Source organism: Periplaneta americana, chromosome 3, assembly GCF_040183065.1.
Source record: "Periplaneta americana isolate PAMFEO1 chromosome 3, P.americana_PAMFEO1_priV1, whole genome shotgun sequence".
Taxonomy (NCBI): Eukaryota; Metazoa; Arthropoda; class Insecta; order Blattodea; family Blattidae; genus Periplaneta; species Periplaneta americana.
The window spans coordinates 125,563,728-126,047,654 of NC_091119.1; the positions used below are offsets into that span (position 1 = coordinate 125,563,728).

The 483,927-nt window shown below is 35.8% G+C and overlaps 1 protein-coding gene across 1 annotated transcript; it reads left to right on the plus strand.

Moving 5' to 3' along the window:
* Window positions 1–16,184: 16,184 nt before the first annotated feature.
* On the plus strand, window positions 16,185–442,485 carry smog (G-protein coupled receptor 158 smog). Its single transcript, XM_069822646.1, has 13 exons — window positions 16,185–16,312; window positions 186,129–186,219; window positions 294,957–295,434; window positions 299,940–300,054; window positions 314,275–314,429; window positions 406,771–406,933; window positions 409,978–410,046; window positions 413,442–413,551; window positions 416,228–416,463; window positions 425,742–426,169; window positions 427,037–427,162; window positions 429,215–429,235; window positions 442,249–442,485. The coding sequence occupies exons 3-13, from the start codon at window positions 295,004–295,006 to the stop codon at window positions 442,483–442,485; spliced, it is 2,091 nt and encodes a 696-aa protein (XP_069678747.1). The 5' UTR covers window positions 16,185–16,312; window positions 186,129–186,219; window positions 294,957–295,003.
* The last annotated feature ends 41,442 nt before the right edge of the window (window positions 442,486–483,927 follow it).

Genomic DNA, 483,927 nt, shown 5'->3' on the forward strand with positions numbered 1-483,927 from the left:
TGGCCCACCTGTCAGCGTCTGATTCACGAATGCCACCGAGGCCACTTGTCGAACTTTGACAATCATCGCATATATATGGCGCACTATGGGCCAAAGCGTGTCTAAGTGTACGGACCCGTTCCGTGTCCAGCCCTGGAAGTGAAGTGAAATAGCCTTTGGATTTCCCGTGAAGGACTATGGCCTCCTAAAAGGGGAGCTCTTTAGAGATCATGCGGTGAGCTAATCCGCATGACGGTAGATTCTGTTCTATATAAGTTTTGTTCGTCGTTTGTGTGTGTACTCTTGCACTCTCACTCGATACTGGCAAACTGTAGCGATCTCCATTCTTCTCGGTTCTCGGCTGTTCTGGACCACAGGGGTCCAGCTAGGCTCTTGAAGAAGTCCGCCCATCTGGTCCCAGGTCTTCCTCGGTTTCGCCTCCCGATGCGTGGGTCGAGCCGAGCCAAAATACTGACCGTGGTAAAACACTGGACTCGCATTCGAGAGTTCTCGAGTTAAGGGTATATGTACGTGAACGACCACAAATATTATCAGAAAATGCAGACTCTAAATTTCTAAAATTTTATAAGGAGATGAACTCACAAATGGACAAAAATTACAAGGTACCACAACAAGACTTATTAGAACTTAAATATCTGATAAAAGTATAAAAAAAGGCTACTAATAATATTTTTTAGAATTCACTTTTTATTTTAAATTAAATTTTCCAAAATTTGACAATTTTCTAACATTATTTCACCACTCCACAACCATAAGAAATAGAATTCTCAAATTTTGTGCACTGATTTAACATGCATTTATGCAAAAGGTAGACTACAATAATGCTCAGTTCTTTGAAAATAGAACAATTAGGTCACAAAACATTATGTAAATTTTAATATATTTTATATAGGACAAATAAAAAATTAACTGTATTGAAATAAACAACTCTACATGTCTGAGAGTAGTCTACTTTTCAGAAATAAGTGTTTATTACATGCAGGAAAAATATTAAAGATGTCAGAGAGACCATGACAAAGTTACGGTTACCAAATAATTTAACTGCAGAATTGATTTTTTTTTTCATACTTCGGTAGAACTGGTTTGAAAAATATTATTAGTAAGTTAACCTTTTTATACTTTTATCAGATATTTAAGTTCTAATAAGTCTTGTTGTGGTACCTTGTAATTTTTATCCAATTGCGAGTTCATTTTCTTATAAAATTTTAGAAATTTAGAGTCTGCATTTTCTGATAATATTTGTGGTCGTTCGCGTATATATACCCTTAAAATCTGGGTTCGGCCAATTTGATCACCAGGATCTTTAGTAGTTTCCTCGACCATACATAATCCTAACTAGGTTTCCACTTACTTAAAAAGGCTAATGCCAGGTTGGCTCCCACTCGTGGTACCATGGAAACAGAAGTGTAAGATGAACTTTATGCCTCGTGATTTTCCACGTGGACAGTCTCGCCCCATTCTTTATTTGATATGCCTCGGGATTTTCCACACAATCTTAAAAATTCTCTTACGTTCCTTCAACGGATCGGTGAAAAACTGAGCGAGAAAAGTAGCCAACAGGCTTAGAGATAACATAGATTCTTTCTGATAGCCTCTGAGAAGATCAAGATTGGTATTAACATGACTTAAAAAAACACGAAAATGTTGAACATTTAGGGTTGTGGGAAGTCCTGTATAGATAAAGTACGATGGCATTTTATTGTCAGTTCAGCAGCGAAGAGCTTCTACAGCTTGGAAATAAGTAGAACTGTATACTTTTGCATAAGATTGGGAACTGGCCAACGTTATAATCCCCAACCTATATCTACTATAAACCTATTGTATTATTATGTAGCGGAAATGTGTCCACTAGACAGAGGACAAGAAAGAAAATATTAGTAACAGAGATGGATTTTTGGAGGAGGGCCTCTCGAAAACCAAGGACGAATTACGTTAGAAACACAAAAATTAGAGAAATTATGAATGCTAAAAGAATGTCTGAGAGGTGTTAATAGCAAATCATGGTTCGGACACGTGAAGATAAATGATAGAATACCAATAGAGTGAAAAATGGAGGGCAACAAAAAGCGAGGGTGACCTAAGGAACGATGGATAGATGGATGGATGGATGGAGGGTCCGACGAAGTGTGGATTATAGGGGGTTGAAAGAAGAGGACGCAAACGATAGGAACTTATGGTGTTGAAGAATTGCTAATGGGTTGCAGTAAAACTACTGTACTGTAGAGAACTCAATATTTATATATTTATTTCATTTATTTATTTTAGCTAGCTAGCTAGCTAGCGAGTACAAATTAAAATTATAAAAGAAAAATGTTTCTGGCCACTACCGTAAGAGCCAGGCTCGTGTACGGTGTGGTCTTACCCAATAGTATAACATAAAATTGGACAGTCTACTGAATACAGTAATTAACTTAATTCATACAAATAAATAACACATAAGAGCAAACAAAAGAAGAAGGAGAAAAAAGAGAGAGAAAAAACACACATTTAATATAAATTGACAATCAGACAGAAGCCAGTGATATTCAATAAAAACATGAATTTAGTCGACAAAAATAAAAAGGTAAAATATACACATATTTGTTAATATTATGTATCATGAATAATTTCATACATTTATTTTTTAAAAGGTTAAATTTTAAAATATTTCAAATTTGGAAAATGTTTTGTAAATTTATTGTAAAGTTTCGGTCCGAAACTAGCACCATGTTTAAGAGCTGCACTTGTATGACATTTAGGCTCAATTAATGGGAAAGTAGACTTTTGTCTTCGAGTACGATGTTCATGTCGATTGGATTTATGTTTTAATTGATTTATGTGGTAGTAAGTTATTAAATTGTATTTATAAATTTCTTCAATAGTTGATATTTTAAAATCTGTATAAATTAAATTTGTTGGGTAGTCCATATTTTTGGTTAGACAAATTTTTATTAATGTTCTGTGTAATAAAATTAATGCATTATGTACAGATGATGCTACTCCACCCCAATTTATTATACCATATTGCATTAATGATTGTACTGAAGCTAAAAATATTATCTCAATGCCTCCTTAGTGATAAAATTTCGAAGTATTATGAATTTATAAATTATCTTTCTTATACTTGTACACATGAAATCAATTTGTTTATCCCAACGTAAATGCTGGTCTATAATAATTCCTAAATATTTGACTTGTGTGGAAGGTGTTAGATGTGGGCAATTACAATAATTATTTGTTAATTCATTACATGAAATATTATGTATTACTAAGTGATAATTATTCATAGGTGGAGGTAAACCTTTGTTGTTAAAGAAAATGGGATATAGGTAGTTTTATTAGTATTTAAGGACAGGAGATTAGAGTGGAGACAATTTTTCACTACTTTACTTCCATTGCTAGCATTTAAATAAGTGTTATTCCAATTTTCTCCATTAAATGTTAGTAGGCCTACAGTATCATCTGCAAAAGAAATACCTATATATGTATAAATGTATATTACCACCATATTTCTTTAGGTCAATTTTCAACAAATTATTAATATATATTATAAATAAGATTGGCCTAATACTGTACTACTACTACTACTTTTACTACTACTACTACTACTACTACTACTACTACTACTACTACTACCACTACCACTACCACCACCACTACCAACACCACTACCACCACCGCAACCACCACCACCACCACTACCACCATCACCACCACCACCACCACCACTACTACTATCACCACTACTACTACTACTACCACTACCACTACTACCACTACTACCACCACTACCACCACCACCACTACTACCATTACTACCACTACCACCACTATTACCACCACTACCACTACCACTACAACCTCCACCACCACCAACACCACCACCAGCACCACCACGACCACGACCACGACCAAGACCACTACCACCACCACCACGACCACGACCAAGACCACTACCACTACCACCACGACCGCCACTACCACTACCACCACCACGACCACGACCAAGACCACTACCACCACCACCACGACCACGACCACGACCAAGACCACTACCACTACCACCACGACCGCCACTACCACTACCACCACCACGACCACGACCAAGACCACTACCACCACCACCACCACGACCACGACCACGACCAAGACCACTACCACTACCACCACGACCGCCACTACCACTACCACGACCACGACCAAGACCACTACCACCACCACCACCACGACCACGACCACGACCACTACCACTACCACCACGACCGCCACTACCACTACCACCACCACGACCACGACCAAGACCACTACCACCACCACCACCACGACCACGACCACGACCACGACCAAGACCACTACCACCACGACCGCCACTACCACTACCACCACCACGACCACGACCAAGACCACTACCACCACCACCACCACGACCACGACCACGACCAAGACCACTACCACTACCACCACGACCGCCACTACCACTACCACCACCACGACCACGACCAAGACCACTACCACCACCACCACCACGACCACGACCACGACCAAGACCACTACCACTACCATCACGACCACGACCACGACCAAGACCAAGACCAAGACCACTACCACTACCACTGCCACCAACACCACCACGACCACCACCACCACCACCACCACTCTTACCACCACTACTACTACTACTAGTACTACTACTACTACTACTACTACTACAACTACTACTACTACTTTTTATTTTTATTTTTATGTTTAATTTTCCTTGAATGTGACAATTTGCAAATGTATTAATTAAAATGAAATGTATTTACAGTGAATATGGATTCTGCTAACGAATGCTTCGGAAGTGTCCTGAAGCGCGTTATGGTTTCGAAATGGCGCTCATTTTTGTCATCGTCATCGTCAAGGTATGGCAGAAAATAAACCATATTATATAGTGTTTAGATAAGCCTACACTAGGAAGTTATAAAATTGAAAAAAAGATGTTGGGAAATTAAAAAGTGGCTAGTTAATAAATATAGTTATCGATTGAAGTTTATTGTAAAGAAGTAAATGTTAGAAAGTGATGTGGTGAAGTTTATGAAAGATCATCTTAGTGATAGTATTTACAATTTGCTGTAGTTTTTTCCGAATGTTGATTGTGGTTAAGAAATTGATGATCAAACTAAAGTGACCTAGATACTCATGTCAAGATTTAATAAGATTATTATAATGACGTGTATTAGGTAGAAAAAAGATCCCAATGAGAATAACCGAGTGAAGTGTTAAAGGTTTTTAAATTGGAATGTTAGTATAGGGATTTTAATTAGGATAGTCAGTTACAATTTAAAACGATATTTTGATAAATGAATAATTATAAACAGAATAATACCCTGTAGAGTAGAACGAGTTAGATGTAATGTAGAAAGACGGAATTATACATAAATTTAGTTAGCAAGATTAGAATGCTGAAAGGAACGTAATTGTGGAACTAACAGATGGTGGACATTTAAGATCAATAAGAAGAAATTAACTGTTTGGAGTTAAGTTAATAGCGGGAGTAGATGAGTTATTAGAGGCTGTCGGAATTGCATGCTAATTGTAAGTAAATGTGATAGAATGTTATGGCGAAACATCATAACTAATATAAATGTTGATGACAAATATCTATCTACGATTAGGTGTGCGGAAAGAACATTTTTTTTTAAGAATATACACTGTTGTAAATGTCTATATATAAATATAGTTATTGGAATATATGTTAGAAGATTAACAAAAACTAGTATTGTTTTATCTTGATGGCAATCCCCTGATTGAGACGCAGCAATGAGTAGCGTATATTTCTATGTACTTACTACATCGCTTGAAATTAGTGAGTCGTCGTAAAGACTTAAAGCAGCTGCTTCGCTTTGAATCATATGCCTACGTAGTTGTGGAACCTACTCACTCTTTGTAGGCGATTCATTGTAACGAGCCGACTTCCTAAACTGAGTCAGCACAATCTAATCGATCCACTCAACATACTTTGATGTGTCTCTCCTGAGTGCTGCTCTCTTTGACGAAGTCTCCTCTACTTTTTTGGAAATTCTCAACTCGCTATTGGAATTGTAGTTGTTTTGGGAGTGATGACGTCAGTCAAATATTTCTGTCGATTTGTTTGCTTAACGTTGCATCGGGGCATTCGTCACTTGTCTGCATGCTTGTGTGGTGAGTGGCTACAGGTTGGCTGCAAAGTTGCGCCCAGCCGTAGCTCAGTGAGTTGGTTGCTTCTTACCAAAGGGGCCGAGTTTAGTTTCGAGCAGTGCAGCATACAAAGCGCTTGTAGAACAGACTATCTCATGTACTTAGTTATCTCTTGCCATTCTCATTGCGACGATATTCCATCATACCATATAGCCATACTTACTTACTTACTGGCTTTTAAGGAACCCGTAGGTTCATTGCCGCCCTCACATAAGCCCGCCATTGGTCCCTATTCTGAGCAAGATTAATCCAGTCTCTACCATCATATCCTACCTCCCTCAAATCCATTTTAATATTATCTTCCCATCTACGTCTCGGTCTCCCCAAAGGTCTTTTTCCCTCCGGCCTCCCAACTAACACTCTATATGCATTTCTGGATTCGCCCATACGTGCTACATGTCCTGCCCATCTCAAACGTCAAACCATATAGCCATATCTCTAAATAGTCTACGTGGTTTGAAAGAGTATTTGAGGAGCATAGTATCAAAGTTAGACAACTCAATTTTTTCGATATCGAGATATCGATTGTTTCTCATAGAATTTTGTATGCTGAATGCAATTCTGGAACGGTTTAGGTTAAAAATGGACAGAACAAAGCGAAAATAGCACTTAATTGTGCGCTTTAGAATCAAAATGTAGACAACTCCACTGTGGCTTGGTTTCAAATTGGGACAATTCCTTCAGCAGCCAATGAGAAGCCCATATTCGTACCACCTTTTCCATTCACGTATCGCGAACCCAACATGACTGATTGTTTATGTAATCGGTTTGTGGATGAATAAGTACTGTTTTACGTAAATTTTCTTTGTAAAATTATGTTACATCGTTGTTTCAATAAGAATATGGAATTTCATGTCAAAGAAGTTCCTCAAAAGGAAGCGAGGAAGCTTCGTTTGGTTTCAAAAACAGACAACTCCATGACTTAGTTTCAGAGATGGACAACTCCAGGTTTCAAAAACAGACAACTCCATGACTTAGTTTCAGAGATGGACAACTCCACTTTTTAAACTTTAACTTGCGACCTGAATATTAATTTTAATCACATTTTGAGACTGAAAAAATGTTCCTATGACACTTGAGAATGTTTAAAAAATGTACGTAGGCTATAACGGTGACAATGGTTTCCAAGGATCTAGTTCTTCGCCTCTCCTGTAAAAAAAAAAGCAGAAGTGAAGTTGTCCAACTTTAACACCAAGCTCCTCATTTAATGATATAAATTATTAAGTGGTCTCATGAGTAATATCTGTTTTTAGGTCTGGTGTTTCGTAAGATTTTAATTATTTTCCTTAGTTGATCAATGCAATTTATAGAACTGTAGGTACGGCTATTACTGCCTATTGTGAGCGTGTGACAGTCGTCAATTGTTAATAGAAAGAATATAGAATGGAGATCATAAAGTTTGAGATTATAGTCCTTCTAAAGCACTACTGAAAACAAGAATATAAAGTCGCTGCCCTGACTCGAAGTATATGTGAAGCCGAGGGTGAAGGTGTCGTTAATGAGCGTGTAGCACAACGATGGTTCCAGTGTTTCAATAATGGAGAATGAGCCATTAAACAATGTCCTGGAAGACCTAAGACAGGCATGCCAGGGATGAGACACTGAATGTGCAGTGTATGTGCGCGGATAGCCGGTCTGTGCAGATTGCGTCATTCACGTGTTGCCTTACCAGTTCTTAGACGGAGGGGTGTACAAGAATCTATTCTGCGCTTCCAGTGTTCAATTAAATTGACATTTGAACATTACAAACACACTTAACAGAAGGATAAAAACACAATTATTGTCATTGTCTATATTTGACAACTGTAACGCAAGAAACTTTAGGCTTACTCAGTTATGGTTCGCAAAGCAGTGGTTTGTAGAGTATCATTTATTAACGTGATTTGTATACAGTATTTGAAGAAAATATAAATATTGCAGTAATCTGGAAACAACAAAAAACGAACATAGTATTTCATTTTACGTAGTAGGTACTGATTATTTCAAAGCAATACTGTTTCATTGTTCAAGCATTATTGGGACCATTGGTGTACAAATGTTAAATAAAATTTTTTACTCCCAATTACATGCAGTAGGACATTGTGAGACTTTTACACTGAAATCATTTCCTTCCTGTATGTTAATATAAATTCATATTATTATTAATAAATTGGATAAATTACGCTTGAATTTAAATTTTATTTGGAAAACGTTGACAGCAAGCATCAGCAAGATGGGAGAGTTACTTAAATGAGTTAAAAGCCAGTTCACAAGCTAGCTGTGAATCGAGGACATTTTATGTCAGGTTTAAATATTTATTAACGTAAGTATATTAATATAATATAGTAACGTGAGATGGAAAATTCGCCATTGTATATTTTTCCAGAAAATTTTCCTGCCTTACAAATAGCTACTTTCTTCGTTCCCTTACAACCTCAAGAGCTTCACATGTATTCCTCACTCATTATTCTCATCACTTATCAGCTCATCAAATAAAAGTTGTAAGTCGTCTGACCTTTGATGGCTGTGTTAGTACAGACTTCAAAACAATGCTATTGTCACGTTTGTTTTGCAGTGAGAGTACTGCTTAAGAAATAAGAGCTGGCGAACATCATATTTTGAGAACTTTACTAATCTGATCTAAATTCTCACAACACTATTAAGTCCACATGAGATGATGAAAGCCTTTCATTTTAAAATAATTATTGTTGGCTCGTGTACGGTGTGGTCTTAGCTAATAATATAACTTAAAACTTACAAAGACAGTTTACTAAATACAGTAGGCCTAATTAACTTAATGCAAACTGATAAATAACACACAAGAGCAAAAAAAAAGAGAAGAAAGAGAAAAACACATTTAATATACATTGCCAATCAGACAGAAGCTAGTGATATTCAATAAAAACATGAATATAGTCGACAATATGTTATATGATTCGTAATTTCTCTTCTTCGTTATATATGTGGACTCCTCACTTTATTTTTCATGACAAAAATTCACACTCACAGCTCAATGAGCATCCGTACTAAATCTGTGTTACTGAAACAAAAGCTGATCTGCTACTGCAGGCACTGTACAGCTCTGTCGCGCTCCCCTTCAAGCCGGTTCACTCCCTTGAGGTAGGGGAATAGGAACTGCACATCGCACAGAGAGAACTGCACAATATGCAGACTTTTGGTATGCCTGAACTAAGATATGGAATACTGAGAACACACTTAGAGTTTTGGAAGAAATTCTACAAAAAAGTACCGTACTTTCAGGTTGTAAGAAGAACTTGATGCTTCAAAAGATATAATGCATCACAACATTAAGACTCTTAGAAAAATCATATAAAGGTTTTAGATGTGTACTCATGAATTGACATCTGAACTGGCTCAACGCAGAGTGGATATCTGTCATCAGCTTATCCTAATCTCATGGATGATAGATTTATCAGGAGATTGTCACATCTGGTGAAAAAGGATATATTACTGCAACTCTGGCACCTCAAAACTGTGGCTCGATCCCCGTCAGCCTGCTACGGTCGTCGTTAAACAAAATCGAGTTCGACCCCAAACTAGTGTTATGTGTTTGGTGGAATTCAGAAGGCGTGATTTACTGGGAGTTTGTTCCAATTGGACGTGGAGTCGATAGATCTTTATTCTCAACAGCTAGAACGAGTTCATAAAGTTGTGAAAGGGAGGTTTCCGGCATTATTTAATTGAAATATAGTTCTCTTACAACAGGACAAAACGAGACCCCATACCGCTTGAACAACCATGAAAAAAGTCCAGGAATCGGAAGGAATCGAACTGCTGTTATACCCGCCTTATAGCCCTGATCTTATGCCTTAATATTGCTATTGTTTCGATCCATAGCACACTTCCTGCGTGGAAAAAATGAATTGTCCGAAACTTGGAAGCCGTTAAATGGGTAGCGCCGAATTCTTCGCATCAAAAACCAGAAACTGGTGCCGTCACGGGATAACAAACCTCGCTGAAAGGTGGCTCAAGATCATAGAATCTAATGGCCCTTACTTTGTAGATTAATTTGTCACAACACATTACATTATAACTAAAATTTTGCTCCAGAACCTACATTACTTATGAGTAGAGACCGAAATCTTGGCCACTACTCTTTGAAGTTAAGTGAGTACGGAGTTTGTGCAATGAACAAATTGACCTGACGAGGAGTAGTGACACGTTTAACTTAAAATGTTACTCTTTCACAGACACTACTCTTAATGAAATGTTTAGGGTAAATTAGGGTCTGTTGGACAGTCGGGCATGTTGGACACTTTGTACTTTAACGTGTCACCTTGCCACTTGTGGGCATCACATCAGTGGCGGTTCCTCGGGGGAGGGAAGGAAGGAACGTCCTCCTCACATTTCTTCTTTTGAAAGTAAATATCAAATAAAATATGTGCCTTGAAATTCGAGGAAGATTTGATAATTTTTAAGTTTACAGCTGTAAGAAAAACTAGGTTGATCGAGTTTTAAACGACGCGCGCTCATGTGTCGTAGAAAATTGTGAGAAAGATGCGAGATTGTCTGTGTGGAGGAAAGGCACTCCATTCCTCCTCTACTGCAGTTAACACACATAGACAACAGCGCACTAGCGGCCAGAGAAAGAAGCAGAGTTTTAAAGCAAGTAAATGAACGGAGAGGGAGGAGATCCTCCACTGAATCAGTCATGGGCGGGAAATAGAAACTGACTGATCGTGCAGCAAGCTCGCTACCGCTGCCACCTAACGATGCTGCATTCAACCAGACTGTAACACATCTAGGAGGAGACACAACAAAAACAGTTTTAACGCAACGCTATGAAAGACACCACATAAACTTTTTTTTTTAAATTATAAATCAAAAATATTCATTGCACTTTATATAGGCTACTATTCATGGTTTGAAACTTTCGTGGATATTTGAAAGTTAAAGTCGGGTTTATGTAAAACAAAGAGGAAGTAGTTCTACGTAGTTGGCCCCTGAAATTCACTTCTATTCATTGTTTACTAGACAGGGCAACAGCCAAGTTGTCAGTTTTGTACAAATATATTTGAAACTGAAAGTAGGTACTCCAAACTACATCATTTTTAACATTAAAAATTAATCGGCCACCGGGAGCTTTGAACAATAATGATAGTATGACTTTACAAGAACTGACATTCTTCAAAAACACGTGATACTGAACTTGTAAAATGTACATGTGGCAACACAGACCACGTGGGGGTAGTGTTCTCGCTTTCCTCAGATTATTTCCCATTCCCATTTCCATTTCCTTAAAACGGTTTCGGTTACGAGTTAGTAGATAGTCTCTTCCAACACGTGTGATGCTGTAGTGTGCTCGAAAAATGCTACGAGGTTATGAATTTCCTTGTAATTGTTAATTTGCGCAATTATTCAACAATGAATGGAAGTGAAAACATAATATATTTAACATAATATATTTTGGACAATTTAGGAAAGTCAGTTTACAAGAACAGATTATTGCTATACAGAAGGGAAGGCCAACCCTAACACTATCTGGTCTTACATGTATGCATGTAGGCTAATTTGTAGCATGTTTCATTCAAGAAGGTGTCATTTCGTGCTGTTAACTTCTTTCCTCCTCTTAAGAAATATGCAGGAGCCGCCACTGCATCACATTCTGCTAGAAGTCAATGACGGAAGTAGCCACGAGTGGGGAAAAAGAGGCGAAGAGCCTTCCTCCACACACTTGGCAAGTTCTCACGACCACAAATCACACCTCGCTATGATCATCTATGCACTGCCTTCATGCAGAGAGCATTTTTCTGATTATAGTAATCACTCGTTGGTGGAAATATTACAGGTTATGTATTTACGTATATTGTCGTACTTAAATATATAACCTGTAAGCATACTGTCGTACTTTACAAATTATGTACGAACGCTACTATGTTGAATCCGAATCTTCAGATGATGAGGAAATGGGAGTTATATGAACATATTTTTTTAATGAAAAGAAAAAGTAGGCCTAAATTAAAGCCAGTTATATCTGGAATCTCACGAAGACAAGGGCGAGTTTCGGACACTGATTTCCATTTGGATGATGATTCGTTTAGGCGTTATTTCAGGTTGAATAGACCTCAGTTTTTTGCCATTCATGAGGTGATAGATGATTCTTTGCTATGTTCTGATTAAAATTATGTAAATTGTTAGGACATATTGGTACATTATTTCAAATGTTATTAATAAGTCTACTATTAAATCTCATCAAAATAAAATATAGCCCTACTTATTTTCAGATCATCTGATATTTGTCTCCAGATTTCTTCTTTAAGTTTCATGTTTTTATAGTTTTCATTCCGTGTATCATATAAATAGGCCTACGGGTGACATCGTACAAGTTCGGTAAGTTTCTGACTGCAATTATCAGCCATCTTTCCTCATTGTCAATAAAAACAATACAATTCATCGCCACCTTGATATCATCTTTTCTACATTCAATCGTCATAAAGAGTATAAATGTCAAACATATTTGATAAATGTGTCAAGAAAATTCGCTGAGCTACCGATTTCAGCGAGAAACTCGCTCGAGTTTTTCGTCTCGAACGAGAATCTCTTCCAGAGTGTGGACGTCCATTTGAATCCATGCTATCAATCTTTGAATTTTCTCGCTACACATTTCTCGCTAGCGAGATCTCTTCAAGTGTGTAACGGGCCTTATGTGTGCTTTATATTTATTTTTGCTATCACTTTTGAGACACTCTGTAGATATATGTAACATTCTCTGAGAAGACTTTAAAGAGACGCTCTGGTGAAAAATGTGAAAATTTTAGGATTTTTTTTTTTTTTTTTTTTTTTTCAGTTTAATACACCATTACTATGTGTAGAATCATCTTACCAAAGGAATTTGTTGGGTTAAACTTGGTTTAAAAAAAGTTTTCATGATGTATGTGTGAGCGTTGTCCATTTAACAGCTGTCAAAATCTAATTTTTCAATTTTGATGATAGCGAGTTTTAAGTCTGCTGGATTGAAATACTATACTGATATTCATTGTTAAATTTTAAACTTCGTTGTTGTCGATTATTTTGTTCAGCATTTTTCAGTTTCCAAAATGCTCTTCGTACTACAAATTGTAAGTAATATACTTAAATTTTCAGGAGAGCGTTAGATATAAAAGTGTAAAAACAGATATGCAATTCATAAAAATATACTATTTTCATTTGTTATTAAATACTATTCATATCTGATATTCCTAAATTGAAAAATTTATTAACATGTAAGGAAAGTATATTTTCTACTAATCTAATTTAAATTAATCAAAACCTTCTGATCAATTTGTTTATATTGGTCTTGTAATTTCAAAATAAAATTTTAAGTCGCATATGATAAACTATTTTGTACGAGGAGCACTTCAATAACAAGTCAAAAGTAACAACATTTAAAATAAAAAACGAAAATCTCAAAATTTTTTTGACACAGCTTAACAAAATTTTCCCTTTTATAATGCTTGAAAATCACCGATGGAAAGAGCAGGACCACTTTTTAATAGAAAGGGTGTACTAATAATTATTGATGTTAAGTGATTATTAGATATTGTGTATAATTCTTCAATTATTGATTTTCTAATAATTAGGAATAGCAGAATTGATGATGCTAAAGCTTGTACAAGAAAGTACTTTATTGAAGCTTCTGTTGTGTATACATTTTTGTTGGTTGATATTAGAGGAATAAATGATAATAAATTAATTTCTAACCCTATTCATGCCCCTAATCATGAATTAGATGAAATTGAAATTAATATAACTCTTATTAGAGTTGTTGATAAGAGGATTTGTGTTGAATTGTTGGTCATTAGAGAAGAGAGGTATGGGCATGGATGGGCAACTCGTGCTCCCAAAGTGCTAAAAAAACCTTGAAAGAGAGAAAGGCAGACGGAGCCAGCCGCAGCAGTTACAAGTTGTTTGTAGTTTCGCTGCAAAAGCCACGGTGCGCTCTGGCGGCTCATGCAGGTGGTCGTGATATCTATTCCCTGATTTGAATTTCAGAATGACGCATGGTACAATAATTATAGCAATTTTAGACAGACTATACCTGAACACATAACAAAATTATATTATTTTCTAGCTTTGTAAATTAGTTTAGTACTGGAAACACAAACTGAATACAACCTTTTCAAGATACAATAAACATAGCTGCAACACTTATTTATTATTATACTATTTGTTAATATTTCTTATTATATGCCTTATTTGAAACGAAGACCGCTAGAATTTACAAGTCTTTATACATTAAAGAGTATTCCTCTGTTCTCAGAAAGGTAATAGTCTGTATTCGCAAACAATAACAAATTCAAGGAAGTATTTTTTACATGTCACGGCAGATGAAATAAGCTTACTTCTGAGCTCTTTTTTACTTTGAGAGCTTTTACACTTCTTTCTTGTATTAAACTCTGCCTCAAGCACATACGGTATATATGGAAGCAAAGAATATATTTGGAAATTCTACTTAGGCAACATTACGAACAGTTCGATTCCTGATTTTGCTGGAATCTGAGTGGCGTGCTGTTCTGTAGAGTTATTAATTCAAACTATAAATTTTCAGGATTTTCTATCGGCGTAAGCAAAAAATATTTCAGAAAAATTTCGATTCTTTTTCAATTGTCACTGTTTCTCCAAACTTAGCAGTGAATTCTGCTGTAGGTCTTGAAGTAGGGTCTTATATTCGATAAGAAGATTTTCTTATCACTCTTCAAGATAGTTTATAGCCAAAGAAAATGAAGTTATCTATGTTCTACTTGATACTATCACATTTCAAATTTATCCATAAATGTTCTTATCTAGTCGATTATATGTCGTGCAATTCTGTAACTCGCACGCACAACGTGCTAATGATATTTGATACCAATCTCAGCTTGTTAATATCTCATTTTTACCTTTAGCTGTTCTAAAGCAGATGCAGACAGTATTTCTTTACTAAAACCTTTACTGTTTATTTGTAACATAAAATGTCATGCGTAAGAAAGTGTAATAGAATATAAGCTTTACCTCTCTTCTTAATAAAAAAAAATCTCTTTTTCCTCGTAACTAAAGGGAAATGATCTGGGAATTATATTGTTTTTCACTTAAAACGAGCCGCCACTTACTGCAGACGCGATCGAACTTGTGTCTTGAAAGAACCGCACACTGACAGTACAGCTAGTACAGAGTCCGTTCTACCTGCATTGAAATTATGTTGACACTTTGAGAGCACGAGTTGCCCACCCATGGGTATGGGGTATGAACCCATTAGCTTTATTTAGCTAACTTTTCTAATATAATGTTTTGTTTAGGATACATTTTGGTGTATGGTGCACAACATTTTTTTTATATTTTAGGTAATAGTTTAATTCTATTAAATGTAATAAAGGTGATTTTAGATTACTTTATTTATCCTATGACGATAATCCTTTATTCAGGCACTTTATTTTTGTTGTTTAAATTTTTTTTTCTTTGTTGTTTTAAGCTTTTAATTTTGTAATGCATTTTTTACTTGCTTGCTGGTAATTTGTTTGTAATATCAGTATGATAATGTACTGATATTGTCAAATTTTCAAGTTGATCGGATGAAAATTGTAGAGTAGATTTTAAGAATTTCACAAATGTTTTGCCTTAATTAAAAATAACGTTAAATGAACTGTTACTACATAATATGCTACATTATGCTCCATGTGTACTTCCATATGTCACTGGAGATTAACAGAATATCCAGCGACAAGCTGAAAGATTTCGAGATTTGTCACCGTGTTTGCTGCTGTAGGTTCACACTGATCGTCGTCCATCATCTTTGACTGGCAAACCTCGCCAGTTGATACAGCTACCGACTGTCGGTAAGAGTCGCGTAAAAAGCCAGTCCCATCTTGTCTGTCTGTCCGAGTTGTTCCTCCGTGCAATTTTTCTTGTCGGCCCCTTTTTTCCTTCTTGCGCTGTTTGTGACGGAGCTGCTGGTTGCCATGGCGACGAACCAGGTCGAAGCTGGTGGCGGCGCTGGTGCTGCGGGGACGCCAGAAACTCTCGGACGACGCGAGGGCGTGTGAGACCCTGTTTGGCCGGGCTTGCCTGCCAGTGCTGTGAGACTGACCGACGTGTGTGCCCCGCGCCTCGCCTCGCCATGGCGATCCCCGGCGCCGTGTGAGCAGCATCTGCAAGTTACCAGGTACTTGTTCTGTATTCGAATTTCAAAAATGGAAACTTCGTGATAGGTTTTGTTCGTTGTGAGTCGTAATCGAAAGATATGGATGAATTCACCATAAAAGCGTTTTAACTTATCTACAAGATGTAATTAGAAATTCAAATAAAAAGGATGAATTATGTCATGTATTTAATTCGAAGATTAAGATATGAATCCCAATGAAAATGTGTGGTGAGGAGTTAAGTTGATGAATGCTGCTGGTGATTATAGTGGTAATAATATAATAATAACAAAGGTAGTAGTAATAGTTTCCTCCTATTTTTGTGTAAATTTGCTTCGTGCATTGAAGAAAAAATTATGGACACTTTGACAATTTATTTTCATTTTAAGTTTCAGTTGTGAAGGAAAACAATTTTATAATGTAACATAGAGATGAGTCGTGATTTCGGCTTATTAACGAGCTGTAAAATGGTTCGAAACTCAACGTTTAAAATCAAATATTGGAACTGTGAAAATTTTACCTACAATTAGTATGGGAATACGATTTAAAAACCGTTCTGGGTAATAATAATAATAATAATAATAATAATAATAATAATAATAATAATAATAATAATAATAATAATAATAATAATAATAATAAAACAGTTTACAAACACTTACTCCATACTGTATTTCTGAAGCCAATATGAAAGAATTAAAGCATTGGATTTCGTAGATGAGATTATGAAACATTGGTATTAGCAGGATATTTGACAGTGATAATTATAATTTTCATTAAATTGGTTATTTTAATTTTTCATTCACATAATTGAATTCAAATTTTTAAAAATAAAATATCGTAATTGAATAGTCCTATGCATTTTAATTGATAGTAAATTCTAACGTTTCATAAAATGTATTATCAATATTATTATTATTATTATTATTATTAGTAGTAGTAGTAGTAGTAGTAGTATTACTATTAATATCGTCGTTATTATCATAACCAATCATCAATTATCATCGTCATCAACTTACGTTGTTAGAACTGCAGCGTTTCGTATATAGCTAATGTAAATGCAGCATATCCAGTTTCAATTCCCCACAGAAATTTGAAGATTTTTCTCTCTTTGCTAGAATCTATTAGCCTCTTGTCTTCTTTTGGTCGTGTGTTATCTAACGCGCTCACTTTACGTCATGGTTATGCTGCCTGCATGGTCAGGAAGGGACGCGCAATGAGCTACGGCTACTGTAAAATAACTATGTTATCAGATGCAAGTGCTTTATCAAATCAAAATGCGATATTTATCTCACTTATTGATCGGTAACACACCATTTATTGTTTTACTTTCAAAATGACAAACGCAATATGACATCTTGGCGATTTTACGATAGGAAATTTGTAGTTGTTTTTCAAAACTTTTTAAATTGAAGGTTATTTTTTTTAGATAGGAATCTTACCACCATCTTAATACTTTTGAGACGTTCTATTTTATTTGGCATTATTTACTATATAACGAAAAAAAAACTGTTTATTCCATTTCGAGAAAGTTGCCATTTCGTTAAAAAAGTACTATTGTTTTGCAGATGAATTTATTCCTGAATTCTGAATACAAGCAAAATTCGTCCCATCGTTTAGCAGAGATTAAAATCTTTCTAAGAACGACAAAGACGGATAGGGTACAGACGCCTGACAGACATGTTAACGGAGAGACTCGTTCACAGAAGCCATTTGTGGATTCGCATTAGACCCTTATGTGTTGATTGAAATTATATTTCTGGTACTTAACATAGGAGGATGAGAGACTTTCTCGGGTTTCTCTCGTTTCCTTTAAGTTCAAACATTTTATTCTACCACCATTTTCCATATTACTTACCTTTCCCCCCACTTTCATATATTATTTTATAATAATATATGGTGCACAATGACGTAGGGAGTGGTACAAAATGGAGATATGTGACACTAATAACTTTAAACCATGGATTTTCGCCGGTCGGAGATGCCTACTCAGCGAGATCTGTGATATACAGAACGATATAGGCTATAAGATCCTGCTGATGGTCGGGGAATTGAACAAGACTACCCCTTTAGTATCTTCGAGCTGCAAATACACCCATTGATTTTTATTATCTCACACTTTCCTCTCCAGAGGTTATGAACAGTGGTAGCAGTGCAGATCTTGCGTTCAACTTCCATAAAATATCAAATACGTATAGACCTACAGGCAAGCGTATAGGCAGACAAACTTGTTGGAAGATGAGTGTGTTTATTGACAAGCGTGTGGAATGATAATCGTGTTCAATGACGGATGTGTTGACTAGCAATCGTGTGGAATGGTAATCGTGTTGACTGATGGACGTGTTGATTGCCGGGAGTGGTGTCTGCAAATCGTTTTGACTCGTAGTTGTTTGGAGTAGTAATCACGACAACTGACGGGATGTTGACTAGTAATCTGTGGAATTATAGTTGTTTGAAATGGTAATCGTGATAACTGATGTGTTTTTTGCTGACGTGGACGTGTTGTCTGGCAATCGTATTGACCTACGGGAATGTTGTCTTGTAATCGTGTGGAATAGTAATCGTGATAACTAACGGGTGTGTTGACTGACAAGCGTGGACCAGTAATCATGTGGAATGGTTATCGTTTTGATTGATGGGCGTGTTGATTGACGGACATGTTGTATGGCAATAGTATTTACTTATGGGCGTGTTGTCTTGCAATCGTATGGAATGGTAATCGTGTTGGCTGATAGCTCGAAATGGTAATCGTGCTAACTGACGAATGTGTTGACTGATAAGCCTTGACTATAAATCGTGTGAAATGGTAATCGTGTTGACTCATGGGTGTGTTGATTGAGGAGCGTGTTTTCTGGCAATCGTGTTGACTAACGGGCATGTTGTCTTGCAATCGTGTGGAATGTTAATCGTGTTGACTGGTAGTTGTTTGGAATGGTAATCGTGATAACTGACGGATGTGTTGACTGACAAGCATTAATTAGAAATTGTGTGAAATAATAATCGGTTGACTGATTGGCGTGTTGATTGACGGACGTGTTGTCTTGCAATCGTGTGAAATGGTAATCGTGTTGACTGGTAGTTGTTTGGAATGGTAGTCGTGATAACTGACTGGTGTGTTGACTGACAAGGGTTAATTAGAAATCGTGTGAAATAGTAATCAATTGACTGATTGGCGCCTTGATTGAAGGATGTGTTGTCTTACAATCGTGTGGAATGGTAATCGTGTTGATTGGTAGTTGTTTGGAATGGTAATCTTGATAACTGACGGGCATGTTGACTGACAAGCGTTGGCGAACATTAGTGTGGAATGGTAATCATGCTGACTCGCATCGTTCGGAATGGAAATCGTGATAACTGACGGGTGTGTTGGCTGACAGACTTTGGCTAGTAATTTTATGGAATGACTGGAAGTCGTTCGGAGTGGTAATCGTGATAACTGACGAGTGTGTTGGCTGAGAAGCGTTGTCTAGCATTCGTATGGAATGGAATGATTGGGAGTCGTTCGGAATGGTAATCATGTTAACTGACGGGTGTGTTGCCTGACAAGCATTGTCTAGCAATCGTATTGAATGGAATGATTGGGAATCGTTCGGAATGGTAATCGTGATAACTGACGGGTGAGTCGGTTGACAAACGTTGTTTAGCAATCATATGGAATGGAATGATTGGGAGTCGTTCAGAATGGTAATCGCGATAACTGACGGATGTGTTGGCTGACAAGCGTTGTCTAGCAGTTATATGGAATGGAATGGAATGGAATGGAATGGAATGATTGGGAGTCGTTCGAAATGGTAATCGTGATAACTGACGGGTGTGTTGACTGACAAACGTTGTCTAGCAATCGTATGGAATGGAATGACTGGGAGTCGTTCGGAATGGTAATCGTAATAACCGACGAATGTATTGACTGACAAACGTTTATTAGCAATCGTGTAGAAGGTAATCGTGTTGACTGAAAAGCGTGTTGCCTGAGTGCCTGACAGGCATGTGGAATGTTAATCATATTGACTGACAACAAGCGTGTTGACCTGGCAGACATGTTAAATGACAATCGTGTTGACTGGCAATCGTATTGACTGGTAGCCGTGTTAAATGTTCGACATACTGTAGGCCTATATGCAGAATTATACATATATATATATATATATATATATATATATATATATATATGCATGCAGACCAAAAACAACTTTCTCCATAACTAAGCTACTAAACAATTCTATATGTGTTAAGATCTATGGAAACGGATTACATGCTACTATTTATTTCGTCGCAATGTCCACGTTTCTGGCTCCATCAATGCCACACTTCACACAAAGCACTTTACTATACTCTTCTTTAGTTCTTTTTTCACAAATCCGCAGATGATGCTCCCTTATCTATTAAAACCTTTGTTTCCCATTGCTATCTTCCTTTTAACTTCTTTGCAGCAGCTCATATTATACTTACGGTACACCCAAGTATTTGAAACTGTCCACTTACTTTACTGCCTCATTTCGAATTCGCAACTTTACCTTCTTTAAGTTTCTTCCGATAGCCATGGTCTTCGTATAGTTTGCATTTTATCTTGATCCCAAACTACACATAGCTATCATTTAGCTCCAGTAGCATATTCCTTAGTATCACCTCCTCTTCTGCTAACGATGCCATATCATCAGCAAATCTTATGCAGTCTATTCTTCCTCCTACTATCACCCTTCCCATGTTCTGAAAACAATTCTTCACTAAATCCTTCAAGTAGATGTTGAACAGAGCATGCTTGTCGTACTCCTCTCCTTATTCCATTTTCCTTTGAAATTTCTTCTCCTATCCCGACTTTTTTCTCGTTACTTAGGACATATGAATTACTTAATTTAAATATCCAACGAATTTCGAACTGTAATACAAAATAACATACGTGTTGACTGATAATCGTGTGGTCTGTGAGGTTGGTTGTTAACGTCTTTGAGTGCGTTTCAATAAGACCATTCATGAGCTGAAAACTCCTGTAAGCCGGATTTCATAAACCCTGATTGCATGCTGATAGGAGGGATGTGCTAGTGGCTAGCATGCCAACAATTTGTCCAAAGAGGACATCTGTAGCATAAGATAAATGTTCGCAGTTCAAGCATTGCAATAATTCCTCCATACGACCTAAATACTCTAATGAAAAGTTCAGGCTCCTCTCTGATGTAAATTTTAAAATTTACTTTGTGTATTAAAATTAAAATTTGTCTAATTTAACTCTAGACTATGATATATTTTGATCGTTACATTGTCGTATCTGGCCTGGGCCAATAAAATTGTTAGCGAAATATTCTATATTTTCCAGAGGATAGAAAATGATCCTGGGGATCGCAGTGCTGGGTCATTCATTAATTTGACTTTCTTATAACAATATCAACGCGAATTTGAAGTGGATTATTCGAAAATGAAAGCTACCGATAATGTTTCTTGAAGTACTTCGGTAGATTTAAAGGTTGTAAATTTATTTTAGTTTGTGTTGCCTGTAACACGGAAATATATACGCAGTAATGAATTCTACATATGCTCGCCTTCAAGGCAGGAAGCTATTGTAGCTATGGTAACATTGAAATGCCTCCAATCGTTTTCCTACCAGGCCAAGAATGTCTTCGTGGTAGACTATGATTTTTAGTATAAAAAAGCCGAAGTAGTATGCATAAATATGTAATCTGGAAATAATTTATGCAAACATTTGCTGTACGCTAATTGTACACCTCTGTGAGTGTTAGCATTGCGTGGCATGTAAAGTAAAAATACAAGTTTGTTTATTAATTTTTTCTCAATCACGAAGCTGTCTCTCGTGGAACTCAAAGTGTTCCGCAAAACTACGAGGGAGAAACCCTGATGTGTTACATAAAAGTGTACGATGAATTTAAAATATTTTATTCGCGAGGTTAGAAATGCTCTTTTAACCGGAGCAGATGATGAGATGATGATGAAGAAGATGAGTTTAGCTGGTGTAAAATTAAAATTACTATGCTTTCAAATTTCATATTCATCACATTCACAAACATCAGAAGTTTTTAAAAGTAGTCAGTCTTAGATCTGATTTAAACCTTGTACATAATTAACGTTTGTAATTGTTATGTTAGGAATTTCAATTATTAAGACTCAAGCTACTGCATCATTCATTAGACGTCAAGTTTCTTTCCGTACATCTATCAAGTTCTAAACATATAATAATTGTTGCTTATTCCAAGTAGTATGCTTGTAGAAGGACTGGTTTCAGTTGCTCTATTAAGTAGAGCCCATTAGAATTTATTTATATTCGCCATAAAATAATCAGAATTACATTTACACATTTGAAACATTGAATCACCATGATTTTGTGTAATGTTTAATTTGTCGTGATTACAAGATTCCGTCACACACACGAATACAATTTATGAACAACTGTTTTGCTGTAGGATTACTGACAGCATAATTCGAAATCAATTCAGCTGGCAGGAAATGTATATGTTTGCTGTTTACTCCATTGCCTCTTATATCCGTCCTCATACCCTAATACTAAATAAAACACCACAACAGTAAAGTTGTGTTTAGATAGCTTGGCCGTTCATAACATTCTGCGCAGTAAACCAGGAAATTTCATTTGGAGCTAATAAGAAAAAAAAAGGGTGTATGGGTTAGTTCCTGTGCAACTTTTGTACAGTTCATTTCTTTCCTTGTGTAATTGCGTAGTATACTAACTATTGCAAAAACATTAGTACCTTAATGGAACCAATAAATACATTGTAGTTTACTTTATTGTGAGTGGAAGGGTCAAAAGAGAAGACTGCACTGTGTTAAGTGTGACTGAATAGCAGTGAGTGAAAAAAACTGTGATCGCTCATGGAGTGCAGATACGTGATCAGTTTTTTTCATTATAGCTATAACTTCCGTCAGCATGCATGTACTTCTCCTTTCCCCTCCTGTCCCACTGAATATGCTGAGAAACTGACTCACTCCATATCACCTCTACTCAAATGTTCGCACATAACACCGGCCAAGCTATCTAAACAAAACAGTACCATCATCTCTATTGGCATTCCGAAAACAAACAGGTAGTGGTGGTAGCGGCAGTGATGGTAATATATTCGTCAACTACAGAGCTCTCATTGTTTGCATATTCTTGTAGGTATACTTCATTTGTTCGGTCTGTACTGATCTTGTATTATATCTCTCCGTCTGTGCAACGTCACAGTTTACGGAGAGGGGAACACAGATAGCAAAAATATGTACTAATATGTGAGAAAAAGTATGTTCAAACGCTCAACTTACATCAGACAAGCAGTGATCAGAGCATTGGAATGAAAAATCCAGATATCTTTTGTTTTGATTTTGACGTGAATACGTCTATAAGTTCAGTCCAGTACTAGGGTGTCATCCCAGGAAGTTGACCGATATATTTTCAGGCCAGTTTTTGCGCCTATAATTCCTAAACTAAAATACATTTTCCAATACGTCGATCGACAGACGAAGGATCAATGTACCCAACGTGACCTTGAGTTGAAGCGGGTGACGTCTAACGATACGCGGGAAGAGGAAGTTGCACGAATTGGAGGTCGCGCAGCAGCCGAGACAGTGTAACTCAATGCGAGATGCTAGAACGTTCACAGTGGTGTCAAACGATTCATAACAAACTAGGCTACAATCTAAATTGAGCAACAATCAGCAGTTGAGAAGTTAACTTAGAAAAAGTCGCGAGTAAAGTTGAGTTAAGAGAGGCAATTCACAATGTCGAGGTATATGAAGCACAAATGGGAGTGGGCTTACAATGAATGGATACTTTACATTCTACACTCATTCCAAAAGACGTATTCACAGGGTTTAAACCACAGTCGCATTTGTCGCATTTTGTTATTCTACTTTTAAAAATGCAACAAACTTTGAATGTAAATGTGCAAAAATGCGACAACCACATTGGACTTCAGAAACGAAGACGGTAATGGAGAAAATGAAATCAGAGATATGTTTGAACTAATCTGAATTTAAATGAAATGTTAATGGCTTGGTCAATGTTCTAAAAGGTATTGAGCAATAGATGTTCAGGAATGGATTTCAAAGAGTTGGTGCAATTCATGTAAGTCAAGTGAACAATTTCTTCTAATTAATTTATATAATTCCATCGCATTCTGTAAATTGTGATCGAGGATTTAGTTGCATGAATCTAGTAAAAACTGGAATTAGAAACCGCCTTTCAGTAAAGAAAAGTTAGCACTCTGTTAACAATAAATCTTGAAGGGCCTACTCGTAAAGAATTTCAATGTTTAGAGTGCTCATAAAATAACGTACTTTAATGTGATGTAAATTCAGCAGTAATAGATTCTAAACACACCTACGTGTAATGATTTACTTACATAAGTATACCTAGAGTGTGGTAAGATGGATTGAAAATAATAAAACTATAAGAAACAAATTACATGACTTTTTGTTTCTCCATACTTTATTAATTTTATTTTTCTGTGGAACTATTTGTAATATTGAAGCTTTTCGCAATTTGCACAAATATAATTTTCCATTTGTGCATTTTTGCGACAATTATTTATTTTCTAGCTTAAACCCTGCGTATTCACGCATGAAACTTGCGGCTGTGTCTGCCTGTTTTTTTAATACTCTAATACCGACGACCAAGATAAGCCACTTGAAACTTAACGGTCAGTCACAGGCTGAGATATAATGCAACATATACACTGTTCTCCAACCAAGAGATCAACCGTGAAAGGAATGTGCTTACTATAGCGTCATCTGTTGGAGCGAAGTAGATAATATTATGGTTACAACGTCAGTTTAAAAACCATGCGCTCTCCTCCACATGTTAGTTCCTGTATGGAGAGATTAAAAAACCAGGAGATTAACAGTGATCTAATTTTGTAACTAGGGTAGTATCAATATGTGTTTATCAATGTTATTGTTTGTGCTGTGAAAGCTAGTCAATAGAGATACGAGTACCCACGTGTGTGACCTTATGACATCTTATGACATCAACATTCATTCACAGCATTACCCCGCTTCGTCTCAGTCCCCAAAGACTTTGTCGTGGTTGGAGTACAGTACAGTTGTTGACTATTAGGCCTACGTATGACATTGTGCGCTATCATGACAACCACGTTTGTTGTTACCTGCGTTAGGAAGTTAAATTATATATTATCTTTTATGTAACAAATCGGCTCATTTATAAATAGAATAAACATGGCTGGTCACGTGATGTTATTCCTGCTTTAGTTTCTGTGACGCTCGCGTTTTCTTAATGAGATTATGCAACAGTTGAAATGTGATCGACTCAGGTTCCTGTTCCGTGAGGCGCCACAACACCCGTCCCTGGGGTCGCTTCACATTCGGCTCTGGTCTGGTTGACCCTTGTCTGTGGGGGAACGAGCCTACCCGTTTATGGCGCGTTGTAAGGGACGATTAATTTGAAGGGAGAAGTGTGCTTACAAGTTTAGGTGTTAGTACGAAACCTAGATAAGTATCATAACTGTCGTCATAGTAGTCATCTTTCTTATTATCGTCTACGTCAGCGTTCCTCAAACTTTTTTGAAGTGGGGACCACTTTTTTAAGTCAGAACAGTTATGCGGACCACCTTACTCTTGTTCCCTTCGAAAGCAAATTTATAATTTTTGTAGCATAATTTAATAGCAGTATATTTATATTTTAAAACAAAATTAATAAATTAAAATTAATGTAATTCATTTAATTTTATATTAGTATTAACTAATTAAATTAATCTCAATAGAAAAAATTCATTTTCGTTTTTTAATAAATCAAGGCTATTAGAGTTTGGATAATCTTTAACTTATTAACTAAACAAAATAAATAAATATTGGTACTCACATTAATGAGATGGATAAGCCTGCCGATCTCGCACAGTCGTTCTATATTTTGATGTATGCTGGTAAGCTTAAGTCGGAGATCGTCACATACATCGAGTCGATTTCGGTACTTTGTTTTTATTAGAGTTAGTGATGACTCGCGTATGTGGTACCTAAGAGGTTACGTCCAATTTCGGCTTCCCCTTCAAAATTTTCTAGAGCTCCTTCAGTGGAGCAGCGTAACCCGGAGTGAGACTAGTGGCCAACAGGCTTGGAGCTCACATACTTAGTTTTGTACAGCCCCCAACCCCTTGCAAGGACGCGTTTTGCGTACCTTTTAAATTTGTTCTCCCAATTCTCTTTCGATTTTTCGAAAACCCTTGCTCACACAGATACGTAAAAGCAAACTGAATTATAATCTGTAAAGCACCATTGTACAATTCACTATATTCTCTTTTCACTTGTGATAAGGTCCAGAAATTAACCATACATTCCGCTTGGAATTTCATTTTAAGTCTGGTGGCATTTGAGAGTTCAATTAACTGTTCTCTTTCACTCAATGAAAGTTTATTTTCAATATCGCAACGAAAGGGGCCACAAACCCATGAAAATTCGTCATATTTGCTTGGAAAATAAGTTTCAAATTGTGACCTTAAAGTTTCGAGATGCGAACATACGTCATTGCATAATTTTTTTCCAAAAATGAAACCATTTTCAACAAAAAAAAAAAAGACTCCAGGGTTGGAAATAGTGAAAAAAATCCTCTGTTTTATGGAACTGACCCGCAAACCAAGTTTCCTATCGAACACTATTTTCTCATGTGTATTGAGAACAGTCAAAGAATTACCTTGTAGAGAGAGCTTTAGTTCGTTATGTTTTGAGAATACATCTGGAAGATATGCCAATGTACTTAGCCGCATGTCAACTGATGTGCAGGGAAAAGATGGCGAGAAACACCACGTTCATAGTGCTTTAAATCCCTCTTTTGTTGCTGAGAGTAGAGTGGGAATTAGGTGGACAGGTTCGGTAATAAACTTCATAAAATGTCAGTGCTGGGAGAAAAAGTGAAAGGTGATTGCCATGTGTAATTTCCAAACTCTGAGATTTTCAGCTATAGTGTGATATGCAATTCATTTGAATTTTATTTTTTCTTCTGTACTTTTTGAAGGATCACAAGAGAAGACCTCGGGGACCACAGGTGGTCTGCGGACCATAGTTTGAGAAACGCTGGTCTACGTCATTGTCATGATCATCAGCGTCATCGTCTATGTCATAACGTCAGCATCACCATCATCATGACCATGTCATCTTATTTAGATTATTATGCTTTCAGGGTCGATTGGGGCATATTTTATTATAATCACTATAGCCTATAAGGTAATTGGCTAGTCTCATGTATTTATTCTAACTATAACCCTTAACAGGAAGAATGATTTTATCACATAACTGGAACTGTGTCTGATAAACACTGAAACACAAAAATTGAACACCTACTCTCTTCCTGACAAATTAATTAAGTATTGATCGTATATAAAATCGAATAAAATAGATTATTTTAATTAGACAAACTTATTAACCAAAGATTACACAAATATTTTAATTCAAGAAGGTTATGGTGCTCCTTGCTGTCACAGAAGTTTATATAAAATTAATAATAATAATAATAATAATAATAATAATAATAATAATAATATATTTATACTGGCAGAGTTAAGGCCATAGAGCCTTCTCTTACACTCTACCAGGTCACAAAGTATACAAACAGTGAAAATTTAACAAAAAGTTAAAGAACGAAATACTAACATATTACAAAAAATAATAGCATAACAAAATCGACACTAAACAACATGAAAATGATACCATAATAGAAAAAAAGAAAGTAAAATACATTGGAATATAGTAAAAGCAACTCATTTAGTACAAATAGTTAATATGGAAAACGTAAGGAAGAATATAACAAAATGGAATGTAATAAAATAATAATAAAAAAGAAAAGAAAAACAAAAATTAAATAAAATTCACAATAAAAAGGATATGATAATAAATTCATCTGGTGATCAAGAGAACAAAAAAGGGGAAAGGAAGGAAAAGAAATATATATTTTTACAAAACTATCGCAGAGAAAAGGGCTTATATTTGAAAGGAATTTTAATTGAAAAAGTGCAATTTTAGTTTATTTTTGAAACTAGGCAATGTCCGACAATCTCTGACATGTTATGGTAGAGAGTTTCAGAGATGAGCTGCAGAGACAGTGAAAGATGAAGAGTAGAAGGATATTCTGTGTTTAGAATGGTGAGTGTGATATGGTGTTGTGAGCGAGTATCTATTTCGTGATATGAGGACAAATGTTGAAAACGAGAAGCTAAGTAGCTAGGGTTAGAGTTCTGAAGAATATTGAAAAGTAACGTGAGAGAGTGAATAGTTCTTCGCTCTTTGAGACCCTAGATCATATATGTAACAGATATGTCGGGCTTATAGGCTTTGAGGTTAACAACTTTTGTCAGGTTTACTACGCTGCCATCTAGTTGTTACATAAGGAGTCACGTCATAATTCCCATTTGAATTGCATTAGCGACTGTGCTGCCATCTCGTGTTCGTTTACGGCGGACGGGTGGCGATCCTGGCGGTTGTTCTCTTCAAAGTGCTGCCGATTTTAACCTAGCGAGGAGTTATCTGTTACATATATGATCTAGGTTTGAGACGGACCCAGGACAGCATATTTAGTGAAGGTGTGATACGGTTAGATCTACGGACGTTGCAAATAAATCGAACACATACATTATGAACACGCTGTAGTCTGTCTGTCAGTCTCATGTTAAGGTCAGTGTGAAGAGTGTCACAGTAATCAAAATGATGCATCAAGAGCGACTGCACTTGAGAAGCAACGGATGGAAATTTCGAATTCTACATGAACTTATATGACTTAAGGTTATGAATCTGTGAAATTTCTAACTTCTACATTTTACATCAATTAATATGAAACTTTTACCACAATATTTCTTACAATATGGACATGCAATACCCAAGCTTTCATTTTGATATACCAATTACTTTACTTATAATTAATTTTTGTTGTTTTTTAATACTGAATTTTAATTGTCCTAATTGTCAAAGTTTACATAATTTTTCTGTAAATTTATATTTAATTTATTCCTGATAGATGTATGTAAAATATGACGCATCTTTTTTCATATTTTTCCAATTACTTTTTGAGAAAAAAATTATCCTTTTAGTTGTTAATTTTTCAATTTTTTAAAACTTATCACATGGGTATTTGAAAACTTTCAATAGCAGAAGAAAACACGTGCCAGTTTACTTCACATGCTTTTGTGGACCTCTGTGCAAAATTGCACTGAGATTGGAGAAAAACTGCATTCATTAGAGCATTTCGAATGTTACGAAATGTTGAAAATAATTATAATCAAGAAAACAAGTATTAAGGTACAGCATGCATGATATTATATACTATTGAAATCCTTCCTTCCTATTCAGGTCTACCACACATTTTCTCGTACATAACATTGAAATATGAACTGAATGAAAAGTAAAATTAGTTAGAATGAAGAACAAAGTATGTCAGAATGACAACTGTCAGTTTAAAAGGCTGCAGCTTCACGTACGCGTTGGTCTCTCTAAGTTCGTCTTCGGTGGTTTTAAATTGTCATAGGGCCAAAATAAGCACATATTTAGGAAAATGGAACATTATTTTATTATTTAGAGTTAAAAATGACATTTTCATTTTTAACGGTTCTTTCGTTATTTTCATCGAGTATGTTATGCAGCAGTAAATTTAAAATTAATGAACCAAGAACGTTTCAGATTTATATATTTTATTCCGGTATATACTTAAGACATATTTTTCTGAAACATTCCAGGCAGCTCGGTCTGTCACAATTTATACACTTATATATATACACTCTGTGTTTTTATGGTAAGGACAAAGACTACTTTTCTTTTTCAATCCATTTTGTCACTTTTCTCTGACTGTTGCTTCTCTTCTCCATTCTGTGACTTACGTGCCAGGATATTCTGAATTGTTACTGTATCTTAAAATCATCTCTCAAATTAGAGATATGGATTCTATTTTGAAGATGAGGTTATATCAAATTTACAGCGAGGTCTTTGACAAATGTGTATCTGCAGATACTTGAACTGTTTTTAAAGTAAAAGTATAGAATGCAATTATTGTACACTGTACTGATTATTCACTAACGTGAAAAATATAGATACTTTTGCCGATTATTATTAGTTTTTAAGACGAATTTGGGCTACATGCAAACTCGCAAATCGGCAAATAGTACTCATCACAATCTGGCAACCCTGAATTCATTCATTCCTTGTCAGTCGAGATGTGGACGTCACAGCGTAAAGTGCAATCATCGGTTTGGCAATATACCGAAATTAGCTCTTTTATGGCAATCATCAGGTTTAAGATGATGGAGTTGGAACTTGTAACCAAGCACACGGAGACACTGGGAAGAATGTCGTGAACTGTGGAGCGAGGAACTTTCAATTCCCTGCTGTTAGACAGGCTATGTGGGCCTCTAACGAATGGCTGACGCATCTCATCCACAATATCTTCGGTCACATGCTTTTTAAGATGTCCCCCCCCCTTTTTAAATCAAGCTTCCAGTCTCTCGTGGAGTGTTATCCCACTCGTAAATGGATTTGCGTCTTGGAGGATCCACATTCCATTCCCTTCTTGCACGCCATTGAATACGTGTAACTGGCTAAATTCTGCAAACCAGAGCACTCATTGCACTTTGAGGCGTCCACATCTCGACTGACAAGAAAACGACTGATGTATAATCTGTCTTCCTTTCGTTTCTGCGCTTGAAGGGCGGATGCAGCAACAGTGACCTTGCATTCCGGTGAATTTGTAGCCGCTTGTTGCACTCGTACGTGTCCTTTCTGTTCGGAACTCATTACTGTACTCCATTCAGGAGAAAGTCTCAGGGGAATGAGACCCAGAAGGGTAATGCTGTGAATGAATGTTGATGTCATAAGGTCACACGCGTGGGTACATGCATTTCCATTGGTTAACTCTCAAAGCACGAACGATAACACTGATACACATATTTATACTACCCTAGTTACAAAATTAGACCACGATTAATCTTTTAGGGTGCTATTCATAGACTTTTTGCTAGCCCGCGCCACGAGTGTGCTAAACTAGCCCCGGCTACCGACTGATTACTTGTACAGGATTCATATCATATCTTATCGCTAACACTGGTTTATGAATACGAAAAACGTTAGTTCGCTGATCATCCACCGGAAGTCCACGCTAAGAATGTGTATGAATATGGCCCCTGGTCTTTTAATCCCTCCATATAGGAAATAACATATGCAGAAGAGCGCATGTTTTTAAACTGACGTTATAACGGTAATATTATCTATATCAGGCCTGCACAAGGTTTCCGCTCTCCGAGCCGCCTCACAGCTCATGAGCGGAATGCAGATATAGCTGCGCTCAGTATAGGGTGGACTGGAAGAAGGGGTGATCGCGTACAAAATATACATAAAAGGAAGTACTAATACGAGTGTTTATGAAATGAATTCCCGTTCAGTGTTTGCAAAACTATCTTGGACTATTATTAACTAATACAGAAATATTTATTTTACAGAAATAATATAAATTTTATACCTACTTAAATGTACACTATCATTTTGTTATATTTTTATTTATCAGTACATGAAAACGACGTTTTATGCTGTTGGCAACTGAAAGGAACAGTAGCCTACTGATCGTAATGAAACATCAGTTACAGATGTTCGATGTCTGCCTTTATTAAAGTTGATTATAGAAAACAGTTGCTCACAAATATAAATGTTGAGCCAAACATAGCAATCATTTTCACAGCCAGCCTGTGTAGTCGTGGATATTATTGCTAATGTTTAGTCTTGTAAAACTCAACCAGGCTAGTAGTATTATTCAAACGATCTTTAGCCCTTAGGCCACATTGAAGATCAATAAATCCGAGCTGTAAATCGTTAAATGTTATGTTTTATTTAACGACGCTCGCAACTGCCGAGGCTATATGAGCACATTTAAATGCAATCGACCTGACCCGGAATCGAACCCGCAACCTCGGGCATAGAAGGCCAGCGCTATACCGACTGCGCCAACCAGGCCCACCTGTAACTTATATGACATTGTTTCAACTGGTGTTGAAGAATTTATTATGATAACTTTAAACTTCTTTCCAATTAAGACAATATTTTTAGTAGGTTATTTTACGACGCTTTATCAACAACTTATGTTATTTAGCGTCTGAATGAGAAGAAGGTGATAATGCCGGTGAAATGAGTCCGGAGTCCAACACCGAAAGTTACTCAGCGTTTGCTCATACTGAGTTGAGGGAAAACTCCGGAAAAACCTCAACCAGGTAACTTGACCCGGGAATCGAACCCGGGCCACCTTGTTTCGCGGCTAGACGCGGGTAACCGTTACTCCACAGGTGTGGACCTTAAGACAAGATCTTGGAACCTAGAATTAAATTCATTTTGAATTTCAATTAATATTTGCACATAATCGTTTCACATGGCTTCATCACGAGCAGTTTCTATGGTTCGAAAGTAAGCCATATTACCTTCCCGAAACTGACTTACGAAAAGTGTAAGTTTACGACTGAAATCCCGTAATTTATTCAACATATCAACACTGAGCTGGCCTTTTCCCTGAAGAGAGATATTAAAATTGTTGAAGATTAATATCTTTAGTATCTTTATGTCTGGACTCGTAATGACGCATTATGTTATGTTTCTTTCTACGTTTCAAAATGTTGTGGCAGATAAAGCACTGAGTATTTACTCCAGCAGCTATGAAAAAATAAGCATTTTCCCATGCAATTTTGAAAGAATTTGCCTGATCACTACTTTTCCGTCTTTTAGATTCCTCCATACCGTACTGTAGCAGTAGAACAACGTGAAACAGTTACTGAGAATACGCACTGCACTCCACTAGATAGCTGGGTGGTCGTTTCCCTCTCCTCTACCTATAGCAAGTCTTGTCATTCTGACTTATCTTCCTCTCCGATTCGGCGAGCGGAAAACACAGCTCTCCCGCTCCAAAAGAGCGCGCGCGCTCGTTGAGCGCTGTTTGTGCAGGTATGATCTATATACTTCGCTCCAATAGATGACGCAATAGTAAGCACATTCCTTTCACGGTTAATTTCTTGGTTGGAGAACAGTAGTTAACATGCAGAACTTCTTGGTGCGGATAAGCGCTTGTCGGCGCCGGCAACCTGAAAGAGGGAAACCTGCTTTATTTGTGTGCGTACCCTTATGTGGTCTAAATTTCGATAAATCGCCCATTCTGTCAGACCTGCATCATAGCCTATATCCTCATTCCGTTTTTGCGCTTGCGCGGTTGGTGACGCAACAATGACTTTGCAAGTGTGATAGTATGATTCTCGGAGAGATTTATATTGATTGCGCTTAAGTTACAAAACTATAGCGTACAATTCTCTCATTATACACTGTTATTTATGTATGTATATCTCTAGCCCGGTCAACCTATGTATAGGCTACACACATATACACATAGGCTACATATACGCATACATGCATGCATACATACATACATACATACGGTAACCAGATTGACATCGATAAAGAAGAGGACACAAAGTTTAAAAAAAAAAAAAGAGGACATTGTTCGAAAAAAGAGGACAGAAAATATGTATTTAGATTTAGGTTTAGGCCTATACTTCAAATTACGTCAATATCTATTTTATTACAAAATAACTACAGTACGAATTTAGGCATATATCATACTTAAAAGTATGTTAATATCTTGTTTATGATAAAATAATTATGATGAAAGTTAATAATGATTTTAGAGTTAGCTGCATTATGTATGGAAGTCCGATCGTTTGCAAAGAATATATTCCGTCTATGCTACTTCCACCTACAGGCAAAATACTTGAAAAAGGCGTCAAATTAGAGAATTTCAAAATATCAGACATACAAGTTACGAAAAGGAGGACATTTCTTGATTTTTAAAAATCCACCCCGACCCCGGACAAAGGCCTAAAAAAGAGGACATGTGCGGACAAAAGAGGACGTATGATCACCCTACATATACATACGTACATACATACATACATACATAACGCAGTAATTAACATTATTGTAAGAGGTTCTTGCGCAGAATAGCCTTCAAGAGTTAACCAATACACCATTATTTATGGACTACTTTTTGTTTTCAGGTTGAGTTCCTGTACATTTATTAGGTTTACTTTAAGAAAAAAGTGCGCGTCGTTCGTCTTGTTCAGAAAAGCGTGCAGAATTTCCCTCCCTTCGCCAAGTTATCACAATTGCCCTGTCTGTCACCCTGTCTGCTGACGGTTATCAGATAGCTTTCCTATCTATTTCTGTCACTCTCCACTTCTTCCTTTCCCAATTTTCTTTTTGTTCCTCGTCACTACTTCGATATACGCGCCAGCATTCAACTTCCATTTAGTCATGATTATATGTAGGCCTACATAAATTTGTAATGGAAGTTGAATATATAGGCAGAGTTTCTATAGTCAAATTAAGTTAGAGGAAGCGAAATAATTTAATTTTTATGTAATTGTACAAGTATTATGGACATAAAAATAAAATTTACAGCAATAGTGTTATTCCAGTTTTAGTATCCTAGCAATTACATGCAAATATACACACATCCATACACATATAGGCTATTATATTATTCTATATAATAGTACATTATGAAACTAGTTAATAATACTGTACTTTATTCCATGTGTAAATGTTTAGGAAACAAGTTTTTTTTTATAAGACAGCATTTTAAAACTGTTAATAAAGAAATAAAACTTCATATTTGTAATAACGGGTTGTTTGATATCATGGCCTATGAAGAAAGTGGTGCTATGGCAAAAATGATGATTAAATATTATAGCACAGAATATCGTTTCGTAATATTAATTTTATGGCACGAGTTATGCCGCCATAATAGAAGTCATGACGTTTTAGTTGGTACGATAATGTTTTACGGCACTGATATAATAAAGTGGCATATTGTGAATGATTTTGACTTACAATGAAGACTGTTTATAATACTAGTGTATTAAAAATAATTTATAAAAATATATTTCAGAACATACTAGCTTATGTGAACTATTTTGTCTCTACAAGAGTAGAAAAACGATATTAACGAGTATCTTACCTTCAGCTTTGTGCAGTCGCGCATCAATTCCCATTCTAGATATGCCTAGATCTATTTAAAAGGAGAGACCACACTACTTCTAACAATATTATTGTACAAATTTGTTTGACTTTCTGAAAGCCTGCACTTTTGTTTTCTCTATTTTTTAACTACATGATTTACAAGTGCCTACATTATTTTGTTTATGGACAGCTTTATGTAAAATCTTCACTGTCTACATTAACGACCTAATCGTCTGCAGATAAATGTGTTGTAAAATCTATTCCTTATTTTATGAGGTTTAACTTTAAATTTGAAAGTCAAACCAAGTTAGACTATGCAAACATGGAGATCTAGACGGACTCGCATTCAGAATGTCCGAGTTCAAATCCCGAAGCCGCCAAATATGGTTGTGCTTTTTGAGGGTTTTCCCCACTTGCAAAGGCGAATGCAGGATTATAATTTGCTATCCATCTATCTCGAACGTTCTGTCTGTTATCTATATAAGTAAAAACTATTAGGGGAAACACTGGAATTTTACTTCAAGCAAGTAACGAAATAGGTTTGAAAGTAAATCCCGAAAAGACAAAGTATATGATTATGTCTCGTGACCAGAATATACTACGAAATGGAAGTATAAAAATTGGAAATTTACCTTTTGAAGAGATGTAAACATTCAAATATCTAGAGAAACACTAACAAATACAAATGGCACTCGAGAGGAAATTAAACCAAAATAAATATGTGAAATGCCTGCTATTATTCAGTTGAGAAATTTTGTCATTCAGTCTGGTTTCAAAAAAACTGAAAGTTAGAATTTATAAAACAGTTATATTACCAGTTGTTCTGTATCGTTGAGAAACTTTGACTCTCACTTTGAGAGAGGAACACAGAGGTTGAGGATGTTCGAGAATAAGATACTTAGGAAAATATTTGAGGCTAAGTTAGATGAAGTTACAGGAGAATGGAGGAAGTTACACAAAAGAGAACTGCACGCATTGCATTCTCCACCTAACATAATTCATTTCATTCATCATTTAGTGTTCTGCCCAAGGGCAGGTCTTTCACTGCAAACCCAGCTTTCTCCAATCTTTCCTATCTTCTGCCATCCTCTTTGTCCCCTTATATGATCCATATTTTTTAATGTCGTCTATCATCTGATATCTTCTTCCGAACTCTTCTCCGATTCACCATTTCTTCCAGTGCATCCTTCAGTAGGCAGTTTCTTCTAGCCAGTGACCCAACCAATTCCTTTTCGTCTTCCTGATCAGTTTCAGCATCAGGAACATTAAATCCAGACGTTTCAGATTAACAGGGCATGTAACACGTATGGGTGAATTCAGAAATGCGTATGGAATGTTTGTTGGGAGACCTGAGGGAAAAATAACTTTGGTGAAACCGAGACGTAGATGGGAGGATAATATTAAAGTGGACTTGATGAATGTGGGATATGATGGTAGGTGGATTAATCTTGCTCAGGATAGGGACCGATGGCGGACTTACATGAGGGTGGCAATGAACCTCCTGGTTCTTTAAAAGCCATTTGTAAGCAAGTATGTAATAAAAGACAAGAGTCTTCCAGCTCGATTTGCCACTCGAAGGAAGCCATACTCAGTATCCCATGTCCTATAATATTACTCCCGGCTGGTCTTGAATTTGGAATCACGGATGGTTGGGGACTGCTTGGCTAGTGGATGGATGGATGAATGTTAAGTTGAATAGGATAGGCGGAAGAATGAATGGTTGGCTGTTTAAGCGGAAGAATGTATGATAGTTGATTGGAAAATGAATGGATGAATTAAGAAATCAATGGTTAACTCTTTGGTTGGTTGGATAGATGGATGGATGCTAATGGTTGTTCGATTAGGTTGGGTTAGTTACACAATGGATGACTGGTTGTTTGGTTGAATTGAAAGATGAATGGGTGAAGAGTTGGTTGTAAAATAGATAAGTGAAGGAATAATCGGTTGTTTTTTGGACTGATGGTTGGATGGATGAGTGAATGATTGATTGTTTGGTTGAATTGAAGTATTAATGGGTGAATGATTGGTTGTAGAATAGATAGGAAAGGGAATAATAGGTTGTTTGGATGGATGGATATATGAGTGGATGGTTGGTTGAATTAGAGAATGAATGGGTGAATAGATGGTTGTAGAATAGATAAGTAAAGGAATGATAGATTGTTTGGAAGAATGGATGGATGAGTGGATGGTTGGTTGTTTGGTTGAATTGAAGAATGAATGGGTTAATGGTTGGTTGCAGATTAACTAGACAGAAGAATAATAGCTTGTTCGTTTTAATGGATTGTGAGTGGACGTTTGGTTGAGTTGAAGGTGAATGGTTGGTTGTAGATTAGCTAGATGAAGAAATATTTAGTTGTTGGATGGAAAAAAAGGTTGGTTGGTTGCAGAATGAATGGTTGATTGTTTGAATTGAATGATGAATGGGCGACTAGTTGATTGTAGAATGACTGGAAAAAGGAATGCTCGATTGTTTGAATAGATTGATGTGTCAGTGAATGGTTGATTGGAGAATGGAAGGAGGTATAAATAGTTGGTTGGTTTGGTTAAATAAATTGAAATACATGGCTGTATTTTTCGTAGAATAGAAGTATTGATGAGTGCCTGACTGGCTGGTTGGAAGGTGGATGTGTGAATAATCTAACTTATCCTTGGAATAAAGAAGAATATATATATTTCAGAAATGAAAGAATTAATAGGGAAATTATGAAATGATTAATTGTAGAATTATCAGTACAGTACAAATCGAAGCATTACAAAACTATTCACCGTAAATCTCTCAGCAATTGGTAATAAGCCAATTCATCTACACTAAAAATTAAAATGCATAATTTTGATTGTTCCGATATAAATTGCAATTGTTCAGTTATTAATGAAGTTAATGAGGTTAAATACTTAGGTATAATTATTGATAATCATTTGAAATGGAATAATACTCGTAATATTCATTATATTATATGTAATAAATTACGTAAAACATTATATTACTTTGTTGTTCTAAGAAATATTTTGTCAATTAACTGTTTACGTATAATTTATTTAGCATTATTTCAATCGATATTTATATATGGTGGTATAGGTTGGGGTGGAACTTATAAATTCAAACTTCATCCGTTAATTTTACTACAGAAAAAAGTATTAAAAATTTGTTTAAAAAAGCAGAAAGATTACTCTACTGAATTGTTGTTTAAACATTTCAAAGTTTTCGACATTAAACGAATTTATTATTTTATTTTATTAAAATATTTTCACAAAAATCTGAATAACTTTGAAAGGTATATACATAAATATAGAACTAAAAATATGAATTCTCTGCGTTTGTCTGAACCAAAATGTAAAAACCAATGCATTTTTTTTATCATAGCATGAGTCAAGGACCCAGATTATTAAACAAATTTTATTCTAATATAATTTTAACCACGAATCCTCTCCAAATTAATAAAAAAAATTGTATTGGATTTATAGTTTGGTTTTAAACATATTAAACACTATTTAATCTGTATTCACTCTCAATTGCTCATTCAGGAGTGGGCTAGTTTATTTTACATTGTATTAAGTTGTATTCATTTCAAACTGACTAGCAATAAAAATAAATAAATAAATAAATAAATAAATAAATAAATAAATAAATAAATAAATAAATAAATAAATAAATAAATAAAATTGAAAAGTTTAGATTCCCAGAAAACTTCCGTCAGTAGCGCAAGCTGTTATAAAGAGTTCCTTTACAAGGAAATCGAGGAACTTGGTTCCCAGCGAACACTCTAACTTTTCCAACGGAAGGAAAAATTATCCTTGCTGTCAAAATGTCCTTTTAGGTTCCCGACAATAAAATTATTCTACAGTTCTACACTGAAATCAAGTTCCACCACACGGTAGAGGAGCTAGATCCATTTCCTCCACCGGGGAATTCTCTTTACACAGTAAGAGCACAATAGTTTTACAAGGTATGGATGCGGACACACAAAAGAGGTCTGGGCGAGCGGCGACGGTTTGCACCGTTTGTTTTGCTCGGATCGGATCGGGGGGAGGGGTGGAGAAGCGGCCGGCCACGTGGGTGCGCGCTATTCAGTTCCAGTCAATGGGGCACATGAACTCGTTCGACAGCTCATTAAGCCCGCCACCTATAAAAGCGAATGTCAACTTGAGGGGCCGGGGTTCGTGGCTCAATCTGGGAACTCTGCTTTCAGACAGGTCGTCGTATTTATCGTTAACTCGCGTCACTTTCTGCTTTGTGTGATACACCAAACATAGGAGTGCATGTGTGCGACACACGTCATGCATTTTATATTTACTGCATCGCATCGCATAATTATGGTCGTATCATATACATCACATGTTACGTGGATAGACCTGTGTTACATCAATCGCATAATCAAATCACAAGAATCATGTCACAAATCAAATTATATCAAGCCCATCGCGTCAGTCACACAAATTTGCGTCATATCAACCATATCACATCAAATGTGTCACATTAATTACATGAGAACAATTTTATTGTTATAACAAACACAAAAAAGTACACATTTTTTTTTTCAGTCATATTACAATAACCACACGAGATCGTTTCACATAGATCACAGATCAATCACACGAAAACTTGTCACATAGATCTCATAATAACGAAAGCACCACATGAATCATGTAACAGTTAATTAACAATTCACATATTATAGTTCATTAAATTAATTACGTATATATCACATTAATCACAATTCAACATTCAATTCAAATTCATATTGCAACTCACGTATTATATGGATATCACAACATTCACACATAAATAATGTAACAATAATTACTAATTAATATAATATCTGAAGTCTGATTAGTGTAATATGTAGCTAATCTCCGTCCATCATAAGAAAAAAGCAACGTAAATAGAAGCACATGGTTAGAAGCACTATTGATTGAGGCCTGGCCGCATCACCTACAATGCTTTCGAAGAAAATAGTTTCCTTTTGTTTAGCGTCTTTCGTCTCTGTTCTCATACAGATATATACATTTGAAACCAGTGGCGGCTGGTGCTTCAAAATTTTGTTCGTTTACTTTCTTACTACAAAATATTAGGCCTATCATGCTACAGTCGCAAAAATTTGCAAAAAACTCACCTATTTCCATAATGTTTTCCCAGAAGAATCTCTTCGTAGTGTCATTAGAGCGTATCCGTCCATAAATAAAAGGAATATTCGCACTGCACTTTCAGTTATTTATGGCACTGACGAGTTCAGAAAGATTTCAGGCTGTGTCTCTAATGGAATTTTTCAGAGACAACAATTTATGTTCAACCTTCGGCGAGTGTACAGAATTACTAGAAATTTTACTAATAATCCCTATGAGACTTCAGAGGCTGAAAGGTGTTTTCCTACTCTCCTCCGAACAAAACACAAGGAAAACAGGACAAAGATTTTATTTCACAGTCACATAACCACTGAAACTTCTCGTATGCGTTAGAATTGAATTTTCTATTAAACGACCTGGTTTTGGTTTTCACTCACTGCGAAATTTCAAGGTTCGGAGTCGACCTACCAAGTAATCTCACACTTCTCTTCTAAGCTGCGCGATGAAAATGGATGTTCTATTAAAGACTCAATTGTATTCATCTTAACTAGGGTCTATTTAATATAGTAGAATAACACAAACAACACAATTTATTAAAACAGTTTCTTTCGCGCCACAACGTCCTCTCAACCAACTCGACTCAAGTAACTGCAATGAAACGGAAAGCAAAAATACCAATAAAATACAAGCTCACCCTCTACCATAAAAAACAAACTTGTTTTCGCGCCTAACTGCAGTCGCAGGGCGGGCATGTTCTGTCTGACTCATTCATTGTCACTCACGAGCTACTGCTATCAGTTTCCATTTTCAAAGCTCGTTTACCTCTCCGTTCGTTTATCAACAGCTTAAAATCCACGCTGGACAACACCCCTCTCAACCCCTCGCCGCGAAGAGATACCCAAGATCAAGCCAGTCTCCATAAGAAGTACGGTCGTTTACTTTGGCAAGTCAACGATGAGGCACCTGCAAACGATTATACTTGGATGAGAAACTTACTACAGCTGATCATACTAATCGTGTACTTACTTGTTAGACCACAATAATTTAACTTGTATTTTAAACCAAAATATCCGTAAATATTTTTAGCTGTGGCGCAAACTTGCTACAACCTATTGAAACGTATGTGATACGGAAATAAATATCTTACACAATGGTTAATTCACTGATATAATTGTAATCAATAATATGAATTCTGAGTATTTGCATCTTCCCTCATTTATAACGGATAGTCAGTTCGCAGTAGTACCGGTAGTGCACTACGTGTCGTATCGCTTGCCTAGAACACTGTGTGATTATGGCTGATCTAGTCGCAGTGACAATGGCAGGACCGAGTGATATTATCAAACGTTCTAAGGATAAACCGTTAAGAAATGGGGAAAAGAGAGTAGTTGGACGTTCAAATTACGCGAGGTGCAGGAGCTTGTCCACGCTGCCTTACAAGAGGTATGACAACATGATATCAGACATGTGATTTCTGAAGAGTAGGGGATGTGGGAACTCGATGCAAAAGTGGACCATGTGTGGACAGTTTAATTATTAACATCGGAAACGACTCTTCTTCCAGTGATTCTGATTTGGGAGTAAGGCTTCCTCGTGAAAGTAGCAGCGACTAGAACATCGGTAAGTTTTGCATTTTATGACAAGCTTTCAATTATATTGATATTAGTAGAAGAATTAAACAACAGACAATGACGTGTGGTGGCAGGAGTGCTTGAGGCGAATATATTGTTATAGGAATAAAACATTTCTTGTTACGGTATTAAATATCAAACTTAATGTACTGTAATATTTTTCAAACGGAAGCGGAATGCATATTGTACAATACAAAGTAATAATCAGATTGGCGTTGTAACTGACTGTACCGCAAATAGTATCACTGCAGCAATCTATCAATCAGAACATACTATAGCGGAACGAAACTTACTAGCTTTGTTTACGTTGCTTTTTTCTTATGATGGATGGAGATTAGTTGGCGTTGCATGCAATGGAGGGAGAAAGGAACTGGCTATCCTACCTCATTATCTCCTGGCTTAGTTGCTTTATGAGTGGTGTCTTGTTGGTATCACTTGTGAGGTTCAGACATGTCTTCGGACAAATATCACAACATTCACTCGTCAGAAATATCACATCATTCACACATCTGTAGTGTCACAGGATCCATGCACTAGTGCCGTGTATTTCAAGCGCTATGTTCGGTTCGAGTTTGTCGAGCGTGACAAAGACCGAAGCGGCTCTGTCCAGCTCGCTCGAATTTGTCCCTTCAAGCCCGCTGGCCTCTCCTATCCTTCCCTCCCAACCCTTCATGCTCTTAGCTGCGTAGGGATTTTAGAACAAATCTTGTGAAGTTCAATTACAAGTGCTGATAACTTTGTTACAAAATTATGATTAAACATTAACAGGAATATACATATAGGTAAATCACAATATTTTTTAATGCTTGATAGTGTTTATTATATGAATCACCGACAGAAATTATAATTGCATTCATCATATGAAATTCATACAAACCACAGTTGCTCAGCAGCAGTAGATGTGTGACTATAGAGATGATGAAAGTAGAATAACATGAACAGTATAATATAAAATAAATACCATAAAAATAATCATTTCATTTTCATACTACACATAATTATAATTTATAATATCCAACATGTCTATGATTAAAGTAATCATTTTCATATTACACATTATTTTAGCTTATAATATTCAATCTGTTAATAAATAAAATAGGCCAAACTATTTAATTTTCATGCTACACATCATCGTACGTGATAGGCACTATGTTCGGTGCATTTTATCGAGTGTGGCGAAGTTCAATACACGCTTTGCAAGAGGAGGCCTATCATGTTTATTCGCCAAGATTATGAAAATATTTGCTGTCCTCCTATCCCATTCCTTCATGTTTTAAACCGCTTAAGGATTTGAGCATTTATCTTTAGATTAGTTTTTCATATGGAATAAGGCGAAGTTTGTAATGTCTTGGTTTCCTCTCTCATGTTTGAACATTGCACAATACTAGTTGGTACTATGCACATATGCGTTTCTAAAATATATTATATTTTGTTGATTTAGTTATACGTATGTTTTTGAAATGTTTAGTCACGTTAATAACAACAAAAATTACATATACTCATTACTATAAGTGACTTCGCAATATATGTGCCTGACATCCTTATGCAGCCAAAGCATAAAGGCGCAGGGAGAGGAGGAACTAAGGAGAAAGGCACTGAGCGGGCGCACTTCAATTCCATGTGGGATCATTAGAAATCCAAAAATTAAACAATGAATTACATGCGAGGATTTTTGAAAGACACACTTGAATTGCATGCTTGGGTGATTGTCATAAGGGATAGGTCGAATCTCCCAACGCAGAACGAAATTAATTTGAAGCAGACTCTCAAACATATGCTGTAAATACATAAACAAGTCACCTGCATCTCTTCAGTAATGTAACACGACGGGGTGAGTGAAAAAAACCACTTCTTAATAGTTTTAAATAATGTTATTTATTGTAGTAACATACCTACTGAAAACTGCTATATTGAGCTGCAATCAACTGAGAGAAATTCAATCACATAGCCAATCTTACTACGACGATGAGTGAAAGATTAAGAAGTTTTTTGTTATTGATGGTTTAAAATTTTACTTTCAAAAGAAAGAAGGTGATGTGTTGAAGAGAACAGAAACTCGTTGAAGAAAAATTGCAATTAATAATAAAATCATACCTAGTCTTACAAGACAATGAAATAACATCATTTTAGTTTATCAAAAAGGTACTTATCAGTATCTGCCCAAAGTTCAACGAATCAAGATTTATGCAGCTGTTCTCACCACAGACCTATCACTCTTAGCTTCTTCGTGAAGCTATAGCTATGAGTCTTAAGTGTAAAAAATGGAAAGGGAAACGTAGCATAACTTTAAGTTTGTTGATACATGTGTATGTGACGGCACGCAATTCGGATGCCTCCTAGAAAATCGAGGCACTCAACTCTGACATTTATTTTCCTTTCCGCATGCAATTCGTATTCACTTCACCGAACATATGTAAGGAAGAGAAAATATTGAACAAACGCAAAGCGAGCTTCGGTTTTGCAGAGACTCGGCAAATATGATCCGAACATAAGGATTCTAACCGGTCTGCAACAGACTGTTATTTTAGTTTACACGCTTCACTCCTGTGTATTGTTTGGATGCCTATGGAGTAGGGCGAAGTTTGTGGTATCTCGATATCCCCTCTCATGTTCGAACATTGCATGACACTATTAGACACCAGTAGAGTCATAACATTCACACACCAGTATCGTCGCAGCATTCACACACCAGTATTGTCGCAGCATTCACACTCCATAGTGTCGCAGCATTCACATTTCAGTAGCGTCGCAGCATTCAAACATCAGTAATGTAGCAGCATTCACACTCCACAATGTCACAGCATTCGCACACCAATATCGTCCCAGCATTCACACTCCATAACGTCAGAGTATTCACATTCCAGTAGCGTTGCAGTATTCAAACATCAATAATGTAACATAATTCACACTCCACAGCGTTGCAGAATTCACACTGCACAGCGTTACAGCATTCACACACCAGAAGCGTCGCAGCATTCAAACATCAATAATGTAGCATCATTCACACTCCACAGCGTCGCAGCATTCACACTCCACAGCATCACAGCATTCACATTCCAGTAGCGTCGCAGCATTCACAGATCAGTAAATGTCGCAGCATTCACACTTCACAGCATCACAACATTCACATTCCAGTAGCATCGCAGCATTCAAACATCACATCGTCACAGCATTCACACACCAGAAGCGTCGCAGCATTCAAACATAAATAATTTAGAATCATTCACTCTCCACAGCGTCGTAGCATTCACACTCCACAGCATAACAGCATTCAGATTCCAGTAGCGTCGCAGCATTCACAGATCAGTAAATGTCGCAGCATTCACACTCCACAGCGTCACAGCATTCATACTTCACAGCATCACAGCATTCACATTTCAGTAGCATCGCAGCATTCAAACATCACATCGACTCGGCATTCACACACCAGAAGCGTCGCAGCATTCAAACATCAATAATGTAGCATCATTCACACTCCACAGCATCACAGCATTCACATTCCAGTAGCGCCGCAGTATTCACAGATCAGTAAATGTCGCAGCATTCACTCTCCACAGCGTCACAGCATTCACACTTCACAGCATCACATCATTCACATTCCAGTAGCATCATAGCATTCACACATCACATCGTCACAGCATTTACACACCAGAAGTGTCGCAGCATTAAAACATCAATAATGTAGCATCATTCACACTCCACAGCGTCGCAGCATTCACACTCCACAGCGTCACAGCATTCACATTCCAGTAGCGTCGCAGCATTCATAGATCAGTAAATGTCGCAGCATTCACACTCCACAGCGTCACAGCATTCATACACCAGAAGCGCCACAGCATTCAAACATCAATAATGTAGCATCATTCACACTCCACAACGTCGCAGCATTCACACTCCACAGCATCACAGCATTCACATTTTAGTAGCGTCGCAGCATTCACAGATCAGTAAATGTCGCAGCATTCACACTCCACAGCGTCACAGCATTCAAACATCAATAATGTAGCATCATTCACACTCCACAACGTCGCAGCATTCACACTCCACAGCATTCACATTCCAGTAGCGTCGCAGCATTCACAGATCAATAAATGTTGCAGCATTCACACTCCACAGCGTCACAGCATTCACACACCAGAAGCGTCGCAGCATTCAAACATCAATAATGTAGCATCATTCACACTCCACAGCGTCGCAGCATTCACACTCCACAGCATCACAGCATTCACATTCCCGTAGCGTTGCAGCATTCACAGATCAGTAAATGTCGCAGCATTCACACTCCACAGCGTCACAGCATTCACATTCCAGTAGCATCATAGCATTCACACACCAGTAGCGTTGCAACATTCTCACTTCACAGCGTCGCAGCATTCAGATTCCAGTAGCATCACTTGCAACATCACAGTAGACAACATTTGCAATATCAGATTTATATATCAGTAATATCACATTCTCCACTTATATTACAAAAGTCATTCCACAAAAATTTCACAACTTAGCACGTGAATCATATTCAAATATCCACACCGCATAAATTTTACCATATTAACTATATCTCGAAATTCACATTACGTTGACCTAGGTGACGCAATCGGTAGAGTGTTGGCCTTCTGTGCCCGATGTTGCGGACTCGATCCCGGCCTAAGTCGATGGTATCTAAGTGTGCTTAAATGCGACAGGATCATGTCAGTAAATTTACTGGCATATAAAATAACTCCTGCGGGACAAAATCCCGACACACTGGTGACGCTGATATAACATCAGGAGTTGCGAGCGTAGTTAAATAAAACATAATTTACAATATAATTTACAAATTCACATTACATCAAATCCAAATATCTCACACACATACACACACACACACACACACACACACACACACTGTGGCACAATAGAACAATGGCAACCTTAAATATATTACTGAACACTTTCCTGTCCTCAGTCAATTTCAGCCATCTTTTAACACACATTATTTTTAAGTCACATTCAACCCCATCAATCCATCTCGCACGTTGCCTTCTTTGATCTCTCTTTCCATCTGGTTTCCCATTCAAGGCTTTTCTTAGATCTCTTTCGTCTGACATTCTATAGCATGTCACAACCATTTTAGACTTTTATCCTTAATAACAGTTACCAAATCCCTTTCACCATAAAATCCATATACTTAACATCAACTATATCACAGTATCCATATCGCATCAGACATCATGACATCCGCATCGCATAAATCCTATCACGATATCCCATATCATATCAACCATATCTCAATATTGTAATCTCCTGGTAGGGGGAAAGAGAAGGCCTGATGATCTTATCTTTATTAGGTTAAATAAATAAAACTACTACTACTATTACTACTGCTACTGGTACTGCTACTTCGCATCAGTTATATAACGCCACGTTGCATCAGTTCTATCACACCTTCTTCGCATCGAGCGTATTACAACAATCACATTGCCACTTTTCACTTCACAACACCCACATAGCTTCAATCATGTCGCATCCACATCGCATCTTATGTGAAAACAATGACGTCTTACACTGCAATAAATTAGTCTAATAATTACTATATAATAACTATACTATAATCAGGGTGCGAATTAACAGGGGATGGGGGGATTTCCCCCCTGTTGGAAAGTTATCCTCCTCCTCATAAATTCATATTAACATCCCTGCCAGGGATAACTTCTATCCCCCCTCACAAAATATAATTGTTTTAATAGGAGTATACTTTATAAAGCATAAATTAAGTAAAGAAAATAATAGTAATGTATTATCATCACCGGCAACCTGACAATCAATAACTTAGGAATTACAAATCTTATTTTAATCTGCTTATAGATATAATTATTATTATAATCAAGATGCAAGACAAGCAACTGAGTGTGACCAAGCGTTGAGCCGTATCGAATGAGGATAATAATAATGTTACGTATGATATTCTCTATCTAGGATTCTATCCTTCCTCATCAGAAATCTTAATTCACACCCTGCTTCATACTCCATCATACCATGCGAATGGTGGAAATTCAGATTTTACTCATCTATTTGCAGCGAAATGTGAGTTTGATGATCTATTATGTGTTTTGAACGCATAATCTCGGAAATGAGTCGAGATATTTGGCGAGTTTGGCATAACATGGTTATTACTCGTGTATGTAATATTATTTATTAAAAACTATGCAGCAGGCGGCCACCCTTGGGAATCCCCTGACGTTAACAACCGCTGCTTTGCCTGGCACAGTTGTAAAGAACTAGTCATAAGGCAGTTTTATTTTCTGTCCATTTCTCGGTGCTCGCAGTTATCCATGCCTGGCGCAATGCGTAATCAGTTGGGAGAACTGTAAAGTGCTCCGGACTAAGAATAGGTACGCGGAGCACTCGGGCTGGACAACTTTATGATGCAGCAAGGGTTGCCAACTGTGACAAAATGAATATTTACGTAGTTTTCAACTTAGTAGTTACAAGTAATTCTATGTGCCTTTCTCAAGGCGACAGAAACTTACACAATTCCTACTAACTTCTGTTTGAATCACTTTTAACCAAACTTGGTGTATATTCTATATTATATTAAAAGAAATCGCAAAGTAGTAAGTTCTAATATTTCAATAAAAAAAAACTACATTAAGGAGAAACTGGAAACTTGACCGAAATACTTATATATGGCAGAGGAACCATATTTTGATTCTATTAGCATAAAGAGAAAGAGAAACCAAAAATGGATGTAATCTAATGGAAACTGATTTAATTTTCTTCCAGAAAACACAAAACAAATCTCATCTTGCAGGTACCGATACAAAGTTTTAATCTTAACTGGAAAATTCTATTACCCAATGGCAGTAACAGTTTGAAGCAGGTCTACTAAAAGTGATGTTTACGTTATACTTCATGTCATTGTTCCACCATAATACTTCTATTCTGGTCGTTCTTTATGTTGCATTCTCTGGTTTTTCAGTAAAATTAATGTTGTTTTCGATTTTACAGAGATTTGTATATTTTGAATTGGATTAAGTGCCAAAGCGAACTTTACAACTACTAAAACATTTTTTTTATGTTCAACGTTGTTTATCTCTCTAAGTGGATGCATGTTAATAAGGCGTATTTTTTATTTTATTTTGTAAATCATCTCGCGATCCCCTTAGTTCTTTACACGACCCACACTTTGGGAATCACTGCACTACTATGACGCGCTTTCATAAATATAGGGTTAAAACAGTCTAGAAAATCTAAAATTTATATATCTTCTCACCATTCGTGAGCTGCCACAAGGGACAAAGAGTACTTAACCATAGAAATTTGTACAAGTTCATGAAAAACCACTGATTTTGTTTTAACAATGAAATTCCTACAAGTACATAACTGCAAATAATACAGTCGCGAAGCTCAATACGTAGTAAATATGCAAACATTAGATAGTTGCTCACCACTAGGATCGCTAATATCGCCTCATTACAGGCAATGCAAAATAGCACCGTCACAGTCTATTGTTTCTAGCACCCTCAAAGCTCAAGCTTCGTGACTGTGGTTAAAAGTTGATGAGCTATACAGCATCACTCTCTGACCTCCTTGTACTCCCAGGAAGGACTCTGTACTCATCTTTGAATATATTTAAGAATCGAATTGAATTAATGAATCATTTGAATTGGCGACTCGTTTTGTGATTTGATTTGGCAGAAGAGATGCAAAAACTGATTACGACTTGACTCGAGTCAGTGGATTTACTCACTTTTAAGCACTGAATTGAAGTAATGAGTCGTTAAATGAGTGACTCAGTGATTTGAGCTGAACCAGCAGCCGTCAGCTCTTATCACCATTAATGCATATTGTATCGATTGACTCGTCACCGCCACTTTAAGTGGGCCCGCGGCAAACAATGGCCGTGATTGCAGCACGCGTTCAAAGGCTTCAGGGCTCACTGCCGCACAACAATACAAATGCGTTACGATTGTTGCAGTTTTATTTCTCTGCATTGTCTTCCATTGTCGGTTAATTAAAACCCCGCATTGAATAGAGGTGGGAAATTGCGACTTTCTTTTGTTATTATAGAGACGACTCTCTGGTTCGAAAATAATGTACTGTCGCCGTCACTATCGGAATGTGTTTTTTTTTTCTCCATCGAGAAAGACAGGGTCGTCTGCATTTCATAGAAAACAGAACTTCGCCGAGTGGTTCCTTAGCAACGAAGTTTTTATACAGATGTTACATTAATTTATTTTAGGTTTTAAATCTAGTCTACCCTGCGGTGAGCGAGGCATGTGACGCTAATGGGGCAAATTAGAAATGTTCCCAGTGCTGGTCAGAAAATGAGAGGAAAATTCACAGGAGGCTGAGTAAAGGCTGGTTCACAATAAACGGAAACGACAACGAGAACGAGAACGGAAAAAGTTAAATGTTAACGACACTCGCAACTGCAGAGGTTATATCAGCGTCGCCGGATGTGCCGGAATTTTGTCCCGCAGGAGAGAACGGGAATATTGTTAAAATGTATTTAAATGTGAGTATTCACAATTAACTTTCACGTTTCCGTTCCCGGGCTCCGGGAAGCTTCTCGTTAATTGTGAATGCTCACATTTAAATACATTTATTTTAACAAATTTCCGTTCTCGTTCTCGTTAGTTGCAAATAACGAGCCTAAGAGATAATACTTATTTTACTCTGATGATGGAACTTGCATGTATTTCCGAAACGTTAGAAATGTTAAGTTGCAGACACGTTATAATACCGAAAAGTGTATTTCTGACAATTTAATAATGTTGGCAATTATCACAGTAGAATTATCCGGCATCTACATTCAAATCAACTCGTCCGCATGTTTTTCAATTAATTGTCTTATTGTATGGAACATGTAAGCGTCTAGTCTGGATAGGAGCGCTGGATAAGGAATCTTCCATTGTCCTGATAATTAGAAGCGCCAAAAACACATGCCAGATAGGGGTCGAGATTTTGTTTTGCTGTTAGCAAACGCCCGTGGGAAATTAGTCTGCCAACTCAGAAGGTCTTACTAGCTATGAAACTATCCATTTAGACTGTCATAATCGAGAGAAAAACAGAGGAATAGTTGTACATTTGCTCACAGAAATGTTGTAATCTGGTAAGGATAAATACTGCTTTGTAGAGTTGTAAAAATTCAGTAATGAATACATTCTAACACTTTCTTCACATGAAACTCTTGCTACGTTCTTCAACTTAATACATTCTGTGAAGTATCTCTTAATTAAAACTAAATTTCCTCCTGTTTCGTGCAAACAGAAACAACATAATAACTTCTAAGTCAATAACTTCACGATACTATTTTGCCCACACACGCACATATACCAGAAAAACCATAAGTAACATCATGCAGTCATATATCGTACGCCTGTCCCAATTTCTTTCCCTTAATTCATTTACAGTCACTGGGCGAAAATATTTCATTTCCGAATCTTTCTTCATGTGGGCGCATTGTTGATCGCGGCACTTGCAATTCGGCGGCACGTTTTCTTGTTGATTTCATCGGCAATCGATCCACTGACTCGGTGACGGCAGCACCAGTTTTTCGCATAGTGAAGTCTCCCACTTCGCTTCGCGTCTTTAACACATCTCGTGCTGAAAGCGTTTCTCTCCCACCTCAATAAGTTATCTCTGCTCGGTTGCGCCTTACTAATGCATTTTGTTTTTGGATGAAACTTGATTCAATTTCCATTGCTATGTTGATACCCAAGAAATGTATGGAAAATGAATCTGAGTAGTTCCTCAAATACTGCATGATTTAGCTCATAGTTTTCTCGGTAGTGGTCGCTCGTGAACCTACACAGAAGCCACAAGTCTCTCCTCCATACTGTAAACTCTCGTATTCGCTTCGCCATCTCACACTCTTGGAATGACTAGGAATTTTAGTATGTTATGACTAGACTTCGTTGAATTGCCACACGCAGCATGCTATCAGGTTGCCGATGTACGGTAATATAGAGGAGATGAGCGGCCGCCCGGTCTCGTAGTATAAGCAATTCATGTTAAGAGTTGTGACCGGTCCAAATAGATAGAGCAGCTACAGCTAATATATACCTATGTAAGCACATGTTTTTGCATTACTGTGGTTGGAATAGTCAAAGCTTAACATGTGTTCAGTGCAGACAAGAATTCAATCAAACATACTACAATGAGAGTGTTGAAGTTCCAAACAATTGCCCCTGGAATACCCTTATCCCCGCAGCCAGTCTTGACCCGTTGGGGAACGTGGTTGGATGCTGTTAATTATTATGCAGAACATTACAGCAAAATAATGGAGGTAATTGATGCATTGGATAGCACATACAGTTCCGCTGTTGCAGGTGTAAAATCATTGCCTTCTGAACAGCTATTGGAATATATTCTGTTCATTGATTCTAATTTTAAAATCGTGGCCAAAAGCATCACCCTGTTAGAATCGTCTAATCTACAACTCTCAGAAGCCCTTACTATAGTGTATAAAGTATCAAAAACCGTTATCTAAAACAACAATTCACTAATTTCAGAAAAATGAAATGTAAGTTGAGAAACATTATTGCTAAAAATTGTGCCTATTCACAACTTCGTATTATAAATGACGTACTATCAGGTCACGACAAGACGTCTGATGTTGGTGTACTAAAAAGTAGTGACTTTCCGTTCTTCAAATATGCACGTATTACATCGTCTGTTGTTGAACGTACATATTCCGAATATAAAAACTGTTTAAGTGACCATCGGAGGAGGTCACTTTTCAGTCGCTCAAAATGTACGTAACTCTTCACTGCAATGCACATATTCAAGGATGATGTGAGTATCTTACATTAAATTTTAAGAGTTAATATATCTCACAACAAAATAATTGTGTATTTACATGTTTAGACTTTCCTACTTCAATTATCGTTCATTATATTTCTTGAATGCAGGATATCAGATTTTATTGTAACCGTAGTATACTGCTCAGTGTTTACATAAGAGACATACTCCATCCGTTGCACGTCCCATTCTCATACAGTCTACACCGCGTGCGTAGTAAACCTTACGATTCTCGTGGAAATTCCACGAAATCTAGTTATGACATACAACTATCACCGATACATTTTTCATACATAGATTTCTTTTGCAGGAAAAATAAACAGGTATAGTTGGACTTTTCTCCCACTTTGTATTGTACAATTAGCTACTTCAATTCAAGTGAAAAAATTGAGACAAGAACTCAGGAGCGAGCATTTCAGTCTTGGTGCTCTTTAATTCAGAAAGGGAAAGGCGTCATCCTCTATAAGAAGTTCACTCCCGCCAATACATGTATCCGACGACCTGATCGCCTTACTAGCAGTGAATGGAGACTAGCTCTTAAAATACAGCTAATGTTTTTCCATTGCGTGCTATACCAGGAAGGTCCCGAGACGGAAACCACTGTCGTTGCGTCAGTGAGATTGAAACTCTTGACCACGTTTTGGGTGCCTATCCTTTCAGCGAGACGCTGCGGAACTCTAGACATCACAGAATCAGGTCCATGATTGCCGAAGCCTTGAGGAAGAAAAGTGTCACTGTACACGAAGAAGTCCATGGCATCTCTGAAGAGGGATCTTGTCGGCGAACTGACTGCTTGCCATTCCACCAGGCTCTACATCCGCCTACATTATCGACCCGACAGTCAGGTTCGAGGCACAGGAACAATAGCCCGCTGAAGTTCACGCAGGAAAATGCAGAAATTATGAGCCCACAGTTCCATTCTATTTGGAGAAATATCACTTCACCTCCATTTAAGTAGTTGGGCTAATGGTTGGCGCTAGGGGCACAATACCTCGCCTCTTTGTCAGTTTCTGCAAGAAGTTCCAGCTGAACAACGACTTCATTCGTGATGTTTCTCTTGCTGCTATCAGAGAATCACTTGCCATTTTGAAGTACCACCTGTACTTTGTTTCCTAAAAAGAAATAAATTTTGTTTGAATGTCTAATATGTTTGTTTACTATGTTTAGGCCTATTACAGTATATGTATGTTATTATCCTTCCTGTCCTTAATTTTTCTTTTTTGTTCGTTCCCTACATTTCTATTTTGTGATCTGGTTTGTTTTCACTCTGCGTGTTAGTTATGCTTTGTCCAATGAGGCAGTCCCGTTATTGGGAAAGCTGTAAGAGTGTCTTTCTAAATAATAAACAGTGTAATCGAAATGACATATAATTTCTCATTATTCATTTTTTTCCGAAATAATTTAATTACTCCTGTTATAATTTATATTCATGTCTACATTAAATAACTAATTCTCACATTATACTTTACATTCGATTTCAGTTAGGCCTTACTTTGCTCCACAGGTACATAAGCTGACACGCTTCTGGACGCACGCACAGACTGGAAAATTTACATAACACATTGACGTGAGAACACAATTAATATTGGAAAGGATAGACTGTAATAAATATATAAACTAAACAGATAAAATAAATAAATAACCACCTAATGAAAGAAGAGGTAATGATATAACAAATATAGAAAACAAAACTAAACCTCACTAGGTATCATTACTTGTTAGGCGAACAGTAATGGATCGTACTACCTAACGTTTTACTGAGTGAGGGGGTTATCTATGAAACGCTAGCGTGGCATGGAGTTCACGGGCCGTGGAGCGTATGCTCCCGGGCAGCAACAAGATTTCGCGGTTAAACTCGCAGTACTGGAGTGACTTTAACAAAATACAAGTAACTATTTTTATTTTTGAAAAGTTATGTACTCGCTCATGTCATGCAAGGAGATGCTTCATACATTTCCTGCGTATCAACATAACCATGTAAGTTGAACCAAGCTTCATCCAAAAACAAAATGCATTAGGATCAATTTTTCCATCACGCATTTCATTTAAAATGCATTTACAAAATCTATTCCTGATTAATGGAAAAAAACAAAAAAAAGTTATGTTTTATTTAACGACGCTCGCAACTGCAGAGGTTATATCAGCGTCGCCGGATGTGCCGGAATTTTGTCCCGCAGGAGTTCTTTTACATGCCAGTAAATCTACTGACATGAGCCTGTCACATTTAAGCACACTTAAATGCCATCGACCTGGCCCGGGATCGAACCCGCAACCTTGGGCATAGAAGGCCAGCGCTATACCAACTTGCCAACCAGGGCGACCTGATTAATGGATCATAAGTTCTTGCACCACAGTAATTTAATACGGTGTTACCTTAAATAACTTTGTAGTCTCTCGTACCGGAAGTGTAGGCAGTTCGAGCTTGCTGAGATAGATATCGAAGAGATATTTTGGGGGATTTTCCAGCCGTCGTCCAATGTCATCCAGAGTTTCTTTTGTGAGCATTGTAGGTCATATTTTTCGTCTTTTGTCTTGAACACTTCCCACTTCACGAAATTTATTAACCGAGTTATGAATTGTATTAAGACTTGGAGATGCACTATCACCTTTACTTTTTAACTTCGCTCTAGAATATGCCATTAGGAAAGTTCCGGATAACAGGCAGGGTTTGGAACTGAACGGGTTACATCAGCTTCTTGTCTATGCGGATGACGTGAATATGTTAGGAGAAAATACACAAACGATTAGGGAAAACACGGAAATTTTACTTGAAGCAAGTAGAGCGATCGGTTTGGAAGTAAATCCCGAAAAGACAAAGTATATGATTATGTCTCGTGACCAGAATATTGTACGAAATGGAAATATAAAAATTGGAGATTTATTCTTCGAAGGGGTGGAAAAATTCAAATATCTTGGAGCAACAGTAAGAAATATAAATGACACTCGAGAGGAAATTAAACGCAGAATAAATATGGGAAATGCTTGTTATTATTCGGTTGAGAAGCTCTTATCATCCAGTCTGCTGTCCAAAAATCTGAAAGTTAGAATTTATAAAACAGTTATATTACCGGTTATTCTGTATGGCTGTGAAACTTGGACTCTCACTCTGAGAGAGGAACATAGGTTAAAGGTATTTGAGAATAAGGTGCTTAGGAAAATATTTGGGGCTAAGCGGGATGAAGTTACAGGAGAATGGAGAAAGTTACACAACACAGAACTGCACGCATTGTATTGTTCACCTGACATAATTAGGAACATTAAATCCAGACGTTTGAGATGGGCAGGGCATGTAGCACGTATGGGCAAATCCAGAAATGCATATAGAGTGTTAGTGGGGAGACCGGAGGGAAAAAGACCTTTAGGGAGGCCGAGACGTAGATGGGAGGATAATATTAAAATGGATTTCAGGGAGGTGGGGTATGATGATAGAGACTGGATTAATCTTGCACAGGATAGGGACCGCTGGCGGGCTTATGTGAAGGCGGCAATGAACCTTCGGGTTCCTTAAAAGCCATTTGTAAGTAAGTACGTATTAAGACTTGGAATGCGGATCACCTGGGAATTTCTCTTGAAATCTCTTGACGGCACGAGCTGATTCAATACGAACATATGAATCATAAATGAACACTACTGTAATGAAGGAATAGAACTATTAATTAGGCCTGTTATTTCTCATTTTACCTTTCCTTTCTTGGCAGACAACATGCAATCACGATCAAACATGTGCGTTTAATATCACCGCTCCGTATACTTCGGGCTCCTCTCAATCCCCTCCATCCGAAATGTTGGTCAAGGCCAAGCTAACCTTCCGCTGGAGTTCCACCATGCTCACGTTTCACAGATAACCCACTCAGTTTAAGTTCTAGTGGTAGGCAAGAGTGAAAGAAGCTTACCGAAGCTATCTTACTTGAGTGGATGGAAAATGAAAGGAAGGGGGAAACTTGTAGTTCCACTCGTCACAGAGTCTCTTTCATTTATTGGCGTACATCAAATGTGGAAAATATACGTTCTTTAAATTTTGCTTTAGGTAAAAATCACACGACATAAAATCTGGGGAGTCATTTCCAGTTTTATGAGTTTTCTCATTCCGTTCACCTTTTTTTTTTTTATAAACAGACCAGTTACTTATTTTTTTATTTAGCTATATTAAAGTACTAGCCGCACCCACGCGCTCCGCTGCACTCGTTAGAAATAAATATAAAGTAATTTGACAATTAAAATAGGACATCTGGTCGAGGGAACATTCGTATTTGATAGAAGGATGAATCGTTTAATATGTTACTTAATTTAAATTGTCCAGAGACCACTCATTTTGAGCAATTATAATTCCTTTTACGTGTTTCTTAATTGTTATTACATGCAAATAATAAAATATGATCATTTGGTTCAGAGAACATCCGTTTTTGGTGCAAGGAAAATTCGTTTAACGTTTTTCTAAATTAGTCTTGAATGCATCCTTTAACAAAGCACTCCAAATTAATAGAGTTGATTGTGTACGAAGATAAATTTTATGTTAACCTTACTGTGCATCTTTTTTTTTTGTTAAGTTTATTTTATTCACGCCTTAACATCTGTGGTCATGTCGCGTGTTTAGAATGTGTGGGTATATGAGTAGGCCATTTTTACTCTTGTTGAGTGCCTGTTTCTATTGTGTGATACCTTTTAAAATAACTCAGCTCCAGTGAGCAGCTGTATTTTTGGTAAAATAAAAATACTCATCTTTACGACAAAACTCTTAACTGTTATGTTCTGTGAACAAAAAGAAACTTAAGCTTATAAAATTAGAGTATTTTATGTGGATCAAATAAAGTTGCAATAATCAAGTTATACAATATTTCCACAGAATATCAAGTTTTCTATGCGTAAAGGTCTATTTTCATCTTACCTCAGTTTTCATTATGTAACATTACATCCATCTAGAGAAACTACAAATTAACATATATTAATACTGATAAACGTGAAGGTCGCCTCAAATAGACGGATTCATTTGTTTTCATTTCATTATAGCCATCGTCGTTTCTACAATAACTCCTATGTGACATATCGATCTTCAGATTTTTGCTCTATTAAATAACTTAAATAGTGATACAGCAAATAATACAATCTACTATATGTAATTATATTTCTTTCTTTCGAAAATGTAAGAATTCACGATCTCCCATGTACCACTGCCATAGAATAAATAAATCTGTTTTTCTTCCAACTGAAGAATTTTATACTACACTCAGGGACAAAAAAAAAACCGGACACTTTAATATTTGCTGGTATTTTGCAAAACATTATCTTCTCATACAATATTATGGTACCCATCTGTTGTTATGGAGACGTGTTTACATTGTTGATTGTTTTTTGTTTTATAAACAAGCCATTGCAACCAAATATTCCAATTTTGCTTTCGGAGTCTCAGGTATAACAATTTTGTCTCAACCATTTTGTGCTTCATTATCGTTATCATTCGTTATTTCTTTATTTTTACGTTTTCTGAGTTTAAGTGGGGTTGTAACATTTGTCTTAAAACAAGATGCGACCTGAAGATGTGGCTCGAGCTGTAGCCCTTTACGATGATGGACGCAGTGTACGTTACATTGCAAATGTTATAAATATGGCTAGAAACACAACCCATGATGCCATAAAACGGTATGGAGAGACCCTAGAATATACCAGAAGACCAGGTTCGGGTCGTCCAAGAGCTACAAATCCAAATGAAGACAGGTATATGGTGTTGAGAGTTCTTAGGGAGCGCAACCTGCCAGCTACTAGGGTAGCCCAGCAATTTGTCAACATACATGGACGCCCAATTTCGGCCAAAACAGTTAGAAGGAGGTTGAAAGCAAGTGGATTGATATCAAGTAGACCTGCAACTGGTCCCAGACTTCTCAGGATGCATCGAATTGAACGACTGCGTTTTGCAAATGATCACAGGGATTGGAGAAATGGACAGTGGAGCTGTGTTCTGTTCACCGATGAGTCCCATTTCAATTTGTGCTCACCTGATGGACGTGAAAGAGTTTGGAGAAGGAGGGGAGAACGATTTTCACAGTGTTGCATTTCCGAAAATGTGCCGTATGGAGGTGGTGGAGTGATGGTTTGGGCATGAGTGTGTACGGATGCTCGTACAGAGTTGGTTTTTGTTGAAAATGGAAGACTAACAGCTGATAGGTATATAAATGAATGTTTGGCTGATCATGTTGTGCCATTTGGCCAATTTGTAGGCGATAATTTTGTTTTAATGCATGATAATGCACGGCCGCATATTGCTCATGCGGTCGGAGATTATCTCCAAGAAGTGGGAATCCGTGTTCTTCCATGGCCAGCAAGGAGTCCAGACATGAACCCAATTGAACACGTGTGGGACATGCTGGGACGGCGTGTTAAGAATAGATGACCGAGACCAGAATCGTTACAAGAGTTGAGGCGAGCACTTGGCGAAGAATGGGAACTTATTCCTCAAGAAGACATTGCTAACCAAATTGAGAGCATGCCAAGACGTATGGAAGCAGTTATTCAAGCCAGAGGGGGTAATACCCGTTACTAAAAAGAGTTTTTAATGTTTAAGGCATCATAAAATGAAAAAAAAAACTGTTAAACCAAACGATGCCATAGTTATACGCCCTTTGTAATTTTTTGTAAATTTTCTCATCAGTGATTTTTTTTTTTCAAATGTTGTCGTATAAGGTGCTAAATGAAACATTATTTTGTTTAAATGGGTTTTGTTTCATTTTGAAATAATTGGCAACAAAATACAAGCAAATATAGAAGTGTCCGGTTTTTTTTGTCCCTGAGTGTATTTTGTGTAGGAGTTACGGAACAAAGACGCTATAATCTGAGGCGGCAGTGGAAATGTATTGTATTGTTATTTTAAAACTCTTGTATATCCTTAAATATCAGTCCTATCAAAATTTTTCTTGGAATAAAACTTATCGGAAATCATTTTTAATGAAACTTTTGTTATGTAACATTTTTCACAAAAATCAATAATAAGCGAGATATTTCGGTTTATTTAATTCAGGACCCCTTATAACCCCCCTTTTAAATAAAGTATTTTGAATGCCATGTAGCCTAAAATCTAAGTTACAACGAACTTAATTTATATTCCAATTTTCATCGAAATCCGTTCAGCCATTATCGCGTGAAAAGGTAACAAACATACAGACAGACAGGCAGACATACAAACAAAAATTTCAAAAAAGCGATTTTCGGTTTCGGGATGATTAGTTATACATGTTAACACCAATTATTTTTAGAAAAGCGAAAATTACCAGAAAAATTTCGGTTACAGATTTATTATTAGTATAGATATTCTGGCATTGTTGAAATGCAAATATGAAATAAATTCCCTTGAAAAATTTTATTGTTGCTAATAATGTCAAAATAACGCGGCCCTTTAAAATTACTGTCGTATATTTATAAACAACCGTTACTCCAGAGTTGCCAGATGTGGCTACTTGTCGCCATTCTGGCGCCTTTTATGTTCTTTGTGGCGTCGAAAATTTGCACTTGGCGACCTGGCTACTTTTCTGGCGTATTTAATGTTAAAATTATAAAAATAGTTTAAGTGAAGCATTTTGTTCACAAGAATATGATCCATTGTACGTAATATTCTTCAGAACGTAAATATTCGTAAGTTAATTTTCAAAATATGGCAGAATAACGTTCAAGGTTGTGTAGAAAACTTCTCCAGGCTCTGACACGGAGATCTACAACGTGCATGTATGATCTGTGATGTTTTTAATAACATAATTAAGTGGAATTAATGCATATAAATGTATTACAGTAATGGATAAAGTAAGTGTATCTCATTATCAATTAAACTTTTAGTTTAAAATACATAAAATTCATTTCTATACATTATTTCTAAAATTCAATAATTAATAGAAACGATGTTGAGCAATAAGCCGTTAATTAACAATGGCGGGAATTCAGCGATTTACTTTCACTTGGTTGCTTTCTTTAACTGTGATATCAACGTTTATGTATAAGATGCCGAAATATGAGAGGTGCAGAAAGTACAACAAGGAGTGGAAGAAGCTGCCCTGGGCTAAATTAAAATTATATATTCAGTCTTAAAATTCGGTGCCGGTATTTAGTCATAATTCAAAATCACCACCATTTTTAAAAATGCACCATTAGACTACAGACACACGGAATGCAGAAAATTAATATGTTCAGGCTGGCTTCAAGAGGCTACAGATTTTAAGAAAAATTCGATTGAAACAATTTGTAAAGCACGTACATTCTGTAAAGAAATAAACAACAGAATACAGGTTAAAGAAAAGGCAAAATGCAAGTACCTCTCAAAGATACACATCATAGCTGAATAATGCCATTCAATGACTCTGTATCTTTGTATTAAATAATATATATACTAATAATAAATCTGTAGCCGAAATATTTCTGGTAATTTTCGATTTTCCAAAAATAATTGGTCCTAACATATATAATTAACCACCCTGAGACCGAAAATCGCTTTTTTGAAATTTTTGTTTGTATGTCTGTCTGTATGTTTGTTACCTTTTCACGCGATAATGGCTGAATGGATTTCGATGAAAATTGGAATATAAATTATGTTCGTTGTCACTTAGATTTTAGGCTATATGGCATTCATAATACATAATTAAAAGGGGGGTTATAAGGGGCCTGAATTAAATAAATCGAAATATCCCACTTATTATTGATTTTTGTGAAAAATGTTACATAACAAAAGTTTCTTTAAAAATAATTTTCGATAAGGTTTATTCCTTGAAAAAGTTTGATAGGACTGATATTTAATGCGATAAATGAGTTTCAAAATTAAAATAACTGTCATCTAAGGCTGTGTAATGAAATAAAGAACAAATGACTTCGCCTATAAGGGGTCTTGGTCAACAACAATCGAAAGCTATGAGATAACCTACAGAGAATGTTTCTGTGTTTGTATGAAGTAATATCGGAAGCTAAATTAACCGATTTGTATAATTAAATATTATTTCACCGTTGGAAAATGTAGTTTCTCTAGATGGACATAATGCTATAATGTTATTACAGTAACTTCTGATATAATATAATATAATATAATATAATATAATATAATATAATATAATATAATATAATATAATATAATATAATATAATATAATAATCATAATATAATGTATAATATAATATAATGTAATATAATATAATATAATATAATACAATATAATATAATATTATATAATTTAAGTTATTTGAAGGGTTCAGAACCATAGTAGGCCAAGCGCCATTTACTGAATACGTAGAAAACAAGGGTTAAAATTAAGTTATTACCATAATTCAATGGAAACATATAACAAGTAAAATAAAATATATACATTAAATCTAAATGATGTCAATCTTCATTCAACTATGGTTGCATGTAATAAAAATTAAGAAACATGTTAAAGGAATTGTCATTGCACCAAATGAATGTCTCTGGACCAAAATGATCGCATTTTAATTATTTGGATGCAATTTAAATTAAGTAACATATTAAACGATTTATCCTTCTATCAAACACGAATGTTCCCTGGATCAAATGTCCTATTTTAATTATGTAATTACTTTATATTTATTTCTAACGGGTGCAGCGGAGCGCACGGGTACGGCTAGTTAACAATAAAATTATTACAAATCTGTGAATGAATATAAATGGTTATGTTCATAATTACACTGTCACTTTTTTTAAGTTTATTACTCCTTTCACTATCAACTTCAGAGATAATTGGCTACTTTCTGGCGCCTTGTTGGTCCCTATTAGAAACAACAACAACAACAACAACCAAATTTCTTGGCTTAAAAATCGATAATGTGTTAAATTGGAAAAATCATATTAAAGAAATTACTCCCAAACTAAATTCAGCTTGTTTTGCTATTAGATGTCTGCAAAAGATAGTAAATATCAATACCTTAAAAACAATATACTTTGCATACTTCCACTCGGTAATGAGCTTTGGAATAATATTCTGGGGAATTCCACAGTAACAGTATATTCCTATTACAAAAAAAAGAGTAATTAGAATAAAGTAGGTGCCAAATCTAGGGAATCATGTAGGACTATTTTCAAAAAACTACAAATAATTCCCATAGCTTGTCAGTATATCTTTTCATTAATAATTTTCCTCGTATATAATCGTGAAAACTTTGTAACTAATTCAACAGTTCATAGCATAAATACGCGTCGAAAAATGACATTCATACTCCATCGGCAAGTCTATCGTGATATCAAAAAGGAGTGCGTTATATGGCAGTAAAAATTTTTAGTAGCTTCCCTATCGATATAAAAAATGAAACTCAAAACATAAAATTATTTAGGGCCAAATTAAAGAAGTAGACTGCCTAATTTCTCACGCCTTCTATTCTGTAGGTGAATTCATGACATTCAATAACACTTCATGAAATTGATACTAAAATTTTGTGTTGTACTAGTAGACTATATTGTAAATCTCGTCTATATATATTTCATCTAGACTGTGACTATAAATTAAGACTTTATAATAGTATTAAGTTTTTTGACTTGTTCCATATTCTAGCTGTGAAGCAATGTATGAATACCATGGAATATTAATAAATACAATACAATACAGATCGCGACATTGGTCTGGAACCTTCTGGTAACCCTGCCTTTACTCAAATATCCTAGTTTCACATTGAACAACAAATTGTCAGCAAGTCACCAACCTATTTTCTGCGCAGAAATGACATAGAACATCGTTACATCATCTTCAAAAGCACTTAACAATATGCCGGTTTTCTCTAGCAATACAACAGAGGTGTGTTGTATTACCGAAAGGCATGTGACGTGAGGATCTCTAGCACTATGCAGTCCACTTGCATACCGTTGCATAGCTTGACAATGACATTGTATATCTTGAATAGAACTTCCTAAGCATTGAATTACAGTACAGGTATTTCGGTGTATTAGCATTACAATTACCTTGTTCAGAATAGGTATCTTTGTAAAAGAGTATTCACCATAAAAATCATACACACTGGACATTGAATAACATTAATACTGAGGCTATGTGGAAATCTTTAAACGCGTAATACCATTAGAAAATTGTTGCTCAAGAACAATATACATATCACAACCTTGTTCCTTAGGTACACGTTTTTTGGACGACCGAGAGATTTCTTCCCATTAGAACGATAGTGGAGCATGACTTTTGGGATTCTACTTCTACGCATGCGGTGCAGATGATTTATCCAGTTGTTCCGATAATGTTTTACGTGATTAATTACAGGTTCTAGTTATAATTCTTCCATTACATCTTCATTGCGTTTGTGATCCCATTTCGTATATCCCGCTGTATATCTCATAAATTTCATTTCATTGGCCGTTATTCTGCTTTCGTCTTTCTTCCTCAATGTCCATGCCTCATATCATATATCATAAAAACTTAATTTGTATATTAATTGTAAGCAAGTCTTCATGTATTTTATTATATCAACATTTGCATTTTAATCTTATAATATTTTTAATATGACCACAAACAAATAAATGAAGGCTTGTAAACTATATATATATATATATATATATATATATATATATATATATATATATATATTAAATCTTGTATTTTTAACCTTTAAGTTTTAACTCTATTGACATTTATATTCAAAACATTTGCAGAAAAAGAGGTTAACATATTGTAATTTATAAAACAACAAACGTATATGATGATGTCGCAATTAAGAGCGATGAAAACGTTAATACGAACATTAAATTATGTAATATAAAGGAATTGTACCTTTATATGGCATGTTAAGTCACTGACGGAAAAATAATAAATCTACTTAATTGAATTTCAAAGACTTATCTGAAAATTTCCTCAAAATGAATTGCAAAAATACAAATAGTTTTGTATAGCGTAGAAAGTCTCCAAAAGATTTGCATATTTAAATTGTAATATTTGGAAGTTAAAATGAACTCGAAGCACATATTTTAAAATATTGTCAAATCTTTAGCAATATGTAATAGTCTTTGAGAAATATTTGCAATATTGATCAATCTTTGACAAGTCTTGTTGTAAAGTATTGAATTGGACGAAAAATTTGATCGTGTGCAAGCAGCTTCATACGAAATGCATACGGATGTGTATCACATGTTGGAAAAATATGCTTTTTAGAGTTATTAAATTTGTAATTAGTAGATGGAACAAGGAATAGTAGATACTTTTTTTTAATACTTTTCAGCTAGCGACTTTGGGTCGACCTTACAAACTGTGGATTGTGATTTGGGTCAATACGGAGCGAAGGAGGTTAATCTTTCGCTTCGAAATCTGACACTTAAGACAAGGAAGGAGATTTTCAATCCATTACTTGAAGCTTTATCAACTGCACGGCTTTCTAATATAGATGAAATTGATGATTGGTAGAATTTTGACGAAAATTATCCGAGGATTCATCTTGGGATTACCTGAGGCAGAGAAGTAGCAGAAGCAATGTTCCGCATGTTTTATTATCGATATTAAGCTCGGTCAAATATTCACTCCATATGTTACAAAACTGTAGTGGCAACGTGCTTTTCTCTATCTGTTGATATTAAACTGCAGTGCTTATCGCGTACTGCATGTAGTGTTGACAGACATTAACTCAAGGTAATGACATAGCAAGACAGCGTTGCATATTCAAGTCCGGACCGGTTGAAGCACGCGGCGGGGAGATTGCACTACGCTCGGGTCAACTTTTTTCCCCTACTCGAACGCACCGAAAAAGGAGTAGCAGTGCAAAGGTTGCCCATGCATACGTTAAGTAGAGCAGCGATGCATAGAACAATGAGATATACTGTCCTTAATATGGAAAACATTGCAGTATTAAGAAATGAAGTACTGAGACACTAAACGGAAATGATTCAATACAAATTAGAGCTCTTCTGTCTTCTGCAAATCCAGGAAATTTCCATCCAGAATTTCACCTAAATTAACTGATCTTTCACATGCTGCACTGCTGAAATGTAGACTACGTGTAATGACAAGGACTTCTTTAGCTTTTACAATTTCTTAAACTATGAAATGTGTTCGTGAATTTGCAGCGAATACTACTGCAGTATATTAAGATTTTCACGAGCACACACGTATCGGTAGGTTTTCATGAACCTAACAAAGCCAAGATTAAAGGCCATACTATTCGATCATGATAAGAGCCGTATGCTTTCATTTGCTTCCTTAAATAACATTTTGCGAGACATGCTAAGGGTAGTGTGAGGCGGAAATCGAGGAAGAGATTCTGGAAAAATTTTATTTTAAAAGGTTTACTTTCACATAAGGGTATTTCTATTATGACGAAAATGATGCATTACTTCAGCAGTTTCGAAAATTGTATACGTGAACGCAGTTGTTTTTAAATTATCAATCCGTATTGCAATGTTACTTATTTACTTATAGCTTTTAAAGAACCCGGAAGTTCATTGCCGACCTTGCAAAAGCCCGTCACCGATCCCTATCCTGTGCAGGATTAATCCAGTCTTTATCATCATATTCCCCCACCTATATCAAATCCATTTTAATGCCCTCCCATCTACTTCTGGGCCTCCCCAAAGGTCTTTTTCCCTCCGGCTTCCCATATGCATTTCTAGATTCGGCCATACGTGCTACATGCCCTGTCCATCTCAAACGTGTGGATTTAATGTCCCTAATTATGTGAGGTGAAGAATACAATGCGTGCAGTTCTGCGTTGTGTAACTTTCTCCATTCTGCTGTAACTTCATCTCTCTTAGCCCCAAATATTTTCCTAAGAACCTTATTCTCAAACACCCTTAATCTCTGTTCTTCTCTCAAAGTGAGAGTCTAAGTTTCACAACCATACAGAACAACCGGTAATATAACTGTTTTATAAATTCTAACTTTCAGAATTTTTGACAGCAGATTAGATGACAAAAGCTTCTCAACCGAATAATAACAGGCATTTCCCAGATTTATTCTGCGTTTAATTACCTCCCGAGTGTCATTTATATTTGTTACTGTTGCTCCAAGATATTTGAATTTTTCCACCTCTTCGAAGGATAAATCTCCAATTTTTTTATTTCCATTTCGTACAATATTCTGGTCACGAGACATAATCATATACTTTGTCTTTTCGGGATTTACTTCCAAACCTATCGCTTTACTTGCTTCAAGTAAAATTTCTCCATTTTCCCCAATCGTTTGTGGATTTTATCCTAACATATTCACGTCATCCGCATAGACAAGAATTGTAATGTACAAGGAATATTTTGTTGGTTATTCAAAATCGTAGGCCTACATATATAACGTTTTCTACTGTGAAATAATTATATTGCATTTATTAGAAATGTGTAAATAAAAGTATAAAGAGTTACTGCATCTCGATTTTATAATGTTAATTTTGTGTATCCTTTACTTTTGGTCGCTCCTATTTGTACAGCATACAGCATCGTATATACTGCAGACAGGGAGCACGCACAAGAATTGAAGCTCGTTCGCATATTGTTTCTTACGAATTCCTGTGGTAAAACGTAGGAGAATGAAAAAAAAGTGCACCTTTCGGAATTCAAATTAAATTAGTCATAACAAAAGCTCGCATGTTTAGGCATTATAACACTTAAAATAGGCAGGAGAAAAGGCAATAAAAACGTAAAAAAGGCACAATAATTTTTGAAACAGGCATTATAAATTTAAAAAAAGCATAATATAGGCTATTTTTAGCAAATAAATTAAAATTATATCAACATAACTCACATATTTACTTCGTTGGTGACACATGTTGACTTATAAAGTACTTTTTTTATTAACTGTGTTTTCACAAACCTTACATAACAACACTGTTTCATCGGTTGAAAACACACGGGCACCAAATTCACTAAAGTAAGCATGAAGTTTACTTTGCAATGGTTTACTGAATTTAGACATTCTAGCTAACCGATCATATACCTTCTGTCACTCGACAATAACTGACTGTTCCTCACTGAAATTTTTTCTCTTGCAATAATAAACACGTGTATACCTTATTTTATTTAAAGGAGTGCAGTTCGGTGTTCAAAGGAGCCACCGAACTGCACTCCTTGAAATAAAATAAGGTATAGCACAAAATTGTAACAGTAAGATTTGAAAATATGAAAGCAAACAATTGGAAATGCTACGCGACAACTTCTAAGAGAGCGAGCTTAATATTTAAAATTATAAAGCTGATTGTTGGTACCGCGAAGACATGACAATGTCATATTTGTAACTGTGGATAGCACGATTATTAGCAGATTAAGCACCGAAATAAATTATTTTTATTTACTATTGCTAGTAAAGTTAGTCATTGTTTAAAATATTTAAATTTCATACACATTAGATGACAATTAATTAGAAAATTGCAAATAAACAAGAAATATTGCTTTAAAATGAAAAAAAAAAAGGCATTTATTAGTAAGAAACACCAAATAGACAAAATAAAAATTGGCCCTATCACTTCGATTTACTCCAAATTACATTTATGTCTATGCAAATAATGATTTACTTCCACCCAGTAGTCCACACCTGTGGAGTAACGGTCAGCGCGTCTGGCCGCGAAACCAGGTGGCCCGGGTTCGAATCCCGGTCGGGGCAAGTTATCTGGTTGAGATTTTTTCCGGGGTTTTCCCTCAACCTAATACGAGCACCGGCATTATCACCTTCATCTCATTCAGACGCTAAATTACCTAGATGTTGGTACAGCGTCGTAAAATAACCAAATAAAATAAATCCACCCAGTAAAAAGACATTTTGCCAAACATCCGGGCTACAGCCTTAACAAATTCTTTTTGTCAATGACCAAGCTGTAACAAGAGAGAACGAGGACAAACTGCAATTCGCTAATTGTGGTGGTGGTCATGAGGACGACGATCATGATTATGGTGCTCTTCACTTGCCAAAATGTTTGAATTTGCATCCCTTGTCCTATGCCTGTTCTGTATTGTCTCTGTACTAGCCTTAAGGACTGGTTGGTTCATTCAAATTAGAGAAAATAACACCAATAACGCACTGAGTGATTTGGTACGTCCCGTCGCTACTCTGGCGGTCGCGTCTTCGATCCACGTCGTCGCGTCCCGTAGCGAGCGGCCAGGTCGATTGATTCTCGCGCTGACAACTGGCAGTGATCAATCAGAGAGCCACACGTCCACCCCTGCAAGCTCAGCGGTCGTAGCCTTGCCTACGAGATCATCAGCCATGTGTGTATGCGTGGCCGACCTGGGAGCAAGCGCTTGTAATGCCAGTCAACGAGATTATATATGCTACTGATACTAATACGGTACTACTACTATTACTATCAACGTTGCTACTATTACTGTTTGTACTATTCCCTTTATTCAATCTACTACTGCTATCATAGTTAATTACTAATACGTTTCCCTACCACTGCCAATTTTGTAACACTGTATTACTACTATTACATAAACGATTATGGAAAACACGGAAATTTTACTTGAAGCAAGTAAAGCGATAGGTTGGAAAGTAAACCCCGAAAAGACAAAGTATATGAATATGTCTCGTGACCAGAATATTGTATGAAATGGAAATATAAAATTTGGAGATTCATCCTTCGAAGAGGTGGAAAAATTCAAATATCTTGGAGCAACAGTAACAAATATAAATGACACTCGGGAGGTAATTAAACGCAGAATAAATCTGGGAAATGCCTGTTATTATTCGGTTGAGAAGTTTTTGTCATCTAGTCTGCTGTCAAAAAATCTAAAAGTAAGGATTTATAAAACAGTTATAGGCCTATTACCGATTGCTCTCACTTAGAGAGGAACATAGATTAAGAGTGTTTGAGAATAAGGTTTTTAGGAAAATATTTGGGGCTAAGAGGGATGAAGTTACAGGAGAATGTTACACAACGCAGAATTGCACGCATTGTATTCTTCACCTGACATAATTAGGAACATTAAATCCAGACGTTTGAGATGGGCAGGGCATGTAGCACGCATGGGCGAATCCAGAAATGCATATAGAGTGTTAGTTGGGAGACCGGAGGGAAAAGATCTTTGGGGAGGCCGAGACGTAGATGGGAGGATAATATTAAAATGTATTTGACAGGTAGGATATGATGGTAGGGACTGGATTAATCTTGCTCAGGATAGGGACCGATGGCGGGCTTATCTGAGGGCGGCATTGAACCTCGGGGTACCTTAAAAGCTATTTGTAAGTAAGTAAGTAAGTAAGTTGTATTACTACTATTGCTATTAATATACTTACTATCGCTATACCTTTTTCATTTTTACTTCACTACTACTACTACTACTACTACTACTACTACTACTACTACTACTACTACTACTACTACTGCTGCTGCTGCTGCTGCTGCTGCTGCTACTACTACTACTACTACTACTACTACTACTACTACCACCATGTTTACTATCGCTACAACTACTTCTGTTACTACTTCATTATTATATCTTTCATTATTGTTATTATTATTACTATTATTATTATTATTATTATTATTGCTGCTACTACTATTACTACTACTACTACTATTACTACTACTACTATTACTACAACTACTACTATTACCTATTTAAGAATCTTCCGTTTGTTGTGCAAAGCCGCCTTAAATAAACGCAGAGTCATTTGTTTTCATTTCATTGTATTAGTCTGATTGAGGTAGCACTGATACAAAACGCATAATTATTTTAAAACTCATACATCTCGTTAAATATCAGTCCTATCAAAATTTTGTATGGAATAAAGCTTATCGGAAACTTTTGTGATGTAACATTTTTCTAAAGAAGAAATCAATAATCGAAATATTTCAATTTATTGACCTAAAATCTAAGTGAGAACAAACTTATTTTGCACACCAATTTTCATAGAAATTGGTTCACTCATTATCGCGTGAAAAGGTAATAAATATACATACATAACAGAGATGAACAACGATCGAGAAAGAGAGACTAACAGCGCCTGCAAAGCCGAAAACCCGCACGACTACGTCGCGTCCTTGACGTGAAGACTGGTTGTTAGTGTTCCGAAACTCGATATTGATGACTCCCGAAGTCAAGCAGCCTTGAATCGCCACAGTTGTTTATATCTGACTGAACTTTTATCTACTTTGGCAACTGTTATATAAGTATAAACAATCAAGTAATCTATTTCAAACATCTCTACCTTTCGGTGTATAATAATCCGTTCCCCAATCTTTATTTAATTACCAGGTCCTTATTAAAAGGCTAGGAATTTTCTTTTCATATGTTTGAGACCAAGTGTGTGCAATCTCAAGTAAAAATATATTAATGCTATGTTTTACGTTTCTTAGAAATGCAAATTTGTATGAGAATTGCTTTTTTTATTTATATAACCATAGGTAATATCATATAATAGAACCAGAACATTTTGATAACTAAGATACTGTTCTGTTTTCTCGTTTTGTCTCATTTTAACATTTATAATGTTATTTATTTCAATGATGTATGTTATTCAAAGTTACGAAATCTTTCCACTCCGAACAAATGCTATTTCGAGAATGATGAGCGAGACTCGAAGCGCACGAGAATGACGAGACGAGACGAGACGAGACGAGACGAGACAAGACTCGAAAGACAAATGCAACGAACACAACGAGCGAGAGCGGCAATTAGTTTTGTTCATCTCTAATAGATACAGACGGATATAGAAACAAAAATTTCAAAAATGCGATTTTTGGTCTCAGGAGAGCTAATTATATATGTTTACGCCGATTATTATTGCAAAAGCGAAAATTGCCAGAAAAATTTAGGTTACAGTTTTATTATTAGTATAGATGAATAAAATGATGATTTAAAATCTGGCAAAACTTTATTGTTGATAATACAATACAATACCACCACGAAGAGTTCTGGAAAATTTGTTAAATTTACAAAACCAGTTGTAATTACTTGGGCAGAAGGGATTGGTTAGCTGTGTTCAAAATCTTTCTAGGAGAAGGTGATCCCGGTATAAAATCCTGATCTTCCAGGTTAGCTGACTGATTCAGCGGGCCAGTTCCTCATTCATTGTAAGAGAAGTATAATTAAAAAAAAAAAAAAAAAAAAAAGACCTCTAAAAATATGAGTAGAATATTTTCATTAGAAAAGAATGATGAATATTGTATACCGATTAATTGCAGATCTGCATTATAAAATCTTATCTCAAGAAATCTTACTATAAGTTACGGACAATATTAAACAGAAACTATAATATCCTACATTCAGAAATTGGTCACATAGCTACCAATTCACAGAAATCGCTATTGACGTTTAAAGATTTCGATCAAAATGTTCATTTAATATATTTTTTCCAAATTATTTTTTACTGTGCAAGTTTTTTGTACATGAATATTTTTAGTCAATCTTCTTATCACAACGATACGTCTATACACTCCAATAGGACACATAGATATCTCTCATCGGGCTACAAATTATAATTATTTTTCTTTATGTAGATTTTTTCGGCACTTTCTATCACGTAGATTTTCAATTATACTACTGCCAAAAATAAAAAATATGTACAAATAATATATGCGGAATACCCGTGGTATAACTGAGCATTCAGAACATTTTCATAACATAACCTACGCTTCTCCGAAAAATGTTTTTTAACTTTTTAAATTCTGTGCTTTAACCATAAACCAAGTACAGTACGATTATTTAGCCCTGACAGTCGCCGGCAATGTGCGCCTGGGTCAGGCGAGTCCATTAAGTTACGCCAAGGGATGTTCAGGTTAGTCTGTCGCCTGCAATCAGAGCGATCGGATGTCACGCATGCTGTATAGCGTTATGTTTCCAGTACAGTTAAGCTTTACTGCATTGCTTTACCCACCGCTCGCCCTTACTCTACTCCGGAACTCTCCCCACTACTCCTATTACTCTCCTCTTTCGCGTCAGGACTAAATAATCGGTCTGTAATCGTCAGATTGGGGACTTCAATATTCGAGGGTCGGATTGATATACCTAAACTCTCATTGACATATTGTATCCTTCTTACGCGATGATTGTCCAATTCCGAAGAGTGGTCCGGGTGGCATTCGTGAATCAGATGTTGACAGGTTGGCCTTCCTGTCTCAGCCCTGATTGAGACAGGTCCCATCCCCTGATACGCTTCAGGGATTGAAGTCCCCAAGCCCTTAATCCTATATCAGCATCGGAGATTGTACTATCTCAAAGACTTCACCCCAACCTTTATTTAACAATTTGCAGATGATTTATGAAATGGTAGATGGAGTGTGTACATAGAATAAAAGAGGAAAACGGGAATATTCCTAGAAAATCCTCTGCAACGTCTGCTATGTCCACCACAAATCCTATCACGTTCAGGCCGCCTGAATGGAAGACCACCGTGCGCTCGAGCGCTGAGCCACAAACGCGGCCGTCAGACTGGTGAGTTGTAGTTTATTTGCTGATCGATATTGATGAAATGGTTCTTTTAACAAGACTTTACGTTAGGCCATTATTCAGTTGAATTCCAAGAAATAAAACTCGACGGACGCTGCTGAAATCTTTGAAGACCATTACAGTTACAGATAGACGATGGTTAAAAATCGCGGGTTGAAAGCATGGTTTAATAAAGCATTGCCTACATCGACTGTACAGAACCGTTGTTATTGTTAGAACGTTGTTAAATAAAGTGAAACCCGAAGCAGCCGAACGCTAGTTTCCGGCAAGTGTTCGCCTGCTGTGCACGGTGTGAGCCCTACATTCGACCAGCCCCAAATTTAATTTGTGAACCACCCTCGGGGAGAAGCCGCACGGGGTTATTTCGTTATGCAGATAAAACTGTAGCGAAGGCCAATCTATTCCCCGTCTTGAGGGCCTCATTGTTCTGTAATGAAGCGTCAAGTGCTTCTGTGTGGCGTCACTGCGTTAATGACGCCACCGACGAATCCACTCCAAGCGCCGACCTCGGTACTTCACACTGATTTCTGTGTAACATCTAGATAACGAGAGTTTGTTCTGACCGGTCGTTTTATATTGAGTTATGTGGGACAAAGTGTTTTAAGCTGCGACTTAAAGTTGAATATTAAAACACAACATTTTCTTCAGACAAATAAAAAAAGTTATTCTTTTTGAAGTGAAACTTCTTTAGGCAGAGTACGAGTTGAACGCTGTGAAATAAAATTATGTGACGGACGTTTTAAGAGGGTTTTGCATGTTGTTGCTATGGGATAGTATAGGGGAGACTGTTGTACTTTTAAACACTTTTCACATTTCATTTTTTTTTTAATTTTGTGAAATTAAATTTTTTAATTCAAAAATGCTTGAAATAATTATTGAAGATTCCTTTACAACTTTCTTTATGTATTTTTCTGTTTTACAGATCTATTAAGGATGGAAAGAATTAAATGAAGGGATATGTGATGTGTTCAAAGGTACAACAGGTTCATGTACCTTGGAACATACCCTTTTGTAAGTTGGAACACATGGAATATAGGTGGAAATATAGTTGTAAAAACTGACAATCATATTTAAAATATATTTGCCATCATAAAACCAGAGCAGGCTTCTCTGAGTTAGTTTTTATTTCCTGGAGCAGTAATAACTGCTTCAACAGCTTTCTTCAAGCATCCGGATCAATTGGGGGGCTCTTAACTCCAGACTTACTTCGTGACATGATCTTAAAATAAAAGAAAAACAAAAACCGGTAGAATCGTGTATCTTGGAACATGTTCCATAGTACAAGATGTTTTGTGTTCAAATGTACAAGAGGGTGCAAGTTTAAACAAAGTTGGCTCCCAAAACTTGAGATTCGAATAAATCATGGAAATTAAAATATGTTATTACTCACAAGATGTTAGGGAACACACCGTACTTGATAGATAGTAATAAACACAATTTGGTTTTGTGTTAGAAAACATGTATTAATGAACGAAATGTTTACTTTTGGTACTAAAAATTCGTTTGTCCACAGAACTCGTACTTTACAATAAATCAAACTGAAACTACGAGCGGAGCTACCTAGCGGCTTTCTCTATAGTCTACTTGAGATTGAGTCCTCTAGGTAGCAGCAAAAATTAAAAACTAAAAATTGTTCAAAGGTACACTATGCTAAAGGTACGAGTACAACAGTCTCCCCTACGTTTCTTTGCATATTACTACACGTCCCATGCTACATGACCGCTGAGCACTGATGTCGCCACTGTCCTATACAAGACATCGTAGGCGATTACGGAGCGCGGAGCATTGAAGGAATCGAAGCATTCGTGGAGGGGTATGACGCACTAGTTCGTGGAATCAACACCGTTCAATTTACAAGGGACGGGTAGTGTGTTACCGAGTAAATATATTTGTTGATATATTTTCCAATTTAATTATAGGGGCAGCACTAATACTTTCACTATTCCATCAGTCGATAGAAGGCAGTTTCCAAATTCAATGCACTGTATACAGAGTGAACCGTAATTAATGTCATTAACTTTAGATAGTTATTCTTTGAGATATTTCAAACAAAAAAGTTTAATACAATTTTGCTCGGTTTTGCTTTCTTTTCGAGATAAAAACTGTTTTACATGAAACATTATGCATAGTGCGTTTTGGGAGAGCCATTGACTTGATTCCCAATATGCCCAGTCAATCTAAGAGAGCAGTATAGTGTGATAATAAATTATTCAAAGAATTTTAGTTTTTCCTTTAAATATGCTGAAATTTGATCCGAATAAATGTTACTTTTCGTTCTGCAAAGGAATTTTACAGTTACATTTATTCGGATCAAATTTCTGCAAATTTAAAGGACAAACCTAAAATTCTTTCAATCATGTATTATCATAATACACTGCTCTCTTTAATTGACTCTGCATATTGACGATTAAATCAATGGGTTTCCCAAAACAAGCTATGAAATGTTTAATATTAAACATTTTTTTATCTTGAAAAGGAAGCAAAAACGAGCAAAATTATATTAGACTTTTGTGTTTGAAATATCTCTAGGAATTAATTAAGAATTAGCCGAGAAAACTCGTGAAGGGCAAGGGCCTTCTGACTATGCAGGGGGGCTTGTCAAGCAGTTCCCGGTTAGCCACTCAATGATGGTCACGTTTGTAATGTAATACAGTTTTGAATGCTGTCTGGGTTAACACTGAAGGGTCCCTGTTCAGTAGTCACTGTTTGGGGTGCAAGTCACTTTGTGATTAGTTTCCATTGTTGTCGGTCTTTCGCTGTTCTTGGCCATAGATGGCCGAATCTTGATCTAAGATCGTCTGCCCAGTTTGTCTTCTATCTTCCAGCGTTGCGTTTGCCAATCATTGGGTCCCATGTCGTAAGGATGTGTGTCTACTGGTTCTCGTTGAGTCGCATCACGTGTCCTGCCCATTTCTTCTTCAGTTTGTCGGTCGTTATAACCCCTTGAAATTAATGAAATTACTTACGGCTCATTCTTTATAGTAGGAAATTATGTCGTGCAAGTGCAAGCTATTACATTCAAGTTCAATAAATTGTACAACAGATTTTGGTTACATATTTTGTAATGTGTGTGACAGATTGTAATACGGCAAGACCTTAAATCTCTAAACTAATTACATACCAAGAATAAAAACGTTTAAAGTAATCCAAAGGATTTATGATTTCATAGATTACTTGTTACCCTTTTACTCTTGGTCCTTCAGTTTCAAGATAATTATGAAGTGCATTGACGAATGTAGTAGATGAATGGTGAATTAGTTTTTGTAACAGCTGGTACTGACAGAGGATACATGCAAATCTCACTTTTGTATTGTGTTAAAAAGTTAATTTTCTGTTTGGTGCTGAAAATATCTTTAATTTTAACAAAATCATCATCAGGGAAAGACTGTACACGCAACAAATGCCAAGATTTCTAAATTTGAAAAACTTTTTCATAGAATGTCCTTTTATGCGCACCTGTCATTATTTTAGGGCTTTCTTTCGTAAAACGAAAATATGTTTAGCTTCAGATCAGTTGTCTCAGAATAGGTTACTAATCCATATTCTTTCTATTATAGGTCTTTCTACAGTGCTGTAGTTTTCCTCAACCACACAAAGTCTTTTAATTTTTTTCCTTCATTGTTCCCTATCTAATGTATCTTGCAGTTGCAACTGAAAGGATTAATCCATATTTGATTATAGAATAAAAGGATAAAAATATGCCATTTTAATGGTGTCTATATTAGAAATAGAGGATAAGGATCTTGAATCACAACACGCAGAGCTCAATTTATTAGTAATATTTCTATGTAGGTTTTCTAGTTCGATTGATTATCCAATTGAAACAAGGAATTTTATGCTTATAGACTGTTTGAAATCAGTTGCATTTACTTCAATATGGAAGGAAAACTGAGCACTATTATGTGTAATGAATTTTATTATATACTTTCATAAACATTAATACGGAGGCTGTTTCCGATCTCTGGAAACGAATTTGAATGACGTCAAGTGCGTTAGGAGTCACTCGGCAGCTGAACTGTGGCGAAAGGTGACAGACCAGTAGTGAGTGATTTCGTAGTCAGAGTGCACGGTGTCTCACAGCAGCAATGCCCAAGAAAATTGAGCCTTTTTACGAGGGGTACATTACGACCCTTTCCGATGCAAAATGCAGTTGTATGAAAATCATAGGAGCCTGCAAAAAATGTGGTTAGTTATTTTCAAGAAAGGCATCTTCTGTGTAGTTAATAAGACTTGTAAAGCTCGGATGGGATTAATTCCAGGGAGGGAAAAGAAAGCAAATCCATCCCCCTCCACAAGCCAGATGAAGATGCCTTTCATGTAAGTAACGAAACCACGTTTTTTTGCAGGCTTTTATTATTTTCACTTAACTGTACTTGGCATTGGAAAGGGTCGTAATGTATCCCTTCCACAAAGGCTCGATTTTCTTGGCCATTGCTGCTGTGAGAGACCATGCACTCTGAATATGAAATCACTCCCTACTGATCTGTCATCTTTCGCCACAATTTAACAGTCGTGTGATTCCTAACGCGTATGACGTAATTCAAAAATAGTTTCCAGAGATCGGAAACAACCTTCTGTATTAAAGATTCTGCAATTGTTTCTCTATGTACCTACTCATTTAACATTTTATTTCGCTACGTATAATTATTTCTTCACCTATTATTTAAGTTACTGCAATCATGTTGTATGAACTGGAAATCCTAACATACACTTTACTCCAAGATTACTGAAATTCGAAGATTTAATAATAATAATAATAATAATAATAATAATAATAATAATAATAATAATAATAATAATAATAATAATAATAATAATAACGATAATGATAATAATAATAATAATAATAATAATAAAATTGTAATGAATTTCTTAGGTAAACAAACCACGTTTCTACACACACATAAGTATCAAGAATTTCACCATTTGAAGCTGGACAGTGTTAGAAAATTTTATCCTAAAACTCTTTGAAGATTTTGTGGAGTTTAAATTTATTATTAATAACTCCTGTTATTCTTAAAAATACTGAACTTTTGTTATGTCTATAGTTAGGATGTTCATAGTAGACACACTAAGAATGATCTCTACCATAGGACTACATTGTTACTGTGAAATTTGTAGAATCTGAATGTGCAATATATTTTGCTGTGGAAGTGAAAAACTCATGTGAAAATGTGTTGTAATTTGTGATTTTATCACAATTTATTTGTTAGATTATTTATTAAAAGCAAAATATCATAACGATGCATATTTTCATAACCTCTGTTCGAAAAAATAGTCACCACGACCACCACCACCACGACCACCACCATAATCATCATCATCATCATCATCATCATCATCATCATCATCATCAAGCTACTAATTGCAATTTAAATATGTTTATGCAATATATTCTAAAAATATCAGTAGCTTTAAATTACTGTATAGCCTTCCTTTTACTGAAAGGAAAATCTACATTTGATAAAAATAAATTACTCATTCCAATACTTCTGCGGAAAAAAACAATGAATATCTTGATTTTAGAGGTACAAAGTAAACTGTTCGAGAACGTTTTTTTATTCTAATCTGTGTACTGAAAAGGTTTTGACTACGCGTCCCCTGTTCAGAAATATAGCTGTTAAATTTTTTCTCTAAAAACGCGGCGAATCCCCCCATTAACTTTATCATTTCCCCTCCGCTACAGCATCAAATATTTAAATCATTTGCTGTAGGTAAATGTACTCTATGAAAACCAATAGCTCTTTGAAGTATCACCTTCCTTTGACTGATATGAAAATCTATGTAGCTACATAAATACACATTACTAACGCTGATACTTTGTGTAACAGAATTAATGAAAATGTCACTTGTAACTATTAAGTAATGGGTAAACAAATACAAGTGTACAAGAAGGTTCCTTTTAATACAGTTTTTCTGTTTGTGTTGTTCAGAATCAAATTTACTTGTAAAGTGTTAGGCCCACTTCATGTTTATGTGCGCTATACCCTTAATGGAAGGACATACGGCGTCCTTGAAGAAGAACAGAACGTGCTAAAAATCCTACCCTTTTTTATATCCATATTTAAAAAATCCGTAGGCTTATACTTCTGATAGGACTAAAAGCGGAAAAATTTCTGGTAGCACAAGAAAAAAAAAAATAAGCAGAGCGTCTACTCGTTGAAGCAAATTGGCGGTGTTTATGAAGTTCGATCGTGTTTTCGTTCGGGCTACTTACGTATTTTACTGTGATGATGCATGGAATAGAGAGAGGCGTTTTGGTACAAAAATAATTGATATGCCGAAGGGCTTGGGAATTGTAAAATTAAGACATATTTGAGGCACTCGCAAGCAAAATGATACAAGTGACATTGTTTTAAAAAGTAAGATAAGTGTATATTCTAAATCTTTAATGTCACTTCTGTTCAGAGAAAGTCATGTAAGTGCAGTTCCAGTCAGTGCTGCTCCATGTTGGCGTTACCCTTGTATTACAATGCATACAGAGTTTTGACTGAGAGGCAAACTAATACAAGTGCGTTGTTTACATATTGTTGTTGCGTTTCTTCTATTTGCCATAATGGAGAGAGGTAATATATTACAGCGCTGACTTTTCGAAACATCTTAGTGGAAGACCTGCACACATTGAGCTGGACCAACTACACAGTGATCCAATAAGGATAGCTTTTGCTAAGTGGAACAACTTGCAAGAGCTAAAGAAATTCATCCCATCGATTCACCACTCTTTATTCTATGACTTGAAGCACGAGGAGGTCCTACAATAAGGACTGCAGACGTGGACGTGGAAGAGGAAGTTCAAGGAATACTCGCGGTAGGAGACCTACAGATACATTTCATGACAGAAACACAGATGTTGCAGCAGCCAGAGATGTGACTTATTCAGATGAGGCTAGTGACGTAATGGACAGCGACTAAGGCTGAATTTCATTGAAAATTAAAAGTTTTCTTAACCCTCTTCTTTCGGTTATACAGACACATTTATTGTTATAATATGTTAATAAGAAAGCTCAAATCTATTAAGACAGGAATGTTTCAATGTCGTAAGCAATGTTCTGATTCTTGTTTCAAATAATATACAAATACTGAGAACCCTTGCACATTACTTCTCCACAAAAATATTACCGTGGCAAAATAATAAGTGACTTTAGAACCCCATTTTACCTAAACTGTTTTAGAATAGATAATGTCTATTTTGAAGTTAAGAAATATAGGTACCAACATTTACAACTGTAAATTTACGGCAACATAGTCCTATGACAGATTTCTTAATTACCTTTTCAACTTCAAAATCATTTATCTGAAAACTTGTGTCACTTTGCTTCTGAGTGCCTCATTTAGGATAATGGCAAGAAATCCATTTATGGCGTACAAATGCAAGAATGAAAGAAAGGAGGAAAGGAAGAAGAAAGGAAGAAGGGAAGGAAGAAATGAAGGAAGGAAGAAAGAAAGGGATAAATGCAGAAAGGAAGAAAGGAATGAATAAATGAAGAAAGAAATAAAGAAATAAATGCAGGAAGGAATGAAGAAAGGAATAAATGAAGGAAGAAAGGAAGAAAGAAAGAAAGAACGAAATGAATCGGAACTCACATGCAGATTTCTAAAAATGTTAGGTCTGAAGTTCATAGAAAATCCATTTAAGAGACTAGCTCACCATACAGAAGTCCTGTGACTAGCAAAGGATCTCTACAAGATATGTGCCCAAAGATAATATGGAATGTCAATGGATGATAGCACACAACCAGAGCTGCAAATAATGATTTGTTCCAGGGTACGGAAAGGAGAGCAAAATCTATTTTATCAAATGTGCAAAAAAATCAAATAATGATAATAATATAATAATTAATAATAATATAATAATATAATATAATAATACAATAATACATTATTATTATTATTATTATTATTATTATTATTATTATTATTATTATTATTATTATTATTATTAGCCTATACAGTCCACAAATAAGGGAGTAGCTACATTTCGAATATTATTTTATTTTTCATGATATTCCATTCAGAGCTGACTACTTTATTCCAGATTAGTTTCGTTTTAGTTTCAAATAATATTTATTACACTATATAATATGTTGTTAAAGTTTAAAAATAAATAAGATTAATGTAAGACTGCAGGTAGTTTTTTAATTGGCTTATTTTACGATGCCTTATCAACTGCGATGATTATCTAGCGTCTCAGTGAGACGAAGGTGATAGCGAAATGATTCCAGGGTCCAGCGCTGAAAATTTATCCAGAATTTTTTCTTAATGGCTTAAGGGAAACCCCCTGAAGAAAATCTCACTAGGTAGCTTGTCCCAACCAGGACTTCATCCCGTACCCGATCGTTTTACGGTGAGACATGCTAACCCTTACTCCACAGGGGTGGATATGTAGGTAGTAACTCCTTATACTTATTTAATCATAACTGAGTCATTGGCAGATAGTTTATCAATAAAAGAAGAATAAAATTATAGCTATTCTTATTACATACCTATTTTTTTTTCTGCACGAACAAACCGCGGAAGATTTATATTCTGTCGGAAGGACAGGAGAAGAGTTTTGCTTATGAATCTCGCGTCTTTCTTGCAGGATTATGTACAAAACTACCTCTAGATGGTCCCGATGGCAGGACACAATTGCCTGAAATTTCTAACTTTAATATGTGGAGTTTTTTTTCCCTCCATGTTATTTCCATTTGGTCCATATTATTGTATATTTTTTAAATCTTTTATGAAACAATAATCTTGTAGGCCTATGTAGTCTAGTCTTTTGTTTGTTTCTTTTCTCTTTTTGAAAATTTCATTTCTGAACTTTGTATTTAATTCCGGCTGTTGTTTCTATGGTGTCTATGTTTCACCACGAAAGAGAAGTACAGATACAGCAGTAAATTTGTAAAACTATCATTTTTTTTATCGCCACATGAATTTCTTTCCTTTATGCGTCCCATTTTCGTTCTTGTAAAGTAAATAGACTTCTTGATCACATGGCCAGCGTGAAACAAAGCCATCGCCTGAGACAACATAGAAAACAATAAAAGACGAGGGATAACGTCAGTTCACTTGAAAGACTCGGAAATCCTCTTCCTGTGAAGAATCGAGCTCTGTTCCTTTGGATTTGAAGGCATATGCTACTAAGCCTGCCACAGGTTGACATACACTGTGAAATGAAAATCATGCAAACTTTATTATTTTCTTTTTACTTGTAATACTTGTTGAACAATAAGTTTTGTAGAAATTGTCTAATTAGGATTATGTAGATATCATGAAATTACACAGTGCTTTAAAGAGATGTTTAAATATGTATAATTAATTGATCTTTTTAAAGCACTGCATATTGTACAGGGATGTCTGTTTTCAGAGGATAATAATAATTGTTCTAATCCAGCTTCCCACCAAGGGATGAGGTAGGATTCCCATGATCCGATTTACAATATCGAGGGACAAGCAAAAAGCATTGGCGACACTCCTGATATAGCGGCTTCATTTTGTTTCGTATACCTATACTATTAGAGTGAAATTATAAAAAAAAACTATAATATCTTGTGGAAAACGTTCCGCACAAAGAAACGTTCGTTAGTTTCCCTTTTGTATGAATAAAGTATATTGTAAAAGAGAAAGGTGTAATAATAGTAGTAGTAGTACTTGTACTTGTAGTAGTACTTGTACTTGCAGTAGTAGTAATAGTAGTAGTACTTGTAGTAGTAGTAGTAGTAGTAGTAGTAGTAGTACTTGTACTTGCAGCAGCAGCAGCAGTAGTAGTAGTAGTAGTAGTAGTAGTAGTAGTAGTAGTAATGATATTAGTCCCTCTTCAGGGGAGGGCACGGACTGGGGCTGTCCTCGCACGTAGGCCGCTCGGATGGGCCTATTGTACTATTCGGAATGAAATGGTGTGCATGCCTTAAGTCCCCCCTCGCGCCTACAGACCCTCCAGCGCGCTGCCACAGAACTGCTCTACAGCCAAAATTATTTCTTTATCTTTCCTTGTAGGCCCCACAGCGGTCCTTAAACTCCTGTCCCACGAGCCCGATGGAGAGCCCATGGTGCATAGCATTATCACCAACAAAAATGATCACGGGGTCGGTAGCGGCTCACGGCCTACTACATTGGAACGAGCCAAAATTTACTCAGGAATTCATTGCCGTAATCAGATTTGACATAATTGTGTTGAGGTTCAGAAGTTATCATTAAAAATTAACACAGAAACTTGACACCAAAAAATGCGCAATTATTAAATGAGGCACTCAGAAGCAAAATGATACAAGTGACGTTTAGTAGGTTTTGAGACAAATGACTCTGAAGTTGAAAAGGAAATTAAAAAGTCTGTTATAAGGTTATGTGGCTGTAAATTTACAGTTGTATACAGGCTATTTCAAAATTACGGGGCATAATTTCAGGTATGTATTTCCCAAATGTAGACAATCAAAATAGTTCATTACAACATGTGTCCGGAAATGCTTCATTTCCGAGTTATGGCCTTCACAACATTGAAATTCACCGGAACGTTTTTCTTTCCCAGGTCGTTGCCGTCAAAGGAGACATTAAGAGGGCACTCTGACAGTTCATTCCGAGGCGAAGGTTACATTCAGTGTTGTGTAGGCGTTAGACTGTGCGACATGTATTCAAATCAAGAGCTGGCAGAGATACACTTCATGTACGGTAAGGCGGGGGCAATGCTGCGCTGGCTCGTCGTTTGTACCAGGAGAGGTACCCACAGCGACAATGTCCAGATCGGAAGACATTTGTACGTCTCCATTACCGTCTGTGCGAGTATGGAAAATTTAACTCTCCTGGTTTGGGAAGGGGACGACCAAGATCTACAACTCCAGAAGTACAGGAGGAGCTTCTGGAGGCTGTGAACATGACTCCTTCTATCAGCACACGAAGGGTAGCGTTGCAAGTCAATGTTCCTCATACGACTGTCTGGATACTGTTGAAAGAGTACCGTATCAATTGTATCCTTATCATTTGCAACGTGTACAGGCCCTGTCACCAGCAGATTACCCTGCACGAGTTAGGTTCTGTCAGTGGTTCTTGCAGCAGTGTGGTGTAAATCCGAACTTTCCTGCCTTAGTATTATTTACAGATGAAGCACAGTTCACACGAGATGGCAGAACAAATTTCCACAATCAGCATGTATGGGCGTATGAAACTGTTCCATCTCATCATCAGGTGCGATTCTCCCTCAACATGTGGGCCGGTATCATTGGTGATCGATTAGTTGGACCCCATGTACTTGTAAACAGACTTACGGGGCAGGCGTACACAAACTTCCTGGAAAACACCATACCTCATGTTTTAGAAGACACTCCACTGATCAATCGTCAACACATTCACTTCTTGCATGATGGCGCTCCTGCACACTTGAGTCGTACGGCTCGCCGGTACTTGGATCGAAGGTTTCCTGATCGATGGATAGGTAGAGGTGGCCCAATTGCTTGGCCTCCACGCTCACCTGATCTGAACCCTCTCGATTTCTATTTGTGGGGCCATTTAAAATCATTGGTTTATTCGTCTCCGGTGCCTGATTTGGAATCCCTTCGGAATCGAATTGTGGCATGTTCTGAGGACATACGCAATACTCCTGGAGTTTGGGATCGTGTTCGCAGGTCAATGAGACATCGATGTGAGGTCTGTATTTAAGCAGGAGGTGGACATTTTGAACATCTTCTGTAATGACAACGACCTGCGGAAAGAAAAACGTTCCGGTGAATTTCAATGTTGTGAAGGCCATAACTCGGAAATGAAGCATTTCCGGACACATGTTGTAATGAACTATTTTGATTGTCTACATGTGGGAAATACATACCTGAAATTATGCCCCGTATTTTTTTAAACACTCTGTATATTGACATATATATTAACTTCTAAATAGAAATTGTCTATTCTAAAACAGTTTAGGTAAAATTGGGTCTTAAAGTCACTTGTATTATTTTGTCACTGAAATATTTTTGTGGAAAAGTAATGTAAGTGCAAGGGTTTTCAGTATTTATATATTATTTAAAATAAGAACAAGAGCATTGCTTACAACATTGAAACATTCCTGTCCTAACAGTATTTGAGCTTTCTTATTATCATATTATGACACAAAATGTGTCTATATAACCGAAAGGAGTGGTTAAGAATATTTTTAATTTTCAATGAAACTCAGCCTTAGTCGCTGTCCATTATGTCACTAGCCTCATCTCAATAAGTCACATCTCTCTCTACAACATCTGTGTTTCTGTCATGAAGTGCTTTTGTACAATTTTCTTACCATATTTCATTTCATTCGTTACAATTTTCTCTAATGCTACCTGTGAAAATACGTAGTGCAGGACTGGGCGCTACTAGATCGAATGAGTCATTTAATTCCCCACTCCACTTTCCCAGGCTGAGACAATTATGTTTTGGTTCGGTACTAGCGGACAAGAAGGTCAGTGACGGATTGGATCGGGCTTTTACAAACTTTCGGCTCTCGCTGGTCGCCTAAAAATTCCACCACTAATGCACAGAGACTTACTCTGCGTCTGTTTATAAGGCGGTGTAAGCGAAAAGAACATAGGCGGAGGTTTGTGCGTTCCTTCCACTTCCCCTTTTATGCTTAGGGCTAACGTAGCGTGCATTTTAAGGGGTTAGGTACAGCTTACAGCAGTAAAATTTTGGAAATATTCAACATTTTTTTTCTACATTGCTATATCGTGTACAATAATTAAAATTGGTATGTTTAAAAAACACTGTCCTTCCGCTATATGAAAAAAAAAATGTATGATTAAAAAAATATTCACATCTTTTTTCAAAATTCAATTCACTGTGCAGTGAAGAAGCGTTTTCCACATAACTTAAAACTATTCAATATTCTGTGATGAAATTTTTTCTGTGTATTTATACATGTCATATCAACAATATGATGCAAGATCACTCCTCTACCTTTGATAGATTTTATGTATGTATTTATTTACACTGCAAGTGGGCAAGCACCCGGTGACAGTGGTATATACAATATTAACAATACACAATAAAATGATAAGCAATACACAATACAATTTACAGTACATAATACAATTTACAACACATATACAATTTTATACACAATACAATAAGAATACACAATACAATTTAACACAATAATAATAAAACATAAAACAAAACACCTAATTTTACAACACAACCTACATAATTATGTATAGGTCCTACATAAGTTTCAATAGTCTTTCACTTTACTCTCATCTCATTTCCTGTAGTGGCACTATGACGCATTTCACTGACACTTTAGCACACATTTCACTGACACTCTGTAACACATTTCACTGACACTATAGAACACATTTCATTGACGCTATAAATTATCACTGATCGGAACTGTTCACTGCACTGTAAAACCATAACTTCACTGACTCACCTCGCTTCACTGATACAACAGTTCAAATAAGTCAAATAATTGCATCCTTATGCATACTTATAAACAGAACTACATTTAAACTAAACATTTCTAGTCTAAGGCCCTCTTACACGCTATTTTTAAATAATTTACAATTCAAACCAAGGAAGTAAACTCGTCAGGCTAGATAAATACATGTCACCTTAAAAAATTAAATGTTGAATGTCACCTTAATTTTAATTTGCACTTTATACACAACTTTTTAAGTTATTCATGAATCTCCTTAAGGAAGGACAGCCCTCAAAGACCGCTGCAGGTAGGTCATTCCAATCATTTATAGTTCTATTTAAAAATGAGAATTTACCTACATCCGTTTTCTGTTTCCTACATTTGATTTTAAAATCATGATCGTTCCTACCATAGTACGTTGGCTTTTCTAACCGAGCCGTTATGTCTACCCATGCTTTCTGACCTAGATGTGCTCTATACAATGATGTTATTCTAGTTTTCCTACGTCTGTTTTCCAAAGTTTCCCATTTAAGTTCTTTTATCGTATCGTTCCCATCTTCTCTTTTACCTTTAACAAATTTAGCTGCCCTATACTGGATTCTTTCTAAGGAATTTATGTGATATATTCTATAAGGATCCCAATACGTAGTTGCGTATTCCATTAACGGTCGCACTAACGTTAGATATGCTATTTCCCTCGATTTGGGGCTAGCCTTTCTCAAGATTCTCATAATAAAGTGAAGTGCCCTCCATGCTTTCCCTGTAACATTATCAACATGCTCTCCCCAAGAAAGTTTGGAGTTTAAATACACTCCTAGGTATTTACAACATTGTTCTTGCGGAATTACAACACCACTGAATTCGTAATTAAGATTAGTTTCCTCTCGGGTTTTACAAAATGTTATAGATTTACTTTTAGAACCATTTATTTTCATCCTATGCTTTAACGCCCAGTTATATGTGTTATTCAAGTCTGTTTGAATAGCATCTACATCTGAATTATTTCTAATCTTTCTATAGATAATGCAGTCGTCTGCAAATAGCCTCACATTTGATGTAATATCCTGGCATAGGTCATTTACGTATATTATAAAGAGTAATGGACCCTGATAAAAATAAATTCATTTTAAAAAATGGTCAAATATCAGTATTTTCTTCTAACACAAAATAAAGAAAAAATATTATTTATTAAGGAATGTAGTTGAAAGGGCATGATATTGTAAATATGAGTTTCAGCAATAAAATAAAAGAGAGAGAACATGAAAAAGTTAACAAGTTTATGAGTTATGAGGGAAATGCTTCATCACTGCACAGTAAACTGCCACCATTTTTAATTTTGAAAAAAAAAAAAAAAGTAATTTTTTTAAATCGTAAAAATATTTTTTTCATATAGCAGAAGGACAGTGTTTTACACATACCAGTTTTCATTATTGTACAAGATGTAGTAATGGAGGAAAAAATGTTGAATATTTCCAAAAATTTTACTGCTGTAAGCTCTACCTAACCCCTTAAGGAAGTAAAGATGTCCTTGACATCTCAGAATTGCTTAAACCGAAAGAAAATATGTTTTCCTTATCACACGTAGTCTTAAACTCGGTCTTAACGGGAGGGTGAAATGTCTGACACTAGATCTCGGACACCTAGTTTCCATGTTAAGACTGCCAGTAGAGCAAGTTGCTGATGTAGCGACACTGCCCTAATGGCCGTCTTAACACAGAAACTGGGTGTCTGAGTTCCAGTCTCAAACATTTTACCCTCCCGTTAAAAACAGCTTTATATATCATTCAAGTTCCTGTAGAAAAATTCGTTTAGTATCTCAAAGGTGAAGCAAATAAAAACCACCCGATGAAGAATAACTGAATATTCAATTAGGCTCGTATAACAAGCTGGCTTTGACTGTTTTACTGAGTTTTACATGGCAAAGAAAATGGTGATGGTGTATGAGAAGCGTTTTCCTGTGGCAATAAAGTGTTGCGAAAGTACGTTATAATAAATCATTCCACAACACGATGCAAATAATAATAGAATAAATCTAGGCTCATAACGTCATTGCATGGAAGGGAAAGTGTTCCTTTTGAATACGTCATAATGTGTAATATTACATGGGTTTCCATTGCAACTGGTTATCCACAAAACATTTGCCTGACACAGTTGTATTCTTGATAAGACACCAGAAACAAAAGCCGGCTGAGAGTTGTAGTTGGAACTTGACTCGTCTTTAAATATTAAATGTGTAGTCTTGCTACCAACATAACATCATTATACCCGACACCGAAGTGTAACAACGCTGCAGACAACATATAGAGCGTAAAGCTGTCAGGAATACACGAGAAGTTATTCCCAACTCCATCCAAGGTATCTTGAGGGTCGGAAGCAAGTGGGCTGACGTAAACTGTGTACTAGAGAGTTGACTACATTAATTTTTGTAGACAGTTACCTATTAGTACTACGATGTTAGTCTACCAGTCCCTTTGCAAACACAGGAACTATTCAGAGATGATTTGCTGGTGACAGAACAATAGCGGAGCAATGGTGTGACGGGAGTAACACGGAAATCGAAGTCTCAGAGAAAACCACCTGATATCCCTTCTATATAGCTCAAGTCGTCTTGGTAGTTATTTGGCATAGCATTGGCTTACGACGACAGAGGATAGTACGTGTTAAAATCAAGGTAATGGCTGAGTTGTATTTGTGGTGGACAGAGCTATGGTTTGGAGGATATTTCTCGAGATTTTCCAGTTTTTCCCCTCATCATTTCACTAACACTTTCCACAGTTCTCCTTTCATCATCATCTCTGTCTCGAAAAATAGGACATCACCTGTGTTTGTGTGACGCTGAATCGGCCATCCGCCATGATGTGTGTTACTCGAAAAGAATTATGGTTTATTTAACGACGCTCGCAACTGCAGAGGTTATATCCCCGGGTTGATCACGTAACGCCATCCCTCGAAATGTTGTCCTGGCTCCATCTAGAAGGTCGTAGGAAAATCCACTGTCTTTCCCTCCTCTTTCACATATTGCATTTCTTCACATAATTTCTCCAAATAAGTAAATAAATTAATAATAATAATAATAATAATAATAATAATAATAATAATAATAATAGTAGTAGTAGTAAAATAATAATAATAATAATAATAATAATAATAATAATAATTATTATTATTATTATTATTATATCAGCGTCGCCAGTGTGCCGGAATTTTGTCCCGCAGGAGTTCTTTTACATGCCAGTAAATCTACTAACATGAGCCTATCGCATTTAAACACTCTTAAATGCCATCGACCTGGACCGGGATCGAACCCGCAACCTCGAGCATAGAAGGCCAGCGCTATACCGACTACGCTACCGAGACCGACGTGTTCCTCGATGTTTGTTCAGACTTTGATGGTGTATTCTAGACGACTCACAGATCTGCTGAAGAGGTGCTGGAAAGGAATGAGTGGTGTGGAGGATGGTGGAGCAGGGTTAGCAGGGCAGCAGAGTCGGCACGCAAATCTAATGCAGTGACCACCACGACCGATTCATCATTCGGGAAATATGAGCTTTAGATGATATGTCGCCTGACGGCTAAAATTTGCAGGAGCTCCGTCATGCTGGAAAAACATGCCTATCCTTGTAGCCAAGGAAACTCCTGCAAAAACATTGGAAGCTAATTTTGCAGAAAGGATTAGTACCTGCGCCCTGTAAGACGATTCGATAGCACACACAGTAGTCATTCGTCGTTCATCCATACCATTCGTAAGGCTTGTTATAAGTAACATTCAAAAAGCTGTATCGGCACAACCATTGATAATTTGAACTCATGTTTATATGAATTTCTTACTCAGAATATTTCACACCACCCCATAAAATTATTACTACTGTTCGGATAAAGTAGCTGTATCCGTCCGTTTTGTTCACAAACATTAACTGGGACTGTACTGTCCATTCACTGAAGTTTTAGCTAGGGAGTGGGGAGCGCTCTTCCCAGCAGTTAATGTTTGTAAATAAAACGCAAGGACCAAGGATGCCTATCCTGATACAGTTACTTTATCGGAACCGTAATAAAATCACTACTCCTACTGTATCATTCTCAATATGATTATTTCGACATTTTTTCCTACGATTTCAATCTAAATTTTTACTGCTTTCGGCTCAGGCAACTTAGCAGAAAAGATTAGGCAGATAAGCATGGGTCAGTCTTTTACAGGAGGACTATGGTCCGTCCCAGGAATCTGTAGAGTAACTTCATGCATATGAGGACGGAGTCTATCTGTGCCGGAGTGTATTGCGGGCAGCATCACCTCGAGGCTGCTAAGGGGTAAGATGTTCATGGTTCCGATAGAAATGATCCCTTCCCTGCAAGCTTCGTTCAACCAACACCTCTCCCCAAAGCGATCATTGGCCCTAGCCCTCCCACATACCACTTGCGCAGAGGTCTTGTTTTGTCTTTCTACTCCACAGATACCTGGGACGGACCGTAGTCCCTGTTTTGATACAGCGAATAATCCTCAGAAGCTGTTTCTTTTTTACAACTTTCGCTTCAGCGCCCTGAGTTCACATTATAATCTGTAGTTATTTTATTGAAAACAATGTACTTAGGATCTCACTATGAATCAGTAATATTTTTAGTAGCTGTGTAATTTTCAAATAGGTACCAATTCTACTAATTATTTTAATCTGTTAACAGTTTAAAAGCATTGTATTAACTGAGTTGTTATCTAGCACCAACGAAATTTTACAGCAAAATGACACAAGTTATGTATTCGCTATGGAGTTACCTAACTTTCGCTTTACAGTTGGGACATTTTCTGAAATGTGTTCGATTTATTTGCAACGTCCGGAGATCTGACCGTATCACACCTTTACTAAATATGCTGTCCTGGGTCCGTCTCTAAGAGCGAAGAACTATCCACTCTCTCACGTTACTCTTCAATATTCTTCAGAACTCTAACCCTAGCTACTTAGCTCCTCGTTTGCAATATTTGTCCTCATATCTCGAAATAGATACTCGCTCACAACACCATATCACACTCTCCATTCCTAAACACAGAACATCCTTCTACACTTCATCTTTCACCGTCTCTGCAAGCTCGTCTGTGGAACTCTCTACCACAACATGTCAGAAACTGTCGGACATTATCCAGTTTCAAAAATAAATTAAAATTGCACTTTTTCAATTAAGGTTCCTTTCAATTATAAACTCTTTTCTCTGCGATAGTTTTGTAAAAAAAAATATATATTTCTTTTGCTTCCTTTCCCCTTTTGTTGTTCTCTTGATCACCAGATGAATTTATTATCATACACATTTTATTGTGAATTCTAACATCCTGGAATAGATTTGAGGAAGATTAGAGGACTCGATTCGAGGAATTCAGGATAATACTTAGGCCAAAACTTGATCAAGACTAAGCTAACCTTCAGAAATTCCCATTTCATTTTTGAATAAAATAAATTATGGAGTAACACCTCGCCTCGATTATACATGTCCTAGATAATCCCTATTATCATGCCATGTGGATAGTGTCTTCGAAACAGCTGTTTGTCCTCGATCTCTCTCTGGTAAGCTTAAATCTCAACTTAACCTACATAATTTAAGATATTTCGCATATTCATCTCCGACACACCCGTTTCATATACACAAAAAAGGCTTTGAGACGTCTTGTTTTCGGCTGTCCTCACCCCATTATTGCACTATTAACGAAATATAACCATCCCAGCGTTTATGAGAGAGTTGTTATCTTAATATAACCCTCATAAAAAAACTTCCCTCCCCGCTAGCGATCAAGCCATCGTTAAAGTCCATTACATAAAATATTGACTACTCCCATTAAAGTTCGAAGTGTCATTCTTCGAATACATTACATAAAGAACTGCTTACTTCCGCAAATTATCATCGGGCTGGTTAGCGTAGTCGGTATAGCGGTGACCTGTGCTCGAGATTGCGGGTTCGATCCCGTCCAGGTTGATGTCATTTAGGTCTAAGTGTGTTGAAATGCGACAGGATCATGGCAGTAGATTTACTGGCATGTAAAAGAACCCCTGGGGGACAAACTTCCGGCACACCGGGGACGCTGATATAACCTCTGAAGTTGCGAGCGTCGTTAAATAAACCATATTTTTTTTTCCCTCAAATTATCAAAACATCGTCCATCGAGTCAGTTATGTAAAGAACTTGCTATTCCACTAGGCTTCAAACTGTTGCTCTCCGATGCCGTATGAGTTATAAAAGACGGCCCCTCTTCAGGAATAAAAACTGTCGGTTACCAATATAAAAAACTCCCCATCTTCACCATTCGCGTCCGTTAAATGAAGGACTGTCCTTATCCGATAAGAATCCATCTTTCGCTCTCCAAGTCTGTTTTATGAACGACTGCATATCTCCGAAAAGAATGAAACTTTCGTTCTTACGAATCCTTTAAATAAAGGACTTTCTATATCCGAAACGATCTAACTCTGCCTCTGTAAGCCTTTTATACGAATGACTATTTATTTCCGCCAAGAATGAAACCTTCGTCCTTCGAGTCTGTTGAATAAAGGACTGACTTTCAATATAAGAAACTTAATATCAAGCTTGTATTACCTCTCTGTAATTATGCATGTATTGTGCGTCTGTTTCGCGTTCATGTCAAAGCATACCTGAATAATATTATTTCTTTCAAATATATTGTAACCATCCCCCAGGGATTGCAATAAACTCTTCCTACAATGTTATGTATAATGCGGACTCCTCTTGTGCATAAGAATGGAGTCACATTGTGGAGTTTATCGCATGTGATACAGTTCCGTGGCAACCGAAGTTGAATGATTTCTAATTTCCAGTCCTTACTTACAAATGGCTTTTAGAGAGCCCTCACATAAGCCCAACCTATCTTGAGCAAGATTAATTCAGTCCTTATCATCATATCCCACCTCCCACAAATCCATCTACGTCTGGTACTTCGCAATAGTAATATGCGTTACAAGAGCGGTATGTTGAAGTTTTCATGTTCGAGGAAAAGTTTGATAAAGCGAAACGTAGTTGAGCTTTTTTAATTTCCGACAATTGAAAAAAAAAAAAAAAAAAACATACCGCTCGTGTATCGTACATTATTTTGTGCGAAGATCGTTTATTACATACCTGAAAGAGGAATTTCTAATTAGTTGCAATGAAATCTCCATCTTGGTTTCTGTTCAACGACGGCAATTTTGGAAAACAAAAATATCTATCTTCAACATTGTTGCTTTAAAATGTTTTGTGTGTTTACTATACTCCAGCAGGCCGTGATATACGTCTGTCTTTTTTTCCCCCCAGTCTATAAATGCGAACTTAAAACAAACGGCTTCCTTAACGTTACATGCATCACGAAATGCAGTAACTTTAGTGGAGTTGTAGAGTTTACTTAATTTTTGCAAATATTTAAAAACAATAATTAATAGTGCAATTTAGGTGAAATTGCAGTGGTAAGTTTCCAATTTATAATTATTACTATATTGAACGTCTCTAAAAATAATATGTTAAAAGCCTAAAGCAGTAAAATCAATATGTCACTTAAGCGGTAAGAAGAGGGAAATTGTTATGTGTGTTCGGTTGGGAATACTGAATGTGGAATTTTAGACTTACCGCGGGTTGGTTTTGTGCGGAAACCAAACAAATACACACGATCTCGCACAAAGGTATTTTTCCCTCAATTCTCCCAACTAACACTCTAGCCTATATGCATTTCTGGATTCGTCCCGATACTTTTCGATTGCAGCGATATTTTGCTACTTAATTAACTTATTGTTCCCAGAACATGAATTTCACCAGCAATCGAAAAGTATTGGAAATAAATTTGACTAAGGAACAAAAAGAAAAGTTTTCTTACCAGGCAGGATTCGAACCACGAAAGTCTTATAGTATAGAATTCTTTAGTTGGCAGAGAAATTTAGACAGAGAAAGATATAGTTCTTACCTCTCACTCACTCCGTGGCTGACCGGTCTTCTGCGGGGGGGATGGTGGCAAGAGACAGAAACCCACCATGAAATTATCTGTATATGCAGTGGCGGATTCTTCTACTTTCATGTTGTCACTATCAGAGTCCAAACTTATTACGAAACGATCCACCGCCTTGTCAATCATTCCATCCTTTTGCCAATAAAAATCCTCTTCTCTTTTAACATGTTCACACGCATTTTTCCAATTCTCTGGCGTGATCTTGGACAACGCTTAACTAATTTTATAACTTCACTGGATTTGAAAGATACATTGTGTTTAGGGACATCATTTTTCACCTGTGCCCAGATGAACTCAATGACACTAAAGTTGCAGTGGTATGATAGCAGTCGTACTACGGTATGCCGGTGTGGTTCACTTTGAGCTAAGGTATCCAGTTCGTACCTTACCATTTAATTTTATTATGTCATACAGTACGATTTTTGTCGCCTTTGGGTCATACTCTATGTTGTTCTGTCGTAACCAAGATTGCATGTCTGATTTAGAAGATGCAGAAGTGGGAGCTTTATTTAACTGTACAGAATGGTAAGAGGCGTTGTCCATTACTATAATGCTGTTTTGTGGAATGTTCGCAAGGAGTTTGTTTTCGAACCAATGTTTGGAATTAACGGCGTTCATTTCCTCATAGGGATCGTTGGTAGATTTTGACTTAAAACTGTGATAGGCTCCTAGTATAAATTCAGAGGAAGATCCAGCACGCACAATAATAAGTAGTCCCCCTTTTCCTAAGGGCACGTTCACTATCGTCACAAACCCAAATTTTTCTCTTCGTGTAATTAATTTTTATCCATGTTTCGTCTAGGTAAACGATAGGGCGGCCGGTTATTCTTAAGTCGCGCATCCTCCTCAAGAAATGGAATCGCTTAGCAATTATGTTGGGTTTCTCTAGCAGAAGCTTCCATCCGAAGTTATTCTTAGCGTAACGGAAATTAAGTTTTTTTTGTAATTCCCATACCGATCATTTGCTGCCAGAAAATAACCCAAACTTATCGAGAGCATCAGGAATATCTTCCACACTCGGAATGAAATCAGCTTTATACAAGGAGTAAATCTGCCTCTTCATGGCGGCCGCAGTGAACGAGTCTGTATTGGTTTTCGTGGGAGTTCTTTGCGGCCACTTTTTGCCCGGAGTTGACACTTTTCATTCTGATTCATCTGCTTCTCTCTTTTCATTTAGAATACGGTAAACAGTGCGTTCAGATACTCCACATGCAGCAGCAGTTCGCTTCGCTACTTCGACTACTCTTATTGTAGGATTTCCGACTTTCAAGGCATCATACTCCTCTACGAAAAACTTATGTACATTGCACACTATATCCCTGGAGTCAGACTGCAGTTTCTTTCCTCTTATTCCTAGACCAAGAATCACGAACACTAGGACAAGTAGACCTAATATAAAGCACAACACTTCTAACATTTTAATAATTATAAAATTATTATAGGCACCTTCTCAAACTGCACTGAAAAATGTCGCTAACACATAGTTGTAATAAAATCCACCACTGACAACCTTTCCAGATGTGCTGATGAGGGAGAGGGAGGAAAGAAAGAGGAAGTGCTGTTACACAAGTGTCTGTGTCATAGGATTAGTTCAACTCACCCTCCCTGACCCTTCCCAAGACATCAGGTAGCTCTGCCAACATAGACCTTCTCAAGTATAGTTACCAGTCTATCGTGCTCTGGAGTGATCAAGGCTCTGAAATCAGCCACAAGGGTCAGTCCGGTTTTTTTGCCACTACTGTAGGCACATGTTTAAAATTCAATGATTTTCTCGAAAAATATCAGAAATACAGCAAAATGGTACTTGGCTGTTTTATTGCTCTTTTCTAGAGAGATCATCCACCAAAATCAATGACATTTCGAAAGTACTATCGCCTCTGACTCAAAGGTAAATAGAGAAACGAATAAAAATAAATCCATAAATGAACAGATAAACAAGCAGGTAAGTAAATTAGAAAAAAAAACGCGGTTCGCGAATGACAACTAGGCACGTCCCAGCTGTTAAAACTTAGTTTACACGTCTCAATTTTCACTTGTAAGGAGTAGAATGCTTAAGCGAAATAAATTAGAAATGAGGACCATTAGCGCTGGCGGTGATGCGGAGCAGCCCTTCTGCTTCTGTCAGCGAGATGCGCAGGGTGGAGATAGATCTGAGGACCTGATAAATTCAGTACTCCAGCTTGAATGGCGGAGTCAGCTTGTTTAGGAGCGTTGCCAGCCCGGAGTCCGTCGTTCAGACCCATTTACCAGCACTCCACCCAGAACGGAACACGTAGCATGTATCACAGTGATTTAGGCAAGCCTGTATGCACAGCTGGGATAAATGCTTTGGAATAGGAATTACCCTGGAACTCGTGTACAACAGTTGTGTTATCGTGTTTACGGCCCACTTATATTGAAAGAAGACTATAAATACATTAGGCCAGAACAGTGTTGATAATCATAGAAATTACAGCCGTAAATTGCTTTGTTCAGTTTTCAGCAGTTCGCTATGATCGCCGATTTTTAACTCTGAAATCATTATCTCTTAACTGAAGATTCAAACTCGACTAAAATTTGATTTTTCGTTACACAAAATACATAGAAAGTTTGATGGCGCTACAAAATAATTCAACTTCGAACTTCGCACGGAAATACACGTTCTCATCAATCCTGATACTGAAAAAGTTGTTTGCCATGCCATTTGTATATTTGTCCATCAGTCCGTCCATCATAGCGTTTACTCCAAAGTTATTAAATGGATCTTTTTAAATTCAGTTTTTTTTGGGGGGGAATAGGCCTAATGTATATGAAATATGAACACTCAAATAAAAATCAATGTCATGGACGTGACACATAATTTCTCATTATATATTTTAAGATTTCTCTTATTATTCGGTTGAGAAGCTTTTGTCATCTAGTCTGCTGTCAAAAAATCCGAAAGTTACAATTTATAAAACAGTTATATTACCAGTTGTTCTGTATGGTTGTGAGACTTGGACTCTCACTTTGAGAAAGAAACAGAGATTAAGGCTGTTTGAGAATAAGGTTCTTAGGAAAATATTTGAGGCTAAGAATGGAGAAAGTTGCACAACGCAGAACTGCACGCATTGTATTCTTCACCTGACATAAATAGGAACATGAAATCCAGACGTTTGAGATGGGCAGGGCATGTAGCACGTATGGGCAAATCCAGAAATGCATATAGACTGTTAGTTGGGAGACCGGAGAGAAAAATACCTTTGGGGAGGCCGAGACATAGATGGGAGGATAATATTAAATGGATTTGAGGAAGTTGGGATATGATGATAGAGACTGGATTAATCTTGCACAGGATAGGGACCGATGGCGGGCTTATGTAATGGCGGCAATGAACCTGCGGTTTCCTTAAAAGCCATTTGCAAGTAAGTATGTTTTAAGATTTAATTTCTTTAGTAAATCATGGATGGCGTTTTGTAGTTCATTCTTTCTTGAATTACAATTGCAAAAGGAATAGTTAAATGGATTGATTTAATATGTAATCAGAGATAAAGGGAAACTTTCATTTTGTAACAAGCGAATTCGTTATTCGAGGTTAGATTCGAGCGTGGGTTCGATTCCAGCTTAAATCGATTATCTGAATGTTAGAGATTTTCCGAAACTGTAATGCCAATGTCATGATATCTCATAGCGAACCCTTAGACGTCTTGTTCTTGAACAGTGTTGTATTTTGTAGCTCTAAAATTAACGTTTTGTTGTTTTCTTCCGCAGGCGTACTAGAATCAGTAAATTAAATTTAATATCATATCGCACCATCCGTAAAATACTGTCGTACTATATTGAAAATAACGTTTTACTGTCGTAATTTTTTTCCAACACTTGTTTTTTACTGGTTGGAGTTATGAAATTTTAATAATAAAATAGTTATCAACAGTTTTGGTTGAAGGAATAGTTCAATGGATTGATTTAATATGCAATAAAAGATAAAGAAAGACTTCCATTTTTTAACAAGCGGATTCGTTATCCGAGGTTAGATTCGAGCGTCGGTTCGAACCCAGCTTAAATCAATTATCTGGATGTTAGAGATTTTCCGATACTGTAATGCCAATGTCATGATATCTCATGGCGAACCCTTAGACTTCTTGTTCTTGAACAGTATTGTATTTTGTAGTTCTATAATTAACATTTTGTTGTTTTATTTTGCAGGCGTACTAGAATCAGTAAATTATTGATATCATATCGCACCACCAGTAAAATACTGTCGTATATCGAAAATCACGTTTTACTTTCGTAAATTTTTTCCAACACTAGTTTTACTGGTTGGAGGTATGAAATTTTAATATTAAAATAGTAAATTATCAACAGTTTTGATCGAAGGGCACATGACACACTTAAAAGCTATTTTCTTTTTGTAGAGCATTTAATGTGTGACTAGTAGCTTTATTATTTTATTATTGTTATTATTATCATCATAATTTAAAAGCTACTTCTATTTTGTATAATATACTTGGATAAATGAATTGAAATTAACGTTTTATTGTTACGTTGTACGAGTGTTTGTTCAGTTTAACAAAATTTCAGTACAACGAAAATAATTTCATTGTCTCCAGAATTTTGTTACATCGATATTTGACTATCTTTTTTATTATAGACCTACTTCTTAAAATAAGAGGCTGACCCAGCTTTTACTTTCTTATCAATTAAACGAGAGATCGCTAATCCAGGTTTCACTGTATATCGATTCATCAGTATTTAAATAGAACAATGACGTTTTGATGTAGAATAAGTCTTTCCCCTCACTGAGTACGGACTCCTGTTTCGGGATCCATGGTGAAACAAAAAGTGACCGAATTGCAAATGCTTAGGGTCTACTGTAACAAGACTATGAACAACAGTCGAATGTTAATGTTGTTTGTAGTTAGACCATGAACCAAAGTAGTAGGTAACTTGTGTGACGAATGCAGATGCCGCCACCTCCCCTCGCTAAGGGCATTTGAGCGCCAAATCTGCGTATAAAATTAGCCGTGTCGCTCTGCCTCTCTCAGTAATATCTCGACATCTAAAGTAGCCACAGACCTATGCTACCACTTGTTTCATTCGTAATCTCGAGTTCTCCAATATTAAAGTGACAATAGACACGTACGATACACTTTGAGTGAACCGTGGACAAAACTTTATGAGCTGGAAGTAATTTTGGAGTGGCGCTTCATATGAAGAGAAAATATACTGCATGCCTTTCATTAATTACTTCTCTTATGATAGACCCATATTCTCCATTTTTGTATATCGAATATTTAGGGTCGATTTCTAAAACACAGACGAAATCGTGGTTCCAAACCTCGGGTTTTAAACCGCGGTTGAAGTCTGAATCCTTATGCTATTTCTAAAACAAAGTCGAGACGCGGCTTGAGAAGAAACCGAGGTTCGTGGGTTTTATGTATGACAACGCAGCTTAGAATCGATTTTTATTCTTGTAAACAGTCGATATTAGAGAGAAATGAACATCGGGATTAATATTTTTATTGAATTGCAGGAAGTTGCATTCTTTTGTTCTCAGCTAAGGTATTGTTATATCTACTACTTTACAGAAATGTGTGTGTTTAAAATATTAGCATTACTTATTGTTAATATTAAATAGGGAACGGATTTTTAGGTACCAGAATGATATTGCTCAAATAATTAGCACAAATCGAGCGTTTATATCAGGCGTCCTCAACTGACCGTGGCGCTAGTTACGTGCAGCGCCTCGCCAGCTGTGTAGCGATGTCTGTGCAGGCGCACGGACATAGTTCGTTCTCTGTAGTACACAGTGGCGGAACAAAAATGTCAGAAGAAGGGATGTCCGATAGGCCATCCACGCCATTGAATTTGTTATTATGGGAAGAGTCATTTCTATTTGCTGAAAAGTCGGGAGTGCCCACGTGTTTGGTTTGTGGTAAAGTTCTGAATAACAGAAGGAATTTCAACCTACAACGATATTATTCGTCCTGTCACTCAAATGATTATGAAAAATATAAGGGAGAACGAACCACTCTCATCCAAAAATTACTAATAACTAATGTGTATAATAATAATAATAATAATAATAATAATAATAATAATAATAATAATAAACTAAACATTACCGGTACGCATTCTTTCCCTAACTCTAACGGTACAAAAGTAACTAATTTTTGCAATTCATTATCTTAAAGTAAGCTCATTTGGCATTTACTATGCTTCTAGAATGGAAAAATGTTTGATAGTTATACTGTACAGGAAAACAATTCTCTTATATATGCTGTAGTTTGATGATAATAAGTATTGAATATAGTTAATTAATTTTTATTAGTTGTACATATTTGTGGCCTTTATTTTCATGTATTAATTTAGTTTGCGGTTGTTGAAAGAAGGAATAATTTATGTTAAACATAAAATTGAAGAAACTGTTTCTAGCTTTAGGAACAAAATGGGTCGTTAACATCAGTATATTATTTGGCTGATTTCAGCATATTTAATGTGCTCTGTTTGTTTACCAATTTGCCAGAAGAAATTAATGATTACATGTTTCAAATTCTTTAAGTTATAGGATAAATTTTACTACGTATATTTCAAATAGAAACTCATGGAATGGTGCATAACCAATAGGCTAAAAGAGTATACGGGATACGAACAACGCTTGAATGACTGTATTGGTAGACCGCCACTGAGCCGGTTTCAACTATCATCCCCTCCCCTCTCCTGCACAGCAACTGATTCACGTGTAGACTTGTGCACTGTGCAGCTCCAGCCAGCACGACTGTGCGATCGGTTGACGACGCCTGGTTTATATTGTAGTTTATAATTTGTTCATAACTACTACCAACATTAACTACATGAAAACCCGGTGCTAAGGGATTAATAACCTAAATATTAACTGGATTAAAATTTCAATTGAAACCAAAATATAGTATGGTTCTATTTTCACATATAATAGGCTCGTCCACACCTGTGGAGTAACGGTCAGCGCGTCTGGCTGCGAAACCAGGTGGCCCGGGTTCGAATCCCGGTTGGGGCAAGTTACCTGGTTGAGGTTTTTTCCGGGGTTTTCCCTCAACCCAATACGAGCAAATGCTGAGTAAATTTCGGTGCTTGACCCCGGACTCATTTCACCAGCATTATCACCTTCATATCATTCAGACGCTAAATAACCTAGATGTTGATACAGCGTCGTAAAATAACCCAATAAAATAAAATATAATAGGCTAGTACTACGTGCAAAACTCCTATAGCATAAAACTTAAAATAAGAAGACAATATCACATTTGAATCATATTCTTGTAGGTCCACATCAATTTTGAGTATTAAATAAAATGTCCAAAATTACTGTAGAGACTAAGAATTAAGTTATGTCGTCTTACAGGCATAAAGGTATAATTAATATAAAATATTATATCTTACTTCCCTGAAAGCAAGAAAGTGTAAAAAAATTGTCAACCCGCCGCCTCTTGCATTTCGTTGCAGATTATTATTTTTAGCATTCTTGCTAAATTTTGCGTTGATTGCTTCGAAAATCGAAATATCCGTCTGAAATTACCGTCGTTATATAGTTACAAAGGATTATTCCTGTCTGTCATCACTCTAATCCGGGGATTTAATACTCGTAGAGACAAATTTTCCTTTGATAATCATCCAGCTGATCTACTACCTCCATCTTGTATACATCTTGTATCTTGTATACATGGTTTTAAACCTACCCCAGCCGTGGTCTCTGATTCAGACCATGGTTTCGTGCTATAACTCGGAAAAATGAAAAACACCTCGTTTTATAAATCAAAACACGGTTTAAAGTCATGGCCGTGGTCTAGACGTCGTTTTAGAAATCGACCCTTAATGTAGTCTCATTCTCGAAACTGGGTGAATATTCTACGTGCCAGTGTAGCGCAGAATTTCTGGTGAGAAACTATAATCGACGTCTGGATCACGAGTAAAGCAAACGAAGGTCTGATGCTCCTCGTGTCCCGCGGACACTCGATCTTCTTCTGTTTGACATAGCGGAGAGGGATCATATGGTTGCTAGGAGATGGAATTTGGACATCTCACATGAGTACTTGGACCAGACCCAAGCCCTATTTTTGTAAGATATACTGGGAATTATGGGCTACTCCGAGCACAGCACTGCACAACGCATAATTGAATTTATGAGACCGTACACCCTCCGCCCCTCCCCTCCCCTCCCTCCCTCCCTGCTCCCCCCAGGCGGATTCTGCTTCACACTTCTTTATGAAGCAAGTAACAAAATTACAAACTGGCAAACCCGTCAATGAAACAATGCATTTTAATTAATACAGCGGAAAGCTCTTCAAAACTTATCACAATGCACGTGAAAACGTTATTACACTGGGCTTCTCGGTGCTACAGTGTATCCATGTACTGTATAATATACATTTGTTTCTGAAATATAAGCCATTCACAATAATTGATGTCTAGGTATAATACAGGGTTATTCAAAGTCAAGAAAGATTTGAAGTCCTCTGTTAAGGAGTAAGTTTTAAGGAAAACACTAATACTTTTGTTCATAAAAGAATGGTTTATTGAGGTGTAAAACAATTTCAAAACATTCAGGTATGGTCGTCATTTTTCTACTCTAAAGTAAGTGTATTTGTCTAATCTTTCTTTTCTTCTTTCTGTCTATCTTTCCAGCGTTCCTACCTTTCTTCTTCTTTCTTTCCTTCCTTCTTTCTATCTTTCTTTTCTTTCTTTCCTTCCTTTTTTCTTTCTCTCCTTCCTTCTTTCTGTCTTTCCAGCGTTCTTTCTTTCTTTCCTTCTTTCTATCTTTATTTTTTTTCTTTCTTTCCTTCTTCCTTTCTTTGTTTGTTTTTTTCTTTCTGTCTTTCTATCTTTCCAGCGTTCTTTCTTTCTTTCCTTCTATCTTTCTTTTCCTTTCTTTCCTTCTTCCTTTCTTTGTTTCTTTTCTTCTTTCTTTCTATCTTTCCAGCGTTCCTTCTTTACTTCCTTTCTTCCTTCTTTCTTGCTCTTTTTCTTTCCTTCTTTATTTCTTCCTTTCTTTCTTTCTTTTTATCTTTCTTTCTCTTTTTTCCTTCCTTCTTTCTATCTTTCTTTTTCCTGCCTTTCTTTCCTTTCTTCTTCTTTCTAAATTTCCAGCATTCCTTCCTTCTTCCTTTCCTTCCTTTTTTCTTTCTCTCCTTCCTTCTTTCTGTCTTTCCAGCGTTCTTTCTTTCTTTCCTTCTTTCTATCTTTCTTTTCCTTTCTTTCCTTCCTTCTTCGTTTCTTTGTTTCTTTCCTTCTTTCTTTCTATCTTTCCAGCGTTCTTTCTTTCTTTCTTTCTTTCTTTCTTTCCTTCTTTCTATCTTTCTTGTCCTTCCTTTCTTTCTTTCCTTCCTTTCTTTGTTTCTTTCTTCTTTCTTTCTATCTTTCTTTCCCTTTCTTTCTTTCCTTCCTTTCTTTGTTTCTTTCTTCTTTCTTTCTGTCTTTCCAGCGTTCCTTCTTTCCTTCCTTCCTTCTTTCTTGCTCTCTTTCTTTCCTTCTTTATTTCTTCCTTTCTTTGTTCTCTCTTTTCTTCCTTCTTATCTTTCTTTCATTCCCTTTCTTTCCTTCCTTCTTTCTATCTTTCTTTTTCCTGCCTTTCTTTCCTTCCTTCCTTCTTTCTTTCTATATTTCCAGCTTTTCTTCCTTCTTCCTTTCCTTCCTTTTTCTTTCTTTCCTTCTTTCTCTTCATCTTTCCAGCGTTCTTCTTTTCATGTATTTATTTATTTATTTATGTATTTATTTGCTTATCAATTTATTTTGGTAGAGTTAAAGCTATGATAGACCTACTTTCTCTTCTACACTGCTAGAGTCACATAGTCTATGCATACAAGTAATAATAACGATAATAATCAGTTACGTAATAGTTACTTCAGTGTATTTTGTACCTCAAACATTTTTTTTATTGCAGAGCGCATTTATGAAAAATACGTTTCTCGTGTATTTTTTTTTAAATTTTAGTGGGTTATTTAACGACGCTGTATCAACTACTAGGTTATTTAGCGTCGATGAGATTGGTGATAGCGAGATGATATTTGGCGAGATGAGGCCGAGGATTCGCCATAGATAACCTTGCATTCACATTATGGTTGGGGAAAACCTCGGAAAAAACCCAACCAGGTAATCAGCCCAAGTGGCCTTCTCGTGTATGACTGCAATCAAAACAAAAGCGAGAAATGTCCTTAAACATTGAAAATATCAATGTGTGTGTATGTGTGTATCGAACACACAGTTCAGATTAATTTAGAAGCTACTTTCTGAAAAAAAAGAAAAAAAAAAGGTAGGTACATTTATGGCATTAATTATTTTTCGCTTTATAACCTCTGAAACATTTTTTAAATTTTATGCTTATGTTTCTAAATACAATACGAATGTATGTTCTTAAACATTTATGAACCCAATTATATCGTTGAAATTGGCATGGTTCATAAAATTGATGACTAGGCTTCGTATTTCAGCTATCTAAAGACTGAAGTTAAAGACGCATTGGATATATATAGTACGCCGAACACAGGTAATGCAACGGATAAGGATATAAACAAACAAGTCGTCGTTGCGTGTTCGTGAGTACAGTCAACTCCAGACATTCTGAAGCTATACTAGTTAACACATGCTTGAGCCGTGATGTTGATTTTCGTCGTGACCTTTGCAGTGAATAATAACGTGCATTCGTAAGTTACGGAACTTGAACATATGCAGATGTCACTTGTAATGATTTTATATTGCAAGAAATTCTTTCAATAGCACATGGCGTTATTGGTGCATGAAATAATGATGCAATACAAGATATTTCTATTGTCTGATATTTTTTCGTGTTTCATTAGGATATTGCATCTCGCTCATCACTGAAAACCCACTAATTTTGTAATGTACTTTTCCAGAAATTCCCTAAAATGTACATTATGTAATTTCTTAATTGGATGTTGGCACTAATCATGGTAGGCTACACAAATCCATGCTAAACGTCGAGTTAATATCTTCATAATTTTCAGATTGTGATGGTACTGGTTCTTTTGGATTACGTTCAACACACTTTCTGTGCCTTTTGGTATTGCAGTCTCTTTTCAATGCACTGTTTTTTGTCAGTTTTACGGTTATTTAACGAAATTTATATGCAATGTTGTCTATATTGACAGTGAAAATATTAGTTCAAATATTCTCAACTATGCCCTGCATTTTTACACGCTTGAGCGTCTTACCTAAGGCATTTTACCTCGCCAATGAACCTTCAATCAGTCACAAAGACATATTATTTAAATAATACGACTAGTAAGAGCAGTGATCGATAAGACTACTCACTATGACTTTCTAGAGGAAGAGGACAGAGGATGCTTAACTATTTTGTATACGAACGTACCTGTACCTGCGCTGTGACGTCACATATACTTCGGATCAGGCAACTTCATTCCAGTTTATAGGTAGCTGAAATACGGAGCCTATTGGTGACACTTTGTTTGCATTATCGAGTAGATGTCTGTTTCATACCGTCTACAACAAGAAATCGAATCTGTAATTGTCGTTTAATCGCACAATGTCGTTTGACGTGAATTCGTCTTTAAAATCAGACCGAGATATAGGGTACCAGGACGATAACGGTATTCTTTTGAATTTCTCCCGGAAAATGCTAAGAAATTGATGTTTAAAATTTTGCAAATTTAATTGCATGTCCGCGAAAAGTAACAGCACTTGCAGTAGCATACGGCACACAGCTAAATTTCTATCAGTTCTTTAATACATTGGAATGAATCAAAATTTATCTTTGTCAAGTGATATCGATTAGAAATGAAGTTTCCTTAAATATCCGTCGATTTTATCTCTGGCTATTATGTTAATATCGTGACCTTGCAAACTGCTGCTCAAAGTACTTCACAGTCAGAAAGTAGATCATTATATTCATTATGAAGGTCGTCAAGGAGAGTCTTATGACACACTTAACATTTTGCAACAACATCCACTTCTATGAATAAGAAATCTTCCCATTCAGCTTTGAATGATAAATCGAAGATCTCCGTTTAGTACCGCTTGTACTTGGCGGAGACATCGTTGTAAGGTATACTGATGTTATGTTCCAAGTCCAGCACTGACTATGTATGAACTCTCAAGCAAGCGGCATGACGTCATAATCCTCTGCGTCGGCCTGGTTGGCGCAGTTGGTATAGCGCTGGCCTTGTATGCCCGAGGTTGCGGGTTCGATCCCGGGCCAGGTCGATGGCATTTATATGTGCTTAAATCCGACAGGCTCATGTCAGTAGATTTGCTAGCATGTAAAAGAACTCCTGCGGGACAAAATTCCGACACACCGGCGGCACTGATATAACCTCTGCAGTTGCGAGCGTCGTTAAATAAAACATAACATTTACATTTCTAACAACAACATTTTAATCCTCTGTCAGTGGGATGCGCTCGCTGCATTAAGGTTACTCTTTGCCAATAAACACGATTCTGCACGGGACTGCTTTAGGGCATTACAAGACGTCTGTGGGAGAGAAGTCCTACCATACTGAACCATTGCAAGTTCGGTGGAAACGAGGTATTCGCTTTCAATCAAGACATCCGAAGAGCTTTAGATTGATCAGTGAGAGAAGTATCCATAAATGCTGCTGCAGATGAAGTTCGCCGTCTTCCAAGAATTTGGCAACGTATTTTTGACATGACAGAAGACTATATTTGAAGTACGTAACGTCAAAAGTAACCAAAATAAATTTAGTGTGTAACAGTAAATATGTTGTCATTACTTTACGAATGCCCCAGTATACAGTGTCCCGCTTAGAGGGATTGAGAAATAAGTGAAGATTTCAAGTGTAAATAATGGTTTATTAACATGACTTTCTACATAGCTTGATGTAAAGACTCTCCGAGTTTCGGAGAATGCTCAATGCAACTCGATGTGTGCACCTTTACTTGCTCTGCAGACATCTAAACGGTATTCAACCTCCCGCCAAGTGTTCTGTAGCATTTGTGGAGTCACTAGAGAAGCTGCATTTGTGATGCGTTGTCTCAGTTCCTCCAAAGTGTTAGTTTTGCCTCTTTGGTACAGAACATCCTTCATAAAGTCTCAGAAAGAAAGTCCAAGGAGATCAGATCGGGTGACCTGATTGACCAGGCAATGGGTCCTCTTCTTCCGATCCATCTATCCATGTACGACGAACACGGCATTGTACTCTCTTAACAGAATTTTATTTTGCTAGAGTCGATAGCAATTCGGAAGGCGGTAGTCTGCTAGCGTTTGCGTCGAGAGAGAGAGAGAGAGAGAGAGAGAGAGAGAGAGAGAGAGAGGAAGGAAGGCAGCGTACAACATTGCCACATCGTACTTCACACGCACGTGCAATACAAATAGCACAGGAGATAATTTAAATTATCAAAAGACAATAATGACCTTAGCCGTTGATTACTGTCAGTATGACACCAAACAAACCCTCGTTCCTTCACTAACAATATTCTTTGCACGTTTCTCAATCCCACACCACATGTTTCTGGTCGTTTCTTGCGCGTTGGCAACGTTGCAGTCAGCATCAAGATGGTCGGCAGCGTTCTGCTCGTCAACGTTTTTAAAATAATTATACACCTTAAACACTATTTTCCGCGCCTGCCTGTGCAATACTTGTCTTTTACAGTCTCTTCTTCCATTTATTTATCTTACACACACACACACACACACACACACACACACACACACACACACACACACACACACACACACACACACACACACACACACACACACAGTAAATGTTAGTTTTACTTATTCAGTGTATTGAAACACACACACGTGAACAAACGAACTCTAGAAGTACTTGTTATAGACTGATTCTTATTGGTTCTACAGTACAAGTTTGTGACGTCACATACCAGAAATGCTACGGCGTATGTAGCAGCTGACCGCCTTCCGAAATGCCGTTTAGTCTAGCCATAGCACATACTGAACGTTCTGTTGTGATGTACACATGCTGACCGTGGCGTGTTCTCCTACAAAATGGCGCCACGCTTGTTATAGCAACAAACTAACAAAAGTTACGCATGCAGCTGTTTTCAGACTTTGTTGCGTAAACTTGGAGAGTTTCTCTATATTGTCAGATATCTTTATCTGGTTTTAAGTTGTGAGCATTTATTTATTTCCCTCTAAGCGGGACACGGTGTATATGAAATAAATTGGTAATACCGACACTTAGTAACAAATTAGTGGAAATAGTGTGTAAGTGGTTGGACATAATATCAGAATGATAGGCAGTCATGTTCCATCACTTTATGGATGACGCCTGTTCCTCTCTCTCCTAACAACTCAACTTTTGGACAAGTGTAAAGGGACGGTTAGGCGAGGGAAATGCAGAAACAAATTTGCAAGAAGACACTTAATGCTAGAAATACGAACTTGAATCGTCGGCTCCAGCGCAATAGCACGCAAATCACAACTTATAGATTGTTCAAGAAAAGGCCTGGCAATGCCATGGCGAATCCTCGCCATCACCAATTTCACCGGCGCTAGACACCTCGTAATTGATACAACGCCATTAAGTAACAGTTAAAATGAGGGGAAAGGTAAAGTTGGAATGGAGAGTGCTGATAGGATGAAATTTGTAATGTTGAGGGGAAGCGATAGAACCCTGGGGAAAACCCTCATCACTCGATGTTCAGCACCACCACCATATCACTCCAGTCAGTCGGTGCAGGGGATGATGAGCCGCACTGAGCTATCGGACGGGCAATTAGACAGCATTAGGAATCGAGCTGCTCTCGTGACTGAAACGAAAATGAATTCCTAATTGAAAGTGACACTTCTGGCGACAAGTATTTGACAACGACCGCACAATACATCTCACTTTAGTTCATGTAACATCGCTGTTGTTTTTCCTGTTCACCACACTCCACAAATTGCGTGCAGATCACCTAAATCAAACGTATCACGTATTCACCGACGACTTATCTTCCATAGAGTGGTGACGAAGAAGGTAATTACGACGTTTCGGAGATAGACTATAACTATTATAGAGGATTCCACGTTAAGAAAATAGCATCGAACATATGGGAGCTGTTCCATCAACTATTTATAAGTATTTTTCTTGAGAACTGGGAATTAATTAGTTCCCTTTAATTCATAGAACACGATTTAATTGAGAACTTGAGCGATTCCATGTGCTAAAATTGTGTTACACCTCTAAAATTACCATATATTTAATTTACGAATAACGGGGTAACAGCTAAATTGATAGAATAGCCTTTCGCTTTCTGCCAAACATCTCCGCTGAGAAATCTAACAGACAAGTAGGGTGGTACAGTTGAGGCTAAGATTTCACACTGTCTGCGCTTATTATAACATAAACTACACAAAATTTAATTGTCAGCATAACATCTTAGGTTCTTGTTTGATTATAGTGTGAAGTTAATAACGGAAAATGTGTGCTGTACATAATCCTAAATTTGTATTATAAGCACTTCTTAACGTCTGATAACGGAAAACGTGTGCTGCACATAATCTTAATTTTGTATTACAAGCACTGCTTAACATTTAATAACGGAAAACGTGTGCTGCACATAATCTTAATTTTATATTACAAGCACTGCTTAACATTTAATAACGGAAAACGTGTGCTGCACATAATCTTAATTTTGTATTACAAGCACTGCTTAACATTTAATAACGGAAAACGTGTGCTGCACATAATCTTAATTTTGTATTACAAGCACTGCTTAACATTTAATAACGGAAAACGTGTGCTGCACATAATCTTAATTTTGTATTACAAGAACTGCTTAACATTTAATAACGGAAAACGTGTGCTGCACATAATCTTAATTTTGTATTACAAGCACTGCTTAACATTTAATAACGGAAAACGTGTGCTGCACATAATCTTAATTTTGTATTACAAGCACTGCTTAACATTTAATAACGGAAAACGTGTGCTGCACATAATCTTAATTTTGTATTACAAGCACTGCTTAACATTTAATAACGGAAAACGTGTGCTGCACATAATCTTAATTTTGTATTACAAGCGCTGCTTAACATTTAATAACGGAAAACGTGGGCTATGTATTATAAGCACTTCTTAACCCAATAAAATAACTGTATTGATGTTTGACAGAATTTATTATTATTATTATTATTATTATTATTATTATTATTATTATTATTATTATTGATACTATTATTTGTAATTGCAGTAACTTTTTTGGTGCCTAAAATTGTATTTTAATACCTACTTTCGATCATTATGGAGCCTAGTTGAGGTGTCTAAAAGTTGGTTATTGGCCTAAATGTCCGAAGTCAACTTATAATGTATATAAAATATAATGTATGTTTTTGCAGGCATCATTATGGCATTAATATATATATATATATATATATATATATATATATATATATATTATAATTTGAACGTACTCAACGTGCCGTACCTATGTTGTGCGATAAACTTGCTAGAACGCTGTACGTGTTAGAAAAAGAGTGAGACAGAGATACTATACCTCACTCTTTCTTCTAACAGAAGCATCTTGCGGCAACAGTGTACTAGCCAGACCCATAAGACCAATGCTTTTTTCTTAAGCTGGAATACTCTATAGGCAGATTTAGCTGTTGTAACGACTCCAACTTCAGACAAAATAATATCATATCCATAGTAAAGTCGCGATACTACCATTGTAGTTAAATCGACTATAAATGTAGTATAAAAAACAAGTAGAGTCTAATGTAATTCTGACCTATTGTGTGTAATCCAGAGAATGAAAGTTGACCCTTTTATTTGGATTTATATTAAACTATTTCACTTAGGGGCGTCTTTAGAATAATAGGCAAAACCAAACTATAAATCACAACATGGTAAGAATTTGAATTGTTGCCAAGCCGACAAACGCCCTTGAACTTCGGCGCGTACAACAGACTCACTCAGGGATTCAACGTTTTCTAACGTCCCTTGCGTCATATACGTAGGACCATGTACTAAGGCATTAATGACAATAGTGATGTAAATCGGCATTCTTAGCGATAATAATCAGAAGCTTATAGCGCGGATGCTCGTGTAAAGGGGGTTAAGTCAAATTGCAAGGTATGTAAACTTCTCTCCTTTGGTACTGAACAAAAACCCTTTGTCACAAAATATGGAGTACTGTAACTGCATCATGGATGGAAGAATGATTTAACCCCTTTAACACAAGAAAAACGTAATTGTGGAGAGTTGAAATTTGTACTTATCCCAGTTTAGCGAAATCATACTTAACCCCCTTTACACGAGCACCCGCGATAATTACCTGTATCTTTCAGAGCAACTACTGCCATATAAATCAGCCATATATTGAAAGTCTCTAAATACCGGCAATAAATTGTCAATACAATTCTTATATGCAGGAAGCAATATCTCTCTGAAATGATGTTCATTAAATATGAAGAAAGGTGCCTCAGAAAAATCCAAGCTACAACATGAAACAATGCAACTCCATGGTTTAGCAGTGCATTAAAAGAAGCTTGTGGGAGAGAATTCCTAAACTGTAGCCAGATGGAAAAAGCCTTTCGTAAAGGAAGAGATAACTATGGATGCAAACCTTCCGCTGGTAGACCAGTCGTTGCAAATTTCGATGTCCGCCTTGAGACTTTCCATTCATAGTGTTCTGCCAAAGAGCAGATCTTTCGCTGCAAACCCAGCATTCTCCAATCTTTTCTATTTTCTGTCTTCCTCGTAGTCTCCGCATATAATCCATATATCTTAATGTCCTCTATCGTCTGATATCTTCTTCTGCCCCGAACTCTTCTCCCGTTCACCATTCCTTCCAGTGAATCCTTCAGTAGGCAGTTCCTTCTCAGCCAGTGACCCAGCCAATTCCTTTTTCTCTTCCTGATCAGTTTCAGCATAATTTTTTCTTCGCCCACTCTTTCCAACACAGCTTCGTTTCTTATTCCGTCTGTCCATTTCACACGCTCCATTCTTCTCCATATCCACATTTCAAATGCTTCTAGTCGCTTCTCTTCACTTCGTCGTAATGTCCATGTTTCTACCCCATACAATGCTACACTCAACACAAAGCTCTTCACTAGTCTCTTCCTTAGTTATTTTTCCAGAAGTCCGCACAAGATGCTCTTTTTTTCTATTAAAAGCTTCCTTTGCTATCGCTTTCCTCCTTTTGACTTCTTGGCAGCAGCTCTCATGTTACCGCTTACACCCCAAGTATTTGAAGCTATCCACTTGCTCTACTGCCTCATTTAGAATTCGTACGTTTACCTTCTTTATTTTTCTTCTGACAACCATTGTCTTCGTCTTGTTTGCATTTATCTTCATCCCATACTGCTCACAGCTGCCATTTTTCTCCAGTAGCACATCCCTTAGTATAGTCTCTTCGTTTGCTGACAGCAAATCTTATGTACCTTATCTCTTTTTCTTCTACTATCACCCCCTTCCATGTTTTTAAAATAGTTCTTCACTAAATCCTCCAAGTAAATGTTGAACAGGGTAGGTGATAAAGGGCATCCTTGTCATACACCTCTCTCTATTTCAGTTCCTTCAGACATTTCCTTCTCCTATCCTGACTTTGACTCATTTCATACAAAGATAACTGAACATTCTCCTCTCTTTCCAATTATCCACACTAATTTTTTCTTCAGTATCCCCATTAGTTTATTCCAATACATTCTATTAAATACCTTTTCTAAGTACACAAATACTATACACTTCTTTATTTTTCTCTAAAAATTTTTCGCCGATTGCTCGTAGTAGCCCAATTGCATCTCTCGTACCTTTTCGCTTCATAAATGTTTTATTTCAAGGCAACAGACGCTGCACATATGTGGAACTAGAAGGAAGTTGGTACTGTAGCATTGTCTGTTCATACAATTTTAGAAAAGAAGATGAAAATACGGAAAGCCCGTGCGCGCTGGATTCCGCACAGTCTAACTTCAATACAGATGGAGACTGCAAGAGTGCATCTGGAGCTGTATGAACGTGAAGATAAAGTCTTTCTCCTTCGAATTATCACAATGGATAAGACACGGTTATGTTCGTATCTAGAACTACAGTCAAGTGAATGCTGACACTAGGACTACCGAGTCCAGGAATATGCCGCGCAATGCAGGAAAGTAATAATACTGTTACGATTACGAAGGCATAATTCTTGTGCATACTGTACAATGCAACACCGCTCCTGATGAATTGATTACCAAAACTAGTTTCGTTTAACACTTCCTTTCACTCATTAGAATATTAGGAGACTCACCCAAACATCTTGTATACATAATTATCCTAATTACAAAGAAAATATGAATAAATACACACTCACTATACATTACAGAATAAAATAAGAGTGCAGAAAAAACCCAACCACAAACTTCATGTGGTAATAAATGAAGTCACGATAATGAATTTCTAACCATTAACTCATGTCCGGAAATGTCACCTTCCATCACTGAAGGATGTCCAAATCGACGATACAGTGCCTCTTTAAATATATATGTACTTTGGTGGTTGAGACGTGAGGGCAATGCAGATACTAGACATGTTTTGAATACGACGTGTCTTGAATGCGACGAATCAAGTGGTGAAGGGGAGGGACTTCGAATGCTTTAATGCTTATAATAAACTTTTAATAACAAATACGAAAAGAAATATTGTAGCCAATAGGTTTCCTTTTCAGTTCACGTAATCTTCCATTGACACACATGTATTTCAGGATAAAACTAAAATATTCTTGTAAGTTTATAATGCAGTATTGTACCATGTGCAGTGTTATCAACTTCGAGACCTTTCAATGACAAAGAGTTAGATCTGAATATGAGTTTATTGTTGAAAGTAACTTCACTACATTTATCACTTCAGGAGTTTGTCGATCGAACTTTATTGCACCCTTTATAATAGCCAAAGTAACTGTTATTTAAACTGTGCTTATCCTTGCGGCGTCGCAACGGATAACCTAAGCCAGCGTTTCGCAAACTTTTTTGAAGTGGGGACCACTTTTTTAAGTCAGAATAGATCCGCAGACCATCTTACTCTTGTTCCCTTCGAGAGCAATTTTTTTCATTTTTGTAGGATATTTTAATACCAGTATATTTATATTTTAAAACAGAATTGATTAATTAAAATTAATTTAATTCATTTAATTTTATATTAGTATTAACTAATTAAGTTAATGTTAATGGAAACAATTCATTTTCGTTTTTTAATAAATGAAGGCTATTAGAGTTAATTTATTAACTAAACAAAATAAATAAATGATGGTGCTCAGATTAATGAGATGGATAAGCCTGCCGATTCTTGTACAGTTCTACTCGTATATTTGGATGTATGCTGGTAAGCTTAAGTCGGAGATCGTCACATACATCGAGTCGATTTCGGTGCTTTGTTTTTATTAGAAATAGTGATGAAAACCCTTTCTCTCAGAGATACAAAAAGCAAACTGAATTATAATCTATAAAGCACCATTGTACAGTTCACTATATTCTCTTTTCACTTGTGATGAGGTCCAGAAATTAACCATACCTTCCGCTTGAAATTTTATTTTAAGTCCGGTGTCATTCTAGAGTTCAATTAACTGTTCTCTTTCACTCAATGAAAGTTTGTTACAGTATTTTCAATATCGCAGTGTAAGGGATCACGAAACCATGAAAATTCGTCATATTTACTTGAAAAATAAGTTTCAAATTGTGACCTCTGAGTTTTCGAGATGCGAACATATGTCATTGCACAATTGTTTTCCAATAACGAAATCATTTTCAACCAAAAAAGACTCTAGGGTGGAAATAGTGAAACAAATTCTCTGTTTTATGGAACTCACCCACAAACCCCAAGTTTCCTCTCGAACATTGTTTTCTCATGTGCATGGAGAACAGTCAAAGAATTACCTTGTAGAGAGAGATTTAGTTCGTTTAGTTTTGAGAATACATCTGGAAGATATGCCAATGTACTTAGCCACATGTCATCAGCTGATGTGCAGGGAAAATATGGCGAGAAACACCACGTTCATAGTGGTTTAAATCCCTCTTTTGTTGCTGAGAGTAGAGAGGGAAGTCGGTAGACGGGTAGGGTAATAAATTTCATAAAATGTCAGTACTGGGAAAAAAAGTGAAAGGCGATTGCCATGTGTCATTTCTAAACTCTGAGATTTTCAGCTATAGTGTGATACGCAATTCGTATAAATTTTATTTTTTCTTCTGTACTTTTGAAGGACCACAAAGGCAGACCTCGAGGACCACAGGTGGTCCGCGGACCATAGTTTGAGAAACGCTGACTTAAGCCAAATCATCGGGGCAGCTTTCTCTTCTTTGTACATCTCATTATGAAACCATTAATATGAAATCAAATACTTTTAGACAGAAACATCAGAACTTAAAGTGGTCGTATCATATTACTTATCTTTGTAAGAGGTTCTGTAAAACAATTTATAAATTTAACCTTCTATGCTACTTATCCATTAGACTTCTGCGTAATGCTGATTTAGCCCTTTTTTCACCTTATATGTCATTAATGTTTGAGGAGGAATTATAAACGCTAATCTAAATTCACTAAATGCATTACAAAAGCGACCGAAAACGAGCATTGCTCATTCCGTCCTCAAATTTACAAAAAAGTATTATATTCACTCATTTTATATATATATATATATTTTATGCTATTCTATTCTAATTGTATTTTATATTTATCGTACCTTGTAATTTTGTAACTCATTGTATTTCATCTGTATTCCAATAAACTTTTAACAAAAGTAAGTTTCTAGACTTCTTACTTTAGTACTCCTATTAGTGGACGTAGGGTATTCACAGGTTATGAATGCATAATATCGATGGTGTTGAACAGCTACCTAGTATGTAAAAAAATGAACAAAGTAAAATTACACTTTATTTCTATCAAAGAAGTCTTCCCGAACCATCTGCAAGTCAAGGCATGGATACAAACTTCACAAGAAGATATTTAAATACTCTCTTATGTCACACATTTGTTCGTCATCAAGATATTACAATGTTTTCTTGTCCCTTCCGTAACATTGAATTTTTTGACGTATTAGGTTGCTGTTCAACACAATCGATATGACGAAGCTAAGGTAGTGACAAAATGTTTAAAATATCCTATAGTAGCTATTTTTAACACATATCTAATAGAATATGCCGAGAATCAATTCACGATCGTTCTAGACAATCCGTTAACCAGGGCTGACCTGTAATAAATGTTAGAACGATTTCATAAAGCTCTGTGAGGCAGTGAAGGTAGCGGAGGAGGCAGCAGGTGGCCGCAGGTTGCCCGGAGTTATTTATACCAGGCGGTGGCAGGTGAAGTGGACGAAAAGAAGGAATTCATTAGACAAAAGGGCGGATTAGAAAATAGAGCTGTAAGACTAGTCTAGATGTAGCGATATCTAGAAATGGGTCGATTACGAACTCAGGGACCAATTAAAAGACCTTCACTTAATAAACTTTACCATCAAAATTGACAGAAAATATCTCCCAAGACAAAAATAATCTAGTTTAAATTTTAAATGGTAATTTTGATACTAGAACTTCTTATTCTTCTTTAGTGGCTCATTTTACGACGGTTTGTCAATATTTTGGTTGTCTAAAGTCTGAATTATATGAAGGTGATAATGCCGACGAAATGAGTCCAAGATCCAGCGCAGAAAGTTACCCAGTATTTGCTCTTAATGGGTGAGAAAAAAAACCGGAAAAAACCACAACCAGGTAAACAGTGTGTATCTAATGCAGCGGTGACCAGAACTCAAGCTGCAGTGATTATATGCGACAGACAGCCTATGAAGTAAGAAGACCGATGAAAGGTACTTGGCAAGAAAACTACAATCAATGGTGGTTCCTGTACTAACATCTTGGTCAATCCCGCGGATAAAAATCTCAAGCTTTGCTATATCAGTAATGTCACTGCTGTCATCAAGAGCCAGTGAATAATATACGATTTTTCTTGCTTCTTTTTTAATCTTCCTCTTGAATATAATCAGGAATGTTCTAAATTCTTCTCTCGATACTTGGTCGAGAAATTCTAGTTTCTCAAAATTAAAAACTTCTTATGGACAAGTTATTTTAATCAATACTCTTTTGAGAAATTCTGTTCTGTTGAAGGACTTTGGAGCACGAGATATTTCAAACCCCATTAGGTAGCTGACTTCCTTACATTTCTTTGTCATCTTTCTCTTACTGGCTATGATTTAAAACATGCCAATTCCTGGCGTTTAACAGTTCGTTGGCACATAATAGTGAATCAGTTTTTCTACAATATTATTATTATTATTATTATTATTATTATTATTATTATTATTATTATTATTATATGAATAACCAATAAATAGTTACCCTCATCTAAAGATTAAGATGAAAACTGAGATAAAACCTAATACGGAGAAGATCTAAAAATATCAATATTCATGCACGTACAGAAGAATAATTATAGGAACACATACTTTGTCGTCAATAATAATAATAATAATAATAATAATAATAATAATAATAATAATAATACAACATTCAGCATGACAATTAATGTTTCTATATACTCGTAATTGAACCGTTGAGCAAAGTAAACTTATTACATTTTGTCCGACAGAACAAAAAATAAGTTCTCCTTCTCATTCTTTACGAAACCATCTCTTACTGATTGTAGAGACAGAGTTTGTAGAGCGGCATGATACCGCCACTGCTTGCCTTCAGTACGTGAATGAAACACACAGCAATGTACATGAAACTCCTCGTACCCGTTTGAATATCTGTGATTACACGATGTAATCACTACACCTGTTTTGGTCACCGCTGATCTAATGACTTTCCATTTCACTTGCGTGATTCGGGTTCCATATATTGCGGATAGATGGCAGGACTGTGACCCATTTTCAAGTTGCACACCACTTCGCCGGGCCACGTTATGAATGATGTGTATCTGTGAAGAGTTACGGATATGTCGTGTACTAGGGTGAGTGTATGTTTAAATGTTCGTGTAAATGTAGTGTAAGGAATGGGTGAGGATGATAGTGAGAAAGTGAGAAGGGAAAACGCGGTGCCGGCACGTAGCCTACTCTTGTCGAATAACACCAAGGGGGCCGCCAGGCTTAACGTCCCCATCGGACGGACGAATCACTATCAACAGTGAGATATACCTTCTCTTCATATGCACAGCGGAGAGATTTGGGATTTAACCCAGGCATATCGGTGCACAATCTAGTGATTAGAATTTGTGCACCGCCATATCTCCTAGTCCCGAGGTATAAATTTTACATGAAAATCTCTGACCCAGCCGGGGATCGAACCCGGGCTGGCTAGTCTGAAGACAGACCCAGGTAAATTGTCCCAACGAGAATTTAAACCTGGGCTCGTTCTTTTTCACGGTCAGGCACGCTAACTCTTACTCTACAGCGGTGAACTTGTATTCCTATTTAGATGTGTGTTAATTGTTTGGGTTTAAACACCTTTCTGATCGAAATAAATGTTTTATGCGCAAGTTTATTCCATTATAAAATTAATTGAATTTATTTTGCTTCAAGATAGCCGCAGTCACTGCTTTAACAAATCGATTGTTCCAAGTCCATTTTACTATTCTTTTTTTCAGGAGAGCTATTTTAAGTTCTTGACATTCAAAGCTTCATGAAACAATTTGGAATAGTTTCATAGCAACCTTATGGAGAGGAATATTTACAATTTTGTTCGATTCATATAGGCAGACAAGAACTGGAACACAATGAAACACAGATTTCTTTCTTATAAAAACTTTGACTTAGAACAGTCTTGTTCTCAGCCATCAAAATGTTATGAGAGTACTACATTTTTACAAGTTTTACATTTTGCAAGATTAATCCAATCTCTATCCCACCTCCCTCAAATCCATTTTAATATTATCCTCCCATTTACGTCTCGGCCTCCCCAAAGGTCTTTTTCCCTCCGGTCTCCCAACTAACACTCTATATGCATTTCTGGAGTCGCCCATACGTGCTACATGCCATGCCCATCTCAAACGTCTGGATTTAATGTTCCTAATTATGTCAGGTGAAAAATCCAATGCGCGTAGTTGTACGTTGTGTAACTTTCTCCATTCTCCTGTAACTTCATCCCTCTTAGCCCCAAATATTTTCCAAAGAAACTTATTCTCTAACACCCTTAATCACTGTTCCTCTCTCAAAGTGAAAGTCTAAGTTTCACAACCATACAGAACAACAGGTAATAGAACTGTTTTATAAATTGTAACTTTCAGATTTTTTGACAAAAACTTTTCAACCGAATAATAACACGCATTCCCATATTCTGCGTTTAATTTCCTCCCGAGTATCATTTATATTTGTTACTGTTGCTCCAAGATATTTGAATTTTTCCACCTCTTCGAAGGATAAATCTCGAATTTTTATGCTTCCATTTCATACAATATTCTGGTCAATTTTGTCTCATATAGCAAAATTAATTCGGTCGGAGATAAATAAATTAGTACTTGATACAGAGTCATTAAATAACCAACTAACAATTATGAGAAGCATGTGACATGACTTCAGTGTAGCTGCTCTTAATGAGCTACGAAAAAAAATTGTCGATAAAAGCAGGGTAATCCATGTTGTCACGGGAAATGCTGTTTGTCACAAATTCCATTACTCTTTCCGGGAATGGAACCAGTAATACCGAATGCGTCATACAAAATGTGTTGTATTTGCGTAGCTTTATATCTTTATACCTGTGAGATGAGAAGCAGCGGGCGGGAGGCCTGGCGGTCGATGTGCAGGAATTATTTAAGACGCTTCTGAATGAATACGCGACAGTGTGTGTATTGATTTGAATGCACCGGTTGCTTTTTCTCGCGCTGCACGTCGTCGTGTGCCGGCCGATACGAAACCAGCCAACTTCTCGTCGCTCGGAACAATACCTGGATGTCCCGCTATTCAGCCTCTGAGCAGAAAGGATAGAGCAAGCGGACGTCGTCTTTCTTGCCATGTTTTCAATGTAGAGCAAGAAGTAAGTTCTTATTCGTAAGTACCCAGTTGGGAAAAATAGTGATAGAGAATGGGCTGATTATACTGTCCCTCCTATTGTCGTATTCTTTCTTCTGTTTTATATTCTTCTCGTAATTTTTTACTTACCGGGACTTTCATGACGTTAAATAGGCCTACTTAATTCTTAATGTTATTGTTGTTGTTGTTTAGTCAACTGTCCGAAGAAATGTCTGAACCTCACAAGTGATACCAACAAGGCATCACTTATGAGACAACTAGGCAGGAGATAATGGAGTAGGATGGCCAGTTCCTTTGTCCCTTCATTGCATACATCACCGATTAGATACATATTGCACTAATCAGACTTCAGATGCATACAAACAATAATTGTTCTTCCTCTGGCACATATCGTCAAGTAAGGTGTACTCCCTGATAATACAGTAGATGTACAGTATATATCAGAACCCCTAACGTTATTAAATATGTGTGTGTATATATATATATATATATATATATATATATATATACCGGTATATATAATGTAAGGGGTATAAGTACCGTCCTTTCCATAGTCGTCGGGGACGATCTACAGAATCAAAAAAGTCCATGCAACATAGGGTCAAAACTTGATAGTTTTTCCAGAAAAAAAAATATCTTTTCTTATTTTATTTGTGTTATACTGCTTATATCGTTAGTAAAATTACGAAAATAGTTATAGCAGTAGATATATCTAGCAAAGAGTTAATATTAGTTTAAATACATAATTGTGTGTTCTAGTACGTTTTCGTGAAATTGAATAAAAATGCATGCTTAAATTTGTTAATATTCTGGCGTGAGAGACGAGGCAACGTGTTCAGCAGACAGTACTCTGCACAGACATAAGTACGAGTCAGCTGAGTTCAAGCTCCCTGTCCATAGGTCTACTGCAGAGCGGATGACAGTTCAGTACAGGGTATTCGATAAATAACTTACAATGTCATTCACAGTTTAGGAATATCATATGTTATTAATTTATGGAGAAAGTCGTCGTAATTTAAGTGAGACAAGACGGGTGTACCGTCAACGTTTTCCTCGAAGAAGGTTACCTAATCAGCGAACTTTTGTAGCAGTTTCTCAACGATTATTAGAAACTGGAAGTCTCTTACCCCGTTTTGACAATCACATAACCAGAAATTTGTTTAAAAATGATGCTGCTTTACGAAAGCGGAAATTTTGCATTAGAAAAAAGGTCGTGTGATTTTGTGCAGAAAACCATTATTGTTTATTATTTAGACGTACAATTAAAAAATGGAGCAATATTGTTACATAAAATGTAAATTTACCATAATGTTCCATTAATGAGATTCAAAGTATGTATTTGCTACCGTTTTATGTAAACTACAGTATTGTCAGGGTCGCTCCTGCATTAGAACAGAGCATCTGTTTTGTACGGGTATATCTGCACCCGCTTGAGCTGTACTGTGTACTTCTAAACTCCCTCTTCCCCATCCAGCAACGTTGCAAAATGTCTATTATTGTAAACTTTAATAATTAGTTAAATATTGCAATTATAAAAAAATTATAAAAACATTTTTTCTTCCTTATGACATGAATAATCATCATTTACGATAATGGCACTTATATTCCTTACAGCTTGCACATTACTATATATATATACAGAGTGAACCGTAAGCAATGTAATTAATTTCAGGGAGTTATTCTTTGAGATATATCAAGAAAAAAGTTAAAGGAATTCTAAAATGTTACATTTGTTCGGATAAAATTTCTGCATGGTTAAAGGACGAAACTAAAATTCTTACAATCATGTTTATGCCTATTATAATGCTCTCTTAAATTGACTGAACATGTGAGATTTAAGTCAATGGCTTTTTCAAAAAACGCTATGAATGTTTCACATAAAACAATTTTATTCTCGAAAAGGAAGCAAAAAGAAAATTGTATTAAACTTTCTTGTTTGAAATATCTCGAAGAATAACCTCTTGAAATTAATAACATTACTTACGGTTCACTTTTTATATATATTTTTTGCAATATTGTCATACTTATAACCCGAATCAGTCCGCCGCTCGAACTAGTGGTCAGCGAACTTGACAGAGTAAATAATGGGCCCGGGATCGAATCCTGATTGGGACAGATTACCTGGTTGAGTTTTTCCCGGGTTTTCCCTCAACCCTTCTAATAAATGCTGGGTAATTTCTGGGCTCTGTTCCAAAAAAGTGTGGCATAATACATTACACGTTACAACTGATGTTAGGCCCTATTGTAAAATAACGAGTTGTATCTTTCTGCTCGACAAAATTATGTATGCTGGTAACATCATACATTATTACTAAACTAGCTTAAGGAATCCTAAATTGTCCGGGTTTTTCTTTTTGCTTCTACTTTAATTAAACTACTTGTTAGACTTTCTGGAGATCTTGACAACTCAGCTATAGAAAACCAAAACCTTCCTAAGCCTTTCTCGAAGAATCATTCAATAGCATCTCTTGCATTGCATAATGACCTAATGACCTTCTTAGTCAAATGCTTGCCAGGGTTAACTCAACTTAAAACAGCTGAAGATCATGTACCTAAAAGAAAACATTTAAACATGTGCCTTACGTTTCACTCTTTTTTGTTTTTAATTAGTATTGTCTTGAAGTTTTGAGCAAAATAAAACACAACCTTCTGTCTCTAAGTTATACGCCCATTTAGCGTTGACTCATTTTTTTTTACATTGATCTGAAGCTGTGGTGACATACATTTCATGTAATTTTCAGTCCATGTGTGTTTTCACTTGATCTTCAAAGACTGCTGACGATACATATCCAATTCACTTGGGGTGTCATTGTGAGCTAAATTTACCCCTCTGTTGGTCGTACCAAAGAATCAATATGTATTTATATTATTTAATTTATATTGGAGTTCTTTACACCCCTTGACCGCTGTACGCCCAGTTATATCATAGGCAATCCGATTTTTTAAATATTACTTGAAAAATGATACCTCACAAATTCAGAATATGTCAATTATACTAATTTTTTTATTCTTTATATAGAATATAGATGCAGTGCCGTATAAATAAGTCATATTTTGACCTAAAGAATAATATTCTGAGAGACATTTTTTTTTTTTTTTAGAAATTAGGCTTATTTAAGGAACTGTGACAAATTAATGTTACTAAAATACTTTTCTGAAATCTGTTTTTTTATAATGTAATGTGAAAAGAGGTAATTATGAAGGAAATCCTAGATTTTGGCTTCATATGAATTGTAGTAGTCTCAATTTTAGTCAATATCTGGGCTAGAAACAATCTTGTATAAATATCGACTCTATAGCACTGAAACTAAAACTCAAATTCTGTTTCAAATTTTTACTTTTCTTTATAAATTGTATGCTTTTCATTATCATCACCATCACTTTCACTACTGCTGAACCACATACTCCATAAATTGTAGTCTATGCTGATACAACACTATATATGATAATTAAAGAGCACAATTGGTATGCGTATTGGGAGAATACAAGTTTACTACATTCTATTGACGTCACGAGTGCGGCTGGAGTTGTATCTCTTCTGTACTCGTACAATGACTTTACGCTCACAACTCACTGGTAGTGAACGTGATTTCGTAGCATTTATTTACTATTTTTCGGCAGTTCTTTGCATACTTCTGTACTTTTACACTTACTGGCACATTTCTTAACTTCCTCTCTCAGTTCTTCACATTCATCCACACGTCTTCACTTTTTTATACGTACATCTGCACTACGTACAGCATTTATTTACTTTCCACCGTAATTCTTCTTATTCGTCTGTACTTGTTTACTTAATTTCGTAGCATTTATTTATCTTTATACCAAAACATTGGTAAGATATGCCGAAAGCAAATAGGCCTAAGTCTAGGTATTTGAAGCTGCAGTTGTTTATATATATATATATACCTATTTATTTATTTATTTAACCTGGTAGAGATAAGGCCATCAGGGGATTACAACTACAATATTAAGAATACAATTACAATTATAATTACAATTAATATTAAATTTACAAATACAATAAAAATCAAAGTACTAGAAGATTAACTGATTAATAAAAGCTGTACAGTTTATTGTAAAAGTTAAGAAGAGAGAAGCATTTCTTTTATTGATTAAGTAAAAATTAAACCTGCTCTACGCAGTAAGAAAATGCTTAATAAGCTTGCTTTTGAACGCTACTAAATTCCGACAGTCTCTGATGTCACTGGGTAGGGTATTCCACAAGCGCGAGAGCGAGATTGTGTATGATGATGAATACGATGTTGTCTTATGTGTTGGTATGGCTAGTATGCGGCTATTTTGCGTGCGTGTGAAGAGATCCTATTATATGATGACAGGTAACTGAAGCGGGAGGCAAGGTAGGTAGGTGTAGAAGTGTGAAGGACTTGGAAAAGGAGAACAAGAGAATGAAAATTTCTACGTTCGTTAAGCCGTAGCCAGTTTAGAGTTTGGAAGGATTGGGTAATGTGGTCAGCGCGACGGACATCGCAGACGAAGCGAACACAAGAATTATGAACACGTAATTTTTGCGACTGGTTGACATTGAGGTCAGTCAGTAGAAAATCGCAATAATCGTAGTGGGGCATTACTAGTGTTTCCACTAGTATTTTCTTGAGTGATAGCGGAAGGAATTTTCGAATGCTGTTTAAGGAATGTAGTATGGAAAGCACTTTTTTGGTAATATGGGTTACTTGGTTATTCCAGTTTAAATGCGTATCAAAGTAAACTCCAAGGTTTTTAACACAGGAAGCAAAAGGGATTATTGTGTCGTTTAACTTGGCTGGAAGAGCAGGAGTAATATTGCATAATAGACGTTGATGTTCCACTAGGATTGCTTGTGATTTTCTTGCATTGAGAGTCAAACCAAACTTTCTGGCCCATGCAGATATAGATTCAAGATCCTCGTTAAGATTTTGTATTGCGTCATTGATTGAGTCACGGGTTGTATGGATTGTTTGTTATTGGCGATAGAAAAATTCCTATGGCATTGCCCAGATCATAATTATACTCACAAAAAGGGAAACGGCTTTTAATACAACAAAGTAACAGAATGCTGTTTTTTGATAATATTGGAAATCGACCCATGACATAGCCTTCTGACTGTTTTATATTAGAGATTCGTTCCCATCGGACATCGTATGATATGTTCCTCCCTTCCGTTTCTTTCCTTCATCCTTCCGTTTCTTTCCTTCATCCTTCCGTTTCTTTCCTTCATCCTTCCGTTTCTTTCCTTCATCCTTCCGTTTCACTTCTACGTCCTCTCGCTGTTCTTGCTTCTGTTGTTCTTTTTACTGCTTACGTTATAATTCTTTTGTCCATTCTGTTTGCGCTTCTTCCCTTCGTTCAGCTTCTTTCTTTCGTTCCTTTAGACTTCTTTCCCTTCTTCGTTTTCTCTCGATATTCGTGCTCTTCCTATTCCCATGATTAGTCTTCTCTTTGTCTTCCTCTTCCTGTCGGTCTTCTTTTTGTTCCCTGCGTTTCGTCCCTCTTCTCAACGTCCTTGTTCTTTAATCTTTGAGTTCAGTTCTATTGTTTTCATTTCACTGCTCCTTTACGTTTTTCTTTCTCGTATTAATTCGTTCGTTTTTGATTCTAATAACATGTGACTCCAGTTATGGCTTTTTCAATGACCGGAGTGATTTGCAATGAATACGTCGCCAAGCTAGTAAAAAGATCAGTAAGTCATTTACTGCAGAGGATCAAATTCATTGTTCATTGTCTGCTGTGATGGTTGTCTACCTTTGAACAAGTTCTATCCTGCGTGTCTGTTGGCTGGAGCTGAATGGAAATCAAATTGTTACATTAATGAAGAGCTTCCCTGTCTTGTATGTTTTCTTTTTCAATCGTCCAATTTCATGCTGCGTCTGTGTATACTAACATATGAGCTGGAGTCTCGGCTCCCAAACGGATAAATTAGCTCCTAATTGGGGGGGGGAGGCAGCACGGAGTATAAATAGCCTCGGCCAACGCGCGTCGCAAATTGCGGGCACGAAAACTCACTTCGCATTCTACGAGCTCCTTTGACACGCCGCACATGTGTGCCTGGAAGACGTGGTCCTCCGCTGCGATTTCAGCAGCCTTCATTTCTGGAGAAGAAATTAATAAATCATATTAGTTTCAAATCATAATCTAATTCAAATGTACAGTATAATGGAAATTTACACTGATTTACAGAATAAGAATCGAAAGTGGGATGTTTCCTAGCAACAACATAAACGTTGAGAGAGTTCAACTGTTCTGCTTCTGTTAAGTACGAATGGGCACTGGGAATTCACTTGCGCCGTTTTTGCTGTAAGAAATTTCCCCAGTTTGTAAGGAATGGCAATGCTAATACGTCTAGTTCTCTTGTCGAACTGGACAGTGTATACAGGGTGTAAGGGGTATAAGTGCCTTCCTTTTCACAGTCGTCAGGGACGGTCTACAGGATCAGAAAATGTCCATACAACATAGGGTCAAAACTTTATAGTTTTCTCAGAAAAAAATATTTCTTCTCTTATTTTATTCACGTTATACTGCTTATATCGTTAGTAAAATTACGAAAACAATTATATCAGTAGGTATATCTAGCAAAGAGTTAATATTAGTTTAAATACATATTTGTGTGTTCTATTACGTTTTTGTTAAATTAAATAAAATTTCATGATTAAATTTGTTAATATTCTGGCGTGAGAGACGTGGCAACGTGTTCAGCAGGCAGTACTCTGCACAGACGTACGTACATGTCAGCTGAGTTCAAGCTCGCTGTCCATAGATGTACTGCCGAGCGGATAACAGTTCGGTACCAGGTATTCGATAAACAACTTATTATGTCGTTCACAGTTTAGGAATATCATATGTTATTAATTTATGGAAAAAGTCGTCGTAATTCAAGTGAGGCAAGAAGATGTACCGTTAATGTTTTCCGCAATGAAGGTTACCTAATCGGCGAACTTTTGAACCAGTTTCTCAACGATTATTTGAAACTAAAAGTCTCTTATTTCGTTTCAAGAATCACACAAATAGAAATTTATTTAAAAATAGTACTGCTTTATGGAAGCGGGAGAGATTAAAATGTTGCATTTAAAAAAAGTTCGTGCGATTTTGTGCTGTAAAACATTACTGTTCATTTTTTAGACGTAAAGCAACAATAAAAAAATGGACCAATATTGCCAATATTGTTAAATAAAATATAAATTTACCATAAAGTTCTATTAATGAGATTGAAGTTTGTATTTGTTGTTCGTTTTATGTAAACGGCCCGCCCCTGCATTAGAACAGAGCATCTGTTTTGTACCGATATGTCTGTAGTCGCTTGTGCTACACCGTGTACTTGTAAACTCGCTCCTCCTCATCCAGCAACGTTGCCAAACGCCTAATTTATAAACTTTAATAATTAATTAAATATTGCAATTAGAAAAAAAACTGTGAGGACATTTTTCTTCCTTATGACATGAACAATCATCAGTTAAAATAATGACACTTATACCCCTTGCACTCTGTATAACCAAAGTGAACCCAACTTGTTTCTTCATTAGCATTTTACTGACAATTTCGTGGGGAAAAAAATGTAATTTTAGAATCTCTTTGACGATATATTATAAGATACATTGAAATGCATAATCAGTATAAGAAAGATATATTTTCAATATTTTTACGATAGACCTGGATGAATATTTTCTGAATTGTACGTGTTTATTTTCATCCACTTCATAAACTCTAATAAACGACTACTTGTTTTATGGAATCAAGAAAAAGATCATGGATTTGGAAATAACATTAAAAATATATAATATATTTCAAATAATTTAATTATATAAATCACATATATGAAATTAACCAATGCGTTATGAAAATGTACCAAATGAGCGATGTGACAATTACACAGAAAATAATAAATGAAATGTGGTGCTTCTTTTAGACAACGCTGTGATTTATTGTATCCCTTTGTGATGTTTCACTCTTATTTGAAGAAGGCATTAAAAGCGTAGTACCTCAAGTATAGTGAAAGAAAATATTTATCCTTTTGCGTATACTTGAATATTCATAAAATCTTTCTTCCGATAATTTCGATATAAATATTACTCCGAAATATTACGTTTTTATTTTTACTTGGTTATTTAACGACGCTATATCAACTACGTAGTTATTTAGCGTCGATGGCATTGGTGATAGCGAGATGATATTTGGCGAGATGAGGCCGAGGATTCGCCATAGATTACCTGATATTTGCCTTACGGTTGGGAAAAACCTCGGAAAAAACCCAACCAGGTAATCGTCCCAAGCAGAAATCGAACCCGCGCCCAAGCGCAACTCCGAATCGGGAGGCAAGCGCCTTAACAGACCGAGATAGCCGGTGGCTATATTACGGTTTTAGGACTAACTTAATTTCCCGCGTTATTTTTCTGCTATTAAGTACAAATAGACTTCAGAGGTTCAGTTACACTGTAACGTCATCTTACTACCTGCTCTTTTTTCCTCGTTGTAAGTTAATACCGGGAAATCATTCACTCATTTCTCAATGCCACCGAAACCGACTGTACATTCGCCTTAACCATTCGACGATCGTTCCTATCAGAAGCCATCCTACCTGCAGGAAACATATTCTACGTTTAGTTACAATTTTGAAGTATCACAATATTTTAATTGATTGATTCTGCTGTCGTAAGCTCAAACACTTATGTAGGCGTCAGTAGTTCCAATCAGTTTGGAAAAGCGTTCGTACAGTTGAAATCATGGATGGTTTGAAATTAGTTTTCAAACCGATCTTGCGCAGTACGTGAGGTTGGAACAGTTTGCAAACAGTTTTCAAACCATCACAAACTTGCTTTACGAACAAACTTAATAGCATTGCATCAAATACGTTCTTGTTCGAAGATTTGAAACAATTTTTTCCGACTTGGGAAATGTAACACCTCCCCAAACGGCTAACAAGCTTCTGTTTCTTATTCAAAGCTTAATTGCTGCATCATGACAATGAAATAATTTTTTAGCACGTGATAACTAAATCCCGTTCTTCACACATTCCATAGCCGCTCAGTTCATCTTGATTGATTTTTTTTCGTTAAGTTTATTTATACAAGCTTCAATATCTAGGTCATATCGCGTGTGTAGGTCTGTGAGTATATCAGTGGGCTGTTGATTATATTGTTGAGTTTCAATTTCTATTATCGTGTGTTATACAGAGTGTTCTGAAAAAAGGTTCCAATATTTAGAGACGAGATAGTATATATCAAAACAAGAAATAAAAGTCCTACAAACATGGGTCCTAAAGTTAATATCTTCTAAGAAATGAGCAAATGTTTACCATCACTGTTAAGAGCAGCATATCTTCACTGTGAGCTCTTTGATAAGAGGAAACAGAATGCAACCTTTGTCACACTGTATTACACGGCATACTTTTGTTTGTGTTTGTATCAAGAGGACACTTAAGCAAGCGGCAGTACACTAGAGTTCGTAATCATACTACTGCAGTAGTATTACTGTACCAATCAGGTAAGTTGGATTCGTATGTGCTGAATAGGTGCATGTTTTATTTTGCCCAAGATCTCACAGTACGTAAAAGATAAGCTGTTCATACAGTGAAGGTAACACGCTCCTATTCAACAGATACGAAACTAACTTAGCTGACTGGTACAGTAATACTACTGTCTAACATACTGTCATCTGCTTAAGCGTCCTCTTGATACAATATATATATATATATATATATATATATATATATATATATATATACACACATACATATTTGAAGAATAATTTTATTCTTCCACATCTCGCTGCATCAGTCATTTCTATATTTCTGGACTGTAGTAGTGTGATTGCTGCAGGCAATTGTTTGAAGAGAGATTGAAACATATCTACAAACATTATACATAAGGTCGAGAAAGAATAAAATTACGTGTACTTGAGTCAGATTATATTTTCATATTATATAATATCCACTCAAGTTTTCCTGCATTTGTTGATACATGATTACCAGCAAATCTTAATGGCATTCAACTTCGTGTGGTTGGAAGATTTAAATTCTGTCATGTTGAAAACCGCTCACTAAACTGACAACTCCACTACAAACGTTAGCAAGTTATAACGCTGATTCTCTACTGTGCAATTTGCTGGAATGTAGTTATGAAAGTCATCCATCCACATTTGCGGATATACTGTTAGTTGTTTATGTGAACAGAGTATAGTATACATAGAAGACAGCTAGTGTAATAGAGCCAACGTGCTCTATATGCATGGCTGGACTCAACCTGAAAACTTTGTTTTGGTACGAACTTTCTAGCCCTAATTTTCATCATCATCATCATCATCATCATCATCGGCGTCGTGCTACGTGCACTTGTATCAAAATTGTTGGATTTGTTATATTTTAATAACACTTATCAGTTTCATTTAAATAACTTTCAGTTTCACTGTTGCTGTTATTATTGGTGGTTTATACTCAATAATAGAAATTAGTGGTGACTATCGGAGATACAAGTCTCTTTGTATGTCAGAAAACTGCACTGGATCCAAACATTCCGATTACACTTTATAAGTCTTCAGAACCTTCGCAATGATACCAAGTTATGCTTGATATTTGTTCGGTTCTAGTAGTAGAGATCTCTTCAATTTCGAAATTAGGGTGATAAATGATGGCAGGTAATTTTGTTTAAAACTCTTTCTGTTCAGAGACAGAGTTCTTTTAATTGCAGTGAATTTACGACATAGGCCACTTGCTTCACTTCTTTTCCGAAGGAAATATTTCTAAGGACTTTTATTGCTTTTAAAATTCATCACCATCTCCTAGATTTGAATTCGCGAACCTCGGATCCGTTGGTAATAATGGCAACTACTTAACCACTGAGTACTGCAGCTAAGCACAATGTGGGTTCTGTTCAGACCCATGGATATCTGCTGGGTTTCCTTTTTACTATAAATCTGAATGAGCTTGAAAGATTTATAAGACTAACTTCCGCATTTCATCTCTCGGAATACATGACTCAATTGTTTCTACTACAAATTCCGAGTAGCATATTTAAAGTTCCTCCTACTAACAACTAATATTTCACAAAACTTGATTCGACTGTTTGTTTTTACGGCGTTTGCCGGGTAGTAAATTAGGAGATTAATTCAAGCAACAGTAATCAATCTATTAGGAACTGTGACTCATCGCTCTAGGTACCAAATCGATTCGTGAAAGACACATTGGAAACAAAAGCACGTAGAAACGACAACTGTTATTTCTGCAATCGCGCCTCGTTTGTTTTTGTTCTTGTGTGACGCCACGTTTGGCTCTGGTGCCAACGACTCCGTCATTGAATATAGAGATCTATAAAAACAATGACGTCACCATGATGTGTTCCCGAGTTGGCTACGGTACTTTCCTCGACAAATTTCTTCAGAGTTGCAGCTAGAAACAATTGGTATTTGAAATAGTACACTATTAAAAAACATGTCAATTATGAACAGCTATTTAGCTTTTACAGTTCTTAAACCCTGAACAGTATAGGAATATTTGTAAAAATGCAGCAAAAATAATTACGATTTTCAGCACATACACCATTTTCTATTGATGAACCTATCAAAGCCAAAATTGAACTCTTCAAATAACATTTTACCAGATATTATAAAAGCCGGTGTGAGGCGGAAATTGAATAATCGATTCTGGTGAGAGTGTATCTTAAAAGGTTTATTTCGCACTACAGTATTGTATTGTATTATATTTACATTCACAGCTAGAATATATAATATGTCAAAAAAATCTTAATAGTACTACAAGGTCACAGTCTAGTTAAAATATACACAGAAGAATTTTACAATATACTAGCACAGTCTAATAAATGCAGTCACAAAGCTTCAGTTGTTGAGGGTACTGGGAACAATAGACTGTGCAGGTTCTATTTCGCATTGTCTGTGATGAGGCGATAGTAGCGATTCTAGTGGTTAGCAACTATCTATGAATACATATTCCCTACTTATTGAGCTTCGTGACTGTATATATTAGACTGTGATACAAGGGGTTAGTATCAATACAAGACAGAAATATTCATGTAGTGTTGTTGAATGTCATTAATTCACCTACAGAATAGAAGGAGTGACAAAGTAGGTATTTCTTTAATTTGTTTCTAAATAATCTTATGTTTTGAGTTTGATTTTTTATATCCATAAGGAGGCTATTAAAAATGTTTACTGTCATATAACGCACTCCTTTTTGATAGCACGATAGATTTGCCGATCGAGTATGAAAATCATTTTTGACGAGTACTTATGTGTTATGGGTCCCTATTACCACGGCATGGCGCGTCCTCAGGTTGTGGATAGAGGAGATGCCTCCAGATATGGAGGGTAGCTGCGAATATATTGAATAAGTAGTCGCGAACAACCGATAAGGGGTGGTCCTCCAACTTGGGGATTGGGCGAAAGGCTAAGAACTCATCGCCGTAAAAAACAGCTTGTTACGAAAGCTCACAATAGAAAAGCTGAAAAATTACAAGTCTCAAGGTATCGATCAAATTCCAGCAGAATTAATACAAGCGGGTGGAAGCGCATTATCTAGCGAAAATTATAAGCTTGTATTTACTATTTGGGGAAAAAAATACCAGAACAATGGAAGGAATCCATAATTGTACGTATTGTACGTTATTGCATTTGGTCTTTATAAATAGTGTTTGTTTTGTTCACCCTCATCGTTTCTGCTTCAAAAACATCAATACACTCCAGCCACGTGATACTTTATAAGAATTGAAGGCCGTTCAAATGCCATTTATTTGACATCGCTAGTGTATGGAATAACCACCTCTGCGTACAATCGTCTAAGTCTCTTCATGGGAATTGCTGTTACAGCATGATTGCAACAGCTTCGGTTTAGAGAACACGCCTACGTCCATCAATGCGTGGCATGTTAACAGACCCACTTTCTTTAAACGTGCAATACCATAACATTATCGACATTATGCTCTCCGGGCATCATACTCTCCGGGCAAAAACGACGTTGAACTGATGATATAGGCTACTTCCAAATTCTGTAATATACAACACACATTTAGCTCATTGGTTTGCAGTAAATTACAGTTTGTTTTTTCAGTTGCTGCTCTGAGATAGTCTGATTTTTTCGTGACAAGAACGAGACATAATTACCGTGTTTTAAGATGGTATTGAAACTGATGTAATTTTTGCGGCACTCCTGATAAATTTTTATAGCAATTTTATTACACGTCTTCCGAAACGAATGTGGCTGTATTTCATGTAGTTACACAATTCCTGAACGCATTGATTGTCGGGTACTGAATAGAACAAAAATAAGTGCAAAAGTTATGTGAAATCGCTGTAAAAAATACACACATCAGGGGTACTGCAAAAGTGAATTTCCGTGAAAATATCTAATATTTTTATTCCATGATGAATATTTACATAATTGCTGAAAACATGCAAACATTTTCGCCCTTTCCCCATCTCCAATCGCTCTTCATGCCCTAAGTACAAGGGATTTTTTAGTGAACATATTGCGAATCAAATACATGAGTAAACACGAACTTTTAAAATCTGTATTGAGATTTTAGCTGGGTTTTATGGTTTCAGTATAATTTGTTAATAAAGATTTGTTATATTTACGTACTCCGCTGTGACGTCATTTGCAGGTAAGATATTTCGACGCTAATCAAGAGTGCCGAGAACATGCGGAAATATACTGTAATATGTAATAAAATACAAAACATACATATACAGATACATTATATAACGTTATTCAACTGCAGATTACATATCGCAAGAAGTAGCTAATTTATTAGCCAAATAATATGGAAATCGACATAAGGAATGATTCACCATTTCATAGCCTATATTTTGTTAGCTTTTATAATAACCTTTATTAAAGATAATATGTACAATTTTTTAGGCATTTTTTTTGTTTTTGTTTTTTTCTGGAAGCCTGGCTCGAGACCTCGCATTGTGAAGTAATTGTGGTGTATTTTGGAATGATTATGATAATGGTGAGGGAAACGGGAGAGCCCTGAGAAAAACCCGTCGGGTTTGCTTTGTCCACCCCAACTTACTTCGTGACTCAGGCGGGAATCGAACCCGGACCGCCACGGTGGAAGGCAGAGGTGCTAACCACTCCGCCACGGGCGAGCTACATTTTCTTTGCTTTGAAGTATTTAATTTGCATGTCTGAGAAGAAACTTTTCTTAACAGTTACTACAACAGAAAAACATAAATTTAGCACTTAATATAAAAATTTCATTACAACAGAAATTCAGCTACTGTCCATATTTTTCTGAAAATCGAGCATATTTAATTATTTTCAGATCACGACTTTATTTTCTTTGATATGTTACTCCCATCTTTAAACTTAACGGCTCTTTTAGACTCTTAAGGTTTAAGCGAAGACAAAACACAGCACAAAACTTTCAGCGAATGATGTAATAGGCGTCGCTTCGAATCAAGCACATATATAGACGGAGAGAGAACAGTTTCCTTCGGGGGGGGGGCAAAGCAAAACCATAGAATCTCGATATAATAAGGTTATGGGGGACATTATTTACTTTCTCCCCCCGATATAGCTTGACCGTGGTACAGTTTATCGGAATACGATCATTTAATAAAGGTATTTTCGGGGGGTATATTTCTTACAGTGTTACATCCATATCCGCGATGTTTCTCACCAAGTTCTATAGGGGCTAGACCTAGAACTGTAGGTCTTCTACAAATTATAATAGGGCATAACTTAAAGAATCTCCCTATTTTTCTCTGTCATACACAAACACATGTATACATCAATAACACTAACAAACGGTGCTAACAGAAATTTTTTTTATCTGAAGCTTACCTTCCTGAAGACATAATAATAATAATAATAATAATAATAATAATAATAATAATAATAATAATAAACCGTGGCGCTACAGCCCACGAAGGGCCAAAACCGACCAGCCGGCTGCTGGCCTCACGGCCGCATGTCGAAGCAGAGGTGGACGATCATCCAACCAGAATGGAGGTATCGTGTGGTTAGCATGATGAACCCCCCAGCCGTTATAGCTGGTTTGTGTAACGGGATTTCGCTATCTATCGTACCTCCCCAAGTGCATCACGATGCCCTGAAGATATCATACGAAATGTAAATTCTAATTACTTTACTTAATCTCTCGTCTTTAAGTTTACACATTATACCGGGATCACTTTTCTTTTTTCTGCATTGTTCTGCAGTATGTTATTCATATTTCTCCAAGTGGCGGCCTGAACACCTGCAGACTTCTAACACATGAGTGCAGGCTGTTACTAAAGAAACACTGAGGTATAGAAATTATTATACATTCAGAAATTTAAAATAAATATTAGGCTATAGTCTAGACACATGATCTGAAGACATTAATTCGTCAATTTAAGCGCATAAACTTGATAATAAAACAGCAAGAAACATCTTTTGAATTCAATATTTTCTAACGTTAATAGAAAAAGAGAGTTATGAGCACATATCATCGATTATAATATGCTTCGATTGGATTCGATCTTATGAGTAACGGATTATCGATAAACGTACCAGTCATTGATGATATCAATTGATATGAATTCCATAGAGAGAGATAGAGAGAATCTAAGGCAAAGAGTGTGGAAAATAATAATTTGTTTCATGAAATAGCGATGAAAACCTTGGATAGAGAAGAGTTCACAAGTATATCAGAATTAAATAGAAATTAAGTGTAAAAGAGAGGAAAACTAATTTAGAATCGGGAAGCGGTAAACTCTGGAACGAAACATTCAAATATCGAGAAATCCCGCCAAAATTGAGATCTGGCAACCCTATTCAACGATAACTTGAAAACTGAGGTTCCCTGTTAATATGCTGAGTATCATAACAGTAGTTTCCCTTTACTCATATATTGTGTACAATGGTAATAAGTTACTGTATAAAATTACCATAATGATCAAGAATGATGCAACTATATCCCTGTCTTCTCCCCCTTTATAAGCATTGCATGTAGCGGTGCAAAGGCGCTTGGCAAGACTTCATCCTCATGACATACATGTCGTTGCTAACACCCCTACAGTCGGTCCCAGCACACCACACCCGATTGTGTACTGCCGGCTGCATTCTCCCTGGGGCAGTTCTGTGACGTTGCACGCGAGACGGTGTCATTTTACAACACAATGCATCATGGGTAAGCGCTGTTGTCGCGCCACTTTCATTTCCTTATTATGGGAACGCCCTGCGTGTCGAAAATATCATAATTACGAGTATGGGCAGAACTCCATTAGTTTAGTTGGTAGAGCAACTGGATAAGATCTGGATGGTTGGGCAATCGATCTGCTATAGGGACAGCAGATTGTGACTTAGATCACTGCTGCTAGAACAGCTTCAGCTCTTGTTACGTAACTCAAATGCATGGAGTGTGATATAGAAGTGCTATGTAATATAAAGAGGACTACCAAATTATTGTACTTCCCAACAAAATACTGTAGACTGTTTATTGGCAGTTTATTATTTTTCAATCTTAGCAGAATATGCTTTATAAATCGAGGACTCAGAATGACAAGGTTCTATCTACTGTTCTGTAAATTTTACTAGAGAGCGTTTTTAAAGTTCGTTTAGAAATAAAATGGAAATGGAAAACATTTTTAATGACCACTGTGGTCTGTTAGCTTCGTAAATGAGTTGCTTATCATTTCGTGAACCTAAAATGTTCAGAATAAAATTATTTTATGTTGTACTGAGATGAAACAAAATGGTTGTTCTCAAATAGAACCTTGTGTTTCCAAATTGTTGTGTTTGCAGTTTCGTTCTTATTTTCATTACCACATGAAACACAAGGAATCAGTTATTTTTTAAAGAAATGATAAAATTCCTTATTTAGATTTTTTAATCTTAAGTCTTTATGGGCCATATTCATAGACATTCTTAGCGCGGGCCTCCGGTGGGATGATCAGCGAACTAACGTTTTTCGTATTCATAAACCAGTATTAGCGAAATGATATAAAATGAATCCTGTACAAGTAATCAGCCGACAGCCGGGGCTAGTTTAGCACGCTCGTAGCGCGGGCTAGCGAAATGTCTATGCATAGCGAATTTACTAAAGGGGTAAGGTAATATAATATAAGAAATAATAATTTTTCATTTGGCTTCTATAAAGATTAATATAACACATGAAATGCATTTTCTTACTGCGTAGAGTATGTTTAATTTTTACTTAATCAATAAAAGAAATGCTTCTCTCTTCTTAACTTTTACAATAAACTGTCTAGCTTTTATTAATTAGTTAATCTTTTAGTACTTTGATTTTTATTGTATTTGTAAATTTAATATTAACTGTAATTATAATTGTAATTGTATTCTTAATATTGTAGTTGTAATCCCCTGGTAGAGGGGAAGAGAAGGCCTGATGGCCTTATCTCTACCAGGTTAAATAAATAAATAAATAAATAAATAAATAAATAAATAAATAAATAAATAAATAAATAAATAAATAAATGTTTGCAAATAATTTTATTGGTCTAATTATGACGTCACTTGTAACAATACAGTATTGTTCAGGAAGATACACAGAAATGAGATAAACATGCTCACTTTTAAATATTATTTCCAAGGGATTGGTCTCTTTCAGTGAATTTACCCTACATTCATTCTTAGTATTGTGGACTTGGAAAAGGCATTTCACAGATTAGATTGGAATAAACTGATGGTTATCCTGAAGAAAATTGGTGTGGATTGGAAAGAGATGATGTTCAGCAATCTTTATATGAAACAAATCAAAGTCAGGATAGAAGAAGAAATGTCAGAGGGAAGTGAAATAGACAAGAATGATCCTTATCACCTACCCTGTTCAGAATCTACTTGGAGGATTTAGTGAAGAATTGTTTTGAGAACATGGGAGGGGTGATATCAGGAGGAAAAAGAATAAAATGCAGTCCACTGCTGTGGAGTAAAGGTTAGTCTGGCTGACCGTGAACGAGCGGGCCCGAGCTCAAATCCTGATTGAAACAATTACCTGGTTGAGATTTTTGGGGGTTTTCCCTCAACCCATTAAGAGAAAATGCTGGGTAACTTTCGGCATTGGACCCTGGACTCATTTCGCTGGCATTATCACCTTCAGCTCGTTCAGAAGTTAGATAACCATAGTAGTTGACAAAGCGTCGTAAAATAACCAATTAAAAATAAATAGCTTTCGATTTACTGATGATATGGCGTTGTCAGCAGAAGAGAAGATTATATTAAGACATGTGCTACTGGAGCTAAACATCAGCTATGAGTAGTATGGGATGAAGATAAATTCGTACAAGACAAAACTATGGCTATCGGAAGAAAAATCAAGAAAGTAAACGTGCGAATTCTAAATGAAGAGGAGAGCAAGTGGACAGCTACAAATAATGGGGGTGTACTGAATAGAGTTCTGCATTATATTGAGAACGAACGACCGACCGAGAGTCATGAAATATACGCAGGATCGGTCGCTCTCTCCTTATTACACACAGCAGGATGGCTGCCGCGTGTCCTGACTCCGCAGAAAGCAAAACACCCGATGAAGCATCACAGCCGACTGGTTATCCCTGTCGTTGACTGAAAACTGTCTTCGCTCGATGTGTTTACAGCATGCGCTATGGAAGTCTTAAATTGCCTGATGCCCTGTCACCTGATTAGTGTTACTAGTAACAGATTGAATAAAAATCACAGTAAATATTTAAATAATAATAAATTAATAAATCAATAAAATAAAATAAAATTTGAACAAACTATGTTGTCTATAAGAATATAAATATAAGCAGCACTAAAAATAATATAATTAAAGAAATACGTTATGGTCTTTCTCCTCTAGTTGAAGGAAACAGTTAACTTAAAATATTTTGTGATAGTGTTGTATTAGTAATTTTGCCCTGGCTTCGAATATAAAATACCGGAGAAAATCCACTCTCTTTCCCTTCTCTGTCATGTAGTGGATTTATACATACTATCTCGCGTCACGTTTTGAAATTTATCCACCCCCCCATAACCTAGACACACGATCAAAGCACTCCTCAAGACTAGCCATATCCCCTCATACTCGTCTTCCTTCACAGTAATTGTTCTTTGACTTTGGACTTCCCTACCGAGTTATATCAGATTGTCAGGCATCGAACGAATTTAAGAATAAACTGAGGAAGAATTATTTATTCATTAATTCTCGTTAGCAGTAGGCGTTGTTTCAGTGTTTTAATGCTTTTCCATTTAACAGGATAAATATTAACATTAACTCATTGCTATTATTATTATTATTATTATTATTATTATTATTATTATTATTATTACTAGTAGTAGCAGCAGTAGAAGAAATTTTTCTCGTGAAATTTCGGCCAGTGTACGGGGCCGGTGCCCAACCATCATCGTGATAGGCCTATGCTTGGAGAGTTAAAATAGATAGCAAAATTCGGTTACGAAAGCCAGCTATAATGGCTGGGGAGATCATCGTGCTTACGACACGATATCTTCATTCAGGTTGGATGATCGTCCACCTCTGCTTCGGCATATGGACGTGAGATCAGCAGGCGGCTGGTTGGTCTGGGCTCTTAAAGGGCTGTAACGTCACCGATTATTATTATTATTATTATTATTATTATTTATTAATTAATTAGTTTATTTATTTTTACTCTTAATATATACTGTTTTTACTCGCTGTCATATTATTGTTGTACGTTATAGATATTATTGTAATTATTACTGTAAGAGGTAAGGCTATTGAATTCAACTGGAACCTGGCTGGGCGGAAGAGAAGATCTGTTGGCCTTAGTTCTGCGAGATGAAATAAATAAGTAATAATTATTAAATAAATTATTAATGATTGTTCTATAAGTTCTGGGATGTTTACAATGAAGAATAACCTAATTTCGAACTGCGTATATCAATTCTGCAGTCTTGTGTAATGTTGAATTTTAAAGAAGTGTTCTACACTTTATATATATATATATATATATATATATATATATATATATATATATCAGACTAGATTAGAAGGGAAAAGAAATCTATAAAAATAATGTATCACATATTCTACGTTGTAGCTCAAACCGTAGCACTCCCGGCGTATTCGGTTTCTTTACGTGATAGCCTAGAGTGATAGGAAGTGAAATATTTCTTCTTTCAGTAGCGACTTGGTTTGTGTGTAGCAGTGACCTTGAACCATGTTAGCTGGCTATATGAGGAGGAGGAATTTCCGCTACTTACAGAATGCGTTTCCGTTGGAAATTCTCACGAAAGTGAGAACGAAACGGGCCACATGATCCAGTTCTTGAAAAGTTTGTGATATTGTAGCACTGTGTAAAACTTGCGGTACATTTTATGTTTCTTCAATTAGTCTTTTGTTTGTTTTGATTCCCAATGACTTCTGTTCTTTGTTTTGTGTTGTCAACTACTGTCTCTGTTGGTCAGCATGTTGGTTTCCAGATCTGGAGGTCCCGGGTTCGATTCCAAGGCTCGACTCTCGGTGAATTTTTTTTGAAGAAGAAAAAATACCTGGGTCTCTAGAGTCTTGAAATTAGTATGAATGTGAGTGTGATTGTGTGTCGGGTTAATATTAATTAGCCAAACATCAAAATATAAAATACATCAGGACTGTCGCTGGGCAGTAACCTGAACACACGTTTCAGCGTCACATTGTTGACAAGTTACTCCATCTGTTAGCACAACCATAAAGCACTAAAAGATGCTATAGAGTTACCAAAAAAAAAAAAAAGACTGTCTGCCAAAGAAGTGACAGTTGCGTGGAACTTTCTCTTAATGATTCCACAGTCTAGTATATACAGTCACGAAGCTCAATACGTAGTAAATATTCATCCATAGATAGTTGCTAACCACTAGGATCGCTACTATCGCCTCATTACAGACAATGCGAAGTAGTACCGGCACAGTCTATTGTTCCTAGCACCCTCACAACTCAAGCTTCGTGATTGTATATACTAGACTGTGATGATTCGGCTAACGATTCCATGATTGCCAGTGTTATGTTTCAGCCTTCTTATTTGCATGAGACGTAATCGTGTTGAAACCAACCGCTCAGATATTAAATACAAAGGAGGAAGATGTTTCGGATATTCTGCGTATTGCACAAGAAAAGAATTCGGAAGCAATAGCAATGAGAAAAAATCGATTATTTAAAAAGATAATACTGCAGTGATAGATGAGTCTGATTGTTTGAAATTCAACGGATTTTTACACTCCATTTGAGTGTAATGTGTAGTCATCAGAATTTCTATTCTAGGAACATAAATTCTCAAATACATTTCAGTCAAATGTATACCTTTATATTCACATTTTCGTTACTTTTTGAGTCGTTTTCGTTAACGTACGACTGTACCTATGCTGTATTTTATATCAGTAATTTCATCAGGATATCTGACAGCATACGCATGGCTAATTCTATCAGTGTGTACATTGATTTTTCTATCACTGCTGGTATCAGTGCTTGTACTGTCACCTTCATCAATTTGTGCATCAATAATAGCCTTTCCAAAATTTGCTTAAACAAGTCTCTCACTGAATTATCTTTTCGTGCTATCACAAGCTTACGTAATTCTGCATCTAAACTATCAATATCAATCAATAATTACTTTAATCAATAATCCTCCATAAGTTCTTACATTAGATCCTATAAATAAAACAGGTCTATATATTCTGTTTCAATATTTATAAATAAACTTTTAAATCAATACGTGTCAATATCTGACATACTCGGACAACGTTAGTGCTTCAATTGGTACTCCGACATAACTTTCTTTCATTTAAATCAACATTTCGATAATAATTTCCTTACTTAGTTAAATCAATATTTTGATTCTGTTTTTCTTTCAATTATACCAATATTTAAATAGGCTAATTTGAGTTATTTCTGTAGTTCCGTAGTATTTTATTTCAAGTATTTAAGATCCAATTTACATAATATTTCCTTTTATTGCCTCAAATCAGTATTTTCATTGCGTGTTGTTTTACGTCATAGACCAGTATTTTGATTGTGTTTCCTTTATTATATATTATTGTCCATCAGATACTTAAAATCTTTATCTTTAATTATCTTAATGTTTTATAGTATTTTAAACAGTCTTACTTGGATATGGCTTTTAAGGAACCCGCAGGTTCATTGCCGCCCTCACATAAGTCCGCCATCGGTCCCTATCCTGTGCAAGATTAACCCAATCTCTACAATCATATCCCACCTCCCTCAAATCTATTTTAATATTATCCTCCCATCTACCTCTCGACCTCCCCAAAGGTCTTTTTCCTTCAAGCCTCCCAACTAACACTTTATATAGGCTACATTTCTGGATTCGCCCATATGTGCTACATGCCCCGCCCATCTCAAACGTCTGGATTTAATGTTCCTAATTATGTCAGGTGAAGAATACAATGCGTACAGTTCTGCGTTGTTCAACTTTCTCCATTCTCCTGCAACTTCATCCCTCTTAGGTCCAAATATTTTCCTAAGAACCTTATTCTCAAACACCCTTAATCTCCGTTCCGCTCTCAAAGTGAGAGTCCAAGTTTCACAACCATACAGAACAACCCGGTAATATAACTGTTTTATAAATTCTAACTCAGATATTTTGACAGCAGACTAGATGACAAAAGCTTCTCAACCGAATAATAACAGGCATTTCCCGTATTTATTCTGTGTTTAATTTGCTTCCGAGTATAATTTATGTTTGTTACTGTTGCTCCAAGATATTTGAATCAATTTTTATATTTCCATTTCATACAATATTCTGCTTAGAGACATAATCATATACTTTGTCTTTTCGGGATATACTTCCAAACCCATCTCTTTATTGGGTCAAGTAAAATTTCCGTGTTTTCCCTAATAGTTTGTGGATTTTCTTCTAACATATTTACATCACCCGCATAAATAATGAACTGATGTAACTCGTTCAATTCCAAACCCTGAAAAATTCACCTAAGAAATCTTTGCTTCGATTATCATGAAAGAACGGCATAGTTATTCGATATGTCAAAAGGAATCAACGATACCAAGACCGCTTTTAAACCGCCGATGTCTGGCTCTTGTTAGATGTAAGAAAGGAAGGCCAATAAGATGACAATAAAATAAAAACAAAGGAAAAGTTGCAACATGAAATCAATTTGAGTTTACAATTCTTCAGGGCTCATTGTAAGGACAAATTCCTTACCATATTTATATGAAAGTTTTTCAATGTTTTTTGTTAAGAATTTGTCCCCAAATTGACCTCAATCTGTGTAGATCTACATCCTGTATAAGAAATGCTGATATTTCAGTATGATCCACATTTTTTTTTAGAAATGCTATGTTATTTTCAGACGTCGATACAGTTTGATGTAAACATTAGTTCGATGTTCACTAACTTTGATTTAACAACTTCATATCGTGGATGAAAAACATTAATAATTATCATTTATAGCCCGTTGTTACTTCACACAGAACAGTTTCATGTAACTTTGATTTTGTAACAATGAGTAATCTCGCCTTCATCTTACATTTAAAAGTTGATTTCCTTTTAAATGCTGTGCAATTTTACTGGTCGAATAAGGTAGCCAATTAATAATTTCACTCTTTGAAATAATGGAGTCAATTAAACAATGTGAAAAATTTTCCACGTTTTCCGTTGTCATCTGACAAATTTTCCAGCTTTAAGGAATTCAAATCTGACAGAATCAACCGGAAATCGGCTGGATTTGCAACACTTCCTGTGATCCCTGATCACATATATAACAGATTGATCATCGCAGTGTTTAAAACGGTAGCATGTGGAAGAGAACTACCACCAGGATCGCCACCGTCGACTGGAAACGAACGCTAGATGGAAGTACACTTGTTCCATGGAATTCAAATGAGAGTTATGACGTGACTCCTTCTACTGTCGCTAGATGGCAGTATAGTAAACTTGATAAAAGTTTTTGCCGTCAGAGCCTATAAGGCTGAGAAATATTTATACAGAGTGTTTCCGAAGTGGTGTTACAAACTTTCAGGGATAATGGCGAAGAGCACATGTATCAATTTGAGATAAGGAACCATGGTCCGGAAATGACTGAGTCGAAAGTTATAAGCAAAAATAGTTGTGTGGAAATGGAATTGTAATTTGCCACCAGGTGCCCTCCTTCCCTTAACTTTTGGAACAGTCATGGAAAGATGGTATGGGCCGGATGTCTCCTACATGGGTACTTGTGCCCGATACAATCTGTGAGCTTGTCTACTGTTCCCATTGACTCATCCATATTCGAAAATCAGGTCTGCATATTCCGCTCTCGTGTACTCCTCCATTTCACTAGGACTGATCGACTGGACACCTCAACTTGTACACATACACTGCTGTCTACAGACGTGCATATCAGGACCGACCATGTCCGTTACACATTACGCTATCTGCATTGCTTTAGTGTAGTTTCCTGTCCCCATCCCTCAGACAGCGCACTGAACGGAATACTGTAAGTAGACAACGTAAGTAACGTCAGATGAATACAGTATGTGTAAGATGTACAGATAAATACACATAATTAAGGTGTACAGAGGAATAAAATTATTTCATTTCCACACAACTATTTTTACTTGTAACTTTCGACTCAGTCATTTCCGGACCAGGGTTTCTTATCTCAAATTGATACATGTGCCCTTCGCCATCATCCCTGAAAGTTTGTAACACCACCTCGAAAACGCCCTGTATAGTAATCAGGGCTGTGACCCAATAAGGACGTACAATGAACACATGATATTAAATGGAATACGCGATTTATAATATATTTGATTTTTTAATTGTAGGCGGACTGCTATTGTCATTCGTTGATACTGTACTCGAACATAATGGTGATCTTAGGTGCGCTTGATTTTAAAAGAGGTTTGAAACGAATCCCTGTTATAATTTTCATTTTGTAACTTATACAGGATTTCGTTCTATAAGACACGCCATACTTACATATTGCATTAACCTGATGGGGCTACAGTAGACAATATTAATTTGTATTAAATTTTCTGTGCTCGTTAATAAATGCAGTATTATCACAGTCTAGTATATACAGTCACGAAGCTTGAGTTGTTGAGGTTGCTAGGAACAATAGACTGTGCAGGTACTATTTCGCACTGTCTGTAATGAAGTGATAGTAGCGATCCTAGTGGTTAGCAACTATCCATGGATGCATATTTATTACATATTGAACTTCATGACTGTATATACTAGACTGTGGTATTATATCTACAATGCATAATTTATTTTGCTTAAATGTGATTAGCGTTACTGGACATAAAATTCGCCCAAAGCATGAGACATCGACTTATAACAATGTATTTGAATCCTGTTACGTCGTTAGAAGATATTAAGAGTTACATATTGGCCTTTCATTTTGTAGCAATGACATAATAACAAAACAGTTGACAGCCACATTGTCAGATGGCTTTGCAAAATGCATAGCTGACACTGAATAGCCTGAAAATCACTGTCCTCTCTAAATACTGTTTTCTTGGTTGAGAAATGGCAATTGTGCTAATTTAGTTACAGAACTGTTTCGATGGTTGAGCAAGAAGATACATCGAGCGGCTTCCAACTAAGCGAGGAACGTGATACGGGTACATATATCTAGTAATATTTAATTTAATTCAGTTCTCTTCTTTACATTATTTGAATTAAAATCCTCGCGAAAACAAAGCAGCGGCGAAACTGTTTCGTATCTTGGAACAAGGGAAAACAAAATTAACAGAAACAACAGGAATCGCAGTTGGTATTACTCTCTGAAACTTGATTACATATCTGCAATGTAGAACGCGCTCACGGCGCCCATTGTTTTCGTCAAATTAAGTTCTTTTTCCCTCCGATTCTATCGAATAAAATATAGTGTTGCCTTCGATTCTGTCTTCTGTTTGTATTGGCGGCATTGGCAACATCCATAACTACTTTGAAAATTCAAATCTCTTTAGTACTAACCAATTTGGCTTTAGAAGAAGGAAATCAACAAATAATGCAATTGAGCTTTTAATAACTGAAATTTTAAGAAATTTTGAAAATAGGTCACAAGTTAATACTGTTTTTTTGTGATCTCTCCAAAGCTTTCGATCGATCACAACTTAATTCTATCAAAATTAGAATTTTATGGTATTCGAGGGAATACACTAAATATTTTTAGAACCTATCTTCATGGCAGAAGGCAATTAGTCTCAATAGGTGAAAATTGGTCAAGTCTCTCCAGTATATATTATGGTGTTCCACAAGGCTCAATAATTGGTCCATTGCTATTCTTAGTAGCAATAAATGACCTTCCTAAATTCATTAAAGCTATAACAATTATGTATTCTGGTGACGCTACATTCTTATGTTCTAGCTCTACTCTGAATGAATTACATGCTCTAACCAGTGATATTCTATCACAGATGGCTTTATGGTTTGAATCTAATGGTTTTTGCTTAATCAAGAAAAGACTATCAATATAACTTTTACCCTAAATCATGTAATAAAAAAGAACATGCAAAACTATACCAAATTTCTAGGACTTTATAGACTCCAGTTTAACATGGGAAATCATATCGAATATATATGCACAAAATTATCAAGAGTTATATATTTATTAAAGAAATTAGTGACTTGTGCTTCTCAGAATTATTTAAGATGTGCCTACTTTTCGTTCTTTCAGTCGATAATTAGGTATGCCTTAATTTTCTGGGGAAATGGTAGCAAACTTGGGAGCGTCTTGATTTTGCAAAACAAAGCCATTAGAATTCTAAGTCAATCAAACTATCTTGAACATTGTCGACCTCTTTTCAATCACAGATATTAACTGTCATAAATTTATATATATATATATATATATATATATATATATATATATATATATATATACGACCTAGTCCTTTACACTCGACAAAATATAGACAATTACTCATTAGTAGCCAATATATATGATCATGAAATTAGAAATAGTGAACAAATTAATATTCCATACTGTAGATTACATAAAACTAGTACAAATTTTTCTGTCACGGGGATGAAATTATATAATAAGCTTCCCAGTCAATATTATAAGTTACCAACCAATAGTTTCAAAGCTAGATTTTATAATTGGCATTTAATTAATCCTTTCTACTCTGTAGATGAGTTTCTTCACATAAATTCACACGAAATTGTTTTCTAATAAATAAAGTTATTTAGATTAGTTACAATTATTTTCCTGTTGCTGAGTTTTTCAACACAAATTTGTATGAAATTGTATTTTAATAAATAAGTTTAATTGCAATTTAGTTCGTTTTCTTCAATTTAAAAGTTTCAAACTATTTCATGTTTTCATTGTATTACTTAAATTTTACTGTTTCTATTATTAGTGTTTTTTAAAATATATTCATATGTTTTTTCAATGTATTCTGACGAAGCCTAATGACCAAATAAATTGAATTGAATATCATAGTTGAGGAGCTCACAACGAGAGTGGACTTGTCCTTCTGGAATAGTTCTGAGATATTGAGTCCTAAAGTTCCTGGCTCACGCTTAGCAACCTTCACCTTCCATAGGAAATGCTGCCCTCTGTGGAGTAACAAATGAGTTATGGACTTTGCTTGTTATGGCAATGAATAAATCTAAGTTTTCTTCACCCGAGATTGTATTAATCCACAAATTGACCACTGATGGACTTGGTCCATTCTAGTTGTGAGCCCCACTGTCTTTTGAATTCGGCCATTGCGGAAAAGTTATTTTTTGTGTGAAAGCTTTTGGTGTTCCATTTGTTCACATTCCTATTCAGAAAAAAATGACCTTTACCATTTCTGTAATGCTCTAAGCGCATTTTATTCCTAAGCAATCGCAACATATTATTACTGGAAAAATAAATTAATCACAATATTGAGAAACACCACATGTCCATTTTTCTTTTACGAAATTGAGTTATACATGATTTTGTATTATAAACATGTAGACTAATGATATTATGAATAGAAATCCCACATATTCCCATCAACATTCATTTTAGATAAAGCGTTAAGAAAAAATAATTTGAGCACAAATCTAGGACCTGAGATGTTTTTTGTATCTCCTGAAAAGTTTAGTTTTCTAGACATGCGGGTTTCTCAGTATTCCGGTTCAAATGAAGTTGGAATATTACAGGATGTTGAAAATATTCTATGTTTTGAAACATGGTAGTATTAATGAAAAAATGCAGATAGAGTATTAGTTGGGAGGCCGGAGGATAAAAGAACTTTGGGGAGGCCGAGACATAGATGGGAGGATAATATTAAAATGGATTTGAGGGAGGTGGGATATGATGATAGAGACTGGATTAATCTTGCACAGGATAGGGACCGATGGCGGGCTTATGTGAGGGCGGCAATGAACCTGCGGGTTCCTTAAAAGCGATTTGTAAGTAAGTTGTAAGTATTAATGAAAACAAGAAGAAATGTCTAATAAACAAGGGTCTTAAAATTACGAGTATTATCTTTCGAAATAAGAGTACTTGTTGCTGAACACGATAGAAGATGCTGAATGTGATTTCCATTGAAAAAGTCGACCTGGTTGGCGAGTTGGTATAGCGCTGGCCTTCTATGCCCAAGGTTGTAGGTTCGATCTCGGGTCAGGTCGATGGCGTTTAAGTGTACTTAAATGCGACAGGCTCATGTCAGTAGATTTACTGGCATGTGATAGAACTTCTGCGGAACAAAATTCCGGCACATCCGGCGACGCTGATATAACCTCTGCAGTTGCGAGCGTCGTTAAATAAACCATAACATTTAACATCCATTGAAAAAAATCAGTGTTATGAGAGGTGGTAGCATTAATCAAAACAAGGAAAAAAGTTTAATAAACATGGATCCTAAAATTACATTTTGTACATTTTGTACATTTGAAATTGGTATGTCAATTGTAAGAATAGCATATCTTCTAATGTCAGCTCTTTGCTTGTTTCTTATTTGGTATGCAGTATCATAATATCGGAAATGCAATAAACAAAGGTAACAAGACGTGATTCCCTAAGACGTATGGCAAAATGATGCGTACCAATGAATGGGAATCACATTGAGCATTTCCTGCGATGTTGGTGAGTAAGTACTTGTATCTCAACACATTGATGCCCAGAACCAGACTGTTCCAAATCCATTTTACTATTTTTTTTTTCAGGAAAGCTACTTTAAGCTCCTGACATTCAAAGCTTCATGAAACAATTTGGAATAGCTTCATAGCAACCTTATGGAGAGGAATATTTACAATTTTGTTAGATTCATATTATGCAGACAAGAACTGGAACACAATGAAATACAGATTTTTTTCTTATAAAAAGTTTCTTTCTGTTTCTTGTTTTGATGATTACTACCACCCCTTAAAATACTGCGTGTTTTTTTAACAGTCTTTGTATTATATTACATTCAAACAGTCTTGAACAGCGAATGCAGTATTTATTTTCTTACGTTGGTTAAAATGTTCATTAAAAGTTCAATGTTTTGTTTTGTGATTATGCTAAGATGATTTTCGTCAAGCGGTGACCAACGATTATTTGAAATCATACAACGATGAAACACTTAAACGTTCCACGTAATTACAGGGATTTCAAAAATCCTCTGGCATCTTTTTATTAAGTAGAATTAAGCACAGTTAAGTTAAATTAACCAACTACTTTTTACGAAACTCTTAGCTTATTTAAATTTATTTATTTTTATCTTTGAATGCAACATAGAAATACTCATGCTGAAAAATTTAAACTCATAGAATTACAGAGAAATACAAATTTTCGGAACTACAAAGAGTCCCGGCCGGAGTCATCTCATGAGTCATGCTTGAGTGATAGACTTATGTTGCGTCATTACAGAACCCCATTACAGAACAGTCATATAACGGAGTAATAGTAACATGCACACAATTATTGAGTACTAACCTGTGTTATTCGGGCTGTTCAAAGTGGTGTTCATCTGCATTCGAACATTCCCGATATCTTTTCATAAAATTTTCATTCAAACCCAAAGATTTTTCTTCCATAATTCCTCTAATTTTTTGTTCTTATATTGTCTTTAAGTTCGTCAATTGTGGGGATTAGTCCTGTAGACTCTATTCTTTTAGACTTCTGACAAATAATAGCATCACACTGTTAGGTCCGGAGAACGTGCAGGGTATGCCATAACCCTCTAAAGTTATTTTGTCGTCAAATACCTTCCTTATTAATTCCAAAATATCTGAGGATGTCTTGTTGAAGATATGCATTTCTACAAAAAATGACGTAGGCTTACACCGAAGAAATTATGATACGCACCTAATAGCATTGGACTATAAATCTTTAATACGCTCTCCTGTAAAATTTTGTCTTTGTGGCTTAGGACTATATCATTCCTACCCCATCAATTGTAAAACTGAAATAATTATTGTATAAAGTAACATAATGACGTGTTTCATCTAAGATGTCCGTAACCTGAGTGAATTTTTACATTTGTACTGTTAGGTTGGCAGTACATATTCCCTTTTTATACCTTTAGAATTCTCCGCCTTTTGTCCCAAATTTGCTACTTATGGACAGTATTCAATAGACGTGATTTCGAAGTTGACGGGTAGCCCTAAAAGGTCAGTGTGCTATGTGGCTCGAGAAAGTGGTGTCAGTAGAGAATCTGTTCGCTGAATATTGAAATCTGCATGTTTTCATCCCCTACAAATTGCAGCATTTAGACGCAATGCAAGAAGAGAATCCACTCAAGATACGAACATATTGCAACTGGATCACATAACGTTTGCATACTGACCGATTGTTCGGTGTCCACTGAGTTGGACGAAGTGGACCTCAGTCACGACCTCCACGGTCACCAGACCTCACACCCCTTGATTTGTTTTTATGGGGATTTGTGAAACAGCATGTTTTTCAAACAGAGTCTACATCTATACATGACTTTAAACAATGAATCACCCATGTTATCCAACACATCTCATCTGCAGCACTTGTAAGTGTGACAGAAGAATATCAGGATCGAGTGACGCAATGTCTTCAAGTAAATGGAGCACATTTTGAACACTTGCGGTAGTGAACATACTGTATATAATTGTATTTCCAATTATAGTAATGTTTCCCATTTGGCAACTGACTTCTGTGTCACACGGTATTATTCGGGGATTATCTATGTTTCATTATATTTTGTTCTGTGAAGTAACATGCCTCATTTCAGAACATTATTACAAGAATTTCGGAAAGATAACTTTTGAGTGTGAATGAAAATTTTAGGGAAAAATGTCGGGAATGTGTTAATGCAGAGAGATACCACTTTGAACAACTCCTATAACACAGATTAGTGCTGATTATGAAATTTATGAAATAACGATTTAATTATGCTATATCAATAGAAATACATGGGAGGATATGGATCAATAATGACACGATCTAGGCCGGCCACGCATGTATGGCTTGTGCGCGAGTTACTGGCCGAGAGCCGAATGGGATATACAGATCTATCAACTCTTGTATATTATTCGGAATTTATCCTAATTTTAGACAAGTCTCCCATATCTTTATTCAAATTACCCGAATTTTAGACAAGTCTTCCATATCTTTATTCAAATCTCTCTCATTCAGCGATTATCCAGCAAATGTCTACATAATATTTTGGGATTTTATGTCCGATTTCATTAGCATTTATCAAATAAAAGAGTTAATATCTGATGATTGCATCATGATTATTGAGCATATCATGAAGAGATGGTGAAATTAACTCTACCTGCAAAGAAAAAACACAGCAGCATACCACGGATTGTCTCAATCTTTCTAACAACTCTGGAGTATCACGAATTGTTTGTGATTCTGCCATGATTCTGTGACAGAAATGGTGTTTACTACCATAACGTAAACCCAATTGCCCATGTCGCCTTACAAAAATGAGTCCAAGCAGGTAAAGTCTGGTGATCTTAGTGGACAATGGTGTAGTGTGTTTTAGTAACAAGTATTATTAAAAATAGTGTGTGTTCGATATAGACTAAGTGAACGGAAAATCAAGAACGGAATGATAAAAGTGTCAATTTTGAATGAATTAGAGTGTGACAGGAAGTTGAGTAAAACGATAGAGATAATGAAAATAGGTGAGGAGTATGGTGGAGGAGGCTAACTAGGATAGCGAAGTATAATATGTAGAAAATTAGTGAGATCTGAAAATGGAATATACGCAAGAAACAGACATAATAACGAACATATTGGACAATGGTTTAGTATATTTTAGTAACAAGTATTATTAGAAACAGTGTGTGTTCGATATAAGTGAACTGAAACTCAGGAACAGAATAATAAAAGTGTCAATTTTGAATGATCTAAATTAAGTTGTTAGGTTTTAAAGGTAGGAATATTGATCAATTTAAATGGGGTCGAAAGTCAAATTAAAAGAGCGTCTGCATAAAAAGATATATCTGTAATGAATGTAATTGTGGCACAGGATACAAAATTGTGAGATCCACGTTACATAGATGTAATTGTTGACATGATATAGTCTATATATATATATATATATATATATATATATATATATATATATATATATATATATATATATATAATAGTGGCCAAACAAACGGTCCTGCATGACCGATCTATCGGTTAAGTAAGTTGAAACTCAGAAAATTAGGATTATTAATATGTCCATGTGATGAAAAACAATCGTGCTGATACCATTTTCTTTACCTCAACATCAAAGACAAATCCTCAAACAAGGAAGGAAGATCTTTGAAGAAGATAGAGGTAAATATCATCGTTCCGACACGGTGGTCAGAAAATAAGACGAACCGATGATACACACACAAACCTATTAGGTGACTCATGACTGCTACAGTGCCCAGCGCAAGTATTGGTTGCTCAGTTTCTGTCATTACGTTGAGAACTTAGACGTCGCCTATTGAGATAAAGACGAGTCTCGACTCCATGTTGCTTGAGTAAAACTTCTTACTTTGGTCTCCTTAACTACCCTACTCTGTGTCCTATTTCTCAGAAGTTAAAATTAAAACTATGTAGGCCTACCTGTTCCATGGTTTCCTTATTTATAATTATCCTACTTGATGTTTAACACCGAAGGACATAATTTTTGTTCTGTTAATTGACATTATAAATTGCGTTTCATTTTACTACCAACTAACTCTTTGTAAACCACATTCTTATTTTACGAGAATTATCTAATTGTCAGCAAATGACACTTTATTAATAATTCAAATAATCCTTTGTAGATCATCTGCTCGTCTCTCCGTTAACAAGTGTAAGTGACAAAGGATATCTCTGGCTCAGTTCTTTGTTAACAAAATTTTGTAGGTTTCATTTATAATATTTCTTCTGTTGAAATTGTATATAGGAAAGAACAAAGAGACATCCCATGTAAACCTGCTTCAGAGTTGCTTTTGTGCATCACAAATTTCATTACCATTTGAAAGGATTTTGAATTTTATATCCTGTAAATAACAATGAATAGAATTCCACATCTTCATCATGTATTCACTCTCGACTCTGTTGTCGAAGTGGATTTTTCTTAACTGTAGGGGGATGCATGGTGTAATTAATTGCAACAATAAAGTTTTGATTGCGCAAATGATCGCTTAGCATCCACAAATTTAATGCAACTGTTGCGGCTTCGTTATCTACTCTTGTCTCGACTGCCAGCGTGTATCAAGTTAATGGATTCCACTGCCTTCGTGATCGTTCTGCACGCTGATAGTGCTCGTATTCAGTAATTTTGCTGTCAATCTGGACAATATCTCGTATCGGGGACAGATTAGATGCATTATCTTCCCTCATGTAAATACAGGTATTACGAACCAAACCTGCAGGCAACGTGTTGGTGGGCTGTCCCTCGACTCGGGAAGTCTGAAATTCATTCCACTTTTTCTTGATGAGTAGGAATCCTATTTTAAATTTCGGTATAAATTCGGTGTTATTTCGCACAAAAAATAATCTGACATTGCGAACCTCATTCTGTGACAGTTTTTTTAATGATTATATTATGCTACCTCAAGTAATTGTAATGTATACATCTTCATTACACAACTTTTAACACTATATCACTTCGGAATATGTATTATTATTTAGCTTTCGCGTGTTAAATATTACAGTATCTGGTTAACTAGTTTCAGCCTGTTATGAGCCATCTCCAGAACTGGTTGGTGCTGGTCTTGGCGCCTTTTGTTTGTGTTTCCTGTGGGGATGTGTTTGTGTAGTGTAATGTGGAGTCAAAGAGTGTGTGTGTTCTGAAATTGAATTGTGTGTTGAGAATTTCATTTGGGTGTTTTTTTGTTTGTCTATATATTTCGTATTGTTCTAGTGTGTTTAGTTTCATGTCTGTGTTTATGTCTCTGTAGGTGTGGTTAGCATTTGTGATGTGTTCTGCATGTGTGGAAGTGTTTTGTAATTTTGTTATGGCTGTGATGTGTCCTTTGTAACGTGTTTGAAATGGTCTGCCTGTCTGTCCTATGAAGAAGTTTTTGCAGGTGTTGCATTTGAGTTTGTATACTCCTGTGTGGTTGTATTTGTTTGTTTGTGTTGTTTGTATGTTGAGATGCTTTTGTAGAGTATTATTTGTTCTGTATGCTATGTTGTAATTTAATTTCTTGAATGAGGTTGCAATCTTGTGTGTGTTTTTCTTTTCGTATGTTAGTGTGGTGTATTTTTTGTGTTCTTGTGTTTGTGTTGTATTCTTATGTTTTTTGTGATTATGTTTTGTATTTCTTATTATGTTAGGGTTGTATCCGTTTTCTTGTGCTATGTATTTGATTGTGTTTAGGTCTTCTTTGTAGTCTTGTTGGCTCATTGGTATGTTGAGTAGTCTGTGTACCATTGTTCGAAATGCAGCTTGTTTGTGTTGTGTTGGATGATTGGATGTGTTGTGTATGTGTGTTGTTGTTGTTGTGGGTTTTCTGTAGATTTTGAATGTGTATTTGTTGTCGACTTTTGTTATTGTGATGTCTAGAAATTATAACGACTTTGCAAGCATACATCGCTGGCACATGTAAGACTCTTCGCCATCTAGTACCTGGGATTATTGTGTCGCGTATGGCTGTTAATGCAGCATGCTCAGGTTTGTGCTGAGATACATGACACGCAATTCGACCATTATCTCTTAAACATGCTACACAGACTGTAATTGTTTACCAGAAGCACTAGAGCTCTGAAACAGTTCGATTTTTCAGATTTGCTTATTTTAACTTTCAACAGTCTGTTTCTGTGTAAAATTATCCCCGACACTTCACGCAACCTTAAAGGCATTCTCTGTGCAGCATTTTTCTCCAGACAAGGACTTAGAAATTAAAAATATATCTACGGTATACGAATTGATTGTTTCTAGAGCATCTATAATTGAAGGAATAAAATTTAGTTGATTGATTAAATGGCAAACTTACTAGTGTTAAATTATATAAGCACGTGTGGCTTACAGCTGTTTCGGTGTATCCTTCACACGTGCTTATACAGGGACATCATTTTATTTTTACTTCAATTGTTATTGTACCTGAGTCTTTTAATGTACTTCACTCCCACCCCTTCTACTCCTTCTACTAATGAAGTTCAAGCGTCCTCCACACAGATCCAAGACCGCATATACAGTCATAGTAGCCTTACGGTCATAGTAAACAGTACGTTCCAAAAATATGTTTGCGTTTTCCAGTGACGAAAGAGCTTTCAATATTGCATCATTTTCGCACAGGTACTGTCGTCCATTTGCCTACGTCGTATCCCGGTTTCCCCCATCAGCTTTTATTCGCCAGCTAGTGGCTGGGCTGTCTTAGCTCTTTTCGGAGAACATTAATTTCTATTAGGAATTGGACGTCTACGTAATATTATACCCATACAATTGTTTAAAATAGCTTAAATAAAAGGGCCTCGTTAAGTAATTAACTGTCACGTGATTTCCTCCCTTTCTACGACCCTACGACATAACCACTTGGACGGACAGTAGATAGTATGTCTGAGTAATTTTATATTTTCGGATTGGGCAGAAGTGAAGATTGAATTTACAGTACGTAAGGTACTCTTTTATAGAGTAGGTACAGAATTATTTAAATATGAGTTACTAGTACGAAGAACGAAACTGGTAATTGGGATTAGGTACAATAGTCTATAGTGCGATAATATGCACATTAGAACTGAAGCCTGTATCGAAATGAACGGCCACCGTTTTAAAAAATGTGTTTAAATATCCATATTATGATTATTTTTCAATTCAACTTCATTCTCTATATTGTACGCTAATGTGCTGTAGACAGTATAATATACACTACATAATGAATACGTCCGCATGGACAGCTCAGTACTGTATTTTAATTAAATAAAAACCTAATGAAAATGATCAAACTCAAAAGCGCAATATTTCCTAGTTTACGTAAATGGATGAACTACTTTTCTTCCCTCCTATACCTAGTAAAGTGATTTGTTTCTATATTACGCCAGTATCATCGAACTCCAGTCGTGGAAGGGGGTAGCAAACGGCGTTGATCCAGAGGTATAACCTAGGCAAGTTAATATTAAAAATGTTAGTAAAAATAAAATTATGTCCCTGTATAATTAAGACTAGTAAGTTTGCCATTTAATCAATCAATTATATTTAAGTGTTAAAAGTAGTGTACGCAAGATTCAAAATTTAGTTGATTTAAGTTCACAGTCTTCATTAATATCTCGATCTACCGCTATTTATTCAGACTGTACAATATCACAAAAAGGTGATCGTTGATTCAGCCTCGTGAAAAAAAGTGAGCTTTGATATAAAGAGCAGGCTGATTGGTTCTACAGGCAGCAGACCACTCGAGATGTGGCTCGCCTCCTGCAGGCAGCCCGCCTCTCGCTTCTTCAAATCTCATTATAAGAGAAGGGCTAAATGAAATGGCTTCCCGTATCAGGTTGCTGAACGGACAGTCTGGTGTAGTTGTGCGTAGCCAGAACATCATTCATTAATCAAGTGATTAGCACAAATACTTATATCCCAATGAACTTATAAATTAATTCATATTTCCACTCACTCACTCCCTCCCTCACTCACTCACTCACTCACTCACTCACTCACTCACTCACTCACTCACTCACTCACTCACTCACTCACCCGCCTACTCACTCATTAAAGAATTCTTACATGTATTGATCCTTTCTTATCATTCATGTATTGATCTAAGTATTCATCCATCTTCTCATCCAATCACCAACCCACCCTTCTATTCCAGCCTTTATCCTTAATCGATTAATCTAACTACTCACCCACTTACCTACCTATCGTCTATATATTGATTCAATCACCCACACACTTACTCACACACTCACCCACTTAACTACACACCCATGCACGTATTTTAGAAATTAGCCAACTTATCATTGATTGATTCATAAACTGGCTGATTAATCCATTGAGAAATAATTATACTTATTTTATCCAACCATTCAAAATTGATTGATTGATTAGTTAATTAAACCACAGTCTAGTGTATACAGTCACGGAGCTCAATACGTAGTGAATATGCATCCATAGATAGTTGCTAACCACTAGGATGGCTACTATCGCCTCATTATAGACAATGCGAAATGGTAATGGCACAGTCTATTGTTCCTAGTACCACAGTCTAGTATATAGTCACGAAGTTCAATACGTAGGGAATATGCATCCATAGATAGTTGCTAACCACTAGGATGGCTACTATCGCCTCATTATAGACAATGCGAAATGGTAATGGCACAGTCTATTGTTCCTAGTACCACAGTCTAGTATATAGTCACGAAGTTCAATACGTAGGGAATATGCATCCATAGATAGTTGTTAACCACTAGGATGGCTACTATCGCCTCATTACAGACAATGCGAAATGGTAATGGCACAGTCTATTGTTCCTAGTACCACAGTCTAGTATATAGTCACGAAGTTCAATACGTAGGGAATATGCATGCATAGATAGTTGCTAACCACTAGGATCGCTATTATTGCCTCATTACAGAGGATGCGAAATGGTAATGGCACAGTCTATTGTTCCTAGTACCACAGTCTAGTATATAGTCACGAAGTTCAATACGTAGGGAATATGCATCCATAGATAGTTGCTAACCACTAGGATGGCTACTATCGCCTCATTACAGACAATGCGAAATGGTAATGGCACAGTCTATTGTTCCTAGTACCACAGTCTAGTATATAGTCACGAAGTTCAATACGTAGGGAATATGCATCCATAGATAGTTGCTAACCACTAGGATCGCTATTATTGCCTCATTACAGACGATGCGAAATGGTAATGGCACAGTCTATTGTTCCTAATACCACAGTCTAGTATATAGTCACGAAGTTCAATACGTAGGGAATATGCATCCATAGATAGTTGCTAACCACTAGGATCGCTATTATTGCCTCATTACAGACAATGCGAAATGGTAATGGCACAGTCTATTGTTCCTAGTACCACAGTCTAGTATATAGTCACGAAGTTCAATACGTAGGGAATATGCATCCATAGATAGTTGCTAACCACTAGGATCGCTATTATTGCCTCATTACAGACGATGCGAAATGGTAATGGCACAGTCTATTGTTCCTAGTACCACAGTCTAGTATATAGTCACGAAGTTCAATAGTAGGGAATATGCATCCATAGATAGTTGCTAACCACTAGGATCGCTATTATTGCCTCATTATAGAGGATGCGAAATGGTAATGGCACAATCTATTGTTCCTAGTACCACAGTCTAGTATATAGTCACGAAGTTCAATACGTAGGGAATATGCATCCATAGATAGTTGCTAACCACTAGGATCGCTATTATTGCCTCATTACAGAGGATGCGAAATGGTAATGGCACAGTCTATTGTTCCTAGTACCACAGTCTAGTATATAGTCACGAAGTTCAATACGTAGGGAATATGCATCCATAGATAGTTGCTAACCACTAGGATCGCTACTATCGCCTCATTACAGACAATGCGAAATGGTAATGGCACAGTCAATTGTTCCTAATACCACAGTCTACTATATAGTCACGAAGTTCAATACGTAGGGAATATGCATCCATAGATAGTTGCTAACCACTAGGATGGCTACTATCGCCTCATTATAGACAATGCGAAATGGTAATGGCACAGTCTATTGTTCCTAGTACCACAGTCTAGTATATAGTCACGAAGTTCAATACGTAGGGAATATGCATCCATAGATAGTTGCTAACTACTAGGATCGCTACTATCGTCCCATCACAGACAATGCGAAATGGTGCTGGCACAGTCTATCCCTAGTACCACAGTCTAGTATATAGTCACGAAGTTCAATACGTAGGGAATATGCATCCATAGATAGTTGCTAACCAATAGGATCGCTACTATCGCCTCATCACCGACAATGCGAAATAGTACCAGCACAGTCTATTGTTCCTAGTACCCTCAACGGCTCAAGCTTCGTGACTATATACTAGGCTGTGCTAGTACCCTCAACAATTCAAGCTTCGTGACTGTATATACTAGACTGTGATTAAACCTGATTAAACTATCCACTTGTTCATCCTTTTATAGGCTTATTCATTCCATATATATAAATTCTAAATTATAGACATCAGCTCAAAGAATTTGAGTGACCAGAAGGGTTCTGAATACAATAAACATGTACAATATAATGTGATGTGATATATTAAAGAAAAAAGAAAGTTAATTGTTTAAGGCAAATATAAATGGATTAATTGAAATACAGATGGTGATGTAATATTTGAAGAGAATCCTTGATAATATTTATAAGGACAGACATTACATAATCAAAAGGAATGTGAAATTCCTTAAGATAATTCCATGTGAATTTGGAAATAGAACCTCTACTGCCAAACAGCAAACCAATGACAGACCAATGTTTAAGAGGGACGTTGTACTTTTGAGAAAGATAAGGCAGACAAAGTTCACATATGGACTTCTTCTCAATATCAACTTCGGTGGCCTGATTTAAGTTTCTTTCGAAACGGATAGTAGGGTCATCATGTACGCGTTCATTTAATTATACATTACCCCTTAAATTGGCAAAACTTCATTTCTCACACTAGTTTATTAAACCGTGTCGGACTGCAAAGAAAACAACTATCGCAATGTCCATATTTTATATGTTGTACAATATAAATGTTGGTTATACCATTTTCCTACCAATTTTTTTCTATTGTTCTATTAAAATTATAGCTTACAGCCTGTTAACCTGTTGTATCCTATAGGATCCTTTGTGAATTTAAGGGTTAATTCATTCAATCGCCGGTTTACTTATCCATTAATTCATTGAGATATCCAGGCCTGGAAAACTCATATAGTAAACAGAGCAGTCGGTATATGAATACCCGTGCTACAGCAACTGTAGTGGGAGAAGCTAAGCGCTCTGAGAGCAACTATGTTCCAGGCCTGCAGATATCCATTCATTGATTCATTCCTTCACATTCCTCATCTTTACGCCTTGCTATATTCGTTACTACCCTAATTTCTTCTTTCGCTTTTGTCTTTCTTTTTTCCTCGATTCTTTTCTTTCGTTTTTTTTTTTTTTTCGTTATTTCCTTTTCCTTCACAAGTTTCTAATTCTCATTTCGTCAAAGCAAGAAAACAAGTCTGATATCAGCGTTCGGTTACCATTAGCGGATGGAACCCAGGACCTTTGCTGTGAGCAAGACACTGCAGCACAGCGCTCAGGTAGTGCTAATCCCGTATGCTGACGCGCGCGCCAGCCTGACGTCTGATATCGACTGTTCAGAGAAGTTGTGTCATCGCCATCAAGCTGAGTGCGGTGGTCAAACCGCGGCCACGATCCACCATGGACACCCCACTCACTCACTCACTCACTCACTCACTCACTCACTCACTCACTCACTCACTCACTCACTCACTCACTCACTCACTCACTCACTCACTCACTCACTCTCTGAACCCTTGATCACTAACAGTTTCTCACAAAATTGCATCGTTAATTACATTTCAATATTACACTTCCTTTTCGTGTATGATTCATATGATACGAAATCTGACTGATTATGAAAGTAACTTCGAATTTCTTTCTGCAAATTCATATACGATGACGATGACACAACGACGACGATGATGACGGTGATCATGATAATGATAATAATTTTGTACAGAAATGTTGATTTAATGTTCAAACAAGAATATACTCATACGGTCTTACTAATAAATCGTGTATAGTTTTTATACGAGACTTATGCAGAGTTGAGACAGAAAACATTACTAATAAACTATGCGTAAGCGATAGATGTATAAACAGGCTGTAACTATACAATGGGAATTGCTTTGCAGTAGTTGTATACATGAAACCCCTTGTTTAAGCGTTGCATATAGAGAAAAAATGGCCGCCCCTCTAACAGTTGTTCACATCGACTGTCATTCTATGATGATGGTTGCCTTGTAACCACAGAAGAACAAACCAAAGAGCATAGAATAATAAGAATAATATTGCTGTAGCTTGTACTCTTTGACCAAAATATACTGTGGTAATCGATCAGAGGCAGTTGTATATCGATACTTAATACGGCACACTAGAACACTCTACCGGATGCAATAGAGAATCTCAGATATTCTCTTACCTTTCGTAATGAAGTAATGACGAAGCTATGACGTAGCTGTGTAACAGTTATACTCGTACACGACGTATGTAGTGATTATTAGTACTGAATTTACACACGACTTATAAACAAGCTACTCATTGTATAAGTATAAGACAGTTAAACGTCTGTATATAGAGTTTTTATTAGTAAGACCGATAAAGTATATTTCAACACCCTCTTCTTTCTCGATTGAAAGTGCCACCATGACAACGAGCGCAGGTTACTGTTGGAAAAATAGTGAGAACGCACTCATCAAAATATTGCTAGTTCTTCTGTCTGTAATAATACTTGCTCGCTTACTTTCCGTTTATATGTGGAGGGGATTGACGGAAGTCTTTGTGCACTGCGAAAATTTTAAACAGATGAGTTAAATTCGACTTTTTAGATATACAAGGTGTTTAAAAAATACGGGGCATAATTTCGGGTATGTATTTCCCACATGTAGACAATCAAAATAGTTCATTACAACATGTGTCCGGAAATGCTTTATTTCCGAGTTATGGCCTTCACAACATTGAATTCACCGGAACGTTTTTCTTTCCGCAGGTCGTTGCCGTCAAAGGAGACATAAGAGGGCACTCTAACAGTTCATTCCGAGGCGAAGGTTACATTCAGTGTTGTGTAGGCGTCAGACTGTGCGACATGTATTCAAATCAAGAGCTGGCAGAGATACACTTCATGTACGGTAAGGCGGACGGCAATGCTGCGCTGGCTCGTCGTTTGTACCAGGAGAGGTACCCACAGCGACAATGCCCAGATCGGAAGACATTTGTACGTCTCCATTACCGTCTGTGCGAGTATGTAAAATTTAACTCTCCTGGTTTGGGAAGGGGACGACCAAGATCTACAACTCCAGAAGTACAGGAGGAGCTTTTGGAGGCTGTGAACATGACTCCTTCTATCAGCACACGAAGGGTAGAGTTGCAAGTCAATGTTCCTCATACGACTGTCTGGAGACTGTTGAAAGAGTATCAATTGTATCCTTATCATTTGCAACGTGTACAGGCCCTGTCACCAGCAGATTACCCTGCACGAGTTAGGTTCTGTCAGTGGTTCTTGCAGCAGTGTGGTGTAAATCCGAACTTTCCTGCCTTAGTATTATTTACAGATGAAGCACAGTTCACACGAGATGGCAGAACAAATTTCCACAATCAGCATGTATGGGCGTATTAAACTGTTCCATCTCATCATCAGGTGCGATTCTCCCTCAACATGTGGGCCGGTATCATTGGTGATCGATTAGTTGGACCCCATGTACTTGTAAACAGACTTACGGGGCAGGCGTACACAAACTTCCTGGAAAACACCATACCTCATGTTTTAGAAGAAACTCCACTGATCAATCGTCAACACATTCACTTCTTGCATGATGGCGTGGCGCTCCTGCACACTTCAGTCGTACGGCTCGCCGGTACTTGGATCGAAGGTTTCCTGATCGATGGATAGGTAGAGGTGGCCCAATTACTTGGCCTCCACGCTCACCTTATCTGAACCCTCTCGATTTCTATTTGAGGGGCCATTTAAAATCATTGGTTTATTCGTCTCCGGTGCCTGATTTGGAATCCCTTCAGAATCGAATTGTGGCATGTTCTGAGGACATACGAAATACTCCTGGAGTTTGGGATCGTGTACGCAGGTCAATGAGACATCGATGTGAGGTCTGTATTCAAGCAAGAGGTGGACATTTTGAACATCTTCTGTAATGACAACGACCTGCGGAAAGAAAAACGTTCCGGTGAATTTCAATATTGTGAAGGCCATAACTCGGAAATGAAGCATTTCCGGACACATGTTGTAATGAACTATTTTGATTGTCTACATGTGGGAAATACATACCTGAAATTATGCCCGTATTTTTGAAACACTCTGCATAGCTTAGAGGTACCACCAGAAGGTCTCGCCATTTGGCTGTAGGCCTAACAACAGTTCTGGAGAAATCTTCTCTTGTTATCTTGACGGTCTGAGCGTTGTGCAAAGTGGTCGTCGTACATCTGATTGTCAATTTTTAGCTGGTAACATTGAAGCTCGTATGGCAGGCTGTGCCATACTTTTGGATTAAATGAAATAAAATGAAATAGTGAAGAAGATAATGAAGAATGTTGTTGGTAGAGTGGCGCTTGTAAAGTGTAGGGAAATGACAATGTGAGGGAAACTTTTTTTAAAATCTGTAATGTCCACTGAATTTAACATTCCAGTCAAGGCAGAACGATAGCACTTATGTGTACGATTTGAACAGGTTGAGAACACATAATTGGCATTAGCACCTAGCTATCGGATGGGGTCACCCCTATGTACTGTAGCCCAGCAGAACTTCGTCTTTCCCTAATTATGTGAGGGGGTATGAGTAAAGTTTTGGATGTCCCAAAAAGTGCAACAATTTTGAAACGCTTACAGCACGGAAATAATAAGAGCCACGTTAATGATTTATTTATAATTGGATGGAGGATAGAAGTCGCTTCTCAACAATTTATAAACTGTTCGGAGCAGATACGTGAGGGAGAGGGGGCTCGGCGAAAATGACCATCTTCAACGATCTCTGTGAGTATGAGTTGGAGCCAATTGCGTCATTGTAACTTGAGATATGGAAGCGAACAGTACCTCGTTCTGTACCTTAAAGACAACGCTATCAGTAGATAAAAATTAAATTACGTGAGTTACGAGATCCAGTTTGAAACATGCCCAAGAAATTTGAGTAAAAGACCATCGCGACCGGCAAAATGAGCACTAGGAAGGATGGCCGACGGTACAAGGATTCAGATAAGACCGCATATGTTGGAAGACGAAAGAAAACGAGAGTACAGGGCCTGGTTGAAGGCCGCGCGCGAGATTCGAAATTCAATTCAGTGTGTAGTGGAAACAAAGCTACTAGTGGCTTTGACGTGGAGCGGTTTAAGATGATTTTCTCGTAATTCTATTATTTCTCATGACTCGTAGCCCAAAAATTCATTCCACTTATACCTATACAAAGTGTAGCTAAGAATGAAGAAACAAAATAAATGTATAAATAATCTACAATACTCAAGGCTTTCATATACTACGCAGTCCCACGCTTATTTCTATGTTCAAAAGCTTGCAGCATAGCACAGCGTTGCTCCGGAACTACTTTTGACGTACATCTACGTCTTTCTCATCACTAGGTATGGGGGATAACTTTAGAATTGACAGTCACATAAATATGCAACCTTCTCCCTTCTCTTTGTAATTCCTCTTTTTATCTTTTGTTCCCCTTCTTCTCATTGCCTTTCCCCTTGTTCTCATTGCCTTCCTCTTGTTCTCATTGCTTTCCTCTTGTTCTCCTTGCCTTCCTCTTGTTCTCTTTGCCTTCCTCTTGTTCTCCTTGCCTTCCTCTTGTTCTCATTGCTTTCCTCTTGTTCTCCTTGCCTTCCTCTTGTTCTCATTGCCTTCCTCTTGTTCTCCCTGCCTTCCTCTTGTTCTCCTTGCTTCCTCTTGTTCTCCTTGCCTTCCTCTTGTTCTCATTGCCTCCCTCGTGTTCTCCTTGCTTCCTCTTGTTCTCATTGCCTCCCTCTTGTTCTCCTTGCCTTCCTCTTGTTCTCCTTGCCTTCCCCCTTGTTCTCATTGCCTTCCTCTTGTTCTCATTGCCTCCCTCTTGTTCTCATCGCCTTCCTCTTGTTCTCCTTGCCTTCCCCCTTGTTCTCATTGCCTTCCTCTTGTTCTCATTGCCTTCCTCTTGTTCTCATTGCCTTCCTCTTGTTCTCATTGCCTTCCTCTTGTTCTCATTGCTTTCCTCTTGTTCTCCTTGCCTTCTTCTTGTTCTCATTGCCTTCCTCTTGTTCTCCTTGCCTTCATCTTGTTCTCATTGCCTTCCCCCTTGTTCTCCTTGCCTTCCCCCTTGTTCTCATTGCCTCCCTCTTATTCTCCTTGCCTTCCCCCTTGTTCTCATTGCCTTCCTCTTGTTCTCCTTGCCTTCCTCTTGTTCTCATTGCCTCCCTCTTATTCTCCTTGGCTTCCTCTTGTTCTCCTTGCCTTCCCCCTTGTTCTCCTTGCCTTCCTCTTGTTCTCTTTGCCTTACTCTTGTTCTCATTGCCTTCCTCTTGTTCTCTTTGCCTTCCTCTTGTTCTCCTTGTTTTCCTCTTGTTCTCATTGCCTTCCTCTTGTTCTCATTTCCTTCCTCTTGTTCTCATTTCCTTCCTCTTGTTCTCATTGCCTTCCTCTTGTTCTCATTGCCTTCCTCTTGTTCTCATTGCCTTACTCTTGTTCTCATTGCCTTCCTCTTGTTCTCCTTGCCTTCCTCTTGTTCTCCTTACCTTAGTCTTGTTCTCATTGCCTTCCTCTTGTTCTCCTTGCCTTCCTCTTGTTCTCCTTGCCTTCCTCTTGTTCTCCTTGCCTTCCTCTTGTTCTCATTGCCTTCCTCTTGTTCTCCTTGCCTTCTTGTTCTCATTGCCTTCCTCTTGTTCTCCTTGCCTTAGTCTTGTTCTCATTGCCTTCCTCTTGTTCTCCTTGCCTTCCCCTTGCTCTCCTTCCTTCCTCTTATTCTCATTGCCTTCCTCTTGTTTTCCTTGCCTTCCTCTTGTTCTTATTGCCTTTTCCTTGTTCTCATTGTCTTCTCCTTGTTCTTAATTCATTTGAGCAGTTTTTATTTATTTTACTTTTATTATTATTACTTTTTCGAAATCACACTAGTCATAATACACATCAAATTGCAGTGATTTACAAAAAATCATCCCTGACTAATCAGAGGAGATGTAGGAAATATAATTACAAGTCCAAAGTCTTATGAATTTTAATTATTTTTTTATTAGTTATGAATTATCTTTCTGTAGTTGCGCTTTAAGAGCTTCTTCAGATTGAGATAATAATTTAAAAGTAGGCCTATTATTGTTACGTAATGCAGATTACGTATAGATTTTTGTATCTGTATATACGGTAGGTCAGTTATATCCAAGATCTCAAGTTTAGCTGCATTTCCTAAGCTGAAATCGTGGAAAAATAATCCCATTGTTTAGGGCTTACAGAACGTTTAGGATCTTAATATCTCTAATAATACAATAACCTTTACGCAGTGTAATTTAAACTCTCGGATAATGATAAAATAGTATCTGACGTCACAGAGAGATGAACAAACGCGTTGATCAAGATGTGTTGAAAAAAGATGTAGAGAAAGATCGTCAGTTTGTTATTGTATGTAATTTATTGTTTTAAACGACAATTCCTGTTTATAATGCCGCATTTGTTAATGTTATACATTATTTTATTTGTGAAATGCAGGATGGACACAAAGTATCGACTCATTTTAAGTAAACGTTGGAATTTCTTTATTGTTTCGAACTAATCTACTAGTACATTGAGTAATGAAGAACGGGTGGTTATTGTCGGTGCTCAATTGCCGTTTTAACATATTTAGAGGTGAACCAGGAGTTTGCACGTAAATTCCAAAAACCGGCGCCAATACAAGTGAACATCCGACTCCTTGTCAATAAATTTCAGAGGACAGGAAATGTTGCCGATGAACCACGTTCTGGTAGACTTTCTATGCCCGAGCAGACTGCGGATTGTATTCGAGAAGCCATCGAGAGGAGCCCTCAAGCATCGTGTCATGGTTTAAGTAACCAGCTGGATGTCAAGATCAACTGTTTTGAAAATTTTGAAATTTATACCGAAAAAGAAAGCTTATCACATTCAGGTGTTGCACAAACTAGACGACGAAGAGTATGCAGGTCGTAGGCAGTGTGCTAGAATTGGAGGTCAAAAGTAAATGTATGACTTGGGTTCACAAAAACCACTGTTTATGGTTCTTTTATGTTCGCAGAAGCTACCATTACAAATAACCCATACTTGGATATGCTGGAATAATTTTTTTGAATAACAACCACAACAGGATGACATTGTTGACAGTGTTATCTTTCAGCAAGATGGAGCACCTCCTTAATTTGCGTTAGTTGTGAGAACATACCTCAACCAACGCTTTCCCAACTGATGAATGGGCAGGTTCAACACTAATATGGCTATGGCCAGCACATTCACCTGATTTTACTTTTTCTTGGGGATTATCACTCTTTGTGTATAAAACCAAAATAAGACATCTTCAGGACATGAAGAATCTGATTCCAAAAGCATCTGCAGCGATTTCTGACCACTTGCTTACAAATGTCTTTAGGACTTCATTTAAACTTGGGACACAATGCTTTGAAGTGAATGGCGGTCATGTTCAATTAGGATGAAAATGTTATGTTTTATTTAACGACGCTCGCAACTGCAGAGGTTATATCAGCATCGCCGGATGTGCCGGAATTTTGCCCCGCAGGAGTTCTTTTACATGCCAGTAAATATACTGACATGAGCCTGTCGCATTTAGGCACACTTAAATGCCATCGACCTGGCCCGGGATCGAACCCGCAATCTTGGGCATAGAAGGCCAGCGCTATACCAACTCGCCAACGAGGTCGACATTACGATGAATTATATATGTACATATTATAATAATAGCCGTATATACAATTTATGCCCGAATAACCATTATTTCATTAAAATGGATCAAAACTTTATGTCCACTCTATAGTTTAAACAAACATCACTCGTGCTGTTCATTCACTTTGGATAAATTCGCTCCCATCTTCACTGAAACGTTTGAAATGTGCATGGAAACTCTCAGTGTTGTTTGTCGTTCTCGTTAAAATTATAATAGAGAAAGAGGAGAATGTCAAGGAGAATGAAACACAGATTCAGTATACATATAATTATGAAGAATATAATTGAAGAAGTCGTTGTTGCAGTATAATTTTTAACGATACTCTATCACCATGAAAATATGTTACCACACTTTAATGATCACTATTTCAGATATTTAAAATAAAATCAACCTATAAAAAGGAGTCTTCTTCTTCATTCGTAAAAAAAATTTAAAATAAATTTTCACAAATAAATAGCTTTAAAATCAAAGCTATACGCAGGATGTAGTTTTGACATTTCACCGGGAGAAATCAAATCTTTCTGCCTACTACTGGGCACGATTATTATTTACCTACTATATTCCGCGTCAATAGAAAATGTATCTGAAGGTCAAATCCAATGTCGTGCCCTTCCACTGCGCGAGCCATAAATCTTAGCGCGATGTTGTGAGTGAATGTTATCTCTGCCTCGGCCCACTCATATCTTGAATCAGCGGTGTCAAATGGTGGTGCTATATTCGTATAAGGAAAACATCAGTCTTTACCGATAGCCATATTGAAAGCAGCGTGTTAATTTTGCAGTGTGATTACTCTTTTAATTCGGGTCTATTGTATTGTTTTATTATTTTAATTTTTATTTTGCTAATTTTGTTTATTGCTCATTTTGGCTTTATGAAGGGTGAGGCTGAATCATCTGCTATCTACAGTGCAACAGTTAAAAACTACAAACGAATGGGGCAATTTGATTTGCGAAATCACAGCAAAAATACTGTTTACAGTGTTATAACTTCCTTAAAGATCTTGCGGAACATCCCGAAAAAATTGTCACCATTGATTTTAGAAAATCTCAAGATCTGACTGCAAATATGTGTGGAATTTCCAAATGAAATGTAAACAAGATTTCGAGAAAGAGCTAAAATCTACAGAACTTCTTGTGAAATTTTCTTCTCCTAGGAAAGCAATCATCGTCATGTGACAGATCTCAATGGCTTCGATAAGGACATGTTGCGCCGTTGTATTTCACTGGGAATAAATATATTTCGTGTAGACATATTACAGTGAATACACTTCATCTTTCCACGCCCGCATGTGAACAGCTGCGCTGTACTCTGCCGTTTCCGTTCTACGTCCACGAGCGTGGAATGATAACATTTATACACTATAGGCTATATTTAACATGTATGAGCCAATGTTTTCCTAATGGGTATATTTCTCATTTATTGAAAGAACGGCTATATTTTATTGAGATTAATTTACTTTGCGCAGTCATATTTTACGAGTATTTAACATATAATATGGAGGAATATATCGAAAACATATATTTCTGATTTTTAAAGAATGACTGTATTGTACTGGGAGTTAATCTATTTTGTGGAAGCGTATATTACACATGTATGAGCCGACGTTTGCGTAATGTGCGTATTTCTCATATTTTAAAGAACGATTGTTTTAAACATTTTTGCAGATATATTATACAGTATTAAACATTAGGGGTCAATGTTTTCATAACAGGTACATTTCTTCAAATACGGTTATATTGTACTGGGGATTAATCTATTTTATGCAGGTGTCACTTTTGTAGTAAAAAATATATAGGCCAATGTTTTCATTCAGGGGTGTAGCACTCTGTACCGGTACATGAAGTTCGCTGGAAATTCTCTTTCCGTAAAAATCTTATGACTGAACCGAAGCTGCAACTATACATTGACCTTGAAGTGCATATTCAATTGATGCAGACTATGAATGCAGGTATGAATGTGGTTACTTACTGTTCTCCAACCAGGAGATAAACCCTGAAAGGAATGTGCTTACTATTGCGTCATCTATTGGAGCGAAGTAGATAGATAATATTACCATTATAACGTCAGTTTAAAAATCATGCGCTCTCCTGCATATGTTATTTCCTTTATGGAGGGATTAAAAGACCAGGAAATTAACCGTGATCTAATTTTGTAACTAGGGTAGTATAAAAATGTGTATATCAGTGTTATCGTTTGTGCTTTGAGAGATAGCCAATAGAGAGATACGAGTACCCACGTGTGTGACCTTATGACATCAACATTCATTCACAGCAACACCCTGATGCGTCTCATTCCCTGGAGACTTTCTCGTGGTTGGAGTACAGTAGTTTGATAAGGCGTTGCCACGTCTCCCCTCGAGCTAGTAAATATTTTGCGATTTTGTAAACTTCTGTGTTTTTGCGGAATTTGACCTTTTTGTGCTTTTATGGATATGAATGAACATTACATAAATCGTCAATACATACTTTATGGGCTATCGTACTGCTCCGCAGAGGGTTTTGAACTCCACAACATCGGGTTCAATGGCAAGGTTAGTGCCGACTAGAGTTAGACAATCAAGGATGCTAGTGGTGACCTGTGGTGAGAGAGTTCTTATAAAACCAGCGTTCTGGAATTGCAGTCATTTCAACTAATTAGAGAGTATAAAAAGCTTAAAATCCGAAATCCTAAAATTTTATTACTCGAAAAAGTTATTTTTATTGTTGTGATTTCGCTCATTTTACAGTTAGGTTAATGAACACTTCTCCCATTAAGGAAACAATCAGTGTCGTTTAGCTGTAAACGGTCCTGGGAATTTTCGATATGCAGCGACTATTGTAGTCTTTATGAAAAAGCTTCCGCTTACCGCTTTAACGACCCGGCAGGCCAAATCTTTAAGCCGGTGGTATTCGCAGGACGGAATTCGATTATCCCAGCTGATAGGACGTAATGAAGATGGTGGCCAGAGAGAGGAGAATCCAGGACAGAGCCACAATGGCCGCGCGGTATTCCTCTCTCCTGCTCTGCGGCAGGTGACTCAAGTGCGTCAATGTTAGGAAACCAAGTTCCGGATAATCAGTACGCTAAAACTTCGACGATTAGCCCAGCGCTTCAAAATAAAGAGAAATGAAGGAAACATTTTTGAAAGTTTGAGTCTTACTCTGTTGTATGTAGTTGTTTAATATTTAAACGAGTGTGCCGAATGTTTATTGTATTTATTTGTCTAACAGGGCAAAGCCCCAATTACAATAGACAGTACAAAATTATATTTACTTATGCCATATAAATGAAAAAAAAAGTATTAAATGCAGATATAATATTTTTAGTAGGTTATCTTACGACGTTGTATCAACATCTCAGATTACATATTTAATTCATATTCACATACATATAAAACCAAAAGATCAGACAACATATGCTTGGCAGTACCTAAATGTACTACAACTGTAGCATATAATCATAGTAACAACTTCGGTCCAAGGCTTTATAATATGATAATAGATAAATTCCCAAACATACAATTTGCTAATCCTCCTTATTTCAAAAAATCTATTAAAAATTGCTGTTAACAGAGAGAATTTAAAGTTCAATTATTGTGATATGTGTTTTTTCTTCTTCTTTTTTCCTTTTATTACTTTTTACTCTGTTATTCAATAAAATGTCTTAACATTAACTTATGTGGAATTCCCCCTGAGCACGAGTATGTAACTTACTCTTTCTGGGGGCGCTAGAGAGTTCTTATATAAAAAAAATCAATATGTATCTTTGTTCTGGTAATGAAGTATTATTATTATTATTATTATTATTATTATTATTATTATTATTATTATTATTATTATTATTTAGCTTCTGAATGAAGTGAAGGTGATAATGCCTGTGAAATGAGTCCGGGGTCCAGCACTGATATTTACCCAGCATTTGCTCATATTGGGTTGAGGGAAAACGCCGGAAAAAAGCCTCAGCCAGGTGACTTGTCCCACCGGGATCCGAACCCGGGCCATCTGGTTTCGCTGTCAGACGCATTAGCCGTTACTCCACAGGTGTGGACCAGATATAAACACGAGATAGAGATATAAATAATAAAAACAAAATAGGAGATAAACACAGATATGAATACAGACTCTAAAATGTATAAATGAAGATTACAGGGTAACAAATGGAAAAGCTCGTTTACACTTTTATTTACATGATAAAAAACTATTTGTTTCCTGTTTACTCTATTTATTACATATCGTGTCTAATAGGCTATTGTTGACTGATATTTATATTGTTTTATATGTTTATATAATATAATATTTGGTAACTAAGTAGGCCTATATAGTTGCTCTCGTGTAATAATCTTGTGTGGTTCTCTAGCTATATACAGGGATGGCCAGCACTGATTCAATGGAGAATGGAAAGAGAACTTATTAAAACTGTATCCATGTTAATTTTTAGATTTGTCTGAGAAGTATAAGTGCATTATAAGAATGAAAGTTTTAATTTTAATGCTCATATTTCACAAGTTTGATTTTTTATTCAAAAGAAATATTTTATCAACTTTTTTATAGAAAAGTGAAATTTTCAGATATAGGCCTATTTATTTAGTAGCCATACAGAATGTTTTCATAAATCTAATATAATATTACCGTAAATACGTATTACTAAAGATATTGTATTGAACAATTTTAAAATATTCGCATGGAAATTGTTTGTAAGGAAATGAATTAACAAAGCAACTAATGTTACATCATAAGCAAAAGATATGTGCCCATGTGTTGTAAAAATTTCAGCTCTATAGCTTTAAGCACATTTCGAGAAAATAATTTAATATTCTGATGTTAGGAAGTTGCTAACCAATATCACTTTAAAAGCATAATACGATAAGAGATTTGTTATGGAATATTAGTTACACTTAAAACATATACAGCAGCTAGGTAACTTTGCTTTGTACTGTAATATTGTTATGATTAGTTTATTGATTACTTTTATAAGGCTAAAGGTACCATCAATATAAATTTCAACTTATCATGTCATACTCAATCTCTTTTTTTGGAATATCGCTTTCTTTATGATTGATGTATTTCATCCATTTAGTAGAGTATAATTGTACTACTATGTAATTTATATGAATATTTCTTCTTAACCCTTTATTATGTTATTAACATTTAAAACAAACTGCAGTATTAACAAATTGGTATTAGTGCTTTTGTTTTACAGACAATGTAGATAACATCAAACAGAAAGAAGCCATATGAAAATAACGACATAAAATTTCACGTTCCGTTTGAAGTTTGTGCACCACTGTTTTCTTAATTCAACAGGCTGCTTATTCATATACACAATCCTTCCTCTTTCCATACTTAGCGCTTGATGCCCGCGCACGACGTCAAGGTTAGAAAAATGCGCTTGCTTTGACATCACTGCTCTAGTGTATTAATCTTGTGTGGTTTGATGTTACGGACTGTAGACCAATGTCAAAGTATTTTATGGTTATTTGTATATAGCTTTTGCTATGATGTTGTCCTGTATTTGGAAGCAGTGGTGTAATTTATGTGGAACATCATCGGAAGTTATTTAAAAATCTATCTGTTGGTGTGTATGTAGTCCTGTTAAACTGAGAGCTGGAGAACGACTGTATAAATATATAAACAAAGCTCAATTTATATCTCTGACTTTACGGTACACATATATACTGAATAGTAAGATTTAGAATTAATGTTACAGTCCCATAATTAAAAAACCTGACGTGCTATGATAGATCTGATTACAGATCTGGAATCCGCGCATCAATTTCAGTATAGGACACTTGAAATTTCCTCAGCAGCAGACAAAAAGTTTTTTTTTTGTATACCAGTGATATTACCACACCAAATAAAATGTCATTACTTTTATTAAGATGGCATAACTTGTGACATAAAGTTAATATTATGGAACGATTTTCCATTCTATAATATTTAATACATCACTGTTGACATAGCAACTCCTTTCTTCGTAGTCCATGATATCAAAATATCCATCATTACAAATTTGATGTTATTGCTTTATTAATTGTTTTATAATGCTGTTGACAAAAAATAACGTAGGAAATACGTTTATATCGTTATATAGTTATTGTATTCGCTTTACTCGTTCCCTAAACATTGACTCAAGGGTAAAGTATAACATTATAAACTTGTTTCATAATGTACTATTGTGTCACTCCTGATGTGATTTTCATAGCAACTTTATTTTGTTTTCCCAAACGGATCAGATAGTATTATGGTTCCACTAATACTTATTCAGGAAAGAATAATTAAAATATGCCTTAATAAACCAATTGATTACTCATCCGAGCTTTTGTTCACTGATTTTAATGTTTTGAAAATTAAACGGATTTATTAAATTGCCTTATTAAACTTCATACATAAAAATCGTAATAAATTCAAATAGTATCATCATAAATATGTAACTAAAAGATCCGATTTTATACGACTAGAGGAACTAACGTGTTTCACAAGCACAGCTCTCAGCCATGGTACCTACTTTGGTCCAAGGTTATATAATAAAATAATTGAAAAATACCCAAATTAGAAAAATTTTAGTATCAGAAATTTAAAAAATATCATTAGGAATTTAATTGTTAAAGAATATATGTTAATTTAATATGTGTATGTATTTGTATGGTTTAAATTGTTAAAATTGAAATTGTATTTTTAAAGTTAATTTATTCTTATAATTTTTTTTTACCCACTTTGTGTCAAATAATTATCTTTGTGTTATGTATGTGTTTAGATAACTCCCTGAGCACGAGTTTTTACTCCTTCAGGGAAGAATTAAGGCTGTATTTTTATGCATGTTATTTTACTAACAATAAACAACAATTTACTTTCGGGGAGCCAAGAAAATTCTCCGTTGAAATAATTTCTTGTTGATTATTAATTAAAACTAAACAATAGAGCCAATCAATCTTGCATGGTCACTGCAGCACTATGTTAAAACTTTATGGTTGCTAGAGTACGAAATTTTCACGATATTAGACAAATGATATTCGAATATGACTGCTAACTTGATGTAAATTATTAAACACTACAATTAATTTGAATTAGCGTTGGTTGCCACTTTTTGGATGGGGCCTTCTTTAGTGATTCATCAGACGCGGGCACTAAGTGTAGCGCTTTGCAATTATGACTTGCATGAATTATTTGGACTTGGCACTGTTCGGGTGATGGATCCGGTCTGCTACTCTCTTTCCCATTAGAGCATGCGCCGGTAGTATTTACATCAACTAGAAAGGCAGGACGGGTTTTAATTTAAGGGCAGAGAGAGAATTATAGTACACAACGCTGCTGGGAAGGGGGCAAGGGATGCTCACAGATGGGTGAAATGTGGGAGGAATGGGATGAAACACATTTTGCAGAGTACAAGGGGACGCGGTGCGGTTCACTCACTGGTGCGGGCGGCCTCATAGACTAGCGCACTAGACGCAGCAGACGAGGGTTTTAGTTCAACTCCCTTCCCCTCCCCTTCCGGAAAGTAATATTCCGGTATTTATATGGAGAGACGATGATTACCACGGATTTCAACCTTCTGCATCTGTCGAATAAGAAACTTCAACGTTATTCTGCGGCCGATCTTTTCCATCGTGAATAAGGTGTGGGATCTTTCTTGGAAGAAGGCAATCATGACTTCACAAATCTAGGGCAATGAAAATGAAATATCAGTTATACTTCTGCGGTATCGATTAAAAAACCAATAATATCAGGACCAGTAACTCCATCACTACCACTACCACCACCAAAACCAACACCAACATCATCTGCACAAACATCATAGTTATCACTATCATAAACACCATACTATCATTACTACCGTCACCACCAACAATACCAATACCAACGCCAACATTACCACTATCAACAATAACACATCATTGCTAACTCCACTATCAACACCGATACCACCACTATCAACACCGATACCACCACTATCAACACCAACACTATCAACACAAACATCACCACTATCAACACCAACATCACCACTATCTATACTAACACCATCACTATCAACACCAACACCATCGCTATCAACACTAACACCATCACTATCAACACCAATACCACCACTATCAACACCAACATCACCACTATCTATACTAACACCATCACTATCAACACCAACACTATCAACACCAACACCATCACTATCAACACCAACACCATCACTATCAACACCAATACCACCACTGTCAACACCTTACATCACACTATCTACACTAACACCATAACTATCAACACCAACACCATCACTATCAACACCAATACCACCACTATCAACACCAACATCACCACTATCTACACTAACACCATCACTATCAACACCAACACCATCACTAACAACACCAACACCACCACTATCAACACCAACACCACCACTATCAACACCGATACCACCACTACCAACATCACCACTATCTACACTAACACCATCACTATCAACACCAACACCACCACTATCAACACCAACACCACCACTATCAACACCAACACCACCACTATCAACACCGATACCACCACTACCAACACCACCACTATCAACACCAACACCGCCACTATCACACCAACATCACCACTATCTACACTAACACCATCACTATCAACAGCAATACCATCACTTCCAACACCATCACTATCAACACCAACAGCACCACTATTAACACCAATATCACCAATACAACACCAACACCACCAATACCAATACTAACACCAACATAACCACTGTCAACACGGAAACCAGCACTATCAATACCAATACCACCACTGTCAACACCAACACCAGCACTAATAATATCAACACCACCACTATCAACACCAACACCACCACTATCAACACCAACACCACCACTACAGCACCAACACTACCATTATCAACACCAATACCAATACTAACACCAACATAACCACTGTCAACACCAACACCACCACTATCAACACCAATACCACCACTACAGCACCAACACCACCACTATCAACACCAATACCACCACTACAACACCAACACCACCAATATCAATACTAACACCAACATAACCACTGTCAACATCAACACCAACACCACCAATACCAATACTAACACCAACATCAGCAGTAACAGTACCGCACATATATCAATGCAATATTTATGTTCAATACATTCTAAAATTTTCGCATCTCTCACTCCCACAATTCCTTTTATAATTTTTTATAGTTTAATTTTTTATTTTTTTTTCCAGCATGGATTTTATTGCTAATCTCTTCGAAGCATCTAATTCTGAAGATATAATTTCTTTTGTTTCCCTAATTGATAGTAATTGCCATAAAGATGCTTTGTATAATAGTCTTATAAATGTCTAGTCTTTGTTACGTTTTTATTCGACAAAATAGCAAATAAGGCCTTTATAACTCTTCTAGTTTGGGTAATTCTGTTTTTAATTTCTATTTTATTGTTTCCAAATGTTTCTTCTTGATGCTATATAAATGTATTCTATACAAGGTATTACTTCTTCCCCATTTTCAAATTTCAGTGATTCTGCTTCTTCTTCAATACACATAGGCCTACACGAGTACTATGGTTTTGCTTACATTTACTGTTAGCTCTCAGTTTTACATATTTTTCTCTTAATTTTCTTCCCTTGTTCGTGTGTTAATAATCTGATCATGTGCAAAATTTAATTATTGTAATTTTGACTGGTACACCTATATTTTAACATTCACTTTTACACCTTCGTAGCATATATTGAACATAAAATAATATCATAATATAACGTTGATGATAAACTGCATCTCTGTCTTGATCCTTCTGTTACCTTGAAGCCATTTGTGATTTCATTTCCTATTTCTGTTTTTGGTGTAGATCCTTCATATACTTCTTTCACTGGTTTTGTTAATCTTAATAATAATAATAATAATAATAATAATAATAATAATTATATTATTATAATAATAAAATTGAAATATTAGATAAAACTACTATTCTGTGCGCATGAAGGAGAGTAGTCCGTATGAGTTGACCTCGAGACCGAGCTTTGTAACAGAACCCGCTCCGCGCTGTGCAAATGTTTGCAGAGACAACACCTCTTCTCCCGCGATGCCGGCGCTCTTCATTAAGGGCGCTTTGCCGTCCTAATTGCACTGCCCCGGGGACGATACCGACCCGCCGTACAGCTCGAAACTGTCTCAATGCACTACTAACAAATTATCTTCTCACGCTATTATTTACTGTTGCACAGCCCATTCAATCCAGTCCTCCTGGCTGTTATTATTACATGTAACAATGCAGTCCTTTTTGTAAGTATGACGCAGAACTCTTGGCCCGCACGATACCGGCTTAGATGTAGCCTAAGACAATTATTGAGACAATCTGTAGTAATGAAAAACGCTATTATAGGTGTATTAAATATGCATTTTCTCATACAAATAACAAACATTATTCTGGAGAAGCACTGATTGCGTCCCAATGTCACTAGTTCACAACTCACAATCAGTATAATTGCGTTTTGTGTGCACATGTCAAGGAATTAATTGTCGGAAATCTATAACTGGAACGCAATCAATTCATTTTAATCAGTTTTACCGAAAAAAAAAAAAACATTTTTTACGTAGAATACTTCTTTATAGGCCTATGCACCCGGTATGGAGCACCGTGCCAGCGAACCGGATGTAACGAAAAAGGGTGAAATTTGAAACGCTTGTAGCTCGGCGTGTAATAGTCAGAGGAGAACGGCAGAGATATCACGCGGCAGAGCGAGGACGTACGCGTGCTATGATAGGTGATATCGGTTTCACGCTCTTGAGATAAGAGAGGAATGCGACCCGAATGTGAGGTAAAAATTGCAACGTTTCGCGTCATTCTAGTAATCTTAACAATCGGTAGAGCTATGCGAGTGTTTGACCACTCAAATGATTCGGTACTGACTAAACTACAAAATAAAGGGCGAAAATAGTGAACGGATAACTGTAACACAGGTAGCGAAAATTTGGAAACAAGAAAAGAATTTATTGTGTACTTAATTTCAAAATGTCGAAACATTTTACGCCTATAAAAAAAATTCAAAAGAAAGATGGCAAAACACCGAACCTTATAAAGGCCATGGAAATGCACGTTTTCGGTAACCCTCGTAACGAAAAGTAATTTTCGGCAATCCTGATGCCGAAAAAATGGTTTTCGTCAACCTGGTGTCTAAAAACCTAGAGGCTGTACCACAACGTAGAATACATCGAACCTGACGGCAGCGGAGCGCTGCAAAGAGGTCAACTCATTGCTAAATTAACGGCAACAATTCGAATTTCGCAAGCAGTCCAGTCAAATGACGGTCAAGTATGAGCCAAGCAACATCGATCAAATACGTGGTTACATAAATCTCAACTTGAACTGAATTCCCGTCTACATGGATAAAATCATTAAGGTAAATTATTTAAATTTACTTGAAACCATACATAAAAGGGTAGTACGCAACCTTGATTCTCAAGCAATACTCTCTTACGTGTGTAAATTAAGTTCAAAAATAATATTCAAAACATGACACGAAACTAGAGTTCATCTGTATATTAGCCAAATTGAAAACTTGGGTGTTTACAAAATAAATGGACTAGATAGTTAGATAGACTGTTTCACATAGCCCCAGAGAAAAACTCTCCTTACACGTCTGGCGAATGTGGAAGCCAACTGATAGGACCACCTCGTCCAATCCAATGGTCTCGAGACATGTTTATTAATTTTTTGCAAACCGTCAGTGCATAATGTGATGTTGCTCCATCAAGCTGAGACCATACCCTTTGGCGGGTATTAAGTGGTAGGTCATCCAAAAAGTTCATTACAACAGTTCAAGCAATTCACCAAAGGTGTGTTGGTTTACATGATCATCAAAGAAGTATGGACCTACAATGGTGTCGGATAGGATACCACACCATACCATAACTCGTGGATTTTTTTTTATTTTAGTGGGTTATTTTACGACGCTTTATCAACATCTTAGGTTATTTAGCGTCTGAATGAGATGAAGGTGATAATGCCGGTGAAATGAGTCCGGGGTCCAGCACCGAAAGTTACCCAACATTTGCTCACATTGGGTTGAGGGAAAACCCCGGAAAAAACCTCAACCAGGTAACTTGTCCCGACCGGGAATCGAACCCGGGCCACCTGGTTTCGCAGCCAGACGCGCTGACCGTTACTCCACAGGTGTGGACATAACTCATGGAGGACCTGGATCATTGGAAGGACGCATTCAGCGTGGGTTCATTGGGGACCAGTATCTGGCATTCTGTGTATGGGCATGGCCATCTAAGAAGAACAAACTTCATTACTGAACATGACATTCGAGAAAATGTGGATTCCTCTGTCTTTCTTGACTGATCCAGTTACAGTACTCAAGTTTCCTCATTGTGTGTCTGTGCTGCAGTTTGTAGGGACGGAAATGTGCTGACTTCAATATTCGGTGTACAGAATCTTTACTGATTCCGCTTTCCCTGGCCACGTAGCGGAGTGATCTGTTAGGGCTTAGTGTAAGTTTGGCAATCACAATGGCTCAGCGGTCTTCCTTGGTGGCTTTTTTTGGTCGACCACAGCGTTTGGCGTCGATTACCGTATACGTTGTTTTAAATTTATTCAATAATCTGTCCACAGTTTGATGTGAGAGCTTGGGAATATCAGGGTGCCGGCGATGAAATTCGTTTGCAGCTTCTCGAGATGTTCTATGGTGATCTCCATAAAGAAGTATCAGCTCTACACGTCGTTCCGATATCAGCATTATTCTTCTATTTTACTATATCACCTAGAAAATAAAAGCAACTAATTAACCCTTTTGGCACGCGACTTTTGAGGGACACGATAGATTAGACAGTAACAGGAAGAGTAGAAGTAAATGATTTAATATTACAAAAAGAGTTAATGTTAATGATTTCAAATATAAGGGATCACTGTATGTATTATGTGATGATGGAGAATTGTTTGAATTAGTTAGGAGAATAATGGTATTAGATTAGTAAATGAAAATTTAATAGTATTATACTTAAATCTAAAAATGTTAAATAGAAAAGTATGAGTTACTTATATGTTGTCACACTCGTTAATTTGTAACATTGATAGTGGATGATGGCTGATTAAGAACTGGACTACATTTATTCCGCCATGAAGGTGCGTACAGAATGATAAAATAATAATTATACAGAGTGTTTCCGGGTTGGTGTTACAAACTTTCAGGAATGATGGGGAAGAGCACATGTATCGATTTGAGATAAGGAACCCTGTCCGGAAATGACTGAGTCGAAAGTTATAAGCGAAAATAGTTGTGTGGAAATGCAATTGCAATTTCGCATCACGTGCCCTCCTTCCCTTAACCTTTGGAACAGCCGTGAAAAGATGGTATGGGCCGGATGTCTCCTACATGAGTACTTGGCCCGATACAATCTGTGAGCTTGTCTACTGTTCCCATTGGCTCATCCGTATTCAAAAATCAGGTCTGCATATTCCGCTCTCGTGTACTACCCCATTTCACTAGGACTGATCGACTGGACACTGCAACTTGTACACATACACTGCTGTCTACAGACGTGCATATCAGGACCTACCATGCCCGTTACACATTACACCATCTGCATTGCTTTAGTGTAGTTTCCTGTCCCCACTCCTCAGACAGCGCACTGAACGGAATACTGTAAGTAGACAACGTAAGCAACGTCAGATGAATACAGTATGTGTAAGTTGTACAGATAAATACACATAATTAAGGTGTACAGAGGAATAAAATTATTTCATTTCCACACAACTATTTTTACTTGTAACTTTCGACTCAGTCATTTCCGAACCAGGGTTCCTTATCTCAAATTGATACATGTGCCCTTCCCCATCATCCCTGAAAGTTTGTAACACTAGCCCGGAAACACTCTGTATAAGCCAAGTATAGTCTGAAATATTACGTAGAAATAAAGGTAATATTTTTGTTTTTATGTAAACCGTTACGTTATTTGCAAGCATCCGTGCGACAAAATGTATTCTACGTTGTGGTACAGCCTCTAGGTTTTTAGACACCAGGTTGACGAAAACCATTTTTTCGGCATCAGGATTGCCGAAAACTACTTTTCGTTACGAGGTTACCGAAAACGTGCATTTCCATGAACATCTCTAAATTATACATGTTACAGTATTTCCTATTATACTTTGTACAATGAGAGAGTAAAATAGAGAAAGAAGCATGGTAAGGAAGAGGCAAACACTCGTACATCGATGGAAGAAAATATACAGATAAAAATAGTTTCAGATTTTATGCCATTATACATCGTAATTCTGACAAGCCTTACGAAAATCGATTAAAAGCTATACATCCTACTAACACACCTTAACAAGATATTGGCTAGTAAAAATAAACTAACAATCTACAAAAGAAGAGAGAGAGCGAGATTCTGCGTCATAAAAAGTACCATTGTGACGCAACCATGCTTTGACAGGATGATGATGTATTACTACACGTGTATTAAGAAATATCCACAATATCACATCTTACATTGGACTTAAAAACTGTTACAAACATATTCTTGGCAACAAATTTTGTGTCAGTTTTCCTTTGCTAGCTAAAACAGGTTTACAGAACGATATAAACTGCAAAACTCACACAGGTAATTCAGTACAATCCTACTTACTTACTGGCTTTTAAGGAAACCTGAGGTTCATTGCCGCCCTCACATAAGCCCGACATTGGTCCCTATTCTGAGCAAGATTAATCCAGTCTCTATCATCATATTCCACCTCCCTCAAATCCATTTTAATATTATCTTCCCATCTACGTCTTGGCCTCGCCAAAGGTCTTTTTCCCTCCGGCCTTCCAACTAACATCATATGCATTTCTGGATTCGCCCGTAGGCCTACGTGCTACATGCCCTGCCTATCTCAAACGTCTGGATTTAATGTTTCTAATTATGTCAGGTGAAGAATACAATGCGTGCAGTTCTGTGTTGTGTAACTTTCTCCATTCTCCTGTAACTTCATCCCTCTTAGCCCCAAATATTTCCCTAAGCACCTTATTCTCAAACACCCTTAACCTATTTTCCTCTCTCAAAGTGAGAGTCCAAGTTTCACAACCGTAAAGGACAACCGGTAATATAACTGTTTTATAAATTCTAACTTTCAGTTTTTTGACAACAGACTGGATGATAAAAGCTTCTGAACCGAATAATAACAGGCATTTCCCATATTTATTCTGTGTTTAATTTCCTCCCGAGTATCATTTATATTTGTTACTGTTGCTCCCAGGTATTTGAATTTTTCCACCTCTTCAAAGGATAAATTTCAAATTATTATATTTCCATTTCATACAATTTTCTGTCACGAGACATAATAAAAAATTTAGTAATTTTCGAACAAAAATCTAATAATGTCCTGCACGATCTGAAATCATCACTGTGACCAACGCATTACGAGATTTTGGGGTATATACTCGTAGAGACATCCAGTGTTTTAGGGTGATTTAGGGGAAAATGTGGACTCCAACATCAGGAGAACAGGGAAACCTATCTCTTGAATCCTTTAAGGATAAAAATAAAGATAGCCTATTGTGTCCCGTGGAGGGCAAAAGCTTCCTGATAGAGGGAAATCTGAACTAAACCGCGTTAGAAGTTGCACTTAATTATATATTGAACTTCATTATCTAGTGAATTTTTAGTCCTTGGTAATGTCTGATTGTCTTTATACTGGTTTACTTTTCATAAACATCCGCCGTGTTAGCTATTGCATATAGCCTAAAGGTCTATCTTTAAAGTTACTCATCGAATAATCTTGTTGTTACATTAAGTATTAATCATTTTCCATTTACTATTGTAATATTTCAATCTTCTGTATTTTGAAGATTTATTTTTACATGAATGAGGTTGACATTTTACAGAAAGAGGCATAACTTATAAATTTATTCTTATATTTTTATTTAATCTTGGCACATGATGTAAACAGCCGGGCATTTTTTTTCTCTTATAATCAATATTTTTATTTAATCTTGGCACATGATGTAAACAGCCGGGCATTTTTTCTCTCTTATAATCAATATTTTTATTTAACCTTGGCACATGATGTAAACAGCCGGGCAGTTTTTCTCTCTTATAATCAATATTTTTATTTAATCTTGGCACATGATGTAAACAGCCGGGCATTTTTTCTCTCTTATAATCAATATTTTTATTTAATCTTGGCACATGATGTAAACAGCCGGGCATTTTTTTCTCTCTTATAATCAATATATTTATTTAATCTTGGCACATGATGTAAACAGCCGGGCATTATTTCTCTCTTATAATCAATATTTTTATTTAATCTTGGCACATGATGTAAACAGCCGGGCATTTTTCTCTCTTATAATCAATATTTTTATTTAATCTTGGCACATGATGTAAACAGCCGGGCAGTTTTTCTCTCTTATAATCAATATTTTTATTTAATCTTGGCACATGATGTAAACAGCCGGGCAGTTTTTCTCTCTTATAATCAATATTTTTATTTAATCTTGGCACATGATGTAAACAGCCGGGCATTTTTTCTCTCTTATAATCAATATTTTTATTTAACCTTGGCACATGATGTAAACAGCCGGGCAGTTTTTCTCTCTTATAATCAATATTTCTATTTAATCTTGGCACATGATGTAAACAGCCGGGCATTTTTTCTCTCTTATAATCAATATTTTTATTTAATCTTGGCACATGATGTAAACAGCCGGGCATTTTTTTCTCTCTTATAATCAATATATTTATTTAATCTTGGCACATGATGTAAATAGCCGGGCATTATTTCTCTCTTATAATCAATATTTTTATTTAATCTTGGCACATGATGTAAACAGCCGGGCATTTTTCTCTCTTATAATCAATATTTTTATTTAATCTTGGCACATGATGTAAACAGCCGGGCAGTTTTTCTCTCTTATAATCAATATTTTTATTTAATCTTGGCACATGATGTAAACAGCCGGGCAGTTTTTCTCTCTTATAATCAATATTTTTATTTAATCTTGGCACATGATGTAAACAGCCGGGCATTTTTTCTCTCTTATAATCAATATTTTTATTTAACCTTGGCACATGATGTAAACAGCCGGGCAGTTTTTCTCTCTTATAATCAATATTTTTATTTAATCTTGGCACATGATGTAAACAGCCGGGCATTTTTTCTCTCTTATAATCAATATTTTTATTTAATCTTGGCACATGATGTAAACAGCCGGGCATTTTTTTCTCTCTTATAATCAATATATTTATTTAATCTTGGCACATGATGTAAATAGCCGGGCATTATTTCTCTCTTATAATCAATATTTTTATTTAATCTTGGCACATGATGTAAACAGCCGGGCAGTTTTTCTCTCTTATAATCAATATTTTTATTTAATCCTGGCACATGATGTAAACAGCCGGGCAGTTTTTCTCTCTTATAATCAATATTTTTATTTAATCTTGGCACATGATGTAAACAGCCGGGCAGTTTTTCTCTCTTATAATCAATATTTTTATTTAATCTTGGCACATGATGTAAACAGCCGGGCAGTTTTTCTCTCTTATAATCAATACTTTTATTTAATCTTGGCACATGATGTAAATAGCCGGGCATTTTTTCTCTCTTATAATCAATATTATTATTTAATCTTGGCACACGATGTAAATAGCCGAGCATTTTTTCTCTCTTATAATCAATATTTTTATTTAATCTTGGCACATGATGTAAACAGCCGGACATTTTTCTCTCTTATAATCAATATTTTTATTTAATCTTGGCACATGATGTAAACAGCCGGGCAGTTTTTCTCTCTTATAATCAATATTTTCATGCCTTTTACAGGCTTTAGTTACGATTGAGTGTGGTTGTTTATAGATGTGTGCTCCAACTTGTATCAAGGACGCACTGTGAGAGAATAATTTTATAAATGTGTGACAACTGGAACAGTACTAAGAAATGTGCAGAGGTTAGATTTGGAAATAATAAAATTGAGGTTAATGCAGTTAATGCATATTGTACACTCCTTTGTACATCATTCTAGATGTTAAAACATATTTTTTTTTAAATTTTCAGGTTTCGGAAAACAGTTCTCGTCTTCGTCCGTTAACTGCGGATTACAAAAACTAACAGAAGAGGTCATTGCCTGAAAATTATGTTCACTCACGTAAGTAACAAGAAGAAACCAATTTTAATTATTGTAATTATTACAGAGTGATTCAGTAAACATGTTTACTTGGTCATGTTAATGGACAGATGATTACATTACATATAAATAACATGACAATATGTACCCAATCTTCTGTATTGGGTACCACACCTAGAGTATTTCTGCTCCTTTCGAAACAGATTCACCACCACCACCACCACCACCACCACCACCACCACCACCACCACCACCACCACCACCACCACCACCACCACCACCATTTTCTACGTCTCCCACTGGAGCAAATTATAGGAACAAATCTTCTATACAGGACTTTGTGTTTTCTAAGTTGGTTAATTAATTATATCCAAGATCATCCCGCCTTTCGCATTTTCTATTCCTGCACGTCGTTTCTGGTCTTTATATTTTTGGTGTGTCTAGTGCGTGCTATCCTAGGGCTTTCTTTTCTATGGAGACACTTTTTAGAAAGTAATGTCCATTCTAGTTCCACTTTCTACATCTTGTTTGGATTTTAGTTTTTTCTTTATTCACTCGTTTCCATTTACGATTATTTCAGGCTACCATATTTATTTAAACTTCACCACCAACAGAAGCAAGCTTCCAATTAGGTAGCCTACATTGATACATATACAAAATGCATAATAAAAAACAAAACAAAACAACATAAACGAAAGAAAGAAAGATACGCTGCATAATAGATGCTAGAATATAATACTGCAGTTAATATAGTGCCAAGTTTCAATATAATAATGCAAAATTATTTCAAAACTAGAATAGAAAACATTATAATACACTTATTCATAATTTAAATATCTAAGGAAATACAATTCCTTTTAATATTGTATGAAATTTTTTAACTGTTAAACTTAAATCTAAATGAGGATCACAGTTTAAAGACAGAGAGTTGTATGTATTTCACATAATAAACAATGGAGAGTTCTTGAAGAAAATAGTTCTAGGAATTGTAATAACTAGGGAACGGAATTTGGAGCAGTAAAAGCTAGTATTGGCATCTACATAGCCATTTGTTTACAACCCTTTATACCAAGTCCTCCCCTCCATGACATACTCGCAGGTCTCTGCACGTCAACAACAGGTGAACGGGACAGTTGTCGCATAAGAACGTCAACATGCAGGTTTGCAGTTCAGAGTAGTGAAGTGCAAGTACAATGCCGAAAGTGAAACCAACTAACAATACAAAATTGAAAGACTATATTTGTAAAAACTCAGATAGAGTATCAATATTCAGGAAACAATTCCCTAAATTATCGCTTCCCCCATGTCCAGTTCTTAAGAGATGAGGGTCATGGTTAGAAGGTTGCAATTATTACGCACATCACCTCCAATCTGTGAAGAAAGTGGTCCAGTCTTTCGATCTTGATGACGCTGCTGCGATTCAAATACGCCAGGAACTGCTAAATGATAGAATAATAAAAAAAAGAAGTCATGGATATTAAGTCAATTTTTTTATATTTACCGGATGCCATTATTCAATTAGTAAAGTCAGGGGTAGAACTAGTTGAGCAAATAAATATTATGAGGACTATTGTAAATAAACTGAGTGCAGTAGAAGGTGAAGTAGGAAAACGTGTTGGTGAAAAAATGAACAGAGTTTTGATTAAAATAATAGGTACAGTATTCTTAGTCGGATTTCAGATGCGCTAACAAACACGTGTCCCAATGACGTCATTCAACATGTGAATTTAATTGACGTATTTTGTTTCAAGTACTCTCCAATTGTCTCTGCAGATGTAGAGCGGAGTTTTTCCATGTTAAAAAATTTCCTTCCTTGCACCGGAGCAAAGTTGTGTTTTGAAAATTTGAAATGATATTTACAATTTATTATAGGCACAGCAGGAATAATTGTTTCATCAACAAAACATAGCATTAATTGAAAATGCCATTTCGTTTGGTTCTACATTTTGTTCAACATTTAATGATACTCTATTAGGCTATGTTGTAAATATTGTAGTATATTACAGTATATATATTCTAAATACTGTAGTGTACGTTGTGTACATATTATCATATTTCATGATATTGTAAATAAAGGTTTTAATTTAATACGCTCCTCACAGAAAAACACACATATTCAGAGCGAGTTCCATACAGAAGACAACTATCAGCCATCAATATTTCCACTGACACACGAGGACGCAGAGATTGATATTTAATTATGTATATTTGTAATGTTGTTTATTGGTGTCTTGTGCGTTGCCAAGAAAAACACGTAGTTCAAAGTGAAATGCAGATTATGTATGTAGGCCACTATATGTCATTAAACTATTCCATATTTTTATTCTGAAATACGTTTACAGCACGTTGCGTGTAAGTTTGTATGATGTGGACTGTACTAATCCATGCTCTGTGACGCAGCTCGCTTGACAGTCACTGAGCTACGAATATCTATACTACGTTTCACCATTCTTTATAATACTCCAAATCCCTTTCCCTGGTAATAACATAAGGTTGCCTATGAATAATTCTGTTCTTTTTATATTGAATTGAAGGAATTTAAGAAAATCACAGTTATTCAATATACCGTTAACAGTCTTATTGAGTAAAATTTGGCTACTTATTAATCGTCTAAATTTTAAAGTTTTATAATTAAGTTCAAAAAGTAACTGATGATATGAAATTTGTTTTTCATAATATGCATGTATATGTAGATGCTATTTATTGTAATCAAAATTATGTAGAATTTGTATATCATTCGTTAATGGTGATCTTGTTACATTTCTGTTTTTCAGGAACCCACCCTTAACTACATTTTACTATTCATAACTTTTACTCCATACTACGTACAATCATTCTAGTTAATTCTTAACAAGAACTTTTTTCCTTTAATTGCTATTTATTATTTATATGCATATGTTTATTCTTTAGTTTTCCCTTCCCAGTTTTTCTTTACTATATAAAACAATATTCCGAGTTCCCTCAATTTTGTTCCTTTTACTGTTCTATACAATTTTTATACTCTATTTCTACATTTAGTTTTAGTAATGGCTCCTCAATAAAATTTTTTCTTGTTCTTTCATTTTCTGGGCAAGATAGTAGAATGTGTATCGCGTCTTCTTTTTGATTACGTAAAGGACATATATATTTTCCTACGTATCCTCTTGTATTTTTCAACCTCAGAATTCCCAATCTCCACCACGATAGTCCAATCTTTTCTTCCCTGTTGTTAACTTTTGTATATTCTTCCTGTCGGGTTTTCCCTCAACCCAATATGAGTAAATGCTGGGTAACTTTCGGTGCTGGACCCTGGACTCATTTCACCGGCATTATCACCTTCATATCATTCAGACGCTAAATAACCGAAGATGTTGATAAAGCGTCGTAAAATAACCTACTAAAAAAAATTCTTCCTGTCCCCATATGATTTTCATTTCTTTGTAATCTATTAACGATTTTAAACTATTTAAATTGTTAAACATTTCATGTCTCACATCTCATTGCTATTCTCTGTTATAATTTTAACCATCAAATTTATATTATTTGCATCAATTCTTTCCATAAAAATTTACTCGTAAACTGATTACATTATTTTCTAATCCTTTTATCCAATTAGACTTAGTTTTCGTCGTTTGTAGGAAACTTAAATATTTTTTCAAGATATCATTTTATTATTTCTCCACAATATAACCCAAAAATTTAGTTTTACTAACTAATATTGTTCCCCTACTACCCCTATTCCCATTTCCAATATGGCTGCTATATTTGAAGCATTCCGAGGGATTCCCATTTTTTTTTTACAAAATTTGGAACTTCTTCTATCTACATTTACTTCTGATAAGTAATTTCCTCATACTTCAATATCTTTGCTTCAATCATTGCTCTGTAAATATCATTTAATCTTTTGTTATCTGAGTTAGGCCACTTATTTAAACATTTGTCTGTTGCTGTTACTGCTACGTTTGCTTTAAGGCCACCATATGTTAAAGAGTCTCCTTAAACAAGTGTTGAAAAATATGATAACTATGATGATACTAATAAATGTATAATTATGCAAATTCTTCGTTTATAAAGTAAATGGATCATATTTATTGATGTATAAGTTGGCAGTTTTAATGCATCTGTAGGCAGGGGAAAAGATTCAAAATTTTTGTTGTAGAAAAATTTGTGACTAGACGTCATAGGAACGCAAAAGCTAACGTTGTTTATGAAAAGTTCACAGAGTACCCACAATATATCAGCTTTAAATTAACTTCGATAAAATATGAAATCAAGCTTTTGGTTTCTGGAATACAAAATGTGACATTTAAAATAATCACCATTTCTTCGTAGTTACTTTTGGTGTCATTGGAAGGAATCCACAAGAACATAACGATATGAATTTTCATTGGATACTTTTAATTTAGCCTAATCTGTTGTAACAGATTTGCAGACTACAGAATAGATACATATTTGGGTTTCGATCTTATGTAAAATGAAGTATTAAAAGGGAATCAGGCGTAGAGGAAGAAGCTATTGACCGTATTAGAGTTAAAATTATAATTGCATGATTATATGTGGAATCTTCAGGTCTTCATCCCAGTGAAAATAAAGTTCACTGCCAAAGAATACTTCAAGATCTTTCACACAATCAGTTCTGTAAATTATAATGTTACTGTTATTTAGTTTATTTGTTTAATCTGATGGATGTAAAGCAATCAGGGCATCTCTGCTACACCACCAGAAATACAAATATTTAAGTGATAATTGAATTTAATAGAAATACTGTGGTTTTTGTAGAGAAAGTTACTAAATTAGCCTCAGAAATATTAATTTTTATGCCATTCTCTTCAAATTACTTGGCGATTGCGTCAATGTAACTTTCAAGGGATTGACTAGTAGCAGTATTTTTTATTGCAGGAACGATTTTTAAGTCGTCAACAAAGAATAAACAGTCAGAACGTTTTAGTATAGATACCATCTACGAAAATTTTAGGAAAGAAGAGGTCCTAATGTTGAGCCCTGTGGAACTCCACAGTTTAATGTGGGAGTTGAGGCTTTCCCGGCGTTGGACATGAAATAATTCTTCTCGGGTTCTCAGCCAGGTGAGTTGAATTGTTGCTTCAAAGCTTTCAATGACTAGCTCTTCCATCTTCTTCAGGGATTGAAGTGCCGTTGTACCACGTCTATCCGATATCTATGCGGTCAATAGGGCTTCTCGCTGCGGGCCAATCAGGAGCTAGTTCCTAGTCCCGACCGCCTGCCGTATTATTGTTGGTCGAAGCGTGTTGATAGCAGGTTTTCACGCTGTACTCAGCTGTAAGCCCTCGTCTCTGTTGAAATTATTGCCCTCTAGTTAGATTTCGATGGCTTCCTTGATGACCAGGCTCCAGTAATCCAATGCCTTGTTAAAGACGGTGATGGCTTTGAAATATATTTTGTGCCCGTTTCAAGGCTATATTGCGCTACTGCCGACTTATCGGGACATGGTCATAAATGAAGCCATCTAAATTCAACTAATGGCAATAATTTCAACAGAAACAGTGGCCTACAGCTGCGTACAGCGTGGAAACCTTCTATCAACACAGAACACCGCGGGAGGTCCTGATTGGCCCGCAGCGGGAAGCCCTACTGACCGTTTGTATACCGAATAGACATGGTCCCACGGCACTTCAATCCCTGAAGAAGATGGCAGAGCTAGTCATCGAATGCTTGGAAGCAACTATCCAACTCACCTGGCTGGAAACTCGAGAAGAGTTATTCCACAGTGTAAGTTAATTGAATCGTAGAGTTCGTTGAACAGACGTACACAGGATGTCTGACAAATAGCCTCTATACCAGTTTACATAACTTGCAGAAAATAAATTATTTCCTAAATTATGAACCATTTGGCCTATATTATGTGGAACTACATAGAAAACTTTGCTAAAATAATAATAATAATAATAATAATAATAATAATAATAATAGCATTAGGAGCGATAATAATAATAATAATAATAATAATAATAATAATAATAATAATAATAATAATAATAATAAATTTGTGTATTGTTTCAAGTTCGTTTATACCTTGTCCATTAAATAGCGCATTAAAGTGTGTATTGCATGTGAGAGGTAAGTAAGTGTTGTAGTTGGTGCAGTTAATAGTAGTGCCTAATTGTAGGTATTGCAGCACGCACTCAACACCGCCCGTCGTGTCTCTTCACGCTCGGAGCCTCCTTTGAGCGCTATAGATAGCGCACCCATCCATTTCTACAGAGAGCCGTGTGCCGACTTTCTGTTCGAAATTCACAGTCCATCGGCTCCCTCGTTCTCAAATTATCCTTCACACGCCTCTGCAAGTATTGATCCTTCCTAAAAAGCGGGATTTTGCTCTCTGCCACGCTGATACTGCAAGTAGCACGCTTTTCAAAGATCGCGGGTTCGGCTCCAGACACCACGATGTTCGCAACTGACTCAGTCCTCTCTGAAATAAGAGTAAAGTAGCCGGAGCGTGTTGCCAGTTATTGTCCTTGTTCTGATGCCGACGTTAAAGATATGGCTTTTCTTTTTTCGTGTGTTTAATATATCATGATTGTGTGGTTAGAGAGGACGTTTCGTGTATTTCTATTGATGAGTGTTCCATGATACACTTAGGCCTACATGAATGAAACTGTATGATAAAGTGTTGAATTGGCTGTAATCGTACCTTAATTCCAAATAAGGAGCACGAGTTATTTTCATAGTTGGATATTCAGAATTACAGATGGAAAAACTGCTAGAAAATTGTGTCATATCAATTAAAATTGAATATTAAGGTCATTATTATTACAGCTCTGTGGTACTATTTCACTTCTTATATTCCATAAATATTTCATCAGCATTGTATCTTTGAAATTTTGAGTTCATTTTTGAAAAGTTTCAATAAGTTAAGTAATAAATTCAAAGAAAATGTTATTCAATCATGTGACTTATCTTTAATTCAAATTATGCAATTATAAATTTATGTTTTCGCCATTCTAGTATGAATCTTCAGACATTGATAATTAATTAAAGATATCTTGTGAAAAAACATTGCATCACAACTGTGCTTCAAGATTTTTACATACATCAGAATATACATTGTTGACATCAATATTAAAAACCATTTACAAATTTAAATCACAAATCTGAAGTATGATTATTTATGTACATTTGGAATTGAATTAGGTAGGTATTACGCAAAAACAAATATACATGGATAAATGTTAATCAAATACTTATACTAATTGTATTGCCACATTAAAATTCGTTTGAAAAAATATGTAAAAATTGTCTTTGAATGTATTACGTGCATGAGAGAATATTATTTTCAACTCTATTTGAATATGTAAAATTGTTAAATATGCATATTTTACAATACAATTAAGAATAAATTAAAATTAAATCAACATAATTTGCATTAAAGATAAGTCACATGATTGAATAACATTTTCTTTGAATTTATTGTAGGTTTGAGATGTGAAAAAATAAAAAATTAAATTCTATAATATAGTAATAATCAGGGAACGGATTTATATGGACTAAAAATATATGAAATATGTAAATATATATGTAGTTATTTTTACCAAAATATGGAATTAAATATGGATTTTTACCAAAATATGGAATTAAATATGGACTTAAAATTATAAAAAAATGACTATGTACGTTAAATATTGGTACATTTTAATCAAACTAAACAAAAAATATAATGGACGTACCTTATCTTCCAATGTAGTTTCAACAAAACACAATTTTTATTGTCTGTTACCATAACAATAGGTTACAAACATTTCTTTCAAGTGCTGAAAAGTGAATCTTCTTCTATTGTCTCTGAGGATAGATTTATACTGACTAAAAGAGCGTTCGACGTCACAAGAAGTAACTGGTACATAATTCAATTTCACAATGTCTGCTGGGGATAAGTCCAAGTTAATCTTCACTGTTGATTCACCACTCATCACAGCAACAACCTTTTGTAGTTCTTCATATCCAGGGTTTTTTGAAAGTACAGTGTCCACCTTAGCTCTTACTGCATCTGCAACTTTACCTCTACCACGATTCAGTTGTTCCACAGTACTATTTATAATTTCAAAACTTTCAGATAGTGAAAGGTGCCTATTTTGGAGACTTTTGAGCGTTTTTATGATGCATGAAAATGTATGCTGAATGTGAGCTAAGTCATTCTTCACACTTATGTCACAGGTAACTGTTTTCGCAGTATCAATTGAGACTGCATCTTCAGAGTCCAATGCAAGGAGAACATTGTTAATAGAGTCTATATGTTCGGCATAATATTCAACTGCTTCTAGCCATGTACCCCATCTAGTTAAAATTGGCTTTGGTGGCAATGGAATTTCAGGGTACATTTCTTTCAACACGTTAACTCTACTGGGAGCTTTGAGAAATACTTTTTTCACTGATGAAATCAACAAATCTACTTTAGGGAAATTGTCTCTGACCACTTCTGCCACACGATGAAATGCATGCGCCACACAAGTAAAATGAGTCAATTTAGGATATACAACAGATAATGCTTGTCCAGCTTTGACCATATAAGGGGCAGCATCGCTAATAAAGAATAACACATTATCGTACATAATACCCTTTGGCCACAGGATACCCATAGCTTCGTTGAACAGTTTAACTATAGTTTTGTTATTGCACTTTTCTAGAACATCACAATGTAAAAGAATTCGTTCAGAATATTGTTCACTTAACAAACCGATAACTACATTACCAACAAGTCTACCTTCTTTGTCGGGAGTCTCATCAATGGAAACCCAAATTGAACTATCTTTAATTTCATCTCTTATCTTCTGTATTGTCTCATCGTAGATGGATGGAGCATACGTCTTCCTAAGTGTTGACTCATCCGGGATTGTATGTTGAGTATATTTTTCAAGGAATTCCCTGAAGACCTTATTCTTTAGTTTGTAGAGAGGAATATCAGCAGAGATGAGAGAACGGCACAGGTCGATGTTAAACTCAGATCTTACATTCGATGTTGTTGGTTGTGTTAAAAACAATTGTCTCTGCTTGGAATTTAGTTGTTTGTTGGCCTGATGTTTACTAGTTGTAATGTGTTGTTGCACCAGGAACTTTTGTGTAGATGATACTGCACACTGACACAAATTACAAAATAATATTTTATTGTCAGTTGATAAACCATCTTCTTTAAATTCTGAAATGTAACTTGTTAGTTTTGATTTTAAATTGACTGAATGACGTACTTTTGGCATATTTACCGTCTTTATAGTATGATTTACAAAACTGAACCTATGTGTACTCTGACTGGCATTTAACTGTTGAGCTGCACAACCGAAGTCTGTTAAAAATTTTAAATTAAATTAATACAGTTTTGTAACTTACTTTCCCATTGTTGATAGGACTGCTAATTTTCAAATAACTCTGATGTTAAAGGGATTACTGAACATGTGTTTAAATCTCTATTGTTGAAATGTATTTTTAAAAGTTAATGGAATTTTGTTTTGTTTTATTGTTAAACCTAATATAATATGGACTGTTTTATATGAAATATGGAAAATATATGGAAATTAACGAAAATATGTACTAAACTCTAAAATATGGAAAAATATGGAAAATAAAAGTAGGATTTTTCAACCCTACACATTGTGAAACATAAAGATAATGCAAAATATAAATTATATTAGCTTTATAAGTAAATATGTATTTACATATAAATCCTTTCCCTGATTATTATTATTATTATTATTATTATTATTATTATTATTATTATTATTATTATTATTATTATTATTATTACCTTTGGGGAGGCCGAGACGTAGATGGGAGTATAATATTAAAATAGATTTGAGGGAGGTGGTATATGATGATAGAAACTGGATTAATCTTGCTCAGGATAGGGATCGATGGCGGGCTTATGTGAGGGCGGCAATGAATCTTCACCTGACATTATTAGGAACATTAAATCCAGACGTTTGAGATGGGCAGGACATGTAGCACGTATGGGCAAATCCAGAAATGCATATAGAGTGTTAGTTGGGAGCCCGGAGGGAATAAGACCTTTGAGGAGGCCGAGACTTAGATGGGAGGATAATATTAAAATGGATTTGAGGGAAGTGGGATATCATGGTAGGGACTGGATTAATCTTGCTCGGGATAGGGACCTATGGCGGGCTTTTGTGAGGACGGCAATGAACCTTCGGGTTCCTTAAAAGCCATAAGTAAGTATTATTATTATTATTATTATTATTATTATTATTATTATTATTATTATTATTATTATTATTATTACTACCTTTGGGGAGGCCAAGATGTAGATGGGAGTATAATATTAAAATGGATTTGAGGGAAGTGGGATATCATGGTAGGGACTGGATTAATCTTGCTCAGAAAAGGGACCTATGGCGGGCTTATGTGAGGACGGCAATGAACCTTCGGGTTCCTTAAAAGCCATAAGTAAGTATTATTATTATTATTATTATTATTATTATTATTATTATTATTATTATTATTATTATTACTACTACCTTTGGGGAGGCCAAGATGTGGATGGGAGGATAATATTAAAATGGATTTGAGGGAGGTGGGATATGATGACAGAGACTGAACTAATCTTGCTCAGGATAGGGACGATGACGGGCTTATGTGAGGGCGGCAATGAACCTCCGGGTTTCTTAAAAGCCATAAGTAATTATTATTATTATTATTATTATTATTATTATTATTATTGTTGTTATTATTTTATTTAAATAAAATACAAAACGTCAAATGGCTAAATCCTATTATATTCATATTATTCTCATTATATCGATATATTTCATATTTAGATTTTTATCCCTACAACTTAGTACCAATAAGCTATTATTAAATTAATTTTCATCATTTAGCTAACTAGCTAACTCAACTTAATTGTAGCTCATATTTTAAGTTATTAATTTTTCCTATAAGTTTTACCTCAAATTAAATAAACGTACTAGTCTTTAAAATAATTTGATAATAATAATAATAATAATAATATTTTTATTATTATGTCACTACTGTATTAATTGAGGATGGTTGAGTTGAAGAGAAGGTCTTATGGCCTTAACTCTGTCAGCGAAAATAAAAAATTCTACAGTCTACATGCTTTGAGAAGTACAAAATATATCCAGAGTATAAAATAATGAGTTATGTTTTGCATAACAATGGTGGACAAGCAAACAACTGGTAGGAATATACTAAATAGCGAAGAACAGAAAAGTTTAATATATTGTCAATTAGATCTATTCTGTTGATGTAACTGATATTGTGACAGCATATCACACTAATAAAATTACGTTTTTGAAACGCGTAACATTTCTTTATTTTATCGAATTTCATTAGAATTTTAAACGTAGGAGGCCTAGGGCTAAACCTAAAATATATAATCTTCTAATATAAGTATATTGTAAGAACTCTACTAAAACAGCTCACTTTTAACGTAGAATAAAATTCATGCTCGTTCTTTCATTTTTATATTTAGCACGAGGTTGATTTTATATCCTAGCAACCACATATAGATAACATACAGATAGATAGTATCAAGAATCGTAATCAAGTTCATTCTGAGATACAGTTTCAATTAATGGCGATATTAAGTTGCTCGCAATCTGTTGCTGTGTAACATTGGATAACTTTGGAAATAAGTCATGTTCTTTATCAAGAATTACACATGATTAGGCTAGGGTACATGATATCCAGTTGAAGTATCTCCCACTTCTTATATAATTTTATTCACGTTAGGCCAATAGGGGTTAGAGGGGAAATTACTACATTCCTTTTCAGATATGATTCCTAAAAATGTGACGGACAGAAAAGTATAAATCATTTTGTTCCTTGTTAAAATTTTGATTGAGACTTTTATGAATTTTTTTAAAAGTACGAGTTGAATTTTTGTAGGGCAGTGTAAAAAGCTGTATGAGAACATGTTTTAGTAGTAATTTAGTCATAAAATGTAATCTACTGATTATACAGGGTGAACCGGCCAGGGCTAGACTCCTAACCGCACTCACGCCGGCTGATTCATACGTAACGACGCTACCACATGCGGAGGATTCGTTCCGCTCTTATGCGGTTAGTATTGCGTAATGATGTACTTACCGAATTCGCAATTCATGTTCGAAATGACGTCCTTGTGATATCTGGCAGGCTGCACATCTCCTGAAGACGTCATGTCCAGCAACTCGTCGCAGTTCGTTGTCCGAAATGGCTCGAACTTCGTGCCGGATATTTTGAGCTCTCAAGTAAATATGGGTTATTCGCGTAAACTTTACTCTTCAGTGTGCACCATAAATAAAAATCACAGGAATTTAAATCTGGAAAAGAAAATGAGGCCAATAAGTCTTCGTCAGCTCATTGCACACCATACCCCTATTTTTGTCATGTAGCAGTTGTTCGTGAAAACGGTGTGGATTTACAATGTCCCAGTAACGAATGTTTGAGTGTTCATGTAACAACTGAGGTGGAATCATGCTTCGTCTCTATAAAAATTAAGGTAGGGTCAGTAGTTCATCATACACTGACTGTTGGAACCACATGCAAAGCCTAAGTCTGCTCTGATAGTCGAGTTCCTTTAACTTCTGAACTACACGAATTTTATAAGGTTTTAATTTAAATTGTTACGTACCTCTTATCACTGAAGACTGTGACACCCATACCTGCTGAGCTACACGATGGGATGATGTGTTCTGAATTCATTCCTCTTTATTATCTGTTCTTTGTTGGACTTTTGTTTCGGCATTCTGATACAGCCTCACGTCACTTGAGCAGGTCCACTATTGAGGACAGTCGCTTGTACACTCACTCTGCTCCTTACAGACAGTAGAGACACCCGACAATGTGACACATTTTGTAAACAATAGGTATATAGAAATTATTTCTACCCTGATATCACTATTTTTCTTCAGCCCTAGTCATCACTAGGTTTGGAATCCGGGACACTTTAGCAACCAATGTACGCACAACTTGACTATAGAGTTTCTTAAACATATTAGACAGACGTACTGTGAATGTAAACAACGACGTCAATGTGCTGCGTTATATTCTACTGTTAATAGTACAATCTAGTGACGGTAGAAAATGAAGTAGGATACATGCGTCACAAGTTTTCATGTCCCTCGGCGACGTTGAAGGCGTCAGCGTTACAATGAACAACCATGTACTTACTTGCAACTAGTTTGAAAAAACTGTCCACTATGAATTGAAAATGCACTGTGATGGCCTGAGTTAGTTTCGTAGGGAGAGACGGAAGAATACTGTACCTCTGATCATGAACCGGATTGTACACTAGCGCACAGGTAAACAAAACTCAACGCTCCACCTCACTCCATCTGTACTCCGTTGCACTGTAACTTCACTTCATTATTAAGTTGTCTCGGATCCTAATCTGGTGATTGTTGGTGTAAAGAATATTTGCAAACATCTACAATATTCACAAGTGGAAAAATGTGTGAAGTTTCATATTTGTCTGGTCACAATTCCATTTCTACTTTCGCCGGTGTTGGATGTTTGTTTCGTCACTAGTTAAGCCTGAAGTTTTTCCTATTATGGCTGTCTAAGTAAATTTCGTATTCCTTGCCCCAATTGGGGTGAGGGGAGTGTAGGCAACTTGCTGTGTCAACTGCTGGACAGTGAATTAATAGCTTTGTACCTGAAGTTAGGTCCTCCATCTGTGATTGAAGTAATATTAAACATTACGAAGGTGTCCAGAACATTGCTGGTGTTGGATGGAACCATATCAAACACTAACTAGTCACGGAGATCATTAATATTATAAGTTTTGTGGTATATTTTGGAAGTGTTTATTGCCTTGAATTTTGGTTTTGAAGGCATGTGAAAGACTGATTTTTGCTGGGCTGTCTAAATCGATGCACAAACCCCAATTTGTATAAGTATGTGCATAGAGGTAAATAGAGAATTATTTATATTCTAAAAAAAAAAGCCTGGTCATCACTGATATTTATTCAAAATCAACTACTAAGATTTATTTAAAATCATCCGTCCTCAAGTGAGGTTGACCACTTGGGTCCGGAATTAACAAACATAAAAAATAAAGGAAAACGAAAAGAGTAAAATAATGATTTGGTTTGTACATTAAAACAAAAATATGTGTGTCAACATATAAATGATAGTGTAGAATTTGAAGAGAGGCCTTCAGAATTTCCATCAGAATCTTCTGAACCTCATAAAAGAGAATTTTAAAGGATTTAAGCATAATACATGTAAATTTTGGTAAACAACCTCTCGCTACAAATAGTAAGCCTGTAACATCCCAGTTGTAAAGCGAGATGCCATATTTTTCACTGAGGTATGGAAGACAAGGTACATATTTAGCTCGCTTGTCATCATTTATCTGCAGTGCCTGATTCTTGTCTCGTTCAAAGCAAACCGTAGGGTCTAAGACCATAGCATTCAGGGTTCTTCTATTGATGGCAATTATATATATCCACCCTTCTATAAGAATCATCTTCAGACACATTTCATTTTGGAAATATTCAACATTTTTCTCTCCATTACTTTATCTTGTAGTCTACAATAATGGAAATTAGTATGTGTAAAACACTGCCCTTCTGCTATATGAAAAAATACTTTTACGAATAATGAAAATTAGTATGTGTAAAACACTGCCTTTCTGCTATATGAAAAAATACTTTTACGAATAATGAAAATTAGTATGTGTAAAACACTGCCTTTCTGCTATATGAAAAAATACTTTTACGATTAAAAAAATTATTTACATTTTTTTTTCAAAATTAATTTCAATGTGCAGTGATGAAGGGTTTCCCACATAACTCAAAAACTATTAATTATTACATAGTAACCATTTCGAATGTATTTCTTGTATTTTTGCAATGACATGGAGAACAGTGTGTATAACACTTACATATTTTGAATTTCTTGTGTGAACAGTATCATGACGTCTCCACTGAATTTTTTTATCAACTAAAATCATGTCAGGCCGTCTTCCTAACGACATTAGTTTGATGTCGCTAACTGAATGTGCGGAACACTAAATTTCCATTCAGAAGTTTGTGTAAATGCGTTCGTTTGTATAAGAATGCTTAATGATAATATCCTGCGAGGGTGTTGCAAATGACGTTATTGTATGCATTAAACAAATAACTATAAACCCAGATAATCTGCTTTCGTGATTCTGTATCATTTGAACCATCTTGTATATTATAATATTCATGAGGATTGCAACTTGTGAATAATTCGGTACTCTTCGTCGCAAATAAATTTCCTTCACCCTAATGGAAAAATAAGAATTACGTCCTTACTGGAGGAAAAGTGCTAAAAATAAAACTGGCGACTATAAAAAGACGTGACTGTATTATTGTCTACAAGAATCATAAAATCTCTTGCCTTAATGGTATCATCTCTGACGTAATAAAAGACAATTTCTTGCGATGTTGCGCTCCCACTTTCAACTGCCTGACCTGTGGCGTAAACTTTGAGCGTTTGTATTTTGTTTCAGATCCAGACATATGATTGTTCCTTGAAAGGACTGGGGTTCACTCCTCGGCAAGTTCTGATAAAGTAATTGACTGGTAGAAAAAATGTTCCGTGAAACCAATGGCGATTACTGAATAAAAAACTATGTGATAAACTTTATACGGGATGTCCAAAAATGGTTACAGATTTTTGACTGTAGGTAGAATACATCAAAAGAAGTAAAAAAAAAAGTATAATGAAAATAAATGGAAAAATAATGTTACGGATTTAAGGGGAAGGACCTGCAGGAACGATAAAATATGTGCCCAAAATTAACATGTTTTTATTTTTAGCCTAAAAATACTTAATAATATTGATTTCATTTGAGCGAAATTTCAAGGTCGCTAGGAAGAAAAAAATTATTTCTACCTCAGTCCCTTTACTCTGTGCTCAAACTTCTCCGTTGAATATCCGGAGTTCGTTTATTTTACATTTTTCAACATTTAATGTGTAATATCTCAGACAATAATAGAGATAATTGAATAAAATTTTCAGGGCATATTCTCACATTATACATGCATAATACTGTAAGAGGAAATTGTCAAATTACAAATTAAAGATTAAGTTAAAAATAGACGTGCAATTTTTTTCCTGTTTATAAAAATCCAAAATAGAAATATAAATATAAAAATTAAAATTTAAAACAATCATCAAACAAAATTGATTAGCAGTATTTTAGCTTTCATTTAAGACAAGATTTGTGACTCTTATCATTTCCTTTATAATACGTTTTTTGCATTTTATGTTTGTGACTGTACCATAAAGGGCAAAAGTTAAAATTTTGTATTTAAAAGGCTTCATATATTGATATGAAACTATATAAGGGCAATAGAGGCTCTACTTAAAATAATATGAGAAAACAGATTCCTGTAGGTTCTTCCCCTTATTGGGTTAGGTACAGTTTACAGCAGTAAAATTTTGGAAATATTCAACATTCTTTTACTCCATTACTGTATCTTGTACAATAATGAAAATTAGTATGTGTAAAACACTGTCCTTCTGCTATATGAAAGAATACTTTTACGATTAAAAAAAATACATTTTTTTTTTCAAAATTCATTTCACTGTGCAGTGATGAAGGGTTTCCAACATAACTCAAAAACTATCCAACATTCTGCGATGAAATTTTTTGTGTATATTTATGCATGTCATATGTACAATATGATGCAAGATCACTTCTCTACCTTTGATAGATTGTATGATAAAAATAAATTCATTTAAAAAATGGTCAAATATCAGTATTTTTTCTAACACAAAATAAAAAATATATATTATTTATTAAGGAATGTAGTTGAATGAACATGATATTGTAAACACGAGTTTCAGCAATAAAATAAAAGAGAATATGGAAAAGTTAACATTATATGAGTTATGAGGGAAACGCTTCATCACTGCACAGTGAACTGCCTCCATTTTGAATTTTGAAAAAAAAAAATGTATTTTTTTTAAGTAGTAAAAATATTTTTTTCATATAGGAGAAGGACAGTGTTTTACACATACCAATTTTCATTATTGTACAAGATACATTAATGGAGGAAAAAAATGTTTAATATTTCCAAAAAAAAAATTACTGCTGTAAGCTGTACCTAACCCCTTAAAAGGTCTCCATTGTGATAGCTATAGCAAATACATATACTATACATAGTGTTATTCATTCGCACACAGTGTTCAATCCTTCATCGCAGAAAACGTATTCATTTGGGAATTCTGATTACTAAAGATTCTGCTAACAGGCATTCACAATCCGTTAATTTAATATCTTCAATCGTTGACCGGCCTTGAATTTACCAATATTTAAAATGATGTTCTCACAACGAAAATCCTAAGAGACTGAGATCAGGCAACCGTGCAGACCAATTTATTGGACCTAACAAGCATGTGACAGTCTAAAGTGCATAGCCTATATTGTCAGCATAACGCTACCTTTGTGATGATGAGAAATGTAAGACATTTAACTTATTATACATATTATGTAAATAGATGTAGGCGACTAGAGTTATAGTGAACCAGAATGCAGAAAGTGAAAAAGTGAAAGTGAGGTAAAAATAATGAGTAGGAACACAGATATTAAGAAAAAAAAAAAAAAGAATATGCAAGGATCATATTGAAGTGATTCTAACAGCTGAAGAACCTTTGAAGTAAAACAATAGAACAGTTAATGAATAAAGATAAATATAAATATGTAGAACTGTTAAGGTATGACAGACAGTAATATTACTTCTAAAGTAAAACTTTAAATAAAGAGATGACAGGCGAAGAGAGTTCTATAGCAGTGCCCGTCAGCACTTGCTGAAATGCGTCGTAATATGCCCCGTCGTGCAGCAGGAAGAGAGAGCATACCCGTCAGCAGCCACAGATGCACCATAGTGCAGTCTCTTATCCGCGGGTGAGACGCTAGCCCGAGGGTATACTGTGCTGATGACCGCTGGTCTATACTTATGGAAGGGATTCGAAATCAGGCCGTGGACATTGACGACAAACTTAGCCTATCAAATTAAGAACTTAATTAATAACGTCGTAGAATAGCCACATGTTTAAGTAATGATTGTAGCTATTCGTCTACATGAAACGCATGCGCGGAAATAAAATTTATTTGCTTTTTCATACGCTAGAAAGAAAGTAGCGCCAAGATCCTTAAAAGTGACCAAAATCAGGGGTATATAATATAATTTTCCCTTCAGTAAATAATTGAAACCTAATATATATTCGTAAGAGTAAATAAATGAAACCACCAATGTGCTTCAGTACAGGACAGCTTCCTGTGGAGTGTTTTGGCCTTCTCAGTTAAGATGCTAATCGAATGGTCATTATACGCCATGTGCATAAAATAATGTGACAAAGCAATACACAAATTCTAATAAATTAATCACGATTAATTTATTCTGTTTCCTGTAAGATGCCAACTAAAGTCGACGGATTTTATTGATTGGCAGTTTATTAGGCATTGTTATCAAGAGCGCGGATCGCTCTTAGCTTTTTTAAATGACGAATATGCAACAAATGGATGGTTGAATAGAGTGACAAATTGAAACAACGAAGCTTCAGGAGAGTCTGCAATACGCGCATGTACCCTCTACATTTGATAATAAACAATGTTATGAGCGGTTTATGGAAACTGGTAGCCTGGGAAAGGCGTCACGCTCAGGAAGACATAATGTAGGCCTATCTAAAGCTCAAGTTGCGACAGCTTTCCAACACAGTCCCACAAAACCGTGCATCACAGATGTTGCGAATTCCATAATAAAAATCCACAAAGTTCTTCAGAAGCGTCTTAAACTCTATCCATACAAAGTGCAAATTCTGCAGGCGTCAAAAGCAGGAGACAAAAAAAAATAATGTATTTTGCCTTGGATATGTTGAGCAGAATAGACCAAGCCAACACTTTCTTGTAAAGGGTGCTGTTTTCTGACGAATTGACATGTTATTTTTCGGGTTGCGTTAATCTTCAGAATTTTCGAACACCAGATTTAACTTTGTTAGATATTTTACGTGGGGTTATGTAAAGAACAAAGCTTACAGAAAGTCTGCAAGCAATCTTCAGGTCGTGGCCTGACTTTACGAGGGCTGAACCCGGGACTGATCCCTACACTTAAGCACTTTTTGTCTTCAAGTTTTACTTGAAAGAATCAGAGATGCTATATCAACAATCACACGAGGTATGCTTAAAAAACTTAGACCGAAATTTATTACCGATTAGACATCGGAGGAAGAAGAGGCGCGCATGTGGAAACCGTGTAACTAAACTCCCAACATATGTTAATTTTACAAAATAAAACAGAATAGAAATGCGTTCATTGATTTCAAAGTTAGGGTTAAATTTCTGAACATTTAAAAGGCAAAACTAAAATTCTTTCAATAATTTATTATCATAATACACTGCTCTTTCAAATTGGCTGAGAAAACTGGAAATTCAATAAATGATTTTCCTAAAACACGCTATGAAATGTTTCATATAAAAGAATTTTATCTCGGAAAGGAAGCAAAAACGAGCAAAATTGTAGTAAACTTTTTTGTTTGAAATACGTCAAAGATAACCCCCTGAAATTAATGACATTACTTACGGTTCTCCTGTATATTATATATTATAATGGAACTGTAAAGACGTAAATATATGAAAGATGTAAACGAGTAATATCGTGATGGGTCCTTTGAACAGCTGGAAATGTTAATTTGATGCACTTCTTGTCAAAACTGGCGTTCGGAAGGCGACTTTTAAGTATAGATTATGTTATGAAATACATAATAAATAAGGTTGCGGAGGTGGCAGCTCAGAGTTCTTCAAAACCCTCCTCCCCTCAGCATGAGAATGTTGGATCAATGCATTACAGACAGACTCCTTTGCTTTTGAGAAGATAAACATAGGTAATTAATCCAGGACTTACTACCTTTGTTTGAAGAGGCTTCCTTAAAGACCGCCGAGCAGAACAAAAGGGGTCTTTGCAGACAAGTAATTACACAGCACTCCTTCCTACTGCTCTGGGAGTAGAAAGGTCTAGGGTTCAATCCTCGAAAGAAAACATAGTGAGTTTGCACGTATAACTGCATGCGAAAATGACCATATTTCTCTGTCATCCACATACATACATACATACATACATACATACATACATACATACATACATACATACATACATACATACATACATACATACATACATACACACACACATACATACACACACAGCATCCTCTGATTGAGGTTCTGGCTGATATGTACATCTATTATCAGGCAGTACATCTCATTTGATGATATGTGTCAGAGGAAGAACAATTATTGTTTGTATGCATCTGAAGTCTGACTAGTGAAATATATTATGTAGCTAACAGTGGTATTAACATTATTAAAGAATGGCTGGATGCTCACTTACTTTCTTTGAACGTTTCTAAAACAAAATTAATACCATTTTCATTACATCACATGGCCTTGAACTACTAAAAATAAATAATAATAGAAGTATAACAATACATGATTGTAACCTACCTACTTGCTCATGTAACGCTTTGAGTATATCCTCACAAGTTAAATATTTAGGCATTATTATTGACCAACATTTAAAATGGGACAAGCATATCTCCTTCCTGTGTAACAGATTGCGTAAAACAATCCACAAATGTTCCATTCTACGCTCTTATTTACCTGTTTATGTTATGCGTACTGTGTACTTAGCTCTGTTTCAATCAATACTTCAGTATGGTATTTAGGTTGGGGAGGAATGACAAAATCGACTCTCCATCCTTTAAATTTGCTCCAAAAAAGAATTATCAAAATTTGTCTATATAAATCTTTTGATTGCCCAACAAAATTAATTTTTCAGGAATTTGGTGTATCAAATCTAGAACAAATTTAAAAACAAACATAGCTGATTTACTTCCATAAAAATCACAATAAATTTAAATTTGATCCTCATGAATACCATATGAGACAAAACTACAGTTTCTTTCTAAATACTCCCAAATGCCACACAACTGCTGGATTAAAACACAGCATGAATTTTGGACCCAAAATATATACTGCATTAATTGGAGCTTACCCTGAGTTAAGTACTCTTAACACACATAGATTTAAGAAACAAATCAAATTAATTATTTGATTGTTTAAGCTAATTGAGTTAAAAATTGATACTCTAATATTCATGTACTTTTGTATTTTCTATTTGTATATAGACCCTATTATTACATGCTGTATGTATTTTACCATTTATTAATGTTATTGTGCTCAATGAACTCTCTTAATTTTGTGATATATTTTGTATAATTGATCTGAACTGCGCCCGAGCACGAGCTTCTGCTCTTTCGGGCTGCAATGCCTAATGTCGCTCAAGTGTAAAGTATTAAATAAATAAATAAAAGCTAGGCGGCGATGTATGCAATGGAAGGGGAAGGAACTGGCCGCCATACCTCATTATCTTCTGGCCTAGTTGTCTCATAAGCGGTGTCTTCTTGGTATCACTTGTGAGGTTCAGACCTGTTTTCTGACAGTTGACTAAACAGCTTAAGCAGCGGAACTACGTGATAATATTTCATAATATTGCTTAGGACATTGAGTATAAAATAACTGTGTTAGCATGCGTGATTGTGAAACGTGCGGGTCCGGATTCAAATCCTAGTTGGGACAAGTTACCTGGTTTTTTCGGGGTATTCCCTTAACCGATTAAGAGAAAATGCTGGGTAACTTTCGGCGCTGGACCCTGGACTCATTTCGCTGACATTATCACCTTTATATCGTTTAGACGCTAGATAACAGTAGCAGTTGATAAAGCGTCGTAAAATAACCATTAAAAAACTTTGAGTAATGGTTATTACGTTACAGGGTCGAAAGTGAGGTTTTACTTATGAATTGAGATGTTTATTTCTAAAACGATGACGTGAAAAACGTTCGTTCTTGTCGAATACAATATATTATTTTATATTGTGTTGAATTTTCTTATTTTTATTTAAATAATATTCAGATGAAAATATTATGCTCAGTTCAGAGCCCGCCATTAAAAGACTCTGCACTTGTTTGGCACAATAATTCATGTAAGATTCGAAACTATTCAACAGTCAGTTGATAAATGAAATTATCATGGAGGTAGGATCTATTCGTGGGTTTGAGTTTCCTCCTTTCCTTCAGGATCCGTAGGTACAATTACAATGCACAACTCACATCTTCAATGCCTCACCAAATTCCGCTGCAAAAATATATACCTGAGAACTTTTAACCTTCGGTATTATTATTCAGCAGTTATACTGTTTACGCATGCTACAGTAGTGTATGGTGAACGGATAGTAACTTGGAACCACCGTAATGCATCCTATCGGTCCCCAACATTACAAGTCTAGTGATGACAATCATGCGAACTTGAAGCAAAGGGTTTTTGTATTAAACTTACAAGAACCGCATCTCATCTACAGTCGGCAAAATAATGCGTTTATGCCTTAACCAAAGCATCATCATAATTAACACATAGTGCAAATTCCTACATCTGGATGTATTTTAGACAATACAGGAATAAGTGAATGTAATGGAATTCCGCACTGGAAAATACTGTAATTCGAGCGATGTTCCGTCATCAATAACCAACCAGAACTGAACACGACCATAATATGTGTCCCATCTTACTTTGATTTGGCGTGAATGAATATATTTGTTGAATAATGTGATATATATCCACATGCCACGGATAACGAATGTCGACGTCTGGTGACGTTTGATCAGATTTCATAGCTAGATCAGCAAATTCCTTTCTTGTAAAACGACTGATTTCGTTCAGCTAAAGATTTTCCTTTCGGACTTTTTTTTTTATAAAGCGTAATATTTCTATAATATTTCCTAACATGATCATAGACCAATAGCGAAAGTGCTACAGTAGGCTATAGTTATATCTTGGAGCACAACAATACGGTACGTAGTAAATTTTCCATAAGGTCTTTAATATACTGGAATGAATTAAATTTTATTTAATATTTTATGTTTCAAATGTTGGACAAATATGTCAGCAAGAAAGGCCAGTCGAATAAACCAAAGAGAATTGGAAAATGGTTTGCATATCCCGAGTTCACCTCTTGCAGGTACAGGTATATTAGAAGTTGTGTGGTATCCACTGGTTTTGAGTAAAATTAACGTCCTCTTTGATTTTATTTTTTTAATGGGGTTAAGTACCTGTGCGATAGTGGGAGGGGGTCACAAACAAAAGCCTCGCCCAAAAGTGGGTAGCGCCTTCAAAAATTTTAGGAACCACTATGTACCCTCATGCTCAGAAACGGTCGGAAAATGTAAACAAATCGCTTTACTGTTTCAGACAGAACACACCCTCTGTTATGCTCATAAGTAAACACGGCAGACCCAGTGGCGGACAGTAGAAAAGGAGTTCGAAGAGTAATACGCAAAGACTAGCTCATTTTCTACTGTCCGCCACTGGGTCTGCCGTCTTTTCTTATTCTTATTGAATTTGGTATTCCCAAGAAACTATTTTTATTAATTAAAATGTGTCTCAGTGAAACGTACAGCAGAGTTCGTATAGGTCAGTTTCTGTCAGATGCGTTTCCAATTCATTGTGGGCTAAAGCAAGGAGACACACTATCACCTTTACTTTTTAACTTTGCTCTAGAGTATGCCATTAGGAAAGTCCAAGATAACAGAGAGGGTTTGGAATTGAACGGGTTACATCAGCTCTTGTCTATGCGGATGACGTGAATATGTTAGGAGAATATCCACAAACGATTAGGGAAAACACGGGAATTTTAGTTGAAGCAAGTAAAGAGATAGGTTTGGAAGTAAATCCCGAAAAGACAAAGTATATGATTATGTCTCGTGACGAGAATATTGTACGAAATGGAAATATAAAAATTGGACATTTATCTTTTGAAGAGGTGGAGAAGTTCAAATATCTGGGAGCAACAGTAACAAATATAAATGATACTCGGGAGGAAATTAAGCACAGAATAAATGTGGGAAATGCCTGTTATTATTCGGTTGAGAAGCTTTTATCATCCAGTTTGCTGTCGAAAAATCTGAAAGTCAGAATTTATAAAACAGTTATATTACCGGTTGTTCTGTATGGTTGTGAAACTTGGACTCTCACTTTGAGAAAGGAACATAGGTTAAGGGTGTTTGAGAATAAGGTGCTTAGGAAAATATTTGGGGCTAAGAGGGATGAAGTTACAGGAGAATGGAGAACTGCACGCATTGTATTCTTCACCTGACATAATTAGGAACATTAAATCCAGACGTTTGAGATGGGCAGGGCATGTAGCACGTATGGGCGAATCCAGAAATGCATATAGAGTGTCAGTTGGGAGGCCGGAGGGAAAAAGACCTTTGGGGAGGCCGAGACATAGATGGGAAGATAATATTAAAGTGGATTTGAGCGAGGTGGGATATGATGATAGAAAGTGGATTAATCTTGCTCAGGATAGGGACCAATGGCGGGCTTATGTGAGAGCGGCAATGAACCTCCGGGTTCCTTAAAAGCCAGTAAGTCAGTAAGTAAGTAAGTAAGTAAGACTGCGGCCTAGGGTCACCGATTCGCGAGCCTGAAGTTTGAAACGCATGGAGTATACATGACGTCATTACCCATGGGGTAGGATGGTACTGTAAAAGTACAGTTGGTTTCATAAGAATTTACATTACCGCCTTACTAATTCTGCTTGGCGTGGGTCCTTGCAATCATCACACGTATTTGAAATCATGTCAGTGAACCAGTATATATAATTTTTTTCATTTATTTATTTGATTATTTATACACGCATATTTGAGTTAGTCTTAATTTCGCTGTTTTATAATTCACACTGCTGAGGAACACGTCGAAAATTAAGAGCACCAAGCGCTCCCTTCAAAGCGAACTTGAACGAACAGTCCGAAACTTTGTGGAGCCAGGAGCAGTCACATTTTGTCCAAACATGCAATGAGAAAACCATTCGAGCTAAGAAAAAGATAAATTTAGTACGTTAAAATTTAACACAAGAATGTCTTATCATACATATTCCGAAGTGATACGGTGTTAAAAGTTGTGTAATCAAGATATATAATTAGTATGTATTGTCCTTCTGCTATATGAAAAAAATACTTTTACGATCTAAAGAAAAAATATTTATATTTTATTTTTCAAATTTCAGTTCACTGTGCAGTGATGAAGCGTTTCCCACATAACTAAAAAACTGTCTAATATTATGTGATGAAATTTTTTGGGTGTATTTATGCATGTCATATCTACAATATGATGCAAGATCACTTCTCTACCTTTGATAGATTGTCTGATAAAAAATAAATTTATTTAAAAAATGATTAATAACCAGTACTTTCTTCTAACACAAAATAAAAAAAATATTTTATTAAGGAAAGTAACTGAAAGAGCATAATATTGTAAACATGAGTTTCAGCAATAAAATAAAAGAAAGAGAACATGAAAAGTTAATAAGTTTATCACTGCATAGTAAACTGCTAGCATTTTGAATTTTGAAAAAGAAAATATAAATATATATTTTTTTAAATTGTAATAATATTTTTTCATATATCAGAAGGACAGTGTTTTACGCTTACCAATTTTTATTATTGTACAAGATAGAGTAATGGAGGAAAAAATGTTGAATATTTCCAAAACTTTTACTGCTGTAAGTTACCTTTTACTCGAAAAGTTGGAATCTTTTTATTTTCGCACACCATTGAAATATTCGAAAGCTATATAAGTATCAAGTTACAGTGAAATTTTGTACTCTAATAATAAACAGAGCTCTCCTCTATTTGTCTGAATTAAACAATTAAACTCTGGGCCGGTAGGTTTATAACTGAAAACTGCACCACTTCATCCACAGCAAAGGCCTGTAATGGGTGAATGCTACTACTGTTTCCATGATTTACCGCCAGTCATTAGGGAATTGTGCATCTGACTAGACTATCTATAGGGAGCCCTAATTTGTTCGGCTGTCTACGCCCTGTTGAGGGCAACGTCTGCAGGGTGCTATAAGAAATCGATCTCACTTTGGAATAATTCATAGGATGGGAACACGGAGTATGGCCTCGGCATACTGCTTCATACCCAAATCGACCCGCATGTCTTTACTAATGTATACAAGCGGGGCAATATTCTGTTTCTCACGGCTAACTCAGCATGCTTTTCAAAATACTGCATTAATATGACATTCGCATCATGCTTTCATAAGCTGGTGTCCGAAAAGGATACAATGGTATGTGTGCGCTTGTGTGTCTTCTAGTAATTCCTATAGACGTGAACTGATTTTGGCTAAATTTGGTACATATAGGCTATAATGCTAACGAAAGAACTAAGGTCGTAATTTGAATTCATCAAATATAAAAATCGGACACGAGGGAAATTATGAAGATCTGCGGGAAGCTCTGTATTTTATAATCGGATAATATTTAAGAGCCAATTTAAACAGAAATTGCGAATGAGTACGGATGTCATGGTACATGAGAGAAGAATATAGTTTCAATATTATTATCATACAGACAATTGTCAAAAAGATACTTAGGCCTAATAGTATTTTGCAAACGTGTGTCATTAACACCACCTGTTTTGCAGAAGTTAAACTTTATATTGCATTGATGGATGGATAAGTCAGAAAAATTGGTGGTTTTGAGTTATGATCTCCATGTAAATACAAAAAATGTACTTCTTCAGATGGTATACAAGACACTTGTCTATCTTCTTCTCATATACTAGGTATAGTGTATTGTTCCCATAGAAATATTTTATTAAACTTTTATATAAAATAAAACTATTATACTGTTTCTGTATATTCAGTCTTCACATAGTATGTTAGAAGTAGGCTTGGCAACGTCCCGTTTTTTCCGGAACAGTCCCGATTTCAACCATTGCTTCCCGCGTTCCGAAATAATTTGCATATTTATCAAAATATCCCGATTTTATGACCTAGGCCTATTAGTAATTTATAGCTGATTTTCGTTCCTATTTGATTGTTGGATTTAGTCTGGATTGGAAGATATTTCCGTACAGTCTCATACAGACATGTTTATGAAACGGAGAAATTACTCAAGTATGCATGTTCAAGGCAGAAGTTATTTGTCGTTGATATGTCAACAGAGTAACGGGTGCAATGATCATAATACACAAGTTAGGGTAAGTTTGATCACAGCCTACAGGATACTTACTGAATCACCTATCGTCTGTGCTCATCTTAAGCACTTTGACTTTAGTTTGGCGCCATTCAGTATTATGTCCACTTCGTTCCACTTGATGCGTCACTCATTGGTTTCGTCGGAAAATTGGACAAAAAAAAAGAAAGATTTATACGACCACTTCTACGGCAGATATAGATATAAACGAGGACAACAGAGACGTGTAAAATATCGCAGCCCCTCACGTGTGATAAGATTTGATAGCTCTGGTGATAAATCACGTAAACATCTCTGTTTTTTCATATTAGGTTAGTAATTACAACAATAATATGGTTCCGAGTTTCCAAAGAGTTAACATTTGATGAGTCTACTGCAAGAATGATGGATGTCATTTTCTTGTCGAAAATGAACCAAGACTGTCAATGCATAGCTTAAGACATATAAAATGTACATAGAGAGGTACATGTCATTAACACTGATAGTCATTGTCCAGTAATGATCGGAAAATCTCAGTTAAGCTTTGAGCGCTAAGCATTTCAAACTTTCAATTGCTTCTCCTGCAAAATGTATTCCATATGACATCCATCATTCTTGCAGTGGACTCTTCATTTCTTTTATAAGGGATTTATACTGTGTTTAAACGTGTTTTGTGGTCATTTTGATAAGTTTTTGTATTCCAAATGACATCCATCATTCTTGCAGTGGACTCTTCATTTCTTTTATAAGGGATTTATACTGTGTTTAAACGTGTTTTGTGGTCATTTTGATAAGTTTTTGTAATTTTTTTACATATTAAATGAGATGGTTCTATTAAAATATACATATAGATACAGTTCTAAGAGTACTACTGTTGAATATGTGGATTGATAGGATGAAATTAGTGCAATAAATTTGTCAGTAACGTTTGTGTTCCTACGAAAGTTGGCAAGCCTAGTTAGAAGTAATTGTTGCTATGGAAGAAATGCAATGTTAAACCTCCATTTCAGTTACAAAGTTCCATTGCTACAAACAAAACAATAATTTCAGAATGCTCATTTTAGTTGGAGTGTCTGAAGCGAAACAATATTTTGTCAAATCCGCACTTGAGTCGGAACAGGTCATTGTTGTTGTCCGCTCCGTCCTGCTCGTCAGCTTGAGAACCAATTACGCGGCTACAAAAAGCGCAGGTATGGCCCGCGGGTTCCCGCCGCCCGCCCGCGCGCGGCCAATCGATCCGCCGCCTTGCCCGGCGGGGTGTAACCCCTGCTCTTCCATACTATCTGCTAAATCCTTCGCGGTGGAGGATCTTTAACCCCTTTAACTACAGCGTGATGCCGACTCTTTGAGAGGCTCAGCCAGTATTTTGTGGTTAGGGGGGACTTTTTCCTCAAGAGCACTGTCTGTTAACAGAGTAGTTGTGTGAAATTATTAGGCCCGGTTGCAGAAACACCTATCAAATATGATGGGCGATCAAGGAGGGTTTGATTGGCCATCAGTTCTATTTCTGTTGCAGAAAGAACAATCAGTATTTGATCTGATTAACAGATTTTGGTGGTTAAGTGACTGATCACTGATCAAGTATTTATGTTATTCTCTTTATAGTGCAGTTACTGCAATTTATATAGTAAATAGTTACAGCGTAACAATATTGTTTTCGACATAATGGATTCTTCTGATGAAATTTTAGAATGAAGGAAATATTATTAAAAAGAAGGCATTTCCGTGATAGACATGAATTGTTTTTATGTATAATGACAGAGAATTTGAGCAAAGGTTTAGGTTAAGTAAGGATTCGTGTGTTTTGTTACTTTCAAAAATTGAAACAGATATATGCAGACAGACGAGTCGAAACCTTCCACTTTCTCCTGTGAACCAAGTTCTAATATCGCTGAGACTTTATGCTGTTGGAATGTTTCAGGTTGTCTTGGGTTATCACGTTAGGGTCCACAAATCAACTATTTGCCGAGAAGTTAGAAATGTTACGTAAGAAATTGCTTTGTTATGGCAGGGTCTCATAAATCTCCAAACTTCAAACAGGGAACGATTTGAAATCCAGAGAGAATTTTCGGTCATGTCAGGGTTTCCAAGAGTTTATACTGCACACATCCCCATCCAGTCACCTGATGGAAATGATGCCGAACTTTATCGAAATAGAAAAGGTTTATTTTCTGTGAATGTACAGGCAATATGTACACCATCATTGAAATTCTGGAATGTTGTAGCCCGTTGGCAGGGTTCTACACATGACAGCAAAATATTTTTAATGATTATGTTACGAGCTCAATTTGTAAATAGAGAGATGGGAAATGGAATTCTTTTGGGTTATGGAGGCTATGCTTGTTCCAATTTCTTGTCAACTCTTCTAGCAAATCCCACAACAGAAACCACCTCACGTTTTTTGTTTGCTTCATTTTTTTCACTATATTGTAGTCTATATAGAAATAGAATCCGCCTGTTTCCTTTCTAGAAAAAGCAACAAAACAGCAGAGCATTCACTTGTTTTCCTAGTCACCGCCCACTTGATGCATTCGTTTCGCGACTTTTAAAGAGCATCAAATCGGCTGTTGTTGCTAAATAGCGCTGTTGTCAAATGCACTTCTTTCTCAAATCAGCAATTAGTAAATTGAGACAAGTTAATTGGAGATTCACGTTTGTGCAACGCAATGAACAATCAAATAAATCAGACATCAACGGTGATCAGGGACTGATTTGATTTGCATTTCTGCAACCGGGCCTTAGAGCAGGTTACACAGAAGAATTCTCTTTCTTCTTTCACTTTTATTTAGCCGTTGATTCGTTAACAGAGCCTGAAAGGGAACTATAATTTTATAAGTGTAGATAAATAACAATTATTACTCTTTTGAGTATATACTGTAGGCCTATAATAGTAACTTATGTTTACAAACCTTACAGTCGTCTAGTGTGGATTTATTTTGACTATTACACTTTTCTACGTCATACTACTTTTGACCAATAAAACGGTACGAAAGGACATCTTTCAACCAATCATGGCTGCTTATCGCAAAATTTTATCGCTTCCCTAGCATTTGTTTGATTTTATCGCTTTCCTAGCATTTGTTTGCTTTTATCACTACCCTAGCATTTGTTTCTTTGTTTGCCAACATTTCAAACTGCACTGGTCTGGACGTGAAAAAAAAAATTACAAACCACTCCAGTCGATGCACAGCAGTTTCAAATATGACTCGCATTGGCATTCAAGAATAAGAATTAATAAAGATCACTGGTCATAGCTATGCATCTTCCCTGAAACCCTATTTACAAATAAATGAAGAACACCATTCGGAAATCGTGAATAAGTTGAATACGCCATGCACATTAACGAATTCCACTTCTTTTACGCACACGTCCAATATAACATCAACTAAACCACCATTCACTAAAACATTCAAATTTAAAAATTTCACTTTCAATAATTGTTCCTTTTAAAATTATTCATGTTTATTTTTTATTTCGTCGTCCTTAATTAAAACTTTTCTTGTTTATTTCATCATCCCTAATTAAAACTTTTCTGACACTTGTTTGTATTATTTAGGTTATGTTATAGCTTCTGCTATATGATATTATGGATAGTCACGTATCAGAGATTGTTTAATATTAAGGTTTATTGACAATCATCTGTCAAGTGACGTTGATTACTGGGATCCGGATAATTGAAGTGGAATGCAACTGTTTTAATAAAAATGAAACTGAATCAACAAAGCCTTCTTGACTAGTAAAGGGAAAAATTGGGATGTTGTCGGATATAGTTCCTGGGTAGCTCAGTCGGTAGAGCATTTGTGCGCTAAGCGAAAGATCTCGGAATCGATGCCCTGCCCCGGAACGATTTTTCTCTTGAAATTATTAAAAAATTATTATATTTCATATGCATCGTTGTCGGATAGATTGATCTGTATATGCTGAATATAAACAAATTTCATTCAATTGCTACGGACAGGTAGACAGGCAGGAGGAACACCTATCAAAATCAACTTTATATTTCCGTAAACATGTCAAAATTGGTTTATATTTGCGTAGCGCAATAGTTTTTCTTTGCCGATATGTAAACTATCAAAATTTCATTTCTGTACGTGGGCGAAATTTGGCCAGTCCTATCTTGAGCTTAATTGTCTCTCTTGTTCTGATGGACCGCCCATCTCTTTGTTTCACTGAGTGGACTTGGGACCTGCGGAATTGGATTTTTGAAAGCGACCACCGCCCATTCTCTTGGGAATATCTCGGTGAGAGTTCAGAAATTCCGTTCACTCGCAATTGATACATCTACAGCTTTATTTATAGAATCCAACACGACCGCATTCCTCTAGAACGCAGGCTTACTTGTAACACGGGAGAGGCCCCAGTGTCAGATATTCTGCATCTAACCTACAATAATGATGAAATTGAGAATTAACATTGTGAAATTCACAGTAGCTTTTAATAAAGTCATACTTTCCAAGTCTTCTTGTCCTTTGCATTTCTGTTTATTTCTTCACTTCCAGCATTACTGTATTTTATTTTTATATTTCTTCGTTTTGCTTGTTTCCTTCACTATTTCGTCTTTTATCTTCATTATTTTTCTTTACTTTAATATTCATTTTTCTTCCAGTTGGCATTCTTTATTTTTATTTGCATCTATACACTTTTCATCTTCTCCTATTATTCCTCTACCTTCTTTCTCTTTCCTCCTTCCTAATCTTCCTTCCTAATTTTTGTTTTATTTATCCTTTTTATTTTTTTATTTTTTTCTCTTCTTATTTCTCTATTTCACTTTTCCTTCTGCTCTTTCTAGTAAGTTTTATCTATTCTTTTTCCTTTTATATTTTTATTTTCATCTCTTACAGTATGTATTTATTTATTTTCCTCTGAGTGAGATTCTGTCTGATATGTACCTACATCTATTTTATCAGGCAATATATCTCACTCAACGATATGTGTAGTGGAAGAACAATTTATTGTTTGTATGGATCTGAACTCTGATTAGTGTAACATGTAGCTATTCAGCGATATATGCAATGGAGAGGAAAGGAACTGGTTACCCTAAACCATTATCTCCTGGCTTAGTTGCCTCATAAGTGGTTCCTTGTTGGTATCACTTGTGAGGTTCAGTCCTAGGGTGACCAGACGTCCTCTTTTGTCCGCACATGTCCTCCTTTTTTAGGCCTTTATCCGGGGTACGGGCGGATTTAAAAAAAAATCAAGAAATGTCCTCCTTTTCGTAACTTTTATTCCTGATCTTGAAATTATCTGATTTAAGGCCTTTTTCAAGTAATTTGCCTGTAGGTGGCAGCATCATCGAATATACTCTTTGCCAACGATCATAACTCTCTTGGCCCCTCCTTGTTATGGTCGTTGCTCAGAGCCCTGATCACTTATATAACTGATTGGTCAGCCTTATAGGCTTTAACAGAAACAACTTTTATCAATTTCATTGTTATGCCATCTAACTACTGCATAAGAGATCACGTTATAACTCTCATTTTAATTGCATGGAGCAACTGTACTTCCATCCCTGATAACATAATAATAACAGATTGATCACTCTTATTGGCTTTGAAGGCAAACACTTTTATCAATTTTATTATGCTGCCATCTAGCGACAGTAGAAGAAGTCAGCTTATAACTCCCATTTGAATTGCATGAAGCAACTTTTATCTAGCGGTCGTTACTAATCGACAATGGCGATCCTGGTGGTTGTACTCTTCTACAAGTTACCGTTTTAAACATTGGGATGACCAATGGCCAATCTGTTATATATTATGTTATCTGGGCTCAGAGATAGCTAGTAAATCGAGAGATCGAGGTGCGAATGTAAATCTAAATAGATATTTTCTGTCCCCTTTAATAATTATAGTTTCCTTGACTTTCATAAGTAGCCAACTGTAAAATAATTATTATTAAGTTTTCCATAATTATTTTGTAATAATATAAATATTAACATATTTTTGAGTATGATATAAGCCTAAATCGGTACTGTAAATATTTTGTAATAAAATAGATATTGACGTACGTAATGTAATGTATAATATAGGCCTAAGTCAAAATCTAAGTACATATTTTCTATCCTCTTTTTTCGAACAATGTCTTCCTTTTTGAAGCTTTGTGTCCTTTTTTTTTTATTGATGTGTATCTGGTCACCCTATTCAGACCTGTCTTCGGACAGTTGACTAAACAACAATATATTTATTTTCCCTCCTTCATTTTCGTCACTTTCATTCTTGTTTAATCTTTCTTCGCGGTTTATTTATTATTTCCTATGTATTTAATTTTATTCCTTATTGCCATCCACCAATCTTTTTTGTTTTTTCTTTCTTCCTCATTTTCGTCTTTCTGATGTTTTCCCTTGACTTCTATCTATGTACTATTTTATTTTTAGTAGGTTATTTTACGACGCTTTATCAACATCTTTGGTTACTTAGCTTCTGAATGAGATGAAGGTGATAATGCCGGTGAAACGAGTTTGGGGTTCAACACCGAAAGTTAACCTGCATTTGCTCATATTGGGTTGAGGGAAAACCCCGGAAAATACCTCAACCAGGTAACTTGTCCCAACAGGGGATCGAACCCGGACCTTTGTATTCTTTTCTCTGTCTGTTTAATTTTTTGCCCTCTACGATCTAGCAGTTACCATGCTGGTCATTAGATCTGGGGACCAAAATTTGCAACCCGACCAAAGCCGATCGATTTTAAGAGTTATAATTACAGAAGCATATTCCGCCTGGAAGAAAGAGAATAAAATTCTGGATCCCGTGCCGCAGTTCGTAACGTGTACAAGCATTATTATCGCTACTACTATTACTCTCGCTACTACTGCTATTTTTACTATCACCACTACTGCTGTTCTTACTATTACCAGTATTACCACTGTTACAATCATCACTGCTATTACTGTTGCTATCACCACCAATACTACTACTAGGCCTACTATTTCTATAAACCTCTATTAATACTGTTAGTGTCGGTCTGGGTAACGTAGTCGGTATAGTACTGGCCTTCTGTGGTCGAGGTTGCGGGTTCGATCCCGGCCCAGGTCGATGTCATTTAAATGTGCTTAAATGCGACAGGCTCATGTCAGTAGATTTACTGTAAAAACACCTGCGGGACAAAATTCCGGCACACCGACGACGCTGATATAACCTCGGCAGTTGCGAGCGTCGTTAAATAAACCATATTTTTTAAAAATAGGCCTACTATTACTATAAATCATTACTACTGCTGTTATTATCACTAGTACTTCCACTTATAGGAACACTCACTTACAAATGGCTTTTAAGGAATCCGCAAGTTCATTGCCGCCCTCACATAAGCCTGCCATCGGTCCCTATCCTGAGCAAGATTAAACCACTCTATATCATCATATCCCACCTCCCTGAAATCCATTGTAATATTATCCTCCCATCTACGTCTCGGTCTTATTCCCTCCGGCCTCCCAACTAACACTCTATATGCATTTCTGTATTCGCCCATACGTGCTACATGCTCTGCACATCTCAAACGTCTGGATTTAATGTTCCTAATTATGTCAGGTGAAGAATACAATACGTACGTGCAGTTCTGTATTGTGTAACTTTCTCCATCCTCCTGTAACTTCCTCCCTCTTAACCCCAAATATTTGCATAAGTGCGTTATTCTCAAACACCCTTAATCTCTGTTCCTCTCTCAAAATGAGAGTCCAAGTTTCACAACCAAACAGAACAACCGGTAATATAACTGTTTTATAAATTCTAACTTTAACAATTTTTGACATCAGACTAGAAGACAGAAGCTTCTCAATCGAATAATAACACGCATTTCCCATATTTATTCTGTGTTTAATTTCCTCCCGAGTGTCATTTATATCTGTTACTGTTGCTCCAAGAAATTTGAATTTTTCCACCTCTTTGAAGGATAGATCTCCAATTTTTATATTTCCCTTTCGTACAATAACACTACCAGTGTTAATTACTTTTACTTGCATATATTTCAAATTAATTTTCCACTTATCATTATGAGTTTCCTTCTTATCCTTTTAGTGTATTATTTTTTCGCTTTCAATATTGTTTTATATAGCCTATTTTCGTTTTTCTTTACTTTTTATTGTTGTATTTTTTGCAATAATTTCTTCCAGTAATTTTCTGTAGCTCTCATTCTTCCATTTCATTAGTTTTCATTTCTTTTCTTCCATCTTGCCAATTTATTTTCATTCCTTCTATCATATATATAATATTCATTTATTTCATTTTCCTTGTTTCTTTTTTCTATTTCATTCTGCTTTGCTGCAATTTACTTTGACGGTTTTCTTTTTTCCTTCTTTCCTTCTCTAATTTTTATTTAATTTTGTCATTTTCACGGAAATGTACATTTATTGAACACTGCGTAATAAATACCTTATTGCCAAGTTAATATTGAATTATTGATGTTCAAAGTGATCCTTTGTGTTCATATTAATGTTGCTAGGTACGAATGACTTTTGTAAGCATTTATTCACTCGTTTCTAATAATATTAACGTGAACTTTATAATTGTATTAAGTAGTTAATATTAATCATTTTAATAACTATTTCTTAAGACGTGTTGAAGAAAAATTATGGGACATTAATGTGTACATGAATATAATTCACTCATCTTTAAAATCCACTTTTATTGACTTGTGTAACAAATAATCATTTTTGCATACCTGACGCCGAAAAAGTAATTTTTGACTTTATGCCCGTCTCTCTACTTGGCGCTCTCGGCTATAGCGGCATTTAAGTTTCTTGAATGGGTTTGATTAATATTTAGCATCAGCATATCGATTTGTTCGGGAATGATACGCGTTACACTTATTTCAATGGGTCCATATTCGAGGAAAATATAAACGACGGCGAATGACTCGCAGTTACTTTTAATGACGGTATGTTTTCTTTTGTTTTCACATAAGAATAAGTGAGAGCAATAATGCTATATTTCTGCGACTGTTCCAGAGAAATTAAATATTACCTACCTAGGGGAGAGGACAAATGTTGGAAAAGTGAAGGTATTTTCCACCTGTCATTCTTTCGGATACATTCTTCTCGTTTTTGGGTTGAACTTGCTGGAGGCGCTACTCAGAACTGTCGTTTCTATCATCAATTAATAGAGAAAGGTTTTCTTCCTGACAGCTGTCAATGCGACACTGGGGGTAAGAAAAAATTACTTCTTATGTTGAAAATAGAGAAAAAGCAGAAGTATCATTTCACGAATCTTGTTATCGAAGCACTGAACTCTCACAGCCCTTTAGCCAATATTTTACTTCCCTTTAACCACATAATCACAACTATTTATATAGGAAGTAAAGTGCACGAATGTGCATGAAGAGAGTAGCCTATAATAGTTCAACACTTTTCCTTACTGTATCCACTCAGGGTGCTATTCATAGACATTTCGCAGCACGCGCTACGAGCGTACTAAGCTAGCCCCGGCTATCCACTGGTTACTTGTACAGAATTCAAATCATATCCTATTGCTAACACTGGTTTATGAATACGAAAAACGCTGATCATCCACCGAAAGCCCCCGCTAAAAATGTCTATGAATATGGCCCTTAAAGTTTTTTTGCGTTTTAAGCATTTTTTATCATAATGGTACCTTTCACACAGAGCGTATTCCGAATCTCAGCGCTGAGCAATCTGATGGCATCACGGTGTTCCGAATTTCAACGATGACGTCACTGATGCTCCACCGGTGTTGCACCGGTTCCATCAGCTTGCAGAGGTGGTGGCAGTATCCATCAGCCATCAGTGAATCTGATTGGGCGGAAATTAGCAGACGAATGACATCGTGCACTGTTGTGTCATGGCGGTGTGTTCTGCTTTAGTTCTGCTGTATTGTTTGTAATGAGAACAACGTAAAAACAATATGTTAATGGCTTATGAGCGAACATGTCAACGGACCAGTTATTAGTACTGGTTCAAGAAATAAATTGTTTATGCTCTCTTTCCTTTGAACGAGATGACAGTACGGAAATTTCGCAAAATCTTGCTAGCGTAGCACAGACAAAAACTTGTACAGCCACCATGTTAGCCATTGAACCTTCCATCAGTTTTGTTCCTATTTCGCTGGAGCTTGACGTCATTGATGTCAACCGGTTCGGTGAGATTCGGAATACGCTGATAGTTTCCCACATAGTTCACACACACAACTTTCACTTATATTATGGAAATATTTCTTTTTTCAGAATTTATGGTGGTAGCCATGTACTGCTAATCGAGTGATCGTGCTTCTTAATTCCTGAATATGTTTATGATAGTTTGTGAAAGTTTATGGATAATTCTATGAATCTATCACATAAGCCTACAATACTCGTAATCAGGACAAAATTTGGTATTATTGTTTTTGTTTACATTGAGAATTAGTTTACAGAATGTCCCAAAAATGAGAATTACATAGGTGAATTTTGTGTGAAAACGGAGACGAAAATATTCATGACAAGATTTCGTTCGAAGAATTTTTAATTGCACAATGTGGTAACACTGTGTTTTGCAAATAAATGTTATTACTATGATAGTAGTTCACACTATTCGTACGGTGCATTAAAAATAATGTTCCTGGTACAAATCATCTCACTCATGTAACTTAACTTAATTTTTGTTTATTTCAAATACCCTTCTAAAGTACGGATTATTTCTGTGTTGCATTATGTTCCTTCATAACTTCGTAATCAGTTAATATTGTTTATCCATTTCTTACCATTTTATTGCTTGTTGGTTATAATGATAGACACAGTAAACGTTACATTGCAGTATACTACTAAGAGGTACTCAGTTGAACAGTATTGCCCAATTGTGCAATTAAAAACTCTTTTGTTTCTAATATTTTCGTCTCCATCTTTTATAATTGTTTATCTCTTATTTATTTCATTCAGAATTAACTGAATGTAGCCCGTGTGCGCGAAGTTTCGTACAGTATTACCAAATTAATAGCGTGAAAACAATAATAGACACCATAGCTACATTTTACGGGAAGATGGTTGTTATGGTGTGTGGAAAATTAGAAAAAAATGCCTGAAATCACATGATCATAAATTTCCTCTTAATGATCGTTAATTTTTTTGAATTTTTGTGCTGAATAATAGAACTTTAGGCTATTGAATTAAACTACAATGGTTATTATCTATTACATTTTAAGCGAAAAAGTAAGTTTTAAATGTGGAAGGTATTTTTTATATTATTATTAGCCTATATCGCTGTACATTTGTGCACTATATTCACTCTTTATACTCCTTTTGGTAATGAAACTTCAAGAACTTATCATCACAGGGCACTAAAGTGAAAGCGTACAATATCTTTTTAACATGTCCATTATTTTTGTACCAGGACTCAAATGAATATCCGTCGTTAAAAAATTACGTTTTGTAGCCTATCTATAAAAATGAACACACATCAGAATTCTTTAAGATATTTATAATAACCCCACAATTAAGACTATGAAATATGTATTAACATGCCCTGAAAATTGCATAGCTCTTAAAAATTAAAAGTGTACCAAAAATAATAAAAAATATAACTTTCCAAGGGAATGAAAACAAAAAAATAATTTCCACCTTACAATGCAGTAGATAACTATCATTCTAAGCTAATTTAATAGCCAAAAATTCTCTTATTCAGCACAAAAAATTCAAAATAATACCACAGTCTAGTATATACAGTCACGAATCTCAACACGTAGGAAATATGCATCCATAGACAGCTGCTAACCACTAGGATCGCTACTATTGCCTCATCACAGACAATGCGAAATAGTATCGGCACAGTCTATTGTTCCTAGTACCCTCAACAACTCAAGCTTCGTGACTGTATCAATAGGACCAAATTTATAGCAATGTGATTTCAGGCACTTTTTTCTAATTTTTCGTCCACCATGACAACCATCTTTTCTTAAGTTTACTAAACTGTGTCCTTCCATGAGGACAGACTGGAATTATTCATTGTCCTCCTTCTCTGTAAAACGTCTCCTTCTATCACAATTCTGTCCTTCAAATAAATTTTAGAATCTAGTTTCCCGGCTATTGGAACATCCGACTTTTTTCTTACAGTTTTAGAACTCTTAGAAGAAATCAAACCGGATAACAAGTCCAACCGATTGAGCAGACGGTGAACAGGAAAGTAGGAGAGCGAATGGATGCAGTGAAGATAAGGTGGTTAATGCTGAAGGGAGGGAACTATTTGCAATTTATGATGCATTTAGTTTTGAAACTTTGAGTGGGAAATATGGGACGAACAAAAAATGGGAACTAACGTTTGTTACAATGCCAATGGAGAAAGTGTTACAGATGTTATTATAAATACAGAGAGTGTCTATGAAGACCGCTCCCAGGTAGCAAAGTTCCGTTAATGACTGTAGTGCGGAGCGCCCGTCCCGAGGAACTTAAGCGGCAAAGGGGAAGAAGGACCGGTCTGCGTAGGGCAGCATGCACGAACTTGGCCTTACGCCAGCGTATGACCGCTTGCCGCCCATCAGATTTTGTCAAGTGAAGGTTGTATAGGTATCCTACAAGGAAAACTCAGCTCTGACTTCTCGCGCGCGCATGCTATACCCCTCTTACCCCCCCCCCTGCAGTAGGCGTGAGAGCATGCTGGGTACGGGAGCATACGTCATCTGCGCGAGACAGTCACGCCCGCTGGTTTCTGCGCACTGAGTTTTCCTTGTCGGATGTCTATAGTAAGACCGATCTTTATAGACACTCTAAATACAGTCAAGATCCAATATCATTAGGCCTAATTAAAGAGTTCTGGGTAGGAGGAAGGACTGACCCGCACCACTTTAATACACATGTATGTCTCTTAATACGTTAGAGTAGGATACATATTGTTGTATGGTGATGTGTAATGCTTATACAAGGTGTTTCAAAAGTGACGGTAAAAAGCTTAAGGATGTGAAGTAAAAACGTAGAGAAGCGAAAAAGTTGCAGTAAACATGGGTTCACAAATTAATCGTTTACGAGATAATGTCATTTTGTGCTGGTTAGGACTCGCTGAATTCTAAGTACTAATTCCAACAAAAGCAGTGACAGTTTTATTTAATTTATCAATCACGAGACAGTCAAATTAATAATTTTGGCTTCAATACCATAGAAATGTAATTGAACATACACAATAGAAACTTTTTTGTTTGAACAACATTGAAGTTTGTGGATGAAAAAGGTACAGTACACTGTGAACATGTTAACTGAAGAATTTTACAGCAGGTGTTCAAAATGCTGACCATGCACTTGAATGCATCTGTATAGTTTTGTCCACAAAACCAAAGAATGCGGTCTAGCAATCCTGAGTCCTTCATTTGCTGGAAGGCTTGTACAATCCGATACTGTAATACTTCAGGTGCGGTGATGTCTGTTGTGTAAGCTAGGCTTCTTGCATAACTCCATACACAAAAATTCCAAAGAATATAAATCCGGTGATCTAGGTACAGGTCCTCCTCTACCTATCCACCGTTCACCATATCGTGTGTTTAGATATCGTCTCACAATTAGAAGGAAATGGGATGGGGAGAGTACGGCATAGTACTAAGCATGAATGTTGCCGCTTTACCGCAAACAGGAGCTCGGTTCACTGACGTCCCCATCAGAAAAAAAAAAAAAAAAAAAAAAAACATTATCTCGTAAACGGTTAATTTGAGGACCCACGTTTACTGGAGTTTTTTTTGTTTACCTTCGTTTTCACCTCTCATCCCTGAATTTTTTACCATCGCTTTTGAAATACTCTGTGTAATGTGTACAGTGTGTGCATGCATTTTAATTTTAGGTGAAGTGGACGTAACATATCAAGGATTGTTTTGAATAATAATAATAATAATAATAATAATAATAATAATAATAATAATAACAATAATAGTAATAATAATAGTAATAATAATAACAATAATAGTAATAATAACAATAATAATAGTGATAATAATAATAGAAATAGTAATAATAATAGTATTAATAACAATAATAATAATAGTAATAGTAACAGTAATAGTAATAATAACAATAGTAATAATAATAATAATAATAATAGTAATAATGACAGTAATAATTTATTTATTTATTTATTTATTTATTTATTTATTTATTTATTTATTTATTTATTTATTTATTTATTTATTATTAATATTTGTGTGCTGAACAACAGCCAGAGGCCAATTATAGTTCAGCACAATACACAAACAGAAGATACAAAGGTGCAAAACAAAAATAAATAATATCATAAATAACAAAAACATACATGAATACAATTGAGTACAAACAGTAAAAACTAATAATCAAAACGAAACTAAACCTTAAAAGGATCTAAATTGTGCCCATGCAAATTAGCATATTTTATGCATCTACAGACTGGAGAAAGTGATTTTGAATTTCGGTTATAAACATTTTTTTGAAATCTTAAACCTTTTGTAGGAATACGAAGGCTGATATTGTTTATGATAGACTCACAATCAATATCACCCTTGATAACTTTGCAAAAAAATTGATAATCAAGATTTAGACGTCTAGCATAAAGGCTACAACAGTTAAAATATTTACAGGTAATATCATAGTTAAAGTCAGTGGAATTGGGTATATATCGAAAAGCACATAAGGAAATAAATTTTCTTTGAATATTTTCCAATTTAACCGAATCGGTTGAAGTAATGTAATTCCAGGCTACAGATGCATATTCAAGTTTAGAGCGAACCAAAGTAAAGTATAGAATTAATAGTGACTCAGGAGTAGAAAAAGAATAAGTTATAGACCTTATTAAACCAAGCATTCTTATTGAATGATTATAAATATATTGAACATGATCGTGAAAGTATAATTTAGAATCGAGTAGTACACCAAGATCTTTTATAGAATTTTTCCTAATAATACAGGCGTTATTAAGAGAATAATTAAATTTTATGGAAGTAGTTTTTCGAGAGTACGAAATGACAAAAGTTTTTGTTTCATTAATTTTCATTCCATTAATGTCAGACCAAAGTTCAATGGAGTTAATATCATTTTGAAGAGTTTGGCAATCGGCAGAACTATTTATTGAGCGAAAGATTTTGAGATCATCAGCAAATAACAGGTAGTTTGAACTTATTCTTTTACATATGTCATCAATAAATAATAAAAATAATAGAGGGCCCAATGTAGATCCTTGGGGAACTCCACATAAACAATTAAATGGGTCCGAGAGAGAATCACCAAGACGAACACAACATTGTCTATTAGTTAAATAGTTTTCAAACCAGCTCACGTAGTTAGAAGAGAGACCAAAGTTTTTAAATTTATTTATCAGAATATTGTGAGGTACAACATCAAACGCTTTGCTAAAGTCGATATAAATCGAGTCAATTTGACCTTGGGTTTCAACAACAGGCATAACAAGATTAAGGTAGGATACTAAGTTTGTAGTTGTTGATTTACCTTTAGTAAAACCATGTTGTGCTGAATTAATTTTATTCTTAACATAAAATGAAACATGTTTGTGGATTGTTTTTTCAAAAATTTTTGAGAAATTGTTTAATATTGAAATAGGTCTATAATTGGAAACAACATTTTTTTTACCATTCTTAAAGATAGGAATAACGGATGCTTCTTTCCAAAGCATAGGGTATGTACCGGTTAATAAACTTAAATTAAATATAAAGGTTAAAACGGGTATTAGAATATTAGAACATCCCTTAATAATAAAATTAGGAATGCCATCAGTGCCCTTGGATTTATTAGGTTTAAGCTTTTTTATGGCTAATGAAACGTCTTCAACTGTAATTTTAGGTAAGGATAAGAAGTCAGTAGAATTATACTCCAACAAACAGAGATTAGAATTAGGCTGTTTTTGAATCGATTTGAATTGATTAGCAAATGCATTAGCAATTTCTTGCTGATCAGTAATGTGAATCCCATTTATTAATAATTCGGTGGGATAATTATTGGATTTACGAAAAGATTCTACGTATTTCGAAAATTTCTTAGGTTCATTCTTCAAATTTTCATCAATGGATTGTAACCATTTAAATTTGTCAGATTTAATCATAGCTTTAACTTGTTTTCTGTAATTGGAAAAAATTTGATAATGGTGATCAGTTTTGAATTTCTTAAAATTTCTATGTGCTTTGTTCTTTTTCCTAATAAGTATACGCAAGGTATTTGAAAACCATTTAGGATAGTGCGATTTTTTTACGAAAGTGACAGGAACAGCAAGAGAAATAGCTTTGTTCATAATCTGGGATAACGCGTTAGCAGCAACGTTAACATCAGTAGTTTGATATATGGAATTCCAATCATGATTGTATAGAGTGGAATAGAGTTTCAAGTAATCACCTTGAGAATAATTTATGAAGGTACTAGATTGGCAGTGATCAGGTAGCGACAAATACACTTCAAGATTAATGGAGATAGATGGATGATAAGAATCCTCCAAAACTAGAGAATGATTGGCTAGTTTTACTGTACTATTAATAATATTAGTAAAGACAAGATCAAGTAGATTTTTATTTGAGACAGTAAAATTAATTTTGTTTAATCCCAGAAGGCAAGACGAGGAATATAAATCACTGGACTTAATTTTAGAGTAGTAATGAATATCATTAAGATTAAAACCAGTTGACCAATCCATACCAGGACAATTGAAATCACCAATAATTACTATTCTAAAATTATGAGTATCAAGGTTTTTTTCAAGAAAATTGAGGTAAGATTTTAAGTGATTATGACCGAAATCAGGTGGGAAGTAATGATTTCCAATTAATAAATTAATACCATCAGCCATTTTAATTTCAATCCAGACACATTCATTAATAATTTCTAAATCATATCGCCGATAGGTAAAAGGTAACTGGTTGTTAATCGCTGTTAGGACACCCCCACCTCTTTTTTATTGGTGTCCTCATACGTTCTGTCTGCTCGAAACACAGTATAATTGTTAGGGAATAAGTTTGTATTTAATACTGATTCAGATAACCATGTTTCAGTAAGACAGATAATGATATCATTATTACTTACTACATTTTGAAAAATTTCATCAATTTTTGTATTAAGACCACGAACATTTTGGTAAAATATCTCAAGATGATTATTAGAACTGTGCATTGAGAGTTAGAGAATAATATTAAGAGGCATTAACCCTAGAATCAACTGAAGTACCTGGTGGAGCAAAATGCTGCTCAGGTTTAAGTTTACCAAAAAAGGGTGCAATGAGGCATCCCGCAGGCCAAACATCAGAATTATTAATTAACTCGAAATCCCTCTCATCAACTGAGATATGAAAAGAGGAATACGACTGGTATTTTGTTTTCAATTTAGTTATTTCGAGAGACCTTAATTTACGTTGATGAAAGAGTGAATCCTTAATATTATTCTCGTTTACATTAGGACTAAATCTATAAACAAAAAGAGATTTGGTTCTGATTCTCTCTGGAGCCATTTCTAAGTTGCTATTAGTTAGAGTGCCAACTTTAGGATCTCGTTTCTTAAATTTTTTGCGAGTGACAGTTTGAAAACCATCGGAGTCTACGTTATTTGATAACGCAACAGTGCTATCGTCTGTGCGTACGACAGCAGAGATTACCTCTTTACTGTTATGATGAGTAAGAGCAAATGAAGTACTCGGTGCTGACTTCGCATGATTGCGAGAATTAACAGTGTCAGACAAAACACTACTGTAGGATTTAGTAACCGGGTGAACAGTGGACTGTTGACCCAATTTTGGGACAATCTGATCAGGCTTACAAGGACAGGAATTTGTTACCAAAATCTCGGCCATTTGTAATTTGAGGGCAGTATTCTCGCTCTTTAATTCACCCATTTCTTTTTCAAGATTTTTAACATGCTCCAGAATAACTGTTAAGGTATCTAGAATGGATTCACTATTCAATCGTACCGTCTCTATTTGAACAGAGAGAGATTCCTTACTTTGTAAATTAGGTAGTTCAAGTTCTCTAGTAGGCGAGATGATCTTCTTATCGGTCTTCTTGGTCGGTTTCACAGGAGTGTTATCACCATGAACCGCCTTCGCAGCACTGGTACACTCATCACACTTGAAGGAGGAAATGCCTCCCTTCATGAAAAAATCGTATTCCACTTCACTCATATTTAAACAATCAAGATGAAATCTTAGGCCACAAGGCCCAACACACTTTAGGAACTTTTGTCTGCCGAAGAAAGCAGCGCTACATTTAGAGCATGTATCTTTACTAGGCGGCATTGTACGCAGTTAACTAAGCGCCTTAAATGAGGACACAGACGAATGTAGTAATAACTAAACACTGTGAAAACAGCGGAGCTACACAAAAAGTCGACTGCTCTTCATGACGACAAGAATAATAATAATAATAATAATAATAATAATAATACTAATACTGTAGTAGTAATAGTAATAATAACAGTAATAATAATAATAATAATAATAATAATAATAATAATAATAATACTGTAGTAGTAATAGTAATAATAACAGTAATAATAATAATAATAATAATAATAGTCTACACCTGTGGAGTAACGGTTAGTGCGTCTGGCCGCGAAACTATGTGGACCGGGTTCGATTCCCGTCGGGACGAGTTACCTGGTTGAGGTTTTCCCGGGGTTTTCCTTCAACCCAATATGAGCAAATGCTGGGTAACTATTGGTGTTGGACCCCGGACTCATTTCACCGACATTATCACCTTCATCACATTCAGACGCTAAATAACCTAAGCTGTGGATAAAGCGTCGTAAAATAACCTACTAAAAAGAAATAATAATAATAATAAATCGAATAATAATTACAATAGTAATAGTAATAATAATAATAATAACAATAATAATAGTAATAACAATATTAGTAATAGTAATAATAATAGTAATAATAACAGTAATAGTAATAATAACAATAATAGTAATAATAATAACAATAATAATAGTAATAGTAATAATAATAATAGTAACAATAATAATAGTAACAACCATAATAATAATAATAATGATAATAATAATAATAATAATAATAATAATAATACTAATAATAAAACAGTTACGATCAAGAGGCGCGTGCACTGGATTTAAGGGTAAATTCTGTATGTGTAATATGTATGTGTAACTGTTGAATAAATCCATATCTGTCTAGAAAAAAAGTGCTATAGAGATTCCAAACCACGCTCGAGCGCAACCTGCTAGCACGAGTTCTACTATGCACCACTATACCGCACTAGTGACCACATGTGTCATTTACACTGCACTGCTTATTTATTCTTTGTTCCTTTCCCTTTTTCTTTATTGTGTGCTTCATTCTCAGTCTATTATTTACAATTTATTTCTCATCTTGCTTTCTCGTCTTTCCTTGGTTGTTCTCCTCTCCTGTCACAGGTATTACACTCTAGATTTTCTGTCCGTCCCCCTTCTTCCGTTTTGTTTGCTTGGGTCCGGGCGTTGATCCCTGTGCAGACACTAGGTCAGTCATTAATCAGCCAAACACCAGGCTTTCATCGCGGAGCGCACGCTCATCAATAACGCCGCCCACGATTCTTGCGGAAAAAAACACCTGCGAGCCATTAGCCAGTGTCCTTTCCTTGGAGGGCGCTTCAGTCCTTCAATGTAGCCTGGCTGACTGTCACCGTACGAAAGAACAAGATCAAGCCTTTCCTTAACAATCATGGTTAGGGTCAGGGGACATTATGTTCATTTTCAAACAAATATTGATTGTGTTATATTAAAAAGTAACTATAGGAAAATATTTTGTGCAATAATTTGTTCTAAATATATATTATTTATATTGATAATTCGATAAATAAACAGCCATTTCTATCTGCTAAATGAAGTAATCCACCACTACCTCACTTTGTGATTCGTATCAGCTACTCCTCCATCCCCACTCCTCAAACGTAAACCGAAGTGCTGCGGGCTGCATTCAGCAGTGATTTCGGTGCTACCTATTTTTTGCACACGCTTGATAGGTCTATAGACATTTTAATGAAATTGTTATAATTTGTTCATATAGGCCCAAAGAGTTAACAAAGTCTAATAATTTGGAGTGGACACAATTCATAGAACAGAAGATAGCTGTGAGATGGAACGGCCTGCTTCGTTAACAATTTAAACTGTAGAGCCTTGTTATTTGAATTCTAATCACTCTTGATAGTGTCAAATATCTACAAACCGTTTTATTTTCTAAAATCATCAGCCTAGTATAGATTGGTACAAGACACTTGTAAGATCAGTAGGATAATATCAGTTTCAAATTCTATTACACTACTCAAGCGAAAAAAAGGTTGTGTGGGGAGTTTTTGTGAATTTCGCATTGGCCTGATATTAATCGTGTCTTAACCTTTAAATAAATGTAGTAAGAAGGAATAACTTTTTATTAGAATGCAACATAATTAAAAAATTTCACTAAAACATTAGTTTTCATAATTTATTTTTTTTAAATAGGGCCTATGTTACAGTGTACCCTATTCCATTTTCAAGCTAGTTTTTCTTCATGATTATTGATTCTCTTGATAACATCGCTAACACCCATTCTGTATTCACTCATATTAGTTGCATACCGTCACCACCTTTAAATATATTTTAAGCACTGGTACACGTTTAGGTAGAACCTATTTACTTCTCTTCCGCTGTGATTTTGCCTCCCTATTGATTATTATGGTGATAATAATAATAGTACTTACTTACTTACTGGCTTTTAAGGAACCCGCAGCTTCATTGCCGCCCTCACATAAGCCTGCCATTGGTCCCTATCCTGTGTAAGATTAATCCAGTCTTTACTATCATATCTCAGCTCCCTCAAATCCATTTTAAAATTATCCTCCCATCTACGTCTCGGTCTTTTTCCCTCCGGCCTCCCAACTAACACACTATGTGAATTTCTAGATTCGCCCAAACGTGCTACATGCTCTGCCCATCTCAAACGTCTGGATTTAATGTTCCTAATTATGTCAAGTGAAGAATACAATGCGTGCAGTTCTGTGTTGTGTAACTTTCTCTATTCTCCAGTAACTTTGTCTTTAGTCCCAAACATTTTCCTAAGCACCTTATTCTCAAACACCCTTAACCTATATTCCTCTCTCAAAGTGAGAGTCCAAGTTTCACAAACATACAGAACAACCGGTAATATAACTGTTTTATAAATTCTAACTTTCAGATTTTTTGACAGCAGACTAGATGACAAAAGCTTCTCAACCGAATAATAACAGGCATTTCCCATATTTATTCTGCGTTTAATTTCTTCCCGAGTATCATTTATATTTGTTACTGTTGCTCCAAGATATTTGAAATTTTCCACCTCTTCGAAGGATAAATCTCCAATTTTTATATTTCCATTTCGTAGAATATTCTGGTCGCGAGACATAATCATATACTTCGTCTTTTCGAGGTTTACTTCCAGACCTATCGCTTTACTTGCTTCAAGTAAAATTTCCGTGTTTTCCCTGATCGTTTGTGGATTTTCTCCTAACATATTCACGTCATCCGCATAGACAAGAAGCTGATGTAACCCGTTCAATTCCAAACTCTCTCTGTTATCCTGAACTTTCCTAATGTCATATTCTAGAGCAAAGTTAAAAAGTAAAGGTGATAATGCATCTGTTTGCTTTAGCCCGCAGTGAATTGGTAATAATAATAATAATAATAATAATAATAATAATAATAATAATAATGGGATGGAACTATTTGATGATGATGAAATATAAATATATATATATATATATATATATATATATATATATATATATATATATATATATTATATCTACAAGACACAGTTTAATCGGTGCAATTGACCCCTCTACATTTATCGAATTTGCACTGATGTTATAATAAACTGGCACAGGCTTGTTAGGATACCGCATCTCCAATCTTCATTTGTTTCCGATTCTCATATTTTCGGCGCCCTAGGCGACTCACAAAAACCGCCTCTCTGTGTTCATTCATAATAAACCTTATGATTTGTTTCGTAGCAAGCAGGCTCTGGAGTTGGCAACAGCTGCTGTAGCCTTCCTCGCCTCTGGAAATAGAACGTTTGAACTCTTCCCCCTCCACTCTCTCGTGTTGATCACTTCCCGACCGCTTGAAGTGTTGGGTAAGATGCCGATAGAGACGTCCTTCCTCTTGTTGGGTTGGGGCCCCAGTGTCTCTTAGCAGCTGTGGGTGGGCGTACCCACGGTGTAGTTAGTTAGGCCTATGACTTTTAATTTCGAGGTATGCAAACGATTTGTAAACATGAATTACAACAATTATTCTTTCTCCCCTTTATAGTCCATATATTATATCTGGACTTCTCTCGATGAAACGGCAGGGGTAAGTACGTTAGTAGTATGAATGCTTACATTATGTGACACAATAGCGATACTATTCAGAGACAAATATGTAGACTTCATCAGTTGCTGGCCATTGCTTTTGTGCTTAGGAAGTGAAAAGGTATGCTATTAATTAAAATTCGCACTATATTGAGGAATTATTAATAGTTACTTTATTAAAATAATTAGTATCCAGTAATTTCCTTATGCTTACTGTAGCTAATGTTTTTGGAATGAGTAATAACCTACTTCTAGGAGGAGTCACCGCAAGGACTAAAGCTCCTAATTTGTTATAATAGGCTATATTATAATCCGCAATGAGGCAATCGATTTTTAGACAGAGTAAAAGGCAACTCTATATGGCGATCAGTGAGAAAACAGTATTTCGTCATGAAGAATGTTGTGTCAGATAAGGTATGAGACAAGAAACCAAGCTACATAGGAAAAATTTTGTGAAGAGAATCGAGATAGGGTGGTACAGTGCCTAAAGGCGAATATATTTGCTGGACATTATACAGGGACATCATTTTATTTTTACTAACATTTTTAATATTAACCTGTCTATACCTTTAGAGAACCGGAAACACCACTTGCTCCCCCCTCCAAGACTGGAGTTCGATGATATTGGCGTAAAACACAAATCACTCTACTAGGTATAGGAAGGAAGAAAAGTAGTTCATCCATTTCCGTAAACTAGGAAATATCGCGATTTTGAGTTTGATAATTTTCATTAGGTTTTTCTTTAATCAAAGTACAGTACTGTATTAAGAATAAGTGTTTTTACTCACGAAGTGAGTTATCCATGCGAACGTATTCATTATGCAGTGTATATTATACTGTCTACAGCACATTAGCGTACAATATAGAGAAAGAAGTTAAATTGAAAAATAATCATAATATGAATATTTAAACACAATTTTGAAAATGGTGGCCGTTCATTTCGATACAGGCTTCAGTTCTTTTGTGCATATTATCGCACTATAGACTATTGCATCTAATTCCAATTGCCAGTTTCGTCCTTCGTACTAGTAACTCATGTTGAAATAATTCTGTACCTACTCTACGTACTGTAAATTCAATCTTCACTTCTGTCCGACCCGAAAATATAAAATTACTCAGACATGCTATCTACTGTCCGTCCAAGTGGTTATGCCGCAGGATTGTAGAAAGGGGGGAAATCACGTGACAGCTAATTACTTAACGAGACCCTTTTATTTAAGTTAAATTAAACAGCTATATAATATTACGTAAACTTCCAATTCCTAAGAGAAATTAATGTTTTCAGAAAAGAGGTAAGACAGCCCAGCTATTACAGAAGGGCGAGCAGAAGCAGGTGGGGGAAATCGGGATGCGACGTAGGCAAACGGACGGTACCTGTGCGAAAATATGATTCAATATTGAAAGCTCTTTCGTCACTGGAAAACGCGAACATATTTCTGGAACGTACTATACTCAGTAACTCAGTACTGCTTACTATCTGCGGTCTTGGTTCTGTGTGAAGTTGGAACTTCCTTAGTAGAAGGGGTGGGAGTGAAGTACATTCAAAAACTCAGGTACAATAAAAATTGAAGTAAAAAATAAAATGATGTCCCTGTATATGAAAGTGCTGAATTTCGGCTATTAAACAAAGTACCGTAAATGTTATACATTTTAGACAGCTCTAACCACCATGAGTTATGTTCATAATGTTGTATATGACGGAGAATTCCTAATACCTTTTTAACAATACCACAATTTTGAAATTAATTACTTGTGTATCAACATGTCAAAATATCATTCACTGCTTACGGATTAATGTTAGTATTAATGAAGATTAGCAGTACAAATTAACAAGATTGCTGTAGTTCTACAGTAGGCATGTCCAAAGCAATAGGCAGCGCCGAATCACTGCTGAAAGCAGCTCCAATACTTAAATATAGGTTTGAGGAGTGGGGATGGAGGGGTAGCCGATACTGATCACAAAGTGCGGCAGTGGTGGATTACGTCATTAGTTGTGTTTATTTATCGAATTATCTATAGTATGTCATAAGAGGTCTGAGATTGGATTTATTTGAGAAATCTCAGACCTCTAGTGACATTTATTAGGACTGTTTCGTGAATAAAATAAAAATGTAAATAATATATCCCTAAAATTCGCTCACAAAATGTTAATATTTGTATATTTATGAATACTTAATCTATTCAGACATTGTGAAGTGGAAATAGATGATTAACGATTACTGCAATAAAGAAATTGGATGTTATTCAGTAATGACAATTGAGAAAAGCGAAATACAAGTTTAAAAATGTTAATTACATGTACTGCGCTTTTCTGTTGTTATTGTAACAGAAATACGTTTTCATTGTGTGCTGAAATCATAATTTAATTTAAACATTTTATAGTATAATTACAAATAACCTGATTAATATATTAATTAAATTAATTAATTAAATGAACAATTGTTATTAAGGAGTGTCAGTTTTAGATGCAATGGACATGGAATTAGAAGAAGAAGATGTAGATGTGGAAGTAGGATTTCGCACTTCATTTAGTATAATGAATTCATGCTCATCGATTTACGTGGAAAAGTTGGCGACTCTGACTAAACAAAAGAACGACCATGTGATAAAGTAATAGTGATAAATCGAGCTGCAAAAATTATCGCGATGTATGACTGTGATTGGTTGGAATTCAAAATGTCATTACACTTCATTGGCCGAAAATAGAATGACGTCATATAAAGGAAATAGTCAACTTTAGTAATATATATTTATAAAAAATTATTTCTTGAAATACTTCCCTACAGTTACTTTTTTAAATAAAACACAATCAACACTTCTTTGAAAATGAATATAATGTATGATGCTCTCTTCAGTGAGCCAGTATAACCTGTAATACTTCTTATATAGCATTTGGTATACCGATAAATTGTTATTAACTAATTATTAATTACGTCCTTCCTATTTCAATTCAATCATTAATGCACTGTAAAGAACTTGGTATATATAAGTATGTTTTATTAAGAAATAATAATTATATTTAACTATTATTCTTTCCCAATTTTTATCGACTCGAGTAAAAATAACTTGAAAATCTGGTGTTATATCTGATACAGCCAGACAATGTGCCAAAATGTTCTTGTACAATAGGCTATACCATAGATGTTCAGTTGTAACTCGTACGAGGTAACCCCTGGCATAAGCAACCCGCAGCGCATATTCTTTAGGTCGTTTTTCCTATTTTACATGGAAAGTTACTGACTTTAGCAGAGCATGCTTGACGTGCAGTATCTCCCGGTTCTATAGGCGTTTGGACACCCAGGAGCTATACATTATCCTGTATTATGATTTCACAAAGTTCATCACATTTATAGGTTGACGCATACATAGATTCCATGGAACAAGTAAAAGAACTAATAATAATAATAATAATAATAATAATAATAATAATAATAATAATAATAATAGTCCATTTCACAGAGTAGTTAACTATAAATGTTATAAAGAAGTTAATATAAAAATAATTATTAACTATTATTATTATTATTATTATTATTATTATTATTATTATTATTATTATTATTATTGTTATTGTTATTATGGTGTAGCTTATCTTTAAAATCAGAATGTTGGGAGTGACACGTAGTATAATGGCGTTTTATATTGGATTTGAAAAGCCACGTACAATCTTGGGGCAAGTGAGACATTTAATATTTCTTTCATACTCGGAAATAAAATTTCCCCTCCCATTGTGAGTGGAAGTTTCTACTGTTCACAATCGACACGGGATAAGAAGACTTGGATACAGACTCATACCATCGTTTCTCTGACATGCTGCTGGTAGTGGAAGGGGATGAGGAAGGAAATATTGCATCTCACAGTGCTCGATCCTCGCAACTCACGTTTGCATCACAACTCACTAAATGGATACGCCTGTTCTACAGTCACCCTGTGAAACACGAAATGACTTCACCTGTTGCTCTGCGGTTGACGAGCAAAGTCAGTAGTAGATGAATGAAGAAAAAGATAACTTAGATATAAATCCCGGCACCAATAAAGAATGGTTCAATATTATCAAGATGTATGGACAAACAAAAATGAAACCATAACTATCAGCCCAGGTGGACGGTAGTATAGAAACAGAATTGAATACATAAGAATATAAAAATCAAAGTCCATTTGTTCAAATTTTGAGAAGAAAAAAAAAAAGCGTTTTGTACTCGTGTATTACTTTGACATGCCAATTTTAAAAGTCTTGACTTTTGGATAGGTATCCAAAAATTCTTGTCAAAATTGTAAATATGAATAATTATTGGTCTCATGTAATGAAACACTTTTCGAAGGAATCGATTTTATTTTAAAACATACCAAAATAATCATTGTATTTTTCTACGGATTTCAACTCAGGATGAATCTCGAAGTAATAATTAGACTTATAAATGCACCCATTGTTTATCCTGGTTGGATTTTCGAACTTGTTTCATTATTCAGAATTCCAACTATCATTGTCACTGCTCACTATTTTTGTCATTTTCTTCATCTGCTGCCAAACGATCACAAGCGATTTCGACAAATGTTTTGGAGGAATGTATTCCACCGGGTGAACAGTATAGAACAGAACAGGTTTCACATCCGGCCGGCTATGCGCGCGAAGGTGGGGGACTGAAGGCCGCGCGAGGCCGTGAAACCTGTTCTGCTCTATACTGTTCACCCAGTATACAGGGTGTTTCCGGGCTAGTGTTACTAACTTTCAGGAATGATGGGGAAGGGCACATTTATCAATTTGAGATAAGGAACCCTGGTTCGGAAATGATTGAGTTGAAAGTTGTAAGCAAAAATAGTTGTGTGGAAAGGGTATAATTTTATTCCTCTGTACACCTTATTTATGTGTATTATCTGTACATCTTACACATAGTTCACACCTGTGGAGTAACGGTCAGCGCGTCTGGCTGCGAAACCAGGTGGCCCAGGTTCGATTCCGGTCGGGGCAAGTTACCTGGTTGAGGTTTTTTCCGGGGTTTTCCCTCAGCCCAATATGAACAAATACTGGGTAACTTTCGGTGCTGGACCCCGGACTCATTTCACCGGCATTATCACCTTCATCTCATTCAGACGCTAAATAACCAAAGATGTTGATAAAGCGTCGTAAAATAACCTACTAAAATAAAAAAAATCTTACACATACTGTATTCATCTGACGTTGTTTACGTTGTCTACTTACAGTATTCCGTTCAGTGCGCTGTCTGAGGAGTGGGGACAGGAAACTACACTAAAGCACTGCAGATGGTGTAATGTGTAACGGACATGGTCGGTCCTGATATGCACGTCTGTAGACAGCAGTGTATGTGTACAAGTTGCAGTGTCGAGTCGATCAGTCCTATTGAAATGGAGGAGTACACGAGAGCGGAATAAGCAGACCTGATTTTCGAATACGGATGGGAACAGTACAGAAGCTTACAGATTGTATCGGGGCAAGTACCCACGTAGGAGACATCCGTCCCATGCCATCTTTCCACAAAAGTTAAGGGAAGGAGGACACGTGGTGCCAAATTATAATTCCATTTCCACACAACTATTTTTGCTTATAACTTTCGACTCCTTCATTTCCGGATCAGGGTTTCTTATCTCAAATTGATACATGTGCCCTTCCCCATCATCCCTGAAAGTTTCTAACACTAGCCTGGAAACACTCTGTATATCCTTGATGACGACTACTTTGACAGACTGTATATTGAGCTCGTTTACATAAAGCCGAGGAAGATTGTGTAATTTTGGCTTTGTTCTTGCACATTTCGAATGTGTCCTTTGTATAACTCAGAAGATGTCGTCGAAACTATTAAAAAATTTCACTTGTCAATATTTTTGTGCTGCTTGACGCGTCAAATAAATGAACTGAAAGTTTCCTTAAAATAAGGTATTAGCAAGGATTATTAATCGGACATGGCGCGGGGACTTAAATGGGGGTAAACTCAACGTTAGGGGCTTGAATGATTTTCAAATAGAATACCTGAAAATTGGTACCTTAAAATCAAATAGTTGAATGGTTCTCGAGGAAACAAATAGCCGGCTGTGTAGGTATCTTAATTTTGGTCAAAAGTGGACTTCAATTTTTTTTATGTCACCGTCATAAGTGATTAAAAATGGCTCTTCATCTCTACATAATTTCCTCCTTGATTTTATTAATAATTTGTTGGCAAACGGAACCTATTCCTGAAGAATGGCGAAGAGCAAAGATAATTTCGATCTCCAGAGAAGGTGGTCGGAGGCGCTGCTCAGGCTATCAAGGTATAAGCTCATTAAACACTTGCTGCAAGTTACACGCTTCAATTGTCTCAAGGCGTCTTAACATTTTATTGAAAAATATCCTAATGGAAACAAAACGATTTCCAAACAAGTAGGCCCTGCATCGGTCCACCGCTTTGGAGTAACGGTTAGCACGTCTGATCGTGAAACGAGCGGGCCCGGGTTCAAATCCTGGTTAGAAAAAGTTACCTAGTTGGGTATTTTTCCGGGGTTTTCCCTCATCCAATTGAAGCAGAATTGCTGGATAACTTTCGGCGTTGGACCTCGGACTCATTTTGCCATCATTAATTCACATATCATCATCCATACTATAGACCGGGTTAAGTTCACGGTGCGGCGTGCTGTACTTGTATAAGAGCGCGGCCGTTCCGCTACTCAATCACTCTTTCTAAATTCTATCTATATTACAGTCTACCTCTTTATATTCTTCTTTAATTATTAATTCTATCCTACTTTTTCCATCGCACTGTTTTCTCTATAACTATATATTTTTTTTCCTCTGATATCTACGCCTATAATTTCTACTTCAAGTTGTAAAATTTCTCTATTTACTTCTCATTCTTTATTCCCAATTCCACTTTATCATTCTATTTCTGTTTACTATTATACACCGTGTCCCGCTTAGAGGGGTCGAGCAATAAACGCTCACCATTTAAAATCAGATAAAGATATCGTTGTGATTTACATCTGACAAGATATAGAAACTGTCCAAGTTTGTGCAACAAAGTTTGAAAACAGCTGCATGCGTAACTTTCGCTTATTTTGTTGTCAAGGCACTAAAACAAGGCTTAGCGCCGTTCTGTATGAGAACACGCTATGGTAAACACCATGTGGACACCACAACAGAAAGTTCAGTGCGTGCTACGATTTGCAGAAGAAAAATCTGTTACGCAAGTCATTGGACCGTTCTTCGTAGAGGATCCAGTCACAGAAAATGTGTATCTGGACATGTTGCGGAACTTTGTTTTTGACCAACTTCCCCCAGGGTCGCTTTTTCAGCAGAATGGAGCCCCATTCTATTACCATCAACGGCTGCGTGAGTTCTTGAATGAAAAATTCCCCGATAGGTGGATCAGAAGACGAGGATCCCTTGCCTGCCCACCCAGATCACCCGATTTGACCCCCTTGATATTTTTTTGGGGGGGCTTTGTGAAGGATGCTGTATACCAAAGAGGCAGAGCTAACACTTTGGAGGAACTGAGACAACGCATCACAAATGCAGCTGCGCTAGTGACTCCACAAATGCTACAGAACTCTTGGCAGGAGGTTGAATACCGTTTAGATGTCTGCAGAGCAACTCAAGGCGCACACATCGAGTTGCATTGAGGATTCACCGAAACTCGGAGAGTTCTTACATCAAGTTATGTAGAAAGGTGTGTTAATAAACCATTATTTACACTTGAAATTATCACATATTTCTCGATCCCTTTAAGTGGGACACGGTGTACTTATCACTATTCATTACTTCGTAAGTGCCGTTTAGTTTCACTATCCCTATTAACAGTGCAAGATACACTCTTCACTATATGCTACATTATCTATCGCAATTATTTATCCTAGTACTATCCTTCATTACCTAATATTTATGATTTACTATTTCTAAGTTGTAGAGTTTTCATATTTTCTTCTCGATCATTCATCCAGATCCACTTATACTTATACATCACTATTCATTGCTACACTTTTACTATATATACCATTAGTCCTGATTCTTCATTTAGTCCACTGTCCGCACATTTGCACCTCTTCACTGTTTGCACTTGCTGATTTCAATCCCTACATCTTTCAATCACATCCAATTTCTCTTTAATTTTATCCTTAATTGTCACTATGTCTTTCTGCCCTGTATATCTCTGCCATATTTCTGTCTTTCTTCTTATGTATTTCTACTTCCATTTTATTTTTTGTTTACCCCCTCCCTCCACTTTTATTTACAGCTTCGTGATTTCCACTTTTCCTCACAATATTCTTCTTCCGTGCATGTGTTGTACTAAATCATATTAGATAAAAGTTCTCAAAGTTGTCATTTTACATCGACATTGATAAACATTGGTGTAAGACGAGAGTGTCCATTGTCAACTGCACTGCTGAACTTAAACATTGATGTAAACTTATAGTACGTCCGCTCAAATGAGAGCCACTTGCACCTACCTTGAGCGGGAGGCGTCAGGTGTTTCAGTCTTGAAGCACGCGGCTGGTTGTTGGTACGCCAGCGCTGTTGACAGATCTAAGTCGGTGCTCCGAGAACAAGTTCATATAGTAGGCCTATTCGGTTTCAGACGAGCCCTCAAATATAATGCAGTTAGCTCAGAACAAGGCAGAGGACAGTAAATGTATATTGTGGCTTTTGTGTTCCATACATTATGATTGTATTTATAATGCGGCGTTTTTGGAAAACGGATAATGACAATAGTCGCATACGTAAATCCACACAATCGCCATTAGAACGCGGTAAGATTGTACAAGAGCAAACAGTGTTAATTATTATTAGTATTTACACTTATTTTAAAGACGATGCTAGTAAGTGCCGGACACCATTGAAAAATACCAGTACCGCTACAGAAGTGACTCGCGCAACAAAAAACGTAGCCGTCATAGAAAAAGATGTATGTAAAATACGGCCATGTTGTACTATTACTGCCCCCCCTACCATTGTTGTCTCAATGCCATAGAATTCGTTTGTTCGGAACTGAAGAGAAATCTCCGATCAGAAAATGCATTGCGAAATAAATCTGTTCAAGAAGTATGTGCTTAATAGCAAATGTGATGGATGACATTAATAATAAAAAGCATTAGGTAAAGTATATCGAACATGTAAATACAAAAGAAAGTGATTGTCTCTCCTTAGAAGCTAGCTTGGAATCTTGTGTAATTGATTTAAATAGTGACTCAACGGACTCTGAATAGAAGGCTGTTCGTGTTTTAGTTCTGTATTATAAGACGCACACGAAGGTTCACTTTAGTCTTCACAAGGGAGAGATGGCAACGCAGCGTTGTTTACATGGAACCTGGTCGGAGTCGCGTGCCTACTTGCTCCCTGCGGTAGGTGTGTCCAATCGCACGTTCCAAGTGGCTCTCATTTGAGCGGACGTACTATACTGCCTGTAATTGACAAGAAGAGTTAAAACATCGCTTAATTCTAAACAATACGACACTAAATACAATTTTATTCGCAGACGACCAGATATTTTTAGTACAATCAGAAGACAGTATCCCAAACATCCATCCACTAATTTCACTAACAATTGTAATATTTCCAAATTGACTACCTCAATCAATGAAATGGAAATCTTTGCATTTTATTGGTCTAAAAGAGGGAGAAAACGGTAGTGCGTTGTTAAGAATAGTTATTAATTCAAAAACAAGGACACCTACCCGACAGTCATTAAGATCCAGAACATAAATAAATAAATAAATAAATAAATAAATAAATAAATAAATAAATAAATAAATAAAAATTGAAAAGTTACATATCTCCACATGCCGTGAATATATTAAATTATATACTCGTACATACATTGAACATAAATATCACTGAATATAAATTGTGTAATTAGTAACATCCACGTTTACGAACAGTGATTATATAAATTGTTGTGTAGAATGGATCTTTTAATATATTACTATACAACCGTTTCGTATAATCTGACTACGTACACCTAATAATATTAAGAATGTCTTTGTAAATTTATATGAGTTAGTCCGAGCCCAGAAAGGAGACCTTTCACCTCCAAAGCATTAATAGACGAGTTATATCTCTCACTTAAGTGAGTTATGCAGGGCTGTAAATGCTCCCCTTTTCTACATTAACATCTGCAACCTGTTCACTAACCTTTTCTTCTCCATTCTTATTGTGGGGTCCAGAATCATTCTGTTCCATTCTTTCTGCCAGTCGCTATAATGTCTGCTCTTCGATTGCTCCCATTCTCTGAGATGCTGTGTACTTCCTCATAAATGTTCCATTTTTCGCCGCGCAAAGTCATTGCAATAGAAGATCGCACTTTGTGGCGAGGAGAATCCTGCATTAATTCCCCTTTGGAATAAAATCCAAGAACATGTCCCAGAGTCTTTGGTTCAGTGCGATGCATGTTGTCATGTCCTGGCTCCTTCATGGAATAAACCTGACTGCTGTAATGTTACATGGACTTCTTTCCATTCATTCAACGTTTCGAAGATTGGCCTTATTTTCGTCTTCAGGTGAAAAGATAACGCACAATGGGCCAATGTGAGGCTAAATGCAATGTTCCGTCCCGAGTCGGGCCATAAAAAAGCTAGCCAGCCAATAAGATATACATAAATTTAGCCGCATATGCGGAACAATACGTAAAACACTTCAAACGTTGCCCAGGATACCTGAATGAAACTCCACAAAGCAATAGCATTACCCGTTTTGTTACACGGTTTTGAATGTTGTGTGCTGACACAAGCACAGCAAAGAAGAACAGATAGCAAAGTGCGTTTCTTGAGGAAAACCTGTGGCCATACTTCGATCATAAAAGTAACGAAAACATTAGACAAGAGATTGAATATCTCCGATATTAACAAATAAAAGAAAACAGGAAGAGATAATTGCAGCATTTAGAATATATGACAAACTTAACAATATCGAAACAATTACTGATATTTCAAGCTACTTTACTAGAAAATCATATCGAAAAGCCGATGAACAGATGATTATATTAGGCTGGTGCATAATTCCTTATTTTTCATAAGTTTATTAAACACATTAGATACACGTAAGAGAGAAGTTAATCATCAACAATATATTCTCCTGCACTATTTACAACAGTCTGCCAACGCTGGAGTAGATTTTTGATTCCACGCCAGTATAAATCGCGTGGTTTTGAGTTAAAGAAGTCGTCAAGCCATGTTCGGAGCGCATTTTTGTCCGGAAAAGAAGGTCCTTGAAGGGTTTTCGATAGAGAGCGGAAAAGGTGAAAATCTGAGGGCGCAAGATCAGGTGAATAAGGTGCGTGCGGAATGACTTCCCAACCCAACTACTGGATAGTGTTTTGTGCCAGGTTAGCAGAGTGCAGGCGGACGTTATCGGGGAGTACCATTACTTCACGCAGTCTTGTTGGTTCTTTTCTTGGATTTCGTGTGCAAGACGTCTCAGTTGGTGGCAATAAATGTCGCACGATGGTGGAATGGTCACAGTTCACCACATTTGCCAGTTCTCGGGTACACTGACGTGGATCATTGTGCATTAATGTGTTTAAAAGGTCTTCATAAAACCCCGAAGGTCTTCCTGAACGTCGAGTGTCACTAATGTCAAAACGAGTCTCCTTAAAACGAGAAAACCATTTTCTTGCTGTGCTCTCTCCGATAGCATTGTCCCCATACACGGCGCAAATGATTCTGACCGCCTCCGTTGCTTTCGCCCCTCTATTGAACTCAAAAAGAAGAATATGTCGGAAATGTTCCATTTTCTCTAATTGACACTCTATTTTCTAGCGTCCATGGCCCCACTCATTATCTACAGAAATGAAAACTTCAATATGTAAACTCAAGCACAACAATTGAACTTAAAATAAAAAATGGCAATTGATAAATAAACTCATAGCAACCGGAGTACCAACACAGGAACAAAAACGCTACGTACTTGTGCACCAACCCAATATTGGCTATACTTCATATGAGTCCGGAACAAGACTTCTGGCTTAAACCGTGAAATCAGAGAACAGAAATATTGTATAGATTAATATCTTACACTACGACTGACTCCCTGAGAAAAAGTATCAATTTAACACTTGATATTTGGCTCAGTTCATAATGCGTAAATTTTAACACCAATATAATGGAAATAAATTATTCGTTTACTATGTTTTTTTAGACATGTATCATATCAATGTTCCTATAAATTCAAGTGCTACTGTGGTGAGAGATTTATGGGGCTTAGGGCCGTGTAATTAACCCTAAACTCCCGCACCACAGTCACTGTTTCAAATCGCTCTGGTTACTGTTTTCTTTATACCTCGTAACACTATCCAAACATCTTCATTTCTATTCTCATAAATTGCAGTACTGATTTTACCGGCTATGATAAAGTACCTTCCCCGATTCTTCTTACACTGTACTACGACCGACGTATGTGGTGGTACTGGTCTATCAGATTATAATAATATCAATTTTAATTAGATATTATTTATGGTGAGATGTTATAGAATGTATTCGATATTCCATGTTAGAAAAATATAGTCTACAAACAAAAATAATAAAGTCAGTTAAATAGTTTTCTTATTTTTCATTTAAAATTAAAACTTAAAAATTAAGATTAAAAAAATATATAAAATAAAATTATATATATATATAATCAAATGTCATTTACATTAACAAATGTATAATAATTCTTCCAATTTAGTAAGCACGTCAATATAAACTTGTAGCTAACATCAAACTTTATAATACTAACATATGAGAGCTAACACATTCTTAACTTTATAACGATACCATAACTCAATGTTCACATACAACAACAAATACAATATACTACAGAATTTATATGATATAAAACAAGCCATATTTTGTATATGATTTGTAAACGAGTCTTCATGTACATTAACATAGCATATTTGAATTTTAATTACTAAATATTTAAAAGATTGCAAATAAGTAGGTGAAGACTTGTAATATATATTTCAAATATTTTTATTTTTATCTTTTAAATCTTAATTTTTAAGTTTTAATTTTAACTTTATTGACATTCATATTTGATTATTACGTAAGAATTAAAATGAGGTTAACATTGAAAATGTAAGATAATAAATGTAACTGATGATGTCGCATCGGAACGGCCCCGAGGTTCACTCAGCCTTCTATAAAATTGAGTACCGGGTCTTTCCCGGGGGTAAAAGGCGGTCAGAGCGCGGTGCCGACCACACCACCTCATTCTAGTGCCGAGGTCATGAAAAGCATGGGGCTCTACCTCCATGCCCCCCAAGTGCCTTCATGGCGTGTGACGCGGATACCATTTTATCTGATGATGTCGCAATAAGAGCAACGAAAGCATCTATACAAATAGTTAATTATGTAATATAAAGGAATTATACCTTGTATATGGCATATTAGGTCACAGACTGAAAAATAATAAAACTATTTAATTGAGCTATTAACTTAAGACTTATCTGAAAAAAAAAAATCTCTCAAAATGAATTGCAAAAAAAAAAAAAAATGAAATAAAGGCTATTTAGCTCGAATGTACCTAATTTCAATGGGCTGTGACACTTCGAAAAAATGTCACTCCTTTATCACGTTAGCAATGAAATACCTACTTGTGGTTTATTTATTGAACTTTCAATCCAAAGAAGTAGACTATACAAATGAAATGTTTTATTTAGAAACAAATGTTAGTCATCCACTTTACATATAAAGAGCATTTTATATGTGACATTTTATGCTTTCAAACTCGCCCGTGGCCGAGTGTTTAGTTCCTCTGTCTCCCACAGTGGCGAATTCGGGTTTGATCCCCGTCTGGGCCACGAAGGAATTTGTGGTGGACAAAGCGAATGCGACGGCGTTTTCTCGGAGTTCTCCCATTTCACCTCACAATTATCATAATTCTACCAGTACTCCACTATCACTCTCACTCTGCGAGGTCCTGAGCCAGGCTTCCACAATGAACAAGGAATGACTGAAAGTTGTACACTTCGAATATAATACAGACTATTGTTTTAGGCTTTCACGGTTATTGTGTTCATATGAAGACTTCTGAATACTCCAGCATGTGTTGGAACATAATATCTAGAACGTTTGGAAACTGCATGTATGGCCCGTCCCCGGAATCTGTAGAGTAGGAAGACGAAATAAGACCTCCGCGCAAGTGATATGTGGGAGGGTTAGGACCAATGGTCGCTCTAGGGGGAGGTATTGCTTGAACGAAGCTACCAATCGCTTGCAGGAAGGAGATCATTTCTATCTGAACTGTCTACCACGAGCATCTTACCCCTTAGCGTCCTCGAACTGATGCTGCCCGCAATACACTCCGACACAGACTCCACCCCCATATGCGCGAAGTCACTCTACAGATTCCTGGGACGGATCGTAGGTATCATCACAGTCACGAAGCTCAATACGTAGGAAATATGCATCGATACATAGTTTCTAACCACTAGGATCGCTACTATCGCCTCATCACAGACAATGCGAAATAGTACCGGTTCCTAGTAACCTCAACAACTCAAGCTTCGTGACTGTAAGAGGACTGCAAAAGGAACGATACCTAATTTCTCTTCTCAATTCTGTAAGACCCTAGGACTGCACAAATCGTTTCTGAATGAACTGTCCCTCCTCATAATTAGAGAGTCAGTCAAACTTTTACGGAACCATCTATATGGACTCTAATTCAGTGTACTGAAAAAAACTAGCGCAACATTATCTTTTTTCTTTCTCTTATTAGCTTTCATTGCTTCTTTACTTCTAACTTTTTTTTATTCTGTATACTGCCATTGTTTGTTTGTGTACTTGTTTACTTTTTTCTTACTCTGTTATCTTTCATCATCTATTTATTCTTGTATTGTTTTGTATGCTTTGTCTAATGGCAGCCTCTAATTTGAGGAAGCTCTAGTAAATTAAAAAAAAATAGACTGTGGTATCATCTTCATAGTACGAACTGGAATATCACCTTCTCCATTGGGCTCGTTATGTTTGCTACTTCAAACAATTATTGACCATGCTTGCAGTTTCGAAACGTTGAAGGTGTTAAATTCCAGTACACGGTGGAATACCGAAAGACCTGGTTCTGGATATTTCCTGAAATTCCAGAGAAATAATATAATATATCATACTACTACTTTTATATATGCTACTATTTAAATAGTTGTAACTCATTTTTGCAGAAAGTTGCATAAATATGTTAAAGTCGCCTCTAAATTATTGCTGTTATTTATAAAAACCGACATCAAAATAAGCAGAACCATTGAAATATATTAACGGTTTACAGTGAAATTCTCGTAACGGCTTATAGGCTAATGAAATTTTCTTATACCTACATACTTTGAAAATACTTTGCAAAAACCAATCACTAAGCGGATTTTACTTAGGCCTTCCCTTCTTTAATAGCAATAATGTGTTACTGGTATTGACCTGGTATGGTATTTTAACAACCGTTTTCAATTTTCTTGAAGACTGACCATGATAGTTCCTTATTACTTTTAAAATCTTTATGTCGAGAAATAAATACACAATATGAAAGTACAAACTTAGACTCCAGAATAGTAAGATTTCTGTAGAAAAATATAAGTTATTAAGAATGTAGTAAAGTTATACTAGTCGCTTGTGCAGCAAATGCTGCAAACTAAGTTCATTAGAAGTTTAAAAATAAACATTTTTCAGATTTATTTTCAATGAAGAATAGGCCTACCAGTCATTTGAAAAGTTATTTGCTTCCATAATAATGAAACATACTCTCTTAGAATGTTTTTTATGCCAAATACTTTCTCTTGAACATATCCATCTTTAGATTTTGAGGTTAAAAACGAAAATGCAAGTAACAATGTCAGGACGATCAGTGGATTTTTCATGTGGGAGTAAAGTAGTAGTAGCTATTTCAGGTCATTATGGATTGTAGGTGAGAGTTAAGAAAATGTCAGATTTGCCATGATTTAGAACAATAGTCATAGCATCTTGATATAGCCTAGCTGCTGCATATTTCGTGAACTACCTTGAAATATAGAAGGTAGAATCATTTTATCCTGCTAAGAGATCTTGCTGAAATGATCGGGAGACTATAAAATCTTGTAGGCCTCTTATTTTATCAGTAAGTAATACCTTTCGGTCTTTCCTTAGGAACTGTAATTTGTGCACTCTCTCCAGACTATACTGGAGAGAATCACGCATATAAATATCCACATCACACCGCCATTAAATATATGGAAAAGACCCACACCACTTAATTAATAACTACAAAAATATTTCATTTTTAATAACAATAATTTTAACTTACGTAAGTTTTGTAGTTTTCAGTAAACATTACTCAGTAAATTATAGAAATGAAGATCTAATTTAAGATATTCTCTACGTCTACTTATATAACCCTAAAAGGTTTGAGTTTCATATCATCAATAGTATATCAGTAATATGTATATTAGTGACAAATACTCGTATCATGGCATTAACTATAATATTTCACTTTTAATAGTGATAATATCACCAAACCATCTCAAGTTTCGTAGTTTTTAATATCCAGTACACAGCTGTACTCAGAAAATTACACACCACAGAATCAGATCTGTAAATTATTTTTAGTAAGTCTTGAAAGTTTTTAAAAACCAATTATAGAGACGTTATAAAAAATGACAAATGAAGATCGACATATTGTGTCATTATGATGTCACAGAATTTGCTCTGATTTGCTATGTCTGCAATCCTGCAGGTCATGGCCTTGTGTAATATTGCTTATTGTAGTGTGTGTATGTTTCGTATTATTCTGAAAAGCCATTAGTTCTCAAAATTGTCGACAGATGGATTTTGGAAAATAGGAAAATTATGTAAGAAAATTAACATTTCACTGAAAACTATTTTCTGAAAATCTTTGGGTTCCAAGCTTCAAAATGAAGAGTCATTCATTAAAATCTATTTAGCCACTTTCCCGTAATTTCCATTATCAGTTCAAATTATATATAGAAGAGATATTGATTTATTTTTATTTATTGTCGTAACGGTTAGGATTATGTTAATACTTACTTATTTACGGCTTTTAAGGAACCTGGAGATTCATTGCCCCCTGGATTATGTTATATTATAAGTTAATTCGTATAAGTATCCTTCGGTTGAACTCTCGTTGAGCTCTTACACCTGTATTACGAGAAGAAAGAGCAGCGTGTTAGCGGCGATGTTGCCAGACTGCTGAAACATCCAACTTAATTTTCTAATTAACCGCGCTTTTAATCACAAAGCGTAATATTTATTTATTTATTTACTTACTTACTCATCTGTCTGTCTGTCTATTTAACCTGGTAGAGATAAGGCCATCAGCCCTTCTCTTCCCCTCTACCAGGGGACTACAACTACAATATTAAGAATACAGTTACAATTATAATTACAATTAATATTAATTTACAGATACAATAAAAATCAAAGTAGGTTTTCTATTCATTTAAGTGTACCCTATCGTCCCTTTCAGTCTGTAGGATTATTTCACTTCCATCCTGTGTATTGCTATATTTATAAATCTGTAACTTGTACTTGCTTGGTGTTAAAATTTGTTTTCCACATAAATGTTATTTGTGGTGCAGATGTCGATTCTTCTGGCCTCCATGGATTAAGTTGCCTAAAAAATTCTGGATGTTTTTCCAGACACGTCATGATTAACGACATCATTAAAAGGGCCCTAATTTCCGCTGGTTTCCCTACCATCCTAGAACCCAATGGCATAAATCGTTCCGATGGCAAACGTCCACATGGTTTAACTTTAACATCATGGTCCAAAGGCAAATCACTTTTATGGGATGCCACTTGTTATAACACCTTCGCTTCTTCTTATTTGCCCGAGACTTCCAAACTCGCTGGATCAGCCGCTGCATCAGCTGTGACAATTAAACGCAATAAGTATCTCGATCTTCTGGATAGATATAATTTTGTCGTTTTCGCCGTAGAATCTATGGGCCCATGGTGTTCCGAGGCGAAATTGTTAACTTCTGATATCGGCAAGTATTTATCAGCACTTAACGGTGACTCTCGCTCTACGGCTTTCCTCCGCCAAAGAATTAGTATTGCCATTCAACGAGGGAACGCTATAAGTGTTATGGGGTCTTTTCCAGAATCTAAATCATTGGAAGAAATATTTTATTTTGTGTAGAGCTGTAGACAGTTTTTCGCATCCTTTAGTGTTGTTGCTAATTTCTAGTTTGTCTCTTACTCACTTGTACATTTATAAATACGTATTTCTAATGTATTTTTATTAATAATTAATATTGTTGTGTAAATGAACATTGTAATTGGTTTTGTAATGTGGATGTTCATATCTTGGAAATTATAAATGAAATAAAATAAATAATATACTTCTGTTGAGCTTAGGGGCTACATACTTACTGTTTTACTGTGTGATTATATTTTATTTGCATCATTAAGAATTTCATTTGATTCGTAGATATCTTGTATTGTTTAAAGCTTAGTAGAAATTACTGTATACTTTACAGACAGATATATAGATAGCATATCAAAAACTATTTTCGGTATCAGGAATACCCAAACTTGTACCACAAAATAATTTGTCTTTATACTTCTTTATACATTATGTAGGCCTATAAATAAACAGCAATCTGTATGTGGGAATAGGTTCTTATGTTATTTGGCATTCTTGAAAGTTTGCACTCTACTGTATTTGTCAGAATCTCAATAGTGATTCTTCTGTCCTACGTATGGGGAGAAAGTTCAATATCTGAACCACCTGAATGCGTTCTTGACACTGCAGAACATTTTACAAGCTATAAAATTAATTTAGCTATTGAAATAACAAGACGCGGGACTAGTAAAAAAAGCGGGACAAGGATAGAGGGACTATAGCCTCGACATTGATTACTTCACTTTATGGAAGTGACACGGGCGTTAAAATACACGCCTGCCGCGGAAATGCTCGTAAAGATTGCACACGGGAACAGTATATTCTGTAGGTACAAGAACGGCGCCCAACGTTTCAGGTTAGTAAAACAAGATGCTTGAATAGATTAAAGAAATCTGATGCATTATAACTCTGGTCTAAGACCTCTTTACACAAAAAGTGAGTGTCACGAACACAACGTAATTTCTCGTTTCACGTTTTATGCGTTTTCATAACAATTCAGTTTATTTTAATATGTTGCGAGTGATTTAACCATCTAAGTCTTACAGTTTATTTTCAATTATATTACCGTTTATAGTTTATATACTGCTCAAAAAAGTCTAAGGGACAATTAGAACTTGTACTACATTTCTTGTTGAAACGACCTGCCTCTATTTAATTTTAATTATTTGTATTAATAATTCTTTTACCCTGCCGTCAACCGTACAATAGGGTCGATAGTCTCATGGGTGAGGTGGAACAAATGAAACACTTAGCACAAGTAATGAACTATCTGATAACATTTATTAGATTACACTTCCGGTAATAAGAAAATAAACAAAATGGATGTAGCAGAAATTAAACCAACTATAACTCTCTAATCCTTCGGGACTGGCTTGCCAAATAATCTTCGCTCAACTGGCATTCGCCATTACACACAAGAACATAATCTGAACTAACAGATTATAAAGTATAACTTAACTGATTGACAATCCCATCCTTCTTGAATGTGTCAGGAAGTAGCAACATCTAAGCAAGAAGAACCAATAGGAAATATACAACTGACGAATGCCAGCGGACTTTTTTAAATAAATGTAAATTACGTAATACTCTGTATGAACACAAATATACATACATTAATTAAAAGAAACATACAATTACTTATGTTAAAAACCTGTTACAATCGTAGGTAGGGCAGTCTCGAAAGCAAGCAACAATGGTCTCCCTCCAACCATCATGCCGCCATCATCAAAGAAATCCAATACTCCACAGCCTGGCTACGCTTCCACATGAAGTTGGCGATCATCCCAGATCGAGTCTCAACTGCAGCAGTTCACGTCTCTGCCCAGACCAGGTTATCCGTGATTCCATCACAGATCACCGCTAAACAAACCCCCCCCCCCCAGCTCTCAATGGTTGTCCCACAACCATTCTCTTCGAGCGTCTACCCAAGACCCTGGCGTCAACCGTTCCTCACCGAAAAACGGACGCTAATTAATTAATAATGAGAACAGAGCCAATGAAAATCAAAAACCCATATCACGTGATAAATTAAACTCGCTCCTTTTACGTGAGAAGTATCAGACCCTGAATGGCGGAAAGAAGAACAAAGCCATTTATGAATAGGAAGAATGAGACCTAAAATGGCGGATAGGACGCCATCTATGAGATGTAAGGGTAACTAACAACAGAAAAAAAGACAGGAATAAGGAAGAAGAAAGAAAAAAAAGGAAAGAAACACAGAGTGCCGAAAATAAAACGGCACATTGTGTATTTTACGATATATTTCTGATTATGACATCAGTAAAATACTTACGCTTGGCGTTGCCATGGCAACATTTTGAACAATTAATTGTTTAATTTATAGATTTTTATAGATATTATACTGTTGAAGGACTTTATGCTTGGTTCTTAAATGTAACATTTTTAAGATATCTTCTTGTTTTCTTAATGGAATCATACGAAGTCATTTTATTTAATCATGGAACGTCATCATTTCACAACTTCTGAAATGCTCAGAGCTGTTGGAATGATAAAAGGTGGTCAAAGCCAGGCTCTTGTTGCTCGAGTGTTGAACACATCACAAAGTGTTATTAAATGATTATGGCTACGTTACCAAGCCGCAGGTGAGGTTAAGGCACGTCATCAAGTCCGAGGAAGGAAAACAACAGAATGGTAGGATCGATTTCTGATTCTGCACACTAAGCGTCAGCGGACTGTCACTGCCTGGCAAGTTGTAGGCCTATCTGTCCTCCAGGATACTCATGGAGTTGTTTTAAGTGACCAGACTATAAGAAACCGACTTCATGAAGCATCACTCTTCTCTCGACGCCCTCTCAGAGTACTAGCCTTTCGGAGAAACAATCGTGCAGCGAGTCTAACATGGACAGAAGAACATGTCAATTGGGGTTATGAAGAATGGGCTCATGTTATGTTTTCTGATGAGTCTAGATTCTTTCACCCCCATGGAAGGCGTATCAGGATTTGGAGTCAACATGGATCAACAGAAAGACTTCGTCATGTTCAGGAAGTCCATAGCTGCGAAGGTGGTGTGGTCATGATGTGTGCAGAAATAATGATGGGCAAAAGAACACGGCTAGTTTTCCTGGAAGGGACAACGAATCATAATATGTACTTAAATTCTGTTCTGCAACCAATTGTGAGACATTTACTAATGTCTTATGCATGACAATGCCCACGTTCATACTGCTCGAGCGGTTTGTGAATGGTTTCAGCAAGGGGAGTCTCCGGATCTTAATCCCATAGAATATGCATGGGGTAAAACTTCAGAGGGCTGTAACACCACGTATGGAGAATATAGACAACACTGGAATCTTCCAGATTGCTCTAATTCAGACTTGGATAATCTTCTGCAAGAAGATATTGAACATCTGATTTCAAGCATGTCGAATCGATGCCAAGCAGTGTTAAATGCACAAAGAGGTCATACTCGATACTAATAACTAGATTCATTTTAATCTGTATGGAATTATTCAATTTTTTTCTGTCAAAATGTTTATAATATTTTACTCAACATGCAGCACTTCAGTTATTTTTTAGTTTTCAACATAAAAAATGAATATAATCATTTAAATTTACTTGATTTGTTTGTTAGTCAAGGCAATTTATTTCTTAGATAAGGTAATATCCATTTCACTGCTATGAATAATAAACTGAAGCAAATAATGTACTTGTCCCTTAGATTTTTGAGCAGTGTATTTTAATGATTATTCAAGAAATATACCTAAATGGAGTCTGTGCGAGGAGCAAGGGTCGCATTCCCAGACATACATCACTCAATGATATCATTAAAAGATCTCTGACTTCTTGTGGCATCCAGTCTCTTTTGGAACCACCAGGTATTAGTCGCGCGGATGGTAAACGGCCCGATGGTCTCACTTTAATTCCATAGTCTAGAGGAAAATCTTTAATTTGGGACTCCACTTGCGTTGACACTCTAGCTCCATCTCACTTGCCGAATACCTCCAGACGCGCAGAATCTGCTGCTGAATTAGCCATGAAGAAAAAAGTAAAAAATAATATGTTCAACTTTTAGACAATTATGTCTTTATCCCCTTTGCTGTGGAGGCCTTCGGTTCTTGAATTCATGACGCTAAAGTTTTGGTATTTCAAATCGACCAAATTTTGATCTCCATTACTGGTGATCACCGTTGCACTACTTATTTGTGTCAACGCTTAAGTATTGCTATTCAACGCGGAAATGCAATGAGCGTTTTGGGTACTCTTCCCGAGTCCAGCCCTTTGGACGAACTCTTTCTCCTGTAAAATTTATTAAGTATTCCATATGTAAATATTTGCATTTAGTTTTATACACCGTATGTGTAATAAAATGTATATTAGTTATTAAAATAATGAATGGATTTATGTAAGGTAATACAGTAAAATGGAGTCATGAATTACGTAGAAAAATATAAGACGAACTGTTTTCTTTAAATTACACATAAAATACATTCTTTATAATCGCAAAATTAAAACATTTAAATTCAATTTTTTTTGCACAGTTTCAGTAGGTACAAACCACAATTAATTTTACACAAATTTACATAAACAGCTACGTGGCTATTGTAATTATTTCCAATATTTTTTATTTGCCAAAACCGGCGTTCAAAGTTGACTTGAACGGTAAAATATATTAGACTTTAGTTTGGTTCACTACGCGTAAAATGAGATTATCACAAGGGATACTAATCCTATTACAATAAGGCGCTCTTCACTAAGTGGGTACACCTGACGGGCGGGGAAGCTATTTGGAATTACTGTAATCGCAACGAAGGAAAAAATCATGTAGCGTCTACGTAAGGGGGAAATGAAAATTCTTAAGCTCTGGATATCTAATAATCTTTTTATTTGTCCCAAAATTCCACACATTCCCTAATCTTCGAATCTACTTACCCATCAGAGTTGTGCGAAATATTTATTTAGCTCTTTCTCAGTCTATTGCTCAATGTGGCGTTATTTTTGGGGCGGAAGTACAAAAGCTATTCATATTCCATTAAATTTATTACAAAGACGGATAAATAGAATTTGTTTAAAGAAACAACTAACTAACGAACTAAATTAATGTATTCTGAATTTAATGTTTTTAAAATTGAACTAATTTATAAATATAAGCTGTTAAAATTTTACAACTAAAATCGAGAAACATACGTTTTACAGCCATATGGCCATGATACTGGTACAAGGCGAAATAATAATTTAAAATTAGTAAAACCTGAATGTTTCACATCTGCCGGTTTAGAGCACATTTTGGACTTCGGTTGCATAATTCTGTAACTAATTTACACCCAGACCTTTTATCATGTAACCCATTGGAATATTACAAGAAAATTAAAAATGTGTTAATGTCTCAATGTGATTAAGTAAATGTATGTGTATAAATTAATTAAATTATATTTATATTCTCTAACTTCGCAATAATTTTTACAAACGTATACATAAATGCGATGATGCGATGAGTGCGAAAAATGTTTGGAACCAAATGGCAGACGATTTCAGCTTCTCCTTTCTTAATTTGGAAGAGTAAATTATGTTTTAACTTCTTATTCTTAATCACATTAATAGTTAGTGATGTGTCGAATTACTGACGCTTGCGTACCACCGATAACACGCTCACTGCGTAACTGGAGCCTACGAACTGCTCAGCCCAAAGCCAGGTTGCTGCGTTGCTATTTCTATATAATCTATTCACCTAGTATTTGAGATGTAAGAATTCAAAAGTGCGTAATAAAAAATAAATACGCAGGAATTAAAATGGTATGGACATATTTTGAAAAGGCCAATATAACAATTTACCGTAATATTACTTAATTACAAATCGACATGATACCGAGTTAGAGGAATGAAGTTGGAAATAGGGAAACAGGCTTAAAACAATGGGTTGGTTAGTGGTGATGATGGTTATAGTGATGAATATGAAGATTTATTTTCTATCGAGCAGATGAATGCCATAAATGTAGAGAAATCACGCCATGAAGCAATAGCTATAGGGTAAACATTGGTAATTTCGTGGCAGTGGTTATTTCGTGATACTCTTTCTTTGCTGTTTAGTGAACTAACCAATGGTGTTACGAGATCCAAATTTCCGCCAAGGGATTGCATATGTTGTCCAGTTTCCAGAAACATACAGCTAAGCTTTGTGTGACTATTGTAGTTGCTTCAGTGAGCTTTTATGTTTGAAGAGAGCAAGTTTGCGTCGACTTCTCAGGCGTACAAATTTTGTGGATGTTTGTAATTACATCACAGGCTTATTACTAAAGATAAGCATATGATATTTGGTATTAAGATTTATTGTATCTTCATGAAATTTTAGGAAATGTTTTTGGAATTTTAGATATCGCTGTAGTCGCCATATAGGCTTATCTTTACTGATAGAAGTCTTAGCTGTTTGAGGCGAAATTTTGTTGAGCATTAAGTGTTACATTTTATACTATTTTAAAAATTGTATTACAATAGGAATTTTAGAAATCTGAAGACAAGATGTGATAACAAAAAAGAAAACGGAGACGAAATGGATTCAGTGTAGCTTCTGTTTGATTTATTATCATGCTAAGTGTCAATGATAAGTGCTAGATGACTTACTTGCAAGAATTGTGACAGAAGATGTAACATGGCTCCACCATTTTGGACTGGAGACAGAGGCAAACAATGGAGTGTCATCATGCAAATTCACCAAAGAAATAGAAATTCAAAAGTACACCTTCGGCAGGAAATGTTATGGCTACTGTGTTTTTCGATTCAGAACGACTCTTGCTTGTGGACATCATGCCACACGGAACCACCATTAATTCTGACGGGTATGTTGCAACTCTCAAGAAACTTCAAGTTAGACTGAGTCATATGTCGGTCACAAGACCACAGACCAGATCAGAAAATTCGGATAGACAACACTGAAACACTCACCTTACAGTCCTGAACTGGCACCGTGCGATTACCATCTCTTTGGTAAAGTGAAGGATCCCTTCGCGGAACGAGGTTAGAAGATGACTCCCTTGTGCACGCTGCTAAAGAGTGGCTCAGACGTGTTGGTCCAGACATTTACCGTGCTGGTCTACAGGCCCTCGTTCCTAGGTTACGTAAGACAGTTGAAAGTAACGGGGATTATGTGGAAAAGTGACATTTTGTTCCTAAAGGATGTATCTACATTCTGTGAAAATAGCAAAGCTGTAGGATAAAAATATAATTTTTAAACAAACGTTATGCATTACTTTTGGAGTTACCCTAGTAATATAGGCTATAGGCTAGTAAAGTCCGTAATAAAAGTGTTCACCCTTTCAGGGCAAAGAAGATCCCTTTTCAATTTCAATTTTTACTTTGATTTCATTCTTATTATGTATTGATATGTATTTCTATGTTTTCTTGCTATGAATATTAGACGGAATTATTATGTTTGAAGTCTTGTAACAATAAATGAGAATTTCATTTGACTTTAATGAATTTTTCCACAATTCTTCTACCTCTCACGAAATTATCACTGCAATATCACGAAATTACCAAGGTTATCACGAAATAACCAACCTTTCAGCTTAAGTTGTAAAAGTGGTTTTTGGCACATATTCAAGAACGTATCCAATCTTTTATGTCTCCAGATTTCTACAGCAAGTTATCGTCTTTTAGATGAAAAAATCGGAATAAGTATATATTTACACATTTGCATTTTAAATTAGTTTTCATGAAATTATCACGAAATTACCTATGTTTACCCTATCTGAGAAAAATGGTGCTTCCAAATATCCTATTGCAGACTTTGTTACTATATGGAAAGTAATCCGAGAAAATCATTTTAATTCGTTTGAAGAAGTTTTGAGGCATCATAACAAAACAATTACAAAATAAAATTAACAATAAAATTATATTTATAAACAACTGCGGACATGTTATTTGGCGTAATTTAGTTATGTAGTCGAGAGACAATTAACCACAAAAATTGTATTAAACACGACTGAAATGTTAAAGCAAGGCTTCAATGATTTGTGATATTTAACATCACTTTCTCCTTGTAGCTATGCGTTGCTGGGATAGTGATCATCGTCATTAGTTTCGTTGCTGTTGGTAACCGGGTTGTAAACTTGAATTATAGTGCAGTTATATGGCGTATTAACCTGGAATTGGCTTTTCTTCACGTCTGGATTGTAAATAATTCTCCCTGCAAGGAACGTTCCATTAAACTGTAGCGTTAATCACTCCACAAGACTTGTACCGTCTTATAAAAGCCTCCAACGGATTAAATACAATTCCCACAATCAACACGAATTCCCTCCAACAGTCATTACTGTGGTATAATTGCTTATATGTGCACTATAGGATTGTACGAGTTCACGCAATACGGTAAAAATTGAAGTCGTTCGCGTTTCAACGCGACATAGAATCTACAGTTTTTGGTTCGGATCCCAGAAAGCAATAACTGTTTGACCGTTGCAAATATATTTTGTCCTGTGTTGTAAAGTTTGGGGCCAGGAGTGCAATGCGCTTGCGCCAGATTTGTTGTTTGTAATTGAGGAATGCGGTTACAGAGAGTGATTCACGAAGAGTTACCGCCACTTACGGAGCTTATTTCCGAAGACATTCTGAGCAAAAAATACCATATAAACATGGGTCCTGTTCTCAGTATTTGTCTCAGTAATTTGAAGTAGTCTGTAAAATACCTTTTTTTATTTAGTTTCAAGAGTAAAAGAATACGGAATATGTATTACATATCTTACTCGTGTTAAATTTTACCGTATCTGGTTAACATGTTTCAGCCTGTTATGAGCCATCTTCAGAACTGGTTGGTGCTGCTCTTGGCGCCTTTTGTTTGTGTTTCCTGTGGGGGTGTGTTTTGTAGTGTAATGTGGAGTCAAAGAGTGGGTGTGTTCTGAAATTGAGTTGTGTGTTGAGAATTTCATTTGGATGTGTTTTTGTGTGTCTATATATTTCGTATTTTTCTAGTGTTTTTAGTATGTAGAATTTTCATGTCTGTGTTTATGTCTCTTTAGGTATCGTTAGCATTTGTGATGTGTTCTGCATATGTGGAAGTGTTTTGTAATTTTATTATGGCTGTGATGTGTTCTTTGTAACGTGTTTGAAATGATCTGCCTATCTGTCCTATGTAGAAGTTGTTACAGGTGTTGCATTTGAGTTTGTATACGCCCGTGTGGTTGTATTTGTTTGTTTGTGTGTTGAGATACTTTTGTAGAGTATTATTTGTTCTGTATGCAATGTTGTAATTTAATTTCTCGAATGAGGTTGCAATCTTGTTTATGTTTTTGTTTTCGTATGTTAGTGTGATGTATTTTTTGTGTTCTTGTGTTTGTGTTGTATTCTTGTGCTTTTTGTTATTGTGTTTTGTCTTTCTTATTATGTTGTCTATTATGTTAGGGTTGTATCCGTTTTCTTGTGCTATGTATTTGATTGTGTTTAGCTCTTCTTTGTAGTTTTGTTGGCTCATAGGTATGTTGAGTAGTAGCGATGAGCAGAAAATCACTGACCCGTGATTTTATCACGGTGATCGAAAAATCACGATCACACCTGTGATTAAACAGCTCTTTAAACAGTGATCACAGTTCGAGAGCTAAACTGCTCACCAGCTGAACAGTTCACGTTCTTTACTCACTGCGTGCGCTGCGCTGCTATGCTTATGCTACCTAGTGACAACACAGGGAACAACTACGCCCGCGAACTGTGAGCGCCAGATTTTAACAATACATTCAGTATAGCGAACTCAGTAGATTTCAGGCTGATCCTGGCAGATTTCAATTTCTTAAAGCCGGGAAATATATTATTGTCAGCCGACAGCCGAAAATCTGGCAGGTTTTTACATTGCTTCATTGATTCCATTATTTTAAGCAGTGACATTAATTAGCTATACTAATCAACCAGTAAAATTACAATAATAACAAAATTTTACCAAATATGACAATGATTTAAAAACAACAATGTTTCATTCATCTTCTGAGTGATGTGTGTATTCACACATACAGACACACGTACACACACAATGTCTAAATTACTAATTTTCCATTTTTTCCCTTATAATATTTCACTTCGGGAATAGTGGACAACGTAAAATGGAAATCATTATATTGGGTAGCCAGACGAAAAATGTTGAGTTTGTCTATAACATTAGATTAAATGAATGATTAAATAATTAGATAAATGAATAAGTAAATAAATACTGGCTTTTAAATCTTTAATCTATTTTTAAAATGATGAAACGACTCTATTTACATCTCAGTATTGTGCTTGCACTTGACTTCTGTGAAGTACAAACACATAACCTCAACATTTTCTCGCGCTCACCTACCATGTGCGAAATATCGACTCTCTGAAACATCGCAGAGAGAGCTGTGATGAGCGGGGAAGAATGAACTTTTCAGTGTTCACCTCGAACAAGTTCGCAGTTCAATCACTATTTATCATTGTCTAAGAACACCGTGATCATAAATGAGCAATCACAAATCGAACAGTGATCACAAAAGAGCAGTTTATCTCATCACTATTGAGTAGTCTGTGTACCATTGTTCGGAATGCAGCTTGTTTGTGTTGTGTTGGGTGATTGGATGTGTTGTGTATGTGTGTTGTTGTTCTTGGTGTAATTTTATAGCGATTTCACTTCATGGCTCCCCGAACGGATCAGACTGTATATTTCGCTGTCACTTAGAAGTGCCATCGTGTCCGACCAGACAGTCAGGTCTGATTTCCAAAAAATGAATTGGTGCCACTCTTTTATCATGTGTTCGTGCTATGTTATATAAGTGAAAATCATGCCCCATGTTATCTAAGAGTGAATGTCTCATAATGACTCATAATTTTTATAAGAGTCAGCATTCCAATTTCAAACTATTACGTAAACTTATAATTTATAAATCTTCAACAATTGAATCCATGGTTGGGTTTTAAAGAACGTCTTCCTGAACGCCGCTTCGCCATTCCCAATCTACGAACGGTACGATTCTGGGCGTCTTTTACGACTAGATTTCTGTCTTCCATCGCCTTCACGATACCTTTTTTTTTAAGTAGGTTATTTTACGACGCTTTAGCAACAGCTTAGGTTATTTAGCGTCTGAATGAGATGAAGGTGATAATGCCGGTGAAATGAGTCCGGGGTCCAACACCGAAAGTTACCCAGCATTTGCTCATATTGGGTTGAGGGAAAACCCCGGAAAAAACCTCAACCAGGTAACTTGCCCCGACCGGGAATCGAACCCGGGCCACCTGGTTTCGCGGCTAGACGTTCTAACCGTTACTCCACAGGTGTGGACTTCACGATACCATCCTTCAGGACTTTTGAGTGGTCTACCATTCCTGTGCTTCGCGGAGGTATCCATTTGATAGATGCCTCTAGGTAGGGTGACCAGATTCACATCGATAAAAAATAGGACACACAGCTTCAAAAAGGAGAACATTGTTCGAAAAAAGAGGACAGAAAATAATAACTGTAAAATCGTTTTATGTTATTAACTTTTATCATATGTAATGCTGTAATAAAAATAGATATTCACATAATTTTAAATATAATATAGACCTAAGCCTAAATCTAAATAGATATTTTCTGTCCTCTTTAATAAATGTTAAAAGTTATGTTTTATTTAACGACGCCTCGCAACTGCAGAGGTTATATCAGCGTCGCGGGATGTGCCGGAATTTTGTCCCGTAGGAGTTCTTTTACATGCCAGTAAATCTACTAACATGAGCCTGTCGCATTTAAGTACACTTAAATGCCATCGACCTGACCCGGGATCGAACCCGCAACGTTGGGCATAGAAGGCCAGCGCTATACCAACTCGCCAACCAGGTCGACTTTAATAATTATAGTTCCCCTGATTTTCATATGTAAAATCATTATTACTAAGTTTTATCATAATTATTTTGTAATATTAATATACTTTAAGTATGACATAAGCCTAAATCTGTACTGTAAATATTTTCAAATAAAATAGATATTGATGTAATTTAAAGTATAATATAGATCTAAGCCCAAATCTAAGTACATATTATTAAAGCCAAGGGAACTATAATTATTATCAAAAGACATAAAATTGGCGCAAAAAATGTGAATTTAATATTTGTAAGCAAAGAGATTTATGATCGTTGGCAAAGAGTTTATTCCGTCGATGCTGCTGCAACCTACAGGGAAATTACTTGAAAAAGGCGTCAAATAAGAAAATTTCAAAATATCAGGCATATAAATTACGAAAAGGAAGACATTTCTTGATTTTTTTTTAAATCTGCTGGGACCCCGGACAAAAACCTAAAAAAGGAGGACATGTCCGGACAAAAGAGGACGTCTGGTCACCCTACCTCTAGGCTAGCTACCTTAGCTATGGCTACATAGGGTCATCATAATGAAGAAATATAAAACCAGGACATTATCGACGAGTCAATTCAATCAACAACAGGAAATGTAAGAATTTCTAAGAAACTAATACTGTATTTAATATGGACACTAAATATAATTTATTTACTATAGACACCACATCAGTATCACTTATTTACTCAATATGGACAGGATTGGACGCTTCAGTAATACACTTTAGCTTATTGATCAACTTCTTATTTGCCATGGACATTAATATATGTTTGTCATTTATTTTAATGGCACACCATTTAAGTCTTTGTATCGCCACCACAGTACCACTCATACTTCTCAGAACTGTGAAAAGAAGAAAGGAACTTTGTTTCTGATTGACGTTGTCAAATTCAGTGCAATTTACATTTTTAATATCGTCGTTGTTCCTGCAATACCTCCTATGTGCAAAATATAAAATTTTTCAGTAGGAAGAAAAAACACATTTATTCATCCTATGGCAGCCGTACATAGGAGACTGTGAATTCTTACATTTTTGAAACAAAGAAATACAATTACATATAGGAGATTTTATTATTTTCTGTATCACTATTTAAATTATTTAATGGAGCACAAAAACTGAAAATCGATAAATATGTCACATAGGAGTTATTGCAGGAACAACGACGATGTTATACTGTATCTGCAAAATTGCATTTATTGATTTAGGTGATAGTCTGTTACTTCTTCTGACCATTGAGTATTCATCAAAGAAAATACTCTCTCATCATTGCCAATTCTAAGTACTGCTCCACAGAAACACAGCTATAATAAAAACAATTTACCGAGATTTTATGTGAAAGTAATCTTTAGAACTTTCCTCATTGTTGTCCGATTGGAAATATTTCAATTTGATCACCTGGTCAAAGAGAAGGCTCTAATCAGTTTCTCAAGATGTGTTATCTTGCATCCACTGAGTGTCACTTCGACACTATCCCACAAATTACTGTAATTTTCCACATTTCTGTCCGACTGCATTAAAAATCGCAAACTTCCGTCTTTTCGGTCGGGACATTCTTCTTACAATATAAAATCACGAACTGTCCCCGAAATCCGCGGCATATGCCAACCGTAGTTATACATGGTCATCGTATGAACTTCTCTCTATTCTTTTCACCTCGTCATTTTCCACTCCCATTTTTCTTCTAACTTCTTAGTTCCTAATGTGTTCTGTTCTTGTTATAGGGGAATTACGCCCAAGATAAGCCATTTATACTGCCTTCAATTGATTCATAATCTTTTCATCGCATACACACTTCGCAATAATAACAGAGTACAGGAATCACAAAAAATCTTCCGATGTGTAGTTTTGTTCTTGCGGAAATATGGGTATTGAACTGTTTGTGTATTAAGTATATGTTGTGGGTGTTTCTATATTATTGCAGTCATGATTATTGTTGATAATATGTTCTGCGTAATTTGATGTGATGTATGGTTTGGTTGTAGCTTTAATGTATTCTTTATATCTTGTTTTAAAGGTTCTTCCTGTTTGTCCTATGTAAAAATGTGGGAAACTATTGCATTTTAGTTTGGAAACCCCAGTTGAATTATATTTATTTGAATGCTTGATGTGATTATTTAGATATTTCTGTGTTGTGTTATTTGTTTTGTATGCTATCTTGTATTTTAGTTTTCTGAATGAAGTTGCAATTTTGTAAGTATTGGTATTGTGATATGTTAATGTTAGGCCTATGTATTTATTCTCACGCGGTGTCCACACCTGTGGAGTAACGGTTAGCGCGTCTAGCCGCGAAACCAGGTGGCCTGGGTTCGATTCCCGGTCGGGGCAAGTTACCTGGTTGAGGTTTTTTCCGGGGTTTTCCCTCAACCCAATATGAGCAAATGCTGGGTAACTTTCGGTGCTGGACCCCGGACGCATTTCACAGGCATTATCACCTTCATCTCATTCAGACACTAAATAACCTAAGCTGTTGATAAAGCGTCGTAAAATAACCTACAGGTATCACAAAAGATTTTGTTCTTGCGGAAATATGTCTATCCTACCAAATGCTGTTGAGTCAACCAATTATTTGCCTTCCCTGTCGGATTTTTGACCAGACCTCTTTATTCTTCAAACCGTCTGAGCCAATTAAGCATACAAAATACTTGGAACAGGAGTTCGTTAACTAGATAACCTGACTTAGGATTACCAACTCCTGATCTTAACAAATATGACTCCTTTTTTTCTCTTCTATTCAGGAAAGGAACCCAAAGGGTAACAACGTAGTCCCAGGCTTCTTTGCACTCCTTTTATGTGTAAATGTTTGATTGTGTCCAAATGGTCAATTTCTTATAGAGATCGTGACTAAGCCATGTAATACCATCTGTGAACTCAGTCATGTAGGCTCAAAGTCTGATGAAATCCCACTAGAGCGCTCTTTCACCCCCTGGGAGCGTTCTACTTCTCCACAGACTGATGTCACCTATATGTGAATCACAATACTACATCACGCCGCACCGTTTTTGGTAGTTACTATTGACATTATGACCATGATGATGAATATTGAAATGAACAGTGACTGTGGAATGACGGAGTGAAACGGAGAACCCCGAGGAAAACACTTTAGAAGCCTTCGCTTTGTCCACCACAAATACAATTCCTCTGTCGCTGGGATTTAACTTCTCAATTTAATGCAAGACATTATTTAATGAAGCTATAAAGAAGAGATTGATAATTTCAGTTGCTTGATAAATTCTATTTTTATGGTATAAACAAAATTCCAACATAGTACATGTAAGTAATCATTATAAAAGTTTTAAGAACAAACCAGGAAACAAGGGTGCTGTGTCACTTCTTACATGTGGTTATGAAAATTGAAAATTGGGTCCTGACCGGAAAAGGAGGAGGAAGATCGAAATAATAGATATGTAGTTCTTACGAAGAATGGGGGAAAGACTTTGGAAGACCCCACCGAAAAACTGATATTATAAAATAATTAAGAGGGTAGGTACAGCTTAAAAATTGACCATATTCAAATTTTTTTCTTCGTCCTCATGGCTTATACAAAACTGCAAATTAATACACTGAAAAACCTACCATTTTTTAAACACACTAAGACTATTTTCTCAATTTTAGTATGCAATTAAATTAATTATTTAAGTACTCAAAATGGCAGCTACTCGTTATGTCGGAATCGAGTGTTTCCCTCTTAACTCATCCAATTTTTAACATTTTCATGTTCTATTTTTTTTTTTTTTTTTTTTTTTTTTTTTTTTTTTTTTTTTTTTTTTTGAAGCTTAAGGATAGCTCTACAAAATTGACCACCATCAGGTTTCTAACTAAATGGATAATATTTTAAATTTATATTTGAAATAATGTAACAGATTTCAAGATATTTTAGCCCATAAATTATTTTTTACTAGGCAAAATATTTAACTGAGAGGCATGATTATGGTCAACTTTGTAGATTATATGTGTGTTAAGATGCACAAAAAAATCATACAATTCTGTTTAGTAGTTCCAGAATAAAGAGGAAAACGGATTTGGAAAATGTAGTTTCCAGAAAACGAGCGTGCCGTTCTCTACTGACAGTTGCACGAGCATAGTGTAGAGTCTTCCATTTATTTATTTATTTATTTATTTATTTATTTATTTTATATTTAAATTCATAACTTTAAAACTATTGCGGATATTAAAATAAACTTTGCACCAAAATAAGCTTAATATTTAGTTCATATTTTTCTTAAACACATATTATGAATAAATGATTTTTGAAGGTGTTAAATTATTCATAACTTGGAAAAATATAAAATTCTTACGCCATAAGGTAGCTTCTTTCTTGTAAGAACAGGATTCAGTTGTCGGGATGGACTTTGAGACGGAGCACGCTGTATGTCTATCTCTGTAGAAAATAAAGAAGGATCAGGATTGAAAAACAATATGGTTGCACTTGTATATTTGATTCTAGATTATAGTCCGAAATCGCGTACTTGTAGGGAATTTTCTCTTCTGACTAGCAAATTGGACGTGGAAGGTATGTTGAATAATCACAGAGGGTAAACGAAATGGAAAGTCGGAGCCCTCCTTCTCTAGGTTTTGCATCCGGCGTTTTGGGCACTCGCGGGGCGGTTTGCCTTCCTCTGTGCTCGTGGGCGGTGTCGGCCTGGAATCGATAGTCGAATGCTAAGTCCGTGGGGCGAGACCCTCTCGAATATTTACACATTGGGTCTCTCTGATGCAGGTGTGAAGCCGAGCAGACAGGTGTAGAGTGCTGGTACAATTATGTGCTGATCGTCTACGGCAGTTAGCCTACGATCATTTTTAAAGGGATGTCTGAAGGCTTGATCGAGTTCTAAATATTGACGTGATCACATTACTGACATCTCATTACTACCTCTACTGCTTTACTACTCTTATCGCTACCAGTTCTTTAAAGCTAACAATATTATTACTACTTTCATTACTACAGTAGAACCCCATTAGCCCCAAAACTATTTGAGACCAGGGCCTGTTAGGATTATCGAAATTTCAGATTAAGCGGGGACGGGAATGCAAGCAGGGAGACCACGCCTTATCACCTTCCACCCTTCACCGCCCAACGCTTTGTTCAGTTTTGAGATCAAATTCATTTGTTAGTGGTAAAGTTAGTTGTACTATATCTTGTACATTTTCAATATTTAAAAACTGTAGCATTAAATTTATAGCTTCACTTCAAATATTCATCTCTTTTCCATCCTCTTCTCCTTATTTTTTTCTGTCATGTTCGAATTAGCGGACGTTCTACTATACCAATAAGTCGCTATTTTTACTGCCACCGATATTTTAATAATAATAATAATAATAATAATAATAATAATAATAATAATAATAATAATAATAATAATAATAATCCATGGCGCTACAGCTCTTTGAAGGACCGGCTGCTGGCCTCACGTCCACATGCCGAAGCAGTGGTGGACGATCATCCAACCAGAATGGAGGTATCGTGTGGTTAGCACGATGATCCCCTCAGCCGTTATAGCTGATTTGCGAAACCGGATTTTCGCTACCTATCGTAGCTCCCCAAGTGCATCACGATGCTGGGTGAGCACTGATCCCATACACTGGCCAAAATTTCATGAGAAAATTTCTTCCCCCATGAGGACTCGAACCAGCGGGATTTCGTAACGCGAGTCCTAGGCAGGATGCCTTAGACTACGACGCGCGGGACTTACTTACATACTTACTGGCTTTTAAGGAACCCGGAGGTTCATTGCCGCCCTCACATAAGCCCGCTATTGGTCCCTATCCTGAGCAAGATTAATCCAGTCTCTACCATCATATCCCACCTCCCTCAAATCCATTTTAATATTATCTTCGACCTCCCCAAAGGTCTTTTCTCCTCTGGCCTCCCAACTAACACTCTATATGCATTTCTGGATTCGCCCATACGTGCTAATAATAATAATAATAATAATAATAATAATAATAATAATAATAATTATAATAATAATAATAATAATAATAATAATAATAATAATAATAATAATAATAATTTATTCAAGTAAAATCACACGCATTAAAATACAGTGGGTCCTGAAAGAGCATTGTTAGCGTTCTGGAGGTTCAATAAATGCAAACATAGTTATTATTGCTTTTATTAGGCCGTGTCTCAGAGCTGCATTTTCAGCTGAAGTGAACTAGATTGTTGACTAAATAGCCGGATGTGACATCAGAAGTTACGATCCAAAGCTACGTAGTGAATAGCAATCAAGTCCGTAGTAGCTAGTAAATGAAAATGCTTGCTTGATTGTTGACTTGTTCACTAAATAAACGTGGATACCTCATCAGCAATTGGGGTTATGATATCTAAAGATGCTTTGGAAGTGAAATAATGAAAAATATAATGTAGATAAAACGTTAACTTTGAATATTGGAATTGTTAATATTTTCTTTACGATGTTTTAAATATTGTAATATATTAGGTCCTTATCCTTTCCACAGAACTCGTAATGAAACAGCATTAGGACACTGCCCTCTTAATTCAGTGCTATCATCAGTGATATCATGGTTTTTTTAGAAAAATAGTCTGTGAAGAAGGCCATGATTCAAGCATACTACAGTCACTGTAAAGCATACATGTTCAAAGCTCTCTAGTGTGTAGTTTACAAGTCACCTAGTTGCTAGTCACTAGTGTGTAGTATGGACTTGAGCTTTGAGACACGGCCTTATACTGAGTATTACCAATACTATTATTACTTTGCGACTAACAGTATTATTCTTTCACTTCTAACAATAATATTATTACTTTTAGTAGAGATAATATGATATTGTCGAGCGAGGTGGCTTACACGGTAAATTTGGGACTCACAATCAAGAGGTCCCGGATTCAAACTCCGTGGTCGGGCAATCTGACTGGGATTTTCATGGTTTTCCTCAGTCACAAAGGCAAACGCAGGATTGGAAATTTATATACCATGGTACATCACTGCCTCAATCACCAATATCATAAACATTAATCAAAATCTAAAAAAGAAGAAAATCAGTTACATGAACACAAGCCAAGCCATCTACAAGACACGACAATGGAACTCAACATTAATAAAGCACGCGATATGATCATAAATATGTTGTTGACGTGTATTTAAATAAACTTAACAAAAGATGTTACTAATTTTATTAATAACAATACTATTCTTCTGGTAGTAATAATACTTTTGCCACTATGAATACTGTTATTACTTTCACTACCAGTAATACTATTATAACTTTTATTACTGACGATAATAATATTATTTTTGCTAATAATAATGTTCTTATTACTTATTCTAGTAACAATACCGTTACTAATTTCACTGTTGCCAATATCATTATTACTAGCAATACTGTAATTACTTTTATTACAATAATACTGTTTTTACTTTTACCTTTAAAAATATTATTACTTTCATTATTAGCAATACTATAATTACTTTTATTGCAATAATACTATGGTTACTTTTACTTTTAAAATATTGTTATTAATTAGTTTCATTATTAGCAATAGCCTACTATTATTACTTTACTACTAAAGATACTATTTTACTTTCACTGATAAATATGTTATTACAGTTTTATATAAAAAAAAAGTAAAGTCAACCCCGTGGTAGGCGAAATCGGCCCAGAGCGTGGTGAGGGGCTAAGGCCCACACCTTTACAGAGAATCGACATTTAACTTTACCTCTAAGGAAATTACCCTGGTACTCATTTCTGTTAGAGGTTGAGTAGATTTTTGGGCCATTCATAGTGCGGCTGGAAGGATAAGATTAATGGAAAAATTCAGGACCCCATCGGAAATCGGACCGGCTACCTCCCGGCTTGCAGCGTTACGCCTTAACAGCGAAGCTACAACACTCCCCATTTGAGTTTTATACTGGGTGTTCATTTCAAAGTGTGTCATGACGTCACTGTTGTGAGTCAGCGATTTGAGGCGAGTTTCAGCTTTTGTGTCAGAAAAGCTACCTATTAATCAAGGCGTTAAATCTGAACTTGAGAACGTGTACGATATAACTTGAACGTCGTAGCAACAGATGGCGGACTGTACGGTCTGTGTGCTACCATAACCTCTTTCGAACTGTGTTTTGCGCGGGCAAGTCGTACGCAGGGTATTTGTTATCATCGGTTGCGTACCGCAACATTACACAACACAAATCAAATGCTCCGTATCCATATTGACCGTCCAAGTTAATGTTGCCGGCCCGGATGGCTCAAGCGGTAGGGGCACGGCATGTCTCTATCGCTTGGTCCGAAGGGTTGTGGGTTCTAGTCCCGCCTCGGGCATGGGTGTTGTGTTTGTATAAGTGTAAGTAAAACAAAGGAAACAAATGAAAACGAAAACAGAAAACAGAGATAACTTTGGTAAACGGCCTCTGGCCGGTCTAAATTAAAAAAAAAATGTCAACAAATACTGTACGTAAGTAATCGTCTTAACCCTCTTCCCATATTCCGACAGTAAAGAAAAAACTCACCTCAGTACGTGTTTCCAAACAGTTCACATTCCTGCCACTACCGGCGTTACTGTACGTATCGGTAAGTTCTCTTCTGAATGAACGCCGTACTTGCTAGGCAACTTCTCTGGCACATAGGTAATACGCCTCTGCAGAAGTATAGGAATATTGAATTCTCTAGGTCATCGGCTAGCCATAAGACGACATAGAGCGAGCCATGACACACTTTGAACTGAACACCAAGTATACAATAATATTAATACCTTTATTAATGACAACACTTTATTACTTTTAATACTCAAAGAAATATTCGTTTTACTATTAACAACACTAGTATTACTTTTACTGTTTAACAGTACAGTTACAACTAGGGACCGGATTTGTAGGTTTTTACCTATTTTTTCCTTGCTTCTGAACTCCTAATTTCTTCAATACTTTTCCGAATTATGATCGTAGGAGTCATGTATGTGAATTCTGTTGAACTTAAAAAAAACCTAAATTGGACCTTAATACCGGAAATCATTGTTGATAAGTGTTATCCTGTATTTACTGTGTTATATATTGATTCTTTTTTATTTTGAGATAATTATCAAGACATTTCGAGAAGAGAGAGAGAGAGAGAATAAAGAACACATTCGACGTATAGGAGGCTGTCTCAATCCCTAAGGCAAAATCTGTACTTTGCAATGACAACATCTATGGCTTCCTTGCTTTCCTCAAGGCACATTTCAGTGACCTTTCAAAATATATCGAGTACTTGGAATATTCGTCGCTACAACTGAAAGATGCAATTGGTGTCATTGACTCGCTTCTACAGAAACAAGTACCAGGACACGTGGGTGAAGCCGTCACATTAAAACTGAAGAAAGTATTGCAGAGGAATCCAGGGTTTGAAAAAATGAAAAACGTGTGCTCCGTTCTCCAGGGGGAAAGCTTCAATTGTCAATTACCGTGGGCACCTGCTGCAGTGGCAGCGATGAAATTTACACCTATGATGTCATGTGCTGTCAAAGAACCATTTCGTCCTTCAAAATGTATTTTGAGAGACAATAGAAAAAACTTCTCACTCGAGAATCTTGAAAAGTATTTGGTCATATATTGCAACCAGGAAAAGTAGCAGTAAATAATAATGTTTTGTTTGTTTGTTTGTTTGTTTGTTTGTTTGATTGTTTGTTTGTTACTTCTTAAAATAATTCTTGATTAAGTTTGAACACATTTAATTCAAAATTTGTGTGTGTGTGTACTATACCCTTTATTGAAAATTGAAATGTATGTAGTTATATCAAGGCAAATTATATTAGATAAAATGTTAATTGTCACAATAATTTATTCAAACTATAACTAATGTTAAAGGGAAAGGAACAAAAATTTCGAATCTTATAAATTTTGATAGATAATTTGGTTCTTGAAAAGGTCAGTTTCGTGGTCCACGTTGCCTTAATAAATATATATTTGTTTTTTAAGAGTAACTTTAAGGACACATATTTAACGATCTGGCAGTTTTTGCGACTCATTCCATAGGTGGACATAAAACCTAAAAAAAACCTATTTCACCTATCACTTAAGTTAAACCTAAAATGGTATTTTTATAAACACAAAAATCCGGTCCCTAAACCTTTACTGCACAAATACTGTTACTGTTTTTACTATAACAGTTATTATGGCTTCTTTTACTACTAATCATAGCTTCCTACTTTTATTGCTATTAATCATTTAATACTTCAATAACACCAATCTATTATTACTTTCACTATTAACAATAATATTATTGCTTGCAGTAGTAGCACTATTATTTTTACTATTAACAATACTGCCATTACTTTTTCTATTGGCAATACTGCTGTTGCTTTTACTATAACAATACTACTACTCTAATGCTATTTTCCCACTACCAATAGTCTACTACGATCACTTTAATACAACTACCGCTATTACTGATCAATGGTTTTACGGTCCCTTAGAACGACTGCACACCGTGCGAACATATAAATTTTGGGGCACAGTCTGCAGTAACTGCTGGAAGTGAACTTTTCTAACATTTATATGTTTCCATTAAACATAAGATATCCACTCTGTGTCTGAGATGCAGTGATGAAGTTTTGTTTACGTCTTCAATAATCCAAAAATGCAATATAGTAGTAAACATTGTATAGACTCAAGTCTCAAAGGGACACTATGATTAGGTTTTTATTGATTTTAGATTAATTTAGGAATACTTATACTCAACGAAGTAATGTTTATTTTCATTTGATTATTATGACATAATGGTGATGAAAATAATGATAATGATAATGGTGATAATAATAATTAATAATCATCCGTCAGTGTTTGTACATCATAAGCTTATACATTACATTGGGATTAAAGGGACAAGGTAGTCTAGGAGTTTTCATAGTGCGCAATGCTGATTTTAAGTGGTTAGTTTTCTGAAAGTATAAAAGGTGTTATTTTCACATTTTTACATATTATTCTACATGACTTTAGGATTATATTGGTGGTTAGTTTATTATATTACCTGCTATAATTGAGTTTAAAAAAAATGTATTCAATTGAAAGAAGAAATAAGCCTAAAAAATTGTTAAATTCATGCACCTTTCTCTTGAAAACTGGTTAATGTACATGGCTAAAATTTTTCATACATATTTGCAATATACTTATCTACTAGCAAAGTTATAGATCTAGCTCGATTTTATCAATTAAAAAAAATAATGTACATTATAAAAATTCTACCGAGAAAACCCTGAAATTTTCAACACAAAAATATATCTAAATCTTGTAATACATATTATATCAATGTAAAAGTGCTACCATTAAGTCATTATATGATGTACAATGAGTGTGAAAAATTTCAGCTATGTAACATTAATAGTTTCTGAGATTATATATGTGTGTGTGTGTGCGTGCGTGCGTGTGTGTGTGTGTGTTTTAAGAAAACTGCATTTAAAAATTATCATCAATTTCTGACTTACCTACAAATCTACACTAAGATTATAATAGCCTATTACCACTACTATTTGGGCCTATACCATTACTGTTAATTTACAACACTATCACTACTAGTATTTACATCCTGCACAACTTTTTCACTGTCACATTTCAGTGAAGGGGAGTGGCACTGCTGATTTAATGAGACACTCTCTTCAATTAAAAACTATTTTTTGTAGGTTAGATACATCGCAACATCATAAAACTATATATAAATATATATATATATATATATATATATATATATATATATATATATAGTCTATATATTCTTGATAAGGAAGATTCAGAGAATTTATTTCCATTAAAAACAAAAAAATTCAATTTTTTTTTTTATAATTCTGAGTACCTTGTCTCCTTCTTTACATGTGGCTCTTCCTGTTATTTCGTTATCTACTGAGTTTCTTAACAGCATTCTCTACGTTCAGTTCTTCTTGGTTATCCTCCTCCTTACTGTGGTCCAATAATATAGGCATATCGCGCTAATGATAGAGCCAATTAATATGTGTAACATTTTAAAATCATTTCGATCTCGCTTTTATGAATAACGTTCTTTCAGTGTGGCTATGAGTTAGAAATTGACTAGTATATTCTCTTGAGGAGATGTGTGACAGGATATAACCGAGGCAGTCAAAGAATTTTACTTCCTGTACGATTTCGTTTCTTGTTACAATTCAGTTCTCCGTAGTTGTTCCTATGAACGCTTTGAATTTAGTTTCTTTGGTAAGGCGTATTGGTTTAAAATGGACCCTAGTTTATATACTCCTCTGTAGTTTGTCTTTCTGGTTTGACATGATTACTTATGCTGCCTGTATAGTATTATTTTCTTCATTAAGTATCCTAAATATTGCATGGAAATTTTTTTTGTGGAAAAAACAGCTTGTTATTCTCAATTCACTGATAGCTGAAAAATCGATGTTATCAACCGCTATTATTTATTGTTGGTTTGGACTATAGCCTACACTACCAATTCTTGCTTTGAAGTCACTAGTCGTTACGAGATAATTATTTTTGTGCGAGATCGTGCGTATTTGCTTGTTTTCCGCACAGAACCAATACGCGGTAAATGTGAAATACCACACTCAGTATTCCCAACGTAACACACATAACAATTTCCCTCTTCTTACCGCTTAAGCGCGACATTCATTTTACTGCTTTAGGCTTTTAACATATTATTTTTAGAGACGTTTAACATAGTAATAATTATAAATTGGAAACTTACCACTGCAATTTCACCTAAATTGCAATGTTAATTATTGTTTTTAAATATTTGCAAAAATTAAGTAAAGTCTACTACTCCACGAAACTTATTGCATTCCTGATACAAGTAACATTAAGGAAGCCGTGAAAAAATCAACAAGATTCCAGATGCCGATGTTATTACTGTAATATGTTATATAAATAATATTGTTAAAATATTAAAATGAAAAAATAAATCATTACATAACCTTACCGTTTGTTTTAAGTTCGCATTTATAGACTGGGGAGGGGGAAGACAGACGTATATCACGGCCTGCTGGAGTATAGTAAGCACAGAAAACATTTTATAGCAACAATGTTGAAGAAAGATATTTTGGTTTTCCGAAGTTGCCGTCATTAAACAGAAACCAACATGGAGATTTCATTGCAACTAATCAGAAATTCGTCTTTCAGGTATGTAATAAACGATCTTCGCACAAAATAATGTACGATACACGAGCGGTATGTTTGTTTTCATGTTCTCGGAAATTAAAAAAGCTCAACTACGTTTCACTTTTTCAATCTTTTCCTGGAACATGAAAACGTTAACATACCGCTCTTGTAACGTATATTACTATTATTTGTTTGTTCGGTTTAAAATTGTAAATTATCATGAAGCTGCAGAATATTTTTATCTTATCATTTTCTTGAGGTGCAATAATAATATAATAATATAATAATATTGTTAATTGTTTCTAAATATTTTGATTGCTAAAATGAAAGGCTATGAGATATGTAAAATATTGTGAAAGAAAAAGTAAGTTTAGATATAAATTTATGCATAAAACTATAACCAAAATTCATAAATGAGAAATAAAATATTACTGTATTTTTTTTTTTCAAATTCATTTGGACAGCCGTCATTATACGTCTGCCTATTATTCTTTTTCCTTTCTTTGGCTTACACGTTGAAACATTTCATGAGAGATATATGGGAATATAAGGAAAACAATGAGACTTCAGAGAGATAAAGGGGAAGACAAGGAGAAGAAGAGGAATATAAAAATTACAAAGAAGACTGCATTTTTCTGAGATGGTCAATTCCCGATTTAATCTTCCATATCTAGTCAAAGAGAAAGAGATACCGGTAATTTTCTACACCAAAAAGTAACGTTAAAAAGAATTAGAACACTATACATTGGTGAAGGAATCGAACCGCGGTCCCCAGGACGTTTCATTAAGGTAGTAGAACCCAGCTCCGTCAAAGTTGTGCTCTTGCGACGCCCGACTGTCGACTGTCTTGTGTTGCCAGAGCAACAAATTGATTTACTGACGTCAAACTCGCGACTACGGACAAAGATAGTTTCTCCATCAAGCTCTCCATTAAAACAATGTGCAAGGGGAGGGAAGAGACGGAAGGAAGGAAGGAATAGGCAGGTACGAGCCTCGAAAGAGGACTCCGATAAGAATGGAGATGTTTATCAGGGCGGCACGGCAGTTCTTTGTCAAGTAGCCTACTTGATTTAGAAGCTGGCGCAAATCCAGGGACCGCCACCCGTTCTTACTGTGTGTATCGGAGACTGTGGTAACTCAGTGTACGGACTCTGTTCGATCCCCGTTGTTGACTAAAGTGTTACATGTAATGGACAACATTGGAAGATGAAATTAGTTGCCCATTTCTCTCGGCTTCACACATTGCATTCTATAGACACTATTCTCCAGTTCACCTTTCCTTTATTTCGATTAAGGGGTTAGGTACAGCTTACAGTAAAATTTTTGGAAATATTCAACATTTTTTTCCTCCATTGCTATATCTTGCATACAAAAATGAAAATTGGTATGTGTAAAACACTGTCCTTCTGCTATATGAAAAACTATTTTTACGATTAAAAAAATATATATATATATATATATATATTTTTTTTTTCTTTAAATTCAAAACGGTGCCAGTTCACTGTGCACTGATGAAGCGTTTCCCTCATAACTCATAACCAGGGAAAGGATTTATATGTAAATACATATTTACTTATAAAGCTAATATAATTTATATTTTGCATTATCTTTATGTTTCACAATGTGTAGGGTTGAAAAATCCTACTTTTATTTTCCATATTTTTCCATATTTTAGAGTTTAGTACATATTTTCGTTAATTTCCATATATTTTCCATATTTCATATAAAACAGTCCATATTATATTAGGTTTAACAATAAAACAAAACAAAATTCCATTAACTTTTAAAAATACATTTCAACAATAGAGATTTAAACACATGTTCAGTAATCCCTTTAACATCAGAGTTATTTGAAAATTAGCAGTCCTATCAACAATGGGAAAGTAAGTTACAAAACTGTATTAATTTAATTTAAAATTTTTAACAGACTTCAGTTGTGCAGCTCAACAGTTAAATGCCAGTCAGAGTACACATAGGTTCAGTTTTGTAAATCATACTATAAAGACGGTAAATATGCCAAAAGTACGTCATTCAGTCAATTTAAAATCAAAACTAACAAGTTACATTTCAGAATTTAAAGAAGATGGTTTATCAACTGACAATAAAATATTATTTTGTAATTTGTGTCAGTGTGCAGTATCATCTACACAAAAGTTCCTGGTGCAACAACACATTACAACTAGTAAACATCAGGCCAACAAACAACTAAATTCCAAGCAGAGACAATTGTTTTTAACACAACCAACAACATCGAATGTAAGATCTGAGTTTAACATCGACCTGTGCCGTTCTCTCATCTCTGCTGATATTCCTCTCTACAAACTAAAGAATAAGGTCTTCAGGGAATTCCTTGAAAAATATACTCAACATACAATCCCGGATGAGTCAACACTTAGGAAGACGTATGCTCCATCCATCTACGATGAGACAATACAGAAGATAAGAGATGAAATTAAAGATAGTTCAATTTGGGTTTCCATTGATGAGACTCCCGACAAAGAAGGTAGACTTGTTGGTTAATGTAGTTATCGGTTTGTTAAGTGAACAATATTCTGAACGAATTCTTTTACATTGTGATGTTCTAGAAAAGTGCAATAACAAAACTATAGTTAAACTGTTCAACGAAGCTATGGGTATCCTGTGGCCAAAGGGTATTATGTACGATAATGTGTTATTCTTTATTAGCGATGCTGCCCCTTATATGGTCAAAGCTGGACAAGCATTATCTGTTGTATATCCTAAATTGACTCATTTTACTTGTGTGGCGCATGCATTTCATCGTGTGGCAGAAGTGGTCAGAGACAATTTCCCTAAAGTAGATTTGTTGATTTCATCAGTGAAAAAAGTATTTCTCAAAGCTCCCAGTAGAGTTAACGTGTTGAAAGAAATGTACCCTGAAATTCCATTGCCACCAAAGCCAATTTTAACTAGATGGGGTACATGGCTAGAAGCAGTTGAATATTATGCCGAACATATAGACTCTATTAACAATGTTCTCCTTGCATTGGACTCTGAAGATGCAGTCTCAATTGATACTGCGAAAACAGTTACCTGTGACATAAGTGTGAAGAATGACTTAGCTCACATTCAGCATACATTTTCATGCATCATAAAAACGCTCAAAAGTCTCCAAAATAGGCACCTTTCACTATCTGAAAGTTTTGAAATTATAAATAGTACTGTGGAACAACTGAATCGTGGTAGAGGTAAAGTTGCAGATGCAGTAAGAGCTAAGGTGGACACTGTACTTTCAAAAAACCCTGGATATGAAGAACTACAAAAGGTTGTTGCTGTGATGAGTGGTGAATCAACAGTGAAGATTAACTTGGACTTATCCCCAGCAGACATTGTGAAATTGAATTATGTACCAGTTACTTCTTGTGACGTCGAACGCTCTTTTAGTCAGTATAAATCTATCCTCAGAGACAATAGAAGAAGATTCACTTTTCAGCACTTGAAAGAAATGTTTGTAACCTATTGTTATGGTAACAGACAATAAAAATTGTGTTTTGTTGAAACTACATTGGAAGACAAGGTACGTCCATTATATTTTTTGTTTAGTTTGATTAAAATGTACCAATATTTAACGTACATAGTCATTTTTTTTTATAATTTTAAGTCCATATTTAATTCCATATTTTGGTAAAAATCCATATTTAATTCCATATTTTGGTAAAAATAACTACATATATATTTACATATTTCATATATTTTTAGTCCATATAAATCCGTTCCCTGCTCATAACCTTGTTAACTTTTCCATGTTCTCTCTTTTTTGTATTATTGCTGAAACTCGTGTTTACAATATCATGCTCTTTCAACTACAATCATTAATAAATAATATATCTATATTTTTAAATTTTGTGTTAGTAGAAAATACTGATATTCGGTCACTTTTTTAAAATGAATTTATTTTTTATCAGACAATATAACAAAGTTAGAGAAGTGATCTTGCATCATATTGTAGATATAAAGGTAAAGGTATCCCCGTAACATGCCATGAAGGCACTTGGGGGCATGGAGGTAGAGCCCCATGCTTTCCATGACCTCGGCACTAGAATGAGGTGGTGTGGTCGGCACCACGCTCTGGCCGCCTTTTACCCCCGGGAAAGACCCGGTACTCAATTTTATAGAAGGCTGAGTGAACCTCGGGGCCGTTCTGAAAGTTTGGCAACGAGAAAAAATTCTGTTACCACCTGGGATCGAACCCCGGACCTTCCAGTCCGTAGCCAGCTGCTCTACCAACTGAGCTACCCGGCCACCCCATATTGTAGATATGGTATGCATAAATATACACAAAAAATTTCATCACAGAATGTTGGATAGTTTTTGAGTTATGTGTGAAATGCTTCATAACTACACAGTGAAATGAATTTTGAAAAAAAAAAAATGTAAATAATTTTTTTTAAATTGTAAAAATATTTTTTTCATATAGCAGAAGGACAGTGTTTTACACATACTAATTTTCATTATTGTACAATATACAGTAATGGAAGAAAAAATGTTGAATATTTCCAAAATTTTACTGCTGTAAGCTGTACCTTACCCCTTAATAAACTTTCATTTTATGACACAATTAGTCGAGAGTCACGAACTTGCACTTCCTCATTGTCTAATAAGTCTTACGCGTTTCGTAAGTATTCAGTTCCTCTTATCATGTTGCGAATTACTGTTTATAGTCAATTTTCTTAATCTGTTATTCAATAGCCGTAGCCTACATCAAATAAATCAATTAGTATGCACCTACATAAGATGTATTTCCAATTTTTGTAATACACATTAAAGGTATTCTTTGTAATCACAAATGTAAGATAAGGGACTTATTTTATAAATTGTACGAATTGGTAGATACTGTACGTGTAATTATCCTCAAATTTACATTAACTGTTATATAGGGCAAACTCGGATAATTTTGTGATATTTGTTTTCAAATTTATTACGGAATTATACCGGCGACAAATGTAATTTTGACGATATAGTCTACTGCAAATGGCAAGGAGATGTGCTATAACATAGATTTTGTTCACTGCGCCCTTGCAGTGACGTAAGTTGATTTTTTGGAAACTACTTGAAGAGTTGTGAGATCTATGTCTTCGAATTTGTGAGTGAATACACAATTCAATTTCCTTTGTTATCATATATACGTATCATAAATGAAAATTCTCTGTTTTAATGTGTATTGCATTGCACAATTTAAACTTTAGTGAATGGAAGCCAGTTATTTATTAATGCTGTAACCTTGACGTCCCTTCAGCCTGTGTTATGTGTCTATACTACGCAGTACAACCTCCTCACGCTCGATCCATGGTAAATGTACAGACTATTTTGTCGGCAGTGGCGTCCAATCTATAACAGTAAAAGATTGATGACATTTCCCCTAACGAAATCTAATTTCCGACGAACGCCGAAATATTATCTGGTATCCTCTATCAATGGCAGAGTTCCTTTACGAGCTCTAAATCTACTACATGGAATCCAGTACTTCATTTTCCTCTTAGAGGAAGCCATGCTAAGGACCTCACCAGCTTTTAAAATATATCACTCTCGGCAGAATTTTAACCCGCAAACTTCGAGAGCATCGAAGACAGGTGAATTAAGGTAGAAGCAATACCTTCATTTCCCTGTAATTTTAAACAGTCGAAAACACACTCTTAAAATAACATAATGGTAATTCCAAACTTAGAATAACATTGCAAAAATAAGAGGAAAACAACAAATTTCATGCTCGGGACATCTCTTATAGTCTGGTGGCGAAGTGCATAAACATCGGTTATAAAACGTAGTTACCAGGGGTTGCAAGACATAGTTCGCTGACACCTCATTTCATCATTGTTACCGGTTACACCGTTTCTACAAAGTGACAAAAGGAAAGCATCCATATTTCTGCAAAGATGATAGTCACAGTCTAAAGAGACTGTGCTTACTTCGTTCTGAATGTAAAGGAAGGTATTCTATATTCTCTTGTTTCAGGATTGCACTTGTTTCTCTTTCGGTACCGTTTACGATGAACGTTCGTTTGCGTTACGTTACGTTGAACTTCTACCGAACGTCCAGAGGCTGTGTATTATGATCGACGTTCGTACAACTGTGACATTCTGCCACCCATAATGAGTACTGAAATGCACACGTCAGTCAATCAGTCAGCTGTTTATGATCAACATTGAATTTTATGGTAACTTTGTTTGAGAAAACATAAATAAAATGCCGGTATTACAAAAATATTTTACGATAGAATAATATAGAATGACGATAATGATAAAGCAATAATAATAATTTAACAATAGGCTATTTTCTTTTAGTCCGTCATAAACTTATCTTATATAATAATGTTACATTTTCATTCCATTCTACTTGATGAATGAAACAAAAATATCACATTATTATATACGATAAGTTTATGACGGACTAAAAGAAAACATTGTTAAATTAACAAAACTTATCGGAACAAAAATGGGTATAAAAATTATTAAAAATAAATAATAATAATAATAATAATAATAATAATAATAATAATAATAATAATAATAACAATAATAATAATAATAATACACTGAGTAACAAATTTTATTTATTTATTTATTTATTTTTGCGCTGGGCATGTGGTACATGTTTTCTGTATAATTTGAACCTCCTGAATACGAATATGAGTCCACACCTGTGGAGTAACGGTCAGCGCGTCTGGCTGCGAAACCAGGTGGCCCGGGTTCGATTCCCGGTTGGGGCAAGTTACCTGGTTGAGGTTTTTTCCGGGGTTTTCCCTCAACCCAATACCAGCAAATGCTGGGTAACTTTCGGTGCTGGACCCCGGACTCATTTCACCGGCATTATCACCTTCATATCATTCAGACGCTAAATAACCTAGATGTTGATACAGCGTCGTAAAATAACCCAATAAAAAATACGAATATGACAATAAAAACAGTTGTTGGTTATGAGTTTTGAGAAATTTTCGAATTTATCTATTCAAAATACTGCTTTATATAATGACAATAAGTTTATACTCACTGTCCAGAAGATAACAGCTTTATTTTTCTGCATTTTCTTTTATACTAGGCATCATGTACGTCACGAGCTAAAGTCCAACAACAGTCTGCTAGCATATTGGTACTCTACTGTCCTTGATATCTTTTTTCCATAGTTGAAATTTCTTGATGAAAATGCTCACCATGCTCAACAGTGAAATCGCCGCAATTCTCGGGGAAGAAATCAAGATGGGAGTGAAGGAAGTGAATTTTCAGAGACGTGTTAGGCCTATAACCCATAGTTTTATACGCCAGTAGTAAATTTTGCACTAGTTCTTCATAGTTCTCACTTCTACGGTTACCCAAAAAATTTAATACAACCTCCTTGAATGCAATCCAGGCGACTCTCTTCCTTCCAACAAAGATTCGAAGTGATTGTCCTTCATTATTTCTCTAATTTGTGGTCCATTGAAAGCTCCTTCTTTTATTTTTGAGTCACTAATAGCAGGAAATGTTTCCTGAATATGTTTAACTTAATGTATAAAGGAGGTAAAATTACTTCACTTTGAGGTACAATATTTTTCTTCCCCGGTTCTAGTGATTGCCATGTTGGCCCTATTTTTATTTTATAATGCTTACCTCAAGCACGACTGTCCCATTCGCACTGAGGGTAGCAAAATTTTGTGTAGCCTAATTGCATTCCAAGAAGCATCACTACAACTTTCAAATCAGCTTTATAATCGTTTTTGAGGAAGTTCCAACAATCTTTTTCCTGTTGGATTACAATTCAGGATTGCGTTTGGTATTCTGTTGTTTGGCATTCGATTTACATTAATTGGCTTGATATTGATGTATGTGCTCCAGAACAGGTATCATTTGGAACTCGTGTAAGACATTCTCATTTCTTTTCCTGTTCCATTTCGTATAACGTGCTGTACGGCCCATGTATTTCATTTCACTAGCAGTAGTGCGATTTTCATCACGTCTCCGAAAAGTCCAAGCCTAACTATCATAACATAGAACAGGTCTCGCCAAGGTTTTATACAGCCGGAGACGTGTATGTCTTTGTACTAATGATGGTTTCATAATGCTATTCATGATACCCATAGATTTATTAAATTTTTAAAGAATTTTTCTGGTAGGGGAGACTGTTGTACCTTTAGCATAGTGTACCTTTGAACATTTTTTGTTTTTTAATGTTTGCTGCTACCTAGAGGACTCAAAATGAAGCAGATTGTAGAGAAAGCCGCTAAGTAGCTCTGGTCATAGTTTCAGTTTGATTTATTGCAAAGTGTGAGTTCCGTGGACAAAAGAATTTTTTAGTACCGAAAGTAAACATTTCGTTCATTGATGTATGTTTTCTAACACAAAACCAGATTGTATTTGCTATTATCAATAAAGTACAGTGTGTTCCCTATCATCTGGTGAGTAATAACATATTTTAATTTCCATGATTTATTTGACTCTCTAGTTTTCGGAGCCATATTTGTTTAAACGTGCACCCTCTTGTACCTTTGAACACAGAACATCTTGTACCATGGAACATGTTCCAAATTACACGATACTATCGGTTTTTGTTTTTCTTTTATTTTAAGGTCATGTCACGAAGTAAGTCTGGAATTAAAGAGGTCCCCAATTGATTCGGATGCCTTGAAGAAAGCTGTTGAAGAAGTTATTGCTCCTCCAGGAAATAAAATCTCAATCAGAGAAGCCTGCTCTGGTTTATGATTGCAAATACATTTTAAATATGATTGTCAGTTTTTACAGCTACATTCCCACCTATATCCCATGTGTTCCAACTTACAAGAGGGTATGTTCCATGGTACATGAACGTGTTGTACCTTTGAACACATTACATATCCCTTCATTTTATTTTTTACATCCCTTATAGATCTGTAAAACAGGAAAATACATACAGGAAGTTGTAAAGGAAACTTCGATAATTATTTCAAGCATTTTTTCATTTAAAAAATTTCATTTCCCAAAATAAAAAAAATAAAACGTGAAAAGTGTTTAAAGGTACAACAGTCTCCCCTATATCTGATTCTGCCATAAATGATATTTTATAACCAAGATAACTGAATTCATTTACTCTTTCTAATATTATTTTATATTTTTCATAATCTTCTTCCGTTCCAAGTAATCCAAATACAATAATTTTGTCTTCGAAATCATCAGCTGTGAATCTGACTGTCATTTTATCTTACTACTAATTGCTGGTTATATTCCTTAACCGATTGAATATGGCCAATTAGAGATTAACCTTCTGTTTAAGTTCTAACTGAGGTCAATGCACAGTAGTAATTTTCTTAACCAGAGTTTAGATGGCAGTTTTAAATGTTGGTTCCACGAACCGACTTTGATGCACGTGATCATGGAACGTATAACTTTTGGCTCTTCCTGAAAGTGGATTTAACGGCCAGTGCGCTGCCAACTGTCCGACCACAAGAGAGAGAAGTTGTGATTGGTATACGTAAAGCTGTGCCTCTACATTCTAATTAGGATAGTACGCGAAGGAACAGAATTTATACTGTCCAGACTATAATTTCTGAGCTGCCGTGTTTACTTAATGGAAGAGAAGAAAGGTGGGTATAGTGAAGAACAAATGGATCGACCGAAAATTGTTCTACGGAAAACTAGACCACCTTTGAAGATTGTGTAATTTAGCTTCGCTGTACTTCGTTTCCCGTAATTAACTTTCATAGGTATCTGAAATGTAAAAATTATGAAAAATCGGTGTTTTCGAAAGTGTATATTCTCTTGCTACTGTTTTGTATCATATAATACAGATCTTTTCATATACGTTTCTTCTCTCTCATTCAGGCTCAGCAGCATTTTCTGTCATATGCCGTGCACAATTAAGGCTGGTTCGCAATAAACCGGGAACGAAAACGACAACGAGAACGAGAAGGGAAATATTGTTAAAATAAATGTATTTAAATGTGAACTTTCACAATAATTAATTGTGAATGCTCAGATTTGAATACATTTATTTTAACAATATTTCCGTTCTCGTTCTCGTTGTCGTTTCCGTTCCCGGTTTATTGTGGACCAGCCTTACCGCGAAATCTGCCTTCGTCTGTACGGTAATAACTTCAGTTTCTAAATCCTGTTTAGCATGGAAAATGTTCATAAACAACTTAAAAATGAATAGGCTACAAGAGCATCTTGTTTATGTCACAAGAGGTGTTCAAAGTGTTCTGCTGTAGTACATTTTGATATAATATCCGAAAACTATTGTGAAATACTCGTCTAATCTCTTCTTGAAAAATGTTCAAAATTACTTACGGAAATATTGTCTTCCAGTTTTTGAATAACTTACAAAACAACGAAAACTCGCCACAGTGTGCTGTACACCATTCCAAACAATTAGAAACAACACAACGGCTTGCGCTACATTATGCATAAATGAGTATTCACTTCAAATTTCGCAAACAATTAAAAAAATACAATAGCTTGCACTACCCTATACACGAATGAGTAATCTCTTTAGTATTATCAAACAATTAGGAAAAACACAATAGCTTGCACTGCAATTAGCACGAATGGATTATCTCTTCAGTTCCTGAAACGATTAGAAAGAAAATTCAGTAGTTTGCACTACACTATGCAAGAATGAGTAATCCTTTCAGTGTTTCCAAAGAATTAAAGTAAATACAATAGCTTGTACTAGGTACATTACGCACGAATTAGTAATTCTTTCAGTAGCTGCCAGACTGAGATGAACAGCAGGCATGCAATGCCCGACAAACGCCCTTTAACTTCAGCACGTAAACAGGCGCACTGTAGAAGGTAACGTTTCTTTACTTTCCATGGTGTCATAAACGGAGAATTCTGTAGTTTTTGCATCCGCATAATTAAATTTTATTTTCTTATCTTTGGGTGCGGAAAAAATTAGTTTATTCAAATATTTTAAAAATGGTATATAGTTGAGGAAATGGTGAGCTACAGCCAGTAATATGGTTCATAGCAGGATACAAGTTGATTGATTATGGAACGCGTAAATTGTATTAGGAAATTTGTCTTTGTCATAACAGCTACTTTTTCCCTCTATGACGTGAAATGAGCATAAAATGGAGATTTAATTTGAGGTATAGTCCGGGTCAGCTTACTTAATACCCTAAGGGTGAAACCTAACCATTTTTCCCCCATTACTACATAAGCTGTGGATTATGGTGATATTATAGTTTGCAGGTTGAAGTTCATTTTGTCAACTTCGTTTCGAATTTCGTTACTGAGAAATACTACAACCGGTAGTGATTTTATAACTGTTATGTTGGCAGCAGTGACACAAGATGTAAGTATTTTAAATTCTGAAAATTCAAATTGTTCTAGATTTCTGAGGCCACTTCTGGAAGCTTGTGAAATTTGAATATACTAATAATTAATTAATATCAGTATTAATATTAATACATAATAGTTATTGTATGTGTTGCTTTGTGTTGTGGTTACAATTTCAAGATTAAACTCAGGTAGGCTAAGTGTAAATAAATATAACATATTTCGTGTGATACATGCCCTTGAGTAATCGATATAAATACTATTTCACATTTTAATTAATATCTTTCGTGTTTAGACTTTTATTACAATAATGGAGTAAATATTCTAAAACATACATTTCAAAGTGGCATTCGTTTCACGTGATCAAACAAAATAAATTTTTAGGTTAGGTCTCGTGATTCGTAAACTATTTAATCAAAGCAATAAATTTCATGTTGTCAGACAAAATACATTTGAATATTAGATCATACACTAATCTACTAACTATTAACATAATGTACGAGAGGTCCAGAAGAAAATTAATATACTCTTTCACAAATTATTGAACCTTTTAGAAAACACCTGCCCAACATAAAGATGAGATGTGGTAAATAAGCAAGACATCATTATTGTTAATATTATATTATTATTATTATTATTATTATTATTATTATTATTATTATTATTATTATTATTATTATTATTATTATTATTATTATTATAGTACATGACATTATGTGATTTTATCCTCTTTTGGTGATATCTAGTATTAGTTGGCAACACTGAAGAGACAGCCAAATTAGTCTTTTAGGAATTACTCTTACGTGATCCTCAGTATAGTGTAGAACACAAGACAAGTGTGGGACTCCTACCTTTGAATGTAGTTCCATACAGCGTTGAGGCTGCGCCTTAACTCCTGCTAACTCCTTGCAGATCAGGGAGAGAAATAAAGGATATACTCGTATCCTGGCTGTAAGTCATTCAGTTCGTATCTATTACTCTATCTAAGGTTAAGTGACGACACAAAAAGTTTAAGAACCCCTGCTTTGAAAGCATCTGTTAAGTGCAGCTTGTTCGTGCTTATCTGTGCGAGACGGGAAGACGGCTCGCGGGGGGTACGCAGTAGCGGCTCGTTGGTTATTGCGTGCTAAGTGCACAGATAAACTGCGAAACAGGTGAAGAATGGCGAGAAACAAGTGAAAACGGCAAGGCGAGTGAAGAAAGAGACGCGACCCCATGGAATTATAAAACACGAACTTCTTCACTTTAACTTAACGTGGAAAGTCTCGTTCTCAAAGGGACGTAAAAAGTTCGCAAGCACTCTGTCTATTTTGAAGCGACTGCGTCTCGCTTCAATCTTGTCAGAAAAAGTTTCTCTTATATTTCAGTTCTAATTTTAGTCCTGCAATGTTACTCGCGCGGTAGTCTTTTCGGCTCTGAATGCTGCGGACCTAACTTCGTTGCCCGGCACGAAAATATAGAAATTTAATTTCGTTTACTGGAATTGGATTGGGTTTCTATTTTCTTGTGGTGGTTAGTTAGCGTCGTAAGTGGTGTCGTTACGCCGTTCTAACTATTTGATCAGGAAATTCCGCTACTATTGAATGTCTACTACCAGTGTAGATTGGAGGCAACGAGCTGAAATCGTCTTCCACAAATGCGTTAAGGCGTGAATTCGAAACTCGGTGCATACTTTTCAAATGTCTTAATGAACAATTCTTGCATCGAAATCAAAGCAGACCTTTGGCATTGACGGCTCAATATCCATACTAGATTGAGCAGGACTTAAAATGGACCTGAACGCACCGAAAGGGCGTATTAGTTTGTGAATTTCAGGAACTTTTCCGTTTTATCTTGTAAGAAATTGCTATTGTCCGTACGGGATTGTTTTAATTATACAGAATGTCCCATTTATCTTGTGCACCTATTATAACTTTTTTGTTTGGATAGGTATTAGAATTTTTGTTTTTGAGAGTTATGTTAGAACGAGGGGCTAACAAGAGTATAGAGATTTGGTGCATGTAACAACATTATGGTACAATTAATATTTTAGGATAAAAATTCGCTCCGGCGCCGGGGATCGAACCCGGGACCTTGGTTCTACTCACCAAGCGCTCTGACCACTGAGTTACGCCGAATTCAATCCACAGCACCCGATCGAACTTTCCTCCTTTTCTCCTAAAATATTAAGTATCAATATTACAGATAAATTCTGTAGGACAAATTAATATATCTATAATATTCTCTCAGCTAGCAGTGCATAATAACTGCGGATTCCCGGCCAACAAGTCACTCAGCTGAGTGCGCTCCTAGTATAATGGCAGTTGACATTGGATACACGTCAATATATATATGCCTAACTTGGAGTCAGGCCACAAAGGGAAACATCGAAGGAGGAAAGTTCGATCCGGTGCTGTGGATTGAATTCGGCGTAGCTCAGTGGTCAGAGCGCTTGGTACGTAGAACCAAGGACCCGGGTTCGATCCCCGGCGCCGGAGCGAATTTTTCTCCTAAAATATTAAGTGTCAATATTACAGAAAAATTCTGTAGGACAAATTAATATATCTATAATATTATGGTACAAGATAGCACTACATACTTTAATCATGTTACATTGATTACACACATTAAGGCGAGTTCAAAAATGTATCACAATGTCACCCTCCCAATCAATAACAATAAAATGCAAAATGAATGCCATCAGAATGTGTCGTTTGTTGTGGTGCCCCATTCATCTTGTGCATTAACTTACACAAAACGAAAGACGACTGACGTCCGTACATGTCGTATGTTGTGTTTGATGCCTTAAAATGTAAACAAACCGCAACAACTGTCGACGCCACAATCCATGTACAGTGGCCTGCACGTTCTCCGGACCTGTCGCCACTCGACTTCTTCCTGTGAGGAACTATAAAGGACAGTGTGTACCAGAACATTCTGATAACACCAGACGACATGCAGCAACGCATTCGACAGGCTTGTGTGTCCATTCAGCCAGCAACATGCCGGGCAGTCATACAGTCTTTCGGGGAACGCCTTCGAATGTGCATTAATGTGAATGGTCACCATTTGGAACATCTCTGTGACTCTCAAAGTATAACATTATCACATTGAAAGTACGTTTTTGTTTCGTTTTGTTGTTGTTATTGATTAGGAAGGTGACATTGTGATACATTTTTGAACTCGTCTTAATATGTGTAATCAATGTAACATGATTAAAGTATGTAGAGCTATTTGAAAAATTGATGACGTCACGCGTATCTCGTATCATAATGTAGTTATATGCACAAAATATCCACATTAATGTTAGCCCCTCGTTCTAACATAACGCTCGAAAACAAAATTTCCAATACCTATCCAAACAAAAAAGTTATAATAGGTGCACATGATAAATAGGACACCCTGTATATTAATTATGTATGATATTTCAGTACGTTTTTCAAGAAAGTGTGAATTAAATTATAGTTAAAAAATGCTGACAACGACACTGTCGGTACTGCTTTATTGTGTTATGCCATTCGTCTAAGCTCGATCCCTAATTTATAGTACTCTCGCGGCATGCATTTGGTGTGTTTGATTATGCATTGAGTATCATTGAGGTTCTGAATAACAGTGCGGCGTTAATGAAATTAAAATGGCTGGGACTGAACAACACTTTATCGCTTCATATCAGCTAATGCTCAGATGTTATAGGCCAGTACTAGGCAGCGAGTCGAATTTCTTATTGTTTAAACTGCGACCTGAGTTTCCATTTCAAAGACTTTACGAAGCAAATGTTCCACTCATAAGTGTACAGCAGGAAATCATTTTATTTCATTAGTAGTAATTTGCGTGTCGAAGTGAATATTTATTAAATACAGGGTGTTAAAAAGGTATCCAATATTTTAGGAGGTGCTATTATGCATCAAAACAAGAAAATAATGTCTAATAAACATGGGTCATACAAGACATATTTTCTAAGATCTGAACACTTGTTCATAGGAAGTGCTCAATGTGACGTCCATTAATGGCAATGCATTCCTCTGCCCTTGGGCGTAAGGAATCACACACTCTTTGAAACTGACCTGGTTGTTTTTGGTAACTAAAATTCTAGGGGATTTAGGTTTGGGGAACGAGCAGGCTAAGGTGTGGGGCCTCCCCGATCAATCCAGCAGTCCTGAAATATCAGCGTCAGGTGTTCACGCTCATAGCGGAAAAAATGTGCTGGTGTGCCATCATACATTAACCACATCTGTACTCTTTGCTGACATGGCACATACTCCAGCAAGGTAGGCAATATGTTAATAAGAAAGTACTGATAACGAGCCCCAGTTAATCTCTGTGGTAGCACGTATGGTCCTTAATCTATCTCCAAGAACGCTTGCCCATACGTTGATTGAGAATCGGTGCTGATGCCTTGTTTCTTCAGCTGCATGGGGATTTTCATCAGCCTACACATGCTGATTACGAAAATTCACAACACCATCTCTGCTGAACCCCCCCCCCCTCATATCCGCAACCAAACTTTTGTTTTCAGTATTCCTTACGACGTATCAGGATTACATGCCAGGGATGTCAACTACGGTATGATTGTCTGGTAGCCTGCTGTATTGTAGGGCAGAAAAATGCATTGCCATAAATGGACGTCACAATGAGCACCTCCTATGAACAAGTGTTCAGATCTCAGAAAGTATGTGTTGTAGTAGCCATGTTCATTAGACTTTTTTCTTCCATTTCGAATCTTGCGTACACTACTTTTAACACTTGAATATAAGTACACACACACTATTTGACTCCACTTTTCAACATTTTTCAACAATCAAACGCACCCACACAACAGGCAGAGAAATTTGAGATGACGCCGAGATCTAGTATGCTCTGAGGATGGTGTGATGAAGTACCGAAACAGCTGTAAGCCGCACAGACTTACATAATTAACACGAGTAAGTCCTCTAGTTAATCAATTACTTTTTTTTTTCTTGTTTTCATGCATGCTATCACCTCCTAAAATATTGGATACTTTTTTAACACTCTGTATATGTGCATTTTATTTGTCATCCTGATTGGGACAAGTTACCTGGTTGAGGTATTTTCCCGGATTTCCCCTCAACCAATTAAGAGCAAATGATGGGTAACTTTTGGCACTGGATACTGGAATTATTTCGCTGATATTATTACCTTCATGTCACTCACATGCTAGATAATCGTCGCAGTTGATAAAGCGTCGTAAAGTAAACCAATTAAAATATGTTATTTGTTTTCTTGCACGGAATCCGTAATATATGACATTTTAAAAGCACGAAATCATAATTCATTGAGAGATTTTTTCCAAAATGTACGGGACTGCGACGGCGTCCATAATTCACAGCTGAAGGTGTGTGCCATCACAGCGAAGCTCCCGTGGTAACAGTGTGTGTGACGTGTGTCGCAGGAAAGCAGCTGGTGGACCATGCCGTCGCAGCACCGAGTGATGACGTGATGAGAGCGTCGCTGTTGGTGCTGCTGTTGGTGGCAGTGGTCGGCGGAACCAATGACACGGAGTGCGTGTCCACCGTGCTGGAAGGCGTGCTGCTGTCCGGGGACGGCCTGCCCGACTGGGTGTTGGACCTGAGGCGCGTGGCAGCCGACATCCCTTCCGATGTCGAGCGCCTGCTGGGGGCGCTGCGCCAGCACCCGGACCTGGCGGCCGTGGCGGCGTCGGGGCTGGGCGCCGTGGCGTATCGCGTGGACGACCGCCTGCAGCTGCACCGCCTGGGCAACGGGTCGGTGCCGGTGGACGCCACCTGGAGGAGCCTGCTGGACGCCGACTGGAACCAGAGCTACAAGGCCTCCGAGCTCTGGACCCCGCCCTTCCTCGACTGCCTCACCCGCAAGTGGCTCTTCGGCTACCTGCACCGAGAGCAGCATAGGTGAGCCCAGCCAGCCAGTTGCAATTGACTTGAACCTCAGTGTAACTTACCTGTGTTACCTTCCGTGATCTGGACTTAACTGTCATGGACTTGGATAGTACCTATGGACTTATGTTCTGGATTATATTTCACTTCTTTATTATTTTAATTGTTTTCAATCATTATTAAAACTAAAATACAAACGCTGTGAGTTAGCGAATTTCAACGATGAAAAGTGTTTACCCCTAATCGTGTTGAGTGTGATGCCTAAAACAATTTACGAACGGTTTCAGTCAAACATCTTGTACATAGTGTTGTATCTTCTGCACACATGTTTTCCGACTGACATCTTCTGGGCTTATAAGGTTTATCTTGTGTTCTGTACTTAATGGTATGAATTTTGTGTCCTGAGCCTGAACAATTTGAATTTCAACTTAAGTCATCTGAACTTATACTTCTGGACTTTAACAGTATAACGTAAAATTGTGAACCGAAGTGGCGCTAACTTAAATACTAGGTTGTCTCAAAAATTCTCTCCTATGGCCTAGGCCTAAATGTTCTACTCATTTGTCTTTGAGTTCGTAGGCAAGATATAATTTGTTTACATCTAGCATTGTTTCAAAACATTTAAAGAAACATTTAAGGGGTTAGGTACAGTTTACAGCACTAAAACTTTTGGAAATATTCAACACTTTTTTCCTCCATTACTGTATCTTTTACAATAATGAAAATTGGTATGTATAAAACACTGTCCTTCTGCTATATTAAAAATAATATTTTTACGATTTAAAAAAATTATTTATATATTTTTTTTACAAATTCAAAATGGTGTTAGTTCACTGTGCAGTGATGAAGCGTTAACCTCGTAATTCATGAACTTGTTAAATTTTTCATATTCTCTCTCTTTTATTTTATTGCTCAAACTCATGTTTACAATATCATCCTCTTTCAACTACATTCCTTAATAAATAATATTTTTTTTTTATTTTGTGTTATAGGAAAGTACTGATACTTGACCATTTTTTGAAATTAATTTATTTTTTATCAGACAATCTATCAAAGGTAGAGAAGTGACCTTGCATCATATTGTAGATATAACCTGCATAAATACACACTAAAAATTTCATCACAGAATGTTGGATATTTGAGTTGTTTGGGAAATGCTTCATTACTGCACAGTGAAATGAACTTAAAAAAATGTAAATATATTTTTTTAAATCGTAAAAGTATTTTTTTCATATAGCAGAAGAACAATGTTTTACACAAACCAATTTTCATTATTTCACAAGATACAGTAATGGAGGAAAAAGAATTTTGAATGTTTCCAAAATTTTACTGCTGTAAGCTGTACCTAACCCCTTGGCTGCATAATTATCAATTCCCGATATATTAGTAGCCTACATATTATCTCCATTTTCTCATTGAAAATTTGCGACAACACAATCGAAATTTCAATACTTCTGCATTTCTTTTGAAAAAAATAATATGAGTTTAAAATCAGCAACTTGAAGAAATGTGTGGAAGTGAAAGATGAACAGGTGATCAGTAATAGTAGGACGGCATCAAGGTGGTTTAAGCGTTTCAAAGATGGAGACCTAAACTTTGAAGAATAACCTCGCTCAGAAAGGATATCTATTCTAGAGGAAGAGTCTATATCCACCAAACTGGAAGGACAGCAATACGCCAGTAGCTATGAATTAACTACAAATGTAGATGTTTCTGAGGTCACTGCAGCCACCTACATCTAAACGATGACAATTACTTACGCATCAATTAGAGATGAACAACGATTGAGGAAGCAGGACTAACAGCGCCTGCAAAGCCGAAAACCCGCACGACAATGTTGTATACGTCGCGTGGTTGACGTAAAGACCGCTTGTGAGTGTTTTGAGACGTCGAGATTGATCACTCCCGAAGTCCCGAACGTCAAGCAGCCTTGAATCGTCACAGTTGTTTATACCTGACTGAACTTTTGTCTACTTTGGTAACTGTTATATATAATCAAGTAGCCTATTTGAAACTTCATGTCTACCTTTCAGTGTATAATAATCCGTTCCCCAGTCTTTATGTAATTACTAGGTCCTTATTTTTTTATTGGTTTATTTTACGACGCTGTATCAACATCTAGGTTACTAGGTCCTTATTAAAAGGCTAGGAATTTTCTTTTAATATATTTGAAATCAAGTGTGCAATCTCAAGTAAAAAGATATTAACGTTATGTTTTATGTTTCTTAGAAATTCAAATTTATTTGAGAATTTTTTTTTCTATTTATATATCCATACGTAGTATCATATAATAGAACCAAAACATTTTGATAACTAAGATATTGTTCCGTTTTGTCCTTTTATCTCATTTAAACATTTATAATGTTATTTATTTCAATGATGTCTGTTATTCAAAGTAATGAAATCTTTTCACGCCAACCAAATATTATTTCGAGAATGATGAGCGAGACTCGAAGCGCACGAGAATGACGAAACGAGACTCGAAAGACAAATGCAATGAACACAGCGAGGAGAGCGGCAGTTAGTTTTGTTCATCTCTAGTATCAATCCATCGAATCACAGTTACAGGAAAAACTTTTGAGACGGTCTAATAATATGAACTTTGGTTGGTAAGTTTTATTTGTAGGCCTACTCTACTCAAGTTGTTTAGTCGTAAACAATATGGATTTAAAATGCTTACTTATATGAACTGATATTGTATGCATAGGCGCCGACTGCTTCGAAACATTGGAGGGAAGTAGGACTTTACACAAAAGTTCGAGAAAACTTTAATTGCTGTTTCTAAAAAACGTCCGTACATATTTTACAGAAAATAACATTGTCTGATTTTCATATAGGCTTAATACCCTTGGAAATTGTCAATCGAAGATGTTTGAAAACTACGACCGTTGTGTACTACATTTTTCTTTTCCTTTTCTTTGTTGATCCTTGCAGCGATGATAACATGAACGGCCACTACTGCAGCCCAATTTATCATTCTTTTTGCTTTCACTGCAGTTTTATTTTGGAAGTTTTCTTTATTAAGAATAATTTACCCATTATCAATAGTTGCATCGCAATCACTGATCGCTTAACAAGCACATATCTTAGATGACGATCATCACAAGAAACGATCACTGAACTGAATGTTGATAACAGTTATTTTAAATTTCGGCACAAATTTAATTGTTTATGACTATTATACTTTTACTACGTCATACTACGTTTGACCAATAAAACGGTACGAAAGGACATCTTTCAATTAATCATGGTTGCTTATCGCACAATTTTATCGTTTCCCTAGCATTTGTTTAATTTTATCGCTTCTCTAGCATTTGTTTTTTATCACTACCCTAGCATTTGTTTCTTTGTTTGCCAAAATTTCAAGCTGAAAATTCTTTACGGTACTCTAAAACATGCTTTGCAATCGTCATTTGTTTTCCGCATAGACAGTCGACTGAAAATGGCGGCTCTGTTCAAACATTTTCGTGAAGTTAACATTAATGAAATAGAATTTTAGTAAGTCAATTAATACGTATTTTATTGTAAGAGTACTTTATTTTTTCTAATCTTTGTATACTTTCTCCTGTTTTTATCACCTTCCTACCATTTGTTTCTTTATTTGCCAACATTTCAAACTGCAAATTCTTTACGGTGTTATAAAACATGATTTTCGATCGTCATTTGTTTACCGCATAGACAGTCAACTGAAAATGGCAGCTCCGTTCAAACGTTTTGGTGAAGATAACATTAGTGAAATAGAATTTCAGTAAGTCAATTAATATTTTATTGTATTAGAGTAGGCTACTTTATTTCTTCTAATCTTTATATAGCCTATTTTCTTTTAATCGTGTAATAGTCAATTAATTCCCACTCAAGTTTTGATTTTCTCTAAATAAATCAAAATCTCTAGTGAGATTACTGTTGATAAATATTGAACATTAATAATAATTTGATGATATTAATATTATTATTAGCGAAACTTTAGTCGAATACACTGTTAATTGAACTGTTAATTCCGTATTATTATTTTCGCCTTTGGCTATGACCGTTATTCTTCGATCGTAATAGTTAGTAGACTTGAACTGAACTGAAAAGAAACATCGATAATAAACAAAGAATTGGAGCCACCGTTGCATCTTGTGTCGAGATCGTCACGAACATATATTTTGCAACTTTTAACACTTCCTATGAAGTTGAAGTAACCATTTTTGGTTTATGTCCTAGTTCATATTTGAAACAAAATAGTTATTATTTCTTTTACGTGAGGATTATCTTTGCGAATTATTTGGGGGGAGTCGAGCTCGTTCTATTAATTTTATTTGAGGGACGACATCCCTGGTTTTATAAGTTGAGGGCGCAGAAAGTGTATCCCACCACAAAGTCTGCGCAAATGAATTTGTATGAATAGACTCATAGCTCTCAATTTCAGTGAATTACACTATTTTGTCTGGTCTCTTGTGTGTAATTATATAGTCTGAACTTCACGTAGGTTGGTATATGGTTAACTAATATTGAGTTGGTTTGTGTCGTGTGCGCAGGGGTACAGCCGGCATCTTTCTCCCTGTGGATCATCTCCTCGATATCCACCAGTGCAACGAGACCTTCAATTCCGTGTTCGGGGGAGGTCACAAGTGTGACCAGGAAACGACAGAGGTGAGTCTTCTGACAGTTCACTTCTGGATTCACGAGCCAATGAATTGAAGTAGAAAGAAAATTAAGGTAGAAGTCGATACAATTTTTTACTAGAGCTTCACAACTACATATTCATTATACTTGTTTTTTTTAACTTCATTATTCTTTTCTAAATTTCTTAACCGATATTAGGATCATACTAACAGTTCCTCTTGGTGGTACTGTATTCTCTGCCCGGAATTTGTTATACCAGAAGTTTAATAATTTTTGAGGATTAATGTATCATTGGAAAAACTTACAGTGGAATTCAGAACTCGGTTGACGTGTCTGTTCAATGCAGTTTGCTGGCCGTCGCGCGTCGCTTTCAGCTGTGAGGCTCACGGAGTAACATTCCGCGATTTTATGGTATAGGCCTATGTCTGCTTTTATTAAGGGTATATGTACGTGGCAGGCCCTAAATTTCTAAAATTTTATAACAAAATGAACTCACAAGTGGACAAAAATTACAAGGTACCATAACAAGACTTATTAGAGGTTAAATATCTGATAAAAGTATAAAGAAGGTTACTAATAATATTTTTCAAACCAGTTTTATCAAATTATGAAAAAAAAATTCTGCAGTTACATAATTTGGAAACTATAACATTGTTATGGTCTGTCTGATATCTTTAATATTTTTCCTGCATGTGATAAACACTTATTTCTGAAAAGCAGACTACTCTCAGATATGTACAATTGTTTATTTTAATAAAATTAATTTTTTATTTTTCCTATATAAAATATATTAAAATGTACATAATACTTCGTGACCTAATGTTTCTATTTTCAAAGAAATGGACATTATTATAGTCTACCTTTTGCATAAATTCATGTTAAATCACTGTACCAAATTTCAGAATTCTACCTCTAATGGTTGTGGAGTTATGAAATTATATGTGTGAAAATTTTTAAATTTTGGAAAATTTAATTTAAAGTAAAAGTGAATTCTAAAAAACATTATTAGTAACCTTTTTTATACTTTTATCAGATATTTAAGTTCTAATAAGTCTTGTTGTGGTACCTTGTAATTTTTTGTCCAATTGCGAGTTCATTTCCTTATAAAATTTTAGAAATCTAGACCCTGCATTTTCTGATATTTGTGGTCGTTCACGTACATATATACCCTTAAGCATCAAGGGAATATCTTAGACTATTTTCCGAAGTACGATTTCAAACTTGTGCCAGTTTGGGATGGGATAGCTATCAGCGGGGATGACAAGAAAGCCGTTGGCTATTCCACCAATTTAGCTGTTATTTCGTGATTCGTAAATTAAATATATGGTAATTTTAGAGCTGTAACACAATTTTAACGCATGAAATCGCTCTAGTTCTCAATGAAATTATGGTCTATGGATTAAAGGAAAGTAATTAATTCCCAGTTCTCAAGAAAAATACTTATAAATAGTTGATGGAACAGCCCCCATATGTTCAATAATATTTTCTTAACGTGGAATCCTCTATAGGTAGAATTAATAGGCCATTTCTCACCTGTGTTGAATTTAGACACTGAATAACCACTGAAATTTAAATTGCCGTTAAACAAAGTACTACCACAGTCTAGTATATACAGTCACGAAGCTCAATACGTAGTAAATATGCATCCATAGATAGTTGTTAACCACTAGGATCGCTAATATCGCCTCATTACAGACAATGCGAAATAGTACCGGCATAGTCTAGTGTTCCTAGCACCCTCACAACTCAAGCTTCGTGACTGTATAATTATATAATTATACTAGACTGTGGTAACTTACTACTACCTATTACTGCTACTGCCGCTACTGCCACTACCACTATCACTACCTGTACTACTACTATTATTACTGCTGCTATTGCTGCTGTTGCTACTACTACTACTCAGTGCTGCCAAACTGTGAAATTCCACAAAAGTGTAGAATTTTTTTTATTGTTGTGTGGAATGTACTGTGCAATAACGGCTTGTGAAATTTGTGTGGCACTCTCACAGCTAGACCCACTAAATTTTTGAGTTCATTAAAAATAAATGTGCATATAAAAATATCGCTGTAGTTGACTCTAGAGTAGCCTTGAATGGATTATTTAAACTGGTCTTGATATGTAGAGATACCTTGGGTTTTGTCATTCTGTTTGAAGGTTTTTGACATTTTCTTTATAGACTCTGCCAGTTTTTTTTAAGTCTGAAAATGTGCTTGAGGGAGATGGTGTCGGCTTGGAGAACAAATTTTACCGTTATAGGTCATGTTGAGAGGGTGGGAGAGAATGAAACAATAAGCTCAGTCACTTGCATGATTTTCCTTCTCTCTCTAATCCACTCCATGTACGAACCGTAACAAATATATTTCTTACGATGAAAGAGTAATGGAACGGAGAAGTATAATATATATAAAATATATTTCTATTACCTAAGATTGAATTGCTTAATATATACCGTATTTAGACAAATAATAGGCTACTAAATACAAATAAACAGATAAATAATATATATGCATAATATATACATAAGTTTAAACAATATATAAACAACTTTTTTGCACGATCGTGTTTTTTTGTTGTTTTTACAGCTATTGTTGTTAGGCCTTGAAAGTTACAATTCTCATACAGAAACTTGTTGCTAGGGAAACCATTTTTCATCAAATAAAACTATACTGAAATAGACCCATTATAGTGCACTTATTACCATTACAGTATAGTTTTGGAAAGGCTTTAGAATGATATTGCTCTAAATTTTCAATGCAAAATATATTGTATTTGCAATTTTAAAAATATGATTGCGCAAAAAATGTTGTACTCGCTCTGGTCGTTTTTCAAACCTTTCCTCGATTTTGTAAAAAGCACTTCACAACCTTGTATCGTAATATATTATTGTACAATTGAAGATAGGCCTATTTATAAATGTACTGTAAAGATAATAAAAGTGTGTTAATACTGGACGGACAGCAAACAGCGTTGGATGCAGAAATAAATATATATATATATATATATATATAGGGTGATTCACGAAGATTTACCGTCCCTTACGGAGTTTATTTCCGAAGACATTCTGAGCAAAAAATGTCATATAAACATTTGCCCTAATCTCAATATTTTCAGAATTACACTAATTTGAAGTTGTTTATAAAATACCATTATTCTTAATTTTTAAGGGTAAAAGAATATTACAGATAAAGGAAGAACTATTCAGGAATATAATTTCTTTAATTAGCTAATTAGCTAGTATTCTGAAGCTGAAAATGTGTTGTGAATTCCATAGTTGCTTCGTACACATATTTTTTCTTTTTAGTTTTTAAACTACAAAATTATATTTTCTTACGCATTTATCACAACAATTGTTACAAATCACGCCACTCTTGTAAATTTTTTAAGACTGTACATTAGGATGCATAGTTAAACTGTAAAGAATCAAGTTCCTAAAGTCGTATGATCTGTAACAATTTTTTTGATAAGTGCGTAAGAATGTCATTTTTAGTTAAAAATTAAAAATAAAATCTGTGCAAAACAATTAACAAATTATTTTTAGTTTCAGAACACTAGCCAATTAAAGAAATGATACTTTTGAATAGTTCATTCTCTTTGTAACATTCTTTTTTACCCTTAAACCTAAAGAAAAAAGGTATCTACCAACAATTTCAAATTAATGTAACTTTGAAAATATTGAGATTAGGACAAATATTTATATGACATTTTTTGCTCAGAATGTCTTAGGAACTTGTAAATATATTCTACATGATTATAGTGCAGTAAAATGTATTTTAAAATCATGTGTGGAATTGTGTGAAATTTAGTTGTTACGTGGGTGGATTTTAGTGTTTCTAGTCTGGCAACACTGCTACTACTATTACTACTGGAGAAGAGTAGTTTTATTTGGAAATTCACAACGAAATGACTATGTTCAAACTCTTCCTGCAGTTTCGTACTTAAAGAACGTGCAGCATACTAAAACGTGTTGTTGAGTGGTTAGATGGGAAGACATTACTCGTACTAAGAATACACATACACTCTATGGCTCTACGCAGAACGAACATAGACTGACAGCATGACGCAAGCAGATACATTCTGTGATATGGCCGACTTCGAATGGAACATACATACAGCCGGAGTGCTGGCGACGACCTGTGCATTACACCCCAAAAACCGTAAATCGGGGTTTGAATCCCACTGAATTTTTCGTTTAAGTATTAAGTTTCGTTTAATAAATAAATAAATAAATAAATAAATAAATAAATAAATAAATAAATAAATGAATGAATGAATGAATGAATGAATGAATGAATGAATGAATGAATGAATGAATGAATGAATGAATAAATAAATAAATAAATAAATAAATAAATAAATAAATAAATAAATAAATAAATAAATAAATAAATAAATAAAGGAATGAATGAATGAATAAATAAATAAGTGAATAAGTAAGTAAGTAAATAAGTGAATAAGGAAGTAAATAAGTAAGTAAATAAGTGAATAAGGAAGTAAATAAGTAAATGAATAAGTAAGTAAATAAATAAACAAATAAATAAATAAATAAATAAATAAATAAGTAAATAAGTAAGTAAATTAGTAAGTAAATAAATAAATAAATAAATAAGTGAATAAGGAAGAAAATAAGTAAATGAATAAATAAGTAAATAAATAAATAAAGAAAAAGTAACTAAGTAAGTAAGTAAATAAGTATGTAAGTAAATAAATAAGTGAATAAGTAAGTGAATAAGTAAGTAAATAAGTAAATAAATAAGTAAATGAATAAGTAAATAAATAAGTAAATAAATAAACAAATAAATAAATAAAAAATTATGATTTAAGACTTCCATAATATTGAACGCATAGTGATATTTTTTAGTTATTGCACCGAGTCGTGGATCCACAAATATTCGACGTTTGCAAGTCACCTATAAGGTCCTTCAACAGAGGAAAAGAAAATGGAGAATTTTGTGTCTTCTTCTTTTTTTCCCTTCAAGTATTAGGCCCTATGTCCTGTTACGATCTCACAGTTGAATGTTCAACCCAGCGTTTCATTGGACGATCTAGAGATCTCTTCCCGTTTGTACGATAGTGAAACATGACTTTTGGGGTTCTGTTAGTACACATGCGAGGCAAATGATTTATCCGATTGTTCTGATAATGTTGTATGTGATGCATTACAGGTTCTAATTGTAATTCTTCCATTACATCCTCATTACGTTTATGATCCCATTTGGTACATCCTGCTGTGCATCTCATAAATTTCATTTCATTAGCCGTTATTTTGCTTTCGTCTTTCTTCCTTAATATCCATGCCTCACTACCATAAAAGGTCCCGGTCTCGCCAAGATCTTGTGCAATAGTTTTGTAGTACGTCTTTGTACTAAGGAAGATTTCATAATATTGGTAATTATTCCTATATTCCTATTGTTTTGGCATATTTAAACATTTTCTCAGAAGGTCAACCTCATGGAATAAGGATAATGTGTATCCGAGATATGTAAATGAATTTACTCCTAATATTATTAATCAAAACATATTTTGCTAAGCACATGTTATTTTCCAAAGAAAGTCATCATTTTTCATTTTTCTTTATTGATATTCATATCGTGTTTAGGTCCAACTTTGTTACAATTATATACTGAACGTTGTAAATCATCTTTTGAGGATGCCATGTGAGCTAAATCGTCCGCAAAAACTAGCCTAGTGAATCTAACTGAAAGCTTCTGTTGTGTCGTACTTTTTATGTTGTTGTTTAGTCAACTGTCCGAAGACAGGTTTGAACCTCATAAGTAACGCCAATAAGGCATCACTCATGAGGCAACTAGGTCAGGAGATAATGGGGTTGGGTGGCCAGTTCCTTTCCCCCTCCAATGCATACATCGCTGATTAGCTATATATTCCACTAATCAAACTTCAGATGCATACAAACAACTGTTCTTCCTCTGACTCATATCGTCAAGTGAGACGTATTGCACGAGAATAGATATACATATCAGCCAGAACCTCAGTCAGAGATAATTTTTTTATGTTTGTGTATTTGATTCTGAGTTATGTGTCGATTTCACTTTCAAAGGAGATAAAAAAGACAAACCTATTTATTCCACATGTCAAGAGATTTTTTCTAGGACTGGATTGGAACAAAGAATAGCACTTCGTAAAGACAGTCCCAGAAAAAATGGCCCGCCTAATTTTATTAAGTTTCAGATACAATGCATTGCACATGTGCAGTAAAAAAGAGCGCCTATATATGTATATATATATATATATATATATATATATATATATATATATATATACATATATGCAGGGTGTTTCCGAGGTGGTGTTACAAACTTTTAGGGATGATGGCGAAGGGCACATGTATCAATTTGAGATAACGAACCCTGGTCCGGAAATGATCGAGTCGAAAATTACAAGCAAAAATAGTTGTGTGGAAATGAAATAATTTTATATCTCTGTAGACCTTATTTATGTGTATTTATCTGTACCTCTTACACATACTGTATTCATCTGACGTCGTTTACGTTGTCTACTTACAGTATTCTATTCAGTGCGCTGTCTCAGGGGTGGAGACAGGAAACTACACTAAAGCAATGCAGATAGCGTAATGTGTAACGGACATGGTAGGTCCTGATATGCACGTATGTAGACAGCAGTGTATGTGTACAAGTTGCAGTGTCCAGTCGATCAGTCCTAGTGAAATGGAGTAGTACACGAGAGCGGAATAAGCAGACCTGAATACGGATGAGCCAATGGGAACAGTAGACAAGCTCACAGATTGTATCGGGACAAGTACCCACGTAGGAGACATCCGGCCCATACCATTTTTTCAATACTGTTCCAAAGGTTAAGGAAAAGAGGGACATGGTACCAAATTACAATTCCATTTCTACACAACTATTTTTGCTTACAACTTTCGACTCAGTCATATCCGGACCAGGGTTCCTTATCTCAAATTGATACATGTGGCCTTCGCCATCATCCCTGAAAGTTTGTAACACCACTTCGGAAACACTCTGTATATGCTATTTGCGAACAGTCGTGCAAAACATGTTGGCTACAGATGGACTGTCATCAAGTCTCGGATCATTTTTTTCTGGAACTGTACCAGGACGGTTCATTTTCTCTAGGAATGGACTGGACTAAATAGCAGATCTTCGTAGCGGATAGGTATCCCTTATCTAGGGCTGTGCTGGTTAGATTTTATCTCTTGGTAACGGATGATTTACTAAACTCAACTAAAAATTAGCTCGTGATGATGATGATGATAAAGGAGCAAAACGAAATCTTGTACGACATTATTTTACTGGGAGTACGATATGCTTGCTTACAATCAGGAGAAAAATCTCAAATTTAAAGGCCAAAAACTGAAAATATGATTTTTTTGTCGTCCACCTCACTTGGTTGCTTTGCAGTCACATGTAATGCCACTAATATATCGTCGTTGTTCCTGCAATAACTCCTATGTGCAAAATATACAATTTTTCAGTAGGAGGAAAGAACACATTAATAAAATTCATCCTATGGCAGCCGTACATAGGGCATTGTGAATTCTTATATCTTCGAAACAAAGAAATATAATTACATATAGGAGATTTTATTATTTGCTGTATCACTATTTAAGTTATTTAATAGAGCAAAAATCTGAAAATCGATAAATATGTCACATAGGAGTTATTGCAGGAACAACGACGATATGTTCTAAGATGCTTTGCTATGGCTTCGTGCAAGGCTAGAAACTTCAAAGCTGAATTTAATTTTATCTGACATTTATACTTGGCGCGGAGAATGTTTTATGCGTTATGCGTATATGACATACGCACGCAAAGCATTTATCATGCTTACAACTTGGTACATTTCTAAGGAATCTCTGTAACATTGAAATAACTCGTTTAGACTGTCCATGTTTGCAGGTCTACCATTGACCTGAAAGGTTTACACACCAGTATTTCCACAACACAGCAATTCCTGTACAGAAGTGTGTTTGCTTTTTTCTTCTGACAGTATCTTGCGTAACATCTGATGTGCATCCTTGACGTTGGCTGAATAGAGTACGGACACGTCGAAGATGCATGTCTGTTCGCTGTCGAGGTTGACATCGTGGCCGATACCTGGAAGTTACCTCCTTGTAACGCAAAAACACAGGTTTAAATGGAACAATGCATGTCGACGATCTTCACAACACACCCTCGCAGTTTACTGTACGGAGAGGTTCACAGCGAGTACAACAAAGTTTGTGTTTCCATCACTGTAGAAAGGAAGACTTCGTTGTAGGTTGCTCCTGAAAGGTTTGTTTAGGTGACGTAGCATTTCCCTTATCCTTCACCATACTGTTAAGAGGCCTACGCAACCTGTGCGCGGCCTGTGAACTGCAGAGACAGGCAAAATACAGTAAAACCTGTATTAAACGACCACTGCTGGTTCCATGAAAAATTGGTCTTCACAGGGGTGATCTCTCAATAGGAGGAGTTTTTTTTACACAAATTGATTAAAACGTTTCTATGTATGTATGGATATATAATATGCCCGGTGGCAGTGCCTAATTACACTCAATAATGATAATAATAAACACAATTAATAAAAAATACAATTAATAATAATTAATAATAATAATAATAATAATAATAATAATAATAATAATAATAATAATAGGGAGCATCCTAAATTAAATGAAGCACGATCACTTAAAATAACATTTAAAGTAAGTTTAATTTGTATCTTAACCCTAAGTTCGAACTGAAACCCACGAGTATGATATGTTCATACCTGTACAATCAAATCAAATCAAATCAAACATGGGATTGCTAACAATAAAAGCTTGAGATAAGAACTTTATTTCTTATTTTATGTCATTGTTACAATTTTCTTCTTTGATTCATTGCATACTCCGATTCGCTAAATCATAAATTGAACTCTGCTTAATTTCTTTTCAGATTTCGTTTTTACAACCTAATTTTCAAAACTATCGTTTAACATGTTAAAAAAGTTCACTTATACTCGTATGTTCTCCTTTCATACAGTCTTTCAGTGGTGCCGATTGTTGAATTAGCTCATTAGCTGAATATTACATAAGGCTTCTTCTAGTGACATTTTTTCGGGTTGAAATTCTCTCTTGACTTTAACCTTTTTATTAGAGAGTTGATCATAGGATTTTTCTAATAGGTATGAGGAAGAAAAAATAAATTATTGTACTGTAATTAACAAGTAGTAACGATTTGATTTTTCTGTGCAAAACGAAAAGTAAAACCGTCATACGGCATGAGAAATCTTGTCTTCCAGGAAACTGTTAAACAGCGCCCAATATTCCTTAAGGGATTAAGGATAGAGAAGGGCATTCAACGTGAATACGGTACCACTTAACAACTTTGCCAATCATCATTTTAACTTCTAGTACTGTAACGAATTTCTTGGAATTTATTTAGGCTACAGTAATGCAAGAAAATGAAGAAGTTGGCTACATATAGGGTCCGATGGCGGCACTTTGTGAATGCCCTATGCTTCTCATGAGGAGATACAGGAGTTTGATTGAATACAATAAAATGCTAAATTCAACATTTTAAAAATACAATATGGTCTTTTAAAAGGGGTAAAATTAAGAAAGTGGCTATTCAATCACTGGTCGGTGATCGGGGAAAGAGCTGGTCTCTTAAAAAGGGGTGTGATTTACATTTGTTTTATGGATGTTTAATTCGGTTCTTTAAATATCGGTCTTTAGAAGGAGTGGTCTCTCAATAGAGGTACCACCATCATAGCTCTATCGGCTAAGGCGCTTGCCTGCTGATCCGAAGTTGCGCTCGGGCGGGGGTTCGATTCCCGCTTGGGCTGATTACCTGGTTAGGTTTTTTCCGAGGTTTTCCCCAACCGTAATACAAATGTCAGGTAATCTTTGGCGAATCGTCGGTCTCATCTCGCCAAATATCATCTATCACCAATCTCATTCACGCTAAATAACCTCGTAATTGATACAGCGTTAACCAAGTAAAGGAATTCAATAGGGGTGGTCTTTCAGACAGGTTTTACTGTATGAAATTTCGTATTGTAAATAATTTCTGCTAGCAGTATGGGAACAAGGGTTCTCAGGATTCACAATGCGTAGAATTCATTTAAGGTGACGCGCTACTGATTTGTTTTTATTTCTGCGATTTTCATCCAAGTTATTTTCTTGAAAATTTTACATCCATTAGATGTTGCACAAATACATTTGCAGAATTTTTCTCAAAATTGTATGCTGAAAAAATGAGCAAGCCATAGAGATAATAAATTTCCTAAAAGTTTAAAATAAATTTAAGTTCCCCTATAATGAAAAGATGCGTTTTGTTTTTTTTTTCTTCAGAGGACTCCTTAATAATTGGACATTTACATTGTAAAAGGTAACAATTAGAGTTATGTAATTTAATCATAAGAAGAAGTTACGGACATTTAAGTCGGGGGACCTCAGTGGTCACTTGCAAAATATATTTGGTCTCCAACACGCCAAATCTACCTTCCTACCAGTAGTTTGTTAAGATGGTTACGAAGATGTGTTATAATGCAAGAATGCAAAAATAAAAAAACCTGACAAAACCAAATGAACGAAATCCATACTAACACTTCCATTCGCTTCTGCTGTCATCTATAGCTTTTTCCGGCAATAAAACATACCGTAATATTCAAAACATAAATTCTTTGAGGAAGATTGAAGTGAACATTAATTTCATTGCGATATATTCATTCTAAGTTAGAAATTCAGTTTGTCCCATAAATGTGGTTGCTATATCCAGAACGCATATTGTAAACTTTAAAGTGCTTTTACTGCAAATCAGAGTTATGCATTTAACTTACTAGAAATAAGATATCATCTGCACAGCTACATCTAGACTAATGAAACTTTGCACACATATTCATAACGGGTCTGTGCATGAAACGCTATATTCATTTACACATATGAATAGAATGTGTCCACAGAAACTCTCCGAGATTAGAAACTGGCATAATTTCATAGCGGTGTACAACGCTAGTATAAAGTTCTTAATTTTTGGCACCTTATTAAAAAATGAAGAAAATGGCCAAAATTTACCAAAACTTAGACTGGTAGCGTATGTTCTAAAATCATATGGGGTATATTAACCGAGTCCGTCGTTATGGAGAATTCACTGACAGTAATTGTGAATTACGGGGAAAGATATTGACTTTCTTTCATCAATTGTAGCATCCTCTATTTGCTAACATGTTTGAGAATCTACGTGAACGTTAATAATTCATTCATGCATGCAAACCCAGCATTCTCTAACCGTCCCTATTTTCCGCCTTCCTCTTAGTCTCCGCATATGATCCGTATCTTAATGTTGTCTGTCGTCTCATATCTTCTTCTGCCACGAAGTTTTCTCCCGTTCACCATTCCATCCAGCAAATCCTTCAGTAGGCAGTTTCTTCTTAGCAAGTGTTCCATCTAATTTATTTTATCTCTTCCTGATCAGTTTCAGAATTTTTCTTTCTTTACCCACTCTTTCTAGCACAGCTTCAGTTCTTAATTTGTCTGCCCATTTCACACGCTCCATTCTTCTCCATATCCACATTTCAAATGTTTCTAGTCGTTTCTCTTCACTTCGTTGTAGTGTCCATGTTTCTGCTCCTTACAATATCACACTCCACACAAAGCACTTCACTAGTCTCTTTCTTAGTACCGGGTGACAAGACGAAACGCCACCGAAGCTGCAGAAAACTAGTCACCGCAGTGCCACTACCTGCTCCCGGGTTTATGGCCCTGTTATTCTCAGACTAGATCCCGTGCACAGTACATATGAATTAGTTCGCAAGGTCTAATTGAATGATTAACAGAAATGTAGCAATAATACATACTTATTTTTTCCCGTTCTTGTGCGCAGTAATAATGAGTTCGCCAATTTACTCACACATGTGTAACAATCGAGAGAATATTCTCGGACTACCAGAACCCGCGCTACAAAATATTGCAGAAACAGAGTTGCCATTCTGGCGCCTTTTTATGTTCCTCGTGGCGAAGAAAATTTTCACTTGGCGACCTGGCTTCTTTTCTGGCGTCTTTAATGTTGAAATTATGAAAATAATTTAATTAAAACTTTTTTTTCACAAGAATATGATCCATTGTACGTAATATTCCTCAGTACGTAAACATTCCTCAGTTATTGTAGTCACGTTAATTTTCCCTAGGCTTTGATCTACAAAGTGTATGTAGGCCTATGTCCTGTGATGTTTTAATAACATAATTAAGTGGAATTAATTCATGTAAATATATTACATTAATGGATAAACTAAGTGGATCTTATTATCAATTAAACTTTTACTTTAAAATACACGAAATCTATTTCTATACATTATTTCTAAACTTCGATAATTAATAGAAACTATGTTGAGCAGTAAGCCGTTAATTAATAATAGCGGGAATTCAGCGATTTATCGGACCTATTAGCATTTAGCAGATTCTTTCACTTGGTTCCTTTCTTTAACTGCGATAACAACGTTAATGTAGAAGATGCCAAAATATGAGAGGCGCAGAAAGTATAACAAGGAGTGGGAGAAGCTGCCCTGGGCTAAAGATAATTGTAGTTTAATTAAAATTATATACCATTGAAAGCCTCAAAATTCGATGCCGGTATTTATTCATAATTCAAAATCACTACCATTTAAAAAATGCACCATTACACTACAGACACACCGAATGCAGAAAATTAATATTTTCAGGCTGGCTTCAAGAGGCTAGAGATTTTAAGAAAAATTCAAAAGAAGCAATTTGTAAAATACGTAAATTTTGTAAACAAATAAACAACAGAATACAGCCTGAACAAATAGCAAAATGCAAATATTAAAGATAAACATTATAGCTGAATAATGCCATTTAATGGTTGTGTCTTTGTATTAAATAATATTAACAATGAAATTATTACAAATCTGTGAATAAATATAAATGGTTATGTTCATAATTACACTGTAAGTTTTTTTTAAATTTATTACTCCTTTCACTATCAACTTCAGAGATAATAGGCTATTTTCTGGCGCCTTGTTAGTATATAGTTGGCGACATTGGTCTGAAATCATCTGGCAACCCTGTGCAGAAAGCAGTTTTCAGTTTTGTGCTGAGTACCGAATGTGTAAGTGGTGTCATGAGGTACAGTACAGAACAACGCACTTTTATTTGTAATACTTTCCCAAAAAAGTCTTCGTGGAGAAGGTGTCGTCGTAAGTTCCGTCGTCAGTTTTCCGATTCCCTTGTGCCGGATAAAAAAACAATATATCGACTGGTAAAGAAGTTAAAAGAGACAGGATCTGTACAAAATACTGTAAGAAGCCTAGTGTGAATAAACGTGCATTAACAGAGGAGAAATTTACGGAGCATTTACAAGAAAGAGGTAAGCGTTTTATGTTTTTATCGTACCGCATATTACTATTGCGCTTTGACGGTAGGAAGACCACTCCTATAGCATGCGGAGCCGCTAGATCTTCGGTTAAGAGGTGGCGTTTCATCTCGTCCACCCGGGTATTTTTTTCCCAGGGGTTCAAGGAAGACGCTCATTTTCCTATTAAAAGCCTTCTCTGCCATTACTATCTTTCTTTTCACTTCCTGGTAACAACTCATGTTACTATTTACAGTACACTTCAAGTATTTGAAACTGTATATTATGAATGAGGAGGATAAGTAGGTTATTTTACGACGCTGTATCAACATCTTAGGTTATTTAACGTCTGAATGAGATGAAGGTGATGATGCCAGTGAAATGAGTCCGGGGTCCAGCACCGAAAGTTACTCATCATTTGCTCAAATTGGGTTGAGGGAAAACACCAGAAAAAAACCTCAACCAGGTAACTTGCCCCGACCGGGATTCGAACCCGGGCCGCCTGGTTTCGCAGCCAGACGCGCTAACCGTTACTCCGCAGGTGTGGACCATATTATGAATGATGTATAGGAAATGATGGAAGATATTTTTAACATATGTTTTTATAAAAGGGTGTTAATAAAAATGGAATTTTGTTTTACAAAGATATGTTTATGTTCCAGTTTATTAAAGTATTTTACTTATCTGCAGTTTTTACATTACTGGTCACAAAAAACGTATACTGTATATTTGGTGTATACTGTACTATTTTTACAAGGACGGAGTATCGTAATTCCTTTATTTTCACCAATTTGTCGTTTAAACATACCACGTGCAGACTAGTCTAGCAAAGTAAATTAACTTGTCTTAAAGAGTGCATTACTGCTGTAACGTGAAGTGTTTTAGTGATGGTGTGTGTACGATGTGATTGCAGTGTGTGCCCAGGAAAGGATTCGGGTTTCGTCGAGGTTACACCTGCATCTGCAGGACAGGGTACTTCTCTCACGATTCTGATGTCACCAAGAGACACTTCCGGGGCGAAGACGTGGAGGAGGCGTTCCTCTCCGGGGGCGACAGCACACTCTACAAGTAGGTGCTATTGCATTCTTACACACTGACTAGAGTAAGCAATCAGTTACTGAGGAAGATAAACACTGTACATATAGAGTGGTTCAAAAGATTGTGCTCAAACTGAAGAAGTTTAGAACGGGTTGGAATATAACAGTTTTGCAATGAGAACCCATCCTCTACGTCATTGCTTCACAGAGTCCACTGCACTGCCCAATGCACTTTGCACGTGCATTAACAAGACAATTCTGACTGGGTGTCAGTGCAAACTGTATACGTGACGGCGAAATAAACACATGTAAGTTACATATTTATTTACAATTTTTATTTTTATTAAGTAATATCCGACAGGAAGTGTGTTGAGGTAACTTGAATGTTTTTTTATTGACAGAAACATAACACTTAATATAAAACGTAGCCTATTGATGTTTCTTTCGTTGTTTTTTTTTTGCGTTGATACCAATTATATCAGGAGTAATAAATAGTACGACTGACAGAAACCCTGAGAATATGGTTTAAATTAGCATCTGAAATACTCGATCGCGATTTTGTTTTTGTACATTTGAGGACAGAAAAAAGATGGTTCACATATACAAGTTGAGTAAAACTTAAAGTAAACAAAGTTAAGCTCCTTTCTGTGATCGATACCACACAATTATCTTTACATGCTGTGCCAACCTAAGATTTTATTTATCTAATGTAGACTAACCAAACATAACAAACGTATTTTTTATTTATCTAAACAACACTATTCTGAAGGTCAGAACAAAAAAAGATCGATCGCAAAACTGCGTCACCTTTGGACTCAGGCTCCGCCGTCTAGTTCCGCCCCCTAGACTTACTGCAATAATCGCCGAAGATATATTTGGATACTTCACAGCAGTACTCTTTACCTCGTTGCACCGTGCATTCACGGCTATTTGCACGCTTGAAATTTTGAGCATTTGTGAAGCCCTGCTCTACGTCTAGCAACTAATTCTGATTCAGCATATGCCCATGAATGTCAGAACTACATGATGGGCAACATATCAATAAAGTAATATATATATATATATATATATATATATATATATATATGCAAATATTTAAATAGTCAAAGATTACTCGAACTTAACAATTAAGTTTGTATTTCACCAAAAAGTTGTTCGAACTGTCGACCACACATTGAGCGCTGGCATTGCATCGTCAAAGGAAACTGGTGCACTTTCCCAAATATCTCCGGCATTTCCCGAACGACATCAGATGTTGCAACATTGTAGCGCAGAATGTTTTTTGAATCTTATCACCGTTGTCTCATAAACTAGACTTTTAATATGCCCCCGAAAGATTTAATGAAAAGGCATGAAATCGGGGGAGTGGGCTGGCTATTCAATCGGACTTCCTCCTCCGATTCAACTCCCGGGATATGCGAGATTTCGAAAGCTTCGTACAGCAAAAACAAAGTGTCCTGATGCTTCGTCCTATCGCATCACGTGTCACTGTGTGTATGAATAGTCATCTACACTTTTTATGAGCAGTTATCCATTATTTTAATAATCAATGGTTTTTAATTTTTATTGTTAATTTTTAATATGTAACCATCACACATATAATACGAGGGTTATTCAGAAATCAACTTCCGATTGTCAATTGTGGATTGTTAGATGGTTGCAGGAAGATAGCGCTTGCGCAGTAGCCACGAATAAAGACGTAATAATGCTCCCATGCATCGCGCATTCATTTCCGTTCAGTAGTCTATGAGAAACAGCTGTTGATAATGGACGCTATTATTACTCATCCCGCGAGTTGTGAGGTCTGTTCGTTTATTTGATTTCTTCATACAGAAGGAGTTAACGCTGCTGAGATTCACCATCGATTGTGTCTGTTTATGGCAACATTATGAGTGATAGTGCTGTACGGGACTGGTGCAGAAAATTTAAGAATGGGGGTGAAGATGTGCACAATGAGGGAGGTCAAGAACGACATTCAATTGTGACTCATGAATTCGTTCAACAAATTGAACAAACTGTGCGTGAAAGACGTCATTTCACAATTTCTGAACTCTCTGAAATGAGGAGCTCATGGACGGAGTGAAAACCTGGCTGAGCACACAGGCGGCGTTCTTTTATGAAGAAGGAATACACAAGCTAGGCCCACGTTATGACAAGTGCTTGAATTTATATGGCGACTATGTTGAAAGGTTTGAAGGTTTCGTAATAAGCTGTTTTTTTACGGTGATGGGTTGTTAGCCCTTCGCCCAGAATCCAGAAATGTATATAGAGTGTTGGTTGGGAGGCCGAAGGGAAAAAGACCTTTGGGGAGGCCGAGACGTAGATGGGAGGATAATATTAAAATGGATTTGAGGGAGGTAGAATATGATGATAGAGACTGGATTGATCTTGCTCAGGATAGGGACCTATGGCGGGCTTATGTGAGGGCGGCAATGAACCTCCGGTAACTAGTAAGTAAGTACTACTGTATGTTGAAAAATAGTGTCACTATCCAGGAACGTTTTCTAGGCAATAAATAGTTTGTAACATTGTTTGTGTTTTTTTTTGTAGCCAATCGGAAGTTGATTTCTGAATAGCCCTGAATTAGTATATGTTCACAAGTGGCATGTTTACTAAGAGCTCTGGAAATGTCTTATAAAGAGTTCTTGTAAGTCTCTACAGTTAAACGTGGTGTTAGGATGAAAGAAGCAAAGTACGTCCGATATAACAGGCTTGTAGCGACTGAGGGTTACCTCGGAAACTACAGTTTCCTATTCTAAACATGTTATATTTCGGCACCTTTTATAGGCGTCTTCAGTTTGAGCGTAACTTTTGAATCATCCAGTGTATGTCAAAGATTTCAAGAAAGAAATGTAGCAAAGAAGAAATAAGTCGTCTTCGGTGGTCAGGTGATTACCACACTTAACTACCTCGGACGAAAGTGACGAACCGGCACATAGAATACGTTATCCAGCTTCAGGAATTAAACTGCGTTGTATTGGTTTGAGCGTTTTATTTTTGTCTACGTTTCTATCATTACTTTAATATTGCAGAACTCGCAATTACAAATCAAACGAGTGGCCGCACAGGTCCGTAGCTGCCCTTGGTGTCGAGATATTACTGAGGAAGACCACGCGTCAGGATAATTTTATACGCAATTTCGGCGCCCTCATGCCCGTAGCGAGGGAAATTGGCGTTATTGGACGTGATCACACAAGTTTCATTGGTTCATGACCTAATTACTAGAGATGAACACGAGCGATAATGCAAGGCTAACAGCACCCGCAAAGCCGAAAACCCGCACGACAATGTTGCCTGTCATTAACTGCTTGTAAGCAAACGTTCAAAACATCGGGACTTCGGGAGTGATCAACTCTCGAACGTCAAGCAGCCTTGAATCGTTACAGTTGTTTATACCAGACTGATCTTTTATCTGTTTTGGTAACTGTTAGGAGACAGTAGTCATCGATGAACCGCTGCTTTCAATGGACCGTTGCCATATTCTTGGTCATATTGAATGCGTATGCGTGAAACGTCACCTCAAGGTTCCCCCTCATGTATGTTACTCCTGATTGTCTTTGGTGGCGGCAGCAAACACGTGGGCTGAACAAGAAGCTCAGATACGTTTTTGTTATTTCTACTATAATTTTAAAGTAACTTTACGTACAGCGTAGATTGGCTTAATGACATTAAGTTATGAAATGACATATATAGTTGGAAGCAGTGTTCTGTCTGCTTCCTTTTTAGTTGTATATTCATAAATTTTGTATAACCTCTTCAGCGCTCTTGAAGTGTGATTAGAAAATGGCGAATTCGCTATGGGATGGACCAGCTGGAGTTCCCAAGATCGGACTGCATTTTAAAATGGATGAGGTACATGTGCCAAATAACCTATATATGCCCGTAAATTTATTTTTGAAAAAAGTCTTCATTTTCACAAATGTTGCTTCATTTAGTCATAGTAAGAGAATAACAATGCAAAATCTCCGCTTACATAATCATTAGTGCCCATTTAACCGTGGGTCGAAAACGACCCTGTGGGCACATGAACAACCTTTTCATGCATATTACAGTAAAGTCATCATAACGATTATTTACTAAATCTGTTGGACATAATTAATAAAATAATGACTCCCTTGCTTAATATAACTCAAAAATGTATTATTATAGTTATATTTTGTGTATACAAATACAAAGGGACATATGTACAAAACTACTATGCATATAAACTATCTCTGTTACTCAGAAATTCCAGGTGGGTGCCATATAATAGGTCGTATTTACTAAGGTTGTTGGACATAATTTAGTCAACCTTTTACACGTTTGATATAACAGGATTTTTTATTACTGTAAGGATTCAGTTTTTACAAATATATATATATATATATATATATATATATATATATATATATAAAACAATGAATTTACAAAACGATTGCTACCAATGAAAAAAAAAAGTTTTGCAAAACTATAGCCTCCTAAACCAAACAAAATATTACCGGTAACCACTAACCAAATAAGTACTGCTTTCATGAACTTACAAATGAAGGGGATGTAAGAAAGAACCCAACAGGGTAATCATCCAAAGTGGGAATCCAACCAACACCCGAGCGAAACTCCGGATCGGCAGTCAAATGCGCTACCGCCTGGAACGCGGCTCCAGTGGCTTTCCGCTTCTCGCTTAGCTAGCTAGCTACTTGTCACGCCAGATCCCAGAATTCACCAGTCATCAAAGACTGTCGACGGTTTTCATCACTTTGTCTTGAATTTCGTACGGTTCCCACCGACATCATTTGTCTTTATATTTTTGCCGAACTGCTTATATAATCATTATGGTAATGGATATATCTCTATGCGTAATGCTGACTTCGTTTATTTTCATTTATCAGCTGACCGAACAAGTCCGTCCTTTCACACAGACCAATATTAAAAAGAAAACACAATATCTGTCGTATTTCTGAGAACTCTCTGTGGATGCTTTCCGAGAGGGGACACAATTCCCTTTCACTGCACACTTCTCGATTGTTTCTGATCATATTCTAAATCTAAGGCAATTCAAAAGCATGGAGTGACATAATAAATTTCAGTTCGCAGCACAGTTCCCAAGCGTTCTGTGAGAGTTATCAAACAGTTATTTTTAAGTTAGTAAGACTCTGTATTACAAATAAATGTGGAAGACGCTATGTCGTATGCAGAAAAACTTTTGTATCGCGAATATGACGAACTTTGTTCTATTTCAACAAAATTTGAAAACAAAAATTAACCAATATGTACATTTTATGGCTCTATAGTCAAAGAAACAGCAACACTGCGTTCTCAAGCACAAAGCGGAATATGCAACTTATTTATTAGTTTATTTCTATTAGAGTAATTTATTATGCCGCGTAAAAATTATTAGTTTTTATTTTTTCTATATGACGTGAGTAATATTCGTAAAAAATTACCACGTAATTTACAAGGCCAACTCTGCTGACAGAACAGAAAATGTCGTGCGCACCAGCGGTTCTGAAACTTTTTCAATGACGTGTGACTATTTTTAATTTCAAATGTATTATTAGCTACACCACCAACCAAATGAAATTAGGGAAAACCTCATGTGTTGCTCTCAGAGTCTTAATTGAATTTTCACTGCTTGAATACCAATAAACTGAACGCTTTATTTCACTATAATTAATTAACTTGTAGTTAATCTTTAAATATACTCGAAGTATATCACAACATTTGTAGAAAAAAAATATAACCATGTCTTTACATATTAGTAAATGAATGAATGTTCAATAATTTCTTCATAAACACATAATATCCCTGCTGATGCTAGAATCCATAACTGGAATAAAGAAAAACTTCCAGTTTCGGTGTGAAGATTGTGCTTGTTCATCAGAATACAACATCTTTATGTCACGTTTCAATTGAATTAATCTGAGTCTTAAATCAGTTTAAAATTTGAAATTAGCCCTATATATTTTTATATAAATTAAAGCAAGCCCATATTCACAAAGCCAAGTAGTTGTACATAAAGACGATACATGTTTTGAACTACAACTGAAATGAGAATATATATTCGTTTCCTCTTGCCAACCAAAAGTATATTAAACTTATCGTCGTGATTACTTGCCTCGGACTTCAGCCAACTAGACAGTTCTATCAGTTCGTCTTTCTCAGTAGTAGTTAAGGTTTTTGGAAAGATGTCTTTAATAGAAAATGGGCCACTATAAAGCATTATGATATAAAGTTTCCAGGAAAATATTACTTAAAATATGTGAGCAGGTTACCACAATGCATTTTTATATTCGCTGCCAGTACAGTAATTAGAAGAACATTACCTTCACACAACAAAGCACTGAACACTGGAAAGGAACATGTGCTTCCACAATCTGTTTCTTTAATGATGAGCCCCATGTTTTATATTAGATCTGTTATTTTGTTCTGCACTGAGAATAAGGGAAGTACTTGCCCAATACAAGTTTTCATTCAGCTGGTTGAGGCGGCAAAATATGCCTGCCAAAAGCTATACAAATAACTTCACATAATAAATAAATGTGGGAGTACACAATTTTGGTTTTTCTTCACGTAAAATAACCTTGCCCCTAAATTGGAATCTCTACTGATATGCTTGCATTTTCCAATATTTATTTAGTTCTACAAGTAGTGCCTTCGGAACGATTCACTGTATAACATACCATAAATCATGAACGGCCTAAATAATCATCATACTATATATTTTTATATTTGTTTAGACAAAACTTTTTCGACTAAGAATTAGTCGTCTTTCAGTTTACATTTTAATCCATATAAATTTTACAAACACAAATTATCTTGATTCAATGTGATATAATTATCGTTCTACAGTGAATATAAATAAGCAAATCTTTATGAAATCCACAAATTCTACTCCATAAAATATAATAAAACAATAATTCACAATTGGACAATAATTACATATTTTACAATATTTTACAAGATATAATTTTAATTGTAAACTTTCTGCTACGCCGCTCTTGGTTCTTTACCTCTTTCAGGACTATCACTTAATAAGAATTGCCCCTTTAACTCCACTACTTTAGCTTGTCCGCCACCTTCATGTCCATCTCTTGCTGAGCATTCCTCTTTATGCCCCACCGCTTTTACATGTCCGCCTTCTTCAGGTCTATCACTTGCAGAGCACTGCCATTTTTACTCCGCCGCTTTTGCTTGTCCGCCTCCTTCAGGTCTATATCTTGCAGAGTATTGCCATTTTTACTCCGCCGCTTTTGCTTGTCCGCCTCTTTCAGGTCTATCTCTGGCCGAGCATTGCCCTTTATGCTCCGCCGTTTTTCCTTGTCCGCCTACTTAAGGTCTATCTCTGGCTGAGCATTGCGCTTTATGCACCGCTGCTTTTCCTTGTCCGCCTCCTTCAGATCTATCTCTTTCTGAGCATTGCCATTTATGCTCCGCCGCTTTTCCTTGCCCGCCTCATTCACGTCCATCTCTGGCTGAGTATTGCCCTTTATGCTCTGCCGCTTTTTCTTGTCCGCCTCCTTCGGGTCTATCTCTGGCTGAGCATTGCCCTTTATGCTCCGCCGCTTTTCCTTGTCCGCCTCCTTCTGGTCTATCTCGGGCTGAGCATTGCCCTATATGCTCCGCCGCTTTTCCTTGTCCGCCTCCTTCAGGTCTATCACTTAATAAGAATTGCCGCTTTTTAGTTCCACCGCTTATGCTTGTCCGCCTCCTTCAGGTCTATTTCTGGCTGAGCATTTCCCATTAAGCTCCGCCGCTTTTCCTTGTCCGCCTCCTTCAGGTCTATCACTTAATAAGAATTGCCGCTTTTTAGTTCCACCGCTTATACTTGTCCGCCTCCTTCGGGTCTATCTCATGCAGAGCATTGCCCATTATGCTCCGCCGCTTTTCCTTGTCCGCCTCCTTCAGGTCTATCTCTGGCTGAGCATTGCCCTTTATGCTCCGCCGCTTTTCCTTATCCGCCTCCTTCAGGTCTATCACTTAATAAGAATTGCCGCTTTTTAGTTCCACCGCTTATGCTTGTCCGCCTCCATCAGGTCTATCTCATGCAGAGCATTGCCCATTATGCTCCGCCGCTTTTCCTTGTCCGCCTCCTTCAGGTCTATCTCTGGCTGAGCATTGCCCTTTATGCTCCGCCGCTTTTCCTTGTCCGTCTCCTTCAGGTCTATCTCTGGTTGAGCATTGCCCTTTATGCTCCGCCGCTTTTCCTTGTCCGCCTCCTTCAGGTCTATCTCATGCAGAGCATTGCACTTTATGCACCGCTGCTTTTCCTTGTCCGCCTCCTTCAGATCTATCTCTTTCTGAGCATTGCCATTTATGCTCCGCCGCTTTTCCTTGCCCGCCTCATTCACGTCCATCTCTGGCTGAGCATTGCCCTTTATGCTCCGCGGCTTTTCCTTGTCCGCCTTCTTCGGGTCTATCTCTTGCAGAGCATTGCACTTTATGCTCCGCCGCTTTTCCTTGTCCGCCTTCTTCGGGTCTATCTCTTGCAGAGCATTGCCCTTTATGCTCCGCCGCTTTTCCTTGTCCGCCTCCTTCAGGTCTATCTCTTGTTGAGCATTGCCCTTTATGCTCCGCCGCTTTTTCTTGTCCGCCCCTTTCCTGCTCTATCTCTTGCTGATCATTGCGCCCTTTATTCTCTGATGGTTTTGCTGTTCTTCCTCCTTCTGTTCTTCATCTTACTGAACATTGCGCCCTTTATCCTACGACGCTTTTGCTTTTATTCCTCCTTCTCTTCTTGCTCTTACTGAATTTGCGCCCTTTATCCTATGACGCTTTTGCTTTTCTTCCTCCTTCTCTTCTTGCTCTTGCTGAATATTGCGCCCTTTATCCTAAGACGCTTTTGCTTTTCTTCCTCCTTCTCTTCTTGCTCTTACTGAATATTGCGCCCTTTATCCTACGACGCTTTTGTTTTTCTTCCTCTTTTTCTTCTTGCTCTTACTGAATATTGCGCCATTTATCCTGCGATGCTTTTCCTATTCTTCCTCCTTCTCCTCTTGCTCTTACTAAATATTGCGTTCTTTATCCTCCGACGCTTATCCTTTTCATCCTCCTCCTCTTCTACCTCCTAGTGAATATTGCGCCCTTTATCCTAAGACGCTGTTGTTTTTCTTCCTCCTCCTCTACTTGCTCTTACTGAATGTTGCGCCCTTTATCCTTTGATCCTTTTGCTTTTCATCCTCCTTCTCTTCTTGCTCTTACTGAATATTGCGCTCTTTTTCCTTCTACGCTTTTGCATTTCTTCCTCCTCCTCTTCTTCCTCTTACTGAATATTGCGCCCTTTATCCTCCAACGCTGTTCCTTTCCTTCCTCCTTCTCTTCTTCCTCTTACTGAATATTGCGCCCTTTATCCTCCGACGCTTTTCCTTTCCTTCCTCCTTCTCTTCTTCCTCTTACTGAATATTGTGCCCTTTATCCTCCGACGCTTTTGCTTTTCTTCCTCCTCTTCTTGCTCTTACTGAATATTGCGCCCATTATCCTCCTACGCTTTTGCGTTTCTTCCTCCTTCTCTTCTTCCTCTTACTGAATATTGTGCGTTTTATCCTCCGACTATTTTGCTTTTATTCCTCCTCCTCTTCTTCCTCTTACTCAATATTGCGCCCATTATGCTACGATGCTTTTGTTTTTCTTCCTCCTTCTCTTTTTCTGTTTACTGAAAATTGCGCCTTTTCTGCTTCTCCGACTTTAGTTTTCTGCGTGCATGTGACGTTTTTTCTTTCTGATTATTATGGTATTTCTGCACCATAACTTTCGCTACTGCGCATGCTTCTCCTACTGCCCCGGTATGCATACCCCTTACATATATTTATCTGCTTGCTTTTGCTACTCCTATTTCTCATCCTCGGCTCACATTTGCACTTTCAATGATTCTTCTACTCCTTCTTCACATCGTTATTCTTTCCCTGCTCTACATTTTCTCTTTATCTGCCTCCCATAATCTTCTAATTATACTAGCTTCCTTTTTGATTTCATTTCTTCATTAAACCATGAAAATCATTCCACTTAGCCCACCATTACGCGAACTCGATGATAGCAGGATAGGAATAGTCTTCTTCACAACAGCTCTTTTCACTTAAAAATAAGAACAAAATAAGAAAATATACTTGTAACTAATAATAATTATTGAAATACCACGTACAACTTATAAAATTTTGGTTACATTTAGACCAAATATAAGACGGGAAGCTTAAAATTTTATCTTGCGATTAAATTGAAAGTAAATATGTTTCGATAGAATGCGTATTTATAATTTAACACTTTATGTAACTAAGAGGGTTGAAGACTGCACATAGAAAATATGTATGTACCAAAGAGAAAAATCATAGAAAAGAGCGCTATCTTGTGCTACTAGTAATGTAATATCGTAGATTCTGCATATCTATAGTAGTAAGAGGGCTACATAAAATACAAAGATATATAATTTTTCTTTGTGGTTTGAGGCAGAACAAAGTTTCAATTATTTTTTCTTTTTTTTATATATAATTTTAAACGATATTGGTACTTACATTTTTTCTATGTCTAGTTTTCAGACATACATTGACACCAGCCACGTTACTCAGCTATTGAAATATTAATTATTTTAGGTTAACGTTTATAAACTTATTCTCGATCACATTTTATAAATTTTTTCAGTTACAAAACCCAAGTTCTTTGTTGACTTCAATCCCTCATCAAAGAATGTACAGACAGGAAAGCAAAGGATCAACTCAACTTCAAAAATGTTACTGTCTTTCTCTCAATTCAGATCGAGAGTCCTGAGGATATAAGAACATTGTTTACTTATTGGCACGAAGCGTCTATGAAATTTTATAGACAATTGGAGAGGTGAGACTGAGATAGTCTAAAGCCACATTTTTAACGAATACACTTTTTTGTGCAAGTTCATTTCTTACGTATAATATGTGGAAAGTACTGGAAAAATATTTCGAAATATGCTCAAGAAATAACTGAAATATACGCTGAAGAAATTAGGAGCCTACCGCACCTAATGGTAAGTCACTGAACTCTAAACCTTTAATACGCTCTCTTGTGAAAGATTGTCTTTGTGGCTTAGGATTATATCCTTCTTACAACATCAATTAGTACGCCGGAGGACATATTTTGGAGTTATTCTAGTCTACTCTATTTAATTCAGCACTGTTAAATTTCCCTTGAGTGTAATATACAGGATAACGTATAGATGCCTTAGAATTACAAGAAAGTCATATTGTAGGCCTAATTCGCGTGTTACAACAGAGAACAGTTGATAGAATATTGCAGTACTAACGTAAAAAAGCACCCATTGCATATCTGAGTGTCACTGGTTACAACCCAGTTTTTACCGTGGATTGCGTATGACACGAGTTTTGCATTGAGCATTTATAAGTGAAGGTTTCATACTATTTGTGATATTACGATAATATTAAAATATAAAAGTACATAGTAAATAATGTTATAATATTTGGTTTAAAATTCCACATTGCTAGAAAACGCGAATAGACGAACTTTTGTTAGTTTGTTACCATCCCATGGCCAGATTACTTTTATTTAGTCTAAGCCAAACGTTATGTAATTTAACAATTGCCTTTGCTTCAAGTTTGTTTGAAGATTAGGAAAAATACCGGAAATTATTATGGATAGTTATGTGACGAATAGTAAATGATCGGAACTCCACACGATATCGCTAAAGTAGCGTACACTGTGAGTAACCAACTGCTCCTTCAAATTTCTAGACAATTATTTGAGAGAGCATACATATCAGTTTTTCATAGTTTCGTTCCAAGAATAAGAGGATAACTACGATTACAGAAAATGTTATGTGGGCGTATTTCCTAGAAAAATATAAATCAATGAAATCTTTCATATTATTGTCTATTTATTGAATGTTAAAATGCTGGATAAATTTGAGTTGCTGTAATCTGATTGCATTAATATTGTGTAAAATATCATTTATAAAACATAGTGCAGCAAAGTATTCTAATGCGGAAAAGTAGGGCTGCATTGTTTCTTTACCACCCTCATTTTCAATAAAATTATTTTATTTTAATGCAGGAAATGTATGCCCTTCAATTCAGAAATAAGGTAGTAATTGTCACATTACGATATGGTAGTATAAAAATACATTTGATCGGTGTTAATATATATGAAACAGGTTTCATGCTCTAGTAGCGGGTCAAACGTTTGTGAAAACTGTAATTTCAATTTATCGAAAAAAAAACTAGTCTACTGAATTACATTATATAAATATATTTTTAATTTTGTGGATACATTTCCTTTCCAAAAGACAAATGGTTGACTAACGAGATTGTAGTTTGTGATCGTAATCTTGTCTTGGCCAATTAAAATGACTGAAATCCAGTAAATTATAATATTGAAGTAAAATAAACGATATCACACTCGAGAAAAGAGTTCAGTAGTTTGTAGGGTTATTTTAATGTTCTATCCCCATCGGTGGTATCATGGTTCCCAATATGGTCTTTGAAACCAACATTCGCAGGTTCAAATCCGTAATAGAGCGATAAAATGCTTGGCATATTTTTTAGAGAGGGAAGTAAAGCTGGGACCCGGTGTCGTAGATTTACGGCAATTAAGAAATCTGTCCGAGGGGGAGATCTCCAGGAATATTTCGTCGGTCATATCCATGTGGAAATTTCAAAGGTGCGCAATCGGCTCGTACCAGTGACATCAGTTTGTGTGGGATTGTCCTGGCACTGACTCCTGAGCCCTACTCTACCCCACCGATTCTGAAATAGGGTCAGTCTGCATAGCAGTTAATAGGGGACCGGGAAAAAATAAAATAACATTATAGAGTAATAATAGTTTTTAAACTTTTGCATGAAATAAAGACGACATTTAAATTGCTTCTTCTTAAATATTACTCTGTTCTACATTCAGCTCCAGTCTTTTCCACCCTTTTGGATTAGTGTGTGTCCGTGGACGTTGATGTATATTGTAGAACGTAGTAGTGTGAAATTTGATTTTAAAAACGATACAACCATCTAAATCTGACCTGCTCAGAATGATAAGTTAGAGAGATTCAAAGAAATGCATCCCGCAACACACATATGTAACGTGCGTGTACGGTGGAAGGCGATTTCAAGGAAGAACCGAAACAGCGGCGAGTTATAGTGTTTTGCTTATAAGAGTTTACGTATCTAGTTCCTAAGATGGCCATAAATAGAACAAAGATATACTATGAAATATTTCATTGCATTAGTTTTAAGATATTAAGAAAGTTGATAGGTTGTTCGAAAATAAAACGTATTTGGTGTCATGAACTAAGTTACAAACCTTAATGAAATCAAAAAGCATATGGCACAGATACTATTAAAATATTATTTACAAAAACCAATTATTTTTACATTCAAACATTTTAAATGCCTGCATAAAAGTAATATAGCCGAAATCTATTCTTCAGTATAAACTCCTAAATTTTTAACGTAAACAAAACAGACTAATTATCAAAGCTCGGAACTTGGGGACTTGTGTCGTGTGCATGAGTAAGGTTACAGGTACAACGTACACAAAGCTCACGCTGCAAGTGCTCAGGGACAGTCGTGTGTACTAAGAAAGTGGCCACAACTAATGACAGGAAGACGGACGAAAAAACTGTTATGTCGAACCCAATGAAATTCAGAGAATTAAAGGTAAACGGTCTGTTTGAGGAAATAGAAAATACGTGTTATTTCGAATGGGTATTATAGAAATTTGAAAATACATTTTGTTTTAAATTTAAGATACAGAATTTCGTGGAGAATTCGGAGGAGATACATTATTTTTTTTTCGAATGGAGAGTTTATATTTTGTAAGTTGTGCCACACACAAACTAGAGGCTGGAAACGGAATTCATTGAAAGGCATTGCAGTCCCTCAAATTGGAGAAAAATCTGTTAATAGCTATGGATTGAGACGTAGAGGGACCTGCCCTAGTAGTGACACACTAATTGAAAACTATTTCTCAGATACGAGATCAGCAACTGCTGAAAATCGAACAGAAAACAGTAACAGTGAAAAAATTCAGTATTTTAAGTCTAATACCGAAAAATCTTCGAATGTAGGTAGTCATACACTGTAATAAAATGTACACAGCAGAACAGTAAATTTGATATATTTTTCATGTTTATTTTTATTATATATATGCTATGAAATTACGTGTAAATTTGATATATTTTTCATGTTTATTTTTTATTATATATATGCTATGAAATTACGTGTAAATTTGATACATTTTTCATGTTTATTTTTATTATATATATGCTATGAAATTACGTGTAAATTTGATATCTTTTTCATGTTTATTTTTATTATATATATATATATATATATATATATATATATATATGCTATGAAATTACGTGTAAATTTGATATATTTTTATGTTTATTTTTATTATATATATGCTATGAAATTACGTGTTTCAACCTACCATAATATTATTAATATGTTGTCGGAGCCAGAAACCACTTTTGTAGCAGACCTGACAGTACCTCCGTGCTGGAAGCGGAAGTATGTTGACATTGAATTCCGGTCGCTTAGTCACGTGCAAAGACACAAGTCCCCAAGTTCCGAGCTTTGCTAATTATGTTTATGAACCGCTCACTAAGTTGTAAACTTTTTAACATAATAATTTTTTAAGTAGGTTATTTTACGACGCTTTATCAACATCTAAGGTTATTTAGCGTCTGAATGAGGTGAAGGTGATAATGGCGGTGAAATGAGTCCCGGGTCCAACACCGAAAGTTACCCAGCATTTGCTCGTATTGGGTTGAGGGAAGTCCCCGGAAAAAACCTCAACCAGGTAACTTGCCCCGACCGGGAATCGAACCCGGGCCACCTGGTTTCGCGGCCAGACGCGCTAACCGTTACTCCACAGGTGTGGACCTAACATAATAATTACAACCATATGGTAAATAGGCTAATATTAAATATTATAATATTATAATATCAATTTTTGTTTACCACCTGTGCTTATCTTAATATTTGGATTTATATGAACGTTTTCGACACTCGGTGTGTGTCATCTTCAGATATGGGGCCTATGTCATTGTGTGTTGTGAAGCCCTAGTTTCTTAATTATGTTGTGGGTTGTTCACTTGTGTATGGCCTTTCATGATTTCTTAGTTTACTATAGGCAGTATGTGGTTGGTTATTGTGATTCTGTTAAGTTCTATCTGTTGAAAAACCCGTATAGGACAATAAAATTATGTTAAAAACATTATAACACATAATTATAAACAAATAAAATAAAAAACAAATAAATATATACACTGTAAAACACTGTATACACTATATTACTTTTTCACATATATGGTTGGCTGTGTTGGCCTGTTGTATCGTTAAAATTGGGTTACTTTACTGTTCTTGGTAAGAACTGTCTTTTTGACGCACTTTCACTGATATTCCATATTGTATGTTGGGATTTTTTGATGTTGTTCAATTTGACTGCTGTGGATCGTGGATGCTGTTGTTGAATACTTAGACGTATATAATACAAGCTATTTTCTGTTGGGTCCGCTGTCTAGTATGGCCATGCGTGTTATTTTAGATGATGTTGGAATGTTCCTATGTGGTGCATGGCTGGAACTAGAATCATTCTATTTATTGTTTTTGTTTTTTATTTTATTTGTTTATAATTATGTGTTATAATGTTTTTAACATAATTTTATTGTTCTATACGGGTTTTTCAAAAGATAGAACTTAACAGAATCACAATAACCAACCACATACTGCCTATAGTAAACTAAGAAATCATGAAAGGCCATATACAAGTGAACAACCCACAGCATAATTAAGAAGCTAGGGCTTCACAACACACAATGACATAGGCCCCATATCTGAAGATGACACACACCGAGTGTCGAAAACGTTCATATAAATCCAAATATTAAGATAAGCACAGGTGGTAAACAAAAATTGATATTATAATACAGTGAGCTTATCGGCATCTCCAAAATGAAACTAATATTAAATAGTTTTTGAAAATGAAAATTTTTAACGGTCCAAAGTGTCATTTTCATTTTCAAATTATTCTTTTTCCTTTTACTGTTTACTGTCATTTTGTTTATTTTTCATTGTCATGCTTTCGTCTTCACTTTCCTTCACACATCTTCTGTGACTAGAAATTGTGGGTTCAAAATCAGGTGTTATGTCGGTTACATCAATATGCAGTTGTGCAAGAAATTATTTACAGCTTACCTTCTAATTCTGAATATACAGAATTTAATGTCGCCCTGTATTAATTTTCTACATTCAACGTATAATTTTAGAACAAATAAGGCATTGCCTGTTGACCTCATGCTCGTCACTAAAAAAAGGTTTCTTCCCAATCTGAAATAAATTTCCTTTATTTTGGACACCGGACCAGAAGAACACGCCTTCGACACAGACATTACTAACAACAGTAAGCTAAATGCCATCACTGTCTCGAGTAGCCTACTCACCCTCCACTATGCGGAGGGGGTGGAAGGAAGTACGTAGTACATAAGTTTTAATGTAGTATAACCCTTTATCTTTTTCCAGCGGTTGGTGTTAAAATCCACTTTTGAACGCATCTAATCTAAATGAATTACTATTATTAGATCATTAGGGCCTTGTTCATGAATATACATGTGGAGTATCTTGTAATGTATTTTGATTGACTGATTACGTAAAGACACTTTACCAATTGAAAGTTCCACGGAAAGAACATTCTAAAGTAATTTTTCGTAAATTTTACAGGACAGTATTTCTTAACTTTAATACACTGGTAAGACATCATTAGCTTGTATCTCATTTACTTTTAAATTACCATGTTATAATGCAGGTTTTTTGACATCTTATTTACATGAAGGATAGTACACTTTTTGAGCTATCAGATGGGAGCAAAAAACAAAAATAAACAAAAGGTGATTTAGCTTTGTCTTTCCGTGGATCCCTCAATTGCTATGGTTATGGAGCGTCTGAAATGAACGTGATGACACTAACGAAATGAGTTCACCGGCCAGTGCCTAAACTTACCAGTACCCTGCATTTGCTCTTAATGGGTTGAGGGAAAACCCCGAAAAACTCAACCAGGTAACACGTCCCAAGCAGAATAAATTTGAACCCGGCCTTCTAGTTTCACGGTTAGACATGCTACCCATTACTGCACTGCGGTGAACTTCATGTATAGTGAATTGTTAATTATGAAATAATAAAGCAATATATTTGATTTAAAGGGTACAATTAAAATTATTATTATATAAAATTTGTATTATAGTATTGTCACATAGCTATTAAGATAATAATAATAATAATAATAATAATAATTATTATTATTATTATTATTATTATTACCATCCTTGTTGATTATTATTATCATTATATAATAATAATAATAATAATAATAATAATAATAATTATTATTATTATTATTATTATTATTATTATTACCATCCTTGTTGATTATTATTATTATTATTATTATTATTATTATTATTATTATTATTATTATTATTATAAACCAATCAACAAGGATGGTATGTGGGTAGATTTTAAAGTTATGGTTGATCGAAAATCAGAAATGTAAAGGTCCACAATAACTATGAATTGTAAAGCTTCGTTGAGGAATAAATAATATATAAACATAGTATCTTATATATATATATATATATATATATATATATATACACTATATCCATATCATACATATATATTTCTACAAATGCCAACGGGTTGTCTTTTGACGTTTCTTGTCTCTCCTGCCAATGGCTTATTTGTAACCCACTTCTGAGTTTAGGGCGCCTGGAAGGCGGAGTTACGCCGCCCCGAAGATATTATGATAGGATGATTTTTAAATGCGAGGATAGATCTTAAACCTAAGACTAATCTAATTTGCAGGCCATGGACGAACACAGAAACATTCCACTTTAAGGAACAATTCCTGTGTTGTAACCGGGAATCGAACAAGGGACCTCGTGAAATGTAGTCAAAAGCTCTGGCTACTAGTCCATGAGACTGATCTCATATCATATATTATCCGGATAATAAATAACTTTTTAATTGAGTTTCAGTTCACTTATGCGAGTATAATCTAAATTCAAATTATGGCTGTTCTGTTGCATTAAATCCATTTCAAAGATGTTGTACATTTCATTTTGACCTGTAACTTGTATTTTGTGGGAGTACTAGATGCATTTTGAAAAAATAAAATTAAAAAAAAATATATTAAGTAATTAAAACAGTATTAAACTGATAAGCTTACTAATGTGGAAATTAATAGTAATTAGTAAAGTAAGATTTTGTAAAGAAAAAATTGAAATTTATAACTAAAAAAAATTACAAAATGGAAATTTCATCTGAGAGTACCGCGGTCTCCCGGTTGAGAAATACTGTTCTACTCTAAATATTACGCGAGGGACCCCAATAAAGTAAAGTGAGGAAAAGGCGGCCGCATCAACAAAAGAGTGCAGAAACTCTGCACTACCGTGCCTAACATGCTATATTCTCCCCTTCAACATTCTCTTAAGAAAAATGGAGTGAGACAAATAACTAACAGGCTTGAAGCTCACATAGATTCTTCCTAACAAACCAAATTCCCTTCCAGGGACGCGCAATGGCGTACCATTTAACTGTTTCTCCTTACATTTTCTGCAATTATTTACCGTATCATAATATACTTAACGGGCGATTGTAAATTCCACTGACAAAATTAGTAGGCTAAATTGCACTACAAATAAAATTGAATTTATCATATAAACTGCACCGAACTGATTGGCCGAGGAGATGAATATCGAAATCACATTCAAGCGATCAAATAGAAACGAAAGACTCAAATATACGTTCCAGGGTAAGTACCATAAAACTCTACCAAGTTTCATGGTTTTCCACGAAAGATACACAATTTAAATACTTAAATTAATGGTTAAGGGAAAAAATTGGAAATTCCAGCTCTACTTAATAGTAAAACATTGCATGTTCACGAAGATCATGCCAATACTCATTTAGATGTATCATACTTTTAAACTACGCATAATTTTATCATGTTCTCTGGTTTTAATCAGAATGACGGTATATATTCTGCTTACTTCAAAGAGTACAGACCCAGATCGCAACATGAATGGAAAAGTGTTGTCTGCATTTTTGCTAAACAGTTCACAAATGTAGTTCTTAAAACTATTTAAATCAGTGTCTTCAGAGTCTATCTTTAATACCTGGCACAAAGACAGCATGACACTGAAACAACGATAAAGATATTAAACTGTAATATCTGTGAGTAATCAAGTGAGTTTCCCATTCATATCTCTCTGTGAGTGAGTTTTTAACAGCATATGATGGCGATCTCAAGTCGGATATCATTATAAATATAAAAAAAAAATATTTTAATTAACATTAACATTAAGGGAACATCTTCCTTTCTGGAATAAAAAGAATAACTGGAAGAAGAGTCCATTCATGGTGACAAAAGTAGTTTGTCCTTCAAAGAAGACGAGGAGTTTGAGAATTAATTCCCAGCTACCCATTAAGAGATGACATGGTTGAAACTCTAGAAAAATTTAATTTTCGATTGTTTCAGAATAATAATCAATAAAATTTTATATTGACCTACGTATATATTGGCCAATTTTATCAAAATAATGCATATCAATATTTATGGCTTAGCTATATTTTATAATTACAATCAGGTTCTCGAGATGGAAAACTCGACATTTTAAAGTTATTTTTGCACACTTTAACATTTTACATGTTTTGGTGCACGAAGGTCTTGCAAATACATATATCTATCTATCACATCTTTTAATTGAGCTTAATTTTACCATGTTCTCTGATCTTTTTTTAAGAATGTCAAAATATCTTTTGCTTACCTCAGGTCTTACAGACACAGAACTCAACAGAAAAGGGTACGGTACATCTTTATTGCACATTTTTTAAATGAAACCCACATTTTTACTTTTTAAAAACTCTTCAAATTCTTGTCTTCAGAGTCTATCTTTTACAGTACATACAAAGCCAGCTTAACACTGAAACAACGATAAAGAAATTAAACTTGTAACATCCGTGAGTTATCTATCAAGTGAGTATTCCATTCATATCCCAATCTCAGTGAGTTTTTAACAGCATATGATGTCGATCTCTCTTCGGGCATCATTATAAATATAAAAAGAAATAATTATTAATTAAAATTATCATACAGAGAACATCTTCCTTTATGGAATGGAAAGAATAACTGGAAGAAAATTCCATTCATACTGACAAAAATAGTTTTTCCTTCAAAAGGAAGAAAAGGTGTGAGAATTATTTCGCGGCTACCCATTAACAAATGATACGGTTGAAAATCTAGAAAAACTTCATTTTCGATTGTTTCAGAAAAAAGAATCAATTAAATTTCATATAGACCTGTGTATATATTGGCCAACTTTATCAAAATAGTAGATATCAAATTTCATGGCTTTTCTATATTTTACAATTATTACAAACAGGTTCTCGTGATGGAACATTGACATTTTAAAGCCATTTTTTTTTTTTGCATTTTGCATGTTTGGTGCACGAAGTTCATGCCAATACATACATCCATATCTCAAATTTTTAAATTAAGCTTAATTTTATCATGTTCTCTGATTTTTCTCAGGATGATGAAATATTTTTTGCTTACCTGAGTGATACAAGCACAGAACTCAACAGGAATGCATATATATCTCGCTTGCATATTTTGTTCAAGAATCTCAAAACTTTAGTTTCTAAAAATCTTCCAATTCACATCTTCGCAATCTATCTTTTACAGTGGACACAAAGCCAGTGTAAAACTGAAACAACGATAAAAAATTTAACTGGTAACATCCGTGAGTTATGTATCAAGTGAGTATTCCATTCATATCCCACTCTCTGTGAGTTTTTAACAGCACATGATGGCGATCTCTCTTCAGATATCATTATAAATTAAAAAAAAATATTTTAATTAACATTAACATTAAGGGAACATCTTCCTTTCTGGAATGGAAAGAATAACTGGAAGAAGAGTCCATTCAAGGTGACATAAATAGTTAGTCCTCCAAAGAAGAGTGAGTTATCTATCAAGTGAGTATTCCATTCATATCCCAATCTCAGCATATGATGGCGATCTGTCTTCGGGCATCATTATAAATATAAAAAGAAATAATTATTAATTAAAATTATCATACAGAGAACATCTTCCTTTATGGAATGGAAAGAATAACTGGAAGAAAATTCCATTCATACTGACAAAAATAGTTTTTCCTTCAAAAGGAAGAAAAGGTGTGAGAATTATTTTGCGGCTACCCATTAACAAATGATACGGTTGAAAATCTAGAAAAACTTCATTTTCGATTGTTTCAGAAAAAAGAATCAATTAAATTTCATATAGACCTGTGTATATATTGGCCAATTTTATCAAAATAGTAGATATCAAAATTCATGGCTTTGCTATATTTTACATTTACAAACAGGTTCCCGTGATGGAAAGTTGACTTTTTAAACTCATTTTTGCATTTTGCATGTTTTGGTGCAGGAAGTTCATGCAAATACATACATCTATGTATCACATTTTTGAATTACGCTTAAATTTTTATCATGTTCTCTGATTTTTCTCAGGATGATGAAATATTTTTTGCTTACCTGAATGATACGAGCACAGAACTGAAAAGGAATACATATATTTCGCTTGCATATTTGTTCTAAGTATCTCAAATTTCTCGTTACTAAAAATCCTCCATTTCACATCTTCGCAGTCTATCTTTTACAGTGGATACAAAGCCAGCTTAAAACTTAAACAACGATAAAAAAATTTAACTGGTAACATCCGTGAGTTATCTATCAATTGAGTATTCCATTCATATCCTACTCTGTGTGAGTTTTTAACAGCATATGATGGCGATCTCTCGTCAGATATTATAAATGTAAACCCTAACTTTCAACCTTTTTGAGAGCAGACTTTGACAATCTTGTAGTATATCTAAAAATCTGGTGACGTTTTTCACAGCACGTAAAAAAATTTGTAGTTATGTATTTTGAAATTATTATATCGGTATTCGAAACTAAAAGTTAAATTTTATATACTATCAATTTATTAGGATATTTAATTCAATAATTCATTCGAATATTACATGGACATAAAATATCATGAGCCTAAATTATTCAAGACATTTTAGGGGTCAACAATCATGAGCCATAAGCGTCAAGTGGTCCATGGAATTAAGAAAACTCAGTAATGTGAAGGAGAAAGGGTTTATTGCTAATCATTAACAACGAAAACTGTTGCAAAAAACGTGATAACTAGGTGTTACATAGATAAAAATTGGAGCCATGAGACAGGAAGTGGAAATACCGGTGTTATGTTTATTTGGAATCGACTGGGTTTGAATCCGAGCCTCCGGCGTGAATACTAAGTTCATTCGGCTAACAACCCACCAACCGTGTTCATACCTTGTCTTCACTTACATAAATTGACTCACTAGATTACTATATCTCATCAGAGATAAGAGTAATGAGATACGTGCCATCGGCAAATAAAATACTCATAAACAATATAAATTCTGAAACATACTTTACTGATTTGCTTAGCAGCCGCACAAAAATTACTCAAAATTACAATCCCACGCTATTAGTCCCACTACTACTTGTTAGTGCCTGTCTTCTAGTATTAATCAACAGCTTACACGCTCCTCATCCAAACGGTCAATGCATTAATTCCCGGCGTTGGCAATGGAAGATATTTATTAATCTGTAACGTGATTGGGAGTTTGTCCCTTGTTGTGTAATGTTCTGTGTTGTCTTCGAGGTGATTCTGTGCCGGGCTCAACATAGAACCAGGAAGGTCGGTAATATGTACCCTACCTAAATAATGTTTTTTCTAAGAGGACACAAAATATAGAAGCCGGGAATATAAAAATGATAAAAAGACACGGGTAGAGAGAAAATCACTAGCTATTGTTGTCTTTAAGCTTACTGTTTTAACATTGTCTTACAAATAATAATAATAATAATAATAATAATAATAATAATAATAATACTAATAATAATAATAGTTATAGTAATAATAAAACGTTACATGTAAGTATCCCAAAAAGACAAAGCTCGTGTTCAGCAACAGTTCCGTTTTGATAAAATAACACGCGAATTACACACAATTTTGTACTTAATCACAAAAATATCTCTGTTGTTCCCAAACTGAAAATTAAGATTCTAATAAGAGAGTATTAAAAAATTTTTACCTAATTCGGATATATAAAAGTCTCTGTTCTTTATAAAATAAAATTCAAAATTATAATACCAGGATCAAATTCTTCAGAGGAACAGATAGAGAAAAACATACAAAAATCACAAAATGTACACTTTGTAGTCCAACATTTAAGCACCAGAATTTAATACTTGAAGTAAGCTACATAAAGATAAAAATAGTTAATAACAATGATACTAGTAGTGATTGAGATAGATTATTTCATAATTTCAGCGTGAAGAAAAGGTGATGTTAAGAATGGTAATGGATTAATATTATTAGTGTAATAAGCAGCAAATCATATTGACATACTAACAAATATAACCTTGAGATAAATGACCAAATTACGTAGGGAAAAAATGAATATGATACATAATATAAAATATGAAATTCTTAATTTTACATTTGAAAATTTCATTACTACAAGTACCCAATTCAGGCTGAAGTTTTAGTTTCGAATTATAAAGATGTGGACCATAATTTATGCTACGTAGTAATTCATTATATGTTAAGACGTTAGGTTGAATCAAAATAAGAATTTTATTTCGTCTTGTGTATAATCATATAGTAAGCTACAAAATTCATCACATTTTCATTATAGAATTTTATTAAAGAGATTTTTAAATACTAAAAATTTTAAATTCTGAATAGATCAAGTTTCTTGAAAAAAATTGGGTGAATCACAAAATTAATCAGGAACACGCAAAACTTATTCCGGAGTTCTACGTGCGAATAAAAATTACAAGGAAGTGCTTATATTCCGAGGTCTTAAGAATTTATTTCACATTCAGAGAGGCAGATCACTAAGAATCAGACATTAACCCGCCTTCGCCTACGCATCCTTATCAAATGTAGCCGAACGATTATCCCGCGAAGCAATGAATATCATCTACATGCACAATTTGTGTGGAAAAAATGAGAAGGAGAAGTCTAAAAACAAATCTGCTGTTGCATATGTTGCTCATAGACAGAACGAACTATCAGATACAAAAATAATGTAATACAAAATAATGATAATAATTATTTCCTCACATTTATATACAGTACATACCAACAGTGTACAGCTTTAAGAGAAATACAACTCTCTAAGTTAAGTTTCTTGAGAACGTATCGGTAATTTGCTGGGTTGTGTTTGCTAGCGGTGGATGGTATAGATCTAAGCTTATTTTATATTAATTTTTATTTCAGTTTACTTAATTACTAGTCTACTTATGTTATTAATACTTAAATTGTAATATAGCGATAAATATACTCACTTCCATACGAAAGAGATGCACTTAATATTGAATAATTAAAATTGCTCCATTACATTTTGAAAATTGTTTCCATAGTAACATTAGAACAATGCATTTAGGTTACAATGATAGGCAGTGTTAATGCTGAGTTTGGTGTGTATTCCGCAACACTTACAACGCAATATTAACGTAACTTGAAAAAATATAGTTGCATTGCGAGTAGAAACAATCGCTGGCAATCTTCGTTTTAATTGGCGTGCTGCAAGAAACGCAAAGCAGTCCTGTAGCTTACACATGCGGCTAAGCAGAGGAACACATTGTACAGAGTACGCATGCGCGACTCAACGCCTAAATATAGAGTAAGTGTCTACATAACGCAAAATATTACCTAATTTATTATTCAAATTTTAGAAAGTAGTAATATTAAATTGTTAATATAATAATAGATATCCAATATTTTGCGGTACGGTGACAAAACATAGCCACTTAGATACCGAATAAGAAACGAATTATGACAAAATTTACTGAGAAGCAATAAAAATAAAGAAGTAATAACCATGAAGATACATTTATATTATGTATTATTTCATTCACCCATCCATCCACAGTGTTCTGTCCAAAGGTAGGTTTTCCACTACAAACCCAGCATTCTCCAACATTTCCGATTTTCTGTCTTCCTCATAATCTCTGCATTTGGTTCATTTGTCTTACGGTCGTCTAACATCTGATATCTTCTTCTGTCACAAATTTTTCTCTCATTCATCATTCCTTCCAGACGTCCTGGAATTTCCATAGCATACTCCCAAAAGACAGAGTTCTATGAACAAGAATCTGAGGACATATTAAGAGTCGTAGAAACGGTATTAGGAGGCAGATGTTTTCAAGTTAAAATGTATGTCAAGTTAATGCATGCGTTCGATTTATTTGCAACGTCCGTAGATCTGACCGTATCACACCTTCACTAAATATGCTGTCCTGGGTCCGTCTCAAAGAGCGAAGAACTATTCACTCTCTCACTTTACTCTTCAATATTCTTCAAACCTCTAACCCTAGCTACCTAGCTTCTCGTTGTGAACATTTGTCCTCATATCACGAAATAGATACTCGCTCACAACACTATATCACACTCTCCATTTCTAAACACAGAACATCCTTCTACTCTTCATCTTTCACCGTCTCTGCAGCTCATCTCTGGAACTCTCTACCACAACATGTCAGAGACTGTCGGACATTTTATAGTTTCAAAAATAAATTAAAATTGCACTTTTTGAATTAGATTCCTTTCAGTTATAAGCCCTTTTCTCTGCCATAGTTTCGTATAAATATAGGCTCTATATTTCTTTTTCCTTCCTTTCTCCTTTTTGTTCTCGTTATCAGCCGATGAATTTATTATCATAGCCTTTTTATCGTGAATTTTATTTAATTTTGGTATTTATTTTCTTTTTTATTATTATTTTATTACATTCCATTTTGATATATTCTTCCTTACGTTTTTCATATTAACAATTTGTACTAAATGAGTTGCTTTCACTACATTCCAATATATTTTACTTTCTTTTTTATTTTCTACAAGAAGAGTCCTAAGGAATGTTCTGAAATCACTTGGGGGAAAAACTAAATTTATCCCTGCCTTTCTACACCGTATACGCCACACTTTGGTTTACAATATCAAGTACAAAATTTTCATGGAAAAATAATTGAAAAATATCAATTGGCAATAAGTTCTTTTCATGTTGGGATTCGACTCACAATTTTCAATTTCCTCATTTACTTTTCTTTTCAGTTAACAGTAACTTGGTAAATCACTCTTTTTCCATTTTCTTACAATAGTCACTTTATCTTCTGACAGGCTCTAATATTTCACGTATTTCTACACCTTCTGGCATCTCTTCATTCTGTGCCTGATTTTCTATTATTATATATTCTTCCATATACTGAGGATCACTTTCTCTTCAGCCCCCAGTTGATGACAATTTAGATTATTTATGTTTCCATCGAAGTCCTCGTCAGCACTGTCTTCATCGATATCACTTCTAGCTTCCGGTGGAGATATGAAAACATCTATAAAATCTGCCTGAATTTTTCGTTCCCTTCCATTATTGTCATTACTTCATGTACACTCAGGCCCCTTGAATATAAACCATGGATAGAATAACTATTTTATGCGAAAAATCGAATTCCATATGTAAATATATATAATTATTTCACTAATCTCAGAAAGACAGTTTTGATACTCCATGTGCCCGGTGTTGCAAAAACGCAACACCAACATTCACGCGTACATTACAGAAGTAACGTTTCATTCAATGTCCAGCTACTTTTACAAGAAGTATCCTAAGAGTCTTTAGATTGTAATATATGCAAGAAAAGGTATAATAAAATTATAAAAATAAACAAAAATTACATTCCTTTATGACATTCTGCAGACATTTCAACACTTGTAATAATCACTTCTTTTCTTCTTAAGTATTGCCCCATCAATGAATCAGTTACCAAATGTTTTCAATAAACCAGGTCTACCAACATCAGTATAATAGAAAATAAGTGCCATAAACTTAACAAATACTAAAAACCATATTTCACACACGTTTAATAGCAAAGAAGTAAAATGTTGCGAAAACGCATCACCGGGATAATATGGGTTAACGTATCAAGATTTGTTGTACGTTTACTGAAGGAGATAAAATTCTAAAAGTTGTACTAAAACATACTTCAAGGTGAGCAGTAAAGAAAACGTGGTCTTAGATTTGGGCCCGGTTGCAGAAACGCAAATCAAATCAGTCCCTGATCGCCAGTCAGTTGATGTCTGATTTATTTGATTGTTCGTTGCGTTGCACAAACGTGAATCTCCAATCAACTTCTCTCAATTTACTAATTGCTGATTTGGGAAAGAAATACATTTGACAACAGCGCTATTTAGCAACCACAGCCAATTTGATGCTCTTTAAAAGTCGCGAAACGAATGCATCAAGTGGGCGGTGACTAGGAAAACAAGTGAATGTTTTGCTGGTTTGTTGCTTTTTGTAGAAAGGAAACAGGCGGATTCTATTTGTATATAGACTACAATATAGTGAAAAAAAATTAAGCAAAAAGAAAAAAAACGTGAGGGGGCTTCTGTTGTGGGATTTGCTAGGGGAGTCGACAAGAAATTGGAATATGCATAGCCTCCATAACCTAAAATAATTCCATTTCCCATCTCTCTGTTTACAAATGGAGCTCGTAACCTACTCATTAAAAATATTGTGTTGTGTAGAACCCTGCCAACGGGCTACAACATTCCAGAATTTCAATGATGGTGTAGACTACATATTGCCTGTATATTCACAGAAAAGAAACCTTTTCTATTTCGATAAAGTTCGGCATCATTTCAACCAGGTGATTGGACGGGGATGTGAGCAGTCTATACAACCAATATTAGGCTACTCTTGGAAATCCTGACATGGCTGAAAATTCTCTCTGGATTTCAAATCGTTCCCTGTTTGAAGTTTGGGGATTTATGAGACCCTGCCATAACAAAGCAATTTCATACGTAACATTCCTAACTACTCGGCAAATAGTTGATTTGTGGACCCTAACAAGATAACCCAAGACCATCTGAAAAATTCCAACAGCATAAAATCTCAGCATTATTAGAACTTGGTTCATAGGAGAAAGTGAAAGGTTTCGATTTGTCTGTCTGCATATAGGCCTATTTGTTTCAATTTTTGAAAGTAACAAAACACACGAATCCTTACTTAACCTAAATCTTTGCTCAAATTCTCTGTCATTATACATAAAGACAATTCATGTCCATCACGGAAACGCCTTCTTCTTAATAATATTTTTTTTCATTCTAAAATTTCTTCATCAGAAGAATCTATTATGTCGAAAACAATATTGTTACGCTATAACTATTTACTATATAATTACAGTAACTGCATTACAAACAGAACAACATAAATAGCCTACTTGATCGATGATCAGTGACTTGACCAGCAAAAATCTGTTGATCAAATCTGATGGAAGACTGATCTCCGATCAAACACTGATTGTTCTTTCTGCAACAGAAATAGAACTGATGGCCAATCAAACCCTCCTTGATTGCCAATCATATTTTGATCGGTGTTTCTGCAACCGGGCCTTAGAGTTGTTGAAAAACTTTTCTTTAATAGTGCAATATTTAAAATGTGAGTAATGGGCCTTATTTAGCACACTCGTTCCAAATAAGGCCCACTATCAGTCCCAAATAAGGTCCATGTGTAAATAAATAGTCATTACGAAAGCAAATAAAAATCAATTAAATTACAATAATTATATTTAAACCAAATAAACTACAATAATAATATTCAAAGTTAAGTAGAGAAAAGCACATTCTGGACAAAGAAAATGGATATTTTGTCCTTAGTCTAGAGATCACACTCTGAGTAAAAAAATCTCTTCTTAGTCTAAGATCACATTCTGGGCAACGAAAATTGAGTATTTTCACCATATTTTCACTGTTGTCTGAAGATTACACTCTTGGCAGAGAGAACTGGTATGTTGTCCTTAGTCTAAGATGTCATTCTGGGAAAATCACACTGTGGACAAAGAAGACTGAATATGTTTTCTTAGCCGTAAGTCCAATGCATTCTTCATTAACATAATTTGAACAATTTACACACAATCTCATGTCAGCAACACAATCTTTTCTGCATAAATAGCAGAACCAACTTCCTTTTCTCACTCTTTTAGTTTGAATGCCACTCGGTGCAGCTTCAAGATCTTTCACGGAAGGCACAGGACATATTTTCCTCTTCTGAGTTGTCTTCACGCTCAAACCTTTAGGAGTAGTGGCACTATTCTTATCGCTTTCGCGGTCCTCTGTAGGCCTATGTTCTTTTGCAGTTTTAACTGATTTAGTCTTCTTTGCCTTGAAACAATTTCTAATTACAACTGCTTGATAATTAAGGGCTTTTCATCGCTGGTTTGTATGGTTTTTCTTCATTTCACGGTACGACGAATGTATTGAAATGATGTTTCTAATTGTTCTTCATTATCACTAGAGATATGAGAAAAGTTACTGGATTCGTCATGAAGAGAGAAGATGTCACTTGTGAAGCTTGAGTCTGAACATTGAGTCCCCTGGATCTCTTTGTTTCGAAACTCTTTTCTGGGTTAATGCTTCAACTTGATTTGGCTGATGTATGATCAATTGGGATCCATATTGTGATTGTAATGGGGTTTCTTCAGGCTTTTCTCTCCTGGTGAGTTTGGAAGAAGCGAAGGCACTCAGGGATAGCACTAGGGTCGAACGGATAAATTCCAGTAGCGCTAAACCCACTTGATACATTAGAAGGAGTAGCAGCTCTTGGCGAAACCTTACTAAATATTTCCCAAATATCCGTTTGTTTACTGTACGACTTTCAGCACCTTCCTGCGTTGACCAGTAAAGCAAGACTTCATCATCCCAGAATGCTTCGTAAGGTCCAAGCACGGACTTATCGAATGGCTGCATCTCATGTGTGGTATTGCTAGGTAAGCAGAACAACGTAACGACTCATGAGTCTTCAAACCTTCTATGTCTCAAGTCATTTCGAGTCAAAATAACGCGAGTTTAAGCTCCCTAAATAACTGAAACTTTTGTGTTTAGGTATTACATATCGAAAGAATTAAAATATTATATTTAACAAATAAACACAATTATTATGCTAAAATAATTAATTAAATTACGAATTTAGAATAATTATCGTAACTTTGATAATTGTCTTCACAATTTTCTGATAAATAAATTACTGTATGTACAGAATGTCTTTATGAGGCTCAAAATAAGAAAAACCTTGAGGATAATTCATGTTCCAAATAAGGCCTATGGACCATGTTTAGCTCATCTATAGAGGGCCTTATTTGGAGCTCCCTGTAAATCCACACTTTCATTCATATCTTTACTAAGGGATAAATAAATACACGTTAAGTGGAAAATATCAATACACTATCTTATTCTACTAATCATATGCTTTGAAATGACATATACCATGCTTATTTATGTTAAGTTACCAAAAAATGCATATGGTTTATTAAAATACCTCGAAATAATAGCGACAACAGATTCAGACGTCGTTCACTGTTCAACTGAAGCAAACATGGCGAAATCGTTCACTTAAACTATTATAGTTTCTGGTCTAGCCATTCGAAGCTAGAAACTGTCAGAAACATTAAGAAACTAGTGGAAATTGTAATGTTATCTTAATTAGATGACAGATGGGCCTTATTTAGAACCAGGCTTTATTTGGCTCATGTACCTTGGAAACCAATTCCCTTCAGGAAGCAATCAAAATCAAGACTCCTGGTTTTGTTTCATGTTTGAAGAAATCTTCGAGGAAAATATGATTCAGTGTATATCTTGCAGGAAATGGGTAAATGAAGCTGTGCAAATGTTAGGCGGAGTCAAAAGAAATACTTTGTGTGGCATGTGTGCCTTGAAAAGGAAGGCTGTTTATCTAAAGAATAAGAATAATCTCAGACTCCAAAAAATAATTTTGTATGTACAATCAAATCATAATGTTACTATCTTGTAATTTAAAGTTGTATAACAACATTTTTTAACTACTCTATTAGCTAATTTGAAATAGCCTAAAACTTTAAAATATTCAAATGACAAGGACTGTGTTTTGCATGATTTTCAGTTTCATACGATTACAATGGATTAAAAGTAAGTTCAACATCTATTAATCGAATCCATGTCTTTTCATTGTTATAATTTTTCCTTTGTTGATATTATTTTGAGATATTTTAAAATGTTTCTTTTGGTCCATTCATGGGAACAAAGTGGTCCATTCATAGAATCGTGTTGCCTTCATTGAACAAATAGCCGAATTTTAAATGAGTTAATCTTTAAATAGATATAAATAGAATATAGCCCTGAAATTTTATTTTTTCATTCCTTATTAGTAATGTAATTGTTCAAGCCTATGAACGGAATTTTAAGGTATTGCCTTTGTTAGATAAAATAAAAAATCGTTAGCTGGTCCATTGATGGCTACTTTCCCCTGTACATGTATAAACCATCAAGTAGCCTATTTGAAACATCATATCTGCCTATCAGTATAGTAATCCGTTCCCCAATCTTTATTTTGTTACTAGGCCCTTATTAAAGGGTTAGACATGTTTTTTTTTTTTTTAAGTTTGAGATCAAGTATACAATCTCGATTTTAAAAAAGTTTCATTTAACGCTATGTTTTATGTTTCTTAGAAATTCAAATTTATTTGAGAATTTTTTTTATTTATATGACCATAGATAATATCTGATAGCAGAACCAGAACATTTGATAACTGTGATACTATTTTTTTTCTTTTTGTATCAATTAAACATGTCTAATGTTATTTATTTCAATGATGTATGTTATTGAAAGTTACGAAATCCTTCCACGCCGACCAAATGCTATTTCAAGAATGACGAGCAAGACTCGAAGAGCACAAGAGTTGCGAGACGAGACTCGAAAGACAAGTGCAACCCAACGAACATAGCGAGCGAGAGCGGCAGTTAGTTTTGTTCATCTCTATTAATTACTAATATCATTAGCATTCGCCTGTGCTTCATAATGTTGTTACAGTAAGCAATTTAAATACATCCACGTTTTCACGGATCCCGGAAAGGATGCTCATACTCGGTGAGGGAAAGACGTATTCTTCGTCATAAAGATCTACTTATATTCAAATAATGATTAAAATTGTTAGTAGTCACAGGTAGTTTTTGATTAAATGAATAACGTAGATAGTTCATTGCCGAAGATGTTGACACCATAGCAGTCCGATGATGTTCGGGTAAAGAGGATTGTCATTTTTTTAGTACAAATGTAGTTTTGTTTCCCAGGGGAATACACAAGTTAAATTCTACAAGTGGATGTGCAAAAAAAAAAAATACTAGCATTAAAGCACTAAAGCCTTCTGGGCGCTAAAGTTTATACTCCTCGACAGGTCCATAAACCGCAGACTCAGACTAGAGGCTCTTAACTCCTGTGTATTCCCGGTGCTAACATACGGTTGCCAAACCTGGGCCCCCACAGAGAGGCAAAAGATGAACATCGAAATATGCCAAAGGAAAATGGAGAGGAAGATAGTTGGCGTTTCACTGAAAAACAAGGTCTCCAACACGGCACTGCAGAAAATCACAACTTCTGAGAACATCATAGAAAAAGCCCTCATAACGAAGTGGAAGTGGGTTGGTCATGTAGCAAGGCAGCAACAAGGCAGATGGGCGCGAGAAACCACCATGTGGGACCCGTACATAGGAAGGAGAACACAAGGCAGGCCAAGAAGAAGATGGACAGATACATTCAAGCAGCAGCTGGGAGGGAACTGGTCAACCATCGCCCGCAACAGGAACAGTGGAGACAGATAGTGAACAAACTCATATAGAACTAAAATTTGACAAACTCTAGTGTATCTCACATAGTGAATGTGAATGTAAATATTGTTCACGTGAAATAGCTCATCATGTGAACCACACCAACCGAGCTTCCCCTCCTGTAGGAGACCCTAGCCCTTCATGGGTCACAGTAGCTTCATTCATTCATTCATTCATTCATTCATTCATTCATTCATTCATTCATTCATTCATTCATTCAGCATTTGATTTGTGTAGAAAATTATTTCCAGTAAGGTTGCGATATTTAATTTTCATTTAACTCAGAACTCAGTTTTATGACTTATCTCCTTTTACCCATACGCCATCTTAACTCAATTTATTGTGATCGATGGAAATACAAAGAAACATACGAGTGGAAAAATCAATTGTCATAACCTGAGAATTTGTGGATAAGAGAATCCACGTGCAAATGCTGAGCATGAGCGTGATTCACCGAAACTTAATGTGTCATGCGAAAGGGTGTAATATAGACAATTTTTTCTTCATTGAACCAGCACTAACTGTCTAGATATGCTTACCGAATTGATGATGCCACAGCCAGCTAAATGTTGATATGGACGATTTCATCTTTCAACAGGATAGCACACCGCCGCATTTTCATCCCGAAGTACGCTAGTATAAGTCTCGCAAGCAAGGATTACCGACGACAGGAATGCGAACGAAACAATTGATAAGGAAGAGCGGATGACAGGAAAGTTCACGAGATAACTTGAACGATATTCGGAAGAGAAACGACATCGATAGAATCAGTCTTGCATTGTGATAGTTACATTACGGTTTTAGTTTCACTGCATGAGAATACGTGTGAGCGTTTCAGTCGCAAAGTATCATTATTTTATTCGTAAACATAATGTTGCGCGTTTAATTCCCTTCGAATTTTTCTCTTGCTACGCTCTCATTTCCACAGGCGATGTCCCCATCTGTCCATCTTCTTGGAAGAGGCAGTACTTCCATCGGCCCGCACTTCTCGGTCCCTCGGCGTGCCTACATGCACACGTCAAAACAGACAGAAACGCCACCACAGTTTTTCGGTAATCGTTCCTTGCTCGAGCTATACCTTAGAGCTCATCTACCACGGCGTAGATAGGACGTGCAAGAGAGAACGATTTGAACTTTTTAAGGTGGCCTTCCCGATCGCCAGATCTACCGTCCTATACTTCTTTTTGTGTGGCTACATAAAGGAAACCGTGTTTCTTCCACCCTTTATCACACAGTCTTGCTGAGTTGAGGGTATACATAAATTCCGCTTGAAGGAATTAAAAAGTAATCTATTAGGCTTAAACTCCTTAGATGTAACTACATCAATTGCAGGCGGATCTTCTCTCTATAAATATGTCAACGGGAAAAATTCACTTTTGGCAATTAATGTATGTGTATGTATGCATTTATTCACACTGCAAATGGCTAAATACCCGGTGGTAACTAATTACACCCAATACGATAATTAATAATAAACACAATTAATAAAAAATACACTTAATAATAATAACCCGGAGGTTCATTGCCGCCCTCACATAAGCCCGCCATTGGTACCTATCCTGAGCAAGATTAATCCAGTCTCTATCATCATATCCCACCTCCCTCAAATCCATTTTAATATTATCCTCCTACCTACGTCTCGGCCTCCTCAAAGGTCTTTTTCCCCTCCGGCCTCCCAACTAACACTCTATATGCATTTCTGGATTCGCCCATACGTGCTACATGCCCTGCCCATCTCAAACGTCTGGATTTAATGTTCCTAATTATGTCAGGTGAAGAATACAATGCGTGCAGTTGTGTGTTGTGTAACTTTCTCCATTCTCCTATAACTTCATCCCTCTTAGCCCCAAATAATTTCCTAAGCACTTAATTCTCAAAAACTCTTAACCTATGTTCCTCTCTCAAAGTGAGAGACCAAGTTTCACAACCATACAGAACAACCTGTAATATAATGTTTTATAAATTCTAACTTTCAGATTTTTTGACAGCAGACTGGATGATAAAAGCTTCTCAACCGAATAATAACAGGCATTTCCCATATTTAGACGTTGCGACAGGGAGGTTGAAACCCTTACCCATGTCCTGGGGGCCTGTCCACACGGTGAACTTCTACGAAATACGCGGCATCATAAAGTAAGATCTATAATAGCAACTGCCTTAAGGAACAAAGGTTATTCAGTATATGAAGAAGTACACAGCATATCCAGTGAGGGCAGTAATCGAAGAATCGACATAATTACATTTAAACCTCCCTCTCTTGAAAGTTACATCATAGACCCTACTGTGAGATTCGAATCGCACGAACACCAGCCAGAAGAAGTACACGAGGAAAAAAGGAATATATATGAACCTTCCATCAGTTTTTATAAGGACAAATACCATCTGGAATCCATCGTCATTACGGGACTAATGATAGGAGCCCGTGGGACCATACCCTCGTTCCTAGACGACTTCTGTAAATCTTTTGGCCTGCATAAACATATTTTAAGAAATCTAACAATTGCAGCACTCAAAGGTTCAATAGCTATTTTCTGGCATCATACATATGGACCATGACTAATTCGCATCTCCTTGACGTTACTTCGTTTAATATCATGTGTTTCAATATAATTAAAATTGTTATTTTTCACTCTAACAACAATGTATCAATAAGCCTCAAGGCATTTACTCTATTGTATAATGGTACTCTTTGTCGATGGGAACCTGTAGTGGTTACAGGAAGGAATTAAATTAATTACTACTACTACTACTACTACTACTACTACTACTACTAAAATTACTACTACTACTACTACTACTACTACTTATAATAATAATAATAATAATAATAATAATAATAATAACAACAAGGAGCATCCTAAATTAAATGAAGCACGATCAATTAAAATAACATTTAAAGTAAATCTAATAAAGTGCTTGTGAAGATTTTTTATGTAAGCATAATGTTACTGTGACAGATATAAGCAATATAGCAACGTACTAAATAAACGAAAATAGAACAAAAGAGGAGCGACATTTGTGTTATAATACGCATTGAACTGTTTATATTGAATTAATAAATAATTGAAGAATGAAAGCTGGAAGGCTTATTGTCGACGGCGTAGAGGCGTGATGTGAAGTTTACTGTTCGGAGGCAGCGATGATAAGTTGTCTCGTCAGCGAGGCGGGTCCCCGGTGACATCTGATGCCACTCGCGAGTTTTATTAAGCTTCCAAGAAGCGGATAAAATATTTCTGAAGTTATCAGCTCAGCAGCAATTATTTGCCCTTTTAATTTTGCTTTATCCCTTCGGTATCTGAAGAGTCGTGGGACTTCTACATTTCAGTCGGATTACGCCGAATTGTATGGAGAGTAAAATATCATTAACTTCAACTGTTCCAAGTATTGGAACCTTCCAAGGATTACGTGAGAAGAAATTTCCATTATATAATGTTCCTACATAATTGACTTTGTGGGGTTTAGCTAACTCTGTCCTAGAGACCACATGCTTTCCAAGACTACCCAGAGCTGATCTAAGAATTCTTAGTAAAGAAATTAGAGTTCGATTATCGAGAGATATTTCAAGATCTATTGTAGTGACTGTGCGAAAGGTTTTCTTCGAATAATTACTTTCTTTCCACATTATTTCATTAATATTACATTATCGTTGTGTCTTCATATCACGTGTGAATGACCTTAGTTAAAAAAGGTCAGATATTTACTCTGCATTTGCCAACTTCGTGCGTTCTTCATGTCGGAGATGATCCAGGTTCAAACCCCGGAAGTCTAGCTAGCAAACATTCTCATGACATCAGATAAAAAGTTATTTTTTTTCTTACACCATGTTAATAATGTCAAAACAAGTTATTATACAAATTTTGGCCACTCGAGCGCAATTAAGAAGATCATCCAGAAGGTAAGTTTGCCTAGGGGCCGTTTACAGAAATAAAACACAATAATATAAAAAATTCTATTTCGAAATATTTTAAGGTAGTAGGCCTACAATATACTTGAAGCTATGTTACAAAAAAATATGTGCAAAAATTAAGTTCTCATACCATAGAATTTGTAATTAGTCAGGCAGGTATATTTTTTTTATCATATCAGACATCATTTTGGACTGAAAATTGGCAGTTGTGTGAAATGAAAAAATAAAAGGATCAACGGGCAAACTTTAAATTGCAGTTAACTCAAATTTCGCATTTTGAGTCGTTTACATTTTTAACCGACCCGTTGGTATTATGTACTTATTTAGGTACAGTGTTTATGATTTCATTTCTGTATATCTTGTAAATTATTATAGTTCAAGAAAATGAACATTTCAACTGGAAAATCAAAGATTATTGCTCTCAACCGAATAATAACAGGCATTTCCCATAGACCTATTTATTCTGTGTTTAATTTCTTCCCGAGTGTCATTTATATTTGTTACTGTTGCTCCAAGATATTCGAAGGATAAATTTCCAATGTTTATATTTCCATTTCGTACAATATTCTAGTCACGATACATAATCATTCACTTTGTCTTCTCGGGATCTACTTCCAAATCCATCGCTTTACTTGCTCCAAGTAAAATTTCCGTGTTTTCCCTAATCGTTTGTGGATTTTCTCCTAACATATTCACGTCATCCGCATAGACAAGAAGCTGATTTAATCAGTTCAATTCCAAGCCCCTCTCTGTAGCAGATACATTAAAAATAAAAACTCGTAATAGAAACAAATATGAAATTCTATAAAACAATGGCTGATCCGGATTTATTATATAATTTTGAAACATTGACTATAAGGAAGGGAGATTTGAGTCGTATACAATGATCGGAAATGAAACATCTTTAAACAGTAAAAGGATGTATTAGTTTAGACCAAATTATAATTAAAGATTTAAGAAAATATTTAAATATATTTTTGTTGAATGGAAAATTATAACATACAGGGAAAAGTGCAAAAATAATTTCTTAAGAATTAATAATACCCGCATTCCACTACAAACATACAGATATCAACCACCTGGCTATATAGATGTAGGAAGACCTGCAGGAAGATAGCACGAAACATGAGGTCGGAACGAGGGCTCTCCTAATTCTTGAACAGCTGATGATTGTGAAAATGAACTACACACTGAATTAAATTGATTAAGAATTGAATTATTGTAAAACACATAAAACGTATGAGAAAGTTTAGATATAGTTTACTTGGCACTGAATTTCCCCCCACCTCCACCAGAAAAATTAATTTTGTACGCGTAATTTCTCTTCAACACAGAAAGCTTCCCCAAAACTATTATGTACTTTTTTTTCTACCTCGAATATTTTAAATTTTATAATACTTACAGTGCTTTAAAATTTGAAGTGACTTTTCATATTACAGGACTACATTTCATTAATTATTTAACAATTCCAGTCAAAATTGACACAATAGAGGCCGAGTTGTTTCTGCAAGATATGCGGACAGAAATGACAAACACATGAAACATTATTATAATTTTACCATTTACGTTCAATATACGATGTATCTAAATTTTCGGCCATAGGAGTGCAGTTCACTGTTGCGGGATGGCATATTTCTTACAATGAGACCAGGAAGTTTAAAGGCTGCTCCACAATAAACCGGGAACGGAAATGACAACGAGAACGAGAACGGAAATAATGTTAAAATAAATGTATTTAAATGTGAGCATTCATAATTAATTTTCACGTTCCCGTTTCGGGGCTCCAGCAAGCTTCGCGTTTAAATACATTTATTTTAACAATATTTCCGTTCTCTTTGTCGTTTCCGTTCCCGGTTTATTGTGGACCAACCTTAAGTTGAAAGGGACATGGTACGTAGTACCTAGAAAGCAATTTGATAGTTCCTTGGTGTTGTAAGGTTGTTAAGTTTCTGTGTGCTTTTAACATTTTATAGAGTACTGCTCTCGTAAGTGGGGGGGGGGGGGAGTTTTAAAATTGAGGTTATGGAAATTATAGTCTAAATTTAAATTTAAGCGCATTCAGGGCAGAGTGTATGGGAGGGCGACATTTTATCTTTTTGTAAATGAAACCTCTGGCATTGTGGAGCTCGAGGGGCGGAAAATGTATTACAGCCACATTGTTTAACAGACATAAATAGAAAGATCCCTGCTTGCGTTAAAATGCGTTGCTATGCATACACGCCCTAGTAACGAACTATCTGCATTTCGTTTACATGTACTGTTAGTTGACCATATAAAACAAAAGAGTAATTGTACAAGGACGACTACGTAACCTAGCAACTACTGGCAAATGAATTTAAGAGCTATTTTCAAACGCCCGTTTTTTTATTGCACTGGCTCTGTAATAAGTGGAAAAGTTTACATTTAACACAGTATGATGAAAAACACTCATAACAAAATATTAATTATAAATGATGATATTGCTGTGTTATGCGAGTTGATGTATAAAATTTAATCCCATTATATTCTGCTAGGTACAGTTTTCAAGTTGAATATAAAAAAGTGTCCTTTGTAAACAAGACATTATTTTTAGAGTTAATATACACAGTGGGCCAAAAAAGGCACAAAATTTAACTGGTTATATTCCAGTAGCTAATGATTTCACTTGAAAGTTTATTTCACAGGGAAATTTCACAGTCCTTGTAGACCGGGAAAGTACTGTAATATTTAATTTTTTACCATTTATTAAACACTATTTTTTATTTTTTGTAAGGCAGTGCGAAATCGATCGTTTATGCTGAACTAAGCATTATGGTCTTACGAGTTCAGCAGGCCAAGCCGTTTGTTGTGCTATCATCATTTATTTTCTTCCGTTTTGAGTTCTCATTTTGTGAATAATGGGTCGCTTAACGAAGACAAGATTTTCATTAAACATTTGCATCAATATGATAATTTATCTGCCCGTTAAATTGTAAGGAACTACTCTCAGCGAGAATGGTCTGTTTCAAGTGTACAACGATTGAATAGCAAGATAAGGGCATTATATTATCCCTCCTGAGAGATTATTGCGTGAAGGATCGCATTTCTCAGATTCTCTGGTGGTTTCCGCTGGAGTTTCAAACGTGATCTTAATCCTATGAACTATTTTGTATGGAGTCAACTACAAAAAGCAGTTTACTACAAAACAAGAATTCGTAATATTGAACATTTAAGACAACGCGTTCTTGAATGTTGGGATTGATCAAAGAAAGTTATCCAGTGCTATTGGACAATGGAGAAGATGCCTACAAATGGTTGTGCGGGCAAATGGCGGTCAAATAGGACATAATTTTTAATTTTGATATTTGAAAAATCATTAATTATTATTATTAATTTTACCAGCATTCAGTCTCTGCATTTGAAGTAATAAATTGTCTTCAAAAACCACATTTTTCGCATCGTTGTGTATTGATCTTCATAATATTTTAATTGAGCTTCAAAAAACATAATAAGTCCTGCTCATCTTTAAAGTCTACTCTTTCCAACAGTGTATTCGTTATAAATTAATGTTATGTGTTTCCGAAAATAGATTATTTCTGATTTTGTGCTGTTTTTTTTTTGGCCCACTGTGTAGAAAAGTAGTAGTATTTCGATTAGTAATGAGATAATGTTGACGATTAACTATAGCTTAACCACTGCTAAAGAGCATGTTTTCCTTAACAGTCTGTAATATTAATCAATATTTCTATCTTGCTCTATTATGCATGGTAGAGTTAGTAATTTCGTAGAACATTCATCATATTAATGTCCTCACAAGTTATTCTGATATCTGAAAGAGTGACGAGTGGGGAGGATAGGATAATACCCTCCCTCCCCTACTCCGCAGTGGTCTGTAAGTGTGTATTAAAAAGAGGTGAAACGGATAAAGAAATAAGAAAAGGAAGAAGAGTACTTAATTTTTGCACAAATTCTTGCAAGATAGCTGCGAGCATATTGTATTACCGGTATCTTAAAACATTTCGAAATGGATGTTTTACGTTACCACAATATTTCTTCTTTAACTATGCGATCGAGCGTTCAACCGTATCGGCGAAATACTGAACTAAACGTCTTGTCTTCATTGTTGGGTACATTCTTTTAACATTTGTATAATCACTGATTTACTTGCAAACTTCTTTACTGTGTTAAAATTACAAAATTTACCTGGCCGAATAGTTTCGACGTGATGTCCGTCATTGTCCGAAGCCTAGTGAAGCCCAGCGCTATCTTCTGGTTTCCTGTTGTAGTGAAGTGTATTTATGATTTTGTCGAAAAGAGTGTGTGTTTTGAAATTCAGTTGAGTGTTTAGGAAGTGCTGGGGTATGTTTTTGTATGTTTATGAATGTCAGTATTGCTCTAGAGTGTCAAGTTCCTGGTTTTTGACTGGATGTGTAGTACAGCTGGCGCCAGCGTTTTTGGCGTGTGTCCTGGAGTATAGTGCCTAGTTTGTGAGCATGTTGCTAGTGCAGACGAGAATGGTACCACTTCCTATACACGTCACATCAGCCATTTGGCAAACACAGTTGTCAAATTGACTGTAGCAAAGGTAAGACACTTATACTTAACGTTCCCATTACTTATTTCACACGCCAAAAACGGTGACGCGGGGTATTTTTATGTCAGTGTCTCAAGCCGAATGAATCCTGCATGGATGTAACATGATTTGCGGATTATCTATGACATGTTTTTTTTTTTTTTTAAATATTAATTTGCTTCTCTGCAGCGATTGTTAATCATTGTATCTTTTTCTTGTTTAGTGCTTACATTTACCATCAACACGACTCCTCCATAAAAGGAATTTGAACCTAGATTCATAGTCATCGGAAGTCAGTGCTCTGGAACTGAACTACCAAGGCAGCAAATACGGTCAGAATATAAACAGTGTGAAAACGCTAGAAAGGAAGAACTTTTAATTCGATGTTCGTCACGCGAAATCTGAAGAAAATTCTCAGAACAGACCGTTAACACGTATCCTATGCGACATACAGTACTCTAAAATATATAGAGTACCCGTTGAAATTTAAGGGTTAAGAGTCTAGTCACTATAATAGATTGTGTATTACGCGAGGGAGAGGAAGAGGGAGGAGGGAGGAGATCGATGGCTGGGCCCAACGCCAACGTCCCCAAGATGATTGAAAACGGAGGCAGCAAGAAATTAATATAAACTTTGTGGGAATGTGTTAGGATCCTCATGGGCGGTGATAAATGGATTTCCAAGTCGGAAATGATGAATTTACTGCATTAGGCTGGCGACGCGGTCAGCAAAAAGATGTGCATCGGCCACTTGAATGAGACCATCATTTGTTACGGTCTCGCCTTGTAACAAAACACCAAGTGCGTCTCCTTCCAAATATCTTCCTGTTGGTATACTGGCTTTATTATTGAGTAATTTTCTGGAACAAGTTGATATTTTTATGATATTTTTAGGATTGATTGTTGGTTTTATACAGAATGTTAAAAAATTATCCAATATTTTAGGTGCTAGTATGCATCAAAACAAGAAAATAATAACTAATAAATATGGGTTCTACAATACATACTTTCTGAGATCAAACTTCCACTTTCTGTCGTGAGTTGTCGCCGCTGCACATCTCAGACCTTAGAAATACTTTCCGAGGAACAATCCAAATATCTTACAGCAAACGGTTTTTTCTAGCAGTGAAGTTACGGACAGGGGCGAGTGTGGAGGGTGGGGTATGGCTTGTCTTTAACCGCGTTTGAGGATATGACCGTGTATCCTATTACTGCGACCCTTCTTTCTCGGTGGTGGTGGTGGGGTAACCCTGTCAGAGACTACAATACGAATTTTCAAGTACCCTTGTAGCCTCCTTAAATGCAGCTCATTGGTCATTTTAAAAGGATAGAATAAACGAAATAATAGATAATTTAAAGTGGTAAAACATAAAAAATAAAATGAATAAAAACCAAAATTTCATAAAAGTAAATAAAATAAGCTATAATAAAGCACAAGAATTAACAGGACTTTCAGATGACAGGACTGCCTAAAGAATATCTGAAGTTGTATTTGATCATTTAGAAGAATTTAACTGTAGCAAGAAATTAATTGCGTATGCTCTATTATTATTATTATTATTATTATTATTATTATTATTATTATTATTATTATTATTATTATTATTAGTTTCTGTCTTCGTCATCAGTCGTCAATCTCATATCCTACTTACTTATTTACTGACTTTTAAGGAACCCGGAGGTTCATTGCCGCCCTCACATAAGTCCGCCATAGATCCCTATCCTGAGCAAGATCAATCCAGTCCCTATCATCATATCCCACCTCCCTCAAATCCATTTTAATATTATCCTCCCATCTACGTCTCGGCCTCCCCAAATGTCTTTTTCCCTCCGACCTCGCAACTAACAGTATATATGCATTTCTGGATTCGCCCATACGTGCTACATGCCAGTCTCATATCCTACAAACAAAAATATCACGAGTCGCCATTGATTATATCAGGATCTTAATGAGGGCAAAATACTGACTTTGTATTTCAAACATTCCACTCTACATAATTGTTTAGCTTATCTTCTGGCCGTTTTGAGACTAGGTTGGTACTTCTTCTTTGAACCGTTGTCTTGATGGCAGATATTGGCCTGTAGGTTTACCGTTTTAGGGCATCGTGTTGGTTTTACTACTAGTCGTTTTTAAGGTAAGATTACTGGCTTTTGATTGAGATATATTCAATGTAGAATTCCGAATTTAAAAGTACATTCAAGCCGTTTTAAAGGTAGAAATTCTCCTTAGTTGCGTCTTTTGAGATTCAAAAGATGGCTCCCTAATACGTCTGCTTTCTGACAAACGAACTGTTCATAAGCTCGTGTCGAAACCTGCCATCAAACTACGAACAAATTTATTTCTCCACAGCACACAGACAAATATCTGTATATAATAATACAAATTGACTTAGTTCTTTAAAAAAAATTCCCTGTATAAATTGTATGTACATCAGTATGCTCAATATAGAATGCTTAGTGCAAAATTTTGCAAGGTAATGAAATTCATAGGAAACTCTACAAGATGTAATATTTACGAAAATGATAACTAATTAATTTGTTGCGAAGGAATACTTGTGTTTTTGCAGGCATTTCTAAGCTGGGCATATGTAACAGGGTCAGCATCATCGCTTTCGTTATTTCATCAACCGATAGGTGGCAGTTTTGAAATAAAATGTGCATAAATGAAAATGACGTCATACGCTGATAAGATTACACTTGGTCGTACAAGTGCAAGCTAGATGAGTCCATCTGTATCAGAAAGATTGGGTAGGCTACCCCCCCCAAAAAAGAAAGAAATGGAAGGTTGCATTCTATCTATATGTGAAGGTTGAAATTGGTAACTTTTACAATAGTCAGTAGCGCTTTGTTGAGGAAGCAGAAAGTCGCAAGCAGAGTACACGCGTACTTATCGCAAACAAAAAGGATAAAATAGTAATGTAAGTAAAAATAGTGAACCGGCAAAATAAAAATATGCCAAGAAGAGCGAAAAAAAATGTATAAAGCATTATAGATCGCGCAAAAAGAAACTGAAAACAATATTTGTAATGTAATAATGCATCTACGTTAGCTTTAAATGTGCAAGCTATAAATTTAAATTCTCCCCGTCTCCCAAAATTGAGTGTTCAGTTTTTACTTACTTACAAATAGTTTTTAAGGAACCCGGAGGTTCATTGCCGCCCTCACATAAGCCCGCCATCGGTCCCTATCCTGTGCAAGATTAATCCAGTCTCTATCATCATATCCCACCTCCCTCAAATCCATTTTAATATTATCTTCCCATCTACGTCTCGGCCTCCCCAAAGGTCTTTTTCCCTCCGACCTATCAACTAACACTCTATATGCATTTCTGGATTCGCTCATACGTGCTACATGCCCTGCCCATCTCAAACGTCTGGATTTAATATTCCTAATTATGTCACGTGAAGAATAGAATGCATGCAGTTCTGCGTTGTGTAACTATTTCCATTCTCCTGTAACTTCATCCCTCTTAGCCCAAATATTTTCCTAAGCACCTTATTCTCTAACACCCTTAATCTCTGTTCCTCTCTCAAAATGAGAGTCCAAGTTTCACAACCATACAGAACAACCGGTAATATAACTGTTTTATAAATTCTAACTTTAAATTTAATAGCTCAAAAATATTCAATGGAAATATCCATTAACAAAACAAAAATAATGGTCTTTTGTGGTAAATACCCAATACCAAGCAAAATTTGCTTAAATAACACAATTTGGAAAGAGTTAGTGAGTTTAATTATTTAGGATATAAACTTTCTTTTGTTGAAAATTTGGATTTATCAGAGAAAATTGTAAAATTCAACAAATCAATAGGCATCATTAATAGAGTTTTAAAACCTTAGTTAGTACAAAAATCAACTCGTATTCGTCTTTATCAAATAATAGCTCGACCAGTCATGTTATGGGAGTGAAGCGTGGACTATAAGGACAAAAGATGAAATCAGACTAACAGCTTGCGAGATGAGATTCATGCGCCGAACAGCTGGCTACACTAAATGGGATCGAAAGAAAAATGAAGATATCCTTCAAGAACTTAATGTGTCATCAATAATGGACTATATGTCCAGATATCAGTTAAACTGGAAGGAACACGTCTCAGGAATGGTTTCATCCAGGATCCTTAAGGCAATAATGAAGTATCGTCCAAATGGGAAACGGTCATTTGGTCGACCTATGAAAAGATGGCAAGAAAATCGCTTTTTCAGGCCGTAACAGTTCTTTTGGGACTAGTACTTGACAGGATGATGATGATGATGATGATGATGATGATGATGATGATGATGATGATAAATTCTAACTTTCAGATTTTTGACAGCAGACTAGATGACAAAAGCTTCTCAACCGAATAATAACACGCATTTCCCATATTCATTCTGCGTTTAATTTCCTCCCGAGTGTCAGTCATATTTGTTACTGTTGCTCCAAGACATTTTAATTTTTCCACTTCTTCAAACGATAAATCTCCAATTTTTATATTTCTTTTTCGTACAATATTCTGGTTACGAGACATAATCATATACTTTATCTTTTCGGTGTTCACTTCCAAACCTATCGCTTTATTTGCTTCAAGTAAAATTTCCGTGTTTTCGCTAATCGTTCGTGGATTTTTTCCCAACATATTCGTACACAAGAAGCTGATATAACCCGTTCAATTCCAAACCTGTCTGTTATCCTGAACTTTCCTAATGGCATATTCTAGAGCGAAGTTAAAAAGTGAAGGTGCTTTAACCCGCAGTGAATTGGAAAAGCATCAGATAGAAACTGGCCTATACGGAGTCTGTTGTTTCACTGAGACACATTTTAATTAATCGAACTAGTTTCTTGGGAAAGAAATTCAATAAGAATAGTATATAAAACTTCTCTCTTAACCGATGGTAGAATAATTTCAATCGAAAATGATAAGTAGCTGAGAAATTCCTAGATAGTTCGTAGTTTTACATATCATAGGAGACCATCGGGGGTTCGTTGGCAGTGCTATCTGCACTTGAAATTAGGAAGTGTTGATTTAAGACATGAAGACCGTTGAGAATTTTCTGTACAACGTTAATCGACAGAATGTCGCAAGGTTCTTTCATACAGGTAACCATTAGGACGAAATTGTGAAAAGTTGCCGTTTCAATTAGTTAACCCAGTCGTAATGACAATAACAATTTATCAGTCACAAGACAGACCGCCGCGCCGCATTTCTGAGCGGATCCTGAGAGGCGCAAACAGCGGGAATGCTACCGACAGCGACGTTTTATCAAGTGAACACTCCGCGCGGCGGGCGGGCGGCTGGGCCGGAATTAGCATGTATTGCGTCTGCAATTATATACTGCCTGCATGACGGCTGAATTAGCCGCTATCGATACTACAGGAAACTGTTGGATCAATTTAGATATTGTCGCTTCTACTGTACGACTGGTTTACAAACTATGTTCGCGGTTCTCAGTTGGGCATCCAATCGCTATGAAGTGCACAACAGAACTGAATAACGCGAATGAAAGAAGGTGCGTAGACAAAAAGACAAAGCACAAGACAGGGCATGGGCATTTGGGAGCAGTAGACTTTATCTTATAAAAGACAAAATTAATATCATAGAAAATATATTCTTAAAACAATATTTGTTAATACTCATCAGTCGGAGCTAAAAGGAACTAAGTCACCTTTCACAACTTTTCAGGAGAAACAAAAAACATTCCACTAATAACACAAATAAATGTATATAGTTTTATATTAATATTTTTATTTCACAAAAGACCAAAGAACTTTAAGAGTCTGACTCAGTTCCTTCTTCCACCGTTCGAAGCCCATGACATCCGTTGTTCAAATGGCTGCATAACCCAAAAACTGCATATTTTGACTTAGTTCCTTTTAGCTCCGACCGATGAGTAGATATACTATACTAAGTTAGCCACCAATGTAGTATTTGAAGAGCGTACGTTAAACTGCAAAATTCATCACTGTGCTAAAAATTGGGAAAATCTGTAACAAAAAAGGAAAATAAAACAATTGTACTTCCGTTACTTAGGCCTATATCTGTCTTCTTACGTCCTACGAAGTGAAGGGGGTAAGAAGAGGTTGGGGGTCTGATGCTCTCGGTAGAGGCAGGGATATGTGTCGCGACACACGGTTCCGGTAAATTGCGGCCCCTAACCCGTTTTCCCGGTAAATTGCGGCCCATCACCTGGACAGTGATATGTACATTGTGGCCCACCACCTGAATTGTAATACGTACATTGCGGCCCATGTAATGTGTGTATGTCTTGGCTCTGGCAACATTTTCATTCCCATTTTTCAGACTTATGCTGTCTACGTATGTGTAGGTATGGTTAAAAATGTCCCATGTGTATTCTTCTCGTGAATAAGTTAAACAATTAGATCTTCTCGCCAGTAAGTTAAAATATAAGATTTTCATATCAGTAAATCATTAAATATTATTTTCCTTCAATTAAAATGAACCATATCCCTTTTGAAAGGTAGAAACTTATAGTGTACTCATTCAACGAATTCAAGCTTAGTGTAGGCTTTTGCCTAGTACTTAATAAGCATGGTACTTAAAAATTCTTGCTTCTTTCTTACTTTTCTTCGATGCCGAGCTCCGCATAAGTATGTGTCACATTGAACTTCTTTTAAGATTTCTATCAGAAGATACAGAGTAATTCAAGAGGATTTACCGTCCTTTACGGAGCTTATTTCTGGAGACATTTTGAGCAAAAAATGTCATATAAACATAATCCCTATTCTCAGTATTTTCAGAGTTACACTAATTTAAAGTTGTTTGTAAAATACGTTTTTTTTTATTTAGTTTGAAGGTAAAATAATAACACAAATAGAGAATGAACCATTCAGAAGCATCATTTCTTTAATTGGCAAGTATTATGAAGCTAAAAATGTGCTGTGAAGTCCTTAGTTGCTTCGTACAGACATCTTTTTCTATTTTTAACTAGAAAATTACATTATTCTTACGCATTTACCACAATAATTATTACAAATCCACCGACTTAATTATTTGCAGTTCAATTTTGCATCCTAATTTACAGTCTTGGAGAGTTTACAACACATTTTTTAAAATGTCGCCGTCCGCTTGTGTACACTTGGCATCACGCTTGTGAACGGCACTCGTCGCGCTACGTAACTGCATACGGCTATCTTTGATTTCCGTAGCGCTCGCGCTGGCTGCTGACTGCACGCTGACCAAGATCACGCGTTCACAGCAATGCGTTCCGATAACGAAACGTAACTCCGTAAATATTGAGAATAGGACCCATGTTAATATGACATTTTTTGCTCAGAATGTCTTTGGAAATAAGTTCCGTAAAGGACTGTAAATCCTCGTGAATCATCCTGTATAATTATATTAGGGTGAGGAGAAGAAAGCATCCTGTTTACTTTTGAATAGAATCCTTCGTAACTGTTCGTAGTCCTTGATAATGATGACGTAAATTCGGTCCAAATTGAAGGTGGAAATGTAGATGTAGAAAGAATGTAGTTGCCTCTCAAATAATTCATCAGATGTTCCATCCGATCGTCATGTGGTTGGTTGGCAACCAAATAAAAAACGAAGCAATATTCTACCTCGTCAGGGTACAGGCAAGAAACACCGAAATGTGATTTTAGAAATTTACTGAGGTGTGAATCTCTGTACATTTTGGCTAGACCAAGGTTTTGTATTTTTCTGAACCAAGCTCGTCCAAATGAAATTTATATCCCTTAAGAATAGCAGATGGGAAAATAATTTTAGCAGCAAAGTGGATGGCCATGTCACAATCTGCTTATATGACTTTTGTTGATAAAGTCAGGTCACGTTTTTGGCATTTCTCTGTTAAGCACTGAAGCGCCACACTATATGATTTACACTGCATGTCTGGCAGAAGGAAGAAAGGCAAAGGTACATATGTATTATTAATCACACCGTAAACTGTAAAAAGTTGTGTAAAGAGCTTAGGCGAACTTTTGAAGTTCCACCTACATATATTACTTATGCTTTGCATATCTCAATCAAATTTACGTTACTTTCCGAACTATTCATCAAAAGAAAGTCTTCACGGTTATTTGTTTCAACTTCCATTGAATTAAGTCGATCGTGTAAGTTGTGTAGGTTTTGAAGTAGTCTTGGTAAATGTCTCGATGTAGCATTTTGAACATTTCTCGTAACTAGCAGAACATCTCGTTTAGTTTAGTTTCACACACAAACTGGCGAAATATGAAAAACGTGAAGATGTGACGTCATCAAAAATGCCAATTTAAATCTAGTACTATGGCTTTTCCCTCCCGACACAACTCCTAAGTTGATCGATAGATGTGAAATCGTCAAAATTGCCAACTTAAATCTAGTACTATCGCTTTTGCCTCCCGAAACAACTCCTATGGTCCCTCCCAGGGATCTGTGGAGTACCTTCGCGCATATGGGGGAGGAGTCTATCTGTGCAGGAGTTTATTGCGGGCAGCATCAGCTCGAGTCCGCTAAGGGGTAAGATGCTCATTATAGAAGGTAGAGTAGAGTTCAGATAGAAATAATTTTCCCCTCCTGCAAGCGATTGCTCGCGTCGTTCAAGCAGTACCTCCCTCCAGAGTAGTCATTGGCTCTGGCCCTCCCACATACCACTTGCGCAGAGGTCTTATTTCGTCTTTCTACTCCACAGATTCCTGAGACGGACCATAAGTTGATCGATAGAGGGCCACAATCTACGTACCTTGCCTTTTCGTTGAGGCCACAATTTACGCTTTGCAGGTTGTTTATCTGCTAGTGGGGCCGCAATATACGTGAAATCGCAATACAACTTCTGCGATCACTACGTTATGGAGACACCACTTTCATCAATGCAATTTTATCCTTTACTACGTACTAGTTGCTTCATATGTGGCCAGTCTCTTGAGTTGGTCACGGATAAATAGAAACATAAATTTAATTAACACGTTCCATCTAGTTGGAAAAACCGGCCTAGAGTCCGAACCTGGACTTGATGTCGGTAATTAACAGACGCTTAGCGAGGTAGTATTTACGCCTGAAATGAATCCGTGTTGTGTGTAATAATTTTTAATAGTGCTAGCAAACATTTACAACTGTTATCAGTGCGCTGAGTGCCTGTTACAACGCGGCATTCAACGGCGGAGGAATGAGGTCTATTTCAAATGCAAATCCTCCCTCCCTCCACCCTCAGACCAATAAAGTTACAAGAGTGGAGTTATCAGCCCGGTTTCTGAATAAAGCACTGCGTTATGAAATAGCTAACTGCGTTTGAATGTCAAATTTAATCAAATCCAGTCCATATGTCTCAATGGCATGGACGTTTTGAAGATTGTGTACTGAAATTGTTTAATTTATGTATAATTTCATTGTTAGACTTCTATACTTCAAGACGGTCGTAATTGTGTTGGCTGTGTAGGTATAGCGACAGATCTGAGGACTGTAAGAGCCTGGGTTCGTGCTCAGTCGACTGTAATTCTGACCTGGTACTATCTTCATAACTTACAGAACAATTTATAAAATTAAATTCCGTCGGTTTCCGGGGGCAAAAGTGATTGGGGATTGACGATGATCACACTACATTTCTTATGGTCTTGAGTTCAAGAAAAGGTGGGACATTTGCTTCCCAGTCTTCTCATTAGGAACTTCTGTACTATGAGGAAGAGGAATTTTGTAGCCTAGGAGATATGAGGGGTTCACAACCAGAATGGACCAAGTCCATATGGAATAGTTCTAAGATATTGAGTCTTAAAGTTCCTGGCTCACGCTTAGCAACCTTCACCTTCCATAGGAAATTCTACCCTCTTGGGAGTAACAAATGAGTTATGGACTTTATTTGTTATGGCAATGAATAAATCTAAGTTTTCTTCATCCGAAATTGTATTAATCCACAAACTGATCACTGGTGAACTTGGTCCTCTCTGATTGTGAGCCCCTCATGTCACAGATTTTATAGGGCAATTTATAACGGTTACCAGGTACAGAATGAACCAGCCACGACTAGACTCCTAACCGTACTCATGGCGGGTAATTTATACTTAACGACGCTACCATATGCGGAGGATTCGTTCTGCGCTTTGCGGTTAGTATTACATAATGATGTACTTACTGGAGACGAACAGAACTAACTGCCGCTTCGCTCGTGTTCGTTGCATTTGTCTTTCGATTCTCGTCTCGTCATTCTCGTGCCCTTCGAGTCTCGCTCGTCATTCTCGAAATAGCATTTGGTCGGCGTGGAAAGATTTCGTAACTTTGAATAACATACATCATTGAAATAAATAACATTACAAATGTTTAAATGAAACAAAAAGATAAAAAAAGAACAGTATCTTAGTTATCAAAATTCTATTATTTGATACTACCTATGATTATATAAATAGAAAAAGAAACAATTCTCAAATAAATTTGTATTTCTAAGAAACATAAAAGTCGTAATTCAAGTGAGACAAGAAGGATGTACAGTCAACGTTTTCCTCAAAGAAGGTTACCTAATCGTCGAACTTTTGTAGCAGTTTCTCAATAATTTTTAGAAACTAGGAGCCTCTTACCCCGTTTCGAAAATCACACAACCAGAAATTTGTTTAAAAATGATACTGGTTTACGGAAGCGGGAGGGATTAAAATGTTGCATAAAAAAGTTCATGTAATTTTGTACAGTAAACCATTATTATTTATTTTATAGACCTATAATAAAACGGAGCAATATTGTAACATAAAATGTAAATTTACCATAATATTCTATTAATGAGATTGAAAGTTTGTATTTGCTTCTCGTTTTATGTAAACAGCAGTATTATCTTGGTCCGCTCCTGCATTAGAACAGAGCTTCTGTACCTGTATGTTTGTACCTGTTTGAGATCTACTTTGTACTTATGAATCACTCCTCCCTATCCAGCAACGTTGCAAAACGTCTAATATTGTAAAGTTTAATTTAGAAAAAAATTGTAAGGTCTTTTTTTCTTCCTTATGATATGAATAATCATCAGTTAAAATAATGGCACTTATACACCTTTCACCCTGTATGATTAAATTACTTTTAACATTTCTGTTAGTTTTTCATTCACTTGTATTGTTTTTGCAAATTTTAAAGAATTGAAATAGGCCTACTCATTCTATTTACACACAAGCATTACTTCCAGGATGACACGCAGCTATTTCAATCAACTTCTGGAGTTGTGCATAGAAAATCATTTTCTCAGATAAAATTAAAAAAAAAAAAAAAGTCACTCCATTTTGAGCAAAGATCATTCCACTTTGATATTTTCTCTGAAATCACATATTGTTTTCAAGCAAGAAATTTTATAAAATAAATTATTTCATCTAGGTCAAGTCCATCTATATTGGAACAAAAATACTAGACTGTCTCTTCAAATGTTTCTAGTTGTGGAAGACAGCTTAGCAATATACTGTACATCACACAGACATGTTGTCAATGAATACTCCAGGCACTGAGATATATTCAACAACATTTTAATAAAATTATAATAATTAACATTTAAAACTCGGGGATATCTGGGGACAAATTATTAAATTCGGAGAAATTCCGGAGACGAAATTTGTTCGAGAACAAAAACCAAAATTCGGGGACTGTCCCTGGGAAACAGGTATATTTGGTAGCATTATTTTAATCCCAACACGAAACTTAGTTTCAACTCATAAGTAAATAGCCTGTTCTTCAAATAACTTGTTGCAACAACGCTTTGTTGTCATGGACGCAGAGTTGCTTGTGCTTCGACCGTACAACGTGACGACTGTGGAGCTGTGTTTGGCATTAAGATGTAAACAAACGCAGATTTCAGTTGTGGAGAAAAGTAAAGTTAGATTAAACACATAACTTGCACCACAGTCTAGTACATACACTCAGAAGCTTGAAGTGATTTTTTGCATATCTCGTGATACAATGCTCCAAACGGTTAGCAACTGAGAGTACAAGGAACAATAGACTGCGCGATAGTAGCTATCCTAGTGGCTAGCAACTAAAGTTCAACTGTCTTAGGATGCATATTTACTACGTATTGAGTTTCGTGTCTGTATGTGCTAGACTGTGCGTGCACACTGTGCGGAATATCTAACCTCAAATATATCTAATGTAAGTAATTTAATAATGAAAATAGACCTCATCTGAATTGGTTTGTTGAAGAGTCATTAGTATGAGTCTGTAACAAGGGAAAAAATATATATAATTCTTGCAAGAAAATGTCTATTATTTTAGCAACTACCGTATCAATGCAAGAGTCTAATCCGTTGCTAAACATGTGACGTCAAAATAACTCTTTTTTTTTTTTTTTTTTTTTTTTTTTTTTTTTTTTTTTTTTTTTTTTTTTGCTAAGCAAGTGTCGTAAGATGTTGAAACTTCCGTAACATTTTTTTCCAACTGACCCTGGAGAATAAATGTTTCACGTTAAAGAAAAGATACCATGAAAAGTTTGCTGAATTTATATTATTTATTGATATCGATAGTTATGAGCTTGTACATAAACAAAAGTATTTATTATATCATTGCTTACAAAATTGGTAAAAAAAAACATTATTTCAATCACAATGTACCGGTATTATTACGACGACGTTACTGATTTACAGTACGAGAAAGTTTTGTTCATGTGTGTTTCATTTCGCTATAGAGGAGGTCAATGAAATTAAAGAGGCAATTAAAATTATCGGCAGAAGAGTGACAGTTAACCTACACCGATTGTGATATTTACAAGGAGCGAGAGAAGGATTCATTTTGATTTGTTCCATTGATACATGTTACACTATCAAGTACAGATCCATAATGGTTACAATAAATTTGTGATACGTTTTGAAATTTTAAGTAGGTACCAGGGAATGAACACCTGTACAACACTGGATGTCATATTCACGACGGTCAATTATCCGTATCTAAGGCCAGTTTGGTCTCACGACGGTGACTTTCTCGCAGCGTCAAAGCAACGATTTAGTCGTTCATAGGTGAAATAATAATCTAAAATAATATCAATATGTCAACGTCTCTCTTGTTTATACATGCAATATGTATATACAGGGAAATTAGAAGAAACCTAAATCTGTGTATAGATAATTTTATAAGTCTTGCAATAAGTTTGTATGAAAACTAAACTGCAGAAGCTGCGATGGAAAACCTGCGTCATAACAAAGGTTTCGTTTAATTTTAAATTAGATATAGTGAAGGAATGAAACCAAAGAGTTTGAAATATTATTGTAAAATAATGAAATTCTGTATCCTAGCAACGTCTTCTACTTAATAATTGAATCAGGGATTGCAGAACCACCACATGTCACTATTTGTGGCAAAATGAGTTTGTTTCAATTTCATGGACTGTTGACATAGGGCTATCTTTCCATGCAGAAACCACATATGTCAGTATAGCCGTCCCACATTTGGAGACCTGTGAAATCCTGGTAGCGCGCAGGAACAACTCATATCAAAGACATGTGCCGACACATTGGTTCCGATTCCAGACGGCAGACATATAGGACACAAGAATACAAAAATTGATCCCACTGAATGACAAATGTCTCAGTTCTGGTGGTGAATACGTTGAGAAATAATTCAACAATTGCTATATCTTCCAATAAAACTTGCCATGACATTTTTTTCTCTTTTTGTAATCGGCCTCAGGGAAACTTATTTTTACGGCCCTCGTAATTGCGCTCGAGTGGCCAAAATTTGTGTAAGCACTTCTTTTGACATTATTAAAATGATGGAAAAGAAAAGATTAATTTTTTTATCTGCCCCATGAGAATGTTTGGTTGTAAGTACAAAGGAGAATACCATATTTGCATTCTTCATCGGCATATCCAGACAGAATCATGCCAATTCAAAGAGAGAAGCTTGACGATATACGCAAAGTAATGCGTTACATAACACACGAATATCAAGAATTGCTTTACAATAATATTCTTCAGTGGCCTATTGTGGAAAAATAAGTTCATTTATATGCTGAACTTATGTATTAAGTACACAGTAGGCCTATGCATATATTATATCCCTAATTTGACTAATAAAACTAAAATTATTAATTTTAGTTGAACTGAAATTATTATATTACAATTTTGATTCCTTGCAGAAACAGCACATGTCAAGCTAATATATATGAAGAGTCCACTGCAAGAATGATGGATGTCACTTTCTTGTCGAAAATGAACCAAGACTGTCAATGCATAGCTTAAGACATATAGAATGTAGCCTACATAGAGAGTTACATGGCATTAACACTGATAGTCATTGTCCAGTAATGATCGGAAAATCACAGTTAAGCTTTGAGCGCTAAGCATTTCAAACTTTCAATTGCTTCTCCTGCAAAATATATTCCAAATGACATCCATCATTCTTGCAGTGGACTCTTCATATTGATTTATTTTATTAACAATGCATTAGAATTTAATAAATTTGGTATAAAACGACACATGTATTAGGCTTCTGTCTGAAGAAGCCAGTACTATAACCAATGATGTGGTCTACCACCAGTAATACCGTTTTTTGTGTCTACTGAAAAATTTAGTTTTCATGACATGTGCTGTTTCTGCAATCCCCAATTTAATTAATGTTATAATTGACAAAAGAAAATCTTACATTTTTCGTAACTGGATTCTATACCCTAACAGCGATTTTCGAGGAAATATTGAATTGAGTTAAAGTAACAGAATAAAATGAAGGGCTTTCGTATCCTAGCAACGAGTTGCGTTTTATGTAGAATCAAGTAATGTGACATTAGAAAACCGAAGAGGATTTAACTGAAATATGGAGAGAGTCGTAACCTAGCAACGAGTTCCGGAATTAATGTGACGTAAGGGAATGGACTGTAATGTTCAGGCGTAATTAGTAGTGTACATAAAATTGATCTTAACAGATAATAAATTATTGTTTGGATAACGCAAAACGGTTCTCGCTATAAAAGCTCGGACATTTACCACTTAAATTTGACACAACGCCAAATTATACCAGTGTATGAGTGTGAAATATGTGCTTTACCCCTTTTAAAGCGAGGCTGAATGTATTCGCTGCTATCAGCAGAATGAACTGGCGTGAAATATCCTTTTATGTCACGCTTATGTAGAATTTTAAATATTTCATTCAGCACAGTCGTAGCTTAGTCAGTTTACGCTTTTTCACCATAAGAGATCGCGAATCAATCTCGGACAAAACTATTTGGTTTCCGCTGTTACTTGGATAGTATTTGATCGGCAGAATTTGCTGTTGGAAAGTGTCGTTGAATGAAGTATTAGCAATTACATGAATTCATAGTTTTCTACGTAGGCGCTTGTGGCGTCGATCAATTTCCCCAAACGGCCGGAAAGGAATCCATAATCTTCTGCAGGAAGTTACGTGGAACATTGGTGACAACGTTCCGAATCCGTGCTTCCAATTCTTCCAGTGTGCGAGATTTCGTCCGTTACACCTCATCTTTTGCCCAGCCCCATAAAAGAGTCACAGGGTGTCAGATAAGGACTTCTTGCAGGCCATTCGTGAGGTCCGCGTTGCCCCAGCCAACGTCCAGGAAATTTGTCATCCAACCACGTAGGCAGGACATTTTGCAAAGTGAGGTGGTGCAGCATCCTGCATGAAGATAATGTCCTTAGTGTTTTCCCATCCAGATACCTTGGGACAACATAATCCTCAAGCATCTCATGGTGGCGTAGCCCCGATGGCATTTGTGGCCGTTATTCCATACAACACTCGTCACTCCAGAGGATGTTTTAAAACAGTTAAGGTCAATCCTCGTGCCAACCCAGCACCAACTCCCCATGCTCCATTCTGCGATCGCAGTCTTCTGGTGTCAGTCAAGTGGGGTTTCTATGGTCGGTAATTCAATTCTTTCCGCAACACCTGAGTACCGCGTATCTTGTGAGTCCGCTTTCGCGAGCTGGCTGACGTGTTGATTTAGCCGGGCTACGGTTGAACATTTCCCGCACAGTCGCCACAAACTCCTCAGACAGAGACGCGGATAGACGGACAGTTCTTCCTGCATTCTTAACCGAACATGTGGTAATTAGCTTTCTATGACAATAATCTTTATTTTATCTGGACGGATTGTGGTATTCCTTCCCTTCACCGTACGCCACCATCTCTGTACAATTACGACGGAATTCGAAACTTCATAGCGAGCAGCAAATTCTGCTCGCTCGCGAACAGATAGATGATCGGCCATCTTTACTCTTGTTGCGCGTACTTCCTCTCACGGCCACCGTCTGTACTACCGACGCGCGAAAGTTTAAATTCCATTTAATGACCTATATATATATATATATATATATATATATATATATATATATATATATATATATATAGCCACTATTTTCATTATGATTCCATCATTATTAAAAATTCTACAGCCATTTAATAATACCTAGTTATTTCCCGTCCACACTGTATACTGGTTTCATTAATAGAGTGATTTGAGTAACTCATAAGTGCAGCTTCTTTGTGCTTTCTGTGAATGTGAGGAGTTCGATTTCTAGCACGAAGCTAGTTTGACAGTTTTCTGTGACAGTCTCGAAACTGTGTTGAGCTATTCTGGATTTGTTAATGAAGCACAGTTTATATAGAATGTTCGGAAAATGTTTTTCCAATAAACTGGGATGATTTATTCATAGTATTCTTCCCATGCGTAGCATTCTCCATTCTCCATTCTCCAATCTTCCTTTTTTTTTTTTTTTTTTTTTGCCTTCCCCTTAATCTCTGCATATGATCCCTTAATGTTGTCTATCATCTGATATCTTCTTCTATCCCAAACTTTTCTCCTGTTCACCATTCCCTCCAGTACATTCTTCAGTATGCAGTTTTTCCTCAGCCAGTGAGCCAACCAATTTCTTTTTCTCTTCCTGACCAGATTCAGCATCATTCTTTCTTCTACCACTTTTTCCAACACAGCTTCATTTCTTATTTTGTCTATCATTTTCACACGCTCCGTTCTTCTCCATATCCACGTTTCAAATGCTTCTAGTCGCTTCTCTTCACTTCGTCGTAATTCAATGTTCTATCTCATACAATGCCGTTTTCCGCACAAAGCACTTCCTTGGTTCTTTTTTCAGAGATCGGAGAAGATTCTCCTTTTTCTACTAAAAGCTTCCTTTGTCATTGCTATTCACCTTTTGACTTCCTAGCAGCAGCTCATATTACTGCTTATAAAATACCCTAAGAATTTGTCCCACTACCTCATTTCGCATTCACACGTTTACTTTCTTTATTTTTCTTCCGTTAACCATGGTTTTCGTCTTGTTCACATTTATCTTCATCGCATTTTGCTTTCGGATTTCGTTTAGCTATTGGATCATAGTAGGGACCAAACAGAATGACTGGGAAAAATTCTAGAGTTTTGCAATGTTTTTCCTAGAATCTACGGAGCTTCAAAGTGAAGCTTGCAAACTCCTTACTACCCACTTTCGTAATCACAGGATATGTTCGAAATGTCTCCCTCCAACGTCTTTACAAAAGAGTTCTTGGCCGGAGTTGTGCCTGAGCTACTCGTACAAAAATATCTGGCATTGTACGAACATCATTACCTGTAATATCGTTCCTTGCTACCAGATCTTTCGCATTCAATTGGCGTCTCATAGATAATATTATCCATATGATCTCAAATAAAGAAATCGATATGATTGAGGTCCGGAATCGTGGTGGCCAGTTAGTTTGTCCTTCCCGGCCTACCAATCTATACTGGAAAGTAACATTGAGACACTGGCGCACCAATAGAGAGAAATGAGTTTGGGCCCCATCGTTCTGACGCCACATCCTCTGTCTTATTGAGAGAGGCTCCGATTTTAATAGTTCAGAGAGCGTTTCCTCAAGAAATATCCTATAAACTCTATCATCAGAGCGACTTTTAGTAGGTATGATCCTTTCAAGTAGTTGTCAACAACGTCTGCCCACTAACAGAAAAAGTTACTTGCGACATGTTAATGAGGTACGTAAGAGAACCTAATACTTCTACTGTATTGCATTCCATATCTTACCTTGATTGCACCAGTTTCTCGAAGTTACAGATCTAACGAACTGAATGTATTATACAGGGTGTTTCAGAAATACTTTGACAAATCTTGAGGGCATGTTCCTCACACCAAAACAAAAAAAAAGTTCATATAATCATATGTCCGAAAATCCTCAGTTTTTTAGTTGTTAATGAAAGAATTTAATGAAACATCTGTTAGATATTGTCAGCTTGGTAGAAAGTGTTGAACTTTAACCAATTCAGAAACTCAAAACAAATGTTCAAAATGTTCTCCTGTAGTAAGCAAGTCTCCTTGGCAATACATAGCCATCTAGGATACAATGGGTGCATCAGCAGACTTGTATCGATAACATCATTCGATTATCTAACAAAATGAATATTATTATCGGTTACAAACTTAAGTTAAGTTGTTGGATTGCACTTCGAAACGCGTTGAACGTAAAATTTCATTGTTACAAGTTTCTGAATGATTAAAGTTGCAACACTTGCTACCAAGCTGACAATATCTAACAGATGTTTCATTACGTTCTGTCATTAATAACTAAAAAAAAACTAAGGATTTTCGGACATATGTTTATATGAACTTTTTTTTATTGTTTTGGTGTGAGGAACATGCCCCCAAGGTTTGTCAAAGTATTTCGCAAACAGCCTGTATACAAGACAACGTCTCGGAGGAAACAATCTTCTGTAAATACTCTGTAGCCGTCGTCCACAAGAGCGGGCTCTGTCGGTATACAAGATGTATGGTCAACCTGTTTTGCCCAAAAGTATCAAACACAAATGAATGACTGGTCCATACCAAAATTCAGGCAGAGAGGAAACGCGTAGCAATGTCATCCAGTGAACTCTTAGCTGTGCTTGCACAATCTAAGGGAGCATTACGCTTCACTTTGTGACTCTGTAATTTCTTTGAAAAGCGACACAGAATCGCGGTATCTTCACCATAAGCCGACGACCGACTTGAATCGAACATTGTAATGTAACACGAGCATTCGCTGTAGTGTGGCGAGCCGCGAACGGAGCCGTACGATGTTCGCTAACGTGCTCCCGTGCTCCACTGGGCTGTCGATGTTTTCTCGAATCCTTTTGAATGTCACATTACAGCAACAACTAAGCGAGACTGTTTTTCTGCGACAATTTCTTTTCTAATGGTTAAATGGGGATTTTGAGACTTTTTGAGCACCTAGTAGCGACAAAAATAAAACTTCCTCAATTGATGATAATGAATCTAGGGATTTTAGAACTACTGTTTGTCGACTTTCTGTACACTTCAGTTCCTAACATTGAACGTAAGCCTTAAGACTATTGGCTATCTAGATATTTTAAAATTATTTTGTAAAGTGGTAAAGGAGCCGCCTGAAGCATAAAGATGCAAAACATCTGCTCCAGGGTTGTTTTCGATCTCTGATAACGAATTTTAATGACGTCATGTGCGTCAGGAATCACACCGACAACTGAATTGCGGCGAGAGGTGACAGACCAGTAGTGAGTGATTTCATAATCAGAGTGCACGGTGTATCACAGTAGCAATGAACAAGAAATTCGAGTCTTTTTGGGAGGGGTACATAACAACTCTTTCCGATGCTAAGTACAGTTACGTGAAAATCATAGGAGCCTGCAAAAAACGTGGTTTCGTTATTTCCAAAAAAGTCATCTTGTGTGTACCTAATAAGACTGGCAAAGCTCGGATGGGATTAATTCCAGAGTGGAAAAAGCAAGCAAATCCACTCCCCGTCACAAGTCGCCGCACCCAACGAGATGATACAAATTAATTCCATTCGAGCTTTACCAATCGTATTAAGTACACAGAAGATGCCTTTCTTGGAAATAACGAAACCCCGTTTATTGCAGGCTTCTTTTATTTTCACTTAACTGTACTTGACATTGGAAAGGTCGTAATGTACCCTCCCAAAAGGATCGAGTTTATTGGGAATTTCTGCTTTAAGTCGCCGTGCACTCTGACTATGAGATCACTCACTTCTTGTCTGTCACCTCGCACCACAGTTCAGCTGTCGTGTGACTCCTGACGTACATGACGTCATTCAAATCCGTTATCAGAGATCGGAAACAACCCTGTAATCGTTTCGCCACTGATATAACTTTTCTGAAATGAATGTCCTTTTTTGCAACTGCTGAGCGAATGAAATGAAATAGATGCAGATAAGTCTGTAGAAGACATTTAAATGAAATTTTTGTATTGACTACTGATTTATATATATATATATATATATATATATATATATATATATATATATATATATATATATATATTCAATAAGTTCGATGTATCGTTAATACTTCTGTCTCTTTGTAGATTCGTTTGTCACTACCGTTTCTGTTTTTCTTCTCTAAACATAAACATCAGCAATAAAAGCAGCACTCGCGACTTCTACGTCCGACATCGCAACGAGCATGAAAAAATGTCGGCGCACGTCTGAACCGAACATTCAAAATCAGCATTCGCCGCCCTGACATCACTTTGTAATGTATTGTTTGCTCGTTGCATTACATTACTATGTTCGGTTCCAGTCAGTCGCCGCCTATACAGGATGTTTAAAAAAAAGATGTCACATATTTTTACAGGAGGTAGCATTGTTCGAAACTAGAAGAAAGTTCCTATAGACATATGTCCGGAAACAAATATCTGTTGAGATATGGGCCATTCTGTATTGTGGCCTACGATACCCACCTGTCTGTTACGTAGACATTACAGAAGGTGCTCTATGTGATTACCACGCATTGTTACACATGCTTCAGCCCTTCTCAGTGAATAACAGACTCTCGCAACCACACCTGGTTGTTGTCGGATTTGCTCATATGCGTTGGATACACGGTCCTGTAACGTTTATACGTTGTAGATGGGTGTGACATACACCAGTGTCTTTAAATGTCCCAATAGCCAGAAATTAAAAGGATTTCGGTCAGGTAATCGGGGAGGCCATGCTACTGGATCTCGACCAATCCATCGCCCATTAGGTTAGGTATTGTCGCATGAAGTGTAGAAAATGTGGTGGTGCCCCGTTGTGCATAAACAGAAATACAGCCTACACCACTGAATACTGTACGTACTTACTAACACAAGTAAAGTGTATACTCCATAGTATCCTGGATCTTTGTTTATTATTACATTCTCTGTTTACTTCTGATGAGGGATGCTATCCACTCTCAAAACATCCACCATTGTTTTGTATTTTAAAACGAATGACGATCATAGGCCACAATACAGCATGGCCCATATCTCAACAGATATTTCTTTCCGAACACATGTTTATAGGAACTTTTTTCTAGTTTACTTCCTGTAAAAATATGCGACACTTTTTAAACACTCTGTATACTTTGGTTTCTTCATATATTGTAATTGTTTGTACAAATATTTTCCGAACACACTGTATTGTACATACGTTCATAGGTCCTTACAGACTGGTAAGTCTGCTAGTCTCACCTGTGAACACTAAAGAAATGGAGTTATTTATAAAAGTAATCTGTTCTATTGGAGCTTTGTCAGTCGATTGACTGTTAAGACAGGTAGGTCTGTTATGTGAACAATAAATTGTCAGAGTACTGCTTTGGAGATAAACTGTCTGTTTGTGCTATTGTAACACTTCTCGTTATTAAAACGTCTCACAGCTGAGAAGTTAAAGCGATTCGGATCTGACTGGTCGCCCAGCGATTCCCGGTCAAAGCACTCGAACTCTGGAGCACCCTTCAATCCGATCCCTGCCCCCTCTCTTCGATTCATGATCATCAGCCGTCACAGGAAACAATGCACTGATGATAAAAAAACAATCAAGTTTGAGGGTGGGGAGGGCCTGCACGACATGAATGGGTGAGTGGGTGGTGGGTGTAGTTTGCGCTCGCTAATCGATATCGGGAGGCTGAGGAAGCGGCGGGCGGGTGAAGCCAAGTGCGCTACTCGCGGGTGTTCTCGGGTGGGTCCGCCTGCACACGCCACGGCCGTAAACATCTTTGAACAGTATCCTAGCAACTGGTGAACTAGTCGCACATTATAAAAACATAACACAATCGTCTCCCTCAGATGAATTTTCGTACCGATACCGTATCCTAGCAACGAGTCTAATGATGGTCAGAAGGAGAAGCATTAGAACATTTACTACATTCAGGACAAATAATTGTATTGCAAGTGGTACTGTTGAAGTAAGCGTTGATATGATCTGGAAACTTTAGCTATTCCTACTCTTTTCCTTAAGGGGATAGGAGACTGAAATTTTGGTCACTTTCAATCAAAAATCGTTTTCTCGTCATTTTATTAAAAAATGCTTCATATCTGATGTTGAGCAAGTCAGTCTGCGACGATTAAAAGCAAAAAGATTACGCCATATTTAAATGGCTGCACTCTTGAATTTGAATTCCGTGCAAGCTGTTTTCCCACACTTTATTTTCAGCAGATTTCTTCATGTCCAAAGTATAAATTATCTTACAATTTTGATGCTAGGAACATGACATTTTTACTGCACACTTTTAGTTGGTTATTTTACGACGCTTTATCAACTACTGTAGTTATCTAGTGTCTGAATTATATGAAGGTGATAATGCCGACAAAATGAGTCAAGGTTCCAGCGCCGAAAGTTACCCATCATTTGCTCTTAATGGATTGAGGGAAAACCCCAATCAGGTAACTTGTCCCAACCAGGATTTTAACCCGGGCCCGCTCGTTTCACGGTCAGGTAGGCTAACCGTTACTCTACAGCGGTGAACTTCTATACACTGTGATTAACAAAAACAGTATAGCATTTTTAATAAACTAAATACTTTCGAAATTTAGAAAAAACACGTCTAATGGTCACTAAAAATGTAAATTTTGAAATTACATTATAACTATATTAAAAAAATGTTCTCTCCATTTATACCTATAAATTTAAAATTCTAGATAAGGTAAACAGGGTTAAGCGGAACCCATAAATTTAATAGTTGAACTTTGACATTTAATAAGCTGCTGGATTGAAATTAAAATTTGTCTAAAATTTCAACAGGTGACCATCAATACCTTACCTAACTATGTTGAAAAGGAAGAAAAATTACGTTATTGAGTTGAGATCCACGAACGCAAGACATATTTGTCGGCTCATAGGTTACACTTGCCCCCAGTGCTGGAGCTAATGTAACATAGTACCTTTCTGCAGCAAAGATCAGAATATGTCTTGGGGCAAGTGGATATGAAAGAACAATACATTCTGTATTGAATGAGAATTTTATATTTTCGGCATTCAATAAGCTGCAAATATTTAAATGACAAAATCACATACAAACTAAATAAAAAACTTTATTTATGTTCCTAAGAACTTTTGCTTAGGACTAATTGAAAGAATCAAAAGACAGTAATACTTTATTTTGTAGCCTCCTAGCAAGAAAGTACGGTTTCTAATAATAATCTACTGCTGCTGCTACTACTACTATTACTACTACTACTTCTACTACTACTAATTGAAGGGTTCAGAGCCATAATGGGCCAAGCGCCATTTATTAAAAACGAAAAAAGCAAGAGTTACAGTTAAGTGAATACCATAGTTTAATGAAGATTGACACATCATTTAGTTTTAATGTGCATACTTTACATTGCTTACTATATGTTTCATTGAAATATGGCATTCACTTAATTTAACCCTTGTTTTCTCTGTTTTTTATATATGGCGCTTAGCCCATTATGGCTCTGAACCCTTCAATTAACATAGTGAGTTCAACCGAATAAATCCTAACACCTAAAAAAATAATAAATAATTTAATGACAAGGGTAAAAAACCTTTTCAAGCTAAATATATTGATTTATGGGAGATTGATTTGGTAATTTTGATTTATTATTGGTAAAATTTGTGCCGGCATCCGCAGTTATACAGTGAATATAAGTGAATCTTTCAGGTTACTGCTTTAGTTCACTCATCAACTTTAGTTATTCCAGAGAAACTACGCCGTATTCGTGCGTGTCCCACAGAGAAAAGTAACATTCAGGCTGTAGTTTTTCATAAGACTCTTTGTAAGCATATTTTTTGATAATACAGAATGACATAAAATGAGAAGAGTGTTTATGTCTTTCAGAATGTTGGACGATAGTAATTTTTAATGTTAACGAAAATGAAAGAATCCAGGTAAAACCCACATTCCCCGATCTTCAGCACAACAATTTTAGTCTAGGGCAGCTGAGTTGGGAAAGTGATGAGCTGAGGTTCTAGTCCTGAGCAATTGAAACACCAAAGGGAGGACTTGAACTAGCCTATATAACATACATCGAAAATCAGACATGACGTTACACAGACCGGGGAGCTGAGTCAGTGTTTCAAAGCGAGGATATTTGCTTGTATCTTTGCTGAAGGTTTCCCTCTACCTTTCCACCAAAGCTCTCTTCATTTCATCTGTCATCTGCAATAGTAAAAATAGGTTGGGGATGAAGTCTTGGGTTTATGAAACTAATATAGGAAGGGCTTGGGGCTCCGGGCCCCTGGGGTTCATCAGCGTTCACTTGCCGATTACGGTCCGTCAGCCCCACGTTTTTGATGAACATCTTCTCTCCCGCTGCGAAATGCATGCACCCACCTATTCGCGGTACGATATGGTGGTCTCTCTACCACAAGCTTCCAGTAATGCTGTATGGCATTGCCGAGCATTCTTGCCTCTTGTAATCTAAATTTCAATGAAATATCTTTGTTCGTATTTGCTAAACATTTTAGAGCGCCACAGATAACAGTCTACAAATTAAACTCACTACAAATATCTTATAAATAAGATTATTGCCTTCAAACTCACAGTTAACACACATCAGATGCTCTTCTTTCTCACTGTTATCAGCTTGCATCATTTACTGCTGATAGCGCCACATACAAACATTGTTGCCATTAATTATTATTGAATGGCCCATGTATCATAGTGCCGTAGGAACAACACTAAACAAAATTCTGCTGGTCTCTACAACTCACATGAAGCATTTCCGGATGTAAGAATATTAAGCAAATATTCGTAACATCGCTTTGGGCCACTAAATCCGCTCCTTGCCTGTATAACGTCATTTCTGATACACGAGGTATAAAACGTTCGTGTCCTTGACAATTTGAACTTACTATCTTGGAAACTTCGCCTCATCAGCTACACGGACAAAGACGGAATAAAGCGTTAATAAATATGGTTTGGGCTTAATCGACCCATGTAGTGTAAGTTACCTTCTCGTAAATCAGACATAATGGAAAAATGGGCATAATAAATGTAAATCTGACTACATCAGGTTGGCAGCCTTGCTTTCCAACACTCCACAGGATTCAAACTCGAGATCGGACTATGCACGACGTCATTGAATAGGACCGGCTCAGTTGTAACCTAGCAACGAGACGCAGACCCTAATATGAAAGAGGTGAAGCGTAAAGCGTAACATGGTTAGGTGGTCAGTTTTGTTGAAATAGGGAAAAAGATGAGATTTTATGGTATTACGGTGTAAATACATTTCAATCATCCATCCTGCAGTGTAAGGCCAATTCTGATAAGAAATTAAACAGTCTGGTCGTGTGTTCGTGCAAGAGTGGTATAATTTATTGTGCAGTACTAAGATTATTTAAATTAGAAGCATCATTCCTCCAGCTGTAATAAACAATACCATGTTAATGACACAGGCTATACTGAGCCTAAGAAGTAATGCAATATAATCTTAAAATTGTTAATTCGTGTCCAGTTGCCTCAGTTAAATAATAGGCCTACAGTTTAATTTGTTTAGTGTCCCCATCCAGTTCTGAAATTTCGATGTGATTTTGTATTACATTGCTCCGCCTATTTAGTAGAATGCGTTTGAGTCTAAAGAAAGCAAAGTTATTAGAGGATAAAAATTCGCTCAGGCACCGGAGATCTAACCCGGCTTCTTGGTTCTAGGTACCAAGCGCTCTAACTACTAAGCTACGCCGAAGTTCAATCCACAGCACCGAATTGAATCCCCTCCTCTAGTGTTTTTTTCCTTTATGGCCTTACTCCATGTTGGACATATATGTTGACATACATTAAGTCAACTGCCATTATACAAGGAGCGCACTCAATTGAGTGACTTGGTGACTGAAATTCCACAGTATATGCACTGTTAGGCGAAGAATCTATGTAAAGATTAGTTTTTGGTCATACAGAATTTATCTATTAAGATAACAATTAATCTTTACATAGATTCTTCGCCCAACAGTGCATATACTGTGGAATCCCGGCCACCAAGTCACTCAATTGAGTGAGCTCATTGTACAGAGTGGACAAAATAAAATCTGTATAAGAGTACGCGGAAATGACCCTAACAATGCAGGAAACAGTGATTTCGATGCATCTTCTGTGATGTTCATTAACAAAGGTCACTATTAAACAGTCTTATAACTATAAATATGTATAAATGTAAATATTATAGATTTTCCGGGCCAGTTTTATTTTGCCCACTCTGTATAATGGCAGTTGACTTAATGTAGGCTATGTCAACATATATGTCGAACATGGAGTAAGGCCATAAAGAGAAAGCACTAGAGGAGGGAGATTCGATTCGGTACTGTGGATTGAACTTCGGAATAGCTTAGTAGTTAGAGCGCTTGGTACGTAGAACCAAGCAGCCGGGTTCGATCCCCGGCGCCGGAGCAAGTTTTTCTCGTCTAATAACCATTATTATCTTAACAGATACATTCTGTAGGACCAAAAATTAATCTTTACATATCTAAAGAAAGCAGCAAACCTGAACAATATGATCTGTTGTTGTGAAGACAATCCAAGCTCCCGCATACCGGTAAGGCATCATGTCACAAACACATTCACGTCTGAGTATTTCTCACAAAGTAAATATTATTCAACGCCTTGAAAACGACGCGAATATTGAGGATAATGCTGGAGAGTTTAAGGTAATATTTGTTTCTTCTTTCCTTATTTATTTGTTCCTTTCTTTCTTACTTACTTTCTTTCTTTATTCCTTTTTATTTCTTTATTAATTTTTCTTCATTCCTCTATTTATTTACTTATCCATTTATTACTCTATTTATTTATTATTAGCCGTACCCGTGCGCTCCGCTGCACCCGTTAGAAATAAATATAAAGTAATTACATAATTAAAATAGGACGTTTGATCCTGGGAACATTCGTGTTTGATAGAAGGATATCGTTTAATATGTTACTTAATTTAAATTGCATTCAAATAATTAAAATGCGATCATTTTGGTCCAGAGACACTCATTTGGTGCAATGACAATTCCTTTAACCTGTTTCTTAATTTTTATTACATGCAACCATAGTCTAATGAAGATTGACATCATTTAGATTTAATGTGTATATTTTATTTTACTTGTTATAGGTTTCTATTGAATTATGGTAATAACTTAATTTTAACCCTTGTTTTCTACGTATCCAGTAAATTGCGCTTGGCCCACTATGGTTCTGAACCCTTCAAATAACTTAAATTATATTATATAATATTACATATTATATTATATTATATTATATTATATTATATTATATTATATTATATTATATTATATTGTATTGTATTGTATTATATTATATTATATTATATTATATTATATTATATTATATTATATTATATTATATTATATTATATTATATTATATAATATAATATTATATTATATTATATTATATTATATTATATTATATTATATTATATTATATTATATTATATTATGTTATATTATATTATATTATATCAGAAGTTACTGTAATAACATTATAGCATTATGTCCATCTAGAGAAACTACACTTTCCAATGGTGAAATAATAAATAATTTATTATACAAATCGGTTAATTTAGCTTCCCATATTACTTCATACAAACACAGAAACATTCTCTGTAGGCTATCTTTCATAGCTTTCGATTGTTGCTGTCTAAGGCCCCTTATAGACGAAGTCATTTGTTTATTAATTCATTACACGGCCTTAGATGGCAGTTATTTTAATTTTAAAACTCATTTATCTCATTAAATATCAGTCCTATCAAAATATTTCAAGGAATAAAACTTATCGAAAATTATTTTTAAAGAAACTTTTGTTATGTAATATTTTTCACAAAAATCAATAATAAGCGAGAAACTTTGATTTATTTAATTCAGGCCCCCTTATAACCCCCTTTTAAATAATGTATTTTGAATGCCATATAGCCTAAAATCTAAGTTACAACGAACTTAATTTATATTCCAATTTTCATCGAAATCCGTTCAGGCATTATCGCGTGAAAAGGTAACAAACATACAGACAGACATTCAAACAAAAATTTCAAAAAAGCGATTTTCGTTTTCAGGGTGGTTAATTATATATGTTAGGACCAATTATTTTTGGAAAATCGAAAATTACCAGAAAAATTTCGGCTACAGATTTATTATTAGTATAGATTGTATTTTATAGTTATATGATTGATCATTTTGCGTATGGTAAGTCAGATAAGATGAGGAGAACTTAGTATGTGTCTCCATAGGCGATATCAAACTAAGTTAAGATATGAGAACAGAGAATTGGAGTGTTAACTTTAGAGAATACTGCTGATATGAATAGGCAAATTCTATGCATATGCAATAGCTTTAAGGGAGGCCTATAGAGAAAAAAACGCCATTTTTGAACAAAAAATCTATTGTTCAATTTATTCTGAAAATGGTTCCCAATAAGCTACTCTACGTGTTTGCAAAGCACCAAGGGCCAAAGTCGATTGAAACCCTTAGTAATGACGTCATAATTAAAGGTCAGCGATGTGATTTTTTTGTATTCAAAGTGCTATACCTGTTAGGTATGAGTTTTTAAAATCACCTCCTATATTGTGATTTTGATTCAGTGTGAAATGCGTCTTTCTTGTGCGAATGAACAGTATAATAAAATTCGTGTTTCAATAGTGAATTAAGCATTTATCTTTCTTATTATGTAAATATTTGAGTAAATAAAGTTTCTGTGTACATAAATTAGTGTAATAGATAGGTAATCAGGTACTATTTTTATAATATACAGCATATTTAGTGTAAATGGTATGTCAACATGCCTAGGAAGATAGCGATAAGAAACCATTGCGTAGAAATAGCTAATAAAAGATGGAAAAAGAATGATGTAAATACTGATGTGGGCCTAAATAATTCTAGCAACCCTGACGAAGTAGGTCTAAATTCAAATTATCATAATGACCAGGAAAACACTCCAACTATAATCTTAGGCAACATAATATAGAATATAATTGTAAAATTAGGCCTACAAGGAAGAACCTACACATATGACTGGAAACTTCATATAAGGTTTTTATAACAATTTGTAATCATTTTTTGCATGCCAAACTTCAAAGTCGTTTTTCTCTTATATAAATTTATACATTTCTCTTCATTAAAATTCTACAATTTTATAGCTATGAAGCTAATTTTTTTTTTCTGTATAGTCACTATACCTTGCTAAACGAAGTTGTTTCGTTTTCCCTTCTAAGTCTCTAGATTTTAACGGAAAAAAATTGTGTGGCATCGACGAAATAATTTAAAGAAATTTGACGGTTATGTTACAAAACATTTTTTTCTCCTTAATGCGATATTACCTTTAAACAAATCGATGCATATTTCTCTTCCTAATATAGAAGTGGTGCCATATGAAAATTCTTAGACGGATTGAATGAAATTTGCATTAAGAGTAGAATTTTCAAAATTTGCATTTATATTTTCTTAAAAATTGAATAACTCAAAAAATAAGGACATGATGGAAATGAAACTTTGACAGTTCTCTTACATTGATATGATACATAAGTACCAAAAATGGAAGGTCTACCTTAAAAATGGAGAACATTTCATATTCTCATAGCCCCCTCCTCAAATAAAGCAGAACGCGTACTGGCAACGACCATGACTCCGTCCGCGAAAAATGCGGAATAAAATTACTCTCGGTAGGAAGACGGTAAAAGTTGAATTTGCATGAATGCATTAACAATATCACTCTCACATTTCATACAATTTGCTAGGAATGTTCTCTACTTTTGTACTCTTGTCATATTTTCATTTGCGTTCCTAAATAGCGCAATCGTTCTTCTCCTATCTTCTTACATAATTTCCCACGCTTGCACCATCGCGGCGAGACTACAGCTTGCCCAAGTCAAGTCTGCGAGTGGGGATATCGGGATGGAACGTAGAGGCAAAACACAGTTGCCACATAGGTCACTTGACGCTCAGATTTCAACGTGTGCACATCGTTTAAAATACTCTACGGAGAGCATGCATTTTTTGTCCTTGTCTTCAGATAAAGGCAACAGTTAATCTGTCTCCCGGCCTCCCCCCTCATGCAACTTTCTCCACGCTTGCCAATCAGAACGCCAAACCTCACTGTCAATCAGAAGTAGAAGTACAGTCTATTTCAAAGCGTCTTAAATTGTTACCGCTCCATGAACTGAAGCGCGGTAGGAAAACTTTGCTGTCATATGAGACTGTACTGGTCTCCTCTCGTTACCGCCTCCTTTCACTACAGAACTGCCTCCAACTTCCCCTCTCGGCTCGCAGACTTAACTTGGTCGAGCTGTACCTGCAGTCTCTTACTTCCGAGTCTCTTTCCATTGCAATAGTCCGAGTCTGTCCCTTTCTTGGTAGGAAACTTCTTGGCACAAACTTACTGACTCTGATACTGGGTAAGAAAGATCCTAACCTGGTTAGGCTTAATACTGAATTAGGCTACTTATTCAAAAATTCTAAAATTTGGGACTCTTACCCATATATCGATAGTTTATTTTCTTATTGGGATACTCATAAAGGTGTTTTGTATTTTGTTGTTATTAGGACATTTGTCTATTGTTTTAATTAGCAATGTCAGGTATGTTGATATCGTACCCTATAAGATGTATTCATTTCACATTATTGAATTAAATTGAATTTAAAAGGGGGAGGGCTATGACAGCCCTAGCATTGCGACCTGAAAGATTTATTTCGCATCCCAGTCATTATATCCCGTCAGTCCAATAGTTTGATGTTCTTAATGAACTGAATCAAACTATGGACTGGAACAGTTGATAGCTCATCAAGCTTTGGAAAATGTTTACCAAAAATGAAAGCGCTTTGACGGGCGAGTGCATTTCATTTAACATTAAAATTACAATTGTACTGAATGCACGAAGTCTTTGTCAGTATATTAACTTAGAATAGAGTAGACGAACGAAAAGCTATCGCAGCTTGAAGATACCAGTGATCTGCTAGCCCCTACAGCAGACGTGCTCACGGAGGCCATATCGCCCAGTAGGCACCCAGTGCAGTGGACGGGCGGGCGCAGGAAATCTGTTATAAATGTAAACATACAGTGTCGCGCATTCAAATCTGTCGTTTACGAAGCAGTAACATCGCTGGCGGTTTGTAATATGGATATAATATAATATTGTAAATAGGTACTGATACAGTAGAGAAAAGAATAAGTACCATGGATGATAAAATACATATCACCTTTAATGTATTTTATGCTCGACCATTCCGAAATGTAGTAATTATACACTTCGTAGCAGTCCTTTAATCCATGTCATTAAAGTACACCTATTCATTAAAGTTCAGGTTTTCGATTATTCTCGGATATGCAATCGAAAGACGAGGAAAACGTCACGGAGGCTGGAAATCCAATACTGTCGCAGAAGGTTATGTTCTGTTACTATAATAATTATCGTTAATTGTAAATAATATTCAAATAAATTCAATTTGTCATCTCGTTTTTCAATTCTAAATCAATTTCCAGGTTATAATAAAACTAGTTCATGTTATTCTCTACATTACATCAAGGTCAATGACATTATTGTTCCTCGGAAAAAATCAATACTTTCGCGTCTGCGCACATCTCACAATTTACGACCTATGCACAAGGTCACTTCCGATCTTCAGTCAGATACAAATAAAATTAATACTTCTGAATAATTTCAAGTTACAAATATGGTCGAGCATAAAAAGTCGTATGAAACTTGCCTATAATGGTAATTAAGACGCTCGTATGAAAATTATGAAACTCGCTTGCGCTCGTTTCATAAACAAACATACTCGCGTCTTAATTACTATCATTATAGGCTTGTTGCATAATGTACTATTATCGATTTCATGAACACTGTAGTATTGACCAAATATGTGTATATATATACGGGGTGGGAAAAATAAAAGTGGCCCTCGGAAAATATATATGAAATATATGAATTTACATGTATGTGCATCTCCCGCATGCTCGGTCCCGAGCTTCGCTGTGTCATTACGTTTGAGTGAGAGGAGCAGACGTGTTTAGTGGCCAGTTGAATGCAACACAAAATGGTGCTCACGATAAAACAATGCGTGTTCATTGCCGAGTGTTATGCGAAGCACAATTCATGGAAAAGTTGTGCGGAACTGTTTGTGCAAGAGTTTCAGACTGGACGTGTTTTGGCAAACCCTCCAGCAAATGCTGCAATGCAAAACTTAGTGGAAAAATGGCGTGACACGGGCTCTGTAGCGAATAAAAACCGTAACTATCCGAAACGAGTTCCAACACCAGAAAACATTGCTCGAGTGCAGGATAGCCTGGAACAAAATCCGACGTAATCGCAACGCCGTTTATCTGTACAAGTGGGAATTAAGAGAACGTCGTGTCGAAACATTATCAGAAAGGATCTGCATCTGTATCCTTACAAATTTACTGTTGTGCATGCGTTAAAACGTCCAAGCGTCCGGGCCAGTTTTATTTTGCCCACTCTGTATACACGCTGCACGAGGAGATTAGCGACTGAGTGACCGCCACTGAACTCCTCTTGCGTCATGCTAAGAACGACACGCTCAGGCGAATGACATATAAGTGTGCTTAAATGCGACAGGCTCATGTCAGTAGATTTACTGGCATGTAAAAGAACTCCTGCGGGACAATATTCCAGCACACCGGCGACGCTGATATAACTTTGACAGTTGCGCGAGCGTCGTTAAGTAACCTATAATTTAAACAAAAAAGAGCGACGCTTATCCAGTACTTACCCACCTAACGCAGGACATGCCCGAATCATGCCCGCCTGACCGCCTATGTCCTACAGCTTCATCCTAGACTTCGACAGAAAATTAAAAAATTGTGTTATAATTTGTGTTAAGAGCGGCCATGATTAGTGTATGTACTCCAGGATGGACGGCTGGAAATATGAGCAAATTTGCACTGCTACAATGACAGATCTGGAACCTTTCCGTCTGTAGCCAGTTGCTCTACCAGCTGAGCTACCCTTTATATGCAGACATAACTCGCAGAAAAGACGTGTTTATGCGCAACATTCACAAATTAAAATTATCTAACTCGCACCACCATTTAATTTTAAACTCTTTTGTGGATCTAAATATATCTAGGATTTAATTTTCTACCAGTTTGTCTTGAAAATCATATCTACAGCTAGCACGTGTTCCGGAACGCACTGTGCCCGCGTCTAGTGTCAGCTGACTTCCTTTCTGGTTGTCTGCCTCCTGCTGTTTCTCGTTTAACCTCGCCCGTGCATTATTTTCTCCTGTTATCTCATTAGCCGTGTTCCTATTGAACTCCGTGGTTTTATGACAAGAGTTTATTTCAGTTAATGTTTCTTATCTCGTCATTAACTTCATTGCGCTAGTGACAGCTATTCTCGTTTTACGCTTGCTTTTATTACGAATGCTCTACAGGGTGTATCAAAGCTTTATGAGTGACAAATATTGGGTCCGTAAAATGCAGTGTCTGTGACCCCAATTAAAATAGTATTTGTGTAATATATTGTATTTTAATCCGCTGTTTATTATATTTAGAATTTATATTTTACGTATCCTCCTCTTCGGTTGATATTCTCTTTCTGACGGACAACATTTCAGGCTTACACTGTTATGGCTCGTTTGTATATCGGAGTCTTTTAACCTTATATGCGAAAGAAACTTTTAGTGAAACTCAGAACACAAGGACTCATTTTAAAATTCCTTTGCAAAACGAAAAGTTACATTTGTTCGGATTAAACTTCTTCACATTTAAAGGATATCAAAAATTAACAACAGAAAAGAAAGGACTGGACTAGTTGGTGGAGATTGGGAATTTTGAAGCTAAAACAAAAGAGGAGACGTAGAAAAAGACATAGGCCAATGTCCTTTAATAATATAACAGACGCATTACACATTCTGCTATCTTGTCCAGAAAAGAACAAGATAAATTTTTATTCAGGAAGCATTACTAAAACTAAATGTAGAAATAGCATACAGGAAATTGTATAGAACAATAAACGGAAGAAAATTGACGGAACTCGGAAAATTTTTATATATAGTAAAGAAAAAATGGGAAGAGAAAACTAAATTATAAACATATGTATGTAAGAAATATTAACCAAATGGAAAGAGTTTTTGTTAATAAATAACTATAATGATTACATGTAGTAGGCATATAGAATATATACTAATAGTTATGACGAGTAGAAAGTAGTTAAGGGTGCTTACCTGGAAAACAGCAATGTAACAGGATCACCATTAACAAATGGTACAGAAATTGTATATGATTTTGGTGACAATAAATATACTTCGGAATATGTATTATATGACTTTCTTGTGTTAAATTCTATTGTACCTGGTTTACATGCTTCGACCTATTATGGGTTATCCTAGAATGGGTCGAAACATGTAAACCAGGTACAATAGAATTTAAGGGGAGGCAGAGGTGAAATTTTCGAACAAAACTGAAGAAAAAATGAAAATTTGGTTTTTTCCATTTCTGTTATCTTTATTTTCATATTCCGGTCTTAGTTTTTGATTTTGTGCCCTTTAAAAGTATGAAATTAAAACCAAGATAACTGTATTACTATATTATTCCCATAATAAACTAATACTTATCATTATTTATTTACCTTCTCTGAACATATAAATAAAAAGAAATATTGAAAATTTCTTACAATATGGTGCATGGAGCATTTTATATCAAACGATATAAAGTTTTATAAAATTATTAATATTTACAGAACTATTGTACTTAGAAAGTTGAAACTTGGTATGACCATTACTAATAACATACTTAGTATCAATGATCAATTTCAAACAAATCGAATAAATTTTGTGGATTTTGAAATATTCACCTCTGCCTCCCCTTAACACAAGAAAGTTATATAATACATATTCCGAAGTGATACAGTGTTAAAAGTTGTGTAATCAAGATGTATAATATATATACATTACATATACATTTAAAGGACAAAACTAAAATTCTTTCAGTCATTTATTATCATAATATTATACTATTCTTCCAAATTGACTGAGCATATTAGGAATCAAATCAATGGCTTTTCCAAAACACGCTTTCACTTTTTCTGGAAAAGGAAACAAAAACGAGCAAAATTATATTACATTTTTCGTTTTATATATCTTAAAGAATAACCCTGTGAAATCAATGGTATTGCGTATGGTTCACTTTGTACATGAATACGCCTTAGTACATACGCAGTCAAAATATAAATTGCTTATGATCCTTTTTTTGAAATAGTTATAAGAATTCTAAGTTCCTTTTATTTGAATTGTGCAGAGTACGAAAGCGACCCTTAGGCAAGTTGTATCAGTCCCAATACTTACAACTTACTTACAAATGGCTTTTAAGAAACCCGGAGGTTCATTTCCGTCCTCACATAAGCCCGCCATCGGTCCCTATCCTGTGGAAGATTAATCCAGCCTCTATCATATCCCACCTTCCTCAAATCCATTTTAATATTATCCTCCCATCTACATCTCGGCCTCCCCAAAGGTCTTTTTCCCTGCGGCCTCCCAACTAACACTCTATATGTATTTCTGGATTCGCCCATACGTGCTACATGCCCTGCCCATCTCAAACGTCTGGATTTAAAGTTCATAATTATGTCATGTGAAGAATACAATGCGTGCAGTTTTGCGTTGTGTAACCTAACAGCCCCAGTAATTCTTACAAATGCGTTTTCTTGTATAACTTTTTAGAGTATCTTTATCTCTTTAGTTCCCTTTTGATTAATAACTTCTTAAGTTCCGCTTTCTTCTAACTCTCTCTGATAATAGAGCAGATTCATCGCTCTGAAATACTGACCCTATTCAAAACCCAAACGTCGCAAACTATGCTGAACACGTCCCACTATTATTGCAGTATTGCTATGTAGTGTGACTATGTTTGAATAACATTTTTTATTTAAAATACACTTTATTTCAATAATTATCCAGTGTTATCAATGAGTTTAAAGGATGTACAGGTGTCTCTCCTAGAAGTTCCAAGAACGATGGAAGAGATAAAATGGTTCATTTTGCTCCGCTTTGTTTCCAAGCTGTAATAGGTTGTCCCTCCAATAAAAACTAAAAATCTTCTTTCCCAACTGAGCTGGTATAGTTGACTGTCTCCCACCGTATGAACCCCTAAAGTTCGCAATCTATTGTTCTTGGGACATAAACTCGCAAAATGGTAGGGATAAGAAACACAGCTATGGGTAGTAAGGGGTGTTTCTGTTATTATTACGTAAACTTTTATGTAGACTGGAAAATTAAAAGCGAGATGGGTATCATGGCCCTTTAAAATGACAATTTTCATGCCCGTAACCATAGACTACAGCGGAGCAGTGAAAATTCTTGTGTGGTACTTCGGAAGAGGAAACTATGCTAATTCTGAAAAACCTATTATCCAAGCAAGCAGCCGAGTATTTGCTGCAAGTTTCGACCAACTCTGGATATAATTGAATTGAAGAGCCGTTCCACCCTGCAAGACGACGGAGGGTGGATTCAATTAGAAGGGCTTCTGGCGGTGCAATCCTCGTAAGTAGTCATGGCTACGATACGTCTTTGTCATGTCTTTTTGCCTTGTAACCAATGTTTGCGACATCTTCTGGTATGTGGAAGAAATTTTGCGACACCTTCTTTTGGGTTTCTTTATATGGAAATTACACGTATGTGACATATAGGCCTACTTCAATTTCCCTTACGGAGTACCTATAGCGAATTTAACTATGAGTTGAAGTCAGGAATTTTAATATTACAATTGATTTGCGAATTTTGTGCAATTAAAATAAATTATAAATAATATGACAACCATTCTACATTTTTTGCTATGCTAATGAATAGAGAGATTAACGACATTTCTAATATCAATCCTGTCTTAGTTTCCAAGGGAAAGAGAAATCTATTTGCTAAAGGTGCTTCACTGATGAGCTAGCACGGAGCTGGATTATATAAACAAAAGAACGGAAATCATAAGTTCTTACCAAGTTACAGGAATGAATAAAATAAGGAAGGGAATTTAAACAGAATAGAGATATGGGATAGGGTAAGACAGTGAACTGGAAGTAAACACCAATACATCAGCAAAAAGATTGAGCAGTCTAGAGTGAATAGGTTAAAAATTTGAGAAAGATATTCGTACCTACTACTTCCATCTAGCGGCGATAGATAGGTGAAGCCCAATCTATAACTTTTCTAAACAATTGAAGGCATTAGTGGATGACCGCGTAGACTATATTAATTCTCCCCTACAAGAAGGCTTGCCGTGATTCAGGATTGTACCATAATGCAGTGTTTAGAATTCTGAAATACAACAAATTTCATTCATACCATATTCATCTCCATCAGGTACTTGGAGGACACGACTTCCAGACTCGTGTTGATTTCTGTAACTGATTTCTAAACACGGACCGCAATTTCGAGCTCAGAATTCCGTGGACTGATGAGGCAACTTTCAAAAGTAATGGTCAGGTGAATCACTACAATCCCCATTACTGGTCTCCGGTTAATCCACACTGGCTACGTGAAGTGGATTACCAGCATGTTTGGAGCCTCAACACATGGTGTGGCCTCCTCGGACACCGTCATGGGACCATACTTTTTGAGGAGAACTTGAATAGTATAACTCACGCTTCCTCCGAAACATTATGCACCAGTTGCTTCATTATGTTCCCATTGCGCTTCGGTTAGTGATGTGGCTTCTGCAGGAAGGCTGTATGGCTCGACGAGTTATTAATCAGTTATTTCCCCTTTGGTGGATTGGACGAGGAGGACCAGTAGCTTGGCCAGTCCGATCTCCTGACTTCGCTCCAAATGACTTCTTGTGGGAGATAATAAAAACATGTTCTACCAGGTGCGTCCAACAACTAGAGAAGACATGAAACAAAGAATTAGAGAAGCCTGTGGATTTCTCAGCTGTGCTGAAATGCAATCACGGATGTTAGGAGGTGATCAGAACATTGTTTAGCACAGGATGGCGTACATTTCGAACAATTACTATGAAAATTGTACGTATATAAACAACATACAGTATTTCTCAGAAGATAGGCCATTTTTGTTGCTTTGTGAGTAAAGAATGAAAGTTAGAAAATAAAGTTTCAGTAAAAGATGTTTCTTTTTAAAAGTAGTTCTCAATGGTGCCATGTCCTCATTTGAAATTTCGAAGCTGACCACAGGTACCCCTACTTCCGGTTTGTTACGGGAAATGGTACTACCACCAGTAGATTCTTTACAAAGGTTTTGGTTATCAAAATTTTTTTATGAACAACCTGTATCACATAGTTTTTGAGAAAAAAGGCTGATACAGGTGGTCTGAAACACCTGATATAAATAATAAAGTCTGAATAATGCCTATATTCAATGAACTATTGAGTTGCAATGTTTTCAGATAAACCTATGCTTTCCAACCGTTTTGGATGCTTTAAAAGATAGCGATAGAGTAGGACTGTACTCCTTAATCAAAGATACAGGGTTTACGAGCTGAATAACTCAGGCAAGCACAATAAGCCACAGGCTGCAGTGCGTACGGAGTGAAAAAGCAGACAGACTTGTAGTAAGGAAAAAGACACTTCCATCCACTCCTAAAACCATTTCCTCCAAAACTCTTTCACTCCTACACTTATCCATCTATAGACTCTTTGACTCAAATCAGTCCTATATGGCTCAGATCACACATATGCATTCATAATTCAATGCTACATTCTTTCAATCCTACTCACTGACTCACTCTTACAACCATTTCCTCCTATACTCATTCGCTCGCACACTTAACCAATTCCAGACGTATTTATTCCCCACAAGAAATCAGTTGTTCGCTGAACCATTATGCTTCCTTGTCATTACTCACTTCACTGGTCCGTTCTTACTTATTGTTTCACTGATCTAAATGCTGTACTTTCGTAGCCTATACAGGGAATATCTTTTAACTGTCCCGGAGAGTTTGAATTTTCCGGTCGCTGCCGCAGAGCGACTGTCTCCCGCTATGCCTGCACCCGCTGTTCGCCTGGCGAGCAAGCAATATACAGTATTACCTCACCTGAATGCAAGAACTAGGTAACTCGAAATTTGCGTCTTTTAGTTATTCCGTTATAGCATAGCAAAAGTCGCACAGAATGTAATCCAAGAACTAGGTAACTGATGATACCAGCGACATCTATTTTCCATTGTAACAAATAGCTAAAAGAAAACGAGACATATTCCTTAGTGCAATAAATAAGTAAATAGGCAATATGTCAAAATAGAAAAAATCAAATCACCTAGTTCTTGCATTCACGTGAAGATTTGTACTTACGCAGCTCATATTTTATGCTCAAAATGCCTCCCGTTGACTGCTATACATTGCTGACACCTTCTTATAAAATTATTATTAACTTACACAAGTTCAGCACCACTGATTGACTCCATTTCAGCTCTTATGTAGTATTTTACAATCATTTATTGAACCTGTTTTTTTTTAATTTTTAATTAGTTTTCTTTTATTGTTTTTACAAAAGGTACTGGTCTGTTTGGAATTTTCTGTCGAAACAAGATTATCTGTGTATTTCATGTAAATATTATAAATATACACACGCTCAAGTAATGAAAATGACATTGAAACTAAACACTTCACACACTAATCACTAACTTCACACAAATAATTAAGCACAGCTCAGAAACTAAAGAGCATTGGAGTAAGCATCCACCCCATACGGCAGCCATTCTAGCACTGAGCCCCCGCAACCGGGAACTGCGTCTTCAGCGTGTTAGTCACAAGGCCGCCTGGGAGCGGGAAGATGCAACTCTCCGGGATAGTTAAAAGATATTCTCTGTTCATTTAGTCAGTCCTAGCATCATTAACTCCCACAATAACTCCCTCACAGATAGTCATTACACATTACTAAGTTACTATCATTTCATTACTAATATCTACATTTTTCCATCAATGCTCAGTTACGTTTTCATCTAATCAATCGTAGGCTTTGCGAACCATATGAGTGTCAATTTTACAGTAATTTACTACTATTCTCACTCAGGAATTCTATAGTATATTTATTGTCATATAGACTTCTCTACATTTTCTGAGATCCATTTTCTTCTACACAGTTAATTATTTTTGTTTTAAATTGCTACAGCACTCACCGACTTTACCCATACACCCATCCACACTTTGTACTCTCATTCATGCAGTAACTCAGTCAATCGTTGCCTCTCACTATAATCCACTGTTAAATTCTATTCCATAATATTTCACTCCTACACTCACTCATTTACTAGTATACAATCTCTAAGAGATCATAAAAGAGTCACTTTCGAAATTTCTTATTCGTTCACTTTTATTTGAGAAATCGTTAGTCAACTGGACTTCTACGGTATGGACACCCCTACGTATGAATGACTCCAAGAAACTTGGTTGGCCGCCTGCCTACTGGAATGAGTTAGAACTGGACCTCAGACTAGAAACGATAAAGCCATTCTCACAAGATTTTACACGCCATATCTCCCACTAAGAGATGCCATGAAACACAAAGTGTGGCTCGTCCATCTTGAGGTAGGGAGAGGCACCACCACCACCTCCACCACCACCACCACCACCACCACTGATACCTTAATTATAATCATTATCTTCAATATTATAACTATCCTCGTCACCACTGTTAACATCATTCTAATCACCACTAGTATCGCCATCACCGTTATTTCAGTCGTCAGTTTATTATAATTCTATTCATCACTACCATCATAATCCCCAACATCACTGCTGACACTGAATCATATATTATTATAATCTTCTTCTTCGTCTTCTTTCATCTCCTACTTGTCGACATTTTCTTTGTTCTCAGTCGTAGCCCAGGCAGTTGACAAGCTCTGAAATGGGTAGTATCTAGTCCTCGACTAAGCAAATTCACTAGGAACTGGTATTCTGCGAATACATCCGTTTCTTCTGTCATAATTTTGTTGTCTCTAAATTATTGTCTTACCATTAGCTTATCTCCTCTGAATATTAGCCTAGATCATATATACCCGGATTGTTCGGCCTTATAGGCTTTGACGGTAACAACTTTTGTCAGGTTTACTATGCTGCCATCTAGTTATTACGTAAGCAGTCACGTCATAACATCCATTTTAATTGCATTAGCGACTGTACTGCCATCTTGTGTTCGTTAACAGCGAACGGGTGGCGATCGTGGCGGTTGTTCTCTTCAAAGTACTTCCAATTTTAACATAGGGATGAGCAATCTGTTAGCGACTCCGATGTGCTAATGTCCTGATTTTTGTGCCAAAAGATCTTGTCTAGATCTATCGATACGTATCCACGGCTGTCCCAGACACAGCCACACCTATTTTTTTACTTACAAAGTATATAATTATAATCAACTAATGTGTTTTACTTTCTGCTACTACTTTTAAATACAGTTTTCTGTAAATAGTAAAATAAACTAAGAAGATTCTTAATACACGTATTACAATTTTATACTAATTTGTGCAGACTTCATTTCATGCATCTTCTTAAACCGTAATTTATGTATAAATTTAGGATATTTTACTGGAATAATTATAAAAAATATACCTTCTATGCAACGAAGAAAAATAATTTATTTCTTATTGTATACTTCATTTACTGAAGTGTTTTGAATAATAGTTTAAGGAACTTTCTTTCTTTCTTTCTTTCTTTCTTTCTTTCTTTCTTTCTTTCTTTCTTTCTTTCTTTCTTTCTTTCTTTCTTTCTTTCTTTCTTTCTTTCTTTCTTTCTTTCTTTGTTTCTTTCTTTCTTTTCTTTCTTTCCCTTAGTTTAACGTCTCCCTTTTAGGTTCATTTATACGAACCACGCCACACGGGCCTAAGGAACGAACTATAAACATAAAATCAGTAATAACAACCATAGGAGAAAAGAAATATTGCGGGATGCTTAAAACATATTTCTCTCTCAGCACAATGAAGAGAAAAGGTGATGCTTTTTTTTTTTGTCCCCTCCGTTGAGAAACATAGCAGCGTTCAATGTTCTACGCAAATACGAAATCTTCGTAACAAGGCGTTTGTATTTTCATTACCATTGCAGGAGCCATGACACAAAATGTTCACAAATTTCTTACATAGATATTACTCGTACATTCCGTGTTGTCACACAAAAAATAACACAATTTCAATGTCGGACAAAACTAGGATTTGTTAAATTTCTATTTGCAAGCAGCATATGAAAAAACGGTCATTCAGGGTAATGCAGCCAATTTCTCGATTCAGGTAGGAAAGATGTTGTCCCTGCTACGTTATTTCCTCCCTGGCGACATTTTATCCTGCACATTTCCTTGGATATACCTGGTGGGCCAAAAGTCACTATCCGACTCAATGAGAGTTGAGACCTTGAAATCATCCATTGAAAGTATTTTGAAAGAAACTGATACTGATCAGATACAGTGTCTTTTTTATACTGCGGCCAGCTCACGGCTCACACATCGGCCACAGCAGCTGGGACTCCCGCCAAAAGAATTATAATATCATCCCCGCTACCGCTTCATGTTCTCATGATTACAATTACAATTACAATGATAATAAGCACATAGCTTACCATAAGATGTGTTGGAAATGTCCTTCTCTATACACAGTTTTCTGATATCTTCTCAGGAAATTTTTATTCACACTCGAGAGTTCAATATCCGAAATTGAGTCAATTTCTCGCCTGATGTTTTCTTTTAGTTCTTCCAATGTATGGGGGTTTTTGCATACACTTTATTTTTCAAGTTCCCCCGTAGGTAAAAATCGCGTACAGTTAAATCAGGGATCGTGTTACTCTTCGCTTTCTATCGCGAATCGACCCCGTTTCCCTGAATTTGTTCACAAGTCTTCGCACGGTTTCTCTGTGTGGGATAGGTAAACCGAGAAATTGTGTTTCAAATCGCTTTTCAACTTCCTACAAGAGTTTGTTGTCACATATTTGTCGTACATAAAAATCCTTTGTGGTAATATGTAATCGTGTCGAGGCATTATGGAAAACTGCGCAAGCACTGATAACACTCGTAACGTAATTAGCACTTAAAACTCGTACATTTATACGCATGGAATAGGAACGAAACAAACTGGACAATGGCTTCACATTCGCATGGAACAGGAACGAAACAAAGTAGACAGTGGCTTCATATACGCATGGAACAGGAACGAAACAAACTATACAATGACTTCACATACGCATGGAACAGAAACGAAACAAACTGATAACACTCGTAACTTAATTAGCACTTAAAACTCGTACATTTATACCAATGAACAGGAACGAAACAAACTAGGCAATGGCTTCACATACGCATGGAACAGGAAGGAAACAAACTAGTTAATGGGTTCACATACGCATTGAACAGGAACGAAACAAACTAGAAAATGACTTCACATACGAATGGAACAGGAACGAAACAAACTAGACAATGGCTTCATATATGCATTGAACAGAACGAAAGAAACTGATAACACTCGTAACTTAATTCGGACTTATAACTCGTACATTTATACGCATGGAACAGGAACGAAACAAACTACACAATGGCTTCAGTGCGACTGCTTTCACTTACACAATCTGTTGTTGGCACAAACATGCGCAAATCGTATGCGCGGGGGACGGGAGTCCCAACTGCGTGGATATACTGTTTCGGCGGCAGTCCCAGCTGCTGCGGCCGGCATGCGAGCCGCCGTGCACGGGCCGCAGTGTGAAAGAAAAGCACTGTATTATGGGTAGACGTATGTTTAAGTGTCCCAGCCAACTGCGTCTGTGACTCTAGAATTAGGCGCTGGTCTTTGTCCAATCGTTCGGATTCGATCTTCGGTCAAGTAATGATGGAATTTGTGGTGGATAAAGCGGAAGTTGCAGTGGGTTTTTCTTAAGGTACTTCCGTTTCCCCTTTCGGGATGTAACATGAGAACTGGAGTGGGAGGAAACCCCTGTGTTACCTGGACCCGTGGGCTTGTAAATTCATGGTAGAGCGGGAAAGGTATATCTTGGAAATTTTCACATTGTCTACACCGCGTTCATTAAATCGTAATCGGGAGCTACTTATAGCTCTGGACGACGTTTTCGGTAGGTTCCTTTAGAAATACATTTCTCAAGAGATATTAGCGTCACAGTATGACGCATGAATGTTGTAATGGAGGTATTGTGTTTCGAGCGTATTACTGGTATAGGCTATGTCGCTTACAAAATGTTGACTTTATTTTTTTCTGACTAGAAAGTGTTTTCTGTTGAATGAGTGCTGAAAAGTACACAAAAATATCGCTTTCATTCATAATTTGAAGAGCGATGCTGCTTTAAGGGAATTAAAGGAAGAAGCTTTGTTTATTGTTCCATGTAAATGTAGCTGTAAGAATGAAGAGCAACATTGAATGAAATTAAAATGCAACTCACTAATTGAAAAAGAAAGGTCCTCTAAAACCAAGGCAATACGCGTAGTGGCGAATTCTTCGAATATAATATAATATAATATAATATAATATAATATAATATAATATAATATAATATAATATAATATAATATAATATATCAAATCATATCATATTATATATCATATATTATATATCATGTCATATATCATATCATATCATATCATATCATATCATATCATATCATATCATATCATATCATATCATATCATATCATATATCATATCATATCATATCATATCATATCATATCATATCATATATCATATCATATCATATCATATCATATCATATCATATCATATCATATCATATCATATCATATCATATCATATCATATCATAATATAGTATAGTATAATACAGTAATAATATAATATAATATAATATAATATAATATAATATAATATAATATAATATAATATAATATAATATAATATAATATAATATAATATAATATAATATAATATAATATAATATCGTAAAGAAGAATATTCACATTTTCAGTGTTCATGAAATCGAGACTGTTTTCAAGACGGCAAGAACCTACATGGTACACGGAATTGCTATAGGCTGCAATGAATGTTTGGACCTCATGACTCTTGTACAAAATGTTTATTTTGTTTTATTTTAGTAGGTTATTTTACGACGCTTTATCAACATCTCAGGTTATTTAGCGTCTGAATGATATGAAGGTGATAATGCCGGTGAAATGAGTCCGGGATCCAACACCGAATGTTACCCAGCATTTGCTCATATTGGGTTGAGGAAAAACTCCGGAAAAAACCTCAACCAGGTAACTTTCTCTGACCGGAAATCGAACCCGGCCACCTGATTTCGCGGCCAGACGCGCTAACCGTTACTCCACGGGTGTGGACTGTACAAAATTATTCACAAACAAGGTAAAGCATGATTATGGGTTTGGTTATTTTACGACGCTTTATTAACTGCGATGGTTATTTAGTGTCTGAATAAAGTGAAGGTGATAATGCCAGGAAATGAATCCAGGGTCCAGCGCTGAAAGTTGTTCAGAATTTTCAGCATTTGCTTTTAATGGTTTGAAGGGAAATACAGGAAAATACCTCAATCAGGTAACTCTCCCAACCAGGATTTGAACACGGATCCTCTCATTTTCCGATCAGGCATGCTAATCGTTATTCCACAGCTGTGTACGTGATGAGACTGAAGTTAACTCGTTAAGAATAAAGTGTTTTAAAATTCAGAAAGAACTTCCTAATGTCATTTAATGAAGATATGGTTACATTCATTAGAGTTAGAAAAAGGTGACAATTTCGAAGAATTACAGACGAATGAAGCAGTCAGCTGCCAGTGAACCGCAGACAATACCATCGCTACACAGCAAGCAGCTTCCAATCACATTTAAGAAATGATAACCTTCAGTTATGAAAGAGAAATGTCATTTCACTTGAACTACACCACTGATAGGTGAAAGCCTCGCGACGTCACCACTTGCAGGAGATACAACAGTAGAGCAAGCACGTGATGATTCTGATGAAGAAATTTAAATTACAGGTCACATAAATCGCTTAAAAGTATTGTCCTGAAATGTTTTGTTACAGGTGAAATAAACTTAGTCCAAGAAGACAGGAGATAGCAACTATATCCATGCCATTTTTCATAAAACAATTAATACCAACAAAATAATAACATATGAGGAGCTTGTTTTCAAGTTGGACAACTCCACTTTTGCTTTTTTTACAGGAGAGGCGAAAAACTAGATCCTTGGAAACCAATGTCACCGTTATACGTACATTTTTTAAACATTCTCATGGGTCATAGAAATAATTTTTTTCAGTCTGTGCTGAAACGTATTGTCCTGAAATGTTTTGTTACAGGTGAAACAAACTTAGTCCAAGAAGACAGGAGATAGCAACTAAATCCATGCCATTTTTCATAAAACAATTAATACCAACAAAATAATATGTTATGAGGAGCTTGTTATCAAAGTTGGACAACTCCACTTTTGCTCTTTTTTTTTACAGGAGAGACGAAAGCTAGATCCTTGGAAACCAATGTCAACGTTATACGTACATTTTTTTTAACATTCTGATGGTTCAGAAATATTGTCTCGGTCTCAAAATGTAATTAAAATTAATATTCAGGTCAAAATTTAAATTTTAAAAGTTAAGTTGTCCCTCTCTGAAACTAAGACATGGAGGTGTCTGTTTTTGGAACCAAATGAAGCCATATTTAAAGTGGAGTTTTCTGTTTTTGAAACCAAACGAAGTCATATTTAAAGTGAAATTGTCTACTTTTGAATCTAAGTCTCTTTAACTCGGTTTCAAAGCCAATTTACGTAAGACAGTACTTATTCATCCACAAACCGATTACATAAACAACCAGCCATGTTGGATTCGCGATGCGTGATGGGGAAAGGTGGTACGAATGTGGGCTTCTCATTTGCTACTGAAGGAGTTGTCCTAATTTGAAACCAAGCCACAGTGGAGTTGTCTACATTTCGATTCTAAAGTGCACAGTTAAGTGTTATTTTCGCTCTATTCGTTTTTGAACCTAAACAGTTTCAGAATCGCATTCAGCACACAAAATTCTATGAGAAACAATCAATATCTCGAAATCGCAAAAAATGGAGTTCTCTAACTTTGATACTGTGCTCTTCATATAATACCACTTTTTAAATTCAGAACATGTAAATAAACATTTAAAAAATCAGGTTTCTATCTTGACTCTAACGAAAGATGTCGAGTAAATAAATATGACAAAATCTTTAACTTAGTTATCTCAAAACTATGATTCTGGACTTAGTGAGTTTCACTTGTATTCCTATGTATGCCTAGTGTTGTTGGAGAGAATATCAATGTTTTTTTCTTATTTCAGCAGGTTATTTTACGACGCTTTATCAACATCTTAGGTTATTTAGCGTCTGAATGAGATGAAGATGATAATTCCGGTGAGATGAGCCCGGGGTTCAGCACCGAAAGTTACCTAGCATTTGCTCATATTGGGTTGAGGGGAAACCCCGGAAAAAACCAGAACCAGGTAATTTCTCCCAACCGGGAATCGAACCCAGACCACCTGGTTTCGCGGCCAGACGCGCTAACCGTTACTCCACAGGTGTGGACAGAGTCAATGGTTATAGTGTATTTTCAAAAGTATCACACTCTGCTTCTGTATACATTTGCGCTCACGTATGAATAGCGCGCTTTGCTCGAGCAAGTTTTTCTGGTTCACCGTCCCTTATGCGTACTGGGACGTCCAACGATGGAATGATAACAGAATCTTGTTTCCCCTTGCATTCAAAGTCATTACTCATGAGCAAACAGCGGATTTTCAGTCCCTTCACAGCGACAAGACGTCAAGTCTCTTGGCGTACGAAGAGAGCGTAGCAATGAGTTCAATAGCCTCTTTGCCGCTAGCGTACACCTGAAGTTCACTATCGGGACCGAAAATCCGCTGTCTGTTCTTGACGCACAAATCATAATGTGGTGACGTATGATTCATAATGATGCGACTGGCGGTACCTAATTATTAACGGACAGTTTAGAATTAGACCCATCCCTTCATGTGAACATCTTTATTGAGAATTAATTAAAGAATCATATCCTGAAGTTATGGACCCTTTCCCTGTCCCACTCTGCATAAATAAATTATCAAAAATAAATAAGCAAACGAAATGTGTTTATATAATAACATCATTGTATAGAGCACATCTAGGTCAAAAAGCATGAGTAGACATAACGGCTAGGTTAAAGAAGCCAACGTACTATGGTAGGAACCATTATGATTTTAAAATCAAATGTAGGGAAAAAAAACGGATAAAGGTAAATTCTCATTTTTAAATAGAATTATAAATAATTTGAATTACCTACCTGCAGCGGTCTTTGAGGAGATTCGAGAATAACTTAAAAAGTTGTGTACAAAGTGTAAATTAAAATTAAGGTGACATTTGTTTCTTAAGGTAACATGTATTTATTTAGCCTGACGAGTTACTTCCTTAGTTTGAATTGTAAATTATTTAAAAATAGCTTGTAAGAGGGTCGACTAGAAATGTTTAGTTTAAATGTAAGTCTGTTTATATGTATGAATAAGGGCGTAATTCTTTGTCTTATTCGAACTGTTGTATCAGTGAAGTGTGGTGAGTCAGTGAAGTTATGGTTTTACAGTGCAGTGAATAGTTCCGATCAGGATAATTTATAGTGTCAGTGAAATGTGTTCTAAAGTGTCAGTGAAATGTGTCATAGCGCCATTACAGTGAGTGACTTGAGAGTAGAGTGAAAGATTATTATTCGTACCAATGTGAAACTTATGTAGGGCCTATACATACGAGTATGTAGGTTTTAATGTAAAATTAGGTTCACTTATTAATTAGATTATTTTATGTATTATTATTAATTGTAATTATTGTGTATAATTGTATTGTGTATACTTATTATATTGTGTATCTAATTGTGTTGTGTATTGTAATTTTATTGTGTATTGTTTATATTGTGTATACCACTGCCACCGGGTGCTTGCCCACTTGCAATGTAAATAAATACATAGATATGCAGAAAATAATGAAATTCTGTCAAAATGTTCTACGTGAGGACGACTCGAAATCTGTCCATGCTGCATGCTTGATCAGGGTCGTACAGGTTTCATTTCAAGCTTCATTCCAGGGGTTGGGTGTGCAATATTGCCACCAGCCCTAGAGTAATGAAGAGAGGCGCGTGGAAGCTCTAAATGGAACCGTCACGATCTTTGCCGGAATGCCGACCAACACATCACGAAACAGCTGAAGAATGGAAGAGACTTCACTATACAGAGTGTCTCACGAGAAACTTTTGTTTATAAAGAATTATTTATGATATTGGGCTAGTCGATACACAGATGGTAGAATTCTGGGTTTGCAGTGAAAGACCTGCGCTTGGACAGAAAATGAATGAACGAATGAATGAATGAATGAATGAATGAATGAATGAATGAATGAATGAATGAATGAATGAATGAATGAATGAATGAATGAATGAATTGTGTGCGAGTTTATACGCTGTTTATTTAGAAGGTCTACAATGCTGCTGATTTCTACATCAATGACGATGATAGTGAATAAAAAATTATAGAATTACAGATCTCGAAACAATAGTATTCAGAGTAAATCTACTTCAGCATTATATTTATCACTACCAATTCAACTTTTCGCGTGAAACGTTTAAGCAGTATCTTATACGAATAAAATTGTTCAATTTTCTTTTAATACTACACAATGACGTTACTCCTGGTACCATGAGAAGGTCGGCCTGGGTGGCGAAGTTGGTAGAGTGCTGACCTTCTGTGCTCGAGGTTGCGGGTTCGCTCCCGGTCCAAGTCGATGGCATTTAAGTGTGCTTAAATGCGACATGCTTATGTTAGTAGGTTTACTGGCATATAAAAGAACTGCCGGACAAAACTTCAGCACACCGGCGACGCTGATATAATCTCGGTAGTTGCGAACGTCTTTAAATAAAACATAATTTACAATTTATCCCGGAAGAGTACTGTCAGTGATTTTCTGCTCAGTCCGTCTAGGTGTATTTTCTATTCATGTGCCTCCGTGTTTTCCACACAATAGTCATGGAAATATTGGGTATATAGGTCATGTATATCCCTAAATATAAAATACAAGTAAAATACACTACAGTATAGTACATACAGTAGAGTGTCTCATTTAGGCACAGTGAAAACGTACACAAAGTGCAGGTAACGTGTGAGGGGAGGTCCAGCCGTACGATAAACACGAGGGATGCACAAGGTTTTAGTTACAACACACATGGCGGATCATTAATTGAAGGTAGCCTACATTTTCCAAAAACGCACAAAACAAAAGAACACAAATTGCATAACGTTATCATATATATATATTTTAACAAATAAGCAATTGTAATATTGAAATAATTCAATATAACAAATCAAATTTTGCTACTTATATGATGTTGCTTTCAAGCAGCATTTTTTACAGTCATGAATTTCATTCTCTGTATGACTAACATAATATCATCGTCTTCTATGTCCGAATTAACAAAACTACAGTATATTGGTCTGAAGTGACAAAACTATTTCCTACATATAATTAATTATCCTTTCTCAAAGTTCAATTTATTCAGGTACGTTACCTATTATGTTAGTTATACAGAGAATGAAATTCATGACCTTAAAAATTCTGCTTCAAGGCAACATCATATAAGTAGCAAACTTTGATTTGTTATATTGAATTATTTCAACGTTACAATTGCTTATTTGTTAAAATGTGTATATGATAACGTTATGCAATTTGGGTTCTTTTGTTTTGTGTATTTTTGGAAAATGTAGGCTAATTTCAATTAATGCTCCGCCATAAAAGTTGTAACTAAAACCTTGTGCATCCCTCGTGTTTATCTTACGACTCATTCTCCCCCACACGTTATCTGCCTTTTATTTACGTTTTCACTGTGCTTAAACGAGACGCTCTACTGTATTGTACTTTGTTACTTCATTTTAAATAAAGAAGTTTCATGCAATCAATGGAATTTCCTTAAATCCAGTGTTACATTTTATATGTTTATTATATGAACCGGGTTTTCCGATATAAATAATAACGTAATGATGCATAAATCTTGGCGCAATTGAAAGCATATCTGCAATGAAGAATGCCATGAATTGTACTGCGCAGCTATTTCTCGGCCGTGGTAAAACAGTCTCGCTGTACATAGCTCAGTTTTATTGTTATCCTGTAATCAAGTTGTATGTATTCAGTAGTGATTGTCTGTGTGTGCAGGTGTGTGCCTTGTCCTGAGGGGTGCGAGGCTTGCAGTCGAGAGAACCCGTGCATGGCACGCCACGACTACCTGCTGCGCTCAGTGGTGCTGGGGGTGCAGATTCTCTGTATGTGCATCACCGTCGTCCTAGCCATCGTCGTGTTCAAGCAGCGTAAATGCAAGGTCAGCCTCCGACAAAATTCTCCATATTTATATCTGAGCTCATGTTGTGATCGACATCTTAAAGTCAAGTATAAAATCAGAATCAAAATCCATGAGATGCTGAAGGTAGAACATTTGAAAGATACTCGAATTCGAAAGATACAGAGTAGCCCAGAGTTCCAAGATTTTGGATATTTACTTCGCACTAGGAGTTATCTTTCCATTGAAGGAACATAGACAGAAAGGTAGACGTAACCCTAGATCATATATATATATATATATATATAACAGATTACTCATCCCTATGTTAAAATCTATAGCACTTTGAAGAGAACAACCGCCAAGATCGCCACTCGTCCGCCGTAAACGAACATGAGATAACAGTACAGTCGCTAATGCAATTCAAATGGGAGTTATGCCGTAACTCCTTATGTAATAACTAGATGGCAGCATAGTAAACCTGACAAAAGTTGTTACCGTCAAAGCCTATAAGGCCGAGCAATCTGGGTATATATGATCTAGATTCTAGAACGTAACTCATTGGATAATATAGCGGAGATGCAAAGCAGAAACAAGTGCTAATATCAGAAGGGCGGACTGTCTCGCTTGAGGATGAAATCTTTTTCTCAGTTTCAATTGTATTGAAATGGTTTAAGAAATTCCGATTGGCTGAAGATACAGAATGTAATCTGTAATTCAGAAATATAGAATGAGATAATTTCAAACTACATTGTTTTCCTCACAATTTCCTGGATTATCTTACCTCTCGAGATATTTACTCGTATATTCAGTCTCCTCGAAAAAGAAAAAAAGAAAAAGAAAATAAATATGAAAATATTAATGAAAAAGCAAAGGCATTTGTTTGTATAATACAGTATTCAGTAGGATGAGAATGCAGGGTTATTCACGAGAATTACCTTCACTAACGGAGCTTATTTCTGAAGACATGCCAATCAATATTTTCATAGTTACACTAATTTGAAGTTGTTAGTAAAATACCTTTTTATTTAGTTTTAAGGGTAATAAAATATTACAAATAAAGAATGAACTATTCAGAACATTCATTTCTTTAATTGACTAGTATTCTGAAGATAAAAATATGTTGATAATTGCTTTATACAGATTTTGTTTCTCAATTTTTAACTAAAATTACATCATCCTTACGCATTTATCACAAAAATTTTTAAAAATCATACGGCTTTAGGAACTTGATTCTTTACAGTTTAATTATGCATCCTAATGTACAGCCTTGAAGAATTTGCAAGAGCAGCGTGATTTGTAACAACTGTTGTGATAAATGCGTAAGAAAATGTAATTTTGTAGTTAAAAATCGTGGAAAGAAATTCTTTACGAAGCAACTATGGAATTCACAACATATTTTTAGCTTCATAATACTAGCTAATTAAAGAAATGATACTCCTGAGTAGTTCATTCTTTATCTGTAATATTCTTTTACTCTTAAAACTCAAGAATAATGGTATTTTACAAACAATTTCATATTATTGTAGCTCTGAAAATATTGAGATTATGACAGATGTTTATATGACATGTTTTGCTCAGAATGTCTTCGGAAATAAGCTTCGTAAGTAACGGTAAATCCTCGTGAATCACCCTGTAGATTTGCGCTAAAACAAACCGCTGTAGGTACTCATTTGATAGGTGTCTGAACAAACTTTACAAACTCGCTCAGTCCATTTGTTCATTTTTATGCTTTATACATATGTATGATTTTTTTAGACTTCTATCATTTTATTTAAATTTGTTTTCTTTCAAAACAGCGCCAGTTCTTATTTAAAAGTCTGTGTCATTGTGCATGTCACTTAAAAACTCGCTCAGTCCGTAAACGGTGCATAAAAAGACTAGTCTAGTTCTTTCATAAAAATGGACTCAACGCGTTTTGGTATCACACTATTCAATTGCTTGAGAAGATAAAAATTTTATTTCTCCACCCGGGATTGAATTCGAACTTTATTTTCAGCTTTAATCGTCATAACGATTGAGTGAATTCTGTTATGTAGGACATGCGAGGGTGATACGAGTACTTATATGACGTTAATTGAGGCGTTGTTCTCTGGAATAATAACTTAACGTACTTTAAGTCGTTTCCAGCATATATTTAATTCTTATTAACACATCTCCCTACTTACAAAATATTATTTCCCTCCAACAAACATAGCATTCGCGCCCTGTAGAAATATTTGAATGTTGTTCTTCACATTGCTGTTATACCATATCTAAAATGTTTGATGCTCTATATCTCAAATTCAAGATTTTCAAGTTAAGGGATTAGGTACAGCTTACAGCAGTAAAAGTTTTGGAAATATTCAACATTAGTATGTGTAAAACACTGTCCTGCTATATGAATAAAATACTTTTACGATTAAAAAAAATTATACTGTATATATATATATTTCAAAATTCAAAATGAGCAGTTCACTATGCAGTGATGAAGTGTTTCCCTTATAACTCAAAAACTTGTTAACTTTTTCATGTTCTCTCTCTTTTATTTTATTGCTGAAACTCATGTTTACAATATCATGCTCTTCCAACTACATTCCTTAATAAATAATATTTTTTTTTATTTTGTGTTAGAAGAAAATACTGATATTTGACCATTTTGTAAAATGGATTTATTTTTTATCAATCTATCAAAGATGGAAAAGTGATCTTGCATCATATTGTAGACATGACATGCGTTAATACACACAAGAAATTTCATCACAGAATGTTGGATAGTTTTTTAGTTATGTGGAAAACGCTTCATCACTGCACAACGAACTGAATTTTGAAAAAAAAAAAAAAAAGTAAATAATTTTTTTAATCTTAAATTTTTTTTCATATAGTAGAAGGACAGTGTTTTACACATACTAATATCCATTGTTGTACAATAACAGTAATGGAGGAAAAAATGTTGAATATTTCCAAAAATGTTACTGCTGTAAGCTGTACCTAAGTTCTTGTTCCACAAAAGCCTAAATTATTGAAAGAACATAATCTTATATGACAAGTTTCAACTTAAAAGTAGTAAATCAAATATCTAATAAATTGTATCTCTTTATTTGCAGACTATAGCAACTGGGATGTGGACAATTTTGGAGACGATTCTTCTTGGTATATTTCTTCTATATTCTACGGTAAGAATGAACACATACATAGCAAATAGGTTTTTTCAGTTAATGTAAATTCACCAAGTAGATCGACGAAGAAGAATAGCTCAAACAATTTTGTAAATAACATCCTAATTTAGTGGATGGAAATTTAACGTAACAGATTGAGTATATTGTCAAGATCTACAAAATGGAATGAAGCAAAGTACTCACAATTTCAGATTACATAAAAAAATTATGTTCACACCAAAGTTAACATAATTATTAAGTAGAATTTGAACAACATTATGCGCTAAGTAGTAAGGCAATGCTTAATTTTATTTTCTCCGTTCTGGCACAATCACGAGAAAGATATATAATAAACTCCGACGAAAATACTTATTGTGTGGTCCTCATTTTGTAATACAGACTAGTTTTCTCGAAAATTCTCATCAGAATTGTACCCTATGCGAGTTGTGGCCTTTGTTGGGAATTTGCAACCACCGGACCGTGCAGTGAAGGACACAGCAGCAAGATAATTCGTTTTTAATATACTTGTATACGAGACAGATGAGGAATTTCGAAGACATTTGTATTTTGTGTAGGCTATGTAATGTATGTGTAGGTGTGTGTTAATGTAAGCAATGTAGATTAATGTGTGTAATCTGTGTCTGTGTATGTGTGTATAGGGTAAAAGTTGGCAATATTGTAATAGTTCTTTTTGAGAATTTATTGCAATTTTACTGAGCGAGAGGATGATTGTTTTTTGCGTCAACGTATTAAGGGAATGTCCGTGGACAAGTTTGTGCACCAAACCGGTCTTTCTCTCGCTCAGTAAAATTGTAATAAATTCTCAAAAAGAACTATCACAATATTACCAACATTTACCATATGTGTGTGTGTGTGTGTGTGTGTGTATATATATATATATATATATATATATATATATATATATATATATTTGTTGTTGTCGTTGTTTAGTCAACTGTCCGACGACAAGTCTGAACCTCAAAAGTGTTACCAAGAAGCCACTAATTATGAGGCAACTGTGCCAGGATATAATGCGGTAGGGTGGCCAGTTCCTTTCCCCTTCCATTGCATACATCGCCGATTAGCTACATATTACACTAATCATACTTCAGATCTATAAAAACAATTGTTCTTCCTCTGACACATCATCATATATATATACAGGATGTTAAGAAAAAAGTATCCATTATTTTAGGAGGTGCTAGTATGTATCAAAACAAGAAAAAAATGTGTAATAAACATGGGTCCTACAACACATACTTTCTGAGATCTGAATACTTGTTCATAGGAGGTGCTCAATGTGACGTCCATTCATGACAATGCATTCTTCTGCCCTTCGGCTAAGGAATCACGCACTCTTTGAAATTGATCTGGTGGTTCTTGATAACCAAAAGTCTAGGGGATTTAGATTTGAGAAACGAGCAGCCAAGGTGTGGGGCCACCCCAAACAATCCAGCGGTCCTGAAATGTCAGCGTCAGGTGTTCACGCTCATTGCGGAAAAAATGTGCTGATGTGCCATCATACATGAACCACATCTGTAGTCTTTGCTGACATGGCACATACTTCTGTAAGGTAGGCAATACCTTATTTAGAAAGTCCTGATAACGCGCCCCAGTTAATCTCTGTGGTAGCACGTATGGCCCTTAATCTATCACCAAGAACGTCTGCCATAAGTTGATTGACAATCGGTGCTGATGCCTTTTTTCTTCAACTGCATGGGTATTTTCATCAGCCTACACATACTGATTACGAAAATTCACAACACCATCTCTGCTGAACCTCGCTCATATCCGCAACCAGACTTTTGTTTTCAGTATTCCTTGCGACGTATCACTACTCCATGCCAGGGATGTCAACTACGGTATAATTATCTGGTAGCCTACTGTATTGTAGGGCAGAAAAATGCATTGCCATAAAAGGACGTCACATTGAGAACCTCATATGAACAAGTATTCAGATCTCAAAAGTATGTATTGTAGGACCCATGTTTCTTAGACATTTTTTTCTTGTTTTGATGCATACGATCACCTCCTAAAATATTGGATACTTTTTAACACTCTGTATACATATATATATATATATATATATATATATATATATATATATATATATATATATATATATATATATATATATATATATATTCAAATTTTCCGACCATATAACTCAAGCGATATATTTTTAACCAAAGTTCTTCCAAGTCTTCATTTATACCTTCAAACTAGTGTCTAGACTAGTTCAGTTTTGTATTCAACCCTCAACAACAGACGTTCGTAATGTGAGCCGTCAACACAGATGTGCGGTCTCTGATACCGCTATTGTATTAGTATTGTTGTCGTCACAAGAAAAAAGCAATGGATGTGAAATAATTTTGGTAGTGTTCTTTTACATCCCTTAGCTTATTTAAAAAGCAGAGATGTAATATAACGTACAGCAATATTTTATTTATAAAAACATAAATGCTCAATGTTGTGACAACTATTGCTTGGAAGTACGTGAGTACACAATATATAGACGCGTCTATCACAACTCAATATATATTAATGTTCAATGTTGAATGAAATTAGCGGAATAATATACGTTTAATGATTAAATGAAATACAAACTGAAATAATATATGTTTAAAACAAAAAAAATAGAAATACTCAAAATACTACCTACTTTATATATAGTACACTTTCAATAGACAATCATTGTTGATCACTCTCAAGGACGAAATCTCGTTCACCTGCAGAGTCGACCTCATCCTCCGTCCACTCAAGCACTGACTCGTCAAAGTTTTTATCACTAACACTAGCTTTTTGCGAAAGGCCTTGTGTAGAATCCATTGCGAGAACGGAGAAAAAACAATCCAGTTGCACAGACGTGCGGTCTATGAGACCGCTAGCGGTATACTATGTGTAATATCTCCAGTACTACACGAAATAATTGAATACCACTAAGCAAACTGCGCCACTGGCTTCCCGCCAGAAAGTACACAAGCGTTCACATTCGTAAATTAGCGCGAACCATATCATTTCCACATTGAACATTTTGGAGCGGTCCCAGAGACCACACCTCTGTGTTTGAGGATTAAATTAATTCTAAGGGTTAATTTACTAATTACTTTAATCTTGTGGGTGCAATAGTTTCAAAGCTTTATTTTATTAATTCATACTATTCAAAATGCATAATATTCACATGGTAGACTATTAAGGCTGGTTCACAATAAACCGGGAACGGAGACAACGAGAATGAGAACGGAAATATTGTTAAAATAAATGTTTTTAAACGTGAGCATTCACAATTAACATTCCCGGTTTATTGTGAATTAGCCTTTACGCATACGATGCCAAGAGAACGGAAAGGTGACAAGACATACACTGTAGTTGTGAAATTGTTTTGCAAATTTATAGAGCCTTCTGACTCACAGGTCGTGGTGAGGTTCTTCGACCCTTCTGTGGAACAATGCCTACTGGAGCCCTGGTGCAGGGAACTGGGTTTCGTTATCTGCTACGGCGCTATCATCCTAAAACTATATAGGTGAGTACTGCAATTTGAAATGGCCTGTTCGAAGGAAACTTGAAGCTGTGCATTTAATTCTGTTTGGATGTTATATTTATTCAACTGTAAAAACCAACTACTGCTAACTTCCAGCATGGATGTATTCAAGGCGTGGCAAAAGAGCGTACGCGCTCTCCTAACAAAAAATTTGAAATCGCGGAATAGAGAGAAAAAGAACACAGAAAACTTATAAAATGAAGAGTCCACTGCAAGAATGATGGATGTCACTTTCTTCTCGAAAATGAACCAAGACTGTCAATGCATAGCTTAAGACATATAGAATGTATGTACATACAGAGTTATATGGCATTAACACTGATAGTCATTGTCCAGTAATGATCGGAAAATCACAGTTAAGGTTTGAGCGCTAAGCATTTCAAACTTTAAATTGCTTCTCCTGCAAAATGTATTCCAAATGACATCCATCATTCTTGCAGTGGACTCTTCAAATATTTAATGACTACGAAAAAACAGTTAGGCCTACATTTCTCTTGAGGTGTACACCAATACGGGGCGGGCTGCCTCCCATTCTTGTAACCATGATGGCATAAAATGAAGAATGTCGTATTCCGTAATAAAATTACATAAAATTTCCCCCTGATATAAAGTGTTCGGCGTACATCCGAAAATGACTAGTGCTTGCTGTTAACACACATAAGCTGACTACAGGAACTGTAAGCAATTAAATGAATATGGACTAGGCATAATACAGCCTACTGTAAGTAATTTTTGTTTACAAAAGATACGACTGAAATAGTAGAACTTAGAATGCAATTATTAGTATTTAGAAATACGTAGATTGATTTCCTCTAGGCATAATTCACATAGTTTATTACCAGATAGCGATGAAAACAGTAAACTTATAAGAAAAATGAGGATAAAAATACATTTAAAATTGCAAATACATAACAAAAATGGTTTTAAATAATGTCAGCTGGAGATAAGTGGATAATAATGCTAGAAGGATTAAGAATTTATGTATGAAAATTCGAATGATGTGAAAAAAGAAAGTTACTACCACTTACTTATTCACTGCTCTGGCTGGCAAATGTCGGAACTCTAAGAATTGGTATTGATCCTCCTCCAGAGTCGGACTTATACAGACTAACTAAACAGAACTCACTTCTTCTAGGAAGTTTCTTTGACGTATAAGAAAAGTGTACAAAAATACAAGGCATTATGAGTTTGGTGAAAACTGTAGTGAGAATACGAGGAAAGGTATGGAAATGACCACTAGACTATATGCAGAAGAAATAATCGACTAAAAGTGACCTTCTGATAATATAAACTAGTTACACTTTCTATGGAAGAACAGGATTTTCTTAAAAATTTAAATAAATCATTTGAAAACCTGATCTAGTCGCCAAATGCGACGACGTATTCAAAATATCCAATTATACATTTGGATACGCCATTGTTTTAGAGGCTCTTCGACAGAAATGTAAAAACATATTTTACTCAGAAAATGGGCAAGTCCACGGTAAAAATGAGGAAAGTTTTGTCAGAATTCTCTGAATTTTTTTACTTCCATTTTAAACGTGTAAATATTTCGTTGTACAGTTTTTACATTATTACAACTGTTAGAATATTACACTATTAAAATATCACACACTGAATTTCCTCATATAGGTTGATTCACTGTGCTGTGTGGCCAGAGTTTCAAATATCGAGAACTTGTAAGCTATAATACAAAATTTGGAGAGATTATCTGTCCATCGGAACTTATTGCGTTGCTGTAGTAACAATAATTACAGAGATAAAGTATTGTGAAGTCGAAGCAATCTTTTGGGACGTCCTATATAATACAAAAAAAAATATATCGCTTAGGAATACGAATACAGTAACAACTTTCATGCGTTAAAATGAAAAATAAGTTATAAATTACATAGTTAACTAGTTTCTACTTCGTTTCAACCAACTTCAGAACTAGTGAGGTCCTTGCTTCTTCTTGTTTCTTAATTTGTTTTGCTGGGAAGTACGTTTGTGTTTTGTGTCTGATAGCGTGAAGTCAAATATGGTGTGTGTTCTGAAATTTAGTTCTGTATTGAGGATGTGTTGGAGTATGTTTTTGTTTGTCTGTATATGTCGTACTATTCTAGTGTTTTTAATTTCTATGTTTTCAGTTTCAGGATTTCCGTGTCTATTTCTATGTTGCTGTAACTGTGGTTGGTGTTTGTGATGTGTTCGAACAATACTTCCACATAAGGAGAACACATCACAAACACCAACTATAGTTACAGCAACATAGAAACAGACACAGAAATCCTACATACCCAACCGAAAAACTAGAAACAAAATAAGCTAGAATAGTACGAAATATACAGTCACACAAAAGCACACCCCCAACACATCCTCAATACACAACTAAATTTCAGAATACACACCCTATTTGACTCTATGCTACCAACACAAACGTACTCCCCAGCATAAAAAATTGAAGAAACAGAAAGAAGCAAGGATCTCACTAGTTCTGAAGATGACTGATACGAAGTCGAAACTAGTCAACTAGATAATTTATAACTTAGTTTTCACTTTGATACGTGAAAGTTGTCATTATAACTGTAATCCTAAGTGATACAAAGTGTTAAAAGTGTATACATTGCTATGTAACTAAATGGCAGTAGGTATTATATGTTGAGTCTGTCTGTTGTGCAGGATTCTGATCGAGTTCCGGACGCGCAAGGCGCATCGCTGGGTGGTGCGCGACAAGGACCTGCTCAAGTACTTGCTGGGGATGGTGCTCGTGGTGCTGGGCTACATGGCTGCCTGGACCGCCACCAACCTCAACTTCATCCAGGAGAACTACGACGTGCTCACGGTGGGCAAGACCTACGAGGGGCTACAGTTCCTCGCCTGCAAGGCGCTCTGGTGGGACTACGTCACCGAGACGGGTGAGTGGTGAAGCTACACCGTCGGCAAAAATACAGAATTTCGAGATGCGTTTAAAGCGTTGAAGGAAGACTTTAATATTCATGGACTATGGATTACAGTATTCTATGTTCAGAATTTCAGAAAAGTTCTGAAGAATTAGCACTTTCGAGCAGACTTTTCTTTTTCTTTTTCTTTTTCACAAAGTATTCTGGTACTATAAAAATGTCGAGATTATCTGTAGTAATGTCACGAGAGGTCTGAGATTTGCCGATAAATCCACGAGCGAAATCGCAGACCTCGAGTGACATTTATTAGGACTATTTCGTGAATAAAATAAAAATGTAAATAATATATGCCTAAAATTCGATCACAAAATGTTAATAGTTGTATATTAACGAATACTTAACCTATTCAGACATTGTGGAGCTGAAATACTCGTAGATGAATATCGATTACTGCAATAAAGAAATTCGATGTTATTATTCAGTAATGCCAATTGGGAAAAGCGAAATACAGGTTTAACAATCTTAATTACATGTGCAGCACTTTTCTCTCATTATTATAACATAAATACATTTTCATTATCTGCTGAAATCATAATATAATTTAAAATCTTATGATGTAATTACAGTAACCTGATTAATAATGCTTATGTATTCAGAGCGAGACATGTTGCTACACAGTGAAGCCATCTCTGTATAGATAATTAAAACACGAATTTTATTACACCATACGGAAGGCAGTTTGATCAAATACCTTGTATATATTAATATACAAGGTCTTTGTGTTTGATATGCGATGATGTTACATAAATTTGAACATATGACTTTCTATTAATTGTTTAATTTCATTCACAAAATACAAATTTTATAGGCTACAATTATAGGTTAAGTTACTTGTGGGAACAGGACCAATGTCAGCTATGCCTTATTTCGACCGTTACTCGTGCTACAGGAAACCATTTTTTATAGCTCGACAAATGCATTCTCGCTGTAGTGTGTAACGGAACTAAAGCTGCATCTACACAGTTCAATATTCCAATCGCGTATGCGTGCATTCTGGGAAGAATATCGAAAGAATCAAGTTTAAAAAGGTACGTTCAATTAAGATGCATGAAGATTTTGTGCCTACATGGTGCGCCGTTTTGAATGTCGTCTTCACTGCGTAAATATAATAATTAATATTAAATATCAATCTTGCATTCATTGCTTAAAAGTTGAAAGAAACGATTAACCGTGTAGTTGCATCTTAATGTGTTCATGATCATCAATTTACGGGGAAACAGTTGGCGACAACAATTAAACAAAAGAACGACCATGCGATAAATTGACAGCGATAAATCTAGCTGCAAAAATTATCGCAAAGTGTGACTGTGATTGGTTGGAATTCAAAATTTCATTACACTTCATTGGTCGAAAATGAAATGACGTCATATAAACGAAATAGTCACGAAAATACTTACTTCATATTGCTACTACAGTACTAAGAAAATATTTATGCAGTTTTGACAAATATATGAGAAGAAAAGTATAGAGGAGAAGGAGGTAATATGGGACGGGGTTGTAAAATGGAACACGGCTATTTTTCTGAAAATAGTGGCGTTATCTGTTACGTACAGTGGCATATTTTCCTCCTCGGGTAGTCTTTGTCTCCAATGAGATGCAGTAAGTCCATCCAGTGAGAGTTGTGCAACAGAGGGGGTCATGTTCATTATGCCAGTATTAAAAGTTTTTACAAAGAGTGCTTTTCTCGAATGTTGCGCAGTAACAAATTAAGGTAGAGGAATTATCTTTATGCGTAAAAAAAGTAGGAAGTATGGATTTGTAATGCCCAGCATCATGGAAATCAAATTAAATTTATTCAAGGTCTTATGCTATGGTATGAATGGTGGTATTATGGGACAGGGTTGTCCCATATTACAACCTTACTATTCATGTGAGGAAAATAGATGTTCAGGAAAAAACTAGAGTCTTAGAACCTTCTAATTTGTGTCTAACGTACTGATAAACGTTGAAAGGTGCTGAGGACAATACGTTTCCATTGTCATTCTAATTCTAACATTTTTCCGTTCCATCATATCTAAATATTCCCTGTATTTGAAAGGAACGTCAAATAAAGAATTATATCATTTTTTATACAAGGTATTCCTCACAAAACATTCGTTTCAAGTGGAAATACACACTTGGAGGCACATTTCAGATCGATAAATGCGTCTGATGTTGCTCATCCCAAATGATCACAAGAAAATTACCATTATCCGGATTACAAGCCCTAAAGAGGGTGGTGAAAGAACAGACGCAAAAATCTCTCGTCAGCATTCCCCGCGAACATGTGGCCTATAACGTATCGAGTAACACGCTTGTGGTTGCCATGGAAACGCGTTGCAGCGGGATCCTGATCTGCGACGCGTTGCTAGGTTACCACTGAGAACATGAGTGGCTTATGTCTTGTTCGCAGAAATAATCTTTAGACCTACCCTACTGCAATAGAGAGAATCAAGTAAAAGTTACTTGTAATTAATCTTTGCACATTATATCTTCTGTTCAACTGCTGGTTAGTACAGTGCAGTAAGTATCAATACGAAGGCGCGCGGTAGCGTTGCAGTTCAGGCGACACGCTGCAAGACCAGAAGGTCGCGGGTTTGATTCCCTATAGCAGTGATGTCAAAGGAAGCGCATTTTTCTGACCTTGACGTCGTGCGCGGGCATCAAGTGCTAGGTATGGAAGGAGAAAGGATTATGTATATGATTAAACAGCTTGTTGAATTAAGAAAACAGTGGTGTACAAACTTGAAATGGAACGTGACATTTTATGTCGTTATTTTTATATGGCTTCTTTCTGTTTGATATTATCTGTAAAACAACAGTACTAACACCAATTTCTTAATATTGCACTTCTGTTTTAAACGTTAATAACATAATAAAGAGTTAAGAAGGAATATTCACATAAATTCCATAGTAGTACAACTATACTGTACTGAATTGATGAAACACATCATTCATAAAGCAAGTGATATCCCAAAGAAAGAGATTGAGTATGACATGATAAGTTGGAATTGAGATTGTTGGTATTTTTAGTCTTATAAAAGTAATCAATGAACTAATTAAAAGAATATTATAGTACAAAGCAAAGTTACTTAGGTATATATTTTTAACTGTAACTAATATTACATAACAAAACTCTTATCTTCAGTAACACGTATTTACGATATATTAGATTTACGAAAACATGTTTCAGTACCTGTAAGGCTACTAAATAAACATATCTCAAAATTTCACTTTTCTGTAAAAAAAATTGAGAAAATATTCCTTTTGAATAAATGAGCAAACTTGTGAAAAACGAGCATTAAAATTAAAACTTATATTCTTATAATGCACTTATATTTCTCAGACAAATCTAAAAATTAACATGGATAAGTTTCAATAAGTTCTCTTCCCTTTATCCATTGAATCAGTGTTGGCCATCCTTGTATATAGCTCGACCAAGACCAAGCAGCATATACTACCTCTTTCGTCTGTCTCTTTCCTTTTCGCTGTAAAGCGCTCAGGCTCTCCTGAGCTCTAAAGCGCGCGCTTGCTCCTATGGGCATCTTTTGACATGACTGCCCTATGGAGTCAGGTTTTCTCCATGGATCCAATCTTTCCGACCGCCCATGACCCTAGTATTTAGTAGGCCTGTAACAGAAATGTATACCAGGGGTATTTTATTGGCACCTAGGACTGACATCCCTACTGTCAATAACGCCGATTTTCTGTAAGGTTGGCTATCTTGTTTTTCGTCATTGTTTTGACGCCTAATATGTAATATAGGGTAATTTTTTCACGTAAAAATCGTTTTCCAATTTATACGAAATTTTGTGATTATCTTAAAACTGATCAGCGATAAAACGCGAAATACAATATTTTTATAATGATTTTCTTTGTCGAAATTAATACGAAATTCTGTGGTCTCTGTCCCATGATGTAAGTTACTTGTTGCAGTTGATAAAGCGTCGTAAAATAATCAATTTAAAAAAAAAAGTTACTCTTCGACTGCAACATAAAGCAAGTAAACAGCGAACAACTAAGGCACAGTAGTTCAACGGAGTACGACCCACGCCGCCTTCTATTGTACACAATAGAGGGACTCTAGAAACAGTTAACCTGAAACCACTTGCTCCTCTCCCATCGGGTACTAAATTTCGCTCCCTGGTACTGACTTTCAGTATTGTTTGCTATTAAAACTCACGTTTTATTTCTCGTATTTAATTCTTTTCCTGTTCAGGTATGACACCAATTGATAAAGAGAGCTATCAAAGTTTTTTCGGCGTGGGACGTAAACGACTTTCGATGCCAAATTCAGAACTTAATTATTTATATTGATGCTTTGTGATGTAATACGAGTAGTTCTCTTAAAAGCTCTACTATCGAACAGTTACAGGCGGTGTCCTCCTTAGCGAAAGGTTACAAAAATGTCACAGATAACATTAGTAAATGTTTCTATGAAGACAATGTGCAGACGAAGTGTTGACCGGCGACAAGTTGCCAAGATATTTTGACGGATTTGAATGAATGTTGTTATGGCAACTAGATGCAAGATTGTTTCTGTGGCTGATTTATAACATTTCGCTGACAACACGAGTGAATATTTTTCATAGAGACGACATGAAGAAGCCTTGATCTAGAACTTATTCTTTAAATACAAACAGAGATACAAATGGACACTGAAAGCGTGTTCCGGTATTATACTGGTTGTTGGTACTTTTTATAATGAAGTGAATGTTGCAACAAGAAAGATCCTGATCTGTGACATAGGTGAAATACCACAAATAGCTTAACTTAATATTGCTATAGAAACGAGTTAGGCTATGTCCGTGATTTTAAAACATTTTTTTCTAGGCTAACTCATTCTGTGTATAAATTCCCGATGTTCCCTTAAGCTACGATTTGTTTACGGCGATTATAAACTCTGGCGATGATCGTCAGGAAGGGGTTTCTGTATCAGCGTACATCGCTGCCAATTCTCATTTGTTTTGTTTCATCCTTTTCATCTACTAGGCCTATAGATGGTCATGTAAAATAGTTAACACAGGTCAAGGATTTTACAGAAAAATGAATAGGAATAAATCCAAGATTCTGAAGATATCATTTATTCTAGAAAAGGACGATAGGCTATCTGCATTCAGCACGCCTATTATAAAGAAAACAAACTGTAACAGGACAGTCCCTTTTTTGACCTGGATGTCCGACATCCCCGTAATTTTTGTTGGGACTAGCAAAAATCTCATATTTTAATCGAATTTATTTCAGAATGTAAAAATCAATAATTTCTCTAGCTGATGTTTACTTCATGAATTAGTGTTGAAATTATTGTTTTGATTTGTATAAATGTTTAGAAAGTGCAGTGCAAAGTACCATCAAGAGACGTACGTAAATAAGTTGTCATGAACAAACATTGTTTAAAGACAATAGAATAGTGTTCATTCTTTGTTAATTACCTTCATTCAATCTTACTTTATAGGCCTACATTTTTCAGTAACTTCTGACTTAAATTTCTTTACAAAAATGTCGGTAATAAAAGTGTCCCTTATTTAACTGCTACAGATTAAAAACAGTCATGATTTGTTTTACTGCCATAACTCGATTCAATATTTCTACATGGCCTTCTCTAAATATCGATTATTAAACATGTATGCTGCGATGTGCGTCCTGAATTTGCTTGAGAAGCAACCTCCAGCGATCTGCGTCGCGTACAACGATATATGTTGGCGATCATCGCTGTAAAGAAACCTTGCGCATTCATTTTAACTGCTAGCAACTCCAGGTGACAATCACGATGATCGCTGTAAACAAACCGCAGTTTTACATGGGAAAGGAGTTTCATAATGAAACGTAACTTTTCTGTTCTCAATCTAAAGATACGTTGAAGTCTGGGCGAAAAAAAAACTGATATTATGAAGATATTAATCAGAGTTCACCGGAGTACAAACTGTTATCACGTCGTGCGATTGAAATCCCACTAAAGTCTTCCACAGAGCTCCTGACTGAAAGTGGCGATGCGCTAAGGTTCCTCCTCGTTCAATTTGAAAATCACTGCGTAGGGTCTCATCTGTGGCTGCATTCTTAAGGAACAATAAATACATTAAGGCAGGCATGGCGAAAATGTGACTCACGAGCACATTGTGGCTCTCAATGATAGCTGTGTATTTCTCTTGCTTCTTACCTTGCCCAACCCCCACCCTCTCACTCACTGGAGTCAAACTCCGTTCCATTTGTATTTGTCTCTGACCTGCGAGTGGCGTATCGTGCAATGTCTCTCTCGAAACCATGTACCTCTACAAAAACGAAAGTTTCAAGTAGGGTGGGAGGACGCATTTTTTTGCTGCCAATATTATGAGAATATTAAATGTATGATTTATTCACAAGTATTACGAGGAAAACGGTTGTATAACATAAAACGGCATTATACTACATGTCACTCATGAAAAATTAAAAGGTGAAGTATTATTATTATTATTATTATTATTATTATTATTATTATTATTATTATCATCATCATAATCATCATTATCATCATCATCATCATCATCTCTGTTCGTCGATCCTTTTCCAGCAGATTTACGAATAATGTGATTAAATCTTTAATTTAAACTCACAGATTTACAATGCGATGTTAAATAAAAGCTAGATGTAAGGACTTGACAAATGTTGAACTTTTCAAATCTTTGCCAAAAAATAAATATCCGAAGCTTCGTTCTTTCGCTTGCTCTGTTGAAGCCATGTTCGCTACAACATACGTTTGTGAAAAATTATTTTCAACAATGAAAATAGTAAAAACCAAATTTAGATCACGACTGAGAGACAAATACATTCGTGATCAACTACGACTGGTAGTAAGTGACATAATTCCTGATTTTGAAACTCTGTCATAGAGACATTCTGAAGACAGTTAATTTTAGTTTGTGATGATGTGTCCTATGTTTTCTTGTTCATTTCTTTTTTCGTTACTGATACTAAACATTAGTTTGTAACCTTATATTGTATAAAATTATATTTAAGTGCTTGACATAAGGAAAATGAAAATCCGTTAATAAGTCAGACAGTTGCTTCACTTCCCCTTCGGATGTCCGCCTCCCTCCATAGGTGCTATGCACGTTGCAGGTTACACAGTGGCTCGACGCACGATCACATTTTCGCCACGGCTGCATTAAGGGTAAATTGTCATGCAATAAAATGTAGACAAAGTCAATATCTATGGATGATAGAATGCCACTGAAATGAATATTACTATAGGGATGAGTACGCGAGATATGATCCGTGTCTGATCTCCAGGATACCATAAAGTGCTTGAGTGAATGTTGTCATGGAGACGATTAGGGGACATTCTCATTTGTGACTAGTTGTTAGGATACCACAAAGTACTTAATGTTGTCATGATGACGATTAAGCAGGTCCGCATTTGTGACTACTCAGATTTTCCGTCACTCTATTAGCCGATTGGTGGATAATCCGACTTTCTTTCTCTCTCGCTCTTTCTTTGCGGCAGAAAAAATGTGAAGTAATGTACATGGTCTACTTTTCGAGGGATCTAACTTCTATGCAAAAATGTCTTCCACGGGTGTCAAAAGAAAAGGTGTTGTGCTACGAAAAAAACTGTAAGTAATTGAGTGGTTTGAGAAAAGAGAAACTGATTCATCTCGCATCAGAATACGAAATAGGAATTACAACTCTAAACATTTAATGAAAAACAAATATAAATTGTAATAAGTATGTAAATCTACAACATGAGACTTTAACTGTTCCTATTTTTCCACATACAGTCGTCATAAAGGGTTTCCTTGGCCCTTAAAAACCCGTCAATGAAAACCAGATTTAAATTAGTGAACTTCCGATCCACTACCTAACATGTTGAAAATTCAAGATTATGGAGGAATTACGAAATTGTATTATGCACTTAATTTATTTAAACCTTATATGGTACGGATCATCCGATTTTTTTTTTATTAACCATTCACTCCACCCCCTAATTACCACGGAAAATAGAGGTTCTGCTGTAGTTGTTAGGATACCAGAAAGTACTTCAGTGAATGTTTTTATTGAGACTATTAGGCGAAGTCCTCGTTTGTGACTAGTTGTAAGGATACCAGAAAGTACTTCAGTGAAAATTTCCATGGAGACTATTAGGCGATTAGGCGAGGCTTGTATTTGTGTCTAGTTGTTAAAGTACTAGAAAATGAGTGAATGTTGTTATGGAGACTATTAGGCGAAGTCTTCTTTTGTGACTAGTTGTCAGGATATCAGAAAGTACTCGAGTGAATACTGTTACGAAAACGATTAGGCGAGGCTTGTATTTGTGACTAGTTGTTAAGGTACCAGAAAATGAGTGAATGTTGTTATGGAGACTATTAGGCGAAGTCCTCTTTTGTGACTAGTTGTTAGGATATCAGAAAGTACTCGAGTGAATATTGTTACGGAGACGATTAGGCGAGACTTGTATTTGTGACTAGTTGTTAAGGTACCAGAAAATGAGTGAATGTTGTTATGGAGACGATTAGGCGAAGTCCGCATTTGTGACTAGTTGTTAGGATACCAGAAAGTAGTGAATGTTATAATGGTAATGATTAGGCAAGGTTCTCACTTGTGACTAGTTGCTAGGATACAGAATGTACATGACCAGGAAATGCTTCAATAAATATTCTCTTGGAAACAAGTAGGCGAGGTTATCATCTGAGACTAGTTATTAAGGTTCCAGAAAGTAGCAAATATTGTCATGGAAACTATTAGGCGATATCCTCACTTTGATTAGTTGCTAGGATACCAGAAAGTACTTGAGTGAATGTTGTCATGGAAACAAATAGGCGAGATCCTCATCTTTGACTAGTTCTTAGGATACTAGAAAGTGTTCGACTGAATGTTGTCATGACGGTGATTAGGCGAGTTTCTCACCTGTGACCAATTGCTAAGAGGCTAGAAAGTACTTAAGCGAATATTGTCATGGAGACAAGTAAGCGAGGTCCATACTGTATCTTTGTTTTGTTGCTGGAGGAAAATAAATAGTTTGAGCGGAAATTGCCATGGAAATAAAATTCATACTAAATCCAGATACGAGTACATAAAAAAATTAATTACTGATATAAATGTTGACATGAAAACGATTAGCCGAGGTCCTAGTCTTTGTCTGATTGCTAAGATACTATAAATAACTTCAATTAATGTATCAAGCAAACGAAATATAGTTGTCGTTCTCATCTATGGTTGCTAGGATTCCACTGGAATGAATGCTGCTATAGATGGGAGATGCAGGCGAGTTTGTGTTGCAGGCGAGATCCTGATCCTGGTGTTCGGCATCCACCTGAGCTACGCGTGCCGCAACGCCACGACGCAGTTCCAGGAGCGACGCTTCCTGTGCCTGGCCATTGTGGTGGAGGCGATGGTGAGCGGCATCTTCTACGTGCTACGCGTGGTGTACGCGAGCTCCCTGCACCCAGACTACAGCTTCCTCGCCTACTTCTTGCGCAGCCAGCTCACGTCCACGGTCGTGCTGTTCGTCATATTCATGCCCAAGCTGTGGTACCAGCACAAGCAGGTGACGGACGCCCGAGTCACGCGCCACTACCTCACGCAGGAGTACTCGTGCCGCCTGCCCGTGGACGCCTTCAAGCCGCAGGACGGCATCACCGGGACCAACAGCAGCGACGTCGACGTGGGCGAGATCAACCTGGCCGACATGAACCCGGAGGACATCAGGGTCAGTCCCTCTTTTTCGTTTCGTCTTCACCCAGCATTCTTTATTTTACTTTTTCAATATCTTTCTCTCCTTTCTACTTTTATCCTTCTTCCTTCTCTTCAACTTGTATTGTTTGTGCTCTTATATAGTTGCGAGACTTGGAATGCCACAGAGAGGATCACATATCAATTGCAAACGTTTATGAACCGTCGTTTGCGAAGGATAATGAATATCAGTTAGTCAGAAACTATATCATTATTACCAAGAATAACAACATTATCATCACAAATCATCATTATTAGTAACAATAACAACACTACCATCACAAATCATAATTATTACTAACAATAACAACACTACCATCACAAATCATCATTATTAACTAACAATAACAACACTATCATCACAAATCATCATTATTGCTAACAATAACAACACTACCGTCACAAATCATCATTATAACTAACAATAACAACATGCCATAAAAATCATCATTATAACTAACAATAGCAACACTACCTTCAATTGTCATTATTGCTAACAATAACAACACTACCATCACAAATCATCATTATTAATAACAATAACAACACTATCATCACAAATCACCATTATTAATAACAATAACAACACTACCATCATAAATCATCATTATTCCTAACAATAACAATACTACCATCACAAATCATCATTATTACTAACAATAACAACAGTACCATCACAAATCATTATAACTAACAATAACAACACTATCATCACAAATCATCATTATTGCTAACAATAACAACACTATCATAACAAATCACCATTACCAACAATAACAAGAACACTACTATCACTATCATCGCTGTTCTGATAACAAGAAATTTTCCGTTTCTCTGCACGCAGGCGGAGTTGAAGCGTCTGTACACGCAGCTGGAAGTGCTCAAGAACAAGACTATCCGAGCGGACAACCCACATATCTCCAAGCGTCGCGGCGGCCGTAAGGTGGCACACCGTCGCTTCTCACTACAGGTAAACCCAATTAAATACGAATAAAGAAATTGGAGAATGTTCATCTTAACGAGTCCATAGAAAAAACGATTGTTATTATTTTCCATTACGTAAAACGACATTCACTCCTAGGAAGACATTCTTAGAAGTCGAGATTGAGTGTAATAGAGAGAGAAAGAAGGAAATGAATGAAGAGATTAATAAAGCCTTTCGTACTTTACAGAAACTCCCTGTAGCTCAATCTTTGTGAACTGCAGGAGTAGGTTAAATTTTCAACATAACTGTGATACTGTTACATTTGAAGACAGTAGATTTTCAGAATATTATATTGTATTAGAGTATTTTTGTAACATGAATTTGGGATCAGAAAGCAAATAGGCACTCTCTGCAAAATCTTGCCAGCTTTGTATTATAAATCTTTTTTTTTAATTCAAAGTTACAATGCAGATCAAATATCTCCATTTATAGTACACTTCAGATATTGACAGATACCACCAAAAGTTTTCTTCATTATTTACAGATTTTATTTAAAAATGTAATTTGTATATTACATGATGGAAAGGAAGAGAAAATGTAACGTTAAATAAAACCCCGAAGTACCGATATTGAGAATATCTTGAAGGTGTAGTTAGAAGAAACTTCCTACATAAATGTTCATTTTGAGTAAATATCATAATTATGTCCAATATTTTGCTACTACGCTGTACGTGGGCCACATGTATTCTAGTACAGTAAAACATAAATTTCTCAGTACCATGATTATTTCATACATGTACAATGATGCTAATAAAATCATAACTATCTTTTATTTAGTAATTAATGCATGAGTTTTATAAAATTAAACAAATGAAATATGATTTGAGAGATACAGTGATCAATGTGGCGCAAGGTTTTTGGATATTTGCACCGTGTGCCGGATGTTGTGACATCCAACGTTTCGGGGATACATTTTGGCTCCATCATCGGAACGAGGAAACCTATCTGTTGGTCTCGTTACCAAAAGTTCCCTGACGATAAGGCCAAACTGCAGCTCTCTACATCTGGGACACGGTACAAGTACCTAAAAACTCCGTACTAAAAACTAAGTTGTTTATAATTTTAGATTTACTGTGATAATGTGACTTTGAAATTCGTAAGAAGGTACTTGGAAAATGTTAACAGAATATTTTCTAAAATACATTCGTATTGTTTATCATTTCCATGGGCGTTTTAAAGTATTATTTTATTTTACAAAGAGATTTTCTTGCTTCATCATTCTATAATTTTCCCAGAAATATTTCATTCTCTTAGTACAGTGGACTCTCCTGAGTTCGACAAAACAGAAACTTCAGTCCAATAAGGGTAGTGGGTGTGGCAGGTGAAATAAATACAAATTCTTATTGGTTATCCATCAACGAATACAGTACTGTACTTACATTTCCTGCCCGCCCCGAGACTTGTGTATGCGCTTCTAGTACCACAGTGGGTTTCGACAGTTCCGTCTCACAAACGGCACAGTTCTCAAATAGAAAAAGAAGAGCTCATTAATTTAAAATCAGTGATCAATATGGATGTCCTAATCAATAAAATATTCCGTTTTCCTTTAACAAAAGTATCACTACAAGACACAGAACCAATTCCCATTCAAATGGCAAACCCATTTCTTAGTGCCCGTATAGGGGCGTGTCTAATTCTCCTACGTAAGCAGTCGAACTATAGGATGTCGAACTTGATTTCTGTCGAACGTAAGAGCTTCCACTGTAGCAGTAGGCCCTAATAAAATTCTCCATGATCAGTTTTCGGAGCATTTAGAATTTTTATGGTATTATTAAAATATTTTTAAGTTCATAAATAGATTTTCTCCTCTCTATATTTTGTTTTGAAAATCTCTATTTCAGTTTTTCGACTTCAGCAGAAAGTGTTGACAAAGTACTAAATTAGAAATAAAATGTTTGATGGAATAATGTTTGACTACTCATTTCGACCAACAAACGTATAGAATGAATTACCTGTGGTCCACGAACATGCATAGTATGCTACCAAAAACACGACAAGGTTTGACTCAATGAAATTTTATGCGTTTTGACGCTGCAGAAGAAAGGAAGTAGAGAAAAGGTACGCAGCCAGACATGCATGAAAAATATAGTAAAGCTGTTAGACTGCCTGAATACCACGACCTCTGTAGACACTGCACTGACGTCAGTTGGAATGTCTTGTGGTCGAATTCTTGCATGCGTAGATTCTTTGCATGCTCAATGTTAAGAATATTGACCTCACAGATGGTCACTCATATAAGATTCGTTGAGATTTGCATTTGATACAGGGTGTACATAGGAAGCGTATGCGAGTTTGACTGAAGTGTTTATCATTATTGTTAAACTCAGACAGAAAGTTATTGCGAATTTCTCGAATTCAATTGCAATGATACTACATTAATATAATTTAAATTTATTTTATAAAATTGTTTGGGAAATTTAAAGGGAACCAAGTAAAACAATTCATTAATAGCAATCCGAATTTTTCTTACGCAATACCGTTGTGACCAATAGGCGGTGCCACAACTTAAACCGAACGTGGATTCAATAAGAAGTGCTAAGATAATTACGTATATATACCGTTTCGTCGAACTACCTACCTGAATTTCACATCACAGAACTCTCATCGTTAGCCCGTATAATATTATATCGAGAAACCGAAATTTATATATTTATTTGAAACTACACAGACTGGATGTCCATCAAAGCATCTTCTTTACACAAATATAAACTAACAATTTAACTTAAAATTATTAATGATTTATATGGACGGCAGTTATGAAATACGAATATCGATGCCTAAGAAGTGATACCTATCTACTCGTACAAAAAATGGTAATTTAATTTAACTACATTATTTTTTTAATTAAGTACATTAATAATAATAATAATAATAATAATAATAATAATAATAATAATAATATTATTATTATTATTATTATTACAAAAGTGGACAGTTAACTGATATTTTGTCCTCGAGATAAGATTGTGCAAAGCACAAATATATATTTAAATGTTTGTCTATTTTGAGAAATAGTATATTGCGATACAAGATTGGGAAATGCTTTTTACAAAATCGAGGAAAAGGTTGAAAAACTCGCTCTGCCCGTTTTTAAATTTCCGAGATTTTGTAATACACTTCACAAACGTGTATTGGACAGTATTTTTGCACGATAGTATATTTTCAAAATAATATATATTTTTTAAATCTTAATACACAGTACGTACTTTACACTATGAACAGCTGACTGAAGGTTAGCATTTTGGCCAACGTACACCATCGACTTCAATGTGAAGGAGTGATTCAGATACTTATAATATTTCGTATTAAATTGGAATAATTTTTATTTATTTTCGTTAAGTGAAGTTTGAATTGTTTAAATAATAAAGTTCAGTACATTTCAAATGCAGTGATTTGTTTCGTATATAATGTATATTAATTAACATTGCCTTTTGCGTATGAATTTTACATGCATTGTAGGATTGTAGCATACATAGACGACAGTGGTTTTCATTACAATATTAGAGCAGTTATTTGTAATATTTCAACTATCTAGGTTGGCAACTCTGAATTCAGTAAAATCAACTTGCAATCTTGGCGGCGAGAAAACACACTATAGTGCAAAAAATTAATTTTTAAATTTTTTTTATTCACCTGAAAATTTACAGATAAGATGTATCTCTTCTTAGCTATCGTTATGCAACCTACTAACAATAGAAATAAAAGAAAATGGAAACATAAAAAGAGGTATGACTTGTAAATAAATCAATATTAACAGTGAGGGCATATAGTAAAATCTGTGAAAAGGGATTATGAAAAACTCTCGACAGGTAATTTAACCATAATATTAGGTCACTATTTCGCAGTATTCGTCAATGCCATGACCTACAGAATCAATACACTCAAGGAAACAATGTGCTGTTATCAAAACACTGAGACTGATTCCTGTTTGTCGAAGGTAAGCACATAAATGGAAGAACACTACAGACAATATATACATTCCATTCAACTGACCGAGTTATTACATAATATCTTATTGCTAATTTAATTCAATTAAACTATGTTCCAATATATCATTTATATGTTACAGCAGCTTATTAATTTCGGCGTAAGTGATTACATTAAGGGTAATATTTCTGAATAATCTAATGTATAAAATACTTCCGTTTCAATGTTACATATTTACAATTTAGTATCTACAATTCGTAGCATATACAGAGCGTTCGCTAGAAAACAGGTTTAGATCAGGTAGGTGCCGTGGGTATTTTAATGTACGTATTTAGATCGAACACGAATGCCAAGTAAATAGTGTACACAGTAGAGTTTCCCCGGATCAAGTGTGGGAATATTTTATGCTACGTAATACAGCAAAAAACAGGCTGAAGGGACGTCAAGCTTAGAGTATCAGTATACAGATGACTTTCATTCAGTTCAATTCACTTCGTAACAGTGCAGTGCACATTATAACAGAGAATCTCCATATTTTATTATAGTGTATTACGAAGCAATTGCATCATATTATTGTACTGTATTTCTATAGAAATGTAGATATCACATGAAAGTTTTATTGGGGGATTTCAATGCTAAAGTAGGACGGGAGGATATTTTTAAACCAACAATTGGAAAAGAGAGCCTACACGTAAGTAGTAATGACAATGGAGTTAGGTTAGTCAACTTTGCCACAACAAAAAAATTTAATTGTCAAGAGTACAACATTCCCCCATAAGGATATACATAAATCATAATCATATACTTAGGCCTAGTCTTTTCGGGATTTACTTCCAACCCTATTGCTTTACTTGCTTCAACTAGAATTTCCGCGTTTTCCCTAATCGTTTGTGGATTTTCTCCTAACATATTCACGTCATCTGCATAGACAAGAAGCTGATGTGACCCGTTCAATTCCAAATCCTCTGTGTTATCCTGAACTTTCCTAATGGCATATTCTAGAGCGAAGTTAAAAAGTAAAGGTGATAGTGCATCTCTCTTCCCCAGAAACTAGTTCGATTAATTAAAATGTGTCTTAGTGAAACTTACAGCAGAATCCGTATAGGCCAGTTTCTATCTGATGCTTTTCCAATTCACTGCGGACTAAAGCAGGGAGATGCACTATCACCTTTGCTTTTTAACTTCGCTCTAGAATATGGCATTATGAAAGTTCAGGATAACACAGAGGGTTTGGTATTGAACGGGTTACATCAGCTTCTTGTCTATGCGGATGACGTGAATATGTTAGGAGAAAATCCACAAACGATTAGGGAAAACACGGAAATTCTAGTTGAAGCAAGTAAAGCAATAGGGTTGGAAGTAAATCCCGAAAAGACTAAGTATATGATTATATCTCGTGACCAGAATATTGTACGAAATGGAACTATAAAAATTTGAGATTTATCCTTCGAAGAGGTGGAAAAATTCAAATATCTTGGAGCAACAGTAACAAATATAAATGACACTTAGGAGGAAATTAAACGCAGAATAAATATGGGAAATGCCTGTTATTATTCGGTTAAGAAGCTTTTGTCATCTAGTCTTCTGTCAAAAAATGTGAAAGTTATAATTTATAAAACAGTTATATTACCGGTTGTTCTGTATGGTTGTGAAACTTGGACTCTCACTTCGAGAGAGGACCAGAGATTAAGGGTGTTTGAGAATAAGGTTCTTAGGAAAATATTTGGGGCTAAGAGGGATGAAGTTACAAGAGAATGGAGAAAGTTACACAACGCAGAGCTGCACGCATTGTATACTTCACCTGACATAATTAGGAATATTAAATCCTGACGTTTGAGATGGGCAGGACATGTAGCACGTATGGGCGAATCCAGAAATGCATATAGAGTGTTAGTTGGGAGGCCGGAGGGAAAAAGACCTTTAGGGAGGCCGAGACGTAGATGGGAAGATAATATTAAAATGGGTTTGAGGGAGGTAGGATATGATGGTAGAGACTGGATTAATCTTGCTCAGGATAGGGACCAATGGCGGGCTTATGTGAGGGCGACGATGAACCTCCGGGTTCCTTAAAAGCCAGTAAGTAAGTAAGTAAGTATTTCTATAGAAATGTCTTGGCAATCAAAAACCATTTTATTAAGCAAAATATAATTTATTGAAAAGTGGGAGAAACGGGATTATTCTTAAATATAAAAGAAAGCGCATAAGTCGCGTTCTAGGTGAAAAAAAAAATCGATGACATATGATAGGCTAATAGGCTAGAACAATCTTCCACGAAATCCTTAAGAAAGTTAGCTCAACAGGTATCCAAGATATGAGCTTGGAAAACGACGAAATTGTTAAAACTAAAGCTTAATCTGACAACACCCGTTCCTAATTAAACGAAACTGACCATGTGCTTAGGGTTCCATTGTATCGATGGAGACTAAATCCAGCGTTTAGAAACTTTTTCAATGGGTATAAAATGTGCATTTGAGAGTTCCAGTGCTAATTATAAGGTAAGCCAATAAATTAAACCTGTAATGTAATGTTTAAGTCGCCAGATATTTTTTGCCGAAAGACGACACTCTGCATCACCGCTACGAGTATGAGAGCTGTTACTTGTCCGCATTACTTTCCGAGCAGAGCCATGCTGAGCGAAACCTGTTTCCGGGCGTACAACCTTTATTTATTCTGTACTTTACTGTATTTTTATATTATTTTGTTTCTTAAGTATTTTAAGCCACTATAAGTAAAATAGACATGCAAATTTTACTGTGATCTCCGGAGAGTTAAAATCAACAGTTTTTAAAGAATCTAACTTGTTACAACGGATGTTAAATTCCTACATTAAGGTACCCATTTCTGTGAAGAAACACTATGCGAATTTTCAAGGCTTAATAAAATCGGCAAAGATATGAATAATGTTAATTACAGTATCTCTTATGTACAAAACTCCGTATTTTAGACCTACATTAACTATGTAATGTAGCGTTCATCATCACAGGACGAATAGCTAACGTGATTAAATGGGCTGCTAATGGTTACATGAACCAGAAATTGAAGTATTTCTTGATTTTGAACTAAGTTAATGAAAAAACAAACTCAATCATATAACATTTTCTCAATAATTCTGTATTCAAGGTCATATTTATGAATTATGCATACTGAACATCTTGTATTTCTTTTAATTTACCTGCCTTTTCATCTAAATTCGTGGTCAGAGACAATTGATTGATTATAGGACGCTTTAACCGTCAGTTAATTACATTTACAGTAGTGGCAAAAAAAACCGGACCCACCCTTGTAGCTAATTTCAGAGCCTTGTTCACTCCAGAGCACGATAGACTGGTAACTAAGACTTTCGTGGTTCGAATCCTGCCTGTGAAGGAAACTTATTTTTGTTCCTTATTCAAATTTATTCCCAATACTTTTCGATTGCAGCGATATTATACTACTTAATTAACTTATTATTTCCAGAACATGAATTTTACCAGCAATCGAAAAGTATTGGGAATAAATTTGAATAAGGAACAAAAGAAAGTTTCCTTCCCAGGCAGAATTCGAATCACAAAAATCTTAGTTACCAGTCTATCGTGCTCTGGAGTGAACAAGACTCTGAAATCAGCTACAAGGCTCGGTCCGGTTTTTTTGCCACTACTCTATCTACTACGGCAGAACCAAATGAACAATTCTTGGAAGAGAATTAAAACTGTTTTCATGGAAACATCCTAAACAAATCCTTTAAAAATTGACAGCCCCAAATAACTTCTGACTTCAATCTACGTCATTTCTCGTGAAACACCATTCACAGATTCGTATACTGAAACTGCTCGTATATCTTATACCAGACATTATGTGAGTCATTTCTTTGTAGAACGAACGTGCGTTCTTTGAAAATCCAATGGTCACGGTGCACAGTTTGGAAACCTCTCCTCGGTGTAGTGACGCAATCGATACAACCCACACAATTCCTGAACTGTGGGATTTTTGTGCGGTATGTATGTACCCTCTGACACCACTTCAAGACAAGTTGGGATTGTTTTAGTTATGACAGATTAGCAGTGCTGGGCTGTAAGTGGTTTGGTTTGGAAATTAAATTGGATCGCTTAGAGGAAGGCTGCGACGCTATGTGTAAAGCTCCCGCTTAGTTGAACTGAACTGTCCATAACAGCGACGTATAGCTACATAGACCAGCGGCCATGTCCGCTGTCTGTTTCTACGTACTCAGTGTTACGAAACGTTGACAACTCTGAGGAAAACAGAATGTTTTCTTGAAGTATTTAACAAAAACGAAAAAGCGTCTGTGCCATGATTAACCTCGTTGATTTCACTGATTTGACGTGATTGATTTGATTAATCGACCTGACATGCTGACTACACAGTTTCCTGATTTGACTCATTGACTGGTCCGACTGAATTCACTGACCTGGCTTAGTCACAGACTTACTGAAATGCCTTTATTAACTGACTTCACTGATTAAATGAAGACTTAAAAGAAGACCGAGTTCCCTAAATTGACTTAAGTAATTCAGTGAGTGAGTGAGTGAGTGAGAATTTGTCTGACTTGAATTACTGCCCTGACGGACTTCGACGGACTTGACTTACTGACGGACTTGCCTAATTACGGACTTGACTAATTGACGGACTTGACTAATTGACGGACTTGACTAATTGACGAACTTGACTAATTGACGAACTTGAGTAATTGACGGACTTGACTAATTGACTGACTTGACTAATTGACGGACTTGACTAATTGACAGACTTGACTAATTGACGGAGTTGACTAATTGACGGACTTGACTAATTGACGGAGTTGACTTATTGACGGACTTGCCTAATTGACAGACTTGCCTAATTGAAGGACTTGACATATTGACGGACTTGCCTAATTGACGGACTTGACTGACTAATCGGCTGGCTGACTGGCTAACTGACTAACTTGCTAACTAATCTGACTTGAATTACTGCCCTGGCGGACTTCGACGGACTTGACTTATTGACGGACTTGACTAATATTGACGGACTTGACTTATTGATGGACTTGACTAATATTGACGGACTTGACTTATTGACTGACTTGACTAATATTGACGGACTTGACTAATATTGACGGACTTGACTAATTGACGGATTTGACTAATTGACGGAATTAACTAATTGACGGACTTGACTAATTGATGGTCTTGACGAATTGACGTACTTGACTGACTAATCGGCTAGCTGACTGGCTAACTGACTAATTTGCTAACTAATCTGACTTGAATTACTGCTCTGACGGACTTCGACGGACTTGACTAATTGACGGAGTTGACTGACTGACGGATTGGCTGGCTGACTAACTGATTGACATGCTATTTTGTCTGATTTGAATTACTACCCTGAAGGATTTCGACAGACTCGGCTTATTGACGGACTTAACTTTTTCACGAACCTGACTAATTAGCAGGATGGTTAACTGACTAGCTACTAAGAGGCTGACTTGCTGGCTGGCTGACTATCTGATTGTCTGATTAGCTGAATGGCTGGCTAATTGACTGGCTACGTGGCTGATTAACTGAGTGGCTGACTAACTGGCTGACTGGTTGGCTGACTGTCTGCTTGAGTGACTGGCTGGTTGGCTGACTGACGGACGGACTTGACTTACTGATTGACTGACTGACGTGGCTGAATAACCTTCCTCACAGAACTATCTGTTCTAATTGACCTGGTTCATTAATTTACTTAGTTGAGTTATTGTAGGAAGGCTGAACTCCTAACAGCATTGATTTACTTAGCAAATTGACAACTAACTCCTGACTCACTGACTTTATTGACTAGACTAGACTCAATACCGACTGGCTGACTAGACCGGTTACTGATAGATAAACAAGAATGTCTATTGGCTACCGATTGACTGGAAGGGTTGCAATACATTGACCGTGCTGATTACTGATTTGTTACTAGACTATTGGTCACTTTCCTGATTGACTAGTATATGTACTGACTGATTAACTACATCAATTTACTCATCTGGCTGAATTGATTGACTCGACTAACTAAATAACTCGAACAGTCTGGATCAGATATCTTACTTTACTGAACTGATTGTCTTCGCTGATGGAGTGATTTACTCTGAACGACTAATCTGTTTATCTGAACGGCTGGCTGACTGAATCATTAAATGTGACTGACTGTTATATTTACGTAACTAACTTGACTGAGTACACTAATTCACTTACTCAACCCAATTCGTTTATGAATCTGACTCCCTTGATGTCTTTGTCTTTGTAGATAAACGGAAACACAGTATGACACGCTGCAAACCCATTAAAAGTTAACAGAAATCAACATTATCTGTCATTAAAAGAAAAGCTAGAACTCATCCAAACGCTCTTCTCACTTCTGTTATACCAGATGAAATTTCAGAAATACAAGATGAAGAAATGCTTTTTGAATTACCAGAAAGGAATACACTGTTTCGTGTTGTGAATCGAGCTCAAAACAAATACAGACTTCCAGTGCCACTGAACCTTCGAGAATGTCGAATAATAGTGACACATCATTAATATATTTGGAATTTTTAGAACATATTAAAAAAACTAAAGATATAATGAAATTTTCTGGTCCAGCTGAATGGGGGCCTTAAAAACATAACATATCTTATAAAAAAAAGATATTTAATGAATCAATGAGAATATTGTTGATCAATAAGAAAATTATTGTGATACAATAATGCTGATATATATCTTCGGGCAATAAGTTGTAAAATTAAATTGTACACGGAAGAAGTCGAGCATGGTGATCAATTACAAGAATACGAGGACATGGTATCGGAAAGCTATTTAAAAACGAATTTGTGTAGAATTTTTAAACTACAATAAATGAACTCCAAATCTTATTTAAAATACATGTCTGATGTTATTTTATGTGGATGGAAAATAAAGGGAACAGCGTTATCGCGGACAAAAAACTGGACATAAGTAACAAGTGGACCAAATCTACGAGTGGACAAAAATACAGACTGAACTAATACGTTTGTGGATGGTATAAAGTGGACATCAGTAATTGTGGACTGAAAGTCATAGTGGACATAAATATTACGTGGACGATAGAGAATAGTGGACGAAATGTCAATGGATATAGGACAATTATAAGCCTACGTAGAAAGCAGAGATGAACAACGATCGAGAAAGCAAGACTAACAGCGCCCGCAAAGCCGAAAACCCGCACGACAATGTTGTATACGTCGCGTCGTTGACGTAAAGACTGCTTGTGAGTGTTTCGAGACGTCCAGATTGATCACTCTCGAAGTCCCGAACGTCAAGCAGCCTTGAATCGCCATAGTTGTTTATACCTGACTGAACTTTTATCTACTTTGGCAACTGTTATATATGTATAAACAATCAAGTAGCCTATTTGAAACATCATCTCTACCTTTCAGTGTATAATAATCCGTTTCCCAGTCTTTATTTAATTACTAGGCCCTTATTAGAAGGCTAGGAATTTTCTTTTTATATGTTTGAGATCAAGTGTGCAATCTCAAGTAGAAAGATATTAACGTTATGTTTTATGTTTCTTAGAAATGCAAGTTTATTTGAGAATGTTTTTCTATTTATGTAACCATAGGTAATATATAATAAAAACTAGAACATTTTGATAACTAAGATACTGTTCTGTTTTGTCTTTTTGTCTCATTTAAACATTTATAATGCTATTTATTTCAATGATGTATGTTATTCAAAGTTACGAAATCTTTCCACGCCGACCAAATGCTATTTCGAGAATGATGAGCGGACTCAAAGCGCACAAGAATGACGAGACGAGACTCGAAAGACAAATGCAACGAACACAGCGAGCGAGAGCGGCAGTTAGTTTTGTTCATATCTAATAGAAAGGTTGGAGTTAGTCCGGTCTGCATAAGAACCTGTACTCGTTGTTTTCTGGTATTAGTTATAGGCCTATACTGTATATTTACCTACATTTTTCCATTTGTCTGTATTTCTCTAGGACGTTAATGGTTTACTGTTATAGTTTACGTTATGTACATTTAAAACACATTATACTCTATTTGTGGACTTCTACTGTACCTATATTCTACTAAATATGATATACTTTATTTTATTTGTAATTATTGGTGTATTTCCTCAAAGGTAATTTGTATGCTAGCATTGATGTGACATTTTTCTTTACTTATACTGTACATTTCATTAGTATAGTTACATATTCATAGTAGTGGTGTGACGTAAGTTATACAGTCAAATGTCGGTATAACGAAGTTCTGACAACACTGAAGTTATTTTCGTTATATTTAAATTTCGTTGGATGTTGAAAGTGTAGGTGCGTTGATGGATCGCTACAAAGACTTCTTTGTCTAAATTAAACATTTTTCCTTTGAACCGTTTACGATTACACTTCGTTGTTGCTCTAATTGATATGCTTCACATAAGGATACTCTCTGCTCATCGAAATGATACTCTCTGTCACCGGAATCATAGAAGACGACGGATGCTGTATATTATAATTAAAAAGTCAATGCAAATCTGTCAAACAAGACATAAAATGCCCGGTGCGTACAAAAGTCTAAAATTGTCTTTTAACGGCACATTTAATCTTCTTCAGCACAGGGCAAAACACAAAAGCTCAATGCAAGTACATATTTCAGGTGTTCTGATTACATTACTGAACTCAAAAGACGAAGAATTCAACATTTCACTAACATTTTGAAAGTGTTAATTTGAGGGCTGCAAGTTTTTTTTTTTTTTTTTTTTTTTTTTTTAATGAATGTGTGTTAAATACAGTTTCAATTCAACAAATATTGTCTATTGGCCATACCGCACCTTCACCAGAATCCAACGAACCTTTAATGTTAATTATTTGGAAAGTAATATTCATACTAAATTAATACTCCAATTCTAAAATAATTGTATTTTCCAAAATTTCCATTAATCTCCGCCAAGAGTACAAATCAATCTCCAACGATCTCCGCCGACACCAATATTTAAAAAACACAAATGATAAAATTAATCTCCATAAATACCTGCCCCTGGACATTGGTCTAAGAGAAGAAATGCATACCATGGACATTGGTCTAAGAGAAGAAATGCATACCATGGACATTGGTCTAAGAGAAGAAATGCATACCATGGACATTGGTCTAAGAGAAGAAATGCATACCATGGACATTGGTCTCAGAGAAGAAATGCATACCATTAGTAGTGCAGGAAAACTACCGTTGATTGAATTAGTCTACTACTGTATATGCATTTGCGGAATTAAGTAAAATAGCTCACAAAATAAATCCCTTCACCTGATCAAATTATTAGAAAGCAATTTTTGTTTCATTCTAACAAACGTTTTACAATACCGACGTTCATACAAGTGCAGCTATTTAACAGTACTACGCATTATGGAGCCATGGACGGGGTTTATGTGTTTTTTGAGTGAACATTTAGTTAAAGTGGAGTTTGTTGTATCGATATTTGACTGTATTACATTTATTTGTATGATATTGTGCAATTGTCTTCGACTTCTTTTAAACATATTACCAAATTAAAGTCAACCAGGTACAAACGAGATGCATGATTGTTGAACGTGTGTGTAATATTTTTACTGGAAGTAATAAAAATACAAACAACAGATTTGTTTTCTAGTACACACAGTAATAGCACGGTTTAATATCAACTAAACTTTAATTTATCAAGTTATATGGTACGTTTTTGGCTCTATCTCAGAAATGGATGGACCGAAATATTATATTTCTTTGGTAGAAGGATAGGGCTTATTAATCCCTTTAAAATTAAATGTCTGAATTTAGGAGGTGCAATTTGAAATTCAAAAGTGGGGTGGAGATTAAGGGGTGGAACGGAAAATTCAATCAGCAGTGGTTTTGAACTTCCCCTCGAAAACTAAACTAACGTGTTTATTTCTCAAAATCGTGTCCCCATGCATATCTAAAATTATTCAAGTTGGGAAGTTTAGAAATGAACGTTCGCTTGTTTGTAATTAATAGGGCTCGGAAGTTTAAGACATAGGGCAGAGTTGGGTAGTATCGGACATCGGGTAATATCGGACAGTGAGTTTCTTTCATCTACAACCAGATGATAGTACCTGAATGACATAGTTACGTTTCTGTGATGTCGCATACAGAAACGTAACCATGTCAGTCAGGTACTACCATCTGGCGGTAGATGAAAGAAATGCACTGTCCGATATTACCCAATGTCCGATACAACCCAACTCTCCCCTATAAATTTCCCTAAAAGATCTTTAAAAACACTAAAGATATCCTAAAAATAACCTAAAGATAGGAAAAAGGGACTTAAAAAAAGATGATCCAAATTCATTAATAATTTCAGTTTCAATTACATATTTAATGAATATAATGTTTCAAAAATACAAAATTCTGGTGGTATACAACAAACAGTGCGAAAAAAAACTGTATTAATGATATGCTTTTTCTTTCAGACATTAACTTATATATTTTTTTGGATTAATATAACTTGAAAAAGAAATTCCGTGTTTGTTAAAAAAAAAGTACCTACTTGGAGAATTTAGAATGAACGATTTTTTCCACCTAGAACGAATTCAGCGAACCTGCAATGGGCATCCTGGAGAAAGAAATAAAAATTAGTATAACTAGAATATCTGGCTTAATCACACCAGGGTTACAAAAATGGGACTTCGGAAACTTTACCTCAGTTAGCATTGCAGTGTATCACAATAGTCATCTCCAGGTTCTTAAGTGCAAAGGATCGTCGGTTTTCTGACAGCACGTTGCGAAACATCGAGAAACTTCTCTCCACATCAACGTATGTCATTGGTGCATATATGAAGCAACTGAGATCTCGTGGTGAATTGTAAAAATGGGAGTAAAAATGTAGTCTAAAGAAGCTGAAGTTGCAAAAAAAAAGCCATTAAGATTTTAAAAAGAGCCTAAAAAGGACCAATAAGCCGAAAAAGGCAAAAAAGACTAATAAAACCCATCATTTTCTGGCCTACAATGACCCAAAATGAATATATACCGTATAATGTTGAGCCTCATCTTCGGATACTCGAAAAAAGAAAAGTATTTTTTCCTCAACTTCCGAGCTCTAGTAATTAGCATCAAAATAAGATAAGGTAATGTAAATTACACATGCTGACATACAGTGTGTTCAGAATACGAAGCTTGTGTGTTAAAACAGGCCCTCCATCACCGGCACCAGCGCTGTTCAACCAGACATCACGGGGGTGGTGGGGGCGGTGGTGGCGGAGGAGGCGGCGGGGGAGGCGGCGCGACGGACCATGAGGCGACGGAGGGGGAGGTGTCTCGCACCCCCGAGGACTCCGTGTGCAGCATCGAGGGTCCTAGCGCCATCTACAACGACGGCCCCTCGACGTACAGCGAGGTGGGGTACGGCACCCCGTACCGCAAGCAATGATACAGTCCTCTGCGCGGCGTGACCGTCATCAAGCGTCCGCGGCAACATCACGGCAACGAGTGGTTCTAGGCAATCCCCCCCACCCAGCCCACTTCCTCTCCTCTTCAACGCGGCCGCGGCCGGGATCACGGTGAGAACGTGCTCGCAGGGATTGTGGCTGTCACATGCGGCATTCGGTCGTTATTATTCGTTACTTCGTTAAGATGTTCATTCGTTATCTCTTGAAATTATTTTATGTAAATCGAAAAATACTACCATAACAACTGAGAACAATATTAATGTTTTAAATAAACAAAAAGTAATGAAACGGAACAGTTATCGCAACAACTGTAAACAAATGTAAATTTTTACTCCTAAGGTGTGAGGTTTTTAGGTATTCACTCCTTGACATATAATATTTGAAGACGTCCATTGTTTCGGAGCTAATATCTCTTCTATCATCATAGAAGACAGGGAAAGGGGAATAAAATTGGTAAATCTGTTGGGTCTGTTAGCAAGAAATGGATCAGTCCTGGAGAAAGCTTTCAGTAATGGCTCCAACAGATAGGTTAACCTGTTTCCCTTTCTCTGTCTTCCACGATGATGCAGCCGGTATGTAGCTCCGAAAAATTGCATCTCTCTAAATCTGTGACACGGTGAAAATACACAAAAGCTTTGCACTGCGTTAACTAATCATCGTGAAAGTCCAAAAACATAAATGACATTCATATCAATTAATATAAATTAGTTACATATAAAACAACTATTTTCATATAAACAGAACAGAAAATACGAGTGGAAAAGTATAATAATAAATTGTTATATTGAATTGCTGAGAAGGAAAATTCCACAATATTAGGTTGAAGTTCTTTTGAAAATGTGCACACGATAAATTCTGTACCTACATCAAAAGTGAGCTGCAGGAATGCAACTGCCAATAGAAACTGCAAGACTCAAAATGAGTTTTAAATTTAACGTAAAATGTCCCGTTCTATTAGTATTTAAATAACCTTTCTTTTTTTCATCAACGAAGTCAAGCCAGATCGTCATACCTTACACTACAGCAGAGGCAGATTATTAATTAATTATATCTTAATTTAGCTACATTTTTGCCCACTACGAACTGGCTGTTGTACTCTCAAACACTAAATGAAAAATGTTCCAGTTTATCTGCTAATACCAGAAATAAGTAATAAAGAAATTATGAAGATAATATTTCTACATTTGAGGCGTTCCGTAAGAGAAGGGCGAACCCGCCAAATGTACCTGTAGAGATAATCGATGTTCAAAGTATTTTACCTGTAAACGAGATAAGGGCGAAGCCGCCAAAGATTCGTCTGTAAATAATGATAATTACTTTGTACACTGAAAAACGAATACCTTTATTGAAAATTGCAATTAAATGTCCAATTTAATATTCCAACTTAATAGTGATCATTGATGACATTATGAAATCATCAATATTATGGGAATAATTTGAAAACAGTATATTAGAAAAAGCAAAGGGCGTAGAAGGAACTAAACAGTGGCAGGTATTAATAACAATAATAATAATAATAATAATAATAATAATAATAATAATAATAATAAATAAAAACACTTAATCGCACTGTGATGTAACATTTACAAAGTGTCTGAAATTATTAATAAACAAGAAATAAGTAGATGCCTGTCATGTTATTACCCTTGCTATCAAAAGTGGTCTCACTTGTTCTGGGAACAGAGACGTTAATAATCCATTACATCATCTTCATGAAGATGTTCCTCTGAGTCGGTCACTGCTAGTTTTCCTACTAATGTACGATTCACCTTTGTTCCTTTCAATCTTAGCTTGTACGTTTTTCCATTTTTCGACATACCTCTGACGTTTCCCACAATAACCAGACATGCCTGGTTGATTATTACTGTCACTATTACTCATAATAGCTATTACAATGTCCTTAAATACACGTAATACGGCTGTACTCGTCTGTATGGTTACAGCAACACTGAATGGCGGTCGCCTTCAGGCAGAGTGGCATATTCGCCCTTCTCGCACGGAGTAATATTAATATTATGAACCTGTCGCAGGCTACGCAGTTTCTCCAACCTTACAAACAATGATAATTTCGATGTAGTAAGGACGAGCCCACCACCGTCTGCCAGGCTTATGTTGCACATATGTATTCGGAGGAGTAAAAAATATAAAATTCGACCCTTGGCGGACTCGCCCTTCCCTTAGGAACATCTCATTTGATCTACAGGTCTTGTAATGAAAAAATTTCACGAGTCACGAAAAACCGTGTCACAGAAGTCTGCTTTCACAGTCTGTGAAAATTACTACTCAAATGCTGTTTTTGTGCCTTACACTTCATATTGGCTGATAACTTTTTCGTATTTTGCCTATTTAGCCATTCCTTTTATTGTTACTATCTGTACACAGATTTTCAAGATGAATTTCTTCCTGATGATTCTGGGAGGTTCCATTTTCAATTCAAATTTGAACGCTAAATTTTGTAACCGTGAAAAAGTTCTACCGATATCTACCGTAAAATTAGCATGCATGCCGTAACATTGATAATACCGGTTAATTCATTCCTTGAGAGTCATTATAGTAAAACGAGCTAGAAGTGTGGGATGTATATTATCCTGTAGGCTATATGTCCTGCCTTTTCTTTATTAAAAGACGTTCATCATATTTCATTATCCAAATCTCTGGCATTTCATTTCTTACTCAATAGTCGCACGAACAGAATCTGTTACAAAATCTTACTGAATCCATGCAGGCCACTCCGAAATGACAACACCAGTACAGGACCTAGATTCACTGTTATCCCCAACCCCACGCATAAAAAGGGGTGTGGAGAGAGTAGGTTCAATTTGATGTGGAACTGATGGAGTAGACACAACTTTGAGAAGAAACGTATTAAGGTTACCCACCAGTCATCCCACACTTCTGGCTAGTTCTGTTGCAGAAATTCAAACAATAAATCTACAGTGACTGGGAAAAGTGACATAAGTCAGTTTCCACAAACCTTTTTTGATAATTTATTGACAACTTACGGAATATCTGCTCGCTTGGAAAAAGAGACATAAGTATTTCTCCCATTACAATAATTCATACAGAAAAAAAAATCAAATCGACATAAACCAGTGTAAGTTGTCAATAAATTATCAAAAAAGGTTTGTGGAAACTGACTTATGTCACTTTTCCCAGGCACTACAGAAATAATCCCATAGAAAAGGAAACGGATTCAATAGCAAAATTCAATTTCAAATGACTCTACTTAAATTCTACTTTAAAATTTTAATCCGAAACTTTTAATATTAGTATTTAATAAACGGTCTTCACTCACGTACTGATAAATCTATACTGTTACTTGTACGCGCAATGTTGTGCTAATTCATTCTGACGTAAAGTTTGTATCACACAATTTATTGGCGACAAATCTTTTACAGATCTGAGGAAAAAGTTTATTTGTGTTAAGGCTGGTCCACAATAAACCGGAAGCGGAAACAATAACGAGAACGAGAACGGAAATATTGTTAAATTAAATGTATTTGAATGTGAGCATTCATAATTAACTATTGTAAATGCTAACATTTAAATACATTTATTTTAACATTACTTCCATTCTTGTTCTCGTCGTTACCGTTCCCGGTTTATTGTGAACCAGCCTTTAATCTTAAGTAGGTATACCAGGAAAATATTCAGTTTACAAAGATTTGCCTACGTTCTTACTCAGACAAGAAAGTGACGTAGTACACCACTCCTCACATGATTAATGATCCGAACACTGTTTACATCAACAGACAGTTAAAAAACACTTTAAATTAAAAAATCACTGTTACGTTCTTGATTCAAGCATTGGCTGTGATTATTGTTGCGGTGTCAAACAAAATGATATATTATGTACCATGTTTTGACATTAATTAAATAGAAACGCAGGATTATAAGTCACAAATTAAAATTTCCCAGTGAATTCCATACAGTTGTGATTTTTGAAATGTGTACAACGGTAAAATCAATTTTCCAACACGTACACCACTGCCATCTAGCTCTTATAACGCTGTAGCTAATTTTAGATATATGGGCTAAATTACTTTGTAATCCTCGTGTAAGATAAATTGTAGGTAGTTCTAGATATACTGTTGGAATGTGAATGGGAAATTTTAAGTAATGAATTACTGTTCTTACATACATGAGAATCTTGCTGTTTCCCGCTGCGGTGTTATGTTTCAGTAACAAAATTTCCCACAACATAAAATAATAAAATGAAAAGAAGAAGTGAAGAGAGAAATTCTCTGAAGTTTCGAGATAACTCAGAGTATATTATAGGCTACGTATTTCAGTACAAGAAACACCAACTTTTGTATCTGTTCTAAAGCACTCGAATATCATCCTATAACACGAAAGCCTGCACAAGTATTATATGCGACATTTTGGGCTCAGTTTTATTTGCTCTTATTAATAATTACAATTGAACTCAGGATCGTTTTATGTCACTTAGACACAAGATTGTAACACAGCAAAGCTGAGTGGATTTCCTGAAGATGAGCAGGCCACTTGTTTTGTTTGCGAACGGAACTAAACTTCAGTTTGTACAGTCAGACTACAAAGACAAGTGAAGCACCAAACACACAATTAATTAGACAACATAAACATGAGACGACTGCCTTCAATAACGCACGAGCTTATCATAACATAGTGCTGTACAGAAAATGTATGTTCTCAGTGTTTAAAGGAAATAGACGAATTACCAACATACGAAAGAAATTAAACTACTTCACGCAGAGTAATACAATAGATTCATTTTTTAATTGAATGCAATATTAGGTCTACGAGTCTTTTTGCAATGGTTTATTGTTATGGCTATTATTTCATCTCAAGAGTTATAAATATTGACGTCATAGAGACGCGTACCACACTGAGTTCCAGTAACGTTCTGTCGGTTGACCAGCGGAAGGTTCGCCCTGCTTCCGTCGCCTCTTGCATCCGTGTACTCACGGAGCTTCGCCGGACTAAAACTTGAGTACCTTGTTACACGTCCCGCGCCGTGACGTCGTGGTCTAAGGCATCCTGCCTAGGACTCATGGGGGAATAAATTGTATCATGAAATTTCGGCTGTATATGGGAACCGGTGCCCATCCAGCATCGTGATATACTTAGGGAGCTACGATAGGTAGCGAAAATCCGGTTTCGAAAACCAGCTATAACAGCTGAGGAGATCATCGTGCTAAACACACGATACCTCCATTCTGGTTCAATGATCGTCCACCTCTGCTTCGGCATGTGAACTTGAGGCCAGCAGCTGACTGGTCGGTTTTGGCCCTTCATGGGCTTTAGCGTCACAGATTTACTTTTTTACCTTGTTATAATTTTTAAATAACATTCGGTACTCACCCTTCTTGCAGTGGCTGCTAGAAATGTTGTCCATCTTGTGTAATACATAAATTAGCTACCTACAACACATCATTTATGTCTAAAGATTTCCGCGGACCTATCTGTTGGTTGCAAGTCTGACCGCTCCACGTATTTACTGTGCCAGTCTCTCGTTAAGACCTACAGTAAAGAAACGAAGTGAGGCCGCTTTCTGCAATGGTGACTTACTCATTACGTGAACGTTTATACATTTTGAAAACATGCATTGCATAAGGAAAAAGAAATCCTGTGGCAGAACAAGGGAAATCTTTAGGCGTAAATTTTCTGCCCGCCTAGTTCCATGTAAAAAAACAATACTTAATTTGATATATAGGTTTAACGAAATAGCTTCCGTTAAAATATGTGATGTGAATTATGTAGGCCTATCATACACTACCAGCGACTACTGTGATGAGGGTCAGTTCCAAATGTTAATATAATATATTATATAACTTCTAATCCAGCGAAGCACCGAGAGTTCGCGGATGCAGGGATGATCTGCCACTGATCGGCCGACAGAAACACCAGGAAATTTCGCTGTATAATTTGTGTCCTTATCACATATTTGCAGTCTCAAATTTTCAGATAAAAATATAATAATTTCGATACCTACAATTTTCTTCTAATAATACATTTATCCGAAATGTCTAATGCTTCCATATTTGCACGCGATAAACCAGATTTTCCAGAAATCATTAATGTATTCATCTCATTTTATTGGAGTGACCTTGCGTAACGCTCAGGTTATTGTTATAATTTGTTAAGACAATACAATAGATCGTAGTGCTGGTTATCCTATTCTTATTGGGTGTTTTTTCAGTTTTTTTTCTTCTCCTCATCTGAAAACTTAAAGTAATACAATTTGGGGATCTTGTCCTTGAATAATGTTATTGTCTTCATCGAAGCTAACAGACACCGTGACCTTCTTATAGAAAGTTTAACATTGAAAACATAGATATTTTTAAGAAGAGCTCCAGATGTTTTCTCTATGTTGTAAACTATAAAATTTGTGTAAAATATAGGGTGTAGCAGTGTGATATGAGGGTTTTTATAGCCCTGTTGTGGGACACTCAGGACGAATTAAGATAAAACACATATACTGGAAGTAATCTAGTACAATTTCATTTATTAATGTCCGATTACTTTTTAAAAACTACATTTCGTAAGTAGCCTCCACGACATCGAATACATTCCTGCAATCTGCTATGAAAGTTCTGCCTACCCAAACAAAACAGATTTGATAGCACTAATTTCGTTCCTTATGTTTTGTTTCAGCTGGATGATGATGCGAGGCTTGTTGCGACACACCCTACTTTTGAGATAACCCCATAGGAAGTGATCAGCTGCAGTCAGGTGATCTTGGTGGCCAGGCAATGTCTCCAAATCGTGAAATTATTCGTCCTGGAAACATGTTTCGCAGAACAGTTCTTTGAACCATGAGCAGTTTGCGCTAATTATATGCTATGGGGTTATCTCAAAAGTAGGGTGTATCGCAACAAGTCTCGCATCATCATCCACCTGAAACAAAACATAAGGAACGAAATTAGTGCCATCGAACCTGTTTTGTTGGGGCGAGTTATGCAGAACTTTCATAGCAGATTGCAGGAATGTATTCGTTGCCGTGGAGGCTATTTACGAAATGTAGTTTTAATATGTAATCAGACATTAATAAATTGCATTACAGTAGATTACTTCCAGTATACAGGGTGATTCACGAGGATTTACCGTCCTTTACGGAGCTTATTTCTGAAGACATTTTGAGCAAAAAATGGCATATAAACATAGTTCCTATTCTCAATATTTTCAGAGTTACACTAATTTAAAATTGTTTGTAAAATAAGTTTTTTTTCTTTAGTTTGAAGGTAAAAGAGAGAATGGACCATTCAGAAGTATCATTTCTTTCATTGGCAAGTATTATGAAGCTAAAAATGCGCTGTTAACTCCTTAGTTGCTTCGTACAGATATCTTTTTCTATTTTAACTAGAAAATTACATTATTCTTACGCACTTATCACAACAATTATTATAAATCACACCACTTCCACCGACTTAATTATTTATAGTTCAATTTTGCATCCTAATTTACAGTCTTGGGGAGTTTACAACACGTTTTTAAAAATGTCGCCGTCCGCTTGATTACACTTGGCCGCACGATTGTGAATGCCACTCGTCGCGCTACGTAACTGCATACGGCTATCTTTGATTTCCGTAGCGCTCGCGCTGGCTGCTGACTGCACGCTGACCAAGATCACGCGTTCACACCAATGCGTTCCAATAACGAAACGTATCTCTGTAAAGGACGGTAATTCCTCGGGAATCACCCTGTATGTGCTTTCTTTTAATTCGTCCTGAGTGTCCCACAACAGGGCTATAAAAACCGTCATATACCACTGCCGCACTCTGTATATCAAAACATACAATAATATCTATTTTAACGGCTTAATAAGCAATTTCGTTAGCATGACATTAATCACTGTGCATTTCCCACCGTCTGCTTCAGTTTGTCCTTGTTGCTATCAGTTCTAGAATAACTGACTTGTGAAGAAATTTAAATCTGTATTTTGTATAAATGGTTTTCGTAACTTTAAAATATTTTTGTTTCTGTTGATCTACAGATCTTATGACATGAAAAATAAGACGAGAAACAGATTCGTGAATGACTCTTAAGCGCTGATATCCAGATCTACTAAGAGAAGGACGTGACTGCAAGCGTTTTTGTTGTAGTAGTGTTACGTCGTCGCTGCAGTTTCCAATGACTATGGATTTCCACTCACATTTTCCGTGTTATAGTTAAGGTAAGGTACGAAATCTTCCTAATTGAAAAAAAATTGTATAATAATGCATATTCAATTAATTGTATGCGTTTTAATAAAGAACAGGACGTTACAGTATTCTTATATCCAGTTATAATAATATACAGGGTGTTAAAAAGTGTTACATATTTTTACAGGTGATAGCACAGGTCGAAACTAGAAAAACTTTCCTATAAACTTGTGTCCGGACACAAATATTTGTTGAGATATGGGCCAAGGTGTATCGTGGCTACGATACCCACCTGTCTGTTACGTAGACACTACAGAGTGTGCTTTATGTGGTTATTACGCATTGTTACACATGCTACAGCCCTTCTTCTCAGTGAATCACGAACTCTTGCGACCACATCTAGCTGTTGTCGAATTTGTTCACATGCATTGGATACACGCTCCTGTAACGTTTGTACTTTGTCGATGGGTGTGGTATACAACAATGGATTTAGGTCAGGTGATCGGGGAGGCCATGCTACTGGACCTCCTCGACCAATCCATCCTCCATTCAATCTTCGAGTTAGAAATTATAGCACGAGACGTAGAAAATGGAGTGGTGCTCTATCGTGCATAAACAGAAAGGCAGTCTACACCACTGAATACTGTACGTGTTGTACGTGCTTACTAACACAAGTAAAATGATAAGACTCTGTAGTATCCTGGACACTTTTTACTACTACATTCTCTGTTTACTTCTGATGAGGGATGCCATCCACTCTCAATAGGCCATAATACAGCATGCTCCATATCTCAGCAGATATTTATTTCTGGACACATGTTTATAGGAACTTTTTTTTTCTAGTTTCGACCTATGCTACCTCCGGTAAAAATATGTGACACTTTTTTCAAACACTCTGTATATCAGCTGTATCATATTGGTAGGATACGGAATAATCATAATTTTAAAACTGACATAAGAAAATCGCTATTAAATACATTTTTATATATGTTGTTAATTACCGTTAAGCCTAATGGCCGCATTCATGGTCGACACTTATAGAGAAAGCTCTTCAGTAACAAGTGATTGCTTATAATAAGTAACCGTTCATTCAAGTTTGAAAACACTCATTCATAAGCTTACTCGTACAATGAGCATTCTCTCGATATGAAAATAAATATCGCAACACACCATCACGTGGGCTGTGACGCTATTAACTATGACGTAATTGCTTGAAATAAGTGCAGTAACGCATTCTAGTGTTATTTTACTTGTACTTTTAAATGTCCATATTATTATAGATGCTGGAAATATTCAGAATGTCGAAAGAAATATGCAATGTTTTTTTTTTTAAGCTTCTTTTGTTGAAGCTAATTTGATGAACTTCTTCACTGAATTAATCCAGCACAGAGTTGTCTGACTCAAATGGTATAAATCTGCAAACACCAATTGAAAAATAATATCAAAATCGGTGTAGCTTCTATGTTACCAGAAATACGTTATTACTATCATCATTATTATATTAGGTGGTTATAATTAAGGGAATGCATAGGTGAAATTACTAAATCTTACAGTTTTCTTTTTTTTTCTCAAAGACCAAGGACACTAGAATAAAATTATGTGACACGTTTCCTTATTAAGATAAAATAAATGGCAGGAATTTTTTTCAACGTGATTTTCTTTAATTTTCGACGTGTGGAACCATTTATATATTAATTTAATTAATTAATATATAAATGGTTTCACACGTCGCAAATTAAAGAAAATCACATTGAAAAAATGCCTGCCTTTTATTTCATCTTAATAAGGAAAAGTGTCACATAATTTTATTCTGGTGTCCTTGGTCTTTGAGAAAAAAAATGAAAACTGTAAGATTTAGTAATTTCACGTGTGCGTTCCCTTAAACTGACGGTGTTCAGCGTGGCACAGCACGGACTGTAATGATCGTGGGAGTGTGAAACTTCGTAGATATGCTAATTAAGCAATGCGCTCGCGAATTATGCAAAAAAATTAGTTCTAAGTCTTGCCGCCAGGTGAAAATATGGCGCTGTAAGCAGTCAGACCGTGGTATGGGCGCAGGAAAAAGGCAGGAAAGATCAAACACATGACAGTGATGGTCCTGGCACGTTTATTAGGAACTATGGTTACAAACACTATTCAACATGGCCTTCCACCTCAACATGTCATCCGCAACATGGTCGACAGTTGCTCACAGCAAATCTGGTGAAATCAGAGCGACATGTCGTATGCTGGCCTTTAGATCAGACAGAGATCGGTTATGTCCCTGATAGACACGATCTTTCAAACATCCCCACCACCAGAAGTCACATGGATTTAGGTCGGGGGATCTTGAAGGCATAGAGATGATGCGGTCGTTACTGAAAGTTTCTCGCAGCAAATCTTTCACCTGGCGAGCGGCATGGGATGTTGCCCCATCTTGCTTGAAAATAATGGTGTGGTCACATTTGCGTTCTTGCAAAGTGGAATCACGTTTGCACCAGCAGGTCCCTATAACGTGCAGATGTTACTGTAGACCTAACAGGCCCGCGGGGTGTTCATGTATTTTATCTTTCCTGCCTTTTTCCTACGCTCATACCACGTTCCGACTGCTTACAGCGTCATATTTTCACCTGGTGGCAAGAGTTTAAACTATTTGTTTGTATAATTCGCGAGCGTATTGCTTAATTAGCATATCTACGAGGTTCCACACTCCTACGATCATTACAGTCCGTGCTGTGCCACGCTGAAACCGTCAGTTTAATTATAACCGCCTTCTATAATATAGGCTACCTTAAATGGTACTGTAACATAAAGTCAGAAACATTTTGGAATTAATTTGTAGCCTGTTTTAACAGATAGAATTTACCAAAAAAAAACAGAGAACTTTGAAAAACCCTTAATCGAGCTAACTCAACTGTGAAAAACAGAGGTATATTATGTTATGAGTAGTAAAGAAGATAAGTTAAAAGCTGTAACTTGTTGTTTCATTTCGATAACTCTCATGTTTCCAGATAGTTTGGCCTATGAAATACATATATTTTTATTTTCGTGATGTCAATAGAAAATGTTAAATTTTGTCGGTATTTATCACTTTATAATAGAGAAATAGATACACGTAGAGCATTTATGATTAATATGTTGTCGTAGTACAATATAAATCAAGAGTTCCGCGAAGAAATCTTCATCGAAGTGTGTCCCAAAGCAGGAAAATGTTGGGAATCCCTGTGCTAGTTTAGGGTACAAGCAGAACATAGGTATTCCAATCCAAAGTAAGTTAGTATTTAGGCCTAAAAATCTGAAAATGCGTTTATTAGAGATGTGTTTCAAATTAAACTATAATACCTATTACGTTTCTCTTTAAATCTTGTTTTCAATTGTCATTCTTATACTGTACAAAATACAAGCCTTGTATTTGCACTTCACAGTATGTGCCCCTTGATGTATAGATTTTATGTTACACAATAATGGTGAAGAAGTTGCCGTCCGAGAAAGGCAACGTTGCGTTGCCTTGCTATTATTATAACATCTGATGGTGCCTCTTTACATGGAGGACATGAGGGTAGTATTAAAATATGCATAACTGTGTATTTATCAGTCCAGCGATAATCCAACTCTCTAGACCTAGAGCGTCCTCCGAGGAGGGTGCGAAGGTGAAATGTATGTAAATTAAATTGTTTAGTTTTCTAATAATTGAGAACATTTAGTGAAATTTTTGTGAACATATTTTTTTTAATACCAACATTTCAGAAAAAAAATTCTGCGGAAAATCTTCCTTCTCGTATCACTGATTTGCTAGAGGACTTCAGACATTATTTTCTGGTCATTTCTTCTCGACGTAAAGATTTGCAGCTGCACAAGGGGTTCATATTTAGTCTACGTGAGCATGAGGTTGTTTCACGCTCCATATGTATTCCATAGCATGCTTACCCTGTAAGGTGAAATTAATTACCCTTGATGGTTCCAGTTAAATTTAGTTCGTTTAACGTAAAATAAGCATTTCGTATTTTTATTTTTCCTTTAGAGTTTTAAATGTTTTAAAATTAAGCTTTTATAACGTGACGTAAGCATCATTGTTGGTTACGTTCTCTAGAACATTCAAATGAAATGGGAAAGTAGAAATATGTCTTAATCTTTTAAATTTATTTTGAAATAAGCGTATCTTATTGTCTGCTTTTTTTAACATTTAATCAAAATTAGGTTGTAGGGTTTATTTTAAATTTTCTAAGATTTTATTTAACATGAAATGAGCAATGTTCATTATCTGTTCTCTAACACAGATTAAACACAAAAATTAAACTGTATATCATCTGTATTTTTTTCTTACGAATTTAAAACAATGTACATGGCAATGACCTTCAACTTCCCTGTTCATAACAAGCTAGGTGAAGGGGTTGTTCAGAGCAACACTGCCTTATGAGCACTCTCTGCTGATTACACAGCGTTGCACGATCTCGTAATTAATATATTTTATGATACACATTTTTATGGAAAACTATTGAAACACAGAAAAATGGTATTCGACATTTTTTTGGCCTTTACTAATCATACACTAGAATTAATGATATTATTTGCGGTTCATTCTGTATATATAATTTTTATATAAATTAATAATATATATAAAAAAATGAAATTAAGGTTTTGCGAATATATTTGATTTTAATATTGCATAAATATATGTTATAGGGCTTTAAAGAAGGTGACGGCTTTAAAAATCCAAACGAGGAGTGATTCTAATTTTTTTTTCTTTGCTCTTGAATTTCAAAGGCATATTTCCGTATTCTATGCACAAGTATAAATAACATAGAGATATAGGTTTTATCCCCTGTTATAAACCCGGTGTGAATCTACTTCTAGTGGCACAAAATCTCAATCTTTTTCATTACTTTTGAATAGGCCTATATAATGGGTAGAGAGTTTGCTGTATTATTTAAGAAATTCTACAGTAATTCCCAGAAATCCTTGCAAGCGATTGAAACTTTTCATCTTTGATAATGCATATGATTGTCCAAACCGAGAGCACGGGAACTGATCGTCTGATAGGATCAATTTCATGTTCATTATTCACAATAATCGAACTAGCAGTCCGATTTTCTTATGTCAGTATTCAAGACTCATTTCTAGGTTACGATAATCCTATATCATCAACTATCAAATGTCGTTGGGACCTTTTAAGCTCAATTGTTATTAGTAAAGCATCAAGAATTGAACCTAATTAGCAAACAACTTGTACAGTACAAACATAACTGCCATACAGACACACACAAAATTAAAATTGCATTAACTAATATTTTCTAACAGCTCTTGCGTTTTGTATAGCAGCAGTTGTAACTTTACAAATCATTTACTATTCACTATTCTAGATTCTGAAAATATCTTTCTTTCTCTAATTCACTTATTCTCTCTTCCTTCTGATTTTCTTCTTGTGTAACTTTTACAAATTTACTAAATATCTCTTTCTAGCTTGCATTTAAACAGATTTTTATGAGAAATTGTACGATAAAATGAAAATGAAATTGAAATTAAAAGAAGCTATATATACTTAGTAATTTTATTCGTATATTATCCATTAAGAAGGAATTAAAGTTGAACGTATTCTATATTTTAAAATATTTTGGATACACGAAACAAATTAATTGATTGTATATTTTCTTCTAGTTTAATTGACTTTAGTTGTGCTGAGATTTTTATAAGTGGATGTGCGTGATAAAATGTATATACCGGTATAATAATATCCTTTATTTAACGAGCATTACAGAGGATATTCAATGTCGATGGAATGAAAGTACTTTGCTATCGTTTACTCCGAGAAACCTGCTTCGCTTCCACTTCGTCCACCACAAGTATCACCCAATTCGGCCACTGAAGTTTCTTAGATATTAGCATAATCGACTTCAGCTGCAAGACTGCGCTCGGGAGTGGGTTCGATTCCTTCTTAGACCGATTACCTGGTTGGGGTTGTCAGGTAATTGCATGGATATCATTAAATCTTCCGGCGCGAGATAATATAACAAGAAAGAGGTTAGATTTTATTTCTTTTATGTAATTTTATTATGACCAAAAATTCTGCTGATGGTGAAGAAACGAACTCGGAATATGGTTTTAAGTATTTAATAAGTTCGTAAAATTGCGAGGAAAGGTTGTTATGAAAACTGCACTGTAAACTTACTGAGGCTCAATTTTAATGCGAAACAGAAGTTATAGACTTGAGAATATAGGCTTTCACGGTCGGAGTCTCCAGATAAAGAATTCTTCGGGCTGAGAGGCCGTAGGTTTTTGGAGGTGTTGCATCTAAACGTTTCGTCTACAGCTACGGTAGACATCTTCAGTGGCGAGGCTCACATGGGGGAAGCGATCTCCCCTGTGTACCATGGGCAACTGAGATGATGTCACTGAAGATGTTTATCATAGCTTACACCAGTCATGTCAACTGACGCCCATAGGCGCAAGCGCGCGCTTTAGAGCTCAGGAGAGCCTGAGCGCTTTACAGCGGAAAGAGCCAGACGAAAGAGGTAGTATATGCCGCTTGGTCGCGCTATATACAGGCATGGCCAGCATTGATTCCATGAATAAAGGGAAGAGAATTTATTAAAACTGTATCCATGTTAATTTTTAGATTTGTTTGAGAAGTAAGTGAATTATAAGAATGTAAGTTTTAATTTTAATGCTCATTTTTCAAAAGCTTGCTTTTTATTGAAAAGGAATATTTTCCGAATTTTTCACAGAAAAGTGAAATTTTCAGATACGTTTATTTAGTAGTCTTACAGGTACTGAAACAATGTTTTCGAAAATCTAATATATCGTAAATACGTATTACTGAGGATAGTATATTGAGAAATTCTATGGTCAAAATGCTTACAGTGATCATTGATTCAATATGATAATAAGTAAAAGTCAATATTACAGTTGTATGATTATATAACTGTAATATTGACTTTTATTTATTACCATACTGAAGATAGTGTATTAAAAATTTCGAAAATATTTGCATGGAAAATGTTTGTAAGGAAATTAATTAACAAAGCAACTACGTCACATCGTAAACAAAAGATATGTTTCCATGTGGTTTAAAATCGTCAGCTCTATAGCTTCAACAGATTTCGAGAAAACAATTTAATATTCTGATAATAGGAAGTTACACACCAGTATCATTTTAAAAGCATAATGCGAGTTTTGTTATGTAATATTAGTTAAAGTTAAAACATATAGCTAGATAACTTTGATTTGTACTATGATATTATTTTGATTAGTTTATTGATTACTTTTATAAGGCTAAAGATACCATCAATATCAATTTCAACTCAACATGACATACTCAATCGCTTTCTTTGGGATACCTCTTTCTTTATGAATGATGTGTTTCATTCACTTAGTACAGTATAGTTGTACTACTATGGAATTTATGTGAATATTCCTTCTTAACTCTTTATTATGTTATTAATGTTTAAAACACAACTGCAATATTAAGAAATTGGTGTTAGTACTTAGTTACAGACAATACAGAAAATATCAAACAGAAAGAAGGCATGTAAAAATAATGACATAAAATTTGACGTTCCGTTTGAAGTTTGTGCACCACTGTTTTCTTAGTCCAATAGACTGCTTATTCATATACAAAATCCTTCCTCCTTCCATACTTAGCGCTTGATGTCCGCGCACGACGTCAAGGTCAGAAAAATGCGCTTGCTTTGACATCTCTGGCTTAGACGAAACATCTTGATGCAACACCATCAGTAGATCATGACTTGTCAGCCCGAAGAACCGTTTATTTATGGAGCTGAGTTCGAATCTCTCATACTCTATGGATGTTTGTACTTCTTCATTGTGGTGTCCTATATTTTCAGCTGGAGTCTGCACTTTCAAGGTATGTTCGTTCATGTTTGATTAATAGAAAGTTTAAAAAGAGTTAATTATAAACCCCGTTACGAAGAATGATCGATTGTTACAGTTTATATAAAATGCTAAGGAGCAAGTTTGTGTGCGTAAGAATAAGATTGTGACAATGATCAAATGGTTTCAAAAATGTTTAAATAAAATTCAGACGGAATTTAAAAAAAAACAGGAAAAAATAGTCATAAGAATATTTAATTAATAATCTACGAGTAAATTCATAATATATTAACTACTGATATTCCTGTAACATTAAGGTCATTTAGACACCCCATATTTAAGAGTGTTATTGTATAATGCAGCTAACAAATAATTTCTCTCGCAGTATAAAAATTCCACAATAGCTAACCGCTCGTTATAAAGATTTTGTTTTAACTAAAGCTACATTAAACGTAGTGAAAAAATATCAGTTAAGATTTTCCGAGTGATAACGGAATCAAAAAAGCGTATTTTTGTAAATAACCATGGGTCAAAAGTGTTTTCTTACGAAGTTATATGGAGTCAACATAGATTTTTGTTATGATTTACATGGTGACTAAATCCGACACCGATAGAATTCTGCTTAAAAGGTACGTTATATGAAAAACTACTTTGCAGAAGCAGTAATATTCATCAGAAGATACGAGTATGTTGGTACTTTCGAGCTCACACTGTGATCTTTGCCACGCCTTTTACAACCTTGAATCTAAGTTATAAACCCTAATGCTTCACTGGATATTGGTTACAACTAGACTTCGTATTTCAGCTATCTATAAACTGGAATTAAGTTGTCTTGTTTCGAAGTAAATGTGACGTCACAGCGCAGGTACAGGTACGTTTGTAGCCTATACAAAATAGTTACGCATCATGTGCCCTCTTGCTCTAGAAAGTCAAAACCGGGACGCAATTATATTATAGTGAGTATCTTATCGATCAGTGCTCTTACTAGTCGTACTATTTAAATAACTACAGCTTTGTTGCTGATTGTAGGTTCATTGCAGAGGTAAAATGCCTTAGGTAAGACGCTCAAGCGTGTAATATTGCACGGCATAGTTGAGGATATTTGAACTAATATTTTCACTGTAATATAGACAACATTGCTTATAAATTGTGTAAAAAAAAACGTAAAACAGTGCACTGAAAGGCACTGCAATACCAAAAGGCACAGAAAGTATTTTGAACGTAACACAAAAGAAAACGTATCATCACAATCTTAAAATCATGAAGATATTAACTCGACGTTTAGCATGGATTTGTGTAGCGTACCATAATGTTCAGTGCCAACATCCCAATTAATAAATTACATAATCTACATTTTAGGGAATTTATAGAAAAGTACATAGAAAATTAGTGGTTTTCAGTGATGAGGGACATATGCAATATTCTAATGAAACACGAAAAAAAATATCAGACAATAGGAATATCTTACACTACATCATGTAGCAATAACGTCATGTGCCATTGACAGAATTTCTTGCAATATAAAATCATTTCAAGTGACATTCGCATATGTTCAAGTTCCGTAACTTACGAATGCACGTTATTAGGCCTATTGACTACAAAGATCACGACGAAAATGAACATCACGACTCAAGCATGTGTTTACTAGTATAGCTTCAGAATGTCGGGAGTTGACTGCACCCCACGAACACGCAGCGACGACCTGTTTGTTTATATCCTTATCCGTTGCATTACCCGTGTTCGGCGTACTATATATCTAATGACTCTTTAACTTCAGTCCTTAGGTAGCTGGAATACGAAGCTTAGTTATAACAAATCACAACGTAACGTAAAAAGAATTAGTGGTCTGTAATATGCTAAGACGACACGTTCGACTCATGGTTCTATTTAAAAAACGTGAAAAATGCTTGTTTTTATCCCAACTATCTTTTTCTACGGATACGTTTTTCTTTTCGTAACTATTGATAAATACAATTGTTATATAAAAATAAAATACTCAAAGGAGTGTAGTACGTATTCTGAACGTTCGCTGTTCCATTCCCTGCGTTTACTGTATTATGTTGCGTGGTTTTCCTAAGCACCTCTAGTTAAATTCTGAGTTTGAACTCCAAAATCGTCGGGATTGCAATACAGATTAGGCCTATTCTCCTTTTCTAATGTTCAGGTTCCTACAGTATGAAGTTTTACCTCGCAGCATTCCTTAAGTTTCAGTGTCTGTACATAGAAAACTCTTCGATTTACGCATTTTCAATATTTTAAATAAGACTAGCAACAACTCAGCTCAAAACCTTCTCTCTTCATCAGTTCGTTATCATTATATTATTCCACCGGCTATGAATAACCTCTGAAATCTTCGTTAAATAAAGTAGAAAAGAATGTATTATTATTATTATTATTATTATTATTATTATTATTATTATTATTATTATCTAGATCATAATGTGTTATTCAAACAAGAATGAAACTGTGATATATGACCTTCATCCACTTAATCCTCGAGTCCAGATTGTTATTGTTTCACGTATTATTTCCATTAGAATGTAATTCCGTGAGGGAGGAGGTCGGTTTCCACGCAACGGTCTTGTTTACGTAATCAAATTGTGAGAGAACATCATTTCTCTTCCTTATGAGTTAACGGGGCCCCGTTTACACCGTGGCCGTTTGGGTTGAAGAAACCTTATTTCCCACCTGTCTCTCTATCTCTCTTTCTCTCTTCCCCCTTACTCTTTCTCTACTTCTGCTGCCTGCGGTTTCGTCGCGTCGCGCGGAGGGGGGACGCCCCACAGGCGACTTTTTAATCTTCACACGTGTGTGTGCCCCCTTCTCGTTTCTATAGCAACCATGTGACTTACAAGAGTATACTGTTGCATGGGTCAGAGAGGACCAAAATACTGGAGCAAGAGGTCAAAGACTGCCTACCTTTTGGGTGAAAACCATTAATCTTGCATTTATAAACTGATAAGGGAAAAAAAACAAATGACTAACCTAACTCTTCAACAAGATGGACGATTATAAAGAATTTTTTATTGTTGTAATATTTGCTCTGTGTTGACAACAACACAGACTCCGAGCTTGTGTACAAAGTGAATTCATGAAAACACACAACATTAACACATACACACCGATACACACAAAACATATTTAAAATACACACAGAAATTGTGGTGTTTATGGTTTAAAAACTCTCGAAAGCCACAGTCTCGAAGATAGATTAATGTCGATAAATTCAATATCGAAATGGCGCTATCTCTAAACCTATATTGTCAAAACACTGATGAATCCTTAATTATTGTCTTACTATGTACTACATTGTTAATATAGGTTGAGTTAGTAATATAAGTTAGGCTAGGTTAAATTGTTCCCATGCCCTTATGAGGTTTTGCCATTTCGAAATTGCATTTTCTTTTGCTTAGTGCTTACGGGTTGTCTATTCGTTTATGAGTAGATAAAATAGTGCTACAAGATGTTCTTTCGTTCGTTGGGTAGAAGAATTCCTGATTATGTTATAAATTAATGCGTCTATTACTACAAAACGTATTTGTTAATATGCTATTCCTTAGAAAGCCATATTTATTTTCCAAAATTTGCATACAGCAACGCAAATTTTAACGTTTTTAATTGCATATATCGTTCTGATGAGTGTGTAAATCCAGACACTATTTATCATATGTAAGCTTTTACCGATATTTAACATCACTATCTCTTTCACATACTATATTTTAATATAACTATTTCCATATATGTAAATAAATCGGATATAAATATGTAATATCTCTCTGCACGTGCATTTGGTCAATACAGTAATTGCATACAGGAAAAATGTCAGTTTAGTTAAATGCTATTACATTTATGAAAGAGTGGCTGAATGAGTTTTCTATTAATTATATTCAATTAATATATCTATTTCAGAATTGTTATACTAATCTTTTAAAATGAAACTATATATTTTTAAATACTTTTTAAATATAATTATTGCCCTGGCATTGCCTGTGTTGGGATCAAAGATCTGATAAAAATAAAATAAATCAAGTTACTTTAGTAATACAAGCTTTTAAATTTAAGAATGAAATATATTAAATTATTTATATGCCTAGATACTGAAATTGAATAGTTTTTTTATATTTCATAAGTAATCAGAATATTTTGATATAATTAGTTACATTTCTAACGAAATAAATTTAAACATTTTTACAGACATGAGTGTAAAAATCACGATAAGTAATGTTAGCTTTGTCTACTTGTATACTTATTAATAATAAGTATTTAACACATTTGGGCTTATTACATATTGAATGATCAAACTTTAATGTTTTTTACTTTTAAAACATGAAACTGTAATATAATGATATAACTAAAATGAAATATTAGTACATAGAGACGCATTACTTTAAAACAAATTCAGTAACTTTAATGTATCTATAAGTAAACACACGCTTTCAAATCTTGTTTAAACTCTACGCAAAAAGTACTGCATGCTTTAATCATAGGAAAACGAAGCTAGAAACAAACATCAAACTCCACGCTATGGTACGACTGAAGCACCTCGTTGCTAAGGAAATATAAAAACAAATGACTGCAGCGAGATTTTGGTTTTCGAGATGAAGTATTTTGAGGCCCAACAAAATGGAACCAAACGTAAATAGAAGCGAGCTCAAATCACAGTGCAGACAAAAGAAACCCCTTCTAGAAGCTTTGCTCACTGACACAAAAAAAAAAAAGAGAACAAACACACACTCCGCACAAATCTTCCCTCCTTCTCCCGTTGATCCTGAGCTGTAGACTCGCCCGTGGGTCAGATCCCGCGGTCTCAATGGACGGATCGCTATTTTATATATATCTATTATATGTTAAAACATGTGACGCCCGCCCGCCAGCCAGCCAGCCAGCCCTACCGCCATTTTCTTGTAGTTATGTTCCTCAGACCGTGATGTTGTATGCTTGACGACCGTAGAGGTTAAAAAAAAAGCAAAAAACAAAACACAAACGCATCGTGTTCGCATATTAAAAGTCTCTTCTCCGTCTTGTGAAAAGGAATCCTTTCTATCGATGAATCAAAATGTCTATCTACCCTTAATTTCCATCCTCCCACTCCCTCTCTTACAGTATGTATACTTTCGTCGCCTTTGAGTAGTTTGTGATTTTACTAAATACCTACGTACAATCTTACCGTTTTTTGTGGGCTTAGCAAGTTTAGATTCTGTTGTTATGCGCACATTGTCTACGCAAATAGAAGAATAAGAAGATGAACAAGATATTGGTACAATATTTTAGTAATTATTTAACCAAAATTTTTTCATAGGTTCCCAGCATAAATAGTGAAAATAATGAAACAAAAAGAAAAACAGAAGAGTGGGGTAGGCTATAGAGAAAAATAATCTGTATTTTGCATATCAATACTAAATTAGTGTGCAGTATCAATGAAAACGAAAGAAAACATGAGCTAATATGGATTTGGATTGACAAAAATGACTATGAGAGAAAAAAAAACCTTCCTTCCTCTCCCTTTTCCCTCCTTAGGATATGAAATTATATTTTGAGGCTTTAAAATATTTATAAAAATCCATATCGAACAGAAAAGAAATATATTGTTACCTTAAAAAAATCGCACGCCAGTGAAACAACGCAACAGCGCTGTCTATCATCAATGTTCATTGTATATCCATCAAAAAATACATAATTTCCCTGCAACGTATTTTACCACGCTCTATTGTAATATACATATACATATATATTTGTATTATATACCTAGAAACTATGTAACATTCATGTATCCATCCACTTTGACAGTAAAGTTCCAACTTACTGTTTGATACAGCCAAACCCCACGGCTTGAACCACTTCCTACGACAGCGTGCCTTAACCAAGGGGGAGGGAAAGAGGAACAAGTTTGTACACAGGTGGCACCACTTCAAACGCTCCGATCCAGATGAGCAGCGCTTTAGCTAGCCTTTTCTCCGCTCGTGTTTTGTTTCCCTCTGATGTGAGTTCTTTCTTTCTCTCTCTCTTCATAGTTTCCATAGTAACTTACAACTTCGTTCACCGCGAAGCCATAAACATGCAGGGTTACCCGTAAATACACGTTTCAAATAATAACACAAAACTCCATATTCAGATATTTAATTGTCCATGAACTTCTGTTATCTATTGTTTAATCCAACCACATACAGCCAAACAATTGGTACCGAATGAAACTTCTTTTTAATTATTTTTACAGTGTAAACGTAAAATAAAAAAGAAAAACCTTCAGAGGTCTGTGAGAGACGATTACATCAGACTATAAAGTATTTTTAAAGCCACTTTGAGAGTAGATAAGAAGCAAACAAAATTAATAATTTGTTTCCGCCAGTCCATTCGTATTACTCTAATTCATCATTATAAATAGTTGATAACTGCAGATGTTATTCAGATGTACTGAGATCATTATAAGACAATAATAGTAAAAATATCTAATCCGATGCGTTTAAACGTAAGCCTTGCAGGAATTGATCGAGTACGAACTTTAATAACTTTTGATGAAAACCCATTAGCTGACTTATAACGGAAAAACTGCGTATAATGTATAGGCCTATATATAGAGATTTTATACATTATTTATTAGCTCAAAAATTGTATCTGTGTACGATTTTTCGCAAGAAAACTGTATCTCTTGATTTTCAGTGCTTTCTACCGGTAAGTGTTTATGCAATTCACCCTTTTCCTTCAAATAACATTAGAGTTCCTTCAGCTTAGTTAGCGAAACGTTATTTATGCTTAATATTTTCGTATAATTTTTGTGATTTCTTTTATTTTTAAAAGAAGTCGTTTTACTAGAAAATGAACGATAATCAAGAAAACTAAAGTAGACCTATCACTTTCGCAGCAATTGTCATTTGTTCTTACATAATGATATGGTTCAACTCCCACGTTCTGAGAGAAGAGCTTGTAAACTCCGAAATAATATGATTCACTTTAATTACGTTTAAATTCGAGAGTTATATTCGTCTTCAACACACAGTGATAGTCATGGTTGTTAGTTGGAATTCCACCTAGGGCATGGATGATTCATATGTTAATGTAATGTTCTGTGTTGTCTCGGGTTAGGTTCGGTGTTGTCCTAATTCCATGTTACATGATTCTCATCGTGTATGTCTAGTGTGAGGTGGGAAAATGCTTAAAATTTAGGTTAGGGAAAGCCCTGCTAAGGCTATGTAAGTCTTCGGAAGAGGATGAAATTTTCTCATGGAAAATGTGATTAGAGAGGCGTCCTATCATTATTGTACGAAACTCTAAATGCTTCATTAAACAACGCGTTTTTTAATAAATAAAAATACATTGCAAATAGTTATATAACACGTCTTCTAAAATGTACGAATTAAAAATAATTTCAGGTTTTTTCAACAGTAGGTATACGAAATTCAATAATTTTTTTTCAGTGTAATTGTGGTTTAGAGAACTCTGGCACTGAACTACTCAATTAAAAAGATTTTAATTTGAAACTGAAAGCTACAACCGAAATAGATGTTCAAATAATGTTTATTTTTATACATTACAAAATATATAAAATTCATATCCCAATACTGAATACAATAAAAATAATATACTTTTAGATCGCTAGTGTAAATACTTTGGAAGTTTAACACAGCTACAAAACAATTTTCGTTGCATTGGAATTTCGTCATTAATTTTTAATAAGAATTCTTGTGATATTATTTTAAATATTAGATCTATAATTAAATTTGAATAAAAGTATCTTCTACGTTACTTACGGAGCCACTACTTCATAAACATATAACTTAGGCCTACACATAGGCTATATTAAAAAGTGGAGCTTAATAGGCCTATGTGGAAACATCCCGGGAAATAAGTGTGCAGGTTTTTGACTGGGATCAGAAATGAGACACTCTGTAGTCTATATGAAGTATATGTGTATATTTTGGAAACACGGACGGGACTCTTAGTCGAATAAATTTTAAAAGGGATCCCATATTTGTTCGATTTAACCTGCGTAGATGTGGGCCACTAGACACTGTCATACCTAAATTACTTCGCGTAATGATGGCGCAATATTGAATTTTCTACTCCTATTAATTGCGCATTGCTGCCTTGATTTATTTATTTTTTATCATTTTTGAGAATGTTATTTGATTAGTTCAAATGAAAGTCGGCAGAGGCAACAAGAGTATCGGCCCGAGTTTGGTTTAGGGGTATTGGCAATAATATGTGTATAGACTCTCTATTGGTAGGTGTGATTGACATATTTATCATTGTTGTTCCGAATAAATTAAATCATAAAAGTGAATTGTGGAAGAAAGAAATGTCCAAAAGTCAATAGCGTGCTGTAATTCGTTTCTCAGAGCAGAAGGGCATACATCTGGTGAAATCTATGGAATAATGCAGTATGGAGATACTTATCTAGGAACATAAGCTGTAAAGGATTGGTTTGCGTGTTTCCGTTCCGGCCGAACAGCTCTACAGGACAGTCCACTACCAGGACAAGCTCTCAAGGCTATAACGCAAATTGAATTGTGTATGTTCATGCTGTTGTCCGAGAAAATGGGAGAATAACAATAAGCGAACTTAGTTTATTTCTGAATATCAACCAGGGAACTTAGTTTAATACTGAATATCAGCCAGGGAAGCATCCATAAGATTTTCCAAAAACACGTGCAGTATCGCAACGTTTCTGCTGAACAGAAAGTGGAAAGCGAGACGATATCAGGAGGAAGGTGATCAGTTCTTGCATCGCATTGTGACAGATGACGGTCCTAGTGCCATATCTTGAGGCACACTCCCGTCGGTCTAACTTAGAATGGAAACACAGGAACCCTTCGCTTTGAAAAGTGAAAATTGCAAGGAAATGGAGGGAAAGTCATGTTATCGTTTCTCTCGACTATCGAGGTCCATTGCTAGCGGAATTTCTGGAGCGTGGACAAATGATCAATGCCCAGCGCTATACAGACACGCTCGGGTACCTTGGACAAAATATAAAAAATAAACGCCCAGACTTTTGATAAGAAGAGCTATTTTACTCCATGACAATGCTCGAACTCCACTGCCAGATTAACGATGTACGAATTGCAAATGTTTCGCTTGAAAACACTACCACATCTCCCTTACAGCCCAGACTTATCTCCATGTGATTTTAATATTTTTGGAGATTTGAAACAGTGACTCAAGGAAATCACATTTCCATCGTACAAAGAGGTACAAAATGCTGTTAAACATTGGTTCGGCTCCAAGCCACAGCAGTAATATGAATTTGGTATCCGTCCTTGTGTAACAGTGAGAAAATTGTATTAATAACCGTGGCAAGTATTACTCAGTGAGCTTAATTTCTTTCTTTCTGTTAACGATGGCCGGGTTTCATTAAATTTGAACGACCTAATATTGCATTTAGTGCAGCAACAAAGTAGGTGTACATAGTAGCGACTTTACTTTTGAGAGATTCTAAATGTTATATTATGAGTAAATAATAACAAGCAAGTCATCACAAGCGTCTTCAAGTATTACGGTTATGTCTGTTCCGGACCAACGTTAACCTGCTTTCTCCTCTGTTTCATCGTCTCTGTGGAATGTGCTGTGTAATATGCTATTGTTAATCATCCTGTTTAAGTATAAATGTCAACTGTCTTGATATAACTTTATTGCAGTTCTTACTTCTCTGCTTTCGTTCTTCATTTAATCTTTCCATAGTGTTACAGATGCAAAATCAACTCGTCAGTGGCTTCTATTAATTCTTTGTCTTATTGTCAGTTATAAAAACGTTACCAGTATAGCTAAAATTTTATAACACTTTAAAAGAATTTCAATTTTGCACCATTAGGAAAGTTTACGTTCAACGCGTTTCGAGGTACAATCCAACAACTAAACGTAAGTTTGAAACCGATAGGCTAATAATTCATTTTGTTAGATAATCGAATGATGTTATCGATTCAAGTCTGCTGATGCACCTATTGTATCCCATGTGTTGCCAAGGAGACTTGTTTACTACAGTCATTTGTCTTTTCAACATTTGTTATGAGTTTCTGAATTGATTAAAGTTGCAACACTTGCTACCAAGCTAACAATATCTAACAGATGTTTCATTATTTTCTTTCATTAATAACTAAAAAACTAAGGATTTTCGGACATATGTTTAGGCTTATATGAACTTTCTCTCTTGTTCTGGTGTAAGGAACATGTCCCCAAAGTTTGTCAACGTATTTCTGAAACACCCTGTATAAAATCATTCACATGTCTTAAATATTTTATTATTATTATTATTATTATTATTATTATTATTATTATTATTATTATTATTATTAGTATCATTATTATCATTATTATTATTTGGATAATTTAGAAACAATTTCCACATATAATAATAAATGTTTGGGCATCATAAACCAAGTTTTCAAACCGTCTTCAGTGCAAAAAAAAAAACATACGTTTGCGCTTTTACAAACTTTGGAAAAAGTTATTCTTTGCAATGGGAGCCAAGAATGAACTCTACGATAGTATGATGAAAGCAGAATAACAGCTAATGAGATGAATTCATGAGACGAAAAGTAGGATTCACGAAGAGGAATCGCATGAAAAATGAAGAGACGCTTAAATCTATTGAAAACTGAGCCAATTCTAAGATACATATGTAAATAACAAAGAATATGGCAAGAACATCTAAAGAAATTATGCGTCAGAGCCTACCGGTGTTATCCGGGCTAAAGGACCGTTGTCTGTTGGAGCTGTTGTTACCATACGTTTCGTCTGCTACTACTGCGGCAGACATCATCAGTGGTGTGGCACATGGGAGCAAAGATCTCCTAAGAGTGACTGGAAGGATGAATTACAGAAATACTTGCCAGAAAGAAAAGTATTGTTAATATTATTATTCATTTTCTTATTCGTATAATTATCTTTAAATGATGTAACTAAATATACTGCAAGCCAAGGAAGCAATATATATAACTCGTTTTTCGGCCGCCTTGCTAGCTCAGTTGGCAAAGCGCTGACTTAAGACGATCGAGTTCAAATTTCAAAGTTGTGTTTGTGGTAGACAAAGCCAAGGTTCTGAGAGTTTCTCTCGATTCTCCCATTTTTCCACGTCGTTTTACCCATACACATCACAATTACCCTTTCATAAACATTTCCATCTTGAAAAATATGACATCTCCTGTGTTTGCGTGACGCCGAATCAGCCGTCCTCCGTAATGAGTGTTCCTTTGGGTTTGTCAAAATGTTGATAGATGGCAGTTGTGGTGAATTATATATAAATCATAGATCTGCATAAGAGACACAGAAGTCCCCCAGTATCTGATCTGTTTGACACTGCAGATCACCACCATACTGTTTAGCCGGGGAGCACAGTCTGCACACAATTCATTTCATTACATGCACACAAAAAAGTCAATTTGAAGTGAAGTGCTTAAGGATGTTCCACGTCCCGCCCGATAAGCATATCTATACTTCTAATACTCCTATAACTATTTTCAGCTTCACACGTAATATATTAATATAACCGAATCGGAAGAACTTTATAGCTATGATAGTGTTCAGGGGCCCATAGAAGCAAATTCTGAATCCGATGGACTTGGATTAAAAGTTATTCTAATGAAGACGTGTATGTGTAGTCTATGTTAAAATACTTTCAATTAAAATAATTGAATGTGAGACTTTTGTACAAGAAGTTCAGACTTGTCAAACTTTGTATTTAGAAAGAAATATTTTTATGCAAGAAAAATTGTTTGCGATATTGTTGTGTGTATTATGTCGTCATCGAGCATTTTTTAAGAGACACTCTATTGTTTCTCTATATCATCTAAACCAGCAATTATCCATTAAGTTATTTAAAATTCTATATAACGATAATAAGCAATATTCTTTTCAATATACGAGGCGCGTCCATGAAGTAACTTTCCCACTCGTCCCATAGCTAGCAAACCATATGTTGCGCGAAGCGACTGAGTGTAGGTACGTGATAGAGTAATGTCCTGGCATGGCTCATGCGCTAGCGGAACTTCCCGAGTGCTCTCAGTAGCTTCGTTGCATTGGTTGAAGATGGACGTTCCTATTCCAGCTCCCGTCGAGTGTGAAGTGCGGTCAGTGATAAAGTTTTTGAATGCACAGGGCATAGCGCCGATTGAAATTGATCGTCAGCTGTCCTAGGTCTATGGGCAAGCAGATGTGCGTCGCTGCTGTAGATAATTTTCAGCATGACGCCAAAATGTGCATGACGAGGAGCGCAGTGGGAGGCCAACCATCATCACTGACGACCTAGTGGAGCAACGCACCATCTGCTTGCTCATGACGTTAGGCCCATAGACCTGGTACAGCTGACGATCAATTTCAATCGGCGCTATACCCTGTGCATTCAAAAACTTTATCACTGATCGCACTTCACACGCGGCGGGAGCTGGAATAGGAACGTCCATTTTCAACCAATGCAACGAAGCTACTGAGAGCACTCGGGAAGTTCCGCTAGCGCATGCGACATGCCAGGACATTACTCTATCATGTACACGCAGTCGCTTCGCGCAACATATGGTTTGCTAGCTGTGGGACGAGTGGGAAAGTTACTTTATGGACGCGCCTCGTACAATCCAGACATAGATATTTTGTTTATATAAGTGCAAAGAGTTTTGTAGAAATTGTCCCTCTTCATTTCTTGTCGATACCAAATCTAATTCTTATACGTTTATTGCTCCTGATAACACAGTAAGATAACATATCATATCTAGCTTGAAATACTTTGAAAAACGTTTACACTATATGCACCAAATAATCAGATCTAAAACTTACACTTAACACTTAAAATAATACAGATTCTTAAGATTCTTTTCTTGAATGAAGAAAAAAACATACCCGGAAGCATCGTTGTAAAATTGAGAACTGTTTGTGAGAATGGAAGGAAGTGACGGAGTTAATCAATATTTTAGGAGAACACACTGTAACTACGGATAACCCTGCATGTCCTAGCCTATTCGTTTACTTATAAAATTTAATTTATCTAGAATTGCAAGAAAATGCAATTATATCTAAATCCCACAAGAGCGAGGAAGGGGTTAGAAGCATAAAGAGCGCTGTTATTTGTATATATTCTGGATCCTTGGCCACTTGTTTAGAAATTACATTTAAATATATATAATAAAATACATTTCAAATAAATAATTAATCTTAATGGATCGCATAAGACTACTAAATTAACAAACAAATGTGGAAGATTATTGTTTTCAGATTTGGTTTGAGTGAGATTTTGTTGATCATCAGCCAGGGACTCAGTCGAAGCCTTCAAGATCTGTAACAAAAATGTCAGAAGTATGCTGAGCTGAAAGGAGACAGTTCCTAATCAAACCAAAGCTACTGACAAACATGAGATGTTCTTAATCCAAAACGGCGGTTTCCAAACTTCAGTGTAACTTATATTAACAAAGTTTTGTTTGTGCTTTAAGTTGCAGATAAGATTGAATTCATACTGCATAATATTGGTATAAAATGAATCGACAGAGAACTATCCTCTATACCTTGTGTCCATGCACGACACTGCATACAATTTAGAAAAATGTACTCTCCCCAGAATTAGAAAGATAAGGCTGGTTCCAATAAACCGGGAACGGAAACGACGACGAGAACGAAAATGGAAAAAAAGGTTAAAATAAATGTATTTAAATGTGGGTATTCACAATAGTTAATTGTGAAAGCTCACGTTTAAATACATTCCGTTCACGTTCTCGTTGTCGTTTTCGTTCCCGGTTTCTTGTGAACCAGCCTATATTGAAAATTTAGCCGCTTCATACTGTCTCCATGATAACAGTTCAAGCGAACCAATCAGAAGTGACTGATTATCTATAGTAATCTCACTAGAGATTTTGATTTATCTAGAGAAAATCAAAACTCGAGATGAATTTAATTGACTATTACACGCTTAAAAGAAAGCATACAGTAGAGCATCGATTATCCGAAACAATTGGGGTCCGGGGGGGGTGTTCGGATAACTGATTTTTCGGATAACCGATCATTTGCGAAAACAAATTGTACCGGTGTCATAGGAGCAGTATGAAACAAAGAAACTGAACATACAGTATATATTTTGTATCACACATCTTACAAGTAACACAGAAAATTGACTAGCCTAGTTTGACAAGTTCAAAATGGCCATTAAAGTAGGCCTACAGTTTAGGAAAAGAAGTCCAAACTTTTCGTTTTTGCTTCAGAGCTGAGACTATTTTTTTTTCCCGCTAAATCTCGCAAAACGGCACTAGCGAAACTTCTACATGGCGAGCGCGCAAATTCAAATTTGCCGACTGGAAAGCTTTCGGTTAACCGATGATACTGTTATTCGGTATTCAGATAATCGATGCTCTACTGTATAAAGATTAGAAGAAATAAAGTACTATAATACAATAAAATACTAATTTACTTACTAAAATACTAAACTGTCTTGAAAATGTATTATTGTACCATCTCATCATTACAAATATTCAGCTAGATGGCATTAGTGTGTTAAGATGAGCTCTTCTGTTGTCACCAGTTGTGTCAACTATACAATCTTCATTGTACCTTATGGACGATTACTAGTCAAGAAGGCTTTGTTGATTGTTTCATTTTTATTAAAACAGTTTCATTCCACTTCAATTGTCAATATACAGGTTGATTCAGCGACTATGTTACAGACTTTTAGGGATAATAGAGGAGACAATTATGAATAATTTTAGGAATCTATGTCCGGAAACGTTCCTTTTCGTAGTTACAAGCCTAGATATGTTAGTCAGTGTAACCAGCTAGAATCGAACTCAAGGCCATCTTTTTGAAGTTTGGTTGCAAACGATCTGTTTCTGCAAACGTTGGTGACTTCTCATAAACATGGTATAAGCTATTCGACATCGTAAATGATATTTTGACTCATTAAATCTTGCAACTTGCCTTCCGTTTCCTTTTGCTCTTCCATAAATGAAATGCACATCAGCAAGTTGCCAACTAACTTATCTCAAGAATAGGTCGCCTGCAACCAAACTTCAAAAGGATGGCCTTGAGTTTGGCTCTAGCTGGTTACCCGACTAACATATCTAGGCTTGTAACTACCAAATGGAACGTTTTCCGACATAAGTTCCTATATGAAAGTTGTTCATAATTATCTTTATCATCCCTAAAAGTTTGTAACATAGTCACTGAATCACCCTGTATATTAAACAATCTTTTATACGTGGCTGTTTACTGTATAATCTTATACAGCAGAAACTGTAACATAATCTAAATAATATAAACGAGATAAATGATAGGAAAGTTTTAATGAAGGATGATGAAATAAACATGAATCATTTTAAAAGGTACAGTTATTGAATTTACAATGTTGGCAAACAAAGAAACAAATGTTAGGGAGGTGATAAAAACTATAGGATAAACAGCCATGTTTGGTTGAGACACGTCGTTCCGTACCGTTTTATTGTTCAATAGTAGTACGACGCAGTAAAAGTGTAATAGTCGTGGAAAAAGCACAGTTCTACACTCCAGTTTGTGACCATGCTATATCCAGTTGATCTCAAGAATTTCTCGTGGTATAGCATGTTTATGTCATGTGAATGTAGCGAGTATTTATACTCTGGCGTGACACTTTCATTGTTATCTTGTAATTTTGTTCTCACTTTCCTCGTAATTGTTGTTGTAGGTAGAGTTACTGCCTAGTGTGTGACAGAGGGTGTATTTAATACGACTTACAGTGCATCATAGGTATATGTACACAATGCTGAAAATGTCTGCTAGAAATGCATACGGTACCAGAAATTAAGAATGTCTGCTGAGTCCAGAACTGTCAGCAACTTTGGTTCCTAGCCTCGAAACTTCTGCATAAGGTTGTAATTATTACTTATCCTACATGTCACACATGATAGCCTACTTTGTTCAAGTTATCGTAAGTAGATGTATATTGCGTATTATACGTATAGATTATTATATTTATTATTATTATTATTATTATTATTATTATTACCATTATTGCAATTATTATTATTATTATTATTATTATTATTATTATTATTATTATTAATTTTCATGAGAGCAGAAGTGGTATAAGTAAAAAATGCATAATGAGGGTTAAAGTAAACATTCTGTAAAATAAAACGCAAATTAGCAATTAATATTCCATTTATTCAAACTATCAGTAGTCAGTGGATAGCACAAAGGACATATTAATTGCTACTTTGCGCTGTATTTTACAGAATTTTTACTTTAAACCTCATTACCCTATTTTGACGTACATCACTTTTGCTCTGAACGGCTCATAACTGTAGCCTAGAGAAATAAGTGTAACCGATAAGGAGTCACATTTTTTAAGTTGTAAGTAAGAAGATTTTATCCTATCGTAGTGTATTGAGAATTATGTGAGCAGTATTTGAAATGTATAGCCTATGTAATGCATTCAATTATGGTGTTCTAGGAATGGTAAGATGATGTTCAGTGAACATTTTCGTAACATTTCCTTCAGCATTAATAATAGTGTCTAAGATTGTAGACTGTATGTTCCACGTGCGTTATATTTCTATGTTGGGGAGGTTTGTCTTATTCCATTATAGTCCACACCTGTGGAGTAACGGTTAGCGCGTCTGGCCGGGAAACCAGGTGGCCAGGGTTCGATTCCCTGTCGAGGCAAGTTACCTGGTTGAAGTTTTTTCCGGGTTTTCCCTCAAGCCAATATTAGCAAATGCTGGGTAACTTTCGGTACTGGATCCCGGACTCATTTCACCGGTATTATCACCATCTCATTCAGACGTTAACTAACCTAAGATGTTGATAAAGCGTCGTAAAATAATCTACTAAAAATAATGGAGTTAACACGAGTAATTGTTGGTTCGCTTTCCGACCAAAGTCATCAGTAGGCATTTTCCAACAATGTGGCCTCCGTGATCTCCAGATTTCAATCCGGCCGACTTTTGGTTGTAGGGTTACCTTAAAGAACGAGTTTTTCTGATACATCCAACAACCCTACTGCAACTGAAAGATGCCATCTCGCAAGAAATTGCCAAAATTCTAAGACATTATCTGCAAAATGCTGTGCATGGTGTCGCACACAGAATGCTGTACGTTGAACAAGAGAACGGCAGACATCTTCCCAATGTTTTGTAAACCCCGTTGTTTGCTCAACACTGTGATGTTTTTGTTTTTTCCCTATCTCAAATATTATAATATTTACAGCGGTTTAATGTTTGAACTGACTTTTGAAATACCCTATATTACACCTTTTCCTTTGTGTGGAAGTCCGCACCATGTCTCGAACTGTCGGTTTCTTAGTTCTTCTCGTCGACCTGGTTGGCGAGTTGGTATAGAGCTGGCCTTCTATGTCCAAGGTTGCGGGTTCGATCCCGGGCCAGATCAATGGCATTTAAGTGTGCTTAAATGCGACAGGCTCATGTCAGTAGATTTATTGGCATGTAAAAGAACTCCTGCGGGACAAAATTCCGGCACATCCGGCGACTCTGATATAACCTCTGCAGTTGCAAGCGTCGTTAAATAACACATAACATTTTTTTTTTTCTTAGTTCTTCTCTAACTTCCTTTGTTGTAACGGGAATTTCTGTGCTTGGTGTGATGTCTAGATGTTGCAATCACTCTTCTATCTCGCTCTCTAGATCTCATGTGTGATTGATGTGGTGGTTGCCTACTAACTGAAGTGTTCTGCAAATGTTCATATGCTGTAAGAAAGCCTCTCACTTCGCATTCAATGCGCCTAGCCCTTTATGTTTCATGTTTTAATAGATGCTATCAGGTGTATCAGTCGGTAGTTGCAAGATTTCCTTAAGGACACATTTAATCATAACGTCAGCATTACTAAAAATATTTGTTAGAATTTTGTGAAGTGGAATTGTTTCAAATAAATAGATTAGGGAAGGGCATATAAAATGCGAGAGAATGTTGAACTTTTGATGCGGCTGGAAGAGTGCAGATGATGTCAGAATTTCAAATTTGGATTTTAGATCGTTCATAACAGCTTCAAAATCAAATATTTGAGAACCATGGTACGGGACTTCTAGATACTTTGTTGTTTCGCTTTCTGCAGTTCAAACCGTCGTCAAATAAAATGTTTCTGCTTCTACTACTACAATTACTTTTACTACTACTACTACTACTACTACTACTACTACTACTACTGCCACTGCTACTACTACGCTACTACTACTGCTACTATTGCTGCTACTACTGCCACTGCTACTACTACGCTACTACTACTACTAATACTGCTGTTGTTGCTCCTGCTACTGCTACTACTGTTACTCTGCTACTACTACTGCCACTGCTACTACTACGCTACTACTACTACTGCTATTACTACTACTACTGTTACTCTGCTACTACTACTGCCACTGCTACTACTACTACTAATACTGCTGCTGTTGCTACTGCTACTACTACTACTACTACTACTACTGGTACTCTGCTACTACTACTGCCACTGCTACTACTACGCTGCTACTACTACTACTGCTATTACTACTACTACTGTTACTCTGCTACTACTACTGCCACTGCTACTACTACGCTACTACTACTACTGCTATTACTACTACTACTGTTACTCTGCTACTACTACTGCCACTGCTACTACTACGCTGCTACTACTACTACTGCTATTACTACTACTACTGTTACTCTGCTACTACTACTGCCACTGCTACTACTACGCTACTACTACTATTGCTGCTAGTACTGCCACTGCTACTACTAAGCTACTACTACTAATACTGCTGCTGTTGCTCCTGCTACTGCTACTACTGTTACTCTGCTACTACTACTGCCACTGCTACTACTACGCTCCTACTACTACTACTACTACTACTACTGCTGCTGTTGCTCCTGCTACTGCTACTACTGGTACTCTGCTACTACTACTGCCACTGCTACTACTACGCTACTACTAATACTGCTACTATTGCTGCTACTACTGCCACTGCTACTACTACGCTACTACTACTACTACTACTACTACTAATACTGCTGCTGTTGCTCCTGCTACTGCTACTACTACTACTACTACTACTACTACCACCACTACTACTACTGCTGCTCCTGCTGTAACTACTGCTACTGCTATTACTACTACTACTGCTGCTGTTGCTCCTGATGCTACTGCTATTACTGCTACTACTGCAACTACTAAGTACTACTAGTACTATTACTGCTGTTGCTACTACTGTTACTATTGCTGCTACTACTGCTACTGCTATTACTACTACTACTATTACTGCTGCTGCTACTATTGCTGCTACTACTGCTGCTATTGCTGCCACCACCACCACCACCACCACCACCATCACCACAACCATCACTATAGATAATGGCACACCACAACATTCTGATTGTAGTATCTGCGAAACTCATGCCATCGAGACAACACTTCAGCCAACGTACTTCAGTGTGTATTCGTCAGCAATTGTCTTCGGGGAAGCTGTACGTTCAGAAAAATGGTATAGAAAATGGTAGGCAAGAACATTACATGAAAGTAGTATGTGTCCTACGTGTAAAAATGCATTGTAACATTTTGTGTTTAATTTTGTTATATTTTATAGCCTATAATATAGCAATAAGTCTGTGAGATATAAATTATTGTACATTATTATTATTATTATTATTATTATTATTATTATTATTACTACTACTACTGCTACTACTACTACTACTACTACTACTACTACTACTACTACTACTACTACTACGACTACTACTATTGAGAGAGAGTTTAATATAAATTTACTACAGTATGTTTTATGCAAACGGAATCGTCCCTCCAAAATTTTCAAACAGTCAGATTACCAGGCCAAAGACATTTAGGGGTTGCAGTAGTAGGAGTAAGGACACAAGTAACCACTAAATATTATTGGCCTACTAATCCAATTGGTTTAAAACTTTTGGCTGGATGATTTCTTCTATACAGGGTGTAATAGGACCTCACCGACAAACTTCGAAGAATGATAGATCACACAGAGAGGGTCATTTTCTATTAAAGAACTTATGCTCGATGACACGTTCTTGATGAGTTATGCATCCTTTTTTAGAAGAGCATTCCGCATCACGTATGTTGTATAAGTGTGCGCCTTATCATCTCTGTTACTCTGCTGTAGTTTGTTATTGGTCTGTCTGGTGCATCTTCAATCCATCTTACCATCCAACAATACAACACAACACTGCCATGCTTAATAGAGTTTTATGATGAATGCTGTTAAGATGTTAAAAAATGTAATGAAGTACTGGGTATGTAATTTTAACAGTTGTAAATTGTCAGAACATGCATGGAAAATTAATTTTTATTTCTATAAAAAAAATACTGGACATCTAACTTTTGAATGCATAGTTCCTAAAGGACGTGTCATCGAGCATAGGCTATCGTCGTTGTTCCTGCAATAACTCCTATGTGACATATTTATCGATTTTCAGATTTTTGCTCCATTAAATAACTTAAATAGTGATGCAGCAAGTAATAAAATCTCCTATATGTAATTATATTTCTTTCTTTCTTTCGAAAATGTAAGAATTCACAATCTCCTATGCACGGCTGCCATAGAATTAAAAAATGTGTTTTTTCTTCCTACTGAACAATTTTATATTTTGCACATAGGAGTTATTGCAGGAACAATGACGATATGTTCCTTAACAAAAAATTATCCTCTCTGTGTGACCTATGATTCCTTAATTTTTATCGGTGAGGTTCTGTTACACCCTGTGTAAAATCATACTCTGTTCCTGTCAGATGTTCAGTTCTGATACCTGGCAGCAGACGACGCTAGCTGCAACACAACTTGATGACATTACTTCGTTACAGAGTCAACTGTCAATTCCTTCCTAATTCTGGGCAGACTGTACTTACATGATGATTCAGTGAATAATCAATATAAAAGGAATGTGTGCATATGTTACATTAGGGGTTGTTTTACTGATGATCTGGATTTAAAATTGACACTTTCACTGTAATTAAAAAGTAATTAAAACAGGAAGGTGGAGTAATTGATGTGTTTTAATATGGTTTAGAATTAATTATCCGTTATAGTTTAATTTGTATTCAAACGTCACTTTTATTCTGTGTGAAAGCTGACGTTTGTGAGTTCTAATGCCGCTTACAGCATGGATGTTTGCCCACCTTCAGTCTAACATGTGGATCATGTACGGAGACAAAGAGGAAGACATAAAATAGGAACGATTGGAGAAAGCTGTGTTTTTCAGTGAAACACTTGCTCTTGGACAGAACACTATGAATTAATGAATTCCCCGCTGTCTTATAGGAAGAGCATAGCCTTGTGTTGAAAACAAACTTTTAGAACGGGAGTTCCACTATTTGTGTCTTATGTCAATTTGAGAAAGCATAAATTCTGCGGGTTTAAGGTAAATGTGATGCCATTTTTTCTAGTGTTTCAGGAGCAAGAATTAAAGTTTAAACGACTGTCTGAATTATCATGTTTCAAAACAACTGATTAAAGAGAAAAAAGAGTAGAAATGCGTGTCATCTTTCTCCACAATAAATATATCATGTAAACATAGCGCAAAATCTCACTTTGGCCAAAAATTGAGATATCACTTTGTGCCATGGAACTACAGACTTATAGAAGGGAGTAACCCGAAAATTATATGGGAGTTATGAAAACTATTTATAGTTTACTTAAAAACAGTGTGTAACGTTAAAAGTAATGCTTACCAAATATTCTTCGGTATTCCTAAACTTTCATTATCACCACCACCATCAGAATCTTCATTCCTATTATTATTATTATTATTATTATTATTATTATTATTATTATTATTATTATTTATTTATTTATTTATTTATTTACTTATTTATGGCTTTCAAGGAACCCGGAGGTTCATTGCCGCTCTCACATAAGCCCGCCATCAGTCCCTATCCTGAGCAAGATTAATCCAGTCCCTACCATCATATCCCACCTCCCTCAAATCCATTCTAATATTATCCTCCCATCTACGTCTCGGCCTTCTCAAACGTCTTATTCCCTCCGGCCTCCCAACTAACACTTTGTATGCATTTCTGGATTCGCCCATATGTGCTACATGCCCTGTCCATCTCAAACGTCTGGATTTAATGTTCGTAATTATGTCAGGTGAAGAATACAATCCGTGCAGTTCTGTGTTGTGTAACTTTCTCCATTCTCCTGTAACTTCATCCCTCTTAACCCCAAATATTTTCCTAAGAACCTTATTCTCAAACACCCTTAATCTTTGTTCCTCTCTCAAAGTGAGAGTCCAAGTTTCACAACCATACAGAACAACCGGTAATATAACTGTTTTATAAATTCTAACATTCAGATTTTTTGACAGCAGACTAGATGACAAAAGCTTCTCAATCGAATAATAGACATAGCCCATATTTATTCTGCGTTTGATTTCCTCCCGAGTGTCATTTATATTTGTTACTGTTGCTCCAAGATATTTGAATTTTTCCACCTCTTCAAGGATAAATCTCCAATTCTTATGTTTCCATTTCGTACAATATTCTGGTCACGAGACATAATCATATACTTTGTCTTTTCGGAATTTACTTCCAAATCTATCGCTTTACTTGCTACAAGTATAATTCCGTGTTTTATCCAACTGTTTGTTGTTATTATTATTATTATTATTATTATTATTATTATTATTATTATTATTATTTCATCATCCTCGTCGTCGCCATCATCATCATCATCATCATCATCATCATCATCATCATCATCATCACTGATATTATTTTTACCCCGCTCTGTAACTACGTGGTTTAAGACGTCACGTCTTGGAATAGCATACGGAATGACTGCTAATTCGAGGTCCTCATGGGGGAAGAATTTTCTCGTGATATTTTGGCCAGTGTAAGAGATCGATGCTCACTCAACATCGTGGCATACTTGGGGGAGCTACATTTAGTCGCAAATTCCTATTTTTGTAAGCCAGCTGTAACGGTTGTGGGGTTCATCGTGCTAACCATACTTTAATCACAGTCTAGTATATACAATACAGTCACGAAGCTTGAGTTTATGAGGGTACTAGGAAGAATACGCTGTGCAGGTACTATTTCGCATTGTCTGTAATGAGGCGATAGTAGCGATCCTAGTGGTTAGCAACTATCTATGGATGCATATTTACTACATATTGAGCTTCGTGATTGTATATACTAGACTGTGCTTTAACCCGTACTGGTTGGATAACTTTTCATCTCTGCTCAGGTGTATGGACGTGAGGTCAGCAGTCGATTGGTTGTTCATGACCCTTCATGGGCTGTCGTGCAAAGCGTTGTTATTATTATTATTCTTATTATTATTATTATTATTATTATTACTACTACTACTACTGCTACTGCTACTACTACTACTACTACTACTACTGCTACTGCTATGCTACTGCTACTGCTACTGACAACCTATAACAAGCTTATGTCTGTCCAGTCCTCTCTGTTATGTGAATTATCGATCAACCTTAAAAAGTCACAATAAATGGACTCCCTGGTCATACGATCAGCAGAATAGAAAGTAATTTTTTAAGACAACATAACACAAGGGACGTAAACATAGTAAATATATTTCAATTTATGTGTTAGAAATCAAACCTGTCCTCATTGAATACTTAGAACAACTGCCGCTTACCTACAATTTACATTATTTCAACATATTATGTTTTCATTTTCTGTTTAAGTGAATTACTTTATATTGCTGTGACTTTTCAGATTACCAAAAGATAAACTTTCCTAGGAAATCCGGGGGTACTGCGTTGATAATTTCTCGCTTAATTATTTTTCCCATTATATTACTTTTTAATCACTTTTTCAAAACTTAATCGGATGTTTTCATTTATAATTGTGCTTCTGTAAAAGCTAGTTTGCAAAACAACGGCGCTAAAAGTGGTATAAAGTTAACAAAAGGTGCTTTAGAAAATAAATCCAATCTTATTAGCAGGCAGCGCATTTTCGTTCCCAAACAAGTTATGAAAGTTATCGGTTAGTATATCCTGGAGTTTCAGGGTTCAAACTCTGATCCTAAATGCTTATGTCAGAACGCTACGAAAGGTATAATCTAGTTCGGTACATAATAATAATAGTAATAATAATAATAATAATAATAATAATAATAATAATAATAATAATGGAGTATGACTGCTACTAAATTGAAATGGTCTGTCCTACTTTTTAACCATATAAACACTGCGAAACTAGCTTTGTACAAAATATTAGTGTTACATATGACAGAAAATATAATTAGATCGATAATAATACTGAACTAGTATATACAATATATATTATAAAACATAGTAATAAACATGATATACATTAAATACTTTACATATAATATATACCATTCATTTATTTAACGAAATGAACTCCGTTACGGTGAACAGAAATATATATTCTGTGAAATTAATATATTTTACTATAACTGCCAGTTTGTTTAAGGTAAGAAAATGTTCTTACTACATTTTACACAATATATAAAAATAATTCATTTATCAAAACCTATCCTGTTGCAGTGAACGAAAACATATATTCTGAGGTTATGAAAATAATGTAAACTTTTACGAACATCACATAAAACTTGTTTAAACTAAGAGAATGCTATTTCTACGTCATATGACGATACAGGGGCATTTATAATACATTACATCATTGATATTTAATAACCCCATACGTGCCTGCTTGCAATTCTACCTTGCTTATGCATCCACGTGACGTAATACATGTACCAGAAGAAACTACTCGATTCACTGTACGTTTGGGAACAGAAATGCGCTGCCTGCTTATTGGAAAAGAAACCCAATCTTATTGTGGTTAATAATTTCAGTATCCTACAATATACATTTAATATCTACATGTTATACTTTGCTTCAAAGTTTGGAAGTTTTCTGTTAATCTAATCTCTTGCTTGGTGTTAGCGATTCGGGAAAATTCTGGAGCACTGTGTTATACAGCGTTTGTTTTAAAATGTTGCTCCATTACATTTTTATTTTTGTTATTTCAATTTGTGAAAATTACTTATAACATCAGAACTACACTAACATTTTGAAGAAAACATATATTAATAACAGAGAAACTCAAACTTGCTTTAAAAATATTTTGAGTGTATCATGTTACACATTTTGGAAACCGCCGGTTTAAATCATAATTTCGAATAAAATGACTACCTGTAAAATGTGAGTGGTGATTAAAAAGCCTGTAATCACGAATGTAACTAAATACTACAAGCTATTGTGATGTCAAGAGAATGACTGCAAAACAAAAGAAAATTCATAATTGTTAATTAGGTGAGGAAGCTGACAGCTAACAACACTACCATTGCAACCAAGCTCATGGGTAAGTATTAATGTTAGCTCTTGCATGTTGTTTGTAAGAAATGGCTAATCTCTCTAGTTTATCTTACATACGAATTGCTGTTTTGTTTGCAGTCTTCAATTTGCTAATTTTTGTACGTCTTTGTGAAGCCTGTAAACTTGGCAATGACCTTCGCGTGACCTTATGGCAAAGGCAATGGAATCCCGATGATGTCAGAGCCAAGCATGACTGAAGACACTTCACCACCTGTACAACTA

Bases quoted from the DNA above. Each gene is read 5' to 3' on its own strand.
- smog (XM_069822646.1), top strand. From the start codon at position 295,004: ATGAGAGCGTCGCTGTTGGTGCTGCTGTTGGTGGCAGTGGTCGGCGGA. The intron at 416,464-425,741 runs GTGAGTGGTGAA...TTTGTGTTGCAG, and splicing joins GGACTACGTCACCGAGACGG to GCGAGATCCTGATCCTGGTG. The intron at 427,163-429,214 runs GTAAACCCAATT...TTGACGCTGCAG, and splicing joins ACCGTCGCTTCTCACTACAG to AAGAAAGGAAGTAGAGAAAA.